The 443,636-nt window shown below is 35.4% G+C and overlaps 36 protein-coding genes, 5 long non-coding RNA genes, 1 other non-coding gene and 1 pseudogene across 79 annotated transcripts; 20 read left to right on the plus strand and 23 right to left on the minus strand.

The window, feature by feature from the left end:
- The first annotated feature begins 12,899 nt into the window (after nt 1–12,899).
- LOC145731609 (uncharacterized) lies at nt 12,900–76,844 on the plus strand. Its single transcript, XM_081983465.1, has 6 exons — nt 12,900–13,083; nt 23,841–24,332; nt 54,073–54,193; nt 66,701–66,825; nt 72,795–73,015; nt 75,217–76,844. The coding sequence occupies exons 2-6, from the start codon at nt 24,119–24,121 to the stop codon at nt 75,838–75,840; spliced, it is 1,305 nt and encodes a 434-aa protein (XP_081839591.1). The 5' UTR covers nt 12,900–13,083; nt 23,841–24,118; the 3' UTR covers nt 75,841–76,844.
- LOC145732072 (uncharacterized) lies at nt 42,639–43,148 on the minus strand. The gene is made up of 2 exons (XR_014178944.1): nt 43,016–43,148; nt 42,639–42,952 (listed from the first exon to the last, which is right to left on the minus strand). It is a non-coding gene; the product is annotated as an uncharacterized LOC145732072 (long non-coding RNA).
- Nucleotides 76,845–110,293: 33,449 nt separating the features above from the next.
- LOC145731840 (uncharacterized) lies at nt 110,294–111,962 on the minus strand. Its single transcript, XM_081983829.1, has one exon. The coding sequence runs from the start codon at nt 111,835–111,837 to the stop codon at nt 110,854–110,856; it is 984 nt and encodes a 327-aa protein (XP_081839955.1). The 5' UTR covers nt 111,838–111,962; the 3' UTR covers nt 110,294–110,853.
- Nucleotides 111,963–115,525: 3,563 nt separating this feature from the next.
- LOC145731533 (uncharacterized) lies at nt 115,526–116,552 on the plus strand. Its single transcript, XR_014178826.1, has 2 exons — nt 115,526–115,905; nt 115,941–116,552. It is a non-coding gene; the product is annotated as an uncharacterized LOC145731533 (long non-coding RNA).
- LOC145731529 (E3 ubiquitin-protein ligase ZNRF1) lies at nt 116,401–126,997 on the minus strand. Of its 5 annotated transcripts, none has more exons than XM_081983352.1 (5): nt 126,542–126,997; nt 124,374–124,600; nt 118,956–119,051; nt 118,786–118,894; nt 116,401–117,333 (listed from the first exon to the last, which is right to left on the minus strand). In XM_081983352.1, the coding sequence occupies exons 1-5, from the start codon at nt 126,688–126,690 to the stop codon at nt 117,276–117,278; spliced, it is 639 nt and encodes a 212-aa protein (XP_081839478.1). In that variant the 5' UTR covers nt 126,691–126,997; the 3' UTR covers nt 116,401–117,275. The 5 variants fall into 5 exon arrangements, with proteins under 5 accessions (XP_081839478.1, XP_081839477.1, XP_081839482.1 ...); XM_081983351.1 differs by having other exon boundaries at nt 124,374–124,612; nt 126,542–126,996; XM_081983356.1 differs by lacking the exon at nt 126,542–126,997 and adding an exon at nt 125,377–125,402.
- A 266-nt stretch (nt 126,998–127,263) lies between these two features.
- On the plus strand, nt 127,264–131,856 carry Ent3 (equilibrative nucleoside transporter 3). The gene is given in 12 exon segments (XM_081983335.1): nt 127,264–127,401; nt 128,009–128,436; nt 128,439–128,453; nt 128,505–128,531; nt 128,534–128,632; nt 128,687–128,761; nt 128,817–129,011; nt 129,014–129,042; nt 129,093–129,294; nt 129,346–129,553; nt 129,603–129,823; nt 130,560–131,856. Coding segments are annotated over 11 exon segments (1,647 nt in total). The 5' UTR covers nt 127,264–127,401; nt 128,009–128,084; the 3' UTR covers nt 130,784–131,856.
- LOC145731518 (lipid scramblase CLPTM1L) lies at nt 131,848–138,833 on the minus strand. The gene is made up of 8 exons (XM_081983336.1): nt 138,481–138,833; nt 138,284–138,426; nt 138,077–138,227; nt 133,243–133,561; nt 133,002–133,190; nt 132,497–132,699; nt 132,191–132,442; nt 131,848–132,135 (listed from the first exon to the last, which is right to left on the minus strand). The coding sequence occupies exons 1-8, from the start codon at nt 138,729–138,731 to the stop codon at nt 132,033–132,035; spliced, it is 1,611 nt and encodes a 536-aa protein (XP_081839462.1). The 5' UTR covers nt 138,732–138,833; the 3' UTR covers nt 131,848–132,032.
- LOC145731519 (DDB1- and CUL4-associated factor 10 homolog) lies at nt 134,008–136,158 on the plus strand. Its single transcript, XM_081983337.1, has one exon. The coding sequence runs from the start codon at nt 134,320–134,322 to the stop codon at nt 135,862–135,864; it is 1,545 nt and encodes a 514-aa protein (XP_081839463.1). The 5' UTR covers nt 134,008–134,319; the 3' UTR covers nt 135,865–136,158.
- A 1,258-nt stretch (nt 138,834–140,091) lies between the features above and the next one.
- Nucleotides 140,092–160,881, minus strand: LOC145731527 (uncharacterized). 3 transcript variants are annotated; one of them, XR_014178822.1, is made up of 6 exons: nt 160,695–160,881; nt 156,761–157,030; nt 148,556–148,744; nt 143,951–144,335; nt 143,671–143,760; nt 142,557–142,757 (listed from the first exon to the last, which is right to left on the minus strand). XR_014178822.1 is itself a non-coding variant. In XM_081983347.1 (5 exons), the coding sequence occupies exons 2-5, from the start codon at nt 156,880–156,882 to the stop codon at nt 142,614–142,616; spliced, it is 840 nt and encodes a 279-aa protein (XP_081839473.1). In that variant the 5' UTR covers nt 156,883–157,030; nt 160,695–160,880; the 3' UTR covers nt 140,092–142,613. The 3 variants fall into 3 exon arrangements, 2 of the variants coding, with proteins under 2 accessions (XP_081839473.1, XP_081839474.1); XM_081983347.1 differs by lacking the exon at nt 143,671–143,760 and having other exon boundaries at nt 140,092–142,757; nt 160,695–160,880; XM_081983348.1 differs by lacking the exons at nt 143,671–143,760; nt 160,695–160,881 and adding an exon at nt 157,085–157,226 and having other exon boundaries at nt 140,092–142,757.
- Nucleotides 160,882–161,161: 280 nt separating this feature from the next.
- Nucleotides 161,162–162,890, minus strand: LOC145731531 (targeting protein for Xklp2 homolog). 3 transcript variants are annotated; one of them, XR_014178824.1, is made up of 5 exons: nt 162,753–162,767; nt 162,542–162,693; nt 162,379–162,479; nt 161,732–162,312; nt 161,162–161,206 (listed from the first exon to the last, which is right to left on the minus strand). XR_014178824.1 is itself a non-coding variant. In XM_081983358.1 (3 exons), the coding sequence occupies exons 2-3, from the start codon at nt 162,448–162,450 to the stop codon at nt 161,905–161,907; spliced, it is 480 nt and encodes a 159-aa protein (XP_081839484.1). In that variant the 5' UTR covers nt 162,451–162,504; nt 162,753–162,890; the 3' UTR covers nt 161,729–161,904. The 3 variants fall into 3 exon arrangements, 1 of the variants encoding a protein (XP_081839484.1); XR_014178823.1 differs by lacking the exon at nt 162,542–162,693 and having other exon boundaries at nt 162,379–162,504; nt 162,753–162,890; XM_081983358.1 differs by lacking the exons at nt 161,162–161,206; nt 162,542–162,693 and having other exon boundaries at nt 161,729–162,312; nt 162,379–162,504; nt 162,753–162,890.
- A 70-nt stretch (nt 162,891–162,960) lies between these two features.
- On the plus strand, nt 162,961–163,625 carry LOC145731530 (uncharacterized). The gene has a single exon (XM_081983357.1). It carries the CDS (start codon nt 163,069–163,071, stop codon nt 163,573–163,575), a length of 507 nt encoding a protein of 168 aa, XP_081839483.1. The 5' UTR covers nt 162,961–163,068; the 3' UTR covers nt 163,576–163,625.
- Nucleotides 163,626–163,907: 282 nt separating this feature from the next.
- LOC145731525 (palmitoyltransferase ZDHHC3-like) lies at nt 163,908–166,070 on the plus strand. The gene is made up of 6 exons (XM_081983344.1): nt 163,908–164,456; nt 164,510–164,646; nt 164,698–164,782; nt 164,837–165,014; nt 165,073–165,229; nt 165,279–166,070. Exons 1-6 carry the CDS (start codon nt 164,187–164,189, stop codon nt 165,328–165,330), a joined length of 879 nt encoding a protein of 292 aa, XP_081839470.1. The 5' UTR covers nt 163,908–164,186; the 3' UTR covers nt 165,331–166,070.
- Nucleotides 166,071–166,338: 268 nt separating this feature from the next.
- Nucleotides 166,339–167,750, minus strand: Asciz (ASCIZ zinc finger protein). The gene has a single exon (XM_081983339.1). The coding sequence runs from the start codon at nt 167,456–167,458 to the stop codon at nt 166,439–166,441; it is 1,020 nt and encodes a 339-aa protein (XP_081839465.1). The 5' UTR covers nt 167,459–167,750; the 3' UTR covers nt 166,339–166,438.
- Nucleotides 167,751–168,077: 327 nt separating this feature from the next.
- LOC145731526 (uncharacterized) lies at nt 168,078–173,892 on the plus strand. The gene is made up of 5 exons (XM_081983346.1): nt 168,078–168,380; nt 170,546–170,740; nt 170,892–171,083; nt 171,140–171,371; nt 172,370–173,892. Exons 1-5 carry the CDS (start codon nt 168,201–168,203, stop codon nt 172,429–172,431), a joined length of 861 nt encoding a protein of 286 aa, XP_081839472.1. The 5' UTR covers nt 168,078–168,200; the 3' UTR covers nt 172,432–173,892.
- A 637-nt stretch (nt 173,893–174,529) lies between these two features.
- LOC145731522 (nuclear transcription factor Y subunit alpha-like) lies at nt 174,530–179,387 on the plus strand. 3 transcript variants are annotated; one of them, XM_081983340.1, is made up of 9 exons: nt 174,530–174,678; nt 174,732–175,051; nt 177,209–177,422; nt 177,626–177,770; nt 177,825–177,991; nt 178,048–178,218; nt 178,558–178,649; nt 178,695–178,857; nt 178,912–179,387. In XM_081983340.1, the coding sequence occupies exons 3-9, from the start codon at nt 177,228–177,230 to the stop codon at nt 178,975–178,977; spliced, it is 999 nt and encodes a 332-aa protein (XP_081839466.1). In that variant the 5' UTR covers nt 174,530–174,678; nt 174,732–175,051; nt 177,209–177,227; the 3' UTR covers nt 178,978–179,387. The 3 variants fall into 3 exon arrangements, with proteins under 3 accessions (XP_081839466.1, XP_081839468.1, XP_081839467.1); XM_081983342.1 differs by having other exon boundaries at nt 174,533–174,678; nt 178,707–178,857; XM_081983341.1 differs by lacking the exons at nt 174,530–174,678; nt 174,732–175,051 and adding an exon at nt 175,082–175,238.
- Nucleotides 179,388–180,114: 727 nt separating this feature from the next.
- Nucleotides 180,115–182,511, minus strand: LOC145731524 (mitochondrial thiamine pyrophosphate carrier-like). The gene is made up of 2 exons (XM_081983343.1): nt 182,139–182,511; nt 180,115–182,080 (listed from the first exon to the last, which is right to left on the minus strand). The coding sequence occupies exon 2, from the start codon at nt 182,078–182,080 to the stop codon at nt 181,139–181,141; it is 942 nt and encodes a 313-aa protein (XP_081839469.1). The 5' UTR covers nt 182,139–182,511; the 3' UTR covers nt 180,115–181,138.
- Nucleotides 182,512–182,817: 306 nt separating this feature from the next.
- LOC145731514 (E3 ubiquitin-protein ligase RNF216-like) lies at nt 182,818–189,786 on the plus strand. Of its 4 annotated transcripts, none has more exons than XM_081983328.1 (5): nt 182,818–182,975; nt 184,023–184,130; nt 185,182–185,864; nt 187,107–188,091; nt 188,178–189,786. In XM_081983328.1, the coding sequence occupies exons 2-5, from the start codon at nt 184,065–184,067 to the stop codon at nt 188,235–188,237; spliced, it is 1,794 nt and encodes a 597-aa protein (XP_081839454.1). In that variant the 5' UTR covers nt 182,818–182,975; nt 184,023–184,064; the 3' UTR covers nt 188,238–189,786. The 4 variants fall into 4 exon arrangements, with proteins under 4 accessions (XP_081839454.1, XP_081839453.1, XP_081839452.1 ...); XM_081983327.1 differs by having other exon boundaries at nt 187,110–188,091; nt 189,636–189,786; XM_081983326.1 differs by having other exon boundaries at nt 182,819–182,975; nt 189,636–189,786.
- LOC145731532 (uncharacterized) lies at nt 189,421–190,764 on the minus strand. The gene is made up of 2 exons (XR_014178825.1): nt 190,635–190,764; nt 189,421–189,710 (listed from the first exon to the last, which is right to left on the minus strand). It is a non-coding gene; the product is annotated as an uncharacterized LOC145731532 (long non-coding RNA).
- Nucleotides 190,765–190,870: 106 nt separating this feature from the next.
- LOC145731512 (uncharacterized) lies at nt 190,871–197,747 on the plus strand. 3 transcript variants are annotated; one of them, XR_014178821.1, is made up of 9 exons: nt 190,871–191,028; nt 192,227–192,911; nt 194,058–194,301; nt 194,584–194,835; nt 194,889–195,046; nt 195,101–195,197; nt 195,259–195,370; nt 196,459–197,006; nt 197,039–197,747. XR_014178821.1 is itself a non-coding variant. In XM_081983321.1 (8 exons), the coding sequence occupies exons 2-8, from the start codon at nt 192,255–192,257 to the stop codon at nt 196,835–196,837; spliced, it is 1,899 nt and encodes a 632-aa protein (XP_081839447.1). In that variant the 5' UTR covers nt 190,871–191,028; nt 192,227–192,254; the 3' UTR covers nt 196,838–197,747. The 3 variants fall into 3 exon arrangements, 2 of the variants coding, with proteins under 2 accessions (XP_081839447.1, XP_081839448.1); XM_081983321.1 differs by having other exon boundaries at nt 196,459–197,747; XM_081983322.1 differs by lacking the exon at nt 190,871–191,028 and adding an exon at nt 191,042–191,186 and having other exon boundaries at nt 196,459–197,747.
- Nucleotides 197,748–197,913: 166 nt separating this feature from the next.
- On the minus strand, nt 197,914–201,939 carry TM9SF3 (transmembrane 9 superfamily protein member 3). Its single transcript, XM_081983330.1, has 11 exons — nt 201,720–201,939; nt 201,435–201,630; nt 201,196–201,381; nt 200,974–201,143; nt 199,790–199,921; nt 199,564–199,730; nt 199,282–199,507; nt 199,122–199,222; nt 198,729–198,836; nt 198,446–198,676; nt 197,914–198,388 (listed from the first exon to the last, which is right to left on the minus strand). The coding sequence occupies exons 1-11, from the start codon at nt 201,789–201,791 to the stop codon at nt 198,244–198,246; spliced, it is 1,734 nt and encodes a 577-aa protein (XP_081839456.1). The 5' UTR covers nt 201,792–201,939; the 3' UTR covers nt 197,914–198,243.
- A 284-nt stretch (nt 201,940–202,223) lies between these two features.
- Nucleotides 202,224–203,797, plus strand: PIG-V (phosphatidylinositol glycan anchor biosynthesis class V). Its single transcript, XM_081983338.1, has one exon. It carries the CDS (start codon nt 202,375–202,377, stop codon nt 203,749–203,751), a length of 1,377 nt encoding a protein of 458 aa, XP_081839464.1. The 5' UTR covers nt 202,224–202,374; the 3' UTR covers nt 203,752–203,797.
- An 82-nt stretch (nt 203,798–203,879) lies between these two features.
- Nucleotides 203,880–209,333, plus strand: l(2)k01209 (uridine-cytidine kinase-like lethal (2) k01209). Of its 2 annotated transcripts, XM_081983331.1 has the most exons (10): nt 203,889–204,092; nt 204,825–204,958; nt 205,314–205,404; nt 205,726–205,808; nt 205,860–206,137; nt 206,196–206,519; nt 207,041–207,296; nt 207,387–207,532; nt 208,806–208,946; nt 209,002–209,333. In XM_081983331.1, the coding sequence occupies exons 1-10, from the start codon at nt 204,040–204,042 to the stop codon at nt 209,173–209,175; spliced, it is 1,680 nt and encodes a 559-aa protein (XP_081839457.1). In that variant the 5' UTR covers nt 203,889–204,039; the 3' UTR covers nt 209,176–209,333. The 2 variants fall into 2 exon arrangements, with proteins under 2 accessions (XP_081839458.1, XP_081839457.1); XM_081983332.1 differs by lacking the exons at nt 208,806–208,946; nt 209,002–209,333 and adding an exon at nt 207,599–208,487 and having other exon boundaries at nt 203,880–204,092.
- A 332-nt stretch (nt 209,334–209,665) lies between these two features.
- Nucleotides 209,666–223,378, minus strand: LOC145731509 (fatty acid synthase-like). Its single transcript, XM_081983317.1, has 33 exons — nt 223,232–223,378; nt 223,017–223,175; nt 221,683–221,887; nt 221,382–221,585; nt 219,977–220,260; nt 219,476–219,618; nt 218,985–219,126; nt 218,693–218,906; nt 218,419–218,613; nt 218,118–218,365; nt 217,862–218,069; nt 217,583–217,809; nt 217,334–217,531; nt 217,060–217,207; nt 216,737–217,003; nt 215,973–216,193; nt 215,758–215,924; nt 215,403–215,703; nt 214,504–214,683; nt 214,320–214,453; nt 214,064–214,197; nt 213,856–214,012; nt 213,640–213,805; nt 213,277–213,588; nt 212,741–213,041; nt 212,439–212,690; nt 212,232–212,385; nt 211,976–212,180; nt 211,733–211,883; nt 211,389–211,683; nt 211,072–211,335; nt 210,747–211,016; nt 209,666–209,801 (listed from the first exon to the last, which is right to left on the minus strand). The coding sequence occupies exons 1-33, from the start codon at nt 223,305–223,307 to the stop codon at nt 209,724–209,726; spliced, it is 6,660 nt and encodes a 2,219-aa protein (XP_081839443.1). The 5' UTR covers nt 223,308–223,378; the 3' UTR covers nt 209,666–209,723.
- A 1,181-nt stretch (nt 223,379–224,559) lies between these two features.
- Nucleotides 224,560–226,408, minus strand: LOC145731528 (uncharacterized). Of its 2 annotated transcripts, XM_081983350.1 has the most exons (3): nt 226,053–226,408; nt 224,895–225,049; nt 224,560–224,837 (listed from the first exon to the last, which is right to left on the minus strand). In XM_081983350.1, the coding sequence occupies exons 1-3, from the start codon at nt 226,406–226,408 to the stop codon at nt 224,614–224,616; spliced, it is 735 nt and encodes a 244-aa protein (XP_081839476.1). In that variant the 3' UTR covers nt 224,560–224,613. The 2 variants fall into 2 exon arrangements, with proteins under 2 accessions (XP_081839476.1, XP_081839475.1); XM_081983349.1 differs by having other exon boundaries at nt 224,560–225,049.
- A 45-nt stretch (nt 226,409–226,453) lies between these two features.
- On the minus strand, nt 226,454–231,661 carry LOC145731510 (uncharacterized). Of its 3 annotated transcripts, XM_081983318.1 has the most exons (8): nt 231,378–231,661; nt 231,243–231,322; nt 230,960–231,160; nt 228,807–228,940; nt 228,685–228,754; nt 228,229–228,540; nt 227,954–228,175; nt 226,454–227,903 (listed from the first exon to the last, which is right to left on the minus strand). In XM_081983318.1, exons 4-8 carry the CDS (start codon nt 228,880–228,882, stop codon nt 226,454–226,456), a joined length of 2,130 nt encoding a protein of 709 aa, XP_081839444.1. In that variant the 5' UTR covers nt 228,883–228,940; nt 230,960–231,160; nt 231,243–231,322; nt 231,378–231,661. The 3 variants fall into 3 exon arrangements, with proteins under 3 accessions (XP_081839444.1, XP_081839445.1, XP_081839446.1); XM_081983319.1 differs by having other exon boundaries at nt 228,807–228,913; nt 230,960–231,661; XM_081983320.1 differs by lacking the exons at nt 230,960–231,160; nt 231,243–231,322; nt 231,378–231,661 and having other exon boundaries at nt 226,454–227,900; nt 228,807–230,947.
- A 10,496-nt stretch (nt 231,662–242,157) lies between these two features.
- On the minus strand, nt 242,158–255,677 carry cue (Low-density lipoprotein receptor repeat domain-containing protein cueball). 2 transcript variants are annotated; one of them, XM_081983325.1, is made up of 9 exons: nt 255,411–255,677; nt 253,623–253,911; nt 249,192–249,445; nt 247,370–247,536; nt 247,010–247,318; nt 245,976–246,217; nt 245,560–245,920; nt 245,164–245,500; nt 242,158–242,530 (listed from the first exon to the last, which is right to left on the minus strand). In XM_081983325.1, the coding sequence occupies exons 3-9, from the start codon at nt 249,393–249,395 to the stop codon at nt 242,438–242,440; spliced, it is 1,713 nt and encodes a 570-aa protein (XP_081839451.1). In that variant the 5' UTR covers nt 249,396–249,445; nt 253,623–253,911; nt 255,411–255,677; the 3' UTR covers nt 242,158–242,437. The 2 variants fall into 2 exon arrangements, with proteins under 2 accessions (XP_081839451.1, XP_081839450.1); XM_081983324.1 differs by lacking the exon at nt 253,623–253,911 and having other exon boundaries at nt 255,411–255,676.
- A 560-nt stretch (nt 255,678–256,237) lies between these two features.
- On the plus strand, nt 256,238–324,093 carry LOC145731687 (uncharacterized). 8 transcript variants are annotated; one of them, XM_081983585.1, is made up of 26 exons: nt 256,238–256,369; nt 277,684–280,912; nt 291,438–291,526; nt 292,408–292,626; nt 293,253–293,367; nt 293,637–294,022; nt 294,339–294,509; nt 295,309–295,465; nt 295,563–295,746; nt 297,186–297,361; nt 297,415–297,571; nt 297,624–297,805; nt 297,858–298,248; nt 299,354–299,549; nt 299,603–299,798; nt 299,855–300,215; nt 311,026–311,166; nt 312,455–312,611; nt 315,641–315,857; nt 317,148–317,246; nt 317,301–317,491; nt 317,545–317,677; nt 319,358–320,260; nt 321,152–322,186; nt 322,443–322,554; nt 322,608–324,093. In XM_081983585.1, exons 2-26 carry the CDS (start codon nt 277,756–277,758, stop codon nt 323,023–323,025), a joined length of 9,543 nt encoding a protein of 3,180 aa, XP_081839711.1. In that variant the 5' UTR covers nt 256,238–256,369; nt 277,684–277,755; the 3' UTR covers nt 323,026–324,093. The 8 variants fall into 8 exon arrangements, with proteins under 8 accessions (XP_081839711.1, XP_081839705.1, XP_081839706.1 ...); XM_081983579.1 differs by lacking the exon at nt 256,238–256,369 and adding an exon at nt 256,533–256,622; XM_081983580.1 differs by lacking the exon at nt 256,238–256,369 and adding an exon at nt 256,533–256,622 and having other exon boundaries at nt 293,256–293,367.
- On the minus strand, nt 270,728–271,268 carry LOC145731564 (NADH dehydrogenase [ubiquinone] 1 alpha subcomplex subunit 6-like). Its single transcript, XM_081983402.1, has 3 exons — nt 271,127–271,268; nt 270,956–271,071; nt 270,728–270,897 (listed from the first exon to the last, which is right to left on the minus strand). Exons 1-3 carry the CDS (start codon nt 271,251–271,253, stop codon nt 270,766–270,768), a joined length of 375 nt encoding a protein of 124 aa, XP_081839528.1. The 5' UTR covers nt 271,254–271,268; the 3' UTR covers nt 270,728–270,765.
- Nucleotides 298,969–310,899, minus strand: LOC145731702 (uncharacterized). Of its 4 annotated transcripts, none has more exons than XR_014178863.1 (3): nt 310,764–310,899; nt 299,601–299,693; nt 298,969–299,547 (listed from the first exon to the last, which is right to left on the minus strand). It is a non-coding gene; the product is annotated as an uncharacterized LOC145731702 (long non-coding RNA). The 4 variants fall into 4 exon arrangements; XR_014178861.1 differs by lacking the exon at nt 310,764–310,899 and adding an exon at nt 306,769–307,124; XR_014178859.1 differs by lacking the exon at nt 310,764–310,899 and adding an exon at nt 305,146–305,446.
- A 1,148-nt stretch (nt 324,094–325,241) lies between the features above and the next one.
- On the plus strand, nt 325,242–329,155 carry LOC145731694 (uncharacterized). The gene is made up of 6 exons (XM_081983594.1): nt 325,242–325,380; nt 327,782–327,970; nt 328,020–328,161; nt 328,219–328,425; nt 328,479–328,645; nt 328,699–329,155. Exons 2-6 carry the CDS (start codon nt 327,789–327,791, stop codon nt 328,799–328,801), a joined length of 801 nt encoding a protein of 266 aa, XP_081839720.1. The 5' UTR covers nt 325,242–325,380; nt 327,782–327,788; the 3' UTR covers nt 328,802–329,155.
- A 1,458-nt stretch (nt 329,156–330,613) lies between these two features.
- Nca (neurocalcin homolog) lies at nt 330,614–374,793 on the minus strand. The gene is made up of 5 exons (XM_081983602.1): nt 374,579–374,793; nt 335,063–335,254; nt 334,870–335,008; nt 333,627–333,795; nt 330,614–333,569 (listed from the first exon to the last, which is right to left on the minus strand). The coding sequence occupies exons 2-5, from the start codon at nt 335,130–335,132 to the stop codon at nt 333,375–333,377; spliced, it is 573 nt and encodes a 190-aa protein (XP_081839728.1). The 5' UTR covers nt 335,133–335,254; nt 374,579–374,793; the 3' UTR covers nt 330,614–333,374.
- Nucleotides 335,333–374,551, minus strand: LOC145731696 (neuronal calcium sensor 2). Of its 7 annotated transcripts, none has more exons than XM_081983601.1 (7): nt 374,110–374,551; nt 365,952–366,000; nt 345,771–345,912; nt 344,950–345,093; nt 343,643–343,771; nt 338,646–340,449; nt 335,333–338,222 (listed from the first exon to the last, which is right to left on the minus strand). In XM_081983601.1, the coding sequence occupies exons 3-6, from the start codon at nt 345,879–345,881 to the stop codon at nt 340,273–340,275; spliced, it is 561 nt and encodes a 186-aa protein (XP_081839727.1). In that variant the 5' UTR covers nt 345,882–345,912; nt 365,952–366,000; nt 374,110–374,551; the 3' UTR covers nt 335,333–338,222; nt 338,646–340,272. The 7 variants fall into 7 exon arrangements, with proteins under 7 accessions (XP_081839727.1, XP_081839722.1, XP_081839725.1 ...); XM_081983596.1 differs by lacking the exon at nt 374,110–374,551 and having other exon boundaries at nt 335,333–337,905; nt 337,993–338,222; XM_081983599.1 differs by lacking the exons at nt 365,952–366,000; nt 374,110–374,551 and adding exons at nt 360,443–360,532; nt 360,948–361,122.
- Nucleotides 368,465–369,095, plus strand: LOC145731701 (uncharacterized). The gene is made up of 3 exons (XR_014178858.1): nt 368,465–368,575; nt 368,633–368,767; nt 368,830–369,095. It is a non-coding gene; the product is annotated as an uncharacterized LOC145731701 (long non-coding RNA).
- Nucleotides 374,794–375,299: 506 nt separating the features above from the next.
- Nucleotides 375,300–377,379, plus strand: Mtpbeta (mitochondrial trifunctional protein beta subunit). Its single transcript, XM_081983590.1, is given in 4 exon segments — nt 375,300–375,738; nt 375,975–376,806; nt 376,809–376,859; nt 376,862–377,379. Coding segments are annotated over 4 exon segments (1,410 nt in total). The 5' UTR covers nt 375,300–375,435; the 3' UTR covers nt 377,086–377,379.
- An 876-nt stretch (nt 377,380–378,255) lies between these two features.
- Nucleotides 378,256–383,241, minus strand: LeuRS-m (Leucyl-tRNA synthetase, mitochondrial). Its single transcript, XM_081983588.1, is given in 17 exon segments — nt 378,256–378,532; nt 378,534–378,782; nt 379,041–379,273; nt 379,329–379,458; nt 379,460–379,521; nt 379,575–379,671; nt 379,673–379,711; nt 379,713–379,750; nt 380,464–380,650; nt 380,700–380,783; nt 380,785–381,041; nt 381,914–382,087; nt 382,090–382,139; nt 382,194–382,366; nt 382,368–382,386; nt 382,439–382,974; nt 383,027–383,241. Coding segments are annotated over 17 exon segments (2,631 nt in total). The 5' UTR covers nt 383,105–383,241; the 3' UTR covers nt 378,256–378,307.
- Nucleotides 383,242–383,299: 58 nt separating this feature from the next.
- On the plus strand, nt 383,300–384,956 carry LOC145731693 (thioredoxin-related transmembrane protein 1). Of its 2 annotated transcripts, none has more exons than XM_081983593.1 (7): nt 383,300–383,442; nt 383,504–383,713; nt 383,766–383,927; nt 383,984–384,158; nt 384,212–384,313; nt 384,379–384,480; nt 384,533–384,956. In XM_081983593.1, exons 2-7 carry the CDS (start codon nt 383,580–383,582, stop codon nt 384,686–384,688), a joined length of 831 nt encoding a protein of 276 aa, XP_081839719.1. In that variant the 5' UTR covers nt 383,300–383,442; nt 383,504–383,579; the 3' UTR covers nt 384,689–384,956. The 2 variants fall into 2 exon arrangements, with proteins under 2 accessions (XP_081839719.1, XP_081839718.1); XM_081983592.1 differs by having other exon boundaries at nt 383,304–383,442; nt 384,530–384,956.
- A 548-nt stretch (nt 384,957–385,504) lies between these two features.
- Usp39 (ubiquitin specific protease 39) lies at nt 385,505–388,137 on the minus strand. The gene is given in 9 exon segments (XM_081983589.1): nt 385,505–385,772; nt 385,836–386,026; nt 386,079–386,335; nt 386,338–386,469; nt 386,472–386,589; nt 387,281–387,456; nt 387,509–387,763; nt 387,820–387,870; nt 387,927–388,137. Coding segments are annotated over 9 exon segments (1,482 nt in total). The 5' UTR covers nt 387,982–388,137; the 3' UTR covers nt 385,505–385,525.
- Nucleotides 388,138–388,253: 116 nt separating this feature from the next.
- Cdk9 (Cyclin-dependent kinase 9) lies at nt 388,254–389,888 on the plus strand. Its single transcript, XM_081983591.1, has 3 exons — nt 388,254–389,204; nt 389,256–389,387; nt 389,445–389,888. Exons 1-3 carry the CDS (start codon nt 388,455–388,457, stop codon nt 389,739–389,741), a joined length of 1,179 nt encoding a protein of 392 aa, XP_081839717.1. The 5' UTR covers nt 388,254–388,454; the 3' UTR covers nt 389,742–389,888.
- On the minus strand, nt 389,872–390,772 carry LOC145731700 (ADP-ribosylation factor 4-like). Its single transcript, XM_081983604.1, has one exon. The coding sequence runs from the start codon at nt 390,536–390,538 to the stop codon at nt 389,996–389,998; it is 543 nt and encodes a 180-aa protein (XP_081839730.1). The 5' UTR covers nt 390,539–390,772; the 3' UTR covers nt 389,872–389,995.
- A 1,428-nt stretch (nt 390,773–392,200) lies between these two features.
- On the minus strand, nt 392,201–397,945 carry LOC145731698 (uncharacterized). Its single transcript, XM_081983603.1, has 2 exons — nt 397,624–397,945; nt 392,201–394,096 (listed from the first exon to the last, which is right to left on the minus strand). The coding sequence occupies exons 1-2, from the start codon at nt 397,665–397,667 to the stop codon at nt 393,583–393,585; spliced, it is 558 nt and encodes a 185-aa protein (XP_081839729.1). The 5' UTR covers nt 397,668–397,945; the 3' UTR covers nt 392,201–393,582.
- A 26,439-nt stretch (nt 397,946–424,384) lies between these two features.
- TRNAH-GUG (transfer RNA histidin (anticodon GUG)) lies at nt 424,385–424,456 on the plus strand. Its single transcript has one exon. It is a non-coding gene; the product is annotated as a tRNA-His (tRNA).
- A 12,882-nt stretch (nt 424,457–437,338) lies between these two features.
- On the minus strand, nt 437,339–438,516 carry LOC145731922 (uncharacterized; annotated as a pseudogene).
- Nucleotides 438,517–441,053: 2,537 nt separating this feature from the next.
- LOC145731881 (uncharacterized) lies at nt 441,054–442,794 on the plus strand. The gene is made up of 3 exons (XM_081983876.1): nt 441,054–441,432; nt 441,490–441,664; nt 442,414–442,794. The coding sequence occupies exons 1-3, from the start codon at nt 441,273–441,275 to the stop codon at nt 442,550–442,552; spliced, it is 474 nt and encodes a 157-aa protein (XP_081840002.1). The 5' UTR covers nt 441,054–441,272; the 3' UTR covers nt 442,553–442,794.
- Nucleotides 442,795–443,636: the final 842 nt, after the last annotated feature.

Below are 443,636 nucleotides of genomic sequence, written 5' to 3' on the forward strand. Positions count from 1 at the left end.
AAGAGTCTCACTTTTAATTTTCTTATTTTCAGTTTGTTTCTGAAATATACTGTACCAGCTCATCCAAATGTAAAAAAAAATTCTTGGATGTGAGATATATCAGGCATTTTCTTAGGGGGTAAATACCCGAAAATGGGGAGTATTTTATTTAAGCACCCCATTACGTTGAGGCACGGCTCATGAAATTGAATCCCTTTTGATCCGGATAGATGATGCAATAATATAATGCTTCTCTCTTGCAACATTCCCACGCTCTTCAACTTTTTTTAATTATTAAGTTCAGTCAACGGAAATAAACATTCCAAAACTGGAATGTGTTTACGAAATTCTGGATTGGAAATATGGTTACATTACCGACCTACCTTATTATTAGAGTGTCATGTGTTTTTTGACGGTAAAGTCGACAGATGTGTTAAGGGATTATTCTTTAGGGAATTTCCGAGAAGATTGATATCGAAACATTTACTTTGAGGTATTCAGACGTTTCGTACTCACTGCAGGTCTTATAAGGACCTGTTTAACTGAAAACGTTGCACAGAAGGTTTGTGATCGATTAGTAGCACCAATTTCTATAGAAAGTGCACTAAGAAGTTGTAGATTGATTTGAGTGGCACTTTAATTCGATAAAAGTACAGGGTGGCCAAGACAATTTCTGTAAAAAAAAATTGTAATAATGTTGGAGATCTCTAAAACGGTTAGAGATACAGATTTAGTTAAATGAAATAAAAGTTATAAAAGAAAGTTTGTTTTCTTACTCCTGTATGACTTCTTTAATGATGATAATTACGGTCTAATGTCTTTGCTAGTTTTTGTAAAAAAATTTTCTCCAGCTAAACAAAAAAGATGAGGTCAACGAGAACGTAAAAACCCATCCAATAAAATATAACGACCATTCCATATAAGTTCTAATTTGCGTCTGGGTTTTCGTCGTTACATGTCACTTCGCCCTTTTTCGAGAACCTTATTTCATACAAGATTTCCCGTGATACAAAGAAGAATTGCCTTTACAAATAACAAATCCTTCAGTACTTTTTATAATACCACTCTGGACGAGAAGAGGACGTGTTTACAGGGTGTCTAACAGTGCTATTTGCAGTATTTGCTGCTATTTTGAAAGCTGATTTAAAGCCAAAAAAGGTGGTAAATCCTTGGATATCAAAAATACACATTTTCTTTTAAATTACACTATAAAAAATTGTGTTTATTTATGTCACCACTCTAATTTTTTAGTTATTTTCTATATTACACGTCTATTTTGGTTTTTTTCTGTCATGTATCAATTTCGTCTTTTTGTTATTTTGCTTTCAACGTTAATTTGTTTCTATCAGTATTGTTTCTTGATTTTGTTGTGCTATACATCTTGTGTTAGTTTCCGTCGTTATTACTTAGTTAATTTAGATATTAGCAAAAAGAATTCTTTAATAGATTGTCTGGCGTTTATGAAATAGTTTCAAAGCAACGGTAACGATATCGTTGAAATGCAATTTGGCCGATTCGATTCTGTCGGGGCGTAAAAACATCAAACAAAACGGACCGAGGGCTTATTATCCGCGAAAACTACAAGAAAATCGCGTTATCTTTACGTCTGCCATTCCTTTCCGGACCATTTACCCGATGCAACAACAACATATTGTCTTACAATGAGGAAAGATGAAAGTTCCGACTTTCCTAACCCAATAAACTTGACGGCGCTAAAAAGTTTCCGGACGCCTCGGGCTTTTCTATTTATTTTTCTATCCACCCCGTGAAATCCCTCACCCACAATTCAACGTACTTTCAACTCAATGCTACACAACTTTGAAATAATCAGAACATTGTTCATATTTATTTTTACAAACTGACATTATTCTAAGTTGTTTACATTCAATTAGCGTCAAAACTAGTGATATATCATCAATGGTAAATTTCCAGTGAAATACTAGTAAATTACTATGTTTCTGTCAGTTCAAAACTGTACCATATTTCGTAGTGTTTTTTAGGTTATTGGATAGGAAATTTGATGAGGATTCCAAAAGTGTGCTTAAAACATTCATTTTCTTACTCCAAGTGGGTTTTACAGGCGTTTTTGTAATTCCTAACAGTTAATCATATTTGAAACCAAATTGTACAATATTCAAAAACTTTAATCCTCAGTCACTTTGTTAACTAACTTAATCTAACAAAACTAGATTTTCAAGTTATTGGTATTGGTGATTATTTGTACCAAGAATACAGTCGTGTTCATAAATCCGTAAGACACGCGTTTTTAGACACCATTTCTAAACTGTAATTCAGAATAGTCATTTGAAATTCAGAAAGAGTCAAGGGTAATTTAGAATAGTTAATTGTAATTCAGAAAATGTCAAGAGTAATTCAGAATAGGCAACTGTAATTCAGAAATTGTATTAAGTGTAATTCACTTTAATTTTTACAGTATTATTTTTTTAGAAACTTACATTTCCGGTCACGTGACTGAAAGTTCGCCTTAAATGTTTCTAAATTGAAATTCTTCATCACTTTTAGAATTTTTCTAATGATCACGTGACCTTATTAAAAATTCAAAAATCCTAGAAATTTCAATTTTATCCTTGAAATTCAAAGTTGAAACGTGACTTTTTAAATACAGTATTAATTTTTTTTTAAACTTAAATTTTTGGACACGTGACTAAAAATTCACGTTGAACGTTTCTAAATTGAAGATCCTTATGGCTTCGGGAGTTGGTTGAATAATCACGTGACCTTATTAACATTTCAAAAATCCTTGAAATTCAAAATTTGTGAAATTTGACTTTGTTGGACAAAGTACTAATAATTTCGATGACTCTATTGCAGAGCAAGTAAACTAATCACGTGACCTTAAAATTACAAAATTGCCAAATTTTTTAATAGCAAATTTTGAACTTTCAGAGTTTTTTGAAACGGTTACGTCACTTTATATTAAAAATAGTTTAACTTAAGCTTTACTAATCTACTAGTTACAGTTAAATTCTCCGTGGTGCTAATAGTAAGGAAAATACAACGAGTGTTAAAAAATATGAGATTTTGTGGTGAAGGAACTTTAACGCCCTCTAGCGGCCAAACGGTGTGATCAATCAACTTATGGGGGGATATTTTTGGAAAGCTTGAAATCTGCTCTATCTCTTGTTTTCTATGACATTTTGCCGTCACTTGTTAAATAAGGGAGTTATTTAGGGCAAAATTGACACATTTCTAATATCACCCTGTATGGGGATTTTATTTGATAATTACAGAATTCTGTTTCAAAAATTATTGAGATTTAGACTTGGTCTAACAAGGTCACGTGATCTCATTCGTAATCAACTCTCAACATGCCTTGGGAGTATGCTGGGTAGTAAATGACAGGTTAACGGTGAGCAATTATAGAAACATTCTAGAAAACGTTATATTACCCGTGTTCTGGAATTTTATCTTTCAGCAAGATAATTGTCGAGTCCATACTGCAGGCATAGTAAAAGAATGGTTCCAAGAAAACAACATTGAAACTTTATTGTAGCCCTCAAAGAGCCCGGACATAAATATAATAGAAAATGTGTGGGGGTATGATGACCATTTTCTTCAAAAAACTTTGACTGAATTGATAGAAAATCCTGATTTAATTAGAAACCTTTACTCCACTATTCCCATTAGATTACAGAAAGTTTTATAACAAAATGTTTATTTACAATAATTAGTTATTATTCTTACTCGAATTTCAACGTAAATGATAAGTTAATTGAATTAGATAAGATTTGGATTATAAAGTGCGGTCTTTTTAAAATTTAATTTTGGTCTAGAAAATAGAAGTAAGTAGAAATTAGAAATAAATAATTTTAAATTTAAACACCATACTTTGACTCCTCTTTTTCGTTAAAGATAAGGAAAAGGTGATAACATCTCCTGTAACCCCCGCATATTTATTATGAGTGTTGGCAAAGAGGCACTTTCCTTGCGTTCCCTCGGGAAAGCCCGATCCGTAAAAGTATCAATTCGCTCAGAAACAATGTCAAAATATTATGACATCGAAAATCACTTACCGTCGTAAATCGAGTGATTGCCTTCGGTGCCCTGGGGGATCATAAACTTTCTCGACCTTAAGTCAGCGTGTAGTCTTTTGGGTTTTTTTGTAATTTCCCACGGGATTTTATCGAGTGTTTATATGCAGTTTTTGTTCAAACACAGTAACACGCTGATTATTGAAAAAAAACCAAAATTTAATAATTTATATTAAAATTTTAATGCGTTAACAGCCTGGTAAATTTTGTGAAAAAACATTTAACACCTTTTCTCGGTAATTTATTAAATATTAATTAAGGTTTACGTGTTAATTAAGTAAACCATATTTGTAAGAAAAGCTTTGTTGATAATTTGGCTTTTAAAAGTTTCAATTATTTTATTGATTTTTGTATCCTGTTTTAAGTTATTCAATTTTGATATTATTCACTAATATTTTATCAAATGAACTAATGTAAAATGTTTTACCAGTGATTTTTCCATTCTGAACACACCATGTTTAACTACGGTAACTAACGTCAAATATTAACCTAGACATTAAATAAACACACTCAATACTCAGCTCTAATGACTATACATGAAGACTGACTAATGTTTACATAGTCAGCAAGCAGGCAGCATAGCAATGGAACTAAATAACATTACATTTTTTAATACTTGGATTGGAACAACTATATGAAAACTTTAATAGTTTAGAGATTAATACGAAAAACCACAATTAAATCCTTTATAAAGTAGGAAAGATAATAAACAATAACGTTGTCTATAGACCGGATTAATTTGTCTTCACGGCAGTTCTAATTTCCGCAAAAGAGCCCCGCACATAGATAAAGCGCACCATTGACGACCAAAGGGTCGCAACCGCAACAGTTATTCGGTAGTTTTGGAGTTTCCGATAAAATATGCCCACAAAGTTCATTTTGCGCCAGGTTTTGGACCGAAATAAATATAACAATAAATTATTTTCATTTAATATAAAGGAATCTATTTGGAGATGGCAACGCTGCATTTATTAACTAAATATTATGAAAATTTACTTTTAAGTGCAAACATTAAATAATATGTTTGAAGCTACTATCTGTATGAAATGTAGTATAAGATTGTTATTGATATTTACCATATTCACTCTATTGTTTGATGATTTAAGTAAACTCCAGCCAGTACTATCTACTCATAACTCAAGATTGCCAGAATAGCGGATTTTCTTTTCTTTGAATTGTTTCTTAAGGATTTTTTCCGGGAAATTTTTCCTGGGGCTAAATTAGTTACCATGGGACTAACTGGGGAAGAGACTTTGGAAAAGTTTGAGATTATGAATGAATCAAATTCTGTATGAAAGGTTATACTAAAGTTTTGTAACTTTGCCGTGCACAACAGTGTTCTAGGCTAATATTCTTAGTTATTAGTGCTTTTTCCGAAAACATTCTGTCTTGACAAAAGAAATCAGAAGTTCTGGGCTACATTTTACATGTTTGAACAAACCTCATAACTGTCAAAGGAACCAAGTTAGAAACTATCAAATTATAATATCTGCACTACTTTATTTTCCGGTGAATATCTCGGTTATTTGTGTTTTTTGAAAAAAATAGATTGCGATAAAAGAAAAGTGCAACTACAAGCTACATTTTAACTACATTTAGCTGTCATAAGGACCCAGTTAAGAACTGTGACACCTTCACTATTTATATTACAGTTACACTGTTGTATTTCATGTGAAATATCCAGGTTATTGGTAATTTTTGAAAAAAAAATTGTATTCTGGTAAAAAATCCATGTCATAGAGACCCAAACAGGAGCTGTCAAACTGTGACATCTTCACTATTTCTAGTACAGTTACACTGTTATATTTCATGTGAAATATCTAAGTTATTTGTAACTAACTAACTAAGTTATTTGCATTCAATCTTATTTTCAATTTTCCAGGTATGAAATAAAACAATCAGGCATTGTTAAAGTTCACGAAAATGTCATAAAGAATCTAAATTGAAATTAAGCATTTAATAGTCACTTTAAAGTTCTCTAGTGCATAAATCGGAGCCTGGAATGTGAGCCGAACTATGAAAATCTTAGGAGACTGTCTTCTCGAGTAAATTATCCTTACCGAGTGCAGCAGATGCACTCTCAGCCACCCCCTTTATCCTCTCTTTGTATATAACTTCCATTTATAAGACATTTCCGTAGAGCGGAGTTTAATAGTTTCCCCCCCAGTTTCTAATTGTTTCACTAAAATATACGCTTAAGAACAACTTTTCAACTTGGCGCGCCTTCTTGTTAACCGATTTACTGTGCTACTTCCCTTCTTGTTTCGTCTCGTGTGCAGATGACGTTTATGTGTGCCAAAGATTCTGTTCCCACTTTGGATTGCCGCTAACTTAAACTTCCAGTCGAAATTAAAGCATTTAAGTTCAGTTTCTGCTATCAACTATGTCAAAATACTTCTTAACCGTAAAATGCTTTAACTGCACTTCGTGTAATAAAACTTGTGCATTGTTTTTAATCATTGTTGGAAATCTAGAATGCAATTTTCTTCGTTAGGATTTTACTAGAATTCTAAAACACCGTATAATTCTAAACAACCAGCATCGGTACTCTAAATTACCATATGCGGACAGCAAACAATACGAACTCCTTATATGAAATGCGTGTCCCATAACAGCTACGTGATCCTTTCTCGGAGTTTTTGCCTTATATTACCACCTTAAAAGAAACTCAGGGCCGGATTTTAAGGGTGTCAGTTAACCCCTTTACTACCCAGTGTGTAATAAACACTGTGCATAATGGTATAAACAACCCAAAGGAGCTTCCTATGAGATTTTCTGATGATAAAGCAATATTATCGATTTTTTTCAGTTTTACAAAAATTTCAAAAATACGATGAAAAAAACTTTGTACAAGGTGTCTCAAATTCAATAGTTTAATGCTGTTTTCGTAAAAATGTATTCGATTTTTGTAAAAGTAACCAATTACAGGATGATTTTGAAAATATGATAATCTGGAATCTGGAACACCTCTCGTATTGTTTTTTATCATAAGCGACTCATAGGAGCTACAAATAGCATCTTATAGAAAATTTAACGTAGAATCCAAATATTGAATACGTTTTAAGATATGAACCAAACATACTTTTAAAATGGAACACCTTATACAGGGTTAGCCACCAAAACCGTTCGTTAAAAGTTTATTGGGATCCAACATTATTAGAAATTTTAAATTTTGGAATTAAAAAAATTTGATTACTGCCATGTTTTAAAAATATTTTCATTTTTCTGTCACTTCCGGTTTAGCCGGATTAAATTTCAACTTGCTTATTTTAAATGGAACACACTGTATGTTATTGTATTTTTGAATAGTCCTGGCGATTTCAAATATTTTTTATGTATCATAACTTATATCTATTAACAACGGTTTCCGAGATATTGACGTTTGAAAAATGACACTTTAAGTGTCATAATTCTTAACCGGAATGAGATAGAGCAAAACGGCTTGCATGTTCTTATTTTAACTTTTTGAGATCTATCATGTGGTAATATTTTTAATTTTGACAGATGTCAAAAATTTCAATCAGTAAAAAATTGACACCTGTTAAAGTTTCTAATATGACCACGCAATAGATCTCTAAAAGTTAAGATAAGAACATGCCGATAAGATAAGCCGTTTTGCTCTATCTTATTCAAATTAGGAAATATGACACTCCAACTCATTTTTCAAACGTCGATATTTCGAAAACCGTTGCAGATAGCTATAGATTATGATACATTAAAAATAATTTAAATTGATAGGACTGTTGAAAAACACAATAATATACAGGGTGTTCCATTTAAAATAAACAAGTTGACATCTTCTTCCGGTTAAATCGTAAGTGACAGAAAATGAAAATGTTTTTAAAATATAGCACACATTGAATTTATTTTACTATACTATAAATATTGGATCCTGATAAACTTTTAATGAACGGTTTGGGTGGTTAACCCTGTATTTTTATGCAGATTTAGAATAAGCTAAAAATTATCTTCAAAAATAGATAACACTACAAAATATCTCATTGAGGAAGCCCTTTAGAGCCAAAGTCCCCTAATGCAATCTTGTTGAGGATAAAATTTCCTACAACTTTCTTAAATAACCGTGTAAAGTTGTAAAGCTTAGTTAAACTTGGTTAGAGTGTTTTAAAGCACTTTTTTGGAAATATCTCTCTGATATGCCTCTTTAGAGCAAAAGTGATTTAATATAATCTGGTAAAAAGTGAAATTTCCGACAACTTTTGCTTTTTACACTTTTTGTCATATTTTTCAAAATAACCCAGTTACGCTTAACTGAACTTGGAGGTTTACCATTTTTTTGACAATTGATATCACGTGAAATTTTCACCATTTTGACAACGTTTTAATATAAATATAAAAATCCAAATTTTTGTTGATTTACAGTTTCAAAATTACTGTCAAAAATAACTGGTATTGACGTGGTTGAAAGAATTTTGTACATAATCCGGTCCTGTTGTTTAAGAATCATGCGGAGTTTTTTTTATTATTCTATTTACGTGTCAAGAAACATGACAAGCTTTCCGAAGCAATCCCACATGTTTCCAAGCCCGTAACCCGAGAAGGAGCTGTAAAATAGCTTATTTGGACTAACAACACATCTTGGTGAAAGAGCTGTAATGGAACACGAAAGAGACGTGAAACCTGTTGTCTGTTTTTTTGCTTGTTTCTCCAGAGCTTAATCACAACTATCTTCACATTTTGGTTATTTTTAAGTTCTGGTATTAAAGCAAAACACTCCGATGGAGACTTTCGAGCATCAAGAGCGATATTCGTCGAGCTTTTAAGGTAAACGAGGCATTTCCGTTTCTGTCGACTTAATAACACTTTCGCTAAGCGCTTTATACGCCCCAACAAATGACGGGGCTTTTATCATTTGAAGAGTAATTTATTTACGGATGGAGGATAGAAATAAAAAAAAAAACGCTAACCAGGAATTTCATTTGTCTCGGCGCCTTTTGCGGGCGAAGCGCAATTACCCACCTTAATGAGGTGACCTGACGATCATCAAATTGTGCTTTGTGCTGCTTTCACGTATCCGTTACGGGATTATCCTTTTGAAAAATTTTAGGTTACTTTATTAAAAGATTAAACTAAATTGTGTTCACTGGAAGAGTAATTCCTAAATATGTGTAAAGCTACACCAAGGGTTCCAAATCTTTGAAGCAGTTTGTTCATCATAATTCACTTTAGTGTTCTACAGATCTAGAAGTTGAACAAATTCTGTTATTTCATTAGAAAAGGTTCCTGATATAGTGACGGTTGGATTATACAGTGTGTTCATAAAATTAGGAATAAATTTGATTAAAATATTGGGAATTACCTTTCAGCAACTTGCTAGAGCAAACAAGTTAAAAATAATACGCACTTTTTGTAGTCTCCAGAGAAATTTAAAATGTCCTGTTTGTCAGTTAGAGATAATATGAAATACATATTATCCCATCTTTGATTTAATATGTGTAAAGTAATAAAAATGTGAGATATTTGACAATGTTATTTTCTTCATAGTGCTCTCAGATTTGGACGTTAAGATTTATTTTCAAGATGTTAATTATTCCCATTACAAAATGAAAATGTTGTAATGTGGCAAATTTTTGGAAACTACACCAAAGCTTACCAATCAAAAACTAGCTGAGTAAAACCTACCAACTATTAGGACTGCTAAATCCCACGTGTGCCTTACCACAAATAAATGAGAATTTTTACAACTTTTTTCAATTATCCGCATGTAAATCGGCGCCATATTGCGGTGGCTTTTGCTGTTGCGGTGGCCAAATAATTATGAACTGGATGCGTTTCCGGAATTTATAACCCCCCGCAGTCGCACAGAGCTGGATATTTCTAATAAAGGACCGCATTATCATAAATCGCTCCCTCTCCCTATGCGAATGACGAAATTGATTATAAGCATGTTCCCGAAACGAAATGCGTTTTTGATTTATGACCCTACGATTCGTTCCGATATTTTTCCGGACAACCCGGATTATGGTTGCCCGGAAAAAATGATTGTTTTAATACGCAAAGGTGTATTTTGTCTAGACTTAAAAAAATTTAAGATTTTGGCATTAATTTTCAATACGTTTCTTCTTTTTTGCAGTAAATATGTTATGAGTAGATCAGCTGCAGGCTTGATACAGTTTAAAGACACCTTCTTACATTTAAAACAGTTTTATGTAAGACCTTTCATTAGAACTACCTAAGATTAATTAATTAACAACAAATTTGTTAGAAGTAATTTACTTTTTTATTTCATTTCTTGCTAAGAAGTTTGGAAAACAGCAGAAACATTTGGATAACCAAATTCTGTATAGTGCTAATCTCAAAAAAAGAACAAAAATTAATTTGACACCTTTCCAGTAATGCTCTATTAAAAAACAAATTTTGAATTGGTAGTAATCACTAATCAGTAATTAAAATATTCTGAGATTTTAGAAAAGAGTCACCCCATATATTTGTAATTAATCCAACATATTATATAACATAATAATTTAGTAATATATTGGTTCAATCAGACTTTAGAGACAGAATTAAGTTAAAACAGTAATTTAGAATATTTTTAAATAATTCGAAACCACCAAATGTAAATCTCATTGAAAGTAGTGGCAAATGAAATGAAAAATATTATTTAGAGTGCTGAAAAAGCAATTCAATTGTAATATCAATGAGATTTACATGTTCTAGAAGCAGATAAATGAAGCAGTTTGACAAATATAAATAACTGATATTAGCCAGTTTGGTATATGTCAAATTTAAGAGTATTCTCTGAAAATCTGTTAAAATACTAAATAATTAACAAAAGTAAGATAACAAAATATGAAATTTTTTTTAGAAGATAGAATACTGGTAAATCAAAACCACAGCTGCTTGAAATCAGTCACGTGACCCAAAAAGCCACTTTTAAATTGCCAAAGTGTGAAAAGTCAAAGTAAGCAAGTTACTAGCAATTTTGGAAACCAAAATTTAGCTGAATTATGAAATCAGCAACCTGACCTTAAGAAAGCAATTCTTAGAGATACAATAATGGTGAATCAAAACCAGAAATGCTTGAAAACAAACACGTGACTAAAAAAATCTACTTTTAGCTTGCTAAAGTCTAAAAATTCAAAGCTAGTTAGTAGCTACTTACTAAGCCAAAAGTCAAGCTGAATTGTGAAATCAGTCACGTGACCATGAGAAGGTAAATGTTAAAGATACAATACTGGTAAATCAAAACTAGAGCTGCTTGAAAACAGTCACGTGACCCAAAAAGCCACTTTTAACTTGCCAAAGTCTAAAAAGTCAAAGTAAGCAAGTTACTAGCAATTTTTTAAACCAAAATTTAGCTGAATTATGAAATCAGCAACCTGACCTTAAGAAAGCAATTGTTAGAGATAGAATAATGGCAAATCAAAACCAGAGCTGCTTGAAAACAGTCACGTGACCCAAAAATCCACTTTTAACTTGCTAAAGTCTGAAATTTCAAAGCAAGCTAGTTACTAGCAATTTTTTAAATCAAAATTTAGCTGAATTGTGAAATTCAGCAATCAAAAGCATAAATGCTTGAAAACACGTGACCAAAAATTATTGATAAACTTTCGGTTAGATTTTGAACTGTGCAGTTACATTTGTCTATTACATGTTTTTGTAACTACCCTGTATAAAACATGAAAACGATCAATTTGACCATTCAACGTTAAAATCAGTCGAGATTTCAAAACAGTTTTTTGCATAAAAGCTTAAGAACTTAAATTTTGTTAATCATATTTATATTAAATTTAGAGTCTTTAGAGGCAAGCTCATCACAAATTCTCGGATTACTGATGTTCGTATTAAAACTTTTAAATAAAGCCGTCGACGTACACGTCTCTCGACTCTATATATTAAGGCAAATATGCAAATTCCCGAAATAAAAGCCACATGTGACAACAGGCTCGACAAGATTACAACAGGAATTTACTCTGACATCCCCGTAAATTAACTTTGCTCTGCAATACTACATTTTTTAGGTTAGGTTGAAGAAACTCTCTGATCCAGTTATTACCTAATGAAATTCCTTCGCACACACTTCAAACCCCTTAATAAGAGATTTAATTGCCTTTGCGAGATTTAAATATATTCAAGCCGGGATTCATAACATCGTTCAAGTCATTGTTAGTTAGTGTGGAAAGTTGTCGGGGCTGAATCAAAATTAATTCGAATATTCCCGGACGTGCGTAATAAAATTTGCCTAAACTGTTTCGCGAGATATGCGGGGTTTTCTTGTATTCGAGACTCGAATTTCTAGAAAGTTTCCGGTCGACTTTAGCCCGGAAATTCCTGTTTGTACGTGATTCTTCATCAAGCCACTCGTCTCGACTTTTAATTGAATGAATAATGGAACCTGTATATGACAGTTAAAATCTACCAAATGGTTCATTTAAAAAATAAATGTTTGAGAGAAGTTTAAATTTATATTATTTTAACTAGTGAAGGATTGACACCACTTTTTTCGCTGACTGTACCAAATTTTGTAGTGTTTTTTTCAGGTTTTTGGATAGGAAACTAAAGAAGGATAACAAAGATGTGATTAAAAAAGTCATTTTCCCACTCCAAGTGGGTTATACAGGCGATTTTGTAATTCCTACAAGTTGAAACCAAATTGTACAATATTCAAAAATTCCGACCCTCAATCACTTTGTTAACTAACTTAATCTAACAGAACTAGATCTGACGGTCCGTCGGTCCAAACTGAAAAATCCTGACCCTCGATTCAATTTTCCATTAACAACACAACAAAGAAACCGTATTTAGTTACACGCGTAAAACAAATCGAATGGCGAGCAAGAATCACACAGAAAGAGTGATTCGTAGCGCATGCCGTAGAGCAGCTCGCGTAGCTGCCTCAGCTACGTCTAGTTGAGCGATCGTCAGTTGTTTTGCGATCGTCGGTGTTACTCGGTTCACGTCCGAAGGCGATTCGAATTGCCGCAAACTTAATCGCGAATTATTTATTCTGAAAGTTGTATTTGTGCCTAAGTCGGTTTAATGTTGTGACTGTGTTTTCTTAGTGACTTGTCTGGCTAAACAGGAATTTTGACAGGTATTGGCAATTTTTTCAATGTGTAATTTGATCACAAAACACACAACTATGTAGAGTGATAACGGTTAAGACTTTACAGTAATGAAGGAACAGAGTTTTCGAACTTTTTAATTTATAATAAGTTATTCAGAGCAATTTGGGGCACTTCATCCATTTAAAGACTAGTTTTATTTAATTTCAAGTATGAACCAAAAATCCTGCAATTAATTTTGGTCAAAAATATCAGTTTGTCTGAAAAAACGGTTTTTTTTTCAAACAGTGTGTTTGATTCTGACAGTTTTGTTATTAGTGACAGATATCACGTGTTTTTTGAAGAATAATTTAGCGAGTCAGTCACGTGACCACTGTCAAACGGTTATAAATTTCAGAAACACGTTTTGTTTCGAATACTGGAAGAAAACTTTTCTAAACTCTGATTTTTGCACCATAAGAGCACAGTTTGACAGTCAGAGACAAGATTGCTTGCCAAACCCACATGGAGTGATAAAATGACTGTTTAAAGCACATTTTTTGGAATCCTCATTAAATTTCCTATTCAATATCCTGAAAAACACTACAAGATTTGGTATAAAAGCGGAGTCAAAATTTGAACTGCCTAGAAACACAGCTTGAAAGGACAATCAGGTACAAAATCGCTTGTAAAACCCACATGGAGTGAAAAAATTACTGTTTTGAGCATATTTTTAGAATCCTCATTAAATTTTCTATCCAATAACCTGAAAAAAAATGTTATAGTTTGTACTGCCAGAGACACACATTGAAATAACAGTCAAGGACAAAATCGCTTGTAAAACTCACTTGAAGTGAGAAAATTACTGTTTTAAGCACATTTTTGGAATTCTCATTAAATTTTCTATCCAACAACCTGAGAAACATTTCAAAATTTATTACAGTTAGGGAGAAAAGCTGTGTCAAAGTTTGAACTGCCAGAAACACAGTTTGAAAGGTCAGTCAGGAACAAAATCGCCTGTAAAACTCACTTGGAGTGAGAAAATTACTGTTTTAAGCATATTTTTGGAATCCTCATTAAATTTACTATCCAACAACCTGAGAAACACTTTAAAAATTGGTACAATTAGGGAGTAAAGCGAAGTCAAATTTGAACTGCCAGAAAAACATTTTGAAACGACTGTCAGGGACAAACTTGCCTGTAAAACTCACTTGGAGTGAAGAAATGACAGTTTTAACCACATTTTTGGAATACTCATTAAATTTTCTATCCAATAACCTGAGAAACACTTCAAAATTTGGTATAGTTAGGGAGAAAAGCTGTGTCAAAGTTTGTACTGCCAGAAACACAGTATTTGCAATTTACCAGTAATTCACTGGTCGAATTTACTGTTCCAGCTTTCCTGGTAAAGTAAATTATTTACTTTATTGGTAATTTACCCATCACTACATAAGATAGAAGTTTTTAAATATTTAATAATCCAGAAAGGACTTTGGTTCATTTATCCAAAGTGCATCTGAACCGTTGAAAAGCTATCTTATAGTCCGGGGGCTTAATTTAGTTAGTGTTAACGCCCTTCAAATACACAGGCCAACTTTCTATTGAATTATCAAATACAGTGATGAGGGTTCAGAATTTTGTAATTTACTTTGAGTGGTGAAAGTCAATAGAAGTGCTCCGTTTTAATTAATCCCACTAAATTTGTTCTTGGCAAGTTTTGTGTTAGTTAAATGTATTAAACTTACTTTAAACCATGGTGAAAATTAGAAATTGGAGCTTTACAGATGGTTTTACGTAGATTTTGCATCAAAGATGCTCCAAAAAGAACATAGATTGAATATTGTGATTGATTTGTAGATTAGTTGCTTACTACCGGGAAATTTGTTATTATAATTTTCCTTACCTTTGAAACTACGGCTAAAAGTCAAATTTCAGATCAACTTTCTAACTGAAATTTTAGACATAAAAGAGAAGTCTAAAAGTCAAACTTGCATTAACTTGCAACACTGAAATTTGATGTTATCAAGTAAACTGGACTGAAATGCAAAATCTTGAAATTTGACTTTTGAGTCAATTTTCATGACAAATTTATCTTTTTTGACATTAAACAATTTTTAATTAAACAGAACTTTTAAAATTTCCAAATTTTTAGCAGCTTTTAAGCTGTCGGTCGTAAATTTGCGAAAAATTAGGCGCGGGTCTCATTACAGACTTTATCGCGGGCTTCTTAATGCTTCTCCCGTTGAAATTTTAATAAGGCGAGGTTAAAAACCGTTTAGAAACGAGAAAACAATAAGGAAGCCTTTAAATATATTTTCGCCGGTGGTGAAAAGTGATTCTTAATCGTTACGACGTTCAATGAAATCCAAAATTGCTGAGTAGTTTTTAATGAAAAGTGTTGGAGTGTTTAAAATTTGGTTTTCGGAAAAACCATCAGTGCTTTGCCAAAGTTTGTAATAATGTCGGTAATGGACCGTTTCCCAAGCTTTGTTGTGTGTAAATTTTTAATTAAAATCCCGTCGTTCCCCATAAAGGCCCCTCTTCCCTGGAATAAGTAAGCGGTAAGCCATATTTTTTTATTTTTGAATGACAAAGCCGATTTAATAATGTCGGAGCGTATTTATCGGCTAATATCCCTCTTTGGAGACGATGACGGCAATATCTCCTGCCCACTCTCAAACAGAAAGAAATGCCAAGACTTTTAACAAAGCCGTTTTCTCGTAATTACCGCTTAAAGCTTGGCTTAATGCGTCTCACTACGCGTTTTTAACGTATTTTCCGACGAGGAGCACTTCTTAAGCCGGCCTTAATTTGCTTTTATTAAATTTTGAACGTTGGATGGATCGGGCAAGTGGCAAAAAATTGAAAGACATAAAAACGAACGTTTTTTAATTTAATATACAAGTTGTTATTAGCCAAACAACGAGTATAAGTTATGAAGGAAAATTTTAAAATTATTTTTACTTTATAAAGTTAAATAGTATTAGTTGAGTCCGGATTTATAGAAATTTTGCTTGTTGTAAATAATAAAAGCAACCAATCTTGCAAATCATCGATTGCTTAAATCACGTCATTTGACAGATTTTTTTCATGCTTTTTCTTTAATATAGTTTTTTGTGCTTTTTTGTCCAAAATGCTTTTCAAGCAGTCGAAAGCCTTCCAAATGATCTTCAACTAGTCTAAAAGCTCTCAAAAACTTTCAGCAGTCTAAAAGCTTCTGTATGCTTCTAAAGCAGTTTCAAAGCTTCCATAAGTTTGTAGAACCGTCCATAAGTTTTCAAATGCTTTAAAAGCAGTCCAAAACCTTCAAAAACCTTCCAAATGCTCCTAAAGTAGTCTAAGAAGATTTCAAAATACTACAGAAACTCCAAAATGCTCCTTAAGCAGCCGGAAGCCTTCGAAAAGCTTTTAAAACAGTCTTGAAGCTCTCAAAACATTTCAAGACAGTCTAAAAGTTTCCGTATGCTTTTAGAGCAGTTTAAAAGTTTCTAAAATCGTCTACAAGATTTCAAATGCCTTAAAGGCAGTCCAGAACCTTCAATTCTCTTTAAACTGTTCAAACATTTTCCAAATGCTCCTAAAGTAGTCTAAAAAGATTTTAAAACACTACAAAAAGTCCAAAAACGCTTTTCAAGCAGTCGAAAGCTTTCTAAATGATCTTCAACTAGTCTAAAAGCTTTCAAAAACGTTCAAGACCGTCTAAAAGCTTCCGTATGCTTCTAAATCAGTTTCAAAGCTTCCATAAGTTTTCAAATGCTTTAAAAGCAGTCCAAAATCTTCAATGCTTTTTGAACTCTCCAGAAACTTTCCAAATGCTCCTAAAGTAGTCTAAAAAGATTTCAAAATACTACAGAAACTCCAAAATACTGCTAAAATCTTTTAAAACAGTCTAAAACCTCTCAAAAACTTTCCAGACAGTCTAAAAGTTTTCGTATGTTTTTAGAGCAGTTTAAAAGTTTCTAAAACCGTCTACAAGGTTTCAAATGCTTTAAAAACAGTACAGAACCTTAAATGTTCCTAAAAGTCTAAAAATATTTCAAAACTTGCTTCTAAAACAACTAGTCTAGAAGCTCCCAAAAGATATCAAATAGTATAGGAGCTTCCAAAAAGTTCTAGAACCGTCTCAAAATGTTCAAATGCCTCTAAAACATTCCAGAACCTACAATATGCTGATTCAAGAGAATTTTGAAATTTTTCAAAACAGTCTAAAATATTCTTTGACTCAAAAAATTTAAAAAAATGCATTTCTGAGAGAGTTGAGTGTTTTTTTAAACTTTTTTTACAGATTTGTATGCTTTATTGAGAGAAAAAGCTTATTAATCGTTTTGTTTACGATTTGTGCTTTTTAATCCGGACTCTAGTCATTAGCTTCAGACTTGCATTTAGTTTTAAATTGGTTGTTCAGGACAACTAAACTGGTAAGAAATTAAACTGCCACGACTCAAAGGTTGAAAAAAAATATTACTATGAATTTTAAGAGAAAAACTAACCAGCCAGAAACCCAACAAGAAAAAAGGTGGGGGAAAAAGATGGATTGTTAACTTAAAAATAGCAAATAACCAGGGAAAATGTTGGATAAGGCAGTAACCAGCATGTTAAAAGGCTCCAAAACAATTATTTAACTTGATCTAGTTATGAATATTTATTTAATATTCTACAAGTGTTTTACAAACATTTTAGATGATTCGGGTGTTTCCTTTTAAACAAACAGTTGTTTCTCGTTTCTCCCAATTTCAAGTTAAAAAATTCTTAAAACAATAACAATCTAGTAATAATTCTTGTGACTACTTAAAGAAGAACATATCAATTTTGTCGTTATTGTGTCTTTGACAATAGTGACATACTTTTCTCCTCTTTGTTGCACTTTACCTCACGTCAACGAGGAGGCATACATAAACCTACAAAAATGACTTAAAAAATTAACTAAGCCCCAACACACATTTACCCAAAACAATCCATAGACACCGTAATATTACGTTTTGCCGATTTTGCTAACGACCGAAACTAATCGATTTCGCATGCAGATTTGAACTTCGTAGCGTAATATTAAATTTAGAGTCCGCCGATCTGTTTTTGGCCCTCGATTCAATTTGTAAACGGTTCTTATAAGCTTTAACTTCCAGAACTCGAATTAGCTGTCCGACTAAGTAGACTCTCCACACCTAAACCTAAGCGGATTTCAATCGAGAATCGAGAGTTTTTCTATCGGAACAGCCTAAATAAACATAGCTGGAGACGTAAATAACTAAATGGCATCCTTTTAGTCCTCGAAGCGAAATCCATCGGAAGTGGATGCTTTATAATGTATAAAGTTGCAGTCAATCTTAGTCTGGAAAGCTTTTAGTATTTAGCACGGACTTTTCCAGTTCAATAGTTGGTTTAGAGAGAAAGATTAGGTACTGTCACGAAATTTGTAATTTTAGTGTTCTCTTTAGTAAAATTCTGATTGGAAATATGTACTAAGCCAGAGTTAATTAAATAAAGTGACTATCATACTCTGTCAAGTTATGAAAATCTCCCTAAAAGTGTAATTTTCCAGCATCTTGCGGGATTTGACCGAAAAACCGAGTCCATAATTCATTGTTTCCATATACGACTTTTTAACCGTCCTTTCTTTGGCTATAAAACCGGGTATCATGGGTGCGAATAATGGGATTCAAAAGGGAAAAAAGAATTTAATCTAAATACGGACGTGATTGCCAGCCGGGAGCCCGTTTTTCTGGCATTCCTTCTGGACTGGCTCGTCCGGATTGTTGTCGCCGGAATGGCAGTAATAAAATTTGCCTGTCCCGTCAAAAAAAAATGTATAATGCGACTTCACCGAATGAATGGAGTCATAACTTTGTTATGACTAACTTAAGCTTTGTTGTTTCCAGTTTTTTTTTATCTGGATGGAATTTTTGACAGCATTGATCTGACTATGAAAAATTCCATATTACAGCCAGACAAACTCTGTTTTTTAACAATATTTCGAACTTTTCACATTTCCGAAATATTCAAATTCAAATGTAAATTGAATATGGAGTCCTCTGGATTTTACTATAAATGGTATACTTTTTTTTGAAACCTCAGTAGTTTTTTCTTAATTTATTAATCACAAAACTAATGCCCAACAAGACATTAACATAAGTGTCTTTAACAATTTTGCAGAGTATTGCGCTACCCTGTGTAAGACTTTTTGTTAAAGTCAATTTTAAAATTCAACTCAATGTTACAAAAGAGTTTAGCTTTAATCTGTAAAATTATATTGGAGGCACAACATTTCCACCAGCCATGCTAATTAAAGCAAATATATTCCGGGTAATGAATGGAAAAATGAAATTTATTGACCGGAACGGTAAACAATGGCCCTTGTACAGACGCTGTTGTTAAATAATTATTATATAAAGTTTGAAAACTCCCGACCCTTATCTGTGTGTATTATGCGGAGCGGTTTTATTGAGTTAAACCGCTAATAACTAAACTAACTCAAAACTTCCCTAATACGCTTGGAAAATCAACTAAATGCAACAATATGGGATATTCAAATTAGGAATTATGTAGCGGTGATTTGCTGGGTTAATGGGCTGGCCCATTATCGAAAAATCCACATTATCTAATACCCTCGGAGAGGCCATTTTTTAACCAGGGACATAATTAATGACCCGGAATTTTCCAATACGAACATCGCTCACCACTCCGGTAGCATAATAAACCCGGCGACAGATTTATGCTCAGTGTATTTTTTGTTGACCCCGAGCTTAAACAAGCTTAGTCATCGGGAGACAATAATTAATCTCCCGAAGGATCATTTAGCTTAACAAACAGGAACAGGACAACGGCGGACCATCAGCAACTTGCTTAATAACCCTTGGACTCATTTATTTCATCCTACTTAAGAATCGGGCCTGGATGGTGATTTAAAAACCGACTCGGTGATGGGAAATGGTTGTTTACCCCAAATTCAACATAATGAATAGAGTGGAGTTCTAAATAAGGTGCAGAAAGTTGGTGTGCGTGTCTAATTTGACACTAGCACTCCCATTTAAAAAAAAATCAATTATGTTGAGGTTATGATTTATGCAAATGAGGAAATATCAAAGCTGTCAGTTCCGGTTTATGGTAAATCCACATGTGCAAGTTTTGTGTAAGTCACAGCATCTATTCGTAGTTTGTGCAGCTTTCAGCTTGCTGCTTTTTTTTTGACCAATCAGAAACTACCCACTGTACTCAGATTCACGCAAATGCCGCACAAATAGCTTTGAATTTTGACACTGCCAACATCCAAATGATACTTTTGACAACTGTTTCTGTGACTGTTTTTGACAACATTTTTAACAGTGTCAACTTAAAAGAAAAAACCTTTTTGATAACAATAGTTATACATTTGTACAATTTTTAGTTTTTTTTTCATGGATGACACTTTTGACAACAACCCTGAGTAACACTCTAAACCTAACCTTAAAATTTTGCACAGTTTAGTGTCACAAATGATATAATTCAACTTCATCTGTTTATCAGTCAAATTTCATTTATAAATTACTTAATTTCATCATTTTAACAGTTCAGTTTCATTATTAAACTGGCCAAACTCATTGCTTTAACAGTTAATTAGTATATTTCTTTATATAAACTGTCAAATTTGACTATCGAAAATAACAATTTCAATAATTTTAATAATCAAAGTAGCAATTATAGTAGACAGTCAGAATTTTTGGGAATGATAAATTCCAAAAATGACTGTTTATTTTGACAGGCCTTAAGTTTGGTTCTGTGGCAGCTACAGAGTGGAATTTTTTACAAGATTGTAGCTAAAACATTGTTTAATTAGACCACCTGGTACAGCATATGCAAAAAAAAATTGTCGTAACCACGCCAAACAGGGAAATCTCAAAGTAAAATAACGATAAAACTCCAAAAATTACTGTCTACTTTGACAGGCCAGAAGTTTAGTTCTAAAATAGCTACAGAGTGGACTTTTTTACCAAACTGTAGTGTAAACAATGCTTAATTAGCTCATTTTATACAGGATGAGCAAAAAAAAATATAGTGATCGCGCTGAGCCGGGAAACATCAAAATGAAACCAAGCTAAAGTTCGAAATCTCACTTTCTGTCTTGGTTGGCCTTAAGTTTGGTTTTGTGGCAGCTGCAGGGTGGAATTTTTTTCAAGATTGTAGCTAAAACATTGTTTAATTAGACCACCTGGTACCTCATATGCAAAAAAAATTGTAGTAACCACGCCAAACCGGGAAACCTCAAAGTAAAATATCGAAAAAACTCCAAAAATTACTGTCTACTTTGACAGGCCATAAGTCTAGTTCTAAAACAGCTACAGAGTGGATTTTTTTACCAAAATGTAGCTAAAACAATGCTTAATTAGCTCATTTTATACAGGATGAGCAAAAAAAATTATAGTGATCGCGCCGAGCGGGGAAACATCAAAGTGAAACCAAGCTAAAGAAAATTCACTTTCTGTCTTGACTGGCCTTAAGTTTGGTTCTGTAGCAGCTACAGAGTGGAATTTTTTACTAGATAGTAGCTAAAACATTGTTTAATTAGCCCTCTTAGTACAGCATGTTCAGAAAAAATAGTAGTGACCGCTCCAAACGGAAAAACGTCAAAGTGAAACAAAGTTAAACTCCTAAAAACACTGTCTGTTTTGACAGGCAATAAGTCTGGTTCTAAAACAGCTACAGAGTCCAGTATTTTACAGAATTGTAGCCAAAACAATGCTTCTGTAGGCCGCCTAGTATACCATGTGGAAAAAAAAATGTACTGACTGCGCCAAGTGGAAAAAGTTCTAAGTAAACTCAAGCTAAACACCAAAACTCAGTTCTTGATTTGACAGGCCATAAGTCTGTTTGAATAACAGTTACAGAGTGGATTTTTTTATCCAATTGCACTAAAAATCCCGCCTTAGTCTGCTAGTTAGACTTTTAATTCAGGTTACAAGTCGGAACAAGTATACTTAATTACTTGACAGTTTTTGAGATATTACCCACTAATCTTGTTTGTTTTCTTTTTCAGTTTTGACACTAAACCAAAATGAACTAAATCACGAAACTAATAATTATTCCGACAACAAATTCCGGCACGTCGAAATTAGAAAACTTGTTCGCGATTTATTAATTTCGCGTCGCGTACCGATATTTCAAAACTCGACTCTAAACTGTCGACCGCCGCCAAAAGTTAGATTAATACAAGATTACTTCGAAAGTTCTCCGACATCGTTTCACATTTATTGAATAATTTTGTTTATAAATACATAAACCGCGGCTTTTCAAAGAAGTAAATAACCTTCCGAACGCAATTTAAGTTATTACCGTTGAAAGTTTGTTAACTTACGGATCACCAAAGTTTTTCGAAAACTTGGCTCGCTATAAAACTGTCTTTTTTATGAGGAGTTACGTCGGTTTTATGAATTTTTGCTACTACGTTGAGAGGGGTTCTAATGGAGTTTTTTTACAACCATCCAAAAAAAAATATTACACTTTGAAACTTTAAAAACCCAATTTTTCACTGGTAATAATCTTAACCACAAAATTCTTCATAATCTAAACGGGTACGATTGTCGTTTTATTATAATTTAATTATTTGTTTTATGTTTTTTTTTTATTAAGGTAGTTTTCAGCTAGAAGTTTCCTATTTGACTGCACAGACAAATAAAAATTGTTTTAAATGTAAATCAAATTTTTTTTTTATATTTCCAAACAATCGGGAACATTTTTAGACAAATTCATATTTTTCTGAACTTTTTTCTCGACCTTCTAGAACATTTTTGAATAGTTAGTAGTAGTACATTTGATAAAATTTTATAGATTTTTATGCTCGTATGCACCACCAGGTAATTTGAAGGTTTAAACTTAAGTTAAGTTTAGACTGTGAATGTTTAATAGCATGCACCATAAAGAAAACATTAAATCAAGTTTATGATTGATTAGTAAATTCGACAGGTTGTCTCTTAGCAATTTTAGGTTAGATAATTATTTGAATTAACGGGTTTTTCTTAAAAAACAATTTTTGTGAAGAACTTTATCTTTACTCATCATAAAAACTCTTGAACTAACTTAAAGCTAAAACTGGCCGACATTAGCCGAAAAACTTCAGCAATCTCGCTCTCCCACATTCAACCCCGGAGCAATTTCAAAAGGCAGTTAGTGCCTAATCCCCGGAAAAAGATTTTTATTTATATCGCGTTCGAGTCTCATAGATCCGCCGTTATTTCCCTATCCGACAGTCTGGAACGTTTATATTTATTTATTAAGCGTCGTTCAGACCGGGACCGGGAATAAGTTTCCCTAATTTTCTGTTGCGAGCCGACGTTCCGTGTGCATGTAATCGATTTCGAATGCAGATGTTGAATTGCCGTAAGAACTCCTTTGTACGTCGGCTCTACGCATGTAGCTGACGTCCCTGTTGCATTTGTCATTGCCAGAATGTATATCAAATATACGAGAATGTAGTCCTTTTCATTCTCGGAATGTAGAATTCAGAAAAAGAAAGGAAGGTCTAGTCCCTAGAAGAGGAAATGCAATACATAGGGTATATTAAAAGAAAAATAAAAAACAGTGTGGCTAACATTATTTGGATACATTTAAATAAGCTGTAGTTTGACAACTTTAACCAATAAAAATTCAAATTTCTGCAACATAACCTATAAAATCCTTCGTCCGGAAAGTTGGTATCCAAGTAACAACTTCATTTATTCCGACAGGCAGATTTCCCAGTTACGTAACTGTTTCCTTATGCATTGCTCATAGCCGACTCCACTATTCATCCTTAGAAACGTCGACAACCAGTTTCTCAAGCCCAATTTTTCATTTTCAGTTTCAGGCACGACGAAGAAAAAGGGCGGCTTGGAAAAAAATGGCCGGTTCCCCGAACCACCCCGACGCATGATATATACCGGAGGCACGTGAGGATTAAACTAGCAGATAAGAACTGGGGAAAATAATATTTCCTAGAAAAATGTCGTCTTAAATAATCTCCCCCTGAAAGGGGGGTGTCGTAAGAAGCGTCTTTCAACCCCGGAAAAAATGCGGCCGGTCAACTAGCGCTGACCAAAAGAAAAATGGATTGGAAGTTTTTACACCCTCTAAGTTAAAATGTGCTGTAAACAGAAAAGTGGACTATCCAGACTTGGGTTCTTTTTAGGCCTGTTGGCTTTGTGCGCGTTACTGGTAGCTTTTGTAAGTGGTACCTGGATTTACACTAAAGAACCCATCGTTCTTGAAAAAGTACCTTTAAGGACTTCCATTACTTTTCGGATTGGGTTGTGGAGAGTGTGTCCTACTGTACGCAGAATCAACCACACTATACGTAAGTACTTTTTTTTTAATAATAAAGTTTTTGTACTTAATTAGAAGAATTTAAAGAGTTTAATGATGATGAAAAGCAACAATTCAAACTTTTCTGGGCTGTTCTTACGTCACGTAACAGCTGTCATAATTGTCAAAACTCACTCACTAGTGTCACTATATGAGGCTCTATTGAGGTGTAAATACCATGTACAACTGTTTTGCATTTGATAGTCATAACTGTCAAACTTAATGTCTTTAACTATCATTTAACGTCACAACAGCTAAACTGACCTGCCTCGAGTTTCGAGTAACAATTTGCAGCCTGATTAACCTAATAGACGTGACTATTTGACATTTTACAGTTCTAAAACACTATTTAATGAGTTTTGACAGCTGCCAGTGTGTCATTAAACGTCATAGATAGTTCAGTTTCTCAAAATGATCCACGTTCTGCCAACCACACTGTCAAAATGACTGGAACAATAGTTTCGAGTTGGGAAACATTGATTTGAATGAAATAATCGAAAAAAAAAATGATTTTGAGAATTCTAGGGAATAATTTAGAATGCTGCCATAAAAAATAAACATTTTTTACTTTTAAACAGAATTTTAAAGTATAAACTAAAGATTTTCAGGTACGATTTAGATATGAGAATGCTTGTAAGTCCATTCTGAAGTCAATTCATTGTATTTTAAAAAAATTTCTAGTAATAAAATTCTTATAGAAACCTTGTAAAAAAAATCACAGATTTGTACAATAAATTAAAATTATAAACTTAAAAACGTGATCAAACTAAATGGGCTGATCCCACATAACGTAAAACTGCGTTTCAATGCAAATAAATCGAAAAGTTTAGTAAAAAACACTATAAAAACCACTCGGTTATTTTGCGAATTACAGGGTGGTTCAATATACCAATTTGTAGCCCTTGAAATTCTCTTTTGACCATCCTGTATAGTGTTTTTTTACTAAAACGTCGAATAACTGAGTTATTTACTGTTAAAACTGAGTTGTTTGCTGTAAAGTTTGAATTTGACAATTTTCAATTTTACAGCCCATAACTGTGTTATTTTGACAGTTACAGGGCGGTTCAATATACCAATTTGTAGCCCTTGAAATTATCTTTTGACCACCCTGTATAGTGTTTTTGATCGACGGTTTTGCCGCGTATATGACGTAGACGACTTTCTGCATTTATTGGCTATCTGATGGTTGACAGCATCTTGCGATCAGCTGATTTATAACCTCAAAATCAAGTCACGAGTGAAGTCCGCAGAATGCAATGTTGCCAAATAACACGTTTTATAGCACGACACGACAACTTTTTTATTCTTCTTCGTCTTTTATGGTTTCTAATTTGTCAAAATTAATTTGAATCGGTAAAAGTTTGCAAACTGGCAACACGAAAGTGGGCCTAGAAAAAGCTGATGGTTCCTCGCACCTAATTGGTTGAAAACCATCTACGTCATATTTGGCGGGCGTTTTAAATTTTATTATAAAATTTGAATTGTTTTATTTAATTCTTGTTATCTTAGACTTAGTATTTTGAAAAATAATAAAATAAGTATTTATATAAATATGAAATAAAAAAAAATATGTGGAATGAACCCATTGTAATGTTTTTAGGTTCTGAATCGGATACCATAATCTCATATTATTCAAACAAACAATTTAATCACTTTTAGAAGCCTTTTTCTATTATCTGAAGGACTCTGGTTTTCTAACATTAATTTGTAACTTTAGAATGCTAATATAGACTAAAAATGGATTTATAAACTGGGAAGTTTAGCTAAATTAATATAAAAAGCTATAGATCAAATACTATTTTAGAGAATCAGTCTAACACTTGTGGACATACTGGATTAGAGCTTTTACTGAATGTTATAGGATATTACTAAAGTTTAAACTAAAATGGAATTTTTAACTTGGATATTTCTCCACTGAAACTCCATTTTTTAAAGGTTCTGTTCCTTTTAGGCTCTAACCTGACAATTCTTCTTAAAAATCACTAACTGACCATTTTTGAGAACACTCTTGCAGTAAGCTCAATTTAGTAAATTCCAACACAGTGGACAGTTTCTGATTGGTCAGAAAATGCAGTTTTCAGCTTAGACTTACTATTACTGTCAAAATTAGTCACAAAACGTCAATTGACACTTATATTTTCTCTATCAAATGATTAATTGTTGTGGTTACTTGACTTTCAAGGATTTAAAGAAATTCTAAATTCCCTTTAGAGCTTTCAGAGAGCTTTGATCACCCTTAACTAGCTTTTCCATTTTTATTTTCTCTAGATGTAGGAAAACTCTTGGAAAACTTGTATTTCAGAAATTTTAGCTAAAAGTAAAGTGAAGATTTCCAGATAACTATTTCTCAAGCTTTTGGCTTTTCAGCAAGAAATCTGCGTATATGTATTCCATGATGACTTTCTCTAACAGCTTTAAAAATCCAAATGTTTGAGACATCTAAAATTAGAGAAATATATATAGAATAAATAAGCTTTTTATACAATATTTTACAATTTACTATAGTGCAGGCAATATTTATTTATGTTTAAGTAGTGGTCGGATTTTTGACATTTAACTCTGGTTCTCCCAAATAACTTGATCAGCCACAACAACCATTTGCTCAAAAACTAAGAATCAATTAAGAGGTCCGCATCCTTCCCAAATAGAGGAGAATATCGAGCGGCAGTAAACAATGCGAGGATTTATAAAGTGCCTGGGCTACAGCTACTGCAAAACTATTTAGTAACTGACATTAAGATAACTGAAACTGGATGTGGCCGTTTTACTTTAACCCAAAATGTTGGGTGGAGGGAGGCAAAGCTCCGGATACGTTGCCGCTTTGTTCGATGATTTACGTCGCTTCCCGTTTGTGGAAAGTTGGCTGGAACGTTGTGTTTTAGTTGTAATTTACATTTGTTTCCATTTTACGAATCGTGACAGAAAGCAGTGTCTTTAATGTCGGCGGGACCATTATTAATTTCGTTCGCGTTTTGGGAGACTTAATGAAGCATTTGTTTGTCTGAAACTAACTTAAGACTCTTAATTCTGCTTAACTAATATTAAACACGACAAATTGTATACACTGAACCTTTTTGTATAAAAGGGACAAATCAAAGGGTCAGGTAACAGTCCCTGCAGTTTTGCTGGAGTGTAGAGGTCCCAAGACGGGCATTACGGACGAGATAATGAGAATGCCTGGATCGAGACCTATCCCACAGGAATTTACACCGCAGGATTTGCATGGAGATAATTTGTGGTCATGTTGAAAGGTTGCGGCTCGTCACCGACACCTTAAATTGTCTAAATTTGTATTAGAGACAATAGAGAAGACAGTAATCTAATATGTAAAGTTATATTGTGAAAATCTTTCTATTTTATGTTACGTGTTAAATTAGAACACTTAAAGAATCCGAGTAACTGATAAAAGCTCTCGAAAGTCCGGTAAGGAATGGCGGGCCTAATCGATTCCCGATACCGTCAGGAATACAAAAGAACCCAGATAGATACGGTCACGATTCCCAGAACTATCCTGTTTTGATAGATAATGGATCCTGTCGTCTTGCTGTGTTATCAGGGAATTTATGCCACTTTTATCGCTGTTGTATGGACGAGAGTCGAAACTTTCCTGATCTCCATTCTTTTACAATGAAACCTTGATTTATGCCGATGGGATCTGGAAGAGGGCTTTTTTGACTAATTTTTGTTTTGTTCTTATAAATTAAAGTTTGATAGGAATATGTTGTTTTTTTTTTGATAATTTAATATTAGGAACATATCATTTCGTATACGTAAATCTCTCAGAAAAAAAAACAAAAAAAATATTTTTTGCATTATTTTAACTTCTGTATAGAGTGTCCGGATTCAGTGTGTTTCAACTGGAAATCCCCATTTTCCGGCTAGATAGGAAACAACTAGTATATGTACATGTGTAGAACTCAATTTTTGATAAAAGATTAATGACAAAAACCGTATTTCGATATCTTGTCAGTTTGCGGCGCTAGAGGGCGTTATTCGAATTTCAGCCATTTTGAAAACTCTTTTCAATTTCACGAAGTGAAACAGAACATTTTTAAGGCACTTTTTTAACGCGATTTCAGTGGCCTGCTTGGTTTTTTGCTGATACCTTCCGTTTTCTCAATAATTGACATAACTTTCTTATTTTATATTTTTCCTGTCAAAACACTTTAAATCCGGACGCATAATACAGGGTATTATGCGTTTTCAGTTTATAATCTACAAATTGAAATTGAACCTAACTTATTCAGGACATTGTGACCGCAAAATCAATACCTCACATTTGCGTCGAAAAAACCAAATAGAACAACACTATCTAAAATAAAACTCACTAATAAAGTTAGAAAACTCTCTGCCCTGATCGGTCTAAAACACACAAAAATTGATTTGTTGTGTTTGTTTTTTTTTTTAATACTTCCATTAAAAAGATGACAGTTGCTGTGTCTCTCCTTATTTATGACGTAATATAAGGTCACGTGACAGCTGTCACGCACGTCAAGAACGACGACGTCTGTCAAAACTAAGCAAAATTGTAAAACGAGCCACTAGAGAAGGAGTGTTTTAGATTTATACTGCAGGTACCGGATTTTGAAAGTAATGACGTCAGAGATAAATTAAATGCTTAGGGTCACGTGACAACTGTCAATTGAATATATCAACAAATAACTTTATATATATTTTTAGGGTTTCCACTATTTTCTTTCACCAGTTTTCACTTTAGTAATCAGTAAAATCATGAATATTTTACGAAGAAATCATCAGTATAAAACCGGCTTAAGTCATCTCAAAATTGCTTTCTAATACTGGCTTCCGTCTAGTAAATTTTTATATCTAGCAATTTTGAGGATTACTGCACATTTCTCTTCTACGTTAAAAGGTCTACTAACCCTAGAAATATCCAAAACCGGAGCTAAGCCTCTGGCTTAGCATCCAGACCGCCTAAAACCCCAAAGGTCGAGTTTATTAGGCAGTTAGTTGGTGCCGGAAAATTTAAAATTGAAATTTACACCGTCATAAATCAAACCGTCTCCCGGATGCTTAGACACGCCCGGTTTAGAAGAAACCCAAAAAAGTTGCTCTCCTATCGGCCCGCGCTTTCCACCGCAACCGGAATAAATGCGTACTCCCGCTTTTTGCCTTCAGTTTCTGGAGAGATATTTTTGGTGCCTAATTGGAGAGGGAGAGAGGTTAAAAAACCCTCTTTTCTTTCAAGATTTTAAAAACCTGGGGAATTTATGTTGTCGTTCAGTTCCCGGACAATGGAATCGTAAATTTCTAGATGGCAAACATCTATAACGCCTAGAAGATAATAACCTCCTCGCTGCTGGAATTGAAAGGCTCTTACATGTCGACGAAGAAAAAGCGCCAAGAATAACTGTATTAGACGCTTAGCGCTCGGAAATCGCTTGTTCTAGCTTCGGAGAATTTAAAATTGAAATTTCTACGATCGTAAATCAAGCGATCGGTTACGACCCCCATTGGTGTTTTTTTTTTAAACCGAAAATGGGGTTTAAATAACAAGAACAACCACACTGTAAGGCGCACTACAAAACTTTTTAAAAATCTACTAGATATACAGGGTAATTCAAATTCGACCCTCACCATTGGGATCTCAGAAACCATAAGAGATACGAGAAAGTTGAAATTGGGGCAAAGTTGCGCAAGTTAAAGCTCAACCAAATTCTGTTCTAAAAATTTGAATTTTCCGAGTACTTCCGAAGATATCCGAAAAAAACTGAAAATTTGATTTTTTGTTTTTATTTATTTCTAAACTTATTTGAAGAGATATCCCAAAACTAAAAGCATCTTTTCATTGCCACTTTTTCCTAGCTATTCGATGATGGATTCAAATTTGCCACACGACGTTTCGTTTTCTGTCAGTCATCATCAACTTTCTTTTTTCTTATGGGCGCCATATTGGATTTTTAGCCCACCAAATAGTACGTTTTATTCTGATTTTAGTGATGTATAATAACTTAAGATTTGCTTCATAAATAACAACATAATTCAATAAAAACTGTTTTTACTTTAGTTATTGGCTTTGAGTTAATGGGCCGTTTTAAAAAATGTCATTATTTGACAGTACTTGTCAAACACGATAATTCGGACGATCATTAGAGCGTCAATCATAGTTAAAAATGTATCTAGAAAAGAAATCCCCGCAGAAAATGTTATTATTATACAAGCATTGCTGAACTATTTAGGTTAATCAGAAAAAGAGATTTGTTAGCATTATCTCTAACTTAAAAGGCTTATTTATGTATCCAAGAGAAAGATCATCATTTTAGGAACTTCATTTTTTGCCAAATTTCAATTTTTTATAATGTTAAGTGCAAGTTTATAGTTATTTATACAGTAAGTGACAAACCATTTTTTATTCATTCATATTTATTCGAGTGAATAAACCGGTTTAAGTCACGTATCTTATACAGTATTTTATTAAATTTCGACCTTTTATATTAAAAAAAAAACTAAAATTACAGTTCTATTAAATTTGCACCGCGCCCCGTAGATGTAACATTGATGTTTGTTTGTTTACATCTGTAAATAGGCGAATGTCATTGAGAGTGATTTAATAGTTATTTATACAGCAAGTGACTTAAAACCATTTTTTATTCACGAAAAGAACAACTAGGTCCACAAGCGTAGCGAGAGGCCTAAGCTCTTCGAGTGAATAAACCGGTTTAAGTCACGTGTACACCTTTGTGACTAAGTATGTTCAGGCCAATTGCGTGTGACAAGTACTACCAAGTAATCTTCATAAAACGCCTCATTAACTCAAAGCTAACTAAGGTAAAAATCTCTAAAAGCTCTAATGATCGTCCGAATTATCGTGTTTGACAAGTACTGTCAAATAATGACATTTTTTAAAACGGTCCATTAACTCAAAGCCAATAACTAAAGTAAAAATAGTTTTTATTGAATTATTTTGTTATTTATGAAGCAAATCATAAGTTATTATACATCATTAAAATCAGAATAAAACGTACTATTTGGTGGGCTAAAAATCCAATATGGCGCCCATAAGAAAAAAGAAAGTTGATGATGACTGCCAAAAAACGAAACGTCGTGTGGCAAATTTGAATCCATCATCGAATAGCTGAGAAAAAGTGGCAATGAAAAGGTGCTTTTAGTAGTGGAATATCTCTTCAAATAAGATTAGAAATAAATAAAAACAAAAAATCAAATTTTCAGTTTTTTTCGGATATCTTCGGAAGTACTCGGAAAATCGAAATTTTTAAAACTGCATTTGGTTGAGCTTTACATTGCGCAACTTTGCCCCAATTTAAACTTTCTCGTATCTCTTATAGTTTCCGAGATCCCAATGGTGAGGGTCGAATTTGAATTACCCTGTATACAGTGTGGTCCAGTTTCAAATATGAATAGTTCACCATTATCATCAAAAAACAAGTTGACATGCTTTATTTTCCTAAAAAAATGCTTCCTAAAGAAAATACAGTCTCTGGACTATTTTTAGTGCTTTAAAACTTCATTCAGTTTGGAAAATCAAGTTTCAAGACTATCTTAACAATTTTTACATTCTCCATAGGCTTAAAAATGTCATTTGATTTTTAGACAATTCAGTGCTAAAAATTCGAGCATTTCTTGAAAATCTAGACTATTTTTGGGTTTTTAAGACTGTTTTCAGCTTAAAATATGGACTTTCAAGACTATCTTCACAAAGTCTTTGACTTATCAGGACTGAAAGCCAGTTTGTACACTGTTCATAATCTTGGAAATATCATTTCAAGCTTCTTCACTATTAAAATGACTTCTACACTCATCGATGTAAAAAATTAGAGCATTTCTATGAAATTCGGACTGTTTTTAAGGCTTTAAAACTGCAAAATCCAGTTTAAGACTATTTAATTGTGAAACTCAAGTTTTATTCTTTCAGATTCTTCACTAATGAAAGTACAAAATTTTATTGCGTTTTTTTATGTGCAACAATCTTTGTCTTGATTTCTGAACTGTTGAAATCTAGTTTCAGACACTAGACAATTGATTGCAGCCTAAAAAATTTTTTTAAGACTATTCCTAGTATTACAAAACACGTTTTTAGACTATTCAGTACAAATTTGGACTCTCACAAGTCTTGAATGTTTAGTTTTTTCACTATCTGTAGTTTTAAAAGTTGAACGCCAGTAAAAGTTAGTCCAAAAATCCTGTTTTTTCACTATTTTCAGTGTCAAAAATTAACTTTTATATTTCTCAGATGGCCAGATTTGAATACTTTTGAACCATTTTAAAGTAAAAGATACAGTAACCCAGTAGATCCTGACTGGTTATAAACTCATTAAGTATACAGGGTGGATTTATCATCATGCAAGCTGAAATTTGCTGTTAAAATACAGGATGTTCAAAAGTTTAGTGTAAACTGTACAAAATTTTTGAAACCTACTTAAAACCGTACTCAAATTTGTACAGGGTGTTCAGTTACAAATGTCACTGTATATTACTTACACTCTCAAGACTTTTAGTCAAACTTACCTATAAGTGTGTGTATTTGTAAGAAATTCAGATTACTTTGATTTGAGGAGGTTCACTCTGTATATCTCATCCATAAATTTGAAAACGACTTAGTGTACCGCAGAGCGTTGTTCAGTGCGAGTTCAACATGCAAATGCCGCTGTCATAAACCATATTGTTTACACCTCGACCGCAACACCTTTATGTAAATCCCCGAAGTCCTGCGGGTAAACTTCGTCCTCGGATTTCCAATTATCTTGGCTGTAATGCGAGCGAAGGGAGCCGTATCCTTAGCAGGAACAAATAATGGTCGCGTTTGCTAATGTAATTTTGTTTTTCTGCCGTATAACTGGCCTCAATTGACTAGGGACTTTTAAAAGCCCCCAAAATCTGGAATAGCACTTCCAGTTTAGAGCTTCAATCTTTGGAGCTTTTTTAATAAAGTTTCTTAAAGTGTTTAACCTTTTTCAAAGGTTGGCATTATCAGGACGATCTTTACTTTTGAGACTGTCACTGCATCCAAACCACTCCTTAAGGTTCATCAACCATGATCTCCTAATATTCGATATTCCTCTCCCATCACATCACACCCAGTTTTCTTCTGTGTATTATTGGAATTGATTCCCTCTCCATCTCGTCATTTCTACATTAATTTCTCTCTCCACCCAGAAAATTTCCAATATTCTCCGGTATATCCAGTACAGTCTCTTCATATCAATTCCCTTCAAAGTCACATAGCATCTAATTTGTCGTATTTTTAGCTGAAAGTTTAGATCTCGACAGCAAAAGAGTCTATTCTACTCTGATTTGTACTTCTTGAAAGCTATCATTATTTTCATTAATAGTTATTAGTTAATAGTTTAGAAAACTTAAATGCACTAGGGATATTACCCCCGAAAATTTTATTGTATACTACTATTGGGTTGAAATAACTTTGTTAAAATTATACTACTTTTGCACAGAATTTGTCTGTTTGTATGTGGGTGGTTTTCCATGAAAATATAAATCTTCAGAATGTCTTGTTATTGATTCCGAGTGGCTGTTCCTAAAACCGAAACGCGTTTCAGATCAACTGGCTCAAAGCCGCAAGAAAGGGGTAATAATTTATTTCGAAGGCTTGATTTATTAAACGTGGCGTGTACATTTTTTGCTCTCGGTTTCCCATTACGCGCGTCCACCCCTCTTTTTCAACCCTCCGACGCTGATTTATCGACAAACTTCAAATGCACCCAAAACCGATATTTTTAATATCATATCGGACGAAGTGTCTAGAAAATAATTAAACTTTAATCACAAAGGAGGGGACTGGAAACTCCTGTCTGAAAACAATGAGAAAAAAGACAGGATTTTATGGTAAATAGCTTTTTCCTGTTCTTTCCGGCTTAATAAATTTCTCCGAGACACCTTTGCCGAGAAAAGAAGTTTAAACAGTTAATATTCGAAACAAAGTTTCTGTGGGCGAGCTTGGGAAAAAGCTTTGTCAGCCTGATTATGCAAACTTTGCAAAACAAATATGCCGTTTCTCTCCGGGTTCTGGGGGTTTTAATCGGCCATTTTTTTCGTTTAGTTTTCACAGATAATGCTACTTTGGATAACGGTCGTACAACTTTTCACGAGCGTCAAATTTTCTTTTTAAGTACCCCGTAGAAAAGCTATACGATTTACGAAAAACGTCATAATTAACGTTAATAGGTACAAATCAAAAAAGCTTGTGTAGTTTGTTTAGTCTAAAAAATATTTTTAAGATCACGTGACTGTTTTTGACAGAAGCTTTTACAGCGTTGCAAGTTCAAAATTACTTAATCAAAGTCACTTACAATTTCACCGTTCGCCACTCTCTTAATTTGATTTAGCCATTTTTTGGGTTTAAACAGCACTGTATTTTAAGAGTCACGTGATTCTTTTATAGTGTTGCAAGCTCAAAATTGCATTATCAACTGAAGCTACCAAAATGAGCTTGAAACAGTCTAAAATACTTTAGGTTACAGCCTAAACCTCTGTATAGAGCAAAATTCAGCCTAAAACTCCTTAAAAATATCCAAGCTTATAACCTTTGAACTTTGACAAAACAGCCACAGAACAGCAACACACACTTAATTGCCTTACCAACTTAACTTTTAAATGTTAAAGAAACAAAGTAAGATGTCCAGAACTGCCTAAATGAATTGAAAAAACATTATCAGACATGGACAAATCAATTTTGTTTTAACTTTCAGATGGATTAAGGAAACGAGTTTTCTAAAATTATTAGTTCCGAGTCTTTTCTTATTTTAAACAGTGTAATTTTTCTTTTAGCAATGGATTTATTAATGATTAATCCAAAATGTTATAATTTTGACAATTTTTCCTTCTAATTTATTTACTTTTAGTTTGTTTTTCCTCAGATTAATGCATAAACTTAGCATCGACGCGTTTTCAAACTTACTTTTTAGTGTTTCCTCTGTTTACTCCCCAAAGTGTTTTGTTATGCGATACTTAAAAACTTCAGCTATAATACTTATCAAAGTTTAGTACATAATGCCTCTAGAGTTTTCTTTACCTTGCTCCAGGACAATTTTACTGTAAAGACCACTTTGAGAATTATAATTTATTATGAAACATAAAAACGTAATTAAATATTAAATAATATTAAATACTATTTTCCTAAAAAACTCTTCACTCTCATATTTCAAAAGAAAGCACATAAACAACCTTGCTAGTATAAAAGTTGGCATACAAAACGACCATATTAACCCAACCCAATATTGTCAACGACCACTTGAGCCTGTCTCGAAGACAATTTTCACTCGAATATGGGGGCCATATCATCCCCTTTCATAACCCCCGTGACGCTTGTTTATTTGTACATTTGCAAAATTGAATTTAATAATCTATGGAAGCGGCGTACCGGATTAAACCGGGAAATATGGTGGTAAAGACGCCAAAAATTGCTTAGAATATGACATTATGGGTTTGTAATTGTTCTTCAGGTCATATTTATACTGTTTTGAGTCTAAGAAGAATATTCCGAAACATTCCATTTTATCGTCTTTAGCATGGAAAATTAAACGACTATTTTATGAAAATGCGTTTTAATAAATTAAACGATTCCAACTGTGGTGTGCCAGCAAAACGTAAATTGATTTGTTTTCATTAATTTTCGAACAAGTAACAAATTTTAATATTTACCGGTATTGAAAGGTCATTATGAATTAATTAGTGGTCAAAATCGTTTTTGGTAGAAAGTGGGGAACTCTCTAAATTAATTTGAAAACCAGTGGCTAAAAATAGCCGCAAAATTCCGACAATATGTAGAGCGAAAAGGAATGAGAGTTTTTAAATTAATTTTATAAAAATTAAAAATGTCCAGGCCGCAGTTATAATAATTAAACTTTAATTGATTATTTAGTCAAAAAATTACTTTATAAAAATAGTTTGATTACAAAAAGTAATAATTAAAAAATAGTGGAATACGTGGTTTTAATTCAAATTGGAAGTTACAGTTAAATTATTTTACATTTCCTAATGTTTTCATCTATTGGAATGTGAAATATTTCATTGTGTCAGTTTTAGAGTTTTATTCGTAATTTATTTTTCGCTTCTACAATAGGACGGCCCTAATTGGTTTCAATTTGCTACTATGAGACCAGAAAACTAATTTACTATCACTTTTTCTAATTTACGTTAAGTTATTAAAGACTAGAGATTATAAACGTTAAGTTTTAAAAGTATCCTGAAACTTCCAAAAACGGTTTAAAATTGCCAGAAGCCTTTAAATTTTAAGAAAAACCTCCCAATAATTACCAGATACCTACAACGTGTCCTGAAAATTGTCAAAAATATATAAATTCCACTTGATACCTTGCAAAAATTACTAGTAGTTTCTAAAATGGTCTGGGACTTACAAGAAGAGTTTAAAATTACCAGAAGCTTCTAAAAATGTTTTTGAATTTGCCGAAAGTGTCTAAATACTACCGAAAGCTTTCCAAAGAATACCAGAGGCCTCTAAAGTGTCCTGAAACGTTCAATAATGGCTTAAAATTGCCAGAAACCTCTAAATAGTACTAAAAACCTCCCAAAGTTTTTCCAGATGCCTTTAATAGGTCTGAAAACCAATAACCGTTTAGAAAATTCAAAAGCCTTTAAATAGTACTGAAAACTTCTCAAAAATTGTCAGAAGCTCTTAAAGTGCCCTTAAACTCTCAAGAATGGTTTAAAATTTCTAAAAGCCTCTAAATAGTACTGGAAACCTCCTAGAAAGAACAAGATGCCTTTAAAATACCCTAAAACATCTAAGAACGGTTTAAAAAGCGCTAGAGGCCTCTAGGAGAGCTCTAAACTGGACTAAAAATTGCCAAAAGCTTCTACAAGTATGCTAAACATTCCAACAAATTTTTAAAAGTTTCTAAATACTAAAACCTCTCAAAAATTGCCTCAAACCTTGACTAAAGTGTCCTGAAATTTTCAAAAATGGTTTACAATTGCCAGATAGCTCTAAATAGTAGGTACTGAAAACTTTCCAAAAATTTGCCAGTGTCTTGAAATTGCCAAAAACAATTTAATAGGGCCAAAACCCTCTAAGAAATTTTTTTAGAAAATTACCAGAAGTTTCTAGAAATATCCTACACCTCCCAAAAAAAATTAAAAATGACAAAATCGTATAAATACCTAAAATTTCCAAAAATTTATTAAAGGCCTAAGAAATGTTCTCAAACTTTTAAAAATGGTTTAAAATTGTCAGAAGCCTCTAAACAGTATAATTGTTGGCTCTAGAATATTTTCATTGGTAGAATTTTCTATTCCCTTAGCACAAATAAATTAGGGTGGTAACTATACAACACAACAGTGTAGAGTTTGGTAAATAAACGAAGAAACTCTCGAAAGTTCCGCTCCAACGAATGCCGACTAAAATAAGAGCAAAACTGCAACTCCTTGCCGCCTATACAAATAAATCACTCCATTGTGGCGATACACTCCCTTGAAAGTTCGGTTAGAAATTTCCATACAATAAATCCGGGGGGTAAAAGAAATTATCGCTCTTTCGATGTTGAGGCTATGTAAACACGTAATCGATATGTTTCAGTTGAACTGGAGGGAAGAATCCGTAAGTGTATAGTTTGATTGGGGGGGGTGCAAGGCACCCTCGGGAGAAACGTTTCCGATGGAATATGTTTGCTTTAGAGGGTTGCGAATTCATTATTCATGTTTACGTCTGGCAAACATATTAAAATATAAATAGAGCCATTTTTCGCTCTATTTATATACGGTGGTTTTCAATCTTTGGAGTAATACGCTTTTGTTATAACAATATTGAGTTTGGTTAGCAAGATTTAAGTGGAAATATGATCAAAATGAATAATACCAGAAGGAGCCAGATTGGATGCAAACAATGCATTTGAAACCGGTTTAATAAAGGCACAGAAATACGTTTTCCTGGGAGTCGTAATCAGCACCTGGAAACCTGGAAGAACAACCGAAACCCGCACTAATTCAATTCGATTAAACCTACAAAGTTTCTTGTGGATTTTTTGCCTGTCGAGTTCAAGAAAACTAATTCTATTTAGGTCAGGAATTCAATTTTGTTTTGTTTGGTTTGTACAACCTGTATTACTGGTACAAATTAGAAAACTCCCAACCTTGATCGCTCTAAATAATTATGGTAACCAATAATAGTATTTATTAAATTTAATTTTTCACTTTGGTTGTGTCTTTTAGTGCTGCGAACAAAAATCAAGTTAAAAAGTTTATGTAAACGTAGGATTTATTCTCCAAACTTCAAAGCTAACAAAACAAAACTTTAGTCGGTTTTATGAAAGATTTTAAGCCATTTTGCCGTCCAAAAAGGCCCATTAGCATACATTGAAACTAAACACAGACACAGAGAGCGTCCCGTTTATTCCAGAAGTTCACAAAGCTTGAGTCTCTCCTGACAAATTGCCTGCAGGGGCTTAACTTCCGGCTTTATTAATATAATTCCAAAGTTATTCGCGAGAAAGTTCAACGATGATTATCCCATACCGAGAGCAGTGTAACACCCCTGGATTATAGTTATTTAAAGACAGTTTCTTGGGGTGGTAATTCAAATGCTAGACTGGATGATGATGCCCTGAAGCAGTTCTTTTTTATAAGACACGTATGAATTTTAATCCTTTAATAGTGTAAAATGCTTAAGGCTAGAAAGATTTTATTTCTTTCTTTCTTTTCTTCTTTTTAAATCCAATTATTACAAATATGAGGATAAGTGCATAGTGCTCAAAAACTGCAAAATTAAGACAAGCAAGTGCAAGTTACTAGCCTTAAACTAGGAGAGTAATTCCAAAAATAGAAATTATACACTTAACTACTGTTAGTATTCAATAAAGGTTTTAAAACATTTTAAAGAGCTTTGGCATTTACAAATTACTCTAAAGTACAAAATTTTGCAATTTTTAATTAAACTAACTGCACACTTAGAGGTAAATAATACTCGCTAAAGTTGGGAAATTCTCAGAAATGTATTTCCTGGAGTAACCACATTGTAAGTAGTCTTTACAGCTCCATGGAGCCAAATTTGACGTTGTCGTCATGTGACAGATGTCATAACTGTCAAAATTCTAAACCAGTGACCTAAAAATATAAAATGCCAAATAGATGTTTCTTTGAGGAATTGCATAAGTAGTGTTTACAGCTCCATGGAGCTAAACTTGACAGTTCTGTACTACTAAGTAACAATAACAGAGTGGAGAAGAGAGTAAGAAAGACAAAACGGCAAAACGTGTTTTAACTCAGGAAAGAGAAAAAAAATGAAGAGACAGACTAAATAGGTTGTAGTAAACAACATAGAATAAGTAGGAAGTGTGAAGAGAAGACACAAGACAAGCGTAAAAAAATAATAAACTGACAAAAAAAGAGAAACAAAACAATGAGAATGTTTTTCCATTTATTCAGATTTTGGTTATCATATCAAAAAGAGCGAGAGATAAAAACTAAAAATGACAGTAAGACAGTAGAGAAAAGAAGGACAGATTAACAGAAAAAATTGTCTTTCTACTCTTAATTATTTTATAACTGAGTTTTATAAGCAAGAAACAGAAATGAGTAAAAAATTATAAACAGAGAAAAGTGCAAAAGTGCAGAGAAGGCAAAAAACTGTCTACTAAGATAAAACAACAGAATTTTGATGAAAAGGTTATCTTCTCTTCGTTTTTAATTAATTTAATTCGCACAAAAACCATCTTTTAACTAGACAAAAAGCAGACTATCGCAATGCTAAATAACCAAATCGATTAATCCGTTTTGGCAATTTTGTCGGGATCACCGTTACGTCGAAATATACATCCGATAGTGATAAATATTAACGAAAACAATTAATTTCTGTCCGGCATATATCGCGACCATATAATAAATTGTTCCCCTCCAGTCTGTAAATGTTGATTGATTCGTTGTTATTACAATCGAATAATTAAACGTTGCTCAATTTATGATTCGAAACAATAATTAGTTTTGGGCGTAATAATAAGAAGTTGATTGGACTAATATTGTCAGAGATTTAATAAACTGCATACAGAGATATCGGCAACTATATTATATTTAATCCAGAAATTGTTTTACAATAAATATTTACAGTATTTAACAACTACTGTTTTACAGCAGTACCCCCAAAAAAAAAATTAAAAAATACTTTATAAAATTAGATTATGTTTGCCGATGCAGTTGATTTTGTTATCATAATTCGGCAGAGTATGACATTCACTTTTTCTGCCAGATCAATTCACAAATTTCCAACATTTCTGACAGTCCTTCTTGAAATTCCTGTTACTGAACAAATATTCCTATTTCGGACTAACTAAAATTAAAAATCTACATCAAACGATAGAAACCAATTTCCCGGCTCGTAACTAGAACCGAACCGAAAAGAGGTGAAGGGAGAGCACAAAAGCAATTTATTCCCTTACCTTTAGGAACACCAAGTTTTCCTGTTGCCTTTAGATCACAATAATTAATTATAGAGTGCAGTGATCCCAGAATGAAAGAGCCCGAGAGAACAATGCCGCGACCGTTTTACTTACAGTAAAAGTAAATTAAGAAGGGAATGGAATAGAGAGAGCTCTGTGTTGCCCGTAGGGACAATAGAATGCAGACCAAGGGAATCTTATTGCCTGTTTAGTGCATTCATAATAATAAGGATCCCCGAAGTGTTTAGCTTGCAGGTGGTAAATAAATTAGGATGCGATGCTAATCAAAAAGGTTGTAGGAGGTAAATATTTCATGAGTTTTATTCAATTTTATCTCTTTGTGATGGTAATTTATATTATTTTAGACCTTCTAGTTTAGTAAACTCATTCTGAAAGTCACTGTAGTAAAACACAGAATAAAAGCACTCAAAACAGGCGAAAGGTGAAAGCTAATTGAAGAAGAAACACTAAAAGTAATGCAATTAGAATAAAGACAGAAACAGTAAAAGTGAACACAAGACTGAAAAAATGAGTAAAACTATTAAGAAAAAAGTTACAAAACCAGACACAAATTCGGTTATTTTGTGTTCGGTTCAAAGTAAGATTTCTCAGAAAGTGTCCTACGGATTAAGATCAAATTTCTGACAGCTGTCAATTTGGTTTTATAATAAACCAACCACGTTTGACACCTTTAACCATCAAGCTCAAAATTACATTAAAAATTAGGTTAGGTTAAGTTGTTTAAATTATAAGTTGTATATATTAAATTTCTCAGAATATTCAAAAAATTAGGTCAAACTTTGGACGGCTAGTCAGTTTAGCTTTATACTATAAACTTATCAAATACGATACTTGTCAAATAGACAACACTGTCATTTGAGATAGAACCTGCAATCATCAAATTACAATTTATATGGTTTATTTTCTGAAAGTGTCCGGGTCAAAATCAAATCTTTAAGAAAGTATTGACAGCATTAAGGTCAAATTTTTGACAACTGTCAACCTGACTCTACTACGAACCAAATTTGACGTTTGACAAACTACGGTACTGTCACAACTTCCAATCAGCATATTCAAACGAAACTAGCTACCTATTCTAACCTGAAACTATGATAATCAAGCAGAACGGAGCAGTGATTCTTCGTTTTTCAATTTTCTGGATTTTCACAAGTGAAATTCTAAAGCAATATGACTAAAACAGAAAAGCCTCTAATACAATTTAGCCGTGTTCGTGCAGTACACAAAGCAGTAAGAAAACTCAGCGCCAGAGAGCTAATTTGCCTTTCGGAGCAAATTTACTGCACCGCCAAGGAATAAACGCTCAGCGAAATAGCATTTTAATCCGAATTCGGAATTTACTTTAGCCCCCGGGTTGAAACTATGAAACAGTAATAAATTCCTTTTAAATTCCATACAAAGTTAATGGCTCGGCACACACCGGTCCTCGAAATGAAATTAATTAAATGACGCTATGCCAAAACTGTCCTTTTCTCGTGAAAATGACCATCAAGAGAATAATTAATTAAAGTTGCAAATTTGGGTTTAAGAGAATTCTTATACACAACAAAGTTACTACAGGCTAACGTGCTAAAGTGAACTCAATTAGGCAGTATAACCACCAAGTTTGATCGTTGTAACTGTTAACTAGATGGAGTTTAACTTGTTTGGCTGAAGTTTAGAATTTCAAGGAAATAAAGCTTCTTATCTCCCACATCACAGTTAAGGAATTAGTCTAATGCTGAGAGGGCAAATATCTCACACAACTTTTGTATTACAAAATCAATACAGGTTAACTTTCAACCCAAGAAGAATACTTACATGTTTATCACATATAACTGTATGAAGAAAGTTTGTTACTATTATTCTCGTCGTGTCTCTTTTAATTAAATTGCAATGATTTACACAGAAACGTTGAATATGTTTCACTCCATGCAATTACTGATTTATTGGTAATTCTGAAACTGTCTGTTAATTACCAAAATCTAGCTTTGAGATAGAGTAAAAGGAATACGCTTTAAACCGTCGTCTCCCCCAGAAAACTGAGAGGTTAATGATGTAAAACAAAACGAATGTCACCGGGTCCGGAACAGACGTACATTATAAATTCCGGGGGTGAAACTCATCAGGACTGCGACTGCCGGATTTCTACTTGGCCGGAGCCAGCTACGAATTTATGGGGCGATCGACGCGTTTTCCCCAACTCTCTCCACTTTCTTAGGTTTTTTTCCTTCTTCTATAAAGCAAATTTTGACGAAATTGCTACATTAAAACCATCTACAAAGCTTTAGAAACTAACCTGGAAACTCCGCAAGAAGATGATTTGTCTCGGTGTAATTCACCTGAACAGTGAAAAAAATTTAAATATATTTATGTGGTTTTGGGACACTTGGACAGTAAGGCATTGATCTTTGACCACTGAACTGTCACTAGGACAGTTACAAGAAAAATGTCAAATGCTCGTCAAAAAGAATGGGACAGCAAAATTTTTGGTCATTTTTGAGCTTTCTTCAAATTGATTCACTCGATTTTAATAATTTTTTTGAGGATTAAAATGTATTTTCTTTTTTTTCTGATGACCTAAATAATCTTTTTGAAAGTTTTCACGGATCCGAGTACACAGGGTGTGACTGAGATGCAGTCAAAAAAAAAATTTGGTCTAACGCCATTTCTCGCAAAAAATTTTATGCTCTAAAGTTGCAAAAATCAGGGTTTACAAATGTTATATTGTAGTATTTGATATAAAACGTGTTTGTGAGATTTATGATAGTTATTTTGACAATTGTCACGTGACCTTCTAGCTAAATAGTGTTCTACAATCACGTGATAACTGTCACTAACGTCAAAACTATCAAACTATGCTCTAAAGTTTCAAAAATCAGGGTTTAGAAACGTTTTCTTGCAGTATTTGATATAAAGCGTGTTTTTGAGATTTATGACAGTTATTTTGACAATTGTCACGTGACCGTCTAGCTAAAAACAGTTGTCACGTGATTGTATAACGTGACAACTGTCACTAACGTCAAAACTATCAAACTAAGCTCTAAAGTTCGAAAAATTAGGGTTTAAAAACATTTTCTTGCAGTATTTGATATAAAGCGTGTTTTTGAGATTTATGGTTTGGACAATGGTCACGTGACTGTTCAGCTAAATTATTCTTTAAAACGACGTGATCAAACATTTATTAATTAAAAAAAATGAAACCTAGTTCACGAGATGCATAAAGTCATTCTGAACCTTTTTGGTATCTTAAAAAATTGCCGTGAATCTAACCGTTTCCAAGATATTCAGCTTTTTTTACTTTTTCTTTTTGAGGATTGTATCAAAATTTTAAAAATTCCGTATCTTCGCAATTTTTGGGATTTCAGCGACTGGAAGAAGCTCAAAATATTCGTCTTGAACTGCTCTTTTAGCCGCAACACGATTAAACACATAACGTATGAGTCACCCTGTATAATAATTGTGCCAAATACCTTTAGCGCACATAAGCACCTACAATTTTTATTTAAACTTTTATTTTTAATTAGCAAAAGAGTGTCGCTTTGCGGACTCACCCAGTATATATTACAGTACTTGTACTCATTCGAAGAGTCCACAGAAAAACATCGAAAATAATAATACAGGGTGGTTAAAAAAACCCAAAAAAAATGTTTTTAAAAAGGGTAGAAAATCAAGTTTTTCATATCATGAAGCTTTTATTAAGACATTTTCCTGACAAAATGTCGGGACACCCGGTATTTAGAGGTCAGTGCCAATGGGGTGGATATCAAAAGTTGAAGATTGTAAAATTGTTTTTAATAAGCATGCAAAATTCTAAGAAATGTATTAATTTTACCATAATAGTAAAGTGAGTTAATAGTTTAAGGTTTATAATAAATTATAGGTTTATAGGGATTTAAGATTACACTTAAAACTACCCAATTTAAGTAAAAAGCTTAATCTGCGTTATACAGGGTAACCCAAATAAAACTTTGAAAACAAAATTGTTCATTGATTTTAATGGAAAATAATGATATTGGGTAAAGAAACACACTACGTTTAATTATTCAATTCATATAACTATTAGACTTACATTTTTGGCTAAAGAAATACAGGATAAGCAAAATAACACTTAAAACTACCCAATTTAATTGAAAAGAAGTAGTGAGTGTAAGTGAAAGTAAAAACAAAGTCAATCTACTAAAAATTTATTAAATAACTGTTATCTGCTATCTGCCAACATGTTTCGAGTGTATCAGATGCTCATCTTCAGGGCCTTAACAATGGTCGCATTCTGCTGGTTTTCATTCTGCAAAAGGGGACAGCATAATTCAGGTTAAACAGTTGTTTCGAGAAAAAAGAAAATCACCTCAGTGTGTGACCTCAGTCACACCCTGTATAACCATATTCGTAAAACCTTTCAAAAATATTATTTAGGTCGTCAGAAAGAGGAAGAAAATACCTTTAAATCCTCGAAACAAAATATTAAAATCGAGTGAAGAAACAGCCGCTCAAAAATGACCAAAAATTTAGCTGTCCCATTCTTTTTGACGAGCAGTTTATTTTTCATACTATTTGCAGTACTTTATAAGCTGCAAAGTTAAAGTTAAACTAAAAGTAACTAAAACCCCGAGGATATAAAAATCACATCGCTGTATTCTTCACACCTAGACTACTTTGCAGTCTTCGATGTCACCTCCCCCAAAGCAATCTCCACAGTTTGGAAAAGTAAAATTCGCGTGCATTCTGTTCCTGGAAGTCGTAAACAGGTCTGGAAACTTTTTTAATCTGTCACGGGAACGAACGAGAATCAAAAAGGTGCAAAGAACTGAATAGAGCGGATATTGCTTGTCCCGATTCTTCCAGGTTTCAGGCTGGGGGCTGATTTTTTTTAGTTTATCTAGACAATCAGACCTGTGGAATCCGGCAGCAACTATTAGGGCGCGTTTCCAGCCACGTGGGCGTTAAAACGAAAGCAATTTCGGGTAAAACCCCTACCGGGTAGAATTTAAATTGGCTGGCCGGAATTTTGTTTTGCGGAAATTTTAAACTTATTATTTTCATTCGGCAGCGGAATTTCCATTTAAATTAGAGGGGGTTGGAAAAAAGTTGTTTCTTTTTTATCTAGTGAAACAACGTAAAAATGAAAAAGTCTGAAAGTGAGTATCGGCTATTTTACTTTTCCCTCCAAGTCACGTCTCTCGGATTCTCCCAGTTCTACTTGGGGAAGGTGTTAACCGTGATCCCCCAGGCGTCACAGTGGTAATCGGGTCACGCTCTCCGAATATCTCCTCTCTCGTTATTTATTAGCTAACTTCCTGCTGTTTAGAATTATGAGCCAGCAAGTGTTACTCTGGGATCCCTCAAAGTTAATTTTAATCAGTGATTTAACTTGAATAAGTTAATGCTTGTTGGATTTCAGGTTTTCAATTATTATTTTTGTAAGTAGGTTAGAATATCTAACTTAAAACACCTCTTTTTTCTGGGCTACCCTGTATTTTACCGTTTAAAGCCCGGAATCACCTTCTCTAAGAACTTCTAGCCAAGTTTTGACTTCTAAATCTTTTTCATAACTCTACTAGTTAAGGAAATATTCCACCAAATCTATTTTGGGGACCTGAAACATAATTTTTTTGAAAAAGTGCCTCAAAGTTTTGCCTGTTTATAGCTTTGATGTTTTTTGAGATATAACAACGGTAAATCGCTCAAAAAATTCCGTTTTTTCTCCTCTTTCAAGTAGTGAGCTCCAGAATTACCTTAGTGGCCTTCTGTATACAGTTTCAGTGAGAGTTTGTCGGTCTAAAGTCCAGATTCAGTTTTCTTGAGCTTTTTTACGCAACTTTCATCTTGTGCACTTTTCGTTTGAAAATGTGGTTCTTATCAACAATTTTGACATCTGGGTGCTTGAATAACTCGCTTATTTGACATATTTTGTTATAACTTTTCGTTTATGGATAGCCAATAAAACGGGTTTTCCATCGACGTATAAAAATTGGTTGGTTTGACACTCTTTCCTTTAACTTTGAATAACTTGCTTATTTCCTACACTTGTCTAGGACTTTTATACGTCAATAGAGAGCCAATGAAACAGGCTTTTATTGATGTATAAAAGTTGGTTGGTTGTAAGGCCTTGCCGATAGGAGGCGTCAAAGTTAAGCTAGTTTAAACATTTCGTCGGTTAAGAGTGTTGATGTCAAAATTGACTTTCTTGCACTAGAACAAAAAGTGACTTCTTATCAACCACTCCAAACCAATACTAACAAACCCATTTTTTACTTGCCTCTGTTCGGTGTAAATTTCAATTTTCCATTGGAAAAGAACGTGGAAATGCGAGGCAAACAATTACAAACAGGCCCCGCAGGTACCAATTCCGCGATCAAAAACTCGCCTAGAAAAATCATTCTAAACGAGTAAACCAAAAAGCATTTTTGGCAAAAAAAAATATACAGACAGGCACAAAGAATTCGAGCAGGCACTAAATATTTTTTTCCCCGAAATGAAACGTTTCGCGTTAAACGACACCGCCATCAGTCAAATGGAAATGTACAGTATATCCAGAGGGAAATTTCTGTTTTATCTTGTCGCGATCTCTTTTTGCATAAATGTGTCGTTTTGTGCCGGAACTCGATTTTCCAATGGCTAATTGCGCTCCGCCATATTCTATACATATTTTAGTTGGAAATTACGTTTTCATCCCGACTATGTGCGCGCATTTTATTTATACGACAAAAAAAAAAGCGAACCAAATTGAATTGTGCGTTTTTGGGTCGTTTTCGAGATATCGGATCGTTTAGTTCCAGTAAATACGTTTTGCGTTTATATTCAGACTGATAAAAATTGTTTTTTACGTTTTTCCGGGATAGCCAATTAACTAGTTAGTTTATTTTTTACATTGTGATTTTAGCAATTTGGTGTATTTCCGATATTGATTTTGATCACTTTTTTCATTGTCACATTATTTAAGAGAGGGAGTGAAAATTAGACCGAGTTGGCGACTCTAAATAATCCATCTAGTTACTGATATAGATTAAGACAAGACAAAACTGTCTTTTGATCATTAAAAAAGTAACTAAAAACTTTCAAACACTTCTTTGCAGCTCAGAAACACCGAAATGTCACCAACATCTTTCAAAGTGTCTTCTGAGTCTTGAAAGTATTACAAGAGATTTTCAAACAGTTTTTGCAGGTCAGAAGCATCAAAATGGCATTCTATTAACGTACAAAAGTTTATATAGTGTGGACTAAATAAGTTAGTTATTTACAATTGAATGTTGCACTAAAAAGTGGAAAATAAATTTACCAACCAAATTCCTAGACGGCCTCCTTAAGAAGATATTTTCTAAAAACTGTGTCAAAGTTCAACCGTTATTTGAAAAAATATAAAAAATTTTTGAAGGAATTTCTACGTTGTTTTTCAATTATTTAACTCCATAGTGTTTTATATTTTTAAAAGGGTAATTTTTAGCTTATTTCAAATCTGAATAAATATACAGTGCCCGCGTAATATAATCTGTTGCAACAAAATTTGGAAAACTTAAATAAGATCAAATTGTCCATCTTTTCACGTAATAATGACGGCTAAAAATGTCAAAGTGACAGTTGTTTTGAACCTTAAAAGAGGTTCTCACAGAAAATTCAAAATGGCGGCCTGGAAAGCCAGATTTGTCATTTCTTGAAATTTCCTTTAAAATGAGGTGCAAGTCAATATTTTGGCAGGAAATTCAAAATGGAAGCCTGAGATGCCATTTTGTCCGTCATTTATTGAAATTACATGAAATTTCCTTTAAAATGAGGTGCAAGTCAAAATTTCACAGAAAATTCAAAATGGCGGCCTGGAAAGCCAGTTTGTCTGTAATTTCTTGAAACTACGTGAAATTTCCTTTACAATCTTGTGCAAGTCAATATTTTGACAGGAAATTCAAAATGGAGGCCTGGTACGCCATTGTTGAAAAATCGGTTTTGCAAATGGCATTTTTCATAAGGGTGAAACTTGCCTGAAACACCACAACTATTCCAATGGGTTTTGCGTTATGTTGGCCACTTAGTGCAAGCGAAAATCGACCTTAATGATTTTATTTCTACAGTTTTGCTGCGGCTCTAAATTTGACACTCACTCTGCTAAGTTTGTACCAAATATCAAGGCAGTACCTGACCGATTTAAAAAAAAAATCCTCAAAGAAATTAGAGTGGTGACAGTCAAGGAAAACATTTAGTTATCTTTGGAGCCCTCTGGCGGCCAAACTAAGCAACCTCTCAACACAAACGGTCATATTTTCGAAAAACCCATTTTATTTTCTATCCACTGACATATAAAAGTCTATACAAAGTGTTGCAAATAAACGAGTTGTTTGACAATAAAAACAATTTTACAAAGACTAAGGTGCACTTAATAATAAATGACACTATAACCAAAACAGCGAAATACATTTAAAAGCAACTAAACGAGTCAAAAAGTGATGATGGCAACTACAACTAATTAAAACCGACTCCGACCTTTAAACAAAACTCGAAGAGACCGCGCCACGTGTATTATTCAAAAACACGAAAAGGCAAACCAGAGAAGTTTCCGAAACTTCGACTTAAAGCGATTCCCTCTCTTAATGCTATTGAAATTAATAATGTTTGCTTAACATAATGAAATTCCCTTGGAAGTTTCTTGGTCTGGCAGAACGAAAGAGAGAGAGAAGGAAAGCTGCATTACTAAGATTTCCAAACGAATTTCGTGCAGTTTCACATTCAGGAAGAGATTTTTGATTGAACTTCCTTTTGAACAACGCAGGCAGTAATGAGATGCTGTGGAAGCTTTTTCTCTGAAACAGGCTTCGTCTAAATGTATGTTAATTGAGGTCAACTCCACGTCGGCATAGGAAACATATAAACGAATTGAATCTCATCAATAAATCTTCCGGTTTAATTTAAATGTCTGGCGAATTTCCATGAGGATTTCATTATGTCAGCGTGTCGTCGCCTTTTCACGAGGTGCTAAGGATGATTTCTTTAATTTCCTCTCGGTAATCGTTCCAGGGGGTCGTTAATCTAATATGACAGTTTTGGATCGGGGTGTTAAAGACCGCGAAACGTCATCAGATCAAATCGATTTTTCCGAAAGAAAGGGATTAAAAGTAGGATCTTTCCTTAAGTTTTCAATATCCACACAAACCTTTAAACGGAATCTCCCATGAAAACTTCATTACGCTCCTTTAAAAGCGAATCCTTTTTATTCACTCGTGCGCTTTTTGATCCTTTTTCTAATTATATTTGTCTTCGACTCTTTTCGAAAGTCAATATAAACTTGGATATTGCTTTTCGTCTTTGGACCTTAGTTGGAAGCACTAATTGCATCCAACTTTATGGGTGATGAGTAAATCTGGTGTTGCCAACCCTCTAACAATGTAAAAGTCTAAGTAGTATGTTCTTTTATTTTTAATTTGCTGAGATAAGTTAATAATTTAGTAGAGTTTACATATTTGCTAAGAAGTATTGTTGAGACAGTCTGTATTAACATTACTTTCAAGGAAACAAGACAAAATGTGTGTGATTTAGCTTAGATGTGAATCATTCATTTATTAATTAAATTATTAACAAACTTGTCATCAGTCTTTTTAAACCCAGAAGAAAGTAAACTATTCTACTCTTGGTGTTCTCCATAATATTGCTTTGTTGATTTGATTGCTCTTGCTCTTAGTGAGAATACTATACAGTTTTGCTAACTTGATGAGCAATCTAACTGGTATGGGTGAAAATCAGAAATGTTTTTAATGTGGCTCATTTGAGAGTTGTACTAACTTTTAGGTAATCTTCACTCAACCACGCCCTTACTACTCAACCTAAAGGGCTGAAGTAGAAAACAGGATTTTTTTTTAATGTATTGCAAGAGTTTTATTGACTTAGTTCATCTAAGTGGGATGAGGATACTCTGTAGTATTGCCAAGTAAACAGGAACTTTTCTTAAGTGACTCATCAAAGAGTTCCAGTGACTTAGGTTACCTAAGTAATCTTTCCTCAACCACATCCTTACTACTCACTCTAGATGACTGTAGTCTACTACTCTACAGTGTTGCCCTCACTCTAAAAAAATGAGGACTCTAACTAGTATGGGTGGAAAACAGAATTTTTTTTATCATAAAACCAATGAATCCATTTAAAAAACGAACTTTTAGTAGTTTACTGTACATTTTTTAAATTTTCCATCTCTGGGCTCTTCTACCAGGTGGTATAGCACTATACACAACACTAAAGGTTGTAACTTGATTGAAATACTCGTTTTATTTTTTAGCAAAACAGTACTATAATAATTAAAATTTCTACAAAGTGTATCTTAGTTTGCTATAACGCTAAAACATTTTGGTTAATTTAAAAGGGATTCTAAAACTGCAACAAACTAGGTGAAAAGCACAATTTAATCCTGAAACTAGACCTCAAATGAATCCAATCCGGAAAGTTGAAACTCCCATTAAGTTGTTGATCCCTAATACAATTTGGGGAAATAGTAATGGGCCTCCCCAAGCCAGATTTGCTTACCAGTAATCCATCAACGACGCCCTTTCAGCTTCCGACGTATTTCCTAATAGAATCCAGTGTGCAATACCCTAACTCTATTTTGGCTCTGAAAAAAATTGGTCTCTCAAGTTTATAAAACTCGTTCCAGTAATTAACTTATTCAGGCAATTTCCAGGATGTGTCTGGTACACCGTGGACGATATAAATTGCAAATTCTCTCTAACGGACACCGCATCCAAAAAAAAAATAAAAACATTTACCAGAAAATAGTCGCGTGGCCACGGACCTTGTTATCCAGGTTAATCCATATTCATGGAAATGGTAAAGCGGAGCGGTAATTAGAGAAGTCGGTTGACGCTCTGGTCGGGACTCTTTCATTTTCCAAATGAGATGGCCCTTTTAGAGTGCTGGCCGGTAATACATTTTAAATGGGGATTAAAGTGGATAAAGTGGACTATTCCATTTATAACTCATTGTGTTATAGACGGAGTTTTATAGAGCGGCACAAAGAAAACTGCAAAGTGGATTTAAGTTTAGCTGTTTTAATGTTGCTTTAGATGAATTACGTGTTTTTCATTGCCAATGTGGTGTAAAACGTTATTTGCTTGCTTTAACATATACTCATATTTGAGAATTTAAGTAAACCAAGTTTAAAACCAGTCAGTCAATGAATTTTTATAATTAATAGGGGTTAAGTTTACTTTTATACATGTGTACAGCCTCTTAAGGCTGGTTTTGTTTCCCTTAAGTACATTTTACGCTAAATTTCATTGAAACCAAGTGTAAACCCAGTCAAAGTCAGTGGAATTTTACTGTATTTTACTGAAAATACCCTTAAGTACTACTGTATTGTAACTGAGTGCAATTTTCTTTCATTGAAATTTAAATTTCCCTGAGGCAATTAATAGCACCTGGTAATTCAAAACAAATTAAAAAAAAAACAACTTTTTAAAGCGAAAAACGAAGAGGGACAATTCCAAATCTCGCAAAGCAATTGCAATGCAGTTTTATCCCGAAGGCAAAAACTCATTAAAACTTTCGAAACTTAGAAAAAACAACTTTGGGCCTAGTGAAGCTTTTCGCATTAGCTACAAAGCTCCTTTAAATTATTTGTAAAACGGCAACAATTAGGGAATTGGGGGACGTCCCTCCCGGTTGTACTGATATCTGGAAGATTAGAGCTTCGCCCCCCTTTTTAGGCCTCACAGTCCGATACTTGCGATCCAAGCTCATTAAAACTTGTTGAACAAAAACCAAGGAAGGAACTTTATTCAGTCCCTATCTGGGCTCCTTTTAACGAAGCCATTAATTAGCAGTTTTTGGCAAGCCAGGAGTGCCTTATCAAAATCTTTTGCGGCTTTTTCTAAATTACTCGAAAAACAAGAAGACTAATTAATAGCGTAGAAGGGGTTGAGGAGGAAAATCAAGGCATTGTTCTCAACACAAAAGCTTATTAGTAGAGCTGGACACTGTAACAAAAACAAATTAGTTGGGAAAGTTTTTTTTCCATTTTCTAGTGTCTGATTAGTTAGTTTAACCAGTCTGCAGGAAACCAGGTTTTAACTTTCTTTAAGGACAAACTCTAATTCTAGCTTAGATTAACTGAGCTGTGGACAACTTAACAGTAACATTTTTTGTGATGAAAAGTGTGCTGCAGCTTAACTATACTTTAGAAAAACAATCTTAAATAATTCAAATTTTTCTTAATACTAAACAGAACCAGTTAGTTAACCAGACAGAAAATTAGGCTTTTTTAGTTATTTTTTAGTTAACCACACTGAAAAAAATAATATTTCAACGTGTGTTTCTAAGGTTGATTTAAAACAATAAATTAGTTTTAAGAATTTTTTATACTTTCACAGTCTTGCAATCTGAATTTTGACATTTATCAATGTAGCAACAGCTCAAGTGATGTGTTAGACTAACAAACAGTATTGGAGGACAAACAAAGTTATACTGTTCTTGAACAAATTGACTGTTTTGTCTAGAAAAGCGTACTATTACAGTCTGCACAGTTAAAAAAGTGTCATCCAGCAGCCATTTTCTCCTGAAAGACAAACTTACTGTACCTACCAAACATATTATCTTTCACTGTCACGTGCAGCATCAAAAAACAGATAAGTCTAAAAGAAGTCCCTTGGGAAAAAAATTAAATATGGTATATAATAAAACGGTCTGTTGATATTAAGCTCGCTTTATTAATTAGATAAGCAAGGCCTAAAATATTAGCACAATAAATCTCTTTCATCAAAAGGAGCTCTTCTTAAAGATAAATATTTGTTTTCCCCGCCCCCATCTAGCCCTTATTTGGTTCCAAATTTATTGCCGGATTAATTGCAAAAATTAGTTAGTGTAATCGCCGTTTAACGCCTAATTATTTTCGTGTCAACGTTTATACCGTCTGGAATAAATGACCGACTAAATACTGCCAGTACATTCAGTTCTTCTAAGAAAAAAATTGTTTTAAAAATAAAGCAACAATTAATTCTTTATAAAAATTGTGAAACGTTAGTGGCAACGTTGCTTTAAGACTAGGAGAAAAAGCTCTACTCTATTCATGATTTTGTTTAACCCTCTCCAGCTCCCGTATGTCCTCTATCACAGACTCTATGCATAATTATTAGCCCATAACCATTTCATTGTCGGAATTACAAACGACGTATGCCGTTAAGTCAATAAATAAAGCCAGGGATCGTTCGTTTGGACGTTTGAATAGGTCTTCGTGGCGTATTGCCATGTTGTATTGTCAGTTAACCGCTACTGATGTGGGAGATATTATTTGTGCAACGCCATATTTATGGTCCATAATCCATTATAATGTTTGTTTGTGCTTTGAATGTGAATTAGATTAATTGAATATTAATATTTTTGTTGTAGATCATCCGTCACCAGCCTGTTCCTTGGTCAGATACTCTGAATGGAAAGATATTACCCATTGGGACTTGGGGATATCCTGGACTCCTTTGGAGTTCGCTCAAGTTTTCATCACAAAAATGAGGTAAGTAACTATAACCTCTGCATTACATAAATGTGTATTTAGAGCAGCGAAGCAAACACGAAAGGGCACTTATAATCTATTCATAAGGGTTGATTAAGGACCGGGACAGACTATTAAACTGAACGTATACGAACTGGTCCCGGTTTCGATCCCGATCTTGGCTTAGATGGAATCAAGTAAACATTATGGGGATTCCATGCAAATGGGGGGGATGATGGCGGTGTACGTCTCGGACGATCGTATTTATGCGCTCAGCGTTGATATACTGTCGTATAACGTGAACGTCCTGGGGGTGTCTTTGGGGCGGACTAAATCCACCCAAATTTGTCAGAGTGAATAGGTTTTGATACGTAATGACACGAGCGGATTAACCACCTGAGAGAATCTAGATCGATTTGATGAGAAATTGCTTAGCAGTCTACAACTGACACCAAGATTTTAAATTAAATAATAAAGTGACCGTCATTCATTGAAAAATTGTGAATATTACAGTACAGCTTGATATCTCAGTTAATAATAATGCAATTTTCTTTTAATTGTGAAAGTGACATTTACCCGGGTGGAAAGTAAAAGCAGGTAATTTTCATCTTTCCACCTGGTTTACACATAAGAAATAACGTTATTACACAACTTTATTAAGTTTAATTATAATGCTGATGGGGAGACGGCTATTGTGGCAATCTGACTGGACTGTTAAGTTCACAGAAAGTTTCATTAAGATTTATAAAAACGTTTTCCAGATATTGCAAAGATCAGTTTTTTTTGTTTTAAAATCCTTTGGGAAAAACCAGACTAGTTGAAGAGAATTTCGAAGCTTTTAGACTGTTCTAAGCTGTTTTAGGAGCATTTGGAAACTTTCGGAGATTCTATAGTGTTTTGGAAGCTTCTGAAATTTTTTTTTTACTGATTCAGGAGTATTTTGAAGGTTTTAGAACAGTTTAAAGAGCATACTGAAGGTCAGAACTGCTTTAGAGCCATTTAGAAATTTTATGCGGTTCTCGAAATTGTTGTAAGCTTTGAAACTGCTCTAGAATCATACGGAAGCTTTTAGACTGTTTTAAAATATTTTTAAAGCTTCTAGACTAGTTGAAAAGTATTTGAAAGCATTTAAACTGTTCCAAAACTTTTGCAAGCATCTATGCTGCTTTATTTGCAAGCTTCAAAATAATATTGAAGGTTTTGGACAGATTTAAATGCATTTGGAAATCTTAGACGGCTCTAGAAAATTTTCTCTAGAATAATAACGGAAGCTTTAAGACTTTGGAGGCTTTTGAGCTGTTCCAGGAGCATTTGGAATTTTTTGACACTGTTTTGGAGTTTCTATCGTGTTTTGGAAGCTTCTGAAATCATTTTAGGTGCATTTTTAGGACAGTTTTAGGAGTATATTGAAGGTTTGCTGGACTGCTTTACAGCCTTTTTGAAATTTTAAACAGTTCTTGAAATTATTGGAAGCTTTTAAACTGTTGTAAAACCATATGCAACTCTCCATTGGACTGTTTTAAAATTTTTTGAAAGCTTCTAAGCAAGATAAAGAGCATTTGGAAGCTTTTAAACTGTTCCAAAAAAAATATTAAAGGTTTTGGACAGCTTTAGAAGCATTTGGAAATCCTAGAGGCTCTAGAAAATTTTCGGAAGCTATTAAATTACTCTAGAATCATAACGAAAGCTTTTAGACTGTTCTAAAAGCTTTTGGAGGCTTCTGAGCTGTTCCAGGAGCATTTGGAATTTTTTTGACACTGTTTTCGAAGCTCCTCAATCCTTTTTAGGCTACTTTAGGTGCATTTAGAAGGTTTTAGCACAGTTTTAAGAGCATATTGAAGGTTCTAGATTACTTTACAGCCTTTTGGAAATTTTAAACGGTTCTTGAAATTATTGGAAGCTTTTAAACTGTTGTAAAACCATACGCAACTCCATTGGACTGTTTTGAAAATTTTTGAAAGCTTCTAGGCTAGATAAAGAGCATTTGGAAGCTTTTAAACTGTTCCAAACCTTTTGCAAGCATCTATGCTACTTAATTTGGAAGCTTAAAAAGAATATTGAAGGTTTTGGACAGCTTTAGAAGCATTTGGAAATATTAGACGGCTCTAGAAAATTTTCGGAGGCTATTAAATTGCTCTAGAATAATAACGAAGGCTTTTAGACTGTTCTAAAAGCTTTTGGACGTTTCTGAACTGTTCCAGGAGCATTTGGAATTGTTTTGACACTGTTTTGGAAGCTTTTAGAGTTTCTATCGTGTTTTGGAAGCTTCAAAAATCTTTTTAGGTGCATTTAGATGGTTTTAAGACAGTTTTAGGAGTATATTGAAGGTTCGCTGAACTTTTTTGAAAGCTTCTAGGCTAGATAAAGAGCATTTGGAAGCTTTTGGAGTTTAACACAGTTTTTCTTATGATATTTACTTCAAATCGTAGTCGCTTTCAATCTAAAGAATATCACAGTACTCTAAACAATATAGCAAAAGTCATTATTACTACTTAGAATTGCTAAATTTGCAAAAAAAACATGGATAGTTTAGTTAATTTAATTTGTTGTGTAAATTTGATATAACCCCGAACTAAACCGTAGAAGAACAGTGTTGAATTACCCATTTCAAGACGGGCTCATCGTCAGATAGTTAGTTTACCAAACAGTGAAAATTTAATACACCAAAGGATGTGCCACACTAGAAACTTTAAGGAGCTCCGGCTATATGACGCCCCACAACATAATTGAGACACAGGGCCGTATTCTGAGCCTCTACACCATAATTAACCAGACTACTCGAGAAGTTTGAACGTCATTTTAATCTCCGGAGGATGTATTTACATGCTAACGAACCCTTTCATTTACCTTGAACATCGACAAGAGGGAAAAAGCAACTCGTCAAGGTAGACGCACTTTGGATAATTTACTAGCACACTTGCGGTGGAGGGTAAACAACCCTAATGCAAGACGAACAAGCTAATTAACATGCATCCCTGTTTACTATAGTGCTTGACCTTTGATTACTCAATGATTAAGTGGCTGTATGTACGTTGTGCTCACTGGCTCTTCGCTCCACTAATCAAATTACCATGTTACGACCCTGGTAACTAGGTTTACCCTAAAAAAATTCATGGTTACATTCGTAGCGTTATTAAGGAAGTTCCAAGCCGAATATTTGACGCGTGTTCCATAACGAACTAGTGACTGATGATACCCTGGACGATTTTCCTGGAAGTTTACGGAATGCCCTATGAACGGAATGGATATTAGATCCAGTTGACGTAAACAACAAAAAACTGCGAGTGTAACAGGAAAATATTGTTTTCCAGCCATTTCCTCTCATACAATATTACGCCTAGGGATACCAGCTTCCTGTCCTAACAAAGTGAATATTTTTCGCGAAACTTCCACCACGATCACGTTTCCACATTCAAGAGGTAAATCGTGATAAAGTTGATGCTTTGAAGGCGTAATTTTAATGAGCAACACTACAGTAAATATTTAAGCCCGTGAACCAGCAAATAATTAACGAGCTAAAGTTGCGCGCTTTCCAGAACTTTTCCAGATATACGGCTCATTAAAGTTGCAATTGTACGCTTATTAAAAAAAAAATCTTCTCGCAGTCGTTTCTGGAAAGTTTGTATAATAGAGCAGGTTTATAGTCATGGGTGTCGATTAGTTCTGGAGTTGTAAACACGAAAATTAGGTTTGAACAAATAGCAAAAACGTAAAAAAAAATTGGAAAGTCGATACTTTTAAACTGGAGTTGAAAAAAGCGCTAACGCGACCCTCTTGGGTGTTTGCAGTAAAGTCGATATATTAAAAAGCTTTTAGGGTATGTGTACGAGCAATTTGAATTTTTAGTGCAAGTGCTTTTTGGTGCTTTTGAGGTTTGATTAATCGCAATGCTAGATTGAACCTTCATTGTCATCTATAGCTTTAAATACAATGTAGAGAGATTAAGCCTACGAGTTTTTAGGTGAAATAACACTAATCTATATTATCTATTGGTAAACCAGAGTATGGAAAACCGGACTTTGAGAAAATGTTTTTTTTTTAGTTGAAGTAACACACGGAATCAAAAAACCGCCTGCCCTAAGGAAGCGAAAGTAGAATTTTCGAAACGTCAGCTAAACTACTATGAAATTTGATTTTTAGTTCAACTCCCAAAAACCGAAAACATCAGCTTTTCAACCGCGAATCGTATTTCACAAAATATAAACATTTCTACAAAAAACTTGTTGTAACGTAACCGTTAGATTAAAAACTATTTTAGTGTCACGTGGTACGTCACAACTGTCAAAATTTGAAGAAAATTTTAATTACTTAAAAAGTGTCAAAGACTTAAATTGGCATTTAGCTTCATGAATGGGGATTATTGGCAGTTGTGACGTACTCGTTGGATTAACTGTCAAAATTTACCCTCGTTTAGAACGTTGAGCTATAAAAGTGATGGTTTTAGCTAGTTCTGTACTGTCGAAAGAAAAATGAATTTTATAGCTTTGTGAGGCAGTTGTGAAGTAGGCATTTTATCAAAAAGTCTTTTGGTGTCACATGACAGCTGTCAGTTATATCAAAACTGTCAAACTCGGGCTTATTCATGACATAGAACTGTCAAAGTCAAAGTTAATGCTGTTCACATCTTTATGGGATGGAGTGTTTGAGAGTTGTAACGTAGGCATTATATGAAAGGTGTCTTAGTGTTACGTGACAACTATCAGTTACGTCAAAAGTCATTCAACTAAACAAAATAAATAAACTTAAATGGTATTTTGAATTGCTACACGTCAAATTATATTTTACATATATTTTAATACGTCACAAAACTAAACTTTTTTCCTTATTTTGCGAGTCAAAATCCAAGTAACAAGCTTTCAAAAGATAGGCAAAATCAGCACTAAACTAATTTTCAAAGAAAGGATTCCGGTCAAACTGAAACTAAACTCGTCCGTCAACAAGTACATCGGCAAACGTATCCAAACTATAGTTTTCAAAGTTTCTATTTCTAAAGTGTAACGAGCCGAAAAGGCCGTTAGGGGGAAAACCCTTCAAGGGCGATCCCTTGTGGCAAATTGATGTTTGAACTGGTCCGCACCTCGGAGGATTACTACTTGTTTGAGAAACTAGTTACAGAACCCGCAAACGCAGTTGTAAACGGTCTCGGCCAATTTTAACATCAAAATAATGTTCAAATGGTACGTTGTTGGTAGAAGGATAATTCTATTCCATCACGAGATTGAACCATGTCCAGGCTAACATTTTCTAAGAAAATGATATAGTGGTTTTATATGAACAATTGTTGAAATGATTTCTTAAAAACAGTATTTTCCCAAAATGTTTATGAATTCCTCCCCCTTATCGATCTATAGAATACCGAAAGACCTCTATCGCGTTTTCTAGCATACTCCATTATGAAACATCGTCCCCACCAACAAGTCACGTCCCATTTAAGGCTCAAAGACGAACGACATCAAGACGATTAATCTGAACACGTCAAAAATGGGATGTCTAAGTCGCTAATTGTTAGTCACGATGATAAATTGCTCGATTACCGTTTTTGTTCCTCACTCCTCCCCCTTGTCTTAACATGAACAGATCTTAATCTAATACCGTGATCATTATAGAGAGGGCGTCCTCGGGCTGTTTTATTGAAAGTTTTAAAGGTAAATTGGGCATGCCGACGTAGGAATTTTGCTTTGCCGTCTCGCGCTCCCTGAATTTAATAAGCATCAGTATTGGGCGCTGCCTTCCAATATTCGAGGTAATCCGGAGCGAATTTCCTGCATTCAGCCCTTTTACCCCCATTCCGACTTTATACGGGTATATATGGCAATAAAAATTTTCGAATACCCGTTGTAGATACTTAAATGGGGATAATAGATGTCTTGTTAAAATTCAACTCAATTTACGTGAAGGATTTTATGTATATGATTCCAGTTTAAGCGAAAAACAAACAAACCTCATGCTTTTGATATTATGTGCTTTTCCATGGGAATTAAAAGCTAAGGCCGGACCAGTAGTAAATATTTAATTTAGGGAAAGGGATATATTTGAGTAAAAGCAAATATTTTGTTTTCGTGTCATGGAAAAATGAAGATATTTGAAATGGATGTCCGGTCCAATTTCATTTACTCACCAAAAAGCTACAAAACTTAAAGTTTTTTCAGCTACTGGCAATGTTACACTAAATGTTTGCCACAACAGATGTGACGTAATTTGATGTAGTCATGTGAGCATCTATCAAATGACAACAATTCGCTTCAACAAACTGACACATGTTATTTAGAATGTTACATACATGTTATTTAGAATTTTGCGTTTACAGTCTGAAAATCCAAGAAATGTTGGCTGTCATTGGTTGAATGCTCACATGACTATGACATTTCTTATTTCTAACCAATCACTGTATGTAATTTTTTCTTAATGTAAAGTGATGAGGGAAGAAGAGTTTTGCAACTAAACAAGTGCAACAAGATATATTCTCGATCTTGTACGAGTAAATAATATTGAGAAATTGAGATTGTCTGGTCGGTATATCGATTGAGGTTCCAAAAGCCAGATCGCCTTTGCTTTTAATTGAATTATTGCTACAGCGTAACCCCTTATCGCGTCGCCATTTTGCCCCGTGCCGCACACAACCAAGGGAAGCACTCGGGGAGATTATAAAGCTGTTTTATGGGCTTTGCTAACAAGCTATCACGACGTGCCCGCTAAATGGGGATTTCGATAATTTATATTCGGACTTTTCCTGTCCGGCCAAATTTTGAAGAGAATCGCTGAATTAATAGAGAAATTCCACTTAAAGTCTTGTTAACCCAAGTTTAATTTAAGTTATCCATTGTGCTGTTAAGCTAAAAAGTTCTAACCTACGGTTGTTGATGAAAGTCTTAAGTTGGTTAAACAACTGATTTTCTTAAAATGGCTACGGAGAATACGTTTTCTCTTCACTTCTCTAATTGTGCTTGAAGAAGATAATAAAATGGTCCATCGAGCCGTAAAGAATGAAATGGAGAACAACCATGAATTCTTCTCTGAAACGTCTAAAATGGCGGCAACTTGTCAACCGCAAAACGACGCGGCCACCGTCGACAATTAAAATATTTTTTTATATATATTTTACCGCACTCCGACCCAACTTTGCTCATTAATCACGTTGATTTATCGCCCTACCGGAATTGTCTGTTTACCAAAATAAAAGAAACCGGCATCCCTCCCGGAAAAAAAAAGAGCGAAATGGAAGAGAGCCCCGATATAGAGCGGATAGAGCTGTATATACCAGAACCTACACGCGTTTTAAATATAATAATATATGATGGATTGACTCCCTTTTGACAAAGTGTAAAGTGGTAGGAAGGGGGTGAGGAAACACGTGCTATTTGCGTAGCAGTCCAATAATTCTCCAAGTTGGGGGGAAGAAAAGTTTTCAGTTCGGCTTTCATATTGCGGTTTTGCTGAAATATGGACCGGTTAACAAAATGGGTAAGTTTGCCCCTCTCGTCGGAAACGTTGGGAGAAACAAATTGGCTGCTGGGAGAAAACTTATAAGTTGGTTTTTAAATCGGTGGCAACTTAAATTGGACACATTGTGAATGATAATGATTTTTTTGTGTTTTTTTTACGGTCTGTAAAAAAAATTCAAAACCCAAAGTCATTGTTGCTTCGTTGGAAATTAGCACATTACATAGTCACTTATGTGAAAAATAATAGTAAGGAAAGTTCTAGTAAACAGAAAGTGTTGATTTAAAAACCTATGTGCTTCACATAAAGTGTACAGTTTTTGAGATATTTACGGTCAAATTGATCCTTTTCTCCAAAAAGCAAAGGGTTTTTAGAGCTTTTTCAAACCTTGATTATTTTAAATAGAACTTTTTGTTTGTAGCATGTTAAGCTAAATTAATAAATATTATAAAATGATGAAATTAACTTTGAAGTAATTCTTTTTAGAGGAAAGTAAAAAATCTTTATAGATCTAAACTTACATGATCTTTTCCTCAATGAACAAAGCTTATTTTTGCTATTCTAATTCATCTTCTCAGAGCAAACTGAGCCATCTTAAAATCCTCATCCAAGTGATAATGCAATAAAAGCCGGTAAATCCAGTCGAAAAGGCCGTTAAAAACCCATACTTTCTCGACAACGACACTCTTCTAACTGAATTATTCCCTTATACCCGTTTGGCTGCTTCTACATAATACACCAGACAATAAAACGCACACGTTAACGAGCTTGCACCAACATGGAAAGCTTTCAGTATTAATGGAAAACTATTCTTTTTGTTTTCTTTAGTGGAGAAAATATTCAAGTTAGATCGCCTGCGAAAAAGGTAAAAAATAAACATAGTGCCGATTTTTTTGGGTCATTAATGGAAAAAACCCTTTATAAAAGCTCGGTCGAAATATGTTGATCAGGTGGAAATGTCGGGTCAATTTTGTCAGGCTGCTATTTTTGAATTTTTCCTGTCTCTACGGGTTTTCGTTTTGTCATCAGGAAAATCACACTTTGGCTGATAATTTCCAATGTGTTTCCCACCATAAATAGGCTTTCTTAGGTTAAAAATTTAAATATGTTGTGAAAGTCTTTACCCTCATCGCTTTGAAACATTTTAATTTTTACTGTAATTAATTACTTGAAGGCACCTCAAATTATCTGATCTAATTCCGAGCCACTGTTTGTGGCAGTAACTCAGCAATTTGTATTTCCCCTGGAAACTTCATTAAGAAAAGCTAAAAAGGCTCTATTAGGGAAACTGGCGCTTTGCAACAGTTGCTCAGGACATAATGAGATAATAAACGTGAATTATCCTTGGCAATGCCCAAAGGCGAGTGCTTTACGGGTCGTAATAGGGCGATTCCATTTTGAAATTAAACAGGTAGTTAACCTTTGAGGCAAGAGGATATGATTTTGGATAAATTTCATTAAAGGAAATTTAATATCGAGTAATTATGAAGTTGCTGGGGTAGCTAAATATTTTTAGGGCAATTATTTAGAAACGGTAAACGAATTCCATTATCTAGAGTAGAAAAGCCGAGGCAATTTCTTATGTATTTTCTTATTAAGCTTCTCTAGGTAGTTAAATATTTAATGGCCTTTGTATTATACACAGCTTGATTAAAATAAAGGAAGGTTTCTATTTAATTTTTATTGCACTTTTAGCACTCCTCTGCTTAAATACAGGTCGTTTAATATTTATGGATAATTTTCAGTCACATAGTACTGTAGTGTATGATCAAGCTCAAGAAAAGTTAACATATGATATGACATTAATCAAAAAATCCAAAAATACTACAAAAAAAATATTAATTATTGTTTTTTTTTAAATTACTTCGATGTGTGAAATAGTTTTGCTAAGTAATTAAACAAATCATACTACAATACCACGTTTCACCAACATTCCACAGCGTTTTTGGTTAAGGATTTACCTTCTATCCAATTTAACCTATTTGCATAAACAGAGCCCGTTCCGTGTACGTTTCAAAAGCAAACAAAAGCCAAACTAATCAAATACGGTTAGTCTTCCATATTTTTCCAGGCAAAAAGATACGAACCCATCCCGGTAACGTTCGCCCACCGCGATGGAATCCACTTTTTCCTCCCGGAACTGCATTTAAACTATCCGGGACAGACGGGAAAGTCAAATATTAAGGTTTCACCGACGACGAGTTTCGTTGATTCGTATTTAAGTTGAAGATTTACTGTTTGCAGTCGGGAACTTTTGTTCTCCCAGCTGCCTTGTTTAAGTTGTTAACCCTGCTAGTAACCCCGGCGGGTAATTTCATTTCAAATAACACACGGATGTTTGTTCGCGCTTTGATTTTGGCTCCGTCACGGTTTGAAGAGTAGAACCTTGTGGTTTGTTAATTTGCTACAAAATTCTAATTAAATTAATTCCCTAAACAAGGTTTTTTTAAATTTTGTCCTACCTTTTTTTTTGAATCGACTAGAAACCGCACAAAATTTGGCAACAGTGTTTTAATATATTGTCATCAAATTTGACATCTCTAGTCTAGTTTAATCAACCAAATCATTTGTTTTGCACCCAATATAACCACAATATGTAGAGTGATTAAGGAAAAGAGTTGTGTAACTACGTTTAAACAATAGCAGTCAATTGAAGGACACACTATATCCTTTAAACATTAAGTGAACATCTCTAAGCTATTAAAGAACATCAATTACATTAAAAATTGTAAGGTTAAAACCCGGAAAAAACCATCAAACTGTCGTTTTGTCAAAGTGAAACTTCGTAACGGGAAAACCGCGCTAAAATACAAAGTGTTTTACGGCCATTAAAATTAGCCGACTTCATTTGTATTTATTACCGAGCCATTTCAGGAAGGAGTTGCACTAAATATTTTATTACATCTATTATCCACGGTTTAATTATTATACGAGTCAGCCTTCGCTGCTACTATACCCGAACACCGCCTTATAATTTACTGCTTATTTAGATCAGTTAAAGTTATCGTTCAGTTGGGATTTAACGCCAGTTTAAGAGCCCCGACTGTGCAATTAAATTTAACCTTTATGAAACGTTTTAAAGAATTTGTTATTTTAATATCAAAAACTAAAAATTCGTCACAAAATTTTTGTTTGTTAAAGCAAGTGTATTATGTCATTTTATAATAACAATTTTGTATTTAATCTTGTGTAATATAATATTCTGAATAGTTAACCACATTATTTCATTTCTTAGGCATTGTTATGAAATTACTATCATAACCAGAAATTTCAGTTTAACGGTTTTGGTACTACTTTGATGTACAGGCACACTTTAGTTTAAATTAGCAGAGTTGCAGTATTTTTCCTGAATCGCCTGAATATAATTTCAGAATTGACATATGTCAATCATGTGACCCCAAGGACGGTGATCAGTAAAGGAGAGCTTAATCCCAAAGCGCAATGTTGCCCGCCTGGGACGCCATTTTGTCTGTCATTTCTTGAAACCACGTGAAATATCCTTTAAAATGAGGTGCAAGTCAATATTTTGACAGGAAATTCAAAATGGAGGCCTAGAAAGCCATTTTGTGTCTCATTTCTTGAAACCACGTGAAATTTCCTTCAGAATGAGGTGCAAGTCAATATTTTGACAGAAAATTCAAAATGGCGGCCTGCGACGACTAGTCACGTGTCTTTTAAAATTTCAATCGACAGTTGCAAAAGTTAAAATTGTAAGTGTCACGTGACCTCTACATTTTCCTAGATGTTTTCATTATTTAATATATTTGAAGGTTCAGGTAATTACACTATCAATATCAAACTAAATCTCCATATAATAATAATATGAATCTCAGCTATTACCTATTATTTATCATAACTAATCACAATTTGGTTTAATTTTCGGTACAAAACTACTTCAAAAAACCAAGAATGTAATATTTTCACGTGTATGGCAATTTCCGGTATATTGCTGAGAGAAAAAGGAACAGCCACGGTAGGATGTCGACAGTTATTAAATTAATTTTGATTCATAAGGAGACGATGCAATATGGCTGGCGCAATATAAATTTAATAGCTCCTTTAGCGTTCTATATTGTATGTATATAAAAGGGTTATAGTGAACGAAATATGTAATAGTGGCTTGGATCTTCGAGGAATGATGTTTATGTGATGGTTATTACGGTTCTGATGTTGGGTTAACACGATTCTTTGATGTAAAGGAATATTATCCAGTACTAATAATAGCTATATTTTGTTCAAATTCAAGTTTTTAAATAATTTGTTTCGAAAAAATGGTTTAGTTAATTTTCAGTCAAAAACTTGGACTTTATACGTTTAAAAGCTTGTTAGGGTCACATAAACATTTCGTTCATTTTTAGGTAAAAATGTTCACCCAATTTCATGTTCTTATACATTTTTTAGGTTTTCGTTCGTTGCTTAATTTTTAGATCAAATTTTGACTTGAAAATCACTTACTTACCTAATTTGTGACCATTGTCAAACTAAGTCAACTAGTGTGATTCCTTAAGCTCTCCAAAGCTTACTTTCAAGTTGTGACGTGTCTGACAGGTGTCACTTAATAATAGCTTATTATTTATGTAAAAAAGCGTGAAGCAGTTGTCAAAAAAATAAGTATTCTAAAGCTATAAAACACACATTGTTATTACACTTGGCATTTTTGATTAACCTGCTCTGATCGAGAAGATCTGATAAATTTCTAAAAAGTTTTAACTAATTTGACTTTTGTCAAAATTAGAATCAAGGAGGTTCTGCCAATCGACTATTTTGAAATCATCAGTTTTTAAGTTAAGGTACGATTTACTGCCTGAAAATATCCATATTTGTTACTATTGGCAAATTCTGAATGGAAAGTTTGCTCTAAAATAGAAACCTTCAAATGAAATTTAAAAAGTTTTGTCAAAATTTATCGAACCTTAGCCTTATATCACAAAAGTTTTAACAAACTCCCCGTAACAAGAACAAACGCGTTCCACAGTTTGAAAAGTTGAAAGCCAAGCAGAATTTTAGCGAAACTAAGAAATTCCATAACCGTCTCGCATAATGTCCCAAGCGTCCAACTAAACAGAACTTAACATTTTTCGATTTCAGGTCATGCACGGTGCTGTGCAGCATTGCCGTGATCCTGCTCGTCCTCGCAGTTTTCTTCGGCCTTCTGGGCCACTGTAACAACGACAATAAAACCATTATAGCCTGCGGACTGTTCATCCTCGGGGGTAAGTTTTATTGGATCCTCCTTTATTCCCTATAAGGGGACTACTTGCCTTCTCGACATTTCCGTATTTTACGATCGGCCTACCGTTTGAATTTATATGAATCTCATCGGTAGACGATGTCTATTTTACCATTGTTTATATAGTTTGATGGAGGATAAGAGTTTTATAATCATTTCAGATACAAAGTTAATAAAGATTAAAGTTACACAAGTTTATTAGAATCCATTTTTAGATAGCAAACAAGTATTAAACTATTTATATATTGTTTATATGTTACTTAATAGTTAACTCCGTTAATGTTGATCTGAATTAGCAAAATTGCAATATTCTTCCTAAATCGATATATTATGTCAAATTTTTGAAAAGTCATTACACTATTTTTTTTGGAACACCCTGAATTTTATTTGCTCAATCGAAAAATCTAATTTTTCTGATTCCCAATATTTGTTACAAATAATTTTAATTTTTTTTTTCCTTCTCTATTGTTTTTTATTAAAACTGTCAGTTCTAAGTTAAAAAAATAGTCGTTTTGGCTTTTCTCGTATCAAATTTTCTGTGCAACAAATGAGCCAGGGAAAACCGTCAATATCCGACAAATCAAAGTCGCAATTTCATAATTAGTATTTTATCAAGTGATAGATTTCCATATCGACGGGCCCACTCCGGATCCAGGACCGAACTAATTGGTTATTTGTAATGTGGATAATTGGGATTCCGGGCGCAATTAAAATTTACAGTGAGACCGCGGGGCTTCCGTGGTTCGCGATATGAATTTTAATTTCCTCTATTTCCCGATTTAAATGGTCCGACACTAGTCTGGTAATCAGTATATTGTTTCGGGATGAACGATGCAAATCAGTTTTTGCATTTATTCCTTCAGGAATATGTAAAATTCGGTGTGTGCACGTAGAACAGCCCTAAGGAATTCTCCTGCTGTCTTTATTTAATCCACTCTACTTACTGAAAGAAAAACTGTAAAACTATCAAACATACTTGAATCACACTAAAATCGATTTAAATTAGTTTAACAGTATTTTACACTTCCACGAATGGGGTATTGACTGTTGCTAAACTAGTTTATTTCTGGTCTGTAAACTACTCCAATTTGTGTAAGTCACGCTTACCGGACCTTTCCTGTAACTTCCATCATATCCAAGAAAACTTATCCAGGAAAACAAGAAATAAATAAATGTGAAAACTTTCCTGACCGTAATGATCATTGCAGTTTGACTCTTATATCACATTATTTATTACTTTACTTTCGACTTATTCGCTCATTTTTTACGTTGTATTTTCTTTAGACACACAGAGAAACAGGTATTTGTAAATGTTCAAACCCTAATTATATGGAAGCCGTTCTCTCAAGTTTCGTCATAGAGTAATTCCTGCAATTTTAGGGCTTTAATGTTCGCATGCACGGCATTCTTGTGGAAACTGCATTACATATCTAAGTCGGTTATTACTCGTTACAGAGCGTCTTGAATAGTGGAAATGCCGAAAATGACTGTAAATCTATTAATTACAGAAAGCGATGTATGAATGGGGGAAATGTGTGGTTTTAGACCCTGAAACTTAAGTTTTATGATTGATTTTCCTCTGACACAAATCTATGTATAATATGTAAAATAATGTAATTGAAATTTGACTGTAATTATCACAGAAACCGTAAATTTTTATTATATTACATATCAGGTCATTATGTATCCCATTGAAAAAAATGAACATTTGTCGCTTTGAATGCAGTGACTACACTTACAGTGCATTTTTTGATGCAAAATGAGACCATCTTTGACTGTAAATATCTCAGAAACTGTATTACATTTTAGGTTTTAAACAAGAAATTAAGTAAAATTGACTTTAAAAAAAAAGTTAAATTGTATTTATGAATCAGACTTCAAATACGTAGCGAATTATGGTAACAAAACTAATGACTAGCTTTTAAATTGTATTTAAAGCCTCTGAAAGCTTTGATGAGCTTATCAAAATTGCCAGAATCCTCTAGAGACATTTGAGACTGCCAAAACCCCTGGCCACTATCTTGTGCAACCCTAAAACTATACAACTGTGCTGGGAGCCTGTAATAAGTAATTTAGAACTACCAGAAGCCTCTGAAAGTTTTGAGGAGTTTCCCAAATTTGCCAGAAGCCTTTAGAGACATTTCAGACTGCCAGAGGACTGTGGACACCATCTTGGATTTGCCAGAGACCTCTAGAACTTACCTAGACAACCCTAGAAATGTCCAACTATACCTAAAAGAGTGATTTATAACTGCCGGAGGCTTCTGAAAACTTTGTTAGCTTTCGAGAAACCTTTCAAAACTGCCAGAAGCCTCTAGAGACGTTTAAGACTGACCGACGCATCTGGCAATCATCTTGGACTTACCGGAAACTTCTAGAACCCTCTTAAACAACCCTAAAACCTTTAAAATGTGCCAGAAACCTGTAATGAGTGATTTAGAACTGCCAGAAGCCCCTGAAAGCTTTGATAAACTTTCCAAAATTTCCAGAAGCCTCTAGAGACATCTGAGACTGCCAGAGTACTCTGGACACCATCTTGGTTGCCAAAGACCTAGACAACCCTAAAAATGTCCAAATATGCGAGACGTCTCTAAAATAGCTTTGTTAGCCTTCGAGAAACCTTTGAAAACAGCCAGAACCCTCTAGAGATGTTTAAGACTGACAGAGACCTCTGGCAACCATCTTGGACTTACCGGAAACCTCTAGAACTTCCTTAAACAACCCTAAAACCTTCAAAATGTACCAGAAGCCTGTAATGAGTGATTTAGAACTGCCAGAAGCTTCTGAAAGCTTTGATAAGCCTTCCAAAATTGCCAGAAGCCTCTAGAGAGTACCAAATACCTCTGGCAACCATCTTGGAATCGCCAGAGGCCTCTAAAGTAAATGATCTTCTCTTTTAATATGTTTCAAGAAGTTCTAAAAGTGCAAATATTCAATTTCTCGAAGCTGCTACTGTTCAATTTTCGTTTTTTGGAAGCGTCCTAGTTTCTCTTCTAAATTGCTTGACTCTTGAACTTCTTTTAGATGGAATTAGTGCTCTCTAACCCTTGTGCAGATCTCAAAATCATTTTTGCCGTTTTCCTGGTAGTAGTTTAAAGCTCAATTTGTGAATCAATTATTAATTTTGCGATCAACGTAACGGGGAGGTTAGCCCTTGTGAAATCTCATTTTCCTGATTGACAGTGAATAAATTGGGCTCTGTTCATTATTACGCGTTCAAAGTTTTCGTGCTCTCAATAATCAATTTCTAAATACTTTTTTTATCTCTCGGAGGGTGAAAAATGTAATAGACTGGACGTTGCTCGAATTTCCAAACGGTCATCCTCAGTATTATCGTTTATTTTCCTTGCCGTTCACGTTCGGTAGTCGTCATCCTCTTGCCCCCATCACAGAAAGGGAAAAAAAGCAAATAATCCGTTTATCTTTTCGAGAGCAAGGCTTTGCTTTCAACTTTCGTCCGTTTTTTACTGCGACCTTGACTGTACCATAATATAGTTAGATGGGTATAGCAACCATTCTTGAAATTCCACTCCCTGGTCAAACAAAATACCAACTTGTTGTTAATTACCAACTTTGACCTTTGTTTTCAAGTTTCCTATTCACCGTTTGGGGAAAACTTTAATCATTAACCAGGAATAGTTTAAGGAATTATTAGTGTCAGTTGTAGGAATTCTTCCCTTAAAGTGATTAAGTGCTTTTCTGTACACACACACAAAGTCGGTTTTTGAAATGGCTTAACAAGTTTTCAGGCAAGACAATACCAGCACGTTTAAAGCGGTTTTTAATATTCATTGCTTCAACCCTATTAAGAGGGAAAAGAGGTTCTATTTTGTGTGGAATTTGTCTGAAATTAGCCTTGTCGCCTTAGACGATAAAGGGGGTGCGAGGGGAGAGGCTAAAAACTTCTTTGTCTAAAAAGGGGCCTTATCGAGTTGCTTAAAGAAGTTTGTTTAATTTCCTCGACGAAACAAATGCGCAATTCTCCTTTCGGTCGTTATACAAAGAAGACAATGGAATTACTTTTTTCTTTGCTTGGCAAGTTGTTTTACCCTCCGTCTTTTGCGGAGATTTGTTACTGAATGACCTAAAGAAATATTAATCTAGGTTTTGACTGCTTAAATATCTAGTGAAATTGCGATAACAAAAATCCTTTCATTTATTTCAGCATAAGAAATTTCGACTAAAGGTAGCTCTGTTATTTGAAAGCTACAAAAATGTGTATTATTATATTAAAAATTAAATTGCAGCAAATTTTATCCTGTACAAGATTGTATTAAGGTATTTTAGCTCTCAGACTTAAGCAGTTAGTAAAGCAAGAAATGACTGGTTTTCTAGTCTATGCACTAAAGTCACAAAAAGTTGGGTCTCGAATTCCAATTAAGCTGGAACACAAGTCAAGAATTAACGGAGTCTCGTTCTGGTAATCGGACCGAAAAAGCCCCCCGGACATACCATATTAAACCACGATTAAGGCAAAAACGTGAGGACAAATTCACAGTTTAGGAGCCCACCCGGAACAAAACAGAATTATCATTGGGCAGCAAAAAAGGGACCGCAAAAAGCCGAACGCTTAACTTAACTCCCTTTTGGGGTTTCTATTACAGTTTGGAGCTGATAAATTATCTTATTTAATTACGTGATCTTTGCCACTGTATTTTACATATCTATAGGAAAAATCAAAGTAAAGAAGATAACGTAATTGCAGTGTTAAAAATTGTGAGGAGAATAAACTTACAATAACCGCGGTTATTTACTGGCAAGGTAAAGTAAAATTGGAAAATTCAGTGTGACAGGAAAATTTACTAGTAAATTTTTGGGTCTTATTGAGATTTGCTTGAAGGATATCATTTTCCTGTTATTGTTGTTATTAATTTGAAAAGTTAGAGATTTAAAAGAACCGTCTTGATCTCCTCTTTTTGACTCTCATTCAAATTTTTCGTAACTTTCACCGTTTCTGAGTTATTTAGCAATTTGGTTTGATGAAACACATCAAATCAGTTGTTGAAGTTGTGGTTTGAAATTTGAACATCCTGTAACTCGGTTATTTTTAAAATGCGGGGTGGTTTAACCATCTAAAAATCCGTTTTGAGCTTCTCTTTCCAGTGGTGTAGAGTACAAAAATTCTATCTTAAAAATTGGTGACAAAAATAGTGAACCCCTATAATTTTGTGGTACACCCTGTATGTTTGAAACAAAAACGCTCCTGCAAATTTACGGTTTTGGGTTAAGGAGTTGATTAGGAACATTTTTGTTTTTCTGCAGTTTTTTTGTAACTTTCACTATTTTTGATTTATTAAGGAAAAACTGGTTTGATGCGACAAATTTACAAATCAGTAAAATTGTGATATAAAATTTAAACACAGTTTAAAGGACAGCCTGTAAAACCCACTTGTAGTGACCGAATCATGTTTTTAAGCATATTTCTGGAATCCTCGTTAAATTACTTCTCTACGACATAAAAAACACTAAAAAATCAGGTAAAGTTAGGGAGAAAAATAGTGTCAAAATATAAACTGTCAGAAAGACGGTTTGATAGAACAGTAAGGCACAAAATTGCCTGTAAAACTCACTTGGAGTGAGAAAATTACAGTTTTAAGCACAATATTGAATTCCTCATTAAATTTACTATCTAATAACATGAAAAAACACTACAAAATTTGGTACAGTCGGGAAGAGAGGCGGTGTCAAAATTTGAACCACACTGTTGAAAAATTAGATGTAATTACTTAGTACAGCGCTGTATTATAAGTAAAATATATAAGTAGAGAAAATTGGCATATTTTGTATCTTTTTACAAATATTTGTACAACTTAAAATTTTTGATCTCAAACCTTACAGAAATATGTATTTTTGTTGAGTGCTTGCTACTAAATGTATGCTTTTGAAAAAGTAGACACTTTGGGACACAACATGACTTGATTTTTCTTATAGCAAAGAATTTTTTTCTTACAGGTTTGTCCCTCGGTTGCGGCCTTATAACCTTCGTGTCCGCCCTTTCGGAGACCTTGACAGAAATTTACGAGTACCACAAAGACGGTCCTAATGGTCCTGACTATACCTACAAGTATGGATGGTGCTTTTTTACCGCTGGTGCTGCCCTCATCCTTACTTATGTTGGTTCTGCCTTCTCTTTTGTGGGTTACCTCCACCGTTACACTTCTTTGGATGATATGGTAAGTTGCTTGATGTTACACAAACCAACAGTTAGTTAGTTTTTACAAAGTAACTTTCCTAACTTTTATTCCCAAAAATATGTGGGAGTTACTACTAAGGAAACTATCATCAAGTTCGAATGATTTTCAGAAATAAAAAGAGATTCTTTGAAAACCAGAGGGGTAACACGATAATTGATTGCCAGGCCGATCTTGGAATAGTCGATTACTAATAACCCGCAAAATCCATCGGCAATGAATAAAAGCGACGGGGGACTCGGGATTTAACACTGTCAAACTAAAACGAGAAAGCAATCGATCAAGCCGATTCACAAAAAGATCGAGCGACAATGTAATAAACCCGACAGGTTAATCCTTCATATTGTTCGGGGGGTGAAAAATCTCGCTCCGAAAATTTCCTCCATCTTCTAATCTAATCGTCGGTCACATATATCTTTAAGGGTTTCCGACGAGGGTTCTTTCCAGCACGATTGTTCCCCGGAAAGTCGTTCGGTTCGTCCCTTATCTTGTCGCCATTTTTAACGCTTTCAGCCGGAACGGTGTCCAGACGCTAATAATCTGCTCGTCCTTTATTGTACACATATACACTCACTACAAAAAGTCTTTATTGGAGTTGTCTTTCAGCTAAGTGTAAATCAACACTTACAGTAAAGATGCCTTTAATCCTCTCTAAACCCAACATTAACTCCACACGAAACTTTCAGATATTTAATATACAGGTGTGGTAAAAGGAAACCCAGCCATAGGGATAACCGTGCAACAGACAGAAAAAGATTGATAATTGAGTGCGGGAGAAGAGGACAGAAAACGTGAAAAGTTTCAGTAGGCGAAAATGTTGCTGCAATGTTGTCAAACGTGTCTAGGAATTTGTGAACAAGATTAGTTGCAAGTGGTAGCAAAAGTATTATATTACACTTTATATCTATGTTATTGGTCTGAATTTTCACATTAGCAGCAAGAGAATGACATTTTTTTCATAAAACTATAAAGTAAATCTTCGTATAACTTCGTTATTTTGACAGTTACAGGGTGATTTGATATGCCAATTTGTAGCCTTTGAAACCTTCTTTTGATTACCCTTACGGTGTCTATAGTCAAAATGTCAAATAACCAATTTACGTCAATCTTTAAATGGTCCATTGACCTGGATATTATTTGGTAATTTGATTGAAACGATGTTTTATTTCTTGTTTTAGTTTGGTTTTAAAGTAAAAATGTATTTACTTTTGACAGATGACAACTACAGGAATTAAAGAGTTTTTGCCTACTAGACTTGTTATTGGGTTTACTGTCTTTGTTTACGCATGTAATTACCAATGTGTTTCTCTGTTATTTACTGGGTTTTACTTTAATATCTTTTGTAGAAAACTAAGCTTGAAAAACTCTAATAAAAAGTTTTGCTTAACAATCAATTGCCTAAATTACTTTAAGTTATAAGTTTTAAGCAAACATCACACAAACTTGTGTAAAGTGGTTACTTCGCAAAATGTAACCCTTATAATTAAAACTCAAATTGATTATTCCCATTAAAGATAATATCAAAATAAGCAACACATCGGTGGGATTAAACGAGGCTAACCCTAAATGAAATCATTCTAATGCGAGCAAGTTCTTGCAGCTGCTCGTCGAAAAACTGAAAACAAATCAGCAATTACGATCTTATCCGGCTTAAAGACTTAAACAATTTGAATTTTTAAGAGTTTTCAGGATGAAATGGCTTCGGTTATCTCACTTTTAGTTGTGACGGTCTCTTGGCGGTAACGAGAAACTTTCGTATCGGGGTGTGTGTCATATTAAGTCGGTCGTTAGTCTTGGTAAGAGTTTTCTTATGCAAATTTACAGGGAATTAAGATGCCAAGTTGAGCAGTCTTAAATCGAGATTATTCCAGAATAGTAAAAGCAATATTTTCAGTTTCAGTGATTTTGGTTTTAAGACCAAAAAAAGGGTTGGGAAAGGTGATTGTTTTGACTATGACTTATTTTAAATCTAAGACTCAGAGAGTGTTCTTCCGTGATATATGACTTTTTTTTTTGGAAATCAACATCAAAATTTTGATAATTCCATACCTCCGTCATTTTTGAGGATTCAGCGACTGTAAAAAGCTCAAAATGTTCTTTTTGAATGCTCTTTCAGGTACTTTTTTTAAATTGTATCCCAAACTTTCAAAAATAAATAAACTAACATTGTTGGTTTGTTACAGGTGCGCGAAATGGTACCAGGAGCTGATCGTAAGATGCGCGAGCACAAACTATCCACCGAGTACCTGATTCGTCACTCAAACCCCCACTCCACCACTCACCAACACTACGACCCAATCATATCCGAGCAACACATTCCGCTCGAGCAATACGAAGCAAGCGAATGCGGCCCCCTCCTCAACAAAACCCCCCCTGACGTGTGCACGACCAATCGCTGTCAAGATTTCGGCGACCTGTCCAACGCAGGCGCGTTGGAAATCAACTTCTGCGCCGCTAACACGCACATTCTGGCCGGTCAAACTATACCAATCACCATCAAGAACCACAATTCGACGGCGCCACTGAGTTTCTCGAACATTCCGGCGGCAAAGTACGGCACGATGCCGCATGGGGGTGCCACGCTGCACCAGGGGTTCCTGGGCGTGTCCGACGTGGGCAGTTCGAGTTCGAATAGTTCGAGCGGGTACTGCGGGCGCAGCAAAACGCTGCAACATCAGAAAGGCAAAATGGCGACGAAAAAGTGCGTGCGCATCGAAACGTTCCAGGTGCCCGAGACTAGTTTTGAGGGGTTTGGGTGTAAAAGGGGAGCGAACAGTGCCGTAGGCTATTCGGGGAGTGCGGTATGACAGGAGGACGCTCCAGGGGCGGACGTTATATTCTAAATTTTTAGGTTAAATTAGTGTCCTGGGGGGATTTGCCAACTACTGCGGTTGGTACCTTTACCATATGTTATGTCACTGAAACTTATTAAAGTTTTTTATATAAATATCCTGTATACAGGTGTGGTAAAAAAAACTGACCATGGGAAAAATGACGGAGAAAGATTGATAATTGCATGCGCAAGACAAAGATAGAAAACCTAAAAAAAAGCACAAGAAGGCGAAAACTGCGAGGCAATGTTGCCTCTATTCGACAAATTCTGAAAGACGTTTGGCAACATCGCAGCAAAATGTTTGCCTACTTGGACTTTTTTTTAGGTTTTCTGTACGTTTCTATATTTACTTTTCATGTTGTAGAAGTTTGTCAAATAGAGACTATTAAAAAGATTGCATTCAACAAAGATAAAAATGAAGTCAAGTTTACTAAGATACCTATCGCAGAAGATGACAATCGTATCCCTACAGAACTATATAAAATACGAAAAAAAGAGGAAAACTGTACCGCGCATTACATTATAAAGTAACTTAAGTTGTACAGGGTGTCTCATAATCTGTATCATTCCCGTTTCGGACCGTTTCTCTGGTGCTCTCTGTATATTATTGTGTACAGTAAGGTAATTTTTTTTCTTTAAAAAAACTTTAATTACCACTTAGAACATTCGAAGACAAATCAAACTAAAACACCCATATCTAAAGTACTATACTATACTATTTATTATATGCCTATCACGTGTACAGAGTGTTGAAAATATTGTAACCCGAAAGAACGTCATTCCTTAAAAGTGTATTTTTCTGCTGTTTGTTTTGAATTCTAATGGTTTAAAACGAAATGTCTAGGTGTAAACTGTAATTGCTGTGATATACACGGTATAATTATCATAATTTTAATAATAAAAATTAAGTCGGTATGTATATTATATACAATGTAAAAAAGTGATTTGTTATATATTTAATTTGTTAATATAAAAAAATAAAATTATATAAACATAACGAGTTGTTTTATTAATCAATATGAGAGACAGGAAAAAGTAGTTTTAAAAAATAAATAAAATAGAATAATCCCACACAATATACAATATATAGGGTGCATACAGTATGGTCAAATAAACAATTGATTTGACTACAATCTGGTAAAAAAATCCACCCTGTAGCTGTCGTGGAACCAAAGTTAAGAGTTGTCAAAGCAGGCAGTGCTATTTTGAACTTTACCTTGGGGTCACTTTGACGTTTCTCAACCTGGGGTAACCAACACAAATTTTTCTGGTAAAGCTATACAGGGTGGTTAAAAAAGCAATGTTTTAGCTACAATCTGGTAAAAAAATCCACCCTGTAGCTGTCATGGAATCAAAATTACGGGCTGTCAAAAAAGGCAAGGTCTATTTGAAATCTAGCTTGGTGACACTTTGACGTTTTTACGTCTGGCGCTGTCACTACAAATTTTGCTATGCAGGGTGGTCAAATAAACAATTTGTAAACACCCTGTATTTTACTTCACTCTCTGATTAGTCAATTACAATCTAAATTAATTTTAGTTAAAACAATATCGATACAACCAAGTATAGTTATACTGGATGTCTCAAAATAGTTAGTGAAAAATTATAAATTGTGGCATTTAATATTAAAAATCCCTCGGTATACATAGTTTGGTATTACAATAATTATGTATGTTCTGATAAATTAGTCTGTGTGTTTATTTTACGTTTCTGGCACCAAAAAAGCCGTTAACTGACTAAAAAATGGCGTCCATGTCCAATTTAACAGTCATTGCAATGCTCTGGCGGATTCAATCTACCCTACGTGGGCAATTGCGCGGAAAATAGCGGGCAGTAAAGACAATTCGACCGACTAATTCAGAAAAATTGGACCGGTTTAATCGACACATCACTATTCGGTTTTTGTCCACGGATATTTTTTTGTTTTCACAAAACCCCCATAAAATTATGCTTAGAGCGCCAATCACGAAAGGATGTAAGAAACAGCATTTTACGTGACTCTAGCCAATTTCAACCGGTAAATAAGCCAGAAAGGCAAACGAGGAAACGTGGAGAAAATCTCTTTAACTGGATCTCTCCACGTTGTCGGGCTCACTTCATTCCAGTTCTGGAAATTTTAAAATTGCATTCGAAGAAAACCGGAAGGTAATGAAGTGCTTTTTTCCCTTCCCCAGTTTGTTTAAGGGTGAGAAAAGAAGATTATGGCACACTCACAAATTCTGACAGTGATAGCAATAACTTGCAGTTTAGTGTCTTTTTTATCTAATCAAATGTGTGATTTATTAAAAAAAAAAATTGTGAGTAATAAATTTATGAATGGTTAGTACTGAAAATGGTATATTCTGAGTAAGTAATGATATTTCGTTCAAAATGTATGAATAGGCTTTATAGCACGTCAAGTAATTAATGAGTAACTTTTTTCAAAAAATCCCATATATTTGCTTGTTGATATGCACACGACTCGTGCAAAAAGGCACAATTTTTACCCTAACAACAAAAATAAAGTATTTTGTAAAGTGGTTCCAGAAAAGTGATCGTTGCTCGGATACGATTAGCTAATGGGTCGATTAAAGCGAATCAATTTTTCCCAGTTGCCTGGGAAAATTATTTTTATCGTCGATCGTTTTTCCAAACGATCCGGCAGCGATTGAAGCTGCTTTCGGTATAACGACTGCGAAACTGACCGCAGCCATGACACGGACAGCTGGAATTCGGCCATTTTTCAATCGTTAACGAGTTTTCGAATTATTTCTTTCCGACCCGTTTGTTTACTATTTGAGCGGAAACTTGATTTTGTTTTGTTCGTTGATCTTTGATGAGGATACATCAAATAAAAACAATATTTACTAAGTATTAATCGAAGATTTTGAGATAAAATTCCAATTAACTTCTGACAGTTAAAAGTGCTACAAAATTTGACCAGATGTTATTCTTTTTAACACCTCAATACCTAGACCTGTCTAAAAAAGATAGGAAATTTAATGAGGAACCCAAAAATGTGCTTAAAACTCTCAATTTCTGATTCGAAGTGAGTTTTTTAAGCAATAATGTCGCTGACTGTCCCCTTAAAACTCTGTTTTTGGCAGTTTAAACTTTGATACCGCTTTTCCCTTTAACAGTACCAAATTTCGTGGTGTTTTTTCAGGTTATTGGATAGGAAATTTAATGAAGATTCCAGAAATGTGCTTAAAACATTCATTTTCTCACTCAAAGTGGGTTTGACAAGCAATTTTTATCACTGACTATCAAACTGTCAAACTGTGCTGAAAAGTTCTGCAAATTTGCCCGTATAGTCGTGTAATATATTTGGTTAAAGTGAAAATGATACAAAATATCGGTTTCAAAATGTCTCATTTAATTCTTTTTACTTTAGTTGGGACCCTTTCAGGATCAAATTTCAAGGATTGTAAAGGTACAAAGTTGCTTATCTTCCACCAGATAATGTATCCGTGAAATCCGCCTTTCGGTTCGGGACTTCCCTTTTTAGTTCCTATCTCAGGAAGTCTGTTGAGGGGGAAAAAGGGAAAATAAATTTCAATATGTCTATCATGGCCCAACTCCGACCACGCACCTACATAAAGTGAAACAAATGGACGGCTTGATATCCTTAAAACGACGAAAAAGCTTTTACAACTTCTGAGAACTTTCGGGAAACTTTTATCGTTATAATTCTCTTAGTACGATTAAGATGGACGGGCCCTAATGCGCTAAGTAAAAGCGAAGCTTTTCAAGATGATTTCTTTAATTTCATTTTTTTTTCGTGTCTGCTTAGAAAGTCGAAATTGTATTATTACCATTTTACTAAAGATGCTTTCCAGGCTATTTCTAGTCTGTTTTTTATCTCTTCATTTTGGTCCAATTTTAAAACACTCTCTGCTTACCTTCCAATCCCCTATTAGTGCTATCTAAAAGAATTTACAGGGTTGTATACTTTCTACCATGAGTGCGGTGTCGTCTGCAAACTTTATGTTATTTACGATGGTCACTCCAATGCTTCACTGTTTTCACTGTAAAATTCACTCACAGTTTGTTTACCTGAACACTTGGGTTAGAATGTTTGATGCTGGGTAATCCCATGGGGTGGGGGTCCCCCAACAAAACTTTCATTCCAGATAATTGTTGTACATCTTTACTCGACTCAGTAAATAACTGAATAAATTTTAAAATCTGTAAATAGACAGTACAAACCATCAAAATTCAAAAAATACTTCTGTTCGAAACTATATTGAGCAGATTGTAGCCCTGGCAACATGTGTCCGTATTTAGAATATTATAGAGAGAAGCTTATAGGCTTCAACTTCATATTTTATCTATTTCGGGAACGCCAGCTGGTGTTAAAACGTGGCAAAGGGGTGCGGGAGGGACACATTTAACCCTTTAACACTCTATTATAGCGCACAATAGAGTACAAATTCTAGGATGGTGTTAGCTGTCTGCCGGATTAGGATCTCGGAAATTTTACGATCGCCTCATTGGTTTCATTATCCCCCCAAAGTGACACTTTCCACTTCTCTTAGTTTAGTTCGAGTTAGTTTTGTCCCTCCCGGGTGGCTCTATAATCGAATCCGAAATTGATACTGCTTTCTCTAATGGATTTGGGCACGTGGATGGTTTGTCCACTTTGGATATATGGAACGAGCAGTTGATTTTACTTGTTTTATGACTAAAAAAAAACTGCAAACTGGTGGGAGCCCTTTTACTCGGTAACACCTTTTGCTCAACGTACTTTTCTTCAACCTCATTGAGAGGCCGACCTCTAAATGAGAGGCAAATAATTTAAATTTATCTGTCTCTGTCAAGTCAAGTATATTTCATATGTCATATGTCTTAATAGACATTGACATTATTATTTACCTAGATCAATAAAATTGTCTTTTTTTTGTGTTTGTGCCAGACTAGAACTAGAGATTATACTCTATTTTTGACCTAGGTCAACAATGACCATTAAGGTAGAGAAAACTAATTTCTCAAGTTACTAATCTGTCAATAATGTTTATCAAGTTAGTAGTGGAAAAACGAATTTATTACATAGTAATATCGTTCACTGTCTTTAAATATTAAAAAAGCTTAAAGCAAGCGTGTCAACAAAGTCTTTATCAATTCACTATACAGAGAGAGTATTTTATTAATAAATATAGTGCAGCATTATAAAATGGGGGTGTGGGAAATTGACTCCACTATCTAAACGAGATTATTATTTACTGTCACGACCACTATATATAGATCACTATTTACTTTGGACTAAAATAACATCCGATAGCGGATAAACTCATTAAATATAATGCAACGTCAATGAAGCTTAAAATTGATGACAGTTAAATTTCAGGCTATTATCTAAATGCATTTGGTGTTGTATAGACTTAAATTTAACACGCTGAAAGCCCTACGGACACGCTAAACAGCCTTTAAATCGCTTCGTTAAATGGATATTAACAATTATTTACTTGTCCCCGGTCGCGTACACAAACAACCTTTGTCGTCGTTTATCAACGCGGCTTTAGTTGTGACAAATTTCACGGCTCAATTATCGGGAATAATTGTTAAGCCCGGCAAACGTCAAAAACTACGATGGAGAATTAAAAATCAATTTTTCCACACTGGTGAAACTGCGATGGGGATTAAATAGCGATGGAGGGATGAAACAAAGCCGTTCCTGGCAAATTTACTGACATCACATTACTTTGGAATCCGCACAGCAGCGGCCCGAAGATTAAACAAAGAAAAATTGCTCACGCAAGGATTACTCTCTGTTTATTTCAATCTAGGGTTGACGTTGACATTTCGTCTTTGTCGGAGGCTTTTACGCAAAAAGGCAATTTAGAAGAATTGGTCTAAATAGATTTCGGTTCTTGAGTGATTTACTGCTAAATATGTCAGGAACTATTGATTGAGCTTATAATCTTGTTTGGTCTAATGTTTAACGTACACATCGAAAACACAAGGATGTAATCAACAAAAAGAAGTATTCTTAGATTGTAGCTGTCGGGGTCATCACTGTCCCTCCTCCAGCTTCAAGGCCTTAATAAAAGCCAGCAGCTGAGTTGGTTTTAGAGAAGAAATCTCCACATCCTTGATGATGTTTCTACCAACTGCATGACATTCACAAAAGCAGGTGTTCAAGAGTCTCTTTCTCATTCCCACAGAATCTGCAGTGCTTTTTCGCTTCAAGTGGCCTCTTAGTCACTGAGAGTAGGTTTCTTTTACTCAATTTTATAAATTCTTTACTCCCTTCCCGGTTGTAACCTCCAAGAAGTTTCTTAGAGTGCGCCAATTCAGTGAGTCGCTTCCAGAGCTGGGCTCTTTTGTGTTCCTCCTTCACTTCAGACCTCTTACTCTGGAAAAGAGGGAGAGAGGTTTTTAAGGGAAGTTTTGATAGAATGTGACAGAAGAGTTGACAATACCAGCCTTCTGCATACCTTTCTCTTGGTAACTCCCTTCTCTCGTGTCAAGAATAAGCACCCTGGAAACGTGTTTAAAGGTGTTATCTCCCAAGCCACAGAAGGGTTCTGGTTCTTTAAAAGGAGTCTCGGATTCTTTCTTAGCCAGAATGTTGGATTTCTCATTAAACTTAATTCCTCTGTGCTCTGGGACCCAGAGCTATTTCTTCTTCTTCTTCTTTCTCTTATTGATGTCCATAGATAGGCTAATTCCTGTTTTGTCTTATTATACTTCGGACGTTGATGTCCAGCACTCTTTCCAGCGTTTTGGAGGTCTGCCTTGGGTTCGTTTTCCGACAGGATTGTTTGTTTTTGCAATTTTTACAAGTCTGTTGTCTTCCATTTTGTATTCTGTCTTACCCACCTTCCTATGTCCTATATCTCGCTCTGTTGTCTAAGATCTTCGCTTCTGATTCTGTCTTCTAGTGTTTTTCCGTGTTTACTTATTATTTTTAGTTCAACCGTTCGCATCATTTGTAATGTTTTCGATGTGTCTACGTATGTTATGACAGGTCGGACTGTCCATTTATATACTCTTATTTTACTGTTTATGTTGAGATATTTTTCCACACAATGTCTCTTAGACATCCTAACATTCGAGACGCCTTTATACTTTGTTCTCTGACTTCATTCTGTAGATTTCCATAACTTGTTATCTCAGCTGCTAAGTATTTGAACTGATTTACTTGTTCTACAATTTTCTGGTCAATATCTAGGTTGCATCTTGTTGGCTCTTTTGATGATACTAGACATTTGGTTTTGTCTGTGTTAATGACCGTATTAAATTGTTTTGCTGATTGATTAAAGGAGTGAACTAATCTCTGAAGGCCATCTTCAGAATCCGCAATGAGCACAGCATCATCTGCGTAGCAGACAACATGGAAGTAAGTGTTCCTAATTTTGTATCCTGCTCTTTTAGGTAGATCTCCGACAATTTTGTCCATAATCATGTGGTTCTGTTTAGTTAATAGATGCTGCTTTTCCATTCATTTGATACTTTTTGTTCTATTATGATGTTTCTGAAGAGAGTTAATATTTCTTTTTGTAGGTTGTCTCCCGCGTATTTTAACATTTCATTTGTTATCTCGTCGGGTCCTGGGTTTTTCGATTTTTAAGATGTTTCAAGATGTGTTCTTGTCAATTCTATCTCATTGTCTTCTTCTTGGTTTTCTTCTATTAGTAGTTGTTCAATTCCCTCATTTTCTTTATATAGGTTTTCGAAATGTAACTTTTATTCTTCCGCGTTGATTTTATTGATCTGCATAGTATCCTTGATTTCTAATTTGTTCCTTCTTAGCATTCCCCATATCTTTCTCTGGCTTACGTACATATCTCTCTCCCTCTCTTTGGTGAATCTTTACCAGTAATCTTCGTTTATCTCTGATTCTAGCATTTATTCTGTTTCGTTCTGTTTTATATAGATTCCAGTTTTCTTGCTTTCTGTTGCGTAATTTCCCCTGCTGTCTTTTCCTAGAGCTTCGTTGGCTGCGTTAAGGATATTATGTTTTAGGGTTATGTATTCTGTTAATGACAGACAGAAACAATTAAAGGTCAAACATCTTAGTTAAACTGAACGTTTCGTCACTCTGCTGGTGTATATAAATAAGCCGGAACAAACAAAAGAGCCTCATTAATATTTCCGACATCAGGTAATAAGGGCCTGCTCGCAGTCCGTTCCGCCATATTAATGTTTGGCGATTCCAGGGCTCCGGCATTCCTCTTCCTTTATTAATCGGGAATTTTCGGATTATTTACGACGTGCATTTGTTTCTGGCCTGGCTAGATGATGCTTTCCGGAAAATTACCCCTCCTGTCTCTCTCTACCTTAAGAGCACGCCATGTAGTGTTTTGTAACGAAAACAATAACCTTGACAGACAGAGAGACAACCGAAAAGGAAAATGCAGATAAAAGGACCGTCGGGAATAAACAAACACAATGATTTTAGTTCATATTAATTATATGAGAGAAACCGACGTTGCAAACGGGCTACTGCTTCTCAAAAGTAACAAATCTATTCAGGAAATTTAATAAGTTTGTCAAACCCAAAGGCTTATCCAGGCGGGGTCCTTTTGAATTCTTTGAACGTGCCCTCTGATAAAGTTGTTGGGGAATGCTTTTCTCTGTTTGTACTGTTCAAGCTTATTCTACTGGAAATTATTACAATAGGCACTTGCCTAATTATTCAACAAATTCATACAGAGAAATTCTTGAAAAATTAAGTCAAGAATCGTATTAAATAAAGAGACAATCCGTCCTTTCCCGAAAGTTGATTATTTTGTAACATTGCTCTTTCTTGGAGTTTAAGTTTAAACTGAACTAATTTTTTTAAGTCTTTAAATGAAATGTAAGTTTCTCTTTATTTTGCGAATGAATGTTTACCGTTACGTGAGAAATTCCTAAGTAGGGTTGCCAAATTTCAAGATTTTTCCATCACATGTAAGCAGTTGGTACAGCTTTTGGAAGATCATCAATCAGAAGCTTAAATGGCTGAAAACACAGCATATTATGTTGGTATAGAGTGTAGAAGTGTGAAAAAAATTGAACGTCCTGTAGCATCTAACGCAGGTTTATTTGGATACATCTTTTTTGTCGTCCCTGTAGAACGTTCGCACCAAATATTAGTATTATACCTATAAAAACAAAGTCGATACAGGCATCATAATAAAAGCTAATATTTTTGTGTAAAAATTAAAATATTAGAAAAACTATTAGGTTTAATTATATGCCATGATTTACAGGGTGGTTCAGTAAAAAGCGTATGCTACGTGCAAATATTTATTGATTATTATAAATTATTATTTGATTTATTGATCCCAAAAACATGATTAACAAAAAAGTTTTAAAATTTTATACAAAATCTAAAAATGGTTTAAAAAAATAGGGAAAAACTAATATTTTATCTGCCACGCCTTTATGAACCACCTTGTATATCCAAAAGTAATTTTAAAATATGCATCTTAATATTCTATATTTCTCTAGGTAATAAACTTTACTCTATCGTTGACTCACCCTGTACATTTGTCACGATTTTTGTCTTAATTTTTTTTAAATAATAAAGTGACAGTAATTGAGCAGTTGTTCCTGATTGAGCTGATACTTGAAAAAAATTTGGTTATAAAAATGGCCATTTTGTTGAATTTAAAATGGCGAAAGTTAGAACCCTACAGCAACTTTCCGTAGCTTCTTGGGACATAATTAACTAATATGGTCATTAGAACACTCACTTTAAGTTTGTTTCTCTACACGACAGCTTTCAATTATGAACAATGTTTCTGAATTTCGGTCCCCCTCAACAAAGCATAATTTCCGCAAATCTCTCCGTAGCCGAAAATAACATTTTTTTCCCGTCATCTCCTCGAGCGTCAAAATATGACCGAGATAAGGATAGAACGCCCCCAAGTCACGAAACACACATACGCCTTAATAAATGTGCGGGTTACCAGTAAAGAATAGCGGGGCATTTGGGGAATAAAGAGCCAGGCAGTCGATCTAAATCCCGGGCACATCCCCCTCATTCCATCCAAAAAGGAAAAATTTTATTGAAAGTGACAAAATAACGGACGAGCATTTCAATAAAAAGATCTCCCGTCTCCCCTTACTTCTCTTCGTCCCTTGTTCTTTTTGTTGAGCTCGAGAATCCTGAATTGAGACGTTTCTGGGGAGGGGGATTCGAAAGTTTCAATCCGAATATGACCCTTTATTGGGCCTATTCATAAGGAAATTGCGTTTTGCCCGTTATTTCGTGTATCATTCAGTGTGAATAGAACCGTTCAATCTGGTATTATGTCGTTTTCAATACGTGCTTTCGGTAAATATGTGAGAAATTCAATTGGAAAACGACCTCATGTGGAGTACAGTGAATCAGAAGTTTAGATTTACATTCTACACAAATAAAAATCAGTAGAATAGTAGAAACTTTCAAAACGTCTTCACTTTATCATCCACATCCTTTAGTATATTTTGTTAATTGTTATTCCTTCAAAAATGGATTATTTCCTACTCTTTTATTCTTTTTCACTTGTAATTTTTTTATTTTATAGTCTCTTATTTTATATTTGCTGAAAACAGTCTCTTTAACAGAATTTGTCATACTTATTTGCTTGTTTATTTCTGTTAGTAAGATTATCTTCAGAATTAACCACAATGTTGTCTTTCACTGGCGTAGCAAGTGTCCCAAATGTTCTGGGCTGTTCGAAAATATCAGAAAAGAATTTTTAAATTTTCTCAAGCTCTAATATTCAGTTTTGATGTGTAACAAAAAATATTTTTCCTTACATTTTGTCTTACATTTTCCTTAAATTGTCTTAAGTACCTTTTTTGGAAAGTTTGGTTATATTTTGCAAGTTCAATCTAAAGATCTTAGTCAATCAGTTGCTTCAAATTTTTCTATTGCTCCGATTCAGGTTTACATCTAAAATTTTAGTTAATTTCTGTTTTATATGCCAGTAATTGTAAGGTGATCTTCAGTAGTTTAATATATTCCCTTTGTCTAATAACCAATCATTTTGTAAATTGATCTTCTTGACTTCTTCTTTAGTGATATTTGATGTTTTCTAGCTACGCATTTTCAGACGTTTTACGTGATCTGGTTTTCTTAACATTTCCTTTAAAAGATTTAGTTGCATACGTTTTGTAACCTGAACCTTTATTTCTTGTTATTTCAAAGTAATTTTATACTCTATCCAATACGCCTTTCACCCCTTAATCCACCTCAGCAAGAAGGGCAATCATCTCAAAGCTTCTTTACTACTTGTATCTGGATGTAATTATATTTCCCAACGGACCGCATAACCGATCATCGATCGCCTGCTATGTGTACATTTCAAAGATCTCGAAGGTAATCCCACAAAGTGGATTAACCCCCGAGAACGATTTTAAATTGGGAGTTATTATTATTTGAAAAGGATTATCCGGTTTTCGATAGTTTTCCTACTACTTGTAGTAGAAAGGATTTAGAGCGGAGGGAAAAATATTAGAGTGAGTACAGCTTGTTGTTTAACAATTAAGCAGTTTAAAATTACCAGCAGTTTGGTCACGCTAAAATAAACAACGAACTTGTACAATACCCTGTCCGAGGGACATTGTGTGGATTTAATGGCTTGTTTGTGTGATATTGTATAACGTCCAAACAGCGACGCAAAACAGCTTTATTGTTACTTTTTTTGGGATGTTATTGTCTCTTGAAATTCAGAAAACGCTACTAAATCATACAGGAAAAATCCCCTTTCAATTTCCACACATCTGCTAATTGGCTTCTGCCAGAGGAACGGTAAACAAGCGACATATTCCCATAAGAATCATAACAATGTTGTTTTGTATATCAAATCGATGAAGGATAAGAGTTTTTTAATTATTTTTTTTCCAACTTTTGTAATCATATTTCACTAGAATTGAAAGCTTGTTTAATGGAATTAAAAGCCACTCTAAAAATAAGTTTATAAACGACTTTTCACGTATACGCGACATTCTCCGGGACGCTTTCCAATCTTTTTATATGGGAAAACTATTGTAATAACGCGTTTGTGGAAAACTTCACGCGAGTCACAGACGTACAGAAAGAATACGGGGAGACTTTATATGGTATAATCTCGAACCACTATTTCAAAAGAATGCGAAACGTTATGAGTATTTTTGTACCGCCCGCACCAACAAATTTCAATTTAACCAACTTGGCAAAAATGGAAAGATATTGGTGCGGATTTGGGGGATGAATAAAAACCCAGCGGGTTATATGTTATATGGCGGTGCTCGGGTAGGTCGTATGATTCATGGAGTCGGCACAAAAACATGTTGCACGGACAGAAATATGGCCGAAAGCATGGCTGTTCGGGAGAGCTTTGCGACTTTTATAACAATAATATATAAGTGCGCCCGGCACGGCTGAGTTTGCGGAATGACCGAAAGAAATGTGACCCTTTTTTCTCGGGTTTCACTCGGAAAAGGTTAGCGAAGGGCATTACTCGGTATTTCACTGTGTCCACTTGGAACTTGATTGATTTTTACAGTTTCAGATGGTTGTAAATCAGTCTAAGTGCAGCTTGAAATGTACACGAGCTGAACGAAAGCTGACAAGTGAATAATACTCGTTACAATAGAAACTCGGAGCGTATAATGCTCATTATTCACATACTTTCGTAGAACGACATTTTGTAAACAAAGATTGAACTCCTAATTCCGCAACTTTGCCTCCATTTAACCAACTTTGTATCTCTTACCGTTTTCGAGATCCCCATACTTAGACACGAATTTGTGGCACCCTAGATGATTTAATTATGAGATATTTTGTGGTTGATTGACTGTCCAAGTTCGATCTTTATTGATTTTTTGCTGACGTGAAAAACTTTGACTTTCTTATACTGCAACTGTACTATACAGAGTGTGCAGAAACGTTACAATTTCAAGTAATCCCCAACTAACCAATAACTTTCATTTTGTTTTAAGAAAGTGTTGTTTAGGTCAATATATCGGGATGTTTTTGGGCGTTTAGAGGGGAGAATGGTAAATGATTTAGGTATGAGAGTAGAAGGGTAGAAGCTGGGTTTGTTTGAGAAAACTTTATGTATCAGAAGAGGTAGATAACGTTAGAAGTTTCCAATCAATTTCAACTAATTCACTTAAAAAAGACAAAACCAGCAAAACAACGAGAGATCCCACACTCGTTCAAACGAATAAAAGATTTCCAGACACTTGGTTCAAAATCCAGCTTACAATAGCATCAAGTTTAAAATTACTAAACACTTAAAGTATACAGTTCTTGTGGCTTTCTAGATTGTTATTCAGTGGCGTACAATTTTATTTTTGTTTGAGAGACTTTATGCTCTCCCACCATAATTCTCCTGGATGTTAATGAAGTTCTAGTCTTAACTTTACTTTGGTTAAGAGTGGTTGATTATGATCAGTTTACAGATAATAAGGAACTCCACCTGAGGGCAAATACAGTCAAAGAAAGTAGACACCTCACTCATTTTTACACGTCATTACAGTTTGGTAACTTTGGCAATTTCCGGCAAATTTATGAAGTAGGGCGACACCCCCGGAGGTTTGGCCTCGGCCCACAAATTCTCGGACAAATGTAGCGTAAACATTCGCTGGAACTTCATATCATCCCTTCTTGGAAATTATGGTTTTTGGCGTGCCAAATATTTGTTTTTTTCCGCGGTGCTAGATCAGACATTAAGAAAACTAAAAATTGGCCACGGAACAAACAACAAGCAAAATCGTTGCGTATTATCCGGCTCAAAGAAGCCATTATTATGCCGCATTGTGTCGAGCCCGTATCTTTCGCAAAAGTCATTACGGAACTATTCGAGGCTGCGATTCCAGAACGTGCAATCGTAAAAGAGGGAGAGTTTTAAAACAAAAGGTAAAAACGTCTAAAAAAAAAGAGGACGAAGATAATGATCATCTGTAAAGTTTCAGTACAACGTAAATGGCGCACGCGGTTTGTTTTACCAAAAAGGGACTATCCTCCCCTTCACCACTCACCGGTTTAGTCCGTTGTGGATTCACCACACGTTTCAGAACTATTTTTGCGGTTTTAGGTGGGGGCTTTATTAAATCATATCGAATAAATCCACGGAGTTTATCTATCCTGAGCGTGAATGACAAAGGACCGACAATTGACCCCCTCCTCTTTCACAACATATTTAATTCAGACCCGAAACAAGAACAGAATCCGTAAAGAGTCAGTAATATATCATGCGGTAAACGGTTATGAATAATTTTGACTAAATTTAAATATCCCTTAACGCGGGTTTACCCTGACCAAAACTGCCGCCAGTCCAAAATAAAATACAGTTTAGTAGACCTGCCGGGATGGAATCCCGCTATAAATAACTATAAACGCTGTTCGGGATGATGGTTTTGTGTTATAGTTAAAAGGGAGAATATCTCTATTTGAATCGGTCCAAAGCGGAACGGTCCGTTTAATGTTCGTTCGGTTTATCCTTTTCATTTTTATTTGATTGGATGAAAGCCGTACTGCAAAAAAAGAGAAGGTCACATGCAAAACTTAGTAAAAACATAAAGTAAGTAAGTTGCTTGAGTGACGGTCTGGTTATTTAATGGACCAGGCATTACCAGAATTGCCAACTTGTTTTGAAAAAGTACCTATTATAAGAGAAGTCCAGCAAGACTTTGTGCTCTTCCTCTTCTGTTTAATTTATATGCAGAAGAAATTTTCAGAGAAGCCGTCAAAGACAGAGCAGAGAGTATAATTGCTAATGGAATAGTCATCAACAAGATACGCGGACGACATGACCTTACTAGCAACAGATAAAGATGATTTGCAGGCTCTCTCTTACAGCCAACTAAATGACAGTTGTCATCATAAATGGGGAAACAGTGAAAAAACTATTATCACTCTGCCCTTTGCATCCACTGGATATAGACCTCCCTCAATATTTTCCACAACCTCCTGTGTTGAGCGCTCTGCAACCAATTGCTTTCCATCTTTCTAATGTCATCGGCCATCGCGTGGGCGGTCTTCCTCAACTTCTTCTAATCTCTTCGTACATCCCAGGTGGTTTTAATCAGATGCTCATAAAGAAATATTGAACATTGATCCATTGGAACAACATTTTCTAAGGAATCTAGGGAATACTAAGCAACCATCTTATGTCCATTCTTTAGGAATGTCCCGGACTATGAAACGAATCAAGACAACAAGAAACAGACTCAATTCTGGTCAACGGGAGTTAATTAGAGCAAAATGCTTTTAATCTCAATGAATCTCAATGATTTTGTCTTTTTGGTTGTTGTATGAATTCCAGACTTTAACTTGGAATTTACAAGCATCTTCATCATGATCATTATTATTAAGTTCCAGTGAAAGCTCGAAACATTCTCTTATCAGGAAATAAGAAACTTATTCATAATTTCTTCTATATTAGAATCAACTTAATGGCAATGAACTAAAATCTACTAGTTAGGTTAATCCTATATACAACACAATAAAAAATACTTAACAATAAGCATAAAATAAATCTTGTGTAAGGTAAACCAAAGAACAAGATGAAATATAGAAAGTGGTCTTTTGGGGGTTTGGACGAAAGGAGAGGAGAAACCGGATAAACGAAATTCGGACGTGGTTAAAATAACCAAAACCAGTCTGTAATGATCAGAAAATTTAATCGCGAACCGAAAACGATTTAACCTAAAACCGAATTCATTATTTCTTTCTGGGTTTTCGGTCACGCAAAAGGGGCAAATCCTTTTAAAAAACTATTAATGGTCCAGCGGGGTGTGCTTAAAACAGCCACCCTCCATCCACCATCGTCGTTTTCCATAAAGCCTGCAAGCAGAAGGAAAAAAATGGGATTTATTGCGGATGGTTGAAACCGAGCTGGAGAGAGCCCTTAATCGATTTATGCCGAATCTTTTTCCTGCTTTCGGAATCCCCGACGTTATTCTTCTCGCTTTTTCTCAGTTTGTTTCTTGGGGATTTCTTCCGGTGCTTTATGGAAGTACGCCACAGGTCAAATGTTACGTAAATATGAAGAGAAATCGTCTCCGTTGGGAATGAAGACAATGGGAAATTGTTATTAATTTCTTTATAACATTGTTTCAGGCAAAAGTTTATTTATCCATTATGTTTTTCTTATACAAGGTGCGAAATGAGTCAGGACTACTTTCCGCACTTGTTAGGTAAATGACCTAATGAATGAGGTAATTTTCGTTTTGTTACTGGACCTCAACTGGGACACGCGATGTATGATATTCCCAAATTATTTTGCCTTTGAGCGAAACAAATAACTTGTTACAAATTAATATGAAATACAAAACAAAACGAATTTTAAAATTATCCAACAAAACGGCTGTTTTGATGTTAATTTAATTAAAATTCGTACGGGTGTAATCAGAGATACGGCTTTCAGTTTCAAAATACTTTTCCGCTTCATTAATTAAATAAAATGCTCTAATTAAATACAATCGAAACTCAATAGCATAAAAAGCGCTTTGAAGTGCGCACATATGGTGAAAATATAAAATATGTTATTTGATTTAACTGATTTCGATTCAACGAGTGTTTAAAAAATTGTCACGTTTGAATACAGATAGAAAAATCACAGAAATAATTTTTTTAAGAAGGTGTCAAATAGAATTTAGATTTAAAAAAAAAGCTAATAAATGTACATCAAAAGTAACAATTCAGGCAATTTGGTAATTATAAAATTTTTATTTCAACCTCATTTTCTACTGTATGTGGTGCAATTTTGTCTGGAAACTCTTTGTGAATAACTGGATTAGTTGTTGGTTTAGCATTATCCATGTTAAATCTTCGTATTAGTTCTATGGATCATGAGCAATAAACGATTTTCCAATTGTAACATCAATTTCCAGGAAACTATCAATTTGATCAAATAAAACTATCTCAAAATGTTGTTCCAATTTAGTAAGCAATTTATCGATGTCTCAAGTGTACTGTCCAATTATTAAACCATCATCTACAAATAAAGATTACTATGCTTGACTGAAATGTTTATTTCAGCACAAAGGTGCTTTCTTCAATCCATAAATTGACTTTTGTAAACGACATAGTTTGCCAGTACTCCTTCAGGTAAAAACATGTATATCTGCTCATCTAACTAATCCATATAAGAAAGCAGTTTTAATAACAATTTTTTAAAATAAAATGATTTTTAACAGCTAAACCAAATAACACTCAAAGTGCTGCTGTACTGACCACTGGACTAAAGGTTTCTTCAAAATTAATTCCTTTTCCCTTCTTACAACCAAGTGCCACCAATCTTGCTTTGTATCGACCTTCTGTTTTGACTTTAAAAACCCATTTTCTATTTAACACTTTCTGTCCTGCTGCTTCCGAAATGTCTACTAATTCCCATGTTTTCTTTAGTGATTTCTTTCCTTCATCAATGGCTGTCTTCCAATTTTCTTTTTCTGGGCTGTTGATTACTTCTTCATATGTCATCATTATAGAGTCTTCAAATTTCTTTGGCATTTTTCTGATTCTGTTCTTTCTTCCTTCTTCTAATGATATATCACTTTCGTCATCATGTTGATTTTGCTCTGTTGTTATATAGTCACCTTCATTATTTTGATTTTCTTCAGGTAAAATTTCTTTTCAAATACTGTTATGTTATTAACATCTGTTGACTGTTGAAAAATGACATCCCTTGACAATATTATTTGTTGATTCTGTTCATCAAACAAGCGACATTCATTTAACGAATATCCTACAAAAATGTACTTTTTACTGCGATAATCTAGTTTCTTAAGTGGTCCTATAACTTTAGCAAATGCTATACTTCCAAATGACTGTATTTTTGACATGTCCTGTTGGATTTGGACAGATAAGTAGCTACATATACAGCTTCATCCCAAAAATGTTTATTCAATCCAGAGTCAAAAATCAATGCTCTAGCTTTCTCCAGCAGTGTCCGACTTAATCTTTCTGCCTTTCCATTCAATTGTGGTGAATAAGAAATTGTATAATCTAATATTATTCCTCTTTGCCGACACCACAATCTTCCATTATCGCATCTAATTTTAGAAACTTTCGTTCCTTTATATAAGCTACCAATTCATTTACAAACATTTTTAGGCACTCTTTGGCTTCATACTTGTTTTTCAGATTTTAGTTTAGTATTTAGTTATTGTGTTTACAGCAGGGCCAAGTTTGACAGTTCTGACGTTAAGGATAATTTTCATAAACGCTTTGACAGGTGTCAGGTGACTAAAAACCTACTATTTAACGTCATAATTAGTTCAGTTTGTCTCTTTTCGCTCCAAAAACTATTTGAATGTGTATTTGTTATTTGTTACATTCAAACGTTGTTTCATTCTATCTAACTTTAAATTTTGTCATACTTGTAGGTGAAATTGTTATTTTGGCCCTTTTACCGCAACAACTTCCGTATGCAAAATAACTACTGAAGTGATCGTCGGCCCTTTTTGCAGTGGCCATTAAAGTCGTTTCCAGCACTAAAACGCTCGTATGGAGTGTATCCAATTAAACGCAGCCAGATAGGGACAATCCTACCTTTGTAATTAAACCGCAATTTGAGGGCGACCCCTAAATAGTCCCACCTGCCATGTTATTAAAAGTTGTACGGGTATTATATGGTTCAGTTTAACCCACGCTTGGATAAGGGATGAAAAATCCTCCCCTTGTTATTAGGGGTAGAGCGTTAAGTACAGATCTTCTATCCGAAACGATGATAAACGATGCGCAGCTCTGTGTCCTGGAAACTTGCATCCGGAACTTTCAGAAATAATAATGTTCAGTTTGTGCAATAATAAAAGACGTGCACTTTTGTTGGAATTTTCTGGTTGTAACAGGTTCGTAAACTTTCAATAGTCGATTTTGAAATTCTTAGTAAAAAGTAAAGAGTTTGTTCAATTTTATGCGATTACATTTGGTCCTGCTTTTGATCGAATCCTATTAGAGAAACCAGTTGTGCGGAATGAATTATTGTTACTTTCAATTACATTTCTGCTTCTGATTGGTCGTTATTGTTGAAAACGTACTGAGATAAACCATATACAATACTAACGCTAGTTTTAAAAACAAATATGGTACATATACTAGAATTGACGTGATCGATTTAGGAACAGCACTAAAAAAGGCGATTTTCCAGTCGCATTAAACGGTTTTTCCTGGCAGAAAACCTTTCGGCAAATGGATCGGAAACGTTCGTCTGGCCGAATAACTCGTAATTGCGACCCGACCGCATAAAAAATGATCCACAGGATCAGCCAAATAGGCCGTAAATCGCTCTCGAGTCACTTCGTATCTATTATCTGTCCGATTTTTTTCCTTATACTCCTCTTAAGACTTTGGCCGGTATAATTGGCGATGTAGTAACGCTAAAACAGGAAGGAATGTGTTTTATGGAGACACTTAACAAATTTTAGCAGAAAATTCTTCTGAGTAATACTATATTAAATTAAATACTAAAACTTCGTCGATACAATAATTTTGTACGCCAAAAAGTCGAGTGTTAAAAAGACGCTTTCCTCCATATCCTCCAGTTATTATTGCGTATCGCAAGCCCATTTCATTGGCTGTCCATTGACATATAAAAGTCCATACTACGTCCATCAAATAAAGCAGTTGTTCAGATTCAAACGAAACAGACCAAAGAAGAAAACCTTTAATCCTACAGGAAAAATGAATTAGCCATATCTTTCGAAAACCCATTTCATTGGCTATCCATCGACATATAAAACTCTGTATCATATCAGTCAACAGAAAAGAGCAGCCAATGTTGTCGATTGAATTCTATAACAATTCTATTAGAAAAGTAAATTAAACTATGATAATTGCATAACAACAGTGACGCTGTAGATAAGTTACATGACGCCCATTTGTTAGCTGCATGGATCATAAATTAAAAAATTATAGTGCAGAATAGAACTAGAGCAGAAAAGTCTAACTTTCTGTCCTCATACCGTGCAAAAAAGATTTTATTGTACTAATGAAAAAAAGAAAAACTTTTGCACTAAAAATCATTGAAAAAACGAGTACTTTTTTGAACGATTTTATAAAATAGCTTTTTTTCAACCGATTCTCCATCCAAATTAAAACCAGAAAAATTTCTAATTATCGAACAAAAGCGGCAACAAGTACAAATGCCCACTTGTGCAAATGTGAGATCAAAATGCAAATTAGAGCATTCAAACGCCGAAATTTCATGCACCGGTGCTTTTTGAGGTGTGATTCGTTGGACGTAAACCATTCGAATCCCAAGTAATTCGGCATGTCGACAGGGATTTGATTGGAATTCGTCCCGATCGAAAGGAATCACGTGATCTGTAATTGTGTTAAAATGAACACAGATATTATCCAGAAAGTTGAATTGAATTGAACCACCTGTTCGCTTACTTCAATCATATCGAGTGCAATTTTGAAGGAAAATTTAAGGCGTTGAACGAGTTGTGCTTGATTTCCCTAGGGCGATATGACCGCAATTTACTATCGGAACTGAAAGCTTAACTGATTCTAGATCGCACAATATACTTTTGCTCTCTGAGTGATTGGATATGTGGAAAAAAGTGGCTTCATCAGGGGAAAACTATGATAATGCATAACCGAACCATCTGTTGCAAATTAAACTCATTAGGCAAATTAGTTAAAAACGTTCCAACACTAATTCAAGATGAAAACACTACATTTTTACCGGGAAAAACTTCAACAATCACTTAATCTGACAGTCAGTTCAAGTTAAACATTTCTATCTTCAGTTGCTGAAACCCCCAAAATGGCGGAAATATGGTATTTTCAAAGTGTTGAGGCAATTTTTTACATTATGGTCAAGTAGGGTAAATGCGAAATGATTTCATTAAAACCAAACCAAATTTTTATGAGTATATTTATTGAACATACAAAACAGAGAAAAATGCATAAAATAGCAATACTTAAATATTTAGAATACCAATTAAGTAAGTACTAAATAGGCACTTACTTAATAAAAATAATTAATTTCTTAAACATTGTTACGAATGGAAAGTTCATTAATTTAAAAGATGGACTTATTATTTAAAAGTATAAGTTCATTAAATTAAAGCAGATATTCGGAGATGGCAAAATAATAAAATGCGCGAGGCAAGGTTACAGTCGGAATGCACATTGGTAAGGGAGACGGTCGGAGACTCCGCCTCATAACACCACGATGTAGTCGTCCCGAAGAAATTAAGATGCCCTTCAAATCTCATTAAGGCTAATGGATCAAATTTTTTCCTTGAAATCACTTCTCTGTGCTTTGTGAAAACCGCTTTTAATGTTTTCTTTCGACAAATCTTTCCACACACTTGTAAGTAAGGAATTAAAATCCTTTTTTGGAATGCGCAAACCATGTTTTTCTGCCACAAACAGAGTTTTTGATTCCAACTAGATTTTAGTGATTTGAACAGTGAAATATCAAGTGTTTGTAATAAGTTTAAAATTGTTAAATTATTTGCGTTTGCCAGCTGGTCTAGTTTGTATCCTAAATGTGTTGTGTGTCCGTCGTAAATTAGAAGACGTAAGGTACATTAAAAAAGATTTTGCTGGTCCATTTTCACTAGCTGCATATGCCGTATTTGGATACTCATATTCACCTTTTTGAGTGTCCGGTACCCAGCTACTCCATACCTACATGATTTCCTTTATGGTGCTTTTTGACCTGCTACATTTACTGCAGCCAAACAAGTAATATTTTCCTTTCCGGATGCTCCAGTCGTTCTTGAGCAGGCTTTTCCCTTGAAACCTACAATTTTGGTTTTTGAAGGATCAGTACAAATGGAGGTTTCATCTAAATTCCATATCTGAGTTGAACAGTCTCCAATTCCCAGTTTGTCAAGTTCTTCTTTGAGAAGATCAAAATATTCGCTAACAATAAAAGGATCGGTCATCTTTTTCCTCGCATACTCTACAGACTAAGGTTCTTGTTGTTAGACTAAGTTGTTTAATTAAATCTCTGAACAAAACTGAAACAAGGTGTTGGTAAAGGTGTTTATTAAATAGTCTAGCCTTGCAAGCTATATTTTCTCGTTAAACCGATTCAATCAATCTTCCACAAGTATTCCCACGTTGCTGTTAAAGGCATCACAACCTGCAGCGTCACGTGATGCGGAAACGTCATTTAACCAACGTCAAATGGGGTTGTTTACGGTTGTAGGCTTTCGTCCGGAACCGCATAGATAATTAGCTGATGTGAACTAATTTAATTTGCCGTGTAAGTGGGAATAATTTAGCGCCGATCCGGGTCTATCGATCTGGGCATGCACCGGAGGGGCCATTAAAGGGCCATTTTAGGACGTTATTAACGTGGTAAGGTTGAGCGACAGCCCACTCAAAGCCCGGTTATTAGGTGCTTATTGCCTTACCTCGATCTTTTGAGGGTGCATATTGTTATGCTTCGTAAAGGCCGACTTGGACGTTTAAGATTAACGGTACGTCATACCTTCACAGATTATGAATTTTCATTGGTTCAAATTGAAATCCAAGTGTCTATTTTAAATCATTTGATTCGTGATGTAGCACACATTCAGACAAAACTGCCGTCAATAAAAACAAATTCGGTCATTAAAAATTGGGAACTTTTCTCAAAGTGTGGCGCCTTCCCTAAGCTCCCCAGAAACTTCCTCGCCCGGTAAATTCCCCGAACAAAAATTAACCACTTAATTATATATCGTCGTTTTGCCCGTTCCAAGCTCTTCATTACGTTCAGTTTCAAGTTTCGTAATTAGTCGAAAGTATCTGGCGTCCAATTAAATGACAAACAGAAAAAGTCGCTTTTAATTATTTCAGGCTTAAAGACGACACGAATCCCAGGGGAACGTGGAAGCTAAATGATTACCCATAAATTATAAAAAGTAAGAGAAAATGTGTATAAATTAAACCAGGACAAATTGCGGTCACGTCATCAGTCCGCATTTATAAATTGAAATTGGATTGTCATTATTGTTATCTGGCAATGTCAATTGTTAAATTTTAATAGTTTCATAACAGATGACATTCCGAAATACTTAAGTTTCCATATTATAGGGAATCCAAACTCTGTCTGTCCACTTTTTCTAATATGTTCTACATTCTTTCCTCCATTTTTACAGTCTTTTAACTGAAGGAAAAAACTGACAGAAACAGAGTTTGAAAAGACAGTAAAAGACAAGATGGCTAGTAGTCTCAGTCCAAATATCAGCAAAGTGGCTGTAAATTTTAATAAGAGTTGCTCCTAAAAACTACAGCTAATTAACTAAGGTTAACAGACTAATTAAAACTAAATCCCTATTTGTTTTAACCGTAGATTGGGGGTGTGTAGTTTAAAACAGACAAACCGCTTTCAGTAAATGGTCGGGACAACTTTTCGCTAAATTTAGTTCGGACAAAGTGATCAAACCGCGATATTAACGCACGGTTTTAGTTGTGTTTGTATGTCGACCACCCTAAACCTAGTTTTACCCCGTGAAAATTCTCCCTGTTACCCTCGCCGCTAAAATGCAAATAGAGGCAATTTGTCCGATCTGTGTGTGTTTGGGATTGTTTTTACAATTACTTTATTGTTTTCTGGAAAATGTTACTGCCTCCTACATAAAAGTTGTTTACATAAATAACAGCAATGTGTAATAAATACAAAGAAGTTTTATACATTCCCCTGATGTGCATTATCGCCTCAACTAACACGAATACACAATAAGCAACTACATTCAAACTAATTATTCGCACGACTCGGTACAATTGGAACTTCCACGTTCGGCAATTAAACTAAATAGAGAACAAGATGGAGATTGAGCCGTAAAATTTGAACCACTCGAGGCATTATTAAAAGTTGTCGAGATAATGCTTAAGCTCCATAATTTGATAAACACATCCTTTGATGTTTCTATGAATGCTGCACAGTTACATGCAACTTTGTATTGCTTTATCAACAGTATAAAAGTTACATATGAAATAGTTTATTTCATAACCTGTATGCTTTTAGCTAATTATTTATGATCTGCTAATAAACTAAACATTCTTTATTTGACCCAGTTTAATTAAAGATTTTTTATTTGTCACATCAAGAGCCTGCCTTTTCATTTTTTGTACACCAAAATGCCTTTATGCATACGAAAATGCATAATTGAAATGCCCACAATTCTTCTATTATTGCTCAAAATCCCTCATAGTAATAATGCCTCAAATTGCCTTGAAATACATCGAAATGCCTTTAAGTTATTTAAACTGCCTTATGACACCTGATAATGATCTTCAATTGTAACTCTAATTTGGTTTTTCCATTCTATGATCATGAAAGTTAATTAAAAAATGATCCAAATTAGATTTTTATAAAACATATTTTTTTGCCAATGAAATCTAATCTAATTAAAATCTAATTTTACGTTTTTATGTTTTACGTCTGTATGTTTTAGAGAAACAGAATTATGAATCTTCCTTAATTCGACAAGTGACAAATCAAACTCATCTGACAATGACAAGACATCTTTTAAAATTTGCAATGAAATAGGAATGCAACTTAATCGACAATTAATCTTTGGAATACACTTTAGTGGCCAAATTTAGTTACTTTATAAGGCGATAGAAATTCCAACCCTAAATGTTATAATACAGTTTAATAGCTGACCAAAATGGACAATTGAATTTAAAATATAATACCTATTTTAGGGAGTTTACTAACCCCCATTTGCACTGTTGTACATTAAGCTAAGCTTAAGTTTTACCTTTGACAGGTGCGAAAAGACACAGTCTAACACGACATTGCAAATGACGGTTAGAGCTTTGTTAAGGCAAAGTTCAATCTAAAGTTTACTACTCAAGATTAATTATACAGGGTGAGTTAGGGTTAAACGACCAAACCTATACAATGCCTGAAAGTTGTAATAAAGTTGTGTTTGAAAGTGCGTTGTTACCGAGTGAGGGTGTTAAAGTTACATCAATGGAACTACGTAAAGGAATAGAAAAGAAATTTCTTTCTTTATCTCACTTTGACTTGCATATCTTACTATAAGTCTGTCTTCACTATTACAGTGTAAAAATAAAATTGTAACTTTTTCATACAATTTCTTATGGGAAATTTCATGCACTCACAAAAGACAAAAAAGTTTCTAAAGTGAAGAAAGATTGAGTACTGCAGTTTTCCCTCAACGCTAGATAATCTGATTGAGCTTATGGAATAGGTAATAGGAAGCTATACTATTGCATTTGATTTTTTCGAGATATCTAAGATAAAAGTGCAATTTTTGTAAAAACGCCCTCTCTCGAAAAGACCGAAAATTACATGGAACATTGTTTTGGGACACTCTACAGGACAGAAAATGCTCTTTAAAATGCCGCAAAAGCAAAGTCTCTACGATTAGCCGTTTTCGAGTTCATTTCTTTCAACTACTACTCCCACCACTTTATTTGAAGAGATAGAAAAAAAGTTAAAAAGGAAAATTCTTCGTAGAGAATAGGGGATTACTTTTATGAGATTTTTACTATACCTTTCCATTTAAAATTTAAAAATTATTTTCAGTATTTTCTCTGGGTCACATTTACTAATAAAAAAAAATTCTTGTAGCCATATTACGTATAGTTTTCAAGGAACAGCCTCGTGCACGGCTTATTGGGACACCCTGTATAATACTTAGATTATTAAAATGACTTGAGATGAGATTATATGATATAATACTGCCCTGGCTAATAATTAATAACTCTTGATAAACCTGATAACAACAAAAAAGCTCTAAAACCCAATTCAAAGCTGACTTATTAATTTATCGATTGTACGTGATGGGTGTAAAACTCATCATTCGCATACTACTCATTTAATTATCGGCTTTGCCGCTCTTAATTAAGAGTTTAATAATTAAAGTTTTAATTTATTTCACTTTAATAAATACGCGGATCAAACGTTATCGATAGAGTGGTAGAGGGAGAAAGGGGGAGAGCGAGTGTCGGAGCGCGAAATTACTAAATAATGCAAAAGGCATTCGGGAGTTCGGGGCGTTATTGAGAAATTGATTCGCCGTAGGGGTTGTAAAACTTATCGAAAACTAGCTTACAGTTAAAGGGTTCAGCTCGTAGCCAGGCGAGAGTTTAGATTACTTTTAAGGCCTTAGCCTTTACCATAAACACGCATAAACTTGATCGTTTGAATGAGCTTGTTCGTTTACTGTAAATTGAAAATTTTACTGAAATTGTACTCAAAACCAATAATTCAACAAAGTCTTGGATTAATCTGTTGCTCGCAGACACCTGTTCAGCAGAATATTTATATCTCAAAAATCTGTTATTTTCTACTTAAATTACTGATTTAAGAATATGCAGAAGCAATCTGTTGAAAAATTGTCAAACCTCACATGCTTCAAATTGTAATCAAGTTTTATTACGATTTTTTTTCGACAAAAATCTAATAAAACTAATCTTTAAATCAAGTTTCAATAGAGGCTTTTCCCACGTAAAACGCCAAGTAGTCTCGATATTAAAAAGTGCCTCCTTCATTAATCTGAGAGATCCCATTTTATGAATAATTGCCCAAGGTTCACGTTACCTTTCCACCAACTAAGTCGACCTTTGTTTACAATAATGGTTGCCTCTATCAAATCCAAATTAATTATTTAATATTCGCATTGTGTTCTTAAGTTTCACTTTCAACTAAATCCCTAAAAATTATTTGGTTTCAAGTGAATTAGGATGGGAAGGAAAAGTGTGTGTCATACCATACTGGATTATGTTGAGTATTCTAGATGTTTGGGAGTAGAATTGCTTTAAGTTGGAAATACCGTAAAACATGACGATAACTCTCCAATAATTCAACCCAACCCAAGAAACTGCCGGAATTATTGCTACAAAGTTTTGCCTCTTAATGCCCCTGAAATTGTATCGGGGCCCCCAGCTTTGATTTCAATCGGTAGTGATTTTAGGTCTATTGTACGCCCGTACAAACGACCTAGAGGGAGGTAGTTATTAAATCAGGGCTTTCCACCCTTTCGGTTGTAGAAAAGTTTTGATGAAAAAATAATGAACGGAACGGGTCGAAAAAATTGCGTTACGAAACTAATTTGTCAACAGTGAACGCCCGATTTTGTGTCGTCTGGACCGTTTTTCGCTCAACTGCAAAATTGTGTTTATTTCCAAAACGAAAGCCGGAACGACTTTCGAGTTTCTCAATTCAATTTTTACGAAACGGGATTTTAGCCTTCCTTCTATGCTCGCACATACATCCACGCCTCTTTCGGTGCGATATTTGATTTGTCATCGGTTTGGAGCGATTAAATGTCAAAACGTCTGCTGTTCACTTATTCGGTATCCCACTGAACAAAACTGTATTAAGACTAATCCAACTGTGGAAGTTTTCAACGGAAAAAGAGGTGAAATTGTTGTTGTTGTGTTAACGGAAGGAAATCTCTAATCCAAGACTACAAACTTATTTAGTATTTTATTAGTTCGTCGATTGTGTTCAGAAAGTTTCAAAACTGTGCTCGATTGCTTAAAAGTGTCTAAATATATTTAAAATTGATTGAAAACATAAAAGTTGTTCAAAACTGTTCTCGAATGTTTTTAACTGTTTAAAAATGGCTAAAATGTTCTGGAATGCTTAAAATGTTTCCGATTGGTTTAAAATGTTTAAATATGTTCTAAAATGTTTAAAAATTGTTCAGAAATTTCTAAAAAATATTCTAGAATGCTTAAAATGTTTGTGATTGTTTAAAAGTGTTTATTTATACGGAATCTATTTTATATGGACTATTATTTTTCATATTTTTTTGGTATTTCTTTATTTCAAACCTTGACTTGTCTAAGCTTGTTATAGTAAATATTTGTGACAGTATTGAAGTTCTAAGAAGAAACAGAGACTAATTGAAAAGTGTCTAAGATTTTTGGAGCTAACAAATTTTTATCACTTAAATTCAAACTGAAGTAAACTGTAAGTGGTAATCGATACCGACCAGAACAAGACAACAAATCACGTTGAAGCCCTCAATTCGTGATTTTGGCCTAACTACACAGCTACGCAGTTCTCTAATGGGTTCGTAAATGTAGATAGAAAAAGGACCCAAAATTTATCGATCAAAATGAAGCCGGCAATTGGTTTTAGCGGTTGCCGGCTACATTTCTCCTTACCGAAACATTAAGACCTTCGCTTATAGGAAACAAATTGGCAGGGGCACGCCAGACGTTGATGTAGGGGCCAGTGTAAAGCGGAATTTCCAATAACTATTTATCATTCCGGGCTTTTTAATTTTTGTACGTCGTTTTTCGTTATGAAGGTGCCCAGTGACGGCCGGTGCACGTTCTGTTACTTGATTTGTTTTGCTGACCTGAAAGGAACATTACATAAGCTCCCACGACGTCATATTTTGTAAAAATTCAAATCGTTTTAGAGAAATACATGAAAATATCTGAAGAAAAAAAATCCAAAAAACTAAAATTTTGATTTTTTGTTTTTATTTATTTCTAACTTTATTTGCAGAGATATCCCAAAACCGAAAAAACATTTTCATTGCCACTTTTTCATCATCAACATTCTTTTTTGTTATGGACGCCATATTGGACACGACGTGATGTATGACAACAACTTATGATTTGCTTTATAAATGACAGATTAATTCAATAAAAACTAATTTTGCCTTAGCTGGGACTGAATACCGTCAGAAATGCCCTAATTTTAAAGTCAATGACAAAATGGCGGAGTTCCAACAAAACGGACATCAGATTCATGTTCTCCATGGCAAAATTAGTTAAAATGGCCCCTTGACAAATCTAAATCCAATATGGCGGTGGTCAGTATAGTAGGCCAAGTAAACCCTTCATTTGAAGAAAATGTCAATGCATTTTTCCAACAATTAATTGATTACTTGATGCATTCCATAGACATATCATATGATCGTTTTTGACGGGCATTTTGCTAAATCTCTCGAAAACGGCTTGAGTTTTTACTATGTATCCCCCTCAAAGAGACGCTTTTTTTATTAAATATAACATTTTTCCATACAACTGAGCAACTTTGCCCCAATTTAAACTTTCTCGTATTTGTCTATACACAGTATTTTAAATAAGCGACTTATGAACGATTTTTTCGAAAAGTTTATGAAATTTTGACTCAAACTTGGGATTTTTGGGCCTACTATAGTAAAAGCGGCTATATTAGATTTTGCTCAATCAAACTAATCTTTTTTTACTAATTTCAAATTGGGAAACACGAATCTAACGTCTATTTCGCTTTTACTGAAACGGTTTTGGAGATTTCATCTCTTGGATTTTAATGGTAGGCCTTAAATGCATGTTCTCATGCCTTCTGAAATCAAATCAGTTTCATTAAAAGTATTGCACTCATATCTAGAAAAGACATGAATAACAACCCTTTACTATTATTAATAGACAACTTTTCCTATTAGTAGCCAAATTCGCAAAAATCTTAAAGAGTTAGAAACAGTGGTCATTCAAAGATTTCAATTTCGCTCTTCCAAAAATGTTCAAGTCATAAAATTCAGACAATATCTTTCGGTCCAACTAAGCCGAGCGAAATCTCCACGAAAGTTGGAATTGGCACGAGAGGCCGACCGATAAGTAAGACGTGAATTTTCGGACCATTCCGTAGGGGTCATTGCAATCGCATAAATTTTATATTCGACGCTTCAGTTCGTTCCATTTATTTTTGCGGGGTGTTTCTGGCTTTTCCCTCTTAACTATTACCATATAAAATGTATTCGGCGCGGTGAAATAAAGTCGAGAAATAGGGAGCGACACTTTTCGATATGTATCAGATGCCAGACGGTAAATTTTCATAACAGTGGAAATTTGTTACAACTCGGTATTTACGTTGTTTTTTGGTATTTCGAGGCCGTATTTCAGGTTCGATTGGAATAGCGGAATTCGAGACAATATCAATAACACGTTGAAAATATGAGTCTTGAGGTGTATATTTATTTTTTCCAGGAGGGTCGTCGATCTTTTTTTATTTACGACTCGGAGAAAAATATTACCAACTTTAGCAGCCTTTTCCCTTTAGGTTTGATAATAAATAAACAAATTTTCAATTTTTTGAAGCTGAAGAACCTATAAGTGTAATTGGAGTAGTCCCAAACAAATAAAGGTAGTAAATGAAGGTATCAGGCAAGAAATTTTTAGAAAAAATACCAAACAACAGGCCCAACAAGTTATATGGGATCTACAACAAATCAAATGATATTAATGACACTTAGCTAGACTATGAAGACAGTCTTGATCTGGTTTAGCAGTCTAGAATGTGACAGAACCAAGTGTTATACAATTTTCAATGAGCCACAAAAGTACAAAAGAAATGTAAAGTACGAAATTATAAAACTCCCTGCCTACATCACTCTGAAATATTTTGTTATTTTTTTTAAATATACTGACTGTAAATATCACTTTAGTTGGGAATGTTTATTGAGTAGAAATCTTGTTTTAGACTGTTCATAAAATATATTATATCTTATTATAATCAATTCATATATATGTCGTTTTGTGACAATTTGACTTGTAACTTAATGCATCAAAGTAAACTCCACCTGTGCGAGGTGATATCCCCGGAGTCTTCCACGACAATACATTATCGCGGACCAGCCTAATTAATAACGGTGTTATATTATAATACGGAGTATAATTAGAGCGTCGCATATCAAGAGGATGACACTCGAATCGAGTTAGTTATTCCCGACTGAGCAGCTAATTATCTAAAGACGATTAGTCTCAGCTAACTTCAAATTAGACAGGTGCGGTGTTCGAACTAGTCCCCGTTCAAGGGAAGACTACGACAATATATAGCTGAAAGGATGGAGTTAAATTTACATTTTAGTGTGCACAGTCAACCATAGAGTGAGTGGTAAAATAAATTACCGCCGTGGTTTTGCTAGAAATTGATTTAGATCGACGCTGAGAACGATTCATTTTAGAGCTTATAGAGCATCTATTAAGTATCAGCTTGGCGTTTTTGACGCATTTCTAGGACTACAAATTATTAACTTATACCACATAAAAGAGGAATTTTAAAAAATAGCTGAGATACAGATTGTTGAAATTCCAGGCTAATTTATGGTAAAAACTACAAAAGTTGCATCCAAAAAAGTTTGGAGCAAATATGTTGAAAACTGTGAAAATTGCATCAAAAACTGAAGTTTACAAGGGTTATTTTGAGGGGTTTAGAATCTCTGAATTCTCAAAAATAACCGAAATACAAAGTGTTACAGGCTAAATGGTAAAAAGTTGCATCCAAGACAGTTTGGGGCAAGTAATAACTGACAATCTGTAAGTTTGACAGTCCGTTATGACTAGTATACAGGGTACCTACTATTTGTATGTCCCTTAAAGAAGACTTTTTAGGGTTCATTTTTATCTTACTTTAACTTAGGTTTACAGGAGTGAAAGGGTGCATTTCTTCTAAAGATGCGGCAAACAAAAATGATAAAAGTTCCACCGAGAATCGACTGCATCCAGAATGCAAATTTCATTTGTGGAACTGTCCGTTGCACGCGTTTCCATTTAAAATCTCGCCCGCACCGTTTTAAAAGATATTTTTTTTGCTTCCGACTCGAAAACGCGTACAATTTTCGGGGTCAAAAAAGGGTTTTTGACCCCTCACCCCTCGCGTGTACATTTCATACATAAACAAACTTTTTGGACGGCCCCTCGTGAGGCTGCAGGGATATTTTATTTGAGAGTGTTTAACAATCCGAACGTACCCAAACAAGCCCTATCGTCGCTCGTATTTACGATGACAGGGAAAGCAATTTGTTTTAATTACCACCCCCCAAAGGCCAAATACCTTATAAACTGGTGAAGTAAATTTCCAAAAAACATATGAAAGAATTGATTTTTATGTTGTTACAGTCTTGAGTTGGTTCAAGTAGATAATGTATCACTTTCCTCATTTGTTACAAAGTTTTAAATTACCCTAAAAATTGGATCATTTGGAAGCTTCTCGACACTTTTAGAGAGCTTCTGAAATCTGTTTAAACTACTTCAAGAGCGTTTGAAAGGTTTTTGGACTGTTTAAAAAGCTGGACAGCTTTACATGCATTTGGAAACTTGACAGTTCTAGAAATAATTGTTGTAAGTTAAAACTAAACAAAAACAGTTTTGTTAACCGGGCCGGAAATGTATATTTTTAAGTATCTGTTAAGCTATACTTGTCTAGAAAGAACTACATATTATAAATTTATTCAGAAATCAGAAATATCCATATAATTAGTATGTGTTTGTCTCTCAAAAGCCTTCAATATCTCAAAATAGAAAAAGCCACTTTACCACTTTTAACACAAAATTTTAAAGTCTTCGTCTTTCGGGATGGGAGCAAAAAGTCCTTTTTTAAGGAGCGAAAGTGGCTGTTCCTGTTTTTCTTGATGTTTCCAAGTTTCCTTTGTCCTAAGTACATAACAAATATTTGGACCCTGCCGAAACGCCTTGGACGAAATCAATCTAAGGCCACGGATAAATATTATTAGTTTCTGTTATTTTGACGTTCAAGATCAAAATAATTTAGAATAAGTAGCCTAACATCGATATGACTACATGCTGTTGCTCACAGACCCTGAATGATTTCAGTGACAAAATCTGTTATTCAATACTTACATTTCTCTAGAAAAAGCTTATATTTCAACAGTACGTTTTCACTCTGAAATAACCTTCTAAAACAATCATTTTGAGGTTGCTAAAAACTATCTTTCTGTAAAGTGAAACTCTCTTAGTGTAATTGATAACGTCACGTCTCGACACGGTGTTGCCCCATCCAATTTCTTGTAGGCGTTATCGAATTAGAGCCATTCAGGACCTACGTTACTATTTTTATTCCTGGATATAGTAAGAGCTCAGGTGGTGTCGGAAATCGGGACAGCTTATGTTCCTCGAGAAAATTGGATCCACCTTTAAGGTTATTAGGTTTTTGAAACAATAACCGGTACGTGTATGCTTTCAGGCCATTTTATCTTCATATCATTATCAGTTTATTTACTGATTACTGAAATAAAGGAAAAAGGCAACTGGACCTGTAATAGTTATTTGCACAACAAGAGAGGAAAGTGCAACTTTTGCTCCTGCAATTTCTGATTTCAAGGTTCGAACATGCAAAAAGCAGTTTACTCCAAAGTCAAATTTTTTACATTTAAATCGCTTTTCATCTGTGTGTACCCTATTATGACTATTTAGAAACACCGCATTGATGTCACTTTTACTCAATAAAAAGAAAATACTTTCATCCAATAAGGGAGGAAAGTTGAATTTTCTTTTAGAGTAGTAGAAAAATTATTTTGCACAGAATCACGCACATTTGGTTCAATTCAGTCAATTTTTTAGCTCTTACAATTTTTGGAATCCCTAAACTTTATCAACCAGTATAAAAGACAGAAGTAAATACGGGATATAATAAAAATACGGAAGAACTCAGTGCCGGGGGTTTAATACGCTGTTGAGTCTTAATGGAATTCGGTCGATTTAACCGCTTTCGAGTCGATTTTAAAATGCACATTTTATATTTCTCCTCTTAGAGGCCGGTACTTGAGAAGCCTTAAGATGTTCCATTCTCCATTTTTAAAAACTTTTCCATCCCCGACTTTAAGAAATAAAACAAACTAGACTTGATGAGTAAGTCCATTTTTCAAAAAACACTGGCATGCGTGTCTTTGTCGTATATATTTCAGATCAGCACAGTTCCGGGACTAAATTCCCATTTCCGAAAAGAAAAGCGGTGAAATATGAGGACGTTTTCCAGGTATCCCGTAAAAAGTAAATACGGTATTACAACGGAATCAAATGGTATTCGGAATTTACTGCCGATTCGATCCTCCATATATTTTTATACCTGAATGTAACTGATTTATTTGCCAACTTTGTTTAGTGGTTCAATGCTTTAAAGGAGAATAACATTCAATTTTCTTCTTGAAAAAAAAGCCACAGAAAATCTAAGAAATTTTGTCACAATAGTGGTAACTGTCAGATACTACACCATAAAGCTTGGTTACTTAACTTAAAAACTCCATGAAGCTATAAAATAACAAAACTTAAACAAGTTAAAATTCACATGTTTTTTTAAGAGCTCTATAATCAGGATTTTTGACAGATGTGGCGTAAAGTTGTTTTCTTTAGAGTTAGTTCCACATGTCAAAATGCTGCAAATCTGTCAAATACCACTCTATAAAGTTATAAATGTTAAAAAGTATGCCCGAAAGCAATACAGCGCAAAACCTAAAAAAATCATCTGGGAAATTTTAGTGAAATCTGGTAACTTTTTTTAAAACGGTTTTGGGGACAAGGGTTGGCAACACTGCTTTAGTACAATTTACTATAATTATTTTTTATTATGTCAATAAACAGATAAGAGTTAAAAACTTTGCTGATTAAAACCCAGCAACAAATGAACCCAGAGTTTGCTAATCTGCTGGAGTAATTCGTAAATTACATATTAAATGTTTAAAACAAATTCTATTGGTTAACATTTTGTTATACCATCTACTACATAACCACCATATGTAGGTATATTAATATTTGTTGTTTTTTATGTTAATGGGTATAACTGGTTAGTTTTAGCAATTGCTATATAAAATTTGGAAACTGTTTGTCACATATTTTTATTAATATAATCAACAGTACAAAAATATCTAAAATATAAACACTTAGAACTACTATTTATCAAAATGTTCATTATTAAAATATGACTAATAAGGTGCTTAGCTTTCTTGACTTTTGCTATTTTGAGCTTAATTTTTGTGAAATGGAGGTAGTCTTTAACAAATTTGATAGCACCATCTTAGTTTTATAGATTCAGCTAAAAACCTGAATTTTTAAGACTTTGGGCTTTGGCTATTAATATATCATTTAAGTGTTTTATAATTTTTGACATTTAGATTTTAAGAATATACTTACAAAGCAATGAAATAAATAAAATGATCAAAACTAAAAATACAAGAAATTCCAGAACATAACACTATGCAGTATTGCAAAATAATTTTAACCTCAATACTACTCCAATAAACACCACTAATAATGATTAAACAAAAATAAAAGTAAAACCTAAATTAAACAGTACTTTTGAGCAGGAACATCATTTTAGTTTACCTATAGTAAACTCTCACTCATTTTACCATTAAAATTTAATAAAAAAACACACTCGAACTAAATGTAAATCTGCATAGAGTCTTCAATATCAGTACGGCAAATTGGACACAATCCATTGTAATAGTGCAATTCTCTTGCACATTCAAGGCACATACAAACATGTTTGCAGGGCAGCAACAGTACACATTTTGGATGTTCTAGGCAAATCACACAGTAGTTTTCACTCAATCTGGGTGGTGAGTCTATGTGTTGTCTTCTTACTGGCGTTCTGACAGGCCTGCATCTAGCAGGTGCTGTTCTGGTGCTCCTTGCTGCAACCCCATGAATCCTTCGATAGTATGTTTGTAAATATCTGAGTTTCCTTATGCAGTAAGCTTGAATGTTTAGATAAAACATTGTGAAAGTGTATGCTAAACATGCAGCTACTATAAGGCCTGCCAAGGATTCCCAAGGAACATCAGTGACAAACAGGACAGTGTTTTTAATAACTGCTCTAGTGTACACTAAACTTTGGTAGGTAATACTCCAACATTCTTGGGATAAAGAAGTGATAAACTGAACAAATAAGGTGTAAGTGTAGTAGAGCATTAAGGGCAAAAAGCTCACCAAGAACCACACTCCTGCCCCAAAGAGTATTATCATTTTGTGTATGAATGTCCCTAAGTAAATCAATCCCTTAACACTCATAGTAACTAGAAAGGTTACAGCATTGTATACATCCACCATAATACTTAAAACAGCCTGAATGACTGAATACACTTTAGAAAACCCTGTCATGACTGATCTAGTCATTGCATCTATTGAAGAAGTGACAAAACACAAAACATCCTGAATGAACTGCAAGTTGTCCTGGCAAAACACAGTTAAAGAGTCGTATAACACTGAGCCTATGCTGGTTAAAGTCCAGGCAATTGAGATCAACTGCTCCAGAAGCAAGTTAATGGTGTTGATTAGGAAGAAACCAGTCTTGTAGCTCCCATAAAATACAAAGTAGACGGCGGTTTGTATGAAACTTGCTGCGGTCACTAGGAACTGAAGCATCTTCACACTTTAACATCACTTTTCGGACAGTTATTTAGTGTTTATCTTATAAAAAGGGGGCAAAAGAAAAGTTTTAAACAGCAGTTTTTAAATTTTACTGGGACAGTTGTGACATTTCGATGTAAACAAACGGAAATATCTGTTATCTGTCATTTTAGTCAGTACAGTTCTATCTCTCTCCCACTGCTGGAGACAGATAAAGATGGCAATAGTTTATAGCAGTTGCGTGTTCCATAGAAAATTGAGGTTGTGTCAGTCTGTTGTGTTGTACTTGAATTAACTAGGGTCACGTGTCGGTCAAATACGGTTTGTAAAAGAGAACCACGTGTCTGCTCTTTGAGTTTTTTTGGGTTGTTATTTTTAGAGAGAAACAAAATGACGGTTTGTAAATTGCAGGGATGTAAAATTTCAGGAAAATTAAATTTATGGAAATCTTTACAGAACATTTTCAGCAATTTGTGAAAAATGTGAAAATTCAAAAATAATTCGTTTTTTAATTAATTGTACAATAATCCAATATCAATCCAAATCCCCTCGTGATTAGAGGCAGAGAGAAGGTTTGTTAAATTGATTCAATTTTAAAATCATCATTCCTATAGAACTAGAAAATCATTTGCAAATCATCACGTTGTTTCCATTAATCCAAATAACAACGTTAACACGACCAGTTTCAATTAAAAGAGAGAAAAACAAACTTCTCGGCAGGAAATAAAAACGTAACACAGACAGGGTGGATTTATTTACCATTCTGTAACGTTTCTTTGACCGATTACTTTGCGAAAAGCATTTCGCAGGGGGGATGCAAAGCGAGAAATCCCATTTTGCCGAATTAAAAAAATAAACGGGAGACATCCGGCGCAATACAAAAGTAAACGATACGGCTGCGGGACCGTAATAAATCAAACCGAAGAAAAAGTCCGGTGACAAAGACTGAACGAACTTTTATTAGATTTTTCGCTTGTTTTATAAAAGTATAAACGTCGTTGCGAGAATTGCTAAACCTTTAAATCGCATTCAAATACTCGGATCGATTTGTCTTGATCGGGGACTATTTCAGGGTTTTTTCATTGCTTGCTTAAATCTAAATATCGTTTGTTCTGATGGATTTAATCGAGTTTTAAATGAAGAGGTTGACAGAGTTTCCAATGTGGACAATGCCAGAAAATGAAGAAAAAACCAAATATATGCACCCCCCCATTGCTTCTACTAAAACGGTTCGAAAAACTTGAGAAGAATATTTGGTCTCGTAAAAAATTCAAACACAGAGCAATATCGTGTAAGACCGAATACATAAGAGGAAAGAATTATACCAAAGTATAGTTAAATCCGTAAAATCCCGGGGCTGGATGTCCAAAGAGCACCTGATAAACTGAACAGAGTTGCAATTATAGTATATTGTATACTCTTAACGAACTTCTGTTTGAACAAGCATTTCCGAAAAAATGGAAGATCTCGAAATTAATTCTACTACAGAAACCGGAAAAACCTGCATTTGAGCCAGATTTGTATAGGCCTCTATGTCTAGAAAACACGTTTGCCAAGTTGTATGAACATCTTATCAAAGCAAGATTAGAGAATGAAATTAATAGTAAGGGTGGTCTAGTAGATAAACAACCGAAAAAGAAAATCTACGCTTCAAGCTGTAAGTCAAGTTATGCAGAAGGCAAAGCACTAGAGTTTGCAGGGTGAGGGGGAAAAATGAGGAGCTAAGATATATTAAGTATAAGACCTGTTCAAAGAAAGTGAGCAGGGGTATTCCAGAGGAATATAGGTCTTGGGTCCTCTTCTTTGGAATGTCCTGTCCCTGTGCTACGGTTGGACCCTTCTGGAGAAGCAACATCTCTATAGGCTTTGCAGACGATCTGGCGCTGATTGTGACAGCATCAGCGCCACTGATCGGGTCAGAACCATTCTGCGGCCTTGGAAAAGCATATATCCAGGAAGAACTTAATAAAGCTGAAGAAGAACTGAGAGCAAAGCACTGGCAAAGACTTGGCTGAGGCAGGCCAAAGATCTCCTCGGCAATTTTAACCGAGCAAGATCGAAGACACCAAAGAAGCTAGGCCTAGAAGAGGACAGTACCTGCAGGTTCTGCGGAGAAGAACCAGAAACACCCCACCACATCTTGCTGGAGTGTTTCTGTACGCCACAGAAGATTAAACACACTGTGATTATACCAGCTGGCTGTGGAAGAAATACCTCGAACAGACCCACTCAAGATCATGAAATTCCTAAAGGAACTAAATCTTGAGGGGCTGCTATGAATAAGAAAACCTTGAGATAGCAGATGGGGTACAATAGATCTAATCAGGTAGCAGTACATCTGTCACCATCCACGTCTACCATTACCATTACCATTACCTCCCTTTGCTAGTACCACAGTCCCGCTCGGACAAGAGTCTAGGGTCTAGATCAAAAATTAGGACGTTTTTGTCGAATCCATAAGCTATGACACCTATTTGAGAGTCGTAAGTATAATAACAGTATCTTTGATGGAAAATCTTAAGTAAGCTTCAGCTGTTCCTTCATTTTGGTCAAAACCATAACACTGACTTCTTCAGGGGCAAACTTTTTGATTTCCCCTTTGTACCCGATTTGGATTTTAGGTACATATACATTCATTGATGACTTTAAATGGTCAATATTTGAAGTCTTGTTGAATTTTAGGGTCGTCAAACTTGTGTCCATCTTTTCGAATCAAAAATTATGTTGGATGGGTTCATTCACTTGATTCTTGACAGCATCACCACTAAGCCTATCAGTGTGGGTAAAGGTCAGGACAATTTAGGAATATTAATTGATACTAGTACGATTGATTCAAACAATTAACAGTCTACTCTATACAAAGTTGATCATGAATGTTATAATCTTAAATTCTAATCAACTGAATATAATAGCAGGTAATCTTCATAAAACTTTACTGCCGCCTATCTGGTAAAATTTTATATTCATAAATTCTTGTGCTGCGGAATAATAAAACCTCAACTTTACGAGTGTTATACCTACACACAAAAAAGGGGTAAATTTCACTAATAGCGGGAGCAGACTACTGAATTTGAATATGCAAGGAAAAAGGCGCAATTTTCCTATGAAAAAGACTGTTCCTACTGTTCCTAGGAGGCGAGTGCTCAATTCCAATGACCGTTGGAAATTCGTGCGATATTTCATACGGGTCCCGTGGTGCCAGCCGGGACGATTTTTTCCCGTCGAGCGGTAATAATGAATCCGCCATGATTCGGTGGCCATTTGTTTTAATTACGACCGCATCTAAAAGTAGAATTCGCCTCGCGGCCGGCTTCTCTACGCGCCACCGGCACCCCCCATTTGTCATTGGCTTGCCCTGCTCTAGCGGCTTTGGCCCCCTAGGGGCGGCGACGACTAGATTTCCCCGGGGGGTAGAAAGCGAATTACTTTATTACATTTGACTCGGATTTGTCTTGCTGAAAGCGTTTATGTTGCTTTTTCAGTCAGTACGTATGGCTCTTGAAATGTGATTGTTTAATATAGTTTGCTTCAGCCTTTTTGTTTCTTTTGTTGGTTGAAATGAGTTTTTTGCTTTGCTTTTTGGTAGGGCTCTTGGCAAAATATGATTTCAACCCAATCTCAATTTTCATAATGTAAGTGCTTTATGTGTACTCAGCAAACTCAATAAGGGTGTACAGATAGAAAGTTGGTGAGGACGAGATACACCACCTTCCCTCCAGGTGGCGAGAATTTTATTCTCAAAATCTGGGTAGAACCTTTCCGCAGTTATCCCGGTACTAACTGGGCTCTGACTGCACTCCTGGCACTTTCCCCCGCTTTGCCTACTCAAAAGGGGAAAAACCATCCCCCCCACACAGACGGACGAAAGCCGGCTGTTTGGACATTCTATAGTTTGCCAGGAGCACCAGAGATGGACGAGCTGACGAAGAAGAAATGGAGAACAAGAAGAGCGCCAGAAGAGCCCCTCCGTCAACGGGAGCATGCTTCTCCCAGGCCAGAGTAGGCCGATGCAACTCTAGAAACTTCCCGAAAAGGAAAATTCCTAAACTTGTAGCGACTTCCTCTTCCAGACCTATCCTTTTGGTCTACATCAGCGATGGGAGGATAAAAAGCAGTAGTCTTGCTTGACCCATCTATCTGAGGCCGCATTCCCAGCCAAAGAATATTGGCGCGATACCAAAACGAAAAAGAACGCCAATATAGAGAAAAAACAAGCTATTCTCAATCTCTGGAAATTAACAGAGTTGCAAGCATATATTGACCCCCAAGTAGAGATGGTAGACGATAAAGTGGAAAAGGTGAACCACAAAGACAAAAACGTACAAACTAGCTCTTCAAATCTGGTTCTGGTAACTTTGGTGTAAAAATGGATTCTTTCAAGGAGAGCGTCAATTTCAATGGAGTTCTCTTGGCACGATTGCAGTTCTGAGTGTTCTCTCTCCTTTGGGATGGAGCGGAAATCTTTCTTCAATTTCCTTTTGAATTCAACCCGACCAGACGGTTGACTTCTTTGTCTTGGTCGTAAAGACAACCGATTGCTATTTAACAAGAAGGGACAGTAAAGTAGTAAGAAGTAAATTTTTGTAAACGTATCACTTTATTCAATAAACCTAGTGACTATATCATACGTCATTGTAGTAATGATAGTAATAATAAAGGGTAGCGTAACATTTCGTAATAATATAAAATATGGCACCGCCACGACAATAGGCAAAACAATAAAAATGGAACTTTCAGGATCACTTTATAACCAATTAATATAGTAATGGAGTCGAGCTTAAACACAAAAACGTAACCTAACAACAATAAAGCCCCTCATTCCCTATAATCAGAAACAATTAACCATCGAATTACAGTAGCACCTTACAAAAAAAATTGCGTGAAAACGGCAAGAGGCGATTTTAATTAACAGTTCTTTGGTCAAATTTTTAAACCTGGAGCGACAATTTCATTCTTAAATTTCTACTTAACCTTGTTCAACAATTTAATAGTTTTTAGTTTCTAACCTTCTCAATGCAAAGTGAAGTAATAGTCCATGTTCTCACAGCGGAGGTGTATTCAAATTAATGAAAAGGAAACCACAAAGCCTTTTCAATGGTGAATAAACTTGTTGTGGAAACGGCTTTGTGTTTTCCTTTTCATTAATTCTTAATACAACATACATCACAATTCTGAACACCAGGTGCACAAATCACTTTGAAAAAGTGGTGTCTTTACAATTTGACCACCCGGTGTATCGTACAAAATGGCAACTAAAGAACAACCTCACCGACCATTACAAAAAAAATAATCCCTTACAACAGTATAATAAAGTAGCAGTAGTAGATAATTTTCGCGTGAACGCGCAGTCAATTATCGTTTTGTCCTAATTAAATTAAACGTTACCTAATATACACTGTATGTACAATTATGTTACAAGCGTTCGGTCCTCAGGCGAGCATCGGGCTCGGGGGCTAATCTCCCGGATGTTCCGGACAGGATCTATTCACTTCGAACCATTGGTCTATACAGCTAAAAAATACAAAAGTTTACTTGTTAGTTATGTTTGTCAAATGAGATAATCATTGTTTTTTAAATAGTTATTTATGTGATTAATTAGGAAACTTTTCTTTATCTCCAGAACAAGGGCTACCTGGCTTTTGCCTCACAATGTCTACTGCCATGTCAGACTCCATCATCAGAACAGAAATGACCAAACGAACAAAACATTTCCGCTCACTTGTCTACAAGAGCATAGGAATAAGTACAAAGACTGCTACAAAAATATATAAAGCAATTTGTAGACCACTACTTGACTATGGTAACATACTTATGGCAAACGCTTCAGAAGGAACTAAACGACAGATTATTTTAACAAATGATGCAAAAATCAGAAGGCGAACTCTGTATCGAATAGCAAGGAAACTTCTTTGCTATCATAGAAAAACCCTTCTCTATCGTAATATGGTATGGTACTCTCTACGTTTCGATTGGCAAAGATCGGCACTCAACGTAGCTATTCGGGTTTTGCAAAATAGAAAGACCAAATGAGGTCTTGCTATGATTTTATCTCTCTTGGGGCTATGAAATTTTGTAATTGTCAATCAATCAAATGTTCTGTTTTAAACCTTTATGCCCATCAGTGTCAACGTTGTGTTAATAAGATTAGGTTGGGGACCAATTGATTGCGTTTGCACCTGCCTTTCTTTGATTTTGAGTTTTTAAATAAAGTGTTAATCTATCTATTGTTTTTGAGGTGTAAGCTTTTTATGATGGAATAGTTAGTTGTATTATGGCTATTTGGGTTCCATCAACACATCCTAAAATCCTATCCTACGTCCTCCACAAAAAAAAATAGAAGACAATAAGAAACTTAAAACTGAAGAGACAACCAACAACAATAATGGCAACGAAACGGACTATTTTATAATGCAAACTTTGAAATATACGATTAATTACTGAGGAAGAAAGTAAAAAACGTAGAATTATTGAAATTATTGCCATTGATTTTTGTCATTACCCCTGAATACGATGAAACAAGTAAAAGCCCTAGATTTATTACTAGAAGTTAGTCAATGTTTTTTAGGACCGAAAGGTTCCCGTTTTCTCTTGACGGTGTCAGCTGAATGTGATAGAAAATAGCTTAGAGAGTACAACAGTAGAAAGACATTTTCTTTCTTGTCTATTTCTCCAAGAGTTCGCCTCCTGGTTTTCTAAAAAAAATTATAAGTCACTAGTGAATTATGAGCTCTAATCTATCTAATTCAATTAAAATGACCATAGTGATCCTGTTACAATGATGGTGTTGGATAAAAGATCAAAAATGACGTCACGCAAAAAAGCTCCTACGTCACGAAGCACGTAACGTCCCGCAAATATTTTGTAGAAATTCAAAGTAACCGCTTTACTGAGTTCCTTTTTTGTTTGAAAGTTCCCAGTACTTTTAAAGCTTATAAAAACATTACCTTCCGACTAGATACTTACGTTTTATGGTATATACATAAACAGGGCAGCCTGGCAATGACGTCACCTTGACTAAGTTCCTCTAAACAAATGACGCATTCCTCGCCTTTGTCATCTGTCAATACGTCTTCTACAAAACAAATAAGTTTGTATGAGAACGAACCGAAAAATATGTCACGTGAGATACTCACCGTTGTATGATAGGCGAGGTTTCGTCAGGCACATAACCAGATGGCATTCTATATCGTCTGGGACTACAAATTTGCTACAGACTGGACATTTGATGCCTACAAAAAAAATTACTAAATCAAGTTTATTTATACACTTCTTTATGCAAAATACTGTTGCTTTGAAAGTGGCGCAGTCGGTAGAATAACCATGTTTTTTCTGGTTATACTGAAAACTTTTTTAAATCTTTGACTATTCTGGGGAAATAAATTGACTTAACCACAAAGGAATCCACGTGAATTTACTTAGCGCGTAATTAACTAATAATTGTATGATTACACACATTTAAAGCACGTAAATGTAGCCTGCGGAAAACTGGGGTAGAATCATTAGCAACGTCGGGTTGACCTTCCTAACAATGGAAGAACGACACCACGCTACCTACAGTAATTTTTCTAATGGTATTGGCTATCGCTCGAGGGACATCAATTATGTATCGCTTATTTACCAACGGCATATGGAATAATAATCGATACCATGGGACAATAATCCGTATGAATAAATCAAAAGACGTTCATTGATGGAGAATCATAAAAGTCACGTTCACACGGTGCAGTTTGACAGGTCAAGGACAGTTCTTACCAACAGTAAATAGTATTTAAATATTCCAAAAACTTCGGATTATGTGTGGATTTATGTCGGAAATGCTGAATGCTTAAACTGAAACAAAATGTTGAGTCTTTAAGACTCTTGAAAGTTGTTTAAGAGATAGATTTACATTTTGCAAGCAACATTTCTATAAAAAAGCACGTCAAAGTGGCATCTGTCAAATTTTTTTAGTCAATAATAACCATTTTTAACTTATAAATTGAGTGTCTTGACTCTTAAATCAAACGTCTCTGCGTTTTTCGGATTGTTGTAAGATGAGTGTAATTTATGGACAAAAACTGAATCCGATAACAAAAAGCTGTAGGAAATTAAATTGTACTGTGTGAGCTATCTTCTATTACAACTTATAAAATTAGTGTTTGTGTTACTTGTTACACCTAATAAATCAGAAAGTGTCTTATTAGTAAGTGAGCAGTCAACAGAGGGCGCTTAAAGAGTATTTAAAAAAACGACTAACTCCATCTAGAGACACAGCTCAGAAAGATAATTTAGTCTAATGTACCTATCTTTAGGTTTTGTTTGTTTGTTGTCTTGACAGTTTAGTTTATGTCACAATCATTAGCGTTGTCTTAAATAGACAATGTAATGTTGTGCGTAACGTTTTGCAATCCCTTCAACCAAACCAGTACTGAACTACTAGTTTGTTTTTGAAACAGTATCGCAAACGAAAACTAGAGCAGTTTATAGCAACATTAATTGTGATACATTTTTACAGACAGGACATTGAACCTGTCAATGTTAAAATGGTCTTTCCAATGTGTCACTCAAAAACGTTTGCAGTGGCGACTGGCGGTTGTTCTCTGTACTACTGAACTAAATGTGTATGTCTGATTGCCTACGCTTCAATGCCAAATTGACTATAACAGTTTCAGTTTTATATTGGATAAGTTTGCGATAAACCGCTTATGTTTAGGATTGTGCAGGGTGTCCCATTTTCAATTTCAGGTTATAGTGAGTAAGTGGATTTTTCCTCTAATTAAACTAAATGTTTCAATCAACCTTCTAGATTATTTTTACATTGTTAACATAACAGAAAAAAACAGTTGCTAACTAAAAACCACACGTAGTAGTAAATGGTGACGTACACACTAAGTGAGACACACCAATTAACAGATAAACTAAAGAAGGAAAAAGTGTACAAAAATAACCAGGTGCTAATTAAAACCTACATATTTGCGCAGCAAACATCAAACACACAGTGATTAGTTACCGTAGACGACCCGATGAAAATTTCCGCCCGTTTCCGCATCATCTTCCGGTAAACAAGATCCGATAGTGACCCCCATGACCCCTTAAAAGTCGATACAGAATGTATTACGAAACTAAATGGGGGGGGAAACTGAGGGAGACAGACTACATGCAACAGTTTCCTGAGCACTAGAGACAACACAGCGAAGGCCGGGACGTAGCGACGTCGTAATTCGACGCCGGTGCGCTATCGACGCCGACGCTAGGTCGTTTACGGGAATCACGGCCTTAATAATTATCCTGTTCAAAGAAAATTTGCGTAAAAGTTAACTAAACCTTGAGGAGTTAACAAACAACGTCCTATTTTTAATACAAGCGGACAAAAACATTGAGAGGTCGATGCATCGTTTGTGGAATTTATTTGTCGGGTAAATATTAAGTACGACACGGACAGCCCGTTCACCCGATTTAACTCCGTGTGAACGCCCTTTCCTTGTTACAGTCAAACTCCACCAGACAATTTGTTCCCATAATATACTGCTTTAGACCCTGTTAATAACTAAAAGTGGTTCTATCCTAGTTCAAAGTACTTCACAAAACGTGACTCCACCAAGAGGTTTTCTTCCTGGATTTCACTTTTAGTGCAACAACTTTATTCTATAAAAAATAAAGTAGTACTATGAAACAAGGCATAGGAAAAATCTCTTACATTTGAACATTTTAAGTTAAAAACTTTAGCTTTGATTACAGAGAACATGTGTGTAAGTAGTCTATGTTACCCTATTATACAGTTTTTTGAGGGATTTATGAGGCTAATAAAGGAACATCTTTTTTAAAAAGCAAATTTTTTACTTTTGTTTCTACCTTAGAACTCAAAATTTACATGTTTTGACCACTGTCTGTGAAAGCTCTAACCTGGTTTCTGCATAATACTTCTAACTTGATTCCTAACATAGACGTTAGTAAAGAAGAATAGAACAGAAGTATGTTGTGGCTGGATTGGAACCAATTTTCTTACGTTAGTAGTAACATTACCAAGCTTTACAGAAACATTAAACAGAACAAGTAATTGTAGTAATAGTAAAATTCTATTTGTTGACCAAACCATCTTCAGAAACATCTCAGGGTACCCATATTCAAAATTGTATCTTTGCAGCTTTCACCTTGTAGCAAAAGGTAACCCTTTGTAGAACATTTGGAATACCCTGTATACTAAAGAAATTTACAAGTTACTCAACGGAGGGAGAGACTGAAACTGTTTAAGACACTAAGCAAGCAGAAACACCTTTATCATAAGGAACCTAAAATCCTTAATAATCTCTCAGGTGGTCCTATCATAAGACTATTACTGCGTGATGGTAGTTGATGGTAAGAGTTGGACTACAGAGAATGCTGTCTGGGTGCTTTTGTTTCTCTGGACTGGCACTGCCACTCTACAAGAGTGCTTATCCTAACAACCTTCACAGTTATACTAGAGATCAAGCAAGAGATGACCTGGTAATTAGTGTCAGTAGAACAGAAAGGTCAAGGAATGGAGTGAACTATGCCGAAGTCCACTTTTTACCATTTTTTCTTTAAGCATGTTCATTACCGTGGTTTAAACAACAACGTTATCACAGTAAATGAATTAAATTTTATTATAACTTATTAAACTGAGTTAGGTTAGGCTTATTATAGAAACAAGATTTACAGGCTTACTCCTCAAAGTACGTGACACTGTCAAATCAAGATTGCAGTAAAAAACCTGTTTCAACCTTAAAAAGTTAGCAGGGTAATGACTCATTGCATTAACATGCACATTCAAATTTCACCATAGCCTTAAACTGTACTTAAATATGTCTTGCTTCAATATTACAATCTAAACAAATTCCATTGTCTTTCTAGAAGCAACAGTTTATCAAAACCATTCAAATCTTCTTATCTCATGCTACCAGAGATTATAAGTACCACAGAATTGTGTTGTTTTCGTAATTTTGAGTGGTACAGCAGATAACTGTTACGTTTCCGCTATAACAATCTATTTAAAAAGCATAGACAATGTAGTCACAAAAAGTTATTTGGGAAAGACTTGGTATGCTCCAAACAGTATTATCTCAACCTATTGTGCAAAAAATATGTAGGACACCAAATATTTGTACACCTATGATTAAGGTGTGACTTTTACTAAAACACTCTTATCTAAAATACTCAATTTTACAGTTAAATGCACTAATTAGGGCTATCAACCTGGTGCAATAAAATTCAGAAGATGACACATAGAATTTAAAAGAAAACAATGACTCGAAACCTGACAAATTGTTTTTGCATATAGTTAGGCATATAGTTGACTGTTATTGTTTAAATTTCTAGAAAGTTCAAAGGTTTCGCCAAAAACCTGTAAACATTACTACGTTTTTGTTCCAATATGACAAAAGTATAGATAAAACGCATTAAACCAAACCTTCATAAATCCCCTATAATAATAATTACAGGCTTAATTTATGAGTTAGAAATAAATCACTCTGTCAAAACAGGCACCAACCTTTTTCGTTAACAACAAATTCATGTCTCCAAATGTCACTACCGAGCAGGTCCCGTTTGTTTTTGGTCTGATCATGGTTATGATGATTCGAACTGAAACTCAGGCCCATTTTAACAAAAAAAAAAACACTTTCGCCTTGCGCAACTTAAATATGTTAACAGCGCGAAAACGAGTTTAGAAATAAGTTCACTTTACCCACACCGTTGCCGTATTACTTGTGATAATTTTTGAATAATTATCGGGCTGTCGCGCGTCAGCAGGTTCAAGAAACCGTTCCTTACAGAAAAACCGATATAGGGGGGAGGTACCCGAGTAGAGAACCAACTGAGTAACCAAAAAACAACAAACTTTTATCTCCGAAACAAACTTAAGAGGCCTAACTTAATTTAGGTAGGGGATAATCCCTGAAAAGTGACAGTTGTAGAAAGTTTAGGGTCTCTTAAAGGCTTATCTAACAAACTGCGGTCACTGAATCTAGGATTAGTAGCAGAATTGGCAGGGTTTCAACGATGTTTATTACTTAATCGCGACCATAAATATGTTCCCAATGTCGATACCCTAAAAACAAATATTATGCTTAATTAGGTCGAGTCGTTTTGCTTCACAGTTGTATCCCAAAGAAAGTGTATTGATACAACGAAAAATAGCTGTGAGTTGAATTGGGTCAGAAATTAGAAAATATTTTTACTGTACCAATGGTGTTTGACAACTTAAAGCTTTGCTTTGGTATTAGCTTAGCGATTTTCAAGGTTTTAAGCTGCTAATTCTTGACTTTGACGTTATCTACTTTGATGACTTCACTTTGACAGATTTAATCCTGATGATTGATATTTTAAAGCAGGTATTAGAGGATGTAAATTTGTTCTTATACTGCCAAGTTGTACAAACTTATTTACTCTTCTAGGGTCGGTTGGGGACTTTTCATCAGACACATGCCACTGTTTTTCCCGATTTTTGTGGAGCTGTTGCCAAAGCACTAACACTAGTGAAGATAAAAGTAATACCCAGATTTCTCCAAGTGATTCATTACAAAAAATAATATAAAATATTTATAATAACTCACCATTTAAACTCCATATATGTCCAGGTAAAGAGTGGGCGGCATAAACTCGGGTTAGAGCAGCGGCGGCCGCGTGACCTATCAGTCCCCCATGGGCCCCCTCTTCTCCAACGCTACTGTCCGTGTCCGCCCCCGGGCTGCCCGCCATCGAACACTCGCCGCCCAAATTCGGGCCCCCATTTTCCGCATGGTGCTGATCCCTGGCCGAGCTTCCGTGCAGGTCTGGAACGCTGGAAAGTGACCTAGAAAAATGATTTCTCCACTTTTGTTTCATTTAAAGCCATCATATTCAGTTTTTAAAATGTCGTCTAAACTAACTTTATTTTTCAATATCATGAAAAAGTTTAGAGAATGTTTAAAACTAGTATGAAGACTCTGTATCTTCTAGAGTACTGAAGATCTTTAATAAAAGACAACTCTCATTATTTAAATTTGATTTCATTTAAATTTTTGTACTTAGAGTACTATTTTTGTTTTTTATTTTTACTGAACCACCCTGTGGATAATTTATTTGATGATAAGAATGTAACTTTGCTTCTTCTTATTTGTCACATTCAACACATTATTACCTCATTCCATTTTACTTTGTTTGTCATATGTAAATGGTATTGTGTTCGATTTAACTTCATATACCATTCTAACAGTGTATTTTAATTTGTCCACCCCTCTTTGAATTTAAGATTGCTACCATAGGAATTCTCTGAAGTTTAACTGTTATCAACATCTCAGATGAAAATATTTTTGCATATTTTTTTAACTTTATTTTTCTTTATTATTGAAAACTAGTATAAGTTAAATTTGACTTTTTAAAAAGTGTCCAGTTGAGTTAGGTACTACTATTACTGTAGTACTATTTCACTGTAGTAAAGTAGTAATAAAATTTGATTGAAAATGCTTTTACACAGTTCTCACCCCTCAGAACTTATTTCAAGAAAGCTGTAAATAATTTGCCTATCAACAGTGTCACAAATTATAAAAATTGCCAAAAAAATAGACAAAACATTACACTAATCCCATGACAAGACATTTTTACTTTTGCAAATCATTCCTAAAGTCACAATAAAAAATCACAGTCACAAAGTCTGAAAGGAAACTTTTAGTGGGTACATAGAACAAAATATCATAAAACTATGTACAATTTACTTAGTGATACTGATATCTAAGGTGATAACACAATTTATCTTAAACTTCAAAGTGACCCTACTGTTAGATTCCAAATAAATAGCTAATAACTTTGTTAAGGAACTTTTGAAAGTAGGTGATATTGATGAAATCAGTTTAGAGTTTTCTAAAAATGTTTGGATATACCTAATTATCTATTCAATATGTAAATAATGTTGTAACAAGATAAGCTTTTCCAATGGTATCTTATTGACTGTTAATCTCTATTTTCAACTTTAAAAAGATAGAGAACAATAAATAATTTTTTATATGAACACAATTTCATTGATTTTTATTTGTTTCACATTAATGTTTTTTAGTTGATTAAAAAAAGGTTTGCATATAATAGTTTATATGCATAATCAACACATTTTCAGGCAATTTACCTTCTTTGTTACCTACATGATTCAATCAATATTTTAGCAAAATTCAAGGGGTACAAATGTTGAAATATAAACCATAAGTGAAAGTTACTTTTTCAAGCACTATTATCAAAACTTTTATGTATAAATTAATAACAATTAGTCCCCACATTTCTATAAAATGGTCCAGTCAGAGCCCTTTCCTGTTTACATTGGAAACATGCCCTCCAGTAGATTTTAAAGGAGATTTTGAACTCCTACAGATTTTAGTACATATTAAAGCAACACAGAAACTGCTTAGATAAACTATCAACAAGAGACAATGACCATCCTGTATAAACAGGTTTACAGCCTTGAATCCAATTTAAAACCACACAGTTTATTTATTTTTCTCCACATCAGGCTCTGTTCTTTGTGCAGATTGCCTGTCCCAAAATAAACAGACACAATTTAGAAAAAAACAAACATTTGACTCTAGAAATGTTGAAATCAAACCTTAATGAGTATTTAGTTTTCTGGAAAACCCCAAGTAACTTAATATTTGATGTATTACATAAATGTGATAAAAACAACAAACACTCAGTTTGATATTTCAAAGTGGCACTTTTGAAATTGTTAAATTTACAACTGCAGAAAACTGTGTCTTACCTGGCTCGTTGTCTATCATTCTCCATCCCCAAAGACCTCATAAACCGAAACCCTGGATTAGTAACCACCTCAGTACTGCTGCTGGTTGAAAAGGCCCTGGTTCTTGGGCTTTGTGATCCATCATTTGTGGTGCTCAATTTAGCCCCCATTTCAAACTTGAGCTTAATGAAGCGTTAAATAAGCGGCAAATAGGTGCGGACTGGTTTTGTTACATTGTTTTAAAGCTTTTTCTTCAGGAAAACTGAAAATGGTCAACCAAACAGGGGGTCACGTACGCGAACATTACAGCACTAGTACGGTAAACTGGATACGAAATCGAGATAAACGGCACGCCAAAAAGTGAAAACTTTGCTTTTTCAACCCCGACAAAGGCTGTTAAGGCTGTTACCTGCTAAAAAAACGGAAAAACCAACACAACTTTGCAATACAAGAGCCAGTGATTGGCAAACATCAATAAACTGTCAGTGTCACTAATGCCATCGTTTTTTGATTCTCGACAGTTGACAGATGCTTGTTGAACTCATCGAGCTATAAGTTGCACTTTTATGATAGAGGTATAAATAGTTCAACTTGAGACAAATTAATTTAAGGAAGTTGTACAAGATGATAAAACATTTCCATTACGGAAACCAGCATGCAAAAATAAACTTTTTACTTTTGTCGGTATTTGTGGGGCTTCCATCCCTCTCTCACCCCCCTTTTATTTTACCGTTGCGCACCCCATTTCGATAATCAATAGTCTGACTGACGTCAGCAGGGTTAATCTCAAACCTACCACATTCCCTTCAAGTGTAATCAAATCATATAAACACAGTGTTTTTCGGCATACATAATGGCTTTTTCCTGTGTTTTTCTCCAAGGTATGTATAAACGTTAACTGATTCGTGCTTGTGTGTGTGTATTTATTCTATTTTACGCACGGTATTTTACGATACTTTAATTTGAGAAAATATACAAACGGTAGTCATTTATCATTTTTGGTTCCTTGTTGGAGAATAATATTTTTTTGTTTTTGAGCTTTGTCTGTTATATTTCAGTCATACGTTTAGTACTTATTATATTAGTTTCTGCAGTAATTTACTGGTTTTTCAGTTTATTGTTAAATCGTTATTTTTTGAATTAAAATACTTAATAAATTGCAGTAAGATATTGCCAGCATATTTAATTAAATCTCCCGCGCTCTTTTATGGATATTATCCGTCCGCTTCTCTCACATTTTCTAGCATTTCCGGAGGTCTGAATTGGCCAGAAGAGGCCTTAACAATTACAGATCTTCAAGCAATGACCATGTTAAAGAAATAATTTCAAAAAATGATTTAAAAACTACCTTATCCCTGATCTGAAAAGCCAACTTTTCTTCCACTTTAAAAACCTTGTCTCTAGGACAAGACTTAAATGGTTTAGATTGAGGGTTGCTAGAAAATGGCAAATAGCATAGTAAATGCGCTATTCAGCAACTTGTTTCAGAACACCGATTTCTGAAACAATCAAGAGTCACCAACTAAATTCCTCATGATGGTAGAGGACACCACCCAGGACGCCCATGGCTACTCCAAGCTGGTGGGGAGAGCCAGAAAGAGACAGAGCGACGGGTTCTCTAATGCCAGGGCGGCCTACGGCAACATATCCCCACCAGTCGACTCCTTCAATGTCATCTACCTGTCGTTCGTTTTGGGTGGGATGGGGTTCCTCCTACCGTACAACAGGTTTGGCGCTTCCGAAACTAATGAAGCAACTCTACTTTGTGGTATTTAAACAGCTTATAATGGCCATGGACTACTTCAAAGTGCGTTACCCTGCCACCCCTATAGTGTTTGACATGTCACTTGTTTATATTGTGGTGGCGCTGCTAACAGTTCTAACCAACAATCTCCTGGTAGAGACATTTTCTTTGAACTCCGGATAAATTTTGGTTATTTCTATAGTATCTTTTTAATTATCCGGAGTTAACTGAATGTTGTAGGTTACATCATGTCCTTCATAACTTTAATATTGTGGTGGTTTGTGAGGTTTGGTGGGAGGCTTGGGGCTCCAGCACTTCATATACAGTAAACTTGGCCGCTGTGGCTGTAGTATCAGTAGGCTGTACCGGTAAGAACTGTTTCTTTTTTCTCAAATTAGAAAAAAAAACATTCAATTTTTCAGTCCAGCAAAGTAGTTTCTATGGTTACACTAGTATGCTACCTCCTAGATACACCCAAGCTGTGATGGTAGGAGAAAGTAGGTTTTCTTTCTCTATTACCTACAGAACCTAAAGCACAAATTTGATTTACAGGCACTTCGGGAGTGTTCACTTCAATAGTCCGAGTCATCACTAAGTTCATCGTGAATGAGTTACGCGGCAGCACCGTCTACTTCTTTACAGTGTCAGTGTCCACTGTCCTTACCTGTTTTGCCATGTATCACTTGATTAGGCGTTCCGATTTTATTCAGTTCTATATAGCTTTGTGCGACAGGGCTAAAACTAGAATCACTTGGAACCGACTGAGGATGCGGGACTTGTAAGATAATTTTGTGGTGCTTTACAACCGGAGGAAACTTTAGTTTTTAGATTGAAACCAACGATTCTCAATATGGAATTCTGAAAATCCAGACTAGTCCTCCGCCTTCAGCGTCATCAGGAAACCAGTTGAGTTTCGCCAATCCTGCTTACGAGCCTTCGGCTCCTGTCCCTACTTACAAGGTTGAAGATGTTGTGGTTAGAGGCAGGCATAGTGTCAGCACCAGTGGAGTTGGCATCAACGCTTTAAAAAGTGATTATCCTGATCATCCAGGAAGTCCAAAGAAAAAATATATATTTTTAGGAGGAATTCAAGCCCGATGGGAAGTAGCAAAGGCCACATATCAGTACATGTTCTCCATATGCTTGGTATACTTTGCCACACTCTGTATATACCCGGGGGTGGCTTCGGAAATTGTTAGTCCCACTTTAGGGAGTTGGATGCCAATCTTAGTGATGGCGCTGTTCAATATTTCTGATTTGATTGGTAAAATGGTGGCGAGTGGAGCAAGGTACGTCCATCCTGGCAAGTTAAACCTTATTAAACCCAATATTGATTAGGTATTGGACAGGACCAAGACTGGTAAAGTGTTCAATAATGAGATTGCTCCTGGTTCCGTTGATGATAATGTGCGTGGCGCCTCGGCAGGGCCCGAGATTCACCTCTGAGTTAACTGCTTGTATTTATTCAATTATTTTGGGGCTGACCAATGGCGTTCTGGGTAGTGTTCCTATGATCCAGGCTCCTACTAAAGTGGAAGATCGACACAGAGAGTTGACAGGTGAGTATCACATTCATTCATATAGATCTTGTAAGTAGCTGGTCCATTTTTCCTTATTGATTTGATTAACGCGTATTAGCTCACTTGTTTTGGCTCCTTATAAATCGCCACATTTGCTTCTGTAGTCCGTAGAAGTCTTTCTGTAATATCTTTAAAAAGTACTTCCAGTACCTAACCCTTTCTTGAAAGTCCACTTCTCCTATGACTGTAGAAGATCATCATTCCTCAGTTTGCTTGCGTTCTTGGACCTTTCTTTAACAAACACAGGTCATACTGTTTACCTACGACATCAGTGTAAATAGCTAATTACGCATAGTTTTCCGTTACGTAATGACCCTCTTCCTTTATCGTTCCAATACGTTGAAAATACCAGGTGTCCAAGAGCACCCTGGACATAGGAGATTAACATGGGAAAACGGTTTTGATTTTTTGGCGCCTGTACGGTTCATTTAATGGAAAAAGGCTTTAAATAAAAGTTGGTAAAAAAATCCACCCTGCAGCTGTTTTACAACTAGAGTGATGGCGTGTCAAAGTTGTCTTCAAGCTTAAAATGTCACATATTGTAAAGTAACTATGATGATCTTGACTTGGACAGTCGTATTGAAATCCCCTATACATTATTTTAGTACATTGTTTAGCAGAGCAGTTTAAAGGTAATCTCTGGGCTCTGAATCTCTTAACAAAATTACTCATAAATAAACCTAAAATTGACGTTTAACTGAACAACATTCAACAGGCAACATGATGACGTTAATGTACATGTTCGGACTGGCCGCCGGATCCTTGGTGGCCTACTCGATTGAACACGCTTTGGGCCCGATAGACGATCGGGAATTCTACACTGTCGCCTGGAATCATCCAGAAACTACTACCACTCACCTTAGCACCACTGTTCTGCCTTTAACCAGCTCCAAAACTATCATCGACGCTGCTAATGTGACCGCAACCAGTTTGTTGTAATTTACCAAAACTCTGTTAACAAACAATTTTCAAACTGTTTGCAACAAGGGAGGATTACAACGAAGTCCCCTCAAATAAAGCTTTAATAATTAAAAATAAGTAAAGGAATGACTGCGAGAAGGTTAATCATTATCAGTTATTTTGTCTAGTGCTAATACTCTTAAATGGGAATAATTGATCAGATAGAGCTAATTACATGGGAATTTTGTCGGATTTAGGGATTTCTAGGTAAAATTAAACGAACGACTTGTCAGTTAAGGTTCTGTCAATCTAACCTTCGAAGAGCTTGAAGGGACAGACTGTACCTGGTCATCATTTCCTTGTTGATAGCCTCTAAAATCTGTCTTAAAAGCCAAAAATTAAGGGTTTTGCTGAAAATTAGATCAGAAACTTGCAAGTACGCTGTTATTAAGTTAACTTGCAAGATTTTTACTATTATATTTTTGTTGATAGGCTCTAAAATCTGTCTGTCTGTTTTAGTCCAGTTTTATGATTGTTGTCTTTAATTTTTAAATTTACAGTGCTCTAATTTACGCAAATACTGCACATGTGGACTCTATGTGTGTTTTATGACAGTTTGACAAGCGTCATTGACACTACAGTGCTGCCATATAAGCTGAAACTTTAAAAACAGTTCCACAACTACTGACTTAATACATATTTACCGTCTTATTAATAATGTACTTTAAGCTTGGATTCAAACAAACCTTCTTCACTAAAAACTCAACTTTCTCCAAAGATTTAAAACTTTCTAGCTCTGATGAACGTTTAGAAAGAATCTCAAAACGTTGGTTGACAACTAGTTTTGCTCTACCGTCTTAAATCCGACATTATTAACATATAAATGAATGGTTTTATTTTTGGTAAAAGACACGGCAAAAGACGTCATCATATCTCTTTTATACTAAAAACCTGTAGTTTGGTGCGCAAATCCGGTATTATATCTCTATAAACCAAATATTATCTGTCTATATATGCACGACCCAGTGTAACCTGATGTCTAGATACCAAAAAATTGTGTATATGTTATAGTAAAAATAACCAGTAAACCAATAAAAAATGGCTTCCGTTAACGGTTTCGCTTTAATATAGTAAGATCAACTTACAAACCATTGATTTTAAAACAAAATGACATTTACTGCACTTATTAATGTTAATACATAAATAAATTACTTACACTCATACACATACGGACAAACTGCATTATTACCCTGGAATGTCATCAATACTGAACGTTACTAGTAACCGATTACTTCGACTTCTTAGTTTCCACTTGTTTCTTTCCGGCACCCTCATCAGGAACCACCTCTCCGCTGATACCTTCAACTCGACTAGCGTCCACCGGATACAACCTTTATTTAACAATTTTTTTTAAAAACACTGATCCACCAACTTAGCTGAACTTACCATCGTTGGTATAGATAAATGAGGAAGACTACATCGTCCCTTAAACAGGCTACCCGATGGGCGGTCGGCATGGTAATGATAAAAGCAAAAATATCGTCAATAAAAGTGTTAAAAGCTCTGTAAGTGAAAGCTCTCCAAGGTAACGCCGCCACTGACTTCAGTCTATAGTTTATAAAGAGCTGAGGAAGCATGAAGAGAAAACCGAAGGCGTACACCCCGTTTACGAGGCTGTTAATAGTCCAGGAGTACCAACTGAAATTTTGTTATTTGTTAAATAGTGTTGTTTGTACTGTTTTCGGGTCAAACCTTTTATGAGGTTGGTAGAGGAGTGAATACAAGGCGGCAGCCAGACAGAGAGGATACAGCAAGTAACTCAAATATCTCATGCACTCTTCGTCGTATTTACGGGTTTCAGCTTCGGCAGCCGATTCGGATTTATCCCGGTGAAATTTGAAGCCTTTCCATGAAATGCTCATGTTCGTTTTGCAAACTTTACTTACTTTCCACATCTGAAATTTACCATAAATTTGGTAGGTAATCAGTGTTTAGAATCTGTTGTAGATAAATTTAACTATAACTGCAAAAGTGAATAAAAAATTATTACAGAAAAAAAACAGGAGTAAAAATCATCGCTTTCTGCGTAAAATAGTAATACACCAAAACCAAAAAGTTCTCTAAACCTTTCCTGAAAATTAAAAAATAAGTTACTGTCATGGTCTCTTCCTCCCTTACCCTGCACAAATATCAAATAAACATAAATGTGGAACCCTACCTGAACTAACAAGAAATGTATAACCGCAATATTTCATACCTCAATAACGGTGGCAACACCTGCCGGCACCAGAACCAACAAGGAAGTACCTTCGTCCAGCAGAAACAAAAACACCACCGTCTGGGAGAAAGCCCGCCAGAAAACAGCTCTGGTAGACAGACCGGCCATCGAAGTTTGCGATCTCCAGAAGCTCACGTCGTTTTTGAACGACAGAAAATCCAACAACAACTAGACAATGCCACAAATTATACGAGACCCACTAGCTACAGAAAAACCTTACGTGGATGCTCCCTATAGCCATGGTGGCGCATAAAAGGTACAGATTAGTGTCCCCGAACACGCCCTTAACTTCGTCCAGGTCTTTATCAGTGAAACCCAAATGGACAAACTGTCTAATGGTCTCCTCCATTTGGATGCAAAACCTGTTCTTGCCGAGTGTTATGGGAGTGTAAATAAAGGTAAAGTTCATCGATTCGGTGGTGGGGGTGATCTCCACCAAGTCCTTGAGTCTCATATTGAGGAAGTCTTCGTTAGCGATAGGTAAGAATTGCGACTTTTGATTAATGCGCATATGTCGGTGCAACTCGTAAGGCACATCACTGAAATAAAAAATGTTACAATATTTGACCATTAATAAAACTCACAAAACTGACGATTTTCTCTAATAAATATTGGGTTTTCTTATAAATAAGCCAGTTTATTGAATTCTGAATTGCGCAACTTTGCCTTAAGTAAGACGTAAGACCTATATTTTATGTAAATAATATACAAAAATAGTAAACATTTTGAAAATTTTCTATTTCAATATTGTTTTTGAGAAATAACACACTAAATAAAAAACTCTTCTCTCTAAAATATTTTCTGAGTTTGTTTTCATAAAATTAATTATTTTTTTGATGTCGATGGCCCATGTTACATGACAAGATGTTTTGGTTCTGGTCGATATTTATACCTCTACGGCAAGACCAGTAAGACCATTTATACCTCTATGGCATGTCGTCTGTCAAAACTCGAAACACTGACACAGTAGTTGACGTATTTAAAGTGTCGTCTTGGTTGAAAAAGTTTAAATAATTTAGCTATTTTACCCTTAAGATTTACCAATTTTTCGACATTATCCGAGTAATTACGCTACAATAACCATTACTAATTTACTCAAACTAAGTGCAACTACCATTCGGCTTTACTTTGAGGTTAAAGTTTTAACGAAGTGTCGCTTTAAGATGTACGAACGGAACGTTAGTCACTCCCAATTAAAAATGTAAACAAACCATAGAAAGAAAGAGATTTTGCCCATACTGTTTTTTCACCCAATTTCCTTCAAAAACTGTGATGAATACAAGTGAACAGCCGCACAATGGCTTCAGCAATACAAGAATTTCGCGAGGCAGCTAGAGGAGAGCCGACACCTACCAGGATTGCCTCAAGACTACCTCAATATGTCCAGGTGCCTAATCTGTTAGCAAGCAGATCTTTGGGGTTGCGAACCCCCTTAGGTTTAACTGACGCCTTTATAGGCAGCATTTACAATTCATTTGACGCAATAAATACCCCCGGGTCCCCGGAGCCTGAGTATAACCACTATCAAGGTGGGGTGTTTAACATGGAGTTTAGTTTAGATGGGGGCCTGTTAGTTGCAGCCTGTGAGGGTAGACAAATTCTGTTATATGACAGTGGCAATCAGAGATTGGTGCACCAAGTGGAAAACGCGCATTACAACTGTGTTAATTGTATAAGATTTCTAAGTCACAACTCATTTGCCACTGGGTCAGATGATAGTTTGATTAACTTGTGGGATGTACGTAACTTGAGAAAGCCTACCAAAGTTCTGTCAGGGCACACTAGTTGGGTGAAAAACATTGAGTGGTCTGAGCATGAAAAACTTATGGTTACCTCAGCATTCGATGGGACAATTCATGCATGGAATTTGAATGATTTGGATGAGAACTTTAACAAGGTTTTTTTGATGAAAGGATTAATGAGAATGAAACTTACTCCAGATGGGACAAAAATGGTGATCTCTACCACCAATGGGTACCTGATTATAATACATGACCTGAACTTACACACCTTGTCTAAGGATTTGAAATCTTTTCGCCCAGACATATATCGACTGATGCAAATGGGCCATCAAGTTTTCCCAGGAGCCACCAAGTACAACTACCTATTCAGTCCCAACCAAAAACGCAACAGAATAGAGTTTATTGAAGATTTTCCTAATGAGGCAGAGGTAATTTCCTCACTTCAAATCCACCCATATGGTTGGTCTACTGTAACTAGAAATATCAATGGTGAAGAGAATGAAGAGTGGACTTCAGTCCACGACATCCAAGACAGAGACCCCAAGGAATATGAAGAAGCTTTTGAATATGTTGAAGAATGTGAAATAGGTGATGAAAGTGATGGTCAACATGACCCAGTACGCGATCTGTGGATGGGTTTTATACCAATGGCAGAATTTCACACAGATAATGACTGGCATCCCAGGCCTGGACATGAAGATACCAATCGGCTGCATAGTGGTTTAATAGGAATTCAAGACCCTTCTTCTGACAACCGCCCCGAGGATAAAAACAAAATAGTCAACAATTTAAAAAGACTAACACACTATGTTAAGGAGAAAAATGTTGGTAAAAGTTTTATTAAAGTGCTGGCATTTTCACCAGAGGGTCGGATCATTTGCTCCCCTTACGGTAGAGGAATGCGACTGTTGGCGTTCAATGACAAGTGCCAGGAGTTGTCTGACTGTGTTCCCGAAGAGCCCCGCGAATTAAAAACGGTACTCGAAGTGAATGACTATCATAGAGACATTGTAGTATCTTGTAGATTCAGTCCCACACATTATCAGCTTGTTACTGGCTGCTTGGGGAGTGAAATTAAGTGGTACCAACCTGTGTTGTAAATGTCGTATTTGAGATTGTATAAGGGTCACTTTTATTAGTTCAGTTTAAGTTCAATATAAACTGGAAATAGTTTAACTGTACTTATAAAACTGGTCTGAAAGCAAAATTTAAAATTGACGAAAAAAGACAATTTTAAATTTTCTATATAGTGTACTTTATTATAGTTTATACATAAATATAGATTTGAGATTATGTAATGTGAGGCTTACAGTGAGTCTAACCTAGTTTCTTATCACACTCTTGGTGGTATTTTTTTGTTGGACTGCATTATACTTTTTTACTATACCTCAAAATGGTGTTTTACTACATTCTAAAGAGAATTTGCTGCATCACAACCTATTTGAATCATTTCTCTCTCTAATCTGTAATCTAGTTTTTGATCTTATTCAGGCAAGATCAGTCTAGTTTTAAATCTTAATTGAACTGACTTTTTAATGACAAACACACACAATTATTAGTTCTCGCCATGTTTGTGAATTGAATTGGTGAGTATTATAAACAAACTTCCTCCAAAAAATGAAACTTGTAATTCAAAATCTAAAAGTACATTTTGGGTATTGCTAGTGCTGATTGGCGAAGAAGAGAAAAAATACTTGGCAACAACGTTGGCGTATGTTAACACAATGTAAATAAAATCATTTTAAATTAACCTGCAAATGAGGGTCACCCTGAAATAACATCTTTTGCGTATTAATACTAACATCGCCAATAAATAATTGCTTTTTCCATAAAAAAACTTTGCGCTTTTATGGTTGGAAGTATCTGAATTAAGGAAAATGTGATTCAGTATTTTTCTTAACTGTTCTTAACAACAGCGTTTTAAATAATAGTTATTTGCATTACCTTCTGTAACTAGCGCGCCAATAGTGTTTTTTTTATTATTTTTTTTTTATATAGTATTCAATATAGAAACTTTTTGTATCATTTATTTCTTTCGTATCGGTAACCGTTTTCAAGCAAATTGCATTTTTATTTTCAGAAAAGACAACTCATCAGTTTCATAATGCACATTGATGGTAGGGTAACTGAGATGTGTTTTTCTGATAAATTTGTAATTTTATGGAAAATAGAAACAGAAAAAATTAGTAGTTAGGATATTTCAATTTTAACTCCCTGTACTTCTTTAACAAAGCATTTTTGGAATATACCAATTTATATAGCAAACTATATTAATTTTTAGACGTAGAATCCGTGTTAGGTTTGCATATTAAAACCTGTATAATAGGGAACACCCTGTATAATAAGTTGACAAATTGGTTTAGCCGTTTTTTGGCATTTAAAAATTGTGATTTTATTGGTTTTTAACATCACAGGTGTCATTAATAATCCAAGAGACTAAATGTCATTAATTGTCTCTACATCCAGTGTGCAGAGCAAATTTGACGTCACGATGACGTAATTTAGCAACACAATATATTGACCAACCTCATCATGACGTTCAAGGAAAATTTATCACATTTGTATGTTTTTTCAGTTTTGTCATGGTCCTTTATTTGATTTGTTAACATTTTCTGCTGATTTACAAGGAACTCTATAACTTTTGCATTAATAATTTTCCTATCTGCAAAAATAAGTAGCCACAAACTGTCTAAATATTTTTAATGTCATTTTAAAAGATATCTCTAATATTCCAAAACTGTCGAATATCATAAACAACCCTGTATTTATTATTAAATAACGGGTGTTCAATAATTGTTATGGTCGTAGTTGGCTGTGGTTCTCTCGTTCTAGCATGAACGTAGGGCCGTTGATAAGTTCGTATATGGTTTGGATTGACAGCTGTCATATAATAATTGTTTGCAACGTTATCTAAGACATACGCTTTTTGTGACCATTGCCATCCATAGGGGACCTGACCATAACTATTATTGAACACCCGTTACTTAACATGTTTATCCAACCTTTTTTTGCAGCAAAAATTAAAAAATACATAATCTGTGATATGTATTGAACAAATTTCTTGACAGATGGCGAAGGAAACAGCTTTATTAAATTTTCTTTTGACCACATTTTTTGAGAATAAAAAAATATATGCAAGTTACTTAAATAAATAACTGTCTGCTATTCAACATGTTGCAAACCTCTCAAATGTCTTACCAGGAATTTTGCCAATATTAAAAACATTATCACTCAAATCTGATAACTGCAATAAAACTATCTGTTTCCCAATAATAATAGTTGCAACTTAAAAAGAAAACATAGATCACTCACCTGTGAGGTAAATGCAGTTCTTCAGTACACATTGTGATACCATACTTGGATTTTAAATGTGTCACTGGTTTTAACTTTTTAGCTGTTGAACCTTCCTCTTTCAGTAAATTAAATGTTGCACTCTGAGGAATGGCAAACCTAGTCAATCGACCTAAAGTCAAAATAATCTTAATAAGTTTAAGATGTTGTTTATAAGTTTAAGTAAACCTTTAATATAAGTGACATCCTCAAGGTTCACCAGCTTCTGGAGGTCCTTAGTGGTTCGAGTGTGCCTTTTTGGAGTGATTACAGTGTGTATGAACATAGTGCCGTTTTGTCTAACTGTTTTTGGAATTTTTACAGTAACATCCCTGAATTTAAAAAAGTAACTAACTAGGAAATTATTTACTGTAAAGTAAAAATACCTTTCAATTTGGTTTCGGTAATCAAAATCCTCCAACCATAACAACAGCTCAAACTTGCCACTTTTCGAATTGTCGGCTGTAAAAACCAACAGGTCCAGCTTGGGGTTATCATTTAAAAATGAATGATAGCAGGGTTCCTGAATTAAAGGGCTGCATTTGGGCGCCTGCCATATCGAGTAGATGCTCCAGATCGAGCGACCAACGAAAATTAGGAAAATTGCGGACCCTACTAGGGTTAATATCGGTTTCATTGCTGGGGGGGAAACCGGCCCCCGAAAAAAGCAAAAACAGTACCAAACTATCAAAAAGAGCGACACGTCGATGTTTTGGTTAGGAAACTGACAGGCGGCTCTGTAACAGATCGCTAAAAACACAGAAATGGTTGTGGTTGCCGGTAAAATGTAGTACAGATGGCGCTGTAATTCTGATCTGGTTTTAGTTTTCAGAAATTAACTCCCTTCTGACGCTCTTGAGGAAAATATGCCCCTTTTAGGTTTTCGCAGAAAATTAAATTTTATACAATTTTTTTCCCTAACATTTTCCTGATTTTGGCCATGTGGCCGAGTTACGAGTGAATGAAGTTTCCTAAGTAGACATTCAGACCATTTTCAGTCACTAAACATTCCTAAGCAAATTTCTCCCTTCTGATGCTCTCAAGGACAAAATGTCTTTATAAAGTTTTGGTAGAAAATTAAAATAGCTAAAATTTTTCCCTTTACACTTTTTCTGATCTCTGCCAAGGGTAAAGAAAAAATAAGTTGAAACTAAGACTGTGATTTTCGTTATACTGCACGCTATCAAACCTTCACAGTCTAAACCTTTACACTAGAGCCACTTTCTACTTAATAGTCAGGGAAGTCAATAACAAAAATCTCTCCTGAAAGCCCAAACAAACAGGTTTATACAAAATCAAGAGCAAAGTGGAAGAGTTCGTATTGAACCACGTTGAACTTTATGATTTAAGGTTGAAAAGAGCAGATAAGTTCTATACCCTCAATAGAGTAAGATTAAAAGGGTTTTCTTTAGGAAAAACGGCTATTTTAACGAGATCAATTATTGTAATTTTTTTTTTTATAGACAGACCTTAAGTTACACTCTAAATTCCATTTAGAGCCAGTACTTTTAGTTCAGAATAACTTTATTTTAAGTACCTATGTTATAGAAACCGTGAAATCAGACGATCTTATTGGTTAATTCCGTTTCTATAGAAAGTATCCTTAGAATAAATTTATTCGGAGGTGAAAGTGAAAACTCTTAGTTAACAGTTTTATTGAGGTATCATTATTGATGTCATAGTTTATTTCCATTATAAAACCATCAGGTTATATGACATCTGACAGCGCTCTAAAGATCAAAATGGTATTTATTTTAAATCTCTGAAACGACTAACTCTAAAAGATGACTTTTAGATGATGAAAATATCAGTTACAACCTTTAGTTAGTTACCAGTCACAGAAACACAGTCAGACAGCCAGGGACAAAATCGGCTGTAAAACCCATTTGGAGTAAAAAAAATGACTGTTTTAAGTACATTTTTAGAATCCTCATTAAATTTCTTGATTACAAGTTTGAAAATTTAGGTAACAGAAATAAGGAAAAAAACGCGAGTGCTTAAATGCACTGCTTAACATTAATATATTTCAAAATGTATTTTATATTACACAGAACAATCAATTTATTCTCTATACATATACATGCTTTATTACATAACATATTTCTACAGTAAGTATTCGCGGGATTTGCAAGGTCGCTCGCAAAAGGGCGGCCGACCTTGCAAAACTCGAATATTTAGGAAATAAACAAAATCGACTGAAGAGGACTGTAATTTACTGAAAAATACTCGCTACAAAAGCACCCTGTTAGTTTTTGTTTTGTCTATACCTTAGAAAGTCAAAAAATAGGGTCGTTACCATTAAGAATGATTTAAAAAAAGTAAAAAATTACCGAACCTAGTTATAAGCTGTATGTTTGTATTAATGGAAGGCGCAGACTTGAGTTTTTCAGTCTGCACGTGAACCATTAATAGAAACATTCACGTCAGAAATTACCAAAACCTTACTGTAAAAAAAACTCCTACTAAAGGACAGTTTTGGGCCTCCACTAAGACCGTCCTCAAAGAACCTACGATACATTGCATATTTCGTCATAATAAATCTGGACCACGATTCGGCTTGAATTCAGCCTTTAATTTAGCTTGATTGTTGCCAAGGTAAAGTGTCTTTATTAAAATGAAACCTAACCTAACTTTAACCAACGACTATTGTAGTTTTTTTAGTAAAAACGTGTGAAAAAAGAGTGCCACAAACACACTGAAGGATTACACTAATAGATCATCGCCAAAAAAGGTCTTGCAATACCCTGCCTTGTTTCGCCCCTACGAAGATAGTTAAAGCTATGAACTTCTACACGTAACATATATATACACAACATTATACACATCGAACGGACCGTGCACGAACATTGAAAGAAAGCAGAGTATTTTTCTCAAAAAAAAAAATAATTATTACCCACCGCCCTTGCCGCCCCACTGACAGATACGATTAAACCTAAAATTTAACTATCACATATAGAAAAGGATCGAACGTCTTGGACGAGGGCGACCCCTAACGGGGATAAAGCTCAATTCAAAAAAAACTAATATGCATACAGTTTGTACCATCGAATGCTTGGTTTTCTATCCAAACCTATAAGTAAAATTGAAACAAGCAACCAGAAACTCAGCAAATATACAGGGTGGGACAAATTGGTGTTTTTTTTTTTTTGAGAGCGGTTAAATGGGAATTATTAATAATATTTTGTAAACCAAGACAAATGCAAGAAATCATTGAAAAATTTTACTGCCATTGTAAAAAACAAAAGACGATTATTGTCAGAACTGCACTGGGTGGTCAATTTTCGATGTTTTCTATACTTTTTTGAGATTGTAGTCCCATATTCAAAAATATTCTAAAAATATTGAGTTAAGGGTAAACGCTTCTTATGAAACCATTCCAATTTTGTTATTTTTGTTTGTTTTTCAAATTTTTCAGAGAAATTTTTTTAGAAACACCGAAATATGTCCACTCTGTACAGAAATTAGACTAAATTTTTTTTTTTTTATTTCCTAGACAGAAATTTTTAAACTTATGGAAAAAATGATTAATTTAAATTATTACAAATTAAAGAGTTTGTCCCCACTTAACCGCACTGGGCAAAAAACAAAAAATTCCCATCCATTAGAAGGAAAAAAATTTGGGAGTGAAAGTAGTAAGGCTGAAGTTTGACAACGTTGACTTTCCAGAAGTTAACGGTCCCACTGACCGCAGGAAACCTAACCTAACCGTAGAGAGCCTGGCTCAATACATAAAATGTCACGCCGATTGGTTCAATAATATCACAGATAATACCATTTTAAAGCAAATCAAGGGTTTATGGTTGCCTGCTTGAACACCTACGAATTTCTAATATATTATTATATTAAATAAAATCTTCGAGAACAATACCCTCTTCTTTGCGCACTATATAAACTTAATCATCACAATTAGTTCAGTTTTCAGCCTCGAGGGGGGGCGTGGCCCGCCACATACGGTTATTACATACTTACAAAATATATTTATATAGGCCAAAACAATTGCAAATCACATTTAAGAGTAGGTTATCATACAGTCTGGCGTAATGTACATAATAGAAAAAGAGACAGTCAAAAAGATGGGTCACTTAAATAATTTAAGAGCCTTTTGAATAGACTCAATTTTTTGTATACATATATCTCTACTAGGAGTGCACACCTTAACCTAGAAAAAATTGGAAAGACGACGATAGAAAAGTTGTTTCAGGCCTATATATTGGTGTGTAATCAAAAGACTTTGTTCAAAAATAGTTGCTGCCGGTGATTTAAAAAAAAATGTAAATTCGTCAAACTGGACGGACGGACACTTTTCTGCAATATTCGCGACACACCGACCTTTTCTATCAACCATCTACAAGGTAATCCTTAACTTTTAATGTTTGCCTGGAAAGGTGGGTGAATAAACGGGCGACCGACCGCGGTACCGTTCAGAACCTGCTGAAACAAACCGTTTCAACAGCTTTTGCACGGTTCCGGACGGGTCACAACTAAAATAGTTAAAGGACACTAAGACGAGGCCTCGTTTTTATACCCTGAGCACGTTTTTGTGATGGTAATTCCTGTTGTTGTTCATGTTCCGGTAGAAATGGGGGGTCACCGGGTAGGGAGGACCCTCGCAACGCGGGAACATTGGTCTATGGTGGGGATGGCTGAAGTTGTTGAAATTCATCTGGAATGTGACACTTAATTACTATATTTACTCTCGCTGGTGTTTTGTTTACTAGAATAAACAGATTTATTGAAAGTTTTAAAGCAACACTTTAGTAAAATCCCTTGTATCGTTCGAATTCAGAGACATTAACATAATCTCAGCTTATACAAGATTAGTCATCCAAATTGTTGATTAAAAATTAAGATAAAGTATTAATAGAAATTCGAAATTTTGGAATTAAGATAAGTTCAATATTATGATGTTTCTGTAACTTTCGGTTTAACCGGCAGTAGATGTCAACTTGCTTATTATAGGACAGCTTGTTGTCAACTTAAACTCAGCGACTTTAGCAGATGTTTTAGTTTTACAGATTTATGGTGATCTACGAAGCTGTAGTCTGGTACAAAAAGCGTCTCCAAAGCACCACAAGTAATAAACTGTTATTTTTACAAAACCATTATGGTGACGTTTTAATTAAAGTAAACTTTGAGCTTTTTCACTAAAGATATAAGCAGCTTTTGGACAGCTTGAATTTCCCAGCAAATGTAAAAGACTGTAAGATGAAATCCTATTTTACTTGCAATTTCAAGGAGTTCTATAATGATGAGCCTCTGTTTATAATGTGAAAACAGGTTCAATGTACGATAGCATTATATTAATGTCTATCTAGCACACCTTCATGAGATAAGACAAGTTGACGCTAGGTTTGGCAGTTCCCAAACGATACAAGGGATTAACAGGTTATTTTGTTGATAATATCAAAATTTATAGTAAATTTGATGCTGCAAGTTGTAAATGCACGAACTTGACGTAGTTATAAAAATAATTTGTAGTTAAGAGCAATTGCAACGCTTTGACTGGTTCTGTATTTATGTAATATTAAATTACTACAGCGAATGTTTCTAAATAATGCTTGGAAAAATTTAGTTACCTATAACTGTCCAGTCCTTAACTCTAAGCGTAACTCTTAAAATTAATGTCCAATTTGTGTGCGAGTCTTGTGTCAGAAAAGTGTGGCGCACTAAAAAAGACAATTATAATGAGGGTAAAATGAAGTCAATCAAAATGAAACAAGACAAAAACCATGCAGTCTAAGGGATGCATCAAAAGACCTACTCAATAATACCAACGAGAACAACACTACTACTTGTCTAGTTTCAAATCTACCTAGTTTTACTAATACTACAAAACAAATATAAATAACAACTCACCTCTCTTTGAGACTGCCGATTCTGCCTACCGCCCCCGTTGCCGGCGAATCCGTTCTGATTGGAACGGAACTTGCCCATCTGACCGCCAAACTCGCCGCCCAAAAAGCCGGGCCCCTGATATGCCGTCATGGGCGGTGATCGGCCCAGCAATTGACCGTGCGACCGCTGGGCGTGGCTCAGCCGTCGATTCACCGACTGTCGCTCATAAAAGGGCGTGACTTGCATTGGGATTGGCGAGCCTGACAAGCTGCGAGGCGAGGAGGCGGGGCTGAGCGGGCGGGGCGACGAAGAGGTCGAGGGCGGGTTCGATGAGGACGACGTTGATGACGCGTCCGAGTTGGGGAAAGATGCTAGGGTACAGTACGAACCTTCTGATTCGCCGAGCCTACAAAAAAATTATCTTCAATATACGATCATTCAAAATGATTTGATGTGCCTTTATAAAAAATCAACAGTAAAGGCACAATTGAAATAACAACAAAGATAGGACAAAACTTAAAACAGAACGAAGAAAGTACAATATTTACATGTATTTTTGATAGTATAGTGACCTAAACTTTGTATTTATTTGAATCACACATGACACAAATAAGCTCAATCTAGCCATTTGTGTGTGTGATATTGATATTAATTGAGAAGAGATTACACAGATTATGTGTACCTAAACATAATTGTTTAGGATGAGACCGAAAATTGTCTTGCGTCTTGAATATGACCCTCAATTTCTACACAAAATATTATAAATTTACTAGAAAAATACTATTGTTTTCATATTAATGTGCTGTCTACGGTTTCAAGTCAGTCCATCAGTTTGACAATAATAATAGATGTCCAAGGTGTCTGTAATTCAACAGAAAGACTGGTGATTGTGGAAACTATAAGAAATATATGATTGATTAAATGGAGGAAAAGCTGCGCTTCTGATCGGATAAAAATTGTTTACACACTTTATGAGCACACTGTACAGGAAGATTTTATTCTGATTGAGATGATTCTGGCACAAAAAATTAACATAATTTGACAACAAGATCATGATCAAACAAATCTCCATCTCGGTTGTTATATTTTGCAATATTTCTGTTTAATTTTGACTGAATGAATAATGTCGAATTTTCCATACCTTTACATTCTGGAAAAAGTTTCAAGGTTGCGGGTATCAGTGAAAACATTTTAAACACCCCTTAAAGTAATGTCAATTTAGATAAGTTGAAATTCTATTTAACCGACGCAATTTAATGAAACAACGGAACAATAAGAATTGTTATTTACTACGTGCAGCTTTTTACGATAGAGGCAATCGAAGTATTATAGATAAGGAAATAATGCTTTCATAGTATATAATGGGCTATTATACGATAAAGGTTGTTTTTACATGAATAACTACATAAACATGTGTTTCTTCTCTACCGCAGAATAATAGTAAACATTAAAATAACGTGATATGAAAATTATTGTTGATGGGTGTTCTGATTCAGCATTGTCAGCTCGTGATTTTTTGTGTTGTAATGATTTTTGCAACGTTCCTCTTCCGGATAACCTCTTGTTGCAGATTGGGCTCGATTTTGAAATTAAAATGAAAAACACGTCCTCGTGGAAGCCACATCAGCAACCAAAGCGGTTTCAATATGACTTTCCATACAGATAGTCGATAACCCCGAATAAGCCGCTTGGCGACCTCCTTTACATGATTTGTTATATCTCCTATATGCACACACGCTAAGATCGTTACCGATCCCAGTTAAAAATATTCGATTTCGGTTTAATTGCCGTTGGCTTTCTTCAAGGGGGAAAGTTCGATTTTCCGACCTGCTATAATTGTATAGCAGTACATTTCGTAGACTTCTACCGCGGTCCGCCAACCTTCTAGAGGTGAAAACCACATTATCGACGTAAGCGCACTTTCTACGCAGCTGAAATCGATTTACTTATTAATTATCGAAAATACGGTTTGGCAACATCGTATCAGGTCGTTAAGATTGATTTTGCCAGTGTTTTACGGTTAGGTGACTAACACTAAAAAAACCAGCCACACGAATGTAGGCACAAACCTTTTATTTCGGGTCCCAAACCGTTTACGTCACTCGGATCATTTTTAAAATATGTACATATTATGGTCGACATGTTTACCAAGTCGGTAACAGAGCAATTTGAATGTTGTGTTCGTTTAACGTTATTTACAAGTTGGTTTCATTGTTCACGAAACCGTTCGTAAACTTATTCAAAGTTCAACAGATATCGAAAAAGGAAGTGTACTGGTGGATTGGGCGACCTCGATTTACTTCAAAAATAAAATGTCATTTGTCTGATTCAAATGGAATCTTTTCCGAGAGAGAGAAAGAATGAGACCCCACACGAAGCAAGTCCTCAGGAAAGATTCTAAAAAATTCATCCCTGTGTGTCATTCTTATGTGATTTAAAAATCAATAACAAAAATGGTAGTTTTACTGCCTCTATCCGCAAGGTCACGTGTATTGCCGCGTTCCTGTTAGGAATTGGTCACGTGACAGGCAAACATGTGAGCTAATGTTGGTTGACCAGATTGTTCAAGGAGTTAAAATTTTAATTATGGCCTGACATTCAGTTGCATATGAATAGCTAACTTTTCAATAACCAACCAAACATAAAGTATTGTAACAAAATCTAGCTGTAAACTTAGCACTAGACAAGATAGCAGTGAATAGAAAAGAGGATGGATAGCAAGAAATCTTCCATACATATAAGATTTCTGGAATGCAGGTTATTGCTTGGATCAACCTTTTATCTCCAGCCAAAAAAAAGCGCACTTGCCAAATGTTCTTTGGGCATAACACGACAAATAGCCATAACTTGGTTATTTTTGATCGTTCAGAGTGCAGTGAAAGCTCACCAAGATATCGTTTAAGCATTCTATCCAATTTTGGCAAAAAACTGAAAGTGCAGTTGCATAGACTATTTAATGATACCTCTGGCCAAATGTAACCAGAGTCTCTCAAAACGCAGTTTCCCTATATGTTCCATGGGCATAGCAAGCAAAATAGGCCGTAACTCGGTTATTTTTGGACTTTCAGTGCGCTTCAAAAACTCAAAATGGTTCCAATTCTCGTAAGAAGAAAAACCGCTATTGCCAAATGTATTAATAATGCTCCTCACAAATAAGTCCCATAAATGCTTTTGGCACAGCAAAAGAAATAGGTCATAACTGGGTTATTTTTGAGTTAAAAAAGCTTCAAAAAGTCAAAGTGATCCTCTTTTCACCACCTTTCCAACTGTTATAAGCAAAAAAAGCACAGTTGCCAAATTTCAATTTTAATTATTGTCAAATGGACAGTAAACCTAATTTTTTTCAAATTTGTGGTCATATACTTCCGTTGAGGTTTTCCCCATCAAATTCTTCTCAACACTAATCGAAAACTTAAAAACACCAAACAAATGTCAAACTTCTCACACGTATCAGCTTTTACTAGTTTTTATGAACAAAATAACCCGAGGTGAAAGTTGTTTTCTTGGTAATTGGTTAAAGGTTAAAAGTCAAAATAAATCAAAAAGTTTTATATTGACTTTATATTACCTTTGAATGGCTTGATCCAACGAAAGTGTAGTCTCAATTCATTTTACTGTTTTAATTTTACAAATTCAAGCTGAGGCTCACTGTTTTGGGCTGTTTCCGAAACATTTAAAGTTACTAAAATAGTAACAATATTAATGAATTTGAGATTACTAATTTGAACGCAGACGCTGCGTCGGGACGCCGCATTAATATTAAAAGACAGACATGACCTCAAGTGACTTCACAACAGAACCACACAAAATTAAACATCTTTTTTTGTATATTCATACAAAATTAGAGCAGTTTACTTAAAAAATATCACTTGATTGGTGACTGATTTCCCTAATCTTAATATTACAACAATTATTCCAACAGTTATCGTTTCTGAAACGCCTCGAAAAGTGATTGTCGAGTGCTAAACGAAGATTTGCATTTAAAATTACCTCGTAATAGTTTTTTTTAATAACCCATAATTGATAAGAACAATGCAATCTCATCACAATTAAATTATTATTACTGTTCAGCCTTAGATTTGGTGACCTTCCAGTAAAATTACCGTATTTTTTGGCCAAGACCGTTATTTTTGGGTTCGACATTAAAAAAAGCAAAACTTAGATCTGTTATTTTCGAAGTCGGGCAACCTTCGCAAACGACCAGAACAGCGAATCATCTCGTTTGCCATTTCGTGCTAAAACCGACTCGGGTACTTTCAAAGTGAAACTTAATGTCGCACCCACGTATTTGTAAAAGAACCAGTATTATTACCGAACCCCACTTATTATTTCAGGTCTTTTAATGCTTTCCATTACGGGTTCTAGTCTCGTATACAGGGTGTCACGTAATCAAATATCACCTGAGTATTACTAAGGAGGTTACAGAAAATAAAATCAAAGCGGCCAGACAGGACCGCAATAGCCCCAGTTGCAAAATCAATCATTAACATGGTGAAAATGCCACGATAACTGCTTTCATGATTGATCAAATATTGGACCGATCAAGCTAAATTATGTCAATTGCTACGGTACATAAAAAGTTTTCTGCCTGATGATGGTAGCAAATTGGAAATGCGTAAAACTCACCTATAGCAAACTTCAGTGGGGTCGACCCACACAGTCAATTCGGTGGGTAATCTGAGATCCTTGTAGCGGAGTCCGCACTTGACAGCCGCCATTTGGAGGGTGAGATCGACTGGACTCACGCCGTTCACACGAATGCAGCGGTAACCCTGGCCCTTGCTGGGCAAGTCTGGGAACCAATGCTTCTCAAACCTACAAGAAAATAATTTAAATTAGTATCATCTGACACGGGGAAAGTTGTATAATAACTAAATTTTTTTAAATAAACAAATCGTAAGAATCATTACAGTTGCTTCTTTCTGGAAAAGAAGTTTTTGAGCAAATAGAATTTCCTTGTATCAGCAACAGCCATGAATTCTTTTTAAGAACTTATTTCCTTGTGTCTCTTGAGTTTCATATGACTCCATAAACAGAAGTCCAAAGGATTGAAGTCGAGACAATTTTCTAGAAAAACTATATTTATTGATCCTATCGATGCAAATGCTTAAGATTCTTCTAAAGAGGACAGAGACGTGTGGAAGTAGGTATCCTGAAACTCCTCTACAGGAATGCCTTTCATTTCTCTCTTCAGTGGGGGGACTAAAAAAGGATATTCTTCTTCTTCCAATTGACCTTTTGCCCACAATCTGCCCGTGGATTAATAAGTAGAGAATCCCATATTTTGAACCCCGCATTATGTGTCCCAGATAGGTAATCTTTCTTCCCTTTACTTCCATTAACACCTCCAACTTCATTTCATTGATTCAGCACTGCTGCGTTAATTGTGTGCTCCACCCACGATATTCTGAGCAATCCTCTGTAGGTCCACATCTCAAATGCGTCTATATTTTTTCCTGCATCAGCAGTGCAGGTGGCCAGAAAGACCAGAGGGAGCTGAATCGGGACTGTAAGGGGGCTGGAGGACACCTGGGCCTGGCAGTTCGTCACAATGAATACCATGTGACTGGAGGTATTGTCGTGGTTGAGACAATTTCCAACTTCTTGACCCAAAGCAGTACCGCAGTGGTCCACTAGCCTCCGTACAATCCTAATTGAGCTCCCTTAGGTCCTCGGACTGAAGAAAGAGCTGAACGGAAGTCAGTGTCAACATTCAAACGTAAGAAATAGAAGTTCCGACTTTAGACTCTGGACCAACAGGCTCTTCCTCCAGATTTTTACTGCCTGTGCTATACCTTGAAACTACTACTGACTACTTCAGTTAACAGTATCATCTTGAGTATCATTGAAATGCCATGAGCCATTTTAAAAGTTCTCCCAGCGACTGAAAACACTGTTGCCAGCTGTTGTGGGTAGATTCGTTCATATTGGAAAAATAATAAGGGGTGTAGAAGGTCAACCCTTTCCGCTTTACGCTCTATGCTCTACAGAATAAACGTTAGCAAAGAGAACCATCTGTTTTGCTGGAAGGCAAGTAGTGCAAATACTTTCATGAATAATTTAGTCAGCAGCATTTGATCCGCTACATGTTTGACAATATTATCTTTGATATGGTGTGATCACTTTTTGATCAATGTACCTAACAAAAATACGGTTTTTAATGAAATACAAGCAAAATTGAACTCTGGGTCTATTCAGATGAATTGGAGACCTAACATGCACGAATTTAGCATAATCGGTACGGAAAGTATGCCAGGCTTTTTCTAAGTGGTTTTAAACGAACAATCACTCCACAATGGCCATTTTCCTCGTTTTAGAAAAGGCTTGAAATAAAGAAACTGTGCCAATGGAACGAAAAAGTATATCACAAGACCGCGCCGATTAATTATGCATTGTTCTTTTTTCCTTTGCTGTTCAAAACGGAAAACAGTAATATTATCGAGGCTTTTGTTTGTGGTTTCGCCAAATCGGTCAGGCAAAGAGAACAACACTTAATTCGGTCGAAATACTCCGAAGAGGTCTTATCATGTAATTTTGGGTGGAGAGTGAAACGGACGGTTACATGACCAAATCGAGGCGTATATTTACGTGTAATTTAAATGCAGACAAAGCGATTCAAACCTTAGCACCACCTACAAACTAATTATCAGCGTGAGGATTTAACATTTGAAGCATGAAAGGTTAAAAAACTCTAACCTTGACGCAATAAATGGATAATGGTGGAACATTTGACTTTTTCATGAGATTCAATGCAATCGGAAAAAGCGACCTATTTTTGCCTTTACAGAATTTACTATGATAGTATTCACATGACCAATCCTGCTGTACAAAATAAGAATAACATTTCCGCAATACAAAACACAAAGATTGAGTTAGATGACACAAAGCTAGATTAGTAAATTGACGCAGCCTAACACAACGTAAGCATAGCATAACGCAACACAAGAACAACACAGCAAATCACAAGATACATTCAACTTGCGTAAATTTCAGCACTGTTTGCAGTTTGTGATTGGTCAAAAAAAGCAGCACATTTTTTTACCAAGACTAGAATTATTTTCTGTTCCTTGGTCCAAGGAAAACAAGAACATTTCTTTGAGGAAAGGGGCTTGCCACTTCCACACAAACGTAAAGTGTTATCACCGAGAGATTGAGGTCCTGCCAGTCAAAAACTTCATTTCACTTTGTTCTTGCTGGCTAGTAATTGAGGAAGTATTAATTCTGCCATCCTGAACCAGTTGCAATTTGAAATGACTGTAACACTGAAGAGATTTATGCTAAATTTAGTGGATTTGTTGGAAGTTTCTCTTCAGTGCAGCATGAATCGAAGAGAGCAAATACAGTTGCCGGAATTACCCTTGGTTAAACATTATTTTTCTTCAAGAACAAAGTGAGGCTTATTAGATCCTGGACACAACATCATATTTTTCAAGTCGCCATGTATCCTAAAAGAACACTTACTCTAAATATTCTTTGGACAGTTGTATCAACATCAGGTTTAGTACTTTTTTCTGGTTTTTATGATTCTGGTTAAGATATAATTAAGGTTAAAACGCTTTTTCCTGTATGAGATGATTTCCTTAATGAGTGTTATAAAATTTTGCTGGCATTATTTTTAATAGTTATTTGCTCCTTCGCCATTCAATCTGAAGCAAGGATTTAACATGTATGGTAAAATTCCTTGAATATCACACTTCAACCGTGGGTAATATAAATCACTTAAATTTTAATATCATTCAGTAGTTCTGGAATCTCAGACTTTCCTGGAATCTCTGGTCTACCAAAGATCTTGAACTGCTAAATGGTTGTCTTAGTTTTAAAGGATTTTCTCAATGAAGTCTGACAAAAACTAGTGATTTTACCAACAAAATTGTTTGCGCAACTGTTTAAATAACAAACAGTACACTTCTGCAGTTCGGTGCAAACAAATATCTATCTACACAAACACTTTAAATATCTATGTGAATTATAAGAACAGCTAGAGCTCGAATCAGCTAAGAAAAGGCCACAGGCGTCATCAAACGATGATGTCACGATCTCTGTACGTCTCGCTTTAAATATTGCTGCTCTCGTTACTTTCCAAGTTGTTGCAGCCAGTCAGTGGTGTGCTATTATTTTATCAGTAAAATGAAACGTTTTCTTCGTTTTTAATAAAGAAAATAAAAGACAAAAAGTTTTTCAAAGGAATGGAAACTCCTTCTGCTTCTTTCTTCATAAATTGTAAGACGTTACTGACGATTTCACGGCCTTGGCTGTGTATGATAACACCTTTCCTTCCAACCTTTTTGGAAGACATTATGACAAAATAACGTTTTTCATTCATAACACTGTGTGAACTTCAACTGCGACCATCAACAATACAACCAAAACACCAGACTAAAACGGAACCTAACCTAACCCCCTAAGTCTCCCTGTCCGCCACTACATTTTTTTAAACTTGGCAACACCGTTTAGAGTGCCGGCTAGTAAAAGCATATAAAAAGGTCCAAATGTCCCTGGCCGCTGCCGCATCTGTTTTAATTGTGTCCAAGTAAAAACCGTACTACGTTGCCAAGTGGCTTTTTGACCGCTTAACAATATATTTTCGGGAATATTTTAATAGGACGCCTCTGATTATATCTAATGCGACGGCAACTGTAGAAGGAGAAAGAAATAGTTTTAAAAACTGCGTCATTGATGATGCGGTGGCCTTTTCTCATCTGATTCGAGCTCTACCACGGCGTTTAACAGTTAGTCATCGCCTTCATTGCAGAAAAAAACATGGTTTCCTCGTTTATGGCAGCAAACCGCATCAAAGTAGACTACCGGTTATTTTGCATCTACCATCTACATCTACATGGGTTAATTAATTCGCGTTTGCAGGAAAAAACTGTTGTTGATTTCGAAATCGATTCACGGGCCACTGCAAGTTGCGTAAAATTTTTTCGGTCGGTTTCGTAAAACCTACAATGGCGATCGTCGTCTTCTAACCTTGAGGAAATTGGGTAATTTCGTTGGTCAACGAACAGGTCTGGTTGATTTTCTTGCGTAGTAATTATTAATGACGCACTGTGTACCTATTAAGTTTTTTTTTGTCGACAACCTGATTTTGAGTGGGACAAAAATCAACGCAACAAACACCTTGTATAACCTCGAAACGGAATTCGTTCTTGTACAGGAAAAGTTCCTGATTGCGGATACGACCCCTAAAGGGAGGTTGATTACACTATCTAATCAGCTCCACGTGTGCACATCTCGTTAGTCAAATTGTAAATTCAGCAAAAAGACAACGTGTGTGTCAACTCTGGTCATTCAATTTACCTAATCAAGGAGCTGACCTTATCAAGCAATTTCTTGCTAAGCTAAATACGCGAAAATCTTGGCTGTTTGGTTTTGCCACAGTTGGTAATCCAAGTATTTACCTAGCAGATACTGCGTCTCAAATTCAGTTTCCTTATCTTAAAATGTTTTGTGTTGTGAGTGTCGCGTCACTACGTAAACTCATTATATTATCTGCTGTTTATAAATATCTTTTACTTAAGAGTCTCAAACATAAGTTCAAATGGTAATTCCACCATGTATACCAGTAAACGTTCTGTTTGCAATGTTTACGGCTTCAATATAATGGACTGTATAGTTAATTTAATGCATTTATTAAATCTTTAACACTTGATTTAAGATCATAACATAAAGTTAGGTTATGTCTCTCTCAGTCTCTGTCATCTCGTACGTCACTTCTTAATTTGCCGTCTGTCATTTGTCAATTGCGCGCAGCGTAGCCGATGCTAAAGCACTGGTGTCGGTGTTGCCAGATCCACCTTTGAATCCTTAACATGCATAACAGAATGTTTACTGGAATTTCCATTGCAATAATTGGTCATACCCCCATAAATTAGCTCTAGTATGTTTAGCATTACAGTCACTTCAAATTTTGAAGGAAAAGTGTGTCTTAGCAGCAAAGTGCTTATTGGTACCAATTCTTGCAATTCGAGTATACATTCATTAACAACATCCAGTTAATACTTCACTCACTCTACGAATTAGCCTTGTTACTTGCCAACTGTTATAGGTTACTATTTTTTATAAAACTAAAACTATAAAAAATAGTAACATAAACAAATTTTTAATAAAGTATTTCCTGGAAAATTCACAGAGTAGCTTGCTAGAGTTCCAGATTTGGTGAAACGTGACTTTTCTTATTGGGTCAAGCCTTGTTTACGTCTAGTAACCAAGGAAGTCACACATATTTTACTACATTTCCATATTAATTGTACATTTTTTTAAAACCCATTATTGTTGGAATTAATGAGTAATTATTATAAACAAATATCTGATATGCTTTATGGTAATTTCAAAGTTTGAAGGTAAAATAGTAAATCTTTTTAGTTGGCTATTCCAAGGATAGTTTAATGCTACAAATATGGTATTCAGGGTATATTACAAAAGTTTAGAAACAACAAGGCCAAGGTTGTTCTAACCATGATATTGTCACCCTAAGTCTAAATCAATGGGAGCTTAGAAGCTTTTAGATTTAACTTCTTGTTTATTAACCAGTCTCATAGTAAAACCAGTCAGAATATCATTTTAGATACCTATACAACCTTAATTCAAACATTAAATACGTAAATAAGGTAAACTTTATATGAAACACCTAGCATTGTATTCTTAATGCAATTAAAAACCAATGTACCTTACCATGTTTACATAATTAATCAATTCTGCAATTTGCGAAATGTACACTTTGACACTATTTTGCCTTTTAACCTAAAATGTTAATATTGGTTAATACCAAGGTAGTGTACTCATTATAAATTAATAATATGCTAATGAAACTGAACTGATGCTCACCCCTATGGTGAAACGAGTACGTTAATTTAACAGAAGGATAACAATGGGCTGGCATTGAACTCTTTGTAAACATAGTCATAGGGGTGATTGCATGGAATACCATGTTTCAAAAAAGGTCACACATTTACAGTGACAGTTTTAACTTGAAAAAACTGAAAGATTTAGTAGCTAAATTAGTATTCTACTCCAGTACAATTACTTGAAACAATACGTTAGCCTGCAGTTTGAAGACTTGGTTGTGTGCTTTGATTTTAAAGTGAAAGAATGAATCTAATGCCAAGAACCTCGTTAAATACCATATAAAGAAAGGCAAATATCATGTAGCCATTTAACATGTCAGTTAATGTTTAGGCAAACATGTTGGTGCATTGCACAAAAGTGTTTACCTACTATTTCCAATGATGCAATGTAGTTTTAAACAAATGACTGATCCACAGAAATCCACTGGTAGTTTAACAATGAGTGACAAAGTGTAAAACTTATCAGCCTCAGCTGATTCACTAAATGGTTACTGCAGGTTATTATGTTGCCATTAAGACAATTGCTGTTGTATATAAATAAAAAAAATCGTTTGCAATGAGTAATTTTCTTGTCCTGTTATCCACTGAAGACCTGACATCCACCAAATTAGTGGCCAACCCTGACAAAATAATCTGACATCCACCAAATTAGAGTCAATATTAACTTTGTTCTTCTTGCTTTGCCAAGATTAATATTTATACACTCACTCACACAGACAATCCCAAAAATAGCCATTTTGTAAAAAAGATACTTTACTATAAGCTACTAGCCAAGGAGAAGACAGACCAAGACAAACAGACATAATACTCAAATTATAATATAAATACAAAACTGAGACATTATTAAATGAGATGAATAGGTTTTTTATTAATTAATGTATTGTTTTGCCATCTGGAGAATTTCAAGAAGGTTAACAAGACATAAAAATGGTTAAAGGTTAAAGGTGCTGAATCTTCCAAGTTACTCTGAAACTGACTCCGAATTATTGTTAAAGGTAATTGTTACGATTATTTCCTATGGTTGATTTACAAATACTCATCGTTGTATAATTACACTAAAAAAATTAGCTGATCTCCTGAAAATCAAAGTCTAATTTCAGTTCTTGTTGGCTATATTATGTAGCCAACAAAAACTGTAAAAATAGTTGGTCATGGTAGCTTGTGAGTAACCCCTTATTTTCTACAACTTGTTTGACATTTAGCATAAATTACAATTAACAGATAACCATGATTACCATAGTTAAACTATGTAATCCATGTTTCCTAAAACATCACATATCTCAAACAGGGTTGAGGTAATTTGTAACATTCTACATGAAATGAAATAAAATCTAAAATTGTAGAAATGTAGTAATATTATAGGGGTGCTCTGATTAGACACGTTGCTGCCTGTGTCGCCATTAATTGCTTTGTTTTGGTTATTGATTCTGAAGTGGTTCAAGTGGATTTGGAACCATTTCCATGAGAATTTGAATGCATCTTCTAAATCACCAAAAAAAACACTTACCTAACCTAAAATATCCAGGCAGAGTTCAGATTCATAAACCTTTACCTAAAAAGTAAGTAAATATGTTCAGGGGAAACTGGAAACCAGGGGGAGTGCAGACATTTTCGCCGATTGCGGTCAAAAGTCATTTCCTGTCTGTGACAACTTCCTTTCCCTTATACGTTTATGAATGCACTTCGGTGTAATTAGATAGGCAGAAATTTCACTGTAAATCTCTGAAGAAATGGGAGGCTTAGAGACGTGTAAATTAATTTGCTGTTGCCAAACAGAAAGCTGATCTACTGGCCGAATTCAAACCAGTTCAACGGCGCTTAACCTTTCAAATAATCAGTCCAATTACGGCCTTTTCTCGTTTTCAATTACATTGTTAACAAATTGAAATCTGACGCAGTTTGTACTCGAGTCCGGTTCAGATAAAAATATCACGCTTAAGCTTATGGCTTACATTTGATGGTAAATACGGAAAAATTGGCTTACCGTTCAATGAGAAGATCCGTGAGGTGTTTCTCAAAGTTACTCAACTGCTCCCGCGGTACCTTTTCACTCTTCTCCAGGAAGCAGGCAAAAAACTTGACCGCCGCGCATACTTCTTCCTTCATATTTTTCGACTATGGACCACTCTATCGATCGCAAATCGGTCGGACGTCGTTGTTACATCGATAGTAACAAAAAGTTTGGTTTTCTTTTGGCGCGTTCGCAATATCGAGAAGAAAAAAGCAAACCAATAATTGTCGGAGATTGGATGTCCTGAAACAAACAAAATTCAAATCGGTTAGAAATCTTTACCCGAGAAACTCTTACTAGAGATGACAAACGCAACAGTATAAAATGTTTTCACTTATAGAATGCGTCTATTAAAAATATCGGATGAGTTCCGCGATGCTGGCATCACTGGATCGGTGCCAAAAGTGACTGAACCGTCCGAATAAACACTCTCGTTGTTTTCTACCTTGCTAGAAAGTTATAATTTTAGAAAGTTGTAATAACATAGTTTCAATTTTTTTGGCCACCATGTATAGAACTAGAATATTTCATTTTTATTGGGTAAGTAGTTTCAAGTTTTGGCAGCAAAAAGATGGACAAAAACACTATCATGCACACATGGTTTTCTAAGCTTTATACAAACTCCAGTATAAAAAGATCAGAAGTAGAACCAACCCAAGAAGGTTGCTGGAGTAGGTAAAGGCCCTGGCTTAAACTGTAATACACTATTTTCAGCCCTTATAATAAATAACTATTACACAATGGTACCAAAAATAGAAAAGTAACTGTAAAAACTGGTCCATCTTAGAAAGGATCCTATTTCTTTTAGGTTTTGTGACTTCAGGTACCAAATAATAGTAGGTAACTATCAAGGTATCTATGCTATACCCAGTTATGTTACCTGCTACATAACTTCCAATAATAAAACTACAACTTTATCCACAAGTTTAAAGCTTGAAAATCACAAGGAGTGAAATTGTGTCTGGTAACCAGATTCAAAAAGGTTTTATTACTTCTTCCTGTCTTAAAAAAAGAAGAGTAGAATTACTTTTATCCAGGTATACAGGAAACCCTTGAGCATTCAACCAATAAAACTCAACATTTACTGTTTCTGAGTTAGAAACCAGTCAGGAATTGCCTCTGTGAACAAACCTATTAATCTCTAAAGATTGTGTTAGTTTGGAAATAGCACTAAGTACATGGTACTTTTAACTTTTAAAGTTATCCTTCATGATGTGAAAGTTGATTGACTAAAGTTAACTTTTACTGCATGATAACTGCAACAGAGCCACATTCTCTCCTTCGCGTCAATGGTCAAAAATGTTTTAAAAATAAATGAGAACTGACACTTTTGTTATTCAAACCAGAATTATCAAGATCTGGAAAGTGAGTCAATAATCAGTGTCACAAAATTGTGCATAATGGAACTCTGTAAAAAATTAATTAAATAATAGTTCAACACTGTCAAGTTATTAACTAAAAAAATCAATGAAAAACAATTTTGTCTTTATCTTTGAGTTTTTTGTCTGGTTGATACTGGAGTTTACAGATGGCTCAGCTGTTTATTATCACAAATAGCTAGTTATTGAGGTTTTATCAAGAGTTTTATTGATTTGCTAAAGATGTGAAATTGACACAGTGATAACCAAAGTATCAGAAAATTGTAGATTTAGATTAAACCTCAGATTAAACTATTTGAAGATTTGTCAGTTGTTTTTCAAAGTTGTCATGGTTATGATTAATAGATTTTGCAATCCACCAACTTGATTTCAATGCAAAAAGATTAGGTACCCTGAGAGATTCAATTTGAAGGCCTGAAAATGAAGATTAGAAGCATTTATAAAAATAGAACAGAAATAGGATTGTGAAACTAACACTAAATTTGTGACTGAAAGAAAGGATGTCAAAAATAATAATCTCTTGTTTGACACTCTTCTTCATAACCTTAACACACTTTTATTTAGCTTTCATATGACGTGAAAACCAAGTATTATGGAATTTCACACATAAAGTAGTATGGATAGAAAGCAAATGAGGTACAAAAACTTTACAAAAGACCATATAAACCAAAGTCTCCCTTAGTTCTTATTGTTTCTTTAGGACTAACCGAGGGACTAACTATAAAAGTGTTTGGTGTATTACTTCTATATGATATTAACACTTGAAAGTTTAATTAATCACAACAAACATATTTTGGCACTAGTCACATGGGAACAAACAAAAACCTTCCTTTCAGACAAAAACTCATTGAAAAGAAGAAGCTCCAAGAAGGTCCATTATTCTGGTATCTGTCCTTGTAACTTAGAACAATTCCCAGTTTACAATTAACCCAAGTAAAATTCTCCACTTTGAGGTTACAAGAGCAGTAAAATCCAAGGCAAAATCACTTGATTTTTAATTTTGTTAATAGTATGAAATCTAAATTTTCAATTGCATTGTGGACAACTGACAAAAGATTGATTTTCCTTTTGTCTCTTATCCTTGGCAAATTAGCAGTTAAAGTGGTTTGCACTGATCTCTAAAATTGAATGAACTACCTATATTAGTTTTCTCATGTTATCTTTGCTCTATGATGGTTTATTTCCTGTTGTAAAACCTTTCTACTTACATTTCAACAAGTATTCAATGTAAAATGTTACCATATCTATTTTACCCAGTTGAACATATTATTTTGTTTTCTTATAAAACTTTTTTACAAAGAATTGTTTATTTATGTAAAACAACAGAGAACTGAACACCTAAAACAAGAAGCAACTAATACCATTAATACATAAGAATTTTCAAAATTTAAAAATGTATCAGATTTTTTCAGTGTCCCCCAATGTTTAAAATTTTGGTCACAAACTCTTAAAATTTTAATTCCTCTGGCAACACTAAATGTAAACCAAAATTCAGGAATTTAATTAATTCACTAGCATGTTACAACCTGTTCAAACTTGTCAGTGTTTGAAGGATCTGCTGTACCTATGTTCAGACCACATGTGCAGTATTTGGTTAAATCCCAGAGAAAATAACAAAATTGTTAGTAATTTTGTGATTGATCAAGAAAAGGCAGCAGGCTGAAAGCTGAAACTGCAAGAGTTTTCTCACATTTAGTGTAGTTATGTGGTTACGACTAATAGTAATCTATTACCTTTATGGAAAGTAATCTAATTGAGAATCAAAAAAGGAATACTAATTACTCAAAATCAGCAGAAAAACCCATACAATGCAGAGTAAAGTATGAGTTGAACTATGAGTATATTGAAATTTGTAGAGGTCCAACATTAAAAATCTGTGTTGTACTTATTATACACATTGTAGTCAAATGAGTGTGAGAAATTACAGAAATCACAAGATTTCATTTCATAGGATTAGGTATACAGTTTTCAGCAATGTTTGTCTGAAATACATGCAACAGTGAAATGTTACCAATAGTGACTAGTTGTAGTTAAAATTCAGATAGTGATGTACCTACTCAAGTGTAATTCCTGAAAATATGCAACACTCTGGGTTTTTCCAAGGGTTTTCCTAATACTGCTGATACATACTGAATAGTGAATGGAGTTGTTAATAAAGTAACAATCTTCAATTGACCAATTTAGGAATATATGAATCTCACAGTATCTCTAAAAATAATAACAATAATTTTAAAAAATGCCCTAAACAAAGAGTGCATGCAAAGTGGCACGTTTTCTGTCCAATCTGCAAATTTCCATATTCCAAAATGATACCCAACATAAAACCGTAGTTAAAACAACTAAAAACACTGAAATTCGGTGGTTCTGTGAACGAATCGTGCCACCATTACGTACCACCATCATCAACACGTCGTATACAAGAGACAAAGGCGAATGTTGCAACGAAGCCGTTGGAAAGTGTCCCATATTTCCGTCGATTTCACCGTTATAAATGGGGCCCGGAGGCCCGAACCACGGTTAAAACTTACCTCAGAATGTCTGGAATCCGGGAAAATCCTTAAGACTAACGGAAAATCAAAGAAAACCGAAGAAAAGTCAAAGAAAACGAAGCACACAACACTCAAGAAAATAATAACGACGCACACGCACACTGACTAGGCACAATCACAAACTGAAAATCATCTGGATCTGGTCTGGTCCCTTGTCGGTTGGTGGCGCTGCCGCTGTACGTGTACGCAGCTGTCTTCCTAAATAGTGGTGGAAAGACAAAGCGCAAGCGTCAAAAAATGGTCAAGTTTACGTTTGATCGGGGAACGCTCCCTCTGACAGTTCGTTACGTAATGGTAGCACCTTCGTTTTAAAAGATGGCGCCATCTTCAAATGTAAATAATGTAATTATTCACTTCCAAACTTGGAAACGTTATTTATCTTAAGTGCGGAAAGTGTAAAAGATGAATTCATAGTTCTAATTCAGCAAGAAGTACGAGTTAAGAAGTTTTTGTGTATAAAACTGTTTAATATGTACAACACAACACATAACCTATAAGTGTTGTTGTGTTGTGGTTACGATGGCCACTCGTCAATGAGACGTTCAGCCAGTTTAACAGCGCGATTACGCGATACACGATTACTAAAGTTCCGCGGAAGAGGCACTTGCGTGCGTCTGAGAAACTCTCATCCCTCCCGCTTGCAGAATTTTACAAAAAACACTAATATGTGTACACAAAAAAGTCTAAGAGCGATTAAGGGCACGATCCGAATAAAAGATATAGTCATTCCTCGTGGAAACTATAACCATCACTGTCACATCCACGTGGTCTTGACCTAGGTTTTCACCCTTTCCGCCTCCTGGAAGTGCACCGCACAAGACAATTCCCCGTAGACCTTTAGGAATCGACTTTTCCACTTAGAGGCCCCACACTTCCACTCGATCGGCTGCGGAATTCGGTCGTCAACTTCAAATTTCTCTGAACACCGTTTCAAGAAACGTGGTTTCTTAGCGACAAAAATGGCGCCCACGAAACAGACGTGCGATACGTTTCAAGTTGAAAATCGAAGTCCAAACCTATAAGTATTTATTCATTTAGATTTGACAGCTGTTGCCTATAACCAGGTGTACCTAGTTAGTGTTTTTTAGAGACAAAAAGAAATAGTAGAGATATAGGTACTGTAAAAATATGGGATAATCATCTAAGCTAAGACTAAGAACTATAACCTAAATAAGTAATAAAACTCATCTTAATTACTGGACACGTTTTCCTTGCTCGTTTTCCGAGAAATTTTTAAATGATTTGTGGGCGACTTAGGCACCGTTAGTTTCTTGGTAGATGGTTGAATAACCATTCCCTTATATTTAGGCATGGGCGTGGCTTTAGTTTCGACCATTTTGCGAATCCTGGCAATTTCCTCCTTTTCCGCCGCTTTTTTCAGTTCTTCTCGCTGCTGGTCATATCTTTGCAACATTTGCTTTTTCTGGCGGTGTTCCTCCTCAAACGCTAGTCTGTTTAAGCGTCTGCGCTCGGTTTGTAGGCAAATCGGTTCCGGAATTGTTGGTTCTTTATCACTGGCCGCTGGTATGAATGGTTTCTTATAAAGAACTGAAGCTGGTCTGGCTTTGAAGTTGGTGGATAAGTTTTCAGTACTTGACTAAACAAAAATAACATGTTCATATATCAATGTTAAGTGTACCAAGGTTGCTTAAAAAAAACTAACTTTTGAGGAACCTTTGCTGATTATGGAGTTTATGCTATCCATTGAAGCAGATTTGCTGCCTGCTTTGTTCATTGTTTTTGGATTGGAATGCCTCTCTCTTACTGCCTCAGATTATTCAGTCAAAACCTAACAATAATGACATATTGACATTGGATATACCTACCTGACTATGCTATTGCTGCTATTTGATATTGAATTTCTTAATATAAAACAAATTGCTTTTTGAGCAATTGTCTTTTCTGGACAGGTTTTAGGTACAACAATGGCAAAAATACATGTTTCTTTGTTCCACAGTCCCTGACGTTTTTTTATTGTCTGGTTGATAGAAGAAAGCAGTTTTCTTAAGTCTAAAGAACTTATTGTCCTGCACCTACCCTGTCTAGTCTGGAATTCATAGATGGAACCTGGAACTGCAAAGGAAAACTTGATTCAAAATACTGGAAAATAACAAGTTTTGGACTTGGAATGTCAAAAGTCAGTTGGTAAATTCTGGCAGCGAGTGAATATATCACATGACCATCTGGTAAAGAAGGTAACTGTATTAACGTGACATAATCTTAAGAAAATTGTCCGTAAAAAAGTAAGGTTAATTTATCTTAACATTCAGTTAATGAGGTTAGGTTAGCTTTTAGATTACTTTGTTTATATTTCAATTATCAACTAACTAAAAAGTATGGTATAAAATCAAAAATGGATCTTTTGGAAACAATCTTAAGGGCCTGCGACGCCGATCAGCACGTCGGCAAATTCAGAGCCCATGGCATCGACTCCTATTTGCTCAAAGTCCTGGTCGAGGAAGACCTACAAGAATTGGGCATTGAAGACTCAGAAACTCGAATCAGAATCCTAAACCACTGTAGCACCCTACAAATACCCACGGAAAAACGCCGAGACCTAACCGTGGACAAACAGTATCTGGAATTCACTCTAACTCATATTAAAGTTCAACTCAACAAGCATCTGGCCAATTTGTCTTATGCCTTGCATAGACCTGAGGTGGATTTGTGTTATATTAAACTCGGTTCGGCCGCCAAGTGTTTGAGTAGTTGTGTGGACCGTTTGGAGGAGGAAGTGTTGAGGTGTGAGGCTCAATTTGTACATAAAAAATCTTCAAAGAGATTGTCAGTTTTTGTGGGAACTATAGGGTTTACTGCATTGGTTATGTTTGCTGGAGTCAAGTATTGGAAGGTTCACTAATAATTTGTTTCTATTACTTGTTTTGCTAAATATATGAGACTGTATTTCTACCTTTATTTAGTTTAAAATATTAGGCTTTTAAGGTTAGAATTTAGAACAGGACTAGGATTTAAATTAGAAAAAAATGGCTTTTATTGGCTTCGTGAGTGGTTGTATTTGCATGTGCAACCAAAGGCTTAAAATTTTAAATTTGTTTTAATTCAAATATTAAATATAACAGAAAAATAAAATATAGTTTTGTCACGTGATCGCGTTTATCAAAACAGAATACTCAGTCAGTTGACAAACAAATTTGACTTTTGACCCGTGTCTCTGTCATAACAGTATTTAATTCGACAGTTGACTTCCACCATTCCTTAAAAATTGTTATGAATTTTTATTATTCTATGATTATTTATTAATGCATGTTAAAAAGTTTCAATTTTACTTTATCCCGTATCGAATCGATTATACCGCGAGCGCCTAGTGTGAAATTAAAAAAAAAGTATCGAACACTTACCTCAAGGTCGACAATGCACTTAAGCACCCAAAACTCCACAAAACCCCTTAAGAAATGGTTTAAAACAGTCTGACAAACTCTTCCTTAGGACCCTTATAGTTCCTGAAGCACAATGATGGAATACGACCACCCTTACTTCCGCAGGGAGTCTGACTTTCACAACAAGTGCTGTGGGGGCATGTTTTGGTGCATTAGAGACATTTGCGGCATAATATGTGCGTTTTTAACCTGGATGCTGATTTTATACGCGGAGTTTGTTGTTATGACCGTTATCCTATACCCCAATCCACACCCTGTGTACAGTATAGTTAACACCATCATATTTCAAATGTGCGCTTTTCTTGCCTTTACTTCCCATCTGAAAACTATGTTCACAGACCCTGTAAGTAGATGGGAGTTGTTGGGGTCAGTGGGGTGAGTTTGTTTGAATTTTAGGGTGCAGTCCCCAAAGGCAATGCAACCAAAGAGATGTTACAACAAATGGGATTAAGGGAAGGACAGATTATTTTTAAGTGTTCCAAGTGTTGTAGCATTAAGCCTGATAGAGCACATCACTGTTCAGTGTGTCAACGGTAAGTCCAGTTTTCCAGTCAATGTGAGTGTATACCATTGTTGTGATTTAGATGTATCCGAAAAATGGATCATCACTGTCCTTGGGTGAACAATTGTGTTGGAGAAAATAATCAAAAGTACTTTGTTTTGTTTACAGTAAGTTGGACTTATTGTAGTTGCTAGGTTTCTGTACTGAGTGTTTATTTGCAGTTTTACATCTGCCTGATATCCTTACATTCCCTTTTCTTAGCCATTAACCAGTTTTTGTTATGTGTGAGGCATGAATGGAAAGAATGCACCAGTCATTCACCACCAGTCACTATAGTGCTGTTACTATTTTTAATGTTTGAGGCATTGCTGTTTGCAATTTTCACTGCTGTGATGCTTGGTAAGTGCTGTCAAAATGACCACTCTGACACTATTTAGAAGTATTAAAAAAAAAACAGGCACACAAGTTCAAGCTATATGGAATGATGAGACTGGAATTGAACAACTTAAAAAAGAAGAAGCAAGATGGGTGAAAAAGTCTAGGTGGAAGAGTATCCAGGCTGTATTTGGTAGATTTTCATTGTTTTGGTTTTCACCATTTGCACGCCCCAAAAAGTATAAGAGTGAGTTGGATTTTTACCCAGTCTGACTTAGTCTATTTAAGTGTGTATTGCTGTATGACAGTATTGGGCTTTGGAGCGCCTTTTAATTATTAAAATCACCCAAATACACCAGTGCAATATTTACAATTTTAATGGTTTGTATATTCTGATTGCCTCTTCAAGTGAGCCCTTTAGCATACACTTAGCTAAACATTTTTGGAATTTAAAACTTTCAAATAATGTTATGGTAAGTAATAAACAGGGCAGGCTTAAAAAAATACTAGTCTGATGTCAAAAAGACTATAAAATCTTAGGTAATCAAAACTTAAAAGAGAGTAAATAATATAAAATATTTGGTATATCACAGCTTTCATTCATTTATGTTTTTAACTTGTTTTTTTTTTAATAGTTGTTTATATTGTGATATATTTGTATAAGAGTACCATGGGAATCGATTTAGATATAGGTATGAGGCAAAGCCCTATTTTATACTGTGAACTTTTGGATCAAAATCAACATTTTAGGCTTCCCAATATGCTCGCGTTATAGATTTAATTTAACTAGGAACCCATCTTTATGGGTATTTCATTCACACATCATGTGTGCATATACAGTGTGATTCAAAATTCCTTATGAACAGATAAAAAAGGTGGTGGTGTAATTAATTTGACAAAGCAAGCAATTTTACTTCTGTTTGGTTTACAAAGCTTGATGATTACATGACTATAAAAGCAGACATGGTTGATTTAAAATATATGTGTCAACTTATGTTATTTGTTTATTTATAAGTTTGAGCCACTCTGTATATACCTAGCAGATTTACATAATATGAAATAAACTATATATAAAAGTTACCAGATGCTTTAATAATTTAAATAGAAAACCTTTGAAACCTTTTTATTTCTAGATATGTAAAAATCCTACATTTTATGAATTATGTCTTTAACATCATATGACACTGCAGATAGCATAGGAAAATCTGTAAAAACTTCAGTTTTTTTCTTGTTGTGTCACACTTACTCTGCTCTCCATAGAGTGTCAAAATAAAAGGGGGAACTACTATAATATAGAAAATTTTAAAATGATGTCTGACAAAAAAAATGATTTGAGTTGTAAAACATGTAGTTTAACTATTATTTATATTAATATCTTTCAGTAACTGCTTTTACAACATTAACAAAAGTCTCTATAAACATACTAAACATTCAAACATCTCTTACAGTCAGGAATTAATAATTTCCAGCATCTGCCTAAACTCCTCATCAGTCTGTGTCTCAGTATGCACAATATCCTTAAAAATACTGGGACACAACCTGTCTGCACTGGACATAAGTGTCTGACTCTCCACTGATCTTAAAGTGTCCTGTACAGTTTGTGTCTGAATATCAGTCAGGCCACTCAGAATTTCATCACAAGTCTGAGTGTACATGTCTGAGTAAAAATCATTGCAAAACTCATTGGGAAACAGCATGTCAGTTTGGGTCTTGCTGCTGCAATTAAACAAGTTTGGATCCAAATTGCTCAGCAGATCAGATGGGATTGATTGTGTTTGAGTACTGGAAGAATTCATTTGAATGTGTTCCCTCATTGTAAACTCAAAATCTTCAATATTGAATGAAGTGTTGCAGGAACTTTCTTTGGATTCTACCACACTAGTGATCTTACTCTCTGAGGTTTGTGTTTCCACTGAACATTTGTTTGGACCAACTTGTGATTCTGTTTGGGTTGATTGTGTCACTACATTCCTTATTACAGTCTCCTTAATGTGAACTAGTTGCTCACCTACAAGTGCTCTATAGTCCTGTTTACTCAATAGTTTATGGTCTTTTCTTCTGCAGTGTGTTTTTAAAGTTTCATAAGATCCATAAGAGGCATTACAATTTAGGCAGCTAAACCATACACTGCAATACTTAGAATGCCTGACCAATTCACTTTCAACAGCAAAACATTTAGGGCATGAAGGACATTTCAGTTGTTTTACCATGTGGCTCTTTACAAAATGTTGCCGTAAGTTTTTGAGACGTTTAAAGTGCATCATTTCATTCCAAGGGCACTGGTCAATAGGGCAGAAGTACCATTTTTCTGCTGTAACTCGTTGTAGATCGGATCTTCCGTGGGTTTTGGCTATGTGCAAATTTAAATTGGATTCAGAAGTGAATACCTGGGAACAGTCTGAGCAGCTGATCTTGTTTTTGATTTGGCAATCTTCAATTGTGGGATAGATTTTTATTGGCTCTGCCATAGTCTGTCACTAAGTCTAAACAAGATTTATACCTGTCACACCTTGCATAAAGCAGATATTTTTGATTTTAGGTAGTGCAACTTTTCAAACTGGTTTGCTGGTTCTCTATTCTTAATTTCTTAATAATTTCATTAAAGCACAATAATAAGTATATATAAAGTATATATAAATAAATGACTAATTAATATAACTACTTTTTTACAATTTCTATTCAAATAATCTAAAGTAGTACTATTTAATTATTTTAATTAATTGGTATTTTCTATTTACAAACAAATCCAAATTTATTTAAATATTTGACAATGACATTAATGATATTGACATTTACCATTTACCACCCACTGTTGCCAAATCTCTGTGTGATTAAAAATAATCTTAGCGCTTAGCGCACATAATATTTTTTTAGCAGGTTTTTACTTTCAAGTGAGATGAGATGGTAAACAGGGGTTTTTTTATTAACATTTTTAGTAATTAAAGTAGGTCGCTACTTCACACTTATTATAGATATTAATAAAATAAGTAAACAATTGAGCCTAAAAGCACTATCAACACTGCATATTTTCTGTCAATTGTCGATAGTTCCAACTTCTGTCATTACGTCATGGACGCGTCACCAAATATTTTCGACAACGACAAAAATACACCACTTTGAACCACGGCCACGGCGTTTCGCTCAAAATCGAACTCGTGGCAATTTTCGCATATTCCTAGTGCACGTTAATCCATTTTCCAGCCAACAGTCATGGAAATCGTAACGGAATTCGCGCAGTCCCAATTTTTAATGGTGGTACCGGTCCTCCTGGCCGTGGGTGCCTGCGTTTTGCTGTTTATTTACTCCATTCGGCCAGCGCAACAGCCAAAGTTCAAGCTCGGTTTCGAGGACAAAAAATCGGCCGCCAAAAAGAAGAAGTCCAAAGAAAAGGTAATCATTTGTTTGCAGCTTAAATTAAGGGGGCTATTCTTTCATAAACTGGCTTTGGTAGCCCCATTTTAAGTGTCAATTTGCTACCATATGCTTTGGTGGGTTGTCAAGTTTACAAGCCTTTGTTTGATTACATTTTTTTATTTAAGAGATGACACTGTATTTTTAGTGTAATTAAACTCATAATCTAGATCAGTAGTTCAAGATTTGCATTAATTGATGGTCTTTTATCAGTTGCTGTATTGTTACTATTATATCCACATCCAGGTAAAGTTCTCTTGGGTTCTCATTTATGAAACAAACAATTGTTTTACCATATAGTGTCTCCCTAATTGAATTGCATGGTGAAGTCAACAACTTTATCAAGGAGGTTCCTAGATTGTTCTTTATATATTCCTAGATGTTCAATATTGTAATAACAATTAATTGCTCACCCAAAAATTGGTTATAGGATCATAGTCAACATGAAGATAATACTGATACTGGCAGAGTTTGGACTTTGAGTTGTTCTTGAATTTTGGATATTTTGTATTACATTGTAGTCAAATATTATTGCAATCAAGGAGTTTTCAGTTGTATAATTTTTGAATTCAGTTAAAAGATATTGTGGGCTAACCTTTGCTCAACTTTTAAGCTTATTAAGGCACTTATAAACAACTGGCTAGTGAATCTATTTTCTAAGTGTTTAAGAAGATTTGTCAACAGATTTGTGAATATTTTTGTGCTGAAACTGTGTTGTATGGAGGCAATGAAAATAACAGTGCTCAAGATATTTCCCACAGGAACTCTGATCAATAAAAAAAATTGTTACATTTCACTTTATTCACATCCCTAAACATATTACCTCAAAGAACATCATTTGATTCTTGTTTTGTCATTTAGAAACTTTGTTCACATTAAACCAACTGTTAGCCCAATCTTGATAATTCCTCTTATTATTTATCAACTGCTAATCAGCTAAAACTAACCAGATGTTCTCAGTGCAGAAACTGTAGCTATTTTTGGAGTGAAATACAACAGTTCACACAAAAACCGAATGCACAAATAAAAGTTATGTCAAGCAAGACTTTACTGTTTTAGTCTTAAGGATAATTTTATATTAAGAAGTTTTTGTATCATTCTTTAAATAGGCAGAAGGGCCACATTCTCATTAGTTCAAAACTGCTTCAATTCTAATGTTTATGTGGTGTGTTAAGTTAGTGTAAAGTGTAACATAATCAAGTTAGTATACATTCCTTCTAGAAAGAATTTTAAAGACTGAAAATCCATTCACAGAACCACTATTTAATAACCAACCTGATTGTGTAGGACAGAAATGTTGTGCAGCTCTAGGAATGCTCACATTGTTGCTAATTCCTAATGTATCTTGTTCTAATCAGATTATTACTCTGATTGGTTAGGTATCAGGTTTATGTAATTGAAAGTGACAAAATGGACAATAAAATACCTTAATGAATTTGAATTTGCTTTGTTGAAAACTGTTGTCGGAATTGGTCAATGGTTTCTTCTGTGTTACCGTCACAGACTATCAATTAACGCGAGTCTGATTAATGTAGCAATTTAGCAATTACCTGAATCGCGTTTTACTAAGATTTGTTTTGTTAGAATTGATTCTTATGGTTTCTTAATGAAAGTAAGAAAAACATAATAATACAATTATGCTAAAGTAAATTAAGCAAATAAAAGTGATAAAGGCTAGAAAGCAGTTGACTTTTTTTTCAATTAAATGAATTAAACCACAATTTAAATTCTGTAGTTAAAAGAAAAAGTGAGAGACTACTAGAGAAGAAAGAAGAAGCATTTTCTCTAGATTGTAAAATGTTATCTAATGAGACCAAATATTTTCCATACTTAACTGATTTTTACCTTAAAATATTTAGGATTTACAGATGGATAAGAATAAGTATTACTATTAATTACTAGACAATAATGCTGTCTAGTAGCTTGTTCTAGTCTTTGTTAGTTCCTTTGTTAACAATGTAAAAGAACAAAATTTCAGTCTATGCAAATGGATTGGAAGTAAAACTGGAACAAGTTCCACAGTCATTACATGAAAAAGACATAAAAGAAAGTGTTTTCTTCACAATGAGTTCTTTTTTGCAAAAATTTATATTCCTATAACTTTAGATACACAACTTTGAACTCAATGTGTATTTTTCTTATAGAAACCAGCAGTGAATGGTCAAGTGGCCACTGGTGTAAGCAAATCTGACAAATCTCCATCAAAGGAAGTGAAGAAGAGTCCTGAGAGTGTGAAGAAGGAGAAGAAACCTGAACCAGTTGTTGCTAAGAAACCTGAAGTGTCTGCTAAGCCTCAAAAAAATTTGGAAGTCACAGAGAAAAAGAAAGCCACCAAGAAGGTAAGTTTTTTTTTTTTTGCTTAATTTATAACATTCAGAAGGTTTGAAATTTGTTTGTGTATGTTTTGTCAAAGGTTTAACTTCTCACTGCAACAGACTGGTACTTTGACACAACAAGTTAAACTAACTTTTTATGAATATATGTTTACAGACTGTTATTGAAAAACCAGTCGACTTTGATGACGGCAACTGGGAGACTGTCCCCACTAAAGGCGATAAGAAAAAGAAAGTCGAACAACCCACCAAGAAGGAGAAGAAACAAAAGCAAGTGAAGGAATCTGAAGCAGAGCTACCGCAACAAACAGCCGCTGTCGTGGAAGATGTCGAAGAACCTGTAATTGAGGTTAGTCTGAGTTTTAGGGCACAAGATTATCTATTTCAGAGGTAATTGTGTGGTAGGTTGAACCTGAAGCAGCTCAGGTAGAGGAAGTTGCCGAGCCAGAGCCTGTTCCCGTTGTCGAGGAGAAAAAGGAGAAACCGAAGAAGCAGAAGGTGAAGAAAGTGGCAGAGCCTGCACAGCCAGTAAAACCGGTGGAAGTTACCGAACCTGCTGCAGCACCTGAGTCACAACCTGAGGAGCCGTCAGCTCCTGCTGTAGCGCCATCTGGTGCCGTTTTCGATGAACTAGGTGGTAAGTGTAATTTTTTTGGTTATTTGTCACATAGAGTTTATAATAATAAACTGTGTCTGTAATATCTTACATCTAATAATGTGTTCAAACGTTATTAACCATACAGTTAAATGGATAAGCAGTTGAGATCAGTATCTAAATCTATACAATAAATTATCCTTCTTATTATTATTATATTGTAAACAGAAAGTTTCCTTCTAGGATAGTTACTGAAACATTCAATGTTTTGTTAATTTGAACTTTTGCACAAAAAAATTTAAGGAATTTTAGGAGAATTCAAGAGAAAAGGCTAATAACAGTTATAACTGCACATCAAAGCAAAAATTGAGGCAATGTAATTTGGACTATTTGGGATTTGACTTTTACATCTCCATAAAGCCAAATTTGACTGTTAAGGAAGACTCTAATACTTTACTTGCGTCACGTGACACCTGTCATAACTGTCAAAACTCGCTCACCAAAGTCACCAGTGACCTGAAAATATAAAATGTCAAATAAATGTGTTTCTTTGACGAAGTGCACTGTAAGTTGTGTTTACAGCTGCATCATAGTTCTGACGATAAGGAACACTTTTATACTTTTCATACGCCGCGTTACAGCTGTCATAACTGTCGAAACCCGTTCCCCAATGACCTGAGAGCCTCACAAATATCAAATTTATTGAGGAGTAAATACAAGGTACAACTGTTTTGCATTTGATAGTTCATTTGGTTTCATCTCACTGCTGGATGAGTTTTAATGTCACACGACTATAAGCCACGCTGTAAAGTGTCATAATTGTAAAATTTAAGGTTTTTACCTTTGGCAGTCTCTATCAATGAGTATACAAACGAGGGAGATAGTAGATTCCTAGTCACATATGAGTGACATGACTGAAGATTTTAGTTTTAAAAAAAGCCAATACTGATTTCATTTATTTCAATACAAACAACGAGGTATTATTTTGTATTACTTTCATAAAAACGATTGCATGTTAAAACTAAAGATTGTTGTTTCAGACACGTGGACCGAAGCGAAACCGGTGAAGAAAAGTAAGAAAAAAGCCCGCAGAGATAACTAATAAACAGTCACGCGACTATCTATACACATAAAAAAAAGCGCGAAGCCTTAACGGCCGATGTGATTACAAACCTAACCTCATTCTTGTCCTAACGAGACTACAGCGAGACCGGGACTGTACGTCAAATAATCCACGGATGGGGAAGTTTGTTATATATCACCCAGTATCGTGAGTCCAGCTCGGTTGAGTTAAGCGTAAACTGTCTTCAGTTGGTTACCGGCTCAACCTTCTCTATATAGATTTGTTATGATATAGTTTTCTAATCGTAGCTAAGTAAGGTTAAGGATAGACTAACCCGGTTAATCGTCAGGTTTTCACGATGCAACATAACGTCACATCCAGTTTAATTGCAGGCAAAATGACGGTAATACGTCACAAGTATGACAGCTAGAGAATGTGGTAAGTTAAGTTAATTTGAACTACTTTTTTTTATTTGGTCTGTAACTTATTTTATACAGGGTGTTCCAGAAGAGTAGGTTAATCAATTAATCACAGATTCCTTAAGGAAAAAAATGTGCTTTTTTAATTTGCTCAATTAATGGATTGGCTTACCTGTTTGTATCACTCTGTATTTTTCTGTTATATTTTTTACTTTGGTTGCCAAAAGTCATTTAACTATGAAGAAATCATGTCAACGTAGGCTCTGGCCAAATTATTATTTCTCTTGCAAAGATAATTTGATACAAATTGATCATGTGTTCAGTGTCCTCACTTTTTTTAACTATTTATTTGTACAAAAGAGACTGTTAGAACGTTATTTGCATCCTGGAATTATCTTCTAAGAAAAACCCTTAAATCATAGGTTTATCGGAGGGTTAGTTTTATTTTTTATACATCCAATGTTTGCTCGTGTAGTCGTTGAAGTGGTGTAAATATTTCGCGGTGATTGTACATTCCATCGAAAAAAATCAAGGGTAAACTAGGGTAAGTGATTATTATTTATATTATGCTGTTACGGTGCCAAAACCTCATCTTGTCCCTAAACACTCTTGATCATTCTCGTCTTCCTTTAGTTTCAGTTGGCGTTCAGTCCTTTTTCTACTTGATCTCCTGATTGGTGACCGTTTTACGGAATACCTCCAGTTTACCCATTCCCTTTTACTGTTATCATAATTATGTTGTGAATGAACATTAACCTGTTTTACATAATTTATTTACTTTGTTACGCTTTCTTTTTAATGTTTAAGTTGTGTTTTTTTTATATATAAATCACTGTTTCTTGTTTGGTTTTAGTTTATGTATTAAATACGTATAGTTTTTACGTTACTTCATTACTAACTACATGTGACGTGTTTTGTAAGTTATGTAGAAACGAATGGTACTTTTTTTAGGTTACGAGCTTTCAAACTGGTGTGTATATACGTTGATATTATATTATTTTGATTTTTTATTAGTTTTAAGTCGGGTCAAAGGATTGTTTATCTTTTGGGGACCATTTTGAAATAAATCACTTCAAGCAAATGCCACTGTCTTTAATTACAAGTACTGAAATATGACAGTTATCTCGGCTTATAAGCAGAGGTGGTCCAATCAGAGACAAAATTTCTTCCTACCGGACCACCGCTTATAAGACCGGATAACTTTCATATTTCAGTTTTGACCGGCCGTGAAAGCCTTCACAGTCTGATAATACACAAACACAAGTAATTAAAAAGTTAAGGTTTTATACTGTCAAAGTAAAATTGACCGACTTTTATACTGGTTTTTGCAAAATAAATGAAAAGTTTAGGGTCATATCCTTAACGGTTTCTTAAAACTTAAGGTAGTCAAGGAATGATTATTAATATATGACCCTTAATAAAAGGAAACAAACATTATCTTGGGGTAAGGTTAGATATTGATAGTGTTTTGAAGCCTATGGTTTTAACTTAACTATAGTTTTAATGTAATAGGTAACTTTAATCACTGACAAACTCTTTGATTAAATTACAAGTACAGTTAAGGTATTTCCGTGTGTCGCCATCTATTCACTCTACGTGAAAGTAGATAAAGGAATTATGTTACACATTATCGAAGTTACAGCTTTAGTGGATTAGGTGGCGCTGCCAAACAGAGCACATTTTAAAATGTCACTCAGCTTTTACAAGTTTCTAGTTTTTTAATGATTTTCTCGACTTCTTTATAATTAAAAGTGTTAGGTTTAGTTTGTTAGGGCTGCTAATTGGCGTGTTTTGTTGTTTGTTGGTTAAAGTGTTGGAATCCTGCAAGTGGCTATTGAAATTTTAAACTTGCGGTTTTCATCATATGGTGAGTGGTTTTATTTACAGTTTGTGGGGTTTTGACAATGTTGTGGGTTTTAGAGAATACACCAGCACATGCCAGAACTGTTTTAGTAGCCAAGGAGGCGTTTCAATGCTAGTTTGTTTTAAAATCGAACCATCAACAGCCGATTGGCAGCGAAGCGCGAACGGTAAATTTTGTAATTGGCCCGGTTTTCCCGCGCTACTCCAGCCGCCGTCCGTCGATAAGTCGAGCGCAAATCGACCGAGCCGCGCTCGACAGGGAGTGGTAGCCGTCGCCATCTTCGGCCAATCGGTATTTCGGTGTGTCGGCCATTGGTCTCCGATTTGTCTAAATTTCTCGACCAATCATTGGGAAAGTGCACCGTGAATTATCCAATGTAAGTTCACAAATTATCACTAGATTTCTTCCTGTACTGGTTGTTGTGGCCCCACGATTTGAAAAATGCCCGGAAACGGCACACCAAGCCCCGAAACGTGTTTCTAGCTCAGACGTGGCCCGTTTGTTGCTGACTGTTGATCTTTTTCACAATGGCCAACTCAAAATTCACTGGTTTTATGTTTTAGGTTTGATTTCCAAGTTTCATTCACTGCTTAGATTTTACTTTGTTGTGTTTACCCACTCAAAAATCAATTTAGGCCTACACATGTTAAGTTAAATGTTCAAGGTAGTCAAATTGTGTCAGTACTGTGAATGTAGTAGAAAGGGCCTAATCTGGGGCCAACAAGTTTTTGGGTTAGTGACAAAAAGGTCACAATTTTTAGCTCAATGTGAAAGCATAGGTATAATAGTGTCTAAAATCTTCTGCTGCAATGTCTCATTTTATTCACATAATAAGTCTCGATTGAGAAGATACTACAAGACCACATTCAGTAGAGTATAATAGATTTAAAGGTACAGAGTAAGGCTTCCATGGAATACTCCATATTTTCACTATTTTAAGAGCTATACTCAAAGTTTAGTAACATAATCTTGGTCAACCAGGGAGCCTGCTAATGTACCACCTAAACTGTAATTTTAATGAAAAGTACTACATTATTTTAGGTTAATTCTCGAGTTAATTCTGTAGACTTGTTTCTGGTATTTATCAATTTATTGTCTCTTAATAAAACATAAACTGACTTTGTCAGTGGACTTTAGTCTCAATATTTAATAAGTGCATCAAGTTTCTAGGAACATATGGGTTTAACAATTTTTTGTACTGGTTGAACTATTGGGTTGACTGGTGCTTAAATCCATTAAAATCTAGATGTTATCTTATAAATTACAAGTCCATGTTCTTGCAATGAAGGCGAATGGAATATATATTAACAAACAGCCCTTTATATTAATTTTATCAATGATCAGGACTAAAGATTATGTATGAGTCCATAGAGTGTTTAGAGTAAGCAATTTTGGTTATTCTTTTCTTAAATCTATGGTAGGTATACCAAAAATGAGAGAACAAAGGAAAAAATAGTGGACTAAATTTTTTAACAAATTAAATCTACTAATAAGACTAAAATAGTGAAGCTTTAAAATTTTCACATCTAGTGTATTTAGATGAAATTTTACTTAATTGAATAATTTATATTTTTTATTAGTTGTATGATTATTCTTCTACAATTATTATTTAACACTTAGTAATATGCCTTTGTTTTCTGAATGTTTACCTAGATATTTATACTTATAACCTTCATTTTCTCTTTTTACTAGAAAGACATCCAGCTGAATGCCTTCACTCTAAGCTTGACAAGTGATTTTTTATTTTCAAACTGTATTGGGGATTCCCTTATAAGTTTACATTTGGGGATTTTACTCAATATGGTCATATTACTGTGTACAATAAGATTTGCAATTTACTTAACATTTTTAAACAGATGGTTTTGTCTATACTTAGATAGGTATAACAGTACAATCTACATCAGACTACTCCCTGTAGTGAGATTTACCCTAATACTGGACATGTGTACTGTTGATCAACAAACTTCTCTAAAAAGTCAAAGGCCAAGCATTCAGTTTTATAATTGTCATTATCATTTGTTAGCAAAGATGGGTAAATACAATACAGCATTTTATCAATTCAAATATACAAGGAATAGCAAAAAAGTGTCCTTAGAAAAATTATGAGGTGGTAAAAGTGGACCTATAACTTCTAAAAACTTTGTCAGCAGCATTATGTGGCAATGGTTCTCTCCCACCATTAATTTTCTAAAGATAAGTACTTACTGGTTTAGTATTAGAGTGAAACAGCAGTCTTGATTATCTGTTGTAAAGCTATGTAAGGGAATAGAGAGGAAATGTCTTCTATCTCTCTTTGACCACTATTTTCTACTAGATTATTGTCTTTTTAGATTATCAAATTACCTAGTAGTCCTGGATTATATTAATTCTGTTTTCCGTCTAAGAATACACAATGTGTATACCTCTGTACAGAATTTATTATTACCAGAGACAGTAGCTGATTTCTGAAACAAAAAATGGTACTTTTGCTTTTCCTTTAGAATAACCATCCTGGGAAAGCGCATTTAAAACATTTTTCCTTCTTTATTAATAGATAATCGAGTAAAGCTACCATGGAGCAACTGACCACCGCAGACGGTCAAGTTGTAATGGGCGTGTCCCCGCAACAAGTACAAGTCATGCAAATGAATCCAGGTCAGGTGATTCAAGGGGCCAACGGACAACAGATAGTGGTCCATGCCGTCCCTTCAGCCGGACAGATTCAAGTAGCCTCACCCACAGGAGCTCAAGGATTACAACAGATACAGGTACAGTAATTTATTAGACTGATGATGAAAGATTCAATATACCAATCTTCAGTTATTGATGTCCATTACTACTTTTTACCATGATCTATGAAAAAATTGTGCGTCTGGCTATCCTTGTTCCAAATACTAGTAGGCAATAGTCTTTTCTATACAGACACTATTTTTTCTTCTTCTCCTGAATGAATGTAATCATTTTGATACAGGTTGTACCAGTTAATAGTCTACAGCAGGGCCAAGTTCTGGTCCAACCAACACAACAAATACTACAAACTATGGACGGACAAACATTCATTTATCAACCGAGCACCCTCATTGAGGGTGGTAACCTACAACAAGCCTCTACAGCAGGTAACATCCAACTCAAAACGTCAAACTGAATTTACATGGAACATTTCACTACAGTATTAAATATTAACGGGAACCTGGTGCAAATAGCCAACGCGCAACCGGCTGCGACCCAACAGGTAGCTCAAACCTCAAGCCCGACCACGTCCACCGTAGTCCAGCAGGCGCCCGCAGGACTTGCAGTTGCCAATGGCAACTTGGTAATGGTACGAAGTCCTAATGACGTACGTAAAGACTTATGCAAGTTTTGTGCATCGATCAATGTTCGATTTGGTTTCAGATGGTGCCCAGCAGTAGCGGGACACAATTTCAGCGGGTGCAAATTCCCGGACAGGAGTTCCTTGAAGAGGAGCCATTGTACGTAAATGCCAAACAGTATAAACGGATCCTGAAACGGAGACAGGCGCGGGCGAAACTGGAGGCCGAGGGAAAAATACCCAAAGAAAGACCTGTAAGTTTTTTTCCATTCAAACATTGTAGTTGATATTAAATTGTCAGTTTTCTGGTATTATGAACAATGTTGATCACAGCATTCTAATGTCTAACTTGTACAAGCTTTTATACCAAATTTATTATTTTTTCTGTATGCCTGATGGTTTGGTAGCTTTATAAAGTCACTTATTTACAAATTGTTAAATACATTTCAAAGTTTTATAGAGGATTTTGATGGTTGTTTTTACCTTCAATTAAACTGTTAAATTTTCATGTTTAAACGTCAAGTAGTCACTTTTTTATCGACACTTTAGGAAGCATTTCTCGCACAGTAAAGTCAATATACAATTTTTTCTAGAAATATCTTCACGAGTCTCGTCACCGTCACGCAATGAATCGAATCCGAGGAGAAGGAGGTCGATTCCACTCCGGCTCGGTTAAAAAACGAAAGTAAGTCATTTTGCTCATTATATACCGGTTAAATTAACTTATTAGGTGCTCGTCCAGAGAGGAAATGGAGCGACAACAGCAACAGCAACAACTCCACTCCAATCAGGAACACGCTCAACAAGTACAACAGCAACAACAGCAAGAAATCCAGCAAATCAACGTGTCCTATGCAAACATTCAGATGAACGGTGGCCCTCTAACGTTAGAGGTAAGTATATTGTTTTGTTTTTAATTAAGTTGCTAATTTTGATTATTTCTGCAGTGTTTACCCGAGATGATAAAACCAGACCCGCTCAGTATAGAGACCAAAAAAGAAATCACATTCTGAACTGGTAATTATAAGCTTAGATTACTTTCTAATATAGTAAAACATTTCGTATTGTTTGCGGTCAAAAAGTACGAAATGTATTTTTTATATATTTTCGTTGTTGCCTAATTTCTAGTTTTTTTTTTGTACATAGCATAACAAATTTAAGTTGATTTCATCACTTTTATAGTAATTAAACTATAGTGACAGTATACTGTCAATTTGGAGGGCGAGACCGTGTGTATTAATGTGATAGACTCTTGATTATTTATTGATATTGTTACGTAGTTTGGGTTTTTAGTCGAGTATTATTTTTTTTACAACCAAATAGTCAACGTAATTTAGCTGAGACACGACGCAAAGCTCTAGAGCGTGTATCGCAATAATTAACTTTTTACTATCATGACAAAATAAATTTTTGAAGCTAGTAATGTTTGAAGAATCTTAGTTGTACCTTTTTAGAATAAAGCGGCATTATAGCTCGTCATACAGGACAGGGTGTGTCCCTAAATTTAAACGACTCTTCCATGAGTGAGACAGATAAAAAATGTCCAGTTTTTTTAACTGCTCAAATTGTAATAAACAAAAAAATTGTCAAATAATGTCGTTTCCAACAATAGTTTGAGGACTGCTGAGGTCACTTTGATGTTTATAATTTATATTTATTTTGATTATTGAACTTTTTTAATTTGAATTTTTGAATTCCTCGCAAGAAGGCTAGTAATTCATGTTAATACTTTCCTATATCTATCTTGTACCGTTTCTTAGATATTTTATAAAAATGGTGAATTTGTCAGCACAACGGTGGTCTAAACTTTAATTATAAATTCTCAAGTCCTGAGAGGTTAGCTGACGTGACCTTTTGTCCTCAGTTAGACAATACTACATGGTTGAAAAGCCCAGAGACCGAAAATGAAAAAAACCTACAGAGTGGTCAATATTTACCTTTTAGTCGGACAGAGAACCCTGTATTGTAAAGGACAGTTTGAGAACAACTCTATGATTTATATATTAATATCCCACATTTAATGAAGAGAACTGTTCTGCAACCTTGCTTATTTTTCAATTAAATCAATTAATTTTTTACCAAAAAATTCGTCATCTTTACTTATTAGTCTTTTTATTTAAAGGAGTCAGTGGGTATACACAAAGACACTGTGAAAAAGAATCCCGTTTTTATTAACTAACAAAAGTATATTTACTAACAAAAAATAAATAGTGACTCACTGACTAGATTAGTTAATATCACTATGGCACATTCTCTGTTCTAACCAAATAACCTTCTACACCCCAAATATCACAAAAAAAATCAGGGTTGTCAGTAAAATCCAAGTTGAGATTGATTATTTTTAAATTATAGTATACCTACAGGGTTGGTACATATCTATAGATAGTTGATAAATTTTTATTGGGACTCCCTGTATATTTTATTATGAGTTGATACTTTTTTTTGTTCTGATTCCAAAAAGTCGACATTTGGTTAAGCTTTGGTATTTAAAGATTGTGATTTTAAAATCTCACTTGCCTTGAATAGTATGGAGACCGAACGTCACGCTGATATGATGTGATAGTTGGTCAACATATTGTTTTGTTAAATTATGTCATCTCTTCTTCTTTCAATGCCGTGCCTGTCTTCAAGCATGGGCTATCTCCTTGGCAATTCATACGTCATAGTGACGTCAAATTTGCTCTGCACACTAGATGGAGCATCAATTCCACTACTAATAACGTTTAGTCTCTGACTTTTTCAAGACAACTGTCATTTTAAAACACAATAAAATAACAGTTTTTAAATCCCAATAACTCGAAAACTGCTAAACCAAATGTCAACTTACTATACATTTTTGAAATCAGAAGAAAAATATCTATCAACTCATCACAAAATATACAGTGTGTTCCCTTAAAAATCAACATTTTGTATTTTTTCACTTTTGTCTCAAAGCCCTCACAAGCTTTCTAAATATATGGACCAACCTTGTACAGACGCATAATTATTTAATTATCTTAATATTAACTAAGCTTTATGTTGATCCATGACAGTTTAACAACCCTGTAAAATAAAACATTTAGCAACTAGGCAATAAAATAAATAAAACAACAACAAGAACAGTATAAATTGAGATACTTTTGAACTTATTAAATAATGCTGTGTTGCCAGCTTCACTCTTTGGTAACTTACAACTCAAGACTTTTTCAAATAGAGTAAAGAGTTGCAAATCATTTCATAACTGCTGAAATGCAAGGCTGTGGCGCAAACAGCCTTAATCAAACTAGGCCCTAAACCTTTAAAAAAACCCATGTGACCTTCAGTCTGATAGACCCTTTTTAAGCAGTCGAGCAATCCTCTACAAGTAAAGTGCTCACCAAACTGAGCCCTGGCGTGTCCAAACCCCTGAATTTGCAGCCTTTTCTTTACCAAATCAAAGGGGTATATGACAGTTTTGGCGCACAAACCTGCCAAACTACCAGCAAACAAACTGCTTGGTAGACTAGTATTGTCCACTTTAACCATTTTTTTGTACAAGTCATCAAAGAAGCGATAACACATAAACTGAGCGCCAGCGTGCGGCCCAATTTGCAGCACAGTAGGCCACAGCCCCCTGAAGAGTACTACAGGGCTTTCAGTGGTGCAGATTTGTTTGACTGCTGAAGCCATGTTGTGGTAAATCTTTTGGTGTTCACTTTGTGCCACAAACCTTGTACGAACTACATCAAAAGGGAAAGAGACTACAGTTGCAAAGCTACCAGCTAGAGATCCACATATAAAGGTAATTGCAGGAGATACACTAGGAGGGAGGTTGATTTTATGAGCTTGCCTGTTGAGTACCTCATAGCTCCAGAACTGACCCACTCCATAAGTGATTGACAGCCACTGAGCTGGTACATGACCTTTCCAGAAAGCCTTCAAACCTTCCTCTTTAAAAATCAGCCCTACTGCCTGAGTTATTGATCTGTATTTAGCAGTGTGGGTGTTATAGGAGATTGGTTCAACTTGTAACTGAAATCTGATCTTCAACACATCCAATGGTTGACATATTGCCCGGGTAATGAAACCAGAAGTGCCTCCTGCTACCATAAAATCAAACTGGCTCAGGTTTTGATGTGACTCAATCCAACCAACCATCTGAATTCCAGTAGGTGCTTAGTTCACTTTATTATGGATTTAGTAGGCTCAAACTTACCTTGGGTTGGTTTTAGACAGTCCTCAGTAGCTTAGGGGTATTTTTGGATGTATTCAAGGTTGATCCTGGACCGCATTCCATTTTCAAGAGTGTTTCAGTTTTAATGGAATTTTTATTAGATAACTAAACAAATGAGTTGCTATGCAGATAAATTAAATGGTTTAAACGTTCATTATTAAGGGAATACAAAACTCTTTAATTATGGATTTCCATAATTTTATTTAATTTGAATTTCAAATATTTAAATTAAAAAAGGACAAATTCAAGGTTATGTTTAATTTTGACTTTGACCAAAGTAAACAAATCACAATCAATATTGAATTTAGCAGCGCCCTCTAATCATTCTTAACTCGTGTTTAGTTTTAAATTTAACAGGATAATCCTAGATAACACATGAGACAACTTTTTTTTTTAAATGAAACTAACTTGTGTACTGTATAACTATTTAATTTTATTAGGGGCATTTATTTAAGAAAAAAAAAGGTTTATCTTATTTAGGCGATCTTCAATAGGGGGCGCTTGCTTTTATCAATAGACAGGTATTACGAAACGATCTGTCATTAGTGTCATTATATAGTGTTAACGAAACCACTGAATTAAAAAGTAAGAACTGGAACAACTGTCTAACGTTAAACATGCAGTCTGAGAGAGAGCGTCAGATATCGGGGCTATCCATCCTTGTCACTTGTCACACTCACGTACTACGTTTTGTTTATCAAGTTTTTCTATGGGTATGGGCATCTTGGATTTTATGGTATATTTTTTGTTCACTGTCCTTTTGGAAAATGCCTGTTGTAATTTGTAATAGATTTTTCTAGTTCAGCTCTTTATTAATTGGTAAGTACTTGCATTAGGACTATTAATAAACTTTTCTTTATCCTGATGGAATGTTGTTGGTTTTTTGCCGGTTTTGTACTTTCAGCTTCCAGTTGAATCACTTGTTGAATTGCTAAATGGTTCTTGCCTTGTCCAAGTTAAAAAATGTCTCTGTCTCTTGATATGTGATTAGTTTTTATTGTATAATCACTCATTAGTAAATCAGCTTTTAAGATAACTAGAAACAAAATAAGTTGTATTAAATTCAAGGTAAAAGCATTGAGAGCTTACATTTGAGCTGATCTAAAAGGGACGTACTATATAGGGTGTCCCTGAAAGGTGTGGAAAAAATGCCACCACAAATTCTCCAGGCTTAAATATGAAGATATAACCCAACTTACCTCAGTCTAAAAGAGTATGATTTCCAAGATACAGGGTGTCAAAAGTTCAATTTTGTGTACCTACTAGTTTTTCCAAAATATTTTTCAGGGGCATCTATTAATGTTCTAAACTAAACCTTCTAAGAATTTTTTAAAGTTGCCAGTGCTCTTTGCAACAGTCCTAAACTTTCCAACATTTTGCTTAATTTATCTGAGATGATTAGATTTGGGGTTGTGAGGGTCTCTATAAGCAAACTAAATCTTTCTAAAATTGCCAGAGGCCTATACAAGCTATCTCTTCAACCCTTTAATCTTAAAACCTCACTTCAAATCCTTCTTGAAAGGTGTTGCATGTTTACAATTTACAAACCACTCTCTGCTAAAGTTCTAGTATTTAACCAGCTACTTGACCTTTTAGGCACTCAAAAATCAGTATATTGAACTAAAGTGTAATACATGTTATATATATAATTAGCAATTGATATAATTAAATTCCAACACTTTCCAAAACTCTCATTGATTTTGACCACAAGATGATTAAATTAGTCACATAAGTGGATGATAAAGGCATATTGACTTTTATCAATACACAAGGGTAGGAAGCTACCCATTTATGACCTCATACCAATATTATTGTAATCAGTAAAAATGCAATTGTAGCTTGATTATTTGTATCTCCTAATTTCAGAAAGGAAGACAATTGTCTAAGTATATATAGGTAGATGTGAGTATGTCACTGGATGAAGCTGCTGGGTCAGTTATTGAAATAGATGATGATGAGCTTGAAACAGAGACAGTAAGTTAGATTTATTTATTACCAGATTTAAGGTTTATAGAATATTATGGTTTTTATGTTTGTTTTCCCAACATTGGCTAAGTTGAATTTAAGGATAGCTTAGATAAGTTTAGTTTAGGCTGTGTTATTTTGCACTAATTACGTAATATTTTTGAAATAATATGCAATAAGATATTGTCTGTTACTGCCTTTCAGTCTTGTAGACTATTGCACAGGCAAGTAAAAGTTGAGCATAAAATTTGTATGTTGACAATCATTAGAATCAAATAAAATGCATGCAAAAGTGGAGTTCAAATATACTGGTACCACAAAACGGAATTAATATACACAGAGCTAATGTTTTGATAAAATGAAAGGTTTATATAGATAGAACAAGTCCTCATTTACTGTTTCTAGGGTAGAAAGATTTTTCTTTTGTGTCTAATTTTGTCTGAGAGATGGGAGTCAATAGTAATAACACAGTTTGGACTTGGAAGCAACTTGTTGAAGCCAAAACTGACCAAACACCAAAAAAGAAGTAAAGACTCATAAAAATTAAATTAAAATATACATATAAATTTGTTATCTTTGTTATTATCGACCCTACTGAATATTTTAAAGTTGCTTTTGGGTGGTCTGTGTTAAATAATACTCATTTATCCATAACCCTCAATATTTCCTGTATTGCTTGTACACTTCATTAGGAGAAAACTAAAACGATTGAAAATGACGACTATTCTTAGAGATGTTCCATATTAATAAACACAATAATACAATCAGATACAAATAATTTAAGCGTCATTTATTATTCTTAATTGTTTAGTATTAGTTACATGTAGCTTTTCCTCCCTTCGTTTTGTTGACCACGTCATTTTCAATCGTTTTTTTTTCTCCTGATGAAGTGTACAAGCAATACACGAAATATTGAGATTTATGAATAAATGAGTATTATTTAACACAGACCGCTACCCAAAAGCAACTCAGCAAAAAAGTTCGTAGAAACGAAAGAAAGTCCGCAAATGCCTCATTTCGGAAATACAGGATGTCAAAGTTTCATATCACTTAATTGCAGATCAATGAAGGTGCTGCAGGGCCAGCGCTTCAAGTTTTGCCCAAAAATGACCAACGTCTCTTTTGGAAATTATTAGAGATGTTTCCTAACGTGTCGCGGGACTATTTAAACCTGATCTGTCAAGGCAAAACGTACAACGATTCCACGTTTGCGGAAATCTTAGATCTGATGCTAGGAACCGATTATCCGAAGGCACCGCCCCGATCGCCGTCCCCCAAAATATCGGTTACTCACGAGGAGCAGCTTGCAATGCTTAAGGAGATGGTTCCCGACGCAGATCCAACATTCCTAGAGACCAAAGTGCAAGAACTGAGCGACAACAAAGATGCCCGCCTGGAGCAATTCATCGAAAACATGCTGACAACAAAAAATTATCCTTCTAAAAAAGACTATGTACGTCGAACGCAGCTGTGTGCCCAACAACAGCAGTACACTACACAATTCAATGTAGAACGATTTGTTCAGCTGTTCCCAAATCCGAAGGCTATTTTTGAGGCTCCGAATAGAATAACACCAGCTCTTACGGACAATGACGTTCTATACATATCCATATGTATGCGGAGGATGTATCCGCAATTATACGCAAGAGATATTCAAGAGGTACAAAGGACCACTCATTCTATTAGAAAAATAATCCAGAAGCTGGACAAACTGGTAGCCGCAAAAATTTTCAAGAAAGTGATGTAAGTATCATTTAATTACTATTTTATTACTGTGAGTTTTTAAATGTTCGGAACGGAAGGTTCAAATACTTATTGAATATCAATCAACTGTTTATTGGTACTAAATACCGTAAAGTCGTCACTGTATTCGGAGTACCAACCTGTTTTCACAATTTAAAACTCAGTTAAAAGATGAATCTCCACTGAATTCAGGTAGATTACCAGTAATTGGCAAGTTTTTATTTACAGCTTTTTAGTCTCTGTTCAAGATCGAATAAAAATATGTGCTTTATTACATCAGACTACCAGTCAGTTCGACGGTTCAACTAATGTCAGATTATTGTAACCAGATGATTATTTATTAAATTACCAGAATGCTACTGACAACCTTCTAAAAAGTGCCAGAAGCTTCTGCAAGTATCTTAAACCTTCCCAGAGCTGTTTTAAATTGTCAGAGGCTTCTAGGACCTTTTTTGAATATGCCAAAGACCTCTAAATGCTAAGTATCTAAGCCCAAAAGTTCCAGAGCCCTCTACAACTGTCTTAAACATTTCCAAAACTGTTTTTAAATTGGCAGAGGCCTCTAGGTTTCATAAACCTTTAAATGCATTAAAATTAAAATTAGGACAGTTTTGAATGTGCTAAAGACCTCTAAATGCTATTAAGAACTGTCTGAAAAGTTTCAGAGGTTTCTACAAGTGTCTTAAATCTTCCCAGACTTGTTTTAAATTGTCAGAGACCTCTAGGATCAATTTGACAGTTTACCGGTAATTTACCCATCACTACTTTCAGCAAACTCTCATAATAACGAAATTACAGGAACTTTGTATAAAATTTTATATTTGACAGTTATGCAAATTTTTGTTTGCGGCATCGAACTCGCCATGAAAAAATACCTCGCCATTTTAATTTTTAAATTTTTTAATGATTTTGAAAGTCAGGAAATAGCAAATTAGGCCACCCTGTACAGTTCTCAAGCATTATGTTTTTCCCCATCAGCACAAAGCCAATAAATCAAGCCCTATGACATTCTAATTCCCATGAAACTTAATTTTGTCAATTTTCTTGTTCCGGTTAATAATATTTTAAATATTATCAGTGTAAGTTAATTGCAAAATAATTTTGGAAGATTGATATTTTAATATTTCAGAACTTTTTAATATTTTATACAAGCTAACTCATTATTTTACGATCAAAATCAGTGACATTAATAATCTTGAAAACTTGTGTTTATTACGATTTTGACATGTTTTATTAATATAGTAGGGCTGTTCCAGTTGTGAGACCATCGTGCCAGAACATACCTCTTCTACAAGAACTGGCGTACTTCGAGCATAAACACGAAATCCTCAACTATATCGAGGAAAAGAAAATTCAAGATGCCGAAGAGCGGTTGCAGGCAAAAAAAATGGGACTGCTTCAAACTTGCAGCTGTTGTTTCGACGAAGAAATCATGCCTAACGATATCGTAACTTGTCCTGAAGGTTGTCGTTTCTGCAAGTTCTGCGTGAAACGAAGTTCGGAAATTGCCGTAGGCGAAAACAAAATGAACTTTCCTTGCCTGTCGGGTAACTGCAATACCGAATTTAGTCTTCTAGTGCTCCAGAGCGTTTTGGAGCCGAAAGTCTTCAGCAAAATAGCTCAGAAAAAAGCCCTGGCCGAAGTGAAGGCGGTCTTACATGATGAGCTGGAAAGTTGCCCGTTCTGCGACTTTGCCAATATTCCTGCTCCTGGTGACCAATTGTTCCGGTGTCTTAATCCAGACTGCATGAAAGAGTCCTGTCGGTCATGCAAAGAACGGTCGCACATTCCGTTGCGCTGCGACGAAGTGGAGAAAGACGAGCAAGTCCAAGCTCGCACTTACATTGAAAACAAAATGACCGAAGCCCTGATCAGAGAATGTTGGAAATGCGGGAATCGATTCTACAAAGAGGAAGGATGCAATAAGATGACGTGCTTTTGCGGCGCCATGACCTGCTACGTATGCCGAAAACCAGTGCGCAATTACGATCATTTCAAAAACGGTCAGAACACTGAGAACCGGTCCGATTTGTGTCCACTTTACACAGACAATTTTACCGTGAACGAAAATAAAGTGTTGGAAGCTGCCGAAATTGCCAAAAAAGAGGTGGGCCAAGACAAGTTGAAACATGATCCCACAGACGGCCTAGATAATTATTTGAAGGCCAAAAAAGCGAAAAGTAGACATGTACAACAGGTCCAGGCTCTAGGCATTCAACGTCCTCTGGTAAGTTAATTTACTACTTTAAAAGCGAAAAAGAAAAACGGAACGCGCTGGAAGTAATTTTGAAATCGTATTTCACAATTTATTAGCTCTCAAGCAGTACAACTATCATCATCAAGAGCTTCTACAAAGTAAGCTGTCTTCTTTGAAAGGGAAGACAGTGAGAAACAGGGTTGCCAGAAATTTTTCCAAGTAAATAGGGGTAATTTTTTCCTGAGAGAAATTGGGAAAACCACCCCTTGGAAAAGTTCTAGTTAATGAGGAACTTTCAAAATCTGTTAAAGGGAGTATACTAAAGTTTTGTATTTCAGTTTGGTGTACAGAACAGTGTTTTAGGCCGGTTTTTTCAGTTATTAGTGCTTTTTCTATTAAAACGCTGAAGTTTTGGGCTACATTTTGACGTTTGAACGAACCTCCTAGCTGTCTCACGAACTATTAGGAGGTGTCAAATTGTAACACTTTCAATATTTCTAGTACAGTTACACTTTGTATTCTACGTCGAATGTCTCAGTTATTTGTGATTTTTTAAAGAAAATTGTCTGGAGATAAACGAAAATTGAAATTAGGGTTATATTTTGACGTTTTAACATAAATTTTAAGTCGTAGAAACCAAGATAGCACGTGTCAAATAAGGATACCTTTTCTATAAAGTAACAGAAGAAAAGTGACAGTTTGGTAATTTCCTTGTTACTTTGGCTGGTAAAATCTAGTCAACGAATCTGGCAATCCTGGTGAAACAGTGTTAAAATAGCTTCTTCTGTATTAACTGACAGATTTCTTTTCTATACTGGGTGGATATTTCACATTATTGAGCACAGCAAACAGTAACATTGGGTTACATATTATAGATGAAGTGACTTCAATATTCTTTAAAGAAACGTTCCATCTATTCTGTTAAAAGTTGTTTCTTGCATTATTTTCTTTCTGGTCTTTTCCACAGAATATTAAAAGTTAGGACAAATGTCGATTAAAAAATGGAAAACCTTATGAATATAGATCGAACTGACACTGTATTTTGAATAAAGACAGGTTTTGACAGTATTAAATCCCACCTCGATAAATGTTACCAACAGATGGCGCAGCCAGCAAAAAAAATGATTAGAACTAACCAGATTTAAAACGTTTTAATAGCAAATAAAATTGTTATTGAGCCCTGAACAGATTGCTGTGATGGCAGTTATTATTACTTACAATGTCCACATTTTGCAGTACTTACACGATTTTACTCTTGTTTTTTTCGACAAATAATCGAAAAAATAACTACAAAAGACAGTGTCAGAAATTATAGATACAAAAAGTATGTAGGAATGTAGAAGTAAAACAATGTGCATATACTTTTAATTGTTTATTTTCCACTTTGTTACTAGCTCAAACAAATGAAATGAACATTCAAAACCGCTTTTACATTACCCACATAAAAATATAATCAATTGATATAAATTTTCCACCAAAAAAATGAACTTCATGGGACGACTTGTATATTCTGATTTAACTTTATCTAGGCGAGATAAAGGTATTTTTGGTAATGTTTCTTTCAATCTTTGCAGCCACCAAATTTCCCCCGTGCGTTTGAACAGCTAATACCGCTACCGCCATGTGGTCGTCGCCGGAATTCCGATAATCTATGAATAAATAAATGCTTGCTTATATTTATTTATTACAATATAAAAGTACAAATAAAGTTCGAAATCTGTTTTATGTAAGTTTACTTTAATTAAGGGGGATTGGTTAGGTCGTTTTCGGATTGAAGATACACAGCATTTTAACTGTGCTTGAAATTACATTCAACCAAACCAGTTTAACCTTCCCCACCTGGTAGATTGCCAGACAAAATCGCAGGGTTTTTTTTTTCTAAAGCTACTTTACAAATCACCCTCTCAAGTTTTAGCACCCTGTATAAATATGTTTTAATCTAATCTTTTCTGTAATTATTTTAAAAAACTAGCTTAATTTTTAAAATACTGTAACTACAATCACGAGATTAAGGCTGTGTAATGGAAACTGTCTCATGTTAAGTTTTTCATACTTGTATTTATCAATTAATTATACAGTATCGATTAAATAACCGTTATTTTGTACCAAGTGCTTGCTTCAATACCTTCTGATTAGTTGGCCCTGTTATTAGTGTTTAAAGATTAAGTCCAGGGAGAATTTAGTGATTTACATTTGCGTGTGTTAGCTACAGAATTTTTTTTTACTCAGTGTGAAAAGGTCAAATTATTTCTTTACTCAAATTAAAAAAAATAATATAAATATGTATAATCATATGTGGAACTTCCAAGACAAATACCTGCCTTAGAATTTACATAGCAAGTTTCTGTGTGATTTCCATCAATCTGTTAATATTGTAGTTTGCATTGTAGTGCCCATCTCCTTTTTTGCATTGATTCAATATTCAATTGCTAGAAGTCTTTATGGTTCTTTTTTTATTTTACTTACAACTCTGTACTAATTTTACAGATGAAATCAAGGTTTAGAGCAGTATTTCAACTACATATTTAGTTGAAAATTAGAAACCAAAACAAGCACTATTTAACTTGCATTACTTTGTTTCAGTAATTATTCATCTGCCATTAATTCAAAATTATAAAGCTTTTTTCCTTTCTCATCACCACATCACCACATTTTTACCAGCAAGAAAATAAACAAATTAAGAATTACTAACCTCACTTTTTGACTCGAGACATCTGACAGCGTAGACGACAACTACGACATGCGTCAATGTCAGTTTCGAACCAATCGTAGCAAAGTGTAGATCGTGACGTCACAGATTACTCGATTATAAACCAATGAGAGGCTCTTCCCTGGCCACCTCTACAACGCAAAGGTTTGGGCTCCTGCGCCATTTTATTTTCTTGTACGTGAACGCACGGCTCATCTCGATACGATGGTGGATGTTGGCTTGTTTCTGGTTTTGTTGTGAAATTGGTGAAGTTTCTGGTAAGTTTTGTTGTTTTTAACATTTTAACTAACCTAAATATGTGACCGAACACTTTCGGTAAGGGCTGCGGTCCTGGGTAAACCCGCCTTAAAGTGTAGTAAGTTTGCCTTTCTTCCGTGTACAAAGCTAGCTTGGGGGCAGCCAGACATTAAAAAGGGTTTGTTTACTTGTGCTACTAATACTTACAACAGGTATTCTGAAGCCCCAATAGTGCTAATAATAATGGGGCCTATAAACAAATACGGCTTAACTGAATGAAAGTAGTGAAAGTTTTGTGTTATATTAGGTTAGATGCAATAGTAGCTGATAGTTAATTGATCTGACTTCGAAAAATACACTTCATTGCTATTACTCTATGTTGAGGGTCACCTAGTTTTTCAGCCCTAACTCCTATGGTGGAAATAGTACTCACTGTTTGTTTTTCAACTGAATTTAGTACCATAATAGCCTGTATTTGGTAATAAAACTAACAAAAATCTACTAATTCAGTTTGAGCTGTTTTAGTTTTCTTCCAGAAGTTGCAGTTCGAGGTATTTTAATTTACTAGAATTTAGCTTTAATCTGTAATAATTGGAATGGTCATGCTGGGAGACATTATGTCATACAAAGTACTGCAAGTGTGTTCCTTGGCCATAACTGGGAAAGCTGTTTCATTATTTTGATCTGTGCAACTTCTGCTTGATAGTTGTATAGTGTAAATCATACTTTTGATGTTCTTGAAACCTGTGGCCTCGATCGTTTTCAAGCTCCATGGAGCGAGCAGCGCGTTTTGACGTCACGATGACATAATTTAACAAAAGCATAATTTAACCAACTGTCAAATTACGTCATCGTGACGTCAAAAACGCTCTGCTCGTTCCATGGAGCTTGAAAACGAATGCGGCCATTATCTTTAAAAGACTTCTTAATTAATTATGGCAGCATTGTCATTTCAAATGGAACACCCTGTATATTTTTGAACTGTGAAACAAACACTATTTCTAATATTATTTTTTGAATTCATTGAAGCGCGCTTAGTGATTCTTCTTAATCCATCTCAGATATTTAATAAAAATTGTGGTTTTTTAAAAAAAAACATGTCAGAAAGAACAGTCTGAAGAACTGAATGTCTATGACATCTTTTCCAACATTCTATATTTTCTATTATTTATCACTTAACTTCTTGTTGCTATCTATAAATTGTTAAACTTTGTGTAGGTTTCAGAATTTTGAGTAAAACATCAAAATGTTCCGAAAACGATCAACCGAAGCGGAAGAAAAACCTTCACTCATCCAAGAGATCGTTATATACGATAAACCTAACAAACCTGTAGTTCCTGAGGCAATCCTGCCTCAATCCGCCCAAATCGACTATGGCAAAGGAGATATCATTCTCAGCAGGTCTATCGTTCCTAAACCCGTCCTGATTAAGGACGAACCCTTGGACGATGTCGAAACCAATCAACCTGTTCATTCAGGTTATAAAGAACCCAGCGTGGATGCCTTGAACGATATCATCCACGAGTTCCTGGACGAAGGAGAACCTTCCGAAGAGGAGGAAAGCATCGAAAACATATCCAAGGAGGTGATGAAGAGTGCAGACACTATACACAAATTGCCCAAACCTGCAGTTTGTGAACCGAGCACTCCTACGCTGTTTAAAAAACCCAGAGGTCGACCTAGAAAGTCTGAGAGTAACACTCCTCAAAAGGCGACCATTTTGAATTATTTCAATAAAGTTCCCGACACCATGGAGGTTATTATTGATAACGGGAGTGAAGTGAATGAAGGTCGACAAAAGCGCGTTCGGAGAATACCAAAAAGGTATGATGATGATATTATATTGGATGAAAGGTCGATGGGACGAGATCCTCCGATTGCTTCCCCTTTAAAGAAAAAGAAGGTAAGTGTTCTACAGATTTGTATACCATGATAGTATAGTTCAGACCTTATCAAAACTCCACGTTGGAATTGAAATACAGTAAAACACTCATTTAGTCCAACACAGGGCAGGTTTTTTTAAATTTAAAACATTTTATGAAACTTTTAAAGTTTACAAGTACAGAGCAAGCCACAGCAGTTGGTAGTTACGTCATCCAATGTGCAGCTTTTTGGAACAAATTTGTTTTGTTTGTAAATAGGAGAATTCTCAAAATGGGGTTTGACAGTGAGGACTATATTTTATTCCCCTCACGTAATGGAAACCATCTTATAATTGACCAGATTGTAGGGTCTACTGTTTAACAAACAATTTCTGCATTTTGTGTATTTTATTATTCATTTATAGGTCTCACTGTTGTTCAAATAATAAATTTAAATTGTTTGAAAATCACTGGTGTACATACAGTCAACTGACAGTTATTAAAACATGTCCTTCTGTCAAAGTTAGAGGTAATAACCAATAGATTATGTTAAAATTGACTGCGTCTGCTAGATAATTTTTTTTCTTGGTACTGTAGTGAGGAAATACGTTCTTCTCGAGTCAAACTGTTTTATTATTAACGATATAAGTCACTTGTTCTATTGTGATAATTTTTCAATGTGGGTTTTTTTCACAAACCGAAAAAATGTCGGTTTTTCAGACTTTAAAACACTTTTTCCACCTTAAAAATCTTGAAAATTACATTCAAATCAACGTTGCCAAAGCCAAAACTATTGTTTCAGGCATTTTGGCAACGGCGAAAAACTTTCGGATGGAAAAACGTGGACCACTTGTTTTAAGTACATATTTCACTTATAGCTTGAGTAAGTTCTACTACTACTTCACTCAGTATTAGATAGAAATGATTATGAGAAAGAACCTGAACAAACATAACTTTATGACGTCAGTTTCCAGCAAGTAACAGACAATAAACACAGATGATGACGTAACCACCCTTGATTTGGGCCTTACTTACCAATTCTAACCTTTTAAGTAAATTTGTTCGACTTGGTTACATTTCTCTTAAAAGAACATCATATCTTCGTACGTATTATACAAAGTGCATAGTTATTTCAACAGACCTGCAAAAAAAAAAACTTGTTCTACTATAAAGTGTCAATTTCCTAGTTCACTGAGCTCCAAATAGTCCCAATTTACGCCCCTAACGAAGCTGCCGCCGTCGATATCGATACCGAACAAATCGATAATCTCTTAAACGAAACCGACGACCAAATCAGAACCCTCACAGAGGTGGTGCAGCGAGGCCAAAAAGCGTCCCCGCGAGGCTCCAGAAAGTCCAGGCGGCTCAGCAGCCTCAAAAGTGAAGCGGACGAAGATACGGACGCCAGTTCAGTAGTGGAACACAATGAAGGTGAGTGGTTTGCTTTAATACTACTGATAGTGGTTTGCATTTGTAATTTTGATATAACAAATAGCATTATGTAAAGACACAGCATATAACAAAAGAAAGCTAATGAATGGGACTATTGACTCTATTTTTTTGTTGTTTTTCTTGAATATCTCAAGAACGTCTGTAGTAAGAGGTCTTAAACTTTTACCACAAATGCACTTGGTGGATGTCTAGTTCAAACCAGCAAAGACTTAGTCATTGTCACCTGGGACAGAGAGTAGATTGATATGGTTCATATTACAGATTATGATGATTCGGATGGGGATAGTAGGTGTGAATGGATGCCGGAAGAGTATGCAGAGTATAAGCGGCAGCACAACATAAAATCGGTCAAATTGTACAAGTGCAAGTTTTGCTCTTTGGAATTTCCCAGCTACTACGCCCTGCGCAAGCACAGGGCTTTGGAACACGACGATTTGGTTAAGGATAGGAAAGAATCGACTTACGAGGAAGGGGAAGAAGACTCTCCGAATGCAGAACAAGATCAAGCTGATTGTAAGTTTGGAATTAGCAAACTGGCAACTTATTTGACATTTTATGGTAATCAGGTTCTGATGAAGAAAGCAGTAGGGGCGAGTGGATGCCTGAAGACTATGCTGAGTATAAAGTGAAGCATACTCTGAACAAACAGAAACGCGTTCAATGGTACAAGTGCAAAATTTGTTGCGCAGTGTTTCCTAATTATTACAAATTAGCCAAACATCGGGTAAGTCAACTCAATATTTTTTTTTTAAACCAAATTTACAGTTTTTTTTACCAGGTCGAGCACGATCAATCCGAACCCTACAAATGCAAATACTGCGACGACAGTTTTAATGACGTCGACACTTTTACGGGTCATTTAAGAGTACACCAAGGTAAGTGTTTGTTTGGTAATGTGACGAGTTGGTTGGAAGTATTGTTTCTTTAATAAAATAGGAAAAGATCCATACACTTGTCGGAAATGCGACAAAGTATTCCAAACTAAGAAAGACCTGGTTGATCACGAACCTACTCATGTACTGAAAAAGGGTCCGGAACCAGAGAAAAAGTGAGTATTGTTTTATTCTAGTTGTTCAGTAACTTTTTTACCGGATTTATATTTTACGCATTTAAATTTCCATGGCGGAAACCATGGAAATGAAAAGCCTCTAAATGCGTCTAAGAATCTTTTTAAAAGTTCCAGAGCTTTCTACAAGTGTTTCAAACCTTACTAGAATTGTTTTAAGTTGCCAGAGACCTCTAGGACTATTTTGAATGTACCAGAGACTTTCTAAAAAGTACAGACCCTTCTACAAGTATCTTAAACCTTCTCATAATCATTTTAAATTGGCAGAGGCCTCTAGAACCATTTTGAAAATGTCAGAGTCCTTTAATTGCTTCTGAGAACTTTTTTAAAAGTGCCAGAGCTTTCTACAAGTGTTTCAAACCTTACTAGAATTGTTTTAAGTTGCCAGAGGCCTCTAGGACCATTTTGAATATACCAGAGACTTTCTAAAAAGTACAGAGCGTTCTAGAAGTGTCTTAAACTTTCTCATAACCATTTTAAATTGGCAGACGCCTCTAGAACTATTTTGAAAATGTCAGAGACCTTTAATTGCTTCTGAGAACCTTTTTAAAAGTGCCAGAGCTTTATACAAGTGTTTCAAACCTTACTAGAATTGTTTTAAGTTGCCAGAGGCCTCTAGGACTATTTTGAATGTACCAGAGACTTTCTAAAAAGTACAGACCCTTCTACAAGTGTCTTAAACCTTCTCATAACCATTTTAAGTTGGCAGAGGCCTCTAGAACCATTTTGAAAATGTCAGAAACCTTTAATTGCTTCTGAGATCTTTTTTAAAAGTGTTAGATTTGTAGGTAAAAAGATTGACACAAACTAAAATACGACGTTAGGAACGAATGTGGGATAGGGAGTGCATATAACATAGAAGAACAATATACTCTTCTGAAAGCAGAATATTACAAATATAAGTTGCGCAAGGCTGAAATTTGAAAGCATTTTTTACGACTCTATGTTCACACAGAGTGTGGATGACACTAGGGTGGCTTACGTTAATGTAAGTCTCGCGTAAACCGGGCTTAATGTGCACTTTACATGCTCCTTCAAAATCATCACGTGATCTCTTTGAATCATTTCAGATATCGATGCGATGTGTGCGGCAAAGAGTTTCGTAAACTGTGCGACATCGAACGACACACGCGCGTCCACACCGGCGAAAAACCGGCCGAGTGCAACATTTGTCACAAGAGATTCCAACAGTCGCACAATCTGAGCAAACACCTGCTCACGCACTTGCACGTGCGCCCGTTCCAGTGCGAGATCTGTCACAAAAAGTTCGGCCGCGTCGATGTCCTGAACCGACACCTGTTGACTCACTCGGTCGAAAAACCGTACAAATGCGTGCTGTGCAACAAGGGCTTCATCAGGCAAGTGCAGGTTACCAATCACATGGAGAAACACCACTCGGACACTGCGGAAGACGTCGCTGACGAGGTTTTGATTGCCGGCGTCGTCTAAAACATTTTTCCTGTTGCCTAGTCTGTTTCTACTATGTAGATAGGGCTTTCTACTACAGGGTTGTTCAAATTAATTGTAGGTTACTTAAAGGATGGTAGGTACAAGGTGATTGTTTATATTTTACTCACTTAATTGTCCTTTGTTTTCGATTTTTACGAAAAAAACTTAAGTTTTTTTTTGGGCCACTCTGTATCAACTGAGACTGGGAGTTTTGCAGTTTAAAGGCACGAATCACCTTCTCTAACAACTTTTACGCAAGTTTCGTCATTTGAAGCTTTTCTATATTTCTACTAGTTTAGGACAAACCATTCCTTCCATCCTACAATCAATTTGGACCACCCTATACATTTGTATACAGAGTGAGGACGCGTAGGATGGAACAAATTCATTTAAAATTAAGGTTTGTTTTTTGGAAATACGCTCGTACACGTCGATATTTATTTTTGTATACAGGGCGGCCTAAAAATAAGTTACTACCATCAACTTCATTTTTTCAAATGAAATTACCTATTTTTAATTTTAATTCTGAATTGTGCATTGAATTCTAAGTAGAAAAAAAAAATAAAAAAAATAATTTTTTTTTTAATTTTATTTTAAATGAATTTGTATCAACCGTGGAAAAATACGCGTTCTCACTGTACATGCTTGATTCTGTTTTCTTTATACACGTTATACAGGGTGGTGTGCATATACTTTAAGTTGGTCTTCTAATGATAGAAGCTTATTGGATTAAACCGTTTTACTTTATATGCACTTGATTAACTGTTAAAAGTTTTGTAGTGTGATGAATTATACATATTACTTAGGTATTTAATTAAGAATTGATTAAGTGCAAAGAAGGGGAGGATTATATAATTTTTCATTTGTCAGACTGTATATTATAAAATGTATTATATGTTTTTTAAGTACTTATTATAGTTTTTTTATTTACCTAACTAATTTGATCAATTGTTTTGTATCTCATAACGCAAGAAGGTATGTTTTAGTTTTCTGTGTCATAAAGTTCAAGAATTGTATTAAGTAAATATCTAATAGAAGATGGCAACACTTAGTGAATAAAAGAAACACAAAGACAGTTAGTTTAACTTATTTTATTAAATAAAAACTAAACAAAAAAATATCTCTAATACTCATCACTCATTCCGCATCAACAAATATATATACACACACCAAGCTCAATCAAAGAGCCAAAAACTTGAGCACGTTTCTGCTGACAAAAAAATACCGAAACGTGCTCAAGTGTTCGATAATAATAATTTATATTACGTAATTGCAAAAAAAACCGAGAGATTTGAAATAGAATGGCGAAACACTGACCCAAATGGCTCCAGTAATTGAGGTCCAAATTTCGGGACTATACTAAATTTAAAACGTTCCCAAAACCCGATTATTCGGTTTTATTTTGTTCAGTCAATTTTGACGGTCGAGTAGATTTTCTTGACGAATATGCTGGTACCGACGTAGCCCACGGTACCACAAATTATACCCAAAACGCCACTGAACAGCGCCATGTAACCGAAGTAAAATGCAGTTTGGAACAATCCGTACATCCTAAATTTACGTAAAAAAAAGTTAAATAATAAACAAAACGGAAAATGTCACACTTACTTGGTTTTAAAGAAAAAGTAATAAATGGCATAAACGTAGACGTAAGCGGCCGTTGAAGCTGCAGCCAAGTAAGACGTCCATTGCCAACGATAATCTTCGGCGTTGAGTAGAAAGTATGTGCAAACAATGGTGACACATACAGTCACTATGATCAGAATAACGAATACCAGCAACATGAAACCGTAGACGTAGTAGATTTTGTAGGCCCAGAAAGAGGTGAATATAAAATACCTAATAAAAGCTTAAATAGTAAAAAGAACAAAAAAAGCGTTTACAGACGTACATTTCTATGAAAATGCTAGCAAAAGGCAAAATACCGCCTAGTAGAATAATCACTCCAGGTTCCATAAACCATTTCTTTTCTGGAATTGGCCTCGGAACAGCGTTAATTCTGAAATATATTACTCCTTTACGTTTTTGTAAAAAAGAGCCATCTGTCGACAAAAATGAACAATTTTGTGCTCAAATTTTGTAATCAAAATGTAAATATAACTTCTACATTGTTAAGACACCTTTTTTTTAATATACTTTAGTGGCCTAGGTAAAATTTGTATAAGTCATTTTAGTTTTTAGAGTTACCAGATAAAGTTGTGTCTGTACAGGTCCAAAATAAGCTTATTTTGTACTGCTTGAAAAAAATTACTATTATTTAGTTAACACTTTAAAATCAACTCACCTGCAAGGATAATCAGGTTGGCCAGCCAAATTTCTTCCTAATACTGTACCCACCAAGGTCAGGGGTAAAATCACAAATAGGCAAATAGCCACCACAGCAATCTATATAAAATAAAAAAAAAACTGTAAAAATGCACAAAATTCACTTTCTCCATACTCACCATAGTTTCAAAAGGTATGGCCCGTGATGCGTGATAGTACATTGCAATAAAATTAATGCAGAAAGCTGTACCGCAAACAAACACCGGCAACATAAAAGCGGACACCACCATTTGGCGGATCCACAATTTGCCGCCCATTCGGGCGTATAAAGACCCGCCAAAGTATCCGTTAACAGGTCCAGTGACTGCGTACACAAATATTGCAGTAGACAGCAACATACCCCTCCTTTAAAAATTCAAAAATGATTCTGACTGAGAAAAAGCTATTAACACAACTTTTACTCGGTGTATAACTCCCCCAGTATGGCAAATATAATAACACTCAAAACAACAGTAGTCAACTGATGACCAGCACCAATCAGAGCTGAGAATAGTAGAGGATCAGAGGCAGGCCTGAATACGTCACCGTGAACCTGTTTCCAACCATATTCATCGCCTAAATCGCGTTCCTAACCAAAACAGAAACATTAAAATCCATTTTTGGTGTATCCATACATCCATATCTCACCATATCATCAACGTCATCATCTTTGCTGTATCTAGCATAGTCTTTACGCAGGGTACGCATTAAAATCATTGAAACCAAACCAACAAGGAATATGACCATCATGAAGCTGTTGAAAATGCTGAACCAATGGATCTAAGCACATTTAAAAAAAATAAAAAATATTTTTAAAGGTCACGTGACTCTTTTTACAGTTCATAAAGTCGCATAACGATTTTTTATAATAAAAATTGTTTTAAAAGTCACGTGACTCTTTTTTTATATCAAACCTGAAGGTCACATGATTGTAAACAGTGAAATCATGTTTAAAGAGTCATGTGACCGTTTTTCAATTTGAACTACTCTTTTTGACAGTTCATAAAGTCGATGACGATTTTAAATACTCAAATTTTATTTTAACGGTCACGTGACTCTTATTTAATGCCAAAATGGAACCCTGAAGATCACATGACTGTAAATGACAAAATATTATTTGACGGGTCACGTGACTATTTTCAATAATTAAATTTAATTTTAAAGATTACGTGACCGTTTTTTAGTTTTAAACTCTAAATCTTGTGACTCATTTTAAGGTACAAATGGTCACATGACTGTTTTAAGATTAAACATGGAATTCATAATGTATTAAGTATAAAATAACCCCCATTGATGAATATCAAAAATTAAAACTAATAACAAATAACTAAACAAAAAATACAAGGAAGTGAAATGCAATTTTTAAAGAAAATACACAGAAAATCTGTTATTTTTTGACTAGAAACAGAACAAAAAATGTGACTTGTCAACTAGACAACGCCGCATTATGCCTTTAGTGGCATCTCAGGCTGCTTACTTAAATTAATTTTCAGTTCCATTGCCACTGTTTGTCTATACTTATCATTTAGTCTATGGTATAGGGAAGTATTAACATTAATTACAAGCCTTCTTGCAAGGAATTCAAAAATGAGATTCAAAACAGGGTGTTCCATTTAAAAATCAAAAATTGGTGTTCTTTCTGACTGATCTGGCAAGTCCAAAACATTTTGGAAAGAGAGTTTGGACCCAACCTAGGCTACACTCCGAATTGCAGTGAAAAATATTGAGTTTATGTCACTGATTTAATTGTGTAGTTCCTCCACTAAATAACAAGACACAAAACAGTTCTGTTTGAAGACTATTAAAAAAATTAACATTCTGCTTGTACTCACCCTGTGTTGAAAGAAGTTATGGTCCAAATACTTGTCAAAACGATCCTCAAACTTTGTGTCAGTCTTCTTCCATGTAACTTCATAAGTAAAACTCAATTTTTTTGATGGGGACAATTCCACTTTGTCTTCAGAGGTCAGATTAACATCAATGATTTGCTTGCCATTATAGCCTTAAAATTCACTGTTTGCAACAATTTTAAAACAATATAAAGATAAACTAACCAATCTCAAACTTTTTATGGGTCCAAATGTAGTAGTTGTTGTCCTTAACCTCCCCAACAACACCCCAAATTGGTAAATCATCAATATACATCTGGTACCAGTAGTGATTTTTTACTGCATAGACAAATGCTTTGTACTTTTCTTCATTTAATAATACAGCACAGTATTCAGTTTTAGCGACATTGCCTAAAAATCTCACTATGGAAGCACAGTCAGTAAAAATGTGAGAATATTCAAACTTTTAAATTCAATATCAATGCCACTGAATTCCAGCTCAACTCCTTGCAAAGCCTCACTCAAAGTTTCATGATAATGACTGATTGTTTCCTTGGAGCCTACACAAAATGGCAAAGAAAAGTAGGCATACGTCTCTTGCCTGTTGTGGTAAGGCCCCACTGTGTTCATCCACAACACTACTTCTTCATTATCTCCATACTGCAAATTTAAACAATGTACACTATTACACAAGTGTATTAGAACCAAATAAACATTATACAAATTGAGTAGGATTCATGTCAACTTACGATGTGATTGTGTTCATCCGAAAACGCCCCGACTATCAGCCAGAACAGCAGAAATCTGGAAATGTGGTGCATTTTGCCGGCGGCCGAATGTAAACGCTACCCCAGTTTAACAAAATTCGTCTGGATCGTCCTGGAAATTGCCAACAAATCACCTGGAAAATGGATTGTTTAACATTTCTACACGTAGCAATCCCTAATGGAAAACACTTATTAATGATTTGACAGCTGATATTGACGGTAAAATGTTCAGTGACATAAATTGTCTGTCAAAACAGTAGAAAGGAGTCTAGAAAAAATTTGAAACATTTGTAAAGACCTAGCAATTTTTGTAAGGTTTTCATACGTATTTACAACCTTTTGGAGTGTCTAAATTAATTCTAGAAGTCACTAAAACTTCTGAAAAACCTCTTGGAAGTTGAGGACATTTTACAAAGTTTCTGTCAAATTACTGGTTGGACAGCATAGTAATATAGAAAGGAAGATGAAAAGAAGAATAAAGACAACCTTTAACCTTACTTTTACTTTCATTTATTTATTTCACAGTTGTAAATTATTCATTTAAAAACAATTTCTACTATAGTTTTCTCGTTATTTCTATTTTCTGGCTGAATTTCACTCTGATCCAGTGCTAAATGTACAATAAATCAAAGCCACTATGCCCAATGTTACACGTCATAGCACTAGTGCAAAACAAGTAGCACCAGAAACCTCCAAACAGAAAATAGTGAAAACAGTGTACAACACTAGGTTCTTGCTGATTCTCTGGCAGTATGTGAGCAACCTGTTAATACCAGACCACCAGGCGGACGCCTTTCGTTTCATACCAACTGCCAATAAATCTGTTGGAGACCAGACTGTTGATCATCTATTAGGAGGCTTCTTGCGTTGGGATGCCCAACACTTTATGCACATAGCAAAGTATGGGTACACTTATGAACATACTATAGCCTTTTTTCCTTTATACCCTTTGGTTGGGGGTTTACTCAGTAGAGCTCTGTCATACATTTTAACTTTCTTATCACTGGAATCAATAATACTTGTAGTGTTAATCAGTTTGAACATAGTGTTTTTCAAATATGCCACATTAATGCTGTATAAATTAACTAAGGAGTTGTTTAGTGAGGATGTGGCCTATAAAAGTGCAGTGCTGTTTTGTTACAATCCAGCTTCAGTGTTTTTTATTGCACCTTACACTGAGGCTTTGTTTAGTTTGTTGAGTTTTTCTGTGATGTATCTCTGTGTTAAAATCTACCAGAAGAATCTTTCAGGGGGTTTTGTGCTGTTAAGTGTTTGTGTGGCTTTAAGTTTGGCAACTAGATCTAATGGTCTATTAAATGTGGGATTCTTTTGGTATTTAGTTATTTGCTTGTGGCTTACTGGTAGATCTAAAACTTTTCACAGTATTGTAACTTTAGTCCAGTGGACTTTGGTCCAGGTTACTCCATTTGTTTTGTACACTGCATATTGCAGGAATTTGTTTTGTTCTGGCTTTATTGAGGTAAGCCAGGAAGTCAAAAACCAAGCTTTAGCTGAGGGATATGTCCTGCCAGGACAAAGCCAGGAATTGTGTGTCAATTCTGTGCTCCCATATTCATATGTCCAGGCACATTACTGGAATGTTGGTTTTCTTAAATACTTCACTTTAAAGCAATTACCAAATTTTTTTCTGGCCCTACCAATAGTCTCGATAATCAGTGTAACAAGTTTACAACATTTTCTTAAAGTTGGCATTTTTCAGTTGTTCTCTATGGAGAGAAAACCGACTCTAAAGGACTTGAATCAGCCTCAACTCAATGTGTTTTATGCTCATGGACTTGCCTTGTCTTTATTCTGCTTTTTCTGTATTAATGTGCAAGTTTCTACTAGGATGTTATGCTCATCCAGTCCATTGTTGTACTGGATATGTGCTAGTAAATGTTCTGCTGGCTTCCCTTCTTTTAGAAATAGGCAAATTGGTTTTATTAGTGCATATTTTATGGGGTATTTTTTTATAGGAACTCTGATGTTTTGTAATTTTTTACCTTGGACTTAAGTTATAATGTTTGTTGTAAATTGTTATTATAAAAATTGTGATTAGTTAGGTGATTTTTATTTTTTTGAACTGTATTGGTAGTGCAATTGCCTGAAAGTGGTGTAAACGCCACCAAATTAAAAAGAGAAGTGTCAACTAAACAGCTGTGTTTTGGAAACACATGGGACTTGATTCATTTGACAAGCAGAGAAACTATAGATAACAAAATTTCATAGATATTTGCGCTTCTATTTGAATTTATCTAAAATTTATAGTTAAATGCTTAACGGTTGGGTGTTTTAAGGTGAAATGGCAGCCAAAATTAACCCCATAGACCCACCGTCTTCTGCTAGTTCAGACAGGTAAGTTTATGATTTTTTTTGGGGGGTTTCTAAAAATAGTAATATAAAACGTGTTTTTCAATGATTTAGGGTTTAACAGGTCATAGGGTGCAATTTTAATTTAATACTACAAATTAGTCGAAAAGTAATAACAATGCCTATACTTTAGAAATAGACAAGAATAAATAATGCTGAAAATCATAAACCATACAGGGCTGGAAGCTATAGGGCACTTATGGCTATTGGAGACTGTTCTCTAGAGTTCAGCATCTCTCATTGTGACAGTTTACAAATCCAGAACAGTAAAGGATCAATTTTTTAAAGTTTCTATAATCTACACACTTTTTGAAATTTTAAAATAACCAGTAGAAATAGTACTTTACCTAGTATTTCAACTGTCAAATTTTGTGATCATGATGTTACATTCGCTCTGAGTGGCTCAAAACAAAAAGACCCTAAACACTGAATGAGTACCCTGTCCCAATAAGTGTTTTTTCTTTTCAAAATTTCACAATTAATCTTGAAAGATTTACTCTGAAATACAACTAAAAAAAATTCCAATATGATTGTTAACCATTTATACATATGTATTGTATACACAGAAATGTATAAAACATTAGGTGCTCTAAAAAGTAAGAAAGCCATAAAACCAGGTGACATTTACTTACATACCTAGTTCAGTAGTGGTATTGTACTACTTTAATGGATTGGTTACAAATCTTTGTTTCTAATATGTTTTTAAATTAATTTCAGTGACCTAATAGATCCCCAAGAATATACAGAGTCTTATCCAGATCAAGAAGAACAGGAAGAGAGGAGTGGGGATTTTTACAATACCCCCGCATCCCCTATTACGGTACCATTTTGTCCCCGTCCAACATCTGCTGGTAAACCTTCTTTTTCAAGCTGTATTTGTGCACTGAGTTGATAAGTAAAAATGGGTAGTCAAAATAATACAGTGTGTTCATAAAAATGTCATTTTATGGAAGATAATGTGTAATACATTAACTGCCGTCCAAACACAATATTGGTTAGGGAAAAAAAGAAATTAGTGAAATCTGTTAAAGTATGATCTAATTACCCATTAGGTCAGACCGTTCCTGGTTTCTTATAAAAGTTAGAGTGTCAGTTTGTAGATCAGAAATATCCTAGTTGAAAAGTTAGGACTCAAAACGTATGTTACATTGTTTTTTATGTTACATTATCATGTATAGGGTGATTAAGTTAAGTAATAATTGGTAGGATCGCAAAAATCTCCTAGAGGCAGAAGGCAAAGAACAGTATCACTGAATCAAGCCACTACAACTCAAACTAAGACAGATGTCATTATAAGGTATGTATGACATTTTTTTTAAAAGTTATACACGGTTTACCATGAAAAGCAGTTAAGATATAAATGTTTAGTATTTGCAAAATAATACAATATCTTACGGGTAAAGATGGAATAGAGGTTGAATTTAAGTTTACTCAGGGAAACTTAGCAGCAGTTAGAGAATCTGGATAAAGTCCAAAATATTATTAACATCTTAAATCACCCTTTTCTTGATCGAAATCAGACTACTTGTACAATTTGAATACTATTTTGGACTTTACCATGTGTCTCCTAGGTATTTTTACCCAGGTGTATACTTATAATATAAAATTTTTTGGGTAGGACACCCCAAAGAACCATATACACTGCCGGCAGACCGCCATGGTACAACAGCGAAGGTCAAAAAGTCGAACCTTTTGTTATCGGTAATACAGTACTAAACCTGAAAAAAGCCAGGGATTAAGAGACATTTTTAGGAATATGCGGAGGATCAGCGTCGGGAAAAACGACGGTGGCTGAAAAAATTATCGAATACTTGGGTGTTCCTTGGGTAACTTTACTCAGCATGGACTCGTTCTACAAAGTCTTGACCGAAAAACAACACGAAACCGCTGAAAAAAACGAATACAATTTCGATCACCCCGACGCGTTCGATTGGGATTTATTAATTGCCACGTTGGAACGTTTGAAGGAGGGTCGAAAAGTGGAAGTGCCAATTTACAATTTTATGACCCACTCCAGAGAAAACAGGACCGTAAGTCGCCAGCTACATTTGGGTTGTACATAAGTCTAGGGATTTTTTTTATCTGTAGAAAACCATGTACGGTGCCAACGTTATAATCTTTGAGGGGATTTTAACTTTTCACAATCCTAAGGTGACTGAAATGTTGGACATGAAAATCTTTGTTGATACAGATGCCGATGTGCGATTGGCCCGAAGGTTGAAACGGGACATCAGTCAAAGGGGCCGCGATCTGGAGGGAGTGTTAAAACAGTATACCAATATGGTGCAACCGTCTTTCAATCATTATATTGCTCCATTGATGACGTATGCGGATATTATCGTGCCTAGAGGAGGAGAGAATGAAGTTGCAATCCAGTTGATTGTTCAGCACGTTCACACTCAACTGCAGTTGGTAAGTTGATGGTTTATAATACAATCAGTGAGTTGTATAGTATTGAATAACGGTAAATTATCGAGAACTTTCAGCTACAAATGTTCTCACAATTTTGAATATTTCTTCTTTGTTAAATTCTCAGTAATTTTAAACTCGATTCAACTCAACTTACAGTACAACCCATGTCTTTGGCAACCCCTCAGAGAAACACTTCTATTTGACATTTTATACTTTCAATTCACTGGTGAGTAGGTTTTGACAGATGTCACGTGTAGCAAGCAAAGTATTAAAGTGTTCCTTAAGGTTCCACCTGTCAAATTTTGCTACACGGAGCTGTAATTACAGAGTGGTTCCTTCAAGAAACACATCTAATTGCCTGAATTGTTGTTTTTGATGTTAAATTTTTTCATCATTCTCTTAGGCATTTTCTCCAAAAATTAAACCTTTGGTGTAGTCTTCCTCGTTTTTCTCTTCTGTTCTTTCTCATATGTTAAATAAGTTTGCTCAATTTGATTACACATGACTTCTGTTACTTTCAGCGCGGTTTTAAGTTGCGGGAAGAGTTAGCACACGCCTACGCTATGAATAGCGGCCCCAGACCGCCAACTGTAAAGCTGTTACCAACTACCCCCCAAATTAGAGGGTTGCACACGTTTATCCGGAACAAAGACACCCCCAGGGACGAGTTTATCTTTTACAGCAAAAGACTGATCCGACTCGTGATCGAGTACACGCTCAGTTTGATGGCTTTTAACGACAAAACCGTGGAAACACCGCAAGGAGTTTTGTATCATGGTACGTAAGTAAGTCAGTAAATAAAACTAAAATGCAATCATGTAAGCCGCACTTTTTGATCTACGAGAGTAAGGTAAAAATTGCTTATAGGTAAAAGAATGGCCACCAACAATATTTGCGGCGTGTCCATTTTGAGAGCGGGGGAAACGATGGAACAGGCCGTTTGTGACGTGTGTAAGGACATCAGGATCGGTAAAATTCTAATCCAGACCAATTTACAAACTGGCGAACCCGAGGTAATTTGGAAAGTGACATAATCTGACAGTTGATGATGATGAATTCATCTGGTTTGATGTTTTTAGCTGTCAAGTAACGTCATAGTTCCTCTAACCAAGTTCAAAGTAGATCTATTTAACTATTCTGTTGTCCCAAACATAGCATTGAATGATTAAGGAAAAAGGACAGTAGGCATGAGAAATCTAATGTACTTTTTGGCATGGCGTAGTTGCGGTCTTCTCATTCATACAGCATTGCATTGTATTGATGTAAAAAACTGAACTAATGGCAAAGAATAGCTATTTAATAAGAAGCTGAAAAGAAAAAGCGAATTAGAGAGAGATTGACTCTTTCTACGAAAGTTTAGCTTTGATAGTTGAATATCAGGAATTTTATTGGTTGGTCATTCAGGTTGTTGAAGAACGTTGCCATATATCTCAGAGCACATCAAATATTTGTTTTAAAACATCAGTTGAAAGTTAATAAGCGATATCTTCTAATGATTGACTCAAAAGAAGTGAGCAAATGATTATAAGAAATTAGTTTATATTTGACTATGAAAATTGGATACAATTTTTATTTCAAAATGAAATAAGATAAGAGACAACCGGCAACATGTTTAAATAGCTATTCTTTGCTAATGGTCTGTTACTGTACTTTACACATCATAATCCGATTTTTGACGGTGATAGAACACCCGAGAGAAAGTATTTCTGTTGTAATTGATTAGACAGTGTTTATGTCTTCTATTCATAGCAGAACATGGTCTCCGGATTGGTTCTACTGGTTTTTTATGGGGCAAATACGAGTCCTATTAACATCTTCTCTTAAGATTGGACCTAGATAGTTAAGACCTAATAGGTTAGGTTCAACTCATTAACTCTCAACTCTCTCCATAGCAAAATCCTACAGCTTCTTCACCACGTGGAATTTTGTATAATAATTATTGATTAGTGAAGAATTTTATTGGAAAACATTTATTCGTTTTAGCTCAATATTATACATTTGAGACGTGTTCGTAAAATGGTAATACAAAAACGTAAAAAAATCTTCTTTCAGAGAGAGAGAGTTCTATTCAGAGCGTTCCTATTTTATCACCGTTAAGAAGCATAGATAAAAAGTAAAAAAAAAAACTATAAACTATTTAATAGATGGGGAATATAATGATTCTTCTTCTATCTTCTAAATTAAGATAAACAAGGATGCACTCATTAACTAAAATATTTCTATAATACTTCCTACACTCCTTTCTTTCTTCTTGTTTTTTTTTTAACTGTCTCTCTTCAACTTTAGCTGTACTACTTAAGACTGCCGAAAGACATAAAAGACTATAAGGTAATCCTAATGGATGCCACCGTGGCAACTGGGGCTGCCGCCATGATGGCAATCCGGGTGCTCTTAGACCACGACGTGGCCGAAAGGAACATTATACTGGTAATGTTTTTCATCGTTTGTGGTGGCATTATCTAGATAGGAGTGATGTGTGCAGGTATCGCTGTTGATGGCCGAATCGGGGGTGCGATCCATAGCTTACGCCTTTCCCAACATCCAGATCGTTACCACCGCTATCGATCCGGAAATCAACGATAAATTTTACGTTCTTCCTGGTATCGGCAATTTTGGTGATCGGTATTTTGGAACCGAACCCAACGATGAGTGTTGAGAGTTCCTTCTTAAGTTATGCTTTTGTGTCCTAGTATTATGTTTAAGGCAGTACTTTATGGTATTAATTTGGCTATTTTGGTTGGTTTTCCTATTAGAGCGGTAAGTACTTACTGCTAGGCTGTATCTAGTGATTTTTTTTAAGAATAATTTAGCTGACGTGGTTTGGAGATTTATTTTCCAGTCCAAATATCCTTGTGTCAATACTATTCCTTCTGTAAACCTTTGTCTTGCCACTCCTGTATGATGGGTTCACCCTGCTGGTCCAAGTCCAAATCCTCAATCTGATTCCTTTATGTGATTTACATAGTTTCTATACCAAATTTCCAGTTCAGTTCGCTCCAGCTGACTTTTTCATAAAGTGCTAGCAAATTTATAGGCAAACCTTCTCTTTGACAAATTTTTTCATTATTTTTCTCATTTAGATTATCATATCTATCAAAGTCTTGCTTTTTTTAACTTTGCTACTCTCGATCAGGTAAAGAAAAACATTTAATTAATATATTAGATTATATTCAATAATACAGCACTGATTAAAGGTTAATGTTTTCAATTCCCGATAAATTTTATCTGGGCTTGAGCTAGACTTTCGTTCTCCAAGATCGTCGTGTGAGTTCCTGCTAGTGTCTGTAAAAAAATAATTAAATAAGATTAATTCTGTTAGGTGCTCACAAATGACTTTAATGATTTACAACTGTCATGTCTCATGAAAAGGCAAAGTTACAAAATTATGTAGAATAAATCTGTGATCAGAAAATTTGCGGTCCTCTCGATTGTGACTCGAATGACAAGTACCTATACTAAAGCGAAAAGTATTTTAGGAGTCACTCGGAAGAGTGAGTAAAACAGTTTCCAACCATCATTTGCGTCATCTAAAGGTAAGCACATCATAGAGCGGAAAGCAAAAGTACCATACAATATTAAGTTGTTTGACACATAGTGATTAGTAATGCGTAGATTCTATAGCGCTTTTAATATCGATCAAATTGTTTGATTTCTTCGCTCTATTTTTCTAGATATAGAAGCGGCTTATTGAACTTTAACTATGCTACAACAAATTCTATTTCAAGAGCGCTAGGTAAGAAGCAAGCTCCAGCAGTAATCTGTAAATGAATACAAAACTAGGCAATAATAATAATATAAAGTCAACACTGAGAAGGAAATAGCTAATGGAAGGAATAAATTTGCTAGGTCTATTGTCTATTGCTAGGGGCTATACGTTTGTGGGTGATCTGTTAAAGAAACTGTTCATGGAAGGTTTGTATTATCTGTAAGATACGTAGAGATGATCTATCAATTATTGTAGAGTAAATTTATCAGTACTCGGTATTTTTACAAAGAGAAGCCGAATGCAACTTATGGGATATAATTGATATAGCTGCAGAACATGTCTCTGAAATTATGTACCATACTTAAGAAACCCTGTATAGTTGCTCTGAGTTCACATTTAGTATCCATTTGTTGGTCGAGTCTCGAGCTATCCGGTATATGAAATTTTTGGTGTATTGATGTTTTTTTTAGGATCTTCACCGTTAATTACACCGGATATAATGGTTGATGAAATAATCTTACCTCGACTTCTAAAGGTTTTTCAAAGTACTGTCCCAGTCCGTAGTCTTCGCTAATCTCAATGTCGATCATTGGGCTCTGTGGTTTGAACAGTTTGGCTTGCGATTTCAGTTTAGTGAAAGTCGGCTGATACGTCCAGCATGCGTCGATCCGTTTCAAAACCGACGTCATCGCGTTCAGTACGAATGATTCAGTCATTCGTTCGTCAGTCTTGAAGTGCCCCATGATCACTTGGAACTTCTCGGGCAGCGTTTTCAGCTTGCGGATTTCTTGCTGCAACATTTTTTTTTTAATAAATAGACACTTAAGTAACCAGTTACCAAATTACCAGAACTTGATTAGCTTCCAAACCGGTCAGTTGTACCCTCATCAAGTTTCCAAGCATAACATTTTCTCGTTCTTCGTCCGAATTACTTCCGATCAACAGTTTAATGGTCTGTCGCATATACTCGGGCGACCCATCAATAAAGGACACTGTACCTTGTCGTCCAAGACTTTCTAGCCTACCGACTGTTTCTAGAGCTACATTACAACCTACAGAATGAGCCATGATGTGGAATGGTTGGTTTGGAGGCAGTAACTCTAGAAGTTCCTGCAGTCAAAGTCAATACAGCGTTGCCACTACTACTTTTTACAAATACTTACAGGGATTAGATGATCGACCATTTGGGAGATGCTGTTTTGTTGTACAGTTGACACGTAGTTGACTCCGTACACTTCAGCGTTCAGTCTTGGCGCTAGGTTGCGCAACAAGTTGCACACACCTTCGATACCAGGAAAGACAATGATTTTGCTGCTTGGTTGGTAGGAGTTGCTTAGCTGAACAATGCTCTTGGTTTGTTCTACTGTGTCCAGTAATTCTTTAATGAAAGGTGACCAGAACTCGTTGGGTTGGTCACTTTCAGCAGCCAAGTCTTTATTTTCGTTCAGTTCTACGATCCTTCATACCAAATTAATGTGAGTTACTTCGGTAGTTATGCTAAATGTACCTGGTTAGTGTTAAGGTTCGGAGCTCGGAAGGAGTTAAAAATATGTTGAAGTCTCGCTCTAAGGTTTGTTTGATTTCCACTCCGTTCATTGAGTCCATTCCTAATTCGGACAGGGCCGAATTCATGCTCACTGCTTTTAAATCTCTAATACCTGAAAATGGTATTTGCTGTTAAGAATCAGTTGGAGTTTCACACGATATGAACGCGGTCATTAATTAGTCGAAATACATGAAACTAACTAACCTATAATACCCAGAACAACGGACAGTATATTTCCAGAACCGCTGACGGCTTTTTTCTCTGCAACTACCATACTGGACACTACAGCAGCCTCGTCCTGCTTCAACAGCGTGTCCAGCACTTGCAAGCAATTTGATATGCTTTGTGACAGAGTGCCACCAATTTCCAGACTCTTGTTGGATTCTTCCATCGCGGCCACCAGTCCAACCTAGAATTATTTGATAGACAAAAGTATGGTTTGAGTGTTATGATTAATTACGTCTCCAATAACTCCCCATTGGACTGCTACAGCTGGTAGGCCGTCGCTTCGTCTTTGTTCACATATCCTCTCCATCACAGAATTGGCCATACCATAGTTGGTTTGTCCGCCATTACCACGACCACAGGACACTGACGAGAACACTACAAAGTTTCTGTACACAAACTATTTAAAATATTGTTGGTTGAATAATATGGACCACCTTACTTCAAGTTTGGACAGGATGTTCTAGTGATTTCATCCAAATACTGGGTGGCGTAAGCTTTAGGCCGGAATGATACCTCAAAACTCTCTTCAGTTTGATTGGGCAAGGTGGCGTCTTGCAGAACCACTGCCAAATTAAATACACCAGCAACAGGTGCCAGAGAGTTGGCTTCTCTAATCAAGCTTTCACACCCAGTTTTAGTGGTAATATCTTGGGTGAATATCTTCACTTTACATCCGTACAACTCCCATAACCTACACCGTAACTCATTATTGGTATTGTATAAAACATTTGAACAACATACGAGATTCGGTATTGTTGGTATCCATTGACCACACCTTTCCTGGAGGATAATACCAAGTTTTTGGCTCCTCTAAGAACGAGCCAATCGGCCAATTCCATTCCAAAACCGCCCAAACCTCCGCAAATCACGTAGGATTCGTTTGGTTGACAGAATAATCTGGGAGTACCTTTGAAAGGGACTGGGAGCTCCTTTCTGATTTGCACTAAAACTTTGCCCATGTGTTGGCCTGTGGCCATAAACCTGAAGGCTTGTTCGACGTCATCCATTTGGAACACATTGGTTTTTAATGGCTTTATAGCTCCTAAATTGATTGGATTAGAATTTATTATCAATTGAAATTAATTTAAAAAAATAGCCTAAAATAACAGACACAGGTTTGATGAGCCCTAAGGAAGACTCCATATAAAAACGAACCGTTATTCTAATATGGTTTGTTTCGAGCCCTACATCCGTTAGATTCATCATTCTACAGGATGTCCCAAATTTTCTACTGGAACACCCTGTATGTGTGCAGGTAATAAAAGCTTAGTAAGCACCTGAAGCAATGTATCCTTCTAGCAAATCGTGTAACTTCTGTTTGAAATCGTCCGTATCGTTGAACACCATATCCACCATAACACCATGAAAACTGCGCCCGTCTCTTAAATTTTTGGTTGGCAATCTATTGTCGCTTCCCAAGTCAAATTTTCCTATTTCCAGGAATTTTCCGTTTGGTGCCAAGCACCGGACGGAAGTTTGCAACTTTTCCTCGGCGAGCGAGTTTAGGATGATATCCACTCCTCGGCCTTTGGTTTGTTTCATAATCATTTGCTCGAAGCTAATATCCCTGGAGTTACCAATGTGAGTGGCTGAAAATTAATTTGTTGTCTAAGATGTTCTGTGCGTGGGGTGGTTGTTACCTTTTATTTGAGGAAAGTTTTCCAGAATGTATTTGCGTTTTTCTTCAGTACCAACTGTGGTGAAGACGGTACAACCCCATTTGAGGCAGAGGTTAATGGCAGCCTGACCTACTCCACCAGTTCCGGAATGAATGAGGACTGAATGGTAGGGTTTGATTTTCCCAATCTATCCAAACTTTATCAAATACACTCCATTAAAGTTGGCTACAAACCTACCTCAACTAGCGCAAACAAACATGTACCATACACTACCGGGACGGTAGCCGCTTCCTCTAAACTCCACTCTTTAGGTACATCCCACAACAGGTATTTTTGCGCTTTAGTCAAAGTGGCTAAAGAGCCTCCGGCCACCATCCCCATCACTCTCCTTCCGCTAAACCATGCAAGTGTAACTCAATTTTTAAAAGCTGTGAGGATTTGTTACCTCAAAGTCACTCCAGAAAACTCCAGACCCTGCACCACCTCTTGCTGGACTCTTCCATCGATGGCTTTTATGTCCGCGTTGATCCTTCCAGTTGCTGTCATTACATCTCTGAAGTTCAATGATGAGTAGTGGATCTGTAGTTATTACAACTTGATTATGATATTGATTTTAGAATACTTTGAGAGATGATGAGAGAAGAGGAGTAATTGCTTCATTATAGTGTCTTTTTTTTGTGATTAACCTACTCTGTACTTGCCTGCACAATTTCTTCATTCGGTTGGGTTTCACGCTTCCTGGTAAGTGGACCTTCCACCCACTTAATACTAGACAAATCTCCTTTGACTGTCAAATTAGCAAAGCAGTGCTCATACTCCTTCTCGTCAATTTCACCTTAGAAACCAACTTTTTAAATCTCTGATTGGGTATAAAATGGCACTTACTTAGGAGCAAATGCCGTAAGGTACCCCAAGTACCATTCCTCAAAATGTTAACGGCTAAACCTTTATCCAGTTGAGTTTTGTAGAAAGGATGAGCCGGATCGAAGTCTGGCGAAGGCGTGTTGATAAACAGGCATCGGACGTTCTGCGAGTTTGGTTCTCGTCTAATACAATTAACCAAACCTACAAGAAAATCAGATTATTAATGGCTGTGTTTCCTAAATTTGTCAAATTAAGTAAGAATGCCACGATTTTTGTTTAAAACTGCTAGAATTGTATTTTATTTAGTATTAGCTGTAGTAAGGTTAGACCGAGATAGACACCAATATGTTGGTGTCGTCGGCATTGCTCGTTAATGTGAATTTCTTTCTATTGGGCCCATTATGCTGCTCTGGGAAAACCTCTGTATTTGATCCAAAATATCACAAATTATCAATTTCTTTCAATTGTATGTGTTCAGATCCAATAAAAGGTCTGGTGCAATCTGGTATTCTAAGTGATCAATAATAGTTTTGATGACATGAAGTATTCATGCTGGTTAAACCTGTACTTATTATTTTTTAATTCTTTTAGTAAATATCGTTCTGTATTTAGTTATTAAGGTTCTTATTTTGTCCTTCATTCTTAAATCCAAGTTTTCTAATGGTTGTTTTGAGACAGAGAGAAAAAAGATGTAACATAGAACTCTGTTTTATGTAAATGAACTTAATGACTACATTTTCTCTTCAGTTGAACATTTCACAATTCAAATTGCTGCTTTCGGAAGTATGATAAGTTTACTTAAATCTTTTCCAATCTTTGCTCCACAAGAAACGGCAGTAACGCAAAAAATCAACAAACCAATTTCTTGATTTGAAAATGTTTACAGCATTTTGTACATTTTTCTGAACATTTAAACTTACCTACTATTCCATTTAATGGTTCATTTTGACTCCACACGACCACTTCTCGTTCTTCTGCCACTGCGCTCTTCAAATTGTCCAACCATTGGAAGTTTCTTCGATCACTGACATTAACAAACACTCTCGATTTTTTAGTTGAAGAATTATCGGTATTTCTCAAAAGGACCAGTTTTTCTGAGTCGGTTTCGTACACGTTTAGGAGTTGCAGTTTAGAGTTTTGCTGAGGTGGTAGATCAGAAGCCAGAGGTTCCCTGCTTATGATATACCCTCCTGCTACTGTAGCTTTGATGACTAGTTCAGTCTAATTGGGACAAATCTGAATTAATAACTGTATATGATACTGAAAATAACTTACGTTGTTTTTGTTCAGCAGGTTTGTCGCAATAACTACATTACTTTCAGGGATTTCACTTAGTTTCTTATTCTCCACTTTCACTTCAGTTTCAATGCGTGTAGGGGATAGTACGGTTATGTCTGGTTTGATCAAAGGTAAATCTTCCAGCACGTTTTTGATGATGGGACCTAAAATTCTACTTTAGCTTGATACAAATTCTTTAAAATTGCATTTACCAGCTAATTCATTCGGTTGGTCGTTATGAACTTCAACCACCTTGACCACAGTTAAGCCAGAATTTTCCAAAACAACTTGCATAAACACCCTGAGGGCTTGGTCGATCGTAAGTTTGCCTAGATTTGGTACGAATATCTGTTTTTCCAAAACTGGTACGTACATCTCTTTTTTTCTGCGTAGTGGAGAAGCGATCAGTCCACGAATTTCGACTCCTCCAGATCTAAGCAGTACAAAAATGTAGAGTTATTTACAAAATGAGTGCATTTATTTAACATTTTTAATTCAGATGATACAATCAGCTGGAGGTTCAGAAGTTTGAAAAGTTTTCCAACAGAATAAAGAACAATTTGTAGTTAAGATCATTCAGTATCTTAGGGATTGAAGGTGTAAAACTATGGGGATTAATTAAACACTTTCTTCATCTTTTACAGCACTAGAAAATCTGCAGAATATCTGGTAAAATGAGTAAAGTCTTCAAATTGAATTATTGTTTCACTTGGTTGGAAAGGTTTCTTTATGAAGAAGGAAACGTTTCAGAAAGTTTTGACTATTGTGGATACTCTTTAAAGAGTTTTTGAACCCCATATGTTCGATTCTGCTGTGGACGTCATTGCTAGTCACTAGATATATCTGTGAGACACTTAGAGAAAGTTTTTTAAGTCTCCAGACATGTCAAATTTTTACTTTACTTTGTTGATCTTAGGTTGTTGTATGCCTTTCAGACTCCTGATAAAGTTCAAATTTAAAAAAAAGAGTTAATCACCTAATAACTCCAAAACTATTACTGATAGGCAAATCAACATCACCATTCTCATCATCACCAGTCCTCAACGAGTTAATTTTCTCCAGGTGCATCTGAGGGTCAATCGACAGCTTGGCAATACTAGTGGGCACGTAAAGTTGTCTGGTGTCCACTGCCAAAATTTTGATTTGCAACATGTTGTCCATGAAGGCCACCCAATCGTTGCGCCACTTAATCTCCCCCTGGGTGGCTTTTATGTTGCAGGTGGTCAAACTTTTGAAAACGCCACTGAAATTTGATTACAAGTTATAGTAAATGTTTTCTGAAAATGCCTGAAAACTTACTTATAGTAGTACCCTCGTAGTTTCAGTTCTTTGTAAATGTCCTTGGTGTTCATGACTATGTCAGCGTCAGGGGCGAATCGGGGTGTGTCTTGGAGTTTGACGTTTTCAGCGTATTTGACAGTACCAGTAACGACGACGGCGTCCTCTTCTATAATTTAAATCACCAAAAAGTGTATTTTTCAGAATTCAACAACTCTAAACCCTCATCGGTTTATAAAATAATGTATTTTACAACCCTGAATCTTTCAATGTCGTATACAATAATTTCTCTTACCTGTAATTTCAAAGTTTCCTGTTTCTGTAGCAATAGTCAGACGTAGTTGGAGGATATTGTTCTTGTTGAGTGTGCAGGCCCTCAAAAACCTACAGTTCTCAAACACTACTTTGGTTTTTGTCATATCAGTTTCCAGCATGTCTGCCAATAAACCCCAAGCCAAGTAAAGGTAATTGGTGGCTGGGAAGAGTATCCTGCCTGGAATGTCATGTTAGATTTCAATTTCGATGATCACAGGAATGAAATTACCATCAATGTTGTGTCCTTCAATCATAGCCCAGTTATTGTCATTGAGATCAATATCGAATGTTCGTCTCTGTTTTTGCTTCACTTTGGTTTCGCAACTGGGAGTAAAGAACGATCTGCTGTGTTGCCACTTAATTTTTGACGAAATCATTGGGGTACCCAGGCTGACAGGGAATTCTACTTTGGGGTAGAGGTACTGGATCTGCGGCTGCAAACCCGCTTCAAATAACCTGCATTTGTGATTAATTTACCCTTTTGAAGTGAAATATACACTATACCGACCTTCCAAGTATAAACAAAATATCTAAAGTTGTGCTTGCCGAATTGAAGCTCAAAGTGTTGTAACGACCAACGTTCCAAGTAGGAGAAGTGCCCAAATGTAGCACTGTGGCATCTGCTGGCACTAATCTCTCAAATTTAGGCCTCGCATCATGGAACACAGCCTTAAGTAGGTTTTGCGGACGTTTGTTGTCATTCAGAAGCTTGGAATCTATTTACAAAAATCAGTTACCAAAGCTATCCAGTTAACAATACTTACAATGTTGTTGAGAGTCTGAAAGGGAGTAAACAAGTTCCAAAAACTCCTCCAAATCCAGTGACGTTTCGTACAAAGCTTTGACCAAATGCCCGAAAGAAAAGGCCAAAACCTCAGCTTTGAGAATTTGCAACTGTTTCAATAGTTCGATACAAGCTGCTTGAGTCAGGGCTTCGTAGAAGAGTTTAGTAGGTCCTCCTTTACGTTCAAAATCCAAGTCCAAATCTTTTTTGTTTAAAAAGTTGGTCACTCTAAAAATATTCCAATTTTTACGATGTTTGACATGGATTTTCTAGGGGTGAACCTGGTTCTGAAATCACCCAGTATAGGAATGTTGAGAAGGGTTGGTAACAAACTTTGGTTTAACTGGCAGGAACCTCCCAGGTAAAGATACAGTTTGCTTTGTTGCTTTCCTTTAACTCTGGAAACTGATTTCTCTAGAATACCTTTGTTTGAGACGATGATAAATCCTCTAAAGATGTGATTGGTGATTGGTTTTCTGCAATTTAGTAAATTGTAATTGGCAGTAGTGGGGAACTTGATTTGTTAGCTGTTCTTCTAGAGTTAGCAACGGTTACCTAAAGATGTTATGTATCAAACCGATGTGTTCCTCATCTAGTTTGTCCCCCACGTCGTTCAGTAAAAGTTCAACAGCGTTTTCGGTACGTCCGCTTACACACACCAATCTAGGTAAATCGGTGCTGAAGCCTTGAACTTTATTTGGTTTGACTTTCCAGTACTTCTTTACAATAGCGTGGCCATTTGAGCCTCCGAAACCAAAACAACTCATTGCTGAAACGAATTTTGTTTCACATGAAGCAGAAACACAGCTGATGACGTAACCATCATTTGAGTTGAAGTGAACCTTACCAGTTAGGGCGTTTCCTTTTGGGTGGGGTATTTTGTCGACCACAATTTTGATTCGTCCTTCTAAAATACCAAGTAGACTTGGCTTGGGGGTTTTGTAATGAATCGTTGGCAAAATGGCGTTGGAATGAAACATGACGGCTAGCTAAAATATGTTTTTAAGTGTCACTCTAATGAATTTATAAAAGAAACTTATTCAAAAGGCAAAAAAATCAACTTGTTTGATCTGTTTCAACATAAAAAGAATGAATATTTTAAAATGTAGATTTTTATTGCGGTTTGTGCTATTGTACGGAAGTGTTCGACAAAACAGTGGAATATGCCAAGTGACTTTATCAGGCCACTAAATATGTTTTTGCCATTCTGGTATAATTAATTAACATTAATGTTTTAATTATTACTTTGCAAAAACAGCTTATGTAGTCCAAAATTTAGTTGAATGTACCTTATTTACATAACAGCTTACTAATGAATCCCCAATTTCCACTACTAACCTTGATCAAATTACACAAAAACGAGGCGCTTTCCGTGTGTCCTATGTTGGATTTGACGGAACCCACCAAAAGTTGGTTCTTTCTGCCTGGTGTGAAAATTTGATCGATGGTTGACATTTCTTCTGGATCTCCAGCAACCGTTCCTACCAAATAAAGTTCTAATTAATTTAAAGAAGGCAAAAAAAAAGACAAAAATATATTTTTTCTAGTATATGAAGATGATTAATAAAGTTATAATAATTAAGCCACTGGATATTTGGATTAGTTCAAAATCAATAATTGAAACTAAGCAATCGATATGAGTGAAATACACAGTGACGTATCAGTGGCTTATCGATGCAATAATAAATTCAAAAAGCAATAAAACTAGTACATCTGTTAAATAAAATAAAATATCAATGGTGGTACACTTTTCGTTATACAGTGGCGTACCTGTTGTGTAATGTCAGAAAATAGATTTAAAAGTTAAACGTTAAAACTTGTAGAAAATCAAAATTTTACCGGTTCCATGAGCTTCGAGGTACTCGACCTCAGCCGGATTCACGCCACTTTCCTCATAGATTTCTTTGAAAAGTTCGTACTGAGACTCTCCATTAGGAAACGTAATTCCCTGATCGGTATATCCATCACTGTTCGTCTTCATGTGAACTAAACTACCGTAGATCCGGTTGCTGTTTTTAGCCTTTTGCAACAAAACGGCGGTGGCTGCCTCCGACCTTACATAACCCCGTCCATCGATGTCGAAGGGTTTGCAACGTCCATCTGGACTTAACATCAATCCCAACCTATGGTAGGAAAGGAAAGAATGATGTTTTTTTCAATTCAAACGACAAAAAGTGTACTTGAAGGGAAGTCCAGAAAGTTAAAAATTGTCGTGAGAATCCTGTACGAAGTCTCTAAACTTTAAAAATGAATTTAGTAAATATGACATTGACAACTACAGGAACTCTTTGTTTTTTGCTTGAAACTGGTTTAGAAATTTAAGTTTTTTAAGTTAGTTGAAAATGAACAGAAATATTGAAAACGGCAAAATTGTAAGTATCTAAAAAACTAGAAAACTTTGGCAACAAACATGGAAAAGCATACAAAATCTTTTTTAGTCTTTGGAATGCCAGAAACTTTCGGAAAATTACATTTCCAGGAACCTAAAAACACCAAATACGAGGTTTTGTATAGGAATACGAGCAATTTCCTATACTCGACAAGACAATTTCAGAACTTTTTCAGATTGTACTACTGATAAATTTATAGATTAGATGACAATAGTCCACTCTGGATAATTTAAAAATTAACATTTTTTTGTTATTCAAAATGAATTGGTAGATTATACAGGGTGGTCTTTTGCATACCAAGCTAGACACTTGAACAGATATTTCTCTTCTTAATTCAAAGATCATCCTGCACAAGTATGAACATTTTTTGTACTCCACTTTATTACATACCATATATTTTCTATTTGGTATTTTAAAACTGATTCAAGCATCGTGTGTGATTTATTTCAAAACAAAATCACTATTCGAAAGTAAAATTAGCTGGAATATTTAAAATTTACCAGTTGTAAGCAAAATGAAGGTCGGACAAACAAATTCATGTTATTTAAATTTCACAATAGCTTTCATTAATTAAAAAAGTAAGGAAAGGTCGTAGGTAACGTTTAGGTAACCAAGTTTGTAATACTCACTTGTTGATTCGGTAGTAAAACAGTTTTTAAATTGTAATATCAGCCTTTGTCTTATAATATTTGAAGATTTTACTTGAAATGAAAGTTCTGGTCTGGTATGAGAATAACCTTTTATGATAATGAGCATTATTATTCACACAATTGACGTCTAAAAATGTTTCATTAGGAATTATAATTGGTGATGAATGCATATATTGATCAAAATTTGATGATTGCTTAACTTACCTAGCAAATTGTAGTGAGAATCCTCCAAGACTAATCGTGTTGGCAGAGGCCACTAAGGCATTGTCACACTGGCCTAATCTTATTGCTCTATAAGCAGAATCTAAGGCCATTGCTGAGCTACTACAAGCTGTATCCACAACGAAAGATGGACCTTTTAATTTCAAGTGGTGGCTAATTTGGTTGGCGTAGACTGACTTTTGGTTTCTAAAATAAGCATTTTAGAACCAGGTGAAAAAAAATTCTGAATAGAACCAGTAATAATCAAACATATGAATCTGACTGAAATACTGGTTGCGCTTACCCCATAATAATATTGCCATTTTCCTGTTGGTAATAAGTGAACCAGTAGTGTTCATGTTCGGAGAGACAAATCCCTATAAACACTCCAGTGTTAGTTCCTTCCAAGTCCGAAGGGTGCAATCCGGCATCGAAAATTGCTTCGTAACATTTCTCCAGGAGCATTTTGCATAATGGGTTGAGGGTGACAGTGTGACGCATTGTAACCCCTTTGACATAATAATTTATTAATAATATAATAATAATAAATCATCAAATTGACAAACTTAATACAAAACTACATAGATTACGTTACATCTAAAAACTCTTCCACTTATTTAATATTGTTGTTCTTTCTACTTAATGAACATTACAAAAAAGAACTAAATCTGTATTTCTAACCGTTTTCAAGATCCACTCATTATCCTGGACACACTGTATAGATACTAATAATAACATTAAATTAATGCTCATATTGACAAATTCACAAGAAAAAAACTTAATTTTACAGGACTTTTTAAAACAACATAGCCTCATCAAGCTCAAAGTTTTTCATTATTTCAGATGTTAATAACTTTTAATTTAATGTTTAAGGCTTCTTGGACTAGTTATTTAGGGTTTTTTTTATTCAAAAGTGAATGTTTCAGTAAATTTGAAATCAAACTGTCATAACACCCCTTTTACTTTTTCTGAGTGTTGTCTCTTATGCTTGATGTAGAAATTGAACTGTTTTTCTTTGGGACTGTGTCGGATAGATTAGACATTTTCTTTCTTCAATAAAATGTAATATCACTTGCTACTATCTTCAGGATTAGAAAAATCATATTTCTAGATTGCAGGTAGTTTTAGAAGACTGAAAATAGCTTTTTTAACTGTTTTTAGCCGTAACTTTAAAACTGAATGTTTGATGAGGGTTTAAAATCTAAGGACATTTGCCCCCTTTCCAGAAAAATCCGACTCGATGGACCAAATTGAATTCACGCAAAACTCACCCAATTTGTATATCGTAGATGACTTATTGAACCAAATAGGAATGTCAGAAGAGTTTTTGAATATTAAATATGATGATATTGAAAGTTGAAAAACGAAAATAATTATACTTCATTATAAATAAACTTTTACTTTTTGTTCATAAGCTTGATAGATTAAAATGATGAAATCGAATTACTTTTTGATAAAATTATGGATTTAGGACCTAGAATTGATGAACAAAAAAAGAAATTGACAGATATCTGGTACAAATTTGACATTAATCTGCTTAATACTTTTTAGCTATTTTTTCACATTTTTTTTTTGAATATTGAATCTTTTCTGAAAAAAAGACTTAACCAACTCTAAAACACTTTCACTGGTACTTACCAAAAAATCCATTATCAAATCTTGTTTTGTCGTTCATCAATCCAAATCTGGGCGGTAATTCCGGATTGGGCGGTATCAAAGTAAGAAGTTCCTGCTTATTTTCCAAAGCGTTCACCAGGTCATCGATATCGTCGGCCTTTGGGAAACTTCCCGAAATTCCTGCGATTTACCCTCGTTTAAGTTCCTTACTACATTTAATGATAATGGCAAATTACCAGTAACAACCACTTCATCTTCAGGAGGAGGGTGGGAGATCACTTTTCCGAATTGCACGCTTGGATCACTTTCCATTTTTGTTCACAGTGGAAAAAAAAACTGCACTGAACCAAATTAATTAACGCATCGATCCTTTATATCTATAGATCATTCCACTGAATAGTTTATATTACGCAAATTTTCGTTAATTTAGGCCTACTACAACTCATGACGATAAATTCAAGTTCGAATGGTTTGAATAAGAAACCTTTTTTTTTTTAATTCTTGTCGGCATTATAGTGGGCCGTGTAAAAATTGCCTAATTTGAATGTTAAATTAAAAAGCATAATAAAACAAAGAAAAACAGAGAAAAGGTTAAAGGTAATCACTTTTATTTAATGTATTTTGATATAGCTTCCGGGAATAAATATTGAACCCAGTAGGTTTAATAATCGATTATGTAAAAATACCGTTCTATTGTTAGGTATTAATTATTATCATATTCTGGGTAGGCTAGACTTGTTTACTACCTTGTTACAGTTCAGTTAACTACGTTTTATACAAGGTGTCCTAAGAAGAAAGTAACTATAAAGTAAAATACTTAAAAAATGCCGGTATTGATCTGTCAACTGTATGGAAGTGAGAGGGTTTTATCTTCATACTTTTTCCGAAATTGCCAAAAATTGTATTTTTTAGGTTATTTCCAAAACGGTGCCACTTATGACAAAACGTACACGAAATTCGGGTTGTCCATAGGGTCTGTTTTTGACCATACGCAACTTTAGAAACGTATGAAAATTATACGCAAATTTGGAGTCAAATTTGTTTGATTGACTTGATCATGGAAATTTGCCTATAAGTATAAAGTGTGTCTCATCTTGTGCTTTTAATAAAAGAAGATGTCTTATGCTGCTTCAAAAGAAGATAGTCACCTATAGCATTTCTTGTACATAATGGGACCGTTCGATCATATCAACAGAAGATGAACTGGCAAACTAAATTGCCCTTCAAAAAGAATGGGACAGCAAAATTTTTTTTTGAGCGGCTGTATCTTCAAATTGAGTCACTCGATTTTAATAATTTTTTTGAGGATTAAAAGGTAATTTCTTTTTTTTTCTGATGACCTAAATGATCTTTTTGAAAGTTGCCACGGATTCGAGTATACAGGGTGTGAGAATCGAGTGAATCAATTTGAAGAAAGAGCCGCTCAAAAATGACCAAAAATGTTGCTGCCTATTCTTTTTGACGAGCAGTTTATTTGATTTCACGATGTCCAAACAGTAGAATTCTGATTTTAAGCTTTATGATTGTATTATTCTTGTAGCTATATTTTTAAATGAAAACTCAATTTAAACAATATTTACTTTATTCAGTTCTACATTACAATATTGACTAATACAGACTAATCAGTCTTTCGTCCTTTTTGGTGTTTTGAGGGACTTCGCTTTTTCGGACTCTTCGACTTCGAAGCAGACTTCTTTTTGGTTTTGCTCTTAGACCGCGACTTGCGCTTGACTTTCCTTTTCGTCTTTTCGGGCGAGACTGGAGACAGTACCTTCTGATTGGTCGCCGCCACTTCCGGTTGACGTGCAAACGAGTCATATCCCAACTTACCGCATACTTTACCTTCATACATGTCACGATAAAGTGTACAAGTGAAAAGTTGGGTTATGGGAAACATACCGTTGCAAAAGTCTTCGCCGCATTCTGCGCAGCATACAGTACGCATCTCCACCACTCCAGCTTTGTTCTTGATTTTCCTGACTTGGGGATCCATTTGAAACTGTCTTTTTTCTGCTCCTCGGCTTTTGTTTTCCAGTTTTCCCAATTCTACCAATCTAAATTATTATCAAAAATACAGTCAGTCATGTCAGTAGTTAAAAGAGAGGAAAAAATATTTAATTTTATGTAATACACGCCACTGGATTTTATTGTCGTTTTTACTACAATCTGAATAAACAATCGATAAAATCTAATATGGCGGGCGTAAATTTTGTTCACCCTGTAACTTTAAAACAATTAATAGCTTTTTTTTAAATTATCACAGGCCCAAATATCTCAATGAACAATTTCTTAAATTTTTACCTAAAAAATGCCAGAAATCCAAATAATATCTAACCTCAAATTTCATAAAGATTCATTAGTAAGGCAAACACCATTATAATAGTAGTTTGTCAGAGGCAATTTTGGACCAAAATGTCAAATACTAATCGCGATAAGGATCCGATTGCCTAAATTTGGTAGAAATTAATAAACTATTCGTAAAATGTCTACAATTATACAGCTCCACGTCCATTTGCCGACTAAATATCTAAATTTGACAGAACTAGTCGTGAAATGTTGAAAACTGTCTAAAAATCCTAAAAAGAATTTCTACAGTTTGTAAAGCGTCTGTAAATTTGATTAAACATGTTGGCAACTTTCTACAGTCACTGGTAGTTCATATTAGAAAGTGCCTAAAAATGTTCAAAATTATTTAAAAGTATGTAAATTTGTCGTTATTTGTGTCGTCTACTGTCCAAATTACTAATTAAGTTAGGGTAGTTTAAATCTTGTTGGAAAAGGTCTAATAATATTGAAATATTTCTAACGAGTTGGGGAGCTGTCCGAATTTGATTAAACATGCTGGCAACTCCTTAAAGGTGGTGAAAGTTCTTGTCAAACGTCTAAAACGTGGTGAAAAGGGTCTAAAACATTGTTTAATCAGTTTCTAAAGTGTCCGTATTTGACAAAACATTATGTTTATTGCTGTCTAATTTTGGTAGAGCTTATTGTAAAATGTTTGAGTCAAGTGGAAAATCGGTCATTTTTTTTGTAAAATATATGATAATTGTTACCAACCTAGAAAAGTAGCTTTCTTCAATTTTGTTTTTGGGCCTCAAAGTGGTTAGCATTTTCCAGTCAATAGACACTTCAGCCAAATCTTGAATCTTTAAGCTTTGCATTTCGACCGGCAAAGGGTTCATAAACAAATACGGTTCCCTCATCTTGCGCAAGTCTTTTTTGCCCGATTTAAACTTGAAGTTCTTCTCTCTAATTTTGACAGTCTCCGGAGGTTTTTCCGGCTTGATCTTGAAATCGGGAACTTTCTCCAGAAGACGACGCAAATCCTCCTTGGTGCTACAGGTGGCTTTGGATAGGTCCAAAATAGGTGCCACCTCCTTTTTCTTCACTAGTAGATCGTCAATTTTTGCCATCTAGTCTATAAAAAAATCACAATTTTGGCCACAGTTAATGAAAGTTTAATGAGGTGATGTGGGGTAGTCCCATTTTTCTTGAGCTAACATCAACCCGTTTTGTAGAGATTGTAGTTTGTTGAGCACCTCATCCTTTTGATCCCTGGTGGAGAGATCTTCAGACTGATAACCTTCACGTGAGGTTTCTTGAATTTTTAAAATGTCTACTCGGGAATTTTCTGTACAGCCGTGACATCTACAGCCGCAATTGTCTATGGGTACAATTTCAGTTTGGTACATTTGGATGTTGCCACTGAAGATGCGTCTTTCTTCTTTCCTCCATCTTGCTCTGGAGTGACGTTTTTCTGACAAGTCTTTTCGTCTGTATCGTATTGGGGTGCCAATTTGGCTGTCGTCGCTTGAGTTCTTTTCGTCGTAGCTCTTATTTGCGTCACGCTTTTGACGTAGCTTTCGTCTTTGATACAGTAAATCCTTTTCGCTTTGCTTCATGTAGCGGGTTGGAGGCCTGTTTACTCCCCACTTAGGTCTTTCTTCCATGCTTTCACTGCGACTTCGCCTTTCCCGTCTTTTGTTTTCGTAGCTTAGCTCCAAATTGGACATTTTCTCTCTCAAGAACTTCTCACCACTTTCCTGCGATTTGGCGGAGTTTTGTGGCACCATGTCGGTTTGAGTACTGCTGTCGCATTTCCTCATATTGTTACGGTACTGGGTGGGAGTGAGAACGCGATTCTCAGTTCTGGTAGTGTTTAACATCATGTAGTTTTCGTTTGAAGGTCCGGGCATAGACACAGGCATGCAAACTGGATACTGTGGCATGGTAGTGGGGATGAGGAGAGCGTATTGTACTGCTTGGAAACTGTCCATGGTTGGTTGGATGAAGTAGTTGAATTGGTGTTGGAGGTTGTCAGGTTGGTGTCTTGGAGATTGATTTAGTGGAGTTAAACTTCGGTCGTTGGATTGGTCAATTTGTGGTGCAACTGCGGTTAGGTTGTTATTGATCTCTTTGTTTATTGGAACTGGAGTTCTTTGCGCTGATGACACTTCTTTTGTGTTGTTTAATTGCTGCTCTTCTTGTTCTACTTCTGGACTTCCCACTTTGTCTTTATCTATAACATTTTCAGCGATGTTCAAGTTATGATTTTGGTGCTTCATCATTCTAAGGCGCATTTTCTCCAATTTGGCTTCTTGCTCCGCCTTTTCCATAGCCTGTTGGATAGCTTCTTTGCGTTTACGTTCTCGTTCCAGTTTCTCCTGCAATGCGCGTTCTTCTTCTAGTTTTCGTTGTTTTTCGTGTTCTTGCTCTCTCTGAATGCGTAGCTCTTCTTCATGCTCTTCTCGGATTATTCTGGCTCTTTCTTCTTGGCGCTTTTTTTCACGCTCTTCCAGTTGTTGCCTGATTGCTTCTTGATGGGCTAACGCCATCTGGCGTTTACGTTCCCTTTCAGCTAATTCAGCAGCGTCTATTGGAATATTTTGGCCTCTGATGTAACTTCTACTATTTGGTATAAATTAGTATGGGATTTTTGTTAGGAAGGTTAGAATTACCTGGGATGGGAAAAGCTGGATCCAGTGCAAGGTCGGTCATTCTCCTCAAACCGGCTTTGTTCTGGTGATACTGAAGGGGAGGAGTTGGCCACGACTATAGCGCCTTCTGCCTCCAAACCTCGTTTGACCCAATTGGGCGGTTCGTTTGGCGATTTTTCTTCTGGATGGTCTTTGGCCTGCCAGAACTTGCCTATCCCCACTCCTTTGTCACCCCATTTGGCACTAAATTAATTGTGTAATACATACAACTGGTGTGAACACTTAACCTATCTTACCGATCGTCTCGGCAACTGGAAGAAGACTCATAACCGCTTTGCTGATGATTCTGGCCTGCTGACCATTGATTATTGCTTGCAGGTGGCAGACTTCTGGCGTTTTTATACTCTGGGGTTGGGAAACTGTCACTTCCGTAACCGGAAGTCTCCCCACCCCTGTCGGGCTTATCCGGTTTACTGTCATTTCTGTAGTCGTAGTTGGAATTGAACTGGTTTTTGTACAATGGTGGTAAACTGCTACGTCGCGTTGATGTTTGATAGTCTGGAGGAGGTTCTTTAGCCAAAAGCGTTGGTTTTGATGAGTAACTGTACCTGAAAGGATGTAAAGAATTAGTTAAGGTGTTATACAAGATGTCACACTTTTAAGTGATCCAACTTTGATGGCATAATGTTTTTACAGTTGACAACATTAAAGTTTGGCCACTTTAAAATGAGACTAAAAATTAAAATCTATACTTTTCTGAAGTCTTGTCAAAGCTGATTTGGTATTGGGGGTTGCGCAGTATCCCCAGTCTTTCAAGTTCTTCTGTAAAATTAACACTTTTTAGAGTAAAAAATATGAATCAACAGTAACCCACCTCTCTCTCTTGCCCATTGTTGCTTCTTTCTCTCCACCAGGGACATGGAATTGTTGTGGTAGCATGGATGTGTCATCTCCAAACCATTTCGCTCCTTTGTTAATAAGCTACAAAGGCCTACGTCACTATTCCTGCTATTATTGTCGCAATTTAATAAATCTCATAGACTATAATAGTAACAGAAAAGGGTTGTCGTGAGTTGTCCCACTATAGAACCGTGACCTCCTTCAAAAAGTTTACCCAAATTGTTGCGTGTCGTATAGTTCTGTACCAGTGAATACGCAATACGAAAATGGGTTAATAGTACGACATTATGACTTCTTAAAGCGGCCTGAAATGGTGAAATTGTATGATAATGAATGGAAGTGGAGAAGTGTAACAGGAAGTTTTTGAGGCCTGTTGCCCTACCTGGAAAATATGATTGATATGGAAATTATATGCAAAATGTACGTAATTAAAATGTCCATAAATAAAACGGTAATTAGAGAATGGGGTGAATAATTAAACTAAAAATATCGTTAAGGAAAGAGTTTTTTTTTAAATAATATTAAAATACAAAATATGAAACTTTTTTCTTTAAATTCACTCACTCAGGGTAGGTCACTTGGTTTACAGCATGAATTCTGCAAGAAGTTTAAGATAATTTGTTTCTATTAGTTTTACTGTATTGAAGACAAAAGGGGTAAACATTAAATGCTGTCACAAAAAAAAATCAATTTAAATTCAGAACATTCAAAGGCAATTCCACAAAATACATTATCTGTGGATAAAATTACCAAAGCTGAAACTCCAAGGCACTTTAATAAATTATGAAAAAAAGAACACAATTTAGGTTGAAAATTAAACTGAATAACACTTGATATACTTTCTGAATTACAGTTAGAAATGGTATAAAATATAGTAGACAATTTATTTATTTTCATTTAGAGGACAGCCTATGGTAGGTTTTGTTTAGAGTGTGATATTTTACATTCTATTGGTCACATTCAAAACTCAACTTAGCTTAAATTAGCCATCAATATGTTAGGGCAGTGGGTTCATGCAACAGTAAAACTGAAATATTAAAAAGAAACTTGTCTAAAAGCAAATTTAGTTAATTGTGACTATTTAAGTTAAAGTCAAAAGTTGAAATTTCATTCATAAAGCTATAAAATACGTTTGGTACTGTTTATACTGATTTTACTGGATTTTAAGAGTGTTTTGTGGTTTTACAGCTTTATGGAAAATAATTGACGGTTATAGACTAAAATTAAGTCAGAAACATACAACCAAACGGTATAATTGCCAAAAATGTACTGATGATGGTATAAAATTAATTCAACCAAAATCAAACTGATTTCGTTTGCCTAATATTACTACTACACTACATACAGCTGATAACTCAGCCATTTCACCGGTTTTTTTGATTTAACTCGGTTATTTTGACAGAAAAATGAAAATAAGCTGATAAACCCATTAAGCCACCCAAAATAGTTTTACATACCCAAGTTAATTGCTCCTCATCCTCAGGACAATCAACTTGTGTATGTGTTAAAAAACATCATTCAGTCACCTTTTTAATTTGATTTTAGCTTTAACTGTCATTTCCTGTTACTTTTTATTCTTTGTTTTATATAACAACAACAATTTAAGCAGGTTTATGTGTCACATCCTTGATGTTCTTTACATGTATGAGGGTAATATAGTTTTTATACAGCCCGTATGTTTTTTGTTTCACTTTCTTGTATCAAGTACACGTGTTATGTAAGTGGATATAACTGCCTTGAATTTATAGAGGAGGCAAAAAGACTAAAAACTTGAAAAGTGACCTAAATTGATACGATTAACCGGGTCAGTGTGACTGCCAAAATTATAGCCAAGAAACATGAAAATTTAATATGCGACAACCTTGCCAATACCAAGAAATTGTGACGTGTGTTTTCTGTATTAATTGATTCGTGAGTTGTAAGGAAAAATTAGTTATTCTTAAGGGTATACTTTTCCCAAACCAAGCTTTAAGTCTGACAGTACTAATGGGAAAAAGGCACAGTCTTAACCACACTTACTTAAGCTTTTCTTAAAGTACCGCGGTCAGAAATTAATAGCAAATCAATTTGAGGATTTTAGTTCAAAATAACTAACTTAATCCATGAAAAAAACATGAAAATTCATACCTTTACAAACTTCTCCCCTTCAAAACTAAATTGCACCGCAACAATTTTCCGCTGCTCTTTTCTCGCAACTGACTACATGCGGAAAACTTCGTCGCTTATTTGATCGAACCGCGTTGCTTGGAGATGGAAAACCAACACAATGGCGGGTTGTTCACCTCGTTTTCCCGACCGGAAATCTCCGGGAACGGTTTGGAAAGTTGGCTTAAATATGATTTTGACCGTTTTTTTAGTCAGTTTTCCTCGAAGCTAATCGGGGTAATTTAGGTAAACGTGTACTACTGACCTTCAGAAAGGATTGATTATGTAAAATGTTGAATTGAGTTATTCAGGTTTTGGTCTGATTTTGACATTTTCAAATTTTTCCTAAAATTAAAATTTTGCATTTCCGGATATATCAAAACCACCATGGGTTGGTTACATTTAAAGTTCCTATCCACCAATGTATTAGATGGTGCAAGTTTTACTCCTTTTATTCTTCTAACTAAATACGTTTACATAGGTGATAGGTGAAGTATGCGGATGACACATCTGTTATTGTGACAGTGATCAAAATAGTTGCTCGCCTGCAGTGAAGCAGAGGTCCTAATGGTGTAGACCATCTCTGAAAACAATGGGTCCACTCAGAGGGTCTGGAAATTTTTAGAAAGGCGCCCTAGGTCCCACTTGAGCTAAATTATACTTTGACTGTGACAGGTCATGTGGAAAATGTCACAGTCAAATGAAAACTTAGCCTAAGGTGTTTTTTTAAACATATCGGTGCAAATGGCCCTTAGCAACCCTTATATAGGCTTTTGGTAAATTTCGACATGACCCTAGAAGTTTTCAATCGTATTTAGACGCCTCTATGGCATTTTTAAACAATTCTTAAGTTTAGAACACTTGTAGCAGCCTCTAGGCAGTTTTCAGAAGATGGTTAGTAGCATTTAGAGACTACTGGCACTTTTTTAATGGATTTAGAAGCTTTTGACATTTTAAAACAATTCTGGAACTTTTCAGAAAGTTCCCAGAGGCCTCTCTAGCAATTTAGAAGATTATCTGAAAGGTTAAGACACTTGACACTTGTGGAGAGCTCTAGAACTTTTGAGTAAGTTCTCAGTACCATTTACAGATCTTTGGCACATTCAAAACGATCCTAGAGGCCTCTGACAATTTAAATTAAATCTGGGAAGGTTTAATAAGACTCGTAGAAGCTTCTGGCACTTTTTAAACTGTTGTCAGAAGCATTTAGAGGCCTTTGGCACATTCAAAACGATCCTATAGAGGCTTCTGACAATTTAAAACAAGTCTGGGAGTTTCCTGGTCAGGATGGACGTCGTATTCATACTAATCGTTATTTTTTCAGGGATTTACTTATTTAACATATTGTACCTTTTCTTGGGTACCATCTTCTAAGTAGAAAAGCACCATGGTGTACCTCCTCTAAACACTACACTTTTTAAGCAGATCATCCTTCTTTATATTGTTTAGTAAATATGAACTCATCTGAAGATGCCTCTTCAGTTTGTGTCTTCGGATGCATAAGGGTGTAGAAGAAACTTATCTTTAGCCAGTCGATGTTTTTTCCTAATTTTTTTTTGGAATAAATAGAATTCAGACCTGAATTGAATTAATCTAAAATATCTGAAGTCAAATACTACTGGGTCCATTACACAACTATTAAGGAACCGCAAATATAATTAAACATCAAAAATCGAGTTTTTATTAATTTATTTATATACCAAGTTTATTATAAAACTACCATTTTAATAATAAAATGTCAATACACAGTATGTAACTATTAAGTCTGATAATATTGTCACGTTTTGGGGGTAGCGCAGGAAGAGAAACAACAAACGTAGCTCAAGTATGTCTCCTTTATTTGTACACTGACGATGATGCCTAACTAAATCTTACTCCCAGATTAAGAGGGCCGCTAGTACCGCTACAGGCGGGACGCCCATGGGACTCTCTCTACGAGGGGGTGCGTGGGGGTGTGTGTGTGTGTGAGTGTGCGTAAGGCCTCCTGATGTGCCGCCAAGCGGAACCCGCTCGATACGAGCAGGGAACCCCTATGTCCGACAAGCCCGAAGGATTTACTTTATGCACAGCAAGCCCCCCTTGGAGTGTCGCCAAGCGAAACCCGCTCGATACGAGCAGGGAACCCCTATGACCGACACGCCCTAAAGGACTTACTTTAGGTACTGAAAGGGTCAAGAGTCCCGACGGTCACCACTGGGTTGCGTAAGGACTCTAGTCTGTTCAGCCTGGATTTCCAAGAAGGTATCGAGCCGTCCGGGCACTAGGAAGTTCGGACTGATGCTCGATAGACCGACCCAGAGACCAGTGATCTTCGATGGCTTGAGACGCTGATTAAATACTCGTCTCATGACCCCAATTTGCCGGTCTCGCTGATTCGGCAGTGCACTGGGGGAGACCGGGGCCAGACTCGGTAACGGAACATGGTGCAACTTATGTTATTCGTGACATCTCCCCCCTCTGAAGAGTGTTCGCCCCGGACACTTAACCCTAACTTAACTAAATAACCTACATGCCCCATGGCTTTATTTACACCGTGTGACCAATCGTAACTTATGTCCTATTACGCTCCCCTTGTTATCTCCCTTGTGGTTCTCCTGGAATCTGTTGCTCCTTCCTGGAGGGCGGCCTTACGCGGCTTCGTCTTGCCTAACTGTGCGCCAGAGCACCCGTTACTCAGTTCGCGGGTGGTGGCGCCCTCTACTGACTTTCCTCGTCCACTTCGAAGTGCAGGGGATGGTCGCTTGTTCCGTGAGTTCCTAGGTTGTGATATCCTGGCGGAAGAGGCGTAATGATTGGTCAACCTACTTAAATAATTGTTTAGACTATGTTAGCTTTATGAAATATACTGAGTTTGCACCCTCCTTATGCAAAATGTTACCCTTACAACTTATTTTATTGTTCCCCTTCCTTGCTTTCTACGTCTGAATCCACATCGGATATATCCCCCAAAGTCCATTCATCGTAAAATGGTAAAATCCTCCCTATGTGCACTATATCCGTTTTTTTCCCTTTTTCCTGTTTTACTTCATAGTTAACTTCGCTGAGTTTCCTTATTATTCTGTAGGGTCCGAACCATCGTAGCAGCAGTTTCTCACTTTTTCCCACTTTCCTAATTGGGATGAATATTTTCACCCTATCTCCTACCTCAAATTCACCATCTCTGTGATATTTGTCGTAAATGTCCTTGTCCTTTTCTTGTTTTTTGTGGATATTATCTACAGCAATTGCCCTTAACAGTAAAGCTTTCTCTCGTAATTCGTTCGTGTTCGACTCGTCCTCAGTTTCTAAAAGGGTGGCGTCCAGTGGGAGTGTGGGGTTCCTTGCGAATATTAGTTGAAATGGGCTAAAACGTGTCGTCTCCTGTTTGGCCGTATTGTATGCGAATGTCACGAAAGGCAGATACGTGCACCAATCTGTCTGCTCTGTGTTGCAGTATAGTGACAGCATGTCCGCCAACGTTTTGTTTAAGCGTTCAGTTAGGCCGTTGCACGAAGGGTGGTATGCCGTTGTAAAAGTGCTTTTCAGACCCATAATCTGTTGTAATTCCTGCACCAGTTCGGATTGGAATACCTTGCCTCTATCGCTGAGGATGCTTCTAGGAACGCCGTGAATTAGTATTACTCGTTCCAATAAGAATTTTGCCACAGGTCCTGCCTTCCCGTTAGGCAGGGCCGCTGTGATGGCGTATCTTGACGCGTAGTCTGTCACTACTACTATCGTTGTCTTGCCTTGGTTACTTTTCCGGAATGGTCCCAGTAGGTCTATCCCTACTTTATCAAATACTTTGCCCACTTTTATTGGCTGGAGTAAGCCCAATGGCTTATCATTTGTTGGCCCTTTTCTCGCCTGGCAGTCCCTACAACCTTTAACGTAATTTCTGACGTCCTTAGTCATCGAATCCCAATAGTATTTGGGAGTAAGTCTGCTCAGAGTTTTTGTTACCCCCATGTGTCCGCTGGTAGGTGCGTTGTGAGCTTCCCACAAAATTTCCTCCCTAAGTGACCGGGGGATCACGAGTGCGTGTTCCAGTCCTTCCTTAGTTTGTGTTGCTCTATACAGAACGCCCTCCCTCAGCCTAAAATTCTTTATTTTTCGCCGTGTCAGTGCGTCAACGTTTGTTGATTCGGGGTTGCTTATTGCTGTTTTTAATTCTAGTATGGCCTTCTCCTTATTCTGCAATTCTCCTATGTCTAACGTTGATATCGTGAAAGTGGGTATATCGTCTAATTCATCTAATTCGACTTCGCTCCATCCTGCCACCGGGTTCCGTGATAGGCAGTCCGCATCTTGGTGCTTACTGCCTTTTTTATAGACTACCGTGTAGTCAAATTCTGCCAACTTGAGAGCCCAACGTGCTAATCTTCTTGAGTGATCTTTTACATTGTGTATCCAGCATAATGCGTGGTGATCTGTTACGATTTTTACAGGGTGTCCATAAATTAGATGCCTAAGGTAGGTCATTCCCCAGACTGCTGCTAATAGCTCCAGCTCGCTGATCGAATAGTTCTTCTCTGCTTTTGACAAGGCCCGGCTTATATAAGCTATCGGGTGGTCTTGACCGTCACTGCCTTCTTGGAGCAGAATTGCCCCTATTCCATCTATACAGGCGTCCGTGTGCATTGTACATCCTATATTCGGATTGTAATGTTTTAATACTGGGGATGACGTCAGTTTTTCTTTCAGCAGTTCAAATGCTTTCGCCTGATCTTCACCCCAGCAGAACTTGTTCTTTTTTGTGGCCTCATGTAAGGGCCGTGCCAATACCGCGTAGTCCTTTATAAATTTCCTATAAAAATTGCATAATCCTAAAAAGCTTTGTAGGTCCTTTGTTTTCTTAGGTGTGGGGAATTGCTTAATCCCTGCAAGTTTTTCTTCCTCTGGGCTTATTCCTTCTTTGCTTACTGTGTAGCCCAAAATCCTTATCTTTTCCTGCAAATATTCGCATTTACTCGGTTTTAAGGTCAGATTGGCTTCTCTCATTTTCTGGAATACTTTTTGTAATTTTGCTAAGTGTTCCTCTAAGTTTTCTGAATAAATAATAATATCATCTAGATATATTAGTATGTCCTTCCACTTTAAGTCTCTAAATATCTTATCTGCAAGTTGTTGGAAGGTTGCTGGTGCATTGCATAGACCAAAGCTTAACACGTTGAATTCGTATGATCCATGTCCCTGTGCCGTGAAAGCCGTGTATTGTTTGGACGACTCTTCTATAGGAATCTGCCAGTAACCCGAGAACATGTCCAAAGTTGTAAAGTACTTGGCATTTCCCATGTATGTGAGAATGTCATCGATTTGTGGTATCGGGTAACATGATTTTTTGGTGACTGGGTTTATAGTTCTTTTGTAATCCACGCAGAACCTCGTCGTGCCATCTTTCTTTTTCACCAGTACAACGGGGCTTGCCCACGGCGAGTGGCATGGTCTTATTACTCCGCAATTGAGCATTTCTTTTATTTGTGTGTCAATGATTTCTCGCTCGGATTGTGAGACTCTATAAGGGCGGCATTTCACTGGTTTATCTTCTGTTACTTCTATTTTGTGCTCTATCAGTTGTGTTTTGCCCATATATTTTGGTGACTTGCAAAATACGTCCCCATATTCAACCAGTAGACTCTCTAGTTCTTTTTTGAACTGCTTATCCGTAATGTGGTCTAGTTTGTGGTCTTCTAATGTCACTACTTCTTCGTCTATTCTCTGTGTTGTAAAGAGTGCTGTGGTGCTCAACCCACTGGGCTCTTCTAGCCGTGCCACCGTTGTGTCTTTGTAAATAACCCTTCTAGTTGGCCCTATGTTCTTGAGGGTCAATGATATAGAGTTTTCGGCTCTTTCTAGGTTGCATAGTAGGTTGTTGCGTACTAGCCATCCCTCGTTTTGTACTAATAACATCTCTGTAGATAGGGGTATTTTTGGTTCAGTTTTGATGGATTTTTTCTCTCCTGGCTTCAGAGTGTAATCTTCCTTTGCCTTCAACTTAACTATCAAGCGGTCATCGTTTTCTATGTAGTTCGGCAGGGTGTTCCAGGAGCTGGTTTGTGTCTTGGTCTTTCTTGGTCGGGGTTCTCTATTTTTTGAAACCAGTACCGTCACACTCGTTTCCTTGAAAGTCTCATACAGCAAGTCTTTGAGCTTCTCCCAATCTGACTCGCTGTTTGCGTTTGCGGATGTCAATCTAGGTATAGCCACCTTACTTATTTTATTTCGTATTGCCCAATCTTTCAATTTCCTACAGCAATGTTGGAGCGTATGAGTAGGGATATATTCGCTACCCTCTTCTTTTACTATCATCTGTAGGGTATGTCTGTTTTTCTTAAACAAACTGACCACGCTCCCTATGGGTAGTTCTTCTGTGCTGTAATCCGCCAAATGGTCCCTGATGGCTTTTCCCACACCTCTGTCCCTACTGGGAGCTGAAGAGACTGCAAAGGCCCATGCAGTGCTGCTTGGAAGACTGAAGATGGACCCAGGTATTTCTTGGATCACTTCTCTCCAGCTTCGTGTTTTGCATGGTTTTTTGGGTGCAGAATCTTGCTTTGCCCCGAGCGGTATCACCAAATCTTGATTTAGGGTGAGTATGTTGGATATTAAGCAAATTGCTGCCTGCATTTCCCTTAAGAACTCCATGCCCAAAATAAGGGGTTGTGGTGTATTCTCCAATATCGTTGCTTTAATTTCTAATTTTTTCTCGTAATTGCCTCTGAGCTCCAGTGATGCCAATGTGTCGCCTAGACTTCTTACTTTCTGACCGCCAGCTGTCACAAGCAACGTGGGTGGGTCTCTGATCCTATGTTTTTTGTTGACCAGGAGATGGCTTATCACATTTAGTTCCGCACCTGTGTCAATAATCGCCGGTACGTAATAATCGTTCACAACAGCATTTATGTATAGTATCTTATAGCACGTTGTGCCCCGAGTGGAGAGGGTGACGGGACTTAGTTTTGCCACCCCCTGGAGTTTGGGTGCTGCTGTCTACTTCTACACACAGCAGCAAAGTGGCCTATTTTACCGCAGTTGTAGCACCTGAGCCTGTTGTCATATGTCCTCGTGGATTGGTACTGTCTTTCTGGATTACTGGCATGGTTTGTGCCATAGTCTCTCCTGAGCGGTGGCGGGGTTCTGTAAGGGCGGGGATTGCCAAAAGGTGACTGTCTTTGTTCTACTGGTCCAGCGGCCTGTTCTTCTATTTGATGCTGCGGTCTAAAAGTGAGCGGTGTCGAGAACTTTTCAGGAGCGTTATCTATTGTGATGCAAAGTTTTTTGACTTCGTCCAAGTTCCTAGGTGGGTTATTAGGAAAATTTGTGAGCCAGTAGTATTTAGCTCTTGGTATATCTTTTAGCCCACTCTGGAAAATATCTACGAATTCGTCGAGATCTACGTTTTCTTTGTATTCTTCGTATAGGACCCTTAGATCATAGAAATAATTCTTTGTCTGTTCCAGGTCCCTTTGCTTCCTTTGCCTTAACTTTGCAAGCAAATGGCGACTGTTGATACCGTCGCTAAACTCAGTCTTGAATGCTTGACAAATGTGTTGCCAGTTGCTGTCAGGGTTTGCTGCTTTATATTCTCTATACCAAATGTTTGCGGCGCCCTGCAGGTACGAGTGAAAGTATAGTATTTTTAACGCATCGTTCCAGCTATTGGCCACTGCCGTTCGCTCGTATGTGCCGATAAACTGAGGGGCTGAATCACTGCCCGGGTTGAACGTTGGTGGGCTGATGAATTGAGGTAGTGCGGGTGTTTTTTCCCCTGCCTCAACCGCCGAAATGGTAATGTCCGCCATTTCTCTTGACCCCTTCTTGCCTTCTAATGCTTTATCTCCTTTCTCAGGGTGTACTTGTGCTCCTGTCTCTATCACTGTATTTTCCAGATCGTTTTCTGGTTCTTGTGGCTGCTCAGTGTCTTCCCTTCTTGTATTTGCAAGCGTAAGGGTTAGGTAATCTGTTTCTTGCATCCAAGGGTCTCCTACGCTTGAGCTCCTGTGCCTTGGTTGAATGGGGCTGCTAGGATTTGCTGATCTCAAGTTGTACGCTTTTCTCATTCCTGTTAGGGCGTACGGCTTGGTTTGGCCACAGATATGGAGATCAGTAGCCCCGGGATTCAACAAGGCGCCTCCACCATGTCACGTTTTGGGGGTAGCGCAGGAAGAGAAACAACAAACGTAGCTCAAGTATGTCTCCTTTATTTGTACACTGACGATGATGCCTAACTAAATCTTACTCCCAGATTAAGAGGGCCGCTAGTACCGCTACAGGCGGGACGCCCATGGGACTCTCTCTACGAGGGGGTGCGTGGGGGTGTGTGTGTGTGTGAGTGTGCGTAAGGCCTCCTGATGTGCCGCCAAGCGGAACCCGCTCGATACGAGCAGGGAACCCCTATGTCCGACAAGCCCGAAGGATTTACTTTATGCACAGCAAGCCCCCCTTGGAGTGTCGCCAAGCGAAACCCGCTCGATACGAGCAGGGAACCCCTATGACCGACACGCCCTAAAGGACTTACTTTAGGTACTGAAAGGGTCAAGAGTCCCGACGGTCACCACTGGGTTGCGTAAGGACTCTAGTCTGTTCAGCCTGGATTTCCAAGAAGGTATCGAGCCGTCCGGGCACTAGGAAGTTCGGACTGATGCTCGATAGACCGACCCAGAGACCAGTGATCTTCGATGGCTTGAGACGCTGATTAAATACTCGTCTCATGACCCCAATTTGCCGGTCTCGCTGATTCGGCAGTGCACTGGGGGAGACCGGGGCCAGACTCGGTAACGGAACATGGTGCAACTTATGTTATTCGTGACAATATCACATTTCTCACGTGGATATCTCAGAGAACTAGTCCCGAATATTAACGGACAGAATATGAATAAAAATTTATTAATGACTAATAAGTGGCAGTTCCAATAACAGATTCTGAACCAGTTGAATTCGGGACTGGTTCTTTAATAATAGCGCCACAAAATTTAAATATCTATTCTACATTCCTATCTAGTACTACAATAGCTGCAATAAATAAGGAGGTATTTTTCCATCAAAGGTTACAGTTAAATGTCACTCTGATATTTAACTGTTAGATTTCAATGCTAATTTTATAGTTTAAACTAGAGTAAAATTAAACTGAACCTATAAAACCGGCCCTTAACGCAACTAGTAAAACTAATAACAATGCACTGTTGCTTTTGTGGTAACCAATAATAAACTAAAACACTTACTGTCAGTATTTTTACCTCTAATTTATCACTTATTTAAATACAAATTTAAAAAAAAAGTCGGGTTAAGTGACATGGTAGCCGCAACGTAAGTACTAGGTGGCGTAAAAGTACATTTTACTGTTTTTAGACCAAGTTGCAAAACAAACGGTTAAGTACTCACTGTGCAAAGCTCTGTACCCATTACAATTTTGGTATTTTTTTAAACCACGATTACAGAACTTTTAATCCAAGGAAAATGTCACTGTCCCCACGCAAAAAATAAAATAAAAGAATAGGCCGGGTTCATCCAAATTGTTTTTTAAATGTCAAAAATCCAGTTAAAGCAGTAGGTACTCTGATATATGAGGAATAATCAACGAATAATATAAAATAATCAAAGTTACATTATATGACTACGCAATGTTGCCAATCCTGATGATATAATTTCTCCAAAAGCGTTTTAAAAAGTCAGATTTCATTAAAGTTACACCCTGTATATAGACAAAAGCGTTGTAATAGTAGCTACTAATGTTTCAAAAAAATTTAAAAGTTTTCCTTAAGTATTTAGGGGTGGTTTGAATTCCCCAGAGATGGGTGATTTTCCCCAAACTTGGCAACACTCATGACAAGCCTCCAAACCATATTGTTACGATTTTCCCGTGGGTTTACACAAAGTCAATTTCAGAAGCATCGAGCATAGTAGGCCCAAACCGTAACAATATTTTTTGCAGGCAGTGTCAGTTTTACTAAAGTTAAAACGTTCTAAACGTTGTATATTGCCCTAACTTAACTTCAAAGAAATATGTACAGTGTGATCAGCTATATTTCTGATTGCTAAATCTGTTAATTTTGGTTAACTTGTACAGATTGTGTAAGCTAAGTTGAACGAGTGTTGGAATCGTTATTATAATTTATATCAACGCTTAACAGAAATAGAATACTTCTGGAGAAAAAATTATGCTTTTTCTGTCGAGAAACTAAAATTGAGCTATATTTTGTCAGTTTTCTAAAATTAGGACAAATTAGAAGAATGGTTGCTTTACAGCTAAGCATTTATTCGTCGTTAAGCGAAAATGTCACTAAACCCTTTTGCTTTCAACTTTGAAAATTTTACTTGTGAATGGTTAGGACTAATTGGATGAACCCGACCATGGGTAATACCCAAACTAAAAAAATCAAGTACCTAAAAGGATTAACTAAATTCGAGATTCGCCGCTAATTGTATAGGAATTAATTTACGATACTTTTACATATTTACATAATTTTTAGGAAATCTACTAAACAGTGCTTAAAATAGGAACATTTTGTTAATCTACAAAATAGGTATTTGAATCGGTTATATTGAGGGCAAGTGTTAGTGGTGTAATAAGTTCATTTTGGAGTTAAATTATTTGGCAGTTATTGCTATCATCCAATCAAGGTGTAGTTTATATAAAATAAGCTAGATTGCCTAATAAATTTAATAAATTTGGGTACTTTGGTTGACTGACTAGATTTTTTGGATGTTAACCATCAAATCACAATTTTGAGGGAATTTTGCCTTTTTTATTGGATGATTTCCTTCAAACTGCAAATAAAAATAAAATCCATGAGCACGGCTTGATGCAAGTCGTATCAAATAATATTAAAATAAAAAAAGCACTGTTTAGTAGACTACAAAATCTACGTTATGTCTTTTTGTCTTAGTTATCTTGCACACATTTAATTACCCTGTAACTGCACATTCAGCCCTAAATTTGTAAATACTTAAATATTCAACAAAATAACAACGGACATTAAGCCGATTTTCCGTCACTTTCTTGATTAAAACTCTGTCGTTTACCTAAAGGAAATCCACTCTAATGCTCACTTCTATGGATTCTAGTTAACTATTATGTTTACAATACAAGTGTTTGTATTGAAGTTGCAGATTCTAGAAATATCACTGTGTTTGTTGAAATTGTTGATGTTGATAAAAGATGATGATTGATAGTATGCATATTTGCATACTATCAATCATCATTGTATTCTTTCGTCTCAGAACCGGCATAGATCGATTCCGCTGATGTTCTAGTATGCATATTTGTGAGCATTAAATCGCAATGTTAAGTACTCCAACCCATTTGATACATTGTATTTATTTAGCTAAACTCTAGCTAGAGTAATGAAGCTTTTAAGGCACTGCTTGGTTGCTAAGCTAATGGCGTGGTTAAACTCGTTTAGATAAACTCAAAGTTTTTGAAGGAAAGCTGGCAGCGAGTCACTTTCGGCTTAATGTCATAGTAATACTTACCGTGTTTTGTCAGTAGGACTCTTCTCCGCTGTCTACTTCAGACAGCAGCACTTTGGTGTCTTCTTTGTTTTTAGATCGGAATATAGGCGGCTCGAAACAAGGCTGAAAAAAACATGAATCAGTAAGAGTTTACTAGTTGATACCAGAAGTATAATAGGCAAAAGTCTTTAAATGTATAATCGGTGATTCGTTTTAGCACGGACCAAACTGGTAGAATTTGTCAGATTGGCAACATTGCAAACACATTTTGAACCAACTCGGTAGAATTTGCCAGTTTGGCAGCATAGCCAAGTCAATTCGAACCAAATTCTGCGCTAAAATAATCCCAAAAACACAGCCTTTTCGTGAACGACCATCAAATATTAGTTTCTTAGAGGAATCACATTGTAAGTAGTGGTCACAGCTCCATGGAGCCAAATTTGACAATTTTCGCGCCAATATTCTTTGCCTGGGAATGCGGCATCAGATGGGTTAAGCAAGACTAGTGGTTTTTACCCTCCCATCGCTGTAGACCAAAAAGATAGGTCTGGAAGAGGAAGTCGCTACAAGTCCAGGAATTTTCCCTTTCGGGAAGTTCCCAGACTTGCATCGGCATCCTCTGCAACATTTACATCCTAAAGTTTTGGGGAGCTGACAAAACTGTTCCTTGTTGACTGTTCCTTAAAAACGTTTTATACTTTTCTTACGTCTCGTGACAGCTGTCATAACTGTCTGAACCCGTTCACCTCAAACCACATGAATAAAGAGCTTTTCGACGTTGTCAATATGACTGAATCAAGAGTTTTGGCTTTGGCTTAATTTTGAAGATTTTCAATGTGGAAAAGGTGTTTTAGAGTTTGAAAAACTGACAATTTTCCAGTTTTTGAAGGTTTGGCGTGAGTTTAAAACGCAGAGACCACTCATCCAAAATTCCATTGCTTAAAATATAGCATAACCTTTTTTTCAAAATTTCTTAAAAATGTAATAATAAGCTACATTTGCAATATCACATAAAGAACTTATGGTGGTCCAGTTTTAAATATCAATAATTCACCAATCCATAGCCAATTAAAAAATAAGTTGACATTTATTATGTCATTTTCCTGAAAAGTGCTTCCTAAGGAAAATACAGTCCTTCAAATTTCTGTTTAAAAAATCGTTGTTTTTTTTTGTCATAACTGTCAGACCGTTGGAGCAATATTGATCAAATTTGGAACAAGCACTTTATTACACGTTATTACGGTCAAAGACCCAAAACTAACCCAACCCAACTTAAAAATTGTCTTAGAAACGGAAAATTCACTTAAGAAGTTTAAAAAATATTATTGTAGCCAGTTTTCATAGTTTCCAGACCAACTGAAAGACTTTAGTTTTGAAAATTGACGTAATAAAAATTGTGTTTGTAACCAGTTTTCATGCAAATCGAGAGACTTTAATACTGAAAATTGACTTGAAGACATAAAAACTACTTTTTCAAGAACTTGTTACTACAAATTCATACATTTAAACCTTAAAAATTGACTTGAATCCCAAAATGTGACTGAACTAATGAAAAGTGACATCAGAAGCTTAAAATTTGCATTTGAAGTAAGTTTTCATAATTTGAAGACAAATTTCAATATTTTAGTCTTGCAAATAGTCTTAGATGCAGAACATTAACATTAGATTCATGAAAATTGTCTTGAAAACGAACTTTTCGTGCTTTTTACTTTGCCTTTCATTTTTTTCGAATTCTGGACTATTTTTAGTGATTCAAAACTGGTTTCAGCTTGGAAAATGGAGTTTTAAGACAAGTTTACATTCTTCATAGACTTAAAATGGCATTGCAAGCTTTGTCACTATTAAATCAACTCCTAGACACCTCAGTGCTAAAAATTCGGTTATTTCTTAATAAACTAGACTGTTTTTAGTGTTTAAAGGCTGTTTTCAGTGCCTCAAATCGAGTTTCAAGACTATCTTTACAAAGTTTTTGATTTATCAGAAATTGAAAATGTTATTTCAAGCTTCTTCACTATTAAATTGATTTCTACACTTATAGGTGCAATAAATTGTAGCATCTCTAAGAAATTCAGACTGTTTTTAGTGCTTTTTAAGACTGAAAAATCGAGTTTAAGACTATTTCCAAAAGTCAAGTTTCTTCAGTAATAAAATTAAAAAATGTTGGTACCAAATGCTACAATAATACGTCTTGAGAACTAATTTTTAGAAATAAAATAGTCCGAAAATTTAATTTACTTCTAGACTTGTTATCCAGTCCAGAAAATTGAGTTGTACACCAATTAAAGTCTTGAAAATATACTTTTACTCTCTCTCTCTCTCGGACTCTCTTTAGTCCTAGTAAAGTCAGTTCGAGCATTAAAAGTCAACTTTTATATTATTTTTAGTAGTAAAAAATGAGTTTCATGCACAATACAATCTTTGTCTTGATTTCCCGACTTTTTTAGTTCTTGAATGCCAGTTTTAGACACTCAACCAGGATGGCAGTCTGAGAAAGCGAATCATAAGACCATTCCTAGTAGTAAAAAGCAAGTTTTTAGACTATTCAGTACAAATTTGGACTTTCACAAGTCTTGAATGTTCAGTTTTACACTATAAAACGATTTTTTAAATTGAAATTTAGAGGACTGCATCTTCCTTAGGAAACCTTTTTCAGAAAAATGACATAATGCAAGTCAACTTATTTTTTGATTGGCTATCAAATGGTGAATTATTGACACTTAAAACTGGACCACCCTGTATAATATAAGAAAAATTACCGTTTCGCAGACATTCATGTTGCAACAATTCTCTATCGTAACCTCGCACCGTTCAGTGGTAGTCTCAGGTCGCTGCGTCAATGGCGTCAGATTCCTCGTTCGGTTCACAAACACCCTTTTTGTGATAATTGGCCTTTTATTACGCGTAGAAAAGTGGTAAACGGCTAAGCCAATAATGATGATGACCAGGAAGCTCATGCTCAAAGCAAGAGCAAGAAAATCCCGGTCAGTAGACAGTTTCTCCATGAATGTCCTGCCGTAGAAAGGAGACGCTTCAGAGTAGAGTGACGCTGCTGTTAAATTACTCTTGGTAACCACAAAACTGGCTTGGTCACACCTAAATATTGCAAAACTGTGTAAAAACTGTCCAAGCAATTGGTGAAAAACTGTATTTACCTACAACTCAGCTCTTCACCGCTAGCGAAAAGATAACTCTCGTCATCTTCCGCCTTGTCGCGACAGTATATTTGACATATAGTGGTGAAATCGGTACTAATTTCGCATCTGTCACCGCTAAAGTGTTCGGAACAGTAGCACCGTTTTGAAGATCCTCCTTGAAGGGTGCAAGTACCACCATTAAGGCAAAAATTGGCACATACTTCCAGTTCGCATCGAGTCCCGCTGAAACCGTTCCGACATCGACATGTCGGGTTGCCCATGGGCGTCAAGTGACAGGAACCGTGCAAACAAAAGTTGTAACAAGGTTCAGTTTCACAGTATTGCCCAGTAAAGTCGGCCGGGCACACACACTTCCCACCTACAATCTTTGTTATTTTTTCTGTCATTTAATGGTGAGTTTTCAAGCAACTTACCAGCCAACTTGCCCCCGTTCAGGCACTGAATTTCGATAATATCATTACTAGTCAAATCAGATCGTTTCTGTTCTTCGATGGCCTCCTCTTCTTTATGGTTGTCGGTGATTTGGGAAGAAGAACCTTTTTCGCAGTCTGGATAATCGTTCACTTGCATGCCCTTTGCGATGATACCAAATGGTCGATGACTGTAATCCCGGATTTTGCGCGGTGACGAATTGGTTCTGAATGTTTTTTCTAACCTGGAATTGCAATATGTTTTCAACACAGATTCAATCAATAATTGAGTTTAATACAAGAAAAAAGTTATTATTTTTGATACTTCTGTTTTACTAGTCCGGACATTTAATACTATTTCAGGAGCATTTGGTTTTTGGACAGTATAAAAAAAACATATTAAAGGCTGGACTGTTTTAGAGGCATTTGGAAATTTCTGGAAGCTCCTAAACTACTCTACATCATACGGAATCTTTTAGACTGTTTTGAAATCTTTTGAAAGCTCTCTAGACTAACTGAAGAGCATTTGGAAACTTTTAAACTGTTCCAGAACCCTTTGGAAGCTTCTAGACAATGTTTTGGAAGTTTTTGGAGTTTCTATAATGTTTTGAAAGCTTTCAAAAACATCAGGAGCATTTGGAAGGTTTTTCAACAGTTTAAAGAGCATATTTAGGCTGTTGAAATCTTTTAAAAGCTTCTAGACACTCTTTTGCAAGGTTGTTGACTACTTTAGAAGCATTCTGAACTTCATGTTGCACTTCTTTAACCGTTAATAGCGATTTTAGCAGATTTGTATCATTTGTTACTTTTCAACTGTTACTTTCCTTTATTTTTTTATTACGTTTTGTAAGGTGGTTTGTTTTTGTACGTACAATTCTTTATCAAGATTTCGCCTAGATAAGAAAGATTAGTCCTTGCAGGTTTACAAAATCTAGAGTCTATAGGGACAACTTATTATGTTTCTTCTTTTTGTTAAGAAGTTACAGAATTTGTTAAAACCACTTTTAGTAACTTTTCTCCTAAGTCAATTTTCTTACCTCCATATGGCGTTATTGATGATATCCGTCCAGTAAACGGAAGAATCGTCCACAGCAATACCAAACGGTTTGGTATGGGTGCCGTTGTAGACCATTTCCCTTTCTTTGCCATCCAGTCTGGAACTCTCAATTTTGTTGTAGATTCCCTCACCCATGTCCACCCAATACAGCCGGTTGTTTCTGTAGTCGATAGCAATTCCCGAAGGCATTTTCAAGTCAGTGTCGATTATCACCTCCCGGTTTGATCCATTCAGGAACGCTCTTTCGATTGTCGGTCGCGATAAAAAGGAATTGGTCCAGTAGATATACCTAAACGAAATCACACTGTGATGTCTAAAAAATAGTTGAAAAAATGCTTACCTTCCACAAACGTCTATCGTGATACCTCGAGGTCGGACACCAGAGTTATTAAAATACAACAACACTTGTGGTTTAGGGTCAGTGTCATTCAGTTTGAGGTAATTGATAGTTTGACGGTCCTGATCGGTCCAGTATACCACATCCTCAATTGGATCTACAGCTAGACCCTAAAAAAACGTTAAGTCAGTTTTGTTCTATATTTGAGACTGCATGTAATGTTGTTGAGAACACTGTGGGCTTATTCCACCATGGTTACCGAAAAGATTTGCCTAAGATTGAGATAAACAAAAAAGTGATGAAAGTGTGAAAGTATTATATTATGATATAGCTGAGTTTGGATATTCTATAACAGATTAATTTTCATCAAAACTTTTTTCCTCACGAATTCATGATTGACAAAAGTTAGTGCATATACCAAAGCTGGCATACACAAATGTCTTTCATTTTCTCTGTTCTTTACTTTTGTTATCTCTCTTTTGATTTGATACGTAAATAGTCCACATTAGCCTCAGCTGCTCCATTTTAAATGACTTTAGGAAGTTATTTATCAGATAAGCAATCTATTTTATCCTTAGAGTTAGCGAGAAATTACTTCCCATGTTTTGACAAATTTACATACAAATATCACTTGGCCGCTACGGGAAATATGCAGTCTAACTGATATCTGACATATAATTTTGACAAAATTGAGTGATTTAGCAAAATTACTGTTTACAGTCAGTTTCGAACATTCGAACTAAATCCTGCAAAGTAGGAACAGCTTATGAGACACCATTTTTTGTAAAATATGACGATCACGATGGCAAAAATAGATTGTTTCAGCAACGTAATATAGTAGATTACGCATGTACGTTCCTAATCATAGGCGTCACTTAAACACTTAGCACGTCATTAAGAACAAATTAGTGTGGATGCCTTGGTATTCATTGAATCAGGTCATTGACTACGTAACTTTCCTCTAAACTTTATATATTTCGGACATATTATGAAAATTAATGAAATTTAAGGTTGTACATTAATTCCTGTTGATTTAAATTTAACAAAAACAAATTGAGGAACGTACTTCCAACGCAGTTTTGCTAACAATAGCTAGGTTTGGACCTGGGTTCACTTTCAAACGAACTTAATTTACTGTAATACGCTACAAACACGTGATGTTTTTATGGATCTTAATATTAGCCACGTGGCATTCAAACTTTGAATGAAACACTAGTAACTCTTATGTGGATGACCAGTCATCATTGGCAAGAGATGGCCGAGAAGATGACAAACTAATTGTCCAGATTCTCTAAGAAATGCTGATATCAAAGCCAATAACGATGAAGTAAACACGAATTAGTAGAAGTTTGCAGAATAGCATTTGGTATTATACAAAACATCAATACCAACATCACTCTACAGTTAGTCAACAAGGATATAATTTAGAATGGGACAATGAAGATCAAACAAAGAATAGAGGAATTCAGGAAACAATATCCTCCATCCCAGTATGACCTTTTCTCTGTTCTTCCAAGATAACTACAGCAATCAATTAAAGGATTAAAAGTCCTTACAACCATTATATTAATTCCAATAAGAAATAACTTCTGGTCTTGACCATATATTTTTGTAAAATTGGAGTAAAAGCTATTCTTTAGTGCCTGCGAAGAAAAAGATGTTCTTCCTTACACAGTCTTCAAAATAATTGTAAAATGTTCTCGTATCGCTGTATATTCTTACTTTCAATCATGGTTAAATTTGCTATTCATTGCTAACAAACCTTTTTGGTATACATAAAAATCAAAACAATTTTTTTCTCAAATTGCTTTATTAATTTACCTACCTGCACATCATCCGGTAAATTGGTCACTAAAGGTGTTACTTTGGTCTCGTTGACTGGTGGTGCCTTTTGTAAATTGGTAAGAAGCACGCTAAAAATCGAGTCATTTTGGGAAACCCTATCGCTGACAATAAATTGGCTTCTGGCATTGTCGAACGCTAAAGTTTTCAGTTCTGCTGTCAAGTTTATGGTGGAGCCTACCAACATGCCATTGGAGTCGAGCAGTTCGAGTTTTTTGTCAGTCACGACAGCAATTTCTGTAACCAAAATAATAGTTTTGTTTATCAACTGTTTGGACATTGCAAAACGTTTAACAGCAATGATAACCCAAGATTTTTCTATTACTCTTACATAATTTAGGAAATATTTATACCAAACAAGCACTTGAAGTATTCCGCAAATCTTAGAGGTCAAAAGCGTCTCAGCTCTAAAAGAAACGATAAAATTGCATGCAGCATAACACTGATAAGTCATTATTATAGAAGATATTCTATTTCTAGACGTTTAAGGTTTTTCCTCCAACATATCAAATTTGAATTGGTTTTTTTTTTGACACACAGTCTTCCGGTATCATGAATTTGATATCAGTGTTCTGCCCTTGTTTGCTGACAGGATAATAGTCATATTATCTTTTCATGCACATTATCCACGTTCATACGAATATTATACAAGTTACAGATATAAAAAAATATCCATAGGAAATCACAGTGAATTATCATTATCCTTAATTTCTGATAAATAGTTTTGAATTTTCTGTACCTGTAAGGGTTGTTTTTACAAATTTTTACTTTGTGTTTATGAGACTTATCACAATAATACAAAGTTGATACACATTTTAAACAGTACTTTTCCTAAAATTGTATAATTATAATAATTCGAAACAAGGTAATGAAAATTACTGGTTTAGCAACGCAATATTATTTAAAAATTTTGAAGGTCAAAAAACGTTGATATAATTATAAAACAAAGTGTTGAATTCACTAGAATAACGGCAGTTAAAATACTTAAAATTTTTACTGCAGCTGACATTTTCAAAAAAATGTATTGAAATGTCAAGGAAATTGATTATTTTAGTTACTTAGTAAGACATTAAAAACACTAGACTGCACTTAATAAGCATGTTAAGACGAGTGTTCAATGTATGTCATTAGGTTAAGATACGGATTTTTAATAGATAACAGAATTTATCTATCATCACTTTATCCACTGGAATTAGTAAAACTGTCAAGCCTGCCAAGTTGTTTGATACATACTATTTGTTTGTAAATTTTAGTGTTAGTTTACCAGGATTTCAAATCCTGGACCAGATCTGGATTATGATACTAGACTTCTATAGAACGAGTCATTGTTGTTGGCGGTTACGTCATTGTGTGCGCCGTCATATTGAACTCATTACTTTAACATGATTTGATGATTTTATAAAACTCTTGGTTTTTATACACCAGCCAACTAATGACTTAAATGCGACATTACATTCAGTGTTCCTTTGAATAATTAACCAAAATATGAAAACGTTGGTATTTTCAAAATTTTTCTAAAGTCATCTGACAATATGAAAAGCTTCCTGAAAATTTTTGTTTTTAGTTTTTAGAAGGGCCTTTAATCATATTTTGAAAAAATATTTCAGAAGTTTCTGGAAACTTTAAAATTATTCTACAGACAACTTTTAGAAGTGCCTGTAAAGGGGTTTTAGAGGAGTTTTTTATTAAATGTAAAATGGTTCAGAAAGATTTTTTCCGCACTTTTTTAACGGCTATGACGTTACCTTAATTTTGCTAGATTTTTGGTATTTGCCTATAGAAAAATATTATATATAAGTATAATAACTTAAACTATTACTAAGGTAAATGTGGATATATTCTGAGTTTCAGAAACGGCCGTAATAACTTCATGTTAAGCCTGTATTTGCACTATTTGCAGGATAAGCTAATTTTACATTTTCTTATGACTATACTAAGACCAGACGTGTTATTGTATTTCGTCAGTTACAATAAAATCCAAAACATCACAATACATAAATAAATAAAAGGAGATCAACCAAAAAAAAAAAAAATTAGAAGCTACTTTTCTCACAAATTAACTTGTTATATAATTTCTAGTAAGATTAGATACGTGAACGAATTACCTACTTAAAAGATTGCAAAATACTGTCCTTGCTTTATCAGCAAGTCGTTAATAATATTGTTTCAACAGACATATGTCAAGTGCAACTTCAGCACATGTCACCAACGGTATAGTGCAATTATTATACCAAGTCATCAGTTTTGCAAATAATGTAGTTCAACAATCGAATGGTCTACGTGACTGATCTCATGATCGTCGGATCAGTAGCCGGTATTTTAAATTGATTATTCTTGATCAAGCAATTTGTTAATAATTATAAGTTTTTTGCGATGTCCGCTAATTCGATGTCAAGTTAAGTTATTGACCTTGATTGGGGTTTTTCTTCCAGACTATATTGTTGATTTTTTTGACAAAATTGAGTTTTTTTGTTGAAGAAAACAGTTCTAAGATCAAACATGACAAAGTCAAGTAAAAAATATCTGCAACTTTTCCTTTATCAGTTTGAACTACCTTGTCATGTTAAGATAAGGCTTGTCTACAATTTTTGTAATTTCTCATCAAAATCGCTTCTTGCTATGACTTTTTTGTCATTGAACTGGTTGAGCAGTTTATTAATTTCCGACTTCCCTTCTCTAATTATTATAAAAAACAGGGTTCATTTCATATGGCCTTGTACCACAAACAATTATTGCTATTACAATTTGTGTTTCTAATATACACACTCTAATTAGTACATACAGGAGGTCAGGAGGAAACCATCATCTAACTGTACTTTCTCTTTTTACTTGCCTGCTTTAAACTCTCACTACCATATTATTGTTGTAAATAGATTTATATTATCGGTTGACTTATTGAAAGTACTTCTTTGTATTCACTGTATAAAGTAAATTACAAAACTGCATAAGAATGTATACTGCCCATAATACAGGAAGCCTAAACTAATCTCATGAAATTAATGATTTTTGATTGCAGTGGCTGTTAAAGGTTATCTCAGAGAGTTTTGGAGATATTTACATCAAATTAAGTAGCGAAATGTATTACTAAAATTTGTTATTCATTATTTCTAGTTACATTCATCATTTCTCTCTTATTTCGGCAACATAAAGCACAAAAATTCTGTGTAGAGAGTTACCTAATTAATAATGGTAGTTATGACCATTGGTTGCAGTAGCTCTTATTTTTTTACCATTTCAGTTCATATACAGTGTGTCCAGATTAAGGAGGGCCACTACGGGGATCTCAGAAACGGGTAGAGATACAGATTTTAAATTGCGGACCAGATGAAGCTGCTGTTCATTTGCTTCTTTGGCTAATGAGGCTTTTTTAGAGCTAATTTGATCCCCAAGATATGGAGATTAATTAAAGCTGTGGAAAAATCAGATCCAGGCAAAATCCACAAACCAATTTTTCTGTTTAATGTTTTGGAAATTTGAAACAACCACCCTGTATGTAAAGGTTAAAAATAGGCGGTGCAAAACGCGTATGCTAGCATACCAGATAAAAATAAAAATCCTGAGATCCTGACGTAGCAGAATGATTAAACTGCATACATCACGCGTTTATGCGAATTATGCCACACACTTGATAACGATTATATAAGAAAAAATTGCGAAATTACTATCGTTACTCTACAGTAAATAAAAACGTGGTTTGATAAAGCAATTCCAGTGTGGCAAATAATTAACTGCAACACAAATGCAGGAAAAAATGCAACAATACCTCTAGTAAAGGTTAGGAAGTCACAAAGTACAATGGAAATTGAACGAATTTAATTACGAACTAACAATAGATGGGTCAAAAAGCAATCTCAACGTTTGCGTTTCGCTTCGTAAACATTTATGACAAGGACGTCATATAAAATATACTTTAATAATAATAGTCCAGTTTTTTAGCGGTACTACTTTGTGTAAATTAGGTTTTAAGGAACGGAAATTACCCTGTAAAACTAGATTTGTTAATTACATTTTTCAGACAATGACAGTATAGCCTAATTGGTTTGAAAACAAAAGCTAAGATAGTGTAAATAATCATCAAAGGGCAAAGAGATGGTACCAAAATCTCAGTGTTTAAGGTACTAATGACTTTTTAATTTGTAGCTCATTACTGTGTTCAAAGTCTATAATAATACAGTTTATCTCTCTTCATCAACGGTCGTTCATTCTTCATAACAGACCAAATGGATCAAAAACAGGAAAGACCCGAAATTTCTACGGAAATTCCAACCAACTGGGGTAAAACCGATTTAGACCAGTTTTTTCTTAAAAACATTTTGTTGGTGCGTTTTCTTCTGGATGAAACTTTGCCAGGTTATCAAAGAACTTGACTTGATTCGCTTGACCAAGTATTTGTCTCAATTTTAGTACATATTACCTATCAGTTCCAGTGTGAGTGAGGTCGTTTCCTTATAGGTCTATTGGCTGTCTGCTATGTCAGCCAACATGACTTTTCTGAGCTTATCCTTCACCAGAAGCTTTCCAAATCATTCCTTTGGTGTTCTTTTGTCCAATGAAGATGCTTTTTATTGCTTTCTCCAAGGTTTTAACCGTTTTCGAGATATCTGCATGGAATACAGTCGCCATAGTGCCTAGGTTTCTACATATCCTTGGACTCATCTGTATATCACATGGTTCCTTCTTTACTTTTGTTACTTGACATTTATCTGCAAACCCAAGTTATTGTACTGATTCTTGTACCAAAAGATCTTCAAGTATTTTCGGGTTGGTTCTAATGACTGTAAATATAACAAAGTACAGAATGAACTATGAAGTATGAAAAATGAAACACACTTTAAAGAGTAACATTTTACTAAATGCAAGAACATTCCTGATGGTAATAAGAAGATGTGGTTGTAATAATAATCAAGATATAATTCAGAAAAAAAGTGAAAAAAGAATTGTTCTAGTATGTTTCTAAATTTTCTATGTAAAGCAACAAATTTTTTATTAGGTGGTGTATTACTAAGGTGCTAGGTAGGTTTATTGAATTTACCACTGTTTCTACCTAAGAACAACAGCTGTTCTTGCATATTGGAGATATAAATTGCCCATTCTGGTTGAATCTTCCATTTGGTAACACTCTTTGCATGTCACATGTAAGGAGAAACACAAGTAGCTTTTAAGTACAGGGTGATGGGTGCTTTATTATTTTTAAAACCAAATTTTAATAACATTCAAAGATATAGAATGAAGAACAATTTATTTCAAATCATAATATATTACAAAAATCCTTTAGAAAATTTAATTACTTTGAAAACTTGTTTTTTGATAAAGACAAGCACTTTATCAGACTGTTATTGTTTTGTTGACATAAACCATGCCAAAACCTTGGATAACATTTCATTATCTATTATTATTCTAATTTTTTTGTGGATTGCTGTTTAATTATACAAGTTAGGTACTTTGGTATACAGGATAATAACTGTTTTTTTTTATTTTAAAGTGTCTGGGATTTGTGTTACCAGAGTCACCTATTGAGTTTTGTTAAAAAGTTGTTGAAGTAGGAATGTCAAAATGCATGTGACCATCAAAACCTAGCAAAGAAAAATTTTTTTTTTTCATAATTTACTATGCAATGTTAACTTTTATTTTTAATTTTCTATTTTAGATATTGAGAGAGTTTGCAGGGTTGTGGAGTAATTTACTAAATTTATAAATACTATAACAATAACATGTAATAAGTTTCTGTTTTTAAGTCGATATGCCTCAATAATTCTGAATGGCTCTGTCATAGTAAGTTAATAAATTTCAGTATATTTTAACTAGAATAAAAAAGCCCATTTTGCATAAAGAAAAAATAGTGAAAGGTCAGTTCTGCTGATCTGTAACTGTAATAAATGTATTAAAACCAATAATGTCTTACTAATTTATCTTTAATATTACTTTCAGTCAATTGAAAGTAAATTTCTTAATTTTTTTATTACTCCTTTACTTGTAGGTAATAATTTTAAATTAACATTAATTAATTTTCTTGATCTAATAAAAAAATTTAATTCAAATATTTTACTAAAAAATAACTTAATTTTACTGATAAAAAAAACACTAGATACATTATGTAATCTAGAAAAATCTTGGAAAAGGTTAGCAGAGTGGCCTACGTTCCAAAATGCGCCCTCGCAATGGCGCTAAAATTAAAGGCAAAGCAATTTCGCCAATAACTTACCCCAATTTCCCTGAGCTAGTGCACATACGATAAAAGGGGAGGAATAGAAGATAAAAAATCGTAGTGGACTCAGTCTCACTCTGCTAAAATACAGCTCCATTTATAGTTTCCGCTTATTTACTTTTATAATTTTCGAGAATTTTATAACATTTGAGGTTAAGTAACACACGATGGCGCACGCAAAATGTGACGTTGACGCAATTGCTCCGCTACCGCAACCGCACTCGAATCTGTCTTCCCTCGAACTGTATTTAGTCTGACTAGTGACTAGTATAAAGGCGCAATCGTATTATGAGAGAAGTTCACTTTTACGCACGCATTTTCTTTAGAAAGCTGGTTTGACAAGACATAACTCTTCTCCTAACTGTGAGATATCAAATAGACCAATCACATGTAGTTTTAAAAGAGTGAGATATGAAATAGACCAATTACTGATAATTTTAACCCTAAACAACAAGATAATCCTGCCACATGCTTAATGGGGTCGTCTACCATAGACCATATAGTGGAATTTTTAAGGTTCCCAATATAAACTTTTTAAAACTCATGCATTAAAACGAAAACGATAACCTGCAATTTTAGGTCCGTTTTCCTCAATTCCTCAACGATTGACGTTTAATTAAAATTGATATTGGACACACGTCCATGCATTCTGTCTCACTCAACTGATTATAAACATAAAAGAGATAAAACACTTATTGGGCCTCGCACTGGTATTAGAGCAGATGTCTAGATATCCGCCGACATCCCTACTAAAATTTTTGACAATTCACAGATTTCAGTTGTTTGACATTATTCTATTGGACAGTTGACAGACCAAAGCAAGTTAGGTTAGATTATTGTGGATATTTCCAATTTCCAGTGTTTTTGTGTTGCGAGGACTAATATGTAGTTTAGTTTAGACTTTAGTGTAGTGTTTTAGTGTCACAATGCACTATTTGCTTTAATTCATCAACAGGGTAAGCTTAGCTACATAAAACATGTCTAAAATTTCAGTTATTTTAGGTCCAAACTTGGGTTTTTCTCCCAAGTGATTTTTTCTGCTATTACTTACTTTTTTCACTTATTTAACCGCCGGCTTTTTTGATTAACCGTTTTGTGTGAAGTTTCAGTGTGTTTAATAATATATAACAATTTATGTGTCGTGTGCTAAACATTATTGACAGTCACCAGGAAGCTCCCAGTACAAGGTCTCAGGGGTCCATAAGTTGGGTAAGTGCTACTTCTATTATATTTAACGTTAACACAAAAAACTTCAAAAAAGTTAAGGCATTATGACCAGTACAAAGATGCACAAAACAATAAAGTAATGGGCACATTCAGAACCCTGTAGCTTACCTGTTAAAAAATTGTGGTAGTGAAGTGTTAATCAACAAATGCCATGTACTAAAGTGCTGCTTTATTTACTACTCTGCAGTTTCCTGAAATATTAGCCAAACAATGATTATTTAATATTGTTACCACCTCAGTTAGCACTTACAACAGATGTTTATGTATACTATTTTATAACAAAAAGTATAGTTTGGAGTCTGCTCTTTTTGAGGCATTTCACTAAAATGGGTAGTTTTGTCATATTCAAAGCTTTAGCACTTGTATGCTCCACCTAGTTTGTGCTAACACAAGTTAGTTAGCCATCTACAGTTTTGAAATTGTTAGTAAGTTTGACAATAATTATGTTATTTCCCTGGTTATTTCCAAAGGTAGAAAAAAATGTGTAAGATACAAATTTTTGTATGATTAATCAAGAGTGAAGATGGTGCTCAAAGTCAAGTAATGCTCATAAAAAGAAACTAAGTTGATGATGGTTATGAATAGGCTGCACCATTGTGTTTATAGGTTAAAGGGTGCTATTTATTGCAAAATTCATGCAGTAATGTCAAGAAGAAATTCTTAAATACTTCTTTAAATATTTGCTTAGACACTGAATAAATTTGGCTTTAAACATGTTGAGAGAGGCACATTCAAGTTTTAGTAGTGTTGCACTGTGTGAACATTTGTCTGCAAAAGATACTCTGTCAGATGTATGAGATAAATTTATTAGAGAATGTTGGTACTGACACTAAATATGATACAAGCATTTTAATTAATTCAGAAAGTCATAAGTATTTAATGGTTATCTCTTTAAATGTGTATGGATTGGTGAAGGTTTCAACATTGATCAAGCAACACAAGGAGGAGGTTTTTAGTGTTGATGGGGGAATGAAGAACAAGCCTTGATACTCAAATTATTTATTGACAATGTTTTGTCATCAAGTTTTCCTCAGGATGGACATAGCTTGATATACAATACCATAAAATGCTTAATATAATGGTAGTAGGTTCTCCAAAGACCAAAAATTGATGGTTGATTTAGTTTAATTATGTTTTTGTGGTGTCTTTTACTCATTTAATTTATTACCTCATTTAGGTGATCAGTGAATGGTGAAGGTTTGTCTCTTTTCTTTAGATCTATTTAAAAATGAATTATTATTTACAATAATGTTTTGTTGACAAAACCAGGGTTCCAGGATTTAGTACTTAATTTTGGTTGATATCATCCTGGGCAATAGCTAATGGCTATCCTAAAATCAGGTATATTTTAGATAGAGAGATTAATCTCCAAAATAGTATGTATATTTGGAAACTTTCTGTAAGATGTCAAATGTTGTGTTAATATCTTGGTTAATTTACATAATCTCCTATTAAAAAAATTCTCTGTCTTTATGTCTATTTAGGCATTCACCACACATAATATGTTGCAAGTGTCAGACTGTTTTCTGTCAGTTACTTTAGTTTGACTTTTTTTTTATCTGAAATACCTACTGAAGCTTGAAGGCAAGTTAGGAAACGATCAAATATTGATATTATCCAATACAATATCTATTTGATACCAAAAGACAGGAAAAAGAACTTGGCAACCAATAGGTTCAGTTTAATTAATTATTTTGAGGATCATACTAATCTAATAGTGGACGTTATGGTGACTCATATTTTCGGTGTAATGGTACCACCAAATAGAAGTCAGAAGATTAATTGTCTATCAATCAATAATTGCCCTACTGATGATGAAATCATTTACTTTGCTGTATCCATTCATTAATTTATAATGAGACACCTGGAGATACCAGGTATGTATGCACCTCCTGCTGCACCAAAATTTTAGGGCTTAATTTGTGTGTATGTTTAGGTTCCAAAATGTTGTTTGTGAAACATTTCTGTGAAATGTCATATTGATGTAAGAACAGTTTTCTTTAATGGGATACTCTTTATTTGATTTGAGGAGTAGCATTTGTGATAATCCTCTTGTAGGTACTCCAATTACACAGTATTGCCATACCATCTTTGGATCTCCAAAGTATTTTATAGTTTTCAAAGTGTTACTTTATAACTTTGGAATTTCAAGGAACGTGAACATCTTTTGTCATAAATCTTCTTCTGGATCAAACGCTTTGATGGTGACTTGAAATTCAGTTATCATCAAGGAAATTTGTAGCAAGACGAAACGGAAATGATTCGCCAGGTTTTTAACCTTTAAAGCGCGTTTCCAGTTGCCGGGGGCCTGGAATATTAAACAATTTCTGGCGATGATTCCCATCCGGGCGAAAATAATCCAGAGCGGCTATTAGTTTATTTGAACTCGTTCCCTTGAATATATCGCGGTGCATGCGCTCCACGTTTACGTACAGGTCGTCGGCGAACCGCGGCAAAATTATTTTAAACGGTTTTAATCGGCTCCAAGTAGTTCGGTGTTATTAGTTTTAGACTTTGTAATTTACAATCGACATTGAAATTAGCAGGAAAAAATTGTTCTAGCCACGTGATTGTGTTTGTTTCGTGGTGCCTTGCACGGATTACTTTTCCCCATATTATGCCCGGATAACTCATCTAAAATCAAAATGTAAGTCTCCCATTTAGTCAGACCATAAAACTATATTTGTAAATGTTTCAAGTTTGTAATGGACCTCATGAAGTACTAAAACCATTTAAAGGCTGTTTTTAAGGTTTATTACTGTAAATTACTTGTCGGCCTCACTTAACTCTGTCATGTTTGTAAGCAGTAAAATGATCCAAACCCCAGCTGGATTTTCCTAAAATAACTATTCATTGAAATTTTGACGTGACTGACGAGCTATCACTTTAATGATGAGCTTCAAAAATAGTAGGTAACTTGATCTATCTTTAATTAATTACATAAAAAAAAACCAGAATGTAATAAAGAAGTGCGCACAGAAATACCAAGAGCTAAACTAAACAGAATCGTTCACTTCAAATAAACAAGCCACAAGGAGAATCCTAGAGCAAATCTATTTAAATCCGCAGGATTTGCAACTTTTAAAGGTAACTTTGCGGAAGCATTTAGGTATTTTTTTTTATCGAGGATACGAACAAAAGAGTGCAAGTGACAATACGTGTAAAGGAAATTAACTTCCTACTCTATTAAAAGTGTGTAACAGACCACGACAGATAGAGTAAGATGGTCAACGTCCGAAAAGCAATTACTTGCCATTGAAGTCGATATTGGTAAAGTGAAAATTTGTTGTGTGGAATTCTCTTGGAAGAAAATTCCTGATTATCTTTATCTTTCACAGTTGGGGATTGTTGTATTACATACTTAGTGTTAAAAAACTCCTTTGTTTTATCACATCTTTCTCTGTTTTACTGTATTGCTTCCCATTTTATCTTCCCTCCCTTCTGTTGTTTTTATTTTTGTCCATTTGCTTTATTGGGGCGCTCTAAACACTTTTCTTGCATCCTTATATCTTCTTTGTCACCTTTTTATATTCATCAGCTTTTAATTGTTCCTTTATTGCAACTTTCTATATTCCTTGTTTACCTTTTCTATTTTCTCGTCATTTTTGCCTTTTTTTCTGTTTTATAATAGTGACAGTTTTCTAGGACGTCGACTCTTACCTTAAAGTTTTATCATTAAAGTGCATCAATCTTGAAATTCTTTCTTTTATTTATACAGGATGTTTCAATATCACGTAAATGTACCGACAAATTTTTGAGAAAACACATTTTTTTACTCTACACATATTTTGCCTGCAATGGCTTCGTTTCGAGGTGCAAAGGAGTTTAAAAATGTTTTCTTCTAATAAACATAAAACCCTAACCTGAATAGATTTTAAGAAAATTAGGTCAGTTTTTCTTTTTTGGTCTATGTGGGTAATTAATTGTGAATAACCCTGTACAATTTAAATGGAGTACTTTAGAAAGAAAGCTCAAACTGACAACACTGCAATTGAGTAGAACACGCAAAGAGCGACCGGCGACTAGTCCCTGTTAAACCGCCCCAACCCTCGAATAAGGGTTAGTTATTCCTAGACGGGATAACTAGTAGGGCGACAAACAGGGATCAATGGACAAACGGGTTCGACGTGTGTAGACCAGAACTATATTAGAGATGGGCAGGGCGCTGGTAATAAACTGACATTTCAAACTTTATTTCCATCCATGGTGGAAATGAACTTATCAGCGGATTTAATTAAGCAAAGTGCTTTGAAGCTTTCTTAATAAAGAGTCGTTAAACTTTGATGTTTACTTCGTCAATGTCGACGTATTTTATTTGCAGATTGCACCCGAGTTGGAAGTAAAAGTGGAAAAACGTCTGGTTATATTGAAATTAATTCAATGAGTAAATAATAGATTAATAGCTTGATTTTTTTGCTTGAGAAAATATAGGTAGAGGTAGAGAATGACTGACCATTCCTTCCAGGGTCAAATTAGCCCTTAACCTGTCACTAAACTGATTGGTTAGTGGTTAGGGTTTCAAAATGCTAATGCCCAGTAATGCTCCCTAATTCCCCGGCACAATTCCCTATTAAATCTTAGTAATGCTGCCAATTTCTAAGTAATTATCACTAATTTTCTACAGTGTAATCCTAATTCGGTACTTCAATTCGAGCGTTCTGAATATCTTTCTGTCTTTGTCCAACTTTAAAAACACATGGACAAAAACTGATACAAAATAAGTTCAGAACACTAGGTATGTATTTGTCAATCTCAATATTTGTAAAAAAGAAACACTGCAATTAATATTTTCTTATGGACTTTATATAGGGTGGACCAGGTTTTCAACACCAAACTTTAAAGGCCTAAAATTACAAACATTTTGGTTTTAAACCAGAGAGAGTTAAAGAGTTATTCTTTTGTGTTTTTCTACGTTCTTGATAGATTTCACATTATAATTATTCACTAACCATCAAAACTTTATTAAATGTGGCAACATCAATATGAAGAAGATCATAAATGGCGACAGCTCATAAACTATGCAATTCACGTGCAAGACGAGTACAACAACATGCATGACATATCTGCACGTTCAAGCTTCGAAACCGACAACCTGTTGTCGCGTTGAAATTAAAATTTATCACAAAAAACTAATAATTTGTAAAACACGGCAGCCGCCTACCAGGCATGTTTTGTTCCTGACGTTTCTTTGAATTTCAATTCGAAAATAGAATCCGGTAACCTCCAAACGTATGATGAGGAGCCAGATGTCGATTTTTGTGTCTAAATTGGTAACGGCATATAAACATGCCAAGATTTTGTCTTGTTTCCATTGTCGAACTTTCATTCAATAAAACTTCGTTTCGATTTCGCTATTATAAGTAAATAAGCCGTTTTCGGTGCTTAATCGCATATTTATGATTAGTAAATCATCCAAAGTGGATCTGTAGTAAACGACCCGTTACGCACATCAAATAACATTAAAGCAGAACCGACATGTTGATTGATAACAAATTATAATACGTAACCAGTGCAGATGTGATTGTTTTTAAGAAAAATTGACTAACACTGCGATAAAATAATAAATATAAGCTAGGTTACGATTTTCCCAGTTAAACCGAGATAAATTCACACTAAACTCGAAATGAACACCGTTTTCCGTTTAATTTAGACCTCGTTTCGGCTTTCATTATAAATAAAACCCTCATAAATTCGTTTAATACAGGCGACGATCGCTATTTTTATTCTAGACGTGATCCTCGTAAGATTTATGTACACGGTATCCCAAATTAACTCAGGTATAGTATCTCAAAAACCGTAAATAGTACCAAGATTTGACCTGTCAAAGATTGCTTGGAGCTGTCATGAAGCACTGAACAGTTTTGATTCTAGCCTAATGTGGATCATCAATAAATTGGCCCTAGAGGACATATTTAAAAAGTTACCATCGCCATGGATGCAAAACATCTGAGCCATTTAAGATTTGCCAACGACAATTTCTTCACTACAACAAACAACCAAAGCAGTAGGACTGACAATGAATATCCGAAAGACTAAAATTATGGGAACAGACAATATCGACGTTACTGTTGAAAACAGGCTCTCAAGGTGGTAAACAATAATAACTACCTCGGCTATATCATTAAACTCGGCAAAGAAAACAGGTCTTACCTGGGGAACTTTCTCTAGATTGGCTTATATTCTTAAAAATTCAGATATCCCAATTAGTCTAAAACGTAAGACGTACAACACATGCGTTCTGTCAGTCTGTCAGTAGTGTCAAATCACTATGAAACACGCAAGTGCTAACAAGTTGACAATCTATCAACGTCATGGAGAGAGCAATGCTTGGTATTAGCCTCAGAGATCGGGTGAGAAATGAAGAAATTCGATAAAGAACAAAGGTCGAAAGACAGTCAGCGACAAAATCGTCTGTTAAACTCACTTGGAGTGAGAAAATGACAGTTTTATCCACATTTTTGGAATCCTCATTAAGTTTCCTATCTACTAACCTAAAAAAACACTAAAAAATTGAGTATAGTCAGTTAGAAAAACAGTGTCAAAGTTTGAACTGCCAGAAACACAGTTTCAGACAGTCAGAGACAAAATCGCCTGTAAAACCCACTTGGAGTGAGAAAATGACAGTTTTAAGCACATTTTTGGAATCCTCGTTAAATTTCCTATTCAGTTACTTGGAAAACCGTATAAAATGTAATACAGTCTGGGAGAAAAGCAGTGTCAAATTTTGAACTAAAAAAAACACAGTTCGGAAGGACAGTCAGGGGCAAAATCGCTGGTAAAACCCACTTCTAGTGAGAAAATTTTTGATTTAAGTACATTTTTGAAATCCTCATTAAATTTTCTATTCAATAGCCAAAAAAAACAAAAAACATATCGGTACAGTCATGGTGAAAAATGGTGTCAAAGTTTGAATTGTTAGAAACACAGTTTGAAAGAACAGTCAAGGACAAAATCGCCTGTAAAACCCACTTGGAATGAGAAAATGACAGTTTTAAGCACATTTTTGGAATCCTCATTAAATTTCCTATTCAATAGCCAAAAAAAACAAAAAACATATCGGTACAGTCATGGTGAAAAATGGTGTCAAAGTTTGAATTGTTAGAAACACAGTCTGAAAGAACAGCCAAGGACAAAACCGCCTGTAAAACCCAGTTGGAATGAGAAAATGACAGTTTTAAGCATATTTTTGGAATCCTCATTAAATTTCCTATCCACTAACCTAAAAAAACACTACCAAATTGAGTACAGTCAGAAAGAAAAACAGTGTCAAAGTTTGAACTAACAGAAACACAGTTTGAAAGGACAGTCAAGGACAAAATCGCCTGTAAAACCCACTTGTAGTGTGAAAATGACAGTTTTAAGCACATTTTTGGAATCCTCATTAAATTTCCTATCTACTAAGCTAAAAAAACACTACCAAATTGAGTACAGTCAGAGAGAAAAACAGTGTCAAAATTTGAACTGCTAGAAACACAGTTTGAAAGGACAGTCAAGGACAAAATCGCCTCGAGAAAATGACAGTTTTAAGCACATTTTTGGAATCCTCATTAAATTTCCTATACCGAGCTTCCGACTGGGTACGATTGGCGGACATTATTGAAATAATGCGACAAAAGGAATTATGGACAAAATTGTCGGAGATATACCTAAAAGAGCAGGATGCAAACTGGGAAAAACTTACTTCAATGTTGTCTGCTACGCAGATGATTCTCATTGCGGATTCTGAAGACGACCTTCAGAGATTTCTTCACTCTTTTAAATAATCAGCAAAACACTACAGAGTCAGAAGCGAACCCTTAGACAACAGAGCGAGATACAGGACATAGGAAGGTAGGTAAGACAGAGAAGAAAATACTGGAATAAACACGTAAACAGAATGGAAGACAACAGACTTGTAAAAACCGCAAGAAGAAACAATCCTGTCGGAAAACGAACCCAAGTTAGACTTCCAAAACCCTGGAAGGAATGCTGGACATCAACGTCCGAAGAGGCATAATAGGACAAAACAGGCATTAGCCTACCTATATGAACATCCATATTAGAAAGAAAGAAGAAGAAGGACATGATGCACTCCGGCGAGAGGACCTGGACAACATCTCTCCCAGAAAGGTCATCCGGTACTTGGAAGAGCTATGGTCGAAGAGATCATTATGTGTGATGTTTGCGGATGAGACAATTCCTTCAACAAAACGCCAGTTCAAAATAGGATAATTATCACCCTGTAGCCCCTTTTTGCTTCACAGGAAAACAATGGCAACATCGCTCCATCGACATAATAACAGAGTCGAAGCGTCGACAAATACCGAAAGGTGAGGGCTACACGCCAATGGAAGAACAACACAGTGCCGGAGCCCCTTCATATTAGTCATCTATGGTACTTCTCGAAGTTCGTATGTGTCTTAAGAGCTTTTCCAACAGGTGGCGTGCTTTCGTTTGGCCCGCGAATTCGATAATTGAAAGTGATTTTGTTAAGAATGCTAAGACCGGTTTAAAAGTTTTATTTGTTGTTGTTTGAACCAAAGTGTGTCAAAGGAATTAGGATGTTAACGGGAACCATAATTTTGGCTGCCGGTGTTTAAGATGATTTAGGATCGCTGCCTTCTCTCTTTTAAAATATTCTATTGTCTGCCATGCCATTAAGCTCGGTATGCATCAGTGTGAGTACCTACCTACTTATATGATTCTATGTAAATTAGATTATACACCCATGATGCGTTTTTCAATTAGAAACTGACTCGTTTGCCCTGTGGCACCCCTACAACGATTTCAATAATTGTCAAGTTAAACGAATTAAAGGCGTTTAATAGGCTTCAATTGATTGAGTTACGGGATTTATTAGGAATTCCACAGGCACAACAAAGTTTAGTAATTGGTTAAGAACCTTGAATTGTTTGAGGTAAACGATTTTACCTGTCAGACATTTAAAAATGGGTCTGGCGTCCGTAAAATCTCAGATAACCGGAAAGTATGATGGGCCTTTTGATACCCGCAAAAAAAACTTGTTTGGTCGTAGATTACTTAAGTCTTTCAGGTATCTATTTGTAATATCATAAAGTTTAAAATTTTTAACCTTGAACTGTGAGTTGGCACTTTTTTCTTCAGAACTGTTCATAAATTTTCTTAATTTTGTATACTACAATTTGATTTTTTTAAATTATCAATGAGTGTTTATAATAGACTGATGAAAAAAATAGTTAACACTTTGTAAGTTTTTAGTTGACTAATTAGTGAAATCAACCATATTCTCATTATAAATTTTGTAGATTGACAGTTTGGGCGTGCCTGCGAATAACTAGCTCCTGGACTAATATGCCGGTTTCCTATTACGTGATTTTTCGCTAAACAGCTTTTAAATCCATAAAATTGAGACATTTTAGCTTTTGTTTACCTTACTTATTTCTACTTAACACAGAGGGTCTACAGTAGCGTCTCACTCTTCAGTAGGTCAGAAATATTAATTTTCTACCTGTTTTTTTTAGTGCTTTAAATCTGTTTTCTAAAGTATGATTATCAATTTGGTAAGCAATCGCCGTATTTTGGTATTTCACCCTGTTAACAACTAAATAACATAAATGATACTTCATGATGTTTCAGCATACTTCTGATCAAAGCATCACTATTAATTAACATTCTACCCCACAAGGTGTATCTGGCTAAGAATATTAAATAAGTTCGTTTACTCGGCACGTTTAATTCCCGATGTATCAATCATAAGCTGCTCACGACCGTGTAAACATAAGTGGAATTCTTAGTGAATACCACAAATGGAGATTTAGTATGCGTTTTAACAACAGGAAATGTATTGTTTACGTCTAGTTTTAAAGTGAAAGGCGTGGCCTTAGAGTAGAGTAATAAAATTATGTAAACTCGTTAACTGGTTCTTATGCGGGCAAAGATAATGACATAGAAATAGTTTTTTGAGTGTTATTTTACCAAATGCGTACTAAGTAAAGTAGTCGATTACTCTAAGTCTGATGTAAATAGGCAAAAATTAGGAACTTCCTGTTTTTTGCTGTTTTCTAGTCATTGAGAGAAATAGTAGTCATTCCTTCAATATTTTCAAAACATAGAGAAAATTGTTAAATTTAGTCTGATGCTTAGTTTCGTAGTACACCATCTAAAAAACCAAATTAAGTAGCAATTTTCAACACCCTGTATTCGGTTGACAAATTAGATTTCTTGTATTGTATGAAAGCAAATGGATTTTCTAACAAACCACTGAGTAAAATATTGTACACTAATTTCTAAATCAGGAATTCCTTGTAATGCCCGGTAATTCCTAATAATTCCTAATAACTAAGAAAGAAGTAGATATCAACTCTGCTTAGTTTAATATTGGGACACCTTGTATATTGTAGCATTCTTGGATTCTACGTCAAATTCTAGACTTGTTAATGTTTCTTATCTATATCCGTTTCTGAGATATTTACCGTTTTATATGAAATTTAATATTTTCAGTCTCCAAAACAATAATTTATGCAGTTTTTGTGTTTTCTCGTGTTATACAAGATTTGTTCTAAGAGTGGGTGCAGAAAAACGATAAAATATATGATACAGGATGGTCAAAAAATCAGTTCTAAAAAAGGACATTTTTCAAATTGAACACTCTCTATTGTTATAACTTTGTCGGATTCTCTGTTCAAAACTAAGGTATTAGGTCACTTATTTGAACAATTTATACTTTAAATTGATACATTGAACCACCCTGTAACTGTCAAAATAATCGAGTTATTGAAGGTTAAAGTAGTAGCTGTCAAAACTGTCTTTATTGTCAAACAACTCGTTTATTTGCAACACTTTGTATAGACTTTTATATGTCAGTGGATAGAAAATAAAATGGGTTTTCCAAAAATATGGCCATTTGTGTTGATAGGTTGCTTAGTTTGGCCGCCAGAGGGCTCCAAAGATAACTAAATGTTTTCCTTGACTATCACCACTCACACATTTTTTTTAAATCAGTCAGGTAGGGCCTTGATATTTGGTATAAATTTAACACAGTGAGTGTCAAATTTAGAGCCGTGGCAAAACTGTCGAAATAAAATCATTAAGGCCGATTTTCGCTTGCACTAAGTGGCCAACATAACACGCAAAACCCATTGGAATTGTGGTGGTGTTTCAGGCTAATTTGACCCTTACGAAAATTGTCATTTGAAAAATCGGTTTTCAACAAATTTCTATGCATTACCTTGTAGTATACCTCATGTAACCGTGTTTTCCTAATTTTCTAGTACCTAACCTAACCTAACCAGACAAAAAGTGTCAACCTGTTTGTAAACCGTACATAACACGCGTATTTGTAACAATTTGTATAAACTTTTATATGTCGATAGACAGCTAATGAAATGAGCTTTCTAAAAATGTCCCTATTTGGCTTGACAGGTTAGACAGTTTGGCCGCTAGAGGGCGTCGAATTTGACCAATTTTTTTATCACTTTCTTGGTGCATCCTTTTGTTTAATCTTAAAAAACTCGCTTAATTGAAGTATTTTTGCTAAAGTTTTATACGTCAATGAATAGTCAATGAAATGAGCTTTCTAAAAAACCCCAACTGGGATTAATAGGTTAGACGGTTTGGTCACTAGAGGGCGTCAAAGTTAACTCATTTTTTCGTAACTTTTTTTTGGGGCATTTTTTCGTTCAATCGTCAATAACTAGCTTATTTACAACACTCTGTATAAACTTTTATATGCCAATAAATAGCCGATGAAATAAACTTTCTATTGACGTATAAAAGTTGATTGTTTAGTGGCACGGTTTTGCCGCTAGAGAGCGTGAAAATTTTTAAAAGTAAAATAACAAAATTCATAATTCTTCATTGTTTTCCGATTGAATTATCAAACTTTTCTTATTTTATTTATGTTTAAATTTAAATGCTAGGTGTATAGAAAAAAATATTTTATGATTTTTTTTAAATATAATTTAGACCTTCTCAATTCTATTAATAATTTTCAAAATACTAATATCCCCCACACCATAATGCTCCAGCGGTTTACCCCTCAACTTTAAGCCCACTTTGATTTATTTAAAATAAATAAATTTGTATAAATATTAACTGCACAGATCTTGCAAAGCTTGAGAGAATTATAAAAAAAAATATACTGGGTGCTTCATTATCAAAAACTCAAAAAATAATTGTGCCAATTCAATTTGACTAATTTTAATTTGTTTTTGACAGTGATTACTTTTGACAATCTACTTTTTACGATTACTGGTGAAATACTTTTTATTGTATAAATTCCGTTTGTCTTCTTTTACCATCTGCTGGTCGAGTACCATAAACAAACGGTACCCCAAAGGAAAAAAACATTATTACGATGCAGATTGATTGTCATTCTCATAAGCAATAAAACGGGCCATTTAGCACTAATATCGAATTTCCAGTTTAACAACCTTTTTTCCCTGTTCATATACACACACGAACATTACGGGATTGTATTCAAGGTTGTTTCTTTTGCTAGTGGTTTACCTAGAAATAGACAGTGAAATAAAACTCGCGATTGTTGTTTACAGTTATGTGGCTAATACTATTAAGAACCATAAAAATTTTTTAGTTATCGAACCGTCAAACCGTATGCATTCTTTTGCTTTACGACGTCATTAACTGCATTAATTACTCGGTAATGAAACGAAATCGGAGAACCGTTTGTTGTGCGAAGCGCCACGCAGTCTGGTTACATAAAACGTTGATGAGACCTCAAAGGTCGAAACTTCCAATTTGCGGTTAAAAATTAGGGTCCCTCCATCTGTTATTGATCCGTTAACACACTTCCAGCTGCTAAATTTATACAAACACGATAGAATGGCAATTCAGTGACGCCACCAAGATTATGTAGGTTATTAAAAGTGCAAAACAGCCTTAAAATTATTGAGGTTAGGTCGGTTATAAAGCGTTCGAATTACGTATGTCGATATGGCTAAGCCTCGGTTTTTATCGACAAAGGTTATTCACTTACCGGTCCGAATAGATTGCCGCTAAAATTAGTGCAATTAAAGAGCGGATACCTACTTGTGTATGCGGCAAATCACTGATATGTGGCAACAAATTATCTAACTGACCCGAATACTTGTATGTTCTTAAAGGCATCTGGAACTTTCACAAGGAAAAAATTCAGGAAACCGTCTCTCTTAGTCTTGCAAGTTACTCAAAATTGAGACAGTAAATCAAGGAGATTATTAAGAAAATGTCAAGTCAATATAAAGAATATTAGAAGAATTCAAGAGAATAACAAAAAAAGCTAATAAATGCACATTAAAAGCAACAATTCAGACAATTTCGACTATTTAATTGATGAGTTTCTTGAAGGAACATATCAATGTCTGTTAATGTCACAACTACTGTTAAATTGAACTTTATGGAGCTATAAATACAACTTGTATTGGATTCATAGTTCTGTTTCCGTAAAACATAAGAACATAAAACGAGAAACATAAAAATAAGCTTTTCAATTTTGCCGTAAATCCGTAAAACGTAATCTGTCACTTTGCAATGACTTGTGGCAGCCAATATTGTGAGAAAAGAGTTGTCAGAGTGGTTTATTTGGTGATATCTTTATTTACATTTTTAGTGGCATTAGGCTTTTTATTTGGCTTTTATAGTGGCGGCTGTTGAAAGAAGAAAGAAGGAGAAAAACTCGTCTGGAAAAAAAACAAAAAAATTAATAAAAAACGATCCAAATTAAGTTTTTATAAAACATATTTTTCTGCCAATAAAATCTAAAGACGAAGCCCAGTTTTTCAAATATACAAGGTTGACGTTAGCATCTTTTAATAAATTGTTACATTTAAACAAAGTTATTAAAACGAATTTTGCCAGATGCAATAAATGCTGAGCAACGTTTGGCCATTACATTACAGTAAGAACTATCTAAGTTGGAGTAAAAGAATGGACGAGTATAATGAGGAGTAAAAGAATTAGCATAACAAATGAAAATGGTTCATTTTGTTTGCGTTTCAAACTGTGAATGAGAGCATTCTGTATGTTTTACAGAAACAGAACTATGATTCTACCTTTAGTCGCACAAATGTTAACTCTGGGGCTCTGTTGAAAAAAGTGTTTTTTTAGTCTGAAACTTTTTTATAAAGCTTACATTATTTGAAACATAAATTTATTATAAAAATACAAACATCTAACAATCTTTACTAGTCAAAAATTTGGCCAAAAACGAGTCGGATGTCTTTTTCTTAGGTCCGTTGAAATATCGTACTACGCCCTGTTTTGGAGTCCATTTCTCCACAATTTCCTCCAAATCCATGCGGCCCTATTCGGCAAACCAAAACCGACTAAAAGTACTGTAAAAATAGTAATTTGGCACCCACTTTAATAATCATCATATCAATGACCCGCACATCTTTAATGGTTGGATGTTTGGTGAATTCCTCCCTCAACTTGTCTTTGCACTGTTTCTCGCTGTAAACGATCTCGTAGTTTTTCACTGAAAATTGATTGAATTAGCTTTTTATTATTATTATTGACTGGTTCCAATTTACGAATATGGGGTATTTGCCGGTACCAAGATTTGTAAAGGCTGATGACGCGACGTTTTGCCTCAGAATGATGTAGAGACAGTATGGGACGCACTTCTTTTAATATTTTTTTACTAGTTTCTGAAGCCATTTTTTTGGAAATTTTTGTCAAAGTGACAGTTGGCTTACCGTTGTGACGTTCTGCATTTGTAAAACATTGTTGTTGTTAGGTAAAATCTCTCAAGGTAAGTCGCCTCAATTTCTGGCTTTGTTAGCCAGTGCTCTATCAACCAAAGGATTATCGTGAATTCTGTTATCCCTTAAAGAACCCGATTAATTTTGCCATCATCAGATAAATTTTCAAAGGAAATCAAATCCAATTGCTCCTTTGACATGTTTTAATAAGGGATGCCAAGAAATTTTTTTGGACTAAATTTCTAAACCGTTACGATTCAAAGTAAAATAGACTAGACAATCTTCTACCCTATCTTATTTAGAAAACTTAAAACTAATATTATTCTACGAAACAACGCCCTTCCAGCCTCTTTAAAGGTTTCGGTCCAAATGTCTGGATTTCTGGGGGAAGTACAAACTTGGACACAGACACCACAAGTCAAACACGTTTCCCAGCCTCTTCAGAGCTCCTTCCAAGTTTTTTCAACTAAAGCCTTACAAGGATAACCAGATCCTTAATCAAAATGAGTCTTTCAACTTTTTAATTTTGTTCCTGGCCTTTGTGCCTGATTTGTGGTTTTCCTCACCTTCATTTGGTGTTTGGAGGTTCAGAATATTTCAATTTTTTTTGGTCATAAATCTGGGGACAGACATTTTCTCTACTTTCATGTAAAACAGTGATTTTGAAAGAGCTTCCAAATCACCATTTCCGTTTTAATTTTGTCAAGTTTTTGGACAAGAGATGTCCTAGTTTCTCTGTAATACTAAGCTTCCAGTTATTATTATCGCTCCCATTTGATTTTACTAAAAAACACAAATCTAATAACGAAGGAAATAACTATTTATGTAATATGGACCAAATACAGGTTTTACAACATTTGTGAGAGCATTTTAGGAAATATTAGTTTTCTGTGTAGGGTTCACTGAACTAAAACTCTAAAATTAAATTGTGTTAATTTTTGTTATAAGAATCTGACAAGAAAAATTTAAATACACCTTGATATCAAGCTATTGAACGGGCTAAAATTAGGATATGACTTGGATGAAAACAAAATCTGACATTTTATTTTTAAAGTCCGCTATTTTTAGGCCACCTATTCGGAATAAACGCCCTTGCTTACGTGTTTTCGGAGCGTCACTCGAATTTTACGCTTCGGTGTAAACGCTCTTTTGATTATCCAGGCCTGGTTAAGTGATCCAGATTCGGTCCCAATACAATTCCATCGATATTTTGACACTTCAAAGCTTAACAAAACATTACAAACCGGCTGCAGCTGCACATCAATACAACTTCACCTTGTATAAAATTACGTATAGTTTGTTGGCTTTAAAAACAACCATAATTTTGGGCGTAAATATCATCTTTTTTGATGTTTTTACGGCAACATCCGGTAAGGGGACTAACAAAATATCTATTTTGGCACGGAATACTCTACGTGATATCATTCAACATGCTGACTCTCAATACTTTGCGTTTTGGGCCAAGTTTTTCGACACATTTCCGACTACTCGTAACTTTCCCTTTAAACAAGATTGTAGACAGATATAACAATATGGTGGATTAAACTCAGCTTCGTTTTCTATCATCTATTGCAAAACGAGTTTTCTGAATGTGTGCTCAAATATTCGGGTCAACGATTAAATTAACATTCGTTTACAAACTCTTGATTGGACTGATTCACCTTATCGTAGGCCTGCTTGTGTTTGAATACCCACCGCTGGGTTTTAAAGTGTCTTTTTGTTTGTTTATAATCAGCTCCTGTTAACCTTCGGTATTAAGGCTGCCCCTTAAATTTACATTGGGTCATTCGGGGAACACATTGCAGTGCATTTGTTAATAATAAATCAATTATTGACATTTTTACAGAAATATATTACTGAGAAGTGAGAAGTTTACAGGCTGATGCAAAACATAATAAAGAATGTAACAAAAACACAAAAGAGTTAACATAAAATAAGATAAGGCACAATTTACTGTACCGAGAGTTAACAACTGATTACTGAACTTTATTTATACAGAGTGGTTCATAATCAAGTTATGACAACATTTATGAGCATGCTAGTCTGTTGCAAAACGAATTTTCTGACAAGCAGATCTGAGAGAAATCTTATGGGCGCCATCTTTTCCAAAGTAGCAATGCATAACTTCGAAACAAGTGCCGATAAAAAATTTCTAATTACACCATCGTATTCTACGTCAAAAAGTGCCCTAATAAGGTAACATTTTCAAAAACATTTTTATCTTCGTTAAAGACCTATAAGGCAAAGTTAAAAATGCAGTATTTCACGTTTTCCCAATTTCCCGGAAAACGTCAAATGATAATCTAATTTCAAAACTGGGTATGAATTTGGCATTGAATTTCCTAAAACTTTTCCCATTTAACCGATCCTGCATCTCTTACGATAACGGATATCCCCATACATGCATCACCAATTTGGACCACACTGTATAAAACGGTCAAATGAGGATTTCAGGGGCTTTGTTGTTAATTATTAACTCACTATCATTCAACAGCAAAATTTGTTGAAAATCAGTACAAAGGATTTTGAGAAACGCTAAATTTCTTAAGTATACATAACTAGTGGCAGGTTTAGTTAACTGTGTAAAGTTGTAAATCTGCGATTTAAAATTTATTGCAATTATACAGAGTGCTCTATAAATAAAGTGAATATCAAAGTTTTTTAATCAAGATTCCGTCAAAAAATGCTAAAAACACTCATAATTTTCTGGAAGTTTTTAGCATTTAGTAACGGTCCTTCAACTGTTAAACTTTAATTCTAGACAGTCTTTTTAATTTTAATTTTTAACTTTCTCGTGACATATTGCAAGGAATCTGCACTTCTACTAGCGATTGGAACAAATTAAATCGACAATAACGTTATAGAACGATGCTGACAAACATCATCACCTTGACAGTTTTTTCTCTTTCAAAGAACAATCACCTCTAGAACGGATAAGTAAGCTGTATAATTATCTTGCGATGTTAAATTAAACAATGGTCTTATTTGCCCACTCGCCAGAACACATCAGCACATTTACAGCTGCGTTTTTCCGTCTGTATATACATTGTTTTGGGACACACCAAGGCTGTAGGAATTTACGATGTGTTGAAATATTTGGCAGAATCATGCAAACAATAAAAAATTCTAAATTAACCACCCGGTTATGCTTTAGTATTTTCTACAATCACGTAACATGTACTGGAGTAATTTTCTGGGAAAAAATTCGTAAACTTCCCAGGACTAGGTTATTTTGATTGATCCAGGCCATCTCTTGTAGGATATGTTGCACTCAGATTATGGGAATCATTCGAAGCGATTGTTTTTCGATAATGACTGACTTTCTATTTTTTTTTTCTTTTAATTTAACCGTAAATCACCCCATTGTTCGTAATGAGAGATCTGATTAGTCGGTTTTAGTTAAACCGAGACGGATAACAAGTCGGAAGTGAAAGAGAACGAATCGTAGCAATTTTTGCGATGCGACAAACTGAGAATAATTGGTAGAAGACTGGAATTGGAAAAGTTTTGCAATAACTGGGTTAAGTTCTTCTCTTCTTGCAGGTTCTCAATTTCCAGAGCGAAAAAGTTTTGTAAACGAATTGGAAGCCCAAAACTTTGCCGGTTTATGCTCAATCAATTTCAAGTTATAATTAGTTAATTCAAATAAATTCCTGTTCCATAAGTTGCCTTTATGATATAATAATATAATAATTTAATTGTTTATTTCACATAGGAACTTTTAATACTTTAGAGTTGTAACAATACTTTCTTGACTGAGAAATCAAAATTGAGCTGCATAAAAAGAAAGGAAGAAACCTCTTTTGATTTCTTCTTTGTGGTTTTGATATTGTTGCTAACCTAACCTAATTCATAAAAAAAAACACATATTCGAACGTAGTTTCGTTCATTTTGGGTATTTCTAATGGAAACTTAAAATAATCTCTCAGAATCAACTTTAAAAATCTGTAATTTTTCTATAATGCTATGATTCTTCTACAAGAGTATATTTTGTCTTTTATTTATCTGAAAATTGGACTGCAATTATAAAAGATGGTTCTTTACTGTTAGTAACTTTCTGAAATAAACGATTTAATCAGTTTCTAAACTAAAAACAGAATTAAAAATCAATATTTAGAAAGTGAATTAACAAAAGCTAAAATTAATTAAACTGACTTTTCAATAATTAATTTTAATTCAATTTTAGTGTTTTTTGTTTCCTAAATTTATTGTTTTGTCAATTAGGTTTAGTAGTTTTTCTTCACACGTGTGGTCAAATTAAAACTGGCTATATGAAAACCATGTAGGCTAAAAATTGGTTTTTAATGTTTTTAAACAGTTACATTTGTTACTCCAAATTACTAATTTATATTTTGAAAAATGTAGCACCAAAAAGTGAAGTTTGGGCATTCTTCAGTCTTAACCACCAATTAAAATGTCATGGACTGATTTGACCAAGAAAACTCTAAAATTCAGTTTCATGTTTTTCAGAAATTTTAGGTTCTGTAGGTGCTGGTCTTTCATTTTGCTCTTAAGCAGTCAATGCCGGTTTCGTTTTCAGAATTTTAAAAGCTTTTCTGATGAACATAAGTTTTTCAGTTTGGTTTTCTCAGAATTTGTAAAGGGGCTGTAACATCTGTCTATCTCTGATTTTTCTCTGAAGTTTTAACAAAGTACAAGTTTGAAAATATTCAGAAATTGCTGAAATATTGGACTGTAGTCTTTTTCTGTTTTGTTTTTTCTAGAAAATAACGTTGTTATAAATATTAACAAAATTTGAGAAACTTATCGAAAATTCCAGTGTTTAAAAGCTCGATTTTCTTAGGAATTATTGTAATAAGACTGAGTATTTCCCCCATGATTACTTCCCACCATTAGTTAGTATTTTGTGGGCAATTCTCAAATTTATTCAGTTTTACACAAAAATTGCTCAAAAATATTTTCAAAATTGTGTATGGGGGTTTCCTAATATTTTCCACAATTCTGGAGTGTTTGGTTTGTTAAGAAGCTGAAGACAGTTTGTTTCTGACAATGCTTCTTCTGTCTTTCCTTGTGTTCTAAAACTGATTTTTTCCTAAACTTAGTTAAAAAATAATAATAGGAGTCTATATACTAAAATAATAACTTTTTTTATTTTTGAAAATTGCTCTTTAATTAGCAATAACTCCATAAAAACATGTTAATTATCTCTCTAGTGTGTTTTTATTTATGTAACAATGGGTTTGTTTGAAACACCTTGTTTGGCGGATGATGATTTCATAACCTAGGAATAGGTGGAGGAGCGAAGGTGTGATGGTCAGTCGCTTTTTACATGTCACCAGTCATAGGTTAAGACATTATTGAAATTAAGTATGGTTTGTTGTTATTGCTCGCAGAAACCAAAAGTAAGTTTTATAGTGATTTACTTAAAAAGTGCAGAAGTGTGTACAATAAGTTTCTGGTCTTAATTTTTCAAGAAGTAACATCTTCTGGATTCACTCCATACACGAGTTTTGCCTAAACTAAACTTTCTCAAATTTAGGTGCATAAAGCGATGACATAAAACTATTCAGATAATTATAAACGAGCATTTTTTTCATGTCAGTCACGTCATTGAATTTAACTTTTGGCAACTGTCCTAAGTACTGTTTTCCTGTGGTCTGGATGTAGTCAGAAGTTCAAGGTTTTTGCATTTATTATAGAAGCCTGGAAAATTGTTTTAATGTAGTAGCATTGATCATTTTGACCCTGTTAAGTAATTTTACTAATTACACTAAATAGACGGTTTGCTCTTGCTTGGAAAAGTATTTTTAAAAGTTCAGAACACTGGGGTGGTCTCTGGTTTAATGGCTTTCTAATTACCTATTCACCTTTTTGTCACTTTTGAGCTCAAAACTTCAGGTTTCATGTTGAAATTCTTATTTATGCAATTTAATTAATAATTGTATTTAACAATATTTGAATATATGGCTGAGAGAGTTTTAATTATGACCATACAGGAAAAATGTATGCTATGTTTGTTGAGTAGTGTGAAGTGAAATAATAAGGTAGTGAATGATGAGTTTTCCAGTGATATTGGAAAAACCACTAAACTTTCAAAACTGATTCACTATGTATCATAAATTAAATGCCACATACAACAAAATAGTAATAAATTCAACATTTGATGCAACTTTGAAAAACAAAATCAGTCCACATCTCACATTCTTAGATTACGAGAGATGAAACAAAATGGCATTTTCTTGACCCTGCCGTAAAAATAGCCTCCATTAATGATTATTTCCATTCCATTTGGAAAACAGCCAATGCCCACATTCGATTTATTATATCAATAATAAATGTTTACTTTTGCTTGTTGCTTCTGATCTAATACCTTAACTTTTTCACTGTAAGCATCAAAAACTAATTATGGTTTTGTTTTATTGCAGACCGTGAGCAACCGACCGCGCCTATGGTCGTCTCAAATCAACATCCGGACCAACAACCACCATCTTTTTGCCATGAACAGTACGGAGGAGATATCGTCCTACCAAAATTCCCAGGACTATTACGTCTCGCCCACTTTTTCCAAACGGGCCACTTTAGGACATCGATACGATTATCCGGAGAAAACTGTTAAAAAGGAGAAAAAGTGGTCTCTAGGGAGTTTGTTTCGAAGGAAAAAGAAGGAGGAGAGTGAGAGCAGTAGTGATGAACAGCAGAAGAGAGGTTTTCTAGGGCGCAGACGTCGGAAAAGTGATGGAAAAAGGAGGAAAACCAACAAATCCGTGGGAGGTTTTGACCATATAGTGCTTCCGAAAACTACGCAGAAAGCCTACAATGGATATCATGAGGAATCTGGTATCCTCTCAGATCCTTCTGGGGGGTTTTCCAATTATGTTGGTAGATCACTACCTCTTCCATATCACAATATAGAAAAAGCTCATAGTGCTGGTACTAGTGTCAACCAGTCTGCTCCTAGTGTTGCCAGTGCAGCTTCTATAGGCTCTGGTGATAGTATATCCAAGAAAAAGGGTAGGGAATTAGTTAAAGCTAGGGCAGCAGCCCGAAGGACTACGTTAGGGAATGACAGTAGTTCAGATGAGGACTCGTCTTTGAGGTCTAACTCCTCTTTAAGAGTGAGGAGTGATGAAAGTCTGGCTAGACCACAGCACGATCATAACAAACGGTCCAGAGCCGCCAGAACAGAAAGATATCTCAAGCGACACTCCAAAGACGGTGAAAATCCTCATAACTACCTCCGATTATCTAAGTCAGACGTGGATAGATCCCCAAGTCAAAGTCCTTTACCGGCAAAACCAAAACCGAAATCTCCTCAAATTGGTATTAACACCATACCGCCTAGTCACAACAAGTACATTATAAGCAACTCAACAAGCAACCCTTCATACAAACCTCCCTTGTCTATGAATGAGTACAACAACTCCATAAACAACCACAAGAGTATCTCATGCGAGGCTAACATACATAACCCAGCAGAAATAGAACAAGTTCTCCATGTTCAATTTCCAATATTAAGACCCCACACTCGGGTGTATCGCAATTACAGTTTACTGGACGCACCACCCACCCGACAACCCCCACAACCTCCCCCTAGAGACCCCAATAGAACAGTACTACCATCTGGTCGTCCTACTACTGTTCACTTTGACAACAACCCTATACAGACCAGGTCAAAGTCTTTCAATTGCACTCACAGTAACTTATCTTCAGGAGGGCGCTCCACCTCTGAAGTTCACATACCTCACGACCCTTTTCACTTGACCTCTCAAGTCAGACCGGCTTCCACTACCCCTGATCCAAAACCCAGATATGTAGGAAGAACCAGGTATACAGTGGATGGATTCAATTACCTTACTGACAAGAAACCGAGAAGCCGGAAACCTATAGTGATACAGACTGCCACCCCCAAAGTGGAACCCAGAAAGGATTCCCCTACCCAAAAAGCGTTGGATTTCTGGAAACAGATTGAGGACAGCGTTAGCAAAACTTGCAGCAGCCCTCAGATGTTCACTAGCCACACTCATGTCCAATCGCAGGTTTTCCCTCCCCGAGCCGTCAGTCCCTTCAAACCTGTATCACCTACAGTTAAGGAAATCCAGTTTAAAGTGGGAGAATCTCCCGTTATCGGACGCAAGTTAAGTGAAATCCAAAAAGATGAGCCTATGAGAAAGTCAACTAACTTAGAAGAAGCTCTTGACGAGCTGGAAGCAATCTACAACAGTTTACGTTTAGGGGATGAGAACCTTTTGGACAGAGCTGAGCAGCGTGAGAATGAAAGTCTAGTAAAGCGTGCTGAACAGATGAAACAATCAACACCTAGTGCGCCTCTCAACAATTCATGCTACACCTACGAAACGTTTGATCAGGTTGACTCACCTAAAAGGAAAAAAGTCACCAAGAGGGGGAGAATACCTGATACCAAGGAGGATGACATGTACAACCGCAAACTCGCCAAAGAAAAGTCAGCTACCATCAGTGATCCTCAAGGGGTCATGGCTAAAATCAGCTACCTAATGGGCTCCCCCTTGAGTCATGCCTATGACAGTGAAGGAGAACTCAAAAAGATTAATAGCAATAAAAGTAAAGAACCGGACCTCACTTTTGATGATTTAGGTTACCGTAGTGTCATAAGAGCTAACGCTAGCCCTAAAACTGTAGATCCGCAACCACCTTTTGGTATCCCATTAGGACCAGTATCTCCAGCTCCCCCTAGCGACTATCTGCACGCAGTACCTGGGATTGTGTATACTCCTTCGTATATCCCTAAAAAAATTCCTGATGTTGTTAAAGATGACTTAGCCTTCAGAAACTTACGTAAAGACCCCAACAAGCAGCCAGTGCTCCCCTCAAACAACAATAACAAGTCACTAGACTTGAACTATTTGAAGAAGCGCAGAGCCGTTAGATCCCTGTCAGCAAACATAGGAAATATCCTGGGGAAAGAGGTCAGCGATAGCGACAATACTTTAACAGATATTGCAGACGCTATGGAAATTGCCAGGAGAGTTCTGAAGGATAAAGAAAAGAAGATCACTGAGACTCGAAAGGCTTTCATGAGCGACTCGGAAGTTAAACCTCCATTCACTAACGGGGACGCTTTTAAGGAAAGCCGAATGAAATTTTTGAGCGAACTGAAAAACACCAAAGTTCAACGCAACTCCAATAACTCCTCCTTGGATGATTTGCTGAACTCTCTAGCTGAAGAGGCGAAAGTTACCACCGAGAGGATTAATATAGAATTAAGGGAGTTGGAGGCAAAGCGAAACAAGGAGAATGAGCTGAAGCCCTGCCAGAAGTTGTTAAAGGCTGTGATAGATAGTAAGGACCTGGTCGAATACAGTAAAGTACCTTGTGAGGTCGCTGGACAACTCCAAGTCCACTCACCACCTCCAGAATCTGCCAACTTAGTCCAATCGTGCTTCAAAGAAAGCTCAGAAGAACGTAAGGACCACGACTACGAAACCATCGACTCTGATGACAGTAAAATCGACATAGATCGAATGGAAGAAGAGGTAAAACGGGAAATTTTCAAGGAACAATCGCCTTTTCAAGAGCATAGGGACGAAATCGTGGCATCGTTCCAAGAACTGAACGACGGGAAGAAAACCGACTCGATCTACGACAACCTCGATGACACAATTACAGTGAGTGAAGGTGAGCTCATCTCCCCTCACTCTGACTCGAATAACACCGCATTAACCCGCTCGAGCACTGATAGCCTTAAGTTCGATTCTCTGGAAAGTTTAAAGAGCCCCAAATTAGTCCTGGAGACATCCAGGAGGTGTGCCCTCATGCCTAAGAACTCAAACCAACCAGGCACCTCTGGATCGGACTTTAGGTGCAGTGATCCTCCAAAGAAGTCACAGGACGTATGGTATCACGATCCTGCCAAGGTCGCAGTTGCCTGCTCCTATGGCCTTGCATGTGCTCACCAGCTCGCTTCCATAGATCTAGTGACCGTTTTGAGCCTTTTGTTTGCTGTTATGTCGTTTATTGTGGCTTTGTTTTTGTAATGCTCGTCAAGTTGCCTGTTTACAGGCAACCTGATGTGCATTTTTTTAAGTCAGTAGCGGATTGACATACTGACTCTCACCAGTGTTGTCATGTCATTGTTCTAATACTCTAATACCTGAATGCACTGTGTTTTTCGTTAACCATACTCATGTCACTGTTTTTTAATTTTTTAGTTTTAACTATACAATTCCGGTGTATAATAGTGTATATAATTTTATCGAAAGAACCGACAGCGACTCGTGTGTAAAAACCAAAAAATAACTTTAAGTAGAAAGGCGTCTGTTGTATAATAATATTTGTAAGAGGCGAAGAGTATATTATTTTTAAATAAAAGTTATTTGAAGCGTTTTTGCGCCTTTGCCAATTATTTATTTCACATGGGCCGTTATTGCACGGTCGCACCTGGTTAACTGGCGTAGTTGCCAAATTGTACAAAAAATTGATATTTATTTCAATCAATTCGTGTAACAACAAGTGTTCTTAATAACTTAACTTTTCAGTATGAGAGCTTTATAATGTAGCAGGTGGCATTGTTGAATTGTTGATAATTACAAACCTATACCAGGTACATTTAGATGATCTGAGAATTTATTTTACAAAACATATTATTAATCATTACACATTTTTTATAATTCACTCAAACGGCAGGATTGGTTTTTTGTTGATTTTTGATCCCCAGAAGTCGTTTTAAAATGACTTTTGATATCGGGTCTGCCGCAGAAACATTATTTGGTGGTTTATCTACTTTTCTTTTATTAATATTTTCTTGTTTTTGCCCTGTTCTACTTGAAACTATAATGTACCAGGTGGTAAACTAAGAATGTCCAACATTTTGAATCTGCTACTTGATCTCGACAATTTTTATTCTCAAAAGTTTCTTCTTAAAATTTATCGTTTTTGACATATTTGCCATTAAACATTAAACTTTTTAGTATTTGAAAGTTTTTGGGTTTTCTGATAGATGCAGATCTCTTCTTTGATAGAAAGATATGCAAACCGTTTTTATGCCTTCAACCGTTTACTTGTTACAGCCTTCCATATTGAAAATTTCAATGTTCAAGAGTAAACATCTCGAAAACGACACAATTTTAGAGAGAAACAGAACAAAAATTCTCGAAACTAAGCAGAATCGAAAAATTGTATCAGTTTCTAGGGTTGTTGAAGACAAATCAGTTACTGTCATGTATACGTGGCAATGCTGGATTTACAAAATTTTCTCTTGGCACTTTTAGTTACAGTTTTTCTTGCTGCAAGCCTTTTCGATGGATACTTTCCTAAAAACAGTACTTTGCATTCTTAGTTGGCCAACTGGTATACTGTATACACCAGAATAATTGAAAAAAATCAAAGTAAATACAAATGAAATTAACCTTTTTCTATTACAGTGTCACGTTATTCCATTTTACTTTGATTTTAGCCATATCACAATCTTATATTTCTTGAAAACAAATCATTTATATGTATTACTGAAATAGGGTCTTTATCACACTGAATTTTGCTTTAAATATATCGTAATAATAATTAACGTTCAATATTCTTCATGTTTATCAAAGACAGCATCCTTTGTTCCTCTTGTAACTTTTCTAATCAGCAAATAACTACTTATACTGGATAAAAATGTTTTGCTGAATTCCAGTGTTGCTAAATTCGTTTTAGATGTTGAGTTGGTTGAGAGGAGTAACAAAATTACCAAAATCTGTTCATTCCCATTAGAACAATGCAATTTTGAGAAACTTTGTATTATTCCAATGAAGTCAAAACATGCATTTCACCTTCCTCTAAAGGTTTAATCCGACATTTTAACTGAAAGTCTTAGGTAAAGTGATGTTTACTGCTAATAGTGTGCAATCATTTGGTTTCGGTATTCATTCATTTTAACAGTTTTGCCACTTGTGGGATTATAATGTGGTAACTCCTAGAAAGAGGTTTTACCTAAGCAGTAACCTCACTAATTTCTAGGGTAACTACAAATCCAGGGATACTGAAGAAATTATATTGTTTTGTGGGTATTGTTGGTGAGCAATACAGATCTGTGTTACATGGTGAATGTTTCCAATATGTTACTGTGTATTGTTATGTAAAATAGGCCGCTTTTTCACGTTATTACCAGCGCACCCATGGCTCAGACTCATCCTAAGTACCATTTTCAAAAAAAAAAAAAAAAGAAAAAAGTCACCTAACCACCTCACTTTCTTCGCCTTGTTATGTGTTTGTGTGCATCTTGCAAGTCTGCCTGCATCTTGCCAAGCATCGTCGCCATCGTAGGTATAGCACAATTGCTTCATTTAGTTGGCACTATCAGTTAACCGATTGTTTTTCTTGTAGGTTAACTAATTACGTAGACAGAGTTGCCCGTCCTATCGCTGTGTGACATGTCCAGCCATCCAGAAAATAACGTTGTGTCGTCTGCTTAAAGCTTTAAACTACTATATAGTCTCGATTATTACGCGCTTAGATTAGTTTTTTTAGTACTTTAATTCTAGTTTTGCTGTCTCAAAGTCTGAATCTCTGTTGTTTCGGGTTGCGCAATGTACAATAATTTAGATGACCATAGTTGTAGTTTCTTTATTAGTTAATGTCTTCAGGAAGTTAGTTCGTGAATGATTAATGGACTAATTTAGGTATAAACCAGCTGGAAATATGCTTTAGTTCCCAGCACTTGTGACTTGATGGTGACTGAATACTGTATTCATGCTTTAAACTTAAAACTAGTTTTAAAGGAAAGTGCAACTTTTACTCCCGCAAACAATTTTGAAGTTTGAGTTTGCAAAAGGTTATTACTATGATAATGATGCTGGATATTAATAGTGTTGTTATCAAAGAGATATTTGTTTGCAGAGACCACAGATTTACAACAAATGGCGCTCTAAATTATAAAAGAATGTAATAACTTTGTTTGAGCTTCAAGAGTCATCTGCTCTATCCATCTTAATATTTTGCCCTTTGCATATTTTTGACAATGATTAATGATTCGGCAGCATTACCAACTAGTAATAGAAATTCGTTTTTTAAGGTAAATTGGGTAATTCAAAGAGATTAAGCACTGATTTCATTTATAACATAATATTCGACTTTGCTCACAAATTTCTGAGTCATTTACTTGAATGTGACCATATTTAGTACAGTGTTGCCAGCCCTTAACTGATATAATTTCCCAGATTTATTTTAGGTTTTGCTTTAATTCTACTTTCTTATACTTTGCAAATCCTTCAAATGTTCACTTAAAAGGCTATTATTACGTCTACTCCACATGGATTTGCTGATCTACAAACGGACAGAAATTTTTAAAACCTTTTTAGAATAAGGCAAAATTTAACTCATAAACCTATAAAATTCACTTAAAATGATTTAGAATTGTATTGCTTTTGAGCATGTTTTTATTACTTTTTTAGTCTCATAGAGTATTTGACAGTTTTCTGACATATGAAACTAGCTCCAACGAAGACAGAGCTCTAAAAAATAATGTGAATTTTAACAGATTGTACTAGTCTTGACATTTCTTATAGCTTCATGGAAACGATTCACTTAAACAAGCATTTCGTTTCATTTAGAACTGTATTAACTATAACAGTGCTTTTAAGCAGGTTTTGTAGTTTTACTGCTTTGTGAAGTGGTATTTGACAGATATCACCATTGTGACAGATTTAAATATGTCCAAACTAAACGTGCTATCTATCAAAATTAAGTTATTAAATTCATTTGTTCTTATATTTTTTTTTGTTTTTATTTAACAGACATTCTCAATGATTCAACATTAACTGCTTACTTAGTTAGTTTTATTATTTTTTTTCCACAATCTCTACACAAACTGTTTTGTGAATTTATAAAGAAAATCACTTCAATGATTAAAAAAGTGGTTGGGAAATTAGCTTTCTTCACGCTCTTCAAAACGTTTTAACAGTTATTATCAGAAAATGGTTTAAAATTGCTGATAAAAAGGCATGATAACTCCAACTTGTGATTATGAAGGTTGAAAACTGTGCTAGGTTTTAAGATGTAGAAAAGTGATATATTTAAATCATATTATGCAGGCTGGTACTTCGTTTATCTTACTGTATTAGCATTTTTTCTGGTTTTATGGTGAATGAAATGGAAGTTTATCAGAACTTATACCTCCATAAATCTTGCATCTGGTTTGAAAAGTCTTATTTTCCTGTATAACTAACGGATTTTTTGAGGAGGAAGTCTTGGGCTATTCATTGAAGTTATTTTGGTTTTGTCAAGGGTGACTTTTCTACACTTCTGCTGTTCTACTTAGTTTGATATACCATATCTACCTCAGTATCATTTATTGGGTTACTTAGTACACCATTTTCTTGAGTGGAACTTCCAGCTGGTTTATTACTGAATAAGGACATAAGCAACCACAAAACGTGTATTTATTTTATTATTATTTGTAATATTCTCAATATATCTCTACCAAACATGTAACACTATTTTAATGTAAAAGCCTTATTATTATTTATTATACACATATACTCAGCGTAATATATTATGTATTACTGAATATATCATTGAAGTGCTTATGTATGAATGAATAAAGATATTTCTCAGTTTATGTTCTGCTTTATACTCGCGATTCGATCATTTCTGTGCAAATTTTATAATTTTATAGTATAATTGACCACTGATTTATTTGGCATGTCCGAACCGGTAACCAGTAATTTAATACTGACTCACCGAAGCATATTTCTCTTTCTCTTACTCACCGTTCTTATCGACATGCCAAAACGTTAATGGATTCTCCTTATAAATGACAGCGGGTGCCGTAAAAGGATGCGGTTTTCTTGCTTTCTGTTCCTATATTGCTTTTTTTTCTTTTTTTGGTTGGTACGTTGGTGTCAGGTGAATCGGAGACCGCACACATACTGTACCGATTTCAATTAAAATTGTACCAAATAGGAGTATTTTAGAAAGTGATCAGTCTGGGTCCTGTGTCGCACTGTATCTCTTCAAATAGTCAGTATGTTGTTTTAGAAGGGTTCTAAATTAGAATAATAATAAAGTTAATAATTAACATAATTTATTCACAACTCGATATACTCTTAATAATAATTTTGTGTACACCAAAATGCGTTTTTGCATACAAAATACCTCGAAAATACCTCACAATGCTATTATTGCTCAAAATGCCTCATAGTGATAATGCCTTAAAACTGCCTAAAATACCACAAATTGCCTTGAAACAGAAATTGTAAGAACTACGTCACGTGACTTTGATAATTCAATTTTTGGTCATGCAACACTGTAAAGGCCAGTTGACATTGTCAAAAACAACCACGTGACCTTCAAAACGCAGTTTAAACTTTGCTCGAAACTTTGGAAAATTGATAAATTAAATTTAGCCAGTTCCAAAAACTTAAATTACAAAATACACGTCACGTGACTTTGATAATTCAATTTTTAAGCTTGCAACACTGTAAATGTCAGCTGACATTGTCAAAAAGTCTTTAAACCACAGTTTAAACTTTGAAAAATTGATAAATTAAATTTAAACAGTTGTAAAAACTGAAATTGCAAAATACACGTCACGTGACTTTGATAATTAAATTTTTCAGTTTGCAACACTGTAAAGGCCAGTTGACATTGTCAAAAACAGTCACGTGACCTTCAGAACGCAGTTTAAACTTTGGAAAATTTATAAATTAAATTTAGACAGTGTTGTAAAAACTGAAATTGCAAAATACACGTCACGTGACTTTGATAATTCAATTTTTGAGCTTGCAACACTGTAAAGGTTAGTTGACATTGTCAAAAATCGTCACGTGACCTTCAAAACGCAGTTTAAACTTTGGAAAATTGATAAATTAAATTTAGACAGTTGTAAAAACTGAAATTGCAAAATACACGTCACGTGACTTTGAGAAATCAATTTTTGTACTTGCAACACTGTAAAGGCCAGTTGACATTCTCAACAACAGTCACGTGACCTTCAGAAAACACAGTTTAAACTTTGGAAAATTGATAAATTAAATTTAGACAGTTGTGAAAGCTGAAATTGTAAAGAGACACAACGTAACTCTGATTATGCAATTTTAGAGCTTGCAACACTGTAAAGTCCAGTTGACACCTGTCAAAAACAGTCACGTGACCTTAAAAATGTTGTTTCAACGTTGAAAAATTTGGTAAATTATTATAATAACTGGTAATGAATATTGTTTCATCTCAATATAATGTAACAAAGATTTTACCATAATAACTACATGTGCTTATGCTATTCTGTTCAATTTAGTTATTTTGATACAGTGTATTTACCACAAAATATTTTGAAATCTTCAGGTAATGCCTCAAAATGATAAATACCTTAAAAATACCTAAAAATGCTTCGTAATACTGGCAAAGTGCTTTATAATACTTCGGCGATCTACCCCTCGTCTTTAACTTAAACACAGTAGCTATTAACACTATAGCTGGGATTCCATATTGCAAAATTACTTGTTTTGCCAGTGGAATCTCAACATTTCCAAAGAGCTTAATTCCACCCTCTTCTTAAAGATGAAGGGACTGATCTGCTTCAGTGGATGTAGTCTTTGGTATTTTTTCAGATATCCAAATGACCAATAATCAATTTCCTTTAGAGCTGTGCTTATCATGATGATATGCACTGTAGTATATCAATACATAAAAATTCAGAAACATATCAGAGTTCCAACTTTATTGTTATTATTATGGGAATGTTAGTAAACGTCATCCACTTCAGAATATTTTCGGTGCAATTTTACATTTATGGTTTAAGTATCATGTTTACTGATCATTTTATCAAACCAGCCATATAAAACCTAATCGTCGGTAATATTGTGTGTAAATATTGAAGCACAACAACAACAACCGTTGTCTATAGTTGCCCAATCTATTATCTATTTTGATTATTTCGAGTATGAAACAAAGAAAGACTTATGTCGATGACACATCGCGGACCAGCGCATGATTTCACACCAAAAAAAAGATAAACACACACATTTCGATGTGAAACCGCAAAACCGAGTCGGTGTGCCGTCGACCAAGGTTTGCGGCTGAAAGCTACAGGTTGATCTTGCCGACCTTACGCGTTTGTCGTGTACACTTTTCATATTTCAATTCAATCTGTGTGTATCTATCTCGGTGAACGGTTTTCGGCTGGTTCGGTCCTGTTTTTTTAAATTTCCGTGTGCTGTTTCACTGTGATGATGTTCGTTGAGTTTAGTTGATCAGCGTTGTTACTGGAACTGTCGAAAAGTAAGTCAACCCTTACTAACCAAAAAACTTCTACTCTCCTCAAAAAGACAATCCAGAAATAAGTTCATCCTGTATTTGAGTGAAATTGACTATTGTTTGATTTATTACTGGAAACCTTCACCAATTGTCAACTTGGTAGTCAATTTTACATTTAACATTTAAAACACAAGGTTGAATGTAAGTAAACACGTGCCCGAATGAACCGTTGTTCAAAACTGCATTTTATTCAAATTCTTCCAAGGACGAACTAGAAGGTACTGCCCTTGCACTAACGCACGGTACTGTTGTGCCCAAATATGGTCGGGTACAGTTTGGTTCTCGAGTTCATTGGGTGCTTATGAATTATTAATCTTTTCTGGTCTTGTACGGCAGTCAATTTGCCTTCTTTTACCTCTTGTTTTTACCTTTTATGTAACTCACAGATAATTTGAAAATTAGTTGGACAGAAAATTTTGAAAGTTTTAGACAGGGAATAGGTAAAAATTGTCTAAATGAGTTTAATAAAGTAGGTAAACCACTTAATAATTGACCGGTTTTAGAACATAAAATATTTGAATACTAAGTCAAAAAGTATTTAATTGAAAAATAGGCACAAAACGGAAAAAACAAATAAAATTGTTTTCTTTTTATCAATAAAAATTGACATGCCATTAATTGACAACAACAACTCCAATGGTGTTTTTTCGTCACCTAATCTGAAAAGACACAATTGACATAATATCATATCAATCAATGGAGTTATCCCATAAAAAAAGGGCTTCCATATAATTTAATCGTAAATCTAATAGTTTCATAACAAAAAAACTGGAAAATTCAAAGGAAACAAAGAATTTCTTCAAATATACAAATTTTAAAACTCGTTTTTAGTGACATTTGTCATTGCTTCTGTTGGTTCTTTTAAGGGCAAGAAAGCTAAATTTAATTTAGAATTTAAACTTTTTTTCCTACAACGGTTTCCTAAACAATTTTGATACACCTTTCACTTTGATCTTTTCTATTTTAGTTATTTGAAGAGTTAATTCATAACAGAAACATTAAATAATCGTAATAAACAAAATGCAAGATTTCTTTATCATCATAACCTTATTTCAACAAAAAAAGCCAACGAACTGTAACGGAAATCCTGGGGTATAATACACTTTTGTACGCGATTACTGGTATTAATAATAAAAAGTGATCTGTACTATTACGTTACTAATACGTGGGAATATCCCAAGATGTCTACACAATCATGATTCAGACCCTCTTTGTATAAGAAACTAAGTAGTACTTTAATCATCAGTGACACGTCTAAAAATCGGATAATTTGGACTAATGAAATCGACTTTTAAGAGTGACTGTCCGATCTCTAGTGAAGAGACATTCGAATTTTCTCTACTCATCGCTAATTAATACAATTTTCAGGCGATTTTATTGAAACAACGTATCGTTTTACTTTCACTTCCATAAGTCAACCGTTTGCTCAATCGGTCAAGAATAATATGTAAACAAGGTAATTTATTACCCTGTTCCGTTCTACGAACATCTTCGAGAAGAACGGAAAGTATCAAGAAAATCCAGTTTTAAGAAGGTGAAGAAAAAGTAAATTAATCTCACCTAAATGGGACAGACCATCCCATTAATTTATGTGCAATTTAGTGCAGAAACTTTCAAATATACATTATAATATTCAGTTTATTGTCCTGAAATACAAAAACCGTTGACTTGTCCAACCGTGATAACCATACTATTGTCACTAGTTGATTTAGTTCTGAATTTAGTGCCCTTTGTGACAGTTCAGTACTAACTTTGATGGCTATAGCCTTCTCATTCTCCATATACTTCGAGAATAGCATATTTAGATGATCTAGGACCATAAGTTTGGTACCCAGGCTAGACCCCTCTTAGATCTAACGATTTGAATGGTTGATGGCTCATTTGACCTTTGCAAGTGTTGATTGTCTACTTGGTCTTCAATTGTGCCAAATATTTGCCTTGATGTAGGAAAGTGTGTTGTTCAGGAGCAGATTTAGAATTTCTACAGCTTTTTATGCTTAACATTCTTTTTGAGAAGCTCCACTTTATTTACTTTTGTGGACTATTATTGTGAGGATGTCTTTTACTTTTTTGCAGAGCTTTGTTCACCAGTCTCGTTTAGCTTTTTGTAGTTCTTTTTCGTCGCCTATAATGTCATCAATCATTATTGTTTTTGGCTTTATTGAATATTCTTTTGAAGGTTTATTTCAAGTTTACCACTCAACCAGACTGAGTTTCCAGATAAGTCATGAGTTGACCAGACCATAGAAACTCTAATGTGAATTAGCAGATTTCTTCATATTGTGAAGTCATGGAGGAGAGAGCTTTTTCCCCCTTCCTTTATACCTTACAGCATTTCCGTATAAATACAGCAGACAAACTTTCTGGTTGTCAGTTTGCTTCGCTAGAAACTAATGTTCTTTTCTTAAGTAGGTATTCTGATTGTCGCACATGTAAAACTCATTTCCTACCCATTGAAATAATATGTTAACCGGTCCGTATATTGTAACAGTTTATAGTTGCATTGGACCGAACCCAATTTCAATTACGCTCTTATTTTTAGCTTAAAAACTTTTTTCGTAAATATTTATATTAGATGCGCGATTCAAGAAATTTCGTATATGCACGATAATGTTAATATTACCGATTTGTTTTAAATGTGTAATTTTTGCTTCTGCTATAATTACATCCATCATTAATAACACCGACTAATTAGTAGCCACAGAGAGCAGATTTTAACTATAATACCATGCACGGTTTGATGGATTACCAGGTTTCTGGTTTAGTTGGTGTTGGTCTTGAAACTGACCACGTCAAAATGCAGTATTTTGCTAAAATGTTAGATTGTGTAGGGTTTCACCCTTTTCAAAGTGGTACTAAAAGTACTTTTATAGCTCTTCGACACTGTTAAATTGTGATTTTTGTGTATTTTCAGGTATAAATTCTAAAAAACGCTCAAAACTGCCTAGATGGTTGCGTCCGCTGTCCTGTCCGAACACGACCGCCATGTCAGATAACTCAAAGGTAAGTTAACCAGGACACTTGAAACTGAAAGAATTTTTAAATATAAAAGGTGATGATGAACAGTTATTTACGAAAATTCTTGAGTTGTTTTAGTTCGTTACTAACCGAACAGTTTTACGGTTAGTTTGTTTTTATAACACAAGTTCCTAGATGTTCTGATAAGTTTTGTTGAGACGAGATTCTCATTTTGTTATTTTTCAGAGTGTCAGAAGAAAAAGTCAAGTATTTGGTCAGTTGATTCTTAAAGTTAAAGTAAGAAAATTAATTCTTCAAAGTTTAAAAAGATTGAATATAGTGACAGATTAGTTGAAGTCGTTTATGGAGAAATTATGGGTTTTTGCGACGTTTTGTTATAAGAGTATTTGAAATATTTTTTAAATTAGAGAGATTGGACTAAATTAAAATTTCAATTTGACAGTAACCAGTGTTTCCACTTTAACAGTCCGAAATGTATCAGTTTATAGCTCTGAATTCGATATTTTTCACCACTAATTCTTCCATTCTTTTGACAGTTACAAGGTGTTTTAATACAACAGCTTCTAGTCCTTAAAATGTCACTTTAACCACTTTGTAGAATGTTTCTAATGAAAACTTCACAAAACTAAATTATATGAATTTCGACACTTTCCATCACATTAACATTGTTTTTTTGATAATTAATTAAAAAATAAACAGTTACAGCATGATTCAATTCCGTCAATCAGCATGAACAGATTGGACTAACTATTTTGACAATTACTCATTACATAGAACAACAATCCTTATGAAATGTAGAGAATTGTAGGGTTTTGCAACATTTCTCTGTTAGCATCTTTGCAATAATTTAGAATATATAAACAAACACTGCAATTACTAGTATAATTTACAATATTTTCTTGTAGGAAAATCGAGCAGGTCGAATAGCTCGCTACAAGGAGGAACGTCGCAAACAGCTGGCCGAGCAATTCGGCAACGTTGCCTCTCCTCTGCGCAACCATGGCAACGGGAACGGTTCCTCCAGTAGCTCGGAGGGACCCAGAACCACCCGCACCTCCAGATTGAGAGCGCAAGTCGCCAACCAGCAGGACCGGCCTGGCAGCTTAACCAGCCCAAAATGCGAGGTAAGATGTTGCTTAAAAAAATAGGCCAATTTGTTAATCACATAATGTCAGTTTGACATATTTGACGACATTTACCACTATTTTATATCCAATACACTAGATCCTCTACTTCACTACATTGACATCCAGAATTTCAACTTTGTATTCAGTTTCTTTATGGTTGCAACTTCCTGCCGATAATTTTGCATTACAACAACCTCAGTGGGTTATGTATCTATCTGAACCAACACGTAATGTAAATGAAATATTGACAACCTGGCTTTTGTGCGGGTAAAATAATTTTACTTTCTAACCGCGTCTAAATTTAGCGGATTATTCTACTGCAAGGGAATTTCGTGCTAAAATATATAATATCCGCATTATGTTAAATTGAACGACTTGAGAATCGGTCCGTCAAACGTGTGCGTTGATTGATCGATTTCTTGGACACTTTTGCCTGTCCGATTGTTTTTAATCTTTAGGGAAAATCAAAGTAAACTGGAATGATGTCAAAAATTGTAACTGCTTCAACATAGACTCTAGTCTAGTGACGTTCATTGTTACCAACAAATTTTGAAATTCATGATTGTTTGCTATTTTGTAGTTCTCTTGTTCGATTTCAACTAATTTTTGTTGTATGTTTTCAGAAGATGGTCGAATCTCCGCGGTCAAGCAGAACGGAAAAAGACAAGAGCAGCAAACGCAAGTCCAACTTAAATAGATCTCTCACCTCGGAAGAGGTTCCTCCTAGTAATTCTTACGGTAGGTTTTCCATTGTCGCGGCTGTACACAAACTAGGTTATAAGCTACTATTTATTTATACTCAGACACTGTTTTACACTTAAAATCATGCTAATGGATTGGTATCAAAAGTGGCAACATTGTCAAGTACTCGTTCACATCAATTGTTTATTTATCAATTATTAAAATAACTGTTCTAGTACAACAAGTCTACGTAAACTCGAGTATTAGCGATCATTTAACATTAGACTGCACCAGAAAACAACAATTACTAACATTATTATGTTTAGATGATGCTAAAGCCGCCCGTAGACGTCGGCGTTTCTTCCCCCAGGAAGTGCTGGACCAAGCGTCTAAACTGCCCTCCAACAACCACACCACTGCCTCTCCAAGCACCTCCATAAGCTTGCCTTCTCCGTCACTGTCCACTGCCTCCATCTCTCCAAGTGTTCCCGTACCAGCTAGTCCTTCGTTTTATACTCAGAGCCCTATAAAAACCACTCCGAAACGGTCGGAACTGGCCATTCACATGGAGAATGCTCGAAGAAGCGTAATATCTCCTTCGACTCCCGAATCGCTGAAGTACAAGCCTTTTGCTGCTCGCAGAACTCCGCGGGATAAAGTGGGAACTGTCAGTTCTCGTAACGGACATGCACAAAGTCAATCAGATAAAGAGGTAGGTTAAATGTTATTTTGTTTGTTGTTAATATGATGATGGCAATTGAGGTGAAATACGTGTCAACGTTGTAACCTTTTGGCCAAACTTAGTTCACAGGTATTTTAAAATAGAATTTGTTGAATTTCGTAGTTGCCAAATTTGAGTGGAAGGATTATATGAAAGAAAATTTTCACTGACAATTTGACAGTGACGAAGTGGATCATAAATATGTTCTTTGCTAATCTATTTCTCCTTTTTGTTGTTATTATATAATTTCAACATTTATTATTGAATCACTTTTTAACTGTATTAATTTTTGTGGGTGTGTGTGTAGAAAAGTATGAGTACCGTGTCTAGAAGGCCAACCCACTCAGTTTCGGACACGGAAACCAACAGAAATATCGCCCGAAGAATGGAGGAATTGACCGCGTTCACACGGGAAACTTTGGCTCGGGTGGAAAGACTGGCCAATAGGGGTCGGGAGCTGCCTCGCAGTGTTAAACCGGTTAGTGTTTTTCCTAGTTGCAACAACATTATCTTTTGACACATTGTCAACAAGAATAACAAACCAAATTAAACATACACACACCCACAAAGTTTACGACATTTTAACATATCACAGAAAATAACTAACAGCAACTATTCTTCGAAGTGTCGATTGAAATAACTGGATTTAACCTGTCTCACCTTTTGTTCACTATAAACAGAAGGGAGATGTCCCTTTCTACGTCACAGATCCATGGTGTACCAAATAAGTATGGTTTTCACTGAAGTTTTTTTCTGCTTAGTTCTAATTACTGTAAAAAAGTTCTTTTTCCTCTGTGTCACTAACGGCAGCTTTTCCCCATTAATTTACTGTTCATCTATCAATCCTTAACTCATTCGTTCATCACTATTTTAACCATCTCTCTATCCCAATTTCTCTCTTCTCCCTCTGCAATTTAGCGTTCTTTGCCTCTTTCGTTCTCTCACTTTCTCTTCTCTTTCATTCAAATTCCAAAATATAAATTGAGTGGTGGTTTTTCTTCTCATTATCGTCCCATACAGTTGTCCTCTCTTAGTCCGCCTCACCCGTTCTTCCATTATACTTCTTACTCTCTTCACATGCTCTTTAAATGTTTTCTGTCCAGTTTGCTCGTAATATCTCTCACTCCACTACCTTGAGCATCTCACATTTTCCAATAAAAACTAGGAAAATGGCATAGAATCTTTGTTAGTGAAATAATTGTTATTTCTGAATTATTTTAATTGTAACTTCATTTTCTACAATTGGCTGCAATAATTTTCTGAGACTAATCTTTTAGGTGGATAGTGGCAACGAAAAATTGAGCACCAGACCATCGTCGATCCTAAAACGACGTCCGAGAGAGGAAAAACAGACTGCCGTAGTTCAAGTCAACGAGATTCCGACTACTTCTCACGCCCTCCCCGTTTCGATATTGAAACGGAAAGTTGCCCAAGGTAGGTGCACATTGTTTCGACGTTTCGAAACTATTGAATCATCACGCGGAAAAAAAGCCGTCACGGTGATTTATTTTGTCGCATTTGATGAATTCAGACGAAAAGACTGAACCGCATTCGACTCACACTCCGCCTGTTACGTTCTCGCCTAACGTGGTCGAACCCGCTACAAGTAAACGGAAACAGGGAATTCTGAAGAAGAGACGTAGCTTGGATGAGTCCACGGTGATGAGGCATCGAAGCTGCAGTCCGGATGTTGCTAGCAAGGCTTCAGATTCTAGGTAAGTGTATTCAAGTGTTAAATTTTGTATGTTTTTTCTTTTTAAAAACCATTTGGAATGTTCAAAGGCAAAAACCATGATGATTTCAAATGAAATTTGTTGTTAGTACATTATGCATAACAAAAATTGATTTATGATAATAATTGACTACGTTGATCTTGTGAAACATCATAATCCGATGGAGGAAGTGGATTGGATAGGCAACAAATGAATCCCGTTTATCTCGTTTTTGTATTGTTAAAGATACGTTAGTTAGCTTTGACAATCCGTAGAAATCAAAACAGGACAGCAATATGACTAAAAGGAGAAAAGAAAATTAAATTCTAACCTAACTGAATTGTTTTTTATTATTTGCGAGTCTTATTACTTTTTACTTTAACTTGCAGATTCCATTTTTTTGTGCATTTTGCTTCACAGTTAAATTCAGTTAATCGTAGTAGTTAAATCGCTTCTACCTTGTGTTGTCACTGTCATTTGTCAAATCTGAACACTGTTTATATCGTTCAAATAATGCAATTTTCTATTGTATCGAGTGTATCAATCCTCATAATTTTCGGAATCGACTAGTTAATCTTAATGATCTTTCTCTACTAGTTTACCCGATCCAATTGAATAAGCTAACGATCGAAACCTCTCGAGATAATCGTATTGATTGATTTGGAGCATAATGATGCATAAATAAACTCACAGTTTGTGTAATACATTTTTATTAACAAACTATTCAAACGAAAGACACGTCTTACTATCTATTTGTCTATCAACACATCTGATTTAGCGCTGGTACTTTCAATTCAGGGTAATTTTATTTCGAAAGATAATTTCTATAGAAACCGTGAAATCAGGTCAATTCTGTCATTTCTTTAAAAGTTATCCTAATAATGAATTTATCCGGAGGAGAATCTACCGGTCCTTAACAGCATAGTAAAAAAGTTTATATAAATAATATTGGAAACATTTTTAACGCGCACGTAATGAATGAAAGGAATCAAAGTGTTTTTTAACGTCAGAGCTGACAAATTTGACTCTATGGAGCTGTAAACACTTCTTAAAGTGCAATTCCTCAAGAAAACTTTGGCATTTTATACTTTCAGGTCACTGGTGAGTGAGTTTTGACAGTTAAGAGAGCTGTCCCTGACGCAAGCATTCAAGTATTTCTTAACATCCCAATCGTCAAATTTTGCTCCATTGAGCTGTAAAAACTACTTGGCATTGGCTACTTGGCCAGAATTGTTGCTTTTGATGTGCATTTATTAGCTTTTCTTCATCATTCTCTTAGACTCTCCTAAAATTCTTAAAATAAAATACATTTCTGCGAATTTTCCATCTTAGTGCTCACCATAATTCGGTCTATAACTCATCACAACACTCGTGAATATACAAATTCTCATATTACACTAGTAATGTAAATATTATTGTAATTACAGCATTTTTTCCTTCAGATCAATTCTCAAGAATCAACGAAGATCTTCCCTAGAAGAGCTCAGACGCACTCAATCGCCCGAAGTGCACATCCAGAGCATATTGAAGCGGAAATCGTCAAGACATGAGGAGGATGACCTTTCCTTAAGTTCACCCCATGGAATTTTAAAACGCCGCTCCGGTGCTAGTAGTGCAGGTACGTGTCAATATTGAGTAATCTGCAGTGGTCAGTACAAGTAAGTTTCTTAGGCAGTACAAGTAGTACTCCTCACGTTTCTATTACCACCGCTGTGATACTAGCAGCAGCGGGTGGGGCTGAAATGATTTTAGAGCCGGAACAGCCGTCCCAGGACTCTGTGAAACCGATTTTAAAAAAGAAGAGCTTATCAGAAGAGTACTCATACAGGTGGGCATTACATATGACTTTCAGGGTGTCAACAGTTAATCGATTAATTTAGTGAGACCACTTCATCTGAGGGACCAAAACCAATTTTGAAAAAGAAGTCCAGCACCGATACCGATGAAGGCGAGGACAACAAACCAATGAGACCGATTTTGAAGTTGACAAAAAGTGGTGGAATCCTGGATACCGGTCAAGACGTGGGACGACACTCTAGATTTTCCGGAAACGAAGCTGAAGGTGGGTTTTCTGGTCATCAAATGTGAGAAGACACTGTACTGGTATATTGCAGGTGAAGTAAGGCCGATCCTAAAGTCGGCCGGCCTTCGGTCCGATTCTCCTTCGTTTAGAGAGGAGTCTCCGCGACCCCGCCTCTCTTTCTGCGGCGAACCCGACTCGGACGACAATTCAGACTCACGCAGACGCACTTCACGCCGTTCCTACACTATCTGCTCGGATTTCAACGTGCAATCTAATGCGATCACCAGAGACAAGCAGGAAGACCGGGATCTAACAAAAACGCGCCCTTTGTCGGTGCTCGAGCTGGTGAAATCGTTCGAGAGACAGTTGAGCAACGAGAGTGGTTCGGGCAATAAAGGGGCGGTACCCAAAAGGTTGAGCCAGAAGAGGAATAGTGACCGGTATAGAACGCAGCCGGTGACCTCTGACGAGCTTCAGGAAAGGTAAGTCAAATTTTTGTTTTGATTTTCCTATTTAAAGCTTGATGAGTGTCCAGACAATATAAATATAAAATAGTACATTTGCTTCAAAAATGTAAGAAAAAATTTTAATTCAAAAGATGTTTTAGAAAATCTTTAGAACGAAGTTGACTAGAATTTTTCAGTGTTTTTATTTTTGAACTGTACATGAAGTTGCTGATGGTAAACTTGTTTTTGCTTCAATTTGACTTTTCCTTTCTGTTTCAAACCTAACTTAATCCGTTTTTCTAAAGTTAGCTTCACAAAGAGACCAAATTTGCGTGAATAAATTGAGAAAAAAGAGAACAGTTTCTCTTTTGTGAAAAAAATGACGTGAATTAATTCACGACGAATTTGATATCACACAGTTTTGGCATCTGACTATGAACGTAAGTCTTGATTAGTATCGCAATCTTTGCATGCTTACAGTGTGAGAAAAAATATGAAAATCTGCTATATTTTGGAAAAAGGATTGTTGAGATTTACTTCACTTTGTTAAAATAACAAAGCTTTGCTATAATTAATTAAAACATAAAAATTTTGTATCATTGTGTTGGAAAAGTGGGTTCTTCTAGAACCAATTTCAACATTTTATCAGTTACAGCGTTTCCACATAAATTGCACATTTATGGTTACTTTATAACCACACATTTTAGAGTCATTGGTTGTTTCATTGGTTTGGTGTGGCATCCAGAGAATTTGACATTTACCGACTCACGAAATTATTCATCGAATATCAGAGTTTAAAAAACACATCGAGATTCATTGTAACACAGACGAGTGTAAAAATTGCGACGTCACGTTTATATTTGAATATCAGTATCAGTCTCAATTGATGCGCGTTTTACTACACAAGCACCCACGTCCGTCATACAACAAAAATAAAATCCGACTTGCCAATGTTTTACCCGAAACACCCGAATTTTTCTTGGCACAGTTTCCTCGATTTCACAAGACGCTCTAAATTTAGCCAATCGCAAAGTGGACCTCTTTATATGCTTGCGGGTTATTTTCAGTAGGAACTCAACAACCTTTCAGTTGTTTGTGTTGTTTTGTAAACAGTGTACAGGTGAGTTTCGTGTTGTTGCAGCCGTAATCTTTTGCGCCAAGAAGAAGAGTCGTCTAGGCCCACGCATTTGTCCTATCACACGTTTGCCAGCCTTTCTGGATCGTCCCGATCTTTGGATACGGGAACTTTAGACCTTAACACCTCTTTGGCTGATGACAGTCATTTAAATTTGACCAGCTTCCTGGGAGCTCCTTTTCATTCATCTTTGTTGCAAGCTGTAAGTTGTAAAACAATATCAGATTAACTTAATTGTAGTAATACTCCTTACAGGTGGGAACTTCTCCTGAAAACTCCGCGTGCCATAAAACATCCTCAGACTCGGCCTTCCAATCCTTAGGAGACGGTTTGGAGTTGGAGGAACCTAAAGAAGAAAACGAAGAGTTAAATATACAAGTTGAAATGTCGTCTTTGGCTGATCAAATGAAGAGTTTAGCGGAGGAGGCTAGGAAGAAGCGTCTTCAAAAAGGTATGTTTAGGGTTTGAAGTGGGTTGCGAAAAAGCTTGGTCAATCCTATTTTTCAGATACAAACATCACGGAACGTCGAGGCATCCTCAAACCGCAGCAGACTAGCGATTCCCCATCTTCCTCACTACCGAGGCGCAGTCAATCATTCGCGACGCCGCGCAGTCTGCTGAAATCCTCCCCAAGTAATGACAAATCGGCGTTTCGCGAAGTAAAACCATCGCGCGTCGATGTGTTTAACGATAAAGACGACGAGGGAATATCATGTAACGATTCCGGTTCCGATTCGGAACCGGGCGCGATCAAATCGAAGTCTAAAGTGGCGCGTGCGGATGATACCACTTCGGAAGGAGAGAGTTCCGGTGGGAGGGAGGTGAAGAGCATCTTCAAGAATGAGAGCCGGCTTAATTTGAATTTCAAGTAAGTGATTTGATTATTTTTTTGTCAGAAACTGTCAATTTCCTAGTTGAAAAAATTATTTTGCCTGTTGTGGTGACAGCTAGAACAGTGATAGAAGTTAAGATTTTTTTTTTCATCGACTATCTTTACTATTCTAGAAAAATGTATATTACAGCTTTATGAAGCAAACTGTAGTGGGTTTCTACAGCTGTCAAACATCAATTCATGGAGGTATAAAGCATATTTTGTTACTAAGAGTTTGGTGAAATTAAACCTAACACAGAAAGTGTTTTTTGTACTTCCATGAAGCTATTGACGTTGAGCTGATTTTTAAAGGCGTGGTCGTGTATCTAAACAACTGACATAACCTTTAAAAATCGATTCATGGAGCTGTAAAAAGCATTCTTTGCTGAGAATTAAATGGAGTGTAACCGAACCATCTAAATATGTATTTTATACCTTAATAAAGGTATTTTTGACAGTTTTAACGTCAAACTGCTTATTTAAGGCGTGGGCGTGTGTTTAAATAACTGGCACATTCGTCAAACATTGATCGATGGAGCTATAAACATTGTTGTGATTCAATTACAATCTACTTTTGACATTCTTATTGTCAAAAGTAGATTGTAATTGAATCACAAAAGTATAGTATTATAGGCCTCTATCAAGTTAATTGTCACTGTTTTGAAATTTAATTGTCTTTGGAGGCATAGAAAACTAATGCAAGATGCTCTATTATATTATTTCATTGAATTATATTGTTTATAAAGTAATTTTCGAGACCGTAATGAAAATTCCCATCGAGTATGGTATTCGGGTTTATTTTCAAGCACATATTTCGGTCAAATAACATTATATTAAAATTATAATAGATTAGAGGTAAGAAGATAGAACACGATAGACGACATAGAAGAAGAGTCACAAGATATTAACCAGTTTTGTGGTGAATAATTTGTCACTTTCAACATTTCTAAAAGTCAGTAATGTCAACATTTTATAAAAGATTGAAATTAAATGTAATTTCCAATGTCGGAGGAAAAAAATTGTAAATGCAGTTTGCTGAATCATAAAACTTCGAACAAACTCCAAAATTTGGCATTAAAGTTTTTAAAGCGCAAGTTGAAGAAAACTTTTTTCTTCAAAATATGAAAACAACAATCTTCAAAACGTATATGAGAGTGTTCTTCACTAGCCGAGCTGCGTTTACTTTAGCTTTCTAAATATATTTTTTTAAATCACTTTTTAATTGAATGTAATTATCAGTAGGACACTGACCTAAGTAAATCAAACTCTAGATGCAGGTGGTACCCGATGGTACTCAACCCGCTTTAATACGGTGGCAATTCGAGAGGGAAAATCATTAATTTAGCCTCTGTTCGCATGTTATAGGTAAAGTGCACGTGCTGCATTTTATTACACGTTTGTCTTCCTTCGTAAAAACCTTCATTAGAAATGACAATTAATATCGGATGAAACTTTACTTCCTTGAAACGAAACAACTCAATCAGAACTAAAACTAATCGAAATCAACCTGTGAAGCAATTAAGTCCCACACGAAACACAAACGACAAGTGTGAGAAATTAACCGAGCCAGGCATATTTGCGATCGCCAGTTGAACAAAAAAACTTTGATCGCCTTGTATAAAATTAATAAGATAGCGCCTACTCGAGCGGCTTTATATTTAGACGTTTTATTTCCAACAGGTCTTTGCCACTTGCACTTGTTTGCTCGCATTTAATCCCCGCGGATATTTTAGTGGGGAGATTATTTAACCACTTCCGTCTAGTTATTGCAAATTATATTCAGTGTAATGTTAAATTAGAGTTGTTCGAAAAAGTTTCATAATTTAAGGTAAACCCTTAAAAAAGTTGTTAACGTTGCCCAAAGGCTGATCGAAGGAGAAATGACATTGACAGATATGTTCTAAACGCTTGGGGGGCGTGACTTTGTTATGCCCCGCCCTATTTTCTACTGACAGCTGACACTCAAGCGTCATTTGTCCAGTAGACATTGTAAAAGTTACGCCCACTGGGTGCTTATTCTATAGGAGCCTAGTGAGATGAGATGAGATCTCCTCTCATGGTTCAGGCAATAGGAGAGAAATCTCATCTTATCTCACTAGGCTCTTATAGAATAATCATCTTGTACTGTAGTAGTAGGAGATGGTGATTCTAACAAAACTGGTTGAAATGAAAAACTGATAGAGAGGACAGCTCTTCTGACTAAAGCTGCATCTGCTTCTGTTTGTAAAAATATCGTATCGACGCTTCATCTTAAACAACCTACATGCAGCAATATATATTTTTTCTGTTTCCCTTTACATTCGCGATAAATTAACAAGGTACTTAGCGTATCAGAACGAACTCCGACAGGGCCGCAGAAAGCGCAGTTTAACCTGCTCGTGGAAGCGTTAAATTGCATCAGTACTCCGGTTAGTGTCCGGCTTTTGTGGTCAGCAAACACTGCTTGCACAGGTCACTGACTTTGCTTTATTACCTATCTGTTATGTTCCCTAAAAAAAGTATAATTTGATTACGAAATTGTATTAGTTTTTCCTTTTATAGAGCAGAAAACACTTTCCGATTAGGCTTCTTCTAAGATGAACCGCTCCCAAAGAATTCTTTCAGTTATTCTAATCGTAACTCAATTACGCAATTACGGGATTTGAATCTGAAAAGGACAGCCGACTATCATCTGTTCAGTTCGGTTGGGTAAAACCATTAGATATGACACAATTAGAAGACGTAATCTTCTTTAATCTCTTCCATTACCGTACTACGTGATAGAATGTCTTACTTACTCTTTTAGCGCAATTTTTCTGTTACTCTGTATACAGGGTCTTAATTTAAAAATCGGTTTATATTAGGGTATATTAACACTTGTGATTTGGAGGATTTTAGCAGTTTATAAAGTGTAGTATCGTCTCTTTGTTTTTTGGTTATGATTAACATTTGAAACATCTTTGTTGAAACACTGACATAATGCAACCTCTAATCTTATTTAAATTTCAACATAACTGTATTATATAATCAACCGAACAAAGACAATAAAGTGAACGGTTTCACCTTAAAACCATCTTGCCACTTAAAATCGTCTCTTAATGGCAACTCTATTCTAAGTACCAGATGAATCACAATCAAGGTTGAACCCGTTCGCGGTTTAAATGTCATAGAAGAAGAAGAGAAGGTGTCGATGGGAATTTGGCGTACTTAGAATCTTCATTCTTCATTCTTCTGCGTTTAAGTGAACGAGTACTCCCTTTTTGAGAGAAGAGAACGGCGGTAGGTCTTTTAAAACGATAACCATCTGAATTATGCTGTAGCTCGTGCTCGGTGAACATTGTATGCTTGAACAGGTCCGACCATTTTTATGTAATTTGTGTAGGTAGTCGTTTAATTATGCGGATGATGTTAGTTTTTGTCTTAAGAGCAAATCATCTATGCACTAATGAAAATTAAGATAACGTAAGTTTTCATTTATTAGTTTATCAAACTCTGCCTAACATGTTTTGAATGTAGTAAAGTAGTAACATGCTAAAGGACAGGGATTATGGAAAGTATATTATCCTATACAGTATTCTCGCTTTTTATAACTATTCCTATGGGAAAACTCATCAAGAGCTCGTTGAATACTATACTATTTATTTTATCTTGCTGTGTGTCTTCCTGAAGTCTTCTCTAATGTTGACCGTCTCTGCAGCTTTAATTACACTCTTTTTCATAGAAGTCAAAAAAAGATAGAGAAGAGGCTTCCCTGTATAGCAAGACCACCTAATGTAAGTTCCTGTCGTCATCGTAACTTCTTTTGACTTTTTTTTTGTATACCAATTCTAAAACTGATAATATCTGATAATCATTGTTACATCTAATTATTAATGTTTTTCTATACTTTTTATATTGTAACATTGAAATGTTTTAATAACATTAATCAGTGGCTTTGGCATCTGGTTTCAGGTACACAAGCGTAATCAGTCTAGAATGTATGAAATTTTATTCCCGGAAGCTGTACGATAACATTATCAAATATGATTAATAATAATTATTGTTTAAAGCACTTTGGCAGTTCAAGATTTACTGCAAAACATTCCACCATGTCTGTGTGTAATTTAATATTAACTTAAAGCATAGATTTTGTATTAATCTATCAGAATATTTGCTGTTCGCAGGCTAAGTTACGGTCAACATACCATTTTCCATCTGTCATTTTCAGACTGCATTACTTTGTCGTATTCTAGTCATCTCTTACCTATTAAACTATTATATCAAGCCAAGTGTCCGTTTAAAGACTGGGTATTTGAATAATTTGAAATATGAGGTAGTATATAATGCGTTTTAAGTTGGGCGTGCAGTTTTTCTCAGTTTTTTCATAAAAACCCAACTGACAAAAGGATGCAGAACTTTTGACGTTTGAACGAACCTCGTATCACAGGAACCAAGCTAAGAGCTGTCAAATTGTGACTGTTCTAAAAAGCTTGCTCTATTTCCATTCAAATATCATGGTTATTTGTAATTTTTGAAAGAAAATTGTGTTTAATTAAAAGAAAGCCAAAATTACGAGCTACAGTTTGACGTTTGAACGAACCTCCTAACTGTCATAGGAACCAAATTAGAAGCGACATCTTTAATGTTCCAATCAAACATCTGTTATTTGTAAATGACCTTATATAGTTCTCCTTTTTAGCAAGATTTCTGTTTGTTTCAAAGACTCCTCTTAAATGCTATGGATTGTCAAGGAAGCTTCATTTACTCTGTATGTTTATTAAAAAAAACAAACCTCTCAGTGAGTAATGTAAATGTCTCTTTGTGATTTTTAGAATACTTTCATTTTTTACGAATGTTTCTTGTATGCTGGTTTGTACCAAAATTTTAAAAGACAAATCTAGCGGCATGTCTGATGAATCTAACAAGTTCGCACCTTCTTTTATGTTTCTCTGTGACGCTGCAAACTTACCCTGTTTGGGTCTCGCTAAAGTATGGTCAGTTTACAAACTTAGGGACAAATATCGATTTGAGCTTTGAGCTTAACACGGACTTTTACGGATTCCGTCCCTGGCTTTTTCGTTTTGTCGTAACTTTTTACCCATCATCAGTTTCTCTCAGTGTTTCAGGTTTCAGTCGGGTTCGGACTAGCGTTTAGGTGGGTACGCACGGGCGCACTTTGAACGCAAAAGACACGCGCGCCTGTTTGTTTACATCAATTGCACGGCGCCAATTTTCAAACTAATCGATCAAACAGACGGTGTTTTGCCACAGTTTAGTGTGTGTATATTTGTGGGATTTTCCCTCTTTAATCATCCAGCTTGGTTTCTCACTGTACCAGTACTGAGAAGTCGTAAAAGTGGAAAGCAACCCTATATACCAGGTAATTAAGAAAAATTACAACGTGCCAAGGTTAAATTTTATTGATGTGCTTGGACCTCGACAACATTATTAATTTAAAAAAATGAGTGGGTGTTTGTTATTACATTATTACTACATCGCTATCAGGCTTAATATTTTTAAGAATTGTTGTGATTTAATGACACCACATTTGACCCCGTTTAATACAAACAAACGGTTATCTGTGTTTACGTTTGATTAATTTTACATGTTGCAAATGCCAATAATAGTGGTTTTCTCTTTGAATCGGTAATTAAACCAGTTACTTGGCTAAATCCGTTTTAACGTGTGTCCGACCTCGCTTAAAAGTGATTCAGCCCACAAATTCAAGGTGATTAGAAAATAGGGAAAATAGTGAAAGACCCAAAACTGAAAGTAACCAATGTAATTTATGACACTGGAGGTTTCATTACCGTACCGGAATAGTGCAGGTACCAACTGCAATTTTGTGTTTCTTAGGCAAATAGACACCTGTTTAAACTCGATACTTTTTTGAAGAAGATTTACAGATCCGTACTTTCGCATGTAAGAACTACTTTGCGCACAAAGTGAATGACATTTTTAGCTTAATAGTAGACTGAAGGTAATATTGCATTTAAAATTGTCTCAAATTTGCTTTATTAAAGGTACTTTTACCTGGTAAGGTTGCTGTTCCTTCAATAAATTTTGATTTGTTAAAATTTCAAAGCACGCTACTTTATGGTTCTACCTGCAAACAATTTGCAGTCCATCATTGTAAAGAAACGTGATTTTCAGTCTATTTAAGGGTGGTTTTAACCCCCAAAATATCTTTTAAAATGATTTACTGGAAGTACCTAGTTCAGGTAAACCCTTCTTAAAAATTTGATTTTTAGTGCAAATTGTGAAATGCTTAGGTATTCTCATTTGTCTGTTTCACACTGTGATTTTTAGAGCTTTATGCCTAAACAGGGCAATGTCATGATTATTATTTTTCAACCTGCATGATAATACCATCATAACTGGCATCGGGGTCACTCTGACCATTCATTCTGATGCAGTAAATTAAGAAAATTTGAATAAATAAAATATTTGAATAAAAACCTATTTTAGGGAAGCCGTTATTTTTCCGGTAAATAACTAAACCTATCTAACTTACTTTCTTCTTAAAAAAAATCCTGCCTCTAGATATATGATAATACAAATGTTTTTTGTAAACAAATTACAAACTACTTACACCTAATACTCTTCGCCAAAACAGTCCATAACACCTCGTCAGTTAACTATAATGGAAAACACTTGACATCCCTACAAAAGTTTATCTTTTCTATTAAAAAAAAAATAAATTGTCTTTATTTTCTTGAAAAAATGGTTATTTTCAAGACACTAAGTTTGTCATTTTTGATATGACAGTTGGCACGAGATACTAAAACGCAAAAACCATAGAAAACTAAAACTAATTGTTATGCAAGATATTTTGTACTTTTAACTAAATGAACTAACAAGTACAAATTTTAGAAGTGAAATATCTAACTACTTTACTAACAATAACACCCAAATATGGCATTATTCCCTCTGGGCTAGACCGTTTTGTTACCCCACTGTCGCCGTACCGTGTCTGGGTCGTTTAAGGGATTTATCGATCCCCTTTTCAAGGGGGGTTAAAGCACCCGCTCTCGCTCTCCCGATCTGTATGCAGTTGATTTAAAAGCGAGGGTGAATTTCCGTATTTAAATACAGGAAGCTGAGTTTGCAGGGTGTCGCTGTGGTTTGTTCGTATTTATGTTTCGTTTTGTTTGTTTTGGAAATCAGTCTCCAGCACAATGTAAAATTGTGTATTTATGTAAATATAAGTGCAACTTGGATTAGTATTATACAGGGTGGTCCAGTTTTAAATGTCAATAATTCACCAATCCATAGCCAATTAAAAAATAAGTTGACATTCATTATGTCATTTTCCTGAAAAGTGCTTCCTAAGGAAAATACAGTCCTTCAAATTTCAGTTTAAAAAATCGGTTTTTTTTGTAAATTCACTTAAGAAGTTTAAAAAATATTATTGTAGCCAGTTTTCATAGTTTCCAGACAAACTGAGACTTTTTTCATGCAAATCGAGAGACTTTAATACTGAAAATTGACTTGTAGACATAAAAACTACTTTTTCAAGAACTTGTTACTACAAATTCATACATTTAAACCTTAAAAATTGACTTGAACCCCAAAATATGATTGAACTAATGAAAAGTGACACCAGAAGCTTAAAATTTGCATTTGAAGTAAGTTTTCATAATTTGAAGACAAATTTCAATATTTTAGTCTTGAAAATAGTCTTAGATGCAGAACATTGACATTAGATTCATGAAAATTGTCTTGAAAACGAACTTTTCGTGCTTTATACTTTGCTTTTCATTTTCTTCGAATTCTGGACTATTTTTAGTGCTTCAAAACTGCTTTCAGCTTGGAAAATCGAGTTTCAAGACTATCTTCGCTAAGTTATTGACATAGCAAACTTAAAAAACAATTTTTACATTCTTCATAGACTTAAAATGGCATTCGAAGCTTTGTCACTATTAAATCGACTTCTAGACACCTCAGTGCTAAAAATTCGGGTATTTCTTAATAAACTAGACGGTTTTTAGTGTTTTAAGGCTGTTTTCAGTGCCTCAAATCGAGTTTCAAGACTATCTTTACAAAGTTTTTGACTTATCAGGCCTAAAAGCCAGTGTGTCCACTGACCATAGTCTTTAAAATGTTATTTCAAGCTTCTTCACTATTAAATTGACTTCTACACTCTTAGGTGCAATAAATTGTAGCATCTCTAAGAAATTCAGACTGTTTTTAGTGCTTTTTAAGACTGAAAAATCGAGTTTAAGACTATTTCCAAAAGTCAAGTTTCTTCAGTAATAAAAGTAAAAAAATTTTGGTACCAAATGCTACAATAATAGTCTTGAGAACTAATTTTTAGAAATAAAATAGTCCGAAAATTTAATTTACTTCTAGACTTGTTGTCCAGTCCAGAAAATTGAGTTGTACACCAATTAAAGTCTTGAAAATATACTTTTGGACTCTCTTTAGTCCTAGTAAAGTCAGTTCTAGCATTAAAAGTCAACTTTTATATTATTTTTAGTAGTAAAAAATGAGTTTCATGCACAATACAATCTTTGTCTTGATTTCCGGACTTTTTTTAGTTCTTGAATGCGAGTTTTAGACACTCAACCAGGATGGCAGTCTGAGAAAGCGAATCATAAGACCATTCCTAGTAGTAAAAAAGTTTTTAGACTATTCAGTACAAATTTGGACTTTCACAAGTCTTGGATGTTCAGTTTTAAACTATAAAACGATGTTTTAAATTGAAATTTGGAGGACTGTATCATCCTTAGGAAACCTTTTTCGGAAAAATTACATAATGCAAGTCAACTTATTTTTTGATTAGCTATCAAATGGTGAATTATTGACCTGGACCACCCTGTATAGCTATTAAATCTGGTTTATTGTAGATTGAGTGACTTTACAAAAACTTTTGAAGGAGAGAGTCTAAAATAGCCTAAAACAAAATAATATTAGGCTAAAATAAAATGCTTTAAAACAGTTTGATAAAATCGTCTTAACCATTATTTTGACAGTTCAGTCTGTCTGTGTAAATGATACAGAAACATAACACACATGTCATATGACATTTATAATTAAAATTTTGAGGTGGTAACACTGTAAAGGCTAGTTGATACCTGTCAAAACAGTTACTTTTGTAATAAAAACATCTGACCGTAAAATGTCACGCTTGATATGAAGTTAAAGCAACCTAAAGTTGGTAAATATAAGCTAGAGGCCGTTTAATCTTGAAATTCTTTTACACTTTGAGCAATTTTGTTACGGTTTGGATTTTGGTCAACGCAACAAGATTAAATTACTTCGTTTTGTATCATTTCAGGCTTGATTAGTTTCACTTGTCCTAGATAGAGATCGAACGCATTTGAATAATTTAAATGAAGCCTTCAAACAGTAATCGGTATTCAGTCAACGATCGATTAATTTATTTCAGCCACGCTATCAATAAATAAGAAACAAATGCCAAAGTTAAAACATTTAAATAATTCCGTTTCGTTCAGTCAGGTGCGTTAAACTAGAGCACTGTTGGAAATTGAAACCATTTTAAGTGTACACAGAGACTTCAAGGACTTGAAAACTAAAACATCTGCTAAACACCCATTGTGTAGTCCATTAAGATTGACGTCACAATACACGGTTCACTCGATACGACAAGGAAATGGTATTTTCCGAAATAACATTTTCCGGTTGTTCCATTGACATTTGATGTGCCCTATTTATTTATAGACAAACTCGATACTTTGGATGTATATTTTTGGACCTTTAATGATCCGAAAAGTGTGGCCTATTAGTTAAAGCAAAGTTTATTTAAGTCAAAAGTCAGGATTCGAGTGTGAATAACATTTCTCAGTTTATTTGTCGATAATACAGGGTGTTACAAAGTGTTAAAGTAGTTAAATGCAGGCAAAGTTGGGCATTTTATTGATAAATAATTTGGTAAACCAATAGGGCAACCCCAGAAAGACAATGAGGGTCAAATTGTCTCTATTTTAATATGTATTTGAATAAACCACTTCTAAGTAATAAGTAGCAAATAGCCATTGTTTCAAATAATAAGTAAATTGTTTAAGTTGAGACCTTTGCATTACAAGTAATCAATGTATAAATATTTAAACTGAGAATAAACTAATAATCTGAATTCGAATCAATTTTCCAATGCATTCGCTAGTTTTCTAATCGAAATCTGTCAGGTTTCCCTTTGATAGGTACTTGGTTAACTCAAGTCGTTGTACTGCTTATGTATGGACATTATGTACATTAAAATTAAATCAAACTAAATTATCTACTCATTGTGATAACAACATATTATCAATTCTAATTGATTAATAATTGAAAACTTGAAGTACCTTATACCTAAACTAGGTATAGTTTTTTGACAAGTATGGTACATCATTAGTTTTGGAAGGTCTGTAGCTAACTGTAGGAAACCTAAAATAATTTGTAACCTCCCATGTTTTAATATCAGATTTTCTGGTTTTAATGGTGCAAAACAGAAAAATGTCCTTTATTGAACATTACTTATCAATGGACTAAGGTGTAGTTGCAATCTGTTTTGCATAACACCGCAAAACAAGTTACGGTATCAACATGCAGCTCGAATCGATTGCAATCTATACATACTATATTTACCTTTGGTATGTAAATGACAATTTACAAGTCAGGTGCTTTTCTTATGCTGTAGGTAACGGGTTCTAAAATCCACATTGAATTACTCCTCGTCAAGTACCAAAACATTACTTACATAACACATAAAAGTTGATCTAATAAGTCATAAGGCCAGGTCACTGTTAATCTTAATTAATGCAGTTTATTAACTCCCCGCTAAGTGGATTTTATCCGTTTATTACTTAATTTAGTTTCATTGTGTGTGAACTTGATTATTCGTTTGCAGACAACAACTAGAAGGTTGCCTGGCCAAAAGCAAAAGTTCCACTTTCCTTCGACCCACTGCCAAAGCATGCGAAGAAGGTGGTACTGAGAGCTACGAGGAACCGGAACGTGCCTCACCCAAGTCCTCGAGTGGTCTTAGAAGGTGAGTTAACTGACGTCACTAGTTTATTGGTTCAAATCGGAAATCGGTGCATAAACAACATTTGTTGAAAGTGCACACAATAGGATGCCCTTATTAGCGAACAAATAGGTGGAAATGGATTTCCGCTAACCGTAAATCCATATTTAACGGTTTTGGTATAGCTTCCGAGAAAACGTGGTACCTTTATACGCCACCAGGGACAATAACATCATTACGAAAGTACCGTTTTGGTGCGTATACACCCGAAAATTTCAGGACTGCTCCGATTTGCTTTTTAATTAAACGGTCTCGCTTTAATGTTGCTGCAGTAGGTTTTTTTTATGCGGAACTAAATGGAATGGTGTGAGACAATTACAAGAAGGACACCAAAAAATATGTTTAATTTTTCCACAAAAGAAAAAAAGACAAAGTTATCTAGAAATCTGCATCATACAGTTTAGGACTGTCATTAGGCTTGTTAGGACATTTTCCAACAGCAACACTCTATAATTTTCCCAAAAGTTAGTTTTGAATTTTTGCTTGTCAAATTTTATTTCTTGGGGTCATCAAATTGACAGTCTTTATCGAATATGGTTGAATAAGATCACGTGGCCAGTTTGACAATTATTGTTTGCCTTAATTGATGTCTAATCATAGAACTACATGCAAAACCAATCTAGAGCAATGCAATACACTTTTTACGAATCTTAAAAACTATTCTAAAAACTGTATCAAATATAGTTATTTTAATTCATGTAGGAACTGTTCAGAAAACTACCTAAAAGTAGAACTAGCTCCTCAAATTAATAAAGTGTGTTTCTTTAGTTCTTATTTGAGGACTGTTCTCAATTATAGGATGGGTAATTATGAAATGGTGATTAGAAGCTCAAAAACACTTAATTCAAGTGTGGATATAGTTTTATTATATCTTAGAAGCATGAAAAACAACAATAGAAACAAAAAATTAATCTTACTTGACTAGTGTGTTAGTTAAAAAAAAAATAAATGCAATTTTACAAACATTATGTTAATCTGAGTAATCATGGGTATATTTAGTTGATTATAATGAAATGGTTCATTAAACTAAGACAGTAATTAAAGATCATACGTTAAAAGGTCATTAACAAACGATTTTTACACTCATTATCGTATGTTGTTAATATAATCGACGGAAATATGCTATTAGTGACTTTAGAGTACTTTAGTTTTTTGTTTGTCATGCAGAGTTAAGTGTCATCTTAAAGATGCAATGATAGTCATATAAAACCTTCTTGAGTATTTGTAAAAATAATATTTTTTTTAATTTTAGGTCCCATACACATACAGCCGGCGCTATGCCCCGTCCCATAGCCGAACTAAGGGCCAAACTACAGGAAAGCAGCGAAAAAGAATGGATGAAGAGGGTGCCATTGAACAACAATAGCTTTGACGAGATAAAGTCTCTGAAAGAGAAAAATCGTTACAACGTAAGTGTTTTACCACTGAAACTGCATTGTTTGTTGGGTTTCTATACAGAAAATCAAACTAAATTAAGAGGACGACATTTCAAATGAGCGCATGTTTATACAGCTGCAATCCTTGACATATCATGTTTTTCAGTCATATTGATTGTTCAAAATGCTTTTGACGTGTGTTAAAATAGACATTAATACAGTGTACAATAACGGCTGACTGTTGAGTAGGCATTTGCAATGGGGTCGTCTACCATAATGGAATTTAATATTCAAAATATAGGCTTAATATAGTTGATGCCTTACAATGTACTATTAAGTCTTGCTTTTCAATATTAAATAGCCAGTATTTTTTGAAAAGGCTTAAATAAAATGAATGTTTGCAGATCTAAAAAGTAAGAAGTAACATTGAAACTGAAAAACAAATATTCTGTATTTTAAAGTGAATCCTGCCACCTTCAACGATATTAGAATGTGTTTCAGTAAATGACTGTTGTCAGTTGGAAAGTTGCAACTTTGACAGTTCGCTATAAGCAGAAGAGTAGCCTTTTCTACGTCACATGGGACTTTTTCGTATATGATGTGCCAAAAAAGTGTAGTTTTTTGCAATTAAATTAAATACTGCTAACTACCACAAAACCATGTTTTTAGTAGACGACCCCATTACATGTATTAAAACATACACTTTTTCTACTACACCACAATGTATTTTTTGACGTCATACGTAATTTACTTTGATTTACCTTTTATATACGGTACTTTTACTAGCTTATCCTTGATTTCGTTTGGGCATCACCTCGTACAACCGACTGAAACAGTTCGTGACTCCCTATAAAAGGCAATTTTGTCTTTGTTAGTTTAAATAAACTGTTGTTTATCGGCTTTCAGTCTTCAGGAACAATCCTCGTTTGAATGGAAAGGTTAATAGTTCGCTTCCGGTTTCGGATCGGTTGGAATGTTATCTGGTTCTTCGATAAGTAGTTTTCCGGCGTGATTTATCAAAAAAAATGTATAGATTTCATAATAGTTGCATTGTTCGGTTCCAGGTCACGATTTCGTTTCAGTTCAATCGTGCGAAGCACTCTTTCGTGTTTTATTTGACCACTTCAATGTTTCGTTAAGCCACTTTTTCCTTTTTTTTTAACGGAAAACGTTAAATAAGAAATAGCAAATGCGCTTTAATAAAACGTTCACTTAACTATCTTAATTTTTTTCTAGACATTTTGATTAATTGATATTTTAAATTAATCATCCAGGTTTAATGAAAGTTGGGTTGCTTTCACGCAAAATTCAATATTTGTTTTATATTAATACAAATTTAGCAGAAAATAAAATACCATCTTTAAATTTTCAGTTGTGAATGCTGAAATTGTAAGAGCCGCGCTACGTAACGTTGATAATGCAATTTAGAGCTTGCAACACTGTAAAAGCCAGTTGACAGGAGTCAAAAACAGTAATGTACTTTTAAAATGTAGTTTAAACTTTGAAAATTTGGTAAATTAAATTTAGACAGTTGTAAAAACTGAAGTTGCGAAATACGTTGATAACGCAATTTTGAGCTTACAACACTGTAAAAGCCAATTGACACTGGCTGACACAAGCTGGTAGGTAGAGTACAAATTCGTTTTTGGAAACACTCTGTAGCTGTTAGAAACTAAAACTGTCAATGACTTCTTTCTAGTTCGATCTGTTTTTCCAATCAGTATCTCGAGATTAAATAAAAAAGCGTCGATAAATAAATGTCGTTTTCGACTTAAGTATTTGCTAACTCTATCAGTTTCATACTGATTTTTTCTTATAAAAGTGTCTGGCAAATCGCTACATTTTCTTCCTTTCTGGGTAGTAAAACAAGTTTACATCATTTGCCTCTAGAAGATTTAGTAAAATTGGCATCACTGATCCGATCCATTACATTTTTTCTCTTTTTCTCAGAACGAACAAAATAGTGTTAGGAAGTGATTAAAATATTTTATTTTTGAATCATTTAATAAGTTTCAACAGTGCCAAATGATAGAGTAGCACAAGTCATAAGACAATTCTCTCAATAGTGACCACTTTAAAGAAAAATTACAATAAACATCTGTCTTAGTTTAACATAAGCTATTCAGCAGTACAAATAGTAGTAATTTGCTTATTAGCACTAGACAAAGGCAAAAACATTACTATAGAGTATCTGACAACACAACAAACATTTGCATGTATTTCTGAACTACTATGGTACTAATGATTAACAAAAAAAATACTATTTACCTCTAAGTAGATCTGGAAACGCTGCGTCTGAAGGAAATATGTATTTCGTACACATATATTCCATAATATCTTACAAAATATTCACAGGAAAGATATTGTAGAACCACTAGCAGGTAGGAAATTTTAGAAAAGACAAAATGTTGGTAAACAGAATTTCGGACACACAGCGTTGCCAATAGTTTGTTCTGGAATGCAAAAAACTTGAGTAATTTATCAGAAAAATGCATATACATATTAATTACATAGATACAGGATGAAACCAGAAAATTAGCATTGCAATAAGGCATCAAAGAACATGACCAGTTCCCCTTTAATTTAAGAAGACTAGGGAGAAGTTGACAAAATTAATGTGTCCTATCTAGGCAAATTGGGTCTTAATTTATATCTCTATAGTTTGTACTAAAACATAATTAGTAGTTGTATTCAAAATAATGTTTTTTCCATGTTCTACCAGAACAAATGATTATAGACAACCTTGTTTTCCTTCCCGGTAGTGCACAAACACCGTATTTGTCGATATTCGACAGATTGTGTTGATATGTGACTGTACGATCGCACTTTTATCAACCATGACGAATAATTTATTCATTCGTAGCTCGTTCCGCAGCCAATTTATTTATTTATTTATGTACCGCTATTAGTTTATGTTCTATATCAGTTAGGAACCGATCGATTTTTGATTATGTGGTTGCTTGCTGTGTTTTTTCTGGCAATTTTCATATGCTATTTACTGCGAGAAAATGTGAGCCGGATGCACGTTTTAGTCGAATAAAAACTAAAATGTTGGATTTCAGGATGAACTGTCCGAAAAGTCGTTGTTGGCTGCGAAGAAGGACGAACTGGACGCCGCGTCCAAGCAATGGAAAGTCAGAGTGGAGAAGAGCGACGCAGAAAAGTTTTCAGTGGCGGGGAAAATGGGGGAGAAAATTAAGGACGCGATTCCCTCCATCAATTTACCATCTCCCGATCGGGTGAAAACCAAGCAAGCCAAACGATACAAAGGAAAAGATGGTGAGTGTCAGCAAAAAAGCCTTTAATCCTGCAGGATTATTTGATAAACGTTTATATAAACTAAATAATGCTATGTTTCATCCAGATTATTATCACAGATTGCGAAATGAAAATATTGCTTTGGATTTAATTGGTAGTTAGTCATAAGTATTTGCTTGTGTAGGTGATTTTTTTTAAAGAGTGAAGAATGGGAGACACAAAATTATTGGATCAAATTAGCGGTAATTATGACGTTTATTTTACCACCATGTCATAAGTATTAAGTTATAGAGGACTCTAAACTGGTAGTTAGTAAAGTTATGTTTTGGTGATTTGCACAACTTAGCCTTTGAATTTACTTAAAATGATCAGGGGTTATTTGCATGTCTTAAAACTCACTATACCTTAATTAATATTATTAAAAACAAAGATAAGATAAAAGTAGCTATTGATGTAAGAGTGTGATCAAGAATTTGTAATGGGATATCAGTGTTTCTCTGTCAGTGCAGCAAAAGTGCGGAAATAATGCTACCACAAATTCTCGAGGCTTAAATATGACGATATAACCATAGAACCCAACTTTCCTCAGTTCTAAAGTCGATGATTTTGAAGATACAGAATGTCAAAAGTTCAATTTCGTATTAGTTTTTCCGAAATATTTTTATATTTTTTCCTTGTAAAATGTAGAGAGCTCCATCTACTACACTTTGTACACATTTAAACCAAATAACTTTTTTGAGTAACCCTGTATTTAATTTAAGTTATACGTTTTTAAGTTATACGTGGTATGAGTTGATTTGGGCAGTGGTTTTTGAGTGGATTTAATGTCCAGAAAATGAATTAAGGAAAGATAATTCAAACTGGAAAATGATGAAATGCTACAGAGAATTTAATTTATTTTTTTAAAACGTATTAACCTTTGTAGACACGAAAATGAACACACATTTTGAACATTTGTTGAAAGTTTACCACACCTGCATGCTAGAAAAAAGTGTTCAATAAATAATATTTTTTGTCTAATTTACTGACTTTTATAAGATACATATACAATTTTACCAAGTCAAGAGTCAAATAGTACCAGTGTCACACACAAATTACAAACTAAGAATATACCTAAAAAGAACAATAAAAATATACATTTTTGTGGAATTTTTAGTTCCTATTTGGCAGAGCCCAAGTTGATTGTGACATAAATCACTAATAATTTTGTAATTATACTTCCAAATGACAATACTACTCCAATGATAAAGACTGCAGTAGTTTACTAATAATTATATGGCCTGAATGTATTAAATGGAAGATTTGTTTCAGATTCTTCTTCAACGCCATCATCACCTGAAAAAAACAAACATTTCGATCTCTCGAGAAGCCAATCCGCGCTGTCGCCAATCTCTCTAAGTCAATCAGTTGGTTAGTCACTCCCTCATGCAAAGTTTCTGTTAATTCAAGGTGTTCAATTTGCAGATGGGTTAACTAGTACAACAAAGCCCCAAAGCCGCGTGGTACCTATAATAAAACCGGACGACTCCACTTTTACCGCATTTTTCGAAAGTGTGAAACGCTCCAGTTCTCAGCACGACCGTTTGGACATTAATCTCGAAGACTTTGACGCCATCGATAGACAGCCTATTTTAGCTTTTAAGAAAAATGTACAGGTAAGTGTTTTTATTTATATTATTTAAAGCGTTGTTGCTAATTGCTTGAGAAGATCCGTAGAAGAAAAGGAACGTCCAAGAATCCCATCAAGGCTTTGGCCGACAGAACTGACATATCCACCGTGTACACGGAAGTCATCACCGGCGTAGCCGAGAGAGAGAAGAAAAGACTGTGCATTGAAAAACGTAAGTATTATGCTTTGTGAACAACCATTTTAATCTGTCATTAACTTGGAAACTATGAAATACCACTCTAACTAACACAAAACTAGCTTAAAAGCAATACAACCGGTACAAAGCATATTTAATGCTTGTTTACAGGTCTTTGAATTAAATTTTGACAGCTCTGACGTACAAATATTTGTTTTAAACCGAATTTAATCTGTCACCTACAAAATTGGATCCATAGAGCTATTAAACTACAATAATCACTTGAAAAGCGTTTAAGTTAAATGTTCCTTATAGCTTCTTAAGGAAATTTTTTATAGATCACACACCTATATTGGTCATACTTCAATCTGTCACAATGATGGTAACTGAAAAATACAAAACTTTCTTAAAAGCACTGTTATAGTTAATACAGTAAGTTGTAAATCATATTAAATGTTTGTTTATAGGTCCATGAGTAGAAACTAGACTGTCGTGGCGTGTATCTGTTTATTTTGAGCATATTTTAATCTACTATAAACTTGGAAACTATCAAAATTTTTTCCATGAAGCTATAAAATGTCAAAACTTTCTTAAAACTAGTACAATCTGTTAAAATTCGTATGAAATGGTTTTTTGAGCTCGATAAATAGGATTTCTGACAGTGATGTGGTTAAATGTTCTCAGGAGCTAGTTCCATATGACAAAATGCTGCAAACTGTCAAATATCATCTTATGAAGCTGTAAAAATTAAAAAACATGCTCTGGCACTTTCAAAATGGTTCTAGAGGCTTCTCAAAACAATTCTAGGAACGTTTAAGACAATTAGAGGCCTCTGGTACTTTTTAGAAGGTTGTCAGTAGCATTTAAAGGACTATGAAACTTCTGGAAAGGTTTCTAACACTTTTTAGAAGATTGTCAGGGGCATTTAGAAGTGGCTCTAGAGGCTTCTGATATCTCAAAACAATTCTGGGAAGGTTTAAGACAGTTGTAGGAGCCTTTGGCACTTTCTAGAATGTTTGCATTATTATCTAGAAAGCTCGGGCACTTTCAAACTGGTCCTAGAGACCTCTGGTAATTGGATATCATTCTGGGAAGGTTTAAGACAGTTCTAGAGGTAGTGGCACTTTTTAGAAGATTGTCAGTGGCATTTAGATACCTCTGGCACTTTCAAAATGGTTTCTGACATTTTAACACAATTCTTCAAAAGCTTAAGAAAGTTGTAGAGGCCTCTGGCACTTTTAAGAGGGTTCTAATGAGACATTTAGAGGTCTCTGGCACCTTCAAAATTGCCTTAGAAGATTTTAGCAATTTAAATCAAGCTATTTTTTACTTCTGGAAAATAGCCTCTAAATAGATGTCTTATATAGATATAAGGATTTGTTCCTTGTTACTATACCTGAAGGATATTATGGACACCGAACTGCTCTATATAAAATGACAAGCTGTTTATTTTTTAAACTAATATAAACGTCAAAATAACCTTACATTTATTGAACCGTCAAACTTAAATAATAAATAAATAAAAAAACATATTTTTATTCGATCTTTGTTTAATGAAGCAGACAGAGAACAACTGAACAGAGTTTAAAGTAAGGTTCAAAGACATATTAGAACTCTGAAACACATTAATAAATATGTAATGCTACATTTGCAACCATTGTTAGCGTCTTTCTCTCTTTATGAAACAAAAACTAACTTTTTCTGTTGTCATTTTAGTGGCATTAACATCGGACAAAGCTCCCCAAGCCTTGGCCGGTTTGATGTCCAACGAGGACTTTAAATCTGTGGCCTTAAAAAAAGGGACCGGCCCCACCCAATTGTTGCCTTTCAAAGATCCAATGCTGTTGCAAATCAAAGGGCGACGACACATCCAAACCAGACTAGTTGCTCCCGTAGCGTCTAGTCTTAACGAAGGAGACTGTTTCCTTCTAATCACCTCCAAAGCCTTGTACAACTACACCGGACAATTTTCAAACATTATCGAACAAAGCCGAGCCTCGGACGTAGCTAATCACATCCAGAAAACCAGCGATATGGGTTGTAAAGTGTCCAAAGTGATTAACGTATCCAGTAAGGATGCAGTCACCAGAAATTTGGAGAACTTCTGGAAGATTCTGGGATCCGAGAGCATACCCGAAACCGTGCCAGCTGGTCACCCTAACGAGGATGAGACTTACGAGACCAACATTTTGCGGACCAACATGATTTACACCGTGGAAGACAACGAACTGGTTCCGTACGACTCGTATTGGGGCGCCATTCCTAAATTGGAAATGCTGAATGAAACGGCGGTGATCGTTTTTGACTTCGGTTCGGAAATGTACGTGTGGAGCGGCAAAAACGCGCCCAACGAACAGAAAAAGGTGGCGCTGAAGTTAGCAAAAGAGTTGTGGGAGGACGGGTACAATTACGGGGATTGTAGCGTCAATCCTTTAAATGTCGCTGAAGCTTTAGGGGAGCGGGAGGTGAAGGAGGCAACGTTGAAGGCGGACAAAAGACCTGATTGGGCGCTGTTTGCCAAGATCACTCAACATAGAGAAACAGTGTTGTTTAAGGAGAAGTTTTTGGACTGGCCTGATTACTCGAGGGTGATCCAGGTTCGAGGAGACAATAAAGAGGGTAAGTTGTAATGTCTTTTGTTGTTTTGACCAATGTGTAGCCCGTAAAAGCCGCTTTAAGAGAGAGAGTTATAGCTCCTGCTAACATTTAGGGAGTAAAACAACTTTGGAAAAGTTTAAGACACACAGTCTGACACTTTTTAGAAGGTTCTCAGTAGCATGTAACAGTCTCTGGCAATTTCAAAATGGTCCTGGAACCCACTAACATTTTTTAGAAGGTTTTCAGTAGCATTTAGAGGTCTCTTGCAGATTCAAAATGATCTTAGAGGCCGTTCGACATTTTAAAACTATTCTGAGAAAGTATACAATACTTATAGAGGCATCTGATACTTTTTAGAAGTTTCTCAGTAGTATTTAGGTCTCTTGCAGATTCAAAATGGTCCTAGAAGCTTCTGACAATTTAGAACAACTCTGGGAAAGTTTAAGACACTTATAGAGGCCTCTGACAATTTAAAATAACTTTGGAAAAGTTTAAGACACTTATAGAGGCCTCTTGGCTCTTTTTAGAAGGTTCTAAAAAGCATTTAGAAGTCTCTTGCAGATTCAAAATGGTCCTAGAGCCCTTTGGCATTATAAAACAATTCTTAGAAGATTTAAGACAGTTGTGGAGGCGTCTTGCACTTTTTAGAAAGTTTTCAGTAAAATATTGAGGTTTCTGACACTTTCAAAATGATTCTATAGGCCTCTGACAATTTAAAACAACTTTGGAAAAGTTTAAGACACTTTAGATGCCTCTGACTCTTTAGAAGGTTGTCAAGTAGCATTTAGAGGTCTCTGGCAGTTTTAAAATGGTTTTTAGAGGCTCTGGCAATTTGAATCAACTCTGTGAAAATTTAGGACACTTATAGAGGTTTCTTCTTTTTCTTTTCTCTAACTACTCTTATTCTTACAGGTTTAAAGCGAAGTAAAGGTTCCATCGAAATCAAACCATGCAATGTGGACGAAATGCTAAAAGAACCAAACCGGGAGCCCGATCTCGTGGTGCAAAACACCCATTTGGGACGCGGCGCCAGCTACTTTGACGAGGAAACTCGCAGACTGTTCGAGTACGACACAGAGGAAGTGAAGACGTGGCGCATTCAGGAAAACACGCACGAAGAACTGAACGAGGGTTCTACTGGTCAGTTCTACGACGGCGACAGTTATATCTGCTCGTGGCGGTTCCGGCAAACCGTTAAAGGACGCGAATTGAATGGGAAACCCTCAAAACACCTTCAAGTAGGCCGGGACATGTGCGTGTTTTTCTGCTGGCACGGAAACTACTCATCAGTGACGGAAAAATGCACCGCGGCTTTCTTGACTGTGGAGCTGGACAAGGAGAACGCGCCCCAAGTTCGGGTTACCCAAGGGGCGGAACCCGCGGCATTCTTGAGATTATTTGGATGTGGAATGATCATACATCACGGAAAGAGAGGAGAGACTGTCAGCCGGGACAAACCCAAGCTGTTTATGGTGCGAGGAGAATTGGAGGAAGAAGCCTATTTAATGGAAGTACCTTTAGAGATGGCTAGTCTAAGAAGCCGAACCGGTTTCGTCCTGTTCAATCCCACAGCGAAGACCTTAACCGTTTGGCACGGCAGCAAATCGAGCGATCAAAAGCGTAAAGTGATCAAGAAGGTGGTGGATCAAGTTTTGGAGAAGAAACCCGAAGAACTATTTGGCGGTAACTCCACCGCGACTTTTGAAGTGTCTGAAGTTGTAGAAGGTGAAGAAGGAAGCGACTTTTTGGAGCTGGTGGGATCGGACCGGACTACTTATCACTCCCTGCTGGACAAGGAGCAGAACTTTGACTTTACTCCCAGGTTGTTTAAAATGTCAAGCATCACCGGGAGTTTTGTGGCCAGCGAGGTGTTGTGTCCTCATCGCAGCGAGCATTCTAGTCCGTACGCCTTTGTGCAATCTGATTTGTACAATTCTAGTCAACCAGGTAAGTTATATTTTACTCTCAACTTTAGGATGTATAGCTAAAACGTCAAAAAGTTCAAATATTATATAATAATCATGAAAGAATATCATATAGGTTCAAACATGAAATAATAATGAAAAGTGACAAAAAAAGTATGCAAGCGTGTCTCTTATCTTCTTCGATATTGATTGATAAAATGTTATTGTAACTACTTTTTATCGACATTGTTGAATATACACACATTACTGTCTTCTTAACATTTTGGTTTTATTTTCAGGTTTAGCGCTCTTCGACAATGACCACGAACTATGGCTGTGGCAAGGATGGTGGCCGGAAAACGACGAAGACCCCGAACTAAACACTGATCAAACAGGATCAGGCGCTATCAGGTAATTATTCCTAAACAACTCTTTTAATTTTTACTACAAACACCCGCTTATAGATGGCAGGCTGAACGTAAAGCAGCAATGCAAACAGCGATAAACTACTGGCGTAAACGTCACCCTGACCAAGAAGTAGTGGCTTATTTAGTGTGGGCGGGACTTGAGCCTCTAGAATTCAAAAATTTGTTCCCCAAGTGGGAAGTACGACAAGACGTGCGCGATCTCAACCTACAAGACCTGCGCAAAGACAACGACAAAATCAACCTCCAGCAAGAACTAGCCAGACTATCCAGGACTTCGTATCCGTTAGCGGAAATACTGCAACGACCTCTACCGGAAGGAGTCGACCCAACTCAACTGGAAATTTACTTGTCCGCATCGGATTTTTTGGAATTGTTTCAAATGTCCAAGGAGGAGTTTGAAGAACTGCCAGCCTGGAAGAAAACATCACTGAAGAAAGAAAAGGGTTTGTTTTGACGTGTCGAGTGGTGGCGTTCCGTTTTAGGAACGTTTTCCGTTGTTTTTTTTTTTGGTAAGATTTTTCAGCCTCGTCAAAACTGCCATTTTTTCGTAGCGCGTATTTTTACTATTGTGGGCGGACGATATTAAAAGCGGAAACTGAAAGATCACGAGAAAGTTGTGATACATTTTACCTTATTCGGTTTTTTAGTGTAGTATAGAGTTTTGAAACTGTGATTAAGTCTAATATTGTGTTCTTTTTTTTTTTGGATTTATCTATTTACGTTGTAGTTTTTTAGTTTACTTTAGGTTATACAGATGCCAAATCACCAACAAAAGTATACAGAGCGGTCTAAATTTGTGGGTAACTAAAAATATTAAATTCTTTTATTAAATAAAAACTTTTTTATTTAATATAAAGAACAATTAACTATCACTATTTTGGATATTTGCAAAACATCTTTATTTTAGTTTTAATGTGTTTTTTTTACGATGGAAAGACGGTTAGGAAAATATTGCTTCTTCAATTTCATACTAAACGCCTTTTCCTTGTAAGAAAGCAACTTAATGTTCACAAACTAACCCACAAATTTAGAACACTCTTGGTATACAGAATGAAACGCAAAACGGTGCCTTTTAACACACATTATAACCATTTAAAACCAGTAGTTTCACCACTTTAAGATAAAGTTACCCAAGATTTGTAAAACCGGCACCATGTTCCAGACTTTGAAAGCAACTTTTTGACATTATTACTGTAAGATATTATCGCGCGTATATTGGCTTTTTTAATTACTACTAAACGCTAAACACACTGTACGTTTTTATGATAAATTATTATACTTCACTGTGTAGCATAGTTGGATAAATCCAACCAGTATATTGGAAGTTTTAAGTTGACCCATTTGAAAAAAATTACGATTCTTTAACAAAATATTACTTCAAATTTAGAAAAAAAATATATTCGTTTGCCTTTAAGATCGTTCTTTTATGGATTTATTCAACTCCGCGTCGTTGTTATGTATTGTCAGTGTTTTGTACATTTATCTTTTTCAATTGTCTTATAATAAATATTTTCCATACAAATTCTTGTTTAATTTAATACTAAAGCTCAATTTGACCCTTCTCTTAATACAATTCTCAATTTTCTTTACCGCGTTACGTTTCTGCTCTCCTAATACAATTCTGGATTTGACAAAAGACCTGATTGGGAGTTATGTGCCATCACTCAACATTGATAAATCGTGTTGTTTAAGGAGAATCTATTTATTTTTTTTTTGTAGCCCGTAATATCCGCTTTTATTAGAGTTACCGCATTGAGAACGTTATTTACCTGTCAAACTTTGACAGTTCATAACTCAGTCGTTTTAAAAGTTGCAAGGGTCCCGTTTTGACTACTGTGTAGTTCTCAGTAGTATTTAGAGGTTCTTGCAGATTTAAAATGGTCCTAAAGGCCTCTGACACTCTTTAGAAGGTTTGGAGTAGCATTCAGAGGTGTCTGGCACATTCAAAATGGTCCTAGAGGGCTCGGACAATTTAAAACAATTCTAGGAAAGTTTAAGACACTTGTATAGGTATCTGGCAATTTTTAGAAGGTTGTCAGTTGCATTCAGAAGTGTCTAGCACTTGATGTGATCTTAGAAGCCTCGGACAATTTAAAACAATTCTGGGATAGTTTAAGACACCTGACATTTTTTAGAAGGTTTTGAGTAGCATTTAGAGGTTTCTGCCACTTTCAAAATGGTCCTAGAGACCCTTGACAATTTAAAACAACTTTGGGAAAGTTTAGACACTTATGGAGGTCTTTGGGACTTTTTAGAAGGTTCTCAGTAGGTTTTAGAGGTATCTAGCAGATTCAATATGCTAATGCATACTGAAAAAAAATCGTAATTAATCAGTTTTTTTAAAAACATATTTAAGGCTTGTTAGCTCAGCTAGGTTACTTCTCAATCACAGTTAATATAACATTATGGCATTTATTTTTTAAGTATTTTTACCCTTTCCAAAATCAATTTGGACCACCCTGTATAAGTAAATATCATTTTAACAAATCTAAATTATACTATGAAAGTCAAAATTTAAGATGTAATGGATCGCACTTTCTTGTGACAAAACATATCAATAAACTATGACTGTAAAAGTGAAAACTGTCCAGTGGAAAATGCAAAAACAATAAATTAACAGGAACAAGCATGTTATTATGCTTGCCAAGCATTATTTTGGCCCTGGATTGAGTGGGAGAAAATGGTTGGAGTGTCGGGCGGGGATATTTTCCGTTTCACGTCCGACTTATTTTAAGATTCCTTGGAGAGCGGTGTGTAGTGAGTGTGAAAAGTGATTTGACCATTTTTAATCCGCGCGAATCAAATTCAGGTAAGAAATTACTTAAATAAGACAATTTTTTACTTAGGCTAGTCCAAAAAACCCTTAACGCTCAGTATATTGATATGGGAATAGTATGGTTGGTATGAAAGAAATTCGAGACAATAACCCACGCGGACCGGACATCTAAATATATCTTATTATGATCATGGGCCTTAATATAACTAATTAAAAATACTGTTGTAAACTAGTGACAGAAGGCCAAATTGTAGTTATTCTAAATCGCAACTGCATGCCAACAAAGCATAAAATTTGCATGTACTGCCTCTTAAATAGAGCAGCCAATTGTGTTAAAGTTATTTCACCATTAGCAGGAAAAAGGGAGTAACCCATGCTTATATGAGTATGGTTACCTGAAGGTTAACCTTGTCAAATTTCTATCAACTGTGACCTAGTTAACTTGACGGTTACATTGTTGCAGGCATATTTTTAACTTAAGGTTCATGTTTTGACGGTGACATCACAGTGGCAAACATGTGTTTAGTTAGTTAGTTTTTAGTGAATTAGCAGTCATAATTAAGTACATGGAAATTGTATGATAAATAAGTCTGTGAGTGAGCGTAGGTTTATATTGCTCAATTTTACAAATTCTTTACTCCATTTCCGGTTGTAATCTCCAAGAAGTTCCTTAGAGTGCGCCAATCCACTGAGTTGTTCTCAGAGATTGGCTATTTTTTCAATTTGAGCTTGTGTTTATAGGTGTGATCCCCCAAGCCATGATTCTGGTCCTGTAAAAGGACTCCCGGTCCCTATTTTAGCCAGAATGTTGGAATTCTCATTTTTCCCGATTGCTCTATGTCCTGGACCCCATTTCTGCCCAGTTCATTTGGTTTGCCTATACATTCCCATACCATTTTAGAGCTGACTATAGTTATGGCTCCTTGATTATCTGTCAGAATTGCAATATCCTGCTTGTCAATGCTGAACTGAGCTGCATCTTTATATTGCTTGAATTTCTGCCTGAAAAATACTGGGGTATTTTACCATTGGCTCCGAGTATTTGGTTCTTGGCTCAAACACTCCTGTTTCCTTGTGTGTTTGGGACCCATCTGCATACCATTTGTGTGTTGGTGAGATGCAAATGTGTGAGGTCAAGTATGCCTCCATTGCCGCTGTAGGATATTTCCTCATGGCTTCTGTTATGCGTAGGTATTCCAGTCGTGGAACTTTGCTAAGGGTATGCCTAGCATTACCTATCCAGTTTTTGTTGAACAAATTGATCCTTACTCTTTAATTACTGACTACACGATTTATTACAGTCTTGTATTGATCCAGGTCGCTTATTCGTTGTCCTTCATCAAAGCTCTTATATTTTGGGTTATCTACTTTATTTATAACTTCAGAATAATAAGCATTCATGTTAAGAAAGCTAGAAAGTTCTGGTTTTCGCTATCTAATGTAGTAGTATTTAGTTGTCTTCACTTCCAGAGGACAAGCGTAGTTTTTCTTTACATTATTTTCAAATCTTCTTGTAAAGGTTTCCCGGTGAGTGTTATTTGGACACACTGTACAATTTTTGAATTCTTTGAGACAAAAACCCCCGACCTACATCGCGCTAAAAGTGAGAAAAAAAAGGACAGAAACCTCGGGACAAGCTTGTATTTTAAAATAACCTTTCGGCTACTGGCCTACTTCTATTTTTAAAGCGGCATGCCTCAGTCCCTGGTCCATTGAATTTGCATATCTAAATTAGTATTGTGCTTTTTTTTTTCGATAAATTTTGCCATACATTGTATAATTTTATTGATTAATAAATAATGGTACACACTGTTTTACTGGTAACTACTAAAAATGTAACAGTTTTGAACTTTGCATTATATTGTTTTATTTATAAAAGCAAAATGTACTTCTTGGCCTTCGTGTTGAATAAATAAACTAATGAAACGTGGTTTTAACTTACTACTAATTACGAAATCAGCTAAGTAGCGCAAAACTCTGAGTTATTTTTTTATTTATGGAGCTTGTTAGCAAAATCTGGTAAATTGAAGTGAAAACCGAAACAAATTAACCGAGAAAGTCTTGTTTGAACGGTTCGTATACGTTTTTGTACTTGGCAGTATTTCAATTTTTTGACACCCTATTTATATCAATTGGGTAATGTACACGTAGTGATTTCCATATAAATGAACAAAACACGTGGAAGATTTATAATCTATCTAGGAATAGATTTAAGATCAATTTGCCTTACACAGGAAATTTATAATAATCGATGTATCATTCATAGGCAAACGTCATTTTGATTTCTGGAAATTTGATACGTTTAGTTTGTAAAGTAGTTCTGGTTCAACTTATATTATTTTATGTATTGGGACACAACACAAAGAATTGAGGCATCCCATTTTGTATCACATGTACAAAAAGCGGTTAACAGTACAAAATATGTATTTCTTAGATTAACCATGTCAGGCAGAACTATCCTCAGTCGTCCCAGAACGCGGATTTATGACTCCAACTACAACATTGGCGAAAGCTACTACAAATCCACTTTGGATCGCCTGGACAGAAAATATTCAGGACGACCACTCTCCCCTCCCAGATACTCTTCGAATTCGGCAGTGGATATTGCCGAACGTCACGCCAGGTACTCTTCCTCTAACCTTGTAACCTAAATAACAACTTTTGGAATGCAGAGCTTTTGCTGAAGAGGACATCGACGACTCCAGAAGAAGAGCGAGCAGCCGTATCAGAGACTCCAACCTGTTTGACTCTAGGGGAGCTCGTTTTAGAGGTGGCAGCAGCGATTTGCTTGAAGAAGATGGAATCAGCAATGAGGTACGGTTCATTCTGGTATTGAAACTAGTTGGTAATGCAACATAAGTGTGAATTTAGACTGCGTCTACTTTGCAAAGAATCAGAGCCTCAAAGAAAGTGAGCTATATCGATGACGTAGATTTGGAATCCACCTCAAACAACTTGAAATCGCAACGGCTGTTGGGTAGGGCAGACAAAATCCTGGACAGTGTAGGCATCAATGATAGCAGCGCATCCAGCAAAAGTGATTCTTACTCCTCGTCGTATCAGAAACGTGCCTTGAAGGTTGGTATCTCAATTGTCTTACTGACTAGAAGAAAGCTTTGGAAATTTGACAGGTATCGTACGATGCGGACTCTGATAAACTGACAAAATGGTCTCCAGTCGCTCAGGAAAATGGTGAATCGACAGTGAGCGCAGCCGCTCTCAGAGCACGTCAGTCTCGCGCCAAAATTGATGATATCGATGAAGAAATGGCTGCTATACAGGAAAAACAAGCCGCAAGGTAAGCACTAGTGCTATAAAAAAACATAAAACAAACATTTCTTCTGGATTTAGGGAACGCAGGGTTGCCAGATTGAAGCAACTAGTGGCCGAATGCGACTCGGAGACTGTGGACGACCAAGGTGTGATGGTGACAGAGAAGAAAGTCCGTTTCTAAACCCCAACTGACATACACACATTCAACGGCCGGAAATTATTGTAGTCTGCCATACAAATTTTAGAGATTTCTTTCTATCAAAATTTCATCTAAAAAATAAAAAAAACATTGCGCTAAGTAGTATGTTTTTAGCATCACCCTTTGTACAGTTAGTGTATCAGTGGTGCTAAACTTAGATTTGTAATATATTTGTTTGTATAAAAATATGTTGCATTTTCGTAGCTTTTCCACGTTGCTTATTAATATTATTGTTAGCATTGTTACGCGTTGATATGATCCTATTATATACGGACGTTCATTTCTGTAAATAAGTCTTTGTATTAAAAATGTTCCAATAAATACATATTATATCTACATATTGAGTTTTGAAAGCAAATTTACCTTCCATAGAATAATTTGCATGGAAACACTTCACTATTTAAAGTACATGATTTATTATTTTGCGTATTGCGTATTACTATTTTTATTTTTATACAGATACAGGGTCTCAAAATTCTATTATTAAAAAACTTACATTTAATGGTAACTGTCAAACCGAGGGGTAGATCGCTGAGGTAATTTGGTGTACACACTCGAGGTATTATGAGGCACTTTCCCATTATTACGAAGCATTATGAGGAGTATTTTGAGGGATTGTCTGTATATTTCAAAATGTTTTGTGATATTTTCATTGGAATTTTGAGCGAAATACAGCCTAAATAAAGGAAATTTTGCGATATTTTAAGGAATACATTGCAGTAGACAATATAGTGTATCAATATAACAAAATTGACTGAAAATTGTACAGAACAGCATAGGCACATGTAGTTATTGTGGTAAAATCTTTGTTACATGATATTGAGTTGAAACAATATTCACGTCACGTAATTTGTCTCAGCTTTTACAACTGTCTAAAATTGTCTAAATTGAATTTACCAAATTTTAAAATCTGAATATGTCAACTGGCCTTTACAGTGTTGCAAAAACATGCTGAATTGCATTTTCAACGTCATGTAACGTGTATTTTGCAAGTTTTTACAACTGTCTAAATTTAATTTACCATTTTCCAAAGTTGTAGCTGCGTTTTGAAGTTCACGTGACTGTTTTTGACAGTGTCAACTGGCCTTTACAATGTTGCAAGCTGAAAAATTGAATTATCAAGTCATGTGACGTAGTTGTTACAATTTTACTACTGTCTGAATTTAAATTACCAATTTTTCAACTGTTTCTTTTAAATGACAAGTGTCTTTATTTGACACTGCTAACTTGGTTACTATGACAGAAGATTCGTGCAAATGTCAAAATATAACCAGTAATTTCAGGCAACAAAGGTGTATATTTCATCAAGGTTTATCATTATCTCAATACCAGGGGACATAACTAAGTAAGTTTAAGAATGCCACAAATGTGTAAACATTTGAAGGTATCCGGAGGCAGTTTAAATAATTTAAAGGCATTTTGATGTATTTCAAGGCATTTTAGGCAGTTTTAATTAAGGCATTATAAAACTATGATGCATTTTGAGCAGTAATAGAAGAATTGTGAGGTATTTTAAGGGCATTTCAAGGTATTTTGTATGCAAAAAGGCATTTTGGTGTACAAAAAATTATCGGCGGTCTAGCCCTCGTGTCAAACCGTTTAAGAGAAATCAACAAACATTTTATTTAGAACGCCACTGTTTAATTCAAATTCAAAATTCAAATGTAAAATTAGCCTGTCCTGGAATTTTAAATTTTTACTTCTTTATGGCAATATACAGGGTGTTAGGAATTTTCACAAACTTTAACTAGTGAATTGATATTGAGGATTGAAGGTTAAATAACCATCAAAGTAAATTTTTTAATTGATTATTTATTACATTTACGTTTAAAGATAATTAGAGATAAGGAAAAGGTAAAAAACGGACATGTCGCGCTTTAAAAGGAAGATCTCAGAGACATGCCCGAAAAACTACATAACAGATTCATATATTCGTTTTGTACATAATTTTCGGGGCGCCACGTATCACTCCTGTTTGGCCCCCTTTTCACTTTTATAATAATAATTAATAATAATACAGTAATAATTAATTATACATAATGCAAACGTTTTGTGCACTAGTTTAATCATGTATGGTTGTAATATCGAGATGAGTAGAGAAAAATTCGTTCAGAAACTCTCTTCAGACTGACAATTCAACGTTTTACGATCACAAACCAATAATCTAGGAACGACGTCGTTAAATTAACTTAACATAGAGACAGTTAGTAGGTCAGTGCCGTACAGTACGTTAAGCAACATCAATGTATGGAATTCTTGCTAGAAATTGAGCACCAAACCAAAAATGGCGGCGATTGGAAAGTTTTTTTTTTAGGCCACGTACAAACAGGTTACACATATACAGAGTGTTGCGCAAATTATAGAAAAGAACCAAAAAAGTTGATAATCTTTGAGGTGGCTACATGCTGTTCATACAGAGTGTCTATTTGTTAATTTGATTTTTACATCCTGTACGTGAATGTTAAAAAATAGTATTTTCTATTAAAATCTCCCTGTTAGTGGACTTTGTCAATGTTGATTACCACCTCTTCGTAAATAAATACAAAAAAACCAAACAAAAATATCTGGATGTAGACTACGATACATAAAGATATTTGGATGAAGGGAACATAGACGTGCAAACAGGATCAAAGTAGTTTTTGGTGCTGGAGTAATTTACGTTTTATTATTATACACATTTACGAGAAATTGGATACGAAGCAAAAGTACAACCGGTCCAGGCAGTAGGTCAGTTCGCAACCATTTCTGTATAGAATCACATTTAAAATTTTCGAAAACATTAACACTTACATGATACATTATCGAATGGTATATTCATGGAAATATCATATTTTTCTTTTCAAATTGGAGTAAATACATTTACCTATTCGTATTTCATAGTTCGATTTTTTTTTGATCTTGCGTGGGACACGCAAAAAATTGTATACACCCAGACCAAGGCGTCCGTTTCTGGAACAGTAAAGCCGAGTTTATACAAGAAATTTAATTTAATAAGCAGTAAAGTTCGCTGCTTGGCCAATCTGGATGGGACCTACAATTTGTAGTAAATCACCTACCGATTAGGTGTGTTTTCCTCCCACAGGATATCCGATCATATCTGGAGTGAATGAGAACCTTTTGCAGTGTAAATTCTTTTTGTACACCCTGGGTGTAAACGTAGCAATCTGACCAATTTGAAAAATTGGCCGTACCGGGGATCGAACCTGGATATCCAGCAACTGGGTAAATTTAAACTTAACTTTGACAAATCTGGTGTTAATGAATATTTGAAGGCTTAAAAGTCATTTTTTTCTCCAATACAACTAAACTTAACTACAAGGTACAACTGTCTTGCAATTGACAGTTTTATGTCACTGTGGAACGAGTTTTTATCTATAAGCCACTGTGTGAAGTGTCATCTGTCAAACCTTCCTCCAAGAGAAACGACTTTTGAAATTTTACACCTTCACAGCACTGTTTAATGAGTTTTGACAGCTACCAGTGCAAATAATATTGCTACTACAATTATACTTTCTTTTATAAATTCGACTTAAGTTGGTATGGAGTTACAAACTCTCTGGATGTTGACCTAGTCGCGTAATCAAAAAGTTCATGGAGGACGGTTGATGGTTACTCGGTCCAGAAACGGGCCTTGGACTAATCATTAAATATCGCTTAACACGTAGTTTTACAATTATATAAATATAAGTTTCTTTTTCATTAAGTAGCACATATATTCGAAGAAAAGTGTGCACGGACATCGAACACTGAGCACATTTTCTGGCTTAGGATTTTGGGAATACGTAACGCTAATACTAAAAAGAAAGTCCACCGCAATTGGCCACGACAAATTACTTTACTGAGTACGAGGTACCTGGTTATGTCAGCTTCATTAGATAACTAACTAGCAACATCTTGTTGCATTTAAACTTCATTAAAAATTTTGATATTAAAAGTCCCAATAATCTAACTTTTGTAATGACATCAGGAACCCCGTATAAGAAAACTACGCTCTACAACCATGCGATTCCCCGAGTAAAGTAAACAGTGACACAGAAGTTCAATCCTAAGCAAACGAAGTAACAGAACTAGGGCTATCCGAGACTTCACAAAACCTCAGACAGCCCATTCCCGAGATTCAAGTGACTAACTACTTATAGTAAATAAGAAAAAATAACAATCTCAAATATCAGTCGTAGTCTTTAACAACTAAGAGCATATTGAAAAAGCTACTTACCAGTCCTAGTCGGATAAATACACAGTATCAAATATACTCAAGGAAACATCGGAAGGGATCATCACAAAGGTCAAGGGATTTGGACAATAAATTCTTGAAAGTTCATTCCCAAAACAAGCCAAAACTGGAATCCTGGCACCTAAAAAGCCCCCAGAGCTTAATTATTTACTAAAGTCCTCTTGTCTCAGGGGCTTCTACACCTTCCTAGCATAACATACATATTTAGACTTATTTTTTTTAGAACGCGAGTTGAAGAAGAAAAAAAATATATAGATAGGGCAAATCAAAACTTTCACACACTTTTTTTGAGATAACTCTATATGATTTATGTATTAAGGTCTACTGGGCCTGAGGGTCGCACTGTAGCAGCCTGACGATCGAGGGATCGCTTTTGGCGCCTTCTATAAACTCCTCCAAGCTCAATTTTCCATCTTTGTTTTTGTCCATCTGTCTAAAGATTTTATCGGTACGTTTTTCGGGGGTGCTCTCATCTTCGGGCATCTTCATCACAGTGCCCACCATTTTGTATATAGCCTAGAATCGACCGTGCAAGTTTGACTGAAAATAACCTAAACAAGCTGAGAGGCTTACAGTTACGATTTCCAGCATTTCCTGTCGGGAAATGTAGCCGTTTCCATCCAGGTCGTACATGGAAAAGGCCCATTTGAGCTTCTGTTCCAGCTTACCTCTGGATGTGACCGATAAGGCGCAGAGGAACTCTCGAAAGTCGATCGTGCCGTCTCCGTTCGCATCAAAAGTTCTGGAAATTTACTCGAATTGTTACTAACCCATAAATGTTTAGTTAAGACAAAGCTGAATTTATAAACTCCCGTTGTTCGTAATTTGTCCTGTTTGGAAATTAATTATATGGAATGGCATGAAAAACAGAGAATAAAGTCATATCATAGATTTATAAACAAAGGATTCAATTATACGGAAGAGATCAGACAAGGTGACAGCCTTAGCCCATTTCTGTTCAATCTCTTAATGAACAGAATTATAGAGGAAGTAGAGACTAAATATGGGATACCGAATGGGACAGAATAAAATAATCAGCATGGTATGCTACGCGGATGATGCAGCTATTTTCGAGAAAACAGACTCACGACCTAGTGAAGTACCTAAGAAGACAGATCAACAAAGCATTTGTCATGTCGGGCTGCTTAAGGCAGATAATATGGGCGAACGAATACATGCGAAAGGATAGCAAGGTCAGGATCTATAAGACTTTTATCACGCCAAATATGACATACGGAAGAGAAACCAGAGAAGAAACTCAGGACTATAATGGGAAAAACAAGAATAGACCAAATTAGGAACACTGACATTAGGGAACAATGTGGCGTGCCAGACATTGTAAGATGGGGGAGACAAAGAAAAAGATATTGGTACGCTCACGTGAGAAGAATGGAAGAGGGAAGACTGCCACACATGACACTTGAAGGGAAACCAATAGGGAAAAGAGCACCCGGAAGAGGAAGGACAACTGGCAGTCCACCTCCCAAGAACTGATCCAGAGAAACCTGCAAAACTAACAGATCGCAAGATGTTAAATATGAATAAGAAGAAGAAGAAGAAGTTTCTTAAAAAACGTTTGTTGTGGTGATTTAAGGTTGGGTTGGACGAAGTGCACTGGTATCCGTCATCACCAAACCTCCTCTGGGTAAACAAACCAATCCTCATGAATATAATGCCTAGAGCTGAAGAGATTGTAAAATGTGGTACAGTGATTTAGGTGGCGATTTCAGTTGGTTTTGACTATTCTCAAATATGTATATTGATTGTTTTGTTTTTATTGAAATGTTTCTAAATTAATAATTAAACTGCTGCTCACCTAAATACATGCTCAGCGAACTTGCTAGCATCGCCATAAGGAAAAAAATTGCCGTATATCTTCTTGAATTCGTCGACAGATAAATGGCCGCTAGGACAGTCCTTTAAGAACCCTTTATACCATTCCTGGATTTCAGCATCTGATAACAAACCCATCTATTATGCCAGTTTTGACACTTTTTACCAATACCCACCAGAAAATTCGGTGTTTTGTTTTAGATCCTCCAATACTTCGGGCTTCAATTTACTATTCTGCTTTCCCATGACTAGACCAGGTTTCAATCAGACACCCCACGTGATTCACCGCCAGTCCACTATCTGGCTAACGCCGCCTCGACATTTTGAATCCAATAAACTACTAATATCCTGGTTTGAGATCTTGGTGGCTAGATACGCAAAAAATTAAATTAAAACATCACTTAATTATGAATAGACGATGAATTTAAGGTTGTAAATAAACGCCCTTTCCAAATATCTGACATTTTTAATTACCACGTTATTGTAAGTGAATAAAAACGTTCGGGAATAACTATTATGTACCATCAAATAGATTTTGATAATATCATTGGAGAACTTGATATATGTATATAATGTATATTTATATAACGTTTGTCTTTACACCTAGAAATACTATAATATGTATCCATTGCCTTCGGCTACTTAACACTAGAAAAATTTAATATCATATACAAAAATCATGCTATTGCCAGGAGATACACCTCTACAAGTGCGGAACGCACCATCTAATAACGTAAACTGTTACTATTCCAAGGGTGTAATTACAAAAGTAAATAAAACAAACTTATAAAAGCAGTTTACACAACACAACAAGAACATTGAATAAAAAATGAGTAAAAACGTTTTAAAGCACCATATACAAGGCGTCTCAACTTAAAGAGTTGAGACACCCAGTACAACTAGAATTAAAGCATTTTATATTAAAAATAAATTTTTACTTTATAGTGAGATTGCCTTTCAGGTTAAACAATTGACATGTTTTTGTATTTGGTGCAAGTGTATGTTTGTTTCACTACCAACAATGATAGTGTCGAAAATAATACCAAATAAACTATTATTAATACTCTTTACCTTGTGTGTTTTGTTCATTTTTCGTTTTACTACCCTAAAACGCTAACCATCTAAAACATAGAGAGCCCTTAAACACTTATCACCTAAAACTATTTAAAATAGTAGTAGAGAGCGTGCGCGAGTAGAAAAATATTCACAAGTCGAAAAATACCCAACTCAGGATTATCACTACAGGTATACGGAGGTTTCGAAAAGGTTTTGTGCTCCACAAAACTTAAATTTAAGGGGTGATGTCGCTATCACATCTCGTTTACTTTGGTTTTAGTTTGATACTAGAATAAAGTATAATGTGTAAGAGTTTTTTTTTTTTTGATTGAGTAAAGGTTTGTAAGTAAATACACTTTGCTGAAATTTTCTAGTTCTTCTAATATACCATGATCATGAAATGAGTATGTAAAGATTACTTGCTTACTTCAAGTTAAATTCTTTATAAATATTTATTTTACGTACATTTTTAGGTTCTTCCTTCATATGTGAACGCTCACCAAATGTGCCTTTTAATTAAATTATAAGCATTTTTGAAAAGGGAACTATAATAAACTAAAACATTTTTTCTTTTTTTTTCATAAGGGATAAAATAACCCTTGATAACATAGAAGAAACAAAAGGTCTGTTACTGCTAGAATTTCCACAAGATCATTTTGGTTGGGACCACCAAATAACTAGACAGTTTTAGAAAATATATCAGTTTGTGTACACAAATTTTGTCTTTGCAAAGACAAATGTCTAATCAAATTTAACCAATTCCACCCCATTTTGATTTAAACATTTACTGTTTTACCTGAAATTTTTAATGAACCGTCGTCACTAATTAAATAGTTCAACTATTGAATTGTTTTAAAAGTGTAATTTCTTAACGTTTCTTTTAAAACCAACTTTCTTCCTGGATGATATGACAAGTAGTGATCTACTTACAAACCATTACAAAGTAATATCGTACACGCTGACAACACTGTATATTTACTAACCATTTTTAAAGTTTTCCAAGCAAAGGATGACAAAAAAAGACCGAAGACGCATCAATGTTGCCGGCTCAGTGAATCTGTGCAAATCTCAAAGCCCCGATATATCCCACTGGATAATAGACAAAAGACCGCGGCGTACCACACCGTCGGTAAGCTGGAATTAACTGGATCGGAATCGAAAAAGGGTTTCGTGCCGACAAGTTTAGTATGTTTGGCATCGATTAGAAAAAACCCCGCTATTTCCTTGCACTTGCTTGCTTTACGTGCAAAATGTTAAATAACGTTAAATTTACGACTTTACATCGCCTAGGAAACAGGCCAATTGCTACAGCACTAACGAAGGACTTATCGATGTTGAGGTTGGTTACTTACAGGGTGAGACTACTCTTCATAAAGAAAAATCCTTTAGATGCTCATTCATCAGGCCATAATAATAATAATAATAATTCTTTAGGTAAAGTGACCCAGAAAACCTCGAAAACTATCGCAGAAACGTCAAAAAGAGAAATGTATGTTTTCGCCAAAATTTAAGTGTTCAGTCTCTCTAACTTTACTTCATAAAAACACTGCATGGTTACCCCATCTCAAGAATTACGGACAAATTAGCATTCTATTTGACACAGTCCAAAGAAGAACAATTTCTTTTTTCTTAAACGCCATCTGGTGATTGACAAAAGGAGTAAAATAATGAGTTATTGGAAAAAAAAAACGATACAAAGCATAGAGATATCACACCAAATTTTCTCCACACTTAAAATTTGACAAAAACTATTTTTTCCTGACGATTCCAAATATAGTTGCTCAATAGATACATTGGTGGTTAAGAAATTTTAGGAGAATTCAAGAGAATGATGAATGAAAATGCACATTAAAAGCCACAACTCAGGCAATAGAATTTGAACCATTTGGAAATTATAAAATGCGAAGTAGATGTGTTTCTTGGAAGAACCACATTGTAAGTAGTCTTTACAGCTCCATTGAGCCTAATTTGGCAGTTTTTAACTTAAGGAACACTTTTATACTTCTCTTACGTCACGTGACAGCTGTCATAACTGTCGAAACCGGTTCACCAAAAACCTAGTTTCAAATTTAAGAAATTACACTGGAAGTTGTCATGGAGCCAAATTCGACAATTGGAACGTTAAGAAACAAATTACCATATTGCTTGCGTCACGTTACAGCTGTCATAACTGTCAAAACTCACTCACAAGTGACCTGAAAGTATAAAATGCCAAATAGATGTGTTTCTTTGTGGAATTTAAACGGTTCAATCACACAACTATAATTGTAAATTATGTCACTTTTACAATAATTATTGTAAAAAAATAGCTATTTATGTAACCAGTTAGGAAAAGATCGATTTTGTGTAACGAATGAATGTTTGTAGGGCGAGCGCAGCGAGGTCCTACAATTTGAATGAGTTACACAATAAGACATTTTCGAAACGTGTTGCATACATAATTTTTTCTAATTTTGACCAAAAAGCTGTGAAAACCATCTTTTAAAGTGATTTAACACAAATATTCACTTTCATAGAACCTTGTATAAACAGTGACAACGACATGTTATGATGGATGTCGCCCATATGTTTCTACGGAAATGCATAAAAACAGGGAGTGATGAAATGAACATTTCATAACTAGTTACATAAAGTGATACTTTATGTAACTAGTTACATAAAGTAAAACGTTTTGTCACTCTAATCAGTTTTGAAAAGTGTCACTTTATATGCCAAAATTAGAAAAACATCTTTTAGGAGAAAGACTTTAATAAACTGGGTGTTTTATCGACATTTCAAACAAACCACTTATGTCTGGCAAGCATTCCACTCAATTAACTTTCCCACACGTTTTATAAAGCCCATTAAAAGTAGCGGTGGTCGTTACAATTAAGGGCGAAAGGTCACGGTTCGAGTGGTAAGGTAAACTTAATGAAAACTCCTCTTCAAGGTATTGAGTTTCTTTTTTGCACCAGGTTTCCACGCGGGACAGAACAATATTTGAGAATTTCCACTGAAACTCCCGCGTTAATTAATTTCCAGTGTGGAAGACAGGTTTCGTGACAAAACCCCCTTAGGACACCAAAAATTAATAGTCCACACTGCCGTTTAGTGTTTGGAAAAGTTAATTAACTGTAATAACCGCCATCGTGCAAGTAAACTCTTGTAAACCACGAAACATTCAGTTTTAGAGTCTATTACGGCAAGTATTCTGGAATTTGTAATGTTCCAAGTATGAAGGATAGTTTGGTAATTCTGGGACTTTGAACCAAAATCAATATGAACAGTGTTTGGAGAAAAGCCTCAAGTTGTTATTGAGTATACATGAAATGAAGAAATCAGTTGAAATCAACAGGTGTAAACACATAAAATTACAGCTCCATGGAGTGAAATTTGACAATTGGCACCTTAAGGAACACTTAACACATAACTAAGTTTAATTCTGTAGAAACGTTTGAGCAAACTATATACGTGACTTATTCATCAATCTGTAGAGTAGCTACTGCACCAGAAAATGATAGATATTGTACGGTTTTAACCACGAAATTAAAAATCAACTAATGTATTCCCTGTTTCCAAGACTGCTTAATTAAAAAAAATCATTCGTTTTAAAATACTAACATCCACTGAGCCTGTACACTATGAGATTTTCCGTGGTTAGTAAGTATACAGCGTTATCAGTGCTCTAACTGCAGTTTGAATTGTGTATGAGAAGCCTAGAGTACGACATTATGTATATGTAGTATATAAAAATTACTTTCCATCTAACGGTAATAAATAGATCAGATTTACTAGACCCTGGTACTAATGGATCGTCGGAAAGTGGTCCTGAAGGAGACAGTAGCAATTAACTACCTAATGTGCTCCTAAAATGGCGACCAACTTTGGTCACGGTTGTAAATGCTGTGCACATGTATTAAACAGAGATCGGACAATTCAATTTGTGCTATTAAAGAAGCTTATAGTAGTAGAAGCAAGTTCATGTACAAGAGAGAAACACCGACTAAAGAACCGTCGGTGAGTAATGGACAGCAGTTGACACAATAAGTAATACTTCCAAAATTCTTTCCAAATTACGCGATTACATTAATTTAAGTATAGAAAGGACAAAGAAGAAAGTCTCAGCGCGATTGTATCGGTTACACAAAACGGCCATTAACAAGGTAATCTCTAAACACTTTTATAGCCTCGATTACAGGCCGCTTAATAGACACCCATTTGTTTATTTTTTTTTATTTTGGGAAAAACCTTAACCAGGATGTGAATCCCGGATGATTTTTCCCTAGACTACGCAGGTAAATCCGCCTAGAATCGTCAGTAAGACAGCGAAATACTTCACGGTCTGACGGTTTTAAGGCGCCAGCATTTTGGACAGTTCCTCGTCCTGCAAACACCCTTTCAGGAATTCGTCCTGAGTGAGTTGACCGTCGTTGTTCTCGTCCATTTTGGCGAAGATGTTCTTTGCTCGTTCTTCGGCCGAATCTGCCGGTCGATTAGATGAGCATGCCCCCAACATATCATAGATTGCCTAAAACAAAATCCAGGCAAATTAACAAAAGTTAGACTCTACCAGAGGTTTAAATTAAATTATTTAGAATTATCTACGGGAGGTAATTCTAACTTAAATGTCTTTAAGAGCATTATTAATAAAATTCAAGGTGGTAAAGTTCTATTGACATTCACTACTTGCCACTTTTTTATTGATGCAGGTTTAGAAACTTCACTTCAACAGTTTTGCTAAGAGAGAACTATATACAAAATGTGACCAAAGCTTACTTACATTGTCTAATATCGAATATAGGTATATTTATCCACGATGGTTTTGTATCTAACTTACCAATAAAATTTTGACATTCTGCTTCTTAGATTATAGATATAACTTAGAAGATTATAGACGTTTGGAAATGGAACAACGGGTATGAATGCGGCTTAAACTGTCAATACACAGCTTTGTGTTTGTGAATATCTGATCTAACGATTTTCTCAAAGAAATCTGCTGAGTTTTATAGCTTGACAAGTGCCAGGACAGAAACCACGATATCCCAACATGCAGCCTGTCAGAAAGCCTTAGAATAGTCAAATTCTCCCCTCTTTTCCCTTCAATCTTGTATTTGATCGCTTAAAACTCCCTACAGAATCTTAAAATGTATAGGTAAAATACTAATACAGTACTATACATTTAAAATTGGAAAGACAATGATGCTTGACTTGAATATATTGCTATCCTGGTGCGGCAGCAGAGCAGTTAATATGTTAGGATAGAATAATAATTAAGTCTATTTGAACAATTTGTAAAAAGTGAATATCAAGTTTATCTGCAGATCAGCAACAGGAAAGTAGTTATTTTGATTTATGTATATTAAGGTTTTTAAATAGTTTTCAGTTCTCCCTAGAGATGTTAAGTTCAAATTTGTTTTCTTATCTATTGCCATTGTGCCACAAACAACAAAAAGTACTTTAAGGCATTCAAAAGTTTCATAATGGTAACGTAGTACCCTTCGTTTCACGATGCTATTGTACCAAAGTGAAAGCTCTTTCGCTTTGGAACCAAATTTCAGTATTATAGTGTACCACTACTACTACATATGTAACTTCAATCAAAAGTGCAGGAATTTTGGTTAGTGTGGTTACCACCACAACAAAAACATACTTTAATCCATCATTCTTGATTGTTCTGAATGATAAATCCAAAAGTGAAAAGGCAACCATTCGTTTAAAACAAACGTTTTAAAGGGTTGTAGGTTTTGGTCAAAATTAGGACACCCTATACTGTTCCTGTACACAAAAGTGAACGCGACAAAATGCGGATTTACAATACGCCGTTCTCTACGTGTGGTTTCTGAATATGTTTATCGACCGAGTAAGGGTGTAGAGCTCGAATCAGATGAGAAAAGGCCACCGCATCATCAATGACGCAGTTTTTAAAACTATTTCTTTCTCCTTCTACAGTTGCCGTCGCATTAGATATAATCAGAGGCGTCCTATTAAAATATTCCCGAAAATATATTGTTAAGCGGTCAAAAAGCCACTTGGCAACGTAGTACGGTTTTTACTTGGACACAATTAAAACAGATGCGGCAGCGGCCAGGGACATTTGGACCTTTTTATATGCTTTTACTAGCCGGCACTCTAAACGGTGTTGCCAAGTTTAAAAAAATGTAGTGGCGGACAGGGAGACTTAGGGGGTTAGGTTAGGTTCCGTTTTAGTCTGGTGTTTTGGTTGTATTGTTGATGGTCGCAGTTGAAGTTCACATAGTGTTATGAATAAAAAACGTTATTTTGTCAAAATGTCTTTCAAAAAGGTTGGAAAGAAAGGTGTTATCATATACAGCCAAGGCCGTGAAATCGTCAGTAACGTCTTACAATTTATGAAGAAAGAAGCAGAAGGAGTTTCCATTCCTTTGAAAAACTTGTTGTCTTTTATTTTCTTTATTAAAAACGACGAAAATGTTTCATTTTACTGATAAAATAATAGCACGCCACTGACTGGCTGCAACAACTTGGAAAGTAACGAGAGCAGCAATATTTAAAGCGAGACGTACAGAGATCGTGACATCATCGTTTGATGACGCCTGTGGCCTTTTCTTAGCTGATTCGAGCTCTATGTATAATAAGCTTTATGAACGATTCGACTGTCAACATCTTTTACTTTCCCTGACATTCAATGACGCTTAAAAGCGCACTTTATAATGTCCTCGGTTGTCGACGTGTTTTGACGAATATGGCTTCGATTCCCAACTAATAGGAAAGAAGGAAAAGGGTTGCCGATCTTATCAGTTGAGGTTTCCACTTTCCAGGTCGGCAGAGCCATTAAAGTGTACTTAGGGAAATACATCTGTTTCTATTGTGTGATCGAAGTCATTTCGCGTATAATTATGCACACCCACGACCAGATTTAGGCGAGTTTGCTTTGAACTTAGAAATTTTCCCTTTCACAACAGGGGGTTATCATAATTAGAACCGCCTCCATCTTCTCAAACTAATGGCATGCCGCAAAACTCCCAGATAGAATCGATAACCAGAGAACAACTAGGCGGCCATGATAGAACTTAATAGAATGAAGAAAATCCCCGGTTCGAACATTAATCCTGTTTCCCTTTTGCAACCGCTCCGGAAAGGAAATCAGCTTGAGGTTTAACCCTTTTGACCAGTCGTCCGGGACTAAGGAACATCCACGTGGGAATAAGGTACTTAGTGTTGATGTTCCTAGGAAACTTCAAAAAATACACAGATTTTTTAAATATTTGTTCCAAGGTACTCGATAGGATACCTACCGACTACTAATGCAAGTAAAAATGAACGAAGATACGAAAAGAAACAAAATTAAATTAAATCGAGGAGACGTCCATATCGCCAAAGCTATCCACTTTGCCTCTGGAAGACGTCTTCAAAAAACTTCAGTAGGAACAAAATGGAATCAAAGCTTTGCAGATGACATAGGCAACTTATGCAAACTAACAGAAATGTTGCATTAATTGAATGAAGTTTCTAAAAGTATAAGGCTGACCATGAACATAAGCAAGACCAAAACAATGCTCATATCAACGGCTAGGATAGTTGAGAATGTTTTTGAAATCTTCAAAATTGACTTTTTGAAGGTTTTAAGTATAAGGTACTGTATTTATCATCTTCTCAAATTTCACCCTCAACGATTTCCAATATAAGAATATACTGCATTCGCAATTTAAGTATAGTTTCAGTTTTCTGTTAGGTATACTTACTTGGACAATTTTGGTCATTTCCTGAATGTCAATGACGCCGTTACCATCCACGTCGTACATCCTAAACGCCCACTTGAGCTTTTCCTCGGGCGTACCGCTGGACGTGACGTCAATCGCAAGTAGGAATTCCTGGAGAAAGAGGAAAAATCCGTTAACAAACATAAAAGAAAAGTCTTTCCCAGCTAAGCAGCCAGACAATAAAGCTCTCAAGCAGCAATATTGAAAACATCAGCGGCCTATCGTAACAAATTGCTCCCCAATTTCCCCATAATTTTGCGGCGGGGAGGGGGCAACAATTTATCTTCGAAACCTCCACCTTTAGACATCGATTCACAGAAACACGACCCCTTTTGCGCGGCCCAAAATATTCTCTCCTTCCCCCCTTTCTACGTTTTTCTCCACGGTCGCCTCAACATCCAAGAGAATAAATAATTTATGACGTTTTCCAGAGGGGGTTGTTTCGCTCGCGCTCGTTGACACGCACATAAGGGTGTCTCTTTCCCCTTCAGTTTTAGAGGGTCGATGCGGCAAAAATGACACATTACCAGTTTTTGTTTTAAAAAATAGCAACTTTTTTAGTTCATAAATCAGTTAATACCTTAAACCCGACTTAAAACTGATGTAAAGGTCGAGTTGAAAGTAACTTTTTCTGCCTCTTAAACTGACGATTTGAAGAACGAGGACAAAGCCGGATTACCTTTTAGATGGTTTCCCCTGGGAAATTTCGTGTCTGTTCTAGGATTTACGAAAAAACAAAACGCTTGACAAAGCTAAACGATACCGAAACGACTTTTAAAGAGACGATGCGAATCGATCCGAAAATGTTTCGTATTGTAAAGTGTTTTGCTTGCGAATTTGCAAAGAATGTAATAAAAGCCTCTTAGGCTGAGTTGAAAGATTTATCATAAATTTGAGGCAAAATGCCTGAAAAGCTGATGTGTTCCGCTTTTCTTCTAAATTTAATTTTCCCTTAAAAATCCTGATAAAAGCTGCATTGGAATCATGGAAATGGTAATAATTACAGTGTCTCTTAAGTTGCGCCAATTAGTGCTCGTTTAACATGTGTTTATAGATTCAAGTTCAAGGGTGTTGATAATGAATTATAGCACAGTAAACAGCATAAGCAACCCAGATTTCAATAAAGAGATTTAAGTAATTATTATTGTCTATTCAGACCGTCTTTATAAATAGTTTAGGAAACGGATAAGTAGGCAAATTCAGCCAGGATACAGACAGTTCAGTTTTATGATGAAATTAAGATAGTAAACAATTAACAAACTGTTATATTAAATGACTTTCGAACTTACTTTAAAGTCGATATATCCATTTTTGTCCATGTCAAATGTCCTGAACACGTGATCGCAGAATTCCTCGGCGTTTCCGCTCGGGAAGAACATTTTGTACATGTCTACGAATTTGGCGGGTGTCAGTCTACCATTTGGGCAGTCTTGCTGTAAACATAACCTGAATTACACCTCCAGTATTTAAACACTAAAAAGTACATTAAAATAGTGATTGAAAATTCCGTTCAGGTCAGAGGGGATAATACAAACTTCGATCCGCTTTTTCCCTCTGGCAAAACTCTCCAACAAGACGTAATTCCATTAGGACTTTTTTTGTGATACCAAAGTTCGAAACGTAATTTCCAAACTGTCAAGAGTTTTTGTATCCAGTTTCCTGTTCGGGACACTGGAATTTCGTTTTCGTGACCGATCCAACCAAAATAATTCGCCGAAAGGTATAAATCTTGTTAATGGCCTCTAAATGACAACTCTAGCATAACAATGTGTTGGTTAATTGATATCGTAAAACCAGATTAGATTAATCGCGTTAAGGCACAAACAAAACAAATTTTTTGAATAAACTAAAGGAATAATAAAAGCTTAAAACGCGAGATTGTCTGGGATTTTGCAGCTTCTTATCGCGACGACCGGGAGAATTGATTTCTCACTGACTACTCAATTTCCTTCCATTAATTCCCAAAAGGAAGCAAGGAAAATTGGTTATTAAAGGATCATGAAGGGTTAATTTTCACTTAAGTTTCTGCTTAGCGAACTGTTGCAGTAAAAATGAGTGTTTTTGGTTTCCAAAATTTAAGTAAATGTCTTTGACAATTGTTAAAACTAACCTTAAATCCTTTGTACCACTCTTTGATCGTGCTCTCGTCGTACCGAGTGTGCGATTTAAGAAAGTCCATATCCTCTTTGGACAGTTTGTCTTTGCTTCCGAAACAGCCCATGTCGATAGATTGGATGATATGTTTCTCGGATCTGCAACGAAACGCAATTGTTAAGGTCGTTGGATTATAATTCGACAATTTGTATTCAGTTGGGGGACGATCAAATGCAACAACATAAGCCAGACTATGAATACTTTTTGAAAGACTAAATTCGGACCGGTTTTTGTTTTGCAGACAAGCCATCCTGACTTGAATTTATTAGAAACTTATACGATGCTTTTTAAAAATACCTTCTGACTCTGCAAAAAATGCACACTACACATCTTAATTGTAGAAGAACCTATAAATGGAAAATTCTCTGTAATTTGTTTTTGGAGAAAATGAATTCAGACTATTTGGAATCCTTACAGTTCCATGAGGCCAAACACTTTTAAAACCCAAATTTGACAACTGGGACGTTAAAGAACACTAAGTAAGCTAAAAAAAAACCGAGAAAATTTATTAACTAAACCACCGTAAAACTATCCTTAAATTTAAAATCGTAAAGTGGAAATTTCCAGATCATCCATTTAATAAATGGACAAGTTAGTGGGGCAATAAAATATCGATAAGTGTAAATTCAAATACCACGATTAAATCAAAACAATTATGCTCTCTCTAACTGAGCCAATCATATATCTTTTCTCAGCCAATATTTTTATTCCAGGTTGTTTAGAATATCGACGGGTGGTTAAAACTTTTCATTTTTAATCGTCACTCAATTAGACTGATCGTAAATTTTATTTTCAGTCCGATTTAATTCCACGGTTTTTCTGGCAGTTTCTTAAATTCTTGCTTAAAATCCTGTCTTTATGAGAAGAACCCTCATCACTCCCTTCTAGGGAAAAATCAGTACCAGAACGTACCCTAGAATTCCACTTAATGCTAAATTAGTTACTATGAGAGTCCTATAGTTCTTACTGCTAAATCCATCTTTAAACCCTTAAAAATTGACTTGAAAGTGCAAAATTAGTCTATTAAGTCAATTTTCAATGTTATTTAAGGATCATTATTCATGCAAAAATGGTTAATCCTATAACACCCTGTATATCAACATACTTAGCTAACAATTCCGGACTGAACCATCATCAGACAATTGAAAATGGACGTAGCGAACAAGATTAAGCAATTATTCAGGGAAGCTAATAGAGTATGAGTATGTATAGAGCTAAATTGGATCTTTGAACACAAAGAGCGTCTAGTTAGGGTTTCTCGACACTTCTCTACATTTACAATAGAGAACTTAGGTAAGCAAGGTTAAATAAAAATAGATTTGCCATAACTGTATGGTTAGCTTAATTTAATGCTATCTATTCCATGTGTGACATAATTTTAAAGAAGAACTTTTTTGACACTTTTTGGCAGTTAACTCCTAAAAATGCTACTGTGTCGTATCAAAATGGAGTTTTGCTTTGATCATTTCAGTAACGAGACCACGTCTGACGTCAATATTTACGTTAAGGTTCGACGGCTAAAGTAATTTTTTAACAATAAAACTTTGCGAAAATATTTAGGTGTTAAACAACGCACATGAATCAGACCGAACGGATAATAATACTGTTTGTTTTTACAGCCCATCTCCGAGAAATTACGTTGTATATTTAACGTGTTATTTCGAAACCTGATGGAATTCTCTTCTGGTTTACTGCACAGGTTATTCTCGATGATTTCCCCTGTTCCAGAGAATTTAGTTCGTAAAAGATTTGGAAATTACTCATACAAAAACAACATAATGATTGAACCAATTTAAAAGTATTTAAGTAAGTTATTCATAACCGAAGATTTTGTAAGAAATATCAGTAGAGAGAGTATACATTTTGTTATTTAAAATTAGGATGAAGTCACAAATTTCAATAGTTTGTGCCAATAATAATCAATAACAAATGGAGATAAAAAATTCTCAGAAATGTATTTTTGGAGAAAATGCCAAGAGAATTTAAGGAATTTAAAAAGCAATTCAGGAAATAATATTTGGTTTATTTGGAAATTATAAAAGTAAATGTGTTTCTTGGAGGAATCACAGTGTAAGTAGTCTTTACAGCTCCATGGAGCCAAATTTCTGTTAAGTTTTCATCTCTAGATATTCTACGATTATAGCCCTGACAAACCATGTTAACCAGATTTTCCTGGCGTTATTGTAACTCAATTAGCAGTAGTAAATGTTATGAAATTGAAAATATGCATGTGTTCTGGCTTTCGTTACATTTGACAATATTGCCGTTGAATGGAGCTTTTTGACACGTGCAAAAACATGAGTATTTATAGGTACTAATATTTCATAGATGTATAAATAACTATAGCTTTACACACGGACATTTGTTACTCCCACTTGTGTAGGTAAGTGACAATAATGCAATAAAATGTATGATATGATGTTTCCAAGAAAAAAACCTAAAAAAATGTTAGTTTGATAATAACATTTTTCAATCGTTTACTTTTAATTCAACTGTCTTTTAGAGCAGAGTTTAGTCCTGTAATATTCTGGCAAGTGCAAACGATTTCTAATCTATTAACACCTTCTTTCTGTAATGAACTGTGGCGCTAAAAATTTCTCTAATACCATTAATAAACAACAATTTTCAGGGTTCTTAGTCAGAAACAACAAACAGGCAAATTTGCAAGTTTTTTGTTTTAACCAAGGATCATAAAACGGAAAATTAGCCTGTGGGGAAAACATAAAACGAAACCTTCGCTCCCCAACCATTTGCGCCTTTCAGAAAGACTTGGAAAAAGGAAAATTGGCCCGCATTTTCCCTCGTTTCCTTTTAAACATGCCCGAATTTATCGACACGTGCCCCGGTCTCGCTAAAACCGATAATGCAGCAATTAAGGCCGCCCGCCCAAAGCCAATGGCACGAATTGAAAAATATGTTGGAACAGGTCCAGAAACTTGTCACATTCGATTAGTGTTTCGTTCGGGATAAATAAACAATGAGAACGTTCCGAGTGTGAATTTCTTTCTTAGTTGCGGGTGCCAAAATTAGGCCTTAAGTAGATTGAGTGTTGTCATGTACGTATATTTAGATACACGGTTATGTTAGTTTCTTTTAGATTCGCACTATCTACAGGGTGGTAAAGTTCAGCTTTTCAGCGTGAATATTCAACAAGCAGTGACAATATGAAACATTTGTAAAATTTCTGGTTTTGTTACAGAAGGTAATCTCTTGGCTTTCGTGATCCAACTCATTAGTCAGAGTCTTCACAAGGGTCTCTTCTAATGATGGTAAAATTTGTTATAGATTGCCTATATTCTTGTACCAAAATAAAATATAACTTGGACTTGAGGTAAGAAAAAACCTATTCTTTGTAGACGTACATTCGACTTGAACTGCTCTTTCACTTTGTGCTATCAAAAAATAGATAAATTTGAAAGTAAGGCTCTGCCAGTTGTGACCGCGATTGTTCGGTTCTAAGGAGATGTAGGATTAATCCACTGGCTGCAGAAAGTCATTCTAAACATTTTTGGTCTCTTGCAAAATTTCCATAACTCTAACCGTTTTCCAGATATTCAATTTTTTTTGAAAACTGTACCCAAAATTTGAAAATTCTGCATCTCCGCCATTTTTAGGGTTTAAGTGATTGTAAAAAGCTCACAATGTTCGTCCTGAACCTCTTTTACCTCCTCTAACCGCAACACGATTGAACATATGATACATAGTGATAAAAAATAACAGTTAAATTTTAAACTAACGGTTCTAAGTAGTCATTCTGGTACAAGAAGGAAATGTATGCAAACAAAATCTATTTTTCTTAACTAAGAAATACAGGTAATTGCTCTAATTTACCATCAGAAAATAATAAGTAGGTACTTTTACTACTATAACCTGTTTAGTTCCTAATTTGACAAACATCGAAAATCGTTTTATTTCTTTGGCAACGTTGAATTGAAAATACCAGCCTCAATTATTGCTGGTTTTTCTTCCTGACATCCCATTTCATGTATCATTTCAATGGAATTGTAGAATCCCACCTAATCCTCTTGTAACTGAAAGAAGCTTTAAAATCATTGTTAACGTTGATAATAATGGACTGTATTTATTTCTTTTTTTTACACTTTATTTCAACTGAAAATATACGGAGCAAAGGGGAGGCTCGTGTCCACCTTATAAGACTTGTAGATGCTCTCCCGGTCCGCGGTGTTGCCACTTCTCTCGCACCTCAACATTCCGCCCGCCTTGGAAGTACTCCGGTACTTTCGAAACTATTTAACTAACAACTAATATATAAATTTACGCTTTAAGTCCAATGCTACAAGAAACTTGAACAACTTGCTTATAACTAACTTAATCTAATATTATGTACTACTGTTTCCTTAAAACTTACATTATTGTCATTTAAATAAACCTAACAGTAGCGAAAAAACAAGCCAACAGGCCTTTTACATATCCTTAATATCTTAATTATGATCGGTCTTCTGAGTCCAATCATCATTTGGCAAAACACAAAGCTTGTTTACACCTCTCGTTACGTTGTTATTTCTTACGCGCACTTTCACAACACGTACCACACCGTCCGCTCCAGGCATTAGTTCGGTTACTCGTCCTAGCGGCCAGTTGCAGGGTGGTGCATGATCCTCTTTCAAAATCACTAGCGATCCAATTTGGAGCAAATCTGAAAACTTCTGTTTCCACTTGACTCTGGTCTGTAGTTCACATAAATATTCTTTATGCCACCTAGACCAATAGTGTTGACCCATTACTTGGAGATTCTGCCAGTGTTTTAAACGGTTTTCTGGCACTTGAGTTAAATCTCTTTCTGGAAGAGCTGTTAAGGATTTGCCAATCAGGAAATGCGCAGGAGTTAAAGCTGAACAATCTTCAGGGTCAGACGTCATCGGACATAATGGACGCGAATTTAATATACCCTCGATTTGTGTCAAAATGGTCGCAAGTTCCTCGAACGTTAAAGTCTTATTACCAATTACACGTTTAATATGCGATTTTGAACTTTTAATACCGGCTTCCCAAATGCCTCCGAAGCTAGGCGATTTTGCTGGGATGAAATGCCATTGAATTAGTTCGTTTGAGAGTTGATTGGCAATAATTTCAGACTTTTTGTTTTAAAAATTCATAAACAGCTTTAATTTCATTATTCGCGCCTACATAGTTGGTCCCGTTATCGGAATAAATATTTACTGGTCTACCTCGGCGACTAATAAATCGTCTAAATGCAGCCATGAAAGCCTCAGTGGTTAGTTCAGTGACGAGCTCTATATGAACTGCCTTGACGGACATACAGACAAATAAGCACATATAAGCCTTTGTAATCTTTGCTCCCCGAGTTTTTCTATCCTTGATATAGAAAGGACCTCCGTAATCAGTACCAACATTTGCAAACGGTGGTGAACTGTTTACTCGACAGGCAGGTAAATCCCCCATCAAATACTCTAACGGTTTTGGGTTCGCCTTAAAGCACACCACGCAATTGCGAACAATATTTTTGCAAACACCTCGTCCCGATATCGGCCAAAAACGCTCTCTGATTGAGCAAAGAAGCGTCTGGACACCGCAATGTAATAGTCGTTCATGTTCTTGCGTTATTATTAATTTAGTTAACCGATGTTTACTAGGGAGAATTATCGGGTGTTTTTTGTCAAACGATTGACTCGCGTTCCTTAATCTTCCTCCTACCCGAATTAAGCCATCATCAATGAATGGATATAAGGTTAACAATTTACTTTTTTTATTAATGGGTTTATTTCGAGAAAGAAGGTCGTATTCGAGTGAAAAACATTGTTTTTGAACGGCAATAATTAAACATTTTAAAGCTTTGTCAATTTCTAAAGGTAAAAGTGCTCCTAATTGTCTCTGATTTTCTTTAATATTTTTAGTAAACCTTAAAACGTACGCAAGGATTCTTACAATTTTCGGTAGAGACGAAAATCTATTTGTTAACTCTGTTATAACATCGTTTTCTTTTGTTAATAACGTGCAAGTCAGGGAATTGCACTGTTCTGGTATAATTTCTGGCAAAACTTCCGTTGGTAAATTCCATTCAGAAAAATTGAGCTTGAGCCATTTGGGTCCAAACCACCACAACTTACTCTGACTTAAATCTGTTGCTAAAGCACCTCTTGACAATAAGTCAGCGGGATTGTCGCCTGAATTCACATGTCCCCAGTCATTGGCGTTGGACAACGTTTGTATCTCACTTACCCTGTTTGCTACGAAAGTTTTCCATCTGGTTGGGGTACCTCTGATCCACGCTAGTACAATTGTTGAATCCGTCCAAAGGTACTGCTTACTGGGCTTTATTTCCAACGACTCGGCTACCTTTTTTACTAAATTACTCAACAGAACAGCTCCGCATAACTCTAGCCGTGGTATATTTATTTGTTTCAACGGAGCTACCCTAGACTTTCCACATAATAAATTTGCAACCCACTCCATCGAGGGCAACTGGCAACGAAGATACACGCAAGCTCCATAAGCTTTGTTTGACGCGTCGCAAAATCCATGTATCTCAAAAGCAACATACCCATTTATCATGGCATGTCTTGGGATCCTAATGCTACCAATATTGTCCAGATCTCGATGAAACTCACTCCAGGACTCCAGTACTTGCTGTGGTATTTGCTCATCCCAACCTACCTTGTGTTTCCATAAATCTTGAATGACTATCTTTGCCCTGATTATCAGAGGACCTAAAAGCCCTAAAGGATCAAATATCTGACAAATTATTGATAATATTGCTCTTTTACTAAGACACTCAACATTTAACATATTAGGAACATTGATTTTATAACAGATTAAATCATTGTTGGAATCCCAGTATATTCCAAGAGTTTTATTTTGTTCTCCTTGGCCAATGTGTATCATGCTGACATCTAAACTTTCATCCAGCTCAAACCTTTTCAAGATGTCATCATCATTACATAACCATTTCCGTAGCGAAAACCCGGCTGATCTGAGAACTGAAGTTACGCTTTTTTGGAGTTCTAATATTTCTTCTTGACTGTTCGATCCTGTAAGCAGATCATCCATATAAAAATCCCTTTTTATTATTTTACTAGTATATGGATGCTCGCTTTCTACTTCTTCAGCCAAGTAAAATAAACATTTTACTGCTAGATAAGGCGATGAAGCATTGCCGTAAGTCACGGTATTCAGAGCATAAATCTTAAGTTCATCGGTTTCTGAAAAACGCCAAAATATCCTTTGATATTTTCGCTCATCTGTATCCACCAGTATTTGCCGATACATTTTTGAAATGTCGGCTGTCATGACATATAAATGAGTTCGAAATCTAGTCAATATAGAAAAAATATCTTGTTGTAAGGTCGGCCCTACATACTGGACATCATTGAGGGATAATCCTGTGTCAGTTTTGCAAGAAGAATCGAAGACTACCCTGCACTTAGTAGTTAGACTAGTCGTTTTCAAGACCGCATGATGTGGTAGGAAAAAACCTTCACTACTTTCTTCATCACATTCTGACATATGTTTAAGTTCGCAATATTCTCTCATAAAATCGTTATACTCTACTCTAAGTTCTGAGTTTTTAATTAATTTTCGTTCAAGCAGCTCAAATCTTCGCTTGGCAATTTCTTGGGAACTCCCTAACATTTTTAGATTGGGCTTAAACGGTATTTTAACAACAAACCTTCCTGACTCATCTCTTTTGACAGTCTTTGTAAAATAATCTTCACAAATTTTCTCACTCTCAGATAATATTTTAGTCTTACTTAATTCTTCCAATTCCCAAAACTTAACAATAATATTATCTGTTAGTGCGTCTGAATTTATCACCAAATTGCAATAATTAACTTGTGAAATTTGTGAACTGCCAGACATTCCTACTTCTCCTGCAATCACCCAACCAAATAATGTATTTTTTAATACAGGCAAATGTTTTCCTAATGTCTCGTAGCCAGGAATTAAAATTCTCCAAACAATATCAGAACCCAACAGTAAATCTATGTCACTTACCTCGTTAAATGTAGGATCTGCCAATTTCATCCAAGTTGGAATTTTAATTATCTGTTTATTAAAACTGACAGTTGGTAATTTGCATATTATATTAGGTAAAACAAGACATTTTATTTTTTGCTGAAAATCACCATTACACGATTGAATAGTTAAACTTGCTAATTTATTTACATTTGTAACTGTTTGACCAATGCCTTTTACTATATGCTCAATTGGAGTCGATATTAATCCTAAACTGTCGCATAACCTTTCAGATAAAAAATTTGATTGTGAACCCCCGTCCAGTAAAGCGCGTGCCTTTATTATTTTACCATTATCTCCCATTAGTAAAACCATCGCAGTCGATAACAAAACTTGGGACGGTCCGCCCAATCGCGCAACGTCGCATTGCGATTCGATTATATTTCGATCGGCCCCGGTCCCAACGCGTGCAATGGCGGCGGTCGAATTCTCGGGTGATTCTATAACGTTTTCTTGAGCGCCAGCGGTTGGCACATTTGGTTGATTGTTAGGAATTTCTCGGTCAAAATGTAAAACTGTGTTGTGTGCCTTATGACATTTGAAACATTTTCTCATTTTGCATTTCCAAAATGGATGTGTGTCTCTAAGGCAAATAGAGCACAATTTTAATCTCTTTACTTCGGAAATGCGCCCAGCTACCGACAAACCCAAAAATTTACTGCAATTAAATACACTATGTTCTTCATGACAGAAGTAACATTTCATTTTTTCAATAGCCGAAAACCCGTAGCCTCGAGTTTTCTTGCTAACTTGACTTTCACCTGAGGGTTTATTAAGTTTGCAGCTTTCCAACTTTTCCAGAATATCGCATTTTTGTTTTAAAAATGTATTTATATCATTCATCGTTGGTAAGTCGCCTGTAATTTTAAAACTTTCCCAATCGCGTCTAGTAACTGCATCAAATTTATTACACATAATGTATATAATTAAACGATCCCAAGATTCAGTTTCTTCTCCTAATGCTTTAAGAGCCCGCAAATGTTTTGTGTATGTGTCAAATAAATTTCTTAACTCAACGTGTGACTCTTTAACAATCTTAGGATGTTCAAAAATATCTCGAATGTGACTGTGAATAATCATATTTTTGTTTTCAAAACGATCTGACAAACTTTGCCAGGCAACAGCATAATTATCAGAGGATACTTGCAACGACTTAATACTTTGAGCAGCCTCCTTCACTAAAGAAGCTCTAAGGTAATAAAACTTCTGTATATTTGTGAGTGTTTCATTATCATGAACCAGTGCTGTAAAAATGTCCTTAAACTCTAACCAATGATTGTAATCACCATCAAAGGTTGGTATTGATATTGGAGGTAATTTTACCATAGAGCGAACCTGATCGTTAGACGTTGAACCAACCACTGATTCAGCATGAACCGCACTCAACCGATCCACTGCAATTAAACTCTCAAAGCGAACCTTTAAAATAGCCTTAACCTCGCCAATCAACTCAAAATATATATTTTCAAACAAAGTTCTTTCATTTTCGCCTGCGTCGGAATCATCTAGCAACTCTATATCTGACTGTAGTGTTTCAAACTCTTCGAAAAGAGGTTCTGTTTTTTCCAACCTAACTTGTAACTGATTGTATACACTATCAGGAACATTAATTTTTCCTATAACATTTTCCTGTAAATAAGTTCTCAAACGAGTTAGCTTGGATTTTACAGCACCCCTTTTGGCTTTCAATTCCGTAATGTTAGCCATTTATGACACAGTCGAAGGTATATTTTACAAAATAATAAATAAACTCTACTTGCCGTCTGACCCGTGGCGCAAATTTCTTGAAATTGCGTTTTCCTTCAAGTGGCGTCAAGTGCACGACTGCACCGCGTTAATAACTTCGTCGATGTGGCCTTTAGTTTCACTAATATGGGCACTGTTTTTGGTTTATTCTTCTCCAAACTTCACCAAAATCCGGTCGATGGACCAATGTTAACGTTGATAATAATGGACTGTATTTATTTCTTTTTTTTACACTTTATTTCAACTGAAAATATACGGAGCAAAGGGGAGGCTCGTGTCCACCTTATAAGACTTGTAGATGCTCTCCCGGTCCGCGGTGTTGCCACTTCTCTCGCACCTCAACAATCATGGCAAATGAACTCTTTCCTCTAGCAAACCGGTACTTACCGGTAAAGCTTATAAATTTAAATTAGTCTCTATTATACAAGTATTATAATGTGCTATGACAATATTTAATAATAGTATATTAGAATACGAGATGGAAAATCTGTCTGAATTCTCGAAATAAGGGATGGGAGAAATGGATACAGAATATGCTCAAAGGTGGTGATTGTCAACTAGTTTTGGCACATTCATATAAGGCTGAAACTAAATCACATTTTTACAACTCAAAAACAGGTTGGAGAGTTGTGGTTTAAGAAAGTTAAAGTATTTTCTGTCTCTTCAAAACTTGGCTGGAATATTCCAGCCACGCCTTTTCAAAACAGCTTGAATATCGGTTATTATTTAATTAATAATAAGAGTTTGTTGTCTTCCACAAATGAGAAAACAACCAAACAAACAAGCCTGGGGGCAAACAATCCCATGCGCTTGTTAACAAAATGCTGAATTAGGTTTTAAATTTAAAGAATTCTCATTCTGGAATGGAGTTTTTGGTAAATTTCTTCTTAATGTAGTTTAGACGCCATGTAAAAACAAGAATACTAATAAACACACTTTCCTTAAGTTTTCTATAAAATCATTTAAGTAACAATACGTGTCTATGAAAAATAATTAAAATACACAAACCTAACGAAGTATAACAAATGTAGCTCAATTTTAACTTAAATTAGATTCATTATGACAGCGTAATCTAGAGTTTGATTAGATCTTCCTTTGGGATAGAACAGGCACTTAAAGAAAGTTTTGCCTTCTCAGTCATATTCGTTATTGTAAGTCGGAAATCCAGCTGAATTTCGTTCGATCGCACCAGTTTTCTACAGACGATTAATAAATCCGTTACTAATTAAAGGTCTAAAAATACGCAACGCTGAAAGAGATCGATCAAAAAATACTAAAATCAAGCTTTATAGTTTGGCGAAAGTGTTTAACGGAAAATAAGCATCGAATGTTTACCGCAAAACTTTTCTAATATAACCGTTAAAGAAAGGTCTGTTTATTAGAGGTGCCAACCGTTATTAATGCATTTATTGAAAATCCGTTGATGGACGTCTGTGTATTTGCCCACGTTAAATGAGATCATTTTGTTTTGCGGAACGTTTCAACGAAGACTTTTTCAACGTCTGTCTACAGTTCTTTTTTTCGTGGCTACCTAATTCGGAAAGTGGCAAAACATGTCTATCCATATATCAACAGAGCTGGCATGTTTCCTCTACTTTAGGCACAGGCCAAGCCCCTGGCCTATATGTATATTTTTACAACCCCATCGCGCCAAGACCGATTTATGGACCTTGTTTCGGGCTATTATATTATTATTCACCCCGTGGCGGCGTTTTTGTGACGGTAATGTCTCCCACTTGACGTGAATAGAAATGTTCATCGATCTATGAATAATAATGTCAAGGAAGTGTAATTAGTATTCACCATATGACTTCTGCGGTTTCTTTCATTACACCTCTAAGGATTTCAGCGTTTAGTCATTTCAGGAAAGTACTGAACGAAAATAATAGTAAAAAATGCAAAATACTTTGTAATGTCTGTAATATTGTTGTAGAGACAGCTCAAGGAAATCTTCTCACGTTTACGGAAAACTGTAAATTATAGGAAATTTTTGTTTACAAATGTTATCAGAATTTTGAAAATTACTTGGAAACATAAGAAGGAATATTATTTACGTAAAATGGAAGGAAAATGAGTCAAAGAGAGAAATAAGAAATATTTTGATTTTGACCAGTTAATTAGTGCCAGAACTTTCTCTACAGAATGAGAACTCTTCAGTGACTAGCTCTTTTACTGATGGACATTACAACTGTAGAGACAGTAAAGAATTTATCAAGAACTTACAATCAAACACAGAGTTCTTCATAGGATACCTTGAGTGCAATACAAAGGCATGAGAAACATCCATTTAACCACCTTTTGTAACTGGTTACATAAATAGCCTATGCACATACTTTAAAAGTACGTAATAAATCAACATCTTTTTAGTTGAGTTAATAGAAATTATGTGCTATTTTTTGTAGAAAATCATGATATAGAAAACGATCTGCAAACTCAATAACATCTCAAAATAATAGGATAACTGTAAGTGTAACAATGTTAACAAACGGCAATTTTATACCGTTTTTATTGTTTGTATGACCCCAAAAATAGTGAAATTGCGTAAATTTATAGGTCAAGTTTTGTGATTTCCTCTACGGATCCGTATCAAATCGTGCATAATGTGTTTGGAGCTGTGCCAACGATTTGTCATAAACGTACACTTTAAATACACCGTGAACCTAGGAAGGTGGTCTATTTTCTGCGAAATAAAACGGAAGGGCACGTCCAATGTAACAACTTTGGATCTGGAAAAGTTTCCCAATCATCCGGTCCGACAGGAAAAATTCGTTTCTGGATCCGGAAAATTCTTCAAACTTGGTTTTAACTCGGAAAGTTTTTGGGTGCGGAATTTGCCTGAAAGTAGCCAAATATTTGGACAATGGATGAAATTAAGACGACGATTGTAATTAAATATTAAACGGCTGCCGGTTTGATGTCTTGCTGCTAATTAATTTTGAAAGGGTGATTTATGAATATTCTGGTCGGAATGGAGAGATATACATTAATAGTAATGAGCCTATTAAATAAAATCGGATTAGGCGGAATTAGCTTGTTTTAGAGATAGCGCAAAAACAGAAATACTTATAAACTAAAAGGTACTTTCGCTTGTATTTATAAATTTTTGTAGACCATTACGGCAAGTATAATGAACCCATCAACCATACTCACCGTCTACAAAGTATAGGTACATCTTCTCAAAGATCATACCGAAATCTTTGACTTGAACAATTCAAATTAGTAGTTTTCGAGATATTTGCAATATTCCAGTCTTTTTAGACCGTGTATATGAAGATGTCGAACATCTTCAGTTCCCTAGTAAAAACGCGTAAGTCAACGACACAGTTCAGAGAACTTGTAGCTAATTTGTTACAATACCAGAAGTACTGATATCAGACTCATTGACAAGTAGGTAACAGTTTAGGAAAAATTGAGAATTGCAACCTAATTCTGTTACTAAAAACTTCAAAGATTATTTTTAGACAATACGCTATTATTACAATAATGACAAGTAGCATTAACGATGATCGCCATTCTTCTTCTAGATTGGCAGATTCTGTAGAAGTGTATTCTAGCCTTTGTACAGACAAAGTTCCATTTTAAAGTTCAAGTTGCATCATGCAATTTTTAAGTAGCTAAGCTTGTGTTCAAAAACAATTCCTCTATACTTTGCTTCGTTAGAAAGCTGAATTTCTTTTCGATTACTGTAGTCCTTTGTGGATCAGTTTTCTAGTAAATATGCCATAAACGACCGTATTCTGTATCTATCTATCTATCTCCGACTATATTGTTTAGGTTAACAGATAAACATCTTTCCACCAGTTCTCCACTATTTTGACGGTTCTAACTGATGGAAGCTTTAGCTAATAGCGATTGATACTCTTTGAGGACATTTCTCTCACTACCGCCTTTATGATGGTTTCTACTAAAGTAGCCATTATCGTCTTCTTATACTAGTTTCAAACGATTTACAGATTACCAGAAGTTTATTTTGCAGTAGAATCTGTTGAGACATAGTTAGAAGCCTCTTTTATATCTATAATGAGGTACATATTCTTATATGGATCTTGACAGTAACTTTAGTAAAGGCACATTCAAAACCGAGAAGTTTCTCTTAATAAACCTCAAACACGTCGCTTAACCTAAAACTTGTACTGTTTACTGTTTCTTTCTTAAACATAAACAAATGTAAGTATTTGTTGACATGCTAACAGGACAAACTATTGCCTACAAGTACAAACTTACCGTTCATTGGTCAATAACTTACTACGTCATACTGGCGGGATTTTTAAACAATGTAATTTTTCAATACTATTTTCTTTCGAATTTATACTAGAAAGTGAGTATTTTCAAAAATAAAAAACACGTGTATTATCTTTTTGGTTGTTCTTCTTAAATATGAGATAAAAAAATATGAGAGACCCCCATTCTGTACGAAATGTGAGTTATTTTTACTTTCCACTAGAAGTCGTATGTAGAATGAATTTTCAGTAATTTTTTTTACACAAAAGCTTTTGGCAGGTTTTGTCCTTTTTCTGTGTGCTGCCAAAAAAGGCAAATGAACACAGAAAATCGACAAGTTTTCAGAGAGATGTTATTTGAGATATTTTTTACGACGCAGTGCGGAAAACAACACTTTTTCACACTCTACTATGTACCAGAAATCAATTAATAACATTAACTGCAAGTGGTGTATTAAGTACATAATCAGTTAGATTGCAGATACCCAACAAGTACGTCAAGTGCTATTACCGCCCGCAAATGGTATCCGAACAACGCGCCAGCGTGCGATAAAATATCGTTTTCCGCACTTGACAGGTAATATACTATTCAATTTGTTACTGTCATGCACAGAAGAATAGTAAACGCATATTTCTAATAACTAATAAATCAACTAAACTACATTACCTTGAATTTCAATTAAAGTGAAACACAATGTAGTTTCACTGAGCTGCTGAAACTGTCCGGTATTGCTAGGTATCAATGCATTTATAGTCACTGGAAATTGTTTATTTTTTCTCTGATTCGTACCGTACACACCTGAATAAGTAAAAGGCAAATTGCAGTTAAAACACTTTTTTTAGAAGGTGAAAAAAACCTGGAAAGTTTTCCAGGATTTCAAACCGAATCGATACTACTCGTAAGTCCCATTCAACAGGATTTTCGACACTAAAAGAAGTTGATAAGTGGTCGGTCAAGGATTCTTGTAAGCATTATTGCCAACCGAAAGGAATTTTTATGAAGCCCATTCGAAGTAAAACGTTACAATGTTACGCATGCAGTAATTACATTCTTGACTTATTTATGGACAGTAATTTGGAATTCTTAACATGGCGCATGTTCCCCCCTCTAAAAGAAACGTTTTTACTGCAATCTGGTACAAAATAAAAAATGAAAAAACACTAAAACACACCAAAAAATTTTTGTTAGAAGCAGTCCAGGAACCGGGTTTTACCGGGATTCTTCTCGTGCACACATTGCCGTTCTTTTCTCACTAGTGAGTATTTACGTGCGTGTTTTTATCACACGGAGCAACGTTCGGACAGTTAAACACTCCGGCTAGGTGACTGCTTGGAGGCGAGCTTGCTGATATTAAACCGACTATGTGCGATTGACGGTGTTGCCAAATTTTACCTTGATTTTTCTTTTTTTCCTTTAAAAAATAACTGTAACCCACTCACACAACTTCAGTTAAAACCATCTTGAATAAGCAGAAAAAGCGTTGTGCTGTATATACAATTTGAAACAAATTAGATAAACAATATGAAGGGTAGCGACTGTAAAAAAAGAAGGAAGTTAGAATTGAAATTAGAAATTTTGGGAAGTGCGGCAACGTGGTGGCGCCCCGACGGAATGCGCGCGTCCCGACGCCGGTTTCGGGAGCCGGGGGATCAATATTGGCAACAGTGCCTGGCGGGCACCTTAAGAGAGGTGCGCTTGGTCAGTGTTGTTCATTTATCAATATCCATTATTGGCATTATATCTATGTATATTGATATTGGTAATGACGTCACTGATTGTTTAATTTGTTGGACAAAATAATATTATAAAACGCCACCCTGTATATAACCCAACAAAAAAATGAATAATTACATTTGCTTTGAACATTAGAAGTTTAAATATTTAGGTCATATCGTCGGTTAAGAGTGTAAACCTGCTAACTCTAAACTAAAGTTTTTATCAATTATTACTTTTTCTAACTGTTAGAGTAACAGAAAGAGGGTGTTCTGTATCGTCCAGAAAAACCGAATTTTTTCTGTATCTCTACTAGTTTAGGAGATATTGCAGAAGATCCACTCTGGAACTCTCACTCTGGAGTGAGCCAAAAAAGTGGAAGAGATTGGTGTTTGGTCACTCTGTATGCAGTTCCAGTGGGAAAATTGCGGTTTAAAGTCCAGATTCAGTTTATCTGACCTTTTTAACGCAAGTTTTACTTTTTACACTTTTCCTTGAACTACTAGTTTAGGAGATATTTCAGAAGATCCATTCTGGGGACCAAAAACTCCATTTTTCTCTAAAAAAACTTTCAAAACTTTAACCGGCAATATCTCAGCTAGCATTTCAGGTACAGCAACGGTTAATCACTCAAAAATAACCTTTTTCCTCTTCTTTCTTGTGGTATTCTATAAAACTACCTTGTCGGTCTCTAGTATACAAGGTGAGGCAAACAACTTTGTTAGAGTTAGATCACCCTGTATGTAGTTCTAGAGGGATCTCTACTAGTTTGGAAGATATTCCAGAAATCCATTTTGGAGGTTTAAAAACTGGAAAAGGGCCTCAAAAATATGACTGGCAATATCTCAGATGGTTTTTAAGATACAGAAACGGTAAACCGCTTGAAAAGAAACAAGCTGTACGCACAATGCTAATTTTAAACTATTTGTATTCCACATGCTTTTATTTAATTATCAAAGAAAACTATAAGATAACGCAATTCTGGCAAGGTTTCTGGGATATCTATTTATTTTTTATTGTAATTCTGGCAACAATGCGAATTTTTGCGTTACGTCATCACTAATATTACTTGAATTTGCTATAGGTGCTATTACCGTTGTTTGTAACTTCGTTTCATATAAGAGCTGACAAATTCAATTATTATGGTTATGGATACAAACAATTCAGACAAACAGCCGAATAAAAATAGAAATGCGGATGCTTTTAAATTAAGTGAATTGAAAATAACTCAATAAAATTGTAAATTTTTTTAAATATTAATCAGCGCAGACGTCTCCAAATTTTAAGGTTGTTTACTTGCATGTAAATGGAAAATTTTGCATGTTTATGAAAAGTTTTTGGTTTTGCATTACAGGGTTGATTGACCTGTAAGCAAAAAAACCTTGCGGAATGGAAGAAAACCTTTCCAATGTTGTATGTATTTCTAAATAAGTAATGATTTACCAGTTTTACCAGTAAATTCCAATTTGACCTGTCATTTCATTGTCATTACTGTCATTAATTTCATTATTTTTCAATTTCTTTATTACCTCATGTTTTAATTATGACAAATAGTATGTTGTTGGGATGAGAAAACGGCGTCAATTTGAAGATATTATTATTTAAACAATTTGTAATTTACCCGTAATTTACTGACAATTCTCAAAATAACTGTCATAAATACTCTAAAACTGTAAGAAAACTTTTTGCAAATTCTAGAAAAAATTTACAGTTTTGACATTAGTGACAGATATCATGTTGTTTTTGGAGAACAATTTAGCTAAGCAGTCACGTGACCACGGTCAAAGTAATTGTCCTAAAACTCATAAACCCTAATTTTAACTTTTAAGCACAGTTTGACAGTCAGAGACTAAATTGCTTGTCAAACCCACTTTCAGTAAGAAAATAGTTGTTTTAAGCACATTTTTCAAATCTCTATTAAATTTCCTATCTAATAACATGAAAAAAGCACTTAAAAATTTGGTACAGTGAGGGAGAAAAGCAGTGTCAAAGTTTAAACGGAAACACAGTTTGAAAGGACAGTCAGAGACCAAATCGCCTGTAAAAGACACTTGGAGTAGGAAAATGACTATTTTAAGCACATTTTTGGAATCCTGATTAAATTTCCTTATAGAAGATATTATGATATATATTATGCTTTATGTAATATTTCTAGTGCCGCTGTGATTCACAAATTATAGCAAATAATACAACTAAATTAATTGCAATGCCTGACCACATATAGCGTTAAAATCAAATTTGGTTAGCGGCGTACGAAATTGGGGCTGTTCATTTAATGCACTTATTATGAAACTGATCAAATAGCATTTCCATCAGCATGAAAATACCAATATATGGTATTTTGATACAAAATAACAAATTACCTTGAATCAGATAATTGTTTCCCAATCAAAACTAATAAATGAGGGTTTCAATATAATTTGATCCAGTTTTGTTTATCATATACCGAAACTCAAACAAAATTAGGAAGACGACACAAATTGCAAATGTTTAAATCAATCAATTATTTAAAAAAATCCTTTGTAATCGAAAATTATGTTGAAAAAACTTGACTTACAGTATTCTTTACTTCTTAATAAGGGTGTAACTCAATTTTAGGCCTAATTAACAACAAGACAATATACTCGGCTGAGGGGTGGTTAATTAGCATGTTGCTTGTAAATCATGCTCGAGTTTCCTCTACTAATTTATAGTTGTGTAAGTAAATACACATTGAAATTTGTCGTACAGTATTTTAATTGAAACAGACAATCATATACTTAACAATTTGTGTAGTTTATAATTGAAGACATGTTAGATTAGGCTGCTTAATATCAATAGCAACTAAGTTGGAAAAGTTTGACACTAATGTACAATCTAATGTCGACTTCTGTACCGAAAGGAGACATACTTTAATCCAAAGAACATATAAAATAGGATGCATTACTGGTTTAATTAAACCAAAGTTACACATTAAGATAACAAGCAAAATCTATTGCAAAATCTTATTACAAAAAAATCCAATAATAGTTTTTCCAATATTGAAATCAAAAGAGAAGAAGAAAGAAAGACTATTTTTTCATCTAAAACCAATTTTCGTGACTTATGGGGTACCTTTACTGTTATTGGCCCTTTTTCCAATAAATCATTTAGTGAGACAATTCGAAAATAACGATATCAGTAACGAAAATATATTCCATAAGAAATAAACAGAATTATGAGCTATCAAAAGTCAGATTTGATGGCGATCTTGGCGCCGGTTCGTCTTGATCATAAAAGCTCAGTTACCATAAAATATCTAAAGAAATAAAATGGGTATTCAGTAATAACTATTGTTAAAAAAACCTTTACCATATCAACTTCAATAACTAATGCTTTTCAAGCTTAATAAGTCAAAGCATTTGTTTTAAACTTAGCTAGTTTTTAAACATTCATATACTAATAGCACGACTGCTCAATTTTCCTGAATAACCCCTAAGTTGCACAGTACATCAAGTAGAAAAAAAACCAGAATACACGGTCTATTTATTGTCAGAAACCTCAAACATTCCCGACTTTTCCCCCCCATTCAGAAGTGTACACAACGAATCCTTTACACGAGTATCTCGACGACAAACATTACTATAAATAATACCGCGACACTAAGCGAAGGGGGACCCTTTGTTGGGCCCCAAAACCGGAAATACCTTTTGCGTATCTAACGTGGAAATGGGGGCCGACAACGGGGACAGGGTGGTGGGCCCCCCATTGTTCACCTGAGAGGCGCGGATGCCTTTCTACGTGTCAAGTGGGCTTTACGTGGGGCGCGAGTGTGTTAGTTGTGCACAAGTTTACGTATTGAGTGTTTGCTCTGGATTTAAAGTTAAACTGGAGGTGGCCACTTCAAAATTTAATATTCTGAGTCTTCTTTACTATATTATATTGACAGGTGAAGAGGATATGATTACTAGACAGTATCTTTCAAAATTAATGTATACGTAATACGTTATTTTACCACCTCCACATGTAAAAATAACGGATAACGGCTTACGGGCATTACTATTCTGTCAATCAACATTTTTCTAACAAAACATGAAACAATCCGATTTTAAATTGCGCTTTAGACATTTGGCAAGGGCAGTGTATGGGCAAAACCCATGTGAATCCCCCAAGAGATGGGAGAGCCATAGAGTTCTTTTCTTATCACTTTATGTAAGTTGCAATTATGTAGAATACGTGTGATAAGTATACAACATACAAAGAAAACAAGGAAATAAACAGCAAAAATCAAATAAAATTTAAGAGAAAACACGAGGTTGATAGATGTCCTAACTTATAGTGTCATTTGATAGAGAGTTAAAAACCTGTTCTTCTTCAGGAAACTTACAGTTAATGGTTGTCTTATTTTTAGGACACCTTGTATAAATAAACTTAGGTTAAGAAGTGCAAAACTTTGTAGAAAGACAAAACACTTTTAGTGACTATTTTTCAAAAATGTACTCACCTGAACTGAGTAAATCTGAGAAAATAAAACCCGCCATGCTGCGATAAATCTGGAAAAAACAGAAAAAATCATTACTAATTCAGTTTTTAACGGCACATTCAATTAGTAGTTAAATCATTGATTTGTCCTGGCAAAATATCATCAATCAAGAGCAGCTCGTTTGTCCTTTTTCCAGCAGTCGCAAAACAAAAACCAGAATTAATGGCCCAGGCCCTAACGACCTGCACTTTCCACCTTTAGATAATAATAATATACGAATAGAAGTCCAGTTCTTGTCTTTATAGGTCGGAAAAGACACATTACCGGAGGGCTTGGCGTCCATAAAACATGTCCGATATAATCCGGTGAAACTGGATAGAAAAAAAAATGTTTGGTCTTGTAAAAAGACAAACGGATATTCCGGAGGGCGCCGCCCGACCTTCGTGTCTCTAGCTAGAGGTGTCAAGATTTATAATTCCCTTAAACACGTCGAGGTGCTTTAGCAAACACCTTCTACAATTACAACGAAATTTAGGGTCAATTTCACCCCTAAAAGCTCGGAATTTATTTGGCTATTAAAAACAACAAAGTATAGGAATTGGTCGTATATCAGTAGTAGCTTAGTTAGTTATCAGGAAAGACTGTTTAAATCTCCAGGCTCCTCTTTAGATCTTAGAAGAGTCCAACTTTCACAGACATACAGTAAAACCGAAAAAATATAGCACCTGACCATACTATCTTGTAAAGAGTGTTTTCATTTGAATTATTGTATCCGAAGCTAATTGCGCAAAATCTATTACTCAAAACTGCTTTTTTTAGTCTGTTCAACTAATATATTATATAAAAATCACATAAATACACCCCTTTGTATCGGAAAACCGTAAATACCAAATGTCAAAGCTCGTAACGATTGATAAAAAATTTAATTTTGGTAATGCGACGACCTATATCTCTAAGTATTTCTATAAATAGTACTGTTAAATTGGCAACCATTAAAATAAGACTTTATTGGAAAAATAAAAATTACAAGTAGATTCTCCAAGAAAATTGGGTTTTTAAAATCGCTATTGCAGGAAAAGCTGTTTCAATTTTTTCAGCCTTATTCAGTGAAAATCAGTTCCTAATTGGGATATTTTTATTCCCGGTTTTATTACGGATGAAATCCCCCGTGTCGGCAAAGTTTATTTCGCGTTTTTCATCCCTATTTTAGGCACATATGTATGAATAGCGGAGCTCCTATAATCTGGGCTGAGCCGAACGATCCGCAATTTCGTTTCGACAGACTTCGCTCCAGTAAATCTTCGGCAAATCTTTCGATTCAACTTTCTTTATGCTCAATAGCGATAAAGTTTTCCCCCATCCCTCCCAATGTAATCGTAATAACCCGCATTTTTCCCCCGACGGCTATTGGCAACGATAAATCCCCCTGTTTGGTTCATAAAAATGTCAACAGTTTGCGGTTTAATTTCGATTTGATAGAAAAAATTGAAAATACCCTGTATAACTGGTTGGAAAGTTTGGACAGACTGGAAAAAAACAGTTAATAGACTCTTAATCCATTAACTTTTCTTCCAAGCTGAATCCGGCCATGGAGATTAAATGGATCCGCTCAAACGGATTGATTAACTCCTCTGCTATTAAAGGGATAATCGTGTCGCCGGCTCATTAACCTCGCTGCTACTTAAAAGCATCAAACCAAACCGAGGCTCTATAAATTGAGAAAGAATATGAGCAGGGACAGCCCAAGAGCTTTATGAAGAATCTCGCTAATGACTGAACAATGCTATGATTATTTTTTGGATTTATATGCAAAAAGATGTTTGTGAGAGTTGAGTTGTTCATCCAACACTATTTCATCTTTGTTAAGTTATTATAATTTATTGATCCATCTTTACAACTAATCACTACATTCGAAAAGATGTATTATTGGGGTTTGAACAAAAATGTCTGTAAAAAATTCCAACACACTCATCAAGAACTCGAAGGAAAGCAAAGAATCTCATCAGAAGAAAAGTTGCTCCTATTTACACCGACCAGCAAAACAACAGTGGGCGATTTCTCTATATTTCATTCTGTGTGCTTCCCATTTTCTGTAACAATCAGAAAGAGGCAACTGTTGAAAAGGAACAAGGGTCCTGACAGTCAGAACATAAAATTTATTAGGAGATCAAGCAGCTGCGTTGGGGTCAGTTGCTACATTGCAACCAGTAAATAAGGACTTTCTCATATATCACTTGCCCAACAAAGGGCCGATCCTTTCTAGGGGTTTCTTATGCCAAACTCGGCCAAATACTTAAGTATCACTAGAGATGGTCCAAGGTAATTTTATCCACGAAGAATTTACGGAAAACTGTAAATTATCGAGAGTTATTCTCAGAATTTTGAATAAATCGTTTAATTACACTCTAAAACTCCTGTTCCACGTGCAAAAACTTGAAAATTAACTTTAAGCTCAAGAAGCTTTTAACTCGTATGTTTGGAAGAAACGTGGACCACTTTGACGAACTGAACTAGCTATGACGTTTAATGACAGTCTTATAGTCACCTGACAGCTGTTAAAACTCAGAACTGACAAATTTTGTTCCATGGAGCTTTAATTTAAACACAACTTACTTTGCAAATCCTCAAGGAAAAACATCTATTTGGTACCATAAAACTTGCAGTGTAATTCCTCAAATTACTAATTATTGCTAATTTTATAGGTTCAGGTCGCTGGTGAACGGGTTTCGACAGTTATAACAGCTGTCACGTGAATTGTTGCTTTTGATGTGCCTTTTCTTCATCATTTTCTGAAAGTTCAAAAATTGTTACCATACAGAAACAGTTTTTCATAACCGGTAAGTGTATGATTCGCCGTTTGTCAAAGGATGGCAATCTGCATATTTAACCGAAAATTAAGTTCCACAGTCAAAGTGAGTGTATGCGGGATTGCAACAATATTTGCTGGCGTCCATAAAGTGCATTTTGAGCTCGCTGATGTGTAACGGCGGTAGCCAGGCGGTAATAATTCCCTAGAGCGTTATGCAATGGGGTAAATATGAATCGATAGGACCTGAAACTGCAAAAAAGGACATTCCAGTTTAACAAAGAGTTTGCATTATAGTCTGCTACTAATTATCTAGTTTTCCATTGTGGAATATTTCTTGCTCGGCAGCTTGATTTTAATTGCTTCAGTATGATTTAGCTGGGACTAATTCCAAATTTTGCACTTCCTGGATTATCCAGGTTTCTAATTAGTTATTATTACTGATTAGAACCATTCTCTTAGTTTACGGTTTGCACTAATAACTACTGTTAGAGCTTTGAATTTGGAAATAACTTCACTCGAACATGAAACATATTAAATTAACGTTTCCATAAACTACCTGAAAACCTAGAATGCACTCTGGTTTTGTCCTTTAATTGATAATCAAATAGTATACAGCAGTTCTTATCATAATCGATTTTAATGCAGTTTTAATCTGGGTTGTATTAAACTGGTTTAATCCTTCCTAGTTGAGTTAATCTCAATTCCATGAAAATACAGTTGCTGTCATGAAATGACAACGGTAGTGGCACAGTTCCACTTCCACTTCTAACGGATTATACTTGGATTAAGCAAGCTCATGAAGCTGTAAAAATGTTCAAAATGGTCTAAACAAGCTGAGAAAGTGTAAATAAACTTGACTAAAAAAGATTTAGCTTGTTCTAAAATATTCAAAATGGTTGAATATGAGAACCAATAAAATTTAAACAGTTCGTAACAAATTGCAGTCTGACAAACTCTATATTTGTAGGATATCTGTGCCTCCAATGATCTTATAATTGTTCACTTATATTAACTCTGACATGGAATAACAAGATATATTACATCCTCTCATAAATTGCCATTTTGTATCAAAACGTACCCAGAAGCAGTATTTACGTTATGAAAACGTAACATCACCGGGAAGCCGGAAATTACTTGCTGGAGTTTTGTATTACTTTTTTACCTTAAAGAAATAAGGATAAAACTCTGGCTGGAAATATTGTTGGGAGCTTGTGAACGAGGCCGGAGGAATTAATTAAAAAGTAATTTAAACCTTGTCCCTTGACATATACATTTTCCAGAATTTTTTTATTTGAAAAGTCTATAAATACTAATAATGGCGATAACAAGTCCTTTACGTCATAATCGTTTACGTATTGGCAGTTTGTTTGGTATTGAGTAACAAAAAGCAGAACTTTGTGTTGTGTTTGGTTTGCCAGCCGAAATAACCAGATTTTATGATCGCCGCCAAACTTAACCAAATAATTGACTAAGAAAAACAAATTTTGTTATCACTGGCTAATTTGTTTTTTCCTAAATTATTTATACATCAACCCCCTACCTTGTCAGGATATTCAATTTTAATAGCGTACTCTGGCACATTAATCTCAAAAACATCAAAACGAAATTATACGTCCTTTAATCTTCTTCAGAATTTCCCCACGAGGCCGGATTTTAATTCTTTTCAGAGCATAAGGCGGTGACAAACTCTCCAAGTTTGAAGGTGGTTTAGAGAGTTTTTATTAATTTTGTCAGGAAAGCAAAGTTAAACTAGATATTTAACCAGAAAAAATGATAAAGTCAAAGAGCAAAGTTTTAGTCGAAGCAAACCAAAAATTAACGTTCTTGTTCAACAGTTTATTAAAAACCTATTTCTGGGCTTGTAGATGGCAGAGCATCTTAAAGAGCTTAAAAAAAGTCAATTTTCAAGGTTTCAAAGTCAAATTCAACAATCAACAGTCTAAAAACATAATAAATTGACTTGATGGACCTATTTTTAACTTTCAAATGTTTCCAAATCAAATTCTGGGGTTGCAGATGGCAGAGCATCTTAAAAAGCTTCAAAAAAGTCAATTTTGAATCTCAAGTTAAATTCAACAGTAAACAGTCAAACAAGTTGAAATCTGACTTGATCTTCTTCAGAAAATATTAATTACATAGTATACTTTCATGTTGAAGTTCTCAACATGTTTTTTAAGTGCCAAACGAGGTGCCTAATGACACCAGAATATTCTTGACAGTGACAGTAATTTCTGGAAAGTGCCAGATGCCACTAAAATATATCAAAGCTCTCAAAAAGCTTTTAGAAAATCAGGTAACTTCAGAATACTAAGAGGAATACTCTTAAGCCTCTCATCAGCAGTCCCCTGACAAATCCCAAAGAACTCTAACCTACAAAGGTTTAGGAAGAGCATTTTCAAGTTTCAGATGCCCCAATCTGCCAAGAAGATGAGAAACTGTAAAATTATCTTCAACTGACCAAAAGCATGCAGATGACTCTAAAAACATCTGAAAACTATTTAGATTCTCTTACATATTCCAAACCCCCAAAATAACAAATTTTATAATATTTGTATACTATTAAAATTATTTTAGGGTATTTTTTAGTTATAGTCCTGAGCCCTAATACTTGAAAGCAGAGAGCGGTACTTTCAATAGAATGTGACAGAAGAAGTTGACAATTTCTGGTTCCTGTCACATTCCGCACACTATTCTCTTAGAAACTCCCTCCCTCATTTCAAAAATATACGCACTCAGATACAGAGGACTAAATAATAATACAATATTCTGGATGATTCTTAGCAATTAGACGGAAATCTTCCACCGAATTTAAGTCTACACTAACAACAACGAATGGCCCCATAAACAACAAAAACAGTATCCTTATCCGACTGTACAGACTACAATATTTCCTCGTTAAAATTATGCATTATTTGCATTCGCCTTCGGCGGCAATTTCTACGTTGGTTACCGAGGAAAATGCAATTTTCCATGAAATTATATTAAGTGTGTCGAATCAATTTTAAAAATCTTAGGAAGGAAAATTGGCCAGGCGATTGTGGCTTGCATGCGAAATATAGCTTACGACGATGACCTGTTTCCGTTAAAACTGCTATTTTTAGTTAAAAAAATACTTTAAGCACAAGTTGCAAAAATGTCACGTAACTTGTCTTTGATTTTTTTTACATTTCCAGCTCAAAAAATGGTTTTGAAGCTTTGAAAATTCCTCAGAAACTTGTACCTTTTTGGCAATCCTAGGAGTAGTTGGTAGCATTTAAAATCTGCCTTAAAAGCTAAAAAATTTGGGTTTTATTTAACTTTCATGATGGTTGCCTTTCATTTAAACAGTTTCGGTATAAAGAGTGACCTGGAAGGTTTAAAATAATAAAAATTCACTCATAAACTTGCAAATAAGTTAATAAGTGTATTTGCATGTTTCAACTATCATTTCCTTAATGATACCCTTTAAAATCTAGCTTAAAAGTCAAAAATTAAGGGTTTTCGTCAAATTTCATGATTGTTGTCTTTGATTTTTACATTTCCAGCTCAAAATATGGTTTTTAAGCTTTGAAATTGCCTTTAATCATCGTCAAATTTAAATGCAACTTTAACTAAGTTGAGATGTGACAGATCAGGTATAAAATACAGTCTACACTAAACTTATCTAAACTGTACTTAAACTCAACTTAGCCAATGTTGAGGTAATGGACATGAATGTTGGTACTTATTTCATATTGGAAACTATTCATAAAACAAGCCCTTATAATTTGCATACTGTTAAATACAGATGATTAAGGCATAAACAAAAACGGGATCAGAGAAACCTGCATCATCATTAAGTTTCCTCAGGAGTAGACTTAAGTCAGACCACCGTCAAAATTACACAGGGCAGACCGGAGTACACATTTAGTCGGGTTCCATTTAATTAAAAGCCCTTGATAAGGGCATGGCAAATGCAATTAGGAAGTTCAGGTCGAGAAGGGAGACAAGGCAAAACGAATTATTCCAGAAAGAATCTGAGCAATTTGTAGAAAGGCAACGCGAGTGTGGAATAAAACGTTGAAAGAAGAATCCTCTGTCAAATTGAATGACGATATTGTAGAGACATGATGGGAGGGACGCTGATTTGTATAAAGTGGCTTAATTTACCCTGGTGAAGTTCGTAAAATGTTGTAATTTATTGGATTTCCGTGTAGGCAAATGAGAAAATTAGTTTATCACCAGTGTATAAATACCAAATTTTGTAACTCTCCTTCCAAATTTTGTCTGTTAAATTGTTCAGTTGCACGTTTGTCAAGGGTGCACAATTGTCAAGGGTGCACCAGTAATTGACCAGCAACCCCTTCTTCAAAGCAAACTTTGGACTATTCTCATCACTTCATATGAAGAGAAAAGACAATTATGTTAATAGTATTTCTGCTAGACCATTCCATTTAAATTTTTAGAGTTTTTGGACATTTTTCACTTTAGTGGTATCCTCGGTGGTATCGAAACGCTCTCTAATGGTGGATTTAGAAAGCTGAAAATTATTTCCAGCATTTTCTCCTGGCTATATTTACTAGACAGATTTTTTCCCAAAGTGCTACTATGTAATTGTTGGAACACCCTGTACACCATTTATAAGCTCCATAAAGCCAGCAGAGGGTTTTAGACGTCACGATGCACCGCCTACTATACTAGAGAAAATCCAATATGGCGGAAATAGAAGTGACAGTTTGCGTTTGTTTGTATTGTGGAAATTGAGTTTTTTGAGGATTAGATGAGTTTTTTACGATTTAAAATCAAAACTTGGGGTTATTTGCATAAGTTATTTTGTTTGCTGCCGTTCATAAGTTTTTCAAGCCGCATTGTAACAGCAATTCAGGAAAAAGCCCAACCGTATCAGTTTTTTACTTTACAAAAAACCAGAGCTGCTTTTAGTTTTTCTTTTAAGCTGGAAAATTGGAAAATAAGGTTTTCCTGTCAAAACACACTAAAACTGAACACCCTGTACAATATACCTACTATACTGGTTTTACCTGGAATTTTCAGTTGAACTGAAATTGGAATTGGACAATAGGAAACCAAACTCTGACTTGAAGGTTAAGGTCGGGATTACCCAGCTTCAAGTAAAAGTAACATGGACTATTTTGTTTACTATGTGTTGTTATGGACAAAAATTAAGTTTAAGATTGACTATGACTAAGAAGCTGGGTAAACTGGGCCTAATACCTACATGAAGTAAACTGTTAAAAATGCAGTTGAACAACTAGAGTGTCCACTACAAGGTCCACTATTAAATTACTGTGACACTCATGGATGGTACTTTAACCCCTAAACATCCCCAAACTGAAAATGTACCCAAATATGCCCGACAAGGGATACAAATTAAAAATATAAAAATACACTCACCTGCAATCCAGGTATGAATTGAAAAGCTGGCTTTTGTCCATAATGACCAAGCACTGGGATATTAAAAGCATAAAAGCTGCAAAAAACCTTAACCTACAGTACACAACAATTAAACCGCCTAATCTTATTTATAAACAAAACCTGGTATCTAGGCAACATAAACAAAAGAAGAAAGGCAATGGATACTGAATTTTTTTACTTAACCTAAAAAAACCAACAACAATGACGTTCATCCGGACAAATTTACATAATTCAATGCAATTTGTTTAACTCATAAGCTCTAATTGATGGTATGTATAGTTATTCAAGGTAATTGACACAAAAATAATAGAATTATACAATTTAAGGGCTTTAAAGGGACTGAATTTTTTTTTTAATGTCAAATCTGCAGCCTGTGCGTGTGTGTATATATTTACGGGGGCCGAGACAATTGGAAAAGGGCGAGTACAACAGTTAATGGTACACTCACTCGCGTTTTTTCCGGTTCGATTGTAGCACGCGTGTATCAATACAACGGACAATCACTTAATTTTTGCGGTAAATTATTTATTAGGAATGTATTCGCACATCGTATATTTAGACTGGGTGAATCGCCATGTTTGCGGCAGCGATGGGGCGCAGACGCGGGATTGTTCGCGTTTTGCAAAAAACGTCGTAGTCGGCAGCGCGCTACCAAGTTTGGCCTAGGTCCGGGGTATACCCTATTCGTTTTGTTTTTGCGTCCACGCAAGTTTTATAACATCTAATCTAATCAACAGGGTTAACAACTAATTTTAAAAGGATCTTGGTGACACTATGCAGAATACTTCAGAAAACTACAAACTACGATAAAATAAAAATTTACAATAATGATTCGGTGGAGAAACCACACTTTTTTATTCACGACAGATGGCGCTTCAAAACAATACAATTTCAATAATACCAGACGCACGTATTATTTACTATCCAATAAGCATTTTGTTATTTTCCTAAATAATTAATAATAAAGTTTTGATTAGTTTTGAGTTTTGATAAATAAAACCATTTTAATAATAATTTTTTTTTGGATGTCCACTGTCAAACAACGCAAAGATGTGAATCAGCTGATTGTCAGATTGGCTCGCCGTGATTGGCCAAAAATACCCGGCAAACGCTTTACAATTGGATAAAAACACCGGCTCGAGAAATCCTTTAAAATAAATCCAACACGATAAACAAGGTCAAAGTCCACTAGTCCAGGGTCCACCGATCTTTAAGTGCAGGGTCCAGTACTTTTATTTAAAAATTACTCTCTTTAGTTCAGTTTTTGCATTTTCACACTGTTCAGTAGGCGCCCCAGTCTTAACGATGGCCTATTTACCGAGAACCGTGTCCAAAACCGCGCTAATCGTTTCCAAAAACCTCCAGTTCAGTGCTTTGAGAAACTTTTCCTTGGGGGCGCAGCTCAACGAGAAAAAAACCCTTAAATCGGTGGGCCAGAGTATAGTGCTTGTGGATGGGGTGAGAACACCTTTCTTGTTGTCTGGTACTGACTATGCCAACTTGATGCCACATGAGTTGGCAAAAGTCAGTCTGAGGGGCATACTGCAAAAAACTGGGATTCCAAAAGAGATGATTGACTATGTTATATATGGTACTGTTATACAAGAGGTAGGTTGAGCTGTTAGTAAACTATCAAAAGGTTCTCCTAAAATTCCTTAAACTCTCTTGGCATTTTCCCCAAATTTGCCATTTCCAGTGATAAACTGGTCTCTCTCTGTATAGAACAAGAGTATTCATGTGCAATCATACACTTGCTTATTTCTAGAAATAAGAATCAGTTACTTAAGAGAAAGTAGTTGTTTCTTTATTGAATAAATTATCACCAAACAAATTTATTATTCCAGGTAAAAACGTCCAATATAGCCAGAGAAGCGGCCCTAGCAGCAGGTTACAGTGACAAAACCCCAGCCCACACAGTAACCATGGCGTGTATCTCGTCGAATGTAGCTATGTGCACCGGCATAGGTCTAATAAACAGCGGCGTATACGAAATAATTGTAGCTGGAGGAGTCGAATTTATGTCAGACATCCCTATAAGACACAGCAGAAAAATGCGTAGCCTTTTGCTGAGAGCCAACAAGGCTAAAAACGTTCAACAGAAACTGGCTCTATTGGCCAGTATCCGTCCGGACTTTTTCGTTCCGGAGTTACCTGCAGTAGCTGAGTTCTCCTCCGGAGAAACGATGGGACATTCCGCTGATCGTTTAGCAGCCGCTTTTGGTGCGTCACGTAAAGAACAAGACGAGTTTGCCTTAAGGTCGCATACTTTAGCTCAACAAGCTCAGGATAAAGGCTTTTTGACTGACGTTGTCCCCACTCAAGTACCTGGCAGTGGTAAAGAAATCACAAAAGACAACGGAATCAGAGTGTCAACCCCCGAACAGCTGGCTAAATTGAAACCCGCTTTTATTAAACCCCACGGTACCGTCACTGCCGCCAATTCATCTTTCATTACCGACGGTGCTTCAGCTTGCTTGATTATGACTGAAGCGAGAGCCAAAAGTCTAGGACTGAAGCCCAAAGCTTACCTCAGGAATTTCGTTTATGTCTCCCAGGATCCAATTGACCAGTTGTTGTTAGGCCCCACTTACGGCACACCATTGGTCTTGGACAAAGCCGGCTTAACGATGCAGGACATTGACGTGTTTGAGTTCCACGAAGCGTTTGCCGGACAAATTTTAGCAACTTCAAAGCGATGGACAGTGAATGGTTTGCGAAGAGGTACATGAACCGCAGCACAAAGTGGGAGCGCCACCACTAAACAAGTTTAACTTGTGGGGCGGTTCGTTGTCGTTAGGACACCCGTTTGCTGCCACTGGTGTCAGATTGGCCATGCACACCGCTAACCGATTGGTGCGCGAAGATGGTCAATTTGGACTGGTTGCAGCCTGCGCAGCAGGTGGACAAGGTGTAGCCATGATTCTGGAAAGACACCCCGACGCTACTCCCAATTAAACTGAGCTGAACAGCGTTTTTGAAATTTATTTTTATACAGGGCGTGCCTTTTATTGTGTGAAGCAATAATACAGTTGGAGTAAGTTTAAATTATTCTTCTGATGATTTTTTAGGTATTTTTTCTATTTTGAAATATTGTTTAATTTTTGTTATACATAAGATTAAAACAAGTGCGCGAGATCCTCAGGGTGATCCAAGACGACAAAACAGTGATGTCTTTATACATATACCATATGCTTTTATAAAGAAGCGTTATTTGCTTTTAAATATAAACACTGTTATATAACTTTGTAATTGAATGTTTTATTTTATTACCGTCTTTAAAACCTAAAAATTAACAATACATATTTTTCATTTTACCTTACTACCCGTAACAGTTATCAGGCATTCATAATCTTTGTTTAGGTGCCTGAAGTTTTCTATGAATAATGAAGGAAAGTCGAAAACTATGCAAGCAACAGGGTTGCTTAAATAAAAATATAATTATAATAGTTCTAGTATGCCAGTTTGGAAAACTTACACTAACAAAAGCTGTTCTAAAAACAAGACAAACTAGATACTGAGAAGAAAAAGAGAACTTTTGTTAAACGTGGAGAAACCTTTAAATATGCTGCCACGTTTAGAAAATAATTCAGTGTTTCTCATATCCACAAAAAACACAGTTATAGATCTAGTTGTAACAAAAGAACTTAGAAGATGCAAACTAGCTGTTAACGACGAAATAGTAGAACAGGTGATGTCCTACAGATACTTAGGGGTAGAAATATCCGCCCATCAAGACAGAAGATCTGAGGTAAAAAATCAAATAGATAAGGCCTCTAGAATAGCCGGATGTTTTGAAAGACATTATATGGAAAAACCAGTTCCTAAAAATAGAAGCAAAGACTGGAAGAAACAGGTGGAGGGATAGCTGGATGTCGACGTCGCAAGGAACTCCTTAAAGCTGGAAAAACAGCCTGAAAGCCTATTTCAAGGAGAAGAAGAGGAATTTTTATCATAATTGGATCACAAGCAATTCTATATTAAAACTTCCTGCCACAAAAAGTTCTCGTGAAAAAGTTCTGTTAAAGTATGCTCAACCACACCAAAAAAATCGTCAATCTCTTGATGGAGGTCTATAAAGTGAGTCTATTACTGCTAATCACTTTTTTACATAAACCCTAAAAAACTTTAAACAACTTTTATTTACAAAAACATAAAAAACAATATCTTACCAATTAATTTAACTATCTGCTGAAACTGCCGTTTCCAGTTTTTTAGGTTTAGGTGGAGGTTGATCCGTCAAAATATTGACCACTCCATCGAAACCTGGATGCACGCGATAAACCACATCCAACACGTTCCGGACCTGGAGACATCTCTTAACCTCCGGCTGGTTCATAGCCACTCGAGCGGCTTCCTCTTTGGTCAAGTTTTGTAGATCTCTCCTTGGAAATTTGATAGAACAGTTTTTCAATGCCGTTGACTTGACAGACTAGATCCAGTTCGTAGTCCATGTCAGTTTCTGGCCATTTTTGTTCGAGAATAGGTTTATCCCATTCAATTTCACCGGAATTGTCTAGTCGATTTGGAGCCGACACGAAACCGGACCACAATTCGGAAGCAAAGTGTGGAGCCATCGGGGCTAAGAGTAATAATTGAGTTGCCAAGGCTCGTTCGAATTGTAGACTGTAACTGTAGACAGCCGGAGGAGATCTCTGCATTTAAAAAATGATTTGATTGTTGATGTTTTAATAGTACGCTAATTGTATATTTAAACCGCAGAATACTACTTGCATTGCATCAAAGAATTGATAGTGAATTAATAGTATTCCGGTCGCGAATTTACCGAGTAGTAGTTCTTGCATCATGTCAACTTAACATAAAAGGCAATTCAAGGCCTTCACAATAATTAAGACCAAGTTAAACCCAAATTTACTTCATTTACTATGATTAAAAAAATGTCTTAAACTTACCCTAATACTGTTAGTCAAGCCTTGTTGTTTTGACAGAGCAACGCTCATCTGCTGAGAAAAGACATAATTATACGAAGCCCCTTTGATGTAGTAGTTCCGGGAATCCCACAAAAAATCCTCTTGGGCTTTGAACTGGTCCTCAGCTATCATAGGAGGAGGTTCGTTGCGATGTTTTAGAAAGTCCTGCATCGTCAACCACAACCGTTTTTGCCAGTTTAAAATTCCCGGAAAAGCTTTTTAAAAAAACATTTTAATCAGTAACTCCACCGCGCAAAAATAGCTTATTACTGTTAGAGTTCCAGTTTCTGTGCGAAGTGGGAGCCACGTCAGCTAAAATCAACAGTCTCGTAGTGTCCGTACTGTATTCGTTAAACATTTCGTCCGGATCCACTCCGTTGAATTTGGATTTGCTCATTTTCCTCCCAAGACACCACTACAGCCTCCCCGGTGTCTTTATGCACAGCCTTATTCTTTTTTAAGTCTTTTAAAACTTTTCATTACCGAACCGAATATTTTATTAACAATGATACTCACCCAGTATTTCGACTTTGTCAGCACTAAGGTATTGCCCGGTACCTTTAATTCTGTAGCTGCGCCCCATCACCATCCCTTGTACTAGAAGTCGTTTGAAACGGTTCCCGTTCGGGCAACAACCCCAGGGAATGCAAAAAAATGACTGACAAACCGTGCGTAATATAAATGCAAAACAGCTGAAAAAGCGCAAAAATGTTTAGTATTATTGTTCAAGTAAATAAGTAGTCTTCAGTCAGTTCTGAAGATTGAAACATTGTCAAACATGAGAAAGGAGCATGATGAATGTTGCTTTTTACCACAATCAAAACATGAAATCTGAAGCATTGCTGACCAATCCAAATCAATTTGCACAAATAAATTCAAAACCACATATTATTTTGTGAAAATACATTTAAATATTAACCAACTATTAAGGGCCAGTAGAATTGACCAACAGTAGCTTCTGAATTCACCGTTTCTATAGAAAATAAATAATAAAAATAATTTTCCATCCTAGTAAGTAATCAGTGTGAATAGTTACAGTGTATATAGTTTCCGAAATTTCCAAAGGTGTTTCAAGTTGATTCAAACAGTATACAGGGTGCCGAATAAAGCCTTTTACATAATGATACATATTTCGACCCAACTTAATTGACTAAAGTCACATACTGGTGAAATAAAAATTCATAATAAAACTGCTGAATAAGATACAATGTTATTATCCAATGGAAAGAAAATAAAGTTGTTGAGCCACCTCAATAACCCCCCCTACACCTTTTACATTAAAAGATTTTTTTGTGCACAGAGTACCCACTAAGAACATAATTATTATTATCGGACAGAACACTCTGGGAAATTATACGTATTTATAAAAAGTTATTACAATTGTAATTACTATTCTAATAATTACCGTGTTCCTTTCCACCAATGTACAAATCTACTGGAGTCATTTTGAAAGCTCGATCTTTATCAAACATTTCGTTAGAGTTTTTCGGATCCAAGTAGCGCAAAAAGTACCAAGAGCTGTCAACAAAAGTGTCCATAGTGTCAGTCTCTCGTTTAGCATGTGCACCACATTTAGGACAAGAGGTGTTCACCTAAAACATCCCGTATTCTAGTTGTTTTAATTACCTAACAGAATAATACCCAGTCAGAAATATCGTCCAAAGGCGACCGTCCACCTTTGCTAGATAATTTATTCAGTTTTGGCAGCTTCACTGGCAAATGTTGCCTCGGTACTGGGTACGGTACCGCAAGAGTTGCAGTGTATCATCGGTATTGGGGTACCCCAATACCTTTGTCTCGATATTAACCAATCCCGTAATTTTGCACTACACCAGTACCCGCCAATGTTCATTTTGGACGCTTTATTACAAATTTCGTTCTGTTTTTCTTTGACTTCGTTTTCACTAAGAGATTCTGTTTGGGTGTAATTTATGTGATGTTTGTGGGCAAAAGTGGCCGACTTCTCACATACAGAAGGTATTCCTTAAAAATGTTTAATTGTTTACATTTTTCTAGACCTACAGGATGTCTCAAATACATTCAAAGTAATGTTGCAGAGACTTAAAGTTAAAAAAATTATAATATTTGAGACTTAAAAACTTATTTTCTTCACAGTATGTCATAGAAATTTGAAATATTTTCCTTTATATTAATATGCCATTAAAATCAACTTTTCTGTTAAGTTAGACCAACTGACTAATCAGCCATTAATTAAAAGGAGACCAGTGTTCCCCCTAAATTAAGTCTTGAAAAAGCAAGATGTTGTTCAGAATTCCTGATAAAATCAATAATGAAAAACTGTCCTCATTTTGTCAAATTAAGTAAGAAGCTATCTAAGACTGTACACATTTAGAGCATTTTCAATTGTCCAAAAACTATATTTCTAAAGGTTTAAGACAGTTCAAAAATCACACCTAAGCACAGTTATAAACAAACAAATTAATTCCTTTACAGGCTCCATGGAGCGAGGAGAGCTTTTTTTACGTCACAATGACGTAATTTGATAATTGGTCAAATTATGGTTTTGCCAAATTACGTCATTGTGATGTCAAAAAATCATGGAGCTTGAAAACGAATGCGGCTACCGGAAAAAAATCTGTTTCTACTGTTCCTAATGTAGCAACAATGCAAAAAAAGCATTCTTATAGCAGAACAGTTATATGCAATACTTAATTCTTCCATGTTGGCATTCTCTTATACTTAATACATTCTTATGTTTTTTTTTTCATATTGTATATGATATGAATCTTTTTTTGTCAGTCTCAATAACTAGTAGGTACTATTTTATACAGTAATTTACAAAGTAAATATTTCAAATTTCTACAATCTATTGCATGGAAAATGGAAAATCATACCTAACAGACTATTAGTTTCTGGAAGAAACTCAACTTCATCAGTAACATAAATAGGAATACTCTCATTAGTTAAAGAGTTTATAAGTTCACTTTGAAGCTTTTTGGTACCATCTTGAACAACTACCCCCTCTTTTTTTGCTAAAAAGTGATTAGAAGTGACTAGATAAAACTTGCCTGCTCTATACATTCTGGATGATCTGTCCACACAGTCACAACAGTATCACCTCTAGAAACTCTTAAATCTGTTGAAATACTGTAACAACTTTATCGAGTTACTCACTGTTGAGTGTTAGCAACTTTAAACTCAAAGTTAACCCCATCACAGTCCCCAATCCAATGTTTTTGCAATTTAATTATATCCCTCCAATCATGCAATACTGAGTCATTTAAACAGTCATACAATTGTTTGGCAAACTTGGTTGTTTTTACAAACCACTGCTTTAAAAGCTTTTTTTTCTACTTGGGCTCCTGATCTGCAATTTCCACAATTTTAGTGTGAAGACACAAATTCAAACCAATAATTACCTCCAAGAGCACCCATTTTCATCCACCTGCTCATCAGCTAAGACAGTCTGATCCACAGGATCCCAGTTAACTAAAGCCTCTTGCTGATAAGCCAACCCAGCATCATAAAGTTTCAAAAACAAATCTTGAGTCCACCTGTAGTACTCTGGATCACAAGTGGCTAGCTCTCTATGCCATTCAAAGCTGCAGTTTAACTGTTTTAATTGACTTTTCATACGTTCAATATTATTTTTAGTCCAATCTTCTGGAGCTATTTGTCTGTCAATAGCAGCATTCTCAGCAGGCAATCCAAAAGCATCCCACCCCATTGGGTGGATGACATTTTTGCCATTCATGTATTGATAGCGCGATACAGTATCACTGATTGTGTAAACCCTGACATGCCCCATATGCAGTGATCCAGAAGGATAGGGAAACATAGACAATACATAATATTTTTCTTTGGTGGTGTCACCCTCATTGAAAGATTTCTGACTGATTTTGTCCTTCCAGTGAGTTTCGATTTTATGCTTAACTGCAGGGGTGAGCTCTTCGTGCTTGTGGTGAATAATTAAGTCGGTTTTCAGGGAAGTTTAGAGGAGTACTTACCCACAAGTTGCAACCTGATATAAAACGTCTGCTTAGAAGATATGATCTGACCGCTTTGGTTGAGAGAAAAAACCTCATTCTGGGTACTAGTGTTGTTTGTTTCACTTTAAAACTATACTTTAATTAATAATTAAATTAATTTTAACTGAAATTGTTTTTAACTTAATTGTTATAGGTTATGTAAAGTTAAAAGTTGGGTTAGGAATTCTGATTGAGATTGGTTATCCTTGTTTGAGCTATGTATCAAACAGGGAGACTAAATAAACTCAAGTCAAGTCAGTTTTCTGAAACTGTCAAAAATATGAGTCACTGTCCTGTCATATTTATCTTCAGTAATCAGTTCTTTGACCCCGTCCCTGGACTTTTTTAAATTTTAATATCAAATCTATGAGGAGAATTCTATCATTTCAGCCAAGGTGAGTTATACTGAATGTTCCGTTACTCGTCGGTTATGCTTTTTTTGTTGTAAAACATTAGGTTCTGTCGAAATTAGCCCGGTCGCTAAGGTAACAGTGGTAACACCAGCACAAGTTTGGGTAGGACACGTCAAAGAATGGCGTTCAAAAGAGTCCTTCTAGCAACATTACTGGCTTTCTGGACGTTTATTAACGTACACGGACAGCAGGTGATCGAATTGGATGAGTCCAACTGGGAACAAATCCTAAAAGGAGAATGGATGGTGGAATTGTAAGGTTACCAGAAAGGTTATCTTTTGATTGTTGACAATCATGTTTTCTAGCTATGCACCGTGGTGTCCGGCTTGTAAAGCCTTGGAACCGCGATGGAAAGAGTTCTCCAGGTCCGGACCAGCTCTGGGAATAAAAATTGGAGCTGTGGACATCACAGGCTCCCCAGGATTGAGTGGCAGGTTTATGGTGACAGCCTTACCAACAATATTTCAGTAAGAGCCTTGTGCAATCTAAAAAAGTAATTGTACTGCATGTAAGGGTGTTTCAGTGTGTTTAATGGTCAGTTCAGGCAATATAAAGGCCCAAGAGACACAGACTCATTCAGTATGTTTATTGAGGAACGTAAGTGGGAACAGGTTGATCCTATTTCAAGTTGGAAGTCACCTGACTCTATTCAAATGAGTATTTTAGCATCATTCTTTAGGATATCACAAACTTTACGTGTAAGTTTGTAACTTACTCAATGATTTATTAGTTTGATTATCTGTAATTTCAGCAAACACATAACAAGTTTACCAATGAATATGGTTTACCTAGTATAGTGTCCTACATTATATTTGCACTTGCCACTATAGTTTTGGGTGCCTGTCTTGGTCTGGTAGGTTTTTTTTTTGCTTGTTTGATGATGCTATATGACTGAATGAATGAAACACTAATTTTCAGGTTTTGGTTTTTGCCATAGACTTGATTTTCCCACCTAAATCACCATTGCCTGGCAAAGGATCAGGTGACAGTAAAGACAATAAAGTTGATGAAGATGAATTGGTAATATTTGTAAAATTGTGGCTATTAGATAAAACAGATTGAGTTTTAGAAGGATGAAGATATTGAAGATGATTTATTGGACCAAATCCCAGAAAATGAGTTGGAAGGAGATCATGTTGGTAGTGAATCTGAAGAAGGTAGCCAGGAAGAAGTCAACAAGACTGAAAGCAGCAAACCGCGAAAACGTAAAGTTAAGAGAGACATGTGATAGTTGTGTTTTTTTGTCTTTCTCTCTGATATGTATTGATCTACTACTGTTTTTACGCCAGAGCGTGACTGATGTTGAATGTTGTTTTTTCACGGTTGTGAACCAGATAAAATTAAAAGCTTTTAACTATACATATACCTACATAGGAATAGAGAAGGTCCAGCTTGGTCCTTTATTGTATATAAAAATAATTCTACAGATACTAATTAAGTAATTTTGACTGTATTATGTAATTGCCACTTTTTGTAGTAAAATTACTAAATTAAAAGATTTTGTATTTTGGTTTTTTACCCGCAATTTTTGAGATCTCAATACAAGCTATCAAGATCCAGTAAAGTCTTTCCCATGTGAAGTGGCAATGATGTCATATGAAAATTCAACATTTTTTACCAACTGATCAAGCAATTGTCCCTAGTATTGCCTATTAATTAACAGAGTAGGATTGGACATGGAATTATTAATGTTTCTCTGTCAAAAGTTGGGTTGGACAATGGTTACACTGGCATAAGCATAAGACACTATACAAGAAGGTTTCTTTATTATCGCATTATGACTCCCATTATTCTCAATAAAAGAACCCCGATTTTTATGGGTCCCTGTGTCCAAAGGTGAGGCCCCTAAGGTTGCCCTTAGTTATCATTATTAAGGGTGGTTTTGGGATTTTTAGGCAACATCAGTAAAATATATTTTTGTTATAAATAGTATTTGATGTATTATAATACTGTTCTTCGCTTATGGTTGTTTAACGTAAGAAGAAAACCTTACGTGCTATACAAGTTAAATCCAACGATTCTCTCAAAAAAACAAACAAAACTATTTTCTTAACAAATGACTATATTAAGCAGTTCTTAATTCATAAATTTGTATGTAAGCCTCCGTTAACGTAATCATTTGAGGCAAAATATCGGTGACGTGAAGATCCTGCATTTCGTACCATTGCCCCGTCGATTTTTGCAGTATGTGCACCCTGTATGTACCTTTGCTAGGTTCACCGTCGTGCACAATGTTTGCTGTAAGATCGTAGATGGTGTGTTTGTGTTGTGCCTTCACTTCAGGGCTTAGAAACTCGCCAAAGTCCACATTTCTGAAAGAACCCACCCAGTTTTAAAGTTAAAAACACCCTTTTGGGGTACAGTAGTTAACTCACTTGACAGGGAAATTAACTATAGTTGGATTTTTTTCCACAAAAAAGGTGTTTTTCGTGAAACGTTTAATGTAGAGAATCAAGTAAGGTGGAAGGCGGGTTATCTCAAACCTTTTCAAGAAGTTTTCTTTGTAAGTTTTGTACTCTTTTTCGGTTTGACCGTTAAACTTGTTAAGTAGTTGATACAAGTTGACCTACAAATCAAACTTAAGCCCAAATTCTGCAAACACCTAAATTTACCTATACTTGTGGAATAATATTCTCTTTAAACTCATCAGTAAATAAAGGAGGGGCTGGTAAATCACACGTCAAATACAAAAAAGTCGATTCTGATTCCACTTCTTGATACTCACTGGTCATCATCAGAGATCTTTTCTGTTTTTCATCCATCTCAATTGGGGGAATTTTTCTGGTAAAAATTTTCATGCTTCCCAGAAACGACTTGTAAATAATCGAACTGTTGGGCTTCTTACTGCCGTTCAAAGCTTTGTGCAAAGCGTTCAAAACCAAGACAAAAAATCTATTGGATCTCCTTGTTGTGTAAACTGAAACGTTTTTTTACTCCATAAAACCACGGCTTGAAGCATTTCGTGTGGGGACACGTGAGCTTTGAAATTTCTTGGATTCCACAGTTTCTCATCAGTTCACCAAACCGTTGTACTAGTAAATACGACGAGTCGCCAGGAGGACGTTTTACTTTTGAGTAGTTCTCTTCTCTTAAGAAGTAGTTTCTTAATGGAGTTACGTGCGACAATGCCTACAGTAGTTCATGAGAATGTGTTTGTACTCAGATTTGTCTTAGCAAGTGTACTGGTTAGTGTAAAGTTTCTCATAATTAGACATAGAATTGTTAGAATGTTGTTACTATAATAATATGTAAGTAATCTAAAATTCTAAAACTATCTAGGGAATCTAAAACTAATTAGGGCAAATTTTTATTTTATCTGTCACCTAAAAGCATTGAGTTTTTAATTATACAAAAATGCTGCCAGTGTCTCTAAAATTGTCTTCTCAAACGACGACACTGTTACAAAAGGTTCTCAAACAGTTTTGCTGCTCAGAAACACCCAATTGTCACCAAAAGTTCTCAAATTGTCTTTCATAGTTCAGAAACATCAAAATGCCGTCAGCGGCCTTCAAACTGTCTTTTGAGCTACGAAAGTCATAATAGTGACTTTCCTCTGATCTTCAAAAGTTGTTACAAAGATTCTCAAACAGTTTTTGCCACAATAAGCATTCAAACTGTCATTCAAATTACCACCTTTACATTCCTGCTGTAATTGGACACAAGCAATATAGAAACCACCCATAAACAAATAGAAAAATTGTTTTTCTTAAATTTTTACTGATACAAAGCTTTGACAGGCTTTATTGGTGAGGATGTAGGTGATCATACATTTGATCAAATTATGAAAAACTTCACACCTCAATACCCTCTAAAAAATTACCTGTAAAACCACATTGCAGTAATCATTTGCTTTGATATTGTTAAGACCCACTATTCCAGGCATATACAATGACCCATCTATAGCCCTGGACAATTTAGTACTACTATCCAAATTCTTAATATGTTCAGGTGTGAAAGTTGGATTTAGTACATATTTTATATCATCCAGGGAAGAATCTGTATTGAAACTCATTTAGTACACACAATAACTCACAAATGAGGTACTTACCAATAATTTCATAGTTGTCAGGCAAACAGTAAAACTTTAAAGTTTGCAAGTTTAAATATACATGATGAGCCTCAGCAACCGAATGGGTGTATGCATGTGTGTTAGTGCCGCGTCCCTGGAAATACTTACCACACACCAGACAAGCGTAAACGTTGATTCTCGTCAACGATACTGAACACAACTTTTCAAAATCAAAATCCAAGTATTGCCGGTTAATTGTGTCCAAATAAGGACACAATCTTGGTGTTTTTGCTACTAAAATTTAACATGTTATTACATACTTTATTAAAGTTTATTTGTACTGCATGTACCTTCAAGAGTGTCTTCTGCAGAGCTCAGTTCAGGTTTCAAGTCCAAATTATCTGAAACAGGGTTTTAAGTTATATTTCATGAGACTTTCGAAATTAAGCTTAAATACCTTTGATGTCTGCTATTTTCTGCCTTTTTTGAGGCGGTTCTTCTTTAGTCTCCATTCTAATTTACTCACTTTATTAGAGTTCAAAAATTCCAGAAAAACAAAATCTCACAAAGCAAACAACAAACTGAACAAACCTAACCTAAAACTATACGTTTTGGACCGTCTTATCTTAGACGTATTTTGGCGTCAGTGTTTACATTGTCTGTCTCATTTTTACTCATTCTGATGAAAAAAGATAGCCTATGTTACGGGTTAATATTGTCGCCAAAATACGCCTCTTTTTTTCAGTTGTCAAATTTCATTTTAACTGTCAACTGTCACCCAACTGACACGTAACGCTTTTAGAGGTTATATTTTCATTAAAGTTTGGGGTCTTTGGGAGTTGGTTTCATCAAAAGAACTAAATTTAGTAAAAAATTGTGATTTTGGTGATGCCAGGCACTTTTCAAAGCTTTTAATAAGTGAACTAATTCTACACATTCCTTGACGCCATTTAAGCTGTGAAAACCCTATCGACGCGTCGCCAGGATGCAGAATAACCATCATTCAGGTCACCCCAGTACCATGGCCATGAATATGCGAGAAAAAGAGAAATACATCGAAACCTTCAATTTCCCGTTCTGTGAAGAAGCGTCCAAGTACCAGAAAGTGGCGAAAATCGGTCAGGGAACCTTTGGGGAAGTGTTCAAAGCCAGGGACATAAACAACCCCAAAAAGTTTGTTGCTATGAAAAAGGTACTGATGGACAATGAAAAAGAGGGTTTTCCCATTACAGCCCTTAGGGAAATTCGGATTTTACAACTGTTGAAACACGATAATGTAGTGAATTTAATTGAGATCTGTAGGACCAAAGCAACTGCTGCAAACAGATATAGGTCAACCTTTTATCTAGTGTTTGACTTTTGTGAACATGACTTGGCTGGGCTTTTGTCCAATGTGAATGTTAAGTTTAGTTTAGGTGAAATTAAAAAAGTGTTGCAACAACTTTTAAATGGACTGTATTACATACACTACAACAAAATCCTGCATAGAGATATGAAGGCTGCCAATGTGCTCATAACTAAAAATGGGGTGCTCAAGTTAGCTGACTTTGGATTGGCTCGTGCTTTTAGTACTAATAAGAATGGGATGCCCAACAGGTATACTAACCGCGTAGTTACCTTATGGTATAGACCACCAGAATTGCTGTTGGGGGAACGCAACTATGGACCTCCAGTAGATCTGTGGGGGGCTGGGTGTATTATGGCAGAAATGTGGACTAGAAGTCCAATTATGCAGGTTTTACTTGTCATTTTTGTTTTTTTTACATTGTAAAGTTAGTGTTTTTAGGGCAACAGTGAGCAGCAGCAACTAACTTTAATTTCACAGTTGTGTGGTTCTATAACCCCACAAAGTTGGCCTGGAGTGGAAAATTTGGAATTGTTCAAAAAGATGGAACTACCTTTAGAACAAAAAAGAAAGGTTTGTGCTTGGTTTTAACTATTTCTTCTTTGGTTTTTTACAGTAATTTTTTGTCAGGTTAAAGAACGTCTGAAGCCCTACATGAGAGACCCTTATGCTATAGACTTATTAGACAAATTACTGGTATTAGATCCTTCTAAAAGAGCAGATGCTGACACAGCTTTAAACCATGACTTTTTCTGGACTGACCCAATGCCTTCAGAGTTGGGCAAAATGCTTGCCAATCACACTCAAAGTATGTTTGAGTTTCTGGCACCAGCTCGTAGGGCTACTCAAATGAATAGGCATCATTCAATGCCTAGACCAACTACATCTGCAGTGCAAGACAGTGGATACCAAGACAGAGTTTTCTAATTGGACTGTGATTGTGTTTTTTGTTGATTTTTTTATGTTTGTGTTCAAAGTTTAGGTTATTATGTACCCATGGTATTTTGTATTATAAACAGAGGTAGGATTTAAGTTATAAGGTTTAGCAATACAAATATTTAATTTGTATTAAAAGTTGTTTAATTGAAGTGTTACACATCCTCAGTTAAATAATAACAGAAGTTTTAAGGAAACTTACCTAAACAATTAGAATAAACAAGAATAAAGTAATTACTAAGATTTTATCTGCTAGCAAGTTCATTTGACAGCCAATCTAATCCCTCATACAGTCCAGTACCTTGAGTGGCACAAGTAGCCTGGATGTACCATTTTCGATTCTTCATTGTGTTCAATTTAAGTTTATCAGTCAGCTCAGCAGTGGACATGGAATTGGGCAAGTCCTGTTTATTAGCAAATACCAGCAGCACTGAGTTTCTTAACTCTTCCTCATCAAGCATGTTATGAAGCTCCTGTTCTGCCTCAACAATACGCTCCCTGTCATTTGAGTCCACCACAAAAATAATACCATCAGTGTTAGCAAAGTAGTGTCGCCACAGTTTTCTGATTTTGGTTTGACCGCCCACGTCCCACACGGTAAACGAGATGTTCTTGTACTCCACCGTTTCCACATTGAAGCCTATGGTTGGGATGGTGGTGACAATTTCTCCGAGTTTCAATTTATAAAGGATCGTAGTTTTTCCGGCGGCGTCCAGCCCCACCATCAGGATCCTCATGGGTTTTTTGCTGAACAACCTGGTAAACACCGACGAAATTGTTAAACCCATATTGACTGTTGTTTGATGATGTGTATTGTTTGTTTACTACCACTAGTCTTGATAGTTTCCACAAAATTTCTGAAGGTAAGATCTAGGGGCGTCAACTAGAAAACACAACAATAACTTCTTGAGGCGTGTAATCCAGAAGAAAATGTGGCAATTTTTTATCTATTTTATCATTAATACTGTTGTTAAAGTTTTCTTAGTTTATTGTAAAATAAACGTCATTATTTGTTACCTGTGAGTGACACATGACAGTGACAGCTCTTCGCTTTGATTGCCTTTACTTTCAATCACATGGTAGTATGACGTCATGTGAGTGCCCGAGTTTTGTATTCTGTAAATGCTTCTGTATTTTCCTTTAAATTATGTAATAAGTTAATGTTCTTATCAGAGAGATATTTAAAAATTTTGAGTAACAAATTCTATTATTAAAAATGTATCTGTAAAATTTTTGAATTGACTTTAATAATGATTGAATTTCTTAGTATTATGCAGGGATGGAAAGTATAATCCGGTTATGTATTTTACATAATTTATGCCCGTTTTTCCGACAATTCCAAGCCGATTTTAAGTACAACTTAAGCAAAGTTGAGATTTGAATGTGGCAGATCAAGTATAAAATAACACAGTCTAAACTAAACTTATCTAAACTGTCCTTAAACTCAACTTAGCCAATGTTGGCGAAACCGACTATACATGTAAAATATGTAAATTATAGAATATTTTCTACATGAATATTGTACCTCCTTAAAGAGTGACAAGGCAAAACGTGAGAGGAGAGAGGAGGTACCAAACTGCTTTTTTAAAACTAACTCCATTTCGACTGAGAGGTAAGCTTCGTTATTTAAGGAGCTACAAAAAAGTGTAAATAAGCAAAGTTCTAGAAAATTTCACCATCTACAAGATTTTTTTTAAGGCGTTTGCCTTTAAGGGCCTTCTTAAGGAGTTACAAGGCAAAAAAAGAGTAGACACCAAACTATAACTCCATTTCGACTGAAACTGTTACTTAAGAAGGAGCTACAAAAAAAAAGTGAATAAGGAAAGTTGTAGACAATTTTATCCTCTACAAGGTTGTATTAAGGTGTTTGTCCTTAAGAGCCTCTTTAAGGAGTTACAAGGCCAAAAAGTAAACGGGGACACCAAACAACTGCTTTTTCAAAAATAACTCAAAAACCACTGAAACGTTTAGTTTGTATACACTGTATGTGCCCTCATTGTACATTTTGAAGAACTTTCCTCTTCTTAGAAGATTCAAGGGAACAACTGCCCTAAAGCCTAAATGTAAAATGTTAAAATGCTGGTTTTTGAATATTCAAGTTAATCATGCTCTTCCCCAGAATTTCAGCATTTCTAAATTTACTATAGAACAATTCTGCTGATTGGAATCCTCATTACTGCTAACAAACAACCGGAATAATTACCGAACAATTACTTAGACGTGATAATGATGATCAAATTCATTTAAATTCAGATTACTTCGAAAAGCTTACACTTTTTACATTTTGAAACTATAGAGGCGGTGCTAGACTAAAATTGGATATGTTTCACCGCCTAAAAATGTAGCATTTACATACAAAAGTCATTAATAATTTTAACACACAGGTAATAAGCGATGGTGTGAACTGAAGATTAATGTAACCCAAGATAGACAATAAATTAAAAGCGATGGAATTTCCGAATTAATTTTTATTTAATAAAGAAAATATTGCACACGAAATATCAACGTTTTCTTTTTTGGTAGGACTATAATACAAAGGAACCTTACGAAATCGATTTAGTTTTGAGAAAACATCACCCAATACGAAATAAAACTAAGTATAACAGGATAAAAAGGAACAATATACAAAAAAAAAATAAAAACAATAAAATTGCTCAAAAATAAATTATAAAATATCAAAAATAAATAACAAAAAATAGCACTAAAGTGGGAAAAAGTATTGCACGAATCCCAATTTAACTAAGATAAATTTGTATATAAAACACACACACTCAGTTGAGATTGAATAAGCTAGTTAAAATGTACTATAAACTTATCTAAACCTAATAATAACTATAAAAATTAACTAGTAAAAAAAATATCAACATTTCTATTGCACATCGGTTTGATACTCCTTAAAGCTACGTAATTGCACATTAGTTCCTCCCGACCTGATCCAAAAGAAATAAATACCCCTTTTGTAATTTACAGTAATAATTGAATAAATAACGTGTACAGTCTATTTCAAAAGCATATTCTAGAAGAACCAAAAAAAATATATGTTCCTCTTTGTCTTGTTCCGATGAACGGAAAGAGAGAGAAACAATTTTTTTTACAAACAGGAATGGCTGTTTTTTCTAGTGATACGTTTTGTGCAAAACTAGTGTTTTGCGGTACTGTTTCAGTGACATTAGTATGACAAACTAGTTTTACACTAAACGTACCAAAAGATAACGTCATAATTAAAGAAATATTTTTCATTTTAGCCCTAAAAGGCCTCCAGAGAAAGATATTTTAGAAAATACTTCTCAAATACAAACATTTCTCTCTGTTTTGGAGAACTTGGACAGAAATATTTCAATGAAGTTTCAGAAGTTTAACAATGTGGTTAGTAAAAACTTGTCATATATTTTAAAGGATTGAAACAATAGAAACTAAGCGATGAAGAATAAGTGAAATTGTCATTCTTGACTGTCACAAGTTGAAGAAATTGATTATGATTGAACAAACTGAAATTTCAATACTGAAACTGTCATTGTTCAGGGTCACTATTTGTCAAAAATGTCGTTTTAATGTTAAAACCTATACACAGTGAATGAGGGTAAACTTGTAAGAAGCTGCAATTCTAAAAAAATTTCTGAATACCACAAATGATCTAGCAACTAATCAAAATCTAGAATAAAAAATAATCAAGTCCGTATGATGTTAATTTTCAGAATTAGATTTTTTCCATTATGAATTACTGTGAATCATAATCATCCCATCCCTGCTTGTTTAGTAAATATACTTTGAAATAGCCTATACAAACCAACACTATAATAAAACTGACAGCCAAATATGACAACAATGGTCATCAATCCCTCAACAGTTCATGCAACGCCGCAATGTACTGTTGAGCCATCTGTAACGTTTCAAACTTGCTCAGTTTCCTGTCATTGCCCAAACTGGGCACGTGGTCTCTCAGCCTGTCAAAAGCGTCATTCAAACTGTTCATCCTTCTGCGCTCTCTGGCGTTAGCAGCCAGTCGTCGTTTCTTCATGACTTCCAGCCCTACGGGGGCTGTGGGGGGTTTCTTACCTCCACTCGCCTCCTTTTTGTACTTACTAGAATCGTAACCCGCTTTGTAGTAGTCCTGGTTGTTGGTTTTGTACGATGAGCTTGGTGAGCCGTATTTGTTGTACGAGTCGTATTTGTTGTAGATGTTGTTGTTTTCGCCGTAGAACTCGTGGCTACCCCACGATTGGGGCGTTTTCGGGTAGTAGTTGGGCGTGTAGGGTTGCGAAGACATTCCAGGATCGGATGCGGTCGATAAGGGGCTTCTCAGCGGGTAACTGCTTTCCGGGGATGATATTCGAGGCGACGGACATCTGTAACAAATTTACCCATCAATGAACATGTTTCAAAAATATGTAAGGAAAACTCAGTTGTTGATGACAAAGAAAACGAAGAATACACGGATATAAATACTAGTATATGTAAAAAGCTTTGACATTACTTCTACGAAGTAAATTACAGTAACTTGGCCTAGCTAACAGCTGAATATCCCTCTGGTAGCTCAGTTTAGCTCAGATCTACCAGCCTGCGGAACCTAACAGACGCTCTTTGTGACTTTTTGGGCTTTCATAGCTCTATAGATTTTGCTATCCCTAAGCAATTTGGATTTTTGACCAGATCTTAAAACATATTTGCATAAGCAGTAGCCCACCTGTTCGCCCCTATCCCATTTGGGTAAAATCAATACAGTCTCTATCTCTGCAGTTTTACAACTCTTGGTGAGTCTTGGCATCATCATTCTCCATCTTTCTCTATTTTCATCAATTCAGGATTCTGTTCTATTCCCATCGCTCTCAGATCTGCAACGATGCTGTCCCTTCATTTCACAACATCATCACAACAGATCTTCGTTCTTCCGGATTCTGTTCCCAGACAATTTTGATCATTTGACAGTCTGGTGTACATTTCCAGCCCATCTCAACCATCATTTTTTTTAATGTCTGGTTTCTCATAGATGGCAGTCAGTTTGTTGTTTGTATTTTTACCGAATTGCTCTGCTCTTGGGTCTTTGCATGACATGATGAGATTGAAAGAAATGAGGTAGAAGAATCTTTTTTATTTAAGATAAGTAATTCAATTCCTTTGCATACAGAACTTCACTTCTCGTTCATTTCATGAAAAATGTGGGTAATATAATACAAATTCTAAAAGTTAGTAAATCAACGGCATTGTTTGACCTAAATGATCTGTCAATTAGAAATCCCAAGTATCCCAATTTAAAGTGATTATTCATCACGCAGCGTTACCGTGTTAGATATATGAATAAAAGCTGACAAGTCAATTTAAAATCGTCAATTCAAAATTCAAGCAATTTACAAAGCTCCGCAGGTAGCCTGGATGTGCTTCCTTCAACTTGATATACATTATGTATGCGGACGGATTTGCATGATAAAGGCATTTACATGGAAAATATCCACCATAGAAAATTGGTTTGACGCTCGTTGAAATGTATCCACTCCAGTGACATTGCGTAGGACCTTTTTATTGTTCTTTAACACTTTCTCCCGTTGTTTCTCTCTTTTTTTCTAGCCTTTATATGAGAGAATATAGTGTGCGGATTACGATAATCTCGAACATTGCACGTGTGTTTATGTATACGGAAGTTAACGTGCTAGTTTCAGGTGCATTCCTACTTATAAAGGTTATGTTAGGCAAGTATTCTAAGATTGGAATCTCTTTACCAATTATGTAAATATAACAAATATTTTAATAACTCAATATGTAGTTTAATTACATCTTCTTGTGTTCCACATTCTAGTAAACATTAACTAGATATTTTTTGGTAACTTTCTGCTAACATTTTAAAAGTATAATAAAACTAAGGATTGGAATACAATACGAGTAACCTACAGAAAGTTATTACTTGTAGAGTATTTTTGAAATCAACAAAACAATATCTTCTACCACATCCCCTACACAGTTTTCTGCCTATTCTTCTATTTTATAAATTTGTCATATTTTTTGTGGTAATATCTTTTTCAGTTCGTAGTCACACAGTGTTGCCAACCAATGATAATAATAACTTTAATAAATAATAACTTTGCGTGTGCCCAAAATCGTTTTAAAAAAGTCACCAGATTTCATTAAAATTTCCCAGTTTTTTGAAGTTTTGCTTTAATTCTACTTTCCTATAATTTGAAAATCCTTTAAGTCTCCACTTAACTCATAAAATTTACATAAAATCATTTAGAACTTTATTGTTTTTGAGCATGTTTGTTTTAACTTATATAGCTTCATAAAGTGGTATTTGACAGCATTTTGGTATATGACACTAGTTCCAAAAAAAAAGCTTTACACGTCACATCTGTCAAAAATTCTGCTCAAATAACTAAAAAAATGTGAATTTTACCTGAATGTATTAGTTTTAAACACATTTTGTCATTTTATAACTTCATGGAGACGATTTTGATAGTTTCCAAGTGTAGAGTTATAGTTTTATGGAGCGTTATTTGAGTCCAAAATGGACGTATTACTTGTCAAAATGTATCTCCTGAAGTTATATTTTGATCAGCTGTAACTTTTTAAAGACATCTGAATGAAACAAAAACCACATTGTATAGTTGACTAGCAAGTTTTTCCTTATTAAAAAAAAAAAATAGGGACCAACCATTTTGAGAGATCTTAACCTAACTTATATTTTTTAAATGGAACACCCTGTATATTGTTAGCTATTTGGATTCTACTCAAAAATCCAACTATACCTATTTTGTATAGCCTATCCTATACCTATCTTCAACTGTTTCTGAAATATATAATTTGGTTGTATGTATTGACATAAAATAATAAATAAAAAGCAAATTAGTTTTGACGTTAGTGACAGATATCACAAGGTTTCTGCAGAATAATTTAGCTAGGCAGTCACGTGACCATTGTGAAAATAACTGTCATAAATCTCAGAAACACGTTTTGTATCGAATAGTGCAAGAAAACTTATCTAAACCCTGATTTTTGCTACATTTGAGCACAGTTTGACAGTCAGAGACAAAATTGCTTGTCAAACCCACTTGGAAAGATAAAATGACTGTTTTAAGCACATTTTTGAAATCCTCATTAAATTTCCGATCCAATAACCTGAAAATATACTATTTCTTGATTCTGTTGCTTAGTTTAGGCAGTTTTTGTACTAGTCAATTTGTTTCTAAATATTGTAGTTTTTGAGATATTTACAATGGAATTTTCCCTATTTATAAGGCTATACATAGATAGAACCAAACGGTTTACATGTTCTTATCTATTTCCGTAAATAGTAGATTATATTTCAAGAACTTTGATCATCAATTTCTGTGGAACCAAACACTTTTGCTTAATGACAATTACGTCAAAAAGTCGTACGTACCTTTAGATCATGTGCTTACTGAGCACTCTGTATACTAGAATAATTTGCAGTAAATCCGTACAAACAACTATTTTGTTAATTATTCAGTAACATTCCTGTTATGACGGAAAGAAATAATATACAAAGTAAACTTTCTTAACACTGATAAATTGCAAGGAAGAATTTGGGACTGTAGAAAGCGGTCGCTGGTGAGTCTCTCAATTAACTGGTCAGCAGAAGATTTGTCCTGTGTGGGTTAGTTAAAAAATCACCAGAAAGCTTTTAGTTTGTCTAAGTAAGTAAGGTACTTCAGGCAGGTGGTATAAATGATGTTTTTCTTACTGACCGAATCAAAACTACGTATATTGTTTTAGACTTTCCTCGAGACTAAAGAGCGTGTTATTTACGATGCAGCGCCGTTTTATTGCTGACCCACTTCCAGGCCAGTTTCCTTTACACAAAAAAACCCTACCGGTTCCCTGTTGGTGTGAATTTTAAACAATTTGAAGAATATCAATCACTAACCCGTCTGAAGACGACGATTCTCTATAATCGACACCCTTAAACATCCTTCTGAGATAACGCGAACATTCATCTCTGCTGCCAAAAAGGCCCCACTTTCCGCACTGATTCGTTCGCTCTAGTTAGCCATTGCCGGACTGGTGTATGATGGCACGCGCCGCCGAAGAAAACGAAGACTTAATCGCAGCACTAGATGGGTTAATGCAAACAGTCAAACGGCACTAGATCCGGTTCGTGGACGGGCCCGGGCGCGATCTTCGCGGCCGGAGGATGATACAGATCAGCGTTCTTCGCGTCGAAGCCGCGGACGTACGACTGAAGATCACCCGAAGGTGGTCGGATGTTAAATCAAAGAAGTGGAAGCCAACGAGTAACGGCAGAACGGCTGACGATTCTGCGAGTTGTTAGTGTCAGTGTCGAGGTTGATGATGACGATGACGGTCCCTCGTTCGACCGTGGAACGTCGGGACTTCGCCTTTGGTTATGGTCAAGTGCAAAAATCTGGTTCTTCAAAATCAAGAAGTTTGCATCGAAGAAAAGAAAGAACGTTTGGTCATTCTTGTCTTCAGTGTCAGTATTTGACTCTTGCTCCTGAACTTTCTTGACCAGCCTGACTTTTGCCTCATGTATTACTGAACTTGGCAAAGTGTTCTTCCACACTTCTATTAACCTCACCTCTATTAACTCTTTGATATCCACATTCTGCTGCAAGTAGTTTTGCTCTTTGAAAACCTCTATATGAAGCTGTCCTTATCTTTTAGCCTATTTAAGGCAGCTGCAAATTCTCAACTAGAGATAGATAATTTCTAAAAATTAATTACGTAGTGATCAAACACTCCTCCTCCTCTTGTTGTCTCTTATTATAATATTTTAATATTTTATTCCTAACAACTAACTCAATAGACAATTTAAAGTACGAAATCAAATTGGTGTAGCTTGGGAGTAGTTCAAATGGTCTGTAAATACTCTGTAAACGCTGGTCGAAGAAATTCTGATCTAATGGCCTTTCAACTCTGATTCTTCCTTCTAATTAAGCGAGGTTTTGTCAGGTTATCCTAAAAAATCAAATTTTTCACGTTTGACGAATACTGGTGAAGAGCACTGAATTCTATTGAATTCAAGTCAGTGAATTGTCATGAAATTGTTTGACAGTTCCATCTATGTAAAATAGCTCAACGAGGTTTCTTCTATTTATTCCGGCTTATACACTCAGCTTTTGAGAGAACTGCATAATGTGCCTGTAACATACAACCTTGTGTCCAATGTGAGAAGTTGTGTCTATTTAATAAGAAGTGGAAGAGCTAGGTTTTGTTCTATAATGTCAATTATATACTTCCTTTGTTTGATACGATTTTGGAAGATTTATAGTTATTGGTGTGATTTTTTAAATCCTCCGTCTGATTTGAATTCTGAGAAATGTTCCAAAATAGAGAAACTGAATTCTAAAAAAAACCTTTAAGAAGCGGCTAGTGATAAGGATCAGAGGCATAAATTGGAAATCATCGATAAACAGGACTTGAAGAACAGATGGAAATTATCCTAAAAATAGTGCATTCTTGCTCAAAAGAGACTTTTAGTAGATTTGGAAACGCTTTTTGAAGATAAAAGACGAAGAAATCAGTCACAATCAGAAGATGCAACAGGCCATACTGAAATGACAATCAAATCGTTGAAAAACCAAAAAACAGTTGAGATATACGGATAACGTGGAGGTTGAGTTTCTTAAACTGTTGAATGCTGAGGAAATGACACAGACTACTGACATCTTCAATAGAATCTACAATTCTGGAAATATCCCTAAAAGATGGCTGCAATCAGAATTTGTAGCGCTGCCCAAGTGTGATGAGTGTAATGAGTCTACTATTGAAAAGAAATGTTGTCTTGAATTTGTGACGTATTATTAGAAAAGTGCCTTTTTTAATTTCACGATTTAACTTGGAATTGTGAGTGTGAGTTCCGTAAATAATTGTCTTTCAAAATTCCGCTTGACATAACTAGAAATTATGCTTTTCAGTTTGGAGTCGTTATTATGGGATCACCTTTGGAAATATCGTGTGATGTAACTTGGAAGTGTCTTTAAGTTATTAAGTTACTACTATCATGAAATTGTATGTTAAAACTCGAGTTAATACGAAATTTGTGATGTCTTTTCGATCATTCTCCGCAGTTTTCTAAATTTTCTTCAGATTCTTAAAAACTCTTTGATGATACTCGTCGGTAGTAAATTTCAATATGGCGGTGCAAACCATGACGTAACTGTCAATTTCAGTGGTTGGCTCTATGTTAATTTATAAATTAGTGCCGTAAATCCTCTTATTTTCTCGACTTTATTAAAGCACGATAAAAAACCCTAAAAGAGATAATCGCAGATCTTTATGGGTCCAAAGACCAACGATTATGAATAGTGAATAGTCTGTAAATTTGGCTATAAACTTTTAAAATCTCGTAAAAACTGTAATTAATATTGTTTTATGGCCCAAAATTATTATAGTTATAAACCTCTGAAGCCAGGTCAAAAATGCTTTCACATGATTTTTACACTTCTAAAAGTCCATTAGCCAACTTTTTTCTTGTATTGGAGACCCATTATTGGCTGAACGCTGCTAAAATATAAAAATCTGCGACTATTATCTTAATTAACAAACTTATGTCCTTTTTAGATTTGCTGTTTGTCTATAGGACGCAGAACCGGCTTTCAAACATGACTATGGCGAATTTCAAGACCCCGTTTTGGGACTAACATAATAGGCGCCCAACGTTGATTATCACGAAAACGAATTTTTTAACCCCATCAGACATAACTGTGCAAACATACTTGGTACTGGATGTAACAGGTATTTTATAATTAAAGAGCTATTCTTGTTTAGCTCTTCACACGCAAACTGGCCGAGTCATTGTTAGCCTAATGCCCTAAAAACGTTTTGAACCCCAGTACGCACCTGCACGTAAAGCACCTAAACTTATTCAAATTTATACAAATTCCTAAAATGGAACTTTCAATAATTAAACCCATAATTCAGCGCAATGGTTAATTAGTTAGGTTTTTTCGGTTAAAACAGTTACCAGAAAGTAATTAAGAATGTATCGTGCATCCGCGTTTCCACACAATCGTATAATAATATGCCTTTCCCGTTTTCATTTCTGTTAGTTAAAAATTCATTTGGTGTTGGTTTTTCGTTAATTAGTTGGTCAATTAAAAGTAACTCACTTGGACAAACTTAAGGATGATGATAAAAGCAGTGATAGTGTAGAGGAAAAAGTTAAATTCATAAATTCAGAATGTTTTGCACCTTCTCTTATGGCTTTTACCGGTTACTTGCATCCGGACCAGATAAATTATGGGTTTTGATTAGGCTACCCTTTCTCCTTTTGCACTCAGGCTTGAGATTGTACTTTATTAGTGTGTCATAAACTTGGACCACCAGGACGATGCAAATTATTATCATCACTTCACCCAGCACACATTATGGATACACCAAAACTGGGTTAAGTACGTTTGGGAAAATTAAAGACTAAGCTAGATAGATAGATAAGGCTAACGCCTCGGAAGATAACATTATTATCCTGAGATCGGTTAAAGGAGATGATAGGAACAAAGGTAATCACATTGCAACATCATTGATGACTTCGACAATTGCGGAACTAGCCAAAGGCTACACCCATGCTCAATCCCTAAAGAGATGGGATGGAATCAAAGAATGCAGTCCCCTAGTGCCCTGTCCACCTTCCTGGGAAAGGCAGGATGGACGGTGACCTAGGTGGACAACTCGGGAGTGTACAATGGGTCACATGTGGCCTAAGTGCTGTGGGTCTACACTCACCCTACCCACTCTACAGATACAGATAATTAGATGATTTAAAACTCCCATGTTGGTAGAAGTATTGGTAACTTAAATGATATTACTATTTATTGGGGGAATTATTATCCTAGCTAAATTCCCAGTTTATTTGAACTTGCAGTATAGTTTTAGTTGAAAGTAGGGGGAAATAAGTTTCAGAAACCATTCTAGAGTTTAAAACTGTAAAAACTAGTTGAAAATCACACAAAATGCACTTCTATAGTAGTTACTGGGAAATAATTGATCAAAGGTTGGAGAAAATTGATGTCGTTTCCATTTCTTGCTTTATCAAAGTATATTAGATAGAGACTATCGTGTAGTGCAACGTTTGTTTATACAGTTTTAAAGTGTTAAGTATAAATTCCGGTTCGTCTAGAATATCATCTGCAATAGCACACAATCCAGTAATACTATCGAAAGTATTACTTCTAATACTAATAATAATTCAACTAAGATGTATAGTAGCAGTAATGTAACACTTGCCTAAGTCTCAACAAGCAATAAAATAGATACGCCATTTGTTCTTAATAACTGTAATATCACCAGAAATCATTATTTTAAGAACAACACTAACAATTAGATAACAAGTTTTTGTCTGACTGAAATGATCCAACAGAGTGGATATTTTTACTTTAGTTAGCATAATTCCTATGATTAGTACAAATATGATATTAATATGCTGATTCTAAGTTATATGAGTTTCAAACAGGACTTTACACTTGGTTGTAGGTAAAGTATAGTATGTCACACATGCTCTAAGGCATTTTACGCACTCATGGAATTACACACTCGCCGGTACGCTGCGTAAAATGCTTCTTACAACACTAGTTACCTAATATACTATTACATGTATACCCTGTATGATATTTGTTAAGAGGTGTGTCAGTATTGAATGGAATAATTCATATCAGTACACACCTAACTGTATATGACTTGTTATTTTGAGATCACCGCATATGGTAACTGTCATAAGTTTTTATTTAGACCACCTTGTATAGGTCTTAATTAAATTTTTAACTGAATCAACTGTACTCATCAAAATCAGATCTGAAGGTCTAAAGTAAATTTAATATAACGTGCCAACCCAAGTACCATTAACGTGAAACAACTATAGGTACTTGATTTTTACCGGTACAACAACCATCGAGGTATTCAATCGGGAAAAAAGGCGCAAACATGCGATAAGGAACTCGAAAACGATTATTCTTATAGGTGCTCGTCGATAAAAAAATCAGTAACTCACCGACAAGTGATCCGGCCGTATAATTATCATAACAATCGTGTATACAGTAATGACGTGATGATACCTAGATGAAGCGAAGAAGCAAAGAACTAAAGTGATTGTAATTATTTCAGACAATTAAAACAGTAATGGCCCTGTCATTATTCTTAGGTTGGAAAAAAATCAGTTTTTATTGTTTCGACTTCCTCGCTTCTATACAAGTTTAGTTTTGGCTTTGTTGCCATTGTTTTCCAAATTTGATAACCTCAGAGAAACGTACCTCCAGAAAGGTATTCCGTTTTTTAGCTTTAACTAACGGTTTATCAATTTTATTCAAACGTGTTTTAATATATCAACGAAATTAGTTGGAAAGCCTTAAGTCTGTGAATTTTTTTCTAAAAATTATTTGAAATTTTAGTGTTCTTATCGATTATATTATGTCAGATTAGTATTTACGACGAAGTTTATCAGATTTTAATAACTCATGACTAAATCAACAACTTACTTCGATTCTACTTTATGTTAATGATTTAAGTTGCAGCTAAAATAAATGAGGTAACCCAACCTACATAATTATATCAGTTAGCAAAATATAATGTAAATAATAAGTTACAATTAAGGCTAGACATAACTCTGTTATTACCAAATATTCATACAACTAAGTAGTTTATTATTACGATAGTTTCATGTTACAACAACAAACCAAGTACGTAGGTTCCATTGACGTCTATACATGACCTGATTATAAAATTCGCTGTTATGCGTGTATAATTTTTTCCTAAATCTCTATTTTCTCTTTCCTTTTGCTTAGACATATTTAATAAGCTGGAATTGCAAGTCCACATGTGCTAGATTTGCGTAAATTGACGAATCACTTTATTCCTACTAGTGTCTAGCAAATAGCTTCGCGATTTTGATTCTGGGGGTATTCTATAACATTTTCACTTTATCACAACATTCGTACCTTATTAATTTACTTTTTACATTATTTACAGTTTTTTTAAATGATTTTTACAGTCTACTAAATTGCTCTAACCTAATCTATACATCTTATTTCGAAAAGTTACAGTTTGGCTGAGAAGATAATTTGACAACTTTAACTCTAAAAAGTAACTGGTACCTATACTGTATAAGAGTTTTATTTTATTAATTCCAATATGTAAATTTTTGGTTTTAAAACATGACACTAAAAATTTTGGTGTTATATAACCACTTCTCTTGTTTATTAAAAAGAAAAATCGAGGACTTATAAATGTTTGATGAAGCGCCAACAAGACAAAACGGTACAATCCGCCTAATCGATTCGACAAGCTCGTTAGAAGTAGATTTTTTTAAGTACTGCAGCTATAGAAAATCGGATTAGTTAAGCTATAATTTTTGTACAAATACCTAGTTAAGCTGACACCCAAATAGTAATTATAACTATAAAATTATCGAAATATGGTAATAATTGTAGTGCGGAACCTAAAAGGCCGTAGTCCTAAGCTACACTTTGGATTATTTATTGATGGTGCCTGGGTAATATATTGTTTTATACTACGATACCGTTATCGATTTGCCTGAAGGAATCAACTGTATCTATAAATATTTTTGCCAAAAATCATTTATGTTAATGTTGTTTTGTACTTTCTGGAAATTATGGTCACATGCAACTGAAATAATTGAGGCCAACAGTAAGAACGTTAAATAGTATTTTTCTTAACAAGTGCAGAAAATTGTATATTACGTAACTAGTGCTGTAAGAAACACTTTACGCAAGAAATGGAAAAAGTTCCGCACGAAGTGCATAATTTGTAAAGTTTGCTATTGCAGATGATATTTTAGCCAAACTGGTATTGATGATATATGATAGAGCAACAAAATGGAAACAAAATCAATTTTCTCCATAATCATCAGGGCAGTTAGTTTATAGCCGATCTTAAAACTGTGCGTAAAGTGGGTTATTACATAACTGATACGTTGAAACAATCAAAATCTGGTTTAAAAAACTTAAAGTGTTAAAATACAGTCGGTTTTTTTGCAGTTGCATAAACCTGACCTGCTTTACAGCTTTATGGCAATGGGCTTTTGATAGTTGTCACCTGACCGTTTAGATAAATAGTATTCTAGTGTCACATGACAACTGTCTGACACGTCAAAATCTGGTCTGTAGAGCTCGAACACTTAAAATACAGTTTGGTTTTGTTGGTTTAAGACCACATTGCCTACTAATTTAATCTATAAAACAGTTTTATATAAGGAACATTTCCAAGAAATAACTTCTCCGTTTGGATAACGAGGATTGTCGTTTTGGATAAACCAGCAACTTACATTTAAATCCATTTTTTGTAACTTTTTTTTTGGCTTTTACCACTTGAGTATTCAGCCAGGCCAAGTTAGGTAAAGGCTGCCTACGCCACGTCAGAGCTTAAGCTCCTCCTCTTTGGTCTGATTAAGGAGTTATTAAGACAACACTGGAAAGGCTGTCTTTTGGAAAAGCCTCGGATTGAACGGGAGATGTCAGAGATCTGGAAATGATCTAATAATGTTTAAGTCATAAATCAATATTATTAACTTTCAAGAAATGACAAATGAGATTAATTATGGTGGATGATAGCGAACCCAACACACCCTGCAGGCAGACAGGTGCCTGGAGTTCATTTTTAATCAATTCTTGGTACAAATCACCACACTGGAACAAGATATGCTGCAACATGCCCTGCGAACCACAATGACACAAAAGAGAGTCAACTCTTCCCAACCTGAACAACTGTTGAGACACCACAACAATGCCCAGTCCTAACACGAATTATGGTGGTAATATGTCTCCTATCTTTATAAGTCAGTCTAGAAAACCATGGTTTAGAGGAAAACGCAGCAGACTCGTCAAGGTATCTACTACCCTTGCTTAAAAATGTTTGCCTCCAAGCAGTTTGCCCACCCAGCAAAATGCCTACGCTTAATTTCCGGGTAAAACTCATCCCAGTCAAGTTGAATGGGCAACAGGGCCCAAAGGCTCGGAACATGACACAATTTCACAACAGTGCCGGATTGATTTGCCTCTATAATAATCTGCTTGGTAAGGAAGGTAATATGATGGCAGGCTTGAGAGGCGATGTTTGGATGATCTTCTGGAGATCTTCTGAATAGCACTCTGCAAGTCACTAAATATAAGAGCCTTCTTGACATGCTTTTTCAGGCACATTTCAACCGCCTGCTACTACTACTACTCAGCTCCAACAGAAATACATTTATTTCCCTGATTATATTTGGAATATTGGGCCTACTACAATATAAAACAATGTCATCAGCGAATTATCCTAATGTTGGTTTTTAAAATTTTGTGAATTTTCTGGGTGTAAATATTAGATAATATTGGGCTCAGAGGAAACCCCTGAAGCAATCCTATGGTAACCTTTCGCGGTCCCATAATATTATTATTCAGCATATCAACATTAAATTCCGGATTGGATAACAAATTAAAAATAAGATTTGTAATATCGGTAAATATGCAAGCTTCTCCCAAAATATCATAAGAAGCTGAAATATCTGGAAAATTTGTCACACATTTGTGACAAACTATAGTAGTAGATCGTTTCAGAATATGGCAAAATTGAGTCTTATACTTTCTTTTGAACATATCTCAAACAGTGTGCTTGGAATGTTTTTTTTTATTTGGTTCGCCTGTCTCAAAGAGTTTCTAGAAGATTTAGGTGGGTCATAAAATTCCCGATACGAATTTTAATAATAACCGTAACTGTTGAGGATTCGTTCTCACACTATGCTCATTAGCCGTCGATTCAGAAGAGCGACACCGGCTTGATTCCTTTTTGTTTTTGTTCTTCGTTATGGGTTTATTTAGTGAGTGGTTCGGACGGTAGCGAGCAACTGTTGCCCGTTTTTTCCTTCACTGAACCGATTGTCCATTGAGAAGATATATTACGATTTAAGTGGTGTGAGAGAGACCGGACAAACTGTTATTGAAAATGCTCGGTACAGTCATTTTCAGTTTGGTTAATCGAATTTTTAATCAAAACACTTTTAAGTAGGCCCAAGGTCGTAAATATCGGGGCCGTGTATTGACATCAATGACGTTTAATAATGGACTCGTTATAAGAGAATGCGGTTTGGCTCTGAAACTTTTCAATTTCGCACCCGTATTCGAAAAATATGTTAACACCCGGAGGCCAAACCATGAGATATGAAAAGACGGGACCTCTCCAATTAATTTGGGTAATATGATCCATCAATTTCACTAAATTGATAGGTCTTAAGATTACTCCTAATGACTGTGTTTATAAGGTAGTTTAAATTCAGCGTTCGTCAAAAATTCAAAAAAACTGTAAATTGGATTAGTTAAAAATTATTGTATGCACTGTTAAAATACCACGTCACTAATTATATCTGAGAAATTTGAGTCATCTTATAAATTTGTTCGTCATTTACAATATTTTTTAATTCGTTTTTCTGTTAGATTTACCTCTTCTTACTAATTTAATAAAACCTAGAAAAAGCGGATGTGACGTATCAGCAATTGGTCACAAGATATCAATGAGACTTTCTGATAAAGTAGTCATAAGACCAACTTTTTTGTTGCAGATAATTCCTTAGGAGTGAGGTTTGGCAGTTTGACAGGCCTTCCTCACCTCCCAATCCAGTGACTCAGAACACGTAAAAGTTCTGAGTGGGAAGGTCAAATCTTAAAAGTTTGCAGAGATTTTTTGTCTGTGGAAACACTTTCTAAAGGCGGAAAGAGAAAAAAACCTATAAGAAGTGAATATGTACAGTGACAGTTATATTTTTCACAAAAAGTTGAAAAGCTGTTTGTTCTTCACGTTAACCAATATTTTGTGTGTATTATATACTTTCTTGTATCAAATTTTAGAGCTGTATAGGCAAAGTTTCTCCTGAATCTTTTCCTTATACGAACCAAAATTGAACCTTCTCTATGGTTTCCTGACATGTTGAGGTTCATTCGGCTGAATGTTCTCTGTCAGTTAGCAAGCAAACTTAACTAATCCAAAAGACATCTTAGTTAATGCTACTCATTGGGAATTGACCAATTATAGCTTGTTCCAGGTATTCAACTTCAACTTAAATCAAGCTGTACTTTATCGAATTTAACGTTTTGCAGATGTTCTTCAAATGGTTTACCCATGCTAAAGACTGTAGAGTAGTTTAAGACCATTACTCTACATATTTGGAAGGTTTTGAAATATTGCGAAAGGCTCTAGACCATTACAGGACCAGTACAGAAACTCTTTGATATTCTAGGACGTTCTTAAATGTTCAAAGAGCTTCTACAAATATCTGTAAGTTTTGGAAACATTGCAGAAGGCTCTAAAACTCTCTAGGAGACCTCTCTCAAATGTTTTAGAACGTTTGGCAAGCTTTTACAAAGATCTGGAAGATTCTAAACAACGCAAGTTTTTCAGATCAGTTTACAAAGCGCAATATCCAAAAGAATACTCGTATATTATAGTTTTTTCAATAGCCAAAAGTATGAAAAATAATCACATTGACTTGAACTTTGTTTGGTACTCTATTAATAAGTAAGTTTACAGTTCACAGCAAAGTGCTTCCATGGAAATGAGTTTTGGTTTTGCAACATCATGATTGCCGAAATTGCTGCTTGGACAATTTGAGCAGATGTTATGCTCTGGAGGAGTGAAAGGGAGAAATTTGAAGAATGATTTGCAAAGGGTTCTCAGAACTGCACCGTAATACGATTTAATCAATTAAAACACTGAAAGTTCTTAATTAATTTAATAAACGGGAGATTGGTCTTTTTTTTTAAAAAAAATGTAATTTTGTAAAACAATTTAGTACTGTAACCATTTTAAATAATGGTGAAATGATCAGTCTAAATAATTTAATAATCAAAAAAGCTAAAACGTGAAACCTAAACAAGTCAATCTACTGGTACTACTTCCGGTAACCTTTAGGAAACTCTTGTAGACGAATTGTTACGAATAAAGTTTAAACGCAAATATTAATTTTTATATCAATACATATTTATATTCTCTGTAACGCCACTGTTACTGGTTCATTGATATGGCATTTTTACTGCAAATAAAAAGATCCCAGTGAGCTTCTGCTAGTCACTTCCCAATATCAAATCGCAATTATTGATGAAAAGTTTCCTTGTATTCATTTACGAATTAAGAACGTGAATGGATTGGTAATTACCCAGTACGTGGAAGTCGCGGAATATTAATTAGTGAACGTTGATTTTTTGCTTCGTCGTCGAACAAATTGCGTATCGACAAAAGCAAAAGGTGTAGACGTTAATCGACCAATAAAACTGCGAGGACCATTTTTATTGGTTGACAATGAGTACGTTCAACTGAAAACCTACTAAAGATGTTTATGGGTCCGGCCGACGAAATAGAAATTTCAGAGGGAGAGGCTTTGCTATTTATTGGTCGGATGGTTCAAGTGTTTTGGTTACACCTTTCTTTTATGGTCGTACAGTATAAAAATACCCATACGACCCATGGAACGATTTCACCATAAATCAATCCGATTGCCGATAAAAACGCGGGCCCTAAATCAACTTGATGGCAGTCATCGTTCAAGGATAAAGTCTTTATTTCTCCCTTGGCCGACGAAGAAGAACCGATAAAACGGGAAAAACAGTCTCTTATATGGGATTAAGCCATAAAGACAATTATTCGAATTAATCACTAACGCTTTTTTGACGTTTTATTACTTGTAAGTCGCTTTTTACTGGTCCCGTCGACTAAAAAGTTACTGCATTGTTTTGAGGTCGGTTTGAAAAACACGTCGCCATTGAAGAATGCAAAAAATGTATGATTGATAGGTTTCAGTTTCATTTCACTTACTTAAACTAGTAATAGAAGGTCTAATTCAAGTTACATTAAATAGGAATTGATTTGATTGACCAACAGTCACTAAATCGCTGAAGTAAATAATCAATTTAAACTTGATATGACTATATTACTTGACAGTCGTAGAGAATAGTATATTCTTCAACAAGCGAATACTAATATAGAAGAAGATACTATTCTTGTTCTCTGTTATCAAAATTATGTATGAATTACAAAAGACAAAATTATTTTATTATGAATAGATGACACTATCTTGACAAGTAACGGGATATAGAGAAAACAACTTTATCAAGTATAAAATGGCTTGTGGCATTCTAATTTCATTTTGATTGACCTGAAAAAGTCTTCCAGATCTTTGTAAAAGCTTCTAGAACTTGCCAAAACATTCTAGAATCCACAAATACGTGCTAGAACATTCGAGAGAGTCTTCTTGCACTTGCAAGTGGCCTCTAAAGCAACATAAAGAGTAGAGCCTTGTTCAAATTTTGAAACAGATAATTGTGGAAGCTTCACGTATATCTAAGAACGTCCTAAAACATTCAAAAGTTTTTTTTAGACTAGCTAGAACATTCAAGCTTTTTGCAACGTTCCAAGAGTCCTTAGAGACTTTACCACCTTCTAAAGCAACCAGGAACGGTCTAGAGGAACATTTCAGATATTTACAGAAATAGATGACATCACTAGGAGGAGTAAAACCTGTGAAGAAAACTTGCAAAACGTTCATGGGTGCAGACCTGAAGTTAAATTCGATGAAGTGCTTTTTTTGCCTTAAAGAAGTTTTGTCAAAAGGAAGATCTGAAGGAAATATAAGCTAGAAGAAATTTGTCACTTTCCAGCAACAAGCATTTTAACTAAGATGCCTTTTGGGTTAGTTAAGTTTACCCATTGATATTAATTTATGCTTGAAATGAATATATTATTTTGATAGTACACTATCTACCATTTCCTGGTTCCTTACCACCTACTGGTTCTAGCACAGCTGTTCTTTCCAGATCGTTCGTCATTCTCGAGATTTGGTTTTGCTTTGTCTGCCTCCTTTATCATAAGTACTGGCTCAAATTTGCCTATGTCGTCGCCTTTCTGTAGCTTTTGGTCACATTCCTTCAAGTTCTATTAAACTACCGTTAGAGTCACGAGCAATACCTTCTTCACAGCGACAACTTGCTCTTCAGTGTTCAGTTCTACTAGTTGCAGTGGAATTGACTCAATTTTTTCATTCAGGTCATTTAGTTGATCATGCTGGTAGATTTTCTTTCTATTCTTTCTTAGTTCTTTAATCTGTGCCTTAGATCTAGCATTTCAAAGATAGGGTAGACTGCTTTGTGTATTTTGGGGGTTTTGCCTACATTGTCTCCATTTTTTCATTAACTCTTTTTTGAAAGGTCCTTCCACTGGCAAATATGTATCTTATTTTTTTTAGTGGATAGTAAAGTAAAATAGTAATTTGTGTAATTACCCAAATGTAATCTATGAAAACAAATTACACTTTATCGAATGGGAGGATTGGAAATATTTAAACCAGAACTAATCAGCATGCTGCATTAATTTTGAATAAAATTAACGCTGCCACAGCTTAGATGATTAGGAAAGCTTAATGAAACTCGTCGAGTGTAAAAAAAGCGCACTTGAAGAAGAAAAAAACTTGAACAAACGACGTGTCGCTTTGCCTGTCATATGGCACGGTATTATGACACTCGAAATGGTAACGGTTGGTCAACAAGTGGTCATATTTCGGTGTAATGGCAAATATCGACGAGACTTCTTTTAAGTGTCATCATCATCCATCGCTACCGCTCGAGCTATTATTTTCAACCGTCGTTTTAATTTATTGCTTTGATGCCAGCAGATGTCTAATTATCTTTGGGTTCCTCTCTAACTCTGGCGCTTCATATGCATAATGCGATTGTCAGATTTAAGAGAGCACTTTCAACACTCCATTAGGGACATAAAAGTCTGTATTTATTGGATTGAACACACAAATTAACGGATTTTTTTTCTTTAATTGATGATCAGAACGTTCGAATACTAAAAATAACTCCTAAGTATACAATTTTAGAGTAATTTTGCTTTGATATTATTCCTTGTATAAACTACTTTCGCTAAATTTTAATTTTGTTCTTATTTATACTGTACTTATTTATAGAATCTGGCTTAATCAGAAGAAAAACCAAAATATATAATTATTTTTGTAGTTTGACAATTACGTTTGGGTCGCTCACTCATTAGAGAGGGTTTTGGATAAGGTATGTCAATTAGCAGTTTGTTAAGTTTTAGTTGAATGCTACCGAATCATTTAAGTTAATCATCTTCTTAATTCCAGATTCCAGAAATAATTTAAATACTGGTCACAAACAAAATGCAAATATTTTTTATGCTTCTCGACATCCATTAAATAAATTCTCCACCTCAATTCCCAGTGAACCAAAAATTCTCACAGTTTACTTAAAGACTACTGTTCTTGAATGAAGTGTACGTATTTGTCGTCATCGATTAAGTCACATTCATGTACATTTGACGGCATCACGCTTGTTATCAGCCCCTTTTCGACTTAACAATAGGAGAAGGCAGAGCAATTTTGGATTCAAACTCAGAGCCGTTGACTAACAGTAGAACTTGCAGTTCCCCTGCAGCTAAAAGTCGCTGTGTAATATATTTTTTTTTTAAATCCGGGTGCCATAACTGTTTACAATAATTAAAATTTACAACTAGTTTGGGGCCTTTTGTGGGCAAATAACAGTATTTTTAATTGCTGCCGAATCGACTTATTGTCAGATTTTGCGCCTCTCGCAAGGTCGCTGACGGCTACTTCTTATGACCATTTTTATTATCGTTGCGTAATTGCATCCGAAATGCATTTATTCGGGCAGGTGACCGTTTTTCAATGTGTATTCGTTTGTCCTGCTGTTAAATCATGTTAGAGTTCCACCTGTATACTAAGACATTGTAATATGATATATAAATTTCCATAATGAGGATCATTATAAACTTATTAAGTTGGCATTGATGTTTTGGTTTGCAAGTTTTTATCCGAAAATACTGAAGATACGAATAAAGTGTAGAGTAGCAGTACCAAACAAGATACCTGATTATTCTCTAAATTTGTTACAATATCGGTTGTCACTTATACATATACAGGGTGGTCCAGTTTTAAGTGTCAATAATTTACCATTTGATAGCTAATCAAAAAATAAGTTGGCTTGCATTATGTCATTTTTCTGAAAAACGTTTCCTAAGGAAGATACAGTCTGACATTCAAGACTGTCAACTGAACATTCAAGACTTGTGAAAGTCCAAATTTGTACTGAATAGTCTAAAAACTTACTTTTTACTACTAGGAATGGTCTTATGATTCGCTTTTTCAGACTGCCATCCTGGTTGAGTGTCTGAAACTGGCATTCAAGAACTAAAAAAAGTCTGGAAATCAAGACAAAGATTGTATTGTGCATGAAACTTATTTTTTACTACTAAAAATAATATAAAAGTTGACTTTTAATGCTAGAACTGACTTTACTAGGACTAAAGAGAGTCCAAAAGTATATTTTCAAGACTTTAATTGGTGTACAACTCAATTTTCTGGACTGGACAACAAGTCTAGAAGTAAATTAAATTTTCGGACAATTTTATTTCTAAAAATTAGTTCTCAAGACTATTATTGTAGCATTTGGTACCAAAATTTTTTACTTTTATTACTGAAGAAACTTGACTTTTGGAAACTAATTAAATTAATTTTAAAAATAAACAATAAATTAATTAATAAATTAATTTAAACTCGATTTTTCAGTCTTAAAAAGCACTAAAAACAATCTGAATTTCTTAGAGGTGCTACAATTTATTGCACCTATGAGTGTAGAAGTCAATTTAATAGTGAAGAAGCTTGAAATAACATTTTCAAGATTATGGTCAGTGGACAAACTGGCTTTTAGTCCTGATAAGTCAAAAACTTTGTAAAGATAGTCTTGAAACTCGATTTGAGGCACTGAAAACAGCCTTAAAACACTAAAAACCGTCTAGTTTATTAAGAAATACCCGAATTTTTAGCACTGAGGTGTCTAGAACTCGATTTAATAGTGACAAAGCTTGGAATGCCATTTTAAGTCTATGAAGAATGTAAAAATTGTTTTTAAGTTTGCTATGTCAATAACTTGGTGAAGATAGTCTTGAAACTCGATTTTCCAAGCTGAAAGCAGTTTTAAAGCACTAAAATTAGTCCAGAATTCGAAGAAAATGAAAAGCAAAGTATAAAGCACAAAAAGTTAGTTTTCAAGACAATTTTCATGAAATAATGTCAAAGTCCTGCATCTAAGACTATTTTCAAAACTAAAATATTGAAATTTGTCTTCGAATTATGAAAACTTACTTCAAATGCAAATTTTAAGCTTCTGATGTCACTTTTCATTAGTTCAGTCACATTTTGTGGTTCAAGTCAATTTTTAAGGTTTAAATGTATGAATTTGTAGTAACAAGTTCTTGAAAAAGTAGTTTTTATGTCTACAAGTCAATTTTCAGTATTAAAGTCTCTCGATTTGCATGAAAAGTCAATTTTCAAAACTGAAGTCTTTCAGTTTATCTGGAAACTATGAAAACTGGCTTCAATAATATTTTTTAAACTTCTTAAGTGAATTTTCCGTTTCCAAGACAATTTTTAAGTTGGGTTGGGTTAGTTTTGGGTCTTTGACCGTAATAACGTGTAATAAAGTGCTTGTTCCAAATTTGATCAATATTGCTCCAACGGTTTGACAGACAAAAAAAACGAATTTTTAAACAGAAATTTGAAGGGCTGTATTTTCCTTAGGAAGCACTTTTCAGGAAAATGACATAATGAATGTCAACTTATTTTTTAATTGGCTATGGATTGGTGAATTATCGACATTTAAAACTGGACCACCCTGTATAGAGCCGTATGCAATAATTAGCTCTAAATCCAGATTGACGGAAGTTTTCTAAAAATTTGCATAGTCTCTAATTGATATGCAGTGATTAAACACACGTCTTATAATAGTTTGAAAACCGTAGGAACAACCTAAAAAAGAAGTAAAACACACAAAATGTTTAAATGGAATGTCCTTTTTGCATCTACAGACGTTTTTAGAATAAGTACAGCTCTGTTTTGCTTTGCTCAAAATGATTCTAGATGAAGACTTTACGCTTAACCGTCACAGCTATTAACCGTATAACGTACGGCACCATTAAGGCGACCTTACGAGAACCGCCGGTACGTAACCCATTCGATATCAGGCCAATAAAAATCGCATAATTTTAATAAGACGACCATTATCCGACTCAGATCGCTTACTATGCGTCTTAGCTTTTAATTAAACAAGCAAAAAAGACGCAGCTAAAAGACGTTTCCATGTTGGCCTTCCGACCGAACTACCAACCGAGGGAAACGTTCATAAATTGGTTCCGTTTTCTTTGAGTTGTGGCTCTTTCAGTGACCTCGCAGTGGGGAGTTTTGGTGATTTTTGTACCCGTAAAGCTGATTAATTTCCCTTTAGGATGACGGGTATTTATCAAAGTGGGTATAGTTTTCTGGTTAAGTACAGTTGGGCCTCTTTGCCAGCTGCTCATACGGGTTCATGACACTTTACACGTATGGGAATGAATAGAATATCTTAGATAATTCTTATAGACACGACGGTAATTTTAGGAAATAAGGACGAACTAATCTTGGCTTCTTTAGTAGCATCTCTAAAATAACTGTCTTACAGACAAAACAGTAGTTTGATAAATGTTTCTGTAGTACCTATTTTGGATTAAAAATTGTCAGTTTACAGGGCTTTTTAATTTGATCAGTTAGTTTTTTCATGGATGTTTTACCTTCCAATTCAATGTCCATTTGTTTTACTTTTACCTTCACACTCTCTGCATTCACTAACTTTAAAGTCTGTCAGGTGGCTTTGTGTTTCTTTCAGTTGTGTCAAGTATCAATGATCAATGAAAGTCTCTGACGTTTTTCCCAATTTTCCAGAAAACGGAGAAAGATAATTTAATTTGGGAACCGGGAATAAGTTTCACATAAAATTTTCCCCATTTACCCGACTGTAGCTCTTACGGTTACGGAGATCCCAATACATGTAGAACCAATTTGGGTACTGTATTACAGATGTTTCTGTGTCTCCATGGTTTGAGATTATAAGATCGTTGATTTTATAGCGTCCACTCTTGTAGAACTATTTCTCCCTCTCCTTTTGATTCTTTAGCAATATTTTCACGTTTCTCAGTTAGCTCTATCCATCATTCATCATTCTCAGTGTGTTTCGGTCCATCTTTGGACATACGCCTCTCCAAGCTGTGTTTTTTGGATATTGTCCTTCCACCTAGTCTTTGGTCTTCCTGGGTTTCTACTCTATCCTCTTGATCACCATTCAGTTATTTTCTTTGTCCATCTATTGCCCTCTGTTCTCATGAATGTCCTGCCCATTTCTATTTTAATTTTGCTACGTGTTCAGCCACGTCAATTTCCTCTGTTTTCTGGCGGATTGCTCTGGCTGTATCCTTCTGTTGACTTCTGCTAGCTGAATGTTCTTATTCAAATTCAGTATTCATTGACGACCTGAACCGCACTATCGTCACTCAATTCGACCATAATATAGCCATACGAAGCCATTTCTCTAAAATATAAATCAGTTAGAGTCTTTGATACATGCATAATTGGAGGTGAGAAGGTCACACAACTCAAATACTTAAGCTGAACCACCACCATTTAATTGCTTCCTGAAGTTTTTTAAAGTGTCTGTCTGACTGTGGTTCATGATTCTTCAAAGGAATTTAAATGAATAAGTCTTGAAAAGTGTAAGTATGCATAAAAAAATAAAACAATTTCAATTAGTGTATAGCATAAAGTTATAGAATATGATTTATTACTTCTGCATTTAAACTAACAGTAGATCCAGCAATATTGTTAGTTAACAATGATCACACAGTAAGGATGTAAATTGGATAAACAGCAGCAACGGCAGTCGAGCATTCCATGCTGGGTTTAAAATCATCTAAATTCCGCCATACTCAGAAAATGCACCTCCTAATAGGCAGAAACATCCCAACAATTTCCTCATTGTCTTTTTTCGGACCGTGAACAGAAGACATGCGTAAGGACATACTTCAATGTACTGGTATAATAATTATTATTATATCGGTAAAATAATTGCTAAACGACGTTAAAAATCGGACAACAACAAGGCGGTGAAATTCCTCCGTCTGTGTTTGTGTTATCGTTAGTTAGATCGGTTAGGAAAAACGCTTAGTTGATTTTAACATAAGCATAAAATCTGCAACAAACATACGTCCGCGATTAGCGACAGCAGGACGACATTATCAACGATCATTTACGTTCTGTTATTTACAATTTGCTCAGTTAATTTGCTGCGACTACGAATCGCGTGCGTATCTTATCGAATCCGTGTTAATCCTGTCGATATACAACTTTCACTACGATAATTGTTCAGTGTAATCCTATTTCTAAACAAGAAAGCCATAATTTAACTTTTGTTTGCTTGATGTCTGTCTGTGATTTGTACGACCAATTGGTTAAACCCAAGCTGTATATTATTGGGGAAGTTATCTGGCAAGGTATTGGAATGAAATTTTAAAGCCAATAGAAGATCCTTTGAAAAAAAAGAATAGTTAGAGGTAATAGGCTCTAGTAAATGAAATCAAGTCTGATCGAGTTTCTGATCTGACAAAGAATCTTCTTTGCCCTTGGCCAAGTGCCGAAAAATCTTGGTCAAGAATGCATATGCATTTTGCAGAACTTTTTTTTGGAATAAACGTTGATCTTTTCCAGTTATCGTGCGCCAGACTTTAAGTCTCCCAGTAGCTCTATTATTTCAGTAGAAATACCATCCATTCCTGGAGATTTATTAAATTTTAAGTGCATTATCGTTTTTACGTAAATTGGGATCTACTTACACCTTTATTTTGTTGGTCGTTTATAATTTCTGTTTCTTCGTTGTATAGTTCTTTACAATATTGCTTTCACTTCTCAAGCACTCTCTGGTCTTTCTATATGGAATTTTCGTTGTTGTCCTCAAGAGAGTTTTTTTGTGATCCAATAGCTCAAGTTTCGTGCCTGCTTTTTGACGTTTCTTGTATGCACCTTAAACTTTCTTGTTCTGGATCCTGGTTGCTTAATATTAGTGAATTCTGAATTTCTCTTTGGATTTGGTTCTCTTCTTCTCGATCGGTCATTTATATTTTTCTCTGAATCTGTCTGAACCTCACTCAGCTCCAGAATATGTTTTGCAGTTAATTTCAGAGGATTTTCATCGTGATTTGATGATTATTATGCCATTTTACGAAACAAACCTAACCTAAAAAGAGAGGAGATATTTTCTACATAATTAATGCTAGGGTTGTTAATTTATAGTACGAGTGTTACGTTAAAGATCCCCGTTGATTTAGAAGGTTTTTAAATAATGAAGTTAAAATAATTTTTTTCTACTCCTCCAACAGTTTAGAGAACGGATAAGTAAGTAATTGCCAACGGTTGAACGAATACAGAATCGTAGACTTTCCGCAACTGTGCGATATGAAATAGACCAATTTGCTCCCAAAATATATTGCAAAATGCAGTCATTGGACTCATCATACGAAGAACTTCCTGAATTAATATGTATTATTTTCAAATTGGTGTAATGAAAACCAGGGGAAGAACTTGAAGGAGGAACTGCTTCTAGTGTTGAAGAGCACTACGATGCTAGAAACAATTTAGATTTAGCCAGCTATTACAAGCTAACTATTTTTTTAATAAAGAATAATGTTTTTTTGTTGAGATAGGTATAATTTTCAAGCGGTTCTTGTAGAAACAATTTTGTTTTCTTTTGTTCCTCCAACACTGCTTCGCGTGCGGAAATGTATCGCTTTCCGCACTTGATAGGAAAATAACTATTTCTTCATATAAGCAAATGATAATTCTCATGATATATTAACTAAAATAATTCTGTATTGCATACCAACTTTATTTATCATAAATTTAGATTTTTAAGATGTTGTCAGCTGCCAATATTAAAATAATTGTTGATTGACAGCTTTGAGCATGAAAAAATTGGCTAGAATCCTGCAGAACTCGGAATTCGGTTGGTAATATGGAACTATTTGAGACTCTCAACTTGCCTATTCAACCGCGGAAATATTCACTAAAGAATGTCTTCTTTTCAAACAAAAATATAGTTTAAATCGAGATTTCTCAATGCGTATCACTGAATGACGTATGTCGTAAATCATTTTTGCATTGAAAAGTTTGATTCAGTGGCGGAGTGGCAGTTTTTTTTTCTGAAATGATGGATACTTTATGCTTTTAAGTACCCACTGCTGATAGTACCGAACAGGTACCTAAGGAGATTAATGATAGCGCCAGTATAATTTATTCAGTATTTGGTTGAACCCCATACGGATCGGCTTGCAAAGGGTCACGGTTTTTTTCTGTGATACGACTATTCTGCGGGTTGATGTTCCAGGGACGTACTTTACTAAAACTTGCTTTCAGCCTAGTCAGAAATAGTATTAAATTAATGAAAAGTAGTACAACTCGTAAAATTGACACTCATCAAAATGATACAGTTCTTGATTTTTATTCATGAGTCTTAGAGTCCGTCTCTGGTATTATCAAGGTATTCCTACCTATGCAAATAAATCTTATGATTAATCGGCGCCGGTAATTGATAATCATCGTAGGCTGGTAGGAGGCGGGTGCAATATGGTGTTAAATGGGAGCTTGTAAAATAGGAAGTGGACGTTTTTCTTCGCGTGTCTGCACATCCCCTGTACATGTCGGACATGTAATCTAATCGAACGGCAAACTTGAACAGTTTTTCAGCACGCGCGTCTCATCCACGGTTGACTGGTCGACCGTGTCTCATGTCGCTTCCAGATGACTCCGTTTCGCTCTAGTGGCGCTCTAATGACCCTATCGATAACGACGCCACTGTTAAGGGTTAATTGAATAATAACCTAACAAGCGCCAACTGTGATCGACTACCTGAGGTTTTGAATTAACTTTCAATACAAAAAATTTAGAAATAACTATAATCCCTTTGCCAGAGGCCCTCAGATCTCTAGAATTAAACAATTGAGTATACTAACTTATATTAAGTATTTGATAGGTAAATACATTTATTGGCAAGATGCCAGAATGTCTCTTAAAAATTCAAATTCAAATTCAAAATTCAAATAATCTATTCATGTTTAAAAATCACAGTTACAGTGATGTACATACGTCAAATGGATACAAACTTGGTCTACTATACAAACACAACTTACGATCAAAAGAAAATTCAAAATTAAAATTAAATATTAAGTCAACAGCGAGGTTAAAATCCACAAAACAACAAAACACCAAAACACCCCCACAAGACTAGGCACCTTGTTTGAAGTGGTCAAAATACTCTTGATTAGAATAAAATACATTTACAGTTAATAGTCTTTTAACATTTTCTTTAAATTTATTAATAGGTAGTTCCCTAATTAGGATGGGCAATGCATTAAAATATCTCACTGCCCAGTAGCTAGGGCCATCCTGACACCTTCCCAGACGGCAATACGCCGGTATTAAATCTCGTTTATGTCTAGTTGGATAAGCATGTACGTCCTCATGAGCAGGAAACAAACAAAAGTTATTCTTGACATACAGCAGATTCTCCAATATATATATTGATGGCCAGGTCATTATGCCGAGTTGCGAAAACTGTACTCTACAATCATCTCTATATCCCAATCCACTCAACAATCTGATAGCTCTCCGCTGCAGCCCAAACAGGCGCTTAGAGCCCGATGCATGACCCCAAACGAGTGCAGCATACGAGAGACGAGCATGAAATGTTGCAAAATAAGCTGATCTAAGTACAGGCCGGGAGACACTGTCCGCCAGGCGACGTAGCAGATATAAGTTTTTATTTAGTTTAGAGGCTACTTCCCCTATGTGAGCGTCCCACCGTGCTCCGGGATCAACAAGGACCCCAAGGAATTTTATATGTGGAACATCATTTACAGTCCCAATCTCTCTCAACGAGAACACCATCCTCTCTGTCTTTTGTCCATTCAGTAGTAGTCTGTTAGAGCTAAACCACAATTCGGCCAATTCCCTAGCCCTTAAAGAAGCCAATAAAGAAGCTTCAAGAGTGTCCGCCGTGACTGAAATGGCGGTGTCATCGGCAAAGAGGGTATACCCAGCGTTTTTGTCCACTAGGGGAAGATCATTTATATATATAAGGAAAAGTACTGGACCCAGTATGGAGCCCTGGGGCACTCCAGTTGTTATCCTCTGTTCAGTCGACGTGACCCCACCATATCGCACAGACTGGCACCTCCCCGCAAGATACGTTTCCAGAAGCCCAATACTGCCATCAACAAAGCCATATGCTCGCAGCTTGCGTAACAAGATACTATGGTCCACACAATCGAAGGCCTTACTAAGATCGCAAAAAAGGACTGTATTATAACATCGACTCTCATAAGCAGTGACAATGTCAGAGACAAGATTAACTATACCCAGAGCTGTACTTTTGTTTTTTCTAAATCCAAATTGATTTTTATTAAAAATGTCGTTATCTTCATAAAAGTTTATTATTTGCCGAGACATGCACTTCTCCACTATCTTGGACAGGATAGGAAGCAGCGATATTGGCCTGTAGTTCTCTAGTTTTTCAGTGTCACCCTTCTTAAACATAGGAATTACAAGTGCCTTTTTCATACAGTCTGGGAAGACACCAGCCAAAAAACATGAGTTTATTAGTTTTGTTAGAGGTACCAGTATCAGATTTTTTATTGACTTTATAATTTTTACGTTCAGACCGTATATGTCGCGGCTTTTTTTGTTTTTAAGTTGATCTATAACATTTCGAACCTCATTGAAACCCACCTCGCGGAAAGAGAAGCCGTCATCCGGACAATTTTTTTCAAGGCTCTCTAGAGGATCAATATCAACATCAACATCCGACCTCGGCATATTCTGCACAAGACTGCCGGCAATATTTAGAAAATATTCATTAAATTCTTGGGAAGTAATATTATCCGATCCAACAGGTACCCTGGTATTTCCCATGGTCCTATTAATAATTTGCCACATTGTTTTTGAAGGATTATTTGATGAGTTTATTAGATTATTGTTTGCAGCGATCTTAGCCATGCGAATGTGTTTTGCATAGTCTCTCTTGTACCCAAGATAGTATTGTCTGTTTCTATATGTCTTGTACTGTCTACTGATTTCACCCAATAGCCTCAGATGCTCCCTCATTTCTCTCAACTCCGGGCCGAACCAGCCAATATTATTCTCGGAGCGCATTGTATACTTTTTTTCAGGAAAGCTATTAATATACGCCTCATCCAAGGTGGCAACAAATTTCTCCCATTTATCATTCGTTCCAAGATTATTGGATTCGATAAAATCCCATGACATCGCGGAAAGGCTATTGTAAAACATGAACAAGCCTCTTTGAGTAATTGGTCTAAACTTCTGACTTACCCGGTTTAAGCCTTTATCAGGCAAAGGAAGAGACATACTAACAATCTGCCCAAGGTGATCAGACATTTCAAGATCCTCCAGCTCGACCCTTCCCACATCAATGCCCGCACTAACGAAGACATTGTCCAGACACGCATTCTGTCGAGTCGCGACACTCACACACTGGAGCAGCCCAAATTCGGCCATTGCATCACAGAGTTGTAATGCAGTTGGCTCGTCTGTGCCAAAATGAACATTAAAATCACCAGCCAGAACGATCCTCCGGCCAGCTCCAAGACCATCAAGAAGGAGGTTCAAATTGGTTAAAAAGGTGTCAAAATGGCCCGATGGAGACCTGTACACTGCCAAAACGAACACATCAAGACTCTGTACAAAACTACATGAATATTCAATACATTTTTCAACATTATAGTTTACATTTAGATGTTTTACACTTGTTTGCAATTGCTCTCGTATAAATATAACAGTACCTCCCCCAACAGATTCCTTTCGTGCAGAGAATCCAACAGTTTTATAGCCATCAATAGAACAGGCAGCAATCTCATCCTCGGTCATCCAGTGTTCTGTTATACACATAGCATCCACATCCTTGTCAGCAATGAATGCCTCCAATTGGAGCATCTTGTTTCTCAGGGACCTTGCGTTGATGTTTAGAATCTTCAGCTCTGGTGTTTTCCTTTTCAATGTTTTCCTTTTCAATGTTAAATTAACTTCTCTCACTTCTTTTGTATTGTGAGGTGTTGAAGATTCATAAAATGGTTTATCAGAACACCAGTCGGCCATAGTTTTGTGCTCATTATTTCAGTTTTGATTTCTTTAGGTACTCCCAACTTAAAGGAGCTGCGCACTGAATCCGTTTTAGTTTTCATCTTAAAACACTTACAGCCATTTTCTAAATTTTGTGACTGCATAAAGTGCAAAATATCTTCCTCGGAAGTATCGGGGGACAAACCAGACAGGAAGATCCACTCGAGGGGCGATGTTTTCTTCTCTGGAGCGGCAATGTTCAGAGTTGTTTTTACATTGTTTGTTCCTTTAGAGGGTGCTGGGCGATTTAAGGACCCTGATTTCCTGCCCTTGCCTCTTGTCACAACCTTCCAGTCATTTTCTATTGTTATTTCTTTTGTTATTTCTGGATGTGTAGTTTTTTTGTTTCCGATGTTTGTGACTATGATTTCACGACCCGCTTGTTTCTCGTTTTTGTCTTTGTTGTTAACAACTTCTGAATAGGTCAGTGACTGATCCACGACCACCTCTCCTCGACCAGAGTCAGCCCCATCTCCAGCCTGTGGTCCCGTTTTCTGGTTCCTTTTCGCGGTTGATGAACGAGACACTTCTGGCTCATGCTCCTGAGTTAATCCCGCCCGTTCCGGGGTTGGGGCTGTCGGGGACCGCCGATCGCCCTCAGACTCGCAGCCGAGCTTGACCACTTCTCCCCCAAGTTGAAAAGCTATTACAAATGCCAGATATCTCTCTCTCTGTAGCTTTTATACTGGTTTCCATCATAAGCTGTTTGGCATTGGCGATATTTAGAATTTTTGAAGCTTCTTCTTGATCTGCAATCCATTAATGCATGTTAGCAACCACATTCTCCATTGCCACTCTGTCTCTAGTCGTGTGTATGGATGTTATGTAAACCGGTTCATTGTCTTGTACTTCGAAGCCATGACATCTTCTCTCTTCCAATTCTTCTTCCTTCTTAAGTAAGCTGTTTTTCTCTAGTGTCGAAGAGTTGACGGTCTTTTTCTATCATTCTTAAAACGTCTTTGTTAATAACTTTGGCCGTTCATAGGACTTTGAGAATTCTGCATTACACCCACATTTCAATTTCTTCTAATTTGTTATTCATATTTTTCTTGAGAGTTCCATAGAGAATAACTGGCCAAATGTAACAGTCTACGAATCTCAACTTTAGCTTCAGATCAAATTGCCTGGCAAATTACGCAGATGACACTAATCTTGTAATATGTGGAGGCTTGACAGAACAAAAATCATGGTTTTCCAAAAATAAGCTGGAAAATCTCTTTGTATTGTGTCTAGAACCCAACAAAATACAACATGTCCTCTCTGAGGTGAAGTTCGGTGATGATGATGTATTGGCTGTGGTTAAGGAGGCCAGACTTCTTGGTGTCCAGATTCCTCGCTTAAATGAAAATTTTACGAACGCAATCTCTGTAAAAAGTTGAATAATAATATAAGTTCAGAACAATTTGCCATTAAAAAAAAATTACCTCTTAAAATAAGAATGTTTTGATCCAACTAAAAAACTGTAAACACCTACAGCTATAATTAGTTACAGTCAAATGGTAAAGCGTAGTAAATTATGATACCGTTTTTATGCATATAGCTTTCACCACTGTATTAGACTGTGCCGTGTATCTCCGGCTTTAGTCGATGATTTTCTATGTCTCCGATAGCCGTGATCGTCTAGTGGTTAGGACCCTACGTTGTGGCCGTAGTAACCCAGGTTCGAATCCTGGTCACGGCAGTGTTCGCACACTGTCACGGGGAGACACTTTTTTATTTTTTTTTTATTCATATTTGTATAAAATATTGATTTATTATTTGTTGTACGTTTTTAGTTTAATAAATTTCTTTACAAATATGTATTAGTGTATTTTTGAAGATTAAAAGGTATTTTCTTTCTTTTTCTGATGAGCTTAATGATCTTTTTAAAAATTGCCACGGATCCAAGTATACAGGTATGAGGAGTATGAGGTAGTCAAAAAATCAAAAATTTGGTCTAATGCTATTTCTCTAGGTTCTCTCGGCCTATAGGGAGATGGAAGCAGGGGTACCGCAGGTGAGTCCTCTCACCGTTCCTGTACAACATCTACTCCAGCGACATACAGCGCGCAGCAGGATGGAACCTGGCGCTATAAGCAGACGACACCGCGCTACTCTCAAATCCAGGAACGTCAGGCTACTCACCCGAAGACTCCAGGGCGAACTGGAGACACTGGAAAAATGGTGCATGAAATGGAAGATTCAATTGAACGCCGCCAAGACCCAAGCTATTCTATTTAGCAAGCGGCGCAAACTCAAACCGGAAACCAACCTCCAAGTCCAAGATGAAGATATTCCATGAGACACGAAAGCAAAGCTTGCCAGTGCTCAACTCTACCCAATCATCGGTAGAAACGCCAAAATATGGTAGGCTAGAAACGACACCATCACCAAAAATCTTCAATACAAGACAGCGACAGAGAAGATCAAAGAACACACAAGTTCTTTGACAGGATGGCGGAACACCAAAATCCACTCATAAAAAACGCCATCGACTATGACCCGGAAATGGAAGCTCCCCACAAACGGCCAAGACATCAGCTGCTGGACGGTAGATGATAGCGCTATCGAACACCCGAACATGACAACCACCTGGATTTGATAAACTTCCGATCTTGACCCAGCTTCTTTTGAGGTAAAGTTAATATTAATGTTTTTCTGTTTTTTTTTTAGTTTCAGATGACAGCCAGCACCAACAAACCAAGAAGAAGAAGACCCCTTCACTGACTTTCCCCCCGGGTGGCGAGAATTTATTCTCAAAACTTGGGTAGAACCTCTCCGTAGCTAACTCGGTGCTAACCGGGCTCTGGCTACACCTCCCAGATTTCCCCAGGGTAAAGAAATCAACCTATTCTTGGATTCAAGAATGGTTAGCCAACAAACCATTTGAACATCCAAGAATATTCCAAGGCTTCCACCAGGATGACCAGCTGACTAAGAAAGAAGATTTGAAGACAAAAAGAGCCCCGTTGTCAGCCGGGGCATCTTCTTACCCAGGACAGGAGACGTCGTTGCAACTCTGATTTTCCCGAAAGGAAAATATCAGTTTTGTTAACGTCTTCTTCAGGATCACTCCTTTTGGTCTACAGTTTACAGCGATGAAAGACGCTTATCTGAGGCCACATCAGTCATGAGGCCACAACTTTAAGCACTCAAAGATCCAGATGCAAAATACTAACTATACTGTGTTGCTCTGTGACTACGTTTATATCGTGTAACCTTAATCCAATTATTGAAGCGGATAGAACAATCATAAGTTGAATCCCGTTTTATTCGTATTTAGCTTTGTTTGGATTGGTCAATCGATATCCTTTTTCGGGGTTTTCGGTTTTTCCTAAAACAAATCGAAACGAGTAAATTGAGCGCTTTAAAATTTAAAATGAAAGTCAAAGCAGAAAATAAGTCGTTTCTAAAGAAAAAACAAAAAATAGAAGTTGTTTTTGTGATTATTCACCTGTATTTGTTAACGTCAGTTGTCAAATAATTATTCAATCCCGTATATCACGTTTAAAAAGTGACGTTTTACTCAAATTCAGTGTTTCAATCCTGTTAATCTTTAGGATCGACTATTCAATTTAAATCTGCATTGTGTATATCGAGGATTTTATGGCTGTTTACTTGATCGGATTGAATAAGCGGATTCAATTTGCTAGATATAAACGTAGTTGTGTTGAAATGATTGAACTGCCTAATTATCTAAACATTTTAAAAGATGACACATTTTAGAGAAAATTTGAGTTCTTTCAGTGTGAGAAAAGAAAAACGGAAAAATGGTTGAAATTATTGAGCTGGCTAATTGCTTGTGTTCATTATCCCGCCATTGCGAAGATTTAGTTTGCACACTTGATCTGATCATGACTGAAATACTAGTTACATGAATTTGACCATGTTTAACATGCACTCTTTGAGACAACTTCCGACTTCCGAGAGTAACTTAACATTCCTGGCTTAATTAGAATGCTGGTCACGTACGGGGTTTTCCACTCGTGTCCGGCCCGTTCGGTGTATCGGCCCAAGAAAAATCATAAATTCTAATTTTAATCAAAGCAAACGACAGAATTATTGAATAGCAAAATAATTATTTACCGAGTTATCTGATCTTTTTTTCTCTCTTCTCTCTCTCACTGTTACTGTAAAGCTTTCGATATTAATAATTCTTAAACTGAACATTTGAATTATCAAGAGGAGCTGATCCATATTCATGATCCGTAAACTATTTGGTAATTCAGTGTAGTTCCATTCAAAAATCCTGATGATTTGGTGGGTCACAGACATATGGTTCGTGTGGGTTACGCCACTGGTTTTGATCATTATTTACCTACCGAACATGCCGTTTTTACTGTTACGGTGCTTTCGAAACATCTTATTTGGATGCGGTGAAATATGATTTTTCTAGTGAATTTTTAATTATATTTTATTTGTTGCGGAGCGAAGACCTGAAAGATAATGACCCGGCCGGAATCCCGACCCAATCTATACCCGATAGACGCTAATTGATATGTCTAGTATCGAAATTTTTTGAAGAGTGAAGTCGTAAACATTTCTATATCTGTGTAATGCCGGATTTGTTGGTCGTTTGGTTATTTTAACAGTACTCAAATGTTTCGGCCACGTTCATGGCAACTTTGCATGCAAAAAACTGGTCCGGGGTGCAAAAAACAAGTCCATCGTTAATTTTGTCACTTGAACGAGTTTTGAAACGGTCATAAAGACAATAAAAGTAGTGTCGACATGACATTTCTTGGAGTGGAACGAATTTTTTAGAATCTGCTTGACCCCCCTAGGGGAGGCACATTTCAGGACCGAACTACTTTAATTCTTTAATTTTTCCCACTTTTCAATCACCTCTAGCTTGCTTATTATCTATAACAGGGTTGCACCTCCTCCTAAAAAATCAATAGACCACCTTAGTAAAACAAAACAAAATTAACAAAGATATTCTAGTCGTTACGTAAGTCCTGACCTGGTTACTTTGGCACGCGATGAAATTTCAGTAGCACATGTTCAGCCAGACGACATTAAAATGTACACCAATAATGATGACAGCAGTTTTGTGATATATGACAACTTATTCCGGCTTGTAACATATTTTTTTGTTCAAGTTAAACACACTTTCAACAAAAAATTTCAGTCCCACAACTGCATTTTATATTTTTATGGAAAAAATACGTTAATGCAGATGATACAGCTAATAATGTTGCTTCAAGTTTATCTTTTAATGTCATGCTGATTAACAAACTTCAGTTGATAATTCTAGTTCTTTTTGGGTTCCTTCAGAACACATAGAAATCATAATCATATTTAAGACATGAGCTTAGCATGTTCCGTAAGTTATATGACATTTTAGTGCAGTGACATATGCCAGACAGTTATTTCATGGGAAAATGCTGAGTATACACCTATCATATACGGATTTCATATTGTGTGATTCTTCTAACATGAGATATAAACTTACAATGTACTGATGTAAAGTAGTATGAGCTGAAAAAAATAATGGCTTCTTGAATCCATTATACCAAAGAGCAATCAAGACTATTATTGATTAACGTTCACCGATTCTTACTTATTTAGGCGGATGATGCAAACGGTACCTAATGACAATGTTCAGAAACGTGCTGGGGATGTCCGGGGAACGTGTCAAATGTCTACTAATATAAGTACATATTAAGTCTGTTGATAAAGTTTCTCTGGGATTGTTAGTTCTTTACGATCTATCTCTTTTTGCACTCTTTTGAAAACGTTGCTGAAACTAACAGCAAATCCAATAACCTCTATTCCTTTGCCCGTAATAACTTTCAGACTTCGACGAAGTTTCCAAGCCAACAAAGGAGGAACTCTCTTTGGCTGCTATCCTGTTTGATGTTTTGTCTCTCATTTAAGTCAGTGTGTATATTACTTTGCTACTAGTTAGCAAATACAAATGCATATTCTACTTTTTATATTAGTTCTGGTATTAGTCTTTCATCTATTGTATCTTCTAGTAAATGTCATTAAATAACTGCATATTAAAGCTTGGCAACCAACAAACAAGACATTCATTGCATAATATCAATTCAGTTGATCAGTTTGTGATCAATTCGTTGTGCAACATGTGGTGACATTCGTTTCTACCTTTCCTGAAAGAAGAGAACTTCTTTGTTCCAAAACTTTTGTATAACGACAAAGTGTTTGGTTTTTTAGCAACAACCAATCCCACTATACTAACCTTACTATATCAACTTATATATCCGTATAAAGTTGATGTATATAGTGAGTGTAGGATGAGGAGAGCAGCATAGATAGATAGATAATAAGAAGAGCCCAAGACAGAGACGATTTTGCCGGAATTGTTGCCGATCTTCATTGAATGGAGAAGGCACTTACAGATAAAAGAGGGTAAAATTAAGGTTTGCAGATCTAGACGATATGAGAGCATACCACTACCAAAACTCTGAATTGGAAAGAACAAACCTGAACACCAACGTAATACAGTCAGTAAAAGAACTAAATAGAAATTGTCACAATTGGCAACGGAATGTCTAATGGATTTACATCGAACAAAGGCCTCAAACAAGGATGCTGCTTGTCACCCAATCTATTTAAGCTATATCTTGAACATGCACTAAAGATATGGAAGCAGAAATGCAAAGAGATTGATATCCCCCTGAATAATACGCTCAGTCTCGCAGACGATCAGGTCATAATGGCACAAAACTACGAGAATATTACATAATACAAGAAATGAGAATAAGAAGTCAACATCTCCAAAACAGAATTGTGCTAAACCTACAAACCAAGGAACACAACTCTCAGATAGCAAAACTATAGACTTCGCTATTAAAGATAGGAACATCAAAGGTAGAAAAACTGTTAAATGGTCCGCTGGATGACCAGACTTAACTGCTTTAGACTTGTGGTGGGTAATTTTTTCAATTGCCACCGAACACAAAACTTTCTTCATATATATGATAAACATTTGGTTAACTGTGGCTTCTAACAAAGACGATGGTACCCCGATCCGAGTTAATACCCTGCTGATCGGAAAACTACGGCAGGTACCATTAGAAATATCCATAAATATTTTATGGTCAACCACGAGTGCGCTTCTTTATCTCAAATTAGATACTGGAGTACTGCCCGTTTGGTATTTTAAAGGGGGTACTAACTAAGTTTTAATTGAGATATCCAATTAGGCAACCGAGATAGGGTCTAATTGTTGCTGTTCAATTAAGAAGGTATGCCTCGATCGATACTACCACCGCGTAGTCTCAGAATTGTTTGCACTTATTGAATTGTCGTGTCTCTGGTATTTTATTGGTGGTTAATTAACCGCTAATTACAGTTCAGTGTTAATTAATTGGATCGATAGAAGCAGTGTTGTGGCAAATAAATCAAATCGAATCGGTATTTTTTTGTTGTCAGTGTTTGATGACCTCCAATTTGTTCTCATAATTGCCGATTAATATTTCGCGCAAATATTACAAGAATTCTCATAAAACTATGCGAAGAAAACAAGCTTTTAGGTAATGGGCGTCATTTGCATACTTAACGAAATTTAATTCCCGTATCGATTGATTAGCGTCTAATTGGGTCTTGGACCTTCGAGCTCGTAAAAAAAGAGAAATTAATAGAATAGGCAAGTTACAACACGGGAGGCGTCCGACCCGATCATTAAAATCACCTGTTAGAGCCCGTTATTATTTTATAAGCCATAAATTTCGGCTTGCATGACAGGTCGCAATTAGTTACCCGATGGGTTCCACAATCAATATAAATTCGGTTCATAATGGGTAATAAATGGGTAACTTTTCACCAGCTTATCTAATAGTATTCATCACTATTTTGGGTACTCTTCAAGAGAATCTGAAATAACTGGTTTTCAAGAGGATTTAAAAGAATTTACCAAGAACGTCAAATATATGGATGATCTGGGCTATTCTGTATGTATATGACGTATAAATAACAAGATTTTTCATAAATAAATAGCAGAATTTGTAAAACCAGTCTTACTAAATTATGACAGATTCAAAAGGACAAATCTAAGTAATGATTAAATAAACGTTCACAAGTCATATAGTTCATATCATACAATGTAGTATAGTTAATAGTTGAAATATTTCCCTGTCTTCACCAAATATGTCACGCTATGAATCCTTTGGTCCAGTGTCTGCTATGTCGTGCTATATTAACAGGGAGTGAAATTCTTGTGAAGAAGAAGTACAAAAAACTGGCCCTAGCGGATACTTTGGCTATTTGATATAAAACCGGATCTCATTGGGTGAGATTGGCAGAGAAGAAGCATTTAAAAAAGGCGGGGTAAAACCCAAACTTCTACAGGAAGAGGAAATTTGGCTTATCATATCATGGGTTAAAGACGAATGTGATATCACTTACGCGTAAATTCAAGGAAAGAAGTGTCCATAGCCAATTATTTGGAAGGAAAGTCATTTGCAGTGAAACAAGTTCATCAGGAGCCGTTAACAATGAACTCTACTGAAAATAAGATAAAAAGAGCAGAATACGTTCGGCAACTAAACAGATTTATTGAAGAAAACAAACAAATTGTTTGGAGGGATGAGACACAGACCTTTTCCAGAGCAAAAAATTACCAGCGTCCAGGGGACCCAATGTTCACTTAATTGGTGCTCTTTCAACTGCTGGTGTAGTAATGATGCAGAAAAAAAGGGGTTTGTTTACCATTGAGTTGGCAAATGAATGGATGCAGTCTCTGTTCCAAAGATGGGAAGATATGGGAAGCCATCTGCAGGATCTTGTGGTAGTATGTGATAATGCACCCTGTCACTCTACTTTAGAGGATGTGTTTCACGGAACAGATCTGTTACGTTTAGCACCTTACTCCCCAATGCTAAACCCGATCGAGACAATTTGGTCAAAAATAAAATTTCTAGTTTGTAAAAACAAACTTAAGAATTCCTACCTGGAACGAACAATCTATGCGGCCATTGAAATTGTTGTAGGAGGTGATTGTGGTAGAGCAGCGCAACATTTTACAACTTTTCTGGCAGTTGAAATCTAGACCTTTGATTGTTGTGTGTTATGCCCATCATTAGTTATCAGATGTCTTTAGTGTCCAGGATTCAACTTCATAGGCTATACGTAGCATTTTCAATAGTTATAAGAGACCTAACAAGCTATCCAAAGTTCATATTTGAAGCTTCGTTGCTTCACTATCATATCTACTGAATAATTCAGGTATTTTGTTTTAGTTTCAAATTTTTCTAAAAAATACACGTGGAAACATTTCACAATGGATTACGTTTGGGTAAAATGCAACATAAATGAGAATTAGGCCTGTTTTTGTCCAAAAACGGACAGTGCAAAGCATCCTCTATAACTTCCACAGAACAAAGACTCACAAGAATATATCTTTGCTTCTCTTTGTCTCTTAAGTAAATCCAAGTCAGAATTAGTTGAGTAAAGGGATTGCGCAAAACAAGGACTAAACTCGACAGACTTCAAGTCAGGTGGTCTCGACGGTCTCTCAAACAACCTAATAGCTTCAATTATAGTTATTGCGCTCTTTTAATTGCTCTATTGTTTAAAGTGATCAATTCATCCGTGAACTATCCGGCAGAACAAAACTATTAGTGTACAACATCCTGACGAATTAGTTTCCGAGTTCGATTTTGGGGCGGGCAACAACGACTCGAATCGAAAGGAACTAATTTATGATTCTGCAGAAAGCGGTAACGTAATGATCGCGCTAGATTAATTCCACTTCCTGATCTTCATCGTAGGTACTTAACGCCGGCAATTTCATTTCTTAATGCTCCCGATGTCATATGGCACACACACACGAGCGGGCAAAAAAGCCACCATTATAGGTGTAACGATGCCACTGTCATCTTCGGTTCGCTGGCGGCAATTAATTTTATGACGTTTATATTTGTAATTTCCCGTGGTTTTTTCTGATCGTTTTGCAGTCGACTCTTAGTCGTCGGATCGAGGTTAGAGAGATCGACGGCCAGTCGCTTTTGATGGGATCAGAAAAATACGAGAAGCGCCAACAATCATCTTCGTTACAGTTAGAGAAACGAAGATGAATAACAAAATGTAGATAAGATTCTTCTAACATGAATGAAGAAAACAGATAGAAAAGCAGACATTTCTGTGAGTGTTAACTAAGAGAAGAAATAAATCAGATAGTTTTCTTGTCTATCTTTTTAACCTGTCTTTGATTGTGTTTTTCAAGTCTTCTCAACTCCTCTGCTCTTGCAAGCCTCTATGTGTGACACTTTCTACATGAAGAAATACTCCCAAAACATCCTCTTTTAAAATTCATATACTCCTCTTTGCATATTCTTTGTTTTTGATGACATGCCTCTATCGGTTCTGATGTACTAGTCTCTCAATCAAGTCTGATCTCTTCCAGTTTTTGATAATCCCTCCTCTAATTAATCTTCATATCTTGGAAATATGTTGAAATATCAAACTGACTCTAAAAAGCTTCAATATCCAAGAAAGCTCATGCTGAATGCTTAGAGCATAACTGGCACTACTTCATTACATCCTGCTGATTTATTTATTTTTCTTTCCTTTTCAATCTTTTCAAGTTTAAAGCCCGAAAAGTGCACACTGTACTTCAGCAGTTTCCTTTCTTCTGGTATATTCTTCGTCATCGCACAGAATAGTGCATATTGATCTCTAGGGATCTTTCGTAATTCTTCACAATGCTTTGTCCAAGCATTCTTTTGGAGGAAGCATTTTGCACAAGTGTTTCTTCTTGTACAGGATTAGGGTCTGCTTTCCAATACCCTGTTGTTTTACCCTTATTAAAAAGCTACAACTACATAATATTTCAATTAGTAGTGTCTTCAAAGATCAGCTTAATAAAAATATTTACTACAAACCGACAGAGAAATTTGAAAAAAGTTACAAAATTAAAAGACCTGCGAATAAAGTAGTTAAAATATTGATTATCTATAACTAAATTAACATGTCACTGAACAAACATAAATTATCAGCTTCTAACAATTTTTCATCCAAATTCCTGACATAGTAAAAACAGACATAAAACGAAACCCAAAGTAACATAATTAAATCACAAAGATAGCTCAATCTTACCGCTAAGTTTGTTGGAAACCAAACGTCTAACTCAGTGTGGTAACAAATTGGTATAATGACGGTAATTTCGGACTGACAATCATTACCATTAACTAAATAGTTAAACGGGCGTTGAATAAATGAACTAATCAAGAGCGACATGGACTTAATTACGCGAGAAATCGGTGGAAGGTAAATCGGGTGCGCGAGGCGGCCGATCTTTTGATTTGAAACGGCGCGCATTTTTAAATTTTCCCACCGGCATTCCGATAATCAATTTAGCTCGTTTATTATTAAATCGGGTCCGATTCAATTTCCTATTTAAAATGTTTGCGTTTTATTTGAAAGCGGGAGAATTCAGCCGGTGACGCTTTAGGAAAAAATATTTCAAATCTCCATGTAGGCTCGCGGTATTAAGTAGAAAATTATCTGTTAACCGCCTGTAAATTGCTGAGTAAATACAATAGTTGCGCTTCTTTTATTTGCACAAGAATGTCGGTTCGTATTCGAATCTCTCGAGTATGTTCCATTTCCTATTACGAACCAAGAATGACATTTCAAACGCGCCATAATGTTATGTCTCAACGCATTTTCTACTCGTTCACTTTCAAAATCTAACTTAGATTAGTAGAAGAGATTCCAGATTATATAAATGCACAGTAGAGACAGGTTGGAGACAAGCAGGTCTTACTTACTTAATGTTCTAACCTTCTTTCCATTCAGTCAAATCTTCAAAAGAACTCTTAGAACAACGATAACCTGTTCTTTCCCATCTCCTTACAGACTTTAAGTACTTTTATCACCAGTTTCTTCTCTCCAGATCTCTGCATCTTCGTCCTCTTCTCTCACATCCTTGATGTTTGTCAAATCTTTTGCCTTTCCAAAAGTCCCAGAATCTCGTAGAAATCCAGGACTCACTTCTTCTAGATACTTTACCTTGACTATCTGAGAAAGTGTAGACTTGTTTGCTTCAAAGCATTTTATTTAGCTATTTCTTCTAAACGTACACATCTATTGCATGGAAATATCTCTAGGAACATGGGGAACCTATAATTTGTTACTTAGTAGTACCTATTTTAAAATGTGAATTCTTGCAATAAGTAACTTATTCCAGCTTTCATAACTCCTTCGTAGGTAACTTGAAAATGTCTATCTTTGTTTGCTTAGTGCCTGCTGGTTGCACTGCAAAATTTACGTTCAGGATTTTTGAATATGCTTGATGATCATCTGCTTTAAGTTTTGCGGCATTGTTCAGTCTCAGAACTCTCAGAAAAGCATCTTTTTTGTTCTGAAATTGTAGGTGGTTGACACCATGGTGTAGCTGGAACAGAAAAACAAGTCTACACAGTTTAATCCACCAACTATTCACAACCTTTCTTTATGCTCTAACGCCTATTTTCTCTTGTTCTGAGGACAGCAAAGAAGGTGGAAGTAAAAAGATGCAAAACCAAAGATGTGAGCAAAACAACAAGACCATCAAATTGTGGAAAATGTCTACGTGGGTGACAATATAAATGGGCAAAGAACCCAAGACCGCAGAAATGAATAGAAGGATTGGTCTGATTTGGGTGGAACTTAGAAAGTTCTGTGATATCCTAAAGAACAGAACCATCCCTGTTAACTTAAAAAGGAAAGTATATGAATCATGCATAGTTCCAGTAGCAACATACGGCTTTGAAACAATGATACTTACAGAGAGAAGGGTAAGCCGATTAAGAACAACAAAGAGAGCAATATGGAAAGAGGCATGTTAGGAATTTCCCTTAAAGACAAGATTCATAACTAGAACTAAGACATTAGAAGACGCACAAGGATGAAATACAGCACAAACAAGAGTTGAAATTACAGTGGTAAATCATATAGGAAGACAAAAAGATAAAGATCACAATATCCAGAGGAGACCAAGAGTAACCAAAAGAAAGGTTGGAAGACCTGTTGTGAAACGATGGCTTGAATATGTCAAGAGAGTCTATATAGAGAAGAGAAGAAGTATTTATACTAACGCTTTTTGTTTGTACTTCTTATATTTGTTTGGACTTATTGTGTGCTTCTCATACGAAATATATCAAGAATCAAGAAAGTGACAGACACTGGATACCAACTACACAAGACAAGATGACTTGGAAAGCATTAGGAGAGGGTTATGTCCAGGAGTGGATGAATAACGGTTGAATAGAAGAAGAAGAAGTTCTTCTACTAGGAGCAATGTACGAATATAAGTCTTTATTACAGGACTACTAGATTTCTATAGCCAGTGGGGTTATCTTAAGAAGCGCTCCTGGCAGGGCAAATCTTCAACTGTTAGCTATTTAGGGCACATATCCCTAAGCTAATAAGCTACCTAGTGCTCCCGGTTAACAAGTGTTAAACAAAGGGGATATACCACTGTTTGACAGAGTTAAGGGGCTCTATTGATTGGATGGTTAGATAAGGGATAGTCAATAAAAAACTGAAATATACTAGAAATGCAAAATGTAGTAGTGGGAAGAACGGAATACAGGAAGAGTTAGAATGTGGTAGAGGAGGGCAGTTTGAAAACCATCTCTTCTTCTTCCTTCCTTTGCTGAAGTATTTTTTTTATCAAGAAAACAAGACAGTGGCTTGTCACCCTCGCTTACTGCTCCCAAACTCGTCAATCAACAGGTGGCTGCGATTTCCGTTTTGCCACCGAAGCAGGTGCATCGCAGCGTTGCGGTACCGGAGCCCGGGGGCATACACGGGCATTGATATTCGGTTCTCGCGTCCGTAAACCGTTTCCAAATCAAACACGACCACGATTCCAGAAAGAAATCAAAAATAGACGTGACAGTAGAGTGGTCGAGGCCTCGCGCCACCAATCGGCAAGGAACCGTCCGACAAACAAACCGTAAAACGAGAAAACAAAAGAGCGGTACCGCCAAAAGGCGGGTGTGTTTGCCGTACGAATGAACACTTGAGCGGCATCTGTGAACCAACGTTTATTTTTACAATTAGCGCCTAATAGCGCGTGTTGGCGTTTAGTAACGATGATGTCAGGTTAATTTGTTAGGATTTAAGGAAGTTGGCCTCGTGCGATTACTGGTCACGGCTTATGCCTAACTACTATTTACCTTTTACCGCCTACTCACTTGGTTCAATTAGTCGCCGAGATTACCAGATTTTTTGTTCAGTTACAGATTTCCTAAATTAAAAGTTGTTCACTATCGAACCAGGGAGAACATATAATAAGAAAAAGTTGGAGAGTGTTTTAACTCTCTTTTACTAACCAAAACCCGCTTGGAAAAGTTTTGAGTGTCCACTCAGATGACCTGATTTGACACTATTTAATTCTGTTTTAGGACACACTTGAAGTACTTTATTATATTTTGCTTGACAACAGAAAAAATTAATTTCTTTAAGAATGGCCACTGAAGGTCTAGCTTCAGGACTTGACTGTCAGGAACTAAAACTTTAGAGACAGAACTGTTCAATTGAAATTTCATGCCAAAATGGCAACCAAAACGATTTATACATACAAAGTCGCTCTACAACACAGGGTGAGTCTTGGCTGACTATGTTCCTCCAGTCCTTTCAGTCTTCCAACAGATTCGTGTCCGGAGGGATATTCATTTTTGCGAGGTCTGCTTTGATGTTGTCTTCCCATTTCTGGTGTGGCCTTCCAGGTTGCCTTTTTCCCGACTGTCTTTCTTCCCATATCAGCCTCGTCAGTCTGTCATCTTGTAGTCTATGGACATGCCCGTACCATCTTGCGTTGGGACTTAATTTCTTTGACAATATCACCGTCGTTATAAAGCTGAAACTTTTCTTTAAGAACGCCTAAGTTTTTCTTCATTAGCCTTAGTCATTGTCCATGTCTCGCATCCATAAGTGATTATTGGCCTTATAGTGCTTTTATAGACTTTCAGTTTTGAGGTTCTTGATATGTTTTTGGATTTGAAGAAGTTGTTTAGGGAGAACAGACATCGATTTGCGGCTTGTATTCTGCTTTTTATTTCCTCTGTGTCTCTGTTATTTGAAACGCTCCACTCGTTCAAGATTATGTGTCTATTGTTACATTCTCCTCTATTCTATCTCTGTGCCCCTGTCTGCTTATGCACATATATGTGGTCTTTTCGTCGTTAATCCTGAATACTACTTCTCTTTTACTGTTGGTGTGGAGTTTCCAATGATGTCAATGTCATCTGCATATGCTAACAATAGTTTAAGACCTCGGGCAGTCAAGAGTTCTGTTTGAATTTCTGCTGACCTCGTAGCTTTCTCTAGGGCGATATTGAAGAGCAGAGGTGACAAGGCATTTCCCTGTTTCAATCCGCTACGTCTCTTAAAACTATCTGAGAGCCTGTTATTTATTTGCATTATGGGTTTTCCGTCTTCCATGCATGCCTTGGTCATCTGGATAAGTTTTCTTGGGATTCCGAATTCGGCCATTGCATTCCACACTTGAGATCTCTGAATGCCTGCCGAAAATCTATGAATAGATTATGGATAGTACTCCCATCCCTTCTCTAGTAGTTGTCTGAGGGTAAAAAGTTGGTCAATAATCCCAGGACGCTCTCTGAGTACGGAGTTAGTCTATCCAGAACAATATTAGCTAGGACCTTGTAGGCCGTGTTGATGAGTGAGATATCCTTGGTGCTTTTCATCGGGTCCTATGTTTAGTAGCTTCTCAAAGTAATTTTTCCATGTTTCGAACTGTTCGTGTTCGTTGATTATCATGTCTCCTTTATCGCTTTTTAACATTTTCATTTTGTTTCTTATTGCCTTATAGAATTTCCTAGATGGTGCTTTAGACCTGTTCCTTACCTGTATTTTTGACGTTCATATTCTTGTTTTTCCTTTTAATGAATTTCAGGTGTGTCGTGCTGAATCACTGCTTTCCTAGAAGTTTCTCTTTGTAGTAGTTTTTGTTGATACTCTTCGTTAAACCATGATTTAGTCGTTTTCTTTTTCGTTTTCCCGATGGCTTGTTCTGCTGTCTCTTTTATCGTTTGTTCAGTATAGTTCCAGAAACCTTCAACATTCATTATCCGATTTTCATTCTCAATGAGTTTCTGTTCCAGTTCTTGTTCGTATTTTTGTTGTTCGTTGGACTCTGTAGTTTTTCTATGTCCTATTGTGCGATTTGGTTTAAGACGATTTAGGTCAAGTCAATAGGTCATCATTTCAACAATTGCTCTTACGTGGTACCTCTCGTCTTAACTTCAGTAAACACACACAACAAAATTGATTTAAAGAAAATATGGTCAAAAGTCCCCAGAAAACACACACAAATACGATCCTAATAAACATTAAGTACATTTTTAAGCCTGTAAAAAATTCACTTGTATCCGTGACTACAAATCCTCCGAGATGTCCAAACTTGATTGTTGGTGAGCCACAAGGGGGGTCCTGCTAACTGATCTACCCACTTCTGTCATTAATTCGCAACAATTAAGATTAAATCATAAAACAGGCTTCCGCATCGTACTACTCTACATTGTTTTTATTATGAGTTATTATTATGAGGCCAGTAACGCGAGATGGCCTAACGGTCCTCCATTTTGCGCCTAATTAACTGCGCTACCCCCTGAGGATATTGCCACTTCTATTTTGACGATTTTTTTGGATTAGTATCAACAAAAATAGGTATTATTCTCTCTGGTCGACTAGATTGTTGTGGCAGTTGTATAATGGTACCTGTTTGGTTGGAGTATATAATTAAGATTTGTGTTGAACTGATAAGTTAAAAGTGGTAACTGTCGATTAATTTAAAACAAATTTGGGTAGTAACCAGGCCCCTTGATTTGAATACAAATCTCTTCAAACTCGGTTGTTCTCCATATAAATTCCATTAGTCTTCAACGATCAGTTTTATCTAAATTGTGGTGGTACCGCATAGAGAAACGGTTTTCGTATTTTTAACCTGATCGAGGGAATTCGTCGTTGCTGCGCCACGCCCCAGGCTCATAATTATCGAAATATTTACGCGGTACCCTAAAAAGTCGTTTAGTATGCCGGTTCAGTACCCGGCGTCCGCGTTACTCGAACGAGAAATGGTTTATTCCAATCACATACGACAATTAAGGAGAAAAAAATGAGAAGAGTCGAGTCGGGGCTTCCTTAAGCGGTGTCTAATTGCAGCGAAGGTACTTCTGGTACCACCATTAAGGATTTTTGTTACAGGGGACGGGTCATTCGTCGAAGCGCATATTCAACAAACTATCATTGAATATCAGACTGAAGAGAAATCGTTGGCTTCGAGTTGAACAAACATCCAGTAGAACGGCCCATATATCGCCTAATATAATAACCCACCGAGCAATTAACAATATCGGCATAAATGCCGGGTTAACAGTACTTTCCAAAGCTCGTCGACGTATTAGGAACCTCAAGTGTAAGCTCATTAGCATGGTAATTATGCGATTCAATAGTGTTCTCGAGAGCTCCGAAGCCTTTTATTTCGTTACGTCTCGCTCTTGTACCATACGATTCCATTTACAGCAGTACCAATGGGTACTGTCGGCACTTTACCCCAAAGTAAACCGGTCGTCACCCCAACGGAATGAGGAGAGTATCGGGAAATCTAATCAGCACCTTCATCGCCATCTGTCATTCCAACCGTTTGTCCAAAGAGTTAAAAGGGGGTTTTTCTTGAATATTTTATGTATTTTTACGTAATTTTATGCTCCCTGTATAGTTTTGGAAAAAATAAAAAAAGAAAAAAGTAAAAAAATGAATCATATAAATTTATTAATAATAACTAAGTTATGTAAATGTACCTACTATTGGCTTTACACGCAGATTTGTAGAAACTTTTGATTCAGCTTGAATTCTTATGCTACAGCAAACAAAAATTTAAAAATGTCTGTGAATTAATTAAAAATGTTTTCAGGAAGGCCAATGTTTAATGCTTTTTTTAGGTGGGTTTATAAACCATCTTACTTCTTCTAATGGAATATTTGTAGTGAAGAAAACTGAAATTTGTAAGAAGCCACTTTGATTTCCTTACCAAATACCCATGCAAATGGATCTTAATCAAAGTAAGTGGTGCAGATGAGAAAAGTTGACTGAAGTTCACCAAATTATTTGAAAGTGCTGGTAGTCTTGCTGTGCTAACTTGGGAAGAGTTGTTATGACAAGGTTTTAAGCTCAATATTAACCAGGACATAACCAAAATTTTTGTTTAATGTCAAAATTAGAGTTTTTCCCTGTTTTGGTATAATGTTATAATTACCCACTTTTTACTTCTTTAAACCTACTTTCCATCTCAAATATTTTTGAGATTCCAACCACAAATATTTAATACGTAAATACCAATAGTCCAGCCCTGTTTAACAGGGTGTGCAACCACCTCTAAGCGGTGGCACGCGACCAAAAAGGCAGGTCAGTCCCATCCCTACCCCCTTGGGCTTCTTCATTTCCGCTTAGGTCATCGCACGATCTACTTCCTATAACATCGTTTTAACTCTTTTTGGTGCCGCGTACCACTTGTGTCATGGTGTAAAACTAGTTTGAAAATGGACCAGCACCCTTTCTACTATGACCACCATCATCAACCCGGATTTATTAAAGTGGAAGACGCTATGGGAATGCAAACTGAATTCTACGACAGCAACACCTACGACTCGTATTTGTCTTCTTCTTCGTTTTCTGGTGAGCAACAACTATCCAGCTACGGTAAGTTTAAGTTTGAGTAAGCAGGCTCAGCTATACAGTGTAATTGTGGGTGGGCAGGAAGCTTTAATTTCTTCACCTTGAAACGGGACGAAGTCGATGACTCTAATGATGAGAAGAAGACGCAAACGGGGAAGAAGAGAAAAAAGTCAGTGAGGGAGAGACCGGCCTCACCTAATGTGATGAAAAGAAGAAGGCTGGCTGCCAATGCTAGAGAAAGAAGGAGAATGAACGGGTAAGTGTTTCTTTTTTTGGTGGGGTTAATCTGTCTTTAAAGTTTAGAACTGTATTGCTTTTGAGCAAGTTTTTTTACTTTTATAGCCTGGTATTTGACAGTTTACAGTATTTTGAGATATGTGCTCCAAAGAAAACAGTTTCATGTCACATCTGTTCAAAAATCCTCTTCATGGAGCTCCAAATAGCTATTTATGATATGAGTGTTAAAAGTGCATTTTCACTTTTAACACGAATACCATACAATATTTTTTCCCCAAAAGCATTAAAAATGATTCTTTATATTTGAGAATTTTTGTTTTCTGCAAACAGTCAAACCAGTTCCATAACAATCATTGTTGCCCTCAAAAATCAATTTCTTTGAAGGCTGTCATCCAATTTAAAAGCTTTTTGTGAATATACTTCGTCGCATAAATGAATGAAGAAAGTGTCATGGAACAAAATGATGAGAGAAAAGCCAAATAGCAATTAGTTATTTGATTACTTTTAACAGTACCAGTACCTAGTGCTTTAAGACGCTATTTTAAAGCACTAGTGCCTTAAAACAGTCTAAAACAGTCAAAATAACTAATAATTAATGTATTGGGTGTTGGATCGGCCTTGATCTGACGAATTTGAGTGCTGGTGAGGATCGAAACCGGTTCACAAAGGATCAATAAATATTTGCACTTTTATTGAACCACCCTGTGTTCCTCACAGCTAATCTGGTAAAAATAAGCCAGTTATACTATAATTAAGTATAATTTTCAGGTTAAATCAAGCATTTGACAGACTGCGTGAAGTGGTTCCAAGCCTGGACGCTGAACATAAACTGAGCAAATTTGAGACGCTCCAAATGGCTCAAACCTACATCGTAGCCCTAAAAGAACTTTTAACTTTGCACCGATAGTGAAATGACAAGCGTGCGGTAAAGTGTGTTTTTCGCACAGTTGTGAGAAAATTCTCTGTCCTTATCTAGTCCGAATTCCAAATAAGTGTTAGTGGCGGTAGTGATGATAAGTATGAAGAAGTGGTATGTTAAGTAGGCGCCTACGCCGCTGTTGTTGTTCCGCACAACTTCGCACATTATTTACTTATGCAAATGCGGGTAATTGTGATTTATTTTTGTAAATAAAAAATCGAAGGCGCGTGTTTTTGTTCCTGTCTGCGTATAACGCTATTGTTATTTATGCGCGGAGGCTGCGGGGCCTCAGACCTTAAATTAAACCTGACGGTTTCGTATTCTAGCAATAAAAAAATGCTAATCGCTCCTACTAGCACATTCTTCGTCGGACATCGGTTGCTTAAATTCCAGCAGTTTATAACTAACATATTTTCAACGACAAAGTACCCACTAAGTACCAGACAGGTACCGAGTAATAAAACACCTTCTTATCTTATCCGGCACGCGTAAAAGGAAACTGAGGGAAAAATGATGCGGTCGGATGCACTTTGGCTTGCATTAGCATTTTGATTACTATTCTATAGGGAAGGAATGCTAATTCTGACCTAATTATGCAAATCTGCCCCTTAGTACGGCCCTAGCGGGAAACATCTGCCACAGGTTGCATTCCTTTAATTCAAACGGCACGTGTCGGCTTTGATACTTATCTAGGGCTGTTTTAATGATTCCTTTGGGGGGTAGGTTGTCATTATATTGTAATCTTAAAGGTTTTTTTGTAGTTATGAAATTTTAATTGACGTGAGGTTATTGACTTAATATAATGACTTCAACGCTTGCAATAGGATAGGAAAAAGTATGTAATATAGGGTGCGGCAAAATCCTAATATCCCCATAGGAAAATTCTGGTGCCGTCAAATCAGGGGAATGAGGCGGTCTCTAAAATGAGCGACTGTTTCACGAGCTGTATGGCATGTAGCGCCATCCTGCTGAAACCAGAAGTTTTCTGAGCCAAGTTCTTCCAACTGTGGTAGCAGAAATTCACGTATCATTCTTCGATATCGTTCTCCATTAATGCCCCTGACATCTTCAA

Source organism: Ips typographus, linkage group LG7, assembly GCF_016097725.1.
Source record: "Ips typographus isolate SLU linkage group LG7, UJ_Ityp_2.0, whole genome shotgun sequence".
Classification (NCBI taxonomy): domain Eukaryota; kingdom Metazoa; phylum Arthropoda; class Insecta; order Coleoptera; family Curculionidae; genus Ips; species Ips typographus.

Bases quoted from the DNA above. Each gene is read 5' to 3' on its own strand.
- LOC145731609 (XM_081983465.1), top strand. From the start codon at position 24,119: ATGTGCTGTAAACAGAAAAGTGGACTATCCAGACTTGGGTTCTTTTTA. The intron at 66,826-72,794 runs GTAAGTTTTATT...TTTTTCTTACAG, and splicing joins CGGACTGTTCATCCTCGGGG to GTTTGTCCCTCGGTTGCGGC. The intron at 73,016-75,216 runs GTAAGTTGCTTG...GGTTTGTTACAG, and splicing joins ACACTTCTTTGGATGATATG to GTGCGCGAAATGGTACCAGG.
- LOC145731840 (XM_081983829.1), bottom strand. From the start codon at position 111,837: ATGCTTCAGTTCCTAGTGACCGCAGCAAGTTTCATACAAACCGCCGTC.
- LOC145731529 (XM_081983351.1), bottom strand. From the start codon at position 126,690: ATGGGGGCTAAATTGAGCACCACAAATGATGGATCACAAAGCCCAAGA. The intron at 124,613-126,541 runs GTAAGACACAGT...TCATTTTTCTAG, and splicing joins AATGATAGACAACGAGCCAG to GTCACTTTCCAGCGTTCCAG. The intron at 117,334-118,785 runs GTAAGTATCTAG...TGTATTTTTTAG, and splicing joins TTATGTATATACCATAAAAC to CTGTATAGACCAATGGTTCG.
- LOC145731519 (XM_081983337.1), top strand. From the start codon at position 134,320: ATGGCTTCAGCAATACAAGAATTTCGCGAGGCAGCTAGAGGAGAGCCG.
- LOC145731518 (XM_081983336.1), bottom strand. From the start codon at position 138,731: ATGAAACCGATATTAACCCTAGTAGGGTCCGCAATTTTCCTAATTTTC. The intron at 133,562-138,076 runs GTGAGTGATCTA...TTTTTATTTCAG, and splicing joins GAACTGCATTTACCTCACAG to TGATGTGCCTTACGAGTTGC. The intron at 132,443-132,496 runs GTTTGACCCGAA...ACAAAATTTCAG, and splicing joins CTCTACCAACCTCATAAAAG to TTGGTACTCCTGGACTATTA.
- LOC145731527 (XM_081983347.1), bottom strand. From the start codon at position 156,882: ATGAAGGAAGAAGTATGCGCGGCGGTCAAGTTTTTTGCCTGCTTCCTG. The intron at 148,745-156,760 runs GTAAGCCAATTT...ATTTTCTTGTAG, and splicing joins ACGGATCTTCTCATTGAACG to GTTTGAGAAGCATTGGTTCC. The intron at 144,336-148,555 runs GTGAGTTTTACG...ATTTTTTTGTAG, and splicing joins CCCACTGAAGTTTGCTATAG to GCTCGGCGAATCAGAAGGTT.
- LOC145731531 (XM_081983358.1), bottom strand. From the start codon at position 162,450: ATGAACAAAGCAGGCAGCAAATCTGCTTCAATGGATAGCATAAACTCC. The intron at 162,313-162,378 runs GTTAGTTTTTTT...ATTTTTGTTTAG, and splicing joins TCAGCAAAGGTTCCTCAAAA to TCAAGTACTGAAAACTTATC.
- LOC145731530 (XM_081983357.1), top strand. From the start codon at position 163,069: ATGGATCTTTTGGAAACAATCTTAAGGGCCTGCGACGCCGATCAGCAC.
- LOC145731525 (XM_081983344.1), top strand. From the start codon at position 164,187: ATGATGGAATACGACCACCCTTACTTCCGCAGGGAGTCTGACTTTCAC. The intron at 164,457-164,509 runs GTAAGTAGATGG...TTTGAATTTTAG, and splicing joins AAACTATGTTCACAGACCCT to GGTGCAGTCCCCAAAGGCAA. The intron at 165,230-165,278 runs GTATAAGAGTGA...AGTCTATTTAAG, and splicing joins CCATTTGCACGCCCCAAAAA to TGTGTATTGCTGTATGACAG.
- Asciz (XM_081983339.1), bottom strand. From the start codon at position 167,458: ATGGCAGAGCCAATAAAAATCTATCCCACAATTGAAGATTGCCAAATC.
- LOC145731526 (XM_081983346.1), top strand. From the start codon at position 168,201: ATGGAAATCGTAACGGAATTCGCGCAGTCCCAATTTTTAATGGTGGTA. The intron at 168,381-170,545 runs GTAATCATTTGT...TTTTTCTTATAG, and splicing joins AGAAGAAGTCCAAAGAAAAG to AAACCAGCAGTGAATGGTCA. The intron at 171,084-171,139 runs GTTAGTCTGAGT...ATTGTGTGGTAG, and splicing joins TCGAAGAACCTGTAATTGAG to GTTGAACCTGAAGCAGCTCA.
- LOC145731522 (XM_081983340.1), top strand. From the start codon at position 177,228: ATGGAGCAACTGACCACCGCAGACGGTCAAGTTGTAATGGGCGTGTCC. The intron at 177,771-177,824 runs GTAACATCCAAC...ATTTCACTACAG, and splicing joins ACAACAAGCCTCTACAGCAG to TATTAAATATTAACGGGAAC. The intron at 178,650-178,694 runs GTAAGTCATTTT...TTAACTTATTAG, and splicing joins GGCTCGGTTAAAAAACGAAA to GTGCTCGTCCAGAGAGGAAA.
- LOC145731524 (XM_081983343.1), bottom strand. From the start codon at position 182,080: ATGGTTGGTTGGATTGAGTCACATCAAAACCTGAGCCAGTTTGATTTT.
- LOC145731514 (XM_081983326.1), top strand. From the start codon at position 184,065: ATGTCACTGGATGAAGCTGCTGGGTCAGTTATTGAAATAGATGATGAT. The intron at 185,865-187,106 runs GTAAGTATCATT...TTATTAATATAG, and splicing joins AAAATTTTCAAGAAAGTGAT to TAGGGCTGTTCCAGTTGTGA. The intron at 188,092-189,635 runs GTAAGTTAATTT...CAATCTTTGCAG, and splicing joins TAGGCATTCAACGTCCTCTG to CCACCAAATTTCCCCCGTGC.
- LOC145731512 (XM_081983321.1), top strand. From the start codon at position 192,255: ATGTTCCGAAAACGATCAACCGAAGCGGAAGAAAAACCTTCACTCATC. The intron at 192,912-194,057 runs GTAAGTGTTCTA...TCAATTTCCTAG, and splicing joins CCCCTTTAAAGAAAAAGAAG to TTCACTGAGCTCCAAATAGT. The intron at 194,836-194,888 runs GTAAGTTTGGAA...TATGGTAATCAG, and splicing joins AGAACAAGATCAAGCTGATT to GTTCTGATGAAGAAAGCAGT.
- TM9SF3 (XM_081983330.1), bottom strand. From the start codon at position 201,791: ATGCACCACATTTCCAGATTTCTGCTGTTCTGGCTGATAGTCGGGGCG. The intron at 201,382-201,434 runs GTTTGAATATTC...TGAGATTTTTAG, and splicing joins CATTGATATTGAATTTAAAA to GCAATGTCGCTAAAACTGAA. The intron at 198,677-198,728 runs GTACGTCTGTAA...AGCTTTTATTAG, and splicing joins GCTAGCATTTTCATAGAAAT to GTATTTTATATTCACCTCTT.
- PIG-V (XM_081983338.1), top strand. From the start codon at position 202,375: ATGCCCAATGTTACACGTCATAGCACTAGTGCAAAACAAGTAGCACCA.
- LOC145731509 (XM_081983317.1), bottom strand. From the start codon at position 223,307: ATGGAAAGTGATCCAAGCGTGCAATTCGGAAAAGTGATCTCCCACCCT. The intron at 213,806-213,855 runs GTAGGTTTGTAG...AAGTTTGGATAG, and splicing joins GTTTGTTTGCGCTAGTTGAG to ATTGGGAAAATCAAACCCTA. The intron at 211,684-211,732 runs GTACATTTAGCA...TTTGGTATGAAG, and splicing joins CGAACCTTAACACTAACCAG to GATCGTAGAACTGAACGAAA.
- LOC145731528 (XM_081983349.1), bottom strand. From the start codon at position 226,408: ATGGCAAAAATTGACGATCTACTAGTGAAGAAAAAGGAGGTGGCACCT. The intron at 225,050-226,052 runs GTTGGTAACAAT...ATAATAATTTAG, and splicing joins GAAGAAAGCTACTTTTCTAG to ATTGGTAGAATTGGGAAAAC.
- LOC145731510 (XM_081983318.1), bottom strand. From the start codon at position 228,882: ATGACACATCCATGCTACCACAACAATTCCATGTCCCTGGTGGAGAGA. The intron at 228,755-228,806 runs GTGGGTTACTGT...TTAATTTTACAG, and splicing joins ACAATGGGCAAGAGAGAGAG to AAGAACTTGAAAGACTGGGG. The intron at 228,176-228,228 runs GTAAGATAGGTT...CAATTAATTTAG, and splicing joins TCCAGTTGCCGAGACGATCG to TGCCAAATGGGGTGACAAAG.
- cue (XM_081983324.1), bottom strand. From the start codon at position 255,510: ATGGAGCTGTATTTTAGCAGAGTGAGACTGAGTCCACTACGATTTTTT. The intron at 247,319-247,369 runs GTAAGCATTTTT...GATTTCGTTTAG, and splicing joins ACGATAGACGTTTGTGGAAG to GTATATCTACTGGACCAATT. The intron at 246,218-247,009 runs GTAAGAAAATTG...TTGCAATTCCAG, and splicing joins ATCAATAACGCCATATGGAG to GTTAGAAAAAACATTCAGAA.
- LOC145731687 (XM_081983579.1), top strand. From the start codon at position 256,548: ATGTGTCGTGTGCTAAACATTATTGACAGTCACCAGGAAGCTCCCAGT. The intron at 292,627-293,252 runs GTAAGATGTTGC...GTATGTTTTCAG, and splicing joins TAACCAGCCCAAAATGCGAG to AAGATGGTCGAATCTCCGCG. The intron at 293,368-293,636 runs GTAGGTTTTCCA...TATTATGTTTAG, and splicing joins TCCTCCTAGTAATTCTTACG to ATGATGCTAAAGCCGCCCGT.
- LOC145731564 (XM_081983402.1), bottom strand. From the start codon at position 271,253: ATGGCTTCAGAAACTAGTAAAAAAATATTAAAAGAAGTGCGTCCCATA. The intron at 271,072-271,126 runs GTAAATTGGAAC...ATCAATTTTCAG, and splicing joins CCGGCAAATACCCCATATTC to TGAAAAACTACGAGATCGTT. The intron at 270,898-270,955 runs GTGGGTGCCAAA...TTTGCCGAATAG, and splicing joins TTGATATGATGATTATTAAA to GGCCGCATGGATTTGGAGGA.
- LOC145731694 (XM_081983594.1), top strand. From the start codon at position 327,789: ATGTCAGGCAGAACTATCCTCAGTCGTCCCAGAACGCGGATTTATGAC. The intron at 328,426-328,478 runs GTTGGTATCTCA...GAAATTTGACAG, and splicing joins ATCAGAAACGTGCCTTGAAG to GTATCGTACGATGCGGACTC. The intron at 328,646-328,698 runs GTAAGCACTAGT...TTCTGGATTTAG, and splicing joins CAGGAAAAACAAGCCGCAAG to GGAACGCAGGGTTGCCAGAT.
- Nca (XM_081983602.1), bottom strand. From the start codon at position 335,132: ATGGGAAAGCAGAATAGTAAATTGAAGCCCGAAGTATTGGAGGATCTA. The intron at 335,009-335,062 runs GTGGGTATTGGT...GTTTGTTATCAG, and splicing joins ACAAAACACCGAATTTTCTG to ATGCTGAAATCCAGGAATGG. The intron at 333,570-333,626 runs GTAAGCCTCTCA...GGTCGATTCTAG, and splicing joins AAATGCTGGAAATCGTAACT to GCTATATACAAAATGGTGGG.
- LOC145731696 (XM_081983601.1), bottom strand. From the start codon at position 345,881: ATGGGCTGTTTCGGAAGCAAAGACAAACTGTCCAAAGAGGATATGGAC. The intron at 343,772-344,949 runs GTAAGTTCGAAA...CTCTTTCTCCAG, and splicing joins ATGGATATATCGACTTTAAA to GAATTCCTACTTGCGATTGA. The intron at 340,450-343,642 runs GTAAGTATACCT...ATTTTGTTTTAG, and splicing joins AAATGACCAAAATTGTCCAA to GCAATCTATGATATGTTGGG.
- LOC145731693 (XM_081983592.1), top strand. From the start codon at position 383,580: ATGGCGTTCAAAAGAGTCCTTCTAGCAACATTACTGGCTTTCTGGACG. The intron at 383,928-383,983 runs GTAAGAGCCTTG...AGGGTGTTTCAG, and splicing joins GCCTTACCAACAATATTTCA to TGTGTTTAATGGTCAGTTCA. The intron at 384,159-384,211 runs GTAAGTTTGTAA...CTGTAATTTCAG, and splicing joins GGATATCACAAACTTTACGT to CAAACACATAACAAGTTTAC.
- Cdk9 (XM_081983591.1), top strand. From the start codon at position 388,455: ATGCAGAATAACCATCATTCAGGTCACCCCAGTACCATGGCCATGAAT. The intron at 389,205-389,255 runs GTTTTACTTGTC...TAGTGTTTTTAG, and splicing joins CTAGAAGTCCAATTATGCAG to GGCAACAGTGAGCAGCAGCA. The intron at 389,388-389,444 runs GTTTGTGCTTGG...ATTTTTTGTCAG, and splicing joins CTTTAGAACAAAAAAGAAAG to GTTAAAGAACGTCTGAAGCC.
- LOC145731700 (XM_081983604.1), bottom strand. From the start codon at position 390,538: ATGGGTTTAACAATTTCGTCGGTGTTTACCAGGTTGTTCAGCAAAAAA.
- LOC145731698 (XM_081983603.1), bottom strand. From the start codon at position 397,667: ATGTTTAAGGGTGTCGATTATAGAGAATCGTCGTCTTCAGACGG. The intron at 394,097-397,623 runs GTTAGTGATTGA...AATTTGTTACAG, and splicing joins GAATCGTCGTCTTCAGACGG to ATGTCCGTCGCCTCGAATAT.
- LOC145731881 (XM_081983876.1), top strand. From the start codon at position 441,273: ATGGACCAGCACCCTTTCTACTATGACCACCATCATCAACCCGGATTT. The intron at 441,433-441,489 runs GTAAGTTTAAGT...GTGGGTGGGCAG, and splicing joins GCAACAACTATCCAGCTACG to GAAGCTTTAATTTCTTCACC. The intron at 441,665-442,413 runs GTAAGTGTTTCT...TATAATTTTCAG, and splicing joins GAAAGAAGGAGAATGAACGG to GTTAAATCAAGCATTTGACA.